Genomic DNA, 576,716 nt, shown 5'->3' with positions numbered 1-576,716 from the left:
ACCGAAATTGATCACGGGAACTTTAGCTTCTGTGTGGTTTCTTGTCAATAAGTTGTCATTGTTTTCGTAAGCGAAGTGAAAAAGGTATAAAGCATAGAGACGCCTACACGAGAATAATGTTGTTGTCAAAATAAGTGTGAAAGGCACAAAGCTACAAGAGTCAAGCGATCCCTTTATGCTTATTTTATAACGCCACGTCAGAGGGGTTGGATGCAATGCGGATTGATTCTACTCATTTGTAGAATTACTGATTTAACACTTGAATTCCACGCTCTATTTGGTTAAAGTGGCGTTTGTTTCATTCGATTAAGAATGTACCGAAGCTTCTTTCCTTCTCCGACTCAATATTTTCAAACCTTTGTATAAGTAAGTAAATAAAATAGCACGAAAATTTATTACAAAACCATTTATACTATCAATTTAAAGTATCTAAGTCTTGTAGAACTGTTTTTCTGAAGATTTCTTGTTAAGGTTGTGCTCTTCACTGTATCGCAGACTCTAGTTTTCTCACAGGCTATGGCTGCGTGCATAGTGTCACGTATTTGTCCCGTGATAATCTTACGCTGTTTTATCATGAGTGTGAATGCGCCAAAGCAAGCAAGTTTAAGTTACTAATCTGGGGACGCTGTCACTAGATTATCACCGGATTAACCTTGACAAAGTCAGCAACAAACTAACAAGCAAGGGTAAAATGGACGTGGTACGTTCGTTGTTGACTGATAATCTGCTGACTCCGTCCGCAGATTAGTAACTTACCCTTGCTTACTTTAGAGCTTTGGGCAATGTATCAGATAACAGACGCAGCACATTGATAAAACTTCGCGTAATATTGTCAAAGGACAAATACATGACACAGTGAAGGAGAAAATACATCTTTTCAAAACCAGTGCTAACAAAAGACCAAGACACCAAAAGGTTGGTACTATAAAATTTTTTATTAGCAGTATATATCTATGGAAATCCGGTCACGACATGCGACATGCGACCTGCGACTTCAAAACTGCGACCTGCGTCCTGCGAGTTTGAAACATGCGACCTGCGACTTCGGCATTTAGACCTAGGTATTACGTATGGGTAGATATTGGCGAGGGCGTAAACAACCTGCCTGACTGCAAAAGTATTTTGACCTGTTAATATTTTCTCAAAAAAAATTTCACCAAGTTGTGCAGTGTAATATGCCCCATCCAGTGAGGTTCAGATTCAAGGAATGTTCAGCCCCCAGACAAGTTATGATTCTCGCAAATTTGAAAACAAGATCGGAGATATTTCTTTATGAGTATCTTAAAATGAGGGCTGAAACTCCTCAGACATGAAATTGAATCTGAACCTCATTGGATGGGGCATATTACACTGTACAATTTGGTGACTTTTTGAGAAAATGGGTGAAATACTTTTGCAGTCAGGCATGTTGTTTACGCCCTCAACATCAAAACCAAAGCTATCGTTTTGGTGTCAAAGCCATCAGAGTACATTACAGCAGCTATCGTTTCCCTGCCAATCTATCCTGCACGGCGTCAAAAGGCTTTTTTCTTTCATCCCTGGTATACCAGTGTGCAGACCTGTCAAACCTTTGTATACAGGCATTCTGTGGGCCTTGTATGTAATTCTGTGAAGTGTTGTTTGATCTGTATGCTCGTATGATAAAATAAAGTTATCCTTTATTTGACTTAAAATTTAAATGGTTTTGTTGCTTCTGTCCGTGTCTGTCTGTCTGTCTGTCTGTCTGTGGGAACGATTTCTCAAAAACGGTTGACTGTATGTATGATCACAGTCACAGTCACGGTCACATCTCGCAGGCAGGCCCACGGTCGATCTGCGACTTACAAACTGCGAGATAAATAATGTCTAGGACTGGGTGGGTGCATGGTCACCGAATCGAAGTACAACAACCACAGAATACTTTTTTAGGCCTAAACTAGGTCATTTCGATCTGTGAAATAGCCACCACTTTAGGAAACAACATATATAACAACATGCTTGTTCAAGTAGGCCTATCAAAACAATTTTTATTCATAAAAATCGGTGATCAGTTGAGCATTGTCCCTTTGAAACAGGACTTTGAAAGCAACCGAACAACACGTAGGCCAACACAGCTGTGTCGTCGAAGCTCATCTCTTTCCTAAATGATACCACCTATCACTGATATTACTTGTGACTGCTTTTCATACTCTCAGTAAACACCAAATACCTAAAATCATGGATTGATCTCGCAGGCCGCAGTTTCAAACTCGCAGGTGGCAGGTAGGCCAGAGCACCCGAAAGTCGCAGGTTGCAGTTTGACAAACTCGCAGGACGCAGGTCGCAATTTTGAAGTCGCAGGTCGCATGTCGCATGTCGTGACCGGATTTCCATATATATCAACTATTCCAACGTATAAAAATAAACGATAGCAACAAAAAGCCTGTGCTGAGACAAACACAACCCTACCCCGCCCCCACCCCTGGGGACGGCCATTGCAACTGTCCCCTATGGATTTATCACACGATATGTTCTACAGGCTCAGTATGCAAAAGTTATCACATGATGGCAATACAAACCAACCTACGTGTTCAAACGTTCGTGGAAATACGCGTATTTCTGTCTGTATGCATGGATTTGTTTGTACCGTGGTTCATTTGAATACGTGTTAAGCCGTATGTGTGGTATGTCCAATTTTGTTACCGATAATTGAAATTTCGTCCAGACTACAATTCATTTGTCAACTACAATATTTCAAATCATTCACTAACATGTTGTGTTTTGCGAGGCTACTACATTATATTTAACATACTTTAAGGAGAAGGCTAAGGAAATGTGTTTGCCAGTTTCGTATGCTAATCGAGCTGCAAATCTGATCGTTTGCTTTTCTAAGGAAACATTAGTGTAAATGGAGCTTTAGAAACTGCCAATCGCTTTGGCCGTAACCTTCACACGCGATCCACCCGATTACAGTGATGCGAAGTGCATCCAAACTTAAAGACTAGAAATGACAAATAGGCTTCATCATGATGCTGTTTCTGATCAGTGAGTTAGTACACTATGCATTTCTATGCAATTCCCAATATTTCTCACGGCAAAGTTTGTCATAACTTTTGTAATTCACGAACTGTTTTCCTCCTGTGAAACATGTCATTCGAATTTTCTGTTAAACTGCCAGACATTGAATTTGTCAGCCTATCAATTATTTCAGTTTTCAATCGTATTTTCCAAAATGACCCGCTACTATTTAAGAAAACGGGACAGCTGACCTCATCACCCTTGTAAATCGAAAAGCGTAAAACTCCTTAGCTAACTCCTTAGACAGATGAATTCCCAAAACGTTCCCATGTGGATTTTAATTAGACTAAGGTTGTGGCTTCGTTTATTTACCTTAGAGTTAATTCCGATTTAGATTAAATCATACTTTTCGAAGAAACAATACAATTCTGAAATTTGTAGGTAGTTTTGAGAAAAGACAACACCTTGTTATTTTTCCCTGAATTTGTAAATATGACAGACAACGCAACGCAAGCGCAAATCACATTTTCCGCCTTGCCTTGCTACCTCAGAATATTAGACCGAGCACCTTTTGATGTTTCTATTTTTTAATCAACCATACATCGGTAGCTTATAACAAACTGTGCCGGCATAATGTTTAATTTGCTTAATGAAAAATAGTAACTTAGTACGCATGCTTACATACACCAATTTAGTCTCAGGTCCCCGATAGGTTCCATAACTTTAGTTTTTCAGTTTTGCTGGTCAGGAAATAACATGGTCGTTTAGGATCACTCAAACCAAATACAAATGGGAATAACGTCGAATTTCAGTTATCAAAAGTAAAAACATGCAAAGCAGAACGAAAAGACTTAAATATTGACGACCAACTACGTTTGTGTTTTGAGAAGTTTTGAAAATTGTATACACATTTGACTTTAAATTACTGACTAAATGTAAAATTTTGCTAGTTATAAGATCACGTCATAAGTACTTGTCTTTGTAATGTCAGTGATTTTTATTCTGAGTGCACTTACATCACGATAAGGCGAATTCGATTACAATTGCTTCTTTTTGCGATTTTTAATGACGTATCAGCGCAAGAATTGTCAATTTCTCCGCTGTATATTTTAATATTCGTTAGCATGTACAATAATATGAAATTTCAGCCGTTTTTGTTTTATTACATCAAGAGAAGCCGTTTTTAACGATCGAGTCAACAAGTTTTGCAAAAATTTGATCTATTAGAGGGAAAGCCTGTTTGTTTTTAGCTTAATATTAGGGTACATAAAGTTGCAAATAAATCACAATGCGGTAACGATACGCACCAGTCTAGTCTACGATGACGCATTGTATTGAAAATAACCACAACGGCCGTTAGTTACTATTACACATGTAACTTGCGACATTTAACTTACGAACCATAAATTAGCACAGTTCCGAGGCGTGCCGGCGTGGACATCACCATCAATTGTCTCACTGTTTGCGTCAATCGGGACTCAGTTTCAGCCTCGAGCAGTGAAAGAGCACAAAAGCTAAATCAAAACCCAGGTGCAGCCAACGAAATCGATCACTTGAGCGCTTGGGTTTCTGAGTAGTGGTAGTTGTCAACATGCTTTATGTAAATAAAGGAAAAGGTATAAAAGTATCGTCTTTGAAATAGATATTCGTAAAGGTGGCTGAATTATCATTTTGTTATCGATATAAATGATATACTGCAAAAAATCTGCTCATATAATCGAGACAAGGTCTAACCTCACCCTTCTCGATGTGTACACTATCCTCTGCTAGGACACAGGGGAGTGTACACATCGCCGTCGTTCAATGTGCTCAGGGACCCAATCACTACTATGTTGTTCGATGATTGTTGAGTAGACTTTTGTCGAGTACACTTTATCATCTAATGTTGATGACAATAGGAACATGATCTTTTTAACAAGATAGATACAGTTTTTATCTATACCGTTACACCATAGACGTTTTCTGGAAGTTTATGACTACACCAACAACGACATCATACGCAGTAGATAGAAACTTCACTTGAGTCCACCCTTGAATCAGCCCGAACTGTAAGACTTGAGGGCGCTTCTTTCAAAGCGAAAGCTCCAGACAAGCACGACAAATTGCCTACACAAATTCATATCCGAAGTTTTATTGTTTTTTGGTTATTTAATTTGAACAGCAAATCCGATCGGAAATAAAGAATATTGAAAAAGTGAAATGGCAAACTTTGGGATATTGTACATATTTTAAAAAATACCAGTATTTCGAAGGGAAAATGGGAGTCATTCAAAACCGCCCTCTACCTACTATTTGAAAATTTCCCTTCTGTCCATTCCTTTTCCCGCTCCCCATTAGGAAACCTACACACTCCCCCTCTCCCAACTAATATAACTCCCTACTTTCCTATCTACGCTCCAAAGCCTCCTGACCGCCTCTCCAAGACATATAATTTTGCCCTTTTCATTGACAAACCAAAGGACGAAAACCGAATCATACTTCGTGCCTGTCAACCAAGGTTCCTTTAAGTTTCACACTAAACAATAAACTGTGGTTTCCTCGCTCGCTGATTAGGAAAACATGCATTTCAAAAGGTAAAAAGTCGCAAGTGAGCTCTTTTGGTGATAAGCTTTGTCGGCGGTCGCTAACACGTTCCCTTTATCACATTATATAACTAGATGCCCATTGCGCATACTTTCATGTTTAAAAAGCGAATATACACATATTTCGTGGCAAGTTTCATGAACTTTAATCGAGTTTTTCAAGTAATATATAAGAATATTTTTTCAAAAAAACAATTACGCAGAGCAATGCAAGATCATACCCGTTTCTGGTGATGGATCTTCACGCCTACCAAAATCTTTTCTTGCTATTACCCGACACAATCTATGAAGATTTCATTCTCATCTTCGGTCCCATTATTGAGATATCATGCCTATAGACAGGCAGACGACAGACAGCCGGAGACTGGAAGCGGTAAGACGACAACTCATGTGTGTGAACACGTTAGCTAAAATCGTTTTAGGTTTTAATAGAAGCAATTTTTCTGCACTTTATGCATACATTGCGCTTGCAAACGTTACATTTTGTATTTCGACATTCTTTAGGTAGAAACAGAAGAAGAGAATGCATTTTTTGATAACAATTTTGAAAATGTTCTCAGAAGTTATAGCTCAGTCGTACCTATACCGTTTGAAAAGAATCATTTAGCCATCTATCGAAAAAAACGCATGCGTACCAGATACTAGTTTAGTGTTAAGTTTACCACATAACTTTTGTCAAACGGCACTCGTAAGATGATTATCAATTTACCAATTGATGTTCCTAAGAATGGCTTATTTCTGATTTCTTTAAAAACTAATGAGATATCTTGCAATGTGTAACTTGTTTTGGTCACTTGTTAGACTCCACTATCTGTAAATTCTCATGCATTTTCCGGTATTTTGTTGCGTTTTCTAGGATGCAGTTTCAAGTTCCACTGCGAAAGTGAATGCATAATACAGCGCAAATAATATTGAAACGCAAACTGGTGCTCCTTTCATTTTTGATAAGTCTCTCCTACAGTGCTACTCTGATAGCCAACATTTGGTTGTGAAACCTACATCTGACTTGATCAAATACAATCACGTTATCATTGACGCTATTTGTTATTTCTCGTGTTCTGTACATTTATTCACTATATTTATTCAATCTTAATTGTAGGGTATATAACCAAGGAGTGTTATACAGTCTGGTAAATTCACAAGTCGAAACTTTCATGTCCTCAGGATTTATGGAAGTCTGATTTTGCAAATGTTTGACGTTTTCGGTACTTTCGCACAATTTTTACACTTCACCATCGACTGTCTGTCAGCCGTAGTGTTCCGTTCCACCAACCCGATATATAACTTCTCTTATCCCTCCAGCTTGAAATGCTTAACACCCCAGATCAAGCAGCCTCTCCAAACACTTATGCAAAACACAATCCCGTGTTTGGACAAAAACTCCAACATTACTATTGGACTTGATTGGATACTATTGGACTGTCTACAGCTCCGTAACTTATAGTCAAACTTTGAAGGCATAGTGAGTCGTTACTTCTTCATCCAGTTCCAAATAGTCGCATGTGCTTGAGGAGGCGTATGGTCCTGACAACGGATATGTACCCAAGCCAAATGATACAAACATCATCGAAGTTGAAGCGATCACTTCTGATTGAAAGCCCCTCAAGTTTCAACAGTCACTAACTGAATTTCATACTTCAGTTTATTTACATCGATTCACAAAGTTGGCGCTAATAATGTGCAGCGTCTCAAACGTTTTTAACCAATCGGTTTGCTGAAACTCGTTGTTCTTCTTGGATTATTTTGGGCAGCTAATCCAGTGGAGAATAGTCCTATAGTGTCAGACTCCTTATGTTGCTATAAATAATGACAGTAAACTAAATAGAAATAATATTCTGAGACGCTGCACACTGTCAGCCAAGTGAATGTAAATGTATAGTCTGTGCATAGACTTAAAGATCTGTCGCTCGAGGACTCCCTCTACGACCCCCCTTAGAGGGGAAGCGTAGAGAGCGCCCTCGAGCGACGGATCTTTAAGTCTGAGTCTGTGCCCCAATCGGCAAGAAGCGATGGTGTCCCAATCAACACAAACTATTGTTTTAGTTTGTCACCGCCAAACAGACGTGGAAGGGCCTAAATTTTTCACAGACTCATCATTTCATAGTTTTGCGATGTTGCATATTTGCAGCATTTAAGTGGAGAATATCCAAGAATTCTTCACCAGCATTCAAGGAAAACAGCTCTTCATTTTGCTTCTAACTATTAAAGATTATTTTTGCATGACGTATTTTACACAGTTCGACTAAGTACAAACAACAGTTGGTGATACAGCAAAAAACAGGATGGTTGGACAGTCTCATATACATTACGTTTACTTTTTTGTACGTCCCACACAAGTTTGTAGATACATTGTAGATAAAAAGAACCGACTCATTTGAGTGAAATACTAATCATGTAACTCTCCACTCCACTGTTTATCCTTGTGTGTCTAGACAGATTGGCACCAGTACGTATACGTTGTATTATGTTTGTTTAGCCAGAGTGCTGTCCTAATTAACTTCGGTCTCTACTATCAACTCAATAACTAATTTAGCTATTCCCTGTGTGTGTTCTATCCAGACACTCAAATGAGTCGGCTCTTTTTATCTACAATGTTATCTACAAAACTTGTGTGCCACGTATAAAAAAGTAAACGTAACGTATATGAGACTGTTCAACCATCCTGTTTTTTGCTGTAGTTCTAGCTATAGAATATGACAACACTACGGGAAGCCTGCATACAGATAAAGTGCTCGCTCAAGTTCAAATCCAGCTAAACTGGCCCGCCGTTTGAGAGATATCGACTGCACAAAATCCATAATACACACACGCAGACATACTGGCAGACTTTCAGACATTACAGACACGCATACAGACTAACACACGCCAACCTGCGACATAGGCCCACTTTGGTAGGCTATGCGCACCGCATGGGCAAAAAATCATATCCCGGGTACGCGACCGATGATCTTTGAAACTTACCGATGCCAACCACTTCCGTTTAAAATTTTGACAGTTGTGCTCTTTTATTTCACGGTGTCTCCTTTCTGAGATATGACTAAAAACACAACGACCCTATCCATTAAAATAAGATTGCCAGTATCAACGCTTATAGTTTTTTTCCTTTTGTTGCCAATCATCAGCATTGCCATTGTAATCATGATCATCACTGTCGTCGTTATTGTCTTTGAAGATTTAATTCTTTCTCGAAAATATTATAAAACACGTATACAATCACTTTGCTTTTTTGTGTATTTTAAGGACATGAGGACTAAGTTGTCAAGAACTGTTCACAGGCAATCCAACCATGCTATAACTCACCCTTTTACAATCCCATTGTCCAGGAACCGTTTAAAAATTCGGGACGAAAATCTAAAACGACGTAAAACGTTTTAAAATCCTTAGTTGTGAAATTTCAAGAAATAAAGCTTCAAATTATGATCAAAGTAAAAAGCAATCTGTTGACATAATTAAAAGACTGTTGTTTTCCCGTTTTCATCTACAGTTTAATTACTTTTTAAATTAACGTCATTTAAACAGCTGAAAACTAAAACGGACTCAGGATATGAAGTTAAAGAGAAGAATGATTTTAATTTATAGACATAGGAGAGGCAGAGAAGAAAAAATCGAAAGGAAGACCCTTCAACGTTGTTGTATGGTCGTAATGATTTGTAGGACAATAAATAAACTGATCAAAGAAACGAAGTAGCTACAATACTACCATTACTCTTAATTACAGTGCGTTTCACCTAGGTACCGCAACTCAGCGTATGAGACGGACACAATCCACGTACGAAACACACAATTAGCTTCGTTATCACGGACACATTTCAAAGCCACCGACTCGTCGATTTATTACAGTAAACCAGCATGAGGCAGCCGCTGTCTAGACTGTGAGATAAACAGTTGACCAGACTTGATCTACAATGTAACTTTTTCTTGTACAATTTCAGCTAAGAGTTCAAGAGGTGAAGGTATTCTCAACAGAACTAACTAAAAAGCCATACATTGTAGATCAAGTGTATCTCTCAGTCTAGACAGAGCGGCTGTCCCATGCTGGTTTACTGTTACAGTAATAAATCGACGAGTCGGTGACTTTGAAATGTGTCCGTGATACCCAAGCTAATCGTGTGTTCAGTGCGTGGATTGTGTCCGTCTCGTACGCTGAGTTGCGGTACCTAGGTGAAATGCACTGTAAGCAAAGTTTAACATATCGACAGAATCAAACTAATCGGGCTTTATCTACTGTAGTTTAAAGACATTCAAGGTTGTTTTCGAATTTTGTCACTCGATTTCTTCAAAGGTTGCGAAAGTGACGTTCGGCTCGGTGAGCTAATACGATGTGAGAATTTCCTCAACAATAATACGAGAGACCGAGTTCCATCCGGTATGGGCTTCACCGCCCCGCGATTTGTCCAGGCATTGAGAGATACGGAATTCCACATTCACTGTGCCAGATGGTATACCGTAGCACAGACCTTCAACTGAAATGTAAATAACATGACATTAAGCGGCTAGAAGAAAAATCCTATACATCAGTTAGATAGGAAAGTGTAAAGTCTGCCGTCAATTATATTATGATTGATAGCATTTTAAGGTATCACCAGCTATGTAACTTGTTACGTAGACGGTTCAAACAAACAAAAGACAAGTCTTTTCATCGTAAATTGTAAAGCCTACATATGAATTGCAATGGGGAGATTCTGTTTCAGAAAATTTATATGTGGGCATAACAATTTTGACCGGCTGCCGCATTGATTGTGCTGTCACTGCTGACCGATGACGATCAGCCAACTTCGGCACAATTAATGTATCATTTTCGTCTCTAAAACTTTGGATATCGCTTTCATAAAGAATCGTCTACCATTTCGCATTCAGCTCTTGGCAGATTAAAATAACTAGGAAAAATTAAATGACCAAAAAGTACATCATTCTTTTTGCTGAGAATTGTCATTTATATGAAACATGATTGGAACTAATTTGGGATAATTGGATTTTCATATTTTGCAAATTTTTCAAAAGTGTTAGGTGCCATATAGCTCGGTTAAGAATGTCATGGGCCATTACGTAAAGTCAACTTTATTCTAGCTTGTAACGAGTGTCATGGGCCATTACATAAAGTCTATTTATTGTAGTGGGCCGCTGCAGGCGGCCCGCCGGTAAAGAGGGTCGATCATGACCATGGCATAAATTGAACTTTATTGCAGGTATTATGTTTTGAAAATGTGGTGAATCCCTTTTCCTACCAGTGAAAAAGCGATGACCCATCCCCCTTGCGAATTCCAAAATTACGATACCCCCCCTTGATTTGCCCCCCCCCCGCAGTAAAAACTGAACAGTCCCTAACGTCGAGGCATGTAATAAAATGCCGACCCACTTCGGCCACAATAAGTGAACGCTCCCTCAAACGCCTACCCACGTAAAGATTTGTGCAAAGCCCCGGCCCGTGAAAGACAGTTTCAGTGTTTTACGGAGGACTGCATGCAAGTGAGGTAAATTCTCTGTATATATAAAACGTTCTTTTTGTCAAGTTTAAACGCGAAATTTCCTAGGCATATAGGTAGGGACACAAGGACCAACGTGAGACAAATGCAAAGGACAAAACAAAAGAGGGAAAAACGAGTAAATCTCTGAACCTGATTTTCATCATATTGGTAAGAAGTGCAATGATATCCGAATATTATTTTTTATACTGTAGAGTACTCCACACTTACTTGAAGTTACACGGTGACGATTTGTGTCGCTGTCGGAGGCAACGGCACTATCTATCGGTGCTGGACCCTTGCACTCATTACCGTTGAAAGTGAAGTACCAACGAAAGCAAGAATTTGGAGCTGAACGTGACCTTACACGTAGATTACCATTCCACAGAACTCGCAGTGCGGTCGTGTCTGATGTTTTGGTGAATTCACACTCCTTCATTGAAGGGACATAGAGCATAAATTAACAACATGAAAGGATTTATTAACAAACAGCTCTGGAGGCGAGAATATAGATAAGGTTCGTCTTTTATTTTGAGATCCAATCGTCCGGCACTCTATTTTTTTTAAACTCTCTTCATCCTTATATTAATTTTGAAAACCAACCATTCCTGCCGTTCGCCCTGGAGAGTTTTAAGTCCTTGGTTGAGCTCTACGTCGCTCTAGGTTGCCGGCTTGATGCAATAGGTGAGCGAAGTATGGGAGATATGTGACACTTCTATAGCTTCAAGGCTTTTTACCACCCTGATTACTGACTAAAGGTAGGGAAAGCGATCCCAGGGATCGAGTTTGTACTAGTCTGTAAGAGGATTATGAAGGTGTCATACTTTTTGTTTTCAATTGAAATTGTAATCTAGTAAGTAAATTTCTTGGCAAGACAATCTGAAGCCTGAATCATGCCTTTAATAACGTACAATGTAGCATTACGTAACCCAGTTTGTGATACTATTCGATGTATAATAATTCGCTAAACGATAGAACTTATGCCGTTCATACACAGGCCATTGAAACGTCTCTGAAACGGTTCTGGGCCAATACTGACACAGAAAGTTATGTGTGTACACTCCGAAATGGTTCTGAAGCGTTTCAGATTTGAGACGGTTTAGTCGGCCCGACCAGAGCCGTTGTAGGGATTAACTCTATCCGCAAATCGCTGTGTGGACAGACTGAGCCGCTTCAGAAGCGTTTCAAACGCCCTCACGCGACAGGTATTTGTAACATAAAACAAACAACAACCAATATACAATATTCACTTTCGCCATGGCTGCCGAACTACATCTCGCGGTATACTGGTCCGACGAAGAGATAAGCTTGATACCAAAAACCCTATCAATTCGACCAGAAAAAATTCATTACGATTTGAAAAACGTCGAATTAATAGGAAATTAAAACTGCCGAAATAATTTAGTGGTCGAATTTAATTTGGAACGACGAGGATGAAATTTAAGCGAGACATTTTTGCCATGTTGAGACTGCTTCAAAGCATGGACTGTGAAATTTTGTGAGGTCGACAAATTTCGTAACAAAAAAACCTCAAACGCACGTTGGTGTCATATCAAAATCAAAGTGGCCGCGATTACAAACGGAACAATCTGTGAGACTGCCACCGGCCGCTCGACGGACGACACGTAAGTTGACATCGTGTGCCAGCCCTTGGAAATATATTGTAACTCCTTGACAGGCAGATGAGATAGTCTTATAGCGTTTGATGCATTGAAAGTTTGTAAAAATAATAAAAAATGACATCACCGATCATAAGAACACGTGGTGTTGAAGATAATAGTTTTTAAGAGAAGACAATGACGACCATATTTCTGTAAGTATTATCTAACTTTAGAAACCAACATCTGAAGATTTACTTCCACCAACACTTTTGGATTTGTTCCACTCTTTATTATAAGATTAGTCGAATTTCTGGAAAGTAGGTGTACATTTTCGATGTCTGTGTATCGTCTACACCGAAGTCATATCCGAAAGAGTATAATCAGTTCGCGACCGCGTGAACCTCTCTCTCCCTCTCTCTCTCGGCATTTCAATGTTTTATATTGTCGACATTTATATATCAGTCTGAAGTTTCAGGTCACTGCTCATTGCAAGTAGTTGATGTCAATTTTTTCGTATCGGGCATGGTCTCTATCGTCACTCTAATTGTTAGTGTTTTCCTGTTATATTCCATATCAAACTCAAAACACAACGTGAACAACGCTGATAATATATTGCATATTTCGTATCGAAAACCAGTAAAGTTCGTAACTGGTGACATGTCACGCCCTGGAGAAAGTTCATCACCATCGATCGAATGTCCGTGGCGCTTTTGCTTCCAAATAGACATATTGAAATGCACAGGGAACTTCGCGGTATGGCAATTATATGAACTTTACCTTGAAGAAAGTCTGTGACTTTAAACTGGCCGTACAACCAACAATAAACATGGCGGAGCAATGATACCGATTTCAGAGACTTCGATTTTTTTTCATTGCGACCTCGACCGCTGGTGAGAGCGAGTCGTCTATTTTTTCCCACTGGCTATTTGGCTTTGAATTTTCAATTGCCATCTTGCGCTAAGTTAAAGCTAAAAACAAGACGGGCGTTCTCTGTAAATCAATAAGCCTTTTGAATATGAAAAAATCGGACATCTGAACCTCAACACGCAGCTTGAAAGTTGTTCTCCGAATCAGGACAGGGACATCGGCCCGGGACATCGGTGAGGCCGGATTTCACGTAGTAGCTATGGAAACCGACGGCTCTGTCTATGGTTCGTTGTAAGAAACCATGCGATGTACGCTCCCTTGGGCCGTGGAATTTCGCCGTATCGCCTCTACAGACTACACCGTCTATTACCTAACCATGCTATTAAACAATCACACGATAGTTCAGTAACATATATCTTCATTAATCTACCGATCATCCACCGTCGAACACTTCGAAAACAATGGTCGCGGTCACGGATTCAAGGACGTTCACAAGAAGAAATTATCAATAAGTGGCGCGCAGAATTATTTTTACTGGTTTTGAGAACTTCTAAAATAACTTGTAATCTGTATATCTTCACACATCGAACCGATATTGTATACCTATCACCGTCGAGAACCGATATTGTATACCTATCACCGTCGAAGTTTATGTCTTTCACTGTAGAGTTCTTTTTATCCAAAACACATATTCAGAAGAGTCCCACAGAGCAGTCAAATGAAAGGATAATTGCTTCAAGCGAATGAAATTGCACGAAAGAATGAAAATCAACAGCACACCATGGACGTGATTTAAAACAATAGAGCTTGTGAATAGGACTATTTGAGTAAAAAGTGCCGTTTTTCTCGCAATTTTAGCAACTGTAACGACCCTTTATTCTTTAATACCTTTCCATAATTGAATTAAACTAGGTTTAGGGCTTATACACACAGTGTACACTGATGTACAGAACTTAAAAAGTATTCTGCTGGTAACGAACAGGGTTTACACTCTAATGGGCGCAGTAAAACAATGGTCACGTCCATCCAGGACGTTCACGGGGAGACACGATGGCAAATAGTGCAGTGTCGTAAAATTGCTTAGACTAGTTTTAAGAACAGTACAATATCTGGTCATCGGTGTACCGCTACCTGTGAATCGAAACGACAAGTGTAGACCTATAGCTTCGAATTTTATGGGAGAGACACCACGACTGAGACCGACAGTAGCATAACAAACTATTCCCAATTGTTCGTCGTGTTTAATACAGACATATCTGTAGGTGATTCTGGTTTCTCTTGAATCAAAAGTCCGACATTGACAAAATTGACATAAAATAAGTCCGAAAAGTTATGTTTTATTCAACTGAAATTCGACCTTCCTGCAACACTCTGTCGGTTGAGACGTTGTTTTTATTGATAAGAGTAGCAGACTTTATTGGGGCGAACACAGCAGGGATGTAATTAAATCTGTGTTTGTTTATATCAAAGCAGGCATCCAGTCTCAATGAGAGAATAGCGGGAAGATCATTCCGTAACTGACACTGAGCAAGACAACTTCAAGAAATCGTCAGTTTTATACTTGAGAGATAAATCGTCAGAATTCCGCTGCCGACTCTCTGTGTGCTTTATAATATATTGAATAAAAACGACAAAGTTTGTGTGTCATTCATCATAGTTTAATAACTCACAGAAGGCGGAACTCACATTTTCTTTTGACGCAGATCTACCGTACATAACACTTGCCAACTTGAACAAAACGTACAAAAGGTAAGGTAATTTGTATCGAACCATACTAACGGGAAATATATTAGCAAAGGTAACCAAAAATATCCTAAACAATCTAAAAGCAACAAAGTTCAGTTCATGCATACTGAATTTCGTACTCTACCATGTCGCAAAGTTTAAAGAGTCAGAACTGGGTTGATTGTACAAAGGTGTAGCCTAATAGCCGAGAGTTCAGTCCTTTCGCTTATAGAAAATGTACTAGGGCGCTCTGAGAAATTACAATGTCAATGTCAATGATGCAGCACTCAATAAATGCGTACTACTCGTCGTCTGAGTCTGGGGACGGTGCACAGTTTTCAAGGGGCGACTCGATTCGAAGTGGTGGCTGTACTGTCGCGGGAACATCGCTTGCCGACGTCGATGTTGCCGTCGGATAAGATATAATCCCTCCATGCATATGCCCGTCTGCTGGCACGTAGCTATATCCGTATGGCGTATATATTGGACTGAACTGCGTAGTCGGAGCTGTCAGTGTATGATCAGCATTCCACGGATATGGATAGAGTTGGTAGGGGTATCCCATTCCATAAGAATACTGTGCGTATGGACTGTAAAACTGGGTCGGGACTGGCGATATGTCAGCTGGTACAGTGCCAGATATGCCAGAGACTGTCGAACTGCTTGTTGATACATGGAGATTGTCTGCGCGATGAACATTGTTTGAGGCTTCCTTGACCTTGGGTGGAGAACAGACACGGCGATTTTCATTCGTCTGACCCGGTGCTTCGCGCCCCATCGCTGTCACATCACGATCGTGGGATCGGCCCGGTGACATTTGGACTTTCCTTTGTTTCAACATTTCTTGGATAGGGTCTGGCAATCGTGAGCCTGGGCGATATTTATCTGCACGATTGTGTTTACTATTAAAATTGTCAATAACAGTTTGGAACGTTTTTCCAGCCTGCGCAATGTTTTCCGGGACTTTGCCTTTATAATGTTTCTCAAGAATTGCACAGTCTTCCTTGATCATAGCGGTCCTCGGCATGATTCCTGACGACGTGCGCATCAAATATTTTCTCTTGTTAGAATTCAGTAAGGTACTGTACACGCGCGAGTAAAACGTTGTCGCGGTTGCTTCGTAAACAGTTTTCTTTAACTCGAGCGCAGATTTCTTTTTCTTTAGGTCAGTTTTCAGTTTGCAGACTATTTCATTTGCTGATGCAATTTCTTTCCTTTCCATGGGATGGTCGCCAAGTGAACCGCACTGTTCAACGGTAACACAAGTAGGAAATGGGCACTTCCGCTTATCATGTGATCCGTACAGATGACAGTTGGTGCATTTCTTTTGGCCCGCTTCTCTGCGTTGATCAGTTTGTCTGTAACGATTGTTCAAACTGTCATATTTCCTAGTAGCTTCACTGAGTTCCAGTTCCATTTCGGAAATTTCACCTTGTATTGCTTCCATCATGAGCTCGCTCGGCGATTGCCAAGTATAATTTCCCCATTCGGAGTCGTCATCCGTGTCCGATTCCGCCATTGCACGTACATCAGATGCGTCTCTCGGTGGTTCGCGGTGTCTACTTGGTCGTCTTTCTCTTTGTCGGGGAGATCGGGTTCGGAAGAGTCTTTTAGAAATTCGTCCACGACTCGAACCGACGACAGTGTCAGGACTCCTTTTCTGGTCAGTGCGATTCTTCGATAGAGGAGTCGGTAGATTATCAACGCCATACATAATCATCCGTTTGTGAGTCTCGCTGACACGGTTTCTGAACTTCGAAAAGTCACATTCTCTGAAAAACTTGAGCGAAGTCGTGGAAGTGAAATCAAGTTCTTCAAAATCAGACCGATATTTGAGCAGAGCTGGGCTAATGGAAACTAGAAAGTTCTCAAGCGTTGAGATATTGGGCTTACTTGGAGACTTTGATTCCATGGCCAAAGATTATCACAATTTTGTCCGGTAGACGCGTGTGCCAATGTTCACTGACAGTGTAACATATGTAACTTTTCAATTTGACAAGGTGTGAAGATTTGGAACGACTAGCTACATTTCATAGATGGGTGGGTCAAGGTGTATATTCAGTAAACGAAAGTTTCCGCGTCGTAATGACTTTATAGAGCAAGAAACGATGTGGTGAATAAATCATATTGCACAATTGGCGGATTTTGTCATGCTTTTTGCTTGAACTTGACCTTTCTCGTTACCAATTATATACACACGCCCCTTCCTATCGTGAATCTTTTCCAAGTCTCGACTGGTTTGTTCATGACCCTTTTTAGGGTATATGGTTTGTTCCAAACTAGCTCAGCGTACGCGCGTGAGCGGTGAAGCGAGCAAATTTTCCCGCGCTCACTTTGGCCACTTCCCTGCGACGGTTTGTCTTCTATAGCGCACAAGTATGGAGGTGTCTCAGACTGGACGTTCATTTTGCCGTGGAAAACCACTATCAAATGACTTGAGATGTATGATCAGAACGGAGATGATGTCACTTGGTGCAAATAACATGACTGGTTATTTTCCCTCTGGTAGTATGAGGAAAGTCGCAGAAAGATTCAAAGTGAACAAATCAACAGTAAGCCGCATTTGGAAGCGCTTTTGTGAAACTGGCGAAATCGTACCCGGTACTCCTGGTGGACAGACTCGAAATAAACTCACCGATCCGGACTTAGAATTCATCGAGGTGTTGAAAAGAGAACGACCCTCCATTACATACAAAGAAATTACGGAGCAACTCCTGCAATATGGCTCAGTTAACTCAGTCAGCGTCAGTACAGTGGGCAGAGCAGTTCGCACCGAACTAACCGGTGGGCCCTGGACATATAAGCGAATGTCGATCATCAATCAGCATCGTTTTACCGAAACAAATATGGATTACACGCAAGCATATTTAGACTATTTGGCTACCAAAACCCGGCAAGAGTGAAGTTTATGGATGAAAGTGGGGTGAAAATACAAACAGGACAACGTGTGTACGGCCACTCACAGCGAGGAGTGAAGACCTATGAGATTGGGCGTTATTTGACTGGGGCAAACAACACGGTGAATCTGCTTGTGGGACTTGATGGCGTAAAATATTGCTCTGTGATCGATGGACCATCTAATGGCAATGAATTCATTAGATACTTCACTGAAGCTACGACGGCGTTTACAGATGATGGTGAGGCCGCTTTAAACCCAGGAGACACTGTCGTGGTTGACAACGCCCCAATACATCACCATGAACCAGGTGATCATGTTAGGAATTTATTAGACGATATCGGTGTCGAAATTGTATTTTTACCAACCTACTCACCAGATTTCAACCCAGTAGAAAACTGCTTCAATAAGATGAAGTCACTTCTTAAAAAAGACTATTACCGTGAACTATTACACGACAATATAGCAGTGGCAGTGTACAATGCGGTTCGGATGATTACCCCAAACGACACGTCTGATTATTTTGCCGCGACTGGCTATTTACAAGTACCACAGCAATGAAATGTTTAAGTATCACCAGACAAAAATATCACAACAGCATTGATTTGTCAGCAAATAAAGTAAATAAAGTAGTTTTATTCAAGCATGAATGTATGCATCATTATGTGACGTGATTATTTTGGTTCTACACAGAAACTTTGTTTTTATTTCACATCAACTCAACGGCAGAGTTGCAAACTCTTAGAATTTCTTGAAGTTGCCCTACTCAGTGTCAGTTACGGAATGATCTTCCCGCTATTCTCTCATTGAGACTGGATGCCTGCTTTGATATAAACAAACACAGATTTAATTACATCCCTGCTGTGTTCGCCCCAATAAAGTCTGCTACTCTTATCAATAAAAACAACGTCTCAACCGACAGAGTGTTGCAGGAAGGTCGAATTTCAGTGTAACTGATTCATCTCCTTTGATATCCCCTATTAGCTACATGTAAACAGTCCGGAAAGACTGACATCGATGTCTCCCGGCCCCCATTTCTTCACCGTTTTGCAAAACATCTCATCAGCCGGACGCATGGGCAATATCTTTGTACGTTGGTCAAACTAATGACAGTATAGGTCAGGATGTAACATCGGTCAAAGTAATATTGAATATGGAAGACGAAAATGCTTTCATTGATTGACAAAAATGAGAGGGAACGAGTCAGTAAATATCGAACCATAAAGGGGAGATCGAGACTGCCATCCCCCATGATTAATCAACTGGGAACAAAATATATATTTCGATCAACAGACTTACACAACCAGAGACAGCATTTTATTCAGCTGTAAAATAAGTCACCGCCTTTCCTATAATAACACCCCGTTTGCGTTTCGATCTACTCTGCTCTGTCTCCAATCGGTATGGCCGTCCGGGTTTCGCCTGCCGTACTGACTGATACATGGTTATTTCTTCACATATTTTTTAATCGTTTGGCATAAAATACAGCATCTCTTTGGTGCACAAGGCAAATCAACGTTTAGAAGGAAAGTCACAGGAGGTTAGGATATTATATACCGTAGGTGAAATTAGAATGGAATGTTGAAGATGAAAAGACTTTTATCAGTCGACAAAAATTGCCATAAACCGAGAATTGAGATTGTCTATATGATTTATTAATTGGGAACAAAAATATTCGATTGAGTCATTAAGTTTGTGTTTGATTCGTTTTAAAATGTGTTCCTACATTCTTATCCGATTGTTTGTGTTAATAAAAATGTTTGTTTCGCCTCGGATATTTGTAGGGAAGTTTGGATTAGTGTGACGGTAATGTTTTGTTTGTGTGAGGAAAGCTTATGGCGAGGCGAAACAAACATTTTTATTAACACAAACAATCGGATAAGAATGTAGGAACACAATTTAGAAACGAATAAAACACAAACTCGACACAAAAACATTTTGGATAGTTCGGTGGGGAGCCTCTTTCACATTCTTTACAGCCAGTACGACGTCGTTCGTTTCAGCCATCTTGTTATGCAGTATGCTTGGCCATACATACCTTTGAACTCGAGAGGGCGCATTAAGACGTCTTAAATATCAAAACAATGGCTTAATTTTGTGAGTATGGACACGAGCGGACCCAAACTATTAATCCCCTGTGTTTACAAATCACAAATAAAGTCGCTGAAACGTTTCAATTTTTGCCTGTATGAACTAATACTAGTAACTATGTAATACTAGTAATATTGATCACATGTGTGTATGGCATATTTGGCCAAGGGATGTTGCCAACTTGATGAGCTCTAATTACAGTAGCATTGTACAGACGCTCTGATTACTATTGCATAACGAGTCAATATTCAAGAATCTGACTCACATTTAGAAAACGACAAGTATGTGATTCTTCTGTATGCATCAACCAATCACCTTATTTATGCAATTTTCGAACAATTCACAACTGCATTGGTGGGTCATGACTATCTGCTACAAGGGTACTGTGGCTTCGTATGTATTCTTTCCCGGGCGTCAATTGCGAAATATTACAAGATACGATATACAACTTGCTACATATTCAAAATAATAAAATGAAGGAGCAAATTCTAGGCGATGGCATGTAGTAATATTAGCTATAGCTGCAGCGAAAGTGCTCGATATTGTGCCTTGCTGTAAAGTGAATGGAGAACTTAGTAAACAGTTTTGCTTTTATTGGTGTGCATTCGCTGGCAGGGCGGTGAGTATCAAACACAAAGTGTCAATTTTGTAAGTTTCAAATATGTTGGTTATATTTTCACTTTCCACCGTATATTGGCTGTTAAGCTGGACATATTTGGAACATGTTGACTTACCTTGATTATACCTTCGAGGCCACTATAGTTGATGTTGGTCCATGTACACTGTTTTATGCGATGAGCCGGAAGCCAGAGAGAGTTCTGTAAAAACGTGATGGCAGTTACATGTGATGGCATTTAAACATGAATTATTAAAAATATTGACCGATGGATGAACCAGCTGATGACTTGGCAAAGGTTGAAGATAAAAAATTCAACCGCACGCACATACGTGCTTTACAACTTGCCTTTACAGAAATTTGTCGTATTTATCTGACTTGTAATACTAGTACGATGTTAATAAGCTTTCAAATTTAAACGGAATATATGAGCATTTGCACGTTAGATACTGAGAGTGGAAAGCTGCCCTTGCACCTAATAACTTGATAAGGTTTAAGAAATGAACTAAATGCCACGTTTGAAATAACCCCGATGTTTTGAACCAAACACATTAATCTGACAGCGGAAAAGATTCGTGTCGGCCCAGTAGTTCCCCGAGAATGCATTCAGGCAGCATTAAGGTTATAATTACCGATAGCACGAAACAAAAGTTTAACATAGATGCTGATAGAGTTTACCAACTTCAAAGTATCTTATATTAGAGTAATGGCGAGGGTTAAATCTACTATACGCTATAGAGTCGTTGAGTAATAAGTTCCACATACTGGCGAGCTGCACATTATGGCTGATACCTGCAAGCTGAAAGCCGCTCAGTTTGTCTTGATCATAAACTGCATGTGGCACATCAAAAATTTTCAAAAAGTGTTACTTCGAAAATCCAGTACAAAAGAAAAATATAACCCAATATTTGCCGTCACTTGAAATTAAAAATGGTCGATCTTCCTCAATTAACTCTTTGGGTCAAAATTAAATTTAAATTTTTAATTTTCATGAACATAGGTCGTGGAAACTTTATTTACGCCATGGGTCAAATGAGCCCCCAAAGCCGGTAGACCTACAATGTAATGTAAAAGTTTAATGTCCCAAATTGAATATCTGTCCACGAGGCACTTTCTACCTATCGCAAATCTAAGTCTAACCATACTTCCCAAAATTTATAGCTAAAACGGCATTTCTGGACAAGCCCTACATTATCTAATCCCAGAGATAATTACACCACGATTCGGAGAAAGATCTAATGTTGCTATTTGCTCTCGAAAGTTTGTATCGGTATGCAAATTTCAGTGCTAAAATACTCAACTATAGGAGCTGACATGACGTTGCAGGCTGTCTTGAACTTGTCTACACTTTAATTTTCTTATTCAAACGTTTATCGAGAGACAATTACCCAATCATCCCTATAACCACCATAACACACAGAAAAATCAAACGGAATGAAAAAATTTACTCTCATCTCAGCTTCTGTCTGATTAAAATGACTCACATCAGGCAGTAAGAAAATGTAGCTGTATGGAGTCCAGAAACAAGGCAAACATTTACACTACAATTTAAGTTAAAGCTTACTTAAACTAACCCTTCACCCCTTGACGTCTCAAAACCATTTGATACCTCCTCTCAAGATCCCCATTCCCGGGTAACCTGGGAGTAGGTTTTCAAAACATGAAAAATAAAATAGCGCTCTACCGTACATATCTGGTGGAACACATGAATAAGGCAATTTAAATTGGGTTTGGAAATGTAGAGACACGTGACATAACGTTTCGTTCACTGGTGCGTTTGCAACGATGATCATTCTAATTTTGTTCGGTTTGTGAAACACAGATTTTGTTACACTCAAACATATATGTGTCGACATGCTAACAGTTTTCAACTTGCCCGCATTGACTGCATGTGTCCAATGTTACTGTTGACAACTAAATTCTAGGACAGACTGCATAGAATTCATTTATTCATAAACGATAACATTAATTATTCTACAACACCAGGATTCTGAGGACTGGTACTTCGGCGTTCGGTACTTGTAGTGCACAGGCTATCCAGAAGAAAAGATAGCGCTCGACACTGAACTTGCTATAAATCGGGGAAATAAATCGATGGCTTTTCCCGCAAACAGTCAAAACTCGGATAATTCAATGCCTGAGTCACGAACGTAAGACGTATTATAATAAGTTATCTTTAAAATACCGCAAAGGATGTACTCGGGCATGGTCAACGCTCATCGCCCGACGCGAATCTCGTACACCCTTTTCGTAATAGCCTCCTAATATTGTACACAATTAATCATATAAATTTCTTGAGCAACTTCTTTGCAACCCACTTTAGGGATAGACACTCCAAGGAGTTTCTCAATTCATTATTTTCAGACGCAAACTTCAAACATTCAAGAGTTTACCGGGCATTTTGTTTCTAGAGACAATCTAATTTAATAATGGGAACAACATGCAAAAAATCCTATCTTGTAATGGTTGTAGCTGCATCAGTGGTAGAAATGGAATTTTATCGACTATACAATACCATATAGGTGTATCGTCAAAACTAGAAATCGCAAGAGTACACTGATCGAGCTGTCGATCTAATCGTGGAATGGGGATTTGTAAGGACAAGTTTGCATTCAGTTATGAAATTCAATAACACACATACTTACCACTGGGGAGTCTCGTTTTTCTTCACCTGCCACCCCACTGGCGACAACGACACATAACAAGACCAAATCAGAGAAAGGAAACGGCGGCTGGACACCATCATCTTGATGCTGGTCATGATCGACGAAGTTCTGGACCAAATGTTAGAATTGTTCAGGACCACAGACCTTATAAGTCATTTTCGTTGGACACGAACAGTTTTCCTTTTGTTATACAAGCACAATTTCAAATTTTCTATTAAACCTCGAGTCGTGCAATTCTTACGGTCATTAACAATCAAACTTTTATTACAATCAGGACTCCTATTTTTGTAGAGGCTGAGTGCATGAAAGACTTTATGACCTTGATATATACAAAAAACTCCATCACATAAGAACAAGTTCATAGGACGATCGTATTATGATCTCTATCAGTTTAGTCGTCATAATTGCTTCTACTTACAGTAGATTTCATTCTCATTAAGCTCTGAATCATTTTTACAAGAATATCAGGACTACTGTAATCGATTGGTAGTCTTCATACTTTCATCTTATATCTCTTCCAATCGATAACAAATTGCCAATCTGAGAAACAAAACATATTTTTCGTCTTGCCATGTCGTCTTTTATAATTATTGAGACCAGGAACTCTTGTTTTTTCCATTTTTAACAATGCACTTTTTACTAACTCTGTATCGTTTAATTTCTTGATTAAAATAGTAACATAGTCATACTAATTTAAAACGTGCTGACCTAAGCCCATATACTCTCCCGATTACTGCCGTAGGTTTATTATCATTTTTGCTGGTCAGGAAACAGCCTGGTTGGTTAGGACCACTCAACCCATCCCACTAACCCCAACCCCCACATAAGGGAACACCGTCGAGCGGCATTGAAAACGTCGAACGGCGTAGAAACACCAATTTATACACGTTTTCTGAAGTTTTAATGTTTGACTTTACGGTATCATGTAAACAATAACTTTTGAAGTAAATAGATCAAACCCCTGGCCTACGGTTATAGTTTTTGTAATTGCATGTGCTTTGCATCATTAGTACTCTTTCTTCACAACAAGGCGACTGTTATAACGATTGTCTTTGCGATCTGTAATGAATTATCTCGCTGAAGAAGCAATAGAGGGACTGTGGGCGAACTTTTGTTCTCTCTGTTTAACCGCCTCATGGTTTCGACTTTCTTGAGTAAAATAGGACAAATAGATAGAAAAAGGCAACTATTTTGTTCAGGCCAGAAACATACACACAGTACAAATTTGTCCTCGTTAGACTTTTTTCAAGTTAATGATTGATCTAAACAAACAGAAAGAAACAAGGACCAGACGAATGAGGCTGGAAAAAAACGGATAAATAAAATTGCTCTTGTTTCTGTTTCTGAATGATCAAAAATAACTTGATAACAGAAAACGAGAAGATACCCGCTAGAAAGGCAAGAAAGAAATAACGGAAACACATTTTGTCTATTTCAGCTTCTTTCTAGTTAAAAAAATTAATCACAAATTATTAAAATAACTTGAAGAAATACTGTGAGGGAACCAGGGAGCAGGGGCTCACAAGTTGACAAATAAGTAAATCATGACCAGGCATATCTACCTTGCAGAGCACATAACTAATGCTAATTTATTTAGTTAGGAAAATTAAAGAAAAACAAGTTACGATTCCGTTGTCTTGCCTTTTCGTGCATTTTATATTACTTTTGTGTTCGGTTTGTAAAACACAAGTTTAATTTTTCAACTACTGCGAATTATCATAGGGGACAGTTGTTATGTCCTTCCGCTGGGGTGGGGGCGTGGTAGGGATGTCTTGGTCTCAGCACATGTCATTTGTTGCTATTGTTAATTTTATACGGAGTATGATATGGATTGCCAATAAAGATTTACACTATCAAGCAACCTAAAGTGTCTTGGTCTTTTAGAACTGGTTTTCTGAAGATTTCTTGTTGAAGTTGTTCTGTTCACTGTATCATAGACCCCAGCTTTCTCTACAGGCTATGACTGCATGCATAGTGTTATACATTTGTCCTGTTTTATCGTGAGGTTACTAATCTGTGGACACTGTCACCAGACTATCACTGGATTGATTTCGACCATAGACATACATTGACAGACTCGCAACGGAAGCGGTTACGTAACCAATCCATGTTCGCCTCGCCTCAGGTTGCTGTCGCCTCTCTTTTGCGAAGAGTGCCGACCATGAATCCTTCGGTAATTTTCGGATTTTCGCCAATTGTTAAGCGAAAGTATGTTCGGCAAAGTTTATGTTTTCGTTGTCGTGTGGTGCTGAGCGGAATTGACGTGCTGGCGAAAAGGGAGTGTTTTGAGCTTCAAGAAAGTGAGTTTTTCCGTTTTCAAAATTCCTCTCATATTTTTATGAATATATAATGAGTGTGTTTAAACCAAATTTGAAAGTCTTTTATCGATACTGTCTGGTTTTACTCAATGGTTAACGGTCAGTCATACCGTCTTTTACACGTGCGTCAAGGAAGGACATGTTTATGAAACTGCTGGCGTGTTATGTTTTGATTGGCGTGAAGCAGTGTTTCTGCCCTGAGAGCTCACAAAGTAACTATGGTTGCTACGCGACTGGCAGTACAATGCCATCTCGTCGTATTTTTCGCATAATCTCGTGCAATTATCAACCACAAACAAAGTCTCCAAAAAGTTTAACACCTTTGAAGCTCATTTTAATATGAAAAGCCAATAGTCTACCGAGACGACCATGGAACAAAAGGCATGCCGCGTTTCCAGTCTGTCTATATTTGTCTGTGTTTCCACAAAGTCAACAACGATCTAACCAGCTAGGGTACTTCTACAATGAACGTGCACGTTCGTTGTTGACTTTGTCAAAGTAAATCTGGTGATAATCTGCTGACTCCGTCCACAGATTAAAGGCCAATGTTGGTGCCAAATTTTTTCATCAGAAAATTTACTTATTGGATTACAATTTCAACGGAAAACAAAAGGCTATCACACCTCCACAATCCTCTTACAGACTAGAACAAAGGCGATCCCATTGATCGCCAAAAGTATCTTTAATAACTTACCCTTGCTTGCTTTAGAGCATTAAGCATTCAAACGCATCAGATAATAGACGCGTCACAGTGATAAAACTCTTGCGTAAGATTGTCAAAGGACAAGTACATGAAACACTGAAGGAGAAAAATACAAAAGACCAAGACACTGAAAGGTTGGTACTATAAATCTTTATTAGCAATACATATCATACCCCAAAGTATAAAAATAAACGATAGCAATATAAATCTGTGCTGGGACAAAGACACCCCTACCCCCACCCCACCCCTGGGGATGGGCATGACAACTTTTCCCTATGGAATTATCTTGCGATATGTTCTACAGGCTCAGTACGCAAAGTGGAATCTGTGTTTTATCACAGATGTGTTTTGTGATTACACCTAGCTATCTGCCTTCCGTACATCTTCACTGTCGTCCCCTTAGCCAATCGGCTCTTCTACCCATGACTGTTATCAATCCTCCTTCCCAGCCAATCAGCCACGTTTGCACACGACACTACATATCAAGCCTTTGTCTCATCGCTCCCATTCATTTATTCATTCATTCAGCCGCTGGGTTCATGCCATACCAGCTCAGCCTATTACACTACGTCCGGAATCGTTTACGATCCCTTCAATCGAACAATCATGCCAGCCAAAGGACGTCCAAAACAGCCAAGAAATCTCAGTGTCCGAATGCTCAGCCTGCTTCGAGACCCCGCGTTCAGCGGTGCCGTTCAGCCCTACACAAGGCCGGCATTGATCCATGTCCCGCTCCGCTGCAACTGCACGTTGGATATTCTAGCTGCGAATACGGAGCACGTCCGCGGTACTAACGTAGTATTTCCACCCGGGCTCGCACAGTTTACCTGTCCCCCGGGACCCCCTCCCCCCAAGCCGTATCACCACCGCGGTGATCCCTTGGGTGCGAGAACCTTGTCTTGTTCCATCCACGTTTCCACCTGGGCTCGTACAGTCTCCCCTGTCCCCCAGACCCCCTCCCCCCAAGCCGTATCATCACCACGGTGATCCCTTGAGCACGAGAACCTCGTCTTCATTCCATGTTTCCACCCAGGCTCGCACAGTTTACCTGTCCCCCAGGACCCCCTCCCCCCAAGCCGTATCACCACCGCGGTGATCCCTTGGGTGCGAGAACCTTGTCTCCGTTTCATCATGTTTCCACCTGGGCCCGTACAGTTTACCTGTCCCCCAGGACCCCCTCCCCCCAGGCCGTATCACCACCGTGGTGTTCCCCTGGGTGCGAGAACCCCTCTACTAACATCATTCTCAATTTCTTCCCTCCTTTTGGGGGTCACTTCAGTCATACTTCCTTCGTTTGGGCTTTGGATTCCATCCTGACCCCCATTTCTCGGGAATTCCACTCCTTTCCCACATTGCAGCCTCTCAGGATGGATTCATCATCAAGGTCATTCAGACCTTGACCCCAAGGTCACCAATGACCGTTGCTCGGTTGCTTGACTGAAGGGGCCCTCTCCATATATTTTGCTTATATTTTATTATAGGTTAGTTTGCTACTTCTATTTTGACTGTTTTGTATTGTAAGTTTTGATAGTATTTAGTTTGAGATCTGCAAGGGCACTAGTTCTATGCCCTTTACTGCTTTATATTTGCCGTTTCATCTTGTGCTTTATTCTATACTTTGTTGGCGTTTACGTTCTCCTTTTTGCAATAAACCCTCCTGTCTTTCCTCAACTTAGCGGTGGTGTGTTCACAAAGTGGAATCTGTGTTTTATCACAGATGTGTTTTGTGATTACACCTAGCTATCTGCCTTCCGTACATCTTCACTGTCGTCCCCTTAGCCAATCGGCTCTTCTACCCATGACTGTTATCAATCCTCCTTCCCAGCCAATCAGCCACGTTTGCACACGACACTACATATCAAGCCTTTGTCTCATCGCTCCCATTCATTCATTCATTCATTCAGCCGCTGGGTTCATGCCATACCAGCTCAGCCTATCCCACCACCATCCCCTGTCTCCTCCTCTCTTCTTCCCTTTCTTTCAAGTGTCCGGGCTTTGGATTCCATCCTGACCCCCATTTCTCGGGAATTCCACTCCTTTCCCACATTGCAGCCTCTCAGGATGGATTCATCATCAAGGTCATTCAGACCTTGACCCAAGGTCACCAATGACGTCGCTCGGTTGCTTGACTGAAGGGGCCCTCTCCCATATATTTTGCTTATATTTTATTATAGGTTAGTTGCTACTTCTATTTTGACTTTTTTGTATTGTAAGTTTTGATAGTATTTAGTTTGAGATCTGCGAGGGCACTAGTTCTATGCCCTTTACTGCTTTATATTTGCCGTTTCATCTTGTGCTTTATTCTATACTTTGTTGGCATTTACGTTCTCCTTTTTGCAATAAAACCTCCTGTCTTTCCTCAACTTAGCGGTGGTGTGTTCACAAAAGAGATCACATGATGGTAGTGCAAACAAACATACGTATACAAACACATGTGAAAATTCGCGTATTACTGTTTGTGTGCGTGGTTATGTTTGATTGGTTCATTTGATTCTTGGGTTAAACCGTATATTTGTTATGTCCAATTTGTTACCGATAACTGAAATTTAGTCCAGACCATAATACTTTACACAACGTACTGTGTCGGCAAGGTTACTGCATTACACTTTAATATGTATTTGTTTTACCAAATAAGCCCAATGTAAATATAATAAAAAGTTTCAGATGTTGGCCTTTATAAATTCATCCACTCTCCACTTTGTGGTAAACTTTTGAGGACATATGTTCCATTGTAATGAATGCTCGAATTAATGACTCATGTCATTATTATCCGACACAAACTTAGTCTCAAGAGTTAAGCTGCGACGTTGGTTTTGACGGTATTCTCATTAATATTGGGAACAACAACATGTAAAATTGTCTCACCGTTGTCGAATCAGTTGCAACAGTGGTAGTATAAGTAGATAGCTAGGTTATCTACTATACAGTACCGTTATATGTGTCATCAAGACAAGTTATTTGCCAGTTTCGTATGCTTATCGAACTGCTAATCTGATCGTTGCAAATGAGTGGGTTATTTGGTATGTAAAAATTAGTGTACAGCTTTAGAAAATAATACTTGGCCATTACCATAACACACGCCCTCCTAGTGACAATGATGTAAAGTGCAACAATGACAAATGGACTTCATCACGGTGCAATTTCTGATCAGTGAATGGTACACTGTGCATGTCCAAATATTCCATCGTCGTATTCTACGCGCCTCTTTACGGCAACAGCTTAGCGCTACCCGTTGCGTAGGTCAGCGGAGCGGAAATTAGTGGAAATTATTGCTCTGGCTCGCGAGAATGAATATTTCTTACGACAGAGTTCATCATAATTTTTGTGATCCACGAACTGTTTTTCTCCTGTTAAACAAGTCATTCGAATTTTCTGTTCAACTCCCAGACGTTGAATTGTCAGCTCATCAACTACTCAATTGCTTTCAATCGTTATTTACATTAGGACCCTCTATTATTCAAAAAGTGAAGGACAGTGGATTTTATCATCCATGCGGCATAATACTTCTTAGCTCGAGTCAGACGAAATCCCCAGAACATGTGGATTTTAATTAGACTGGGGTTATAGCTTCCTGGCAAGCAGTAGAGGGAAATATGGCAAATCGCCCACACAATTTTATATCCTAAATTTTATTGCTTTTAGGTTATTAGTTTGAATATCAAATACGCCCGATGGCAACAAATATTTTATCAGGAAATTAAACAGCCGATTTTGAGAAATTGAGACTAGACTTTTTATTACATTTTACGCCCTTCTAATATTTTGAAAATACAGTATTTCAGAGGGAAATTGAAACCCTTTCGAAACTGCCCCCACCCAAGATTTGATAATTTCCATTTCTGCCTATTCTTTTTCCCCTTTTCCCCACTAGGAAACTTACCAGCTTTCCTCTCCTAACTAAGATTACTCCCTATATTCCTATCGCCGCTCCAAAGCCTCCTGATCGCCTCTCACAGACATTATTTTGCCCTTTTCATCGACAAACCCGCGGACGAAACCGAATCATACTCACTGTCGGTCCACCAAGGTTCTTTTAGTTTGCCGCTAAGCAATAAACCATGGTTTCCTCGCCAGGTTATAAGGACAAAATGTACTTTGACCCGACAAAAAGTCGCGAGTGATCAGTTTTGACGATCTGCTTTTCGGCGGTCACTGACACGTAAACTTTACCGCATTATATATCCAGTTGCGATTGCGCATACAAATAAAAGTAGGAATATACACTTATTTCGTGCCAAGTTTCATATACTTTATTCAAGTCGCTCAAGTTGCACATGAGAGTATTTCTGAAAAAAAAATTTCCACGCAAATTTGTATCAATGCAAGATGGCGCCGGTTTTGTTTTCGAAAGTAAAGTAAAAAAGGTATAAAATATCGTGCCTTAAATAGATAAAACATGGAGACACCTAAATGAGAATACTGTTGTTGTCGACACAAGTGTGAAAAGCACAAAGCTGCAAGAGCCAAATTATCCTTTTATGCTTATTTTATATAAAGCGTCGTCACGTCAGAAGTGCCGGATGCAAATTGTATGGATTTTAGACATTTGTAGTGCAAAATTACTGGTTTAAATCTCTTTGGTTTCATTCGATCGAGAATAATACCGTATTCTCTTTCCTTCTCTTATGTCATTATTTCCAATATATGCTATGTGGAAGCAAATGCTACTAAAATACCACACATCTTACATACAAAGCCATTGTAACAGGCATGACAACGGCTCCTAGATATGCCCGTCCCTTTTCATACAATTTTTAATAATCAGTTTCCTGCCAAACACCTACTTCACATAATTCTCTGATATTGCTCCCAGGACGTCAGACTGAAAGTCGCAAATAGTAATCTCCCGGTCCCTCTCAGTTTCTGCTGGATACTTATCTATCTAAGGCATTGCCACTTCAAAATATCTGGTTAATTCCTTTGGCTTTTGTTTTGTTTTGTTTTGTTGTTTTTGAGGTTTTTTTGGTTTGTTTGGGGTGTTTTTGAAATGTCTTCCGTCCGAAAGAAACTGAAGCAAGGTGAATATTCTTTCTTTCTCTTTTCTCGGATTATTTTTTCATTGATAGGCGGTAATAGGGCGTACCTTTGTTTTCTCTGTTTGTAGAAATATTCATACGAACTGCCTAATTATTTCAACTTACTGAAGTGAAATAAACCGAGTAGACAGAAAGAAGGCAACTATTATGTTTAGGCCAGAAATAAAAACGCAGTACAAATTTGTCATCGTTCAGGGTTTTTTTCAAGTTAATGATTGATCTAAATAAACAAAGAGAAAAAAGGACCAACTGGAAAGATACAGAAATAAAATTTCTCTCGTTGCGGCCTTTGCATGATCAAAGTAACTTGATAACAGAAACGAGAAGGTGCCCGCTCTTGTTAGGCTAGAAAGATGTAAGGAAAACCAAATGTATCTATTCAGTTTTTTCTAGTTAAAATTTACTCAAACATGTTTACAGAAATACCTTTGAGGGAACTAAAACAAGCATAAGTGGCAGGTTACCAGGAAGTAGTGGCTCACATTCTGACAAATGAATAGCTCATGACCATACAACTCTATCTTGTGGAACACATTAGTGGTGCTAATTTATTTAATCGGGAAAACTAAACAAAAGTTACAGTTCAATTGGTCGTACCCTTTCGTGCATTTTCCATCACTTTTGTGTTCTTTTGTAAAAAACAGTTTAATTTTGCAACTCCCGGAATCAAGTAGAAAGAGTTTTACTCCCAATTAACAAGGTCACGACATGGTCTACAGACTCAGTACGCAAAAGAGATCACATGATGTCGGTACAAACGCGTGTGAAAATTCGCGTATTACTGTTTGTGCGCGTGGTTGTGTCTGGTTCATTTGATTTTCGGGTTAAACCGCATGTTTGTTATGTCCAATTTTGTTACCGATGACTGAAATTTAGTCCAGACCATAATATTTTACACAACGTATTGTGTCGGCAAGGTTACTGCATTACACTTTAATATGTATTTGTTTTACCAAACAAGCCCAATGTAAATATAATAAAAGTTTCAGCTGTTGGCCATTTAAAATTCATCCACTCTCCAATCTGTGGTAAACTTTTGAGGACATATGTTCCATACTAATAAATGCTCGAATTAGTATCTTGTGCCATATTATCGGACTCAAACTTAGAACATTCAGCCTCGCGGGTTAACTTACGACTTTGGTTTTAGCGGTATGCTCTTATTAATATCGGGAACAATAACGTAAAATTGCCTCATCGTGTAATGGTTGTCGCATCAGTTGCAAGAGTGATAGTATAAGTAGGTTATCGACTATACAGTAACTGTAACTTTATATGTATCATCCAACCAATTAATTTGCCAGTTTCGTAAGCTAATCCAGGCTCCAACCTGATCGTTGCAATTGAGTGGTAGGGGGGGCCGTTGTAAGGAAAACTTGTCGTACAGCTTTGGAAAATATTACTTATTGCCGATGGCCTTAAACCAGACATCCTAAGTCACAGTTTTGTTCTCAGCAGTGATTATTTCCACGGTGTTTCTGTCAGAACAAACCCGGCGGTTCTGACTCTTGTGCATTTTGCAGTTTATATATGTAACTTTCAGGTTTGAGTGGTATAACAAAGTGCTGTCTCTTTTATTCAATGGCTGTGACACGTCATATCCCGTCAGTCCTTGTCCACTACCTACCGTATTTAAACGAAGCCTTACCTCCAAAGCCCACACTAACAAGACCGCATGACTATACCAGAATTCGAACGTACAGACTTTCACTCGAGAGCCCTGCACGCTAACCACGAACCCACGAAGCGATTTTGGCAGTATGTTTTTTTGAAATCAAAGATGAATATTAGACATGTAAAAAACACGACCTTGCTCGCTGTGACCAGGTGATACTTTCATATTATGCAAATTGTTATTAATCACCATTGATTTTTATCATTTGACTTCAAACAATGGAAACAAAGACTAGCCTGGTTGGTTCTGCAGAGCCTAATGGTAACAACCTTTGTCTACTTAGGTATATGGGATGGGCTAACACATCCAGTGGGGTATGTGATAATTGTGACCGTATGGTTTAAGCCAGGTAACTGCCGGCCCCACGGACTTTCTGGTTTAGAATCGCTTCAGCCTACGGCCTCGGCGATTCTAAACCAGAAATTCAGAGGTGCTGGTTTCAGGAGAGTTGCATTGTGGGCGACACAAAGCAAATGCATTTCAGGGTGTATTTGCATTTTCTCCAAATGTGAGGTGCTAATTTTGGCCCTGATTATGCGCCATACAATGATTATTTATTTTGTATGACATAAATAAGGCAAGCATTGGCAATTTGATATTCTAATATCAGCCGTTTTCGCATTATTACATCGAGCGACGGCGTTTTTCATCAACCAAGTCAACAAGTTTTGTATAAAGTTGACCTATTAGAGGGATAGCCTGTTTGCCTAAACCATAATAAATAGGTAAATTAAGTTTGATACAGCATACATCACAATACGGTACTGATACGTACCAGGCACAGCTCCAGCCTATGACGCATTGTATTGAAAATAGTCACGACGGCCGGTTAATTACTGTTACACACAAAACTTGTGATATTTAACTTACCAACGAGAACTTAGTGTGTATCACCATCAATCGACGCGTTCTATGCGTCAATTTGGACTGAGTGTCAGCCTCAAGCCGTGGAATTTGCACAAAAACTACATTAAGAACTACGTGTAGCCAACAACATTTGCCACTAGAGCACATGGGTATCTATATAGTCGTTTTCAATAAGTTGTCGTTGTAGGTGTAAATAAAGTAGACGGTACAAAAAGTATCGTGTTTAAAATAAATATCCATAAGGGCGACTAAACTATGATCCTGTATATATCAACATAGATGATGTACCACAACACAAAAAATCTACTCATATCATCGCAACTAGGTCTACTTACATTCAGCCCGACGTGTACACTCCCCTCTGCTAGTATAGAGGGGAGTGTACACATCGCCGTTGTTCAGTGTGCTCAGAGACCCAATCACTACTACATCGTTCGATGATTGTTGAGTAGACTTTCATCATCAAATGTTGATGACAAAAGGATTATGGATATATATTTTCAACAAGATAAGGAATATGAATATATGTTTTCAACAAGATAAACATACTTCTATCTACGGCTACACCAACAACGACATAGTAACGGGCAGGAGCCAAGTTCACCGTGAATGAACTGGAAAAGTAATTGCAATCATACCCATCCGTAATCCATAACACTGGGTCAAAATTCGTAATAGCGAGCGCAGCGAGAGCGGCCGAAGGCCGCTCGCGAAGCGAGCATTAAGACTAATGCGTGTACAAGAAATTTAGAATGGAATCTCTGTATACCTACGAGTTTGAAAAGAGAGCACCGTTCCATGGAGGCGGCCATTTTGAATACTTTTACAGGGATTGCGTGAAATTAAAGATATCATCTACCACAAAAACTACTCGACAATGTGTATTGCCGACAAAAGAATCTCTCTGTTCCAAAGAAAGTGTGAAATTTGTTTAAAATGACTATTTTCGATCACTTTTGAAGGCCCCGATCGGTCATCACTAGGCGCCGCCATTTTGAAACAAGCCTACTCTCGCCAGAACGAACGGTCAACTCACGCGAGAATTAAAAATAGTGTGAGCTAGCTATACTACCGACGCGAATATCAAGTACGTGTTTTACATTAGACTGCCTCTGTTCCCGCCCCTGTTTAATATAATAAACTGATCGGAATCATGTAATTTACCAGTTTTCAATAATTTTCGTTAGTGAACTTGGCATTTCCGAGTTAAATTGCTATAAATGTTATTCTAAAAAACAATTGACAACAATTCAACCTCAACGAGTCAATCACTCAATAGCTAAGTTATGAATCATGCATCAAACACAGAAATTAGCATGCTATTGCCTGAAAACATCAATGACGATATACTACGCTGCGCTCGCTCTCAGGTCAGACCTGTTACATATTACACCAGTTATAAACATAGACATAAAACAATGCAGAACAGACAGTAAGGCACCGGTACACACAATAAAGTCAAATTCATGAAAGAAAGATATATGGACCTCTGGCCCAAAGGCCAAGAAGTGATGTCAGGTGCTTCGAAAATAGTAAGCGCATCCTGCCCCACATGTGGCACCCGCAATATATCAATCTGTAAGTCAAATAGGTAGTGGTCACCAACTAAGGTCCAATGTCACTGATACCATCAGCGATTATTTATCTACCGGCTTGTGATTGTGACCTGCCAAAAACCGTTTGAATGTAGAGACAAGTCTTTCTCTGGTGTAACATTGATTTATGATTTTGTACAAGAGATGACTACGTCTGTCTACAAAATCACCATATGAACTGCATGCTCTTGCAGATCGAATAAGCTGTGAAATGTATACCCCATAAGCTGGTGAGAGCGGAATATTACTGATGAGGTGTGGCAAATTGATTATACTAAAATCCGCCATATGAGGGCGCTTTTTCGCAGGGTAAGCTCTTGGCAAGCACAAGCGGGAAAATTGGCAAACTGAAGTTTACTCACTTGCGCAAATTCCTATCCGACATTTTATTCCTTTTTGTTAATTTGATTTGAATTGCGAATACGCTCGGAAATGACGAATTCTTCAGTTTCCTTTTCCTTTTGACCGATTTGTTCACCGAATATTAGCTGGTCGAGCAATGCACGGACATTCATGTGCGTGTGTTAAGCTTACGATCGTAAATTTTCGATGCAGAAAGAGCTGGGCGCAAATCAAAGCATGAATATTTTCGTATGCTTCTTACGTTCTTTTGTATATCAATAAACCGTCTGGCCTGAACAGAAATAACAGACAACAAGACAAGGGGTGATACATTCGACATTGTTGCACTTGCAATTCATCACAAGGTCAATTTACATGAATTGCAGATTCCCATGGAGCATATGTTATTCGACGGCCTTGTTTGGCTAATAGGTTCAATGAGATTTCCTGGACATTTCAGGCTCACGACTCTGATGTCACCTTTACGCGGCAGCAAAAGAACAGAATCAACTACAGAATTGTAGAATTTAGAATTTAGAATGTAGAATGAAGAAACTTGTAAACTCGTGGTCATCAAGGATGAGTGTTCAGTTGTCCAAATAAAGGAAGATGACCGGGATGACAATATCATCAAGGTGAAGGTGCTTTCTATGCATCTTGTTGGATGGGGAGTATGTAATCATTTAAAGAACTTTATGAATCTTCTGGTTTTGATATCATAATCGAACAATTAGCATACAGAGGTCAAATTAATTATTTATTGTAAGAGCTTACATATCACAAAACGCATTTTAGGATTATAAAAAACGATGCAAGGATTGCAGTCTTGTTTTAATGAAATGCGTTTTTAATCGTGAAGTTTAGGTAGTTAAGCGGTCAATTTTGAGATATTGTGACCGGAATTGATATTCTGTTTACGCTCCTCTGGCACATTTTGAAAAATATCAATATTTCGTAGGGAAAAAAAAAGCCATTCAAAACTGCCTCGATTTGAAATTTATCTTTCTGTCGATTACTTTTTCCCTCTCCTCACTCGGAAACCTACCCGCTTCCCACTCTCCAAACGTTAACACTTCCTTTCCTTTCTTTCCTATCCCCGCTCCAAAGCCTCTGATCGCCTATCGCAGACATATTATTTTGTCCTCTTCATTGACAAACCCACAGACAAAACCAAATCATACTTCCTGCAGGACCACAAAGGTTCTTTCAAGTTTCCTGCTGAGCGATAGCGCTCACTGATTAAAAAAATGCGCTTCGACCCGACAAAAAGTCGCAAGTCAGCACTTTTGGCGACCAGATTTGTCGGATGCTCCTGGCACGTGAACTTCACCAGATATGAATGACACACACTTTCGTGTTTAAGAAGGCATGTAAACTTATTTGTGGCAAGTATCATGAACTTTAATCGAGCCTTTCAAGTAATATTTCTGAAAACCAATTATGCACAGTAGTATCAATGCAAGGTAAGACCCGTGTTTGGTGGGTCCGAGATGCAGGTCACGATCACTAAATCATTTCTTGCCATTACCCGACAGAATCTATGTAGATTTGATTCTCAGTTTACGTTGAGATATCGTCTAGACAAACAGGCAGACAAAAGGGTGTACAAAAGTAAACAAACAGAATCAGAGAGAGAGAGACAGAGAAGCGGTACGACAACCGTTCATTTGCGTGGATAAAGTCTTTCTACACTTCGTGCACTGTGTTTGCAGAGGTAACACTTTGTATTTTCATAAGTTTAGGGAGAAGGAGAAGAACAAGTATTTTTTCCCAAATAAAGAATATGAAAATATTCTCAGAAGATAAAGCTCAGTCGAACCTATAATATTTGAAAAGTGTCCCTTCACCATCTGTTGTAAAAATGCACATGTAACAAATTAAATATTCGTTATAAAGTTAACCACGTAACTGTTTTTTTAAAAGCACCCGAAAATAACCATGAATTTACCGATAAATATTCCGAGAGATGACGTATTTCTTCGAAAGTGATGAGATTTACCTGTTAGTAATGTGTCACTCGTCTCAGCCATTTGTTATAATCCAATATCTGAACTTCTAATGCATTTCTAGTACTTTTGTTGCGTTTTCTAGGATGTATTTTCATGGTCTACTCCAAAAGTAAAACTATTATGCAAAATTATCAAACTTAAGGTAGTGCCCCTTTAAATTTGTCTACCTAAATTGCTCGTCCGAGAGCCTAGAATTTGGTTCCGAAAACTATATCTGACTAGATCAAATGGAAGCGCGGTACCATTGACGTTAGTTTTACCTATGTTGTTCTCTAAATTTATTCAATCTAAATTGGAGTCATTGCAGGGTAGGTAACCAAGGAGTGTTACACAGTGTTGTAAATTCACAAAACTACAACTTCGTCTTCCCAATCATCAGGATTTAAACGAAAGTCTGATTTGCAAATGTTTGATTTTTCCATACTTTCGGATCACTTTCACACCGCATCATCGGCTTTCTGTCTGCCGTAGTGATCCATTCCTCCTGCCGCACACGTAACTTATCCAAACCCTACCCTCCCCCCGGCCCCCTTCGGATTTAAATCCTGAAAAGCCCAAATCAGGCATCCTCTCCAAAAATGATGTATGCATCCATACATTAAAACAATCACGGATTTTGTAAAAAAAACACACGCCAACTATTCTAATGGCTCTGTGAAAAGAGCTCTCGTTATTGTACTGTGCATAATTTAGCCGGTAGCAGTATCATTTAATAGTATTGAACAGTCATTCTGTGGATTCTCTACAGTGACGTAACCAGTATTCAAAGAACTTGATAGCCATTATAATTCCATGTACTTCAGGAGGCATATGTTCCTGACAATTATAGTTACCCAAGCCAATCCATACAAACATCGTCGAATTTTAAGCGACAGCCTTCGGGTTGAAAGCCCATAAAGTTAAGGATTTGCTTTTCAAAAGTCACTTCAATCTATTCACGTCGATCAACAATAATCAATTTCCTCGATTCGTAAGTTTTTGACCAATTGGTTGGCTGAGACTCATTCTTATTGAAATATATTCGAGCAGCCGATCAGATGGAGAATAGTACTGGTTTCAGACTCCCTAAGTGGCTGTAAATTATGAGAATCTACCGATTCGATATAACCTTCCGAGACGCTGCACATTGCCCGCCAAGTAAGGGTGAAGCCGTCTTTCGTTTGTTGATCGTTTATACGGCCAACTGTCGGTACTCAGATATGTGAATCAAGGGTACTGCTTGTTCCATTATATTTATTATTCATGATATGCTCACTCCCTCTCATTTGTATTCATATTCCCTTCTGTTGGATGTGTTATTTGGAATTACCAAAGCCTATTAAGAGTAAACGAATTCCGATCATCATATGGACGAGAAAAATACTGCGATCCAGTAATTGGACCGACCCTTAGTCGACGCGTATCATAAAAACTGCTGCAGTACTTTCGAGCAATTCTGCGTTGTTCCTTGAAAGCCTGGACCCTTAATGTAGTCCTGTACCCGTAAATATGACGAAAACTACGGCAAGCCTGCATGCAGATACAAGCTTATTCCTTTTCAACTGCAGCTAAACTGGTCCTCTGCAGGTTTTGTCACTTTAAAAGCTAACGAAATAAATAGCACACGATTCTCGGTATCAAGTGAGACACAATCAGAAAGATTATTTTATTAGGATTGACAACGCACAGAAACGACAGTAAAACTCCTACTTCTGTGTATTTGTGGCATAAAACATAAACTGATCAAAGTACCGAAACTTGTTGAAATAAGGAATTTACTTTTAACAATTTCAACAGATCAAAGATCGTGCCTATGTCAAATAAAGTCAGTTACTCTTACGTGAGGACACAGGAGTCTATCTGATCACTTAATGTAAAGTGTGAAGTTCCTCGATGATGATACGAGAAGCCGAATTCCATCCTGTATGGGCATTGCCAGTTGATACACCGGGACATCCTTAGAGACGGAATTCCACATTCACTCTGCCGGATGGTATACCGTAGCACAGACCTTCGACTGAAATGTAAAAAGCATGATATGAACGGGAAGAAGACACATGCAATCTATTATATTAATGAGATAGAGCACTTACTTCCAACAATAGCGGTATGAGGGTTTCGTTATCGTTGTTCAAAAGAGAATAATATTCCGGCCTCACCGTTATTATGTTGCATTAAAATGTGTTGGCCATACAAACACAAAGGAATTTGTACAATTTGCAAAGTTATCGCTCTAATAACGAATCCTAGTCCTGACTAGAATTCACATTTCATCAATGGCCGCTGCACACATTCAGGCTGTGCTGGCAAGCTGGACATCAGGTACGTCGACATCGCTTTTTGTGTTTGCAAAAGACTACTTTACAAAATGTGTGTACTCTAACAGTAGAGATACCTGAAAAATCGCTTTGTAATATTTGGAATTTCGACAAATTTTCCTCAATAGAATGAACGCAGCCTTAAATTTGAATATACCTATGCGATTCTGTTCGCTCGTTGTATCAATTGAACTGTTTGCATTGAAAAAACTAAGAGTGTATAAGATGATTGTTTAAAGGAAGTCTGTTGTTTAAGTGAGACAACAGTTAACATTTGCATTCGTCGTAATTCAGTCATTCATGGGTTTACATGTATGTCAAATTTTCGTCATTATTTTACGTAGATTCAATGACCATTATCACTGCATCATTTCACCCTCAACTTATCATACTGGAAATGTGTGTAAAGATAGTTTTACAGAACTCGTTCACGTAATTATTGTCCAGTAAATAAATTTGCCTGAGCTCATAAGAAATGTTCTGATATCTTTCATCTACTTGAACAGAGTTTTGACAACGATCTTGTAGTGGTCCAGGGTCTACGGTTTACATGGCAATATCTTGACATGACATATTTAATGTTCCTATTTCATACTTACTTGAAGTTACACGATGAAGATTGACATTTCTATTGTAGATGGCACTGTCTATGGGTACTGGATTGCTGCACTCTTCGCCGTTGAAGGTGAAGTACCAACGAGAGCAGACATGAGTACTAGCAGAGTCTGACATCACACGCAGATTACCATTCCACAGTACTCGGAGTGCGGTTGTGTCGGATTGTTTGGTAAATTCGCATTTCTGTTGTGTCACAAGATGTAAAGGTACAATAAATGTTATCAATTCTCTCTCTCTCTCTCTCTCTCTCTCTCTCTCTCTCCTCTCTCTCTCTCTCTCTCTCTCTCTCTCTCTCTCTCTCTCTCTCTCTCTCTCTCTCTCTCTCTCTCTCTCTCTCTCGTGTGTGTGTGTGTGTGTGTGTGTGCGTTTGTGTACTAGTACTGTCGAGACCATGTAGTAAGGAATTCCGATACTTATCGAGACCAGACTTGCGTAATAAAGCCAAAAGCCCTGGCTTTATAATGTTAGCCTTCCAATGGCCTAAGAACTGCCTAAAAAATGCCTACTAACGTTTTTATCAACTGGCCTCATTTTTCTACGCACCGGGAAAATGAGTGTGAAATTTTGTGTGTGAGGTGCGTGCCTCGCCAGGATCTACGCACCCACAGTTTGCCTAAACGAGCGCCACCATTCGACAACGTTGATGTCAACACGAGCGCCACCATTCGACAACGTTGATGTTAACACGTACGCCCTATTGCCATACTGCTTGCAAGCGTACAGTTCGACACGTTCGGGATCTGTCTCTCTTGCGCTGTGTGGTGTGCTTGTGGGACACATCGTAGGTCCAAAGAGCTTCTTTCATTACCGGTTAGTACAACTATCATATTTAACTTGAACTAACGTTTGAAAATTTCGCCGATTTTGCTTTTTTAATTAGAATAGGCCTATGTGCCTCTAGCTCTCAACCAGCGATCGATGACTATACATGTACTGACCAGCGCGATCAAGTTTATTAGGGGTACAAGTTTGCGGAACAGTTTGGTCAGGAAAATAACTGAGTTTATCTCATTTTTATCCGTTATAGCAAAGTTTGATATCCGATGTGTATGTCTATATACGAGGAACGATAACCTTTTATTGCATGGTCATCATTTGAGCACAATTCCATTATGTTGACACTGGCAAGTGGTTATGTCCTAATCATGTACAGCACCACTGCTAATTAAGCCAAGAAACCAGTTCGTACAAGAAAAGTAGGGCGTAATTTTAAAATCGAAAACGATACGTTTTTGGTTACGATGAACATCCAAACGACTGTATCTTTTCTTCCATTTCGTGCGAAAAATGAAAAAATTGAACCGGCGAGTTTTAGGTATTATAAGTGTGGATGGATGATACGAAAAATCCCCATAGTAAACAGTGGTTCGTGGGTTGTCAGTACCTTGCGGATCGCAGGCTTCATCTTTTTAGTGTTTCATTTATAGATACATAAATTCACACCTTAGATCCTGAGATGCCGTACTACAATCCTATCGTTTTTGATTTTTAAATATATGCTTAAATTTTTGTGATTTTACATTTGTACCGCCGTCTGTACTTCGACAAAAACACGTTGCTCGCGCCTCATAGGAAAACAATGGCATCTACGGACTGCAAATTCATCGCCGCTATCGTGCCGATCACTTGCTTCAACATATTTATTTCATCAGCTACGAATGTAAAAATCTGAATTCGTAATCTTCAGATGCCATTCTGCAATCGTATCGTTTTTTATTTTTGAATATTTGCTTAAATGTTTGTATTTTTACATTTTTACCGCCGTCTGTACTTCGACAAAAACACGTTGCTCGCGCCCCATAGGAAAACAATGGCATCTACTATCAGCAAATTCATGGCCACTATCGTGCCGATCACTTGCTTCAACATATTTATTTCATCAGCTACGAATGTAAAAATCTGAATTCGTAATCTTCAGATGCCATTCTGCAATCGTATCGTTTTTTATTTTTGAATATTTGCTTAAATGTTTGTATTTTTACATTTTTACCGCCGTCTGTACTTCGACAAAAACACGTTGCTCGCGCCTCATAGGAAAACAATGGCATCTACTATCAGCAATTCATGGCCACTATCGTGCCGATCACTTGCTTCAACATATTTATTTCATCAGCTACGAATGTAAAAATCTGAATTCGTAATCTTCAGATGCCATTCTGCAATCGTATCGTTTTTTATTTTTGAATATTTGCTTAAATGTTTGTATTTTTACATTTTTACCGCCGTCTGTACTTCGACAAAAACACGTTGCTCGCGCCCCATAGGAAAACAATGGCATCTACTATCAGCAAATTCATGGCCACTATCGTGCCGATCACTTGCTTCAACATATTTATTTCATCAGCTACGAATGTAAAAATCTGAATTCGTAATCTTCAGATGCCATTCTGCAATCGTATCGTTTTTTATTTTTGAATATTTGCTTAAATGTTTGTATTTTTACATTTTTACCGCCGTGTGTTGTTCGGCAACACACATACTACACAAGCGTTGGTCGCGGAAATCTAATAATTGGAGAAAAGGAACGGAAGTTGTTACAAATAATCGAACGCGGTCGAGAAATCCAGAACATGAACCGCAGCGCAGGCGACTAACGTCGCCACTTGTTCGCAAATCAACGTTTTTGGGGCTGGCAATTTTGTTTGGTTCTAGAGGTGAGTAATGATTTTGATATGAGATGTCAACTGATTACAGTAATGGAAGGTAAATTTCCTGACGGGCAGTGGTTGGACGTCGAGGGGCATACTGCGTTAGTGGCAATGGTGATGCATGTACACGATCATGTCACACGATTAGCGTTGCTACGCGATCGAAAATCAACGTTTTTCGGATCTGGAAATATTGTTTCGTTTGTTTTGACAAAGAGTAGTGGTCTTTGGTGTTGAGATATCGATTGATTGCAGTAATTGGGAGGTTAATTTCCTGACGGGCAGTGACGGGCAGTAATTAGTAGGACCCGCCGACAGGCGTGGCATGGCAGACGCGTCGTCGTCTGTATGATTCACATGCATTCATCGCTCGTTCTCTAAATTTGAGACAGTGCCAAGGAGGTAGATAAGCAGATGCCCCAAAACAGTGGTTTGTTTGTAAAACCTGTTCTAGTTCCGTTTTTTCTCCAATAGCAAGCTATGCTGCGGTAATCAATGAGAAATGAACAAATGATTGTTTTCTGTAACTGTAGGGATTTTAGGTCACATGACATTCGTGTTGAACGTACGCGTTCGATGCAGGTCTAGTCCGAACTTTCGTGTTAATTCTTAAATAGACCAAATAATCAGAGAAAATGAAACTGTAGTGTTGAAGATTATTATTTTAACTTCATTTTGGGAAAAATTCACTTTTGTACTACGATAAATGGCAAAGCAGCACGACTACAAACTCACGCGTACCGGCGATTTTGGCGTCCATTAGGAGCGTTGTGCCGTGATCTCGAATGTCCTTCGAAGGAGATCGAACATATACCTCTTTGATAGGTTCTCCGCATGACTTATTCCGATTGCATCACTATTTTTTAGGGATGGCACGAAAGACGAGATCATGGGCTTCATTTTGAGGGGGCGAACGTTAAAATCGGCCGAGAAAAACTCAATCAATGATCAAACTTTGTGTTTTGTTTGTGTTTTTTTGAAAGAAAATCTTGATTTTCTTAAACGTTCGGCCCAAAAATTAATTTTATGATAAATATTAATTGTAATTCTGCAATAATTACAAGTCTGACGATGCGAAAAATGATGCTTAAGGCCCTTTTTAGCAAGTATGGTTTCACCCAAACTTTACATCCGGCACTCCCAGGAATCACATACAAGTAATCAGCGCTTCGCCGCATGTTCTGTGTTGGGAGGTCTAAGCTGAGTTCCGACGTTCACGATTTTGCAGCTAGATTTGCCTGATTTCTTATTAAACGCAAGGATCTAGACATATATTTATATACTTTACCCTTTCAAACGTTATCTTGTTCGAAGTAGTTTGATTTCCGGGTGATATTTTTCGATAGACACTGAGAAGTAGTCAAGCCAGCACTGCAGTGTAGGCATACTCACGTGCACCGCACTTTGGTGATACCATACTGAACTGCTCACGTAGGTGCACCACACTTTGCCGATACTATACTGAAATTTTAGTTTCGATCTTTAGTTCCCGAGAAGGGGACTATTTTGGTTCTCTCTGAAGAAAAAGGCCGTAGATTATTAATTTGTTCTTTCCTCATTGATGGTGTTCCGGACTTTGGAAAAGTTGGTTTTTATACTGGTTTGTATTTCGGACCGCTGACTTCGAGGGCCTATGGTATTTCCGGGGCAGCGTAATTTTGCATCCATTTTAATGCAGTTGTTCATTCTATAAATGCGTGTTGCTGTTTTACGGCATAGTAAAAGGGTTGAGAACGAAGTTTTTTTTGACTGTAATTGTTCTCTGTAATTGTTAAACTTAAAATCTACATTAATCAGACATATTTCATTATCATTTAATAAAAGTTGTAATCACCCAAAAAAAAATTAAAAGAAATTCAGAAGTTCAAATTAAAAAAAATATAAAAAAATATTTTGTTAAATTTAAATCAAGTTCTAAAATGTCACAGGTATCATTAGATTGTTTACAGGTATTGTTGTTTATTTGTTTACCTTGTAAACATAAATCTAAATAACTTTTTCATATATGCAAAGTAATATATGATGGAATATGATTATCATATTTCTGTTGATGTTCACAATACATAATTCATACAGTGATCAATGTCACAGGTATCATTTGATTGTTTACAGGTATTGTTTATTTGTTTACCTTGTAAACAGCATTCTAAATAATATTTTTCATTTATAATAATTAAAAACCATTGAACATTTCATCAGCAATATCCACAAAAAATGTCATCAATTTTCGATGAGAAATGCTTGGGTTATTGCAAAAAGCACTAGAAATTGCAATTCTAGTTTCCTCAAACATTGTTCAATATGGGGTCACCTGGTTGTAATGAAAACTACAGGTGTCTACCATGGCATAATTTCTAAATAGGAAGCTGATTTTTTCAAATTCAACAGGACATATCTCTGCACGTACTGAACCAATTTTCATCAAACAAAATGCAATCAATTGGTCTTGAAGAGAACTTTCTTTTGATATATAATTTATCATTATTGTAGCTATTTATCAATTTCATGTAAAATCCCTAGTAACTGCTTGGAAATGTTGGTAAAACAGAAAGAAACATAATATTTTATAATATTTTATATCATATATATATATATATATATATATATATATATATTGTGTGTAAAGTTATTTTCTTGAGTGTTTGTGTGCGCAGTATAATTTATTTTAAACTTTGAAGATTGGCTTGTTGATGTCAAAGGAGGTGAAAAATCACCAAAAGTTACAGCTACTGTGGCTGTAAACCTTTTCATGGCTTAGATGAGTTTCATTTACCAAGAGAATAGCATTGTGTCTGACCGTCCCCAATATGCAGTTTTCTGGGTACAGATACAATGTGGGTTATAAGTTGGTTTCCTCAGGATTCTCTGACAAAATGTAAGCACCACACTAGACTTTTTGGAAGAATCTGAATATAATAATATCATCCAGGGCTCCGATAATGTACAAAGGTTAATAGAGAAGTATTGTTGTGATGAATGCTGTATATGTACCTGAGATATCTCCCCGATATCGACGGGTGAGAGGCTCTGTAGAGTATAGAACTTAATGTAAACATTCCAATTGAAATTTTCCATTATTTTATCTTGTTTATTGAGATAATGACAGTCACCAGAAACTTCATTTGGACAATCTCACATCTCATAGAATTACATGTGTTGTGAATTTGAATAATTCTCTGTATGTTGTAGTCTATTCAGTTTCTGTTTTTCCAACCACGCTAATTCAGCTACCCACTTAGGCCAGTACTTTCTCACTGATTTTGCTTTTTTCTTGGGAAGGCTATTCGCAACCTTTCCTGTGCAGGTTGACAGTGTAGACACTGTATTGGATGATGTCTGCTTGTCTGAATCCAGTGTAGTTATCATCCGGTTATTACAATTCGTCATCCCAATACTGAGTTCAGAATTAAGGTATGTATAAATGTTTAATTTGATTGTGTTAATTAATGAGCACAATGAAATGAAGGCTTAAAGTGATATCTTTCAAAAACTTGTATGATTTTGTTAGACCAAAATTTTTTGGAATAACACAAGTTTATTAAAAGGTATAATTTATGTCATCATTATTGCTCTGCATAAATAGAAGTGACAACTACAGCAACATATAATATTTCTATCTCACTGGAGTTTCATCATGTACCGGTAATTAAACAACTAACACTTATGTGTATAGAAACAACATGTTGGGTTAATTAAATGTGTAGGCCTGGTGTAATGTTCAGTATTATCATACCGGTATACCTATGCCCATATTGCTACATCCTAGTGACGTTCAACGTAAAATATCAGGCGTGATACTTCACGGTAAACGTCGAGATATGCACGATGAACCTCATCAGTTTTAGAGTTTTCCCGAACTGCATTAGCATTTGTTGGTTAACAACGTAAACAACAAAATGGCTGCCGCTCCTCGCCTGCGAAGCGATGTCGCCGACGTAAAAAACCCAAGCCCCAGCTAGGGTAATTTCCACTCTCATACAGCAGCAGTTACAGAGGAACGGGATAGGTACATGTATAGAGATCAATAAAGATATGACTTTTACACCTCTCTGTCCTTGTCTAACGTAGCATTTCTACAACTGTTTCGATAAATAGCAGAGCTTCAGTTAATGTAAAATTCTGTGTGTTTCACGCAGAATTACTCTGAAGTACACAAAGTAAATGGACGTCTGGCGTTATCCGATATGCATTGAAAAAAGCGCAGTCTCCATAACAAAGACATGAGCACATGTGGTTTCCCTCCATTGCGTAGTTTATCCAGGACTAAAAATCAATGTTTGCTGATAAAGAATGTTCATTATCTTGCAATATTTTGTCCTACATCCTGTCAACTATGTAGTGCCAATTGTTGCCTTCAAGGCTGTACCAATAGAAATGTAACATGTTCAGTAATTATGTAGTCGTAGTCATGTATCTTCTTTATTACAAAAAGATTTCCCCCGTTGCACCCAATGCGGGCTTGTAAATCCTGAAGATCTCTGCGTCAAATATCAACAATTTAAGGTAATGCTAAGCAGCCTTAGAAGTAATAGTTTAATGGCCGGTCTGCATGCTTCTTTACAACGATTGTCGTGAACTCTTTCTTCCAAATATTGCAAAGTTGGCCATAATTTGGCTCTGGCTTACAAGAATGGGGATATTGTGATTTGACGAAGTACACATGAAGCTATAGCCTATAGCATGTTTATAAAAACATCGTGTGGTCACTTAGAAATATACGTGGGACATTCATTTTGCCAAATGCCAGTGAACAAGGAATATGAACGGACAAAAGACAAAATTCGTGTCTGTCTTGCGTAGTCTTTCCAGAATTGTTTCAGAGCCTGGTACAGCCGGGTCGCCGAGTCCACACCGCTGACATGTCACAAATGAACAACTCACATTCACAGACTTGTTGCAAAACATCCGGCCTTGACTATCTTTCAGGAGGGACGTTCACTTTATCTCACAATAATAATTAAAGAATGAAATAATATGGACAAGGTCTGGTCTTCCCAAGTTTTAGTTTATAATAGGGCTCGAAATAATATCTGTCTGCCTGTCCTGGACAAGTGAAATTTGGGCTGGGACGAGTAGTTTTGAAAAGTACTTGTCCAAGTTGACAGGTAGATTTTTTCAGCCTGCAACCAGTATCAACCAATTGACTACAGCAAATATTCATAAGTTTAAATTTATGTACCTTTTAAAATTTTGAAAATCATTGTTTGGATATTTACCTGTCAGAAAAAAGTAAAAGAAAGTTCGATAATATCTAATCACTGTTTACAGGAGTCAGCCATGTTGATTTATCTAAGGTCACGTCTCAAATTTCTTAGATTGGGAGATTCTCAGAGCCATCTCGACAGGGATGGCGTTGTTGGTCATGGGTTCAAGGACGTTCACATGGAGACACCCTCATCGAGTCTGTCATTGATATTTTACCAGCAAAAGCCAGTGTTCGAAATTCGTGGACATTGCAACCAGCTACAAGGGCAGGTAACTTAAAAAAGTTGTCTTCCCGGGTAAAACTAACCCGTTCTGAGATATATAGCTCGCAGGTCCAATGTTATAAAATTACAAAAACAAATAAAAGAAAATTACCAGTGACAGACAGTGCTCTCCATGCGTTTTATGTTCTGTTTGAAAATTACGAATTTTGGTAATTTGTGGTTATATGGGCCTGTACCGTAAGTAAACGGCAATAATGTTGTAGGAAAATGCAAGTGATTTCATTGGCTAACTGATTTTGCTTAATTCCGTTTTGTTTGTCAGTGAGAAAAGATCTGACTTGATGTTTCCGAGGTAGCCGAATGGCCCACTGTCGTACCGAGGCTCGAAGGCCAAGTTTGTCTGTCCAGTGTCCGTTTTCAAAATTATCTGAGCGCTCACACATGCACTATGATCAGAGAAGTAGTACACAGTGGGACTAAATTGGTCACTAAACTGCTGGAAATTCATTCTCTGTGTGGAACAAAAAGCTAAATAATTAAAGTTCATATCTGACGTGTTATTAAGTTGAAAATCCAATTCCGAAAATGAACAATAAATCGCGGAAGTATTGATACCGTCATCAACTGCGCAACCTGTCAGATCAGGCATTACGAAGCAAAAATGGCTGCCATGCTTTTACAAGTAGAAGTATAGCTTGTGTCTACTGGTATTTCTATGCCGCTACGCAAGACGCCACTGTGTAAAATACAATTCTAGGCTTCGGTGTATGATTATGATCATGCTGCCGTAGGTTGCTTTATCCGACTGGGGAAAGATGACGAGATACGACAATAGTTTTAATATTATAATCGAGGTACACCTCTATTGTATTACGAAGCACCGTCACGTCTCTTTCCATGAGTTCTTGAAGGGACCGGTTGTCAATGTTAGTTCAAACTCAAGTAAAGAAATTCCATGGTGTGAGAAAGTCATGTCGATACGATGTGCAATGAATCTCCAGAAATAAATCTAAGACAATCTGCCCCCCCTGAACTGCGCCCCTGAAGAATGTACAATTGCGTCGTTGTGTGCATTGTTACATTGTACATACAAGTTGTGTATTCGTTTCGGGAATTGAAAACAAGACAGAAATATCATGTACGCGTTGACAAATAAAACAGAGTTCAAGAAATATTCGTCTTTACCAATGAATGTCCATGGCAGCTCATGAATGTGCACTTATAAAAGTACATGGACATTTGTTCTCCCAATCAATCCAATTGCGTAACAGCATGTACAACACTGCACATTACCAGTAGAATTACGACATTGTCTTTGCTGCACTTGTGTTACGTTTGTCGACAATGACAAGGATAAAGCTATCACTCTCCGAGTGTCAGAGCATCATGTCATTGTCGCTGTAAAGTGACAATGACGTGATAGATGTCAAGCAACTGAGGTAACCTTTTAAGAATACATTCTTCCTCTATATTCAGAGTATGTTGCGTCACAACTGAAAGCGTTGTTGACCGCCAACACGAGATTACATATCCATCGAAATTGCCTGGGTTAAAATGGAAGAGCAAAGCGGCGTAAAGCCTGCCTATGGTTGATTTCAGCCAAAGGTAAATTTCGTTTACGTTCACATTAAAATGAAATGCTTCTGTCATGATCTCAAACAAGGGAAAAGAAAGAAGATTTAAACCTCGTTTGCCGAGTCATTTTTAGTTTATTCATTTTAGAAGAAATATGTATCACTGCAGTTGTTTTGGACATTACTTTAAACAGTATTGGCACCTTGATGACAACGTTATGTGTTAGGTCATGCAGAGTACAAAGATCATTGTACATGTCATGCATGGCAGCCATGCTTTTGCAATGATGATGCCATCTTCACTTTCTCGATAATTTCTTGGGTTATTTATCTTACCGTTTGCGCCAGTGTTTTCGACCTAACCATATGACATGAATTGCATTTACAACTGTCTCATATTTTACTCAACTGTCCAGTATATGCACACTACAATCACTCCTCTCTTCCATATTTTGCAAGTGCAGTTACACTTCCCACGCCATAGATAGGAGTCTGATTTGACAGTATTTTAATTCCAAATGCCAAAACGAGCTGTATCCCTTTGTCGCCCAGTCTATCGTCTCCCTGCGAACCCATTTCGAGGGAAAAGGCGTTCCTTGTCAGAAAACCTGTCCTCGGATGACCCCTAAACGCACAGGGGATAGAAAAACGTAGTGCTGTTGACTTGGCAGGAAGGGGGTACCCAAAATGGTCCCGATTTCCACCGAGTTGGTAGAAAAACGGTCACCAGCGCTTAGATTCTGGCTACACCGAATTCCAAGCGGATTTTCACCGACTTGGCAGGAAAAGGCTTAATGTTGTGTTGGCCTGGTGTGATGTCCTAGGTGGACACACATCTTGATCACACAGTAAACGTTTAGAGATAATTCATATCTTTGTGTTGGCCTGGTGTGATGTCCTATGTGGACACACATTTTGACTCGCACACTAAACATGTAGAGATAATCAATGTTTTTAAGTCAGGTGTGATGTCCTACGTGGACACACATTTTGATCACACAGTAAATTGTTTAGAGATAATTAATATTGTGTTGGCCTGGTGTGATGTCCTGTGTGGACACACATTTTGACTCGCACAATAAACATGTAGAGATAATCAATGTTTTTAAGCCAGGTGTGATGTCCTATGTGGACACACATTTTGATCACACAGTAAATTGTTTAGAGATAATTAATATTGTGTTGACCTGGTGTGATGTCCTGTGTGGACACATTTTGACTCGCACAATAAACATGTACTAGATAATCAATGTTTTTAAGCCAGGTGTGATGTCCTATGTGGACACACATCTTGATCACTGAGTAAATTGTTTAGAGATAATTAATATTGTGTTGGCCTGGTGTGATGTCCTGTGTGGACACACATTTTGACTCGCACAATAAACATGTAGAGATAATCAATGTTTTGCAAGGCCCTTTTCCTAGCCTGGTACATGGTTGGCCAAAAAAACAAATATGAACGGGTGTGGCTGGGCAATGTCCAGACAACTTTGTGTCCCAGTCAAGAGGGATGGTTTGTGGCCTACCCTGGTCTCCTGGCCTGGGATTAAGTGTGTGTATTGACACGTTTTGTCCAACCCTGGTCTCAATTTACACCCCTTTAACAATAGACATAAATTACCGTATGACTCACCAATGTTTCAACTGGGCGACAAAGGGATACAGCTCGTTTTGGCATTTTGAATTAAAATACTGTCAAATCAGACTCCTATCTATAGCGTGGGAAGTGTAACTGCACTTGCAAAATATGGGAGAGAGGGGTGATTGTAGTGTGCATGTACTGGACAGTTATGTCAATAAGTGTAGATGAGAGACCATGACTGTATATTCAAAACATGGGATATAATGGAGAGATTGAGGTGTGCATGTAGATAGTTATGTCAATAAGTGTAGATGAGAGACCGGGTGACTGCACATGCAAAATATGGGAGAGTGGAGTGATTGTAGTGTGCATGTAGATAGTTATGTCAATAAGTGTAGATGAGAGACCATGACTGCACATGCAAAATATAAGATAGAGTAGAGATTGTAGTGTGCATAGGTAGATAGTTATTTCAATAAGTGTAATTGAGAGACCATGACGGTACATTCGAAATATGGGACAGTTGGAGTGATTGCAGTGTGTTTGTGGATAGTTATGCCAATAAGTGTAGATGAGAGACCATGATTGCACATTCAAAATATTAGAAAGTTGGATTGATTGTAGTGTGCATGTTGATAGTTATGACAATACGTGTAAATGAGAGTGGGGACTATGACTGTACATTCAAAATATGGGATAGTTGGATTGATTGTGGTGTGCATCTACTGGTAGATAGTTATTTCAATAAGTGTAAATGAGAGACCATGACTTCACATGCAAAATATGGGATAGTGGAGTGATTGCTGTGTGCATGTAGATAGTTATGTCAATAAGTGTAGATGAGAGACCTTGACAGTACATACAAATATTCAATAGTTGGATTGATTGTAGTGTGCATGTAGATAGTTCTTTCAATAAGTGTAGATGAGAGACCGTGACAGTACATTCAAAACATGGGATAGTTGGAGTGATTGTAGTGTGTATGTAGATAGTTATGTCAATAAGTTTAGATGAGGGACCCTGACTGTACATTCAAAATATTTGATAGTTGGATTGATTGTAGAGTGCATGTAGATAGTTAATTATGTCAATAAGTTTAGATGAGGGACCATGACTGTACATTCAAAATATTTGATAGTTGGATTGATTGTGGTGTGCATCTACTGGTAGATAGTTATTTCAATAAGTGTAAATGAGAGACCATGACTTCACATGCAAAATATGGGATAGTGGAGTGATTGTTGTGTGCATGTAGATAGTTATCTCAATAAGTGTAGATGAGAGACCATGACTGTACATACAAAATATTCAATAGTTGGATTGATTGTAGTGTGCATGTAGAAAGTTCTTTCAATAAGTGTAGATGAGAGACCAAGACGGTACATTCAAAATATGGCATATTTATAGTGATTGTAGTGTGTATGTGGATAGTTATTTCAATAAGTATACATGCAAAATATGGGATAGTTTGAGTGATTGTAGTGTGTATGTGGATAGTTATAGGGAGTGGTGATTTAGCCGAGCGGTTCTGTCTATGGCCTCTCAGCTAGGCGACTGATGCCGTATGTTGTGGGTTCGAATCCGATTGAAAACTAGCCGTATGTCAATAAGTGTAGATGAGAGACCATGACTGCACATTCAATATATGGGATAGTTGAGTGATTGTAGTGTGTATGTGGATAGTTATTTCAATAAGTGAAGGTAAGAGACCATAACTGTTCATTCAAAATATTGGATAGTTGGAGTAATTGCAGTGTGCATGTACCAGTAGATAGTTATTTCAATAAGTCTAAAATGGGAGACTATGACAGTACATTCAAAATATGACCATGACTTCATATGGAAAATATGGGATAGTGGAGTAATTCTTGTGTGCAGATAGTTATTTCATGAAATGTACCGGTAGATGAGAGACCATGACTGCACATACAAAATATGGGATAGTTGGAGTGATTGTAGTGTGTATGTGGATAGTTTTGTCAATAAGTGTAGATGAGAGACCATGACTGTACATTAAAATATGGGATAGTTTGAGTGATTGTGGTGTGCATCTACTGGTAGATAGTTATTTCAATAAATGTAAATGAGAGACCATGACTTCACATGCAAAATATGGGATAGTGGAATGATTGTTGTGTGCATGTAGATAGTTATGTCAATAAGTGTAGATGAGAGACCATGACTGTACATACAAAATATTCAATAGTTGGATTGATTGTAGTGTGCATGTAGATAGTTCTTTCAATAAGTGTAGATGAGAGACCATGACGGTACATTTAAAATATGGGATAGTTGGAGTGATTGTAGTGTGTATGTGGATAGTTATGTCAATAAGTGTAGATGAGAGACCATCTCAGCATATGCAAAATATGGGATAGTTGGAGTGATTGTAGTGTGTATGTTGATAGTTATGTCAATAAGTGTAGATGAGAGACCATGACTGTACATTCAAAATATGGGATAGTGGAGTGATTGTAGTGTGTATGTGGAAAGTTATTTCAATAAGTGAAGGTAAGAGACCATAACTGTTCATTCAAAATATTGGATAGTTGGAGTAATTGCAGTGTGCATGTACCGGTAGATAGTTATTTCAATAAGTCTAAATGGGAGACTATGACGGTACATTCAAAATATGACCATGACTTCATATGGAAAATATGGGATAGTGGAGTAATTCTTGTGTGCAGATAGTTATTTCATGAAATGTACCGGTAGATGAGAGACCATGACTGCACATACAAAATATGGGATAGTTGGAGTGATTGTAGTGTGTATGTGGATAGTTTTGTCAATAAGTGTAGATGAGAGACCATGACTGTACATTCAAAATATGGGATAGTTCGAGTGATTATAGTGTGTATGTGGATAGTTATGTCAATAAGTGTAAATGAGAGACATTGATTGCACATTCAAAATATTGGAAAGTTGGATTGATTGTAGTGTCCATGTAGATAGTTATGACAATACGTGTAAATAAGAGTGAGGACTATGACTGTACATTCGAAATATGGGATAGTTTGTTGTGGTGTTTGTTTGGAAAGTTATGTCAATATGTGTAGATGAGAGACTATGACTGTACATTCAAAATATGGGATAGTTGGAGTGATTGCAGTGTGTATGTGGATAGTTATGTCAATAAGTGTAGATGAGAGACCATGTCTGTACATTCAAAATATGGGATAGTTGGAGTGATTGAATTGTGCATATAGATTGTTATTTCAATGAATGTAGATGAGAGACCTTGATTGCACATGCAAAATACGGGATAGTAGAATGGTTGTTGTGTGCATATAGAAACGGCACATTATTGCCCGTTCTAGATTATTGCCCGTTCTAGCGGGCGTTTTCTCCATAGCGTTAAACATGGGGATAATTTAGGTAAATGATAAAGATAGTTATGTCAATAAGTGTAGATGAGAGACCATGACTGTACATGCAAAATATGGGATAGTTGGAGTGATTGTAGTGTGTATGTGGATAGTTATGTCGATAAGTGTAGATGAGAGACCATGACTGTACATGCAAAATATGGGATAGTTGCAGTGTTCTCCACAAATGAAAATTAAAGGCGGATGGCTAATTAGCATATGTATTTGCATAATATTTGCATACAATTTACATATCACCAGGGATATTCACAAGGCACTCCAGTGATTAGGTATATTTCTGACATTCTCAATATTTTTCTCCATTCAGCAGTGATTAATGGCAAGCTATACAATTTATTTTTACATTTAAATCCTGTCTATTTACTTTAAATAAATAATAAAACATCAAAAGTGAAAAAAACCACATTGAACTAATACAAACAATACACAATTTAGTAAATATATTGCACAATACATTAGGGGACGTTTCCATCTAAAAAACAATGCATATTCAATGCACATTCACACCCTTGAAATAGGGTTTTCAAGGGTATGGCGCTCCTAATTAAAGTTATTTGCCATCTCGTAAGCTGTTTGCAATATGTGATTAGAGATAGCGATTAAGTGGGTGTACAGGGAAGACATCTCTGCCTTACACACTTCACTCATACAGATAATCGTTCGCCTTGAACTTCTTTGAACATTGTACCCTAATTTTCACAGAATAGGACCTATAAATATACTACAAGCCATATGTTAGTTCAAATTAATAAAAGTAGGAACAAATTCTGATGTCCTGAAATGATAATACTATTGTCAAGGTTTACACGAGACTGAGTTTGTGCCTCTTTACAATACCTTGGCATAAAGTAGTACCGGCCAAGCTATTGGTATCTGAAGTTGTTGACTAAGCGTTATGTAATGTCTGATTATATCTGATATAACTACTTTAGATTGCATATTATCAGTGCAGAAAGAGCCCAAAAAGTGCACTGTTTTTTAGATGCAAGCATCCCGTCATGACCAACATGAAAATTCAAAAGTAGGCCTACATGAGAAGTAATCAGTGTTCGAAATAATCGGTGGCAACGTTTTCATGTGACCCTCTGTTACTATATGTTTGTCTGTAGCCAGATTGGTAAAGCCATGAACGTCTTTTTTTTACGTCCATGACAAGTTGACACGGGACTGAATAATGCACTAAGTTACAATGCAGAGTCAGCGGAGCATGCCTGCACAGAAACATACGTTGACTTGAAAACTCAATTCATAATAAAGGGAGGCCCGAAAAAAATGATACCAAGTATTTCCAAGAGAAAGATTTGAAATTTCATCGACTCTTAGTTCGGCAAACGTACAAAACTTCGACAACTGCGCGGCGTAGGCTGCCATGCATGTTTGTGTGGAGCACGCTGGCGCACTAGATCTCGATCACACGCGACCTTTGAACTATACAGTAGGCCTACAGAACCGTATGTACGGTACATAGCTGCTGTATTCGGATGATCACACGAATGATGATTTTAGCTCGTGCAGTTTCTTTTACTTCATTTCATTGTGCCTTTGATATTTTAAAACGGTCACGGATTTTGAAACTTGATCAAACGCAACTGCTTCTCAAAGTCAATCAAATGAATCCATGCAAGTTACGAATGCGTGACAGGAAATGACACACATGGCTTCAATGTCATGTGGACGTACACTGATCTCAAAATGGCTAACTAGGCTCGGATACGCAACGACCTGGGCACGCAAAGTACCATACTTTTTTGCATCTGATATTTGTCTCAACCAATCGTACGATTTTAGCCAGATCTGATCGAAATCACTTTTCCTGACCTTCGGATCCTTACAAATACGAGACATTGGCGGCAATGGCAGTTGGCAATAGCATAGATGCTTTGACTGAGTGTCCGCTGGCAAAAATGCAACACCGAGCCTTCGAGTGTACCGTGTCCGTTGTATGAAATGGACGGTGTCTGTACGTACGGTCGGCAGCTAAACACATTTCAAGCTTTTTGAATTGAAGTCTTAGCCAGTGTTCATCGGCACTACGGCCGTTTCACACTTGAAAAGCTTGCTGAAATAAGAGCGTGACACAATCGCCGCTGAGAAACATAGGTCTTCAACCACATTTACTAAAGAGTATCGGCGCCGGCGGATATGAAACAGGATCGGGCGAAAAAAATAAAGGATCGGGGCCGTCGGGCCTGGGGAGAACATTGAGGATTGCATGCAGTCGCAAAACAAACCGACAGATGTGTGAACGGTCCCTCTTTATTACACGACATTGTCAGTTGCTGTCAATTTTATTCAATAGGCTTTCAGATATTGTTCGGACAACTGACTGTGAAAACAGTTTAGGCGACAGAAAACAAAGGTGGGCGGGCAAGATTAAAGGCGGGCGGGCGAAATTAAAGGTGGGCGGCGACAAAAAGAAGCCGGGCGCACCGCCCGTCAAAAACCCCTTGTGGAGAACACTGAGTTGGAGTGATTGTAGTGTGTATGTGGATAGTTATGTCAATAAGTGTAGATGAGAGACCATGACTGTACATGCAAAATATGGGATAGTTGGAGTGATTGTAGTGTGTATGTGGATAGTTATGTCGATAAGTGTAGATGAGAGACCATGACTGTACATGCAAAATATGGGAGAGTGGAGTGATTGTAGTGTGTATGTTGATAGTTATGTCAATAAGTGTAGATGAGAGACCATGACTCTACATGCAAAATATGGGATAGTTGGAGTGATTGTAGTGTGTATGTGGATAGTTATGTCAATAAGTGTAGATGAGAGACCATCTCAGCATATGCAAAATATGGGATAGTTGGAGTGATTGTAGTGTGTATGTTGATAGTTATGTCAATAAGTGTAGATGAGAGACCATGACTGTACATTCAAAATATGGGATAGTGGAGTGATTGTAGTGTGTATGTGGAAAGTTATTTCAATAAGTGAAGGTAAGAGACCATAACTGTTCATTCAAAATATTGGATAGTTGGAGTAATTGCAGTGTGCATGTACCGGTAGATAGTTATTTCAATAAGTCTAAATGGGAGACTATGACGGTACATTCAAAATATGACCATGACTTCATATGGAAAATATGGGATAGTGGAGTAATTCTTGTGTGCAGATAGTTATTTCATGAAATGCACCGGTAGATGAGAGACCATGACTGCACATACAAAGTATTGGATAATTAGAGTGATTGTAGTATGTGTATGTGGATAGTTTTGTCAATAAGTGTAGATGAGAGACCATGACTGTACATTCAAAATATGGGATAGTTCGAGTGATTATAGTGTGTATGTGGATAGTTATGTCAATAAGTGTAAATGAGAGACATTGATTGCACATTCAAAATATTGGAAAGTTGGATTGATTTTAGTGTCCATGTAGATAGTTATGACAATACGTGTAAATAAGAGTGGGGACTATGACTGTACATTAAAAATATGGGATAGTTGGATTGATTGTGGTGTTTGTTTGGAAAGTTATGTCAATATGTGTAGATGAGAGACTATGACTGTACATTCAAAATATGGGATAGTTGGAGTGATTGCAGTGTGTATGTGGATAGTTATGTCAATAAGTGTAGATGAGAGACCATGTCTGTACATTCAAAATATGGGATAGTTGGAGTGATTAAATTGTGCATATACCGGTAGATTGTTATTTCAATGAATGTAGATGAGAGACCTTGATTGCACATGCAAAATACGGGATAGTAGAATGGTTGTTGTGTGCATATACCGGTAGAAACGGCACATTATTGCCCATTCGAGCGGGCGCTTTCTCCATAGCGTTAAACATGGGGATAATTTAGGTAAATGATAAAGATAGTTATGTCAATAAGTGTAGATGAGAGACCATGACTGCACATGCAAAATATGGGATAGTGGAGAGATTGTAGTGTGCATGTAGATAGTTTTGTCAATAGGTGTAGATGAGAGACCATGACTGCACATACAAAATATGGGATAGTGGAGTGATTGTAGTGTGTATATATAGATAATTATTTCAACGAGTGTAGATGAGAGACCATGACTGCACATATAAAATATGGGATAGTTGGAGTGATTGCAGTGTGTAACTATGTGGATATATGTCAATAAGTGTAGATGAGAGACCATGACTGTACATTCAAAATATGGGATAGTTGGAGTGATTGCAGTGTGTATTTGGCTAGTTATGTTAATAAGTGTAGATGAGAGACCATGATTGCACATTTAAAGTATTCGAAAGTTAGATTGATTGTAGTGTCCATGTAGATAGTTATGTCAATACGTGTAGATGAGAGTCTGACTATGACGGTACATTCAAAATATGAGATAGTCGGAGTGATTGTAGTGTGTATGTGGATAGTTATGTCGATAAGACCATAACTGTACATTCAAAATATTGGATAGTTGGAGTGATTGCAGTGTGCATGTACCAGTAGATAGTTATTTCAATATGTGTAAATGAGAGACCATGACTTCATATGGAAAATATGTGATATGGGATTGTTGTGTTCATGTAGATAGTTATGTCTATAAGTGTAGATGAGAGACCGGGTGACTGCACATTTAAAATATGGGATAGTTGGAGTGATTGTAGTGTGTATGTTGATAGTTATGTCAATAAGTGTAGATGAGAGACCGGGTGACTGCACATTTAAAATATGGGATAGTTGGAGTGATTGTAGTGTGTATGTTGATAGTTATGTCAATAAGTGTAGATGAGAGACCGGGTGACTGCACATTTAAAATATGGGATAGTTGGAGTGATTGTAGTGTGTATGTTGATAGTTATGTCAATAAGTGTAGATGAGAGACCGGGTGACTGCACATTTAAAATATGGGATAGTTGGAGTGATTGTAGAGTGCAAGTGGCTAGTTATGTCAATACGTGTAGATGAGAGACCATGACTGTACCGGCACATTCAAAATATGGGATAGTTGGAGTGATTGTAATACATAGTGCAGTATTTGCTTCACTCATGCAGTGATTTATTTTGTTTTATGAACATTATCAGTAAGTGAGACTTGATTTTGGAGATAGGTATTGTTCCCTTCATCAGGCAAAAAGTCAGAGCTACATGTATCTGTTCATGCATAAATGGGCAAGTTACACTATTTATAAGTTACTCATCTCTGGCCCAAAACTGAACTGAGAAAATATCTCTTTGTGTTAACATTTGCAAAGTAAGTGAATATTAAGTAGAACTCAATGTTATCACAATTGTAATGATTTTGAAACATTAAAAAAGAAAAATATCACAAAAAAATGTGAAATAAACCTTGATCTCATCCTGAAGTGTTCTGCAGTGAAAGAGTAGAATATAGACCTTTAATGTACACCTGCACGTGAAGTGGAATGTGTCAAGTACTGGTAAAACAAGAACTGGTCAGTAGATATTATGAAATAATATAAGTATATTAAACTAACAAAATATTTGTCAATACTGTTTGCATGTTCAGATATGCGGCAAAGCAGTGCTGCAGCTGTCAAAAGGCGTTCCAAAGTCAGACGAGCAAAAAAACGAAAGCAACACCTTGTCACTGAAAGTTCAGTGAAACAGCCTTGTGACCCTGATTTTGAATGTTCATCAGTGAATGGATCTGTATCATCGTCTGTTACTTCTTTTGATACAGTAGAGAGTGCAACTAGTCATCTACCTAAACGCCCTGAAGATTTTGAAGAAGTTCTGGCTGCTGATCCATTACATACTCAATTTCTTGCCTGGAGAGAATTGAAGCTGAGAGAGTGTCATTTGCTGAAAACTATTAACTCCGGGACATTGCAGAAACCTTGGTAGATACATGTAGGTTAAGCATGATGCATGCCTTTTCTTGAATATACCTGTATGTAACATATGTCACTAAGAGAATTTTCTGCAATTTATTAAAAGTTAATCTTGTTTCATTGTAATATTTTCATAAACTTGTACCTTTTACATCACAATATGCAAAACTGTAGAGTGATGAATTTGACTAATTTGTTTTGCACGATACTTGCAACCTTATTCAACTGTTTGCTTTTTCTTCCCATTCTTTAGTCCATAGATTTGGAGTTATGTCATCACGAAGGAGACGAGTACATAAACAGTCTGAATTTGAGGTGTACATAAAGCAAAATAAAGACAAGCCTCATGTCGAAAAAAAGTTCATCTGTGATTATAAAGGTGAGATTATATTTTATTTGATATATTTATCCTAAAATGTTTAAGTAGTTTGTAATTGATATGTATCCTTAAACTTACAAGCAGCAATTTAAGAATGAGGCACTTTGAAGCACATCAGAAAAGGTTGGGGTGTCTACAAGATCACTTCAAGCACCATTAGTGTCTCGTCAATGAAATCACAGAGGAAAAAATTGAAATATGTGTGATTAGAAATACAATTACAACAGTACAGCTTCTATGTCATACTTGAGTATATTTCTTCAGCAAGGCTGTTGCCTTTCACAATATTATGCCACCATTTTAAATTTCTGATCAATGCAAAGGGTATTGGATTTGTTACCATATCAACGCACCTGCAGTGTGGGACCCATAGCACACAGCCGCAGACCTGACGACTGTGGACTTTAAGTGATTTAATGATTCGCATAACCCACTACAAGACAATGGAATAAGTTTGGGAGCAAACTAATAGCTGTTATTTGACATCTAACAATCGCTCATGTATCTACATCATATCAACTACCTCATACGTATTATTTTAAAATCAGATTATTATCCATCTACCCGATGCATTAATGAAAAAAATGTTTTTTTACCCAGTCAGAGCTTGTATTGTTTAACGATTTCAAGTCTACAAGAGTGCAAGTTCAGTTAGCCCACACTGTCAATCTTGCACTCCCAGCAGCCAGAAGCAAGAAAAAATATTTATTTTAAATTTGTTAACAGTAGTAAGGGGTTGCATCCAGCATAGCACAATAATTCTCATGCCTAACTGGTGTTTGTAAAATATTGAAGCAGTACCAAAGCAATGTATACATGTACATGTAACACCTGTGGACATGTAACCTGTACATGTATAGCACATCAGGGTAAATACTTTATTCTTGTTTCCAGGACATGGAGTATTTGCAACGCATCCCATTCCAAAAGGAGACTTTGTTTTGGAATATAGAGGAAAGCTTATATCAAGTTCTGAAGCAGATGATCTGGTATCAAAATTTCGTCAAAAAGAGTATTTCATGTTTCATGTACGCCACAATGAGAAAAGATTGTGGTTAGTACACGTATACATTTATTTTACTTTTCTTTGTTATCACAGGTCAAAATACTTTGTTTTGCTTCCACTCAACATTCTGAAAGGTTGGCAGATAAGCAATTGTAAAACACACACAAATACGATCTGTCTTTTCATCCTACTGGTATGCAAATTCCTTAAATGATTTGAACCATTAGGATAATACATGGTTCATATAGTTACCGTACAACATGACTGCATATAGACATACATTGCTATGATAGAAAAGTCATAGCTTATTTTTGTGACACAACACTTTTGCTGTAAAATTTCTACTAGAAAAAATTTCTGAAACCTGCACATGAGTTTGAATAGCAAAGAATTTATTTATGTGAGCCTACACTGATATACATTGTTATAAGGTTGAAAGTGTGGCAACCCTTTTAAAGCTACAACAGATAATATTCACTTACAACTGGTTTATTGGAAAGGAGTATATGCTTTAAATTTGTTGCAGTGTTGATGGTTCTGAAGATGATGGGTCACTTGGACGATTTGTAAATGATGACCATAACAACCCAACCTGCAAAGTGCAAAAAGTTGTTATCAATGGCAAGCCCCATGTCTGTTTCTTCGCTCTTCGAGATATTGAGATTGGTGATGAAATCACCTACAATTATGATGGTGATGATTTATTTTGGCGAGACCAGGTAAGAGGTAATTCAGGGTATTTATGTGTACCGGTATTTTCACAGGCTGATAGTTCACAAAATATTTCACAATTGGTTCTGTGTTGAGAAATGAAGGGTGCGTATACAACCAAAATCACAAGTGTATGGAATTTGCCCACTCATGACGTATGAAATTATTCTAATTTTAAATTAGTAAATTTAGCTGTCTTGAACATGTGGACTTGTAACTTCTGCCTCGCAAATGCAGTCGCACGTGGACAAGCCAAGCACACCACTGTGACTTCAGAAACTGAAGCAAATCATGCACTGCTAATAATGTCAGATCCACTCATGACGTATGGTTTAGCATACTTGTACCGGTAATTGCATTTTATTCAGACATCCCTCTATACTAATTACTGCAAACAGATTTTACAGCACCATGTAGAAAGTACACTGTTGTACCTTTACTATGTATGTATATGAAACTCTGGTTTCGAAAAGGCGTGAATTTATACCCAGAATTTTCTGATGTTTATTGTCTTGACATGTGATGGTTAATCATCTCTCTTTTCTTCATATATGTGTTGATGGTAATTAAATGACAATTGTTATGCTAGATTGTATTCTGCAACTTTTCTGAGCTTTTTTCCGCCATCCTAGCAAGGTCAAGTTTTCTACCATGTTGTCTAATATGATCTACTGTCAAATATTGAAAATCCCTTGTTATTGCATGTCTGCCATGATGCATGTGACAGGAAGTTTGGTGTTACCGTATTCCTCCGATTCTAAAACCCCGCTCGTTTATAACGCCCCCCGGGATTATTATATCGATTCGTAATTGGTCGTTAGTTCGTTTGTAACGCCCCCCCGGGGGGGGGGGGGTACACCCAAATTCTGACTGGAACAATAGAGCCATTGTCATGTAATGAGACAAGGATATCCGAGACACCTACGTTGCTTATCAAAGTCACAAACAAGTTCCAAAGTGAAGTATCAAACCTCAAAACAAGCACACTATTGTTTGGTGTTGGAACATGTCAATCGGGAACGGTTCTATTGTTCCTGGCGATACAATTCCACTTGCCAATTGGATTTCGCTACGTAAATGAACATTAAAAGAGTTGGATTTTTGAGCGTCTCGATCTAGTACAATGCCGTCTTTTCGTCACTGTCATTTTGCTAACGTCAAAATAAGCAGATTTTTGAACATCTTAATCAAGTACGAATCGAATATTTTGATGCCATTTGGCGACCATAACATGAGCATTACGATAGTCGGGTTTTTGAACGTGTCGATCAAGTACGATTCGCTCATTTCACGTGGTGAAAAAATCGTTCCTTTCCACTGGTATCGGGAATGCGCTCGACGGAACTGAAGACATCATGATGTCCGAGGAGATTCCGGTACTCGATGATGACTTATCATATGAAGCCGTAGGACTCGTGTTTGGTGACGAGGGGGAAGGTGACGATATAGACTTCGACGAGTTTGACTTCGATGAAGAGGGCAATTGTATCGACAAACGCGACATCCGAAGTTTCTTCCGCGCATGAACTGAAAATACTTTGAATTTCTTTCTTTATGTTTTATCAATTTTGTACATTTTTTTCTCATGTTATAAATGTATTTATTGTTTGGACGGCATTTCTTGCTTGTGTGTGTCCTTTTCCTGAACTAGTCCCGGCAATGAGTAGGCGATAGTGTGATAGATTTTCAAGATTATGCATGCTTTCGAAGTCTTGCGAGGGAAAAATACCAAACTTCATAAACGGCCCTATACACTTACAGTTAGAACAAAATGTGCATGTTCGTACCATTCCGAACAGATGATCATAGATGACTGAATTCCACATCAAGAGACATTTCGTTCATCGATACAAATAAATAAAAAACTTCAACGTTTTATTGCCAAAAATTCAATTCATCAAATTGTAAGCATATTGGCGTAGCAATCTTTCGTCTCGGCCAGCCTTCCGATGCGATGCTTCAACACTTTATCAGTTCGAGCCTAGCACCTGCCTTTTCGTAAGATCACATTTCGTTTCGAGATACGGTTAGACTTTTTGAAACTACCGTAGGAGCAAAATAATAAACTCAAAACATGTAATTGATCGTTTATTTTAAGGAGTACGCTAATTGAAAATCGTAATATAGAAAACATCGGACGGACACCGTGTACCACACTGTATGCATGTGCTGAACAGAATTTTACCCTGACCTCATGCACGTCACTGACACCTTTGACCTAATTGCGTGAATTGACCAATCACTCCTTGTCTGACCTTTTCGGCCATGCTATGCATTGCTATGGGGAGCTAGCTACTGCTGGAGCGTACTTGTTGCAACGAAGTATCGTGGTGATTATCTATACACGAAATACGAAGATTTATTGCTATCGTATTTTTTAGCAAAAGAGGGTATGGCAAATACGCTAAATTTCAAAGCTTGTCGATCTCCATTAATTTATACCGTACAGATTCGACTGTCAGTATCGACGCAGCATGGCCATGAGTCGATATCACAAAGTATGAGTTGTCTGCAGCACTCACGTGAATAACAAAACATGGGCAGAAAATTTGCATAATATTGCATCAATTAGCATAAATTAACTGCGGTGTTCGATTTTGCTTTGACATCCGTTTATACAACCCCCACATGTTTTCCCTCACCTTTGGTTCTGAAAGGGGGTTTTAGAATCGGAGGAATACGGTATATGCCAAAACATAAAACTTGATACAGTTTCATTTGTTGTCAGAAAGTAACAGACATTGTACTAGTTTGGCAACTGTTTCTAACTGCTACAGGTACTAAATTGCCTCCCATTGTATGTTGATCCACATTTGCATGTATGTTAATTCTGCTGGCAAAATGTAAGTTCCGGTCTACAAGCAGGAGATCTATGTTAATCTATAGACTACAGTTCAACTAAAACACTTTTGACCTTATTGTCCCTTTCAGGACTCCTATCACTGCAAAAGATGTGACCCAAACTGTAACACACTGCCATTTGATAGTGACCAGGTTAGTTTTGAAAATAAAACATTTGACAAATAATTATATCATGTATTGGACAACATGTCTGACTGTTTTTGTGATCCACAAGATGTATAACTGGCGTTTACTTTTTTGGTGAACATAAAGCGAAAACAGTTATTTAAGCTGGATTATTGCCTTTGTTCTCACTATGTGGTTGCCATGGCTTTAAAACAGAACATCACTAGCAACAGCTCCACAAAATCTTAATTTATAGAACTTACCAAAAAGCAAATGGTGAAATGGTTTGGTCAGCTTAACTAATATATTTCGAACAGATTTCTGTGTTTTTTCCCTAAATGACTAGCATAACCAGGGTTCTCCACAAAGGGATTTAGAGGGATGGGCCACCCCTATGTTTTTGGATCATATATAATGTTAATACCCAAACAAAAGAATACATTATCAAAATAAAAGAGTGTGTAAATAATGCATTGTCATGCGAATTAGCCGCCCCTTGAGATTTCTCAGCTGTGGAGAACACTGATAACGTTTTCAGATTCAAGCATTTTGGGACCTCTGACTTTGTAAGTGCTGCAATCCTTGGGATTGAGTGTTTCTGCTTTAAATTGATTTCTTGTACTGAAATATGAATAAAAGATTGATTATTGAGTAATTATTAATGTTATTGTGATGTATGGTATACTGTTAGTCTGCATGACTTCTTGACATTAATTATTATCTTATTCAATTTTTACTTTCAGATTAAGGATAGCAGGCCAGTAAACATCTCCAGATGGTCAAAATTACTTACCCAGGCAGACAAGCCCCAGTTCATTAACATGAATCATTTTAGTTATTCTAAAAACACTGTAATTGCTAAGGGTTCTTTTGGAAGTGTTATTTATTTAGGGTTTCTGAAAAAACCAAAAGACCATACTGCAGTAGCAATTAAACGGATAAATTTAGAAAGTTCATTTGAAGATAACAAGTTGGTCAATGTTTTTGATGACTTCTAAGGCAGCTGAGCATGTGTTAGTACCTCTGGCAATTGAAAAAACAGATGATTTTATCTATTTTGTCATGCCACTCATGGAGTACAACTTAAGTGAGGTAGTTGAAGATAGACTATCTTCATTTTATCCAAGTGATGGAGTGCAGCTGAAAATGGCAACTCAGTTTTTGACAGGGTTACTGGAACTGCATCAACTTGGAATTATACACAGGGATCTCAAACCAAGTAATATCCTCCAAGGTATGCTACTTTCAATCTTTAGGCTGACCTTTTCATACATGGAAATTGAAACTGCAAGTGCAGTGTTACATCTCGACAGGGGATATGGGGATTCCCCTCTCTTGACCCTAGTAATTTGTCAAGGGGGAAGTATATAGCCAGCCAGCCCCCTGAAATTGTGCAGTCACACCTTAGGCAAGTAGAAACAGAGTAGAACACACAAACTGGTTAAATCCCCAACCATGGTTTGTCCCAAATCCATTGTTTTCTATGGTAAAGTTGGACCTGTATACAGGGAACTGGGGGTGAAAGGGTTAAAATTTTCTTGCATAAGGGATAAACCCCCCTTGTTAATGGCATATCCTAGATGGAACACTACTACCAGCGATAGCCAACACAGAATATGAGATCATTGTGGCGTATGTACAGAATTGTCTCATGGAAAGTACAGTATGTTTTCTGATTGGCATTTGCAGAGAAATTTAGAAATACTGGTGTTTCTCCCAGGATTTCAAAAAGTTGGACACAGTGACCCGTGGAAGTTAAAATAAGGGATCAATTTAGCCAGGGAAGCGACCATACTGACTGGTGGAACCGTGTTACGAATAGTAACCCCTCCCAGAATATTTTGAATTTTTTCAAACTATGTGACTATTTGATGGTGCCTCATAACTTATGGCAGGAATAAAATTAATTAAATGTTGACTTGAATGGTAGGATTAAACTGGTGATACATAACTGATTTGCCATGTTGATGCAGGACAGCCAACTGGCATCTATATTAGGCCTTACGTCTAAATCAATTTGAAGATTACTAGGAATTGCTAGCACGGTTACATATTTTGCAACGTCTCAGATATGGCATGTTCTGGCCAATCAAATTCAAATTGTTTGTGGTAGGAAGCAGTTCATATCTGGGAAAATTTTGCAACTAGTTGTTACTGAATACACAATGTTCTGGCCACTGTAAAACAAATTGAGTGCATTTTTGTGTGTTGCACAAAGATTACACATTGATAATGGCGTGAAAAAGAATGGACTCTGGGCCATTGAAACGTAAGTGTCCTAAAGTTGTCCTCACGTGATAAATACCGTATATTGCGACCCCTATGACCCACGCCTGGTATATTGGCAGGCCATTTGTTTTATTTTTGGGTCAAAGACACGAGGTCCAGCTCTTTGTGAACCCTGAAATACACTGTGTGTTGCTTATGCATTTGTGCTTCCCTTCACACAGATATACATGGTGATCTGAAAATTGCAGACTTTGGAATTAGCAACTTACTACGCCATGGTATGGCCACTTATCAGACGGTTATACAGAGAGGAACGCTATGCTGGATGTCTTCAGAGATGATTAATAAACAAACTAGTGTAAAAAAGTCTGCAGATGTTCAGGTAAGTTTGTGTACTTTACTCAAGAGGTTATAGATTCAGCTCATTCGGGATCTCCAATGACTAGTTTGCAAAATGCATGCAGGTGTGAAGAAATTTGATGACATATGCTTTTGATTATTACTAATTCTTGCATTGATTCCGATGACTGTATATCAGACCATTTCAATGATTTTTAGCTCCCATATGCTATATATTTATATAAAGCAATGGAAGCTATTCTTATAAGCTTGGATAAAAGTCTGTATGTCCGTATGTATATCTGTCAACATAAAAAATATGAAAACCGCTGCACATTTCATCTTGACATTTGGTGTGTAGATGGATGGTTGGTTGTAGATGGAATTTTTTTCAAATGAATTTGTCATTGCCAAAATACACAAATTAAGTGGCAAAATGTAAAATTGATAAAAATTGAAATTCTTAACAAAACAGGTCATTTTGCTTTAAAATTGCTCTATGAGTACCTTAAGTAGACCTCATACAATTTTCTTCATCAAGAGTCACAATATCCGGAATTACATATTTTTCATGTCATTTTTGTTTAAAGTCTTCTTTTCTGAAACTGCAAGTCTAATTGATTTGAAACTCGGTATGGAGGTTCCTAGTGGTGATCTCAATCATTGGTTGAAAGTGTGGTGCAATTAGAATAATTGTATTTGTGGGGCAATTATGCCATTTTTGGTCAAAAAAACATCGTCTCCGAAACCACAAGTATGATGATAGAGGTTCCTAGTGGTGACCTCAGTCAGATTTGTTCTAATTGTGGTAAAATTTGCGTAATTGTATTTTTGGTCAGTTTTCCAATTTTTGGCCAAAAAATTTCTTCATCATTTAAACCATGGGTTGATGGTTTGAAACTTGGTATATAGAGCTTTAGGAGTGAACTCAAACAGATACATTCAAATTTCGTAAAATATTCATATTTCTTTTTTATAAATTTTTCCCATTTTTGGGCCAAGAATTTTAGAATTCCGTAGACTGATTTTTTAAGCACTTCACCATGGCCTATGTTACTCAAATTTGTTTTGGTTATTAGAAAGCAATTCTGATCAAATGGGAGCGACATCATCTTATTGGTTAAGTATTTTTGACAAACAAAATGATTGTCTGGACAGTTTACCTGTGGTTGACTATATCACAACTCATGTTGATGTCATCATTTGAATTCTTGTAAGTATCACAGCAGAGTTATATTGGCTGCTAGGTCTCTTGTTATTGAATGTCATTCTCATACTCTTTCAGATCGCAGGCTGTATACTATACTACATTTTTAGTGATGGCCATCACCCTTTTGAAGATAGCGTTCCATATCATTTGAGGCCAGAGCTAATTATGATAAATATGTCAAATGGTACTCCCAAACTTATCCACTGTGTACCTAACCTTCAATGGACAACTGACTTGATTGTTAAACCTATGATTCACAAAGATCCTGAAAAGAGGCCTTCGATAGAAGCTTGTCTGAATGCATTGGGTAAGTTGATAGACAGGCCTGCAAGTACAATGAGCTTTTGCAGTTGGTGGTGATAAGCACTGTGTGTCAACCAAATATAAACTTTAATAAAATCATAAAAATATAAAAGTGGTCAACATTCTCTGTGGAATAAAAAAAAACTAGACATTTGGGCTCAAAGGCATTGCAGACAGCCTATTTAAATTTTTAAAAATGGTCAAGTAGGAAGAAGTTAGGGAGTCCTTGGTGTATTAACTATGGCAGAGGTCCCTAGGCCTTTGATAAATGTTTGAAATGGGAAAACAGTTTTTACTGTATTTCAGGAAAGTTTGACAAGGCAGTGCTTTCATTCAGAGTGAGTGACTGCTTTGTGAATGTTTTTTTAGTCCCCATGGACACCGTCCGGGGGGACTTATAGGTTTGGTCATGTCCGTTGGTGCGTCCGTTCATGCAGAAATCTCAGAGATGCAAAGAAATGATTTCATTCAAACTTATTAAAAGGATTATTTCATATGTCATACAGATGCAAGTCGATTTGTTTTATGATATGATCCAATATGGCCGCCAGGCGGCCATTTTATTTCGATTTTTTTCATGTACAGAGCCATAACTCGCGACATGTTTCAACTGATTTTATTCAAAGTTGGTACAAGGAGATAGACTATTATCATACACATGCATGCCAATTTGTTATGTGATACAATCCAATATGGCTGACATGCAGCCATTTTGTTACAATGTTTTCATGTACTGAGCAATAATACTCAGACATGTATCAAGAGAATTTATTTAAAGTTGGTACAGGGAGATTGACTAATATCGTACATATGCATGTCAATTTGTTATGTGATACGATCCAATATGGCTGCCGTGCGACCATTTTGTTAAGATTATTGCATGTATAGAGCCATAATACTCAGGCATATCTCAACTGATTTTATTCAAAGTTTGTACAAGGACATTAACCTATGTCATACGTATGTACGTCAATTTGTTTCATGATATGATCCAATATGGCCACATGGTGGCAATTTCGTTGTGGTTATTTCATGTCGAGAGCCATAACTCTGGCAAGTCTCAACTGATCTTATTTAAAGTTGGTACATGGACATTGACTTATGTCATACATATACTGTGTTGATTTTTTAAACAGTAAGATCAAATATCGCTGCATGGCGGTGATTTTGTTACAATTTTCTCATGTACAGAGCCATAACTCAGACATATTTCCACCAGTATCATTCAAAAATGGTACAAGGACATTGACCTATGTTAGATATGCTCGTCAATTTGTTTCATGTCATGTAGCAGTAACATGTCAATTATTGAAGTTTCGTAAGTAGGCTGATATGTCAAGAAATACTGTATCAAATTTCATGAAACTTTGTACAGATGTTAAGCTCACATTGCTTTAACATTGAAAAAGACATTTATCAGTGTCATTTAAATTAATTTATTTGTCATTGCATATGTAATGAACTTTCCTAATTAGAGTGATGTAGCCACAAATTAATACAACATCAAATTTGATGAAACTTGATACAGATGTTGATCTCATAGTGTTGTAAATACTGCATCAAACTTTATGAAATATGGTACTAGTGATAATCTATTAAGTATTAGGATCGCATGCATAAATGTTTTGCAACATCCTGTTGATTAATTCCCAGTTGACTCATTTTATGGTGGCCTACATTGGTTTTATGTTTTCATCACCATGGAACTCATTCTTGGCCATTGAGCGCCATCTGTATCGAAGTATTTTAATCACAGACCTAATTAATGAAGAGGATTCTATCCTCTCTGAGGACTTGTAATCAAAGTACCCATTAATAAGTAGGGACTGTGTCATCAACGGTGACTTGTTTTGGATTCTTTGAGTGTCAAAGACAGTGTCAAAAGTGAGATTTCCCAAAAAGGCTGCTCTATGACTTAGAATGAGGAGTGAAAATATGGCTTGTTTTCATTTTTTTTGACAAAATAAGGGTTTTCCTACATAATTTCATACCAATTGAGTTGAACTTTTGCAATGAGATATGGACGTGAAATTTTACAGCCTATTAACAAGGTTGAAGACAACATATTTATGGGACGATTTTGCTGTATTTGGAGTACCTTTAGAAAAAACGTATTTTGAAAATCGAAAGCATTTTTAACAATTTTCTTCATATTTAAACCCCTGTAAAACCATTAAAACAAATTTTATTTGTAAATCCTCTGGTAAAATTGTTACAATTGATAGTGTCAACACATTTATCACAAATTCAGTAATATTAAATACCATCCAATTATTATTCAATTTGAAAACTATGAAAAATTAAATTTTAATATTCAATGGTGTCAAATTTCAAAATCATAATTGGAATTACACAATTTTAATATTCTTTGGAGAGAGTATTAAGTAAGGGAGTTCCTGAAAATTTCAACTGGTTTAATTTGGATTTATAACTCATGGTGAACCTAGATCATTTGCCAATTCTTGATATTTGTTGCAGTTACCCAAGTTACTGTAAGGGGACAGTCATCAAAGATCGCCTCGTCCGACTTTGAAAGTCAAGACATGGTTCAAACAGCGGCGTCATCTCAACAGAATGAGAATCCAGTGCCAAGAGCCGTGTCATCTCAACAGAATGAGAATCCAGTGCCAAGAGCCGTGTCATCTCAACAGAATGAGAATCCAGTGCCAAGAGCCGTGTCATCTCAACAGAATGAGAATCCAGTGCCAAGAGCCGTGTCATCTCAACAGAATGAGAAACCAGTACCAAGAGCCGTGTCATCTCAACAGAATGAGAATCCAGTGCCAAGAGCCGTGTCATCTCAACAGAATGAGAATCCAGTGCCAAGAGCCGTGTCATCTCAACAGAATGAGAATCCAGTGCCAAGAGCCGTGTCATCTCAACAGAATGAGAATCCAGTGCCAAGAGCCGTGTCATCTCAACAGAATGAGAATCCAGTGCCAAGAGCCGTGTCATCTCAACAGAATGAGAGTCCAGTGCCAAGAGCCGTGTCATCTCAACAGAATGAGAATCCAGTGCCAAGAGCCGTGTCATCTCAACAGAATGAGAATCCAGTGCCAAGAGCCATACCATCTCAACAGAATGAGAATCCAGTGCCAAGAGCGGTGTCATCTCAACAGAATGAGAGTCCTGCTCCAACAGCCATGTCATCTCAACAGAATAAGAATCCAGTGCCAACAGCGGCGATATCTCAACAGAATGAGAGTCCTGCTCCAATAGCCACGTCATCTCAACAGAATGAGAATTCAGTACCAAGAGCCGTGTCATCTCAACAGAATGAGAGTCCTGCTCCAATAGCCACGTCATCTCAACAGAATAAGAATCCAGTGCCAACAGCGGCGATATCTCAACAGAATGAGAGTCCTGCTCCAATAGCCACGTCATCTCAACAGAATGAGAATCCAGTGCCAACAGCGGCGATATCTCAACAGAATGAGAGTCCAGTACCAAGAGCCGTGTCATCTCAACAGCATGAGAGTCCTGCTCCAATAGCCACGTCATCTCAACAGAATAAGAATCCAGTGCCAACAGCGGAGATATCTCAACAGAATAAGAGTTCTGCTCCAATAGTTGTGTCATCTCAACAGTATGAGAGTTCTGCTCCAACAGCCACGTCATTGCAACAGAATGAGAATCCAGTACCAAGAGCCGTGTCATCTCAACAGAATGAGAGTCCTGCTCCAATAGCCACGTCATCTCAAAAGAATAAGAATCCAGTGCCAACAGTGGCGGTATCTCAACAGAATAAGAGTTCTGCTCCAACAGCCACGTCCTTTCAACAGAATGAGAATCCAGTACCAAGAGCCGTGTCATCTCAACAGAATGAGAGTTCTGCTCCAATAGCCACGTCATCTCAAAAGAATAAGAATCAAGTGCCACAAGCTGTGTCATCTCAACAGAATGAGAATCCAGTGCCAACAGCGGCGATATCTCAACAGAATGAGAGTCCTGCTCCAACAGTTGTGTCATCTCAACAGTATGAGAGTCCTGCTCAAACAGCCACGTCATCTCAACAGAATGAGAATCCAGTGCCAACAGCCACATCATCTCAACTGGATGAGAATCCAGTGCCAACTGCCATCATTATATCATCTCAAAAAATTGAGAATCCAGCCTCAACTCCTGCAAATAACATTCCTACTCAAGTGAATACGAACCCACATCTATCAGGCATGCAATTCGGACAAGAAGACTCTGCGTTACCTTTCTCAATATTGCCAATGAAAGGTTGTAGGGCTTTGAAAAGAACTTTGAGTGTTGCTGTTGTTTCTCCCAGCAAGAAGCCTAGTGTGGTATGTGTGTTACTTATTTTCAATATTCCATAACTTGGTAAATTTTAAACTAAATCATGTGTTTGAATAGTAATTATTTATCATGCTCCCAGATTTGACCAGTCTCACTGTCATTCGGCCAAAAGAAAATAATTGTGTGTTTCCTGTAACATGCTCTTCAGAAATAGGGTAGTTAGGTCGGGAAAAAAAAAGTTGGTTAGTTTTTTTTCTTTGCGAAAAGAAAATGTGAAATTTTTAATGTAAATATTGTGAAACGTCATGAAATCATGCATGCATTTTATGCTTTTTGCACAGTCTCGCGGGATTTCTTTTCAAGGTCCAAAAAGTGTTGGGGGGGGGGGGGGGGGGGGGGGGGGGGGGGGTTGGGGGGGGGTTGGGGGGGGGGGTTGGAACTAGGGTAGGATGGGTTACTGGAAACCAAAAATTTATTTTTTTTTTCCTTACTGAAAGAATAAACACAATTAAGTCATGCTTTCTTTTCAAGGTCAGGCCAATCCCTGATACATTCTTTATTTGTCAAATACCAAATTTTAATCGCAATTCAAGCAAGTTTTTACCCAAAGGGTGATTGCCATATGGTATGGGACCGTATGTTTGCTCTAAGAATTGAAGCTGAAGATTTAATATAAAGTAGTCTTTATTCAGCTGTGTAACATAACATTACTGTCCCAATCTCTACTGTGGATATTACAGTAATAGTGACAGCAATTTACAAATCTACCCAGCAATGTTGATAGCCATACAGCAGTATCCCTCCTTGATTTGTGGGTGACTGCGATTTAAATGTCAAGCTGCTACCTTGCCAAGCGCCCTTATGGATGTCATGTGCAACATGCAAACATTCCTCAAATTTGAATATGATGAATGTCTAAGTGGAGATAATTATGATCATCTGGCCAAACACAATCAACTGCCTCACTTATTACTGAATGAATGCTCTTTTTTGCGTAATATTGCTTGGCATTGTGGTAATTACCTGTCCAATCAGTTGTTGAAAATAATAATAAACCTGCTAACAGTATATTCACCCTTTATTAGTTTTAAGTTCTTACACATAAAGGGGAAGTGTGATTTTTATATATGCCTCCTGGGGAATCAGTTACCCAACGCAAGTCATTTCCACCAACCGTATTAGTCACATGATTTCACAAAAAATTCAAGAAAACACCTTTTAATGTTATAGGCCTTCCTCAACTTTCTTTGGTGCACCCGCGACTGAATTATCATTATACAGGTACATACAGACTGTTGACCCACTTGAAATATTTATGACATGATTTTGGTACAAAGAAATAGTAAAGACAGAGAGGTACACACTTTATCATCTGAAATACTTATTCAGCAGGCGATCAGAACAAAAACGATATGTTTAAATGGAGGTTAGTCACAACTGCTTGAACCGGGATGATAATGGTTTTGACACATTTATATAGTAAGAAGTGCTAAACTGAGTTGAGGAAGCCCTAAAAATTAAGAAGTTTTTATTGGATTTTAATGAAATTGCATGACTTAAGGTTAGTGGAATGACTTGTGTTGAGTAAGATTCCCCAAAAGGTATATGTAAAAATCATACTTGACAATCTTCCCTTTAATCAACTTTCTTTAAAAAAGGCAAATAAAGTTGCTGTGAAGGACTCCAGTGCTGACGATACTGACATGGAATCAAGTGCCAATGACGTTGTCATGGATTCCTGTTCCGAAGATGCTGATTATCAAAGGGACAATGTAAGTTTTAAATTTATTGACTGGCCATTAGTTTAACAGCATATGTTTGTTCCCTTTGGGACTGTAAGTCACCCCAGTACAGTCTGTTTCCAGAGGCCGATGGCTGTTTATGGCAGCACACAGGCCCAAGGTGGCACAAACATATGCTGTTAATCAAATATGGTCAGTCTATATGTATTTTATAACACCTCAGGCTAGTGGCACAATTGGGAAATTTCTCCACGGTTGCCAATTTGCTTTAGACTGAGATGACGTTGGCATCCTAGTTTTTGTGAGTGTGCATGTGTATGCTTTTCAAGTTAGCCACGTAAGAGTTTTTGGATATTGAGTGACAATGTAATACCAGTTCAAAAACTGTTAACTCTTAATATGTAACAGTGCAAAACCGACACAACCCATTTGACTGCACATCAGTGAATCATGGAACAGATTACTGGTACGGGGTGTTATGGTCCAATTTAACAAGAGTAATATTACAGTGCTGTTGCGTTACACTTGACATATTAATTTATTTGTTTGTTTGTTTGTTTATTTATTTATTTATTTATTTATTTATTTATTTATTTATTTAGCCATTTATAGTTTATTTCTTCATTTATTTATTTATTTATTTATTTATTTATCTATTCAGCTTTGACATGATGTCAGGATGAGTTGCACAGGTGACCAACACCTATAGTAAGTGACCCTCCACAAAAAAACTTACAAATGAAAAAGATGGGAAAAATACGAAAAACCAGATAAAGAGACATAAACACTAAAAACAAAAGCAGAAAAAAAACAAATGAACTATCAAATGTTAAAGCTATAGTGTCTGCAATTTTTGTTAAAAATCCACTTAGCCTTCAATTGACCCATCATTTGTGCTCAGTTTGGACATGTTATTCCTAACATTCGATCACATCACCTTATGATCTAAAACCTGAAAATATGACTTCCAGTGAACCTATTGAAACAAATGAGCAGTTCCTAAGGCATACTATTTTTGCCAATGTTTTACCTCACACAGTGGAGTTGAGCTGGAGAGCCTTGTTTGCATTTCCTCATCTGTGCTGTGTAACAGTACATAAATAAACAGACTCCCCAGCAATATGAACAAGTGTAACATGCTGATTGTAGCCAAGGATTTAAAAGTATTGGCCCAATACTTTGTACTCTGTCTCCATGTCAATAAACAATTATATCAAGACACTATAGCTTTAAAATATATATTAACACAAAAGACATACGAAAAATAAACATGCTTTCATTAAACATCAGTAATCTCTTGAGATGTTCAAATTATACTGGCACAGGTACTTTGTATTTGTATTTTTTCATTGCTCTGTTTGCACACAGTTCCTCCTCACACTAGTTTGGCAACAGAGGTTTGCTTTTGTCCCAATGCACAATGCTGATAAACATATTGTTGACACTTATTCTGATAACCCCTGACACAAGTTTGCTTACAGATGTGAGTGAACTACGAATATTCACTACAAACATGCTAATTTTTCACCAAAACGACCAAATTGCAACATGATAGTTCTTACTGTGCTAGTGCAGTCACTTAACTTCTCGCAGACCCTCAGAACAAAAAAGAACGGCATTGAATATTCAACTGTTCAGCTTCTATCGCACATGTTAAAATTTTGGATGGCTAGCTGATAGATTGGGAATTCATTTTAGAAGAGGTCAGTGTTATTGCTGACCCTCGATTTATGATGCAACTCCGGATTTTGCCCAATAAACAAGATTAATGTGTGCAACAATCAGGTAACTTCCACAATTGTAGGCGTTATACATGTATGTAGCATAATTACAAGTATTTGCAACTGTGACCTTTCTAAAGGTCGGTTAGTGTGCATGCGCAAGTGGAAACAAGCAAGCTCAACAACTTGACGCTGTGCAGTTGAGAAGTTTGGTCTTAGAGAGTTGTCTGACACTGTTTGAGATCAATTTCAGTGATGGCTACGGAACAAAAAATTAGGAAACATAAGCATAGGCCAGCTGAACATCAATCGAAAGTCATGTCCGATGTTGTTAAAACAGCACTGAAGGAATCCAACCATTGGTCTTATTTCAGCCAGTGTAGCGACATTGATTCACCTGATTCAGAGTCTGGTGAAGACCCCTTGTGTAACGTTACCAGTCAAACTTTCCCCTCCCTTTTTATAAACACCTTGGACATTGAACATCTCCAAAGTTACAGTAGTGTGGATAACCATGTGATATGATGATAAAGTCAATATAGTGAAATAGTGACAGAGTACACAAAGACTTGCCAAGAAAAAAAAATACTATTTAAATTAGCCTGCATTTCTGGAAATGTTCCATGACAGAACATTTAGTTGTGACTAGCGCTTTATGTTTCATTTTGTCAAAAAACCTAGAGCTTGTGCATAAAATACGTTCCTTGCAACATCACGACCGCCATTAAAGTAAGCAACTAAAAGCAAATGTTTTTTAGTCGTCCGGGGGGACTTATAGATTGGGTCATGTCCGTCCATCCGTCCGTCCGTTCACGCAGATATCTCAGATATGCCCTGGTCAATTTCTTTCAAACTTTGCACAAGGATAGTATCCTACCCCATACAGATGCACGTCGATTTGTTTCACAATGCGATCAAATTTGGCCGTGTTAGAGGACTTTTAGTTTCCACCTCCATAGACTCTCATGTATAAGGCAGCTGTCCATAGACTCCCATGTATAAGGCAGTCCATAGACTCCCATGTATAAGGCAGTCCATAGACTCCCATGTATAAGGCAGTCCATAGACTCCCATGTATAAGGCAGTCCATAGACTCCCATGTATAAGGCAGTCCATAGACTCCCATGTATAAGGCAGTCCATAGACTCCCATGTATAAGTCAGCTCTGCATCGAATCCCATGTATAAGGCCAAAGTAAAATACAAATTTAGTTTCTCATCGTATTCATATAGCAAAAAGGATGCGGTGACACAGTTTTTAGCCCCACGGATGAAGTCCAGGGGGCTTATAGATTGGGTCATGTCCCTCCATTCACGATGATATCTCAGATATTTTGACAAAATGTCACATGACCTCGGTGACCTTTGACCTCAAATATACATATTTGTCCATAACTCAGTAACCACAAGTGCTACACCCTTCATATATGGTAGGATGGGACACCTTATGATGCAAATATTGTACCTCGTTAATTATGTGCGTATCTAATTTTGAGCAAGCCAATAGAGCTAGAGGACTGATTTTTAGTATATAGGGATAACTTAGCAATACAATTTTTTTGACAAAAAGTCACGTGACCTCGGTGACCTTTCACCTCAAATATACATATTAGTCCATGAATCAGTAACCACAAGTGCTACAACCCTCATAAATGGTATGATGGGACACCTTATGACGCCACATAATGTACCTCATTAATTATGCACATATCTAATTTTGAGCAAGCCAATAGAGCTAGAGGTCTGATTTTTGGTACATAGGATAACTTAGCAAAACAATTTTTTTGACAAATTGTCATGTGACCTCAGTGACCTTTGACCTCAAATATACATATTTGTCCATAACTCAGTAACCACAAGTGCTACACCCTTCATGTATGGTATGATGGGACACCTTATGATGCTACATATTGTACCTCATTAATTATATGCATATCTAATTTTGAGCAAGCCAATAGAGCTAGAGGTCTGATTTTTGGTATATAGGGATAACTTAGCAATACAATTTTTTTGACAAGATGTCACGTGACCTCAATGACCTTTGACCTCAAATATATACATATTAGTCCATAACTCAGTTACCACAAGTGGTACACCCTTCATGTATGGTATGATGGGACACCTTATGACGCGACATATTGTACCTCATTAATTATACGCATATCTAATTTTGAGCAAGCCAATAGAGCTAGAGGTCTGATTTTTGGTATGTAGGGATAACTTAGCAATACAATTTTTTTGACAAAAAGTCACGTGACCTCAATGACCTTTGACCTCAAATATACATATTAGTCCATAACTCAGTAACCACAAGTGGTACACCCTTCATATTTGGTATGATGGAAGACCTTATGATGGCACATACTGTACCTCATTAACCCTTTCACCACCATGGTTTGTCCCAAATCCATTGTTTTCTATGGTAAAGTTGGACCTGTACACAGGGAACTGGGGTGAAAGGGTTAATTATGCACATATCTAATTCTGAGCAAGCCAATAGAGCTGGATGTCTGATTTTTCGTATATAGGGATAACTATAGAATAGAAATTTTTTGATCAAATGTCATGTGACCTCTATGACCTTTTACCTAAAATATACGTTTTTGTCAATAAATAAGTAACCACAAGTGCTATGTCCTTTATATTTAGTAGGATAGGCGACCTTATGACAACACACGCTTGATTATGCACATATCTAATTCTGGGCAAGCGAATCAAGCTAGATGTCTGATTTTTGGCATATAGGGATTAATTAGCAATCAAAATGTCACATGACCTCGATGACTTTTTACCTGGATTATACATATATATGCATAACTCAGTAACCACAAGTTCTATACCCTTCAATTTTGATAGGATATTAGACCTTAAGATATCACATCTTGTACCTCATTTATAATGCGCATATGTATTTCTTGGCTGGCCAATACAGCTAGAGGTCTGATCTATTTTCCCGATTTAGAACCATAACTTAGACATGCCTCATGTGTTTCAAATTGGGAAAAACAACATAGACCTATGTGCCCATAGATCTTAACATATACACTCCAGTGATACTTCTTAAAGACCACATTTACCTGCCCCATCAAGACTAATACTCCCCCATTTCAAGTGGGGACTATGTCATTGTCAATGACTTGTTAGTCAATGGCCCAAATTTATTTTTTTATTTGATGGACAATAAATACATGTGTAATCAATGCCAACAATCCAGTTTAAGTTATGTGGTTTAGATTAGCCATGGTCCATTATATTACAATAGTTTGTGGCTAAATTTTCTCCCCTTCTGTATAACATATAAGGTCACTGTTTCCTGTTATGGATATTGTTGATCCTTATTGCATCCCATCTCTCATTCTTAATTCACTTTCACACATATACTAAGGCTGTTGATACTTAGATTCCACACTTGAACTTATTCTGGAGCAGTATCTAACCAGACCAAATAACTTTCATAATTATGTCCAAACAATTTGACTTTTTGCCAAATTTCATATTTATGGCTAATAATAAACAGTAAGGAGGTACAAAGGACGTCAGTGCCCCCGGGCCCCATGTCTAGTATAGCTAGCTATTGATTGCTGTCCTCAGATCCCTGGCGGCATTGCCTATTTTTAGCTCCACTGTCAGCGACACGGAGCTTATCAAATAGGTTGATTTTCCGTCGTCGTCGTCATCATCAGTCGTCGTCGTCCGTCAACAATTGCCTTCTCCTCTGAAACTACAAGTCCAATTGCTTTGAAATTTTATATGCACTTCAGTTAGGGTGACTTCACTTCATTTTTTCAAATCGTGGTGAAATTATTATATTTGTATTTTTGGGGCATTTTTTGGTGTTTTTGGTAAAAAAATCTTCTCTGAAACCGCTCGTCCGATTGCTTTGAAATTTGTAATGCAGTTTACTTAGGGTGACTTCAGTCAGATTTGTTCAAATCGTGGTGAAATTTGCATATTGTATTTTGGGCAATTTTAGCAATTTTTGGTCAAAAAATGAGTTTCTCAAAAAGTACTCATCTGATAGCTTTGAAATTTGGTATACAGGTTTCTATAGATGAACTAAATGATATTTATTGAAATTATGATGAAATCTGCAACGTTGAATTTTTTTGGGCAATTTTAGCCATTTTTGGTCAAGACATGTTTCTCAAAAGTACTGGTCTAACAGCTTTGAAATTTGGTATCAGGTTTCTCTAGATGAACTAATTTGATCTTTTGAAATTATGATGAAATCTGCATTTTTGGGGGGGGGGCAATTTTTGCCATTTTTGGTCAGAAAAATATATTCTCAAAAAACCACTCATCAGATAGCTTTGGTTGACATGTTCTTAGGGATGATCCGATGTGATATATTCAAAGTATGATGACAGGGCTCGAAATTAGCGGTAGTCCCGCGTCCACAGACTACCAACCTTTCCCTGGGGCTAACAAAACCATGAAATGGTAGCCCACAGGGACTACCAAAGCCTGAGACATGAAATTAATCAGTGGGCGACATGATGTTGATTGCTGTGAGATGACCGACGCTCATACAGTCAACCCAGTTTCACAGAGATAGGCCAAACTATAACTTTGTTATGGAAATTGAAATGCGACAGTGCAGTCAAATTTGTCGCAACAAACTTTCAATAAAATATCATTATCTGAACTGATGTACTTGGATGACAGGCTTGGGAAATAAAGGCCAATGAAAATTCATTTCCATAGCTATTTAATCACAATGTATCAATCACAATTAAACACAAAATTATTCAAACTGCAAAGAAAAAGCTGTCAGGCAGTCCACAAATTACGCTTTCCGAAGTGTACGAGATCATCTCATGATAGTGTACTATGGTGGAGAAATATAGCCAAAATTACCACGAAAGTATAAGGAACATGACTGTACCAAGTTGTTATCCTAAAATTTATAGCTAATCTTTTTATAGCCATGTTATGTTTACACGTGCTGAGTGAAAATTCGTTGTCATGGCGAACATCAAACTCTGCATATAAGCTCTGCGTATGTGTGAATTGGTCGTCAAACTTTGTTGCGTCACCGTTGTCCACTACATATGCGATACCGTTCTCCTAAGGTATATATGATCTTCAGTTATTGATGTCAAATGACTAGAAAATTCACTTCCTGGTTAGAATCATGCAAAATAGATCTTTCATTGTCTAGATGTAAATAAAATATCCTTTACAAAAAAAAATCTTCATTCATGCATGGGCTACCAGACCTTATCACTGGGCTACCAACTTCAGAAAATAGTAGCCCAATGGGACTACCAGGGAAAAATTAATTTCGAGCCCTGGATGAAATCTTTAATTGTGTATTTTTGCAGGTATTTTAGCCACTTTTTTCTGGCCACTGCATTGGGCTATCAAAGATTTCCACCTTCTTCATCAACATGTGTCAAAAATAGTTATTCTCTACATAAACACAGCGGAGCTATATCGGCTGCTAGGTCGCTTGTTACTTACACTCTTTTGAGTGAAAAACTTAAAAGTGGGCATTTTTAGTAAAACAAAAAAGAGAACAGAAATTTTGAAAAAAAAACCCAGATTTTCATAAACTTAAAATATAGAGCTAACAGAAAATATATAACGTGTGGGTAAAAACATCAAACCTAAAGAGAAAAAAATCGATTAAAATAAGTTGTCTTAAACCTGGGTCTCAACCTAGAATACAGACTGTAATTACATGTAGTATCAAACAGACACTCAAAAGCAAATAAAGAACATAAAAAAGTCTGCAAGTGAACAGTTGGTTGTGGAAAAGTTAATAGGTCATCAAGGTTTGAACCTAATGGTTTAGACATGTCACATGCAAAACGGCACAGTTTCTACCATATTCAAATTACATGGAGTTCAGGAAGCCCTGCAAAAACATTCATTTTCTATTAGCAAAATCGCATGATTTGAAGTTGGTGGAAAAGACCTGTATCGAGTAACAACCTCCCTTACAGAACATTTAGACAGACACCTACCCACCCCTCCCTATAAATGAAAATCCTAACCTGTACGTAATAAAGTTACATTGTTTGACTAGAAACGGCTAGCTGAGGTTACAAAATATGTCAATTTCTGGTGAAAACAGCTGAAAATCTGTAAACAACTGTGGCAAGATACCTTCCAACGCTTACCCACTACATGATGCTACCCTAAGCAGCACAAGGCCAAATGCACATCAGAACAATTAATCCATTCGCTCATTCACACCTTTCACAATAGCTTACTACAGTTGGTTGCCAAACCGGTGTGTGGAGGGACCTTGGTTTGTACAAAACTATATAATTGCACACCTTCAGACCCACAGGTGAACATCAGTGACTTGATAGGTGTAGTTGAGGTGGAAAAATTTTTGTCAATAGGCCACTTTCATGACCCCTGTGTAACCTTTACATCTTGGCTTTTTTGTGGTATGAGTTTACCGTTTTGAGTTCAAACTCTGAGTCAATCATAAAATTAAATTTATGCATTCACAACATCATAGAACAAAACGTTAGATGTGATCAGTCACAAGAGGGAGAAATACTCAGTGTTGTAGTATGCCGTACCATCAAAAAGACCAGGATGAGTGGTCACAAAAATGGCCTATTTATGACCTTGTCTGTCCATGCATCACAAAAAATTACTTTGTATTTTTTCTGATATATATTCCTTTCTGTAGCGCTACTTGTTCCCTGCTTTGGAAGATATGGAAGATGAGTCCAGTGGTACAGAGTATCTTCCTAGCTCTGAATCAGAAAGTGATGAGGACTATGACAGCGATGATGATTACGAAAGTGATGACACAAATGAAGGTCAAAATATCAATGCCAATCAACCAGTGAATGAACATGAAGCTGAGTCAGTGGTCAACCTTGGTGAAGGTGAAGGTCAAAGTATCAATGCAAATCAACCAGTGAATGAACATGAAGCCGAGTCAGTGGTCAACATTGGTCAAGGTGAAGGTCAAAGTATCAATTCAAGTCGCCAAAAAGTGAATGAACATAAATCTGGGCTAGGTGAAGCAAGTCTAAACAAGACTGGAATCACTGTGAAATATGTTTCACGCAATGCACAGGGCAAAAGAATACAAGACAAAGTCCATTACTGCTACTACTGTGACAAAAAGCAAACTCATATAGCTCGTCATTTAAAGCTAAAGCACAAAGACGAGAAAGAGGTTGCTGAAGCTCTAACTTATCCAAGTAAATCAATAGCACGGCTGAGATCGTTGCGTCTAATTGTTAATAAAGGCAACAAAGCACACAATATGGATGTGTTGACGAAGCAGTGTGGAACTTTTGTAACAAGGAGGCAACCATCGCGTAAACTATCTGCTAAGAGATGTTTTCTGTTCTGTGTACATTGTCATGGAATGTTCATAAATGACACTCTACACCGGCATGAACGAGTATGTCCATTTAAAAGGAGTAGTGATACAACTACAGCGAGAGGTCATCAAATACAGTCGCGAGCATGGCAACTCATGCCTATGCCAAAGGATGTTACAGAAGACTTTTGGAAAGTTCTGACTGAAATGAAAAGAGATGAAATCAGGTCTGTTGTCATGGAGGATCCTTTAATCAGAATGTTTGGAGAGAAACTATTTAAGAAGCATGGACGACTGGAAACTGGAAGTGGTAAGATTATATACGACACTGCAAAGAATGACTACATCAGGCAACGGTTGCGGGAATGTGGCCGATTGGTTTTAGCTGCAAGAAATTTTGGTCTCTTGAAGATGGAAGATATCCTTTCTCCAAAAAACTTTCGCGCAGTGGCAAAGGCAGTGAAAGTTCTTGGTGGATATAATGGAGTCAGCTATGAAATCCCCTCTCTGGTGTTGAAGACAGGCAACAACCTTAAAGCCCTCTGTGATATTGCAATGGTAAATGCAATGATTAACAACGATGATGGGAAATATAAACAGGTATAGAAAAATATCATATAAACAATTAGAAGTCAAGACTGTTGTTACTCAGGGTTTCACGCTGTAACAATTGTCAAGTGAATCTTTTGTACAAATGTTACAACAGTTGTATAGGGTGAAACTCTGAGTAGCCAAAAAGTCGTGATTTCTGATGGTTGTCCACTTCATTATCAAATCTTGTTCTATTAAGGTGGCACTGTATGCAACAGTACGCACGAATTTCAATAAAAATTCATCATAAAAGATTGCTAAACAACCCACTAAAACCATACATTTTTTAGAAAGCTGCACTAAGTTTTGTATTGTAGGACAACTTTTTTTCAAAAACTGAAGAGGGTGAGTTCTTGGTGAAAAAATGTCAATTTTGGTATCATGTCATGAAATTAAAGTCAAAAACTTGAAGGGTTCTTTTGGGAATTGAAATCTTATTTGAAAGTTAAGTTTGTAAGTTTAGAAGGGAAATAGTATTTATGTTTGCGTTATCTGCTCTCCTTGCCGATTGGCAGCTCTCAAAAGATTGACATTTCAAAAATCGCAATAAAAGTCTTGTTACAGAAACTAAATGACAAATAAATACAATTTTAGTGTAGTATACAAATAAAATCATGTGTAAAATTTTCAAACAATTTGACCCTCGCTGAGTGAAGTTAAATTCATTCAAACTTTTTGGGGGGGGGGAATCAAACATTTTCCCACTAGTGCACTAATTTGCATAACAAGTAAATTCAAACATCATTTGGACATGTCAACATCGCATGAAAAAATAGGTTTTTAGTGGTTATTCACATTTTTGACCGAGATGTCTTTTCTACTTTAAGTGTAAGATTAAGCCAATCTCGTCCGAAACTGTGAAATTAGGTTGAAATTCCGTTTAAGGTGCAGTACCCCCCTTCCCCCCAGAACAATATGCCTCTACTTATTGGTAAAAATATTTAAGTTTTCATTTCTGCAGTGTACACTAGGTCAACATGCATAATAATTTGCAACTAGTAAGAGAGAATTTGAAAATTTAAAGATGCAACAAACAAAACATATTTTTTTAGGAATAAGAGTTGATCCAAGAAATTTTTTTGGTAGGGGAAGTCTGATCACCTGTACACGATAGGCCATTATATTCATACCATAGTCATGTTTTAATGGGCCTTTGAAAAGTCAGGATTTACCTTTTTTTTGAAAAACACTGAAATTTCTTTCTTGACCGTTCATGATAATATCCTTTAAAATCTACTGTACAAGATAGGGTTCCCATATCTGCTCTCCGAGAAAATGTATACAAATGTACTTCTGGCAGCTTTGGACTTTGATCACAATTCCTAGAAGCATCTGTTTTCAGTGTCATATCTTTAATTTTTCTATGCGTTAACTATTCCTCTAAATTTGCACAGAATTCTGATAAATGTACTTCTTCATTTTTATATACAGGGTAACACCACGTTCAGAGAATTACATTGAAATAAAAAATTATATTTACCCAGCATGTTAATCATTAATGTCTATCTACCTTTTCTTAAAGGCTGAGCACTTCAAAAAAATCTGTGAAGCAGAATGGAACGCAGAAATATCCGCTGGGGCCATAACTACACTCAATGAAGCAAATGGAATAAAGCAACAGTGCTACCATCATCTGAAGATGTACAGAAGATAACAGACTACTTATCTGAGCAAACGAAATATTATAGGGACAAACTTACCGCTGCTACTGGGTCACAAAGTGTCAAGGAGGTGTGGGGAAATTTATGCCAAATCACCCTGACATCAGTGATTATATTCAATAGGAGGCGAAGTGGGGAGGTGTCAAAGCTGCTTGTTGAAACTTTCACAAATCGAGATGTTTCCCCTCCAAATGCTCATGTTCTGGCTTCCCTAAGTTCCACAGAGAAGGAACTTTTAAAGTACTTCACTCGTATTGAAACCAGAGGTAAACGGGGAGGCAAGGTGCCAATACTGCTGTCACCCATGACATGTGATGTAATGGAATTGTTGGTTACAAAGCGGGAAATCGTCGGCCTAGATGACAATCCGTATTTCTTTGCTAATCCCAATGGAGCAAAGAGATTGTATTACAGGGCCACCGATACACTTAGAGCATGTGCAGACCAGGCTGATGTGTCAAATCCGGAGAGCTTGCAGTCAACACGAATGCGAAAGCACGTTGCCACAACATGTCAGATTTTGAACTTGAAGGACAATGACATGGCAAACCTGGCCCAATACATGGGCCATGACATACGTGTGCATAGTAATTTCTACAGACAACAGGAGAGTGCTGTACAGGCTGCACAGATAAGCAAAGTACTGCTAGCTATGGAAGCTGGAACGATTGCCAAGTATAGAGGGAAAAATCTGGAAGAGATTGATATAAATCCTGAAGGTAAGCACTTTAACACACCTACTATCGGTATAACTGTAAGTAATATGACCCAATTACTACTGAATCATGCAGAGGGAAGCCAGTAACTTGGAGTTTACTGCTTTGATAGAATTACCGGTACCTCAAATCAAGGAATGTGTTTGATTTGAGATTAGTTGTAATACTATAATACTGGAGTAACCCTGATTACTTTAAAGCAGTAATTTGGTCATATGACTTACTGTGATCGCAGGTATAGTATCTTCTCTTTAATGGGCAAAAATGGCATGAATATTTTAAATCGGCAAACCAAAAAGTTCATCAAGCACCATGTCAAATAAATGATAATTTGCATATTTAAAGGGGACGGTTACCCAGGTATTGTGTGTTCAGCAATAAAAAATCAATGAAAAACTGGTGCAAAATCTGTCTTAAGTTGTAATTAACTTTCACTTACACATAGCACGATAGCACCCATTTGAAAACCTTTGATTATAGGTGGAAGTGACGTAAGAGTCTAGCACTGCACTGACACTTGTAGGGCTTCCAAAGCTGTAGACTATGGGTGTCCTCACAGTTGTAATCAACAAATTGCTAATTTGTATTTTTGATCAAACATGTGAGCATTTTCAATTCATATCTGCTCATGTTTTTGTACCATAACCCAATACATGTCTTAGCAGATTTCTTGCGAAATTGGTACAAGGACATTAACCTATTGCCAAACATACAGTATGCATGTTAATTGCGTTGTGAGATGTTCCAAATCACAGTTATTAATTAATGCCTTTAATTGAAAACTATCACAGTACACTGCTACCACATATGCACAGAGTTCATTTCCCTGCCCCATTACAACAGATAACTTGGGAAATGACTCATTCAATAGTAAAGTGCAACTTGCTACTCTCATTATTAGCCACCTCTGGATTCCTCACTCTATGCATGTTTGAAACATTAGTTTGCTGTTTGATTGACAAATTACTCCAGCTGATTGAAAAATAAATATGAGGACTTTGTGTTGAACATCGTAATAAATCAGCAATTTGTGACATTTCTTGAGTAAGGTTTTATGAAGTTGATTATTTCCAAAGTGGAGTGTAATGTATTTCTATGGATGAGTTGTCAATTTTGAGACATCATGTGGCTTTCTCATACGTAAATGACTGATTCATGAATTTTACCAGAAAGGGCAAAATTGTTTCGCCCAAAATATCAAGAACGTTCATAACCACGTCTGTCAATAATCCTGAGTATTTGAGGGAACAGGTAACATACTATCAGATGCTCTACAGCAACCAAATACCCATGATGCAGTGGGCATTCTAGGGGACGTTTTTAATAATAATGTTCAAAATTCGAATTATTGTTAACTGGATTTTCGGTAAATTTGCAAAAGTGTCATCAAAGTTCTGTGAAACTTGTTACGAACGTTCCTAACCACCTTTTATGCAAAAGGGAAAAAAATCTTGCGGCATCGTTACAACATCGATACTATGGAGTGAGGGCAGTAGACTTCCCTATGCTTCTGTACTACGAGTTTTGTCATCCGACGCTTTCGGTACCCGCTGGATGGTTGTGTGAGATGTCCGTCAATTTTGTTACGAACGTTCCTGTGTTACGAACAGGTAGGTTTTAACAATTTAGCATGAAAAATGAGTAACATTATTAGTAATTTTGTTTTGACCTAAACTAATTAATCAATTTTAAATTTTTTTAGTCCCAAAGGACACCGTCTGGGGGGACTTATAGGTTAGGTCATGTCGGTGCGTGCGCCCATCCGTGTGTCTTGCGTCCGTCCGTTCACGCAGATATCTCAAACATGCCCTGGCTAAGTTCCAGAGACCATGCAGCTCTGGAATGCGTACACTGTATTTTACAGAACTGCTGGCAGAGTCCATAGTTTACAATGACATCGAAAACAACTAAATATTAAAGCATGGCGGTAGCCTCCATGACCAATTTAATTACAGTCAGTCAAAGAGAGCCGCTTTTTTAAACAGCCCCCAAATCTACGGCCGAAAGTACCGGTACGCTACAGTCACTTTTGATATAAATGCTAGCCCTGAAAACGGCCGTATGGTTTGTACATGTACACGTGTTCTCACACATGGCAATGACATGTCGTGTTCGGAGGGTTGGTAAGGTTTTGACATACCGGTTGCCCCAGTAACGTTTGGACTTCTGTTATGAGAATGAAACAAAGCTTGTAAAGACATCAAAACAGTATTTGTCAATGTCAGTTCAAGGTGAGCAAGTGAGCGTCGACGCGTCATCACCCGATCTTCTTTGAAAGGCTTAGGCCTATTGATACGTGTGTCTGAGATCGGCTCATTAAGTTGGCACTGCATCGTATGATTTCAACAACACATCGTACCGGTACTGACTCATCTCTTGCTACATACGTCACGACTGAAAATGGCTCACTTTCGCGATGTCATTGCATCATAAACGCTTGTTAGTAAAATAGTTTATGAGAACCACGAAGTTTTCATCCTGTGTGCACGCCAATATACATGTAACTCTAAGCGTATTGTTCACATCGTAATTATTCTCGTATGCAGAGCAAATGTTTGATCAGTTTACACCTCTGCGCGTCACTGAATGATTAACAATTTTTTGAATCGCGGAACGGCTGTTCCCTAGGGGCCATTTCCTTTGTTACGTAAGCGATTTTTCCCCTAATCGTCGTAATTTTAAAAGGCTTTGTGAAACTTTGTAGATACCTGTATGGCCTACGTATTTATGAAACAGCCTATGTTTACGGTATGCCAATAATGTTTGTTTGAGAATTGCTTCGGCTGATTTTCACAGAGCGGTCTACCTTGCTGTTGCCAGTTGTCACTCAAGCGCCATTGTGAATTTTCGATGGGTCTTTTATACCCCACACTGGGGTTTAAACATATATATGCATAACTCAGTAACCACAAGTTCTATACCCTCCAATTTTGATAGGATATTAGACATTAGTATGTCACATCTTGTACCTCATTTATTATTCGCATATGTATTTCATGGCTGGCCAATACAGCTAGAGGTCTGATCTTTTTTCCTGAATTAGAACCATAACTTAGACATGCCTCATGTGTTTCAAATTGGGAACAAATATACAGTCCAGTGATACTTCTTAATGACCACATTTTCCTGTCCCATCAAGACTCCTATTAAAAGTGGGGACTATGTCATTGTCAATGACTTGTTGGTAATATGATTGTCTTCTTAAGTGTCAGATACATTTTGCAAGCATTTACAGTTAATAAGCTGCTTATATTAACCATTAAATTAAAAGAATTAATGGTACTGATTGTCCAAACTTTCCTTTTATCATACACAGATTGTTCACAAGGATTCAAATCTTTTCCAAGTCAAGTTTATGAAGAGGGTTTCCGATGGCAAATATATTTGGCCGACCCGAGAGGATGTATCATGGATGCCAACAACAGAAATAATATCAGCAATTAGTCTCAAATCCTTGACTAATAGAGAACACTTTTTGTTTGACTCAAATAAAATTAAAGCTGCAGCAGAGGTTGCAGAGCTAGACTTAGGCTAGGTATTTGAAAATAACTTGCAGACTGTCTGCAAGTAGTTTTGCCAATCATTGTCGATTGCCCTTGCCTACTGTAACATGTCTGTGCACTGTATTTGTCTTTTGCATTGTGGATAAACTTACCTAACAGTGATCCGTACTGTATAATGTACTGTCCTTTTTGATGAGTAATCTGTAACTAGTTCAGTACCTATGAAATACCATTGTTCAGAAAGTACAAAGTACACCCCTTGTGTTTGAGAGGTTTTGCTGAAGTTTGATTCCTGATATTAACTTACCAGCAGTAATCTGTACTGTATATTGTACTGTCCTTTTTGATGAGTAATCTGTAACTAAGTTCCCATGAAATACTTACCACTGTTCAGAAAGTACAAATTACACCCCTTGTGTTGGAGGGGTTTGCTGAAGTTTGATTCCTGATATTAATTTATCTGCAATGATCCATACTGTATAGTGAACTGTCCTTTTTGATGAGTAATCCGTAACTAGTTAAGTTCCAATGAAATACTTACCACTGTTCAGAAAGTACGAAGTACACCTCTTGTGCTATAGGGGTTTTGCTGAAGTTTGATTCCCAATGTAACTTACCTGACAGTGATCTGTACTGTATAATGTACTGTCCTTTTTGATGAGTAATCCGTAACAAGTTAAGTTCTCATGAAATACTTACCACTGTTCAGAAAGTACTAAGTACACCCCTTGTGTTTGAGGGGTTTTGCTGAAGTTTGATTCCTGAACTTACCTGCAGTGATCCATATTGTATAATGTACTGTCCTTTTTGATGAGTAATCTGTAACTAGTTCAGTAACCTATGAAATACTTACCAATGTTCAGCTCATAATAAAGTAAAAAGTACATGTACTCTCCATGTTTGAGTTTTGTTGTATTTTGATTCCTAAAATTAACTTACCTGACAGTGCACATGTTCATCCATACACATTAATAGGAGGGGACTTTATTGACATTTTGATTCATAGGATATATTGGATGTATTACCTGCACTCCTCATATATGAGGGTAAACTAACCTGACAATATTGAAATTTTAATTGTAATGACAGCACTCATTCAGAATGTTAGGGCTCCCTCCCACTTCATCCAGGCTTGGGACTGGCAAGTGCTTACAGAGCAGATGTGCACAAAGAGAGAATGTGCATGAGCATGAAGGACAGTGCGAAAAGAAAGGAAAGCTATAGGGAAGGTGCACTTGGCGTGGTTAAGCCCTATCAGGAAAAGCTGGTGAAGGTGACAAAATAGCTGTGATGTTTGGCTGGTTTTTTTTAGTATTCAGGTTTTTTGTATGAACTAAAGTTTCTTGTTCTACTTCCTATATATAACTTATGCCGTATGTTGTGGGTTCGAACCCGATTGAAAACTAGCCGTATTTCCTATATATAACATGATATAATTCCCTGCACTGACTGCTACAGCCTGTATGTAAGGAATAATTATTATTGTTGATAAATGAATTCTTGTCCTGGCTTCAGTTCAGTTTTCAATAATCACAATGATGACTACCCATATAGGCCGTGTTGATAAAGCTAAGTTCAGGGTATTTCTTGCTTAGTGGATTTGAACCAGAAACTGCACTTGATTCACAGAAGATAAATACTGAGAAACAGCCAAAAGTTACAGTTAAAGGGGAATCTGTGTTTTATCACAGATGTGTTTTGTGATTACACCTAGCTATCTGCCTTCCTTACATCTTCACTGTCGTCCCCTTAGCCAATCGGCTCTTCTACCCATGACTGTTATCAATCCTCCTTCCCAGCCAATCAGCCACGTTTGCACACGACACTACATCATCAAGCCTTTGTCTCATCGCTCCTACATGTACGTTGTTTCCACCTGGGCTCGCACAGTTTACCTGTCCCCCAGGACCCCCTCCCCCCAAGCCGTATCATCACCACGGTGATCCCTTGGGCGCGAGAACCTTGTCTTCGTTCCATGTTTCCACCCGGGCCCGCACAGTTTACCTGTCCCCCGGAACCCCCCCCCCCAAGCCGTATCACCACCGCGGTGATCCCTTGGGTGCGAGAACCTTGTCTTGTTCCATCCACGTTTCCACCTGGGCTCGTACAGTCTACCCTGTCCCCCAGGACCCCCTCCCCCCAAGCCGTATCATCACCACGGTGATCCCTTGGGCGCGAGAACCTCGTCTTCGTTCCATGTTTCCACCCGGGCTCGCACAGTTTACCTGTCCCCCGGGACCCCCTCCCCCAAGCCGTATCACCACCACGGTGATCCCTTGGGTGCGAGAACCTCGTCTCCGTTTCATCATGTTTCCACCTGGGCTCTTACAGTTTACCTGTCCCCCAGAACCCCCTCCCCCAGGCCGTATCACCACCGCGGTGTTCCCCTGGATGCGAGAACCCCTTCACTAACATCATTCTCAATTTCTTCCCTCCTTTTGGGGGTCACTTCAGTCATACTTCCTTCGTTTGGGCTTTGGATTCCATCCTGACCCCCATTTCTCGGGAATTCCACTCCTTTCCCACATTGCGGCCTCTCAGGATGGATTCATCATCAAGGTCATTCAGACCTTGACCCCAAGGTCACCAATGACCTTTGCTCGGTTGCTTGACTGAAGGGGCCCTCTCCCATATATTTTGCTCATATTTTATTGTAGGTTAGTTTGCTACTTCTATTTTGACTGTTTTGTATTGTAAGTTTTGATAGTACTTAGTTTGAGATCTGCGAGGGCACTAGTTCTATGCCCCTTACTGCTTTATATTTGCCGTTTCATTTTGTGCTTAATTATTCTATACTTTGTTGGCGTTTACGTTCTCCTTTTTGTAATAAACCCTCCTGTCTTTCCTCAACTTAGCGGTGGTGTGTTCACAAAGTGGAATCTGTGTTTTATCACAGATGTGTTTTGTGATTACACCTAGCTATCTGCCTTCCTTACATCTTCACTGTTGTCCCCTTAGCCAATCGGCTCTACTGCCCATGACTGTTATCAATCCTCCTTCCCAGTCAATCAGCCACGTTTGCACAGGACACTACATCATCAAGCCTTTGTCTCATCGCTCCCTTTCATTCATTCATTCATTCAGCCACTGGGTTCATGCCATACCAGCTCAGCCTATCTCACCACCATCCCCTGTCTCCTCCTCTCTTTTTCCCTTTCTTTCAAGTGTCCGGGCTTTGGATTCCATCCTGGCCCCCATTTCTTGGGAATTCCACTCCTTTCCCACATTGCGGCCTCTCAGGATGGATTCATCATCAAGGTCATTCAGACCTTGACCCCAAGGTCACCAATGACCTTTGCTCGGTTGCTTGACTGAAGGGGCCCTCTCCCATATATTTTGCTCATATTTTATTGTAGGTTAGTTTGCTACTTCTATTTTGACTGTTTTGTATTGTAAGTTTTGATAGTACTTAGTTTGAGATCTGCGAGGGCACTAGTTCTATGCCCTTTACTGCTTTATATTTGCCGTTTCATCTTGTGCTTTATTCTATACTTTGTTGGCGTTTACGTTCTCCTTTTTGCAATAAACCCTCCTGTCTTTCCTCAACTTAGCGGTGGTGTGTTCACAAAGGACCTTTTTAGACTTATTAACACAGAGTTAATTTTAATAGGATGCAGTGATTGATTTCAGAATGACTGGCAGATATGGTGCATGCATGTCAGAGTCTGTTGCATGTTCACTTTTGTAAGTGTGGTTTGAAAGGCTGTAGGGATAGCATTACAGTGTCCAATAAATAACCATAAAAGCGTGGCATAGCACAATTACATTTAATCTTCTCCATAATATTTGTAAACATGATGTGACATATATCTATTGAGTGCTTTTGTGTAGATAGGAATTAATATCATCTATATTGTCTGTCCATGTGACATACGTTACCAACAATACAAGATTTATATAATTGTAGGAATTCAAAAGCAGTAAAATATCCAAAGATAAGTGATCCTATAATAGTGAAATAACAAACTGTATACAATGAATTTAACTTGTCCTTTGCAGCAGCTATTTGAGACATGGCATTTAAAACTCCTACAAGAAAAACACTGTCTGTCAATGTTACACGCGTTGCCATCACGTCAATCAGTCAGTTTTCCTGAAGCACTGTGAAACAAGTTTATCTTTTAATATATATTTTCATAAGGTAGACCGTCAGTCCTCTTTACCTTAATAACTTTCAAAACTTTAAAAGTTTGAATTTTTGGGGTCAATGTCACACTTTTGGTTGCACTTCACTGTGGAAGTACTCAAATATTAATAATGTAGGGGAGTTCATACAGCAACAGAGTTGGATTCTGAACTCTCTAATTAGAACTGATATCACAACTCAATTTCAACTTTTCACAAGGAAATTATTCAACACTTTTTTCACCGACAGAAATTACTGGACACCTCACTGAAGAGGAAGACTCAAGCAGTGATGGTGATGATGTAAGTCAACATGGCAGCCCTAACTTAGGTAAGTTAAGGAGTCCACTTTCTGTAATTTCTGATCATCTCTATATGTATATGACAGGGAGTATATTTTTAAAGGTGAGAAACTTACTATACTTTTGTTAGCTCCGCTGTCAGTGACACACAGCTCATCCGGTAAGCTGATTGTCCGTCGTCTGTCAACAATGGTTTTTCTTCTCTGAAACCACAAGTCACATTACTTTGGAACTTGGTAGAATTAACACATGTTGTAAAAGAATTATGGAAGGAGGAGGTGGGAGGAGTAGCAGTGCTGTGTACAGATGCCTGTTGTTTTGTTTACACACAACATGATAGGATTGTGTTGACAAAACTGTTAATATATCATGATCTCTATCTAAACAAACACACCAATTCATTCACTATTGCAGTGGAATTACATCTTTTCTGACATGTACCAATGTATATTTTGCACACAACAAATGTCAAATGGTTCAATTGTTTTTAGAAACAAAGAAGTGTTCACATTTGATAACAAGATACATGCTTCTACTAAAGCTTGTTGCAATTGGGATGACATTTCTAATTGATGTTCAACTTTGAAGTGTTGTTTTAATAGTTTAATTCACATCAATGGATTTCATGTGTGTGTTGCAAGCACTTGTCTGGTCTGTCTTTTTTTAGCTCACATTTGGTATACCAATGTGAGCTTATCGTATAAGCTGAAGTTGATGGCATTTGTATGTATGTATGTATGTATGTATGTATGTATGTATGTATGTATGTATGTACGTACAGTATGTCCGTCAACATCAAAAACACGCAAACCGCTGCACATTTCAGCTTGGTATTTGGTGTGTGGATGCATCCTGGGCTATAGATGGGATTTTGTTCAAATGAAGTCTGCATTGCCAAAATTATGCAAATGAGCTTACAAAATGTGAAAATGGTCAAGAATCAATATCTCGAAAACCGCTGTTTTGATTGCTTTGAAAATTTGTGTGCAAGTACCTTAGGTGAACATTTTACAGTTTTATGAATATTGTGAAGATATTTTTGATTTTGTATTTTTACTGAATTTTTTGGTGATTTTTCTCATTTTCAGTAAAAATTCTTCTTCATTGAAACCGCCTGCTCAATCGCTCTCAAATTTGGGTTGGATCTTTGCAAGGGTGTTACTCTTCTAATTTGTTGACATAATGACAAAATTGGAAGATTACTATTTTGGAGCAATATTGTCATTTTTGGTCAAAAAATCTTAATTTTCTTTTTAAAACTCCTGGACAGACAGCTTTTATATTTGGTACACAGACGTACAGAGATGACAATAGTTAGATATGTGGAAATTGTCCTGAAATATACAAATTTGTATTTTTAGCTCCGCTGTCAGTGACGCGGAGCTTATCAAATAGGTTGATTTTCCGTCGTCGTCCGTCGTCGTCCGTCGTCCGTCAACAATTGCCTTCTCCTCTGAAACCGCAAGTCCAAATGCTTTGAAATTTTATATGCAGTTCACTTGGGGTGACCTCACTTAAGTTTGTTCAAATTGTGGTGATATTTGCATATTTGTATTTTAGGGGCATTTTCTGCTGTTTTTGGTAAAAAAATCTTCTTCTCTGAAACCGCTTGTCCGATTGCTTTTAAATTTAATATGCAGTTTACTTAGGGTGACTACAGTCAGATTTGTTCAAATCGTGGTGAAATTTGCATATTTGTATTTTTAAGGCAATTTTTGTCATTTTTGGTAAAAAAATCTTTAAAAATCTTCTTCTTCAAAACTACAAGTCAGATAGCTTTGATATTTGGTACATATGTCCCTAGGGATAATCTATTTCAGATTTGTTCAAATTGTGCAGAAATATGCAAATTTGCATTTTTAAGACAATTTTTGCCATTTTTGGTCAAAAAATGTGTATTTCCAAAACTGCTCATCTGATAGCTTTGAAATTTGGTATACAGGTTCCTACAGATAAACTTAATGATATTTATTGAAATAATGATGAAATCTGCAATTTTGTAATTTTGGGCCAATTTTTTCCATTTTTGGTCAAAAAATGTGTATTTCCAAACTACTCATCTGATAGCTTTGCAATTTGGTATACAGGTTCCTACAGATCACCTTAATGATATTTATTGAAATTATGATAAAATCAGTAATTTTGTAATTTTGGGGCAATTTTGCCATTTTTGGTCAAAAAGTGTGTTTCTCAAAAAGTAATGTTCTGATAGCTTTGAAATTTTGTATACAGGTTTCTACAGATGAGCTAAGTAATATATATTGAATTTCTGATGAAATCTGTAATTTTGTATTTTTGGGGCAATGTTGCCATTTTGGTCAGAAAATTCATTCTCAAAAACTACTCATCGGATAGCTTTGGTTGACATGTTCTTAGGGATGATCCAATGTGATATATTCAAAGTATGATGAAATTGTGTATTTTTGCAGCTTATTTTAGCCACTTTTTTCTGGGCATTGCATTGAGCTATCAAAGATTTCCACCTTCTTCATCAACATGTGTCAAAAATAGTTACTCTCTACATAAACACAGCGGAGCTATATCGGCCGCTAGGTCGCTTGTTAAGACAATATTGTCATTTTTGGTCAAGAAAACTTGTTCTCAAAATTACTTGTTTGATAGCTTTGTAATTTGGTATAAAGTCCCTAGGGATGTTATTAGATAAATTTTCTGCTCAAAGTGTTGGGAAACCCCCAAATTTGTATACTTTAGATAATTTTCTCAGTTTGTGACCTTAAATGACCTACACCAACCCAGGATATGTTTTGAGACAGTTTTGAAGGCTGTGAACATAATTTTGTCATATTTGGTATCAATTTGTAGGAAAATTTGATCCAGAAAACAAAGCTGAGGTGAATTTTTTCATTGCAGACCAATTTTTGCAACTTTTCTATGTAAGACATACAAGAACTGATGAGAAATTTGGATCCAGGATAATTCCAGATGTTGTAATCACTGCCCACAGTGGAAGGCATTTCACTATCTGTAACTAACTTAAGTGCTGTTTACATTAGAATGATAACACTCACATTGTATTTACAACCACAAGGTTGTAAATACGAAGGAATGGAACATTTGATATTCAGGAGGGGTAGGGTCCAGAAGATTGATGAGGTAGCATTACCTTTTTACCAGATCCCTTGTACATTTTTTTACCCACTCCCACCTTTTCTTTTTATCAAACCTTCTCGGTCTAGTTTTTGTTGTTGACATGTGCTTATGTATTTAGGATCTGCTTGTCCCATTGCTATAGAAGTTTACATGCATGTTCCTAAAGATGACCTCCAGTACCTAAGTTGGAGACCTTATTTGCTTTTGTCATTCTTGTTTTTCCTGATTTAAATATTTCTTGAATGGACCAATTCAAACCGAATGTGAGCACACTGTCCTTGACGGTATTTTTTACAATATTTCATGTCTTGAGCCGTAATGAAGACATGTGTCAACTGATTTCTTTCAAATTTGAAAGGACATTAACTTATGTAGTATATATGCTTGTAGATTTTCCTTCTGATATAATCCAATATGGCCGCCAAGTGGCCATTTCATTACAATATTTTCATGTGTCAAGCCATAACCCAGGCATGTCTCATCTGATATCTTTCAAAATTGGTACAGGGACACGGACCCATGTCATACATATACATGTCTAGTTTTGTTATAATACAATCCAATATGCCCTCCAGGCAGCCAATTTGTTACGATTTTTTCATGTTTCCGGCCGTAACCCACAGCCGTAACCCAAACATGTCTCAATTGATTTCATTTGAAGTTGGTACAAGGACAGAGACCTATGTTATACATGTTCATGTTGATATTTGTTGTGATATGACCCAATAGAGTCAACAGGCAGCCATTTTGTTCCGATTTTTTCATGTCTTAATCCATAAGTGAGACATGCCTCAACTGATTTCTTCCAAATTTGGTACAAGGACATTAACCTTTGTAATACATGTACCTGTCAATTTTGTTGTCATATGATGCAATTTATAGCTGCCAGCTGGCCATTTGTTATGATGTTTTTATGCCTTTAGCCATAACTCAATGTGTCTCAACTAATTTCTTTCAAAATTGGTACAAGGATATTGACCTGTGTCATACATATACACATGGATTTATTTTGTGATACAATCCAATCACACTTACGGTAAAATTCCAATTGAGGCCGCACCTCTAATTGAAGCTGCACCCTGACTTTGAAACACTGTCTTAATGGCTCATTGTTTGCCCATTTTGGGTTTTTGAATTTTACTATAATAGAAGCCGCACCCGTTCTCTGAGCCCATCATGAAACAATGCCTGCTGAAATTCACACAAGCTTGCTTGCGTCGCGTCATTGACTTGTGCTAATGATTGACAGGTGTCCTTTCTTACAGGAAAAATACACAATGAAAAGTTCCTTATTAACACTACTACCATTGTGCATTTTGTCATTGATGGTAACAAAAGTACAAACAATGCTGTACGTTTGTGTGTATGTTTGAACATGGCCGAAGTTTTGTCAGTGTGGTAAACACCGCCATAGTCTTTTTCCTAATGCAACAATTGTGAACCAACGGTGTTTGTCTACAAGTAGGGAGGCCAGCAGGTCGCCCAGGACGTGCTGAATTGACACTCAATCACCAGTGACTTAGTCATGTTCAAAATTGAAAAACATCGATAACGGGAAAGAAAATTGTGGAAAAAAATACATGAGGCTAAAAATTAAAAATGCAGCTATTCTCTCATATGTTTTTTATTTCTTTATATGAACTACTTACTTTTTGAATAAACTGCAAAATTGAGCTAGAAACGGTACCGGGAACAGTGATCTGAAACAAGGCAGCACCTAATACCGTATTTACATCGCCGATTTTGAAACGCATGTTTGAAGGTGAGCCAATCAAAACATCCCTTACATCGAATACTCATTTGAAAGCCCAGATCTCGCTCTTTCTCGCGATATAAGGTTCTTCACCAACATAGGGCAGTGTATATGACCAAATCCGAGACAAAAAATTGAGAGCGATTTTTCCGAGACCTAACCCGACCAACTCTCAGTGAAACGTCCTCTAGTACGCAGTTTATCATTATTTCTTTTGAATTTTGCTTGATAAATGAGAAATTTTGAACAGCTCACGTATTTATTGACGGAGATATTGACCACACTTCACAGTAAGTGAGGCTACCCACAATTCTCCATGATCCGTACACACGGAGATCACTCATTGAACTGGAGCAAATTTCTTCTGTACACAGAACAGCTCGGTCCATATATCAAAATTCTGGGACCATAGTTTTGATAATCATAATTCTCTAATTTCTCACGGTGAATAATGAGAAGATCAATCCCTTTTGCGCAGAGGAGATAGCAATTTTGTGATTTTGTCGACATAGATTTTTGACAGCCATACACAATATTTTCAAGGAAACTAAGGGAATAAGTTGCATCTGTGTTGGCAAAAGAAAGGGTATTGATTTTTTTAAATGTTTGTAACAAAGGAAATTTGCATGTCTGACAGGTGGTATGATGAGACCATCTTAGTTGCTGATAACTTTACCATGACAAGTGTGCAATTTTTAGCACCTCCAAACATCGACTTCTCATTCAATTTACTCCTGAATTTTAAAGATGATTAATAATTTTGGAACATAGTTTAAACCAATAATCCTTAAATTAAATTCTAAGTTTCAAATTGTTCAGAAACTGATAAAATTGAAGAAGCCTTTATTTGGATAAAATACTTTTTGTAGGTAGTTTTAATGCAGTAGAGCTATTCAAAAGTGTCATCAGCTCAAAAAGACCTTCAATTTGATATATCACTTATGCCATTTGAGCTTAATATTTTCATTTTGTCATTTATCGTTAAGTGTCGGTCATCCGTTGCCATGGATAAATCCAATATGGCCACCATCGTAATCGCGTGATTTTAGGATACATTTGTGTGTGCCATTGAAATCTATCTCCATGCCAAATTTGGTACAAAAAGATGTTTTATTAACAAAGTTACAGCAAATTTACTGTTAATTTCAGCTAAAACTCCTTCATTTTTGTCCCATTGTTCCCATTCTAATTCTATGTATTGTCTTTCTACAGAAAGAGTAAAAGTGAATGTTTTAAAAAGCTATAAAATTGTAACCGTTCATCCAATTTCGAAAATTAAAAAAAATGTTTAGCTTCTCTCATTGAAATCTAAAAAACTGCATTAATTAAAATGCAGATTGAACATTTCAAAATTTCAGTTGGCCTCCCTACTACAAGTTAAAATCGTTGAGAGATTGAGATACAAAGTTTCAAATACGTAGTTTTCATTCAATACCCACATACCCTTACCGATGCCTGACATACAACAACAACAACACCTGCATCATATTGACATAATGAACTGCCTATATTGGCTACTGAATGACCCTGGTGGGTGTGTATAAGCTTGTACACGGTCCGATTTTGATCATGAGAAAATAAAATTTGACCGGAAAAGAGTTCACAAAAACATGCCAGTAAAGTTACCAAAGGTCATTCACTTGCATTTATTGCACTATCTGAGTGTGAGCCACTGGTTCGGCAACACAAGACGGCTGTAAATCAAGGGGACCCTCTGCCATGGACGCTTAATTTATGCTAATTTATGAACGATTTTTTTTCAACACCATTCGATCTTCTATCGCTTTCAAAATCGAGTTACACGTCCAAAGAAATTGATTGTACAATCTTTGAATACGGAAGTGACATTTTTGTGAAATTTCAGCGTCCAAAACCGCCTAAAACAAAGACATCATGCATGCTGCTGGTCAACATTGCTGACCTCAGTGAGACTCTACTATTTAGGGGAGGGGGGTGAGCAGGTTCAGAGAATCAAGAAAGTACTGGAAAACGTGTCATTTTCCTTACGATGCTGTCAAGGGAACTCCAGTTTCCCATTGTTTTAATATCTTTTAATAGTTTCCTTATTATCTAAAAGGAATTTTACCAAGTTTAACGGCCAAATACACTCTCCTAACGTCTCTATATTTGAGTTACACTAGGGAAGGGGCTTTTTATGCCGGTAAAATGTTCACGAGAATTGATAAGTGCTAATTTGAATAACAATAGCAATTGCCCCCCGCAATGCTTAGCGCTTGGTGAGCATGGAGAAAAATATCGAAACCCAGGAAATGTACGTAATTGATGCCGAAACGAGACTTCAGTGAGTGATCCCAGGGGTCCCTCAAAAATGTTTCTAATACAAGCCGCGGCTTCAATTGGGAATTTTACGGTACTTATTGATGCCTCGACATGAAAACAATCACTGGATTCACAGTACATTGCTACAACTTATACAGACTTCATTTCAATGCCCTATGAAGACTGATGTCACAATTCTGAGTGGGGACTATGTCATTGACAATGACTTGTTCTACAATAACAGTGTTGATTACTACAGAATGGGTGTGTTGATAAATTACATCAGGCAGTTGTTTGTTTCACAGAATACAACAAGAGACCACTGTTATAATACACACAACAATAACACTGAGACAATACACCTTGAAAGTTTTTCAAGAGTTACTGGGGCTTTAATCTTCTTGACACAGATCAGGTCTGCAAAATCGACATTCCAGATTTGATGGCACTTGTAACAATAACAACCAAACTAATACATTCACACGACATATGTTGACATGTAAAAAACTGGGTATGTTGGGATTCAATATGGAGGAGAACAAGAAAATGGCATTGCCACACACACACACGAAAAAACTGAAAATACCAAGGAATTACAGCGAACGTCAAATGAACCGGAGATCAACTTTGATAAGCCCCTATCAATTTCCCTGGCAATCTTCCAATACCCTTTGAAAACACCGAGGTACATTGGTCAGTAAACATACACTGCGCCTGCTGTGCTATCTCCATTCGATCTCCCTATGCATGCTTCTGCATGGATCAAACCATTTTGCGCCAGTTTACAGCTATGGCTGTTTGATATCAGTGTATTCAACGAAGCTTATGGCATACTTGTTATATATTACAAAACAATGGGACGCTGGAGATCCCGAGACAGTATCGTTAGGAAAATGACACGTTTTCCCAGTACTTTCTTGATCCTTTGACCCTGCCCAACCCCGTCACCTTAATAGTATAGTTCATTACACAGTTACGTCTGCCATTGTTTATTTTCATTCACGGACCACGGCGATGTTAGTTTTCATCCTCTGAACATGAAGTTTCTTAGTTTGAAGCAATTATCCTTTCATCTGTGAAGAGTTTTTACTGGTGACTATTAAAATTTTCACTGCTATGTTGTTGTTTTCAAAAGATGCAGACTGCTTTTCCGTGCAGTTGATCATAGACAGTTTCTCTACACTCTACAGTCCATGAGTCAATAAATGCCAGTTCACACGTGCACTATGCTGTTAATCGGCACATGACGTCCTCATGTCAAGTTTGGGATTTTTTGATGCTGAAATTTCTGTATCCAGAGAATGTGTAATCACAGTTTGATTTGAAACAGCGATATAAAACACTGTGTCAGCTAATCTCGGACATTTCGGCTGAGTTTTGCTGTCTTATCTATGGTTGTCGATCAGTATGTGCACTGCATTAGGGCCTGTATAGAGAGACCCTGATGTAATCAAGGTATGCCAGTTCATAAAATCGTGAGCATTTTTTTCTCTGTCAACGTCGATTTGCCTAACAATGGATTTTTAGGCAAGAAAGAGCATCATAAAAAATGGTTGACAGGCGTTTCCCAAACCAGCATCAACACAGAAATGCATTGCTCAGCACTGTGAACGATGTCATGATGAAATACCGTAGAACTGGGCATTTCCACGAGTAGAAGTTCACCTACCGCGGAGAGTCAAATCAGGGCCTCACTCAGTACAACAACATTGTCTTTCACTAGATATACTGAACTGGCTGTATCTCAGTCGTTCCCTGTGAATGTTTCTATTTTATTGTGGAACTCAACTTGTACTTGAAACATTGCCATGGCCTATCTATGTGCTCTCTGCACACTGACAGTTGTTTACTTTGTAAGCTCATGGAATTTACTATTCAAGTTTGGGTAAAGTATGTCATGTGACATGACTGCATACGGGAAATACTTCACGATAACAGGGTCGACGCACGTACGTAACAATGTAAAACGAGTTCTGTGAAAAATCGAGTTTGAAAATATTAATTACAATTAAATGTCTTAAAATTGCATGCTTTATTTCATTTCTTGTGAACCACTTTGGGCTTCAAATGGTTTCTTCCGGAAAGGGAGCCAGAAATAGAAGGGAGATCGAATGACGGTAACACAGCAGACGCCTTGTATGTGTATTGGCGTGTTTATCGGCAACACTAACCAAAGTACCTCAGTGTTTTCCAAGGGATATTGGAGGATTACGAGGGAAATTGATAGGGGCTTATCAAAGTTGATCTCTGGTTCATTTTGACGTTCGCTGTAAAGGTAGTAGCTTTTAATTGCCTGTTAACTTTGTTAAAAAAAAAGTGCTGCCCCGAGCTCTACTTTGTGAGGACTTGGCGCCATCTGCTTCCAATGGTAACAGAATTCACGTATTTTAACTTCAGTGCCTTCAAAAATAACAGTGTAATTGATTCTAGCTCTTACTAATTGCTTTGATTGATTGATTGATTGATTGGTAGATTGATTGATTGATTGACATATCAATTGACAGTCACTTAAATACTTCCGTTAAATAGAGGGATATGCATAATCCGTGGCAGTCATATAATTGGAAATTAATTTGTGACAGCATGATTTATCACTCTCAGATATTCATGATTACTGTCGGAAAGATGTCAATAAGAAATTAAGATTTCATCTTTTAATATCCTTTGTATTGTTGTACAAATTATCTGCAAAAAGCAAGTTCAATATCATTTGTTGCATGGTCTTACATGATGGTGCTCTTTCCTATGATTATTAGTTGGCAGTGAGAATATGGAAAGGAACACTATCCACCCAGGGAGTCATGTGGAGTCCTCTGCGGAAAAGAACAAGAAGCAATGTGAAAATGAAGCGTCTGAAGGTCAGTGATAGTCAATGATAGACTGACATATATGTACATGTAATCAGTAATCATCTATTGGATGACTTGCCATGAAGGTGACAGCACAAATCTGTTCCTTGAGGATGTAACAGTAGATCAACAGAAAATCATGTGCATAGCATACAGTTTAATATGATTTGATTGTCTTCCTTGTGTAATACGTAGGGGGAAAATAGCATTGCACATGAACCTGTGACCCAACAACCTCTAAATCAGCTAAAGACAAACAGATACTGGTGTGCAACATATTGAGCTGCCTTGTGTGGTTTGTGTGTATGTATGTAGGGATTGCGTTAACCCCAAATTTTGCTTACAGACTCCCGATTTCGCACTAGGACCCCTATAATCTTTTAGTGAGGAAGGGTCCCATTCTTCAGAGAAATACAGATATTGGAATTTTCTGAGGCCTGATTTTATGAACCAATTTCGCTATATTTCCCCATTATAGTTCGAAAAAAGCCTGTTGGCCAGAAAGTACCATGGACTGAAGCAGAAGAAGCCGCCATTGACAGCCATTTCATGTCACACATCAGAAAGAATAAAACAGTCACAAGGCCGAAGCTGAACGATGCTTAGCAAATGAGAAAGCTCTCAGCAAAAGAAATTGGAGATTGCTGAAATGGCATGTAAAAAGCAGAGCATAGCATATGAGAGGAAAGTAAGAAAAAAATTGTAGAAGACGTATAATGATAGCTGTTTTGCTTTCAGATTGCTAGACTACCTTGACACTGAGTTTCTGTATGTAAAATGTTTTTCAGAGTTAATATTGTGGAGTTACCCCATGAGGTTCACCATGTGGTAAATTTCTAGCTCTGTTGCGTTGGGTGTGTTCCAAAACAAACTTGACATTTTTGAGACATAAAAAGTAAAGATATGGTACCACATATATTTTTTTTTCAAAATTAGACTTTTTGGAGTTTCCTCATGAGGGTTCTTTTTGGCCATATCAAGAACTCAACAAAAATTGGAATTTGACATGCGATGACTCTCATAAGGTAACTCCAAAAGTGTAACTTTGAAAAAAAGGATATGAAATACCATATTCTTCACTTCTTTTCCTTCAAAAGTATACAAACAGGTTGTCTTTGAACACATCAAGACAAATAGTGTTAGGAATTTACCATGTGATGAATATCTTAAGGCAACTCCAAAATTTTAACATTGAAAAAAATGTCAACATGAAGCACTATTAGTCTTCAACTTGTTATCTTCCAAATATTCACAACAGTTTCTCTTTGAACACAGCAAAACCAACAAATTTATAAATTTTATATGTGATGAACTTCATGAGGTAATGAAAAAACTGTAACTTTGAAAAAAAAGTATCTGAAGTGCCATACTCTTCACTTGTTATCTTTCAATAATGTCCAAACAGGTTGTCTTTGAACACAGCAAAACCAAAAGAGTTGAGATTTACCATGTGGTGAACCTCTTGAGGTAACTCAATAATTTTTACTTGGAAAAATATGTTAACTTTTCACTTGCTATCTTTTAAACATTTCCAAACAGTTTGTCTTTGAACATATCAAATCAACAGAGATAGGAATTCATAATGTGATTATCTCATGGTGTAACTCGAAAATTATTATTTTTCGGGTAAAAGTACATGAAGTATCATATTCTTCGTATACTACATTTGTTGGCTTTCAAAAATGTCCACAGTTTGTCTTTAAACACATCAAAAGATTTCATAATTTACCATGTGATTAACCTCATGAGGTAATGCCATAATAATAATTCTTGACAAAATGTTTACAGCAGATACCATACACTTCACCTGTTATTTTTCAAAATTTCAAAATCCCAACACTTTGTCTTTGAACACAGCAAAACAACTGAGTTAGGAATTTACCATGTGATAACCTCAGGTAACTCAATAATTTTAACTCTGAACTAAAATGTTTACATGAAGTACTATACTTTTCACTTTTTTGAATGTTAAAAAAGTTTGTTTTTGAAAACATCAAAACCAACTGTGATAACCTCATTAGGTAACTCAATAATTTTAACTCTGAACTAAAATGTTTACATGAAGTACTATACTTTTCACTTTTTTTTTAATGTTAAAAAAGTTTGTGTTTGAAAACATCAAAACCAACTTATCTTTCCAAATTTCAGAAGTTCAAATGATTTGTCATTGAACACTGCAAAACCAACAGTGTTAGTAATTTACAACGTGTTGAACCTCATGAGGTTATTCGAAATTTTGACTTTGAAAAGAAAATGTTTACTAGCAGCACTATAGTCTTCACTTGTTATCTTCCAAAAAATTACAATCAGTCTGTCTTTGAACACATCAAAACCAATAGAGTTAGGAATTTACCATCTGATATACCTCATGAGGTAACTCCAAAATCCTAAGTTTGAAAAACAAAATATGTGAATACCATCTTCTTCATATTCTACATTTATTATCTTTCAAACTGTCTGCACAGTTCGTCTTCCACAAAGCAAAACCAACAGAGTTAGGATTTAACCATGTGATGAACAAATATTCTGATTAAATGTTTAAATTAAGTACTGTACTCTTCAATTTTTCTCTCAAAATTGTTCAAACGCTTTGTCTTTGAACACAGCAAAACCAAAGTTTTCAGGAATTTAGCATGTGATGAACCCTCATGAGGTAACTCGCAATTGATAACATAGACAAAAAATATATGATCTACCATACTCTTCACTTTGTTTTCAAATAGGTTGTCTTTCACATGTAAAACAGTTTTCAGAGTTACATTTAGCCTTATCGAATTCTTGTTCCTTCATTTTTATGTATTTGTTTTCATGGAGTTGATGAAGTTTTGTATAGCTTGCATTTGCTTTACCAATGTGAGCTTATTGTATAGGCTGAAGTTGGCATCAGTATGTATGTATGTCATGTCCGACCACTCAAATAATTTGAGAACCACAGTACCTACAGACTTGATATTTGGAGTGTGAATGCAAAATGTGTAAACACCCGGATGGTATTTTTGTTTTGGCGATTCCTTCAAAATGTGCAAATTATATTTTAGAAATGCCATTTTTGGTAAAAAAGATTCTTCTCTGTAATCGCAAGTCTGACTCATTTGAAACTTGGTATTGAGGTCCCTAGGGGTTACAGACTTGTTCAAATATAGTGGTGAAATTGCATAATTGTATTTTTTGGGCAATTTTTCCCATTTTTGGTAAAAAAATCTTCTTACTGAAACCATAATTCCAATTTATTTGAAACTTGGTATGGAGGTTTCTTCGGGTAATCTTAGTCAGAATTGATGACATTGTGATGAAATTTGCATATTTGTAGTCTTTGGGGCATTTTTCTCATTGGTGGTAAAAAAAAAATCATCTCCTCTGAAACTGCACTCTAATTGGTTTTAAACTTTGTATGTAGGTTCGTAGGGGTAACCTCTGTCATATTTGTTTGAAGTGTGATGAAATTTGCATAATTGTATGTTTGGGCAATTTTCCAATTTGTGGTTTTAAAACTCTTCTTTGAAACCACTGGTCCAATTCATTTGAAACTTGGTATGGAGGTTCCTAGGGGTGTCATCATTTCAATTGTCCTATAAATCACAAAGGGTCTATACTAGTCCCAAGGCCGCTTGTCCACTTAAGTATGTACACTGATAGTTGATAACACCTTCCAATATGACGTGCCTCCCATGCCCAGTGCCAAGGATAAATGATATTAAGCTTCTAGGCCAGATGTCATCTTTATCTTATTATAGATATTTATGAATAGTTCAAATCAAGTTGTTAACGTTCATCAGTACCCACACTTTGATGTGTCTGCAAGAACTTTTCAGGATACAAAAGCTAGGTTGCTGGTTTTTATCACTCTCGAATGTACCAATTCAAACATGTGAGCACAGTGTCCTTGACACTATTTTTTTAGTCCGGGGACTTATAGATCGGTCCTGTCCGTGTGTGCGTCCGTCCGTGTGTGCGTCCGTCCTGTCCGTCCGTCATCAACAGTTTCTCAGACACTGCTGAACCAATTTTGTTCAAACTTTGCACAAAGGCATAGCACTATGACCTACAGATGCACATCAATTCATTTTGCGATAAGATCCAATATGGCCACCAGACGGCCATTTTATTACAATTGTTTCATGTACATAGCCATAACTCGGACATGTTTCAACTGATTTTATTCAAAGTTGGTACAAGGACATTGACCAATGTCATAGATATGCACGTCAATTTGTTTTTTGATATGATCCAATATGGCCGCCAGGCAGCCATTTTGTTTACAATTTTCCATGTCCTGAACCATAACTCAGACATGTATGAAGCAAATTTATTCAAAGTTGGTACAAGGACATTGACTTATATTATACATATGTACTTCAATATAAATATGTACTTTGATTTGTTTCTCGATATGGTCCGATATGGCCACATGGTGGCAATTTTGTTATGTTTTTTTTCATGTCGAGAGCCATAACTCTGGCAAGTCTCAACTGATTTTATTCAAAGTTTGTACCTGGACATTGACTTATGTCATACATATAGGTGTTGATTTTTTAAACAGTAAGATCAAATATCGCTGCGTGGCAGCATTTTGTTACGATTTTCTCATGTTCTGAGCCATAACTCAGACATATTTCCACCAGTATTATTCAAAGTCGGTACAAGGACATTGACATATTTCATACATGCTCGTCAATTTGTTTCACGTCATGTAGCAGTATCATGTCAATTATTGAAGTTTCATAATTAGGCTGATATGTCAAGAAATACTGCATTAAATTTCATGAAACTTTGTACAGATGTTAAGGTCACATTGCCTTAACAGTGAAAAAGACATTATCAGTGTCATTTTAATTAGGTTGTAATTGCCTATGTAATGAACTTTCCTAATTAGAGTGATATATCCACAAATACAACGTCAAATTTGATGAAACTTGACACAGATGTTGATCTCATAGTGTTGTAAATACTGCACTAAACTTTATGAAATATGGTACCGGTGATAATCTATTAGTGTTAGGATAGTATTAAAAAATAAAAAGGTTTTGCAACATCCTGTCAACTAATTCCCAGTTGACTCATTTTAATGACCTTTAGGATAGTGGCCTACATTGGTTTTATGTTTTTTATCACCATGGAACTCATTCGTGGCCATTGAGTGCCATCTGTATCAGAGTATTTTTATCACAGGACCTGTAATCAAAGTACTCATTAGCAAGCGGGACTGTGTCATCAACGATGACTTGTTCCAAAACAGAAAAAGTTACAGCTGTGAAAATTTCCTTCTTCGTTGGTAATTTGCAGTAAAAATATATGATTAATAGTTATTCATGTTTATACCAGTATATCCTGATACTGTTTTTCAAGTACAGCCCAAAAAAAAGTTTGTTTCTCACCCTCATTCATGTCAATATAGACCTACCAGGTGAACCTTTTATTTGTTCATCTCAAGAGGAAAATTTAAGTGAAAAAAAAAGCTGTACAGATATCTCACTGTTACATTAAGCTGTCAAAATTATGCATTAATGCACAAAAATCAAACCACAGCACTGTTGCTGTGCAAAAAAAAAAAACCTAAGGCATCACTGCTATGCATATGTTTCTGCATTCATTCCTATGTTGTTTTCATGTTGTTCATGCGTTCTTGTTGGTTGAAAAATAAAAAAAGTTAGAAATAAAACTCTGTGGCTGCATCATTTTTTGCTCACGTGTTCACACTTGAGCATATGGTTTAGCCATGTCTGTCTATGTGTATACCTGATATCTCAAGAACGGCTGAAAAGATTTCAACCAAACTTGGTACACATGTTCAGGACCAAAATAGCTAAAACTTAAAAGGTTTTGATGGGTGTGGTTTTCATATTAATGAAGTTATCAGTTTTAATTTTTCTGATACATGGTTGTCTATGGGAAGCATGATGACCATAGTGTTATATAGCAAGATTTACTGCACCAATCACCTTGAAACTTAACCATGCAAGCTATTATCTGAATAGCAATATAGCTCAAGAAGCATCATGCCAAATAAATTCTAATTTGCATATCTGACAGACGCCTGACTATAGAGTGAGACATTGGGCAGTGTCATGTTAATTTCAAGGTAATTTGCATATTTTATGAATTTTTCTAGTTAGTGACGTAGTTTTGAAGTTTTAAAACTATTGCACCAAATTTGAGGGAAATTTGTACAGAGACTTATCCTACTGACACCTGACTGTACAGTGAGACATTGGGCAGTGTCATGTTAATTATCAGCTAATTTGCATATTTAATCAATTTAACAAATTAGCACTGTAAATGAGTGTATAAATGGCCCCACCTTTCCTCTTACAGATACACACACATGGTCTTACTGTGTACTATAAATACCATGAGTGTATAAATGGCCCCACCTTTCCTCTTACAGATACACACACATGGTCTTACTGTGTACTATAAATACCATGAGTGTATAAATGGCCCCACCTTTCCTCTTACAGATACACACACATGGTCTACTGTGTACTATAAATACCATGAGTGTATAAATGGCCCCACCTTTCCTCTTACAGATACACACACATGGTCTTACTGTGTACTATAAATACCATGAGTGTATAAATGGCCCCACTTTTCCTCTTAAATTCATTGCATATCACATTCAATTTTGAAACCATAAACTTTCCCTTTTTGTCAAGCAATATACCATCATCTCCAGCTTATGATATATATATTGCATAACTTCTTAGATACAGTAGAGCATTCAATGCTTATGAAGACTTTTGAGTGAGACACAGACTGTTAGCACAAAAGTTAGTGAGGCAAGGATTCTCAGAAAGTAGATTGGTGAAATCATTTATGAAGTTCTATGGTAGATACGGAGATGTATCAAAATATGACCTGTTTGTTTCTCAAATGATGAGTGACAGTATACCCAATTTTGACTTACATAAGTATCGACAATTTACCAAATAACATTGGATTTGTCGCTTTGGGTCAATCTTGACGGGTGCAGCTGGCTGGCAGGGTACGCTTACCCATTCCAGACACCTGGTACCACCACTGTCTTGTGATTCAAGATGACCCCATTGCCTTTGTCATTTTCTATATGTTCCTTGGACCTGGTAAATTGTATATATACCTTGAATGATATGGTTATTGGACCTGCTTTGATGTCTTTTTAACAGCTTTGTCATTATCAATATCCCAGTAATTCCTTGGCAAACTGTTGGGAATGCATGTTAGTGTTTTATGATGTACATTGACTAGTCATTACTGCAGTGCTTTCTTTTCATCTATGTCCCTATGTTCACTCTTCTGACTATATAGAGAAAGGCGGTACTAAGAGACTCCAGGAAAATGATAAAGTAAGAGAGTGGATGACCACCAATCAAGTTCCTAAATATTTTGCCAAGGAAATAGCAACAACAATGGAAGTTTATGTGGTTCTTGTCAAATTTGACATCTGCAGAAAAATAAACTCTCAAAGGCCTTACTATGTACTGTATTGTAAAATGGCCACACTTTTACTGCTTATGGGGTGCATATCAATCACACTCATTGGATCCATAATTCAGGTCAGCCCAGGATGGCTTCATAAATCTACACTGCTACAGAAATGTCATTTATGCTTATTTCTAAAAACTTTTATGATTTATGTGTAGTCTGACTGGAATACTTTAGAATTGTTTTGTTTTTGTGGTTCTAACACTAAGGCAACATAGGGGTCCCATAAGTGTCATTCTTCCTGGCGTCTCACAAGTCATAGTACACGTGTATGTGTGTGTGTGTGTGTGTGTGACGGCGCGGTTTTAAGGGTTGTACTGATATAAATTGCCTACAGTGTCCTCACACAGGTGCAACAAATTATCACTTGCACCAGGGTTCAACTACCACTTTTAATGTGCGCCTCACCTCAAAGAAGGCTTCTAGTTGTATCCTGAAACACACAATATTCAGCTTGTTAACAAAGCCTGTACATGTAAACACGATTGTTGATAATTCAATTAGAGTCCGGACTAAAAGGTAATCTGCGTGTGATGTCAAACGCTGCTGGTACGTCAGTCAGTGATGAAAAATGTAACTTACACACATACAGTACACAGGCTTTGTTGACAAGCTGAATACGGCACAGTTCTATATGCTGTAGGAAGTAGAAAAAGAGCGCATTTGATAAACTGAACAAACCTATTGTCAAAGTTGTTAAAGTTAATAAAGCTATTGCCCTGCTACTGCCTACGGGCAATGTCACTGTCACTGCATACCAGTAGTGACAGTGACAGCGAAAGCTCTGACTCCGACTGATGTCGTTGAAGAAGAGTTTTTGTCATATTACGCTCATGACAGTCAAACAAGAGATTGGAGTTAATACAAAGAGTAAAAATGTTGACATGGTATCTATGTTTGTAATATTGTTTGTTGAAGAAAAAGGACCGATCGATGGGGTCACAATGCTCGATTTCATTCACACCTACGATGAAAGGTCACTGTTTGTCACGAAATGTGTTCATTTCAAGTTCATATAATGATTACGGTGGCCCATAGACGACACATGGAGTCATGTTATTTTGAAATATAAACTCTTATTTTTCTAGACAATATCTTTAATATTTATGAGATTTTATTTTCCCAGGACAAACGTAAATTTTGTTGCATGCAAATATAATTATGAGGGACAAAACTCGATTTTTGACGGACTAAACTTTCTAATTTCGACAGTACAATTTTAATTGTAAAGGGTAAAACTCTTATAACGAGCTCAAAACTCTTATCACGAGCTCAAACTCTAATTCTAATGCTCTGGGGAAATTGGGAACAGCTTGAGTTGCCATGGGCCACCGTCAAAAACCTATGCCTCGATGACTAGACAATCTCCTTCAGACATAGAAAGTCGGAAATTTTGGTTCTGAACGCTCTCTGTCGATTACTCTTATTTTTACTCTTGTAGCAGCCGAAATCGATCACTTAGGGGGCACCATCTTAAACACGCCAAAGTCACGCAAGAATTGAACAACCAACAATCGTACGCCACAACATTCGCTTGTTAAGGTAGCGACTCAGTTTCATTGTCACTTATTTTCAATCCTCATTTTCACAAAGAAGACGTGGTCACACACCCGACATGTGGTACTTTTTTTATCTGCTCGGTCACCGAAGAGTTCAGAAAATTTGTTAGTTTTTCAAACAGTGCGCATACGGCTGTTTTACTCAAAAACACGTGTTTTTTAGTTTTTTTACTCAAAAAAGTGTAAGTACAAATCTCCAATCGGCCTTGGTGATCTGTTTACGGCAATCGACGGCTGGGTATACTGGGCAAAAAACCGTGTCCCGGATTTTTGAAATTCGCTTTTGTTTTCGCACAATGCACCTTCAAAGTGTCAACTTGACGTTTTTTGCATAAATTATCGGCCTTTGTTCACGTTTGTCAGGATATCTTCACTTCCAGGCCCTTTATCGGAAATCTGAGACACGGTCTTTCAGATATATTCATTCACTGTCCACAGGTGAAAAATCAGGCTAGTCTGTCCAGGCGCCGCCGACTTATACTTATTTGAATGATGTACGCACTGCCAAAAACGGAACTGAGAAAATCGACGATTTGTGTAAACGACCTATGCGTCACACATTGTGACCAAGAAGTCCGACTCGCGCACTATTTTCTGCGAATTTTCTTATACCAGGAATAAGTTGAAGTATTTAGAGTCAGTTTTGGGAATTTTGAATATGTTTAGGATTGCAGATCGGTGTGAAAATAGAAAGAAATTATACACTGAACTGGCAAATGCTTACTGCCAGCAGTGGGTGGTATTTACACAACAAACACAGAGGGGTACTTGGCGATTTAATCCATTTTTGGAACGTTTAACTAGCATATTAACTGTATACTGTTAACTCAACGGTTACAATCTGGTTACCAGTGTTCACAGTCAAGACGAAGACGTCGAAACTTGTGTAAAAAAGTCTATCAGATCGAGACCTGTGTGCTGTCGTCGCGCGATCGCGTCGGGCATTCACTTGTTCTTGACTCAAGTTGTCTACTTCCTGTCTCGCGATCGGCAATTTATGCATGGTTTTTTGTGAAAGTGATTGTCAAGTTCATGTTAGCACCGACACTGTGCGAACGGAGACGTCAGTTGCTAGTTTTCCTACCTCAAGATGAGACGAACACATGTAACTCTTGACAACATAAAATGTCTGTCGTATTTTCTTAGCTTTTAAAATGTCTGTCGTATTTTCTTAGCTTTTGCACCGCACTGCAAACTTGTCGCCCTTCGTTACGACGGGAGAGATTGACTCGTGTTATTTTTACAAACTTTATTTATATGTGTTCTTGTACCGATTTTATCAACTAATAATAATCACGCCGTAGCGTAAAACAGTGCAGGCTGTCATCGACAGCGTGTTCCGAGAGACAGAGTATCGGACTAGTCTATAGTGGAGTCACTCGACTTGCGAAATACCAGAGCACACATTATTATTTCGGAGATTTTTACTTTTAGTCAAACTTTCGATGACTGACCTCATATAGCAAAAATTGCTAGTTTCAGCACTTATAGAAGTTGAGCCGGGTTTGTTTTACGTTCAGTGTTGAGGTCCAGCTGGTAGCTGTGGATCTCGAGTCTGCGGGTAATTGATAAGTTTAGACAACACGCACATAATAATCATTTGTGAACCCTCGCAATTCCCGTTTGCGTAATTTAATTTCTGAGCTATATTTAAAGAAAGAAAAGGCATGAAATAAAAAAATATATTTGCATTTCGTTTCGAAAAATTAGCAGATCGGTGAACTTGCTCTTGTGAATCTACATTATGTGTGTATGAACTCCTGCACTGGCTTGGGAAACTCCTTGACATAAATGTCACTTGTTGTCGGGTACGGTGTTGTTCAAGGTTTCTCAGCAGACACGAAAAGACTGCACGATAGAAAACTCGAGTTTAAAAATATAAAAGAACACGATACTAACACCAAGCATGTACAGCAAGAGTGATAAAATTATCGCAACTAACAGAAGTTTCATCTCGCTCAGGCTAATTTTTGGACTCGGGTATGCAATCAGCATAGCCTAATATGTTCGAAAAGCAGCGTGTCAAATACTTTCATAGTTGTCTCCGTTATCGTCTGCGTCCTCGGCCAAATCTGACTCTTCACTGCATTCTTGATCGTTATTGCAGGGAGTATGAGCCAAAGTCGGACTGTTTTTAGATTTGAATCGACCTTTGCGCACGTTGCCGTCTTTTTCAGGTCCGCTTTTGTGGACCTCGCTTGCTTTTTCGACGGTACTGAGCGCGAGCACCGGCTTTGGTCTGCTCGACGTGTTTGCCGTACCAATACATGCGGAGTTCAAAACGCTGAGCATAACGTTGAAGCTAGCGCATGCGCACTATACCGCAAAGCCTATACATAATCTCTGCGTGTTTATCAAAGATATCGTGGTCGGTAATCCGCGACCGTTAAGACAAAAGGGAAATAATGGCACGCGGTGTAGCTGATAGTTTGCCATTTTAGTAATATTTCAGGAATTTCCCGGTACGATGTGACCCAACACCTTTACCCAAAAGAAAGACCACGTATCAGTGGTTCGAAATTTGAAATAAAAAAAAAATTCCTAAATTGACCTTTGAACCTGAGTCGCATCGTTAAGTGACTTGCATAGTCTGGTTCGGTGACCCATTTCTACGTTGACTGCGCTGCTAACGAAAATAAGGTAAAGTATGGGCTAATGTTTTAGTCAGAATTTTGACTGCATATTAATAAGCACAGTCACCTGACAAGGTTATATGATCAGCACGGGTATTAGCCTAATTCACGTGCCACGTGCCGCGTGCTGCGAGCCCAGAGCCCAGCGCCAAAGTTCACGATGCACGATAGCATGTTAAGCTAGAAATAGGTGCATTTACACTCACTAATTCATTGATTCATTTCCATGGATAAATCAACATTCGGGCTTCAATGCCGCATTCTAAATGCATGAACCGGTGACCAGCGAATGTGTGTTTACGAATTCTACATCAAGGGGCATATGCAGAAAGGGACTTGAGAGAAATTATAGGAGGGGGGCCAGTATTTTTCAAAATCACACTGCGCGTAAAATTGTAACATTAAAAATTGATCAATCAACATTCTGTACATTATTTTGTAGACCATATGGTAAGGTTGCTGTATTTGAAATATCTAGGTCTTAAGCCATAATAATATTAAGAAGATTTTTACAATATTATTTTTGAGAATTTATGACCTTTGACTTGCCCTATCCCCCTCTGCAACTCAAAGCTGTGGCTTATTCTACATAAGGGTCAAAGACGGCTGGTGACTATCGAACTGTGACTGGTATGCGACACCAACCTTTGACTCTCAAATCATCCTGTACCTCACTCCGGGACCTCACTAATTATGCACATCTATAAATTATAGTCTAACTAACAGAGGTGGAGGTCTCAAGTTCACTGGACGGAGATGATTATGTTAACTAAGATTTCTGCTTGAAACCATGAAGTAGTCCGTTTGTGTCTGAATTCATTGAGGCACGTGTTCAGTAACCGTTGGTCAAGTTTTTTCGTTCAGTAGTAAGAATCGTTTATTCATTGTTGACATCGTAATCGATCCGATGTACACAACAAATGTTTGATCGTTTGCACCTTTGCGCGTCCCCTCGTGATTGGCAGCTGTTTGAACGCTTTCATCTATTGTTCTTTGGACGCTTCGAACACAGCATCGAAGCAGTTTTGGCATAAAAAATCAACTTAAAATGGAAAAAATGAGAGAATTTCGCAAACAAGATGATTCCACAAGTATTCACAAAACGTAATATGTTGGAACAGTGCTTTAATTTACACCATGGTTCTTGAAAGAGCCAGATTTTCGGGAGCATTCGTTGACGTTGCTACCATGTGCCACTCATGTTGGATTATGAATGCCCAGGGAGATAGGGGGTATTTATAGGCTCCCCCAAGCGACCAGAATAACATTTGACCCAGCCAATGTGGCTGGGTCAAACTTTGCACTGCTTCACTTTTAAGTCTCTGACTCTGTTCTTCTTTGATGGTATTTACTGGTCAATAGGTCTGATGTTTGCTGGACGGCCATCATGAGAGGAAAGTGTACAGCAAAAATATCAAGTAACCAGGATGACCTTTGACCTGAATTTAACTTATTTGCCAGTATATTAGTGCAACAGCCTTCCTATTTGGAGGGATGAGGCGTCAAATTATGAATTATTAAATATTTGTCAAATAAAATATTATTGATGTTGACTATATAGCACGTACAGGGACGGCATAACAATTGGGGAGAGTTACTTTAACACAATATTGCAGGTCACTGCTTTATGCACATACAAGGCGTCTATTTAATGTGATTTAACAGTGAAGATGGATCAATAAAGTGAATTAGAGTGAAAATGCTTAACATGCTAATCATGCATCGTGAACTTTGGCTCGCGGCGCGTGGCACGTGGCACGTAAATTAGGCTTACCCAATCAGCACATCTGTACAGTTGTCGGAATTTAGATGACGAAACATCGAACGTTGAAATTGTTTGCACTGCTTCACTTTTAAGTCTCTGACTCTGTTCTTCTTTGATGGTATTTACTGGTCAAATGACGATTATTTTCTATGACTTTTTCTCAGACGTGACATTGGTGATCTTTGGCATGTGCGTTAAAGACTCAAAAATAAATGATTTTTCGTTTTTCATTCAATGTCGACATAGGATGCGTGGTTCGGGAAACTATGGAGGTAAAATCACTCTGTGGGCATACGAAATCTAAAGTCAAAGGTAGCTGCAAGTTGGAAATAATTCAACGCAATCACTGCACTCGTAGTACTGTAGTCACGCTTACAATAGCCCATACCTGACCCTATTTTCGTTAGCAGCGCAGCCAGCGGTAGAAATGGGCCAGGGAATCACACTAGTGGCTTGCATGCTCATCACTTCACATCACATTGCCGCTTTAAAGTTCAGCCAACAACGTTATTTCGTTATTTAAATGATTTTGTTCCATTTATCAGACTTGTTCCAAGGAATAATGGACGGTTTACACCAATACAAAATGAAACTTAACCTACAAATTTACCAAACTCAATTTTTAGACGAAGTTGACTATTGCAATGCCCAAAATACGTGAAGTAACGCAAACGGTACCTGCAATTTCATCACAAAACGTGGACATCAAAATAATAACGACACATTAGCATTGTAACACTTTTGTCGAAAGATGTAATTTCAAACGACGTTAATGACTAGTTAGCATTGAAAGGGAGTCGATTCAACAGCCGTTACGACGGACAGAAATAGAGAATGCGCAAACCAATTTCACTTTTTCTATTAGAAAGTGTAGTTTGGTTTATTGATCAGACGAAATTTGCCTTGATTCGTTCTTTCAGAAAATTAAAACACGATCATGTGGATAAATCTTTGGGTAAACCGACACCTCTCTGATGCTATCTGGCACATGAGTTTGTATGGTATCTCTATTATACCATGGTATCTCGATCATATACAAGAAATTACACTGAGTACATAGCAAAAGGGGAAACTTATCTGGCAGCAACTCATGTTCAAACAACGGCGACTGCTGCCACCCGAAGCGCATTTTCAAATAACTATCAAAACCAATTATAGCAGTCCACAAACCAATGTTTTTAAAATTTTCGTTTTCGCAAAACTAGTTATTTTCAGTACTCCATTACCCATTTCAGAGCAATAAGTTGAATGGTCTGACAATTTACCTTAATAATACCAATATTGCGGGTATCATCGATATTATTCCATGCACATTGCTTCATGACATGGAACTGAGGCCCATTTCTATTTTCTGCAGCTCCCGGTGGTCCAGTATCACCCATTTCACCTTTGGCCCCATCACGTCCATCTCGTCCTGGGCTGCCGGGGAGACCGGGAATTCCAGCCGGTGCAGTACCGCAGCAAGGAGTACAACTGGGAGGCTGTAAATGAAAGGTTCGGAATAATGAGCCAATGGAAATAGAATTTTGACAAGTTGTCAGTATTCATGTTCAATTATCTCCTCCGATTTCTCGGTATTAGTTATCGGTTATCACTTATCAGTTTGTTTCCGAATCGCTAGAAATATAAAACTTACACTCACTCAAAAATAACCTGGAAAAATGAAAATATAAATTTATGTTCTATAATTTAGCAGGTATTCCTATTCCGGTATGTTTTCCACAACATTTTAAAATAGCCAGCAGTTGGTTTTGTCCATATGGCATGTCAGTGTGTGACATGAATTGCTCCCGGTTACAACTGAATTAAACTCCGGATCTACATCAAACAAGACCTACTCCCCGCAGATTACACGAAAAAACGCCTGTACCACAAGATCATGGCGCAAGCTTACAAAGACGGAAAGAAACAATCTTCCGGAATGGAATGCTGTACATCGACGGAGTCAAGTACTCAGGACCAGCCCAACGCTTGATGTAGATTAAGAACCGAGCCCCAGACTACCAATTGGACTGCATGAACATTCGACCAGCAGATTGGATAGCTACACTGCCACGTCATCAACACTCAAGTCATGCGACAATCAACTATTTAGAACTATTGTCAGGACTCTTTTACTAGATTAAGTAGAAACTGTTTTGTCTCTTTCTGTCCTTTTCTTATCCTTGTTCTTCACTCGTCTATCCAAAAAAAGGTAACAACCAACAGAATGGAAGTAAGTGAGCTTTCAAAATATACCAATTTCATCAAACATGCAGAAATTGAAATTCTTATCACTTAACGTATGAGGTATCAGGGAATTTAAGAAAGAAAGGAGTTAACATGGTTAAAACACAAAAAGCCAAATATCGTTTTTCTTCAGGAAACACACAGCACATCAAATAACGAGAAATTGTGGTCATCTCGGGTTTCTGGCGATTGTTTTTATTCTCATAGGAAACAAAGTATCTAGGAGTCATGACTATTTTACGTAACTGTAATCATACTGTGACCAAAACACTTACGTCTGAGCATGGAAGGTACATTTTTGTAGATGTAACAATTGATGGCAGAAACTTCCTGCTCTTAAATATTTATGCACCAATGATGAAAATCACACGTTCAATTCACACAGGAACTTCTCGACATACTATCGTCTCATGAAGTTCAACCAGACACAGAAATTGTCATTGGCGGAGACTTAATTTTACATTTAATAATGAAATTGACAGATCGGGCTCCATTGGTCCTAATTGGCAAAAAGCCAAGGAGAGCATTTTACAACTGATAGAACATCACACTTTGATTGATATATGGCGAGTATGTAACCCGGGGTCACTCAGTTCATCGCTTAAAATATGTGGGTGGAAAGTAACTATTCAATTGAATTTCGATATTAACTCACTCAGCCTGCCCCCACCGAGATTCTACCGAGTAATGTTTGAATCCTGGTTGGCCTGCAATGTCGCGGTCAACGACTCTGAGATTGACATTGCCTGTCAAACAATTTGGAATATCAGAAACGTTCTACTTGGAGGGAATATCTGTCTATAATCCAAAGCTAAGACAGAAAGGGTTTGAATTTATATTGGATTGCTTACGAAGGATGGGTACCTGTCCTGGGAAAAGTTAGTCAACAAAAACCTCCAAGGGAACGAAGTTCTTCTTCTTTACGAGTAATTAAATGTCTCAGAGTTAAGTGACCAAAACCATTGCTGGTTGAACCGGTTTAAAGATGAATATGTGTTTTTAATTGTCACTTTCAACCCTCCCACAAAGTTACCAGGAGAGCATTCGAGACGACATCTAAAGTAAAGATGAATTAAGTCCAATTAATTAACGCTATTACATATAGCCTACCATTTAAGGTAGCCATAGACACAAAAACACGAGAATTTCAGTTCAAACTGTTTCATCATATTCTGTACACAAACTACGATCTTTCCAGAAGAGGCATGGACCAATCACCGCTCTGTTCTTTCTCTCAAAACAGCAACGAGACAATACATAATCTTTTCTAAACCTGTAAAATCACTGAGACCTGGAATGAGTTTCACACCTTTGGAGAAACCTCTCAGTTGTTTTTTTTTTGTTTTTTTGTTTTTTTCAAGAGAAAAACACTTAAAGGAAGTGTTCTTTGGGTGTTGACGGTTACTCTGGCATTCATTATCACTTGCTACTGTTAGCCAAAAGACACATCTATGCCATGAAAATGAAACACAGTAAACCACTCATTGCAGCTTTTATGTTGCAAGTGAAATTCAACTACCATCCAGAGTACGAAATAGCTCTGGAAAAAGACAAATTAGAGAGACACTGCAGCAAATGGATTTCAATTTTACACATAAATGTAGATAACTAAGCACTGTACTTCATTTTAACTTAAGTTACTGTTACTAAAGAAATGTTACCAATAAAACAATCTAAATACAATAAAAACTCCGAATCCGAAGTCGATTATCAACATTGACACTGCAGGATCGACAGACTTTACACGATTGGTATCAGGCATGACGATACGCTATGAAAATAGACCAATACGTATTGCCTGATCTATGCAATCAAAACATTTAAATTTAAAGTAATAATTGTTTAAGTTACTTGGTACACTTACATGTATGTTGCAACATAGACAAACATAGACAGACTCGTAACGGGTATTGTTTAAGGCGTGAAGCGGTTACGTAACCCATCCATGTTCGCCTCGCCTCAGGTTGCTCTCGCCTCTCTTTTCCGAAGAGTGTCGACCATGAATCCTTCGGTAGTTTTCGGATTTTCGCCAATTGTTAAGCGAAAGTATGTTCGGCAAAGTTTGTGTTGTTGTTGTCGTGTGGTGCTGAGCAGAATTGACGTGCTGGCGAAAACGGGAGTGTTTTGAGCTTCAGGAAAATGAGTTTTACCGTTTTAAAAATTCCTCTCATATTTTTATGAATATATAATGAGTGTGTTTGAACCAAATTTGAAAGTCTTTTATCGATACTGTCTGGTTTTACTCAATGGTTTACGGTCAGTCGTACCCTCTTTTACACGTGCGTCAAGGAAGGACATGTTTATGAAACTGCTGCCGTGTTATGTTTTGATTGGCGTGAAGCAGTGTTTCTGGCCTGAGAGCTCACAAAGTAACTATGGTTGCTACGCGACTGGCAGTACGATGCCATCTCGTCGTATTTCGGCTGACTCGCAGCGTGTTTGCAAGGTTATATCTGATTGGTCGATTGTCACTATTCACAGCAACTTAGGAAGTTTATTTGTATTGTTTTAATTATATTGGTAAGATTCAGCCAACCAATAGGATAACAGCTTCGAAATCGCTGGGTATTTTTCGCATAATCTCGTGTAATCATCAACCACAAACAAAGCCTCCAAAAGGTTTAACACCTTTGGAGCTCATTTTAATACGAAAAGCCAATAGTCTACCGAGACGACCATGGAACAAAAGGCATGCAAGCGTTGCTACTTTATGTTACTCTGTAGTTGCAATAAGTATTAGTTTGGCATCAGAGTTTAGTATCAAAGTCTGTCAGTGTATATGTATGTGCATGTATATGGTACATATATAGCACACCACACACACACACACACACACACACACACACACACACACACACACACATATATATATATATATATATATATATATATATATATATATATATATATATATATATAATATATATATATATATATAATAACATAAATAACTACAAGTAAAAAGTAATAATATGTGTTTATTAAATTTCATGCATCCTGCAATCTTCAGACAGAAGTGAAAGGATTCTTAGCTTTACACTCTCATTTATATGTTTGGGATGTACCATTCTATTTGTAGGTGGTGTAAAAATTTGATAAATGATATTTGTTTTGGTGGCGATATTTTGTAACCAGCTCAGAGTGTTTGTTTTAATGGTGTAGATTTGTCAGCATTGATAATGTGCAGCTTTTCTGATATCCAAAGATTGCATCGCTTGCTGATGTTATAAGTAGTTCGGTGCTTTGTCAATAATTGACCACGAAATGTCAAAGACTTAGTCCTTGTTTTTCAAGTTCCGTACAACTTTGACGGTTCTGTACTATTCTTGTATTTCTCGTCACGGAACGATTGCTTGTGGGTACTGAAGCGCGTCTTGAAGTTGTTATCAGTGAGGACTATGTAAACCTTCTCCGTATTGTCCTCCGTTGATATTTTATATAGCCTTGTAAATCACGCCTTTGACTTGACAGTTACCCTTCAAGAGGCACGTAGACTTGTCCCGGCAATTACAATCAGCTGGTTGATCCTTACGCTGATTTCCGGTGATTACCCTCTTATTATGCGGTTTGATTATACTTGCCATATTCTTCATACAGCTGAAACTCACTTTAATTGTGTTCCTATTGAAGATCTTGTGAAGTTTAGACCCCTTTGGAAATTTCATATATATATATATATATATTGTTGACATTGTTTATATATATTGGGGACATTGTTATGCAATAACTAGTAACTCCCGGTATATCCATCGAAGTAAATCAGTCCTCTCCGTAAACATGAATATTCATAGCAGCAGCAATATATTGTTATGCAACAACTGTCAATCTCAACCAAAATTCCACCACCTGTGTAACCAGCGATGTTTAGCCCATGTAGATTCACTCCAGTCTAGTCTCCTGATGAGTGAGTTTCGCGACTCACGAAACAACGTTGTAGAGATGACATTGTAAAATCAATTCTCCAGCATCCCTTATATATCTCGCTCTACTTTTGTATTGAGCACTTTGTATCGGACAAGTCGAACCGCATACTTTGTATATATATATATATATATATATATATATATATATATATATATATATATATATATATATATATATATATATATATATATATATATATATATATATATACACATCATCAGGCACTTCATCTGTCTGATGATTGCGGGATGCATGAAACTTAAGTAACAGATACCATTACTTTGTACTTGAAGTAATTTTGTTATTTTCTATAACGCTCTGCTTTAGCATCGAGCACTGTAATTTCCCACGAGGACATCTGTATACTTATATATATATATATATATATATATATATATATATATATATATATATATATATATATATATATATATATATCGAGCACTGTAATTTCCCACGAGGACATCTGTATATATATATATATATATATATATATATATATATATATATATATATATATATATATATATATATATATATATATATATATATATATATATTCATTCATTCATTCATTCTTCCACAGAAAAAGTGCTTACATCGCCATACAAATTGAATCGTCAGTATGCAAAGTCAGGAACGGCTTATAAAAATGGTAATTTACACTAGCTTTTGTACCCGGGCTTACAGGGCCAGGGAGAAGCACGGGAACTGAAAGGTTCCATGCTCAGAGTCATGGCAATATTGCAGACATGTCCAAGTATTAAGCATCCATCGGTGAGTTGATACTCTGGCTAAACAGCGTGATATGACAATGTTCATGGATTCATTAATTACATGAAAACTGAAAGATCCAACTGTGCATAGTGTTGATTCACTTAATTAAAATAGTAGTTGTATCTTTCCAGTTCAATGAATGCTGACAAATGCCCGTTTACTCTCCCGATGGGAATCCGTGAAGTTAAATGCAATTTATTGGCTGATTAGGAAAAACGATAGTCGGGTTGTATCAATCAAAGCTTGGGGTTCATTTTTTAAAATATGTACACCTCTAATTTCAATGTCAGACCAAACTTTATGTCGATAATGTCTTGTGATGTTTGTTTTTCGAATTTTAGTGGTATTTTTCTGCTTAGACTTTTGCCGACACGAGGGATAAGATGAGATACACATTTTATGTGATTTAAAATGAAGTTATATTATTTCAAATATGTTTCGCTTTCTCCGATTTTTATTGTAATATATATTATCATGCGTACAGACATTTTAATCCAATATTTGTATTATTTATAACTGTTTGACGAGTTTATTTTTCGTTTTGCGACTTCCCTCTGCTAACTATGGTGATCTTTATGACCTGTGTGTCATCTCTTTTTATCAAATCTTTATTTTTCACGATATAAATATATATATTATATATATATATATATATATATATATATATATATATATATATATATATATATATGTATGTATGTATGTATGTATGTATGTATGTATGTATGTATGTATGTATGTATGTATGTATGCATGCATGCATGCATGCATGCATGCATGCATGCATGCATGTATGTATGTATGTATGGTGTGTGTGATGTATGTATGTATGTATGTATGCATGTATGTCCGTCCACGTCAAAAACTCCTAAACCGCACCACCTACTGTCTTAGTATGATTATTGTATTTGAGGAGTGCTAAAATGTAATACCGTCCCACTAAAGGATCAGTGTTTCCACACTTGGGTTGATAGCTCTGCTGGTGGACAGATAAAGTTTGTGTGCGATGTGTGATAGATCACCGATTAACTACATACACATTATTCATAAGCTTCACAAGCAAAAAAGATGCAGGGGCATATACATTAAACACCTTGAACAGTTAAAACTGATGAAAGACAAGAGTCAAAAACATATGAGACAGGTGGCAAAGTGCATATCAATTATCAAACGTCTATAAGATGCACAGATATTGTTATTTTATATTGGAAAAATTGTGTTAGTTCTCTCATAGACTGCCATGTATGGTGACTCAACATTTCGGTGAAATTCCAAAATCAAAGTTCTTGCACACACATGCACTTTTAACCACCCTAGTCTAATCAAGTACATTAGAATGAACTATCAAACGTCTATAAATACACATATTTAGCTAGTTTTGTATTGGAGAAAACATTCATACTTTCCTCATAGGTTACCATTTATAGTTACCACGGTTTGATATTTTTGGATGAAGCACTGTATCAGTCACATCTTGCCTTCGTATAGTTGCTCAAAGTATGGTGACCCTCCCGCAAATGCATGAAATTTCATGCCCCTTCCAAAATGCTTGCGTGATAATGTGCGACCCTCCCTCCAAAAACACCACCCTCTGTAATTATATTTTTCATTTACATAACAATCAAGCCAACTGTTATGTAACCTAGCTGATATTATTTTAGAATTTCCTCAGAATACTGCAGTGGTTGGGGGAGGGTCAAGTTTTATAATGTCAGACAGGGGAGGGTCACACTTTAGACACAAGGATATGGGAGAGTCACATTTTACAGTCCGGGTGTGAACAGAATTGCCCCGGCCCACCCCTGTAAGGGACTGGTCAGTTTCTTCGGCCGGGAGGGCGGTGGATTATTTTTTGCCGACGTCAAAAAGTGGCTGACCCCCCCCCCATTCCAAATTTTGAAAACAGGGTGACCCCGCGCGACAACGGTAAAACAAAAGGTTGAATATAAATTATATCTATCTATCTATCTATCTATTTATCTATCTATCTATCTATCTATCTATAATTTATATATATTTATATTTTAAACAGTCATTCTGTGTTTTAATGACATTGTTGACATGTCAGTTGTAAGATAGGAATTTCAAAGTCAATTTTAAAGTTTGAATACAGTATTTTGAATAAGCTGTGAATGTATTTCCCAGATGTCCTGAACTGCTGTACAGAAATGGATGTCGACCATTGATATCAAAGAGGAAAAAGCAGTAAATCAAAAACTTTGATGGGCGTTAAGACTTGCCAGCCATCCAATTAAATCTCCTGAGAAGCCATAGAGAGCTATTTTAGCCAAATCTGATGTGTGCAGTGTCTGAGAGGACCTTTTCTTGTAACATTGAAACCATAAAAGCACAGATAATAATGACGAAAACTGCCTTTTGTAAACTGTTACTTTAGTCATAAAAGAGCATTTTTTTAAGAAACCTGTGACATAAAGGAAAATAGTTGCATCAATAAGAAAGATAAATCTTGTCATTTTGTTTATTTCTAAAATATGTCGCTGTATCAAATATATATTGTGAAATATTTGTGCATGTTGCTTTCTCATATTGAATTCTCATAGAGAAAACAGAAAAGTATCAGGAATTTGTCATGCATTTCATATGAACTGTAGATTTCACAATGGTACAAGATATCTCTGACATATATCTCTGATTTTTTTAAACATCCTGATGTCTCTGATATGTCTGATATATTTAAGTCAAGAGCAGGGAGGGCGTGCTGAAAAATGTCTGATATATTAAAGTACTGCGCTCGAAGAGCGCGCTGAAAAATATTGATCATACAGATATCTCTGACATATGTATATCTGACATATTAAAGCCAGGCTTGCAGAAAAATATGTCTGATTATTAAAGTTACGCTCCGGAAGGGCTCGCGGAAAAATGCAACTGAATGATGAAATTTGTGGCTGACACGATGCATTAAAGGCAAGTATGAGCCCGTGTCAAAATTCAAAAACACACTGACCCCCCCCCCCCCGCTGATCCCCCATCACCAAAGTAAAAACAGGGTGACCCCTAAGATTCCAACGCCCCCCCCCCCCCCCCCCCCCCCCCGCCGAAGAAGCTGGCCAGTTCTTAACTACTGAAGGCTCCCTTACACGTACCCGGTGGATTCGAATTGTGCTTCTTTGTGCGAGAAGGGCTTATGTATACGGGGAACTCTTACATTGTCTACAGTCCCTTGTGCCTTCTCTTTTCTATTACTGTATAGTCTCTCCCACATACGGGAGTAGGTTGGGGTCCCGAGGGCATGAGTCGTGAATGCCGCAGGCATGACCGCCACTGCCGAAGGCACGAGGGACTCGTTTGCGCCCAGACATCGACCCTCGGACTCAGCCATGTCCACCGCTACTGCATCGATGAAAATGGCGCAAACGACCGTCGACAGTCTAGAAAACTCTCTGTGAAACCCGGATCTGCTAATTATTGAGGGATGGATGGAGGATTCTATCCACATTGCCTTTTTAATAGTGAAAAAATCTTACTTGTTGGAAGGTTATTTGATTGAAAACGCTCATCATCACGCAACATATATTGGCTAATATCTTCTCAAGGTATAAGCATTTATCTGAAATCATGTGTAACCCCAAAAACCTGTGAGTTATTTTCATTTTGGTTGGCATATCATTCTTAGAATGTCAAAATAGAATTTGACTGGATGACTTGTGTAAAATAATTCCATAAGCTCTAAAATCAACTCTAGTGATGTAAAATCACTTGGTTGTAATATTCGTGAGATTGACGGAAAGAGCCTATAGTTAGCAATATTATCATTTCTACTTGGCGATGATTGAGAAATATTTGATGATATATTAACTTCATGTTGTATCAGTACAGTAAAGTGGAATCTGTCACACACAAAAGTATTATTCTATTTCGAAGGAAGCGTTGATGTGTATGTATTTAAAACTGACAAGATTCCGTCACCTTGGCAAACGGTAACCTGCAACCCGTCGTCAAATAATGTTTGACCGTATACAGATTCAAATGTATCAAAACTTTATGATATGAAGAATTTTAAAAAATCTTTTCCTTTAGCCCTTGTGGCCTTCTGAACAAAATAATACATGCAGATGAATTTTAACATTTTTCAGGATAGAATCACGTCGGGAAATCTTTTCAGATACTCCTTTTTTTGCTTCACTTTTCTGGTTTGCTGCTTGTTTTGATTCATTTTGAAGTCCGTGAAATAAGTTAAATTGGGGAGGATATTTTGGTAAAGGGCAAGTAGGAAGTATTATAGCACCCTCGTTAAACATAGTTTGGTTTCAGATCAAGACATTTAGCACTGTAAGTGAAAAGATGTCAATATATGAAATCACTAAAACAGGGATGATGCATATTCGCTTGCAAAGGTCTCTTGTATGGGCAGCTGGATGCTCCACGGACCCGTGCGAGCGGACGATGTTAGTGTGAAGTAACGAACGCGTGCAAGCGGACGATGGGATGATGATAATGGAGATGGTGGTCGTGGTGGTGGACATGGTGACGAGTAAGACCGCCACACCGATTTTTGAATGGGATATTGTAATGTCAAATTAATAATGTACAATGTTTAGGAACACTGAGACGTGAACTTACCGCCGTCGGCTTCAGTTTTTCTTCAGATGAGAACCCTACGACGATGACGATGGAAACGGTCATCAAAATTAGAGAAAAGAAACGACAGCTGATATCCATCGTGGTTCTGTCATTCAGTCAGTAACATGCATGTACATATGTCCAAATGCCAGCTGCCTCAAAGTTTATATCCTTGTTTCTGGGCCACATTAATATTTTATCTTGTCATACATTGATTCAAATTTATTATTATATGCTAGTTCACAATATATAGTTCAAGTCGCCCGGAAACGGCCCTTGTTTTAAAACAAACGTCAACGCGCAGGGCCCACCCTCGGCCAACGTAATTTACGTAGGGTCTGGATGCGGGAGTGGGGGTTCAGAACCGACCTAAATTTAGACTAGGCCCACATTGTGTTTGTGAACAATTTAGGTTTCCCCTAGGCCCCGTAATTGACGCTGTAAAAGGCGGCCCAGAGTGAGGTCGATATGTAATTTATGTTATAGGTTCAGACTCCGGCGCATGACCACCTCTGATTTTTTTTCCAAGATTGTTGTAATATAAGAAAAAGATGATCCGTGTTCACATTTCGCTCGGGCCATCATGGCCCCTGTTACTGAGTCAACTGGACCCGAACACAAACCATTCACGCACACAATTTGAGCCTAATCTACGTTTGAATTTGCCGTCCAACCAAAATACCCAGGTAGCTACAGTACTGCAGCTACGTTTGGAGCCCTGGGTTTTTTTATCCGGCCACACACCCCTACCACTTCTCTGAACAAGTGTCTCCCCCGGGCTCTAAAGCCATTCCTCAGGTGCCAGCTAAATTAGGCTGGTCCAGGGCCGACCCAGCACGTTCACATTATTTTAAACCAGGGCCGCCTAAGAGGCGATCGAAACGCTGTAGTGTAAACATAATATTACATGTAGAAGCGAGAGATGCAAACATAGTATGAAAGCGCACGAGGACCAATTTGCTTCAAGTTCTTATCTCGTCACAGGGCCAGGCCAGGCTCTGAGTTGAACCTAGCAATAGTCGGCTAATTCGACGCATTAAATTGTCACTTTTACAAATACGACCCATCATGAAGAAGTGGAGAGTAGAAGAAATATTTTCTCGGCTAGAGGGGAAATTTTCTTCGTCAGTGTTTTAAAGCTTCTGGCAACCGTGACATTTTGAAGTATAAATTAATTAATAAGATCAAACTGTGCATAGTGTTGATTCACTCAATTAAAATAGTAGTGGGGTCTTTCCATTTCAATGAATGCTGACATACGCCCGTTTACTCTCCCAAGGGAATCCGTGAAGTTAATTGCAATTTATCGACTGAAACACTATAGTCGGACCATATTAATCAAACCTTGGGGTATATTTTTAAAACATGTACATTGTACACCTCTAATTTCAATGTCAGCCAACGTATTTTATGTCGATAATGTCTTGTAATGTTTGTTTTTCGAAATTTTAGTGGTATTTTTCTGCTTAGACTTTTGCCGATTCGAGGGATAAGATGAGGTACACACTTTATGTGATTTGAAATGAAGCTATATTATGTCTAATGATGTTTCGCTTTCGCTGATGTGTATTGTATTTGTAAATTAAATTGTCATACGTACAGACATTTTTTTATCCAACATTTGTATTATTTATAACTGTTTGACGAGTTATTTTCGTTTTGCGACTTCCCTCTGCTAACTATGGTGATCTTTATGACCTGTGTGTCCTCTCTTTTTATCAAATCTTATTTTTCACGCCATGTATGTATATATATATATATATATATATATATATATATATATATATATATATATATATATATATATATATATATATATATATATATATATATATATCAGGGCTCGAAATTAACTTTTTTCCCTGGTAGTCCCATTGGGCTACCATTTTCTGAAGTTGGTAGTCCAGTGACAAGGTCTGGTAGACCATGCATGAATGAAGAGGGTTTCTTTGTAAAAGATATTTTTTTATTTATATCATTCTATCCAGCAAGTGAATTTTCTAGTCTAGATCAATACCTGCCAATAGCCTTAGGATAACGGTATAGCATGTGCAGTGGACAAGGTTGACGCCTCAAATTTTGACGACCTATTCACACATACGCAGAGCTTATATGCAACAAAGTCGACATGTCCTTTCTGTGTCCAGCTTGGTTGACTGTATGAGCGTCGGTCATCTCACAGCGATCAACATCATGTCGCCCACTATTAAAGTAATTTCATATCCTAGGCTTTGGTAGTCCGTGTGGGCTACCATTTCATTCACTTTGGTAGCCCCAGGGAAAAGTTGGTAGTCTGTGGACGCGGGACTACCGCTAATTTCGAGCCCTATATATATATATATATATATATATATATATATATATATATATATATATATATATATATATATATATATATATATATATATATATATATATGTATGTATGTATGTATGTATGTATGTATGTATGTATGTATGTATGTATGTATGGGTTTATTTTAGTTTTGCGACTTCTCTCTACTAAGCCATTGTGATCTTTATGACTTGTGTGCCGGTGTCCTAGCTTTTACCAATCTTATATTTTTCATTTCAATGTATTACGTTTGGGGTACAACGTGATTTTTGTGACGAAAAAGGTAAACATGTAAATAAGAATGTAGATCAGTATTGTCATTACAGATATGAGCTAGCTACATGAAGAAGGCTCCGGTTATGAGTAGTGAAAAAATTGAGGTGATGGCAACTAAATTAGAGCTTGTAAAATTGTACTTCAACAGCGAGGAATTGATCGATTTATAGCTTGCAATACTAGCACAAGAAACTGGTTACGGCAAAGCCACCAGATGTCACCATTTATTCAACTGAAGAAAGAAAATGAGTAGTGAATTGGCTTGAATATGGAGAAAAAAATTCAAAATATTTCTTGCAATTGGAAAAGTGTAACCAAAAAAGAAGTCAAATTAATAAATTACTCAGGGAAGATTATTCTGAGATAGTTGGCCAGAACAAAATAAACCTTGAAATAAAAGAATATTATCAACATCTCTATAATTCAAGAATTTCAAACAATAACAATCCTGATTTTAATCAAAGTGAAACAATCTTCCTAGACAATCCAAACATTCCCAAACTTGATGAAGATAAAGCCATGCTGTGTGAAGGATTAATAAATGAAAACGAGGCTCACTTTGCTTTGAAAATGCTCCCCTCTCATAAAACACCAGGAAATGATGGTTTGACAAGTGATTTCTATAAACAATTTTGGCATCTCGTTAAAAGTCATTTGATTCTTTCAATAAACACTGCATTTCAAAAAGGTGAATTTTCCCCTACTCAAAAGCAAGGAGTTATTACCATAATAGAAAAGAAAGGAAAAGACAGAAGATTTCTAAAGAATTGGAGACCCATAACTTTACTAAATGTTGACTTTAAAATAGCAACAAAATGCTTGGCTAAGAGGTTAGAAAAGGTTCTCCCAGATCTAATCCATGAGACACAAACAGCTTTTGTAAAAAATAGATACATAGGTGACGTCATTAGATTGATTGATGAAATTATGAACTACACTGAGGAACAAAATATGCCAGGTATTTTATTAACAATAGATTTCCAAAAAGCATTTGATTGCTTGGAATGGTCTTACTTAATTAAGACCTTGAAAGCTTTTAATTTTGGGCCAAATTTTATTCAATGGGTGGAATCTTTGTATAAAAATACTGAAAGTTGTGTAATGAATAAAGGGAGATCTGCTGGGTACTTTAAATTGTATCGTGGTGTTAGACAGGGTGACTGCATTTCTCCTTTACTTTTTGTTCTTGCATTAGAAATATTTCTTATAACATTACGTTTTGAACAAAATATTAAAGGCATAACAGTAGATGAGGTTGAAATCAAAAACTCCTCCTTTGCAGATGATTTGACATGCTTTCTTGCCGATGTGACATCAGCAAAAAATTTGTTGAATTTACTCAAAAATTTTAAAATTGTTTCTGGTCTGACAGTGAATCCAGGTAAATGTGAAGCCATGTGGTTAGGTAAAAATAAAAATTGTAAAGATACTCCACTTCCAGTAAAATGGCCAAAAGAACCAATAAAAATAGTTGGTATTTATGTTTCTTATGACAAAGCTAATGCACTTGAACTCAACATAGCTGGTCCCTTGGAAAAACTCAGAGAAAGTCTTAAATTTTGGGGAGCAGAAATCTCTCCCTTTTAGGAAAAATCCAAATAATAAAATCTATTGGTATATCGAGATTTCAGTACATAATGAATGTGATTGATGTTCCTTATAATAGATTAAAAGAAGTCAACAAACTTTTGTACAAGTTTTTATGGAAAGGTCCCGATAAATTTGTAGACAAACTGTTATTGGAGAGATTGAAAAGGGTGGTCTATCCATGCCAGACCTTAAAGCTATTTATAAAGCTCAAAAACTAAATTGGGTTAGACGCTTGTGTGATGAAAATGTGAACCATCCATGGAAAATTTTTTTTAAAAAAATAGGAAATCTTGGTAACATTGATTTACTTTTAAAATGTAATTTTGACCTTAAAAAGCTACATGTCAAAATCTCTGGTTTCTTTTACACTATGCTTTCTGTGTGGTCTGACTACAATGGTAACAAAAATGAAACAAATGAAGATGAAAGTTTGAATCAAGTCATATGGAACAACAAGAACATTCTCTTTGGAGGGAAATCAGTTTATTTCCCAGAATTCTATAATTGTGGATTTATTTATGTTGGTCAACTTTTCAAAAACAATGGTAAATTTCTGGACTGGAATGAGGTGAGAGAAAAGGGAGTCCCACAATCATCTATTTTGAAATGGTTTGGTTTGATGACGGCCATTCCAGCTAAATGGAAAGACATAGAGTATATTAGAAATTTCTCTGTTCCAGAACTGCAAACAAAAATTAGTTTCGACAATCTCTCCATAGAAGTTAACTGCTGTACAACAAAAATTGTTACAAAGCATATTGTAAATCAGTACTTTATTAGCCCAAAATCAGAATTTTATTTCAATTTTATATTTAACAAACACATTAATTGTTGGTCTACACTCTATGCTCTTCCTTTTAGGGTAACAATTGACACAAAACTTAGAGAATTTCAATTTAAGATTCTGCACAACATTCTGCCTACAAATTATTCACTATGTAAAATGAAACCACCCCGAGTTGTATCTAGCAAATGTACATTCTGTAAAGAAGAAGATGAAACACTGTTACACCTTTTCTACAACTGTAGATATGCAGTTGAGTTTTGGAATGGTTTTCTAAGACTGGGGGTAGTAAAGCAGGACTAAACATGTTACCAGAAGCTAGTCAAATTATAATTGGTGATGTGAAATACTCTATATTGATCAACTTTTTGATATTGGTTGCCAAAAGACACATCTATTTGGCCAAATTGACAATAAAAACCTGACCTTTTGGTTTTCAAAAATATTTACAAACTATTCAGAAGGTAGAATACTATTTGGACAATAAAAAAGAACAAATTAAGCTCTCACAACAAAAAATGGGGAGGTGTTCTGAAAACACTTATTCCTACTTCACATCGTAATGAATAATCCATTCTAGAATTTAATGATATTGTATCTCTGAGACTCTCATAAAAGGACTTATTGGTATGTTTGATTTTACTGTATAAGGTTTGATCATGGAGGTGATTTTCTCCTACCTTCATGATTCGATAGAACTGTACTCACATTTCTACAAGTGTTGTAAGCATTATTGAAGACCTCAATAAAAAAATTCATAAAATACAAAAAAGAAAAAAAGAAAATGAGTAGTGATAGAGTTGATACTTCCAATAGAAGAAGATTTTGCAGTGGAAGTAGGTTCCGGAGGGTTTACAAATATTACTCTATCTCCGTTCATGCCTCAAGTACATAGGTCTCTCTGATAACGAAATCAGGACTGCTGTACATAGCATATCCATGACAGTCCTAAGAGCAACTTATACACTCTGGCTGGCAAGGAGCGATAAATCTTTGGAAGTTGGGAGTTGGTACACAGACCGGACGGGACAACAACGCTGCAGCCGGAAAGGGAGGGGCCCCAGGGCCAAATGTGCTTAACCCTCCACCATCCGTCCCGAGTCGGGAGCACCTGCAATATGTTTGAAGTCTGGTCAGGTAGTCAAAATATGACCCTGAGCTTGATACTACATCTTTTATTCTCTGTACATGTCAAATTGTTGTGGACCGAGCCAGGAAGCGGCTCTAGACGTCTATTTTGTAAACCTCTCTGCCAAGACTCCCATGCAGTCATTCACAACGTTACCGACAGTGAGATGTGAAGTGTTCCTCGATAGGTGAAACTGTCAGGAGTGACATCAGGGTCACATATCATAGTTGTGATTGTTCCTGGAAAACACTAATGGTTCCTCCTATAAGCGAGAATGATTTTTTTTTCTATTAATACTGCGAGAGACTTTGGGAGGAAACGTAGAAGCAGGCAGTATGTTACTAGGTAAAGTGAACTTATGATTATTACTAATAATTGACATGGCCGGTTGTGAGTCCGTTTAGTCTTGGGGATGGAGAGATGTCATGTAGGACGATACCTGTACTGTTTTCCATAGGAAAATTTGGATATATATCAGCGCACCTGCTCCTTGAGGCGGAGAATCTCTGCTAGATGCCCGAAATACCGTGTCTTTCGCCTGTTATATAGCTTGAGTGTATTGTAAATCGTGATTCAAGACTGAACACATGGCTAGGAGTTCGCCATGGATTGGGGAAGGGGGGCGAAAGTCGTGTTACGAGAAGGAATGGTAAGGAATTTTCACGATTTATGGCGGAGGAAGGCATAAAATGTCGAGCGGAAAAGTTTATTTCAAGTGATATAATCATCGGTTTTCAAGAGGATGCAAACAAATCGAATTCAGGATCGAAATGTGAACGGGTAACGAAAGTTATTTCCTTTAATAATAAGAAACACTTCACGCGGGAAGATGTGATTTTAATCGGTTGAAAAAACGATCTCGGCAAATTTTCTTTTCACAATTGCACTACTTGATTTCTAGACTTTGCTGTATTCCATCGCTTTCAACAGTTCAATATGTGCACTGAGAACCTGGTGACGACACGGGGCAACAGCCCATTAGTCGCAACAGCAGCTGTTGCCCGGTAAGTGCCAGTTGCAATTCATATTAAAACATAGAGGATTTAATTGTGCGCACAATCTGACCGCGTTTCCTTGCTGACGTAGAGACAGATAACCTTCGAAAAAAAGGATGACACTGGTGTTCCGATACGTTGCCTATCCAAGGCGCGGCTTTCGCCAGAATAGTTTCATATCACTGATATTGTTGTTATCATTGCTTGCCTATCTCTACTACATTGCCTCTGTTCGATTGAAAGAATTAGATGAACATCAGGCCGGCGGATTGGCGGAACTTGGCGAGGACGGTTCGATTCATCACGCCGCCTTCCAAACAGACTGGAAAGCAAAGTACGACAGAGATGAATACATTTACGAGAAGTTCAACCGTTCGTGCTACCTTCCTAACAGTCCCGCCTATCTCTTGAAGACAGTTGTGAAGGAGGCTGCACTGAGAGAGAGGAGCTGTGAGAGACGGCTACCGAACGCCATCATCGCTGGTGTTCGTAAATGTGGTACGTCACCGCTGATGAACTTCCTTAATCTACATCCTCACGTTGTCGGACCGGGGCCAGAGCCGCATTATTTCGATGCCCAGTACGACAAGGGAATCGACTGGTACCGATACCAGATGCCGTTCTCTGCCCCGCATCAGATCACAATCGAGAAAACGCCGACGTATTTCATCCACCCACACGACGTGCCGTCGAAGATTAGGATGGATGTCTCCCTCAACGTCAAAATTATTTTCATCCTATGCGATCCGGTGTACCGCCTGGTGTCTGACTACCTGGAGTGGACAATTAAGCAGCCTAAGTTTTCTGTCGGGATGCGTCACAAGTACATAGCTGAAACTTTTGAGAAATCGGTTATAGAAGGCGATCGTTTCGGTACAGTAAACATGTTCAATGAAATTGTCGATGTCGGCGTGTACGTAAAACACTTGATTCGCTGGTTCGAATATTTTCCGCCGAACCAAATTCTCATCATCGATGGTGACCTCTTTAAGGTAGATCCAATTAGCGAACTACAAAGAGTAGAGACTTTTCTAGAGTTGCGACCCTTTTTCCAGTCGGATCATTTTTACTTTGATAGCACAAAGAATTTCTTCTGTCTGGCTTTTCCTAACAAACATTGCCTGGGGAGTAACAAGGGACGCACACACCCGGATGTCGACGAAGGCGTGCAAAAGAAGCTGTGTGAATATTATCGACCGTTTGACGCCACTCTCTCGAAAATGACTGAGCAATCATTTTCATGGGTCGGAAAATGCTAGCGCGATTATAATTTGTGTTCATTGCCTTTACACTGTCTACAATTGTACATATACGAGCACTAGGTCTGAATACATGGACCAGTGACGTATGAACTCGTTCGGAATACAAATGTGGCAACTGAGAAATTTCTTGGAGAGGTGAATATCAACAAAACTTACATTTCAGTGGAATATTCCGCTCCGACTATCTGAAAGTTCTATCGATCACAAAACCACAGCTATTTGGACATTCCTACGCAAGCATGTACGATATATGGCATAATTTCACTCTCGACACCCTTAAAAAGGGTTATTTGTACCTGTACGACATTGTATGAACTTCTGTAGGTCTATATACAGATACGTATGTATGTATGTATGTATGTATGTATGTATGTATGTATGTATGTATGTAGGGGGTAGGTAGGTAGGTAGGTGGGTAGGTAGGAAGGCCGGAAAGCAAGTATGTATACACGTAAAGATGACATACGAATATTTTCATTTGCGCGCGCGCACACACACACACACACACGCCACAAACGAACTGTTTTCCTATTTTTCCTGTCAAGCGATTTGATATTCATATCAGCGGGGCATTTCGGTTCGGGGCAAGACTGGCAAGTCATAGATGTATTAGTCTCTCTCTATATATAGCGTTAAATTCGACGTCATATGGTGTAATGATGAATTCGATTAATTTAGGTCTTGGCATGATATATTCCAGCACTCAAATGGGATATTTGTTTAAATGTATGAAGTCATGAGTGTTAAGCAGAATTTAAACTTTCTCTGCTGGGGGCTCATTTTCATAGCTCTGCGGGGACATTTTCACAGTCCTGTGGACAGCAGGAGGCGCGAAAAATACGTTGTAGCGGCCCTATAAAAGGGTTCGATGAAATGTAAATACTACTCAAATTGTAACTACCTAAATATGTCCATCCTCAGCTGTCTTGATGTTTTGTCGTTCGGGGACGTCTAAAGACTGAGGCACTTCCTATGTTGCACTCATTCTACTTTGCGTCTCGTTCGAGGAAACTGTTAGAATAGCAATTACACGTAACAACGGCAACGAGAGTCACTATTTTCGACAATTTTTTGATATATTATACTTTATGACAGAGCAAATGGAAATGAAATTATATCTCACTATATTTTCTTGTTCCAACATAAGTTTGCGTTTTGACTCTCACACTGCCTTGAGCATAAATTATCATGAATAATAAAATGAACAGTACTGTCAGAAAAAATTGGTGAATTATGAAAATGTGGTCATTGTAGAGATAAAATCTACGAACAGTAACGTGACTACACGCTCACATTTCAACACATCAGGGGCAGTAAATGATCTCTATAAGATCCGTATTGATGATGATAAAGTTAAACTTGACCTTTTTGCGAACATTTTACTGTTGCAGTAATTAAATCAATACGAAATAACTATTATACAGAAACATAGAATATTATGCATGTTATTTCTAGACGTGGAAGACTTTAATGAGTGCCAAGTGCTTAAACGAATATGCATTTTCTTATGACATGAAGATGACGCTGTGAAACATTTGTTTCCAAATTCATGACAAGTTTATTTCTGTGACCGTTTGCTCGTAGAGTTGTGAATGGAAGCGCAGAGTTGGATTTGAGATTCAGTGTAATTTTCTTGTCAATGCGCTTGACAGAATTATGCAACGTTAGAAGCACTGTACCACTGAAAAGACGAACAAACAACGGAATTGTAGAGAATGGTGTTATCCTTATAGTGCCTAAATTTTCAGATCTTAAGCTTTGGATGAATGTATTTTTTCTGACGCTATTATATGACTTAAAGGCAAGTCACGGATCACAATTAACGATTAAGATGACAACAGGGTGATGACCTACAGATAGTATCCACTTCGCACACATTCATCCACAAAATAATAGAAATAATATGAAGTACTTTGAGATTAACTACCAACATCCAATACACATATTATGCTCCCCTACTGCCGACGAGATGGTACATAGGATTGAGAAATGATATGGAGAGAGAGAGAGAGAGAGAGAGAGAGAGAGTGAAACACACTTTACGACGTTTCTGCAGCAGGGATCTTCTTAATCGGGCTAATTCGTTAATTTTTACATTGCAAGCTATCTAGATCTGTGATATCCTACTTGTATCAGTGTGTATTGATTTGTTTCAGTCCATAAACAATGCAATGAAAGGGCCGTCCTGTCGGCGGTTGTGCGCATAGGACTAACTTGAGCACATCCAACATTTTGAGATGACGGCTGTTACTTCGATCAACTGGTGACCAGTTGATCGAAGTCGCGGTGACCGCCGCCGAAACACCTTTATAAAACGAAGGGGCGCAACAAACGTTGATTGGAAAGCTACAAAAATGGTGAAGTATGCATCAAATGCTGAATTTCCTTCACATTTGCATGACATTCATCCCCAATTTCTGGACGTAATGTTTGTCTCGAAGAAAGTCGCGCAGCCGCCAACGGGACAACCCCCTCTTAAACGTGTAGGTTATACGTGTGAAAAGGAAAACGTGCATGGGCGAATTTCTTCGGTAGGTGTTGTCGAGCTCTCCAAGGCATACATGCAGTGTACTGTCTAATTTTAAGCAGAGGTTGTAACGCTGAATCCACCGCATAAAGTAAACATTTGAAGTATTGGCAACGTACATAAGTTCTGCTGCATGACTGAACGTGCCATATTTTCATTCAGTTTCTCAGTAATTCAAACGAAACGAAACAAAACAAAAAGTTAAAGAAAATGAAAGCAAGGAATGATAGGGCCTATATGGAAAACACAAAAAAGACATAAATTTCGTGCAGATGTTCAAGTGCTATGAATCGTGGAAGATGCAAAAACACTGTTATAATAAACGTTACTTTGGATAACAGAATAAGCAAAATTCACTGAAAAGTATGACAAAAATTAACCCTTGTAATTTTGTAGATCTTATGCTATCACTGATATTTTCATGTCTTTTCAATGATAACAGCTTGAGCGTTACCACAACAAATTTTAAGAAGCCCGTAGGATGGATAAAAAATCGCAAGAATGAGCTTTTGTTCAGAAGAATATCGAGGAAAGCTATGGATAATTCAGTTTCATGTTGGTCTACAGGTGTCAACGGACCCATTTCGGTAAAAGCTGTTTTCACTCATGGCCAAAAGATACGTTTCGTAATTTGAAAAAAAAAACCAAACAAACAGAAACAGCTTTGCTTACGATTTGACTTACTAATAATAATACAAGCAATAACTTTAGTTATTTTGTCGCGGGGAACCAAGCTTCATGTTTACGATTGCAACAGTTACCAACCCTAATATTAAAGTAAATCATCATCATTAGCAGCAGTAGCTAAATGTTAACATCATGATGTGGTAGATTAATAACAGATTTGGTTGGGAATTTGTGAAACGTAATCTACCATAGAAAACTGTACCGCCAGACTGTGCACTGCCAGAGGATGGGTATTTACTGAGCTTGTATGAAGAAAAAAGTGAAATACCCGGTGCACTAAGGCCGAAAAAAGGAAGCTTTGTTTCTGGTCCTTGACATTCAGCAAAAGTTTTTTTTATTGGTAAATATACTGGTTTGGCATATTGATGCAACAGTTGTTGTAGCTGCAAAATACTTCCGTTTTCTTTTTAGCATTTTTGGACGTGCATCATAAAAAACTTTGAATTTAGGCCAGCCACAACACGAAATTCTGACTCACTAAGAATTTTTACGAGAAAAAAGACATGACGCGCAGGTCCTGAAATGACGCGAGCGATGACCAGAAACAAATCTTTTTTTGGCCACTAAACTACGATGTTTTGCAATCTACGCCCCCACAGGCCTGTATTGTGTAATTTCAATATGGCGACGTCCATGGTAATTCGGTCTGCTGCATTATTTACGGCGAAGATAACAAGATTTCGGTAAGATTGCACAGTTCACCGGAGTAATGTTACAAGCATTCACCAAAAACCCAGCATTTTCGATTTCTTCTGCGCTGGGTGGGTTGTATTAGCGCGAGATGGCCATAATTTGCAGCACACATCAGCCTCATGCCTCACGTTTCGTGTGCCGTGCATAGTATCACTATCAGTTAGCCCTACGAGTATGGCGAGAGTGTCCGGCTTTTTGCCACTCCCTTTGCTGGCAAAGGGAGTGGTAGGGCTACTGATCCGCAGCAAAGTATCAGTCTACCCTAGCTGTGGGTCCATAGCTGTGGTGTTTTCAGACGGGATTCATGCCTTTTACGGGCTGGTTTTTGACTTTTACGATTTTAATAACCCCGCCACCACAGTCAAAACCAGCCCGTAAAAGGCATGAATCCCGTCTGAAAACACCACAGCTATGGACCCACAGCTACAGTCTACCCGTGCTTTAGCTGCAATACAGTAGCTCGAGGTTTTGCCTGGGAATTTGGGTCGGACGGCAAAACAAGATAATAATAAAGCGGGTACAAGTTGATTCAAAGAATAATACATTTCATCATTTTGTGAGTAAAATCAGCGACACTGATTGGCCTCGCAATGAACTATCAAGAAACTCTATGTGATGGCTGGCAGCGGTTCTGTGGCGATGACCCTTGAACCGAGCAAGATTGATAAGCCACAGCACTAGCACTGCTGCAGTATCACACCTAACTACATGCTTGTTTCCAGCAGAAGCTATGTGGCAAGGACTCAAAGAAGGTAGAAAGCGACACTACCTCCTTGCATGGATAACAGGCGACGGATAACGTATGGTCATAACAGGGGGTAGTACCTTCCATAGAAGGTACTACCCCCATGGAAGTACCCGGCAGAGTGTACCATTATTTTTTAGGGGTGGTCGATGGTCGTGAGGGACTGAATACGCGTACTTATGTTATTATTATATTCTTTATTTCAGGCCATAAACCCATACAGTAAAATGTACAAAATACAACATCAAATCTAAGAAATAAAGTTTAAATAAACTATGTAAGGGAACCAGCAGTAGACAAAGTGCGCTTGTGGCAGTAGTTGTGAAATGGCATGAGAGGAAATGCCAAGAGGATTTGACCGGTTAAGAAGGCTTGACACCGCGATTTCTGCGCAGTGAAGCTTCAATACGTATTCATGGTGACCCCTGGCCAGCTGTCAATATCTTTGGGGGCTTTTGTCTTTTGGCCTGCTTTGCATATGACGTCGTTGGACACACCAGCCAATCACCCAGGTAGTCAATTAAACTATTAATTGACTGTTTACCGACTCAATTAACACTATCCAGCAGTATCAGTCATATTTTAATCGCGTGGCCCAGATTGGCACAACGTAGGAACGCGTGTATTTCTATGTGTACGTTTCACTTGTGGTGTTGTTTGTACCATCGTGCGTTTGAAGTCCTTGTTTCACCTACAGCATTACCTTCAAGGTGACAGGCTTACTATTAAAGTTCAGTATCATGCCACCGAGTTCTGCCCACGGTTGAAACCACCTGTTTTGCCTTCTAATTACTGCCCGTCGCTGCCCGTCCTGAATGTAGCCTATCTATAGCTGCAGTAATCAGTCAATATATAATACCCTGCGCCTTATACTTTTTAGCTATTATAGACTATAGTCTATAGAAGCTATTGGGATGGGTATCCGTACGGCGTCCGTCGTCAGTCTGTATGCTATGTATGTATGTATGTATGTATGTATGTATGTATGTATGTATGTCCGTTTGTGAGGCGTCCGTCCACTCAAATATCTTGAGAACCGCAGTACTTACTGATTTGATATTTGTTGTGTAGATGAAAAATATGATTTTGAGAAACTATTTTTTTTAATTTTTTGATATTGTTGAAATAGGCAAATTAATGCCAAAAAAGGTGTTTTTGGTAAAAAATCTTCTTCTTCATAACCGCTGGTCAGACAGCTTTTTATTTGGTATACAGGTCCCTAGGGGTAACCCAACTTAGACTTGTTCAAATTGTGATGAATATGCAAATCTGTATTTTTAAGAATTTTTTTGTCATTTTTGGTCAAAATTTGACTTACATTGTATGTAATTCTTGTACTGTATAAACCCTATCAATTCACCCAGAAAAAAATAATAATATGATTTTAAATAATTGAATTAATTAGGAAATCATCAAAGCCAAAATAATTTTAGTGTGGAATTATCAGAAAGTTCAACTTTTTTTGACAGTTCATAGTGAAATGCTTACCATCTTGGAGGATTAAAACATGTAAAGGCAACTTTCCTGAATCCCAACTTTGACATATTCTGAACCGTCATTTATTGTGCCCTGTATGTTATCTAAAAGAAATTGCTCAAAATAGTCAATAGAGATAGAGATAGAGATAGAGAAAGTTCTAATTTCCATTTATGGTAGACTTGGTAAGGATAAATAAAATTACTTTTTGAGGAAAAAAATAGAGTGGTCAATTAAAGAGTGGTCAAAGTGATAGGGTTTTTATGGTAAAGCTGGCTGTATAAAGATTCCTCATGTGCTATTTATAGCAATTATGCAATCTGTGTAAACAGTGCAATGAAAGTGTTACATGATTCCTTATAATGCTTTTGATGACCTTGAACTTCTTAAGTTTCAAACCTTTGTCTCTTCAGTGTGCTTTCTCTGAGTATGTACAGTCTCAACTTATTAAACAGAACTCACAATGTTAATCAAAGATATCCACCTTCTTCATCAATACATGTGTCACAAAAGGTTATTCTCTACATAACTCAACAGAGCTCTGTCAACTGTCGAGTTGCTTGTTCTTTCAAAACCGCTGGTCAGACAGCTTTAATATTTAGTTTACTTGTCCGTAGGATGACCTTAGTGAGATAATTTCATACAGTAAGGAAATACTTAATTTTGTATCCATGTCTATAGTAGCTTCAGGGACTTTGGCCCTATGTTTATATAAACTTATAAATCATAGTCCGAGCCGCAAAATTGTTGACTTTCGATCCGATATACAGGCTGATCGTTGAATCGCACCGGCGCATCCATGTTTACTTGCCCCATAAGCTTACTACTCTGCAAAGGGTGGGTAGATGGAATTCCTGGGCCAAAAATGAACACCGGGGCGAAACTTTTTGTGAATCCATGTGAAAACATAAATCATTTATCAGTTTTGATATATACTCCGAAATTGTAAGTTTGATCAAAATCGAGACCACATTCAAGGGCTATGCAGACTGTCCATGTACGCACACACAGTGACAAGAAGGCGGCAAACACCTACTCACCCAGCACATCGAATCGGCGAAAAGTAGCATAAAAAAGCTAGGCTCATTGCCAAAACAAACGCGCCAAGCGCTAACAAAAACCCATACCAAGCGGCCCTTTTCAGGGCCACCAAATACCGGTGTACTCCAAAAAGAGAACTACCAAAAAGCCATAAAATGACATAGAACACACAAACATTTAAAAGAAATAACAAAATCTTACACATAACAAACAACTGAAACACAACATTAAATACAAAATAAACAATCACCGTAATGTTACAGAAAAATGGCCGTGGAAATAAATCTGCTATTTCCACAGAAAAGCCGACAACAACATGAAATTCAGCAAGAACCTATCATCGCTCAAACTATGAAACTCCGAAAAATAGCACTAGGCAAAGCCGTCAAATTCATTCGGACACCAACAAAATCAAACAAAATAAAACCACCTCAGGATTTCAACAAATACAGTCGTAAGATGTGACTATGCTACATCGTGAGACACAAACAATTGCAACAACACCAATTCAAAGAAAGTCAAATTGGACCCCCGAACACCAAAAAAAACCCCAAAACTTGAAAGCTATCTGAAGCTGCTAACTCGCACTTCTAGAGATATCCTTTCAAACAAGGAAACAAAACATGTCGCGTGCCAAAAGAAACGCGATAAACCAGCTTGCAAACAATAGACAAATTTCGGAAAAAAACCCTTCGACAAGGGTCGGGTTTTCGTCATGTCAACACAAACGATAACATACTCGAATGCGAAAGGCAATTACAGACACTCAGTATTATACACAACAAGCCAGAACAAACAGTAAACAAAGTAAACGAACTATTAATCAAAATGTGCGAGAACAAGCACATCAACCATGATACTTGTAAGTATCTTGATCCAATAAACATAAAATCCGTACCCCGCAGTGGTACTTATTGCCTAAAAATTCACAAACCTCCGCAAAAATCTAAAAGACACACTAGTCAAAACAAAATTTACCGAAGTAAAGAAACATAGAACAAACAAACCGAACCACCAAACGGACTCACAACGAGACCTAAAAATTAATATACTTGCCACGCTACTCGAAGAACAAGACAACTAAAATGCATTAAAATAAATTGTCACAAACACAAACTAAGGAAAGAATCTACACTGCGACTGATGAGAAACTACACTCGGGTTTCGCCGCAAGCGTCAAAGGGCCACTCTATCAAATTTGTAACACCATAGGCCCGGCTGCGTCTCGCCATAAGCTTTCCCCACACAAACAAAACATTACCGTACAAACTAATCCAAACTTCCCTACAAATATCCAAAGCGAAACAAACATTTCATTAACACAAACAATCGGAACACATTTTCGAAACAAATCAAACACAAACTCGACAAAAAAACATTTAGGATAGTTAGGTGGGGAGCCTCTTTCACATTTTTACATCTCGCTATACTGTCTATGATTCTAAAAATAAAGTCATCTGCCACTTTGAAATTTCTGTATACGCGGTTTGGCAAAACTCATCTCTTCAATCGAAAGTCGGGCGATTTCATGGTTCTTTGGGGCACTTAAGTGTACGTCGAGCTTAAGGAATGTGGTTACATTCGCGATGTTTTATTCGAAATTATTTCTTCTAGGGCAAATGCACATAATTTATGCTGTTGGAAATACTCGCCGCTCATAAACAAGACAATAAACTCAATATGTGTGCATCTTTACTTTTATTGTCAAAGTACCACCGACACCCACAAAAAACAAAATGGTTCAGTCCAGGTATTTGCAACTCTGCCATCCGACTGGTCAACAGGAAATCAACCATAGGTGTCTTTTGGCACGCGTATGCGCCAGTCACCTAGGCGACAATAATCCGCACCACTTATCACCATCGGGAAGGTACTCCTCCCCCTATACCACTGGCGATCCCCCCCTCAAGGCACTGCGTCATTCGACCAAGCATTGTTATTGTAATTTCCTGCATAAAATTAACAGCGAGGTTAACCGGTCAAATCCTCTTGGCATTTCCTGGCATGGGTATATCACTTTTTGGAGGATTGACAAAAGTCATAGGACAGTTTGTTTCTTTCCAATTACTGCAAGAATACCACTAGCACTGAGCCATTCCTGAAGATGTGAAAGACATATTCACTGCATGCAAATTTTATTGTCCTGTAATGTCTTTTGCCGCTTGGCACCCCTCTTCACACATTCTACAACAACTTTTGTAGTTGAGCAGATTCCCTTTTTGCTGTGGATTATACCTATTCTTTTGGCACCTTTCTTCACATATTTTATTACAGCACCTGTACATTGTGCATGAACACAAAGTTTTAACGACTATAACCCATTCCCATGCAGGATTTCTTGAACTAGTACATTGTTGAACTTAGTTCAGAGTGTTGAAAAGACAAAATTTATTTATTTATTACTATTGAACTTGCAAATAGTTATCATTGGCAAAAGTGTTGTCTAACGGCTAAATTCAGGCCCTGACACCTTTTGGGCACCCCTAAAATATAATGGTACAGTCTGCTAGGTACTTCCGTGGCAGCATACTTGACAAGGTCCGTCTTAGCTTTGCGGTGGTTCTGTAGCCAACAACTTTCCCGCGATTTTGGATGGTGGGGAAAGGTCTTGCTCTTGCTCTGCATGCATACATGCATGTATTGAAAATGGCTGCTTCTCCAATCACAAGTATCATAACAACAAATTTTAGAGACTTGAAACTTTAGTCAAAAAAAGGGCCATCCACATGGGGGGAAAAGGCATCATAGTCATAACAAATTCTTTATTTTATTAATAAATACATAACAATGAACATTGGTGATAAAAATATGATATTTCTGTCAGTATTGTGTACTTACATTTTCGAGGCACGTCTTTGCTGCAGCTGCACAAATTTGGCATGAATTCTGAACATTCAGGATTCCATGCAGAGTTGGGTATTTTTATGTAAGTACACAATAAGGACTAATTTATTTTTATCAACATAAAGTACGCAATAATGACAGAAATATTACATTTCTTATCAATGATGTACATAATTATAATTTTTTTAATAACACAAAGAAATTTTTACGCATTTATTTAAATTAATTACAGCAATTTGTTTGCTTCTGGACCACTTTGTGATGATGCTATCTTACTGCAACCGCAAATGATGTATATACTGTCTCAAGGTCTCAAAAGACTCCAAAAGACCTTAGTAGTATTCCAGTTTGATGGATGAAGACATTTAGAGCTCAACAAGAAGTTACAAGAAAAAAAACTAATCAAACTTCGGTCTGGATTCACTGTGCTCACAAGCAATTACAAACATTGTCCATTTTATCTTTAGTTGGGTGCAATTTTCTTCAACTGTTATGGTCAGTAATGTATGTAAAAAAAAGGAATGTACTCTACATGTTTTTATCCCCAGGAATGGCATTCGATGTATGAGTAAAATGTATCCAACAGATGATGAACTTTACCAGAAAACTACAGTGTCTGTCATAGAAAAGGATCAAGGTGGTCTACCGTTTATATCCAAATACAGTGAACTTGGCTTTATGATAAGTGGAGACAAAATAGTAGGACCCGTAGCAATTTTACCAAAATCTCTCGTTCATTGGAATGTAAGTATGATTTTTATCTGGGAAAGGTCAAAAGGTAGGGGTTTGGTAAACAATAGTTGAACCAATTGTTCATGCGTGCAAAATTTGAATGGCAGAAATGAAATTCTTGAATTGTTTCAAGTGGTTCAATCAAAGACCTTTCTATAGATTGGCAGCAATACTCTGTCTGAGAAGTGTTTTGATATCACACTGCCAATTATTGAATGGTTTCTATTTATGTGTAGATGTAAATGTACAACATAGTTCCATTGAATGATGTGATCAAATGCAATCAGGGAAGCAGTTAATGGGAAATGAACTGTTGGAATCATGGCCCTTAACATTTTCAGGCCTGAAACCCAAAATTCTATTGCAGGGTAATGTTGATTTGTACCAGATGATCAGGTCTGAAAGAGTTAACAATATCAAATGAAATAAAAAGCATGATCATATTTTTAAATTTGCCATCATTCTCCATGCAATGAAACCAGAATTTGAAAACACAGTAGGGATTACTTGTACATTCCATCGATTGTTTGACCATTTGTATTGTTTTAAAGGTTGGCAGTTTTGAAGATATAAACATAGCAAGTCTTTCACTTTTCCCCATCATTGAACCAAAAATAGGTAAGTTGGCTAACAAATTTATCATAATTGACACCCTTGAAGTGTAACAGCTTTATTCAAGGTATAACGGGGAGAAGGAATATCTATTTATACTTCAAGGCCTGAATATCTCAACAGAAGTGAAGTGGATCTTTTAATTTAAAGTGGATCATGGTATCACATGATCATACACTGAAGATCAAGTGTATGTTGGCGGGACATTTTGGGATGTTGTGTTACTCGGACATGATACCTAACATGTACATGTATTTACAGATCAAAGTAATGAAAAGGAAAGTGTTAAGTGAAGACTCAAAATTCTTGGCATCCGCAGTGGCCATAACTATGAACAATAGACAGGACTATTGAAACAAACACCAAGTTAGCTCCATGATACCCATAGCTAATCAAGATTGAACATACTTACATCCCTGGTTGGTTTCCTTAACATAGTAGAACTTTGATATTGCAAAATCTCATTTAGCAATGACTGTAATAGTATTTATTTTCAAGCATCCCCAATCAATGAGAGGAAATGGTATGTCGATACCATTAGAGACACATGGTATCCAAATGTATTAAAGTGTGCACAATTGTGATATGCATGTAAATCCTGCCATTTTGACTGAATTAATATCATAACCCTTCTGCAGATTTAAGGTTCCAAGACAAGAAATTGACCTTTTAAGCTAACAATTCTCTGGTGGTTTTTAAGCTCAGAATCCCTGTAAATTATATATTTTCAGAAAGCCTAGATATAGGGGAACATTTTGGTTACAATAATGTCACCATTGTTTACATAACTATCACATGACAGGTAATTTGCATAACCTTTCAAAAATTCGTTTTCCCTATGTTTTGTTTCAATGCTTTGAGAGATGTGGCTGAAATTTGTGTGAGTGCAAGCTCTCCTAAGGATCTTCCAAATTTTCTCTCACAATTTTTTTAAACCTTCTTAAACAATTTTTATGCCTGAAAAACTTCCAGAGCGGTGAATTTAATCCTAGTTGATTTCTTTAAAATTGTGCTCAAAAAAACTAAGCAAGATATAAAGAATCTGAGACACACTTTGGAAGAGCGTTGTGACAGCTTGAACTCCAGCAAGTTTGAGTCAGATATTTTTCTTTTTTTCTCTTTTCTATATTTTACACCCATTTATTTTCATTTCTCTATCATCAGAAATTTTAATTTTAGGAGTGGGTTCCAAAATCCAGAGACTGGACCCAGAGGTACATAAATTTATGAGGTCAAAGGGCATAGCTCTCGAGATACAAGACACAGTGAGTGATAAGTATACTTCATATATGAATGTAATTTATCCTGCAAATCAAGAGCAGTTTAGATATTTCTAATTCTATGAGCTGTGTACTGATTATTAGTCCTCTGTTTACAAAGTTACTCAAAAAACATTGTGTTGTACACCAGTATGATATTAGGCATGAGCAATTTCCATGCAAGGCAAAGAAATTGAAGAAATCTTGAACACAACTGCAGTACTTTAAATGACATGTAGTCCCCTTCATATCATATTCTCTGCGGAGATATCCCAACTTTCCTTTGAAAACATAATTTGACCATTACATAAAAAGGCACAGTGGGAGGGTAAGAGCCGGATCATTAGAACTCCCACATGAGTGATCTGTCACTGCGCAGACAAGGCTTTCACTACTTAAAACATCCCCATATTACTCATGAGTAAATTAGTATGTGAATATGCAATCATTCTTGTCTACTTTCTACGTAAGTATTAAATTTGAGTGCATGTTCACTGAAATTCTGAAATACGACCCAACAATGATTAATTGACTGTTCAGGCACTGGGCACTTTTCATCTAATAATACTTTCTCTCTTTGTTTCTTTCCCCTCATGTGTAGCCGCATGCATGTGCAACATTTAACTACCTTGTGAGGGAAAATCGAATAATTGCAGCAGGACTTATACCACCGGATAAAGTCACGCATTACTGATAAACAACCTGGCTGAGATGTCTTCAGCCAGATAGTGACACTTAGAAGGTTGGATTGTGTCACGATCCCTCTATGGATCATGGATGTGTGTAGGATTCTGTGCATCTGATGCTGGAGGATGGTAATGCAATCTTGTTGTCAGATGCTGAAGATGCAAATCTGTGGCTGCATCTTTGACAACATCCCTGGCCTTTGAGAATCAACTGTTGCCAAGACAGATCGACCAATGTGCTGTCCTTCGTTTTCATAAAGGGATGTGAATTTTTGTTGCTTTACTGCTTTTTTGATATTTTTGTTAATTTATTGATCAAGAAGACATTACCAATCACCAAACAGAATGACATTCTGAGAGAACCATAAGAGATAACAAGACCAAGTCAAATTGTAACATAAAACGGGAATCATAATGCCATGTATTACAATAGCATTTCAAAACAAAGGACTGAGATATGCAGCAATATGAACATTTTTCTCAGCAAGAAATCTACAAAAATATGGGATTGCCACTTGGTACAGCAATTTACTGCATGCAGCAGCTGGTGAACTGTCGAAAGCAAAGAAGAAACGTCTACCCGTGATCCAGAAAAGGCAAGCCTACACATCATAATTGTTGATGTGTGTGCTTCACTAACAAACTCCCAGAGTATCAAGCATGAACTCGGCAAAAAGACAAGCAGCAACACTACCGGTACAATATGACACCCACTTTTGTGGGTTTCTGTTTGACCAATTAGTGCTTATGATACACAATTGACTGTCCAAGTGGGACTGCTTTGCCACAGGATAAACAAAAGGGATTGCTCACTGCATAGATATCACCCGGATCACAGGAAACTTGGGCTCCAATTAAGGTAGAATGCACATAGGGGACAGATTGTCAGATTTTGAAAGAGAAGGGTTGAAAATTTGCTTGAGGAAAGTTTGAGCAAAGGTTAAGGTCTTTCAGTTTTAAGGGGCGATTCTACTGTAGGAGATATTCAAACATTATCCCTACAGTTCCAGATGTTGTGGCATGTAAATTTGACTTAATACGACTTTACTTCACTGCAAAAAAAATGGATTTCTCCCCAAAAATTTTGAATTCGATAAACCTGAAGGCCCTGTCATTGTATTTCTAACATGCTCAGGGTTCATAGATTCATGACATGCAGAAATCTTAGACATGCTAACACATGTTTGTCTCTTGCCGCAAGTGTAGCTGGAATGTTGCTTGTAATAGTATGCAAACTTTTTTGATATTAAAAACATAAAACACCGTGAACATGTGGATGGCATTGGTTTGTTCAAACTAGCCTTTCTCCCAGGTATCAGTTGTGTCAATGTTAAAAAGGTCATCTTCAACTGCAAATCTGTACAGTCATACAAGAGTTCTCTTGTGTGTTATTGACATGCCCCATAGTACAGCTATGAAGGGTATAACAATATCTAATGAGAAGCAAATCGCTGAACTTTGTCATAGTATACATGCTGTAGCAGTATATACCATCTTAATGGAAGATAATCTCATACATTGACCATGGGGATGTCAGTTATCCTACTAGCAAATTACTGGAGTGTTGTATCTCTTGCTATGATGTGCCTAACTTCACAGCTCTGGATGGATGAAAAATTCTATTAACTTCACGGATAAAATACAAGATTTTATAATGTAAAGAACACAAATATGACCAATACACATGCTTTTCAAGTATTTTTTATTGAGAATAAAATTCATCCTACAAACTGACAAGGAAAAACAGATGTTACAGTATTGCGACATTCTAGTAAATATATTTCCTATGCTTAATATCCAAAAATTTGTACATGCTATAAAGCTTTACATACTTGCATACTTTATTCTTCACACCATTGAATTGACATAGTATTGCATACATCAAAACAAAATGAGTTGCTTTGTAATCTCACAGAGGTAGTTTGGTTCCCTGACCCATTTCTACTGCTGGCTGTGCTGCTAACGGAAATAGAACCAGATATGGGCAAATATTTTAGTCAGAATTTTGACTGCATATTAATGAGCATAGTCACCTGACAAGATCATGTGATCAGCACATCTGTATAGTGGCAAGCTCGGAATTACATTACGAAACATCGAATGTTGAAGTTTGCACAGCTTCACCTTTATTTAAGTCTCCGACTCTGTTCTTCCATGATAGTATTTAATGGTGAAAGACAACTATCGTCAATGATTTTTTTCTCACGTGACCTGGTGACCATGGTGACCTTTGGCACGTACGGCAATGACTCAAAAATAAATTATTTTTCGTTTTTCATTCAATGTCGACATAGGATGCTTGATTCGGGAAACTATGGAGGTAAAATGACTCCATGGGCATACGAAATCTAAATTCGAAGGTAGCTCCAAGTTGGAAATAAATTCAACGCAATCACTGCACTCGTACTATTGACCAATGATAGCCATGCTTACAATAGCCCATACCTGACCCTATTTTCGTTAGCAGCGCAGCCAGCGGTAGAAATGGATCTGGGAACCAGACTAATCTCAAAGAGGAATTCTGGGACATTTTCAAATATTCACTTTGTGTATAAACATTTGGCATTTTCTACCCAGGCATCAACATTCTTTTGCACTATAAAAACAAGACTAGTATTGGCATTTTGTGACAACCACAGTTTCTATTATTTTCAACAAATATACCTCGTAGGTAGGAACTCAGAAAGAGTTGCACAGCAAAGCAGCTTGCTTGTATATGCGTGAGATGGTATTGTAACAGCCACCTGTCATTGCTCATTAAAAATTCAGTTTTGAATAGCGAGAAGCTGACTTAGAAGATTAGATGACCAAAAGTTACACTTGTATCAGTGCATCCAATGGCTCAATACAATCTGGCCATTTTAACTTTTGTGATTACAGATGACTTCCACCACAGCAAGAGTTTGAGATGGTGATCTGATAAATACTTTAAAATGCAATTGTTTTCATGGCAACAAATTCTGTTTGTCAAACTAGCTGAAGTCATGCATCTTTTCATCTTTTTAAGCATTTCTGGTATGAAATTCCTGTATAAGTGTATAACCTAAAACTTTACTTTGACTTTTGTAAACTTATGTGTTTTACCTGTAAAAATTGGCCACGTTGAAAATATGGTCGACCACCTGAGAACTATGATTACTCACTAAAGTGGCAAAATTGCATTCATGGTACCAGTAATAAAGACCCTTCTTGAAATTTTCTTTAGTCGGCCTATACCAATTCACATAACGTGTGAAATTTTCTTTAGTCGGCCCTATACCAATTCACATAACATGTGAAATTTTCTTTAGTCGGCCCTATACCAATTCACATAACATGTTAAATTTTCTTTTGCCAAATAGAACACTGTTTGGTCAGTGGCATCGCCAAATGGCTTAGTGGGCAAACTTGTAAACTTGGGTGGCTGGATGATATCTGAGACCTACAAAGATATCAAGCAATGGCAAATCTACAATGCTTCAACACAGTAGTTCCAAAGTCAACCACAAAGCAAAGGAAAACCTCATCAAAATCACTTTTCTTGTAATATCTTAAACTCTGTTGAGAGGTTGAGCTCTAATTGCAGTCTAAAATGATGAAGTGATATTCAAAAGCAATGCACTGTCATATACTTTCCAATTACAGAAATGCAACTCTGTCATATCACAGAATATTTCCAAAACCCTTTGATGATTTTGTACAAATCAAAATGATGACACATTCATAATCTATAGAGATGTTGTCAGTCACACAATTTTAAATTGCTATACTGAAAACTTTTCTACAGTTTTCATATTCCTACTGCATAATGGATGTATGTTTCTGTACAGCTACTACTACTACTACTACAGCCACAGGTAGGTTGATATTGACCCTTGACAATTTTCTTTGAATGATCCAGACCTTGTTCACCATAACCATGGTTCAAATACATTGTTCATATATTATGTAAACTCCCTCATACTATTTTTAGCTTTTTCATGACAACCTAAAAAACTAAAATACAAAGATGAAGAACATTTTCAGTGAAGATATCATAGAAATTAAAGTAGACACTTACAGTGGTTTGTGTTGAACAGTTTGCAATATGGGAACTAGACATACTGTCTAAATTGAGTTGTCAACGCTGCCAGGTGTAACTACTGTCTAGCAGTAATATCAGTCAGTAACAAAGAAATCAACTATGCAAAAATTGAAACATTGTCTAAAAGGAGTTCACGATCAGTCAAAACAACAGCTCACATCCACACACATACGGCTCACAATTAACGCATCACTTGTAAGCATTATATGTGTGGATCTGATGATGTTCTTTTGACTACATCATAGTAAGTAAACATTTAAAGGTAAATTATACTACAATGGCGGTAAATGAAATTCAGCATACATTGCACAGCAAAGAATGATCAGAGATATAATATTTGATGTACTTGAAATTACCAGGTTAAAAACTCAATTTATGGCCAGGGAGAAAAAAGTGTGTTCCTCTGAATTTTGGGGGCAAGACAGAAGCAAAATTTGGTTTTGAGAACCATTAAATTTCCTGAATAATACGATGACATTACATGCCATGTCAAAGAACGTAATATCATTTCAAAGAAATAAACACAAAACATGTTGCCAACAAATTTCTTAACTATGTACCATATTTAAATAACGAGAACACAGTGAGTGATTAAGTACTGAGCGACATCACACTGGAGTAACTGTGGATGATTTTTTGGCACTGCCAAAAGAAATTTGACATTCTCAGACAATATAAGTGACAGTTCTGTGGAGCAGTGCTTTCATTCTCCCTGGCCCTACAACAACATATCATCTTTCATTTGAAACTAACTAGACCATACTGTCACAATTTGAAAAGAATGCTTTCTCTGCAGATATTACAACAAAAAAGATGAACTGCATAAGTTTTGCTGAATGTAAACTGCATGCAACAATGTTTAGCAGTAAAAAATTGCACAACATCAAACCTGCTGATAATAAAACAATTACAGCCCTAAACATGCAAAGCACTATTTGCAAGATATGATTGTAAATTTCATTTAATAACTGAATTATACCATAATCCTTGGCTGCTGTCAAATTCTCTCTGCCAAGTCTAATATACTCTGAAATGTTGGGCAAAGTTTACTACACAGTATCACAGCATAGACTGCTTGGCGTCAGCATTGTTAATAGCATTTGAAGTCATTGTAGTCCACAAGCCAGTGAAGCAGGTTCATAACGACAGATTCATTTCATGTGGTGATAATGATGTAGCCACAACATATTACTTGAAATGTAAACAAAAGAAGAGATAAATACATTTGACACAATCTCTAAGACCAGTCAAGTGACAGCAAGACGCAAATAAACAAGAAATGACTACTTTTCAGGACAAACGTCACTGACAGGGTCAATTCAAATGTGGCATAAAATATATTTACTTTGCCTGAGGGGAAGACACTGATTAAAGATTCCTGTACATAGATAACTTCTTTTAAAATTAACAGTGACAAACCAAAATGTCAGCCTTTTATAGTTATTTATACCACATCCTGTGAAGTTAATATCTACCTGTACATGAATAAACTGAAAAAAAAATAGATGAATATCATAAACTGCACTTGCGGGAAGTGAAAAAAAGCCTCGTTGTCAACAACCTGAACCAAACAAATTGACAAAGAAGTACATGGTGATGTTTTTCAAATCAGCAAGTGCTATTCTATGACAAGCTGGTTTTGAAATTTTACACTGGAGAAATGGTACCATTTGTTCAAATACTGAAAGATTACAATAACATTGCGTTCTTCATGTACAAAAATCCTGCCGTCCATTGGTTGGGTTTGGCTGTAAATAAGCATTCAAGAAAACAATGACGAACTGAAAAGGAAACCTGAAACCTTTGAAAGCACAGTTACAGAAAACCAAGGATGATGAAAAATAAAAGATGCTATGAACTTGACAATTACTTCACCAATTTTATAATCATTTCATCGAGAGTTCATTAATTCATGCAAATCATATAAATAACAAGTGATCATAAAGAAATGTAATTTAAAATTCACGGATATATGTAATAATGTTTTGAGTTGAAGGAGATATTTCTCTGTAATTATCTGAGAATATATAAGAAAAGAGTTGTTGCTAAAGGGTGCTGTCCAAACCTGTCTCGCAGGACAGGGAAATAATGGAGAACACCCTCAAGTGATGGTGTTTCAGTCTAACATGACACAAACTCCACCACTTAAGGTAGAATGCGCCTCGGGGACAGATATTCGGACTCTCAAACTTTTACAATTCTTTTCTGATATACCACTTGCGGGGGTTCATTTTAAAGCTCTTGGTGTAAGAAAACTTTTCACCGGCTTAGTTTTTCGAAAATCGAAAATTTTATTTTTCTCCATAGAGTTAACACAGGAATGGCGGCCATTTTGAATTTTAAATATCGGTAAATCTTGGGTTCTTTGTTTCTCTAGTAACAAAATTTGCACGGTGACCCCCGATTTTTTTTCTTGATTTAGTGAGAGAATGGCTCAAAGTTTCATTGCGGAAAGTTTGAGCAAAAGTTTAAATCTTTCACTTTCGAGGTGCATACTACCTTACAGGGAAGTGGTCGTCGGAACAGCGCATGTGCAACTTTCTTGTTTACAAACATTGTATTTCATGCACTATATATAGATGCATCATGTCAAAATAGCTGCAACATTTAAATTTTACAATGTACATTACGACAAACATGTTTTAACTTTCATCAATCGTCAACCTAACTTGGATACAGTGTTTATATTGGTCATAGGGGTCCCTAGTGACCTTTGAGCGCCGTTCCGACTACCACCACCCTTTAAAGTGACTGACTCTTTGCATTGTCATAGTTGGATCTCTAGACTGTAGAATCTAAAAAGTGAGTTGTACAGTAGAATCATAACTTACTGTGATTATGCCAAGTGTTCTCATCTTGGCATACATTTCCAAAAATATACTCGACACATGCAAAAAATCTTACAGATCATGGCTTTTTTTGTGTCAGCTTTTAAAATTTATACATTAAAAACACATTGTACTCCATGGCACATCTTGAAAGTGACATGATACCCTGGAACACTGACAGATTTGTCAGCCTGGGTGTTTTGATAAGGTAGTATGCACTTCAAAAGTGAAAGACTTAAACTTTTGCTCTAACTTTCCTCAACGAATCTTTTAATCATTCTCTTTCAAAATCAAGAATAAAAATAGGGGGTCAGTGTGCAAATTTTGGTACTAAAGAAACAAATTACCCAAGATTTACTGATATTAGAAATTCAAAATGGCCGCCATCCCTGTGTTAACTCTATGGAGAAAAATAAACATTCGAAAAACTAAGTTCGTGAAAAGTTTTCTTACACCAAGAGCTTTAAAATGAACCCCCACATGTGGTATATCAGAAGAGAATTGTAAACGTTTGAGAGTCCGAATGTCTGTCCCGAGGTGCGTTCTACCTTAAAGTAGAATGCACCTTGGAAATCTCAAACTTTTACAATACTTTTTCGATCTACCACTTGTGGGGGTTCATTTTGAAGCTCATGGAGGTCATAATGTTGTCACCAACTTATTTATGTGAAAATGGAGAATATAAATTTTCCCCATGGAGTTAACACAGACATATTAGCCATTTTGAATTTCAAATGTCGGTAAATATTGGGTAATTTGTTTCTCTCTCACCAAATTTTGCATGGTGACCTCTGATTTTGAAAGGGAATGGTTTCTCATGGAAAGTCTGAGCAAAAGTTTAAGATTTTCAATTTTGAGGCACGTGCTACCTTAACTCTGATCACACAGGGTACTTTAACATTAAACATTTGTCATACCAACACAGACGACACCACACAGGTCTTTCAAAGACCAAGCTTAGCATGTCTGTAGTATTTCTAAAATGGACTACAAGTCAATTGAAACATAAACCTACAGTTGAAAATGTTGCATCTTTTTGAAACACTATACTAGTAGTACTGCTATCCACAAGCTGTGATCTGCGTAGTCAATTCTTTTTTTAGTTACAGTGTATCCTTCAAAAACTTTACTTCAGAGAGTGAGGATAACAAATGGTCACAGTCACTTGACGTTTTTTATCGCTGAAAATGTATTCAGAGTCTGCCAATATCTTATAATAAGATAGACTAGCCCAGTTACGGAATTTACTTCGATGTATATATGTTATCCGCTGTGTGTGAAACAGCACAGACTGGTCTAACGGGTGCAAATTTTGTTGATGTTAAATATTCATGAGGTACGATGACATCACAATCACGCCTTGAAAAACACTGTCATGACAGCAATTCATCTTATTATTACCACCATGAATTCTTCAGTGACATTTTGCACCTATTTTTGCGTGTAATGTATTCAATTTATTCAATATGGGTGATGGAGTCCACACTGATGGACGCCGTAACCTTAGTCATACCACCAGTGTGTTCTACTTGTTTGGATATTAAAATTGCCCCAAAAAATCGGGGGCATTTATGCAGATAAGACCAGGCTTTGGATTTGTGATCTTGTCCACAGAATGTCATGCACACATGGCTGTTCCTCTGAAAACCACCGTCAGGAGCCAGGCTAATGATCAGACTGAAGAAATGGTACAGGTAGCACAATTACCATTCAATCAGAATTTCAATAGTAGTTGTCTTTGCTACCTCTACAATGCAAAGGTCTAGGTTAGTGAAACTAACATGAAGTATTCTATCTTTTATTATATACAGCAATCCCTTTCCATATTCTGTATGGTAGGCTAAGGGTACCCAGTGTTGAGCACCCTTAGTCCTCCGATCACTCTACCTTTTGTAGGTCACCCAATGTTGCACAGTATTTCTGATCCATTGAAAAGTTAAAGCAATCCTTGAGTCATGGTGTACCCACAAAAATATTAAAAATTTCTTGCATCAAAGGAAATACTGTGCAAAGAGTCGTTGTTTTTTGAGTGCACACAGAAATTCTCACAGGTTGAAATGCAGAATGGGTTAAGAGCAGTGTTATCAGCCTTACTGAAAAGGTAGACTTCACAGAACCCGTACTCAGACCAGTGCACAGAAAACTGAGTTTATGGCGTGTCATCCTGTAGTTTCCTCACAAATAAATGAAAGTGCATGTCAAGGTTGTGCATAGATGTGGCATACATGAAGTACAAGAGATGCTTGCATGCACATCTGTGTAGTGTACTTGGTCACACACTAGAACACATAACATGCACGTTCTTCAGTGACAGATGCCAATATTCTAATTTAAACGCTGAACATCCAGAAGCATGGATTATTTACGCAGTAGAATGCCTTCACACCGAAACAAAGCCAACTCCAGTGAATACAAAATCAGTTGATACAATACACAATCAACTGAGAGATGCATCAATGGGTCGTAACATGCATACATGTACATGACCCTGCATGTGCAAACACATAGGGTACAGGAAGGCTGGCCAGTCTCGGCAGACTGGTCGTAATATACCTGCTACTGTCTTGCCAGAAGTGACTCCAGTATAACCACCATTTCAAGTCTATTCTAGTGAACTACCGGTACTGGACATATACTGGGGTTCTTGGTAATAAATTGGAAGGTCTTGTCACATGGATATCTGAAATAAATTGTGAAAATGGTCAATGATGCTTATCTGTATCAGTTGACTATACCTACATAACTGCCATATATAACTATTGATTACATGTACACGCTGCTATTCACTGCATGTACAATGAGTCCACTAAGGACAAGACATCCTGAGGACAGTATATGTAAATCACCATTTGTCAAATTTGAACTGTTTGTACTGGGTGATGGAAGTGAGGTTGTTGAATACCGCTTGGTGAAACCTTAGAAGAAATTGAATCAGCACTGACCGCCATCATAAGTAATTCTGTTGACCATGAGGATATTGTATTGACTGTCTACAGATAGAGTCAATACAAGTTTCCCAGGACAGGAGTGGGGTAAAGAGCCATCAAATATATGGCAAGGAAAAAATAAGAGCACCAGTTGGTTCGTGGATGGTTTCCATGCTTTGTATTAAAATCAATGCACCAATAATTGTCTACATCATTGTAACCTGTGCTTGAGGTCATGACACCTAACTACTAAATGTAGGTGGGAACAACATGGTGTCAAGATAAGAGAGATTGAATCATTTCTCCTTCACTTTGTTTGTTGGACAGGCTTTGAATGATTCTAGGTTTTAAGGCACCAAAAAATCCCACTCCATTGTCAGAAAGGTATGGCCAGCTTCAGAGAAGCTTGAAGAGTAGAAAATGAAACATTGGTTCAAAAAATGGGTTCAGGGTATCTAATGTGGTTTACAAGAAAGGATGTCTGCCCTGGGTTGCTTACGACTGGCTTGTCAGAATGGGTTCTGGGTAACTAAACTGTACGGCTCCTAGTGGGAGCCATTCAGCAAAACTGGAACATGCACCTATATAATGTGACAAAGTTTTGAATTCATCTTGGACAAAAAAACTGACATTTGGTTTTCTAAAAGCGCTTTGACGACATTCTAAATTTAAAAACTGTACGCATGACAAACTGACTATTTTTTGAGGATCTTTTCTGTCTTGGGAAATAAATAATAATTGTTCTTCAGTGATGTTATAGTGACATACCTATATTCATGTCATGTTGATGAACTGAAGGACTCATGCTTGAATGAATGAAAGTTTTTGAAGTCTCCATCTCAACATGGAGTCCTTGAAGGTAACTACTGGAAAGCACTGAAAGCTATTTCTAAAATCTCATTTTGGCAACTTATCTGACATTGTTAGTACTGCTAGTATTATATACACTTGTCTCAATGCATGCAAAGCAAAACAATTCACATAAATTATCCTTTGTGAGTAAGCTACTAAGATACACATCTCCCTGTCTACCCCAAAATTTGTAAGCAGTATCCACTTAAAGAAACACTACATTAAACTGAGTCCAACCACTGCTTCAGCAATAACATCAACATCATTTTCCTTAAATTTAAAGCGGTAACATTGCACAAAAGCTTATAAATAACCTTTAGCCTTTTTTTCTTTGTAAATTTTGCGATTATGTTGCTTGGACATGTCACTTGACGTACACACCTACAGTATTCAGAACTTGTCAAGGACAACAATGAACCACAGACAATATGAAATGAATCCTCTATACTGTCTATGACACCATAATAGTACAAGTAACACAAGGATTTTCAAGAATGAGTCTTGACATGTTTGTGTTTCAGATTTACTGAGAAATCCAAAATTATGCCACTGTTTTTTGCTTTCCGTATAGAAAAAATTGTGAGCTGTATGTTGTCACCATTAATTTACCGAATTTGAAGTTGGTATGAGACTATTTTTGGCATCATCACCGCTGGCATACTTGTCCATTTCTTCATCGGGAGAAAGAAGCACTTCCGATTCTGATCCATTGTCACTATTCTTCTCCGGATCTTTCCTATGATACTTGACCTTGGAACAGGCCTGACCTGCCTTCGGCTCTTTATGCCTTCTAGTTTTTCGCATAAGGAAGTTATCAACGACCCAAAACATGATTGCCTGTGTAGCAAGAGTATGAAAACCATCAGGAACAGTATGGTTGGAAGCATGCAGAAAAAGTTATAGAGGGGATAAATGGGAAGATGTGGAAAGAGATCGGGAAACAACACAGAAAGTGTAAGGATAATGTGGAGACATCTAATTAATGATGATGAAGGGTAAGTGAGCAAGGTCATGTAGTATATCATAAATACTGGAAAAATGTCTGCAGAAATGCACCAGTCATCTTCGCAACATCATACACAAGTTGAATGTTGTAGCTAAAGTTGAACATGTTGCAGTCTCTACGGTTTTTCAGTATAATAGTGCAGATGCAGATTAGCACTAGGAAAAAAGACAAGAACCAAATTCTGCATTTTGAACTGGTTAATCCTGCAACACACAGCATGTTAACACAGGAAAGATTGGGGATTTTATTTTCTGTATCTGTATCTATTTTTTGGTAAGCAATTTGCTGTTCAGCACACTTTCTCACTGTTGTGCAACATTTGGGAAAAGAAACTTTGGTATCTCCAGAAGAGGAAATTGCTTTGCCAGGGAGAAAGACATATGGCGACAAAATAATTGATTTGAGATGGTAAAGAAGCTTGATAAAGACTCTGAAATCACTTACATTGACTATGAATGGAATAATCAGCATAACAATGGCAACTTCTAACTCTGGGTTGTGGATTGGTGATAATATAAAGTCTCGCACCTGTAATATAAGTAGATTTTGATAGCCAGGCTGTATGCTGACAACAACTTATTGTGTAGGATAGTATCACTGTCAGAAGGCAAACCATAATGCAAACTGATGTATAAAAATAACAATTGGAGAAAAGATATGAGCTAAACAGGTTGTCTCTGGATCACCATACCCTTTCATCACATAGGAGAACTCTCAAAAGTTCCAGTTTTGATGTCATAGCAAAGCACCATAGATTTGGAAACAAAATATATCAGTATTGATTACTGCAGAAATGTAGGTTATTTCTCTGCCAAGTCTACACAGAAACTTTGCGTCATATCAAAATTGTCAGTTACCTGATCCCAGAATTGAAACTGCACCAGTAAAGTAATGAGTATCTTCTCAATAATAACAACTAAAATGTATAAGCCACATTGGCCCATCCAAGAATTGCAAGATGGTGGGTCCCCGTATTCACCAAACCGGAGGGAATCACAGCGTTTTCGCTTCACGATGACTTGTGTTATGGTCAAACCGATGTAGATGATAAGAAGCCCAACTGTTGAGTCTAATAAAAAGTTGATGATATACCTAGAGAAAAAGGGAAAAACATCACAAAGGGATTGTACATGTTATTGTAGAAGCCTGTGTCTATCAACAACAATCTCAAAGCTATTGACTTCGCTGTCCTGGTATGAAAGAAAACATTTAAACAAGCCGGGCATCACAGATTCTCTGACTGACTCACAGAATAACAGTGCAGTGTTTCATTGCAAATATCATGGTTCATTTTATCAGGATATATAATAATTTGGAGATTTGTTGTACTGCATATGAAAGCAGTATCAATCACATTGTTTAAAAGGCCAGTCATTAATATGATTTACACATTGCCAATGAAACTTTCAAGCAATATGACGACTGAAAATGCTGACTTCGACTGTGATTCTGTCTACATTTATATCATCAAAAAAATTGTGGAATAAAGCAGTGAAGAGAATGTATACCACAATCTACTTTGGTTGGATGGCCGATACCAAATACAAAATTCATAAGTTAGAAATAAATGTACTGTAACCACAGACAAGTTCTTTTGTCTGTGGTGTAACCTAATCCTTTTTCTCAAAGAGAGTTACAGTTTACTATTACCATTGTGAATTACATGAAAGAAAGTTTGATCAATTGTTGATGAACTTAAAGATCAAACCATTCTCCATAAATTCCATTTGATTTTGATTTTACAGGTCATCAGTTCAATGCCAATCACATATAGATACTAATTTTTTAATGGTATCTGCTTTGAACTTAAAAGCCCAACTAGCTGTAACTCCTGATGTGTTTTGCCCTAAAAATATCTTCTTATTCTCTCCTGGTTTTCTCTGAATTCTACCCTCTGAAGGGATGTGGGCTTTTACTGCATTAGGAAACCATTCCTTTGTGAAACAGTTGACAAGTATATTCAAATTTTAATCACAGTGTATCTTTATCTTGTTCAAAATTGCATATACAGTCCCAGCAAGTAGTTAATAATAAGTGCATACACACATCTAAATTAGTACATTCTCGCAAACTTACTTTAGTTTGAAAGTAAAATCATAAAAATAATGCTAAAAGATACAGCTAGTGGGGCTTTAATTTTTACTATTTTTTGAGATGTTACAAGGCTAAAAACTTTCAACAAAATTCAGCTTGGTAAACAATTGAAGAATGGATGGTAACTCACCATGTGCAAGGATCACCCTGAAATATATCGGCAAGAAAAACATTTGCAAAGTGTATCACTAAAGCTCCTAACGCCTGCTTGGAAGTGTCATAAAACCTGTTGAAATTGAGGACAGACATGAATTTTTCAGGATGAGTTCATGAAGCATTGATAAATTTCACAAATAAATCAAAATACTGCTTGAGGAATTTTAAGGTACTTGCATATAATTTTCTATCTCCCTCTACAAGTTCAGTTGGACTGTCACAAAGTGCTTAACCATTAGAGATTGATAAATACGGTACATGTACAAGACCTTGAATTTCACCACATTTTCTTTTTAAGTTTCAAATGCTAATATTTCCAAAACTTTTCTCACCATATTCTCCATGGTCTCCTTTCTCCTTTAGGCTCCCGAAGTCTCTTTACTGTAAACACAGAGATAAATAAACAACAGTTACTTCACATTACTTGGATGATGTTTGGTTTAACATTGTCTGTTTCAGAACTTGTATGCGCGTAGACATGACAACTATCCCTCATGAGGGTGGACAGACAACACTGAAGTGCAGACGAGCCGTAAGAATCAATATTACTGTCAATATGTGCCTTCACTGCCTTGGACTGTGATGAATGAAGCACAGGTGCTATTGTTTATTATTGTTTATAGAAAATACTAACTGAAAATCACGAAGATACTGATTGTTACCACAACAGTAAAAAATTCCCGTCATTTTAAAAGATTGTCAAGCAAGAAACAGGCAAATTCTGACTTGTCTTCCGTGTAGGAGTGAGGAAGTTGAGGGGACAGGATTAGACTTAGAATTCAGTGTACAGTGTACACAGAGACACAATCTATTTTCAATCAATCCTTTTTTTGTGATATCCACTAACCCCTTTTATGCCAAGTTCATTTGTCATAATAAGGCCAAGTTGGTTAAAACGAGTGAAGCACAAGATTTTAACAAAAAAATTGAACATTTTATAGTAAGGCCCTTGAAAACAGATACTGTAAATGTAATTTTTACAACATAAAACTGCTATAAGTGGGTAAATATACAGATGGTTTTGGTTCAATATCAATTTTTACTGACTTAGCACATGGGGAAGTGATTCCGTCTGGCAGGAAAAGGGTTAAGGTGGTTAGAAAGGCTATTTTTGCACCAATTCTTTTCTCAGAGTTAATGTCAAGTTTCAAGTGTTAGAATCAAGATATTTAGTTCAAATTTTCAGGATAAGTCCCTTAGTTAATATTTTCTCCAAAGAATATAAAAATTGTATATTTGCAGCCATGGTTTTGAAATATGACACCAGTAAATATTAAAATTTAATTTTTTTTTTTTTTACTTATTTGAATTTAATAATAATTGTATAGTATTAATATTACCAAATTAGTTATAAATATGTTGACAATATTTATTGTAAGATTTGTACGGCAGGATTTGTAAATAAAATTTGTTTTTATGATTTTACATGGGTTTATATATCAAAAAATTATCAAAATTCTTTCAAATTTCAAAATGTGATTTTTCAAAAAGTATATTAAATACAGAAAAATTGTGCCGTACAAATCTTATCTGTAACCTTGTTAATAGGCTGTAAAAATTCCATGTCCATATCTCATTTCAAAATTGGATAAAATTGGTATACAATTATGTAGGAAAAGTGTTATTCTGTCAAAAATGTTGAAAACAAGCCATATTTGCACCCCTCTTTTGAAGTCATAGAGCAGTTTTTTTGGTTATCTCACTTTTGACACCTCTTTGACACTCAAAGAATCTAAAAATGCATTTACAATAGCAGTCACTCACTCTGAATGCCAGCACCGCCTTGTCAAACTTTCCTGAAAAACAGCAAATAATGACTTTCCCTTTTCAAACATTTTATTAAAAGCTAGGGGACCTCTACCATAGTTAATACACTAAGGACTCCCCAACTTCTTCTTATTTGGTCAGTTTTTCAGAAGTTTTAACAGGCTATAACTCTGCAATGCCTTTGTGCCCAAATGTCTAGTTTTTTTTATTCCACAGAGAATGTTGACTACTTTTATATTTTCATAGTTTTGTTGAAATTTATAACTGACGCTCTAGCCTTTCCAACCACCTTAAAGGACATGCACTGTTGCAACATAAATTTAAATTTTGACATATGGTGACATGTATTAAGTGACTTTTATTATCTAATGCAATGGCTGGACTGGTACAAAATTTTGTTAATATTAAGCCACATTTCTTAGTGATATCAACCCTCACAATGATTTTGTTACCTACGCCATCAACATTTCTATCTTCAGGTTTACAGAGTATTCACAATAAGAACAGACATTGTGCACTTTTTATATGATCAGTTACAGTCTCAGATATGTCAGGATTATTGTCAGGATGTCCAGGACTTCCACAGATATCAATCCTTATCTCTTCAATTTCACATATTTATATACTGGGAATACCTAATTTGCAAAACATTTCCCTGAACATCTGCTGTGTTTGTATGGCTATTTCAAATGAGAAAAGTTTGAAGAACTGCAACGGAACACGTGACCTGATACTATGACTGAAAGCCCTTTGGAACATGTCATATCTGTAAAGTATCTTGACAATCTATCAATGCAATGACATTTTTACAACATCACAGTTGTGCCTACCACAGGTACACTGGAATATTCACTTCTAATTATCCATAAGTGCATGCTTACTTCTGAAAGTGTTGACATCAAAGCTTGTTTGTCAGCTATCAATACTAAGGGCAAATTTACATTTACCCAACATCCAGTATCTCTACCTTTTTTGTATATCATAGTAATCCTCTTCTTTGCCAAGGAGAATATCATCAAACACACGTCTATATGCAAGACAACTTCGCAAGTTTAAACTTAGGGCTAAACAAATGAATCATGCTAAATAATGAGAGGCATTATGCTGATACCACAAATGGGTAGTGAATGGCTGGAGAATCAAAATCAAATAGAATTTGTGGTTAGTAGATTGGACTCAAATCATAAAGTATTAAACTTATTTACAAACTGAGCTCAACCCAGTAAATTGTTAACTTTAAATCTATTAGAGAGAGAGAGAGAGAGAGGATAAACAGAGAGTCCATACACTCAAAATCACTAAAAATTCAAAGACTTCTAGGACTTCTACAGCTACTTTCAAGAACTTTTTGAGATTTTACATATCATGTTTATGATATCATGATCGATAACTTCTGATGTTCAAAAATCATAGATGACATCGATTTTCTAGGACTTTCCAATAGGCTTTAAAATTCAAGGACTTTTCAGGAGCTAAGCACTTACGCGCCCTGATTACTGGTAATCTTGCTTCTTCTTCTCGCTGTTTACACTGTAGGCTGGGAAAGCCAAAAGTAGGCCAAATCCTCAATGAACTACCAGCACACATTACCCACCTAAAGCTCTACTGAATCTCAATAAGCATTTATTACATTTTCCATGGCTATGATATTTCGACTATCATTTGTAGTGTAGGATTGATAACACCGTAGTAGCCAAGCAATGCTGGGTGAAGCCCTTGGAAGAAAGTATGTCTCCAGAGGTAAACAGCAGTGTACTGTCTGTCTATTGAAATTGACAACACTGTCAACTCGAGAAAGTTCTCTTTCTCTTGTATCGTGGTTACTAACACATTGGTATACGGACATTCCTAACTTGACTTGAAGAGTGAGTGAGTTAGAGGGTACACTGATAACAGACTTGACATTTTTGCATTTCTTAATTTTGCTAAAGCTGCATCTCTATAACAGAAATATTTCATGCCTGTATAAACCTCCCCTATGGTTCTTTGCTTTTCATACTTAGCTTATAAATAACTGGGTTGCTAACCAACCCAACAAGGTACTTTATAACAATGATAAATTTTCCCATTCACATGGTTTTCTGTCTGTTGGGATTTATAAATACAACTCCTTTAATGTATGGTATGTTTAGGATCCAGTGGTCTGAATATCACTTTTTTCAAAATATTGGCAGTACAATTCACGTACTGATTTTGTTGTCTTTAATTGGTCAGATTTTTAGATACTAGTACCCTGCATGGTATTGTGTTTATCAGGATTTAAGTTAACCAAAAAAGAATTAGGACCTACTGAACGTGATTTCATCAAAAAGACATTTTGATCCATCAAAAAATATTTTTTCTAAATGTGAGATAACACCTCTGTACTTTTATAATGCTTTATAGGGATAGCAGTATGTCCAAATATCATGGACAAAAGCACAGATGTTTTGGGCCTCAAAAATAATCCTTCTACTTTCATATTTGCATAACAAAACATCATCTATTCAAGTTTTAGGTCACAAAATATCACATATTATATGCAAAATGTCCTGGCATAATATATATATATATATATATATATATATATATATATATATATATATATATATATATATATATATATATATATATATATATATATATATATATATATATATATATATGTTTCATGCATCCTGCAATCTTCAAACAAACAGCAGAACTCTGTCTATATATTAAAATTACTGAACAAAATCATGGATTATACATGAAATCTAGGAGTCATATCTTTCCCATATACTGTCATCATTTGCTTTATATGAGAAAACTGATAGCCTATCAATTTTCTCATATGAAGCAAATGATGACAGTATATGGGCAAGATATGACTCCTAGATTTCATGTATAATCCATATATAGCTATTCCAAATGTCTACTTTAACACTTGCACATTGGCAAAGTTAATACATGTATCTTATTTTATATCAATTTTGTTTCAATTTTTTCATGAAAGTTGCCAAATCTATCGCTATTTCCATCACCATATTCGCATGCCATGTTAGCACAGTGTTACATACTGTCAATGATTATGGTAGGTACCGGTAACTTTGATTGTTGGTGATGTATATTTGTTACGTGGTGCACTGCAGAGTGGTGATACTTGCTCTGGACAATGAAACACTATTCTGAACTGTAAACCTGTCTATAGGGAATACTGTCCCACTGCCTCTGTAACGACACATTCAAAATAACCTCTGGCACATATCAGAACAATATTTGCATAAAACCACACCCCTCCATATATTATACATGATTGCTAGCATAACCACAGTGTGCCATTTTAGCATGTTTCACTGCAATAAAAATACTTCATTTTTTCCTTTCCTTAAATAGAAAACCATCATAAGTTCCACTATGAGCACAAACATGTGGCTAGAATTTCTTGTTCCCAAGGGTTCTTCACTGGGACAACTGTTAACTTCAAAAGCCATTGATCCTACTTGAGATGCACATTACATGTGGAGGGCACACATGATATTGGCTGCTTCAGCCATCCCTAATCTTTCAGCAATGCAAACTGATGGCATTCATGTAACTACCGTACTATGCCTTCAAGATGATATTGCTTTCAGGTAAATGGTATGTTTCATGATCACAATAAAAAAGGGAGGAGGGCCAACAAAATGGCCCTGAAGAAGTAAGAAAGCTCCGTGACTGTAATGTTACAACCATGGTCCCCACCTGCATGTAAAGATGAAGTACAACAGAGATGAATAGTCAAACCTGTATTAGTGGTCACCCTTACAGAGTCCCCACCTAAATATAATATTCACCTTGCAGCGATCCTATGGTATTTTACATGTAAAGGCTCTCTACAGAACTGCCACCTTTCTTATATGGTCAGTGGCCACACAGAATGATCCAATAATGGTCAGTATATCTGATTTTGAATGACCTCTGCCAAAAACTGCTCAGACTGGGTGGCAAAAACTGGGTCTGTTAAAACTGATTTTTTGAGATGCAAAATGATTCTTTCTGAAATTAAATGCTTTTATCATGATCAACATCAAGAGATTTATGATATTGAACTTTATTGCAGCTGTTATCTGTTCCTAAATTCATCACTCAGCACACCGCCTACACTGAAAGTAATATATCCGGGGTCCAGACATTTCGCACCAAAACCAGTTCGCCCCACACAACTTCGTCCCAAAACCATTTCGTACCAAAACCACCTTGTCCCAAGTACTACTTCGCCTAACCCCACTTCGCCCCAAGTACCACATCGTACTAAAACCACTTCGACCAAAGTATAGTACCGTCAACTCGTCCTGAAACAACGATGTTACGACGTATAATAAGGTTGTTTTTACCTACAACTTGGAAGCATTAATGTGTTAGGACATTTTGGCTACCACAAACCATTTATTGTTGCATCATGGTTGCATGAAACCATAAGCGATAGAATAAGAAAATAGAAACACGCAAATGCTACAACTCAGGTGCCTTGCGCGGAATTGCACGATGTCAATTTCGCGAAATGCGTACACTTTCAAGATTTCAGTCCCAGGATGACAGAAAGGTGGTTATTTTCAGCTTTACCAGTTAGCGATAAGTTTCGGGCAAAGTGGTTTGGGGACATGACTTTTGGGGCGAAGTGGTTTTGGTACGAGGTTGTTTTGGTGCGAAGTGGTTTTGGTGCGAAATGGTATGGGACGAGATGGTATGGTGCGAAGTGTCTGGGAACCATATATCCACCCTCTACCGAAAAGTCACATCCACATAGTGGTCAGAATTTCCTGGTTCCTTGTACAACAGTTATACACAGGTTTGACTGTATATACAAGTACTATTTCATACTATTTTATACTATTTAGTATTTATACTATTTTGTTCTGTATTTACACTATTTCGTATTTCTACTATTTTGTACAATTTAATATCAGAAGGAAGATATGTCTAGTGCTCTTCAGCTGTGCAATATTGGCCATATACATGTATATAAATAAAATATATATAAATGATATAATAATATAATATATATATATAATTAAGATGATATATATAAATATTGCTAAATGATGCATGGATGCAGAGTGGAATAAACTGAAAGCTTCAATTAATTAGACGTCTATAACTCGTACGTGCATTGTCATTTCACCTTCAGCCTATGGTATGATACTGCTATTTTCAATACTGTGGGTGGACTTATTTTATATACAGGGAAATGGGTGTGAAAGGGTTAAGGCAATCATGTGGCTGATGATTAACTTTTACGCTATTCTTCAACTTGTAGACATACTGCATAGTTTTGGAGGTCAGTTTTCGAAAGTTTGACAGGCAGTATCATTTTCATAAAAACACTTGGAGAAAATTTCAGAGAATTTATTTAAGGTGGTGTAGCACATAACGATGCCCATTTTGCTAAAAAATCACTTTTTTTGCAAACATTCATTCAATTTTCATTGATTTGTTAACTAAAGATTAAAATATTCATTGAGTTCAACTTTTAGCAGGCAAAGTAGTTGTAAGTTGGTTGAGAAAGTAGAGTAATTTATGCAAATAACGTGTTTTCCTGGCATCTTTTTCCTCCTGTTTTTAACATTTCAAAGACACAGCATCAATGACACTTTGCTCACAGTTGGTTCAAGTTGGCGGGCCAGAGTATATTGAGTATATTGTGAGTATATTGAAACTAAGTTTACCCTGAGAACATGCATACCAAGTCTCAAAGCAGTAGGACGAGTGATTTCAGCAAAAATGATTTTTTGACCAAAAATAGGAAAAATTACACCAAAAATACAAATATGACAATTTCGACACAATTTGAAGACACTTGACTGAGGATGCCCCAAGGTACATGCTTACCAAGTTTCTGAGAAAGCAATCAGAATAGTCAATTCACAGGAAATGATTTTTTGAACAAAAATGCGAAAAATTACCCCACAAATACAAATATGAAATATGAATATCACAATTTTAACAAATCCAACAGAAGACAACCCTAGGATCAAAAGTATTAAATTTCAAAGCAATCCAACAAGAACTTTGGGAGAAAATGATTTTTTGACCAAAAATTGGAAAAATTGCCCCAAAAATGCAAATATGAAAATGTCATCATAATTTGAACAAATATGACAGAGGCCAACCCTAGGATTATGCATATCAAGTTTCAAGGCAATGGGAAGCACTTTAAGAGAAAAGATTTTTGAACCAAAAATGGGGAAAATTGCCCCAAATATACAACTACAAAAATTTCACCACAATTTGAACAAATCTAATTAAAGTCACCTTCAAGAACCTGCATACCAAGTTTCAACCAAATCTGGCTTGTGGTTATAGAATTTTAGCAATATGCTTGATTTTCCCTTTTTTACCTCATTTGCATACTTTTGATACTGACATGTTCATTTGAACAAATTCACAGCTCCACCTCTAGTTGCACCTGTACACCAAATACTAAGATGGCAGGTGCTGCAGTTTTGGAGTTTCTGACATGGAAGGACATACTTCCACCCATACAAACACACAGACACTGCCGACCTACCATATAACTTTATAAGCTCTCTTTGGTATATATACATATACCAAATGTGAGTTAAAACAATAGCTCCATTCTAGCTTGGTCAAATTTCTTGAAATTTTTAAATCATTTTCTTTTAAATACATATAATAAAACAAAATGAGAATTTTGTTTTACGATAAAGTTCTTATATTTTGAAACAGTCACTTAAATTTTGCTTATCATGATTTTAATCAGGTCTTAAATGTCAGTCTTTCAACCTCTGCCATTTATGCTGAACAAAATTGTAGTTTTCCTCTACATTTCCTCTAGTTTCAAAAAAGGTATTTAATTTCGTAAAGTAGAATAAAGTTTCTGACTCAAATTAATTTTTATCATTAATACCAAAATTGAGGTTTTCTACCCAAAATATGTATCCTCTTCATTCTTCCAGTAAACTATTGCTGCCATACTTAACTTTAGATTCTCTGCATTTTGAAAATACATAGGATGAGGGGGTTTCATTTCGTCTTTGATAAGAAACATTGCTTAGAAAAAAGTTTGTTGGGTAAGTGAGACCCTACCTTAGATTTTCATTTACCTTTATGACCTAAACCTTTAGTTTTTTGTTTCATCTTATTTGGAAGGCAAAATGTCCAACAGGATTAGCAACCCAATGCCCGTTACCCCATTATGTCCCAAGACAAGCTACGTGAAGACATGGAGAAAGGAAAGCGTAAGCCTCCATGGTTCTTTTATTTTTCAGCATCGACCAATTTTTCCCCAACAGGTACGTCTGCTAAAGGATAAATTTAAAGAATGCCTGCCCTTTGAGCTCTGGCGGCGTTTGACAGAAATGCCCTATTTCGAAACTTGTCTACTATCGGTTCAGTGACAGTGTCACAGTCATGTCATTCAGCACTATTTATAGCAAAATCCCAGCTGCAGATTGGTTTTACATCGACGTATCCTGCCTATAATTTACTAAAATGTAAAACATTCGATACCTTTATATCACGCAACCATCACATGATTGCTAAGTGAGATATCCTGACAAAAGCTCCATCCACATCTGTCAAAATATTATTTTATTGTAAAAGTGTATTTCCGTTTTGCCACGCACGGGGCGTAATATTTTGGTAGATCGAATTATAAAATGTAATCTGAGCAGACTTCAGAACAGGTATGTACCATTCAAAGTTGCCGCACACAACGAAAACATGACCGAAACGATTGAAAACGATCGAAAACTGCTCTAACGTTTAATTTGCTTGTGATCTGGCTGCGGATCCGTAGCCCTACCACTCCCTTTGGTAGGGCTTCAGATCCGCAGCAACTTGTGTTCTTGACACTACTTTCACCATGTACGCTAGTATCAATACAACACAGTAGCGCAGCAAAGGTACATGTACGTAACAACATCAAAGTGAAAAACAGATCAGATAGACACTCGACGTAGCGAGCACGTCCGTATAAACATAAAAAGAATCATGGTGAAAATTCTATATTTTCCATACTTACACATTAAGGTACTGAATGCAACGAAGGCTAAAATTCCCTGAATAAATATCCCAAAAGGGTTTGTCAACGCTCCTTGTCCGCAATGGCCCAGTCCCTCTCCATTCAGTCTGGCTGCAGACGTAGACTCATTCATTTCCGCAATGTTTTCATACGTATCTGACAAGCCGACATGTTCGGGAGTCACACTCATTTTGACGACAAAAGGGTAACTTCAATCAAGTCTCTTGCCTGAGGCCTGTTGTTTGTAAAGTCATACCGCCTATCGCTTGAAGTTTTTGTAAAAAACACAGTAAGAAAGTTAAAACTAGGCGGTAATTGGAGATGTGTTGCGTTGTCGAATAGTTGGCTATTCCAGCTGAACTTCTGCCATGTTGAACTTCTGCGGTCACGCATGCGCATGTATTGATGACGTCAATCCCGCCATTTCGGTCGACTATTTTCACACAGCAGTTTTTTATTCATTTAAATCTTTCTTGAGTATTGTAATGGTCTCTCATACCCTACAGATTGTCATGAAAATACGATTAAAACACGCATCACATATCTTACTATTCGTAAATGTCTTCGAAAATTCCGAAGAGTAGTGGTTGAACTGAAACGGGGGTTTATCTTGTCTGGAATATACCATTTTGACATGGGGTTTCTAGTTTCATTAAATATAATTTTTTAATCCTTAGCTGCGCTATTGATGAAAATATCGCACATTTATCGAATTCAAATACATTTTATTCCTATACTAGTGATTTCTGTGATCTTTCACTTTTAAATGTATCGAAATTGCAATATTAAACTAATCTTCACGTGAGCTCCAACCCTGCATTAACTCAAACTAATTATATGCCGCGCAAGCGCAGAATACTTTACAGGTGCCATCTTGAAATTTTCCCAAAATTTACGAAGGGATTTCTGCAAAGTCGTCATAGAAGTACCTATTAAAATGGCTGAAAAAGAGGAAAAGGTGGGTATTGATTTCTATACTGCAATAGATAAGTATGTTTTCCACCGTGCTAAGCATTTTTTCTCTCGTATGAGACAGTCTATAGCTATTTTCCAAGCAACTTTCTTAATGTGTATCAGTTAGATGGCGATCTTGTTTATACAGCGTTTTGAAGCGATGTCGTCAGTCATATTAGTGGGCGTCAACTTGCGAAGGGTTGTGCATTGAGAATGCACGATTGCCTTCTTTTGCAATAATTTCCATAAATAGTAATATACAAGACGCGCTAAAAGAGCCTCTTTTATCGCACGTTACTAAATATCTGACGGTCAAATCGAGCTTGTTTTTATTATCCCAGTGCACTTCGTAACTCTGGGTATTTGCAATTACGTGGCGTTGCTATATACATGGTTCTGGGCCAAGTCCCACACGATGTGGGCATTTGAAACGTTTTACACTTTTAATAAAGAAAAGAACAACGAAGGAATGCCGTAAGTAGATAATATTTTACGTAATGAACGTATATGAATAACATTCTCACTGATGTACGCTTTGTTCTCGCTTTTTCCCGACATGGAAAAATTACTCTGTGGCCCGGAATTTGTAGAACAAAATGGCGACTCGTGTTGAACACAGCCTCACATCTTGCGTATGTCTCGGCACATTTACGGTAAATGATGAGGGGCATTCATCTTTTCCTTTACATAAGTACAATTTTTGTACATATAAAAAACCAGGCGCACCACTATTTTCACGTTCCGCGCGCATTTCTAAGTTTTTCTCGCCACAGAAATATCTGTTGTGTTGTTGAATTGTGGCTGCATAATGACCTTTTAGACCACATTATTTATGCGGAGTGGGTGGAGCTTATGTGATGTATTAGCCTTTCACGCTCAGAGCCTTTGATCATGCTATCCAAGCAACGTGATTTGTTACGATCTAACAAACAGACACTGAAAAAGTTTCGCTTCCTTGTCAGTTTTTGCCTTAATCTCTTGTAGTATTTTCATCAAATGTCTTTTTATGATTGGAGAAATGATTCTTGCCTTATATGGATGCTAAATTTTTTACTAAACGTCATTGTTGACGTAACAATATTTTGATTCATACAAGATGTGCTTTATCATTTTATGCCACCTATCAAAGTGTTATATAGAACATTGCAAAATGAAAAGACTGTTGGCATGATATCATTATTTAGTTGGAAAGAGGTGCCAAGTTATTAATTTTCTTCAAGAAAGTAGATGAAATTTATTGCACTGGGTGCAAACAATTTGTTTAATGAACTATTGTTTTCATATTACCTGTTTTACAACATGAACTTGTAGCTTTAATATTACAATGAAAAAACCCTCAACTGTATTGTTTACTTGTATATGCAAAAGTCCTTGCCTCAGGCACAATTTGAAGAGTTTTGTTGTTGGAAATCTTAGAGGAAACAGAAATTAAAATTGAAATTGTTTTCATGATAGAGGATGTTGTTTCTATCAGAGTTTTGTATTTGTATGTCTTCTCTGCACCCCTAGGAATTTCTCATTTTACAAACATCGGACATTCCTAGACTTGGTTTCCCCATTTTACATACAAATATATGCATGTACCTCATTTTAATACATAACAATGTAGACCATCAAGTGCAAATTTCAAACTCAGCCAAAATGCCTGTCTAAAATCCCGACATAATGTTATGTAAACCAGGCTTTTTCTATGGGTAATGTATGATCTGTTTTCATGTATTTTGTGTCTTGAACCGTCCACAAACCGATGATTTTGAACAGTTGAAGCATACTGTTAAGTTTATCCAAATTGAAACCTGTCTGCTGTGTGAATGTTATGTGTTGATACAGTCTGTCAGTGTATATTTTGCATGTTAAAGAAGTAGGTGGGTCTTCAGAAGCAATCATGATCATTATCAATTGATCCTTTTGTGAGAAAGTAAAACAAACTGCAAAGTCCATGTATATTTGAATATTATTTCAAATATAGTGAATTTAACCTATGGTTATATGTGTGAACCTTGTAGACTCTTCTGTTCAGTTTCTTTAATTTTCATGTGACTTATTAAAATCAGTCTGAGTTGAGACGTGTCATGTATATTTTGTGATTTAGCAGGGAAGGAGTACGTATGCTCTGTGCAAGAGCATCAAAAATATAAATACTGTTACTTTGTTTTTTTCCAGCATTCTGAAGTGAATATATTACCTCTTTCAGAAAAGTTTATGCAAATTGAAAAGAATTTACAGTAGTCATCTTTGTCGTCCTTTTTCATTGTTCAGAATAATTAGCAGAATTTTCATGAACAGATTTTTGAATTACCCTTTGAAGGAAATGTCTGCATTATGAATTATCAAGACACTCAAAGTGGCACCTTAAGGATTTCTATTGTAAACTGTATTATGGTAAAAATATCCAGAAATCAGAAAGTTAGACATGATTGCTAAGTAGACAGATAATAGTGCATCATCTAACGATGTATACATGTTCTTTGAAACCCACAGATGGATGATACAAATGGTAAAAAACCCATACTTCAAACTCTGATTCAAGCACCCAAGCAAAGTACTCCAATTTTGACGACAGTAACTGCACCAATCCTTGCCATACCAGAAGGTAATGTATCCCATTTGTTTACCACCTGCATGTATATAGATTGCTGCTGTTTCTTGTGTAATAGTTAATAGCATTGTTATATTCCGTGTGTCTTAAATTCTTCTGTAATTTTGAGATGTGCTGAATGGAAGGATTAGAAAAGTTTAATTGTATTCTTAAAGATGATGTTTGGAAAGATTTAAAGTGACAGAGGATTTGCAAACTGCTGCAGCCACATTTTAATATCCTCCCTGTATTCCCTTTGAGTAGTTGAATTGACTACATGTACAGACTTGTACCAGCAAAAATTCCCCCAGCCAGTCTATATCCTTCTGTTTGCTGATAGGTAATATTGTTTTCATTTGTATTGTTGCAGTTCCCACTTTAAAAGGTAGGGGTTTATTGAACATCAAATTCACTAATAAATTAATATCAGAGGGTCATTTTTAGTCAAGACGCATTACACAGAATGCATGATCTCTTGGTAATATATCGATTATTAAAGATTGTTTGCAGACGTCACTGTCTACATATTAAATGCTCATCACCCAGAGACATGCTTCAGCAAGACTTTCATTCAAACTTGGGTAACATAAAGATCAGATATCATATGCATCGTTTCGGTTCAGTGTTGAAACTAAGGACCAATTTTGGCACTTTTACAAGCTGAAATTGAATGTAAAAAAAAAACTTTTATCCAAAATAACACACTGACAGTTTTAATAACTGATTACCATAGACAGCATGCAATTAGAGTACAAGCAGTCAAAGGTATCTGCTAGTGTTAACGAGTAACTCAATCCTCCATGTAAAACCAATCTATTTTGAAATCATGTGCAATCAATGTTCTCATTTCCTGCGATTTAGTGACAGTTTTTTAGCTTACCTAAAATGAAGCTATGCTGTGATGGGAAAGGCAGCAGGTGTCTGAAGGGTTCTTTTTATTGGAATGTGTTGTGTGAATAGCAAACTTGCCACAAGTGGTAGATTGCTTTCAAGATTCTCAAAGTATCTTGGTCTGATGCATAAACATAAAACATTGTTAAAAAATTTGTAGTCTAAGATATATTATTGACACAGAATCATATGAGCAATGTGTAGCAGACATTAAATATTTATAATGTTACATGCTTTATCCAAGGGACACTGCTATATTTGGAAAATGTTCTAACAGACATCAAGAATCCTTCATCCCAGGTTAAATTAAAGGTGGAGTTGCCCACTTATGAGAAATGATTTGTTGTTGCATTGCCAAATAAATATCATCAGATGTGTACTAGAAAAAATACAAATAAATACCACATATTTCTTATCAATAAACTAGTTATGTATTCACTTCAGAAACTCTTTGCAATATACTATAAATATCATTTTGAAATGTAAAATGTGTTTTCTCTCAAAATTATAGCATATAGTTCTTGTTAATGGAAAAATATGATGTATTTTTGTTTGATAAACAAGCTCAAATGTAAACAGACAACTTAAAGATTAAAAATCTTGGAAAGGGTATATTGATAGACTGCTTTTTGCAAGAAGTTATTGGTATGTAAGGTAGTTTACATCTCCAAATTTAAAGACTGAAACTGTTGCTTGAACTTTCCATAAGAAACTTTAAGCCATTCCCTTTTCATAATCAAAGATAAAAACTCAATTGTCGCCATGCAAAATTTGATGCCAGAGAAAGAAATTACCCAATATTTCCTGACACTTGAAATTCCAAATGGCCAACCGCCAACCCTGTGTTAACCTCTATGGGAAAATTTAAATTTTGATTTTCACAAAAACAGACTGGTGAAAACTTTATTTACTCCACAAGCTTCAAAATGATTCCTCCCAATTGGTAGACCAAAACAATATTTGTCCTCAAAGTGGATTCTGCCTTAATTACAGCAATGTTGATTTTTTTCTTGATGTTAAATATTTTCTTGCTTCTGTAGAGAAGCATGTATGCATTACATGTATTTATTATGTCATTTTTGAATAGTTAGAAAGGCTTACACCTAAAGACTTGTAAGCTGTGAATCAGTTCTCTTTGACACCACAGTGCTGTATGAAAACTGAGTGTAAGCCCCATAACTATCTTTTTAGCAGTGTCACTTGGTTTCTTTGTTGTTTTACATCAGGTAGGGGGTATGTAATTCTGTGCTTGTGCACCTTTTCCCGGTTGAACGTAAAATATTACTGAAATGTCAATTGTTTTGAAGTTTGTAATACAAATCATTCACCAGAATTTATAGGTTTCCCTCTTGACAATATAAACATTTAAGTTTTCAATCATTAATAGTCATCTTGAAGTTTCTGTAAGTCAGTATTTGAGTAATTCTTACAAGTTGAAGAATCACTTTAAAATGACCTGTGACCTTATAACCCCGGTAGGTTATACTGACGTGTGATCTATAGAAACTGGATGACCATGATATAATGGAATCTACTTGCCACTTACAAAGGAACACTAAAAAATTATTTAATGTTGTACCCTATGTGTTCAATTATGATATCAATATGGCTAGAGGTATCAAACTTTTCCAAAGAAGTTTCATTGCACGTTCCAGGGAACAGTTTTCTCTTAATTTCCGGTCAACTTGAGAATTGAAATCATTTCATAGCTGTCCCTTTCACTTGATGTGCTACTAGTTATAATCATTTCATTTTACAGATGCAGTGTGTCAACTAATATACTTGCAATTAATTGATAATTTATTAAATGGCTGTCCAGACTCCTAACATTAGGGCCATGGTAATACACAGAGTAAACTGAACTTTGACCTGTAGTCTCAGTTTTTGATGAATGCATGCAAGGAAAGAGTACTAGCAGTCATACTTTTTTCAACAGTTTTGTAAAACTTTGGATACATAAACCATTATCCTAAAAATTTAGTAGGAAGTTTAGCTTCAAGTTCTAAAATGGCTGTTCATGGCTGTCTCAGATTAATGTTAGTGCCTTGTGTATATGGAGTTTTTTTCAAATTGTACTTCCTAGTTGTTAAGAGAAAGAAAAGTCAATTCTGCCAAATTCTGGTTTCATATGCAAAAGTTTATTTCGTTACCATTGCAATTTGCATAACATTCTTAATACAATGAGGATACATGAGGAGACTATATTTATTCCCTAGATAGACCAATAAAAACAACTGTGGTAGCTAAAAGTATTTTACCAATACCGTGTTATTACAATTGTAGAGAGTGTAACTTCCTCTTTGACTTCTTAACCAATACACCTGTAGTGACATGCTCCAAAGTTATTCACATCCAGAGTAATGGGTGGTCAACAGTCAACAGTTCTGCCACTCAGTCTATTCGGAACTGCTCCAAAGCGGGTTAATCTAACACCAGTCATCTGGTTCATTATTACAGAACAAAGATGACACCGTGCGTGACCTGAGGTGCACAGACATGCTATGTTACATAATAAGCTATTATTATAAGATATGCATATTAAACAACAGTCAAAATGTACTTTCCATAAATGAATATTGCTATGTCGCGCTTCATGCATAGGATGTCTTGCTCACACCAAAAATTAACATTATCATGCCCAATCCAGCCAACTTTGCCCGTTGATAGCCTGACAATTCAGAAAAATCGCAGAGATGTAGTAGATAACCAACATTATTTTTGACACCCTTTGTGATTGAAATTCACCTTGTCACTTAATACATGAGAGGAGTTATTTCAGCTTGTGATTTCATAGGCCTGAGGAGGACAACAGACATGACTTTATCTCAGATTTGACACGAGGTAATTTATTATAGATACTGATAATGCATTAAGTTGGTTGAAAAAACTCCATCACCAAGCCCTTTCACAGATCTACTTGTTGCTCCTTCTTTCAAACGGCAGCCCAGAGTTGTAATTATCCTGTACATTTGTAATTTTACTGGTGCTTTTGGTCTGCTTGTTGCAGGAAATGTAAAAATCATTCCTGTATGATTGATATGAGTGTTGATCTTAATAATTATATCCAAAGAACAAGTTTCTGGTGTACTCCTTTTGATAATATTTTTTTTTTAAGTTGGGTTTTCAAGTGAATTCAGTCCCAGTCTTCCATACTGATATACCAAAGATTGTTCACATCCAAGATATCAATGACATACACATCAAAACAACCCATCACTTGTTTTGAAGGAGAGGGTTCCTACTCGGAACAGTACTCTCTCAAGATTGCTCAGTATTCTAGTTGGTCGTCATAATTAGGATAAATAATAAATCGTGTGAAAAATTCTCAGAATTTTTAAATAGGATGGAAGGACTGCCAATCACATGATAAAGTAAAGTTCAGTAGTTGAGTTATAAAACATCAATAACAGCCAGTTAATCACTGTTTTTGTCACTGGTTTTTGTGACCTCTGCTACTAGTGGGAGCATGTGGCTGGGTTTGCAGCCAAGTTTGTACTACAAGATTTTCAATAAATTTAGTGAAGCTGTGATATGTGAAACTATTCGCCTTGCCGCAAAGTCAAATTTTAATGTCTCTATGGAAAGAGAATGTTTTGAAATGATTTTGACATGATAAATTCCTCAAGAAGTAAATTTTAATGAGATTGTTTCCTCCGTTTGTTTTTCTTTGTACATACATGGAAAGGTATATTTAGATGGTAGCTAAGCTTATTACTTTTCCAATATTAGTGAAGTAATGAGAAAAAGAGAAGTGTTTCCACTGTAGTGTAATGAGTACCTTTCTGGTCACTTTTGGTAAAAAACCCTTCTTTTACAAAGTTGAAATGTGTGAAATATTTTGGTCAAGCTTACAACATCTTCAAAAATATATGAAATTTAAAATTCTGCTCGATAGTAACTTACTTTTAATGTATAGGATAAAGCACGAGTACAAGGGCTCTTATGGTATATAAAGTCCAACCCAACAATAAAATGTCGACGCCGCAGGCCGAGACATTTTATCGTAGGGTTGGACTTTATATACCAGAAGAGCCCGAGTACGAGGGTTTTATCCGACTTAAAAACTATCGCCCCTAACTGATATATTTTCATTATCAATGTGTTTACGTCAACCGTGCCCTTTGTCAATGTAACATGTTTAGGATATGAATTAAAACTTTTATTTGTGAAATAGCCTTCCAATGTAATGGAACATCCTATAAATGCCCTAGGGCACATTAGTTCATGTTTTTACCACCACAGATTTTGTGTTGCAGCTGGTTTCCACTGTGTTACCAAATTTGAATATTAGGGAAAAAACGTACCAGATGTCTACAGAATATGACATGTTCACTTTTGATTGGACAGTACTTTACTACGGCGCTGTCATTCGTTTCTGGACTTTGGTGACCAAGGCTTTACGAGTAAATAAAACACCCTGAATTGAGCACTCTGATTGGTCAATCAACAGTGGATAGTTTTTAATTAGTAGTTCAAAAGAAAACATTTAGAATCAGACTACCTTTATTGTTGTTCACTCAAGAGATGATGTAAAGATACTTCAGATGAAACGCATAGAACAGAACTTATATGTGTAAGTTTATCAAAACTTGAGCATACTTTCAACAGTGTTTTAACTTTCAGCTGCAAATTGTACCTCCTCCCCAAAATGTAAGATACAACCATTTTCAAGTGTAAGGTACATTACTAGTTGTGTGCATCTCCTCTGTCACTGCTAGGTTTTAGTAAATCACATTATATTATTTCACTTACTTGTTATTTTACCTATGAGTGTTCAGTCTCTTCCACAAAGGCAGTGCACAAACCTCGAAAATGGTCATCACAGCACCTAAACTTACTCAGTCGTACAACCAAGTACATTTGCTGATCTAAAATAAAGACTAATTTGTCTCAAGATGTAGTTCTCATCACTTGAAAAATTTTGATCGAATTTATTGTCAGCACATTTTATTCACTTCAGTTATTTCTTTTGTTTACAGTAAAGCCACAAGGAAAGTCCCCAATAAAGTTGTCTACAACGTCTGCCCCAGTAATAGCATCACTTCAGGCTATGCCGCCCAGTCCACTTCAAGCTCCTCCAAGAAGCCCAGTCCAAGTGGCATTGGCGAGAAGTCCCATCCACACCCTGGCACCAGCTGTACAAATTCAAAGTTTAGCTCAGGCCAAACCAAACACTCCTGTGTTCACTCAAGCCTCGGTGCAAAGCATACTTCAGGGAGTTCCTGTGTCACCGTTGCCAATCCAGACCATCACTACTTGTGCCACTACAGCTCTTGTGACGTCAACCACGGCTACTGCAGTAGCAGTTCCAGCTTCAGCTGCAGTTACAACAATAACACTTCCCAGAAATTTGCAAATTCAGCCGCACCATGGTACTATTTCTCTGCAGCGGCAACTTAATCAGCCCATTGTCTCAGTGGCTAGCGGGCAGACACTGACTCAGTCAATTGCAAGGACTCAAAACCTTACCCAGCCAATAGTTGCAATTACAGGCGGGCAAACATTAACTCAGCCGGTGGGTACAATTCCAAGAACACAATCTCTCACTCAGCCCGTGGTCACAGTTACAGGTGCACAGGCTCTGACCCAACCAGTGGTTACCATTTCTAGAACTGCAGCGCTTACCCAGCCCATGGTCACAATTACAGGTGCACCGACATTGACACAACCATTAGTCACAGTACCCAGAACACAGACCCTTGCCCAGCCAATTGCAGGGACGCAGGCAATAACCCAACCTGTGGTTTCAATTTCCAGGACAGGCGCACAAACTCTCACCCAACCAACAGTGACAGTGTCAATTTCGGGAACACAAACGGTAACACAACCAGTTGTATCCCTATCAGGAGCACAGACTCTCAGTAACCAGCCACTTGTTACAATTACTGGTGCTCAGACGTTGCCACAACCGGTTGTTTCCCTCACCAGTGTTCAGCCACGTCAGACCCTGTTTACTCAGAGTCAAAGAGCGGCTCTGATAGCTCGCCCACAAACTGTGATGCAGCCTGGTGGCACAAGCGCCACAGCCCAGATTCTTGCTCAGGTCGGAGTACCCAGGCAGCAGAGGCCGAGTATTCCTCCCAACATCACGGTCGCCCACCCAGTTATACAAGCTGCTCAGGCTCACCTGATACAGAAGACCATTGTGCAAGCAGCTCCGACAACACCGGTGGTGCAGGCTGGTGCAACTCAACAACCCCAACTTATCAAAACAAATGTGAGTGGACAGCAAGTTACTCTACAGAAGGCAATGCCGCCAAGAATACTTGGGCCACAGCAGGTGCAACAGCTCATTCAAACAAGCACAGGACAAAAACCTATTATCCAATCTGGAATAATGCAGCCAGCCACGATGATGAAGCCTACTCCCCAACTTGTCCAGACTTCTACTGGGGCACAGACAATCGTGCCAGTGACATCCACGGTTGCACAGCCATTGATCCAGACGACAATTGTACACCAGCCGAGTGGAGTACAGACGCAGATCATTCAGCAACCACAAGCAGGCGCCCCACATGGACAACAGAATCAACAAACACCAATAACACAAAGTCTGTCCAGTGCGCCCTCAATAGGAAGCCAGCACATCCTCACAAAACCAGTGACAACTCAAGTGCCCCTTGCTCAGCTCCAACAAGCTTTGATGAGGGCTGGTGTTAGCGGTGGTTCTCAGGTTGTTACCATCCCCCCGCATGTACAGTTACAGCAGTTCAGTCCCTCCACGGCAGCCACAGTAAAACAGCCTGCAGCACAGACTCAGAAACTACAGTCCTTGCCGCCACTGCAGCCTCAACCAATACAGCTGCAGCTGCAACTGGCCAAGCCAGCCATACAGCTCCAACAGCCACAGCATCAGCCCCAGCAGGTCCAAGTCCAAGTCCAGCCGCAGCAACCACAACCCATGCAACAACAGCAGCCACCGCCTGTACAGGTTCACCCACCTCCCCAGCAGCCGCCGGCACAACTTCAGCTGCAGATACAGCCCCCACAACCCAGCCAGGAACAACCAGCTCAGCAGCAACAACCAGCACAGCAACAACAACAGCAACAACAGCAGCCACCGCAGGTTCCACAGCCGCAACCTCAACAGCAACAGCCATCACCCCAAGGAGCACCATCCTCAGCAGAGTCCATTCAGAGTGACTCAAAAGAAGACTTATTGAGTCAGATTCAGCTTGAGGAAGAGGAAGAAAGAGAACCAGTCTCATCCATAGATTTAGCAATAATGAAAAACTTACTATATGCCCAAGCACCAATAGAGAAAAAGAAACCAGAAGTCACTACACCAGCTCAAGCTGATGAACCAGAGCAAGGTAAGTCTTGATTAAAATTGTTTGCAGTCCAAATTGAAATAAAGCCTTAGGTATGATTCAGAAGTATGGGTCAGGCTTTGCCAAGTCAGGATTCACTCTAACAATAAATTTATTCAGGGGCAAACTTTAATTAATTATCAAATATCGTTTCTATATTTCTTTGATAACATAGCAAACAGAACTTCCAATATTGTTGACTAATATGTATGTTTTTAGGTATTAGTGAATTGTTGAAGTTTTTGCAATTTTTCAAAGTTTCATTGCAGTTTCAAACAAACAGCTGTAACAAAAAAATGTAAAACCTTTATTTAGTCTGTACAACAAAGTGAAATGTCCTACTATTTCTCTTTTAGGACAAATATTACATTCTCATAAACAAAAATCATGTATCTTCAATGAAACAAAATGCACTAAATTGTACTTTACCCAAAAAAAGCAGCTACACCTAAGGCTTTCCATAATGAGTCAAAAATGAAGAAAGAGTTGGTCATCATTATTCTGTGAAAGGAAATCTTGCAGCAGGTTGAGGGAAATGACTCATCAAATTTACTTTCTTACCACTTCAGAGAATACTCCAGATGAACCACAGGAGTTTACCTGGGAAGAGTATCTTGAAGTAACAGGGGCAGTGCCAGTGCCACATTCATCATTTAAACATGTAAGCAATTGTTATCTCTTATCATTCATCAGTGTGTACAAGTAAAACACTCACTTTGACAGTCACTGAAGTGTAACCAATTGGGGGGAGGGGGGTGGGAGAGAGAAGGGAGGCCTTGCTGTAACATCGTGCAAGACCAGGTTGGTACAATTATGATCTGTGTATATCTACATGAGACTATATAAGGTAACTGCTAAGCCAGACTGCAAAAATGTGATTAAAGTTCTCAAACCATTTCTTTTATTTTTGAACCTGCAACAAAGATACTTTTAGGAAAATGTGGCGGGTTTAGTTATTAAGAGAACCGTCAGAAATACTTATTTAAAGAACAACATGAAGACTGCAATCTGTGTAGTCATCACTAAATTATGATGTAGGCAACTTTAAAATTTCGTGTTGCTGAAAAACAGTACAGGTGTGGAACTCCTTGCACTTGTGGTGTCAAGAACACCTTCAGAAGCCAACCAATTTGCATTTATATTGCAAAAATGTTATTAAAGTTAAAATGGAAAATTTTAATGTTGAGGGCAAAATAAAGGCAGCAACTTTCCTGCTGGTGGAATTTACCAAAAACATACATACACTGTATTGATGCTTTCAGTAAAAGATACAGAATAGGTATGAAAAATGGTATAGGATTGATATATTGCAACTCCATCCTTGAAGGATATCTTCATTTTGGTAACATATTTGCAATGACTTAATACTGTTGCTGTTTGCCTATCTGGCTATAAACATGTACATTTACGTAAGAGATCAGCATATTTTATATGTGTATGATTTTCCCGTAATTTTATCTCCTCTATGACCAGGTGGAGACAAGCTTGGAAAGTCCATTTGTGGCGGGAATGAAACTGGAAGTTGTAAACAGGAACATTCCAGCAGGTCATCCGAAGACATACTGGGTTGCTACAGTGATAGCAACCTGTGGACAGTTGCTTCTGCTCAGATATGATGGCTATGAATACGATAGGTCTGCAGACTTTTGGTGTGACGTTACCTCCGGAGACTTGCATCCTATTGGATGGTGTGCCCAACACAGTCAGCAGCTGTCTCCTCCTGAAGGTAAACATGCTGCTGTTAGCCTGATGGGAAAGCAAAATGGGAAATCACCACTGTCGATGACAATTAAGTTTCATACCATGGGCTTATTCTTACTACAAGTCCTGCTTTTTAGCTCCGCTGTCAGCGACGCGGAGCTTATCAAATAGGTTGATTATCCGTCGTCGTCCGGCGTCCGGCGTCCGTCGTCGTCCGGCGTCCGGCGTCGTCCGTCAACAATTGCCTTCTCCTCTGAAACCACAAGTCCAATTGCTTTGAAATTTTATATGCAGTTCACTTGGGGTGACCTCACTTCAGTTTGTTCAAATCATGGTGAAATTTGCATATTTGTATTTTTGGGGCATTTTTTGGTGTTTTTGGTAAAAAAATCTTCTTCTCTGAAACCACTTGTCCGATTGCTTTGAAATTTGATATGCAGTTTGCTTAGGGTGACTGAAACCAGATTTGTAAAAATGGTGGTGAAATTTGCATATTTGTATTTGTAAGGCAATTTTTGTCATTTTTGGTAAAAAAATCTTTAAAAATCTTCTTCTTCAAAACTACTAGTCAGATAGCTTTTATATTTGGTACATATGTCCCTAGGGATGATCTATTTCAGATTTGTTCAAATTGTGCAGAAATATGCAAATTTGCATTTTTAAGGCAATTTTTGCCATTTTTGGTCAAAAAATGTATTTCTCAAAAAGTACTGGTCTGATAGTTTTGAAATTTGGTATACAGGTTTCTATAGATGAACTAAGTAATATATATTGAATTTCTGATGAAATCTGTAATTTTGTATTTTTGGGGCAATTTTTGCCATTTTTAGTCAAAAAATGTGTATTTCCAAAACTACTCATCTGATAGCTTTGAAATTTAGTATACAGGTTCCTACAGATGAACTAAATGATATTTATTGAAATAATGATGAAATCTGCAATTTTGTAATTTTGGGGCAATTTTTGCCATTTTTGGTCAAAAAGTGTGTTTCTCAAAAAGTACTGGTCTAACAGCTTTGAAATTTGGTACACAGGTTTCTACAGATAAGCTACGTAATATATTTTGAATTTCTGATGAAATCTGTAATTTTGTATTTTTTGGGCAATTTTTGCCATTTTTGGACAAAAAATGTGTATTTCCAAAACTATTTATCTGATAGCTTTGAAATTTGGTATACAGGTTTCCATAGATGAACTAAATGATATTTATTGAAATAATGATGACATCTGCAATTTTGAATTTTAGGGCAATTTTTCTCATTTTTGGTCAAAAAATTTTAGCCACTTTTTTCTGGCCACTGCATTGAGTTATCAAAGATTTCCACCTTCTTCATCAACATGTGTCAAAAATAGTTATTCTGTACATAAACACAGCGGAGCTATATCGGCCGCTAGGTCGCTTGTGATACAACTGCATGCAGTCAAGATTAAAGAAGCTTGCTAGGTGATAGCGCTCACACTTCTATTATCTTGACACATATAGCCAGGCAGAGAATCACAGACAAATCACTAAATTTGTTCCAAGTGTGTCAATTGTTTGGACGTTTGCATTCAGTATCAAATGGAGTACATTGGTCCACATTTGTGAAGTGTTGGATGCGAAGTATTGATTGTCTGTTGTACCATGATTGCTAATATTAAGTCAGTCTAGTTCACACTGGTATAGTTCATGATCCCATGATGAGTTTAGTACAGTGTTCTCCCTGAATAAGGTAACAGGGGCGTGGCGCCCTCTGTAAATTCCGAGCGCCCCCTTGCCAGAAATGAAAAAGATTTATTTTTTTTGAAAAATAAAACAATAAAATGTACGGGAAAAAAGTTGACAGTGATTTACAAGCAAAATGCAAGCGTGATCGTCGATCCTGCAGGCTGCAAACGTAATTCTCATCGATCTTGCAAATCTCGCGAGTTTGTGATGTCATCCGAGATCATAAGCCCATGTGCAACTCATCGATGGCAGCCATGTTTGCATGGCTCAGGCCGTAACGTATCGTTAGCCACGGTCCCTCCATAGGGACCGTGCATTTTAGGTAACCGACTTTATAGCCGAGTAAACATGCCCAGGAGCTTGAGCCGAACCAAGGACAGCAGAGTACACTGAAGTTTTTTTAGGAGGTTAGAATTTCGCTTGTGTATTCCTTCCCAAAGCAAAACGACCTATTTTAGGCTCTGCCGGAGGATGAGAACACGTGAGTGCTATGGTGATAAGAATAAATGTATGTCTGTCGCTAAGCTTATGTTTTCGTTTTCAAAAAATGTAATCTTCATTGAAATCACTGAACTGGAATAAAAGTTGTGGAACACCGTCTCAGATTTCTTTTCCTTTGAGTTTTTTATACGAAAAAAATCTGAAAAAAATACTCCCCAAGTGCCACCAAATAACACCATTTTAATCTCTGTTTTTCAAAAGCTCCAACGGCAGGAGGGGGGACACCCCCCTCCTGACCTCCCCCCCCCCCGCGACCGCTGACGCGGTCGCTTGTGGTGCTTCGCACCATGTCTTCGCCCTCTTGTAAAAAAATCCTGGGAGAACACTGTAGTACCTTTTTAATGTTACTCCAACGTGAATTTTGTTCCCCTTTACCTGCAGCCATCAGAGACAAGTGCGACAATTGGAGTGAATTCCTTGTACAGGATCTCACAGGTGCAATAACTGCACCAGTCTTTCTGCTTGAAGGGGTAAGAAAAATTTACTTCCATCATTGTTATGGATTAGTGCGGCTGTTTTTATCTCATTCATAGCCACCGGGTATGTTTTACTCAACAAATATTGCTGAAGAATTCACACACATTATGGAAGTACAAGATTAATTTCAAAGACATTCTTCAATGTAATCAACTTGATAGAATCACAACTGTGTTTATAGAGAGTTTGTCAGTTAACATCCCCAACCAGTGAAGTTGTTTGCCGGGATATTTAAGTTAAAGTGACTTCCATGATACAGCTAGCATCGCTACAGTTTACTTAGGGATCAGCATTATTATAAGACAGCAGACAAATGAAGCCAGGATGCCAGATATGAAACTGAAATAGAAAACACTTCCTTTACCCAATGTTAGCGTAGCATAGTGTTCACTGTTTCAACTAGCGTGCAAATATAATTGTGAAGCTGAAGTGTAAAACATGAATCCCCATTCCATTGTGTGTCCCTGAAATTTAGGACGCTGGTAAAGCACAGGCTGACCAGATCAAACCCGGCATGCGACTTGAAGTCACAAACGAGTTCAATCCACTGGAAGTTTGGATAGCAGCAGTTCGGGAGAATTACGGAGGGAGACTGTTGCTGCGATGGGAGGGAGGTTCATCAGATGCCTTTGATTTCTGGCTGTTCTATCAGTCTCACAGAATTCATCCGTTAGGATGGGCAAAAGAGAAGGGTTTATCCTTGAAACCATTTGCAGGTCGGTCTCTTGTGTTTTCTTGTGTATTTATTAATATAACTTTGTGTTATTTAATTTCCAATATTTTGTTCTGTTGATAAAATATTTTCTTCTACCCTCAAAATGGTGTCAAAATTCCAGTTGTTCAACATATCAACACAGTCTTTCTGTGCCAAATTTCCAATCGTTTTCGTTGGTGGCTGAATTTCAGCATGGACTGGAATCCATGTGTCAACATTAATGTTGGATATTGCAAACTGCATGTTGTGTTTGGACAGTTTATATTTTGTATTTCATCATAATCCATGGAGCAGTAGAAGTAAGCTGACTTTTGTTATAGAACAGATGTGATACAAATATTATCAATAGTTACAGCTATTGTTCCTTCAGTGTATCATTCAAGGTCAATTTAAACTATTTCTTTGCCAGACAAAATGTCTCTTTACCTTCATTACGTATATTTCTGACGGGAAAATGCCACTTTCAAAGGGTTACTACACTATGCTCTGTCTAATTATTAATTCAACATTGAATTGTTTTCCTGTGCTCCTGTACAAAGTTGGTAAATTTAACCAGCAGCTTTATCATTTCCATCCTAATGCTACAGGGTTAATGGCAGGAACACCGTTTTCGAATCCTGAGTGGACATACATACACCACAAAGCAGTTAGCGCAGCCTTCAAAATGCCCCTGCCAAAAGGTTTCTTCAGGGTAGGTTTCATAGAATTCGTTCATGAAAAATTCATGGAATTTCATGGAAGTGAAAGACAATTATTGTACATTCGTAAACTGTAGCAACCATCATCAGATTAGGAGGTTTGTAAAGGATTAACATATATGTAAGATGTAAAAAGTCATTGTGATCTTGATTTCCTTTTGATGATCGGGTGTTTTACCATAAATTTACAAGTTCAAGTTCATTGTACCTTAGGTTGTGCAAAAGTTATAGGTTTTGAAGTTTAAAGTTTTGGTTTTAGGTGGTTTCTGTTTAAATGTATTATCCTACAAAAGACGTTTTACCCTCAAGACGTTCAACAATGGAAATTAAGCACAAATTCGTAAAGGAAAAGAAGTGTTTATTAAAATAATACTTCCCAATAGACTGCTGTCAGCAAGTCTCGCAAGCAGGGCTCCCGCTACCTATTCGCCAATTCGCCAAATTCGAAAGAAAGTTAAAAATGGCTACAAAAATTCCTGTTTGGTGAATGTAGTGGCTATTGAATTCTTAGACCTCCTCAACAGAAAACTGCACCTAACAATAAAATGTTGTAAGATGTTGAAACAGTTTATCCTCCTTCCTACAAAGTTGCAATGTATTGAAACAGTTTAATCTCCTTTCTACAAAGTTACAAATTCCCTGGTACGTAAAACAAACACTGTTGCTGTTCGATACTACAATACATCAGGAACGTATCGTCCATGAATACACTGAGGCCTGCTTTGCTTCTGTGAGTCCTGGGTCGTCCTTGAGTCTATCAAAAGTTTTACCTTCTTTGCTGTATCAAAATTTGGCCTGCATCTACTCAGTTTGATAGTAAAAACCATAATTTCAAAGGAAACTTTCACAAACGGAGCCATAATACAAAGGACAAGGAGAAAATCTGAGGTTTTCTGAAAGGTCAAGTCTAGGTCATCTCATCATGTGATGTCATGCATGAAGACCCCCTAATTACACAATTATGGTTCCAAAGAAACCACCTAGGGTGGTCCAATAGGTGAAAGGTAATTTTGCTGCCTTCCAATTTAAATGGCATTCAGCTTGACTGACTCCCATTCGGCCTACTTTCAAACTGCTATAACTTATACAAGAAATTATGTGATTCTGAATGATTTTAATATTTTTGTAGATTCCACCAGTTTAATGATCTAGAAGTGAATGCCAATTTAAATGGCATTCAGCTTGACTGACTCCCATTCGGCCTACTTTCAAACTGCTATAACTTATACAAGAAATTATGTGATTCTGAATGATTTTAATATTTTTGTAGATTCCACCAGTTTAATGATCTAGAAGTGAACATCATCAGACATTTCTTGATGATATCAAAATATCAAATGGAAATATATCTGGGCTGAAATGTAATCATAATCATTAAAACAATGAATGCCCTCAAACAGTGAGTAATTTAAATGAACATACCGGTATATCGTTGTGTCTTGTTTTACAAGAATTTTGTTTGGCCCAGCCCTTTTTGTCTCAAGAAAAGTACTTATACTCAAGATGCTATTTCAGCCTGCTTGATCACAACTATGACATACAAGTAAAACGGGGCCTTAAATACCACAATAATTGTATCTACACTGCCATTGTGCTATACCATAAATGCTGTCTTCTGCATGGAAAATTGTTTTACTTGTGTGGCTCAAACATTTAGGTTATGGAAGACTGCATAAATTTGCCACAAGAGAAGCCTGTAACTTATGACAAGCTATCATACTGTGAATACTAACTGAATGTGGCAGAAATATTCAATCTTTACCTCTTGTAATATACACTTAATATTGCTACCAGATTTTTAGCATTCAATTGTTACCTAATTTTATTTCTGGTGTTTAAAGTTTACCACCAAAAATGATTTCTATCCCTGAAAAGTCACAAAAACACAGATTATAAATGCAAAAACTAAACACATATTTCTCTAATGTAAAAACCATCATGAACATCATACAAAACATCTTGATTTGTAAAATTAGGGATCCTGAATGACGAGAAAGCTGTTGCCACACTTGAGATCATAAACTGGCTAAAAGTTACTCAAAATGGCTAAAAGATTTTTGATTTGGCTAATGAGTTGGCTAATCATTTTGGTGACTTAGGGGGAGCCCTGGCAAGGCTTTGATATTCAATGTATCAGTCAGTGTGCATGGTTGTGCCCGTGAATTTTAACTGAGATTAGTAACTTTTATGCTGTCATCAACACCATGGACAGTGCACATCAGACCTGCATCACAAGGCAAATTTCATTTGAAATATGCGGCAGTGCAAAGTCTCATATACTGTAGTCTCAGGCAACCAAGGAATTTAGGTAACATATTTATTGAATATTGAATGGTTGTGCCATGCAGTCTATAGAGAGAGATGAAGCTTCCTAATAGTTATACATTACCAATAATTACAATTTGTTTGCATCAAATGCCTATTTAACGTGCAGAACCAACAAGAAGTAGGGGAACATCATTTTCGTGTTGGCATGAAGCTTGAAGCCATAAACCCCAAGGCGCCCTCACAGATCAGTCCAGCCACTGTGGCCAAAGTTTTCAACAGTCAGTACTTCGTGGTTGAAATTGATGACCTCAGTGCTGATAAGGGCAGATTGCAGATCCTGTGCTATGGTGGCTGTGGTGGCATCTTCCCCGTTGACTGGTGCAAGTATCACGGTGTACAACTCACACCGCCTAATGGTTCGTATTGCTTTCAAATTTCACTTGTTCACTTTTCTATCTTGTTAGGACAGATCGCTAGATGTGACATGCAGCTAAGATTAAAGCCAAACTTCCATGGAGAATTTACATTTCGCAGCAAAATCCACCTCCTTGTGTCCTCACAGAAAATCGTTATCTCCTTGTGAAATGTAATGATTGTACTTCATGAATGTGATGTCAGTGTTGGCAAGATATTTGAGTAACTGTAATAGCCTACTGTTTTTCTCATCGCCAGAGTGTTTAACCTATGAACAATAGGAGTTAAATCTCAGGACATGACTATTACTCTTACTGTAGAATACCAGTTAGGCCTTTGTCCACATTTTTCTGATGCCCAATATATTTTTTTTCAGGCTATGAGTGTACATCTTTTGATTGGAATGAGTACATGAAACACTGCAATGCTGTTGCAGCTCACAAGAGTTTGTTCAGAACAGTAAGTGCTGACAAATTACTAGTTTCATTTTAGTAACTCCACAGGTGGTTTTCCTGTGATCATAGCGTATGACATGTTGACAAAGTAAGTGGGTATTTGAATGATTTCAAGAGATGCATCGTACAAGGGCTTAAAGAAACATTAGCATCATTTAAAATGTCAGACTTTTCAAAATAGATCAGCTCATATGAAATTTGAGACAGTGGTCAAAATTTGACTGATTCATAGCAACAAACTTAAAGTTGTTTTAGAAGGTTCAAAGAGAAATAGAACCTGATAGTCAACAGAACCTTCAAGTTTACTTCTTCCCAAATAATTCTTGTAATTGCTGATGGGAAAATGCTAACAAAAATAATCATAAGAGTATTGTAGTGATGTATACAGTACAAGTCAAGTGCTGAAACTGTATACAGATAATTTTCCCTTTTGCATTTGGGATAATTTCCCTGCATATTTATTTTTACTGTATAAAGTGAGTGTTTTCCAGAGACGGTACAGAAAAAGGAATGCAAGATATAGCGTACATGGATACTTGACATGCTATGGGAATTTTGTCACAATGAACATATTCACCTGGAGTTGTACTATGTGTCTTTCACAGGTCTCCGCTCACGATTTCCAAAGAGGAATGAAGCTGGAAGCAGTCAATCCATTCAATTCCCTGCAGATCTGTGTTGCCACAGTTACTAAGATCATCGACAGGCACATGTGGTTACATTTTGATGGTTGGAAGCTGCCCAATCACATCATTGATGTTGAGTCACATGACATCTTTCCAGTGGGCTGGTGTGAGACGACTGGTTTTCCTTTGAAGCAACCAAAGAAGCTGCTCGGTGAGAATTAATTGCAGTCCGACTCTGTGTTGCAGACACATGAAAACTTTATGAATGATTGCAGAAGTGTAACTGTAAAACAAAGCAAGCATTTAAAGCAGAATTAAATTAGGGTTTAGCATGTACTTTGCCAAATCGATATCAAGGTTGTTTGGTATATGAAACTGTATGAAAATTTCACGTTACACCCTCCCACCACCAGTTTGAATGTTGAACACACTATGGGATGAATTTGAAATGGAATGTGTTTATCAAGTCTACCAAACTTTTGCCTCTTGAAAGAACTTGGGCAGATTTGTTTGTTAGTTAAATACTGTGATACAGAACAGCTTTGTCGTAGTACTCCTACCTTGGTGATGTATCACATCATCTGATACGGTGTATTCCACCATTGCAATATCCTATGAGAAGAATTTTCCGTTGCATCAGATGGTTTGTTGTTATATTCTAAGAAAGCTTTTAGAATGGATGGAAAATCCTTGTATGTGCCCCCATGTGCTGCTTTGTTAGTTTCTTGACATTCAGCTGATTGTGCAGATATATGCATTAAAAGTACTGATTATTCAAGAAAGAAAATTACTCACTTCGGATACCTCTATTTCTGTTTCCAGTCAAGAAAACAAAGAAAGTGGCTGTAGTCTGGCCAGAAAAACAGTAAGTCAATGTCTGTGAAGTCCCAGAATAATCAGAAAAATTACTAGAATAGTGTGCAATAGCAATTCTTGATTGCGACAGATTAATCCAAAAGTTGGCTACAATTGTGTCAAATTATAAATATGTGTTTCTCATTGGACATGGCTGTTTAGTTTGATGTAACTTGACTAAGACAGCTGAACCACATCCTAAAAACTGATTTAATGCTCTTAAGTTTTATTACCATTGAAGGAAAGTACTAAGATTTGAAGATAATTTGTACTTTGTATGATTGAGAATGACAGTTTCTCTGTTTCTTGCTTTTAGAAATCAGGCTTTTAATTGAATTGATTTTCAGAGAGGCTGAGAAAACATAGCACCATAGAATGCAGTGTAGTAGATCTGTTTTCCATAGCTAGCTCGTGTAGTTGTCATGAAACAACATACAGTATTACAACTCTGAAGACGACTCAAGGAACACTTTCTTTTCACAGAGTCTCAAGTAAAAGTACACCTTTGAGTCCTGGCAGGGATCTGTATCAAAAGATGCGAGAAGGTCCTCCGAGAGGAGATGAATCCGGAGAAGAAGGTAAAACACTACAGCTAAGATACACCTCATCTACCCTGAACATATTACAAAATTGAATGATAGAAAATTACATCTGTTCAAAAATTCCAAAGTGTTGGCATTTTCTGTACTACTATTGTTGGAAAACAAAGTAGTTTATTTGCACCCAACAATTTCCAAAGTACCTTACATTTCTGTATACTACATAGTCCCCTTCCCAAGATAGTTAATGTAAGATTACCAAGATTTTCAGAGACCTAATAATAATACATCTCATTGAAATGCATAGTAATTAAATTTATCAAACTTCTGCCCTAAGCAAAGTTTCTCTGCTATGATATTACCCCTTATAGTGACATACAAACACTGTGTTTAGTTTAGAGGACAAACCTGTATCTTTTCTGATATTTATTCAGCCACCAAGACTTCCCACTGGAGTCCAAAGATATTCTTCAATCACAAGTGTTTCTCAGGGCCGTACCTCAACAAAGGTCGCATTGCTGAACTTCCCAGAGCGGTTGGGCCTGGCATTGTAACTTTGGTGCTGAAAGAAGTCATTTCCCTGCTAATCAACGCTGCCTACAAGCCACCGAGAGTACTGAGGGAACTGCAAGTGGAACACGAAGAGACTGCTGGAATGAACGGACATCTGCAAGTCATGAAGGCAAAGTAAGCATTCAAAACGTCCATCTCAACTCTGTGTGTTACATTGCAAAGACACCCAGTCCAATGAAACCTGTCACTTTGCATATTTGTCTAGTCAATGAAAGACACATTATAAGTCAAGTCAGGAAAAGTCATCATGTTTTTAAACTGTCCACTCAAGACAGGTCACTGAGTGACAGTAAAGTTACAGTCTAAACAGTCTGAAATTATCAAACGTAAATTATGTGGGGTATGTCATACCTTACTAATTCAACCAACTGGACTTTCTGTTGAACCTGGCAGGAAAGGAGGTTAAAAGTGCTTTCAAGCATGTGGCTGGTCTGAGTAGATGACAAGGTAAAATTTTATTTCTCAGATACAAAGGCAAGAGTTACAGGGCCATGGTAGAGATTTGCAAAGCTGCTGATGAAGTTGATAAGTTCTGCAGGGACATGTGTATTAAACTCGAATGCTGTCCTAATTTGGTCGCTGTCAAGCAGGTGGAAGATAACTGCCCTGAGAACTGTTCAACCCTTACCAAGACCAAATACAGTAAGTTGTCTTGAAGTGCACTCAGTGTTTAATATGGGAACAGTTAGATTTATAGCAAATTTTTGGTATATTTTGGATGTGAAAGAGTTTTAATTTGAAGAAAATTAGCTTGTTTGGACATTTTAGGATTTTCTTATACTGAACACCAGCATACATATATATGGTGTACCTGAAGGACACAGGCCCAATCTTTGCCGTGGAACTTATTGAGTTGATTTGGGGGCCTTACCTTGGCTTTGTAAAGTAACTTGACAAATAAATTTCTATGGGCCCTTCAGTCCTACCTCAAAAATGGCAGAAGAGATATGACGACATTTTCCTTTCCAATGGTACGCTTACACAAAGGCACATTTTTCTGTTTGTTCAGCACACTATTACGGTAAGAAGAAGAGAAGCAGAATAGGCAGGCCACCTGGAGGCCACAGTAACCTGGAACATGGCCCAAAGAAACCAGGAAAACGCAGGAAGAAGAGGAAACCATTCGTTCACAGGAAAAAGAGAACATCGTCCAACGAGGAGGCTGGAGAGAGGAAAGAGAATGAGGATGAGGAGGAAGAGGAAGAAGAGGAGGAAGAGGAGGAGTTGGAGAATGGAGAAGGGGAGGATGAAAACAGCGGTGAGGAACAAGTGAAGAGAAAGAGAAAATACAAGAAAGACAAGGATAAGAAGATGGAGCTTAAAGTTGGAATGAAGAGACCACTGATTATGACTAGAGCTAAGGCTCTGTTGGAATCAGCCAAACGAGCAAAGGTGAGACTCTTTTTGCTTTTCTTTTCTTTTGTCAAGTATGTTTACTTGTGTCCAGATAAACATGGTAGGTAGTTGATCATAACAACAAAATGTTGAGTTTATACTACTTTCAAGAAATAACAGACATAGTTACGAGAGGTAAGTGACAATTCTGCTTGTCATTCAACAAAACTAACAATGTTTGATAAGTATGAAGATGATAATTTACATTAGTCAAACACACTGTTCTTCAGAAATCAATCAAATTTCTACCTCTGCCTCACATCAACACTGCAGGGAGTTAAAATAACTAGGTAGCCTGCACTCTTAAAGATTGTTGGTGATTTACACAGTGACAGGCATGTACAAGTTGTGTAAAATAATTTTAGTTTCAACAGTTGATTGCAGGCTGCATTAAATCAATTTCTTTATCTTCTTCCTTTGTCAGAACATAATGTGATATGTGGTTTTCATATTATGTTACATGCCATTAGTAGACGTAGCAAACTGTGGTTTTTCCCACAGTGCATTCTCGACAGTTTATCCCCATTTTAAGAAGTAAGTTTGATAGACTTTCTGAAAAAGTTGTGAAATGTGTCAGATGGAATATTACTGCAGTTGACATTGTCATTTCACTTTGAAGATATTACTGTTGTGTTTTATTGTGAAATACAGATGCCTAAGTTGGTGCTGCCAGACAGAGAAAGAGGCAAGAAGATGGTGACTAGATACGGAGCACTTGCCAGCGGCACGTCCCATCACCATCATCATCATCATCATCATCACCAGCCACACCAACGCCACCAGCGTCACAGTCACCATCGCATTGATAACATCAATCCATTGGGGGCCATCCCAAAGAAGAAATCAGAACCAAAGGTAAGTAATTGCACGTCTTGTGTTTCCATTCTGTTGTAGTAAGTGCTGTGAGTCTCAACAACTGTTCAAATTTGCGGTAAAGGAGTTTTGCTTGGTTTTCTAAGGGTGATGTTTATTATGTTTGTACTTTGGTGTTTTCTGTGATTCCATTAAAAAATCACCGCAGGCTTCTGGAACTTGCTGTCAACTCCTGTTATGAGATTAAAGTCACACTCAAAAAAGAGCATACTGAAAAAATATACAGCAGTGCATTCCAATGACTCGGCAACATCAATTTGCGTATTTAAATTCTGTAGCCTGTCAAAGATAGCATCAAATTTGTAACTTTGGATGTTTCTTTCATTACCACATCAGAGACACAGGGTGAATCACAGCATTCAATCCATGGTTGATTATCCATCGACACGGGCTAAACAGAAAGCTTAGCTACACCAATTGTGTATACATTTTGATGTTGCAGGAAAAAGAGGCGGAAGACATACTGCGATTGAAGAGCAACCCATTACACTGGACTGTGGCACAAGTTGTTGAATTCATCAAGGCTACAGACTGTGCTCCCTTGGCTAAAATCTTCAAAGACCAGGTAGAGCATTCATTTTTTGCTGACCACTTTCGCGTAGATGCACTCTCTTACTCTTATTCACATTATATCCATCAATAACCAAGGTCCCGTATATGAATGTTTGATGTCTAATTCTTATCACAAAAAGTCACCAGTACTCAAGTCAGGATATCTGATATATTTTATGTTGTGCTCGTTACAGCACAGTAGTACAGGAGGAACGGTTGTGTTCGTCACAACACATGATTTTGTGGTATTTTTGTTTCATATCAGAAGTGATCTATCTTGCCCCAGGCTTGCACTCTGAGTGCAATGTCGTATAGATGTTTGATAAAATCAGATTTGGTGTGTATACCAGAAGGACGTTATCAAAGATCTTGCATGATTTGCCTGTGAACAGAGTTTGAATATGCATTTAGTAGTTGACCTCTAGTCACGTTCCAAGTACCTAAACATCGTAAATAAAGCAAAAATGATTAAAGTTCGCTCCACAGACTGCAACTAGTACTTAACTGTGTACAGAGCCTAATTTTTAATACAGACAGTCAGTGAGATTGATAAGATACTAGTAGTCCACTGGTTGATTAGTAGAGTTAGTGAAAATCCAGAAATCTAACAGTCACCTGAAAATCATGTGTAAAGTTTTTAAAGTGAGGTTGTGTACGCCTCAAAAGTGAAAGATTTTATCTTTAGCTCAAACTTTCTGGTATGAAGCTTTTAACCATTCTCTTACCAAATTAAGAATAAAAATCAGGGGTCACAGCACAAAGTTAGGTGCTAGAGAGACCAATTACCTAAGATTTCTCGATATTTGGAAATATTTGGAATTCAAAATGGCTGCTATCCTTGTGTTAACTCGGGGAGAAAAACTGTTCGATTTTCGAAAAACTAAGATGATAAAAGTTTTTCTTACATTAAGAGCTTTCAAATGAGCCCCCCACAAGTGCAGGGAAATCAGAAACGTGTTGATAAAATTTGAGATCCCAAATATCTGTCCCCGAGGCGCATTCTACCTTAATGCCAGCTTTCATCTTTTTATTGCAGGAAATTGATGGCCAAGCACTGCTTCTTCTAACACTGCCAACAGTACAGGAATGCATGGAATTGAAACTAGGACCAGCTATTAAACTGTGTCACCACATAGAGAGGGTGAAGATTGCCTTCTATGAACAGTATGCCAAGTGAACCCATGGACATCTGCAATTCTGCCGCTATGCTTACCAGTCTGCCAAACAGAAGTAGAAGGTTCGGTGGTGCAATCAAGCAGCAAAATAATCAAATACTGGTCTGTGCATAATCTTTCTTTGATGGAGAGTGCACATGCAGAGCTCCATATGGCACATAGCACACAAAAACTTGAAAAATAGATGGTTCCTACCATTTTGAAAAAAGTCAAAATTAATTGACTATTGTGAAACATTTAAGCTGTGCAGCACTACCAAGCAAGTACAATTTGACTGATGTTGGGGATGTGCCGGCCGTCCTGCTGCTCTGATTGGAGAAGATTTCAATGTGGATGTTAGGAGGTCTAGTTTGGACATCAAGGCCCTTTTAATTTCTACAGCGTTCCATCCTGTAAATAATATGTAAATAGACAAATGTATGGTCCAATGTGCTTGATCATAGTGCGTAGCTAATCTGCTTGGATCCATGAACAGTTCTTGCTGTCAAAAGTATCCCTAAGCTGATTGTAACACCAGTATACCCAACCAGACCTGACATCAATGTTGTAGTAGGCCCTTGCGATAGTTCAAATGCTTTACAGGCAGGTCCATGGTAAGCCATGGCTGATCATTCTGTAGAGACCCATCTGATGAACGTGCCCTTGGTTATCAGATGTGTATGTGTTGTTCAGATACATAGTAGGCAGCCTTACCAAGAAGCCGATGGCCATGGAAGTGCATTGCCAAGCTATCAGAATCGGAAACGGAAGCCATTTTGTTCATCAAAAGAGTACAAACTGAAGATACCGGCATCTAGGGAAGTCACACTGCGATCAGAAAGATGTGAAAAGTGTAAAAGCATTTACAAGCAATGAAGTGCCACGTTTAGCTGAAAGTAGACATGATCGTTTCTTAACAGAAAACCTGTGCATGTGCATAGGACAATGGCACTTCCGACAGAGTACATTTCTCCAGTGTTCTTACTTCACAACTGATCTACAAAGACACCACCAGGTGGCTATAAAATGGTATAAAACAATGTATGTAGCACAGGGTGAAACATAAATAGTGAATGCATGCACAGATTAAGCCATCGTGAGACCACATGTAAAGACACTATCCCATTACAGTCCAAGGCTAATAGTTGAGTGTATCCATCAGTTTGGAAACATGCATCCAATGTTCTTCAACAGAATGTTGATAGTAAAGCTATTGGAATATGTTTTTCCAATTTAGTAAAAAGAAGCGATTGCATGTTTGTCATAGCATGATCCAATGTGAAGTAAGCAATGCCAACCATATATTGTAGTAGGTTGAATGTATGCGAAGTTCAAAAGTCAGTTCTGCTCTGTGTGTGTGTGTGTGTGTGTGTGTGTGTGTGTGTGTGTGTGTACAAGGAGTCCAACATTTTTGAGATGTTTGATTTAATACTCAGGCTAGGTGTTTTAAGGACAACATCAGATTTTCATTCAGGATGGAAAAAAAATGGGTAATTCAAGTTTTTCCTCAAACACCTCTCTCGCTTTGCAAGTTAAATCAGCTGAATATTGATCAGGTTGATCGCTGAAAAATTTTACTTCAACTGGCAAGTGAAATTGTTTTTGTTAGGTGTAATTTTTTGGATGAAAATCATTTCAATCCTTCAGTTTTTTGGTCAAATATTGATTTTGTGTGGTAAAAGGTGAAGCATCAAAAAATTTCAAACACTGTGGACTACCAAGGTGTGTGACACCGGTGTCCAGTGACATGATGTGCACATATAGCCAAACCCTTAGTTAGGAAGTGCTGATTTGGGGTATCTGTCAGATGCTGTGGTCAAGTCCAAAGCAAAGTAGCTGCCCTTTCAGTGCAACAAGTTTGTGAAGTTCTTGAAAGGATGATATGAAGTGGTTAGCAGAGCTTGTTTGTTATCGTAACTCAACAGTTGGCTGAGGTTAGGACATTGTTCTAGGTGTTTTTTCAGTCAGGCTGGTTGAGTTTGCGTGAGAGAACACCTTAGTAAACCGTCATGTGTGGGAGTATTCAGCGTTAGTTGAAGTTTCATGCGGGTGCATTGTTCACTGAAAACAGATAAGATTGTGATATATGAGAACTCTTGTGAGTGCCAGTTTAGGGTTGAAAGGGGAATAAAGTTGACAAAGTATGCATGATTACGGTCTTTGTGTGAGGACTTATCAAAGGTTCTTGTTGGCTTTTATCTATTTTTTCAAACTGAAATGAAATTTGTTAAAAAATATTCAGTTGTACAAAGCAAAAGTGTAAATACGCCAGGGAAAGACAGGGAATGAACAGAGAAAATATTTTCATGCATGCATTATAAAGAGATTTCTTTTGGTAGGGGGTGTTCACCAATTTCTATGCAAGGAAACCAGGTGGTTGGTATGAGAGCTGAGTCATTGTTATAGCCATAGATGTGTTGTGTGTGATGGTGTTTGTAACCACTTTGTGCTCTATATATGCCATGTGTACGAGGAAAAACTGCACTCTGCCTTGTTTGTTAAAAAATTCTGCTGTCGCACAAAGAGACATTGAAGTTTTTCTTTAGAAATTGCAGATACAGGAGCTTTAATGGAGCATCCTATACTGCCTGTATTTGTCTTATATCCTATATACTTGTACAGTTCATCTATATGAGTGTTCAAGGTAATGCTTGATCTTATAAGTAGCGATGGAGGGTGTACTGTTGTGGACTATATGAGTGTTCAAGGTAATGCTTGATCTTATAAGTAGCGATGGAGGGTGTACTGTTGTGGACACATTACAGAACAGTACACTTCTCTCTTTTAGTCTAGGTCATAGTAAGGATTAATCCTATTACAAGTGGAGAAAAAAGCTCTCCTGTGTCTTATAGAAACCTCTGTTTCCAAATTTTAACCTTTAATTGAATTAAAGAGAAAATACTTTCGTGGAATGTCTTTTTCAAGGTGTCAACAATAGAATTTTTTTGTATTTTTAAAGTGTCATGATAAGCAAGTAAAGGCATCTTTGTTCTGCTTTCTACCTTAGTGCCCCAAAACAAGAAGACCTGTTTCTTGTCAAGTTATATTGATTCCATAATTGTTCCATAAAAAATTTGCAGTTCCTCTTTGCAAAGTATTCCATGGCCCATGGGTGAACAGATCCAGTCAGTTTGGTATTGATGCACTTGGGAATTTATTTTGCCCTGTGAGGTCGTTGCCCAAGTGTTTTACATTTAATAGACCATTGAATACGAATGGGATCTCACCCCATGATTAAGGATTCATACCAGACTGCCAAGCTTTTCTGGTAGTGCTTCAAGAATACCTTTTCACTGATCCTCGGGATCTTCCAGATGGATTTGGTCATCTCTATGGTCAGAGCAAATGATGCCCATTCAGATTGGAGATTTTGACAGGATACACAAACTCCTGATTATGTTTATTGCTTATTTAAACACCATCAATTGACGATAGCAGTACATTTCATTTCAAAATTTCACACATTAAAATCGTAGAGTTTCAAATTTATGACTCTTTCTGAAGTAAAACAACACATATGAACTTAGTATATATAAGCATTATGCTGTATCCGCAATATACATATGAGAAACATAATAATGTGATTTCCACTTCAACATTTATTGAGAGCTGTAAATATTAAAAACAACTCTGAGTCTTTTTTGCCTGAATTTTCTCACCTAAGGTGTAAAATTTAACAATATACAAAGTATTGGAAGGGAAATCCAAAGCCAAAAGTGAGCTTTACTGATCTTTGTCCTTCTTAGATTAAATGTATGAACAACACAGTTTGTTGAAATAAGCTGTGCGGATGAATTAACTTTTATTTGTTTTTAAAATTAGTCACAGGAATAAGTGACCGTGAAATGAGCCGAGATAATATGCAGAATGTGTGCAGTGTGTGAGGAATCTGGGTTTGAGAGAAAGGGAGAGTTCCTGTGATGAAATCATAATCAACCTTTAAAATGTGATTTGTATGCTGTATTGAATGGTTATTGCATGCCTGGCTTGTGAAATGCTAATTTTATGCAGTAAAGGGTAATTTTTTCAAGTCAGACTAGACATTTAAACCCTTCAGGATTTTGTCACAACCATGCATATTGTAGTGTAGTGTAGTGTAGTGTAGTGTAGAGGTAGGAAATTTTACAAATCACATATTTCTGCAGGTGATCAAGAAATACAATTAAAAGCATTGATATTTTGAGAATGGTGTTTTGTTCTGTACTACCCAGAGACTTCACAAGGGAATGAAATGTACTTCATTGACTTTGCACAAGTCATCTAAAGTTATGTTCAATTCTGTACACTAATTTATGTCAACATTCTTAATTTCTGTGCTTGCCATTTTTACCTTGTATCTCCGTTGTTTCCATCATTTCCAACCGTGTGCCAAAAATAGTTTTACTGTCATGAAAATACAGCATGGGTAAAACTCTTGTTGTGGGTACCATTATTACAGTAGTTGATTACTTTGTCTAGTTATTTCGTATCAATCGTATATTTCAAATACGATTGCTTTTTATCTGGCAAGATTCCCCATCCCTTTCCTGAACATTATGGGGATATGGTGTATCATGTATGTCTTATGTGTTGACAATTTTAAATTTGGGAGGTATCAGTCCAAACACAAACAGACATGCTATGTAGAATATCAAGTTCAGTACATATTTGGGGAGGGGTGGTGAGGACGGCAGGATGTATGTATCAGCCACCTGCCTAAAATTTGGGAGTTACCAGTAGAATTACAAGTTCAGTACACATTTAAGCATTTTGTTCTTTTATTTCAGTAGGAAGTGTTTGTTTTTGTAAAATTTTGAATAAGTTGAACATTTTGAAACTGCCCTAGAGAGAAAGATTTCATTTGTGATCTGTGACATGCCCTCCTCTTGGAGGATTTTTGAGCATAGCATCCCTATAGTCAAGAGGTAATGAATTTCTTGGGTAGTATTAGAATCAGACAAAAGAGAAAGCAACCAAAATCTTTTTTTTTCCCCGTGAATTATTGATATTATAAGAAATATATATATTTTTGAATCTGTGACTTCAAGAGAAATGAATTTTTCTGTGAGAGAGTGGTTCAGGAGGACAAGAAATGGCATTTTTCAATGTCTGCAGCTCAATAAATAAAGATATGATTTTTGTGAATGCATGGTTGTGTTTTGTACTTTCTTGGTGATGGGATGAAACAGTGCCTGTAGTGGTTGCTGCAAGAGTATGGTTTGTCAGCAAAGTAAAGCATGGGTAGAAACTGTTTTGGCTGAGAAACACTGGGATATCTGCAGTTGCAGTACTGGTGAGACTGGAAGACACTGGGCCCATGCTAAGCTGTTGTACAATTCAACACTATCCTAGGGGGTATGTTGTATTTGTCTATCATGGAAGGCAACTTAAGACACGCACTGATTTCTACAATGAGTTGAATATGGCCCACTGTTCTACAGATCTGCCATTACACCAATCTGGGTTTATTTTCACTGATGGATGAAATCCGCTAAATCCCCATGAAAGTGTGAAGTAACAATATATTCCATTGTTTTACTAAAAAAATCTGTGAATTTTAATCCCTGTGAAAATGACTCAAACATCAAAATAGTGAAATCGAGTTTAATGATTTTAGTGTATAATTAGAAGAAGAGACTTGTTTGGTCTTCATATAAAATGCGCATATTTTCATCTCCTTTTAGTCTTGCAGCCGAGGAAGAGGGAGTTGTGTAGGTCAGCTGTTTAACAGCAAAGTTGAACTCTGGATGCTGTAGGCAAAACCTGGAATTCAAATAGCAGGAGAAACAAAACAACTTGCATAAACATGCACAGAAACATGATCTCTTGGGCATACTGAGTCTGTAGAACACTGACGTAGAACAATTGGTAAACCTTCATTGGTGTTTACAAATAGAAATTACACTAACAGCTAACATTTACTCAGTGCTGTACATTGCCAATGATTTATTTTGCAATTGAAAAATTGTGTCAATGACACTGTGCTCCCATTTTACAGAGATACTAAGTACTAATACACACATGACATTCCATTCTTACAGGTTGATTACTGAAAAATTCCATTGCAGGTCCAAATTAATCTTATACCCCAGCAATATGAAATGCTCAATCTCATAATGACTTTCACCCATCTGACAGAAAACAACCCTAGGATCGAGACTATCATATTTAAAAGCAATCCAACAAATACTTTGGGAGAAAACGATTTTTTGACAAAAATTGGAAAAAATTGTCCCAAAAATACAAATATGAAAACTTCACAACTATTTGAACAAATCTGACAAAGGCCAACCCCAGGATCATACATACAGGTTTCCAGTGCAATGGGATGAGCGCTTTCAGAAAAGAAGATTTTTTGACCAAAAACCGGGAAATCGCCGTAAAAATACAACTTTCCAAGTTTCACCGAAATTTGAAGAAATGTAACTAAAGTCACTATAAAGAGCCTGCATACCAAGTTTCAACCAAATCTGGCCAGTGGTTACAGAGTTTTAACAATTTGCAGGATTTTTCCTTTCTTCCCCTCATTTGCATATTTTTTTGACATGTTCACTTCAACAAATTCACATCTCCACCCCTGGGTGCACCTGTCCACCAAACACTAAGATGGTAGATGCTGTGGTTTAGGAGTTTTTAATGTGGACGGACATACATCCGCATACACTAACTAACATACATACATACATACATACATATGTACAGACAGACGGACAGACAGATAGACATGCATACATACATACATTTATTTTTAACAACTTTTAACCTCCAACAGCTGACCAACCTATCAATATCAGTTTGTTCAACTTGATACTACTGCTTATAATAATATAAACAAGAGTTAATTACATTCTAATTAAAGTAAACATGCCTTGCTTATCAAGATTAAGTCATAAAAAAAGATAGCATATCTGTCAGGTTATAAAGAATCTTCAGCTGATTATCTCTATCAGTATTTTCATCCTATTAACCAAGCACATTTTAACTCTCAAATTAACATTGCAAGTAAGTTCTGTTGAATAAGTTGAGCCTGTAGGTACTCTGAGAAAGCACACGGAAGAGACAAATGTTTGCAACTTAAGAAGTTCAAGGTCATCAAAAGCATTATAAGGAATCCTGTAACACTTTCATTGCACTGTTTACACAGATTGCATAATTGCTATAAATAGAACATGAGGAATCTTATAGCCCAGCTTTACCATAAAAACCCTATCGCTTTGACCACTCTTTTGACCACTCTATTTTTTTCCTCAAAAAGTAATTTTATTTTATCCTTACTAATACTAAGTCGACCATAAATGGAAATTGGAACTTTCTCTATCTCTATTTATTTGACAAACCTATCATGACAAACTATTATGAGTAATTTCTTTTAGATAACATACAGAGAACAATTAATACATGACGGTACAGAATATGTCAAAGTTGGGGTTCAGGAAAGTTGTCTTTACATGTTTTAATCATCCAAGATGGTAAGCATTTGACTATGAACTGTCAAAAAGTTGAACTTTCTAATAATTCTACACTAAAATTATTTTGGCTTTCTTGATTTCCTAATTAATTCAATTATTTAAAATCATATAATTATTTTTCTTCTGGGTGAATTGATAGGGTTTATACAGTACAAGAGTTACAAACAATGTAGGTCAAATTCAGTTAAAACATCAATTACCGTCTAACATTGCATCATTCCTATAAATAACACCTCAGCCTGGAACAGCACAATCATAATCTGCTCATTCACACAGGCAGTACTTGACTTTGAATGAATGACCTGCTACATTTCACCTGTGTACCAAATTTGAAAGCATGGCAAAAAGTACCACAAAATTTGCAAATTTCGCCTCGAGTTCACCGAGTCATCTTCAGGTCACTCCTAGGAACCTGCACATCCAATTAGAAAGTAATGGAACACACAGTTTCAAAGAAGATTTTTTTAACCAAAAATGGCAAAAATTGCCCCAAAATACAAATATGCAAATTTTGCCATAATTTTGATGAATTCTGTTTTGAATTATCACAAGGCACCTGCAAGCCAAATTTTAAAGCGATCAAACCATTAGTTTAAGAGAAAAAGATTTTTTACTAAAATGGCAAAAAAAGAAAGAAAAAATTCATTAAAAATAGAAAGCATCAAATATTGACATCAAATCTATATGTTTGAATGAGTTGGGCCTAAGGTACCTAAAAACCAAATATAACAATGATCAAATGAGTACCTCCTGAGTTATTGATTTTTGACCATTTTCGCCTTTTTTTCTACCTAATTTGCATATCTATGGGACTAAAAAGTTCATTTTAACAACGGCACATCTACACCATGTATGGCATCACTACACCAAACATAGGGCCAAAGTCCCTGAAGCTACTATAGACATGGATACAAAATTAAGTATTTTCTGTCTGTATGAAATTATCTCACTAAGGTCATCCTAGGGACATGTAAACCAAATATTAAAGCTGTCTGACCAGCGGTTTTGAAAAAACAAGCGACTCAACAGTTGACAGAGCTCTGCTGTGTTATGTAGAGAATAACCTTTTGTGACACATGTATTGATGAAGAAGGTGGATATCTTTGATTGCTCATTTCAGGATGGCCTGACCAAAAATGGAAAAAATTCTGTAAAAATACAGATTTGCTTATTTCATCAGACTATATTAGTCAATAAAAGCAAATAAACGAGAGTTAATTACATTCTAATTGAAGTAAACAAGACTTGCTTAAATCAAGATTTATGTCATAAAAAAACAGCATATCTGTCAGGTTATAAAGAATCTTGAGCTGGTTATCTTTATCAGTATTTTTATCCTATTAACCAAGCACATTTTAACTTTCAAATTAACATTGTAAGTAAGTTCTGTTGAATAAGTTGAGACTGTGCGTACTCAGAGAAAGCACACTGAAGAGACAAATGTTTGAAACTTAAGAAGTTCAAGGTCATCAAAAGCATTATAAGGAATCATGTTACACTTTCATTGCACTGTTTACACAGATTGCATAATTGCTATAAATAGCACATGAGGAATCTTACAGCCCAGCTTTACCATAAAAACCCTATCACTTTGACCACTCTTTTAATTGACCACTCTATTTTTTTCATCAAAAAGTAATCTTATTTTATCCTTACCAAGTCAACCATAAATGGAAATTAGAACTTTCTCTATCTCTATTTATTTGACCACCCTATCATGACAAACTATAATGAGCAATTTCTTTTAGATAACATAAATGGTGGTTCAGAATATATCAAAGTTGGGATTCAGGAAAGTTGCCTTTACATGTTTTAATCCTCCAAGATGGTAAGCATTTCACTATGAACTGTCAAAAAAGTTGCACTTTCTGATAATTCCACACTAAAATTATTTTGGCTTGATGATTTCCTAATTAATTCAATTATTTAAAATCATATTAATTATTTTTTTCTGGGTGAATTGATAGGGTTTATACAGTACAAGAATTACATACAATGTAAGTCAAATTTTGACCAAAAATGACAAAAAATTCCTTAAAAATACACATTTGCATATTTCATCACAATTTGAACAAATCTAAGTTGGGTTATCCCTAGGGACCTGTATACCAAATAACAAAGCTGTCTGACCAGCGGTTATGAAGAAGAAGATTTTTTACCAAAAACACCTTTTTTGGCATTAATTTGCCTATTTTCAACAATATCAAAAAATTAAAAAAAATAGTTTCTCAAATCATATTTTTCATCTACACAACAAATATCAAATCAGTAAGTACTGCGGTTCTCAAGATATTTGAGTGGACGGACGCCTCACAAACGGACATACATACATACATACATACATACATACAGACTGACGACGGACGCCGGACGGATACCCATCCCAATAGCTTCTATAGACTATAGTCTATAGTAGCTAAAAATCAGCTTAATACGTGCAGCGGTTTTTGAGTTTTTGCAGTGGACGGACAGACATACATACATACATACATACATACATACAGACAGACAGACATCTCACATACAGACTTTTTTCAACCATATAACCTCCCAATTGCCATATATGTATGGCAAATGGGAGCTAAAAATCATTTCAAATAGGATTATAATCCAGCTACATTAGCTTGACTATTTTGGGGCATCAGAAAACACCAAAATTGTAATGGTGAAGAGATGTGGTAGTTGAAAATCCATCTGGACTGACCAAACTTTGATGTTGTACAAGTAGGGTCACACATGGCACACTCAATGAATTTTAAAAAGTGTCTTTATTTCATGATAAGTATTGCAGTTTTAGCTCATATGCAAAAATGTTTACGCAACTGCATTGCTGGCTTGATGTGTACAAAACTTTTTAAAGAAAATATAGAATACGTAAAATTCTGATGTACCACTGCATGGTTGCATGCAGATGGTGTGGAATGAAGGTGATTAATCATGTGATGTCCAGTTTTTGTGTATTTGGAAGCCCCGCAGGGTTTGAATGTTTACATGTGATTCAAATGAAAAGAGAAGGACAATCATAATACACAACTCTCTATTTTTTCCCCGTTTGTGACGGTGAAAAGGAAATAAAACATTGATTTTCAATGCAATCAGTTGTCAGATTGACTGAAAAGAAATATTACAATGTTTGGCACCTTGCACAGACTGTAGAAATCCCTTGTGAAAATAATCAAATGCAGCCCTAACTGAGCATTCTGACAATGCTGTAAAGGAGGACCAACCAATCACAAATGTAGCCAGGATATTTCCAAAAGTACTGTATTTCTGATTGCACGTCCAAAACCCCGTCTTCTAGTTCTTCTTCTTTGCTTTCAGCGCTTCCTTTCTTGTAATGAATTGCTGCATGATGAAATCAATCATATCGTATTCTGAGAAATAGATAGTCAGGGACACACCCAGGCAGCAGAGGCCCCCTATACAGACATGGACCAGTTGATAGAGTCTGCCTTTATCACAGCATAGTGTCTTCTAGAACAAAATAAAAGACAAAATCATTACAAAAATAATTTTTGCACCACTTAGTTTTTCCCAAGAAACCAGAAACATGATAAAAACGTTGTTTCGATTATTTCATTTTGCTTCAATATCTATGAATCATAATTACTTTCTTTTCATTGTGTGTGTGACATTTGCTTTGCATGTGACTGAATACCTTGATTCCTGTAGGAGCTCTTTGCACAAATACCTGACTTCTAACCTATACACTCATTTATATGTACACTCAGGTCCAGAATAAGTCATTTTATGACTTCACTTTGCATATCATGTCGACATGGACTGTTCATCAAGCTTGGTTGCTAATTATACTTCATAGCAATTTTTCAAAAATGGGAAATTTTACGTAGATCAACAGCAATTCAAAGAATTTGCATCGCTGATGTTTTTTCCCTTTTCCCTACAAAATTACAAATAACTGTTAATAATGAAAGTTTGAGTGCCCATCTATTAACAACAATATGATAAACTTAAAATTTCAAAACCTTTATGAAAAAGTGATGCTGCATGCACTTCAATTTTGGTGTGAAGTAGTATTGCTAACATTCTAAAGATATTTAATCCAAAGCCAAAGAAAATAACAGATTTCCTCATCCAAAATTTCTTACAAAAAGTAATGCAGTGACACAGTTTATTTCCAACATGTGGTAAAAGATACAACCAGCATGAACAATAAAAAAACCCAGAATGTTTGAATATGCAGTAATTCTGGCACACACCAAAATGATATTAATACTATAATTTCACTGTTCAGAACTGTACAGTGTTTGTGTCTGTGATCCTTCAGATATTAACATTTTCTACCATGCACAGTGCAACGTCATTTTTTACATGTAAATTTTTCCAATCAAACATGAGAAAGGCTGGTGCGGGAAGAGACAAAAAACTTTTTCCGTTTTTTGGCCAAGATTTCTCCTGGTAGACATGGGTCCTTGCATACCACATATTATCTTCCTGATCATGAGTTTCATCAATATATTGTTTACAATATGCAAATATATATATTCTTACCTCTGATATAACTGTGATTATTATTGAGACTATGTAAGCTATAAGCACCATTGTAGATGGTATAAGACACTTCAGTGGCCTGTATTTAGTGTCCTTGTAGTAATTTTTGACAAAATATATACTGAAAAAAGAACATTGAGATGAAGATGTTTTACATAAGCTGAGAGAAAAATATAAATTTGTCCAGAATTCTTTATTTAAACACCAAATGCAAGTATGAATAACATTGAATTTTAGATTGTAATTTGTCATATCAGAGCACAATCTGTAATGGTTAGTAGTCTCTTGACGCAGCTACAATTTTTCAAATGTGATTTCGTAACACACTATGGAGTAACACTACGTGAACAAGTTTGATGGGTTTTTTTGATAAAAATTCAAGAACAAATTGAAAATGCCACAGACAGTAACTGACAACTGAGAATTGTAGTGTTTACATCTTTTATGACAAGCATTACAATATATCACTGATGTTATCCAAAAACAACATTCTTAGTTACTGAACCAATATTTCACATTGACGTCAGAATGCTGTGAGAGTGGATTTCCTTTTCAGTTTGAAAGGAATGAATTGTCTTACCTGTAGATTATCCTGACACTCATATTTATACAGTTGGCAAAGATGAATCCCAGCACTCCGATGAGTTTTGTAAAAAGCCAGGAAAAGAAGAGGAATATCACTGAGAAGACAAGGAGTTTGTGATTGTATCTGAAATTAAAAAAATACGAACATTTTAATGGTGTGTTATTTGGCTTTTAATCAAAGCAGCTATATTGGGCTAATTTCATGTTTTACTAGGTTATATTAAATTTGTTGGTAAGCCTGCTTACTACAGTATTCTGAAATCTACTGGCTGCTTATATCTTTCTTTGGTTTGTGACATATGTCCGAGGACTTTGATCAACTCAAGTAGTTAATGCTTGTGTGCCTGACAATTCAAGATTTTTCATCAGGTGTAGTGAATATTTACGTAATACCTGCTTTATGTCACAGATGATGCTAAAATGATATGATATCGTGATAATGTTGTTCATAATAACAGACAACTTTACAACTACAGGACCACTCTTATGATGTAATTTCTTTATGTGCAACAGTCATAATTGATTTGATGCCAAAATAAGAATGGTTACCAGTGTTCTGCACTGGTTGTGTTCTGATCACAATACTTGTAAGTGTTGAAGAAAAGACACTGAAAAGAAAACAGCATACTACGTACAAGTAACAGATTGGGAAATCTATCAAATGAAAAGGCTTAAAGAAGCCCTTTACATTTGTATTTGTTTTTACTGGTTATTTATTTACGTTGATTTATTTGGTAGTGTACATGTAAAAACAGGTTGTTAAAGTAATCTATGGCCAATCCACTCAATAGACAAAACTCTCTATCTCATACCAACAACATTTAAAGGTATACAGTCACCTGTATTCTAAATATGCCCGTATATGGTCAAAGGGGCGTTCCTTGGTATTCAAAATGCCCATGTGAGGGCGCTGTTTTTTAAAAAGCGGCCACCCACTTAAAATCTGTGATTGTTTAGATTTTCTTTTTCCATGGTAACTGTGGCAAAATTGGAACAGGTGACAGTATACCTTTAACTAAGAATGACTTGCCTATCCACATCTTGGGAGCTCATGGCAGCAAAGACAAATGCTTCCATGGTACCATTAATAGCGATCAGTAACACATACACGCAATAACAACTTAACAGTGTTGGGCCTGAAAGAAACAAAAACCACACAGATCAATTTATGCTGGCGATTTTCAATTCTGAATATCTTCATAATCACACACCTGCACTGAAAGATACGATATAGTACATACATATACAGTACTGTATAGATGGTATCGTTGAGTACACTGACAAAGGATTTGTGATTGCTGCAGGCTCTTAAAAACATCAGTATATTGATTTTCTTCCATGCTGTTGTACCGCCCACTCGTACATGAATGTTTTTGCATGAGCAATACATACATAAATCTATGTTGGTTCTAAAGACAACTACGTACATTCCACCATTTTTACCAAAATGCCAAATTTCTTTGTATATATTAAAATAAAAACAAAAACATGCATGACTCTAGAATTGTTATTGATACCAGTATCTCAGATGCCATGACAAGTGAGCTACAGATTCCTGAGTTTCACATTTTCAACTGTGAATTTGAACTGTTCTAGATCATTGTAACATTCGAAAACCATTATCCTGTAAAACTTCTCCAATTAACACTGCATCTACCCATACATTTGTAATTGTACATTCATTACACACAAATGCCAATCAATGCACTTGGCTCTATTCCAAATATTTAGGGCATATGTAGTAACTAAACAATGACCTGAATTTAGAATAATGTATGTGACACGTTATGCATGTTATTATTTTATACATTATGGAAAAGCTTGAAACTATTAAAACTTTTGATATTTTCCAAAATATCATTGCACAAATGAAAATAAGTGTACGCAAACAAGGAAAGACACTAAGGGTTGCCGATTGCCCGGGGCAAGTGAAAGTTGCGTTCGGGCAAGTGAACCTCCGATGCCACTTACCCGACGGGACAAGTGAAAAAAATAATACCTAAAAATCGAATTCACGAGAGCGATTTTCTGGTGAGGGAACACGGACTTAACAACAAAAAATTTTCATGTTATGTCATTGTGAACATTTCCATAAGATTTTTCATAAATTGCATGAAGAGTTGATGAAAAGAATCATGTAATCGCTTTCAATAAAATGCAGTTCAAACAATACCACCGGTTAAATAACGTACGCTGATTTTGCATATGAAAAAGCTGTTCAGCTGGTGGAGCGTACGTTCACCAAAGTTCATTGCATTGACTGTGAGGTTACGGTGTCTCACAATAATATGTTGATACGGTAAAAAAAAGAAACACACAGCGGTTTTTGTGCTTTGTATGAACGTTTATAATGATGTAAAAATAAAGTCCAGTGGTGAAAAATCACCACATAAAAGAGAGGTTTACTAAAACGTACTCTTCAATGTTAAAGCGCAGTGGTCGTCGCGCTGCGCATCCTCCTGAGGGGGTCCCCCTCTGTTGTAAACAAATCCAAGAACGCCGCACATGTTACGGGTTGATTGTAATGTTTGCGATATTGCCGCTTGTTAAAATGGCGGCTGATCTGTCACAAGTATACCAACTAACCAAATGTAACACGCGATAAAAGGTCAATTAATCTAAGTTAAATATCTGCTGAATATTGAACAATAATTGCACGCTGGATTGAGATCACATTTGCTCATGATTTTCTTGAATCAGTTGAATGGGGCTCGGCTAATGTTATCGCTCGAGCCATAGAGCTAGACGTACGCATGTACGCATGTATACGCCAACAGACTATCAACGACCGGGCTCTAGTTTTCGACATCGCTAGCAAGGACGAGAGCTTTCATTTCAAGAGGCCCGACAGGAGTACAAAGACAACAACCCAAACTACAGAAATCTACAGCTCGCAGAGCAATGCCCGCTGCAGCAAGAAGCATCTCTGCATCTCTGCATCTGTTCCGTTCCGTGGTCTGTATGAACGTCCGTGTCAAACCGGGTATATGGCGCGCTTCACTCGGCTGTGGAGAATCCAACTCAACTACAAAGTTTACCCCGTTTGGGGGTGCAAACGAGAATTCCGAGTACAGGTATCAAGTCAAGCGAAGGACCTTTCATAGGTCTTCTTGTTATGTGGGGGGTTATCTCACTTGAAAGAGGATTCAGACCTACCCGGCAATCAGGAGGTACAACAACGACGTTTGCCCATCACCGGTAGGCCTACACCAGCTAGCGGTTGGATCACTGTCATGACCGTGCACAGGACCGGGGCACAGGATCTCTCGATACGTCTATGCACGGTGTAGCCGTGCAATTTTCCTGCCAAATGCCGCGAAAACCCGCTCGTTTTGTCTATTGTTTCCTGTCATTTTACTATTTCTTACCACGTAATACTAGAAGTAAGTAAGACATGGTGATCAACAGTTGGTTGTGGGCCAAGTCGTCGCGGGCCGGTACGTTGTGGGACCGGATTCTCTATATCCGTGTACGTCAACGCGGTGACCGTCTCCCAACAACATCTCTCGTGTCCTGCTCTGGCTTGCCGATCATGGTCTTGAGTGTAATTTTTGTGTTAGGCATTGTGCTTGTTGCTGGTCTACATATATAGGCAATGTTGATCATTTTAGTTCTGTATTTTCACTGTACTGTACATAGCATTGTGTACAACCAACGTGATCGCGCGCGATCAAACCTTTTTGTTCACTGTGTCTGCGTGCAGTAAACTCAGCGACATAATGTGCTGAGTGTAGTGTCCCAATGTTCGTAGCCTTACACGAGTTTATAGATAGAAATACACCACTGAAGTTCGTTTCCGATCTTAATATTTTACTATTGTATGATGTTGAGTCTTGGGGACTGCTCTCATCTCACTCCTATTGAAGTTGAGAAGACTTATGTTTACAAAAATTTATGTTTATCAACAAAAAAATCACGCACGCGCAGCGCGACGACCACTGCGCTTTAACTTGTTGACAGTGAGTGGCATCGTGGCAAGACCGCATGCAATGAAAGCCATGAGCAAGCTTTGGTGTCAACGGGTCCAGTCTTTGAATTTTCAATGAACACTGACTTAATTTTCAGGTCAATAATATAAAAGTTACTTGTCCGTGGCGACCAACCTCTCTGTTTGTGATTTTCCCATTCTAAAATGACTGTCAAGAAGCAATTGGAGCGAGTTTGACATCGAGAAATTCATCGTTCAAGACACATAGAAAACCACCGACGCCTTAGGTTGTTGGTTTAAATTCTATTTAGTCTGCGCATGAGCATTAAAAAGACCACCTAGGTTATTAGAAAAACATAGGATACTGGTATAGTGCAATGGTAATCCAAACTTCATAGGGCTTGTGTATGATGTCAGCGCAGTAAAAACATGACAAAGAAGTACATTATTTTTCAGAAGCTTCAAAACATTCCTTTATAGCTACAGATTTTTTTCTTTCTGTACATATAAGTTAAAACTTTTAACTGCAAAAATACTTTGAAGGTACAATTAAAATGGCTGTTATTATTTGTACATTAAGACCTAAGAAGTAAACATACAAACATATGAACTGTTAGAATTTTTTCTATGAGTATGAGAGCCCAACTAGCTGTAAATCTTGAAATTTGTTGACCTAAGAGGGCTTCCTATTTTTTCTGGTTTTCTTTAAATTCTACCCATTAATAGGATATAGTCTTTTGCAGCTTTACAAAACATTCTTTAGTGAAAAATTGGACAAGTAAATTTACATTTTAACCATTATTTTGATTTCCCACCATACTAAAAAGAAAACAAAACATTGTTGTCCCAGTTGAAAACATTCAACACTATGCATTACATTGGACTACTCTGTTGTTTCCGTGAATATTCAAATGCATATATGCACGATGTACACTGTTTTTGCTATATTTGCATTGGGTGCCACTTTACGTTTGGGCACACATTATTTTTCTTGTTTTAAATTGCACATGCAGTCTCACTTGGCAGTTAACAATACTTGTATTCCAACCCCTCAAAGAGCACATTCCCAAAATCTTGTTTTAGTTCAGAGTAAAATCACATAAAGAATGCTATATGATACTGCTAGTGGGGCTTTGATAATTAATTTAATATAAATGAGCCATCCAGTACTCTTAGAAGTGTGAGGAGAACCCTATGAGAATGTCTGACATTTTCTCATGATAACATGGTAATTTTCAAAATAAAGAGTGTGAAATGAAAAACCAATGTTTTAGCTTTGTTCAAACACGTAATTATACTGGGCAAGTGGTTTTCCAATTCGGGCAAGTGAACCGAACCCCCACTTGCCCGAAGGGCAAGTGGATAAAAAAATAAGTGTACGCAAACAATGGAGTATCACCCAGAACGATTTTCCTGAGGCCCTCTAGTGAAGTGTTATATCCCCCAACCTATCCTTTGTGACTCCCTAGTGATTAACTCAAAGTGCTTGCGGTGTCCACTAATCTACAAACTTCTGCAAAATAATATGAGAACAGAACTGTTTCACTGACCTGATCCTGAACTTAGCAATGAACCACCATACAGATCTAGCAATAGATAGGCATATGGATATCCAAAAACCAAGATGGTCATTCCAAGCAGGAATACAAACTTGAGTAAATTTTCCAGAACTTTGGTAGCTAAAGCAACTGCATCCTAGAAATATAATAATAAATACATGGAAAGTTATATAACAGTTAAAGGATACTGGTAAATTCTGATCAGTATTTCTAGTCACTGTACAAAACTAGTGTGTATGGGGCTAAGTGAGATATTTCTCTCAACCACTGAGTACACTATGGTTCAGAGATGTCAGGGGTAAATCATGGCTAAAATTCAAGGACTTTCAAGGAATTTTCATAGCAACTTTCAAACCTTTCTGAGGTAAAAAATACCATTTTCTGGTATCATTTTTACAATATATCATTGTTATATATCCCGGTATATCATTTTCCATATCATTTTGACAATATCACGACCATTCATTTCAGGATTTTCAAAAATCATGGTTGAGTCATCAATTTTCCAGGACTTTCCGGGCCTCAATTTCATTTTCAAGGACTTTCCAGGAGGCTTAAAATTCAAGGAATTTCATGGACTTTGCAAGAGTGTATGAACCCTGTAAATATATTAGAAAGCATAGACAGAAAACCTGTACACCTTTCAAAAGTCTAAACATGGTGAACATTCAGACATTTAGTGTCCTATTTGGCATTTATGAACACCACACAGTATCTTAAACCTCCATCTAACTTACTTCTGCTTGCTCTTTCACTGGTACGCCCCGTGTCAGGGTCTGGGCAAAGAACAGGTAACCACTCTCTTCTATGGGGAAGAAGATAAATCGAGCAGCTAGGGAGCCCAGATTTGTGATGATGTCATAGAGCCCCTGGTCTGCAAAACTTGCCACATTGAAGAAAGTCATTACATATTTTTCACCTGAAATAAATTATAATATTTCATGTTTCTGTTAACTTGATAACTCTCAGAATGAAAAATTAATATAAAGGGTACTATGAGATGCAAATTGAGTCACTCCAGAGATTTTCGTAGCTGCCTCAGTCGTGCCAAATATGAATGCACAATGAAGTATAATCACAGTACAAATTGAAGTATGCAGATTACATTAACCTCTGCAGTGAATTATACAAATAACTCGTGACCCTCCTAATGATAACTAAGATGATAAGATCATAATAAAGGTACTTTGAGAAGTCAGACTTATTGCACAGTTCCATTTTTCCATGTCAGCTGTCAAAAAGTTGTCAAAACAATAAGGAAATTTGTGGAAGTAAAGATTTGGGGGTTTTTGCATGATCTACTGGCTTATAGCTTATGAAAGGGAATTGCCACTAACCTTCTGTGAGTATTTGTTTGAAAAACCCTTGTTTGAAAAAGCTCCATGTTAGTTTCAGCAACGTGAGATTTGTCCATTTCTGCGATGAGCAACATGGAAGGTAGTCATTATTTTATCCACTAATAAAGCATGGTTCCAGATTTGCATATGCACTCTTTCCCTCCGTCTTCCTCTCCATTTGCCATTAAAATCATGACATGAATAGCTCACTGCTATAGATGTAGCTTGACTAAATCCTTGAAAACAGACGGGAAGGGTTCACAAAATCTCAGTGGTGAAAGCTCTCCTATGGACGACACAAACAGATTGGTCTGTTTCTAACAGATTGTAAAAAAATCCTTGTTAAAGTTACCTGTCCTGGATTTGTTCTTGGAAAGAAATCTCTGACTGTCTTCAGTGGAAAGGATTCATCTTCTGATGTGTAGAGATACTTGATGAAATATGCATAATACAAACCAACGTAGATCAGCGTGAAGGCAAGCTGTTGACACAAAAATAAATCACTTCTCTAAATACGTCACATTGGAAGTTCATGATTCTGAATATTGTTGCAAATCAGAACTTGATAGAAGTATGAAGTTTTAATGCATAAATTCTCTTTGAACTCTTACATGTAACTACAGTCTTCAGTTGGCCATGATTGCTATGGCAGAATACACTTTGGGATTCTGGGTTAAATTTCATTATCAAATTGAGGAAGAAATATTGCGGCTTTTCTATCAAACAGATGGTTAAAACTTAACTGACTGATACCATCTCCATGCAAAAGAAGAGTTTTCTTCTTTTCAATGGTTGTGTATGTACCATTTACGCTGTGTCCCTGCCAAAAAACTCTGGAAAATGATTTTCAGCTATTGGTATTATATAAGGTGTACTATATTAATGGTCTAAAATGCACTCTAACATCCTATCTAAATCATACATATTTTGTTTCAAAAGTAAACTTGATATGCCATATTCTGTCCCTGAAAAGGGTAGTTACATCACCACAAGGCTTTGCTATATCCTGCCAGAAAGGACCTGCCCCTGTAATATTCAGCCACATGACACCTACAGTTATTTCTGACAAATGCATATCAGTTTGTTTAAAACAGGGCCAGCTTCAGGCGAAAAACAAACTTGGTCTATTAACAATGGCTATGTATTAAGGGCTACCCATACTAAATCTAATGACTTATCCATGCATTCTTGGTAATTCACGAGTGAATGTATACGAGAGAGAAAATAAAACAGACAAATCTATGACTGCCTTACCTGAGACCAGCAGAAAGCAACGATACCCCAGTGTGGGAATGCTATTACAAGAAGTACAGTCAGAATGCATCTACACAGTATGGCTACGCCTTCAATGACTACCTGAAGAGGTCAAGAAAAAAATCGCACGACAATGTTAAACTGGACTTCAGGTTTTGTCACCAATACTGGTGCAAAACAAGTAAATATGGTGATGACTATGCTGATGTAGACTTTATTATGCCATGCATTGCTCTGGTACAATGACTGGGATTATCCATGAAAAGTGCAAACAGCACATCATCTACGGTGTTGAGGGTAGCCATGGGGTAGTACCTCTCATATCTGTGGCAATGTGCAGACAATTACAATAGTCTTCATTGCGTTTTCTGATATGCATTGACAAAACAACATTTTGTTCGACTTAGTATTGAATTGAACAGTAGCTTCACAATCATATATATTTTTTTTACAGATAATTGTTAATTTGGGGTATGAAAAAGTTCACTGGTAATCCTGGATTGTGAAAATACATTACTGCACTGCAAAACTCCATCGAGAATTTGAATTCTTACCTTCAATTTGATGAATAAAAGGGCTTGTCCAATCACATAGAGAGGCTCTGCCAGAAGTTCAAGGACTGCCGATAAAGTGAACACAATCACCCCAACTGAGTAGTTAGGGACCCTCTCTGGATCTGGGCGTTCAAGAAGACGCAGCCAAAAGTATGCAAGAGCCAAACCACAGACAATGCCTAACAGAACACTGCAATGGAAAATTTTTGAAGTCTACTGAATCAGCCCTGCCTCACAAAGTCTGTGGTTGAAGATATTTGAACTAGGCTAGGTCTACAAAGAAGATTTGTGATGAGTTCAAGATTACATTGCCATAAAAGAAGGGATGAGCAAATTGACCGAGACGTCTGTGAAAGCAAACCACTAGCTTCCTTTCTGAGACACTAGCATATTTTCCATTCCATTCCTGTAATCAAGACCCAGTGGATAATAATGTGCATGTATGATAAAGAATCTATGCAGGACTAGCACGCTTGCCTGCAGGACTCACTTAAACTGATACTGGTGAAAGGATCAAAAAGCGCAGCATGGGTTTGCTAACCCCCTGCATCTAAGTACGGGTGGTATCTCTCTGATATCTAGAAGGCATTGATTTATTTCAAATATAAATCAGGTGATAAATGATGTAAATTTTCATTACCTGTAGTACAAAAAAGAAGTCTTGTTTTAAAGAAGATTCCTTCCATTATATTGAGGCTGTAACAATTTTATTCTGTGAAATGATCTTTGCGTTTGATTTTTTGTTATAAGGACAGAAGTGTTTTTTCTATACATGTCAATCTGTACCGGTATATTAAATTTACTCTGGCATTATAATGTAGACTAAAAGCATGTTGCAAAGTTTCTATTAAAGATGACAAGCACCAGATACCTACGTGCACCACAGTAGGTTGATAACTTGACGCCACTTTCTGTCAGCAGTTTTACTGAGACAAGCCCGGCGGAAAGCTTCTCTGGCAACAAACAGAGTTGTAGAGTACAGCAGTGTCAATCTGTCAAAGTAAAGACAACAATCTGGACATCTTATGCTGTCAAGAATTACTTTCATAATGCTGGCAAACACTCAAAATCTTCCTACTTTTTGAATAAGGAAAAAGCAAATAGGAACCAATCAAATGCCTTCTTTTAAACAGATGGAAACTGACAGCTGAAATAACAAAAGCTGATTGGCCCATAAGTTGAGCAAAGTCACACGATTCACAATGAAGTAGGAAATATATTATGAACATGTTTAATGTGCATATAATGCAAATGTTTTTGTTTTTTCAGTTTATCTATTTTACAAGTTTGAAGATCTATTGTTATCTGTGTATATAATGCAACAAAAAAGTAGAGGCAATTACTAACCTTACATTGACAACACCAAGCATTTCTTTTGAGATGTACCTCAAAACAAAGGCATTAAGAACAAACGTTAGCATTCTGAAAACCACCTAGAAGAGAAAAAAACAAAGTTATAAAGGATAGAGAGTCATTTTTCAAGTGCCAATAATTATTTTTAAATTTTTTTGCTTAAATACTTCCCTGGCAAGATTTCTTGGGAAAGAGACACAACAGTTTATGAAAGACGGACATCACTAGAAGTCAGTTAAAACCCCTCTTTAGATTTTAGTTGTTTGATTTTAATATGAGAAGCTAACACTTCTGTAACTTTGAAATCAAAAATTGTGATGCTCAAGGCTTACTAGTATTTGATAAACACATTGAACAGATGTTGTGCCATATCGGTGACAAATTAATCATCTGAAATCCTTTTGGAAGATATGGTAATTTATTCAGCATTAGAGTCACCCTCTGACAGTCTTTGGCAGTGATGATTTCTACCATATGGGATGGACATGTGACACAATGTTCTTCTAGTGAGCCAAAACTTTGATTACAAATTTATACACCTTGCTACTAGCATGAAATACTACTGGCACATCCAACGACTGAAACGAGTATACTTTACACATCATGCTCTAAGCAAGATGTCTCCTGACTACACTATTACACTAATTTCCATTGGATTTTTCATAGATATGAAAAAAGAACTCCAAAAGATTTAGTCCATGACTTCGAAGTATGGGGAAGATAACTTTAAATTTATAAATTAACTTAAAGAACTTGCTGCTGTTCTAAACGCCTTTGGCTGAGTGGTGCCAGTGTGTCTACTGACCTCATCTAAAAGTAGTAATTGATTCACATTTTCAGGAAGCTATGGAAAATGGACAAAATCAAATTTGTGAACAGCCAAATTCCAGTGAGAAGCATAGCTTTGGATCGAAATAATTCCACAGACAGACCACTTGACATTATCCAGGTAGTCTATCGCGGACAGTTCAAAGCAGTTCAGAATTCACATGTAAATTGACAGTGTTAACGATAAACATAGTAGTATAATGATTTACGGGTTATTGTATACCTGCAGGATCATGTTGTAGGTTGCCGATCGAGCGGCACTGGCAAGTCTTTTATTTCCCTCCATCTTCTACCACTAGATTCCTAGTCGAATTTGGAAACCTATGTTATCAAGATTCTCTCTTTAACGCACTGGGTACGATTCCGTATAAAGTGGCAGCATAGCATCTTCCGCAGTTTGCATCTGCATGCATCTGCTGCGTGAAGACCGCAACCTGTATCACCTGATTGAGCAAAACACCTCCGACCTATGACACGATATGACCTTGGTCGCAGCCCACATCACAATGCAGTGTAGTGTACTGCTGCGAGTCAGTCTGCAGGAAGGTAATCTTCATTGTCAATGCATTTATGAGGTGTATCTTAAGTTAACAAAGATACTTTTCGTAAACAGGTGTTTATAACGTTGACTTGTAACCTGGCTTCTACTCATGACCTGTGTAGTGCGTACCGCGCCGTCACAACAATCTTGTACGCCCTCTACATAAGTTGTTTTTGCCTTTTGTTTTTTCCTGAAGAGATAGTGACGTCACTAACTAAATTTAGCCTGTGTTGTCTATTATTATCCACAGGCTCAATTGCACAACAGAACTGCAACATGTACACTATATAGAAGGGAGATCGGTTAAATCTTTCAGACACTGCGAAAGCAGACCAGGAGAGACAAGGCCTAGCTGCCAAATAACTACATCACAGACCAAGTGTTAATTTGAATCCCAGGTTTGTCTCTTTTTTGTTTCCTTGCTTGACAATGACAGTTGTACTTCATCCAGCAATTTTTCTGTCTTCGCAAATTGTGAGCCCCTGTTATTTTGTTGCAAGTTCACTTTTGTGTGGGGAACGTTACAAAATCAGTGACTCTGTTGTAATTCATTTTTATAGATCATGGCGAAAAGCAAAACTGGTCGCTTTGGCATCCGCAGTGCAAAAACTATCAGACGCACTCAGGGAGTCAGCCGACACCTGAAAGTGACCCACAGTGGACAGTTTAAGATTGTTAAGAAAGTTAAAAATGTCGAGACCCAAGAGGACAAGAAGCGAATCCTTCAAGATTTTGCCCACCAGTTCGATGATGGTGGCTTACAAGTGTCATTCACTGATGGTAAGTCATCTCGTGTTCCACTTTGGTGTCTCAATAATTGATCTGGGTATCTGAGAGCAAAACAAGTGTCTGTGTTTCCTCTGGTTATTTATCTGGTTAAAGTTATTTAGAACACTGTGTTTAGAATTATCAAGAAAGAGTTCATGGCAGTTTTCTTCATATGTAAGAAATTTGGAGCAGGAATGTTAGCACTGTTAATGCTGCATGTATTGTTGCTCCTCTCGAAAAAGTACTATAGATACCAATAACTGGAGACTGTTTTTTTTTTAAATACTATTTTTAGAATAGAAGTTTTGTTAATATTCCCTGTAGCTTTTTAATAACATGTGCAATCTGTATTATTTCATAAGCATTTATTTTTGTTGAAGTTTTGCAAACATCAGTCTAGTTCTCCACTTTGGTACCCTCTTTGGTACAATTCATCATGCTTCAAAAATTTACATACAAACAGGCATTAACTCTTTCACACCCATGTTCCTTTACAGAAGTCAATTAAAGTTTAGTCAAATTCTTCCCTAGAAAATAAAACCCTGCAATTTTGGCATAGAAAGTGCAAACAAATATTTAATTTACTTATTACACCTGTAAACTGTTCATTTCTCATACACTTGCCAATTGAAAACGTTTTTTCTCACAATTTTTCTTCTCAGGGGAAACATCAGATATTGTTCAGAAGAACCCCATCTGGCAGTCGGATCTTGTGTACAGCATGAACAAAAAGAAAAGGTGGCTTCTGCCCAACATGCTGCAGCGTGATTTGCAGTGTGAACAGGACAGCTACAGAGAAGCAGATTATCGAGTCGTAGTCGTGCAGAGAGAAACGTCCGAATATTGCTTTGGAAGCAAACGACCAGACTGCCTATCAGTCACAGACAGCAAAAGTGAGATGCCTTACAAAACGCCGAGGAGGCACAAGTATGCCTATGCGAGCGATCTTTTGTACAACGACAGACCTGCTTCCAAGAAAAGAAAGAAGAAAATACAAGAAACGGAATATGATGACATTGAAAGTGAAGAAGAGGAACCAGAACTGCTCTTTGAAATTTGTTACGCCAAACCAAAAGACAGATATCCACTCAATAAGCTTCCAAGAAACTGTGAACTTCCTGAGGTGTGTGGAGGTATGTATAAAACAACCACATATTCTCATTTTTTTAGCTTTTTGTGATTTCCATATTATGTTTATATCAATCAAAGTGAAATATATTTGTTGATGAAGAAGAATATACAGTGATGTATTCATACTTGTGTACATTGCAGAGAATCTGCCAGCAAGCTAATAAATGGTTCAACTGATAGGCATCTGATTATTTTTCTAATTATAACAGATATTGGGAAAAGATCTACAGGAGGAAAGGGAAGAAAGCTAAATTTGAACTTGAAGTTGGAAGATTATGACGAGAATGCATGGATCGAGGATTATCTCTGTGAAGAATATGATAACGATGAAGACTTCTATGGTGAGGAAAATTATCCTGTAACCAGGCAACCTGTCATGCTGAACATCTTGGATGGTATAAGGCCAAGAAACACAAGTCATCGCAAAAAGAGGAAAGGTAAAGATTACAAATCCAGTGAACGTAAAACCGGGAATGGTGCTACGTCTCATCCTGTTAAGATGCACGAGAAGGGTTCTTTTGTCATCACTGGCGAAGAAAATAAAATACAAGGAGGCGAGGAGAGTAATTGGCATAGGATGACACTCGCTAAGGAGAAGAAGCAGAATAAGACAACAATTGCTGCAAATAAGGGAAAGCAAGCTCTTCCTGAAAAGGCTCATCCAAGGAAAGCATCAATTATTTGCTGGTTGAATGACGAAGAGCCAGAAAAGACAGCTGCACTGTTTGGTAGCAGCTACAAGGAAGGTGGTTGCGTTCCATTGAAATTTGCTATCGACATCACTCCATCATTGATTGACTGTTTTACCAATGGGAAAGGGGATCTCACAGTTCAAAAACTCAAGGACTCTGGGTGCGCCCTCAGTGTTCTTTTCGAGTCAAGCAACAAAGATCCAGCAGAATACAGGTAAGGGGTGGACCATTTGATATCCTGGGGGGGGGGGGCTTGGAAAATTGGTGGAGAGCCATTATTTTTTTTCCCACGTGCTTCACCATGAATTATTTTTTTTCTACAGGGCATATGCTGGCAACTTTTTTTTCACTTTCCTTCTTCGAGATATATTTTTTTTTTACCAAATTTCGGTGCAATGTTTGTTTGCTTGGTTTTTCACACCCAGTAACAAGATGCTGTTCTATCGCACACAGACTATATTCAAGAAACTAAATGAAGTTATGTAAATACATGTACATTTTTGATTCACTTTACAAAAACATATTTGTAAAATCATGTACATTTATGGCATTTACTTGTCAGTGTTGTCCTTACATTGTAAGTAGCCGGGTAATTTAAGAAAGTAGACGGATGGACTGCGAGGGAGCGAAGCGACTGAGTGGCGAGTGAGCTTTGCGAACGAGGGGGGAGAGCGCGAGAGGGGGGTGGCCCCCCTCTCGCAAGGCGAAAAATGAAATTTTGGAGTGGAAATGGTTTTCTCTGGTGGCATCTGAGGTGACATTTACAGACTGAAACAGTACTTTTGTTGTGTGTCTTAGATGTGGCTCACATACAACAAAACAAACAAACATGATTTTGTTTTGTTTGTATTATTTATGACACACTTATGGTTTTATTTGCAGTGAAGATGTAACATTTAATCTTAAATCACCTGCTGTCTGCTCATTTCATTGCCCATTTCCCATTCTTCATTACCACATAGTAGTTTCCCCAAAACCATCAAACTCATTCAATTCTAATCAAAACACATTCGCTTTTGTTAAGAAAAACATTGGTAAGATAATTCACTATAACAGTGTTCGCATTTACGAATAAAACAAGCGTATATAGAAAACTCATAACAATGAAAAAATGTGTAGAGAGTCGATCCAATGCGTAATAATATTACACATTGGATTGAGTCTCTACGCATTTTTCATTGTTATGAGTTTTCTATACGCAAACGATAATAGTAAAATGTTTGCAGGCTGTTTCTCTTCTTGTGGTATTTTGACAAAATCCTTACATTCAGATTTACACATTTCTGGAAAACACTGGTGAGCAATTTCAATTTCAGCACACTTCCTCTAATCAGAAGGTCATGTATACTGTACAATTGTTCATATTCAGTTATTGTTCCTCAAGCTTGAAATGGTTTATGCTTTATAAAACTCCAGAGCTACTGCTTGATTTTTATTGATGCTGCAGTGTGCATCGAACAATTGCCAAGATTTTTTTTTTCCGAGTCGCAATGGTCCATAATTTTTTTTCCATCAGCCACTTAAAGCCAGATTTTTTTTTTCGAGCAACTCCACCTGGCATCTTTTTTTTTCCCCAAATCTTCCAAGCCCCCCCAGGATATCAAATGGTCCACCCCTAATAGCTCAACATTCACACCATTGCTATACAGGTTCAATTTCATAATGAAAAATATGGAAATTATGACCATAATTTTAAAAACTTTCTTGCAAATTATTAAGATCTCAGGCATTGCAGTAATTTGTTGAATGTAGAGTCAAGCTGTTTGAACTTGATGTTCAGATTCTATCTTGGTAGGAGCAATAATATCCACAATAGACTGATTCTCCAGTCATAAAATAGTTTATCAGTGCCACTGTGATGTTCAGTTTATAATTGCCACTATGATGTTTATTTTTTCAGATTTTATTTCCAGTGAAAGTTTACTTGACCAATTTTGTAATCAACATTGCTGAACAGGTACCAGGCACAAAGAAAATGGGGTGTTATTGCTGAATTTAAACTCTACTCTGATACTTTCTTTTGACCTGCAGAGTGACTTTGTGTGGAGTTCACGATGACTACATTACAAAGGATGTAGTACAAAGGATGAAAGCTGAAATTCCAAAAGGTGCTGTTCTGTCATTGAGAGAAGTCATTGAATGCGTAACAAATATTGCCAAGACTATTCCATATCACAGGTTTGTGTTTGTTGTACTCTGTTTTGTTTTTTCTTTTATGTTAACACATAATGGTGATGCACATGTTGTACTTTACAAAGTTCTGGGGAGGTTAATTTTGTGATCCTTCAGAACATTCAAACAGAGGAGCACGGAATCACTGCACAGTGGCTGTGTCCCTTGCTTAAATCAACAGGAAGTGGGTGCTTAGAAAGAAAATGACATTCAATAATGATAATTATGTGTTATATAAATGTAGCATTTCCACTTAGCTGTTGGTTACATTAATAATGTCTTCAAAATTAAACCCTGTAATTTAAACTAATGTGTGTAATATGACCGCCGACTTATTTGTTGGTTTGTCTTTTTCAGTGTTAGTGACCAAGGGGACGACAGTCTAAGACGGAAGCCCACTGTTGTCATGGAAACTGTGAACAGGATGAGTTGCTATCACTACGTCTGTAAAAAACCATCAGAGATCATCAGTGATCATCAAAATGAAATCCAGGTAATGCATTCTCTTGAGTTTTAGCAACTTTACATACCATAAGGCCTGTTCCTTGTGGTTTGACTTACATATTCAAACAATTAATTGATGAATACATTTGTCCAGGAAATCGAGCAGTGGAACTCTTTAGGTTGAAATGTAACTCAGTATACATCATGATGAAAGTTACTTGCACGATATGTGCACTCTCCACAAATTAAAATTTTTCAAAGTCTTTATTGCTCTATCTAGCTCTTTTAATAGCAAATTGACACCACTTTTGTCGCGTCAGTGAGACATAATGGCACAGGGACTGTTTCTATTTGCCTTAAATAAAATCTCTGCCAGTTCTTGGTATGTTATAGGAGCGATATGCTCTGCATAACCTGGTTTATTAAAATATAATTACTGTAAAATTGATTTTCGGGCTTTTAATTGCAAGTAACAGCTGTTCTTATATATGATTTTACTGTTGATGATAACAGGGATTATTAGTCTGACTTGTGTGTCTCTACTGAAAAATTGAGGAAAAAAATGAGATTAAAATAATATTGAGTATTGTCTTTTGACATAAAATGTGACGATACCTTTGTATACTCAGTACATATGTCAAAGGTCATAGCTCATTTACATACAATATATTCTATATCCTAAAACATCTCATTCATTCTTGCAGGAGGACACAAACAACACCATTATTCCTGTCGTCAAGACAAGACCTTGTCATGAAGAATCCTGCAACATTTGTTTCCAGCCTTTCTCAGCTCTGCAGGGACATGTCTCAGCGACAGCCATGTCGGCCTGCAAACACTGGTTCTGTAATGAGTGCTGGAAAATGCACCTGACCACAAAGGTCAGGTCGGGTCAAGTTCCAATTACATGCCCGGTAAGTACCTGAGCTGCACATATCTGTGCTGACACTTGATATAGTAACCTGAGATCTTTTAGCACTCAAAGGAGTACAAGCACAGTTTTTCTCTCTCTGGCAGTCCAGTTTCAATCATTATCGGAAATTATCTAATTGGTTCTGTCAGTATCAACAGGCGAGGCACCCAGGAATTATTAACATAAACGTCATTATTAGGCAGTTTTCATCAATAATAAACATGAACTTATTATGATATGAAATTATAGTCTTCCATCAACACGGCCGACTTCTTAAAAACTTTGTCTTACTCTCTCCTCTATTTTTACTGTTTACTGTAATGTTCATATTTGATGCACATCATTGAAATCCCTATGGAGTATTTCCAGCAGGGATTATCTTATTAATGAGAAAACAACAGTCAATGAGCTGTCCAAATTTCTTTTATTTCTTTCCAGTGTTTTTATAGGTGAGCATATTGTGCTGTAGAAAGTAAAGGAAATATTTTGAAATTGAATCAAGGTTGAAAGTAAAATTTATCACTTAATTGTAATAATCTTCTTCCTTATTCATTCTTTCTTTCAGGGCTATGAATGTACCACCCAGCTGGACTCTGTGGTTCTGATGTCTTTCCTGCCGGCTAAAATGTACACACAATACTGGAATCTGCTTATTAATCTAGAAATCGCCAAAAGTCACCAAAACATGAAATTTTGCCCATCGCCCAAATGCAACAGATTTGTAGAGGTGACCATGGAAATGGGCAAGAATGTTCCGTCACCTGTCATTGAATGTGACTGTGGATACAGCTGGTGTTGGCTTTGTAAGGAGGCTGCCCATTGGCCAGCTACATGCCAGCAAGCTGAAATCTACAGGAAGAAAAGACCGAAACCAAGTAAGTTAAATTATTTTTGTGCATTATAAACGGTCGATGAAAACTTAAATTGTCATAAGTGTCATGTTATATAATTATAATTTGTTTGAATCTCTGTGAGTACAATAATTTTTCACTATATACTTGCGTCTGTCAAGTCATAATGCAATCACAAGCTAAAGACTATAGTACTGTTTTCCTAAACATGTATTTAGTGTTGTTATCTTTTATTTACATGAAGCAGTTTGGATAAGTGCAAAATAACAATAAGACGTATTGTTGAAGAGTTATTAATTACAATGATAACATCACAATATGAAGTGTGTACTCTGCAAAAGGGATGTATAACACAAAATCAGGCCAAATTAAAATTAAAAAAAAAGAATTCAATTTGCTCCTAAGAGCTATTTGATTCCCCCCAAAAAAAATACAATTGAACTTTCTTTTGATTATTTGATTAATTTTCTATTATCTAGAAATGTTAAATCTCTCATATTATTACCATCAAGACTTAATTCCTGCTCAGGGGCGATATTTGAACAAAAAAAACATTACTTGAGGTAGTTGTAGACGCATACAAACAAAGACAACTCAAGGTTAACTTTCATACACAATATACTTTGACAACTCTTCATTTTTTCTTTCCTATAAAACAGTCATGGTCGATGATGGTCAGAAAATTACTTCAGTCAGGGTGAAGCCATGTCCAAATTGCCACTACCCACTGCAGAAAAATGGCGGTTGCCAATGGATGTATTGTAACTGCCGCCATTCATTCTGCTGGAAGTGTATGAGGCAAGCCCAAGATCACAGTGGACAACTCTGCCTTTATCCTTGCAAGGCAAAAATTACAAAGGTAGGTAAAGGGTTCCATGTTTCACACAGACTCTTATATCAATATCAATATTAATTTCTTTTCTGCACTTTTCCTTGAATACTTAATCAAAATTTTTGTCAAAGCTTAGGTGAATAACAACATCAATGTTATTGGAAAGACCTATTCCATGTGTACCTTTTTCATTTGTTTTGCTATGTTGTGCTTCCCATGTATTGATATTTATAGTTTTCAAGGTTCAATCTTTGACACATGTCCTAAAAAACATGAAAAGAATTTTATTTCAAACACTTCGAGATGTCTTAAGGTTCTCTGTTATGGACTTCACAGGAGAAAACACTCATGTTAAGTGATTTTTTTCCATCACATTTTTAAGAAGCCCAAATAAACAATATTTGTGTGTCTGGATACTGAGACCTACCCTGTTTAAGAACCTCAAACCCCTAATTATTTTTTGCATCACTCATGATTTTGCTAAATTTTAGGCATATTTGTGGGTCGACTTCCCACTAAAATAATAAAAACTGGAAAAATTCCTCCCTGTTTCCAGAAATATGTTAATAACAAAAACATTTTTTTTGCCTATGTGTGTTTCCTCTGTAAGAGTCATCAATAATTTTTTCTGGAGATTATAAAAGTCACTTTTGTGAATACAATTTGCCAATTGCAGGAACTGAGAGAAGACTTGTACATGTACAGAAATGAATACTTACATGTAACATCACTGCAACATAGTCGGGCCAACCACAGACGTAAAATTTTACTGACAAAACAAGCTGTCAGGAAACTAGCCAAAACAACGGTAAGACATGAGAAGTGGACCAGGGGCCGTCATGTCCAATTGTGTGTATGTGTCTATGTCTATATTTGTGTCTGTGTGTATGTGCGTGTGTGATATCAAAAGGATATGTGAAACAAACATCAATCTCACATAATGAGTGTAGTACAGCATGATATCAATCTGTGTGAGATCTGCCATATCAATCAACTTTTTGTATCAAAACCTATATTTGTAGTTCAGACATTAATATTAATAATTGAAAGTTATAATTCTGGTTGTACTTTCATGCTCATGATAATTGTGTCCCATCAATTTCAAAGTCAAAAAAAGGCAACATACACAGAGAAAGCTTTCCATACTATTGCCATTTTCATGAAAATGATGTTTTCACAATAAGCACTCTCTGTTTCCTACTGTAGTTCTGGGCTAAGATGGATTTGCAACGTGTAAAACAGTACTTCGATTTCAACAACAGCTGTAGCAACAAATCTCTGACTTCTACAAGCCATGGCACCATGGAAAGGACAAAGTCAATTACATTCTCAGTACAAAAAAATCAATTTCTACGACAGAAGCTGCAAGTTGTTGCCAAGGAACGGCTTACCTGTGTTGAAGAAATTCCAAAACTCCAAACATTCCTAAAAACTGCTGACAAGATCATAAGGATGTACACGCAGGTACTGTATCAAAATTCTCTCAAATACACTGAAAATAATGAATTCGTTTTGCCTGTTTCCTCAAAGAAAAGAAATTCATTTTTTGTAACTTTTACAAATTGCTAATTAAGCCAAGATCAAATGTTTCGATTGTAAAATACGAAGTATACGATTCAAACAAAAATCTCTCCAAACTTGATGATATCTATATAGAATTTAAATTTAAAAGGACAATTTTTATCAAAAATTTCTTGATTGTAAAAGTCATGTATGTAAAAGCATGGCAAAATAAAAATGAATGACCTGACCAAATTTCAATATTTAACAACTGCTATTTTCTTTAATTTGGATATTGGAATTTTCTTTGGATATGTTTGGTACAGGGGGCAACACTTCAGCATACTTGTGAATGCAAAATTTCACAATTTTTCACAGCTTGACTACTTTCAAGGATGCCCATCAAAGACATTTTGATGAATGTTGATGAACAAGGCACTCCTCAGAGAAAAAACACTTTAGCAAAGTGAAAATCTTGATATTATGATTCCAGAAGCTTTTCCACTAACACCTACATACAGTCATCACGGTCAATTTAATGACACCTCCTTTTTCCAAACCAAATCAGTTTATGGAATTACCTCAAGATAAGTGAAATAGATTTCTTTCTTTGTGAAATATCAACACTAAGACTACTTTTGCTTTTTCAAAAATAATCAACAAACATGTGCAGAACAAAAAACTACTGGTGTGACTTTGGTACATTTCACACGCTTGAAAGTGAGGTACAGCTAAGTTAGACATGGAATTCAAATTGACCACGGTACAAGCAAACACGCATAGAAATATGGTGTATTTCTATATGCACCTGTACATATGGGTTTGTTTGTATCGCCATCACATGATCTTCTGGCCGTACACATCACGCCCCTTAATAATTCAGGAGTACATCATTGCAATTGTACTGAACAAAGACTACATAATCATCTATTAAACTGTTATGTCACAACATAATTCATTTATCCTTGCTTTATCATTTCTTGCAGATGCATTTCATTGCCGAGTTTCATGCTGTCTTGATTGGCTATTCAAAGCGCAGTCAGAGAACACCTGGAATGTGGGAAACGCTTTACCAACTGAACTTTTTAACACAACAAATTGATGAGGTACGTGTTGTTCTGTTGGATAATGTTGTTTTATATTTTTTGTGATTTTTACCACATCAAGGTGATAACCTCAAAAGTTAGATTCGTAAAAATTGTTGTACCTTGAAACTTTGAAAACCTCCTGTTAAAAATTCAGAGTCACTGTGTAAAGTTTTGTGTTCGAGAACACAATTGTCAAATGGAATGCAAGATCAACTGACATTTGGAGTCCATTTTTGTAACTTTATTGCCATCAACATGAGAAACAGACCATAGTTTGCCCATTTCTTGCATAGAAGATTACTCCACAAATGCTTAAAAATCTGAGGAGGAAAATTTGGCACACTTTTAAGTTTGTAATATTCTCCCATTGCTCCTTTGAGAAAGAATGTTCAAACGTGAAAAGAAATCTCCCTGTAACTGCATCCATAATACTGAGTTGCATTGCAATATTACAAACAACTGTCATTTGAATTTATACACATGTTGAGGTGCTCATTTTGTTCAAAATAAATTCTTGCCTTTTTAAAGTGTATCTTATGCTTTCAAACAAATAAAGCCTAACAAGCCATTCAAGCAAAGACCTGTGCAACCTCAGGCAAATCCTGGCATGTTTTCAATTGCAAAACCTGTAAAATTAATGGTCTTTGCTAATATAAATTATAAAATATGTGCCTACCAACCATCATCCTTTAATTATCGCTCTATATCAAATAAAAATTAGCAATTTTTTATGAAATAAATTTGAAGGGTTGAAGACAGCCATTTCACAATTTAATGGAATTCTTTCTCTGATTCTTTCATTCCTCAGATCTTGTTCAATGAGACCAGCAGGTCCGGATCAAGCAAAGCATCATGGGAAAGATTACTTTCTCTGTCAGACAGCGGCGAGAGATGCATCGAAAACCTGTGCAGGGCCTTGCCAGGTGTTCATCTAAGGATTTTGCAATCACTCCAAAGTTAAATTAGGCAACACCTGACTTGAAGGATATATACATTGGAAAAGTGCTAGGGCTATAATCGTACAATTTGACTGCCTATAATTAGATTTATGAAAATTCAGACTGGGTGTGTCAGGTTCACCAATATTAATTGTCTTTACTTTTTAATGGGGCTCTAAAAGTTTTAAAGGGTCAACACGGATGTAAACAGAAGTGATTGGCAACTGCAGTTCAAAGGAGAGTCCTACTCTTCATGCATTTGATACAGCAGAGTCAGAATCAACAACAGTAGGCAAAATTGCATGAGCATATTATCATGAAAATCTGTGGCATGTATTATATTTTCAAGTATTTTTGATCAGGAAAAGTTCAAGATGTCCACTTTCAGTAAAATGGTGTGAGCACATGCAGGTATGGTGAATGGTCTTACCCTTAATATTGTGATGGCCTGTAGGAATTCAAAATCATTGTTAGTCTCTGGCTATGTAAATTTGGTCTTTGTTTCTTATATGAGCCAGTGGCCATGGCTAACAAGGAAGTTTTTGGTATATGCTCAACCAATGGGATCAAGATCAAGACTTTCCGCTCTGATGGAAGCCATTATTTACTACTATTAACTTCATCTTGTACCGGTAATTCCCTCTTAAATACAGATTGATGAAGAAAAACACTGAACTACAATTAGATCTTACACCTGAGTTCTGGTCCAAAATAATGCATTACTGGCAATTCATAAATTTATCCAGCTGCAGAGCTTAACTTTGTTTTAACGCAATGATAAAACCCTAGAGTTTTTGTAAATTTAGGAATGTCATTACATTCAAATCACAGCAGACCTGGACCCAGGGGTACTAATGCAAAGGGCAGTTAGCACACCGGGGATAAATTATGCTAATTCCACAACCATACACTCCATGGAAAAGCATCTGTGGAATGGTTTTTACCAGGCTCTGAACACCTGTAAAGTTAATTTTGTAATATTGTCAAATAAAACTGTAACTGTATTGTCAAATAAGACTGTAACTTCACTTGTTTTCACTTCTGTTCTATCAGAGTCCCATATTTTAATTTTTTAATCACAAAAGTACTTGCAAGCAAATTTTGATGATATATATGTATTATCAATATTCATCCTAGCAGGTACATGAAAAAAAACAGATAATTTTATATATATATATATATATATATATATATATATATATATATATATATATATATATATATATATATATATATATGGGGGTACTTCTCCATGCATTATCATATTCTTGCATTATTTCTGACTCGGGGATAGCCCATAGCAGAGCTACTGTGTGGGTGTATATGGCAGGCTAAATTGGCCCGAAAGTGGGCAGCGTTGAGTTCACTTGTACCATGGAGGTAGTCTCTTTCTACCTCCATGCTTGTACAAACCATAACACATGTTTTGTAAGGTCGCTATAAAACACGATTTGGAAAATCAAAATGTTCATTGCGAAACTGAAGCTGTACGATTTCTGGCGTGGGGTTTGTACGATCCCTAAACACACACAACTCCCAGGATTAATCCACTAGTTTCCTTGGAGATGTCTGCTGATAGACACATGCGTCCTCGTCCGTATATACATGTCAATTATAATGACGTCACTCCATGTGATGACGCACGATATAAGTGCATGCAGTGGGCCCCTCGTGCTGACGTGAAGCAGTGACGCATCAATATGAAGTTTTTCTTCTTTTTTCTTTCTGTTTAAGACTTCATTTGTACATGTGACCGTCTTCGACATATTATAAATGCTTATGATGTCTAATTGGCAAAGCGATTTTGATGACAATGATGAAAATTCCTAAAACCTGTTTATCAGCTTTTTGCTTATTTTATTTCGATGACCATAGATATAGATCAAAAAACACGCACGGCCTTTGGAACTCGAGGTGCGGCGATTTTTTTTCAGTGTCGCAAGCGTAGACATAAATTTCATACACTTTCTACGGTTGCGCTGCAGCGCAGATTTCAACCCCTCCGATCAGTACAATCATGGAGCTAAAAAAGATTAGCTCCATCATGGTGTACAATCCAGGACTGTATGTGGTCCCTATCCAGACGGCAACATAAAAATTTTCGAACATGCGTGTGCTACTTCATAAAAAGTCAAATTGAAAATTCGCTCATATTGCTGTGCTGGTAAAGTCAAATACACATTTATGCACATTCAAATCGAGCTTCGAGAATTTTCCTTTTCCGCGTATGAATATTATGAAAATTCGATTTCATTCGCCTCAAAGTCTCGTAATATCCGTAAGTCTTATTTTTCTTAATGTGCAATACAATGTGCTTTACGGTACGGTACACGGATATCGGATAAGCTTGCGAAAGAAATTCAAAATGGCCGCCAAAGGAGCTTTAACAGGGCACTTTGCGTGTACTTCACTGGCGTACATTTAAAGGGGAAAAGTGGATTTGATTCGTGAAAAGGGTGTCCCGAACGCGACCACAGGTGGTACTGCTTATTCTGTTGTGCGCGGAAGGTCAATGCATCGGCAAAGCTACATATGGAACAAGGCAATGTGGCATGCGACGCAATGCACCGCTTCGGGAAGTAAACTATTTAACGTATGGCCAGGTATGCGAAGTCTTTCCGCAAAATATTGCGAACAACAGTATTTAATGTTTATTGAGTGCAATGCTCTGCACTAACATTGCTGCTATGGATACATGTGAATTGGAAACTCTGAATATTTCAAGTCGTTACACGGCCACATGCACTGCAGCAGTCATTGCTAAGTTTAGGGTGGAACGAAACCCATGACAGACACGTCAATCAAATTGGATTCAATGCAGCCAGGCCCCGGAATCTGGATACACGATGTAACCAGCAAGTGATTCTCCCATGAGGCATTGCCGTGTAGCAAATCAGGAAGTAGCCAACTGCGGGTGTCTATCACGTGTCACGTGGCACATACCTCTTATCCCATATATTACATGTAAGCACTTGCAATGGTATCAAAGCTGTCTGTGGTCGCTCTGATAGAGATGTAAGCTTAGGGACGGACCATTAGATCTTGGGAGGGGGGTGGTCAAAAACAGGAAAAAAAAAAAATTTTCAGAGCAGAAAGTTAGGAAAAAAAAAATCTTCAAACTAGTTTGCAAAATAAAAAAAAAATAAATAGGAAGACAAAGGCGTAAAAAAAAAATCTGCAAAAGTCTTTAAAATTTTGAATTTTTTTTAGATTTTACCGACAGTAAGCAACTTTCTGTATTTTTAATACATCCTCCCGGCACATTTTTAATTTTAATTTATACATTTAGAGTGACTGTATCCCTTATACTGGAAGTTGTGATTATCTTATCTTTTCAGGACTTTTGTATTCTGATCACTTGAAAATTATGAAATTATAGAGCCTGTTTTCTACTTGTTTCCCGCGTACAAACCAAGCAGGTACACTAGGTAAAACATTGAAACTATGGTATGGTTGTCAAGACAGAAAGTTGTATTTGCCTTTTAAGATCAAGGTAAACAGATGCAGGCCACATCAGTTTCATTTTTTTCACAGCATTTTATTACAATGATGAATGCAAGAATGGGTGAACAAGTAGAAACACGTCAATAATGATAAAACAACATATCAAGTCATTATGTATTATTTTGCTTTTAAAAAGGCATTTTCAATTCTTTTTTCTCAAAAAACAGCCTCAAATAACAACAGCAACACATGTTTTAACATTCAACAATACACTACGTAGAATGCCATCTATCCAACAAATCCCAACACAAAAACACATAAAGGGTTGAACTTTGAAAGTTTCTCAAATACTGAATAAATCTGCATGGTTAATCGTTTTTGTGTAGCAAATTTCAAAGAAATTGGACAAGCCCTTTCAGAGAATACAGATTTTTTGACCATGAATGGCATGAATTGCCCAAAAAGACAAATATTGAAATTTCAACACCTCTATACACATCCAATCAATTTGGACATGCTGCTACAGAGAAATAGATGTTTTGATCAAAAAAGGGCAACAATTGCTCTAAAAACAAAAATATGCAAATTTCACTATATTATTTAGCTTATTTTAGCTTCTCAGCTTGTCAAAATCAATTGTAAATCATGAGATATGCATGATGTTTGGTGGGGTGAATGTAGGCATTTCACCACGCAGTAGAAAGGGAAGCCAGGAAACCAAAATAGTCAATTTTCAAAACTATACGAAGCTACTGAGGAGCAAGAAGACCATGTTTCAGAGGAAGATGTGTAATCCGAAAAAAATGCTCCCAAAGTGCCACCAAATAACACCATTTTAATCTCTATTTTCAAAAGCTCCAACGGCAGGAGGGGGACACCCCCTCCTGACCACCCCCCACAAAAATACTCCCCAAGTGCCACCAAATAACACCATTTTAATCTCTATTTTTCAAAAGCTCCAACGGCAGGAGGGGGACACCCCCTCCTGACCACCCCCCACAAAAATACTCCCCAAGTGCCACCAAATAACACCATTTTAATCTCTATTTTTCAAAAGCTCCAACGGCAGGAGGGGGACACCCCTCTCCTGACCACCCCCCGCAAAAATACTCCCCAAGTGCCACCAAATAACACCATTTTAATCTCTATTTTTCAAAAGCTCCAACAGCAGCAGGGGGACACCCCTCTCCTGACCTCTTCCCAGTGACCGCTTGCGTGGCCGCTTGTGGTGCTTGGCACCACATGTTTGCCCTCTTTATCTTCAGACAGCGACGAACGAAAAAAAATTATAAATTTGAAAATTTACTCTGAAAAAAAAATTTGCACAGCTAATCTCAATTGGAAAAAAAAATTTCAGAAATTTACAATAGTAAAAAAAAATTTTCACAATTTCATTGTGACCACCCCCCCCTCCCAAGGTCTAATGGTCCATCCCTTATAGATGAATAGGGGTAGCAAGCTGGCCCTCTAAAATTTAAATGTCATTTCCGAGGCATAGCCAAATGAAATTTTGAGAATCCTTCTGTCGACTACGTAGACGTGTCTTCCCACGACCGGTCATGTATACTATTCTTTTCAGTACGCGGTATGAGCGATTTCCTTTCATGGTTTATCGTTAGAAGAGATTGAAACAGAGACTCGAAATTAAAATTGAAAAAAAATCGTAAAAATAGAGAGAATGCAATAATTTACACCGATGAATACACGCACAAGGTAGCATATGAATATTGGGTTGGATTTTTTCAAAGTAGTTATATATAAGCTCTTATATATAAATAGTTGGAGACGATCCAAAGGCCGCCTGAATGGGAATTCGAAGAAATGCAAAGTACCAAAGGGAGCATTCTTTTTTTACGGGGAGGGGATCGATGGAGCTCAAGCTACAAATAGAATGCAAAAAAGCAACCCCCTCCAAATTATTTTTCTACCATATGACCCCCTTCATCAATGGTGAATTGTGACCCCCCACCCACCAAGAAAAGTATTATTCATCTGATTAGATTGATTAACCCTTTGTACCCCAATGCCCTGGGGTGGAGTTGACATATGGAAGTACCATGTGGCATGACGTGTGACTGCTGAAATAATCAAAGACTGCCCCCCCATGACCATATATTTCAAAATTACAATAAAATACTTGCCCAAAAATATGCCAATTATGGTCATGTGACCTCATTACATATTTAAAATGGCCATCAAAATTGTAATTTTTCCACATGATTAATTCATCATTTTCCATTACCAAACCATTGATTTCTGTCAAATCAGCAGAGACAGACATAAAATTATAAAAAAATTGTGAAGATGCACATATATTTTTTGTCTTTTCACTTACAAAGAAATATGTGAACAAATGTCCTTTTTGTGGCATATGCATAAGTATAAAAAAGTTGGTGTCTTTGAACACAACACTGTCGATATTGATGATGTCACTGTCGTTTGTCATTGTCTGAGGTATCCATGTCGCCCCAAGCCTTCCTTAGTCCCTCTAATAACAGTTACTCTGAGGAAAATAAAACAGAAATGCCTGCAGATATCGTGTTTTTCAAAATGCTGTACATAAAACCTCTTTAACTTTCTTATTTTTTCTCGATTAAAAATCACATACAATGAAGCCCATTCTTGTCTTCACTGTAATTTTTTACTATCAAACAAGTTACTCTGAGGAAAATAAAACAGAAATGCCTGCAGTATGTTGTGTTTTTAAAGTACTGTATATAAAACCTATAGTTAACTTTCCTAGTTTGTTTTCTCGATTACAAATCACACACAATCAAGTTCATTCTGTCTTCACTTGGCATTTTTACTATCTAACAACTTACTCTGAAGAAAGTAAAAGAAAATTGTCTGCAGTATTATTTCAAAGTTTTGTGTGTAATTTTTTTTTTTAACATTCAGTAATACACCCCTACTTTATACTTGGATACAAAAAGGAGCATGGTCCAAATATCTCATCTGATACTGATTGTCCTCCGACTGATGAATGAATAGTTGACAGGAAGTAGACTGGCTTACCATCTAACAGTCAAAGTGACTCATCAGAACCAAGTAGTACGAAGATGCAGTAATTACCTCAGTGAATTTGACAGTCAAAGTGACTCGTTAAAATAACTGATTAAAAGCACTTGTCCCATGTTTGTTAATCCTGTTTGTCCAAATTTATGTCATTACAAAGTCCAAAAATGTTTGCAAACACTCAATGTAACACCATATTTTCCAAACTTGGTGCTATTTTCCCCGGTTTTCAAAGTGTTTTCAAAGTTATATCGTGAACATTGCCATGACACTTATTTCTCTTGATCAACTTGAAAATTTTATTTTTGTGAACAAAAGTGCTCTTTCTACTTGTTATGACCTGTTCAGATAGCTGTAGGTCATAGCTTTTACGTTTTTAACCTTATGGTGGCGGGGTTAAAAATGTAAAAGTCGATCAAATCCAGCCCGTAAAAGGCAGAAATCCCGTCCGAAAACACCATAGCTTTGGACTCACAGCTACTCACTCAGACAGAATAAAGCCATGTTGGTATTGGGTTATATGATTTTAGGTCAATTATATGTTGATTTTTGCCATAATTCTATATAAACCTTTGTAAAATTTGACCCCCCCCCCAAAAACCCATTGATTGTAAAATTTGACCTCTCTCTCTCAAAAAAAAAAATGACATGTAAAAGTCAACCCCTGATTTCCACCGACACCCTCCATAAAAAATGAATGCTCCCTAAGTGAACTAGCCTAGATTCTTTCCGTCCGCTTGCCTGCGTACCTCCGTGGCACGGAGGTACGGAGGCAAGCGGACGGAAAGAATCTAGGCTATAAGTGAACAGGTTGTGAATGACTGTAACAAGCGACTTGACAGACACAGTACGTAATGTCTGCTGAATATTAGGGCATGCATAATCTACCCATAATCTGCAGACTCCAAGAGAGGGACATAAATAGGCATATGTCACGGCTGGTGTAGTATCTAAAAATACTCCGTTGTGTGGTATCCTTGCCACATATATCTCGAAAAACACATTTCTTAATTAGGGTTGGACCATTTGATATACTGGGATGTCTGGAAGATTTTTGAAAAAAAAACTCAAACAGGCTACCTTTGAAAAAAAATCCAGTCAAAGATGGCAGAAACGATAACATGACTGCCAGCAGAACTGAAGTTAAAAATTACTCGTCGACAGTTACTTTCAGCCTGAGTCACGCCCCTTTCACTTACCGCTTTCATTTTGGCGCGGCCTTCGGGCGCCCCACTTAAATGTCAATCTTCATTTTCAGCACACCATTAAGTCACCACATTTTCATAACACCTGATTTCATTTCATCAGTGCTCTATTATGCTTTGTTGCTGTTTTACATATGCAATTGGCTGAAGAAATAATATTTATTTGCTGTGCTTCTGCTACAGTTTCTCTTCCGAAAACATTTCTAATACAGTACTCGATTCAGCTTGTCCAAATGCCCTGCATCGGATATTTGATGTCCATTGTTGTTCTTTACAGTTATGTGCCATGCTGTCAACAAAAGATTTATTGTACATGAAGGGGTTCCCGCATCAACGCCCAATATTGAAAGTTTCGGGAACTCCTTTTCAAACGAAAGGGAAACAGTCGTCGGAACTGCGCCTGTGCGAGTTTCTTGTTTACAAACAATGTACTGGTATTTCGTGCATGGTATCTAGATGCACCTCATCATCATAGCTGCAACATTTAAGTTATGCGATGTAGATTGTGATCGACATGTTTTAATTTTCAATAATCACTATTGTACTTTCGATACAGTGTTTACATTGGTCGTATGGGTGCCATACGACCTTTAAACGCAGCTCCGACGACATTTGCAACTTAATTTGACAAAGGTTAGACAAGGGCGCAAGAATTTGCCCTCAAGTATTTCTTAATATCCATATTTCATGATTTATTTTGTCTTTCATAACATGCTTCAGGATACACCTATTAATTTCCAGATAGAAGCTGCATTCCAAAATACATGGCCACGCCCTGAGCTTGAACTCATGCCTCGCATAAACTTTTGAAAAAATAGAAATCCCCCGCACTTTTTAGCATATCAAAATGCAGGATCTGCATTTTGATTTCTTTGTAGTAACAAAGACAAAGTTTCTCTATGCTGCAGCATAGATTGTTTTCCTTTTAAGCTAAGATATTCACTTGTCTCTGTAGAAAAGGTACTTGACAGTGGGAAATCATTTTGTGTCTAACAGAATGTTGAGTCTTCACGAAAACTACGTGTTTAAAACACTCCAAATGGTCACCAAATGACTCCATTTTAATGTGTAACATTCAAAACTTTACTGTACCAGGGAGGGGACATCCCTCCTGACCCCAGCTCAAACGATCAATTGTGTCGTTTTAATGTATAAAGTTTCACTACCTAGCTACGATGTGCAAGTCTTTTCCGGTGGGATTGTGCCACATACTTTCAGCCTATCACCTATAGAACAAACTTAATCACTGAAAAGTGATGGTAGATATTTTGCAGATTGAGTCCACGATTACTTTTTAAAACCCTCCATTAGTAATCTCGATGCAGTAAGCCCTAGGCCTACAGGTTGCTGCCATCATTTTCTTTCCATTCGAGATGCCGTTTGCCTATAGTTAGTGTCAACTTTGTGCTGCTGTACATTTCTTTCCCTGCTGAAAGAAAAAGGAACATACGCCCATACGCACGCAGGAAACAAATGTTCATCTTAGGGGGAAATTTAAAAAAAAACAGTAGCCAGATTTCGCACGGATGGAAGCCGGAAAAAAATGATCCCGGGCCGAGTTGGAAGCAGGAAGAGAAAAATACCGCTCCAAAGTCAATCTTCCAGGACCCCCCCCCCCCCGAATATCAAATGGTCCGCCTCTTAATTAATTTGTTTTCCCATCTATGTCTGTTCTCTTGTTAGTTTACCTGGCAACATGCTCACGAAGCTCGGAGGAGAATGAGGAAAAAGGAACGCAGGGAAAAGCGAGTGGAACAACTGACATAGTGCAGTCGCAAGAGGGCGTTTGCTTGTAGCAGAGCAGGTAGCAGAGCTTGAATGCTTGTAAAACGTTGATCGGTCTGTCTGCTGGCGTCTGCGATCGTCGTCACATTTCGAGATACCGAAGTTGTGTACAGATGGCAATTTAGTTTGCAGCAACACACAGACAGAGCTGTGCAGACACACAAAACTGCTTCATCGGTGTAGGTGTCAGCGGACACGACGATGGAAGACTGCAAGTGTGACTCGGGATCTTGGTCGCAACGCATGCTCGATGTTGTCCGCTGGTGCAATGCCTTCGATCTACCTGGTAAGGCATGGCCGAGGGCACGGCTGTGGTAGGTTCATAGCCATAGTATAAGTGTTGGTGTTTGAGATGTGGGAGTCATAGTAGATACGGTCCTGTTCCTAGTAAAAGTTGACGTCACGTGAGTATGAAATAAAGTCATCCCAGGGTCACGCGAGCTGCATAATGCTTTGGCACGACCTCTCGGCCTACGTACGGTTAACACGACTTGACAGGCGAGGGAGGGGGTTTCAAATGCAAAATGTTCAAATTCAACCTCTATGATTGATGGCAAACGTGTTTTTCTTTTCTTTAAAGCCCCAGTGTTGCTAACTTTTGATGATAATTTCACCATTTTTATTTTGAATGTGAACCATAATTCCTTGTTCTTCTCCCCAAAGAATGTTGATATACACAGTATCCAGCTTGTCAACAGGTGCAGCCAACGAACAATGCACTTTTAAAAAGGTCTTTACTATGATAAGATATATTGTGCATGACAAATAATGTGAACTGACTAATTTTAAGTCAAGAGGGTAATTAATTAGCTGTTCATAATTTGCCCTCCCACAGAAAATTTTTCGACTTACCCTCCCACACTCAAACTTCATTTTTACCCACTCCCCACTTATTTTTGCCTGTTTCCCCTCCCCACTGTGAATTTTTGAAGCTCCCTCGCCCTGTGGCGAAAAAAAACTTGCCAATTTCCCCTGCCCTAGAAACAATTCCCCTCAAAAAGTTTTTCGCCAAGCCCTGTCCCCAGGACAATCAACCGATATCCGCCCTGCCCTACAAAAAAACTAAAATTTGCTCCCCTACCACCTAAAAACATGTCCCCTGCCCTAACAAAATTAAAATTTCCCCTGCCCTCAAAAATTGCTCCTGGAATAGCTTTTTCGATGAATAGCTCCGTTGGCTGCACCTGTGTCAACTCAACCCTATGGTTGTAAAGTGCATTGTTATTGTTGAAAACTGACTTCTGGTCCGGACTAGAATTCAAATGTAAACAATAACAATGCATTTTACACATATAGACGCTAAGTTGACAAGCTAAATAGTGGGTGTTTCAACATTCTTTGGGGAGTAGGATAAGAAGTTGCAATTTATTTATAAAATAAAAATAATGAAAAACCATCACATGTTAGCAGCACTGGGGCTTTAACCCTTTCACCCCCAGTTCCCTGTATACAGGTCCAACTTTACCATAGAAAACAATGGATTTGGGACAAACCATGGTGGTGAAAGGGTTAAGCTTATAGGGTTAAGCATTTTGTTTTGTGTGGTAAAGGTAATAGGGGATAACGTGTGCATCTATCGATCCTATCCATATCGTCTGTTGTGTTGGCATCGTTCATCAACTTGAATCTTCTTTGCAAAAGTGCAGGCTTTTCCTAGTTTCCGTGTGAAAGTTCCGAGATTCTGCATGTTCCTGGCTTGTTGATATTGTTTGCAAAATTGTTACTTTTTCCCAGGCTATAATTTTTATTTTTGATAGAATAACTTATTTTCTTTAGTACCTCCTTAGGAGTATTCTCATCCAGATTTTTATTCAGGTTATGATAAAATTGGCGATGTTATTTTTGTAATTTTTGGTATGAAAATTAATTAGAAGTCTGCCATACAGCAGTTATGTAAAAAGGAACGATGGACTTGATTTTTTCATTTTGAATAGGCTACATTCTGAATGAACAGGATATTTGTCTCCACTATCTTTATGTATAAACATCTGAATAACAATCCTTGATTGCTTGTTCACACGCTGCCAAAATTTGATTGATCAAGGGACTAAATCAATCTGTCCACATCACGCGAGATATTGACTCAGTACCTCATGTGATGTTGATAGGGCAATGTTGTGAGTTACAGCACTAGTGTGATATGTACAGTGTGATAGTGTGTGGAATCCACGGTACACCTAAGACCAAATTGTTGAGCCCACAAACACAAAAACTGCAACCAAATGTGACCAGTCTTGGTAGGTGAAAGCTTTGATAAGCAATAGTATAGGACGTAGTGCAGGTTTGAGTCTTGTGGATGTGGGTTACATATGTGAACAAATAATTGTATAATTTTTTTTCAGAAAGTCAAAAACTATCTTGTAATGATGGCCCAGAGAAATTACTTTCAAAGTTGCTTAGCAGGTCTTTAGGAATGGCCTATTCTAATTCTGTTATCATGTAACTTGCATATTTTTAAATATCTAGGGCAAACTTTGTCGTTTTTGGTCAAAACTTGAGTTTTTGCAGCACAATTAGACAATTCGCATTGTTGCTTTCTTTCAAAAATAATCAAACGTGTACTTGTTTTCATGTTATTTTCACTATTACAACTATCCTCACAGGAGTGCATGAAAGTCTTACTCTTGGGTTTTCTTACGGCTTGGTTTAAGGGAGCTAAGGTTTAACTCCCTTTTAAAAGATGTATAATATTGCACTCTTTCTTTCTGCTCACATTCCCACCGTAGGTTCAGCAAAACCTCACTGCAGCCCATTTCTGATAAATGGTAAACAAGTGGGAGTAGTATCCCCAGATGTAAAAGCCCAACTAAAGAAATTCCCAGCAGTGTTTGACGTCACAGAAGGACAAAATGGGAAAGGCACTGTGGCGCTGTCTCCAACATTGAAAACATATGAAGAAAGGACGCGGAAGGTTCATGAAGTTATGGAAACACTCCGAGAGCAAAATTTATTCAGTGCTTTGACAGGTTGGAGGAATGAGGTTAGACTTGGTTCAAGTCTGTGATTTGTGAATTTTTGAGTGGAGTAAACGCAATGATTTGTATTCTGCTTTCATGTGAAACGCGCGCTTGAGTGGACGCTATGAGTAGGGTGGACGCGATGAGTGGAGTGAACGCTATACAGCGGAGTTTCACCCGGAATCACAGACTTGGCTTTCTTGCACGATCTGCGTTGTTATAAATTATTCATGAGATGACGTTTTCTTTACTCATATATTATTCATAAGATGACATCACTAAATTTTACACATTGGGAGGAGTTACCAATTGACCCAAACGAGACGTGCATAAAACTCACATGGCGTTGTTGACAAAATGTCGAGTGCGATCACTCCCACAAAAGTCAGCACGACCTTTGTTGTATCACCGAAAACGCGTGAAAATATCTGTGTTGTTTGTGGGCCCATGTTGCAAAATGCGAAAATCGTCGCCGGTTATTCAAGGATGGAAAAAGACACCGTCCTTACAGTTGTAGCCTGTTCTCTTACGTGCCCAAAGCGATGGAAATCAAAACAATGTGGGGCGACTTCGTATGTCAGTGATTTTCCGCTGCCGGTTGGTGCGCAGATGAACACATCTTTTCCCTCAATGTGACTCTCAACAAGCTTTCTTTGGTAGTCTCGCGTGATAAGCGATGGTCGACCGATCAGTTGTAAAACGCGGTTGATGTACGAACTTGATGCCATTATTCGCCCAGATATAAAACGCACTCGATGTCTAGCTTTGCATGGAGATGACAACAAACTTTTTAATGCAGGCAGAGGTTTATTAGAATGCGTTCTTCTTATTGGCCAGAATAACGGCGGGGGCTGTCAATCATTTTGTATTTGCTCTACGTCACTGTGTACACAGTCCGTCTCACCGCCTGTACTTTGCAAGAAGTCCAAGTCGGTGAATCCGGCAGAAACTAACTCACTACTGCGCAGACTCAAACGTGACGCATTCAATCGCTGGGAAAACCTGGCGTGAGCTGCCAAATTCCGGATAGGTTTGTACGAAATAGGAGAGACACAAGAGAAACTATTATAAATGCTTTTATTTTTTTAAATTCACCGACTTGAACCAAGTTGAAGGAATGAGGTGTGAAAAGTTTTCAAGTAAGGTAGCACTGATTAAGAAATTTGATGTAAAGGTACCAGCAAACCGTTACTCCTGTTTGAGATAAGAATAATAGCATTGATGACAACAACAACAATAACAACAATAACAATAATAATAATTTTTTCATTGCAGTATAATTAGTTCAAACGATAGGTCCTGTGTACCATAATCTAAACAAAGTAAATAAATGATTTCCCATTTTACCGTGGTAATAATCTGTATCAAACAGGAAAAGTAATTTTGGGTCTCTCAATCTGCAGAAATACAGAGTGAGTGAATCGTATCAAGCGGAACCATTGATGGCGCTTGAAAGATCAGCTACAAGTAAGTGAATGAACTGTTTGACTAAAGAGATTAGATCTATCATTGTAATTAACGAATTATACACTTGAGTCATTTCTGCTCTAACAAAACTCATTCTTTTTATGAGTGAATATGTCTTCTTGAATATTCTTTTGGCATCGAGTTTGACTCCTCTCTACACTCATGATGACTAAAAAATGAAATTCACCTCACCACATCTTAATCATGTGTGACATTGATATTTTTTCAAAAACAAATTGTGATGTTTAGACTGTCAATGAGCATATGATGGCCGATCATGTAAAATAGAACTTCTGAATAGTAATATAAAATTAAACTTTTAAGCTAAATTCAACCTTGAAATGTCTGCTGTTACCTCATGGGTAAAAGGTTAAGTTGAATGATTGCCGAAACAATTCATTATCTGCATTCTGTGTACACTATATTTTCAGTATATTGGCCTAATGAAAAGATGTGACACACTGTTAACCCTCTCACCCACATTTATCCATCAACACACCCTGACCACCCCTTGAACAAGTCATCGTTGATGACACAGTCCCCGCTTGTCCATTTTGTTATAATCTTTGGTGTCTAGGTAGCTGTGGTCTAGGTAGCTGTGGAATGACATTGATGCAATGGGTGCATCAGGCCTGTGACTTGCATAATAAAGTAATCTGAGGAACGTTCAATAAAATTGACCCATCTCTGCCGGTAATGACCATTGAAGGTACTTTAGATTACATCACACATAACGATGCCCTCGCTGCCTCTAGTGTCATGATTGCACATACTATTCACATGGTTTGGTGGAATTTTAGAATTGGTATGGGATCGGGTATGTTGTTGTAATCAGCCATTTCGGATCATATAATGAAACAAATTAATGTGCACAAGAATGCAGCCATATCAAGTTTAAACAAAATCAGTCCATCAAAGGACAGTGACCTATGTTTATGTTTCAAAGACATAAAAAATCACACCAAAATTGAAATCAAATGGCTGTCTACTGACCATATGGATCATAGCACAAAATTAGTAGACATGCATATGTATGCCATAGTACTTTATCTTTGTACCAAGTCTCAACAACATTGGATAAGGAATATTTGCATATGATTAAGCCTCAAAGACATGAAGAAATCCAAAAATGACCATCTGGCAGCGATATTGGGGAAAAGTGACAATCTGGCAACCATATTGGAACATGTCACGAAGTACATTGACATGTATATGTATGCCATAGTGCATGATCTTTGTGTCAAGTTTGGACAAAATCGGTGTAATGACCTTTGAATTAAGCTTCAAAGACATGCAAAATTCACACAAAATGGCAGTTCTGCAGCCATATTGGCTCCTATCTCAAGGTTAATTGATACATGCATATGTATGCCATAGTGCTTTGCCTTTGTGCCATGTTTGAACAAAGTCGGTTCAAGGATGTTTGAGTTATGATTCAAAGACATGAAAAAATCCCAAACAAAATGGCCGCCTCACACCCATATTGGATCGTATCGCAATATAATGCGACATGCATATGTAGGCCATAGTGTTATGCCTTTGTGCCAAGTTTGAACAGAATCGGTTCAAGGATGTTTGAATTAATGGTTCAAAGACACGAAAAATCGCAAAACAAAATGGCCGTCTCACGCCCATTTTGGATCGTATCGCAAAATAATTTGACATGCATATGTAGGCCATAGTGTTATGCCTTTGTGCCAAGTTTGAACAGAATCTGTTCAAGGATGTCTGAGTAATGGTTCAAAGACACAAAAACACAAACAAAATGGCCACCTCACGCCCATATTGGATTGTATCGCAATATAATCCGACATGCATATGTAGGCCATTATAGTGTTATGCCTTTGTGCCAAGTTTGAACAGAATCTGTTCAAGGATGTTTGAGTTATGGTTCAAAGACATGAAAAATCGCAAAAATATGGCCACCTTGCGGCCATATTGGATCGTATCGCAAAATAAATCGCTGTGAATCTGTAGGTCATAGTACTATGCCTTTGTGCCAAGTTTGAACAGAATCGGTTCAAGGATGTTTGAGTTATGGTTCAAAGACATGAAAAATCGCAAAAATATGGCCACCTTGCGGCCATATTGAACTGTGCATCTGTAGGTCATAGTGTTATGCCTTTGTGCCAAGTTCGAACAAAATTGGTTCAGCAGTGTCTGAGAAACGGCTCCGGACGGACGGACGCATGGACGGACAGGACCCAATCTATAAGTCCCCGCCGGACTTCGTCCGCGGGGACTAAAAAATGAAATATTCCTTTTCTGCAGTGACAGTGTCATGGTAACCAGCATGTGTATGGACTTTCAACAAGAGTAAACTAATTCATGCAAAAGTTACAATGCAAATATTCTTTCTGCATAAGATTACAAATGACCGTAACAAGAAAACAAAAACTTTTTCACAAACAAAATCTCCATATAAATTTTCCAGAAGTAATTGTTTCCAATACAGGGTGGTAGAACCATCAGTAAATTTCCAATAAACAAATCTTGCTTGAGACGGTCTACAAGTTGTTAGCAGCTACATCCATTATATATATCTCAATGATCTGTTCCTCTTGTTCTTTGTAGGTTTGTTAGGTGTAGTCCAATATGGTGTCCATATCAATGGATATTGTAAACATCCAGACAAAGGCGTTTGTTTATGGATTGCCAGGAGATCACCGACCAAACAGACATTTCCCGGGAAGCTTGATAACATAGTAAGATGATGTACCCCTTAGTTCTGGACGTGTCATCAAGTGTTGGTCACTTTTTGACCAAGCATGCATTTATATAAATGTGTAATATTAAAGTGAAAGTTACAAGTGCATGGGCATTTCTAATTCTGTATCAATACTTACAATAAAAGGCATTTTAACGTAGATGTTTGGTACTAATTGAAATGAACTCATCAATTCAATGTTTTAGCATATTCCAAATTGTCTCCTTCAGCCTCAAAATTCGGGATGTTTAAGAATTTTACAGCATCTGTACAATCAGCAAAAGATTGATTTACCTTTATATAATTCTCATCATACTGGAAAATCTGAATATATAAACTGTACTTGAAAGGCCATGAGCAACCTATGTACAGTCTGCTCACTGTTCTAAACCTTTGAGTGTGCATCTTGCACATCATTTTTAAATCCACAGTGGTGTAATCTGACAATTAAACCACATTCCCATCAGAGTTACCAGAAGCTATCCCATAAATGTGAACGTATCAGAAAACCGGTCACACCACATGCCATTCATTTGGTCGTCACTCTGCTTTGTGTGCTGTAACACTCTGCAGAGATCACATTCATTCCCATACCAGGATACTGACAACAACCTCTCATGTGAGTTGGTTTCCATTGTAATCCATGTTATCAATGATATTCCCACTGCAGTCTGCAGGTGGCCTGCCAGCAGGAGTGAAGGTATTTGAGTGTCTTGTCAAAGAATGTGCTGAAGAGGCTTGTATACCGGAGTCCATCGCCAGACAAGCTGTCCCCACAGGGACAATCAGGTATTACTGACTTGTTAGACTACATATCTTTGGCTGAGTAAGATTATGTGTATCCCTAGATTGTCAAAAGTTTTTCCTGCTAATTTTGTTTGTATCATGGTTTTATCAGAGAGGGCTGTATATGGTGAATTCTCACATTGTTGAGTCCCAGAACTTACCCAGAATGTCACGCCACTTCTAGGGATGTGAAAAGGGCAAAACAACACAAGCAACAGTCAACAGTCTGGCTTGCTCCTGAAGTTCTCAAAGTACTCTGGATCAGTGTGTGGTCTTTATGTGTAATGTGCATGTTGAGTATTGTCAAACTTCTTGGCCACTGTGAACTAACAGTTACCGTAGTATATTTCACAAGTTGACAAAGTCCAATTATTTCAAAAATCTGAACACCATAGAAATAAACATGTAGTATTCCAAAGCCACATTACCATGTCACACTTGCTTGATAACAACACAGACCAATTTTACACACGTGCATTCACAAATCCTAGTCATCTATGTGAAAAAAAAAATACTTTGATGCAAGGTCAAAGTTCAAGTAGGAATTTGAATGAGGACACCCTGATTTGATGCAAGGTCAAAGTTTAACTAGGAATTTGAATGTGAGATACCAAGGTCAAAGTTCAACCAGGTATTTGAATATAAGGACACCCTGATTTGATGCATGGTCAGAGTTTAACTACGAATTTGAATGTGAGGACACCCTGACTTTATACCAAGGTCAAAGTTTAACCTATTTAATATAAGGACACCGTGATTTGATGCAAGGGTGGAGATATACAAAAGGTTGAATGGTGATGGAAGTTTGTACTTACAGGAAAGAAGTACATAATTTGAATTCTTAGCTGACAGGAGAATCTTTCTGTATTGTCTTAATGTGTAGCTATTGCTACATGGATGAAAGAGGAATAAGCCCGGAGATTGAGTTTGTATATGACCTGGAGTTGCCACTGGATTTTCAACCCAAGATTGGCGATGGCGAAGTTAGTGAATTCTATTTCTGGACACTTGAAGAGGTAAAGTCAGGCTTTTCTTAGTATAATGTAAGATTAAGCTACATGTATTTATATATATCAGATAAAAATCTCAAGAGAACACAGAAAATAGTGAGCACTTTGTGCAATTTTTTTCACAGAATGTACTCAGCCTGTTTACCTCTGTGAGAACCAATGCATACTCCAGTATAGAGATCACTATCTTGCACAAACAAAGCAGACTCAAGTGTCTGGTGGTATCTTGGAATCAGTTTACAGGAACAGAGAGATAGACTTCAAACATTTGTGGGCATCCCAGTACTTGTATGGAGCCAATTTGAGCAAATTTGATTTCTTGTCAATGATGGAGTGAGGACTGATAGATGAACCAGAAAATCAAATGGTGAACTGTCATCCTGGATTTACAAAAGTGAGATCTCCAAAATTTAAACATAGGGCCAAAGTCCCTGAAGCTACTATAGACATGGATACAAAATTTAAGTATTTCCTGACTGTATGAAATTATCTCACTAAGGTCATCCTAGGGACCTGTAAACCAAATATTAAAGCTGTCTGACCAGCGGTTTTGAAAAAACAAGCGACCCAACAGTTGACAGAGCTCTGCTGTGTTATGTAGAGAATAACTTTTTGTGACACATGTATTGATGAAGAGGGTGGCAGGGTGGCCTGACCAAAAATGGCAAAATTAGCTGCAAAAACACAAAATTGATGATTTCATCATAATTTCAATACATTACATTAAGATAAAGCCTAGGAACCTGTATACCAAATATCAAAGCTATCAGATGAGTAACTTTTGAGAAACAAATATTTTGACCAAAAAATGGTAAAAATTGACCCAAAAATACAAAAATTGAAGATTTCATCAAATTTCAATATATCACACTAAGACAACCCCTAGGAACCTGTATACTAAATATCAAAGGCATCAGACAATTAATTTTTGAGAAACACATTTTTTGACCAAAAATGGCAAAAAATTGCACCAAAAATACAAAATTGCAGATTTCTTCATATATTCAATATATCATATTTAGTGCATCTGTAGGAACCTGTATACCAAATATCAAAGCTGTCAGACGAGCGGTTTTGATGAAATAAAGTTTTGACCAAAAGTGACAAAAAAATTCCTTAAAAATACAGATTTGCATATTTCATCACAATTTGAACAAATCTAAGTTGGGTTATCCCTAGGAACCTGTATACCAAATAATAAAGCTGTCTAACCAGCGGTTATGAAGAAGATTTTTTAACAAAAACACCTTTTTTGGCGCTAATTTGCATATTTTCAACAATATCAAAAATTTAAAAAAGCAGTTTCTCAAAATCATATTTTCCATCTACACAACAAATATCAAATCAGTAAGTACTGCGGTTCTCAAGATATTTGAGTGGACGGACGCCTCACAAACGGACATACATACATACATACATACATACAGACTGATGCCGGACGCCGGACAGATACCCATCCCAATAGCTTCTATAGACTATAGTCTATAGTAGCTAAAAATAGGTCAAGGAAGTCTGTACCTTAATCTCTTCCTGGTATCTATGGCACAAAAATTTACTCATGAAAGAAAATATAAAAACATCTTTTTTCTATTTCTCTTTCTGAAAGGTCAAGGAGAAAATAGCCAGTGATGAGTTTAAACCAAACTCTGCTGTCGTCACCTTAAGTTTTCTCATAAGACGTGGATTCATAAATCCAGATACAGGTACAAACATCTTTCTGAATTGTAGTCATGCACTTGTAACATTTTGTGTATTTCATCCATACTATTGATGTCCTTGGCTGACTTGAAAGCTAAGACACAGACTCGGCCATTTTAAAATGCAAAGAATGTGATATCAAACTTTTCAGCTGGAATACTCGTCAAGCAATGACAAGAATTCAAAATGTGTGATATGGCAAGAAAGCCTTAATCTGTGAAACATCTTTTCACAAATATCATATAAGATTTTAATGCTCCAACATAATAGTACACAATTTCTTAAAACATTTTCAGTATCATTCATCTGAGAGCAACCAAATAAGATGTTGCATCATGTAATAGAAGCACTGACTGCAAAAATTTCAACAGTTTTCTTGTGGCCAACAACTTGAAGGCAGAACACATTACTTAATACTTCCTGATGATGTCCATTGGGAAACATTGATAGTAAAGTCATTCCGCATGGCTATTTTATATCAGACACTACATAAAATTTTTGGAATTTTTTCACTTTTATATTGCAGAGCCTTATTACCAACTTTTCATAGAAGGAATGCACAGGTCAATGCACTTTTGATGGAATCTATGGACACTTAGGAACCCTCCTACAGAAGTATACTTATGAGAGTATATCCCACCTGTCTCTTCACTTTATGAATGACTTGTGTAGCTCATTAAGTTGTACACCAGAGCCCAAGTTCAATCCATTCTTCTTCATATATGGGTCTAAAAGTGAGATGCTATAGCAGGTATATAATTATATTATAAAAACCAAAAGTTGGAAAAAAATCACTGAATTCAGAAGTTTGTGGAACTCTTTTGCCACCGACAGGCTTTTACTGCACACCTGTTTTAAAGCCATTTGATGAAATATATGTCATGTTTTGTGACAACCATGAACATGAACAAAGCCACCATGTGAAACATTAGCTCACTGATTTTAAACAGCAATGTTGAAAGTGCTTGGACAAACTATAGTTCTCTATTGTTGAAGAATCTCCAAAACAAGATAAAAAACAAAAATTTCAAAAATCAAAGATTTCAGCATCGCAGCAGAGTCTGTACTACAACTGGTTGGAGATGAAAATATCAGTTTGTGTACATCTATCAAATCAATGAAACTTGTTTCAAATCTCTGGATCTTAAGGACAATCCTTCTGTATCAGTCAATCCAGGTAAAAGTCCTTGATATCTGGAAGTTCATGAGAGCTACAATGAAGTGCTATGTTACAGATTATTCATCTGTATCTAGGCCATCTTTACCTTCCTAACTAGTTGCAGTGCACCAAAAAAATCAGTCCAAACCATGGCATCAGTGATGGCACAGAAAAAGGGTTCATAACCATGGTGTCAATGGTAGGACACAGGTCTCTTATACAATGACATTACTCCAAGGTATGTGTCTTGATCAGATGCTGAAAGGAGTCTACCTGCATTATTTTCACTGCTGCATAAAAAAACTTTGGTCTTATTTTAAGGTTTTATGTAAAATTGAGGTGTGTATGTTACAATTTAAAGCAATAAATAAAAAATACCGCAATTATACGGTGTCGCTCAAATTTGATCAGAATTGGTATATACCAGTATGGGTTACCAATGATCAACAATAAATGTTTCTATCTGTTCAGTGGAGGAAAATTCTATGTTGATGTTATGACAATGATTTCTGCACAGTACAACCAGAAAAACAACAAGAAATATTTAAACCAGAAAAACAAGAATGACAAAAGTAATTAAGGTCTAACTTTAGGTACTGGAGGTCAACTTTAGCAACATGCATAGCAGAAACAAGCCCCTCTTACTAGTTTAGTATAGACGGTCTTCCCCATCTACTCTCTATGGTTTCAGCTGGTCTGTTAATATGTAACAGTAACAATGACAGGAAATGAGTCAAGATCAGTGGAGTTGGTCTGTTTCTCACTGGCATGCGTCCTGCACATTTGCAGGATTTCACTTTTTCTTACCTCATTTGCACATTTTTGACACTGATGTGTTCATTTGAACAAATTCACATCTCAACCCCTGCATCTACCTGTACACAAAAAACTGAGATGGTAGCTTTGGCGGTATGGGAGCCTTTGTGTGTGACGGACATACATCCGCACATACCCACAAATATACAGACATGCAGACATGCAAATCAGATGCAAATGAACTGATTCAGCTTATACGATAACCTCACATTGGTATACCAAATGTGAGCTAAAAATAAATATTTGCTATTTTTCAAAGTCTCTTCTATCTTTAAGAGAATCATTATTTTGTAACCAAACTCTGAATTGGTTTCCACAAAAAACATGTTTTTCACACATTAATTTTCACCCCTTCATGTTCAGTTATGTGTACACGGGATCCACTACATAACAGTAAACAAAAGAAGTGATTCCAAAATGGACGTAGGGGTATCGAAGATGCGCATGGCCTAGAGCCCACTACTGTGTCTGCTGAAGTGCCAATCTACATTTGCCTGGCATAGTTGTTGGAATTGAGAAGTCCAGCCGGGATCAAGGGCCCTGAAACAGAACACAATATTGATAAGGCATTTTTAATCCAAGTAAGACTTCAGTGAACACTGTAGCTGTGTGCCAAAAGGAATGCACCATAAACATTGTGTAGAAGCAAAACTATCCAAAATACAGGTGTTCATAGCAATTTGTTGCTACTGTACACCTAATGCTTCTTATAATGCTGATGTTTGAGGTTAACACAGGTCATTACTGAATGCTGTACAACATGTCAAATTCACTGATATTTTGCTTAATTACTGAAGTCATTTATAATTATCCAAATGAGCTCATTACTATTTACATTCATCAAACTTCCAGCATCACTAAGTCTAAGTACTACCAATGTATCTAGAAGTCCCATCAAATTCAGTGCATAGAATTTCATTAAATATGCAAATCAGCTATCAGAATGCCATGCTCATTGAGCAGAACTATGTATTAGATATTATCCTTACAAGTTAGATCAAATTCAGTGCATTCCATTGTGATGTATGGCCTAATTACATAAATTCATTATATGTGCAAATGCACTAATAATGAGCAATGCTTATCAAACTGTCTGCATATCTAGATCTAAAATATGACCAATATAAGAGGTCTTACGAATTCAGTGCATTGAATTTAAACGCATTGCCCACAAAACTTATAGCATACTGAAACCATCCTTATGACAGCACACAAAGTTTATCACGTTTGGTTCTGTAATTCTTACAATATAGCCAAGTAGACAAATTCATTAATTATGCAAATTACCATTAATTATGCAGGCCACACCCACCAAAATCTATCAAGTAATAAATTGCATGACATTCTAACCACTGACCTTAAGTTATGACTGGATCAAAATCCATCTACGAACAAATGACACATACGCACACACACTGACACTGCAGCAACATTGGACACATTTGGTCTCCGAAAATCCAACAGCTCAAGTAAGTACGACACAGGTAGTAAAAACCATGATAACATGTAATAGATATGCCTATACCGGCACAATGCTAATCTTCTTTTCACACAGCTATTTCAGACCCATCCTTACATCTGACATCAAACCCAGACTGATTTAGTTTGCATCTTTACAAGGAGTCATCCAAGTGTATTTTGACAACAAATCGAAGTCTCTTGTAACTACTGGTTTGGCTTAAAAATTTTGTGAACCAGCATCAACATGTAGACTTACTTTTTCATGTTGTAGTAAACATCCGGTAGCAAAGCAAAGACATCAGCAGCGGCATAGATCACCATGTCACGACTCATTGGTCTGTAACCCCAATATCCATGGTCATGTGACATTCTGTACTTGATGTCTTCATTCACCTGTACAACATAATTGGAGCTGCTTCTTTACAAACAAACACATCCAAAATTTATAGTCAGAAGTCAATTAGCAGGAAGAAAGGTGACAACTACCATTGACTGCGATCATTTTCATTTACCCAAAGTCCTTGGAAACATTTCTGAAGTGGTTTCGGAGATATTGAATACTGTACTGTACTGTGCAAATGACAGCAAAGTGAATGTGGAAGATGTTATCGCTGTATTATCCACATCTTTTACCAACATGCAATATTGTATGGATTCCATCCTACAGCTTTTCAATACAAGTCTGACAACATCATTCACTGTAACACTAGCACACTAAATTTCCATCATCCATTACAAAAGTACTATGCAACATGTTGGTTCTGAAAACAACACGGCCTGGTTTATTTGTGACATGGGAGGAAAGTATCAACATGGCAATCTAACACAATTTTAGTCTTATTACTTCATTTAATGGTCCCCCAAATATCTGACAGACATGGTTGAGACCAGGGATAGGTTGTTTGACATCTATGTTGTGTTGGTCCATCAATACTTGATAGGCACACTGAAAGAAATGACACATCATGAGCATAAAAGATTCAACGCGAAAGGGACTGATATATTTGAGTGTGAGCTTAACTGTAAAAGTATGGCATAAATTGATTCATGCAGAAGTTAGAACAAACTTGACAGCTATATTGTCCAAGGGACATTTTAAAAAGTGCAAAAATGCTACACTTTTTGTCCATGCAATACCAAAACTTTCAAACTTCTAAGCATAAGTACAGCACTTTGTGTATTGGCACTTGTATAGTGTAGTATCTTTACCACTGCTTGAATTTGTCATTGACTTGTCATTTATTTAAGATCAACACTTGTCTAACTTCCCTAAGCTGAAATACATCAAAACAATATACATTTTGCAGGAGACCTGCCAAATAAAGTAAGATGACACGAGTTTCAAACAACTCCACTTATTGCATACTCAGGCTGATAAGTCTAAAGTTTCTCTCACCTCCGTATCAAACACATTTCTTAAAGTGACGCCAAACTGGCAATACAGGGCAGCACTGTCAGACCTACAGTTGTGAAAGACCTAAATGAAGAAAAATTTTAACTTGACATATTAATATTCTTAGCTTTTGACATAAACATCAAAACATCCAGAAAACAAAGCAAACCTTAAACATTTATTATAAATGTTTTTGTATAAAGCTACATGGGTTTGTTCAATGATTAATAAACTTGGATTGCTTACAGAAAAAAGACAGTGGTAGAACAGCACAGAGACAAGTCAGTCAATGACATATCAAAATCATATTGGTTACACGGTGTTTTTCTAACACTGATGCAACAATTTTGCAAGCTTACAGATATGTTACAGGTCAATACAGATATGTTACAGGTCAATACAGATATGTTACAGGTCAATATATCAGTCAACTATGGCTATAGTTTCAGGTTTGCAAAAATCAGAAAATTGTCAAAAAGTCATAATAATCAGAAACAAGTCATCGTTGATGACACAGTCCCCACTTGTTAATGGGTACTTTGATTACATGTCCTGGGAGAGGATAGAGTCCTCTTCATTTATTAGGTTTGTGATAAAAATACTTTGATACAGATGGCGCTCAATGGCCAAGAATGAGTTCCATGGTGATAAAAACATAAAACCAATGTAGGCAACCATCCTAAAGTTCATAAAATGAGTCAACTAGGAATTAATCAACAGGATGTTGCAAAACATTTTTGCATACAATCCTAACACTTAACAGATTATCACTGGTACCATATTTCATAAAGTTTGATGCAGTATTTACAACACTATGAGATCAACATCTGTATCACGTTTCATCAAATTTGACGTTGTATTAATTTGTGGCTATATCACTCTAATTAGGAATGTTCATTACTTATGCAATTACAAATTAATTAAAATGACACTGATAAATGTCTTTTTCAATGTTAAAGCAATGTGAGCTTAACATCTGTACAAAGTTTCATGAATTTGATGCAGTATTTCTTGACATATCAGCCTACTTACGAAACTTCAATAATTGACATGTTACTGCTACATGACGTGAAACAAATTGACGAGCATATGTATGAAATAGGTCGATGTCCTTGTACCAACTTTGAATGATACTGGTGGAAATATGTCTGAATTATGGCTCTGTACATTAGAAAATTGTAACAAAATCACCACCATGCAGCGATATTTGATCTTACTGTTTAAAACATGGGGCCCGGGGAGCACCGACGTCCTTTGTACCTCCTTACTGTTTATTATTTGCCATAAATGTGAAATTTGACAAAAAGTCAAATTGTTTGGACATAAATGAAAGTTATTTGAACTGGTAGGTTACTGCTCCAGCATAAGTTCAAGTTTGGAATCTAAGTATCAACAGCCTTGATATGTGTAAAAGTGAATTAAGAATAAGAGATGGGACACAATAGGATCAACAATATCTAAAACAGGAAACGGTGAACTTATATAATACAGAAGGGGAGAAAATTTAGCCACAAACTATTGTAATATAATGGACAATCGCTAATCTAAACCAAATTACTTAAACTGGATTGTTGGCATTGATTACACATGTATTTATTGTCCATCAAATAGAAAATGAATTTGGGCCAATGACTAAAAAACATTTGCTTGTTTACAGCGGAGGCGACTGGAAACTGGACACCCAATTTGCAAATTACCCAGCTGTATTGCTGGCCATATAGTGAATTCACTTGGTAATTAGCGAGCGACTTTGGTAACTTGTCAGCGATATCGGTTTTCATTTCAGTCAGGTGCAGACACTTTGTGCAAGCAGGGGGTATGTTGCCATAAAGCTTATCTGGGTTTGAATAATTCATTGTAGGGGTGGCTGCTTGCTGCTTCATGGGATTCAAAATGAATAAAGATAATAATAATATCTGGAATAATATCATACAGTGGAGCCAAAGTAAACCACTCAATAAAGATATTTCATCAAGCTTCATTTGGTCTCATTTACTGCTCTCTGAATTTCAACCAAAAAAATCTCCATCATTGAATTCTTTCTTTATTCCCATGAATATAAATATAATGTAGGTGATTACAACAACATCCAATACAGTATAAGTATACAATCAATGGGGAAAAGGGGTTGAAAATAGCTGTCTGCATGGCAACTAATCTAGTCCAACCCCTGTAACTACAATTTATCATTGAGTAGAACATATCACAGGCATACTGTATAACTCTGTCATATCACCTCAACTCATACAAACACATGTGGTCATAACTAAAATAAATAAACACCATTAGTGTGATTAACTTTCTGTTTTCAGAAAATATTTGTACTCCCGCTTAAAGTGTGACCTGCAATTAATTTCTCTGATATTTAATGGTATACTATTCCATAATTTTGCTCCTGCAAATTGTAAACTGAATTGACCCAATCTATGTTTGGTTTTTGGAATTATAAGATCATTTCTAACATTTTGTCTGGTGAAGTGAGAATGATAAATTGGCGTAAAAAAGTCGGAGAATTCTGTCGGCAACCTCTCATGTAAAACGTCATGGACAAAAACCGCTAATTGTAAACTATGTTGTTGGTATATATTTAAAATACCAAGTTTCTTGAATAGTGGTTTTGATGATGAATTCCAATTGCTGAAAGTTATGATTCGTACCATGCGTTTTTGTATTTTTAGAATCTCATTTAAGTACGTTGGATATATACTCCCCCAAATTTCCAGACCATAAATAATATGTGGAAGAACTATAGAGTTATATAACGTGACAAGAATAGATTGTGGTACAACAGAGCGCAAACGCAAAAATACTCCTGTTAACTTACTAATTTTAGACTTGACAATAGAAATTTGCTGTTTCCATGACAGACATTTATCAATAGTAACCCCGACAAAGGAAGAACAAGTGACCTCAGAAATTGGTGTATCATTTATGGTGAGTGTTCCAAAAGTGTCAATCCTATTCCTACTACCCGTTATAATTAAATAATTTGTTTTGGTAAAATTCATTGTCAGTCTATTTGCGGTACACCACTGAGAAACCTGTTCTAATTTGATACTGACACTATTTAAATCAATACAATCTTTCTTTTCAAAAGTGTGAAACAAGTTCGAATCATCGGCATATAACCGAAAGTCAAAGAAATCAGAAGACATACAAAAATCGTTAATATAAATAAGGAATAACGTAGGTCCTAAGATTGAGCCCTGTGGAACACCACAAGAAATTAACCTTCTAGAAGAGAAAACACCCTTCATATCTACAAATTGATAACGAGAAGATAGATAGCTTGTAAACCATCGGAGAGGCACACCTCTTACACCATAATAATTCAGTTTCTTTATAAGTACATCATGGTTGATAGTGTCGAACGCTTTTGAAAAGTCGATAAATAGACCTAGAGTCGAGTTTCCTTTATCCATTTCATGTAAGAGGTATTGAACAAGGCTTATCAGAGAAATTTTGGTACTATGCTGTTTTCGAAATCCATATTGATGATGATAAAATATATTATGATTCTCAAAAAACTTTAAGATTTGGTTGTTTACAATTCTTTCAAATATTTTGCTAATCAAAGGCAAAATAGAAATCGGCCTATAGTTTCCTATATGTCCTGTGTCTCCCTTCTTATAGATGGGAACAACACGAGCTATTTTCAAATAGTCAGGAAAAACACCATTTGATAATGATAAATTCAAAATATGACAAAGAAGTTCAGATATTTCATCGGCAGAGTCCTGTAAAAGTTTCACATTAATATTATCATGGCCACAGGCCTTCCTGTTATCTAACAAATGAATCATTGAATATATTTCCCGCTCAGTTACGGGCTGTAAAAAGAAAGAATTTGCAAGTGGAGTTTTCAAGTATGACATAAAATTAACATCTGAGTGAGTTACTTTCAGCTCACTTGCAAGCTTTTCACCAACATGTACAAAGAAATTATTGAAATCATCTGCCATGTCATGTAATTCAGTGTGGATCACAGTTTCATTTTCAGACACAATGTGTAGTTGGTCTGGTATTTTGATATTAGTAGCATTATGTTTCCCGAGCAACTCATTAATTATGCCCAAGTGCCCCAAGTGCCCCAAGTGTTGTGTTATGAATGAGTGGTTTCTTCCAAATAGAACAGCGAATGATTGGATATGACTTTTTGGCGGCAAAACTTCCGAGGCCGATGATCAGTCAAAACAATGTGTCCCGCGCAGACAGTGTGTCTGGGGAAATTGAAAACAACTGCACTGTAGACAGTCTGTCTGGGGAAATTAAAAACAGCTGCACTGATCTTCAAATAACTAACAAACACTGACAAGGTCAAAATATGTACAAGAAATTTTGTTTGGTCTGCAGAGGATAAATTACAGTGACACCAGTTTTTTCTTTGATTATGGTATAGGTAGGACAAATAAGTTGTTTGAAGACTAGTGCATGGACCAGTGCGTGATAATGTTATCTCAATCTTCACCACAGAGTGCCAATCATAAACTCTCATTTATAACCCTTGGAAGAGCTGGTTTTTCATTTGTACAAACAGAATTTCTGACTGCAACAAGTTGGCTTACTCAACAGTAAAGTGGCTTCCAAAGTTGCAGTGTCTCTACAGTTCAAAGTTACATGTATTAGCCAAAATGATCACTTCTCCGAGACCTCACTTTAATAACTCGTTTTGGTTGTTTGGGTGTAAACTGAAACCACGAAGGAGGCCAGACAAAGAGTCTCCACATGACTACACCCCACTCAGAAGGGAACCAGCTGCACTATTTGGACGAAACCACTCATTTACAACACGTGATAAAATTGACACAAACAAAAAGAATTTTATTGAAATTCAGAGAGCAGTAAATGAGACCACAGGTGTAGATTGAAAAATTATCTTTATTTAGTGGTGTAGTGTATTATATCCCCATTATATCAAAACAAATATAATTATCTTTATTCATTTTCAATCCCATGAAGCAACAAGCAGCCACCCCTATACTGAATTATACAAACCCAGATAAGCTTGTGGCAACATACCCCCTGCTTGCACAAAGTGTCTGCAGCTGACTGAAATGAAAAACGATATCGCTGACAAGTTACCATAGTCGCTCGCTAATTACCAAGTGAATTCACTATATGGCCAGCAATACAGCTGGGTAATTTGCAAATTAGGTGTCCCATTTCCAGTCGCCTCCGCTGTAAAGTATCTTGGCTATATTATGTCTTCTTCAGGTACAGATGATGCTGATGTGCAACGGCAGCTGCGGTGTTTTTATGCTAGAGCTAATTTTATTTTACGTAATTTTTGCAATTGCTCACATAAAGTGAAGTGTACTCTTTACAAGAGTTTTTTATATAGCGTTTATTGTCTTAATGTTTGGTGTAATTACAGTGTCAAACAAATGTCTTCACTGAAAGTAGCCTACAATAATACATTGAGATTGATATTTAATCTGAAGCGTGATACAAGTATAAGTTTAAACTTTGTTAGCAGAAATATTCTGAATTTTACCTCGCTTCACCGTAAATTGTTGTTTGTATTTTGTGAACGGTTGTGGAAAAGCGAAAACCCTGTTATTCGCAGCTGTGTTAATTCCGACTCTTATTTTCAGTCCAGTTTCTGGAAACATTGTAAGAGTATTCTTTATTAAGTTTTTTCTAGCTTTATTTCTTAGATGTAATGTTGTATTTTTTGTACATTTTACTGTATGGGTTTATGGCCTGAAATAAAGAATAATAATAATAATAATAATAATACACTCACCACACTTGTACTTAGTATTTGGAGTGTACAACTACATGTATCGACAATACAATGATAAAAAGTTTGGACTCTGTAGGTCAACAGTGCATCTTTAATGTATGAGACTAAATAAGCTTGCCCCTCAAGTATGTATGGGTAAAAAACAATATTTAATTTTGAATTACGTAGTGCAGGGAAGGACATACAATATGGTGAAAAGCAAACTAAATATAAAAATAGCGCCAATGGCACTTGATCACAACTGGCACATTGTGAAACTACTCTATCTCTGGGTACACCTGTACATGAAATACTGAATGGGTAGGTGCTGCGGGTTTGGAGTTTGTCAGTAAATCCACACAGAAAACAAAGTCCCGAAGTAGCGAATTCCAGCCATTTTCAAACCACACTGTTTGTCAGTGGGGTAAGCAATATTCGCAAAAATCACATTTCCAGGCTAATAGACTATGTTTTACGAAATCACACGTCCTTATTACAAAATAAAACGATCTTTGTCTTTAAATCAATGCGCCAGTAAACAGGTCCAGCAGCTAGTTATGTCACTAAGTCTGTAATGTTAAGGGTCATAACAAATGTGAGAAATCTAAAACATTAAATATGTTGTTTTTTATCAATTTTATTACCAAAAGCGCATGAAAATCTCTGATACTTTGAATCAGCCATCCTGCATATTTGTAACATTCATCAAAACCTCATTTCTGTTCCACAACTCATTAAATAGTCCGCAATGCAGGATTGGTGTACATTCCAAAACTACATATATGAAAGACCCCTAAAATAAATTAGTTAAAGGGGGGTTAGAAATTTCCAAAAACTATCTAACCGCTGCTCCGTTTGACTCCATTTTTCGGAATCGGAACCTCGGAATTAGTCTGAATATCTCTACTAAATATCAATGCAGTCTGTTCAGCGGTTTTTGACTTTTTGTCGTTTACGGAAAATGGACACTGTCCCACACCGGTTGAAGCTGACCCTATATCACAACTTCCAGTTGTGATCATGACCTATGGTCATTATGTTAAAAATACCGCCAATGGCGCTTGGACATAATGACCGCCTAGTGTTATCAGCATTTATCAACAACCCCACTCACTGTGAATTAGACACACCACGAAGTCAATGAGCAACATATAGCTGAAAGACTATTTTTCACATTGCGATTTTAAGCTCATTTTTATGAGAAAAGAGACATGTATATGTATATGGAGAAAAAGCAGAAGACATATTTGTAAATTGTTTGTTAAGTGACAATCATATATGCATCTCTTGAATTTTGTGGTATAACAGTAGTGTAAGAATAATGAGGTATGAATAAGTTAGTAAAGCTAAGTTGACAGTAATTAAGATTACAAAATTATACACTAAACTGAGGAAATCTGAATGAAATAAATGTTGAAAAGTTGCAAAGTCATGGTCATCTTTTGTCTAATACCTTGTGTAAGTTCATGAACTTTACATAAATCTTGCTACAGATTTGTTGCTAATGGCAATAACTGTGTTTCAGATCATTTGAGAGCAATCTATCCATGACAGGTTTAAATTGTAATATACTTCTATTTAAAGGAGAGAAACTTCTCAAATATTTTTTTCCCTGTAATTTGCTGTGAGAACACATGGACAGATGCTCAGGACTCTATGCTGGTGCTACCTTGATAACTACAACCTGTTCACCCCAATTTCCTGTAGACAGGTCCACACTCTCCATTGATAACAATGGGTTTCGGCCATACCATTGTAGTGAAAGACTGTAACATGTGAGGTTGTGGATACTTAATCTCTGGAATGTCAAAGTCTGTATATTGACTCAAGGATGTTTACTTAACAAATGCCTAGGGTCATCTCAAAAGTGAGAATCTAAACTATGAAATATGTTTTTTTTATTGCTTTTGATGCCCAAAAGAGCATAGAAATCTCTTATACTTCGAATCAGCCATCCTGCATATTTCTAACATTCATCAAAACCTCATTTCTGTTCAACAACTCATAAAACAGTCCACAATGCAGGATTGGTGTACATTCCAAAACTACATGTATGAAAGACCCCTAAAATCAATTAGATAAAAAGGGGGGTTAGAAATTTCCCAAAACTATCTAACCGGCACTCCGTTTGGCTCCATTTTTCGGAATTGGAACCTTGGAACCAGTCTATGTATCAGTATCAAATATCAACGCACTCTGTTCAGCAGTTTTCGACTTTTTGTCGTTTACGGAAATGGACGACATCAAACACCGGTTGAAACCACCTCTATATCACAACTTCCAGTTGTGATAAAAACTGAATATACAATTATATGGAAATGTTGTTTTCCCTTATAAAACTCACATACTTATTTAAGTTATCCATAAGTCTGTAAATAAATCTGTATATAAGCTGTTTTTGTGGCAGATACCTCAGGGTTTTCGGTAGAAATTTGCCCAGGCGGAGAAATGTAAATTATAGGTGGAGAAGGAAGCCGAGGTTGGGGTGGGGACGTCGTGTCGCGGCGGCGGCAGCATAACATTGGCAAGGTATTTTGAACAGCAATTTATCCAGTTTTGTTGAATGTCAGTGTAAAAAAGTCTGTATTTTAAAAACAAAAACTGTTTGTGGTTTTTTGTGTTAAGTAGAAACAATGTACCATCTTACTCATATCATTTGTTTTGTTTGTCCTTTCTTCACTGTTCACTGTCTGATGACATTTTCCATGAGAACACGATGCTGAAGTTATTTTCGTATTCGTTTTCGTATTCGTTTTCGTATTCGTATTCGTATTCGTATTGCAGTCACTGACAAAATTTTTTATTTTTAGTCCAAATTTCGTACGTTTTATATAAAAGTTCTGTCTTTACAGAACTTTAAGTGCTTTTATGACAATATATCAATACTTCAATATTTGAGAATGTAAGTTGAAAAAGATCCAATCTTTTTAGGCCCTAGATTGAAAGATATCGTTGCTATCATTAGAGGAGAGATTTTAAAAACAAACGACCATTACACAGGCGCTCCTTAGCTGGGTAGTCTGCTAAATAGATCGATTTTCGGCTCGATCTATCGATCCCGTAGTTGATATGCCCGCCATTGTAACCTAAATACTCACTAGGTTACAGTGGCAGGCATATCGACCACGAGATTGATAGATGGAGCCGAAAATCGATCTATTTAGCAGACTACAAAGCTAAGGAGCCCCTGTGGGACCTGGGACAGTAGTAGTCTTTGGAGGAAAGATTTTTTAAACAAACATCATTTTCGTATTCGTATTCGTATTCGTTTTCGTATCAACTTCTATCACAACAACCAACGTCAACACTCTGTTGACATCATTTATTAGTATCGATAATGGAAATTTAGCTGACCCGCCCAATTTGACGAGTTGTAAAGGTAATTTTCTTGTTTTAAACTGATATCTCTTTGAAAGTGATCGTCATAACGACAGTGAATGCAGGGCTCAACGTTAACATTATCAATTGATCGCATATCCCTAAGTCGAAATTTTAGGGGCAAACCTTGAACCTTTAAAATATTAGAGGCTTTTGTAGTGTCACGAAAACCTTAAATATTATATATATAACATGCTATATTTAGACTGCTGTCGCAAAGAAAATATCATCTCATATGATGTGGGAAAGCGTCATAAAAGAAAACGAGATGAATAAAATGGTATCAGAGACCTATGTCCCCATCGGTACATTTGTTTCCCTAATAAAGATTAAATTAATATGTGAGCTGTTGTCAGAGTCTTTATTTGAGTACGGCCCATCTCTTTTTCTTTCCTTGCGTTTGCGTCAACTGTCATTGCCTGAACATGTTGATCAATTGCATTATGATAAGATACATCAGAATGCATGGAAATTGATTTGTATCGCGAAATTTCGAGAAATACCTGTATTCTATGATAAATAGACTTCAGCTAGTCTAGTAACTGTCGCGACTGGCTCGATCGGTTTCCGTCATTTGTTACTGTGCGATCCAGTTTTATTGTTACGTAGTTTGCCCCGCTCTACAACTCCGTTCTGCAGGTCACTCCAAAAACTTTCAGCAGTAGGCCTACTATTTTGGGGGACATTAAGCCGCTAGCCGTAGATAGCTACTTTTTTCAGCAAAAATTCTGAATAGAAATGCAGCAACTATCAACTTTCGATGGATATTTTGTAGGCAAGAGAACAAAACTCGAACGTATATGCGCTAAATCCCAGTGTTTGTCGATCGCCCGGGTCGAACGCCAAGATACGTCTGTTCTATTTTTGTACATTCATGGTCTGTTCTACATAATTGCAGTCGCTACCCGGCAGATTTGCCATGATATTTCAACAAAGTTGCTTGCTCTTAAGATCTAGCTGAAAGCGAAAACCTTTATAAAACAGGCTAATCCAGTCCAAGCTTGATGAAATCGATGCTTTGATCTGCTTTCTAAAGGACGATTTCCGGAAATGGTCTAGCCGGTCACATGCCACTATGGCGAATATTCATTACGCACGTGAACGCATGAAACATGTTGCAGTTACTTGTTGATGGACTTGTTTTCCCTTGTCAGCTATATTTTGATGACATTTTATGCTTGGATTACGATTGGTTCAATTGAAAGTGATGTGACAGCACTAAAACTGCTTCTGATACTTGATTGGATTGTAGTAAAATTTATCATTAAATTCATGGGATATTTTGACAGCTCATTCAAGATAACATCAGCAGACACATTGGCAGCGCTGTGCAGTGGAGAGAACACGCTCAAACCTTCGAGTAACTCCGCTCAACGGCTATGGTTATTCAATGCATATTTTGGGGTCGCAGCCTTTCGGGACAATGCTTCGTGAATATTGAGCGAATACATGTTGAATTTGATCATGTCAGGAGAAATGTCTTGAAAAAATTTCAGTCGCAATCTCATAAAATTTGGTCGCCTATGCGACTGAAAATTGTCGCTACTTTGAGCCCTGATTGAATGTAATACATGAATTATCGGTCGGTCCGGTTTTATGTTATTATTGCTCACATCTTTACTCTGAAAGATAAACTACACATGTGATTGATTTCTGTTACTTTCTCCCCTGTAGCAACACGTACAACTTCATCGTAACTTGCAATTTTGTAATTTTTGCCTTACCGCACTCCCTGAGTGTGTTGTTGAGCGATAGAGCTTTGTAAAGTATTGTATTGTTATTATAATTTATTTCAGGTCTACGGAGAGCCATATCAAAATCAAGTAAAATACTTGAAATACAAATTGTAAATGGATATGATTATTCTAAAGTGAGTCCAAAAGGATGACCGGATATAACAATTTTCACATTTTTTTATTTAGATGGTTATCCTGGATAGTCCCCCGTTCATCATAGCTTTCAACAGTCACCCGTTTTGCAGCGCCTCACAAAATCTGTCACACCCCCCCCCCCCCCCCGCAAAATAATGGTACAGTCCGGGGCAGCTCCTTTGCACAACAACTGCCTTACCATCGTCCGGTCTTACGAGTCCCATTACTTGGCACTAACTACCTGATTTCGGGGTGCATCCAGCTGCCCGGTCAAGAGACATTGGCAAGCGAAGATGCTGCCTTACCAGATTCCAACCGATTTTAAGTAATTTTTTCAAGTAAGATGAGGTAAACAAAATTCTTTAAAATCTGCAAATGCAAATTTATGTAAATTTAACAAAATTTGGCAGATGAAATTACGAATCAAATTATCACAATATTTAAACCTCAGTAAATATCATATCTTGCACGTTTCATACCTGAAACCTGGACTAAAAATACCAATTTCTGTCAGTGACTCCAATACGAATACGAATACGAATACGAAAACGAATACGAAAACGAATACGAAAATAACTTCAGCATCGTCATGAGAACACAAACAGTTACAGAGATGGTCAGTGCCCTAAGTTATCATCCTATGTGTTGATATTACAGTGTACTAGAATCAACAGGGAAGCAACAGTAACTTTTGTTATATTCAACAAGTCATCGTTGATGACACAGTCCCCACTTGTTAATGGGTACTTTGATTACAGGTCCTCAGAGAGGATAGAGTCCTCTTCATTAGGTCTGTGATAAAAATACTGTGATAAAAATACTTTTGAATAAATTCGCTTGATACATGTCTGAGTTCAGGACATGAAAAAATCATAACAAAATGGCCGCACAGCAGCTATATTGAATTGTATCACAAAACAAATTAACGTGCAAATGTATGACCAATCGTATCACAAAGCAAATTAACGTGCATATGTATGACATTGGTCAATCTCCTTTTACCAACTTTGAATAAATCGCTTGATACATGTCTGAGTTATGGTTCTGGATATGAAAAAACGTAATAAAATGGCCACACGGCGGCCATATTGGATCGTATTACAAAACAAATCAATGTGCATGTGTATGACATAGGTCAATGTCCTTGTACCAAGTTTGAATAAATCGGTTGAGATATGCCTGAGTTATGGCTCTGTACATGAAAAAATCGTAATAAAATGGCCGCACAGCGGCCATATTGGATCGTATCACAAAACAAATTAATGTGCATAGCTATGACATTGGTCAATGTCCTTGTACCAACTTTGAATAAAATCTGTTGAAACATGCCTGAGTAATGGCTCTGTACATGAAAATATCATAATAAATGGCCGCCTGGCGGCCATATTGGATCGTATCGCAAAACAAATTGACGTGCATATGTATGACATAGGTCAATGTCCTTGTACCAACTTTGAATAAAATCGATTGAGATACGCCTGAGTTATGGCTCTGTACATGAAAAAATCGTAACAAAATGGCCGCACGGCGGCCATATTGGATTGTATCACCAAAAAATTGAAGTGCATATCTATGACATTGGTCAATGTCCTTGTATCAACTTTGAATAAAATCAGTTGAAACATGCCTGAGTTGTTGCTCTGTACATGAAAAAATCGTAATAAAATGGCCGCCTGGCAGCCATATTGGATCGTATCACGAAACAAATCGACGTGCATCTGTATGACATATGAAGTAATCCTTGTACCAAGTTTGAATGAAATCGCTCCAGGCATCTCTGAGATATCTGCGTGAACGGACGGACGCACGGACGGACGCACGCACGGACGCACGCACGGACATGACCAAACCTATAAGTCCCCCCGGACGGTGTCCGTGGGGACTAATAAAGAGTACTACAACTACTGGCAGATATTCCATGAATTTGGCGAAAAACTTTTTTGTGATTAATGCCAAGCTGAATGTAGTATCGAATTTACATTTCAATTAAAAGAATATGTTGTTCATATTAAAACATGTCACACTAAAATTATACAGGAGTCGTTAGAAAATCCCAGGTAAGTAGTTCCTTTTCTCTTTCAGTTTAAAGGGACAAAGTCAGTTTTGACTTTTTTTGATATCAAGAATACAGGGAATACTTGCATAATAATTACACTCAGTATGCACAATCATGTCATGCAGAAACTCAAAGTGATGAAAAGTGTGAGATACAACCCCTTTATTTACCATTCAATGAAACAAAAAGTTAGCTGCTCTAGCAGTAAAACAACTTGACGTACAGCCTCAGGGTTGGCATTGGAGTTTGTTTTTTATTTTTCACCTGCAGTTCACAAAAGGCCTCTAAAAAGTTTGTGAATACACATTTCAGTTAGATGCAACAAATGACAATAGAAAAGTGTTTGCAGTATCAGTAACAACTATAATGGGCTTCCTACCTCTATGACTGACCTTTTAAGTGCAGTACACTGAAACGTGTGAAAGAAAAATATTGTCTCTTTTTTCCATAAGCATATGCTGTATCAAAGAAAATACACAAGTCCTGAAAAATGTTGTGTTGCTTTCTTTTCCCCCAGCAGTCACGCACTAGTACATGTATCAATAGCAAAAAAGAAAAACATTGCATCGCCACCAAAACAGATGAGGGGAAGTCTCCAGCTTGCTGTGATGTATCTAATGAACTACGTGAATAATATTTACATAAATTATAAATTTGCCTACCGTCTGCAAATGCTACAAAATTGGATATTTTTTACCGAGAAAATTAACAGAGTTCACGCGGGGCAAAACACGTTATTTATTACTAGATTCAAAACTTAGTCGATAAAATTGAGACACTTTTTCCAGCATTGAAAGGTTTCATGATCGGGCCATTTACCTACAAATGTACATGAAAGCATGGATCGCGTGCTAAATTTAGAGCAGGCGGCAGATATGGTAGAGCGTGCCCATTCCACTTTCCTTTGAGTTGAAATCACAAGAAATGTACGTGAAAAGCTAGCCCTGAGACGTACAATATTTCTCAAAATTTTGTACACCGCCAAATCACCGTTTTCGGGGTAAAATATCGAATTGCAACCACAACCGTGAGTTTATAACTGACCACTCTCAGGATTTTAGCATTTTAACGTAGATGGTTGATCACGTAATTCTACTTTCTAGAACAGTTCTATAAACAAATCCCTTGCTCTGGCGTCATAGTCGCGTACGCGTACTTAGCGCACGTAATACAACATGTTGGCGATGCATGACTTTGATTTCGCTCTCTGAAGAACACCTCACCAAAATACTAAAAAAATTATATTGATACATTCATCGGACGGCTGCACTCGGCTCATTACCACATCAAAACGTGATCGCTGACAGCTACACGCTTTCCTATGGCCGGTCCCTATTGTTTTGACTCGTAGCAGAATATTAATGAGGTCAGGGAAATATACCCAATGATATTGCCGCTTACAGAGGACAGGGGTACTTTCACCCAATGATATAAGATATTAGAACAGTACACTGACCTAGTCTGACCTCGCATAAAAAGACGTTGTATGTATACATAGCCCAAGTTGTACACTATGCGTACGGAGCCTTGCCTACTATACGTGTGCACGTTCGTCCGTTTTTGGCTCGTTTGTCGCGCCAAGCCCAAACGTCGTGTACTTTTGTCACTCAGTCGATGGTCATAATTTGTGAAGTATTAACCAAAGTTTGTGCCATTTTATAATATTTTCCCCCAAATTACAGCCGGCGAAAGTGCTGTCACAGACGTACAATTTCGCCGGCTGCCGGCTTCTAATGAAAACACTGTACCTACTTGTTTCGTTACAGACTTGTTCCTTTTGTCTATGGCCAAAGTTAGGTCTGTACATACTACTAAGTATGTGTATAGGCCGAAAAATGTCAATTAGCTAGGTAGGCATCGGCCATACAGACCTAAAAATTAGCATAACCACTTAACAATACATACTTAAAGCGCGTAAATATAAGCAGGTAAAATTGGTATGTAAAATTTACATATATTAATTAGCATATATAAGCAGGTAAAATTGGTATGTAAAATTTACATATATTAATTAGCATATATACATACTTCTTGACAATAAGTATGTATGTTCTTAAAAATTAGCATACATGATGCCTATATATTCAAGTCTCGATGCATGAAAATATTGCAAAACCAGGAATTGACAACAGTGATGCAGCCATATCCAACATTTTATGTATGATCATAATTATCATGCTTCTAAACTTGATATACCAGGTCAACAACTGAAAAATGGACAGTGATACCCAAGACAGAGGGCAGCTTCCAGCAGAGTTCATGGGACAGTGTACATAGTAGCCTTCCCAATACTTCCATCCATTACAAATTTACTCGGTTCAGAATCATTTTGTAATGAACTGTAGTGGATAGACTTGCCATGAAAGAAACTAAAAATTAGTCTTACCTCAACATAGGGAACAAGACAGCACAAGAAGCAACAGACAACACAAGAAGCAGTTCTCTGATGTCAAGTTTGCAAGCTCTTTATTTCATAGTGGAAGAGGAGATTCATGTGAAAAACCCAACAGAACACGTCTTAAAGTCTGCATTTGATTGTTCACATTATCAAAAGTTGTTTTTGATGCCATCCTTATACTTTCCGATCTTGTTCTGAAACTTCACATTGGTCTGTTCAGCTTCTTGGCCTTTGCCCATAGATACACTGAGAATAAAAATGATAAATAACAGACAAGGATGTCATTACATGTGGAGAGTGAAATTGCTTGTACTTCGTCGACTATCCTTAATATAAATATTCATGGAAAGAGCATTCACGTGCTTAAATGAAATTATAATAATTGATATAAAATAATTTACCTTCTGATAAAAACACTCATGACATATCTATAAATTATGTTCAGTATGATTACCAAATCTTTGCTTTTCAGCCTCATTTTCCCCATTGATTAGTGACACACCATTCCAAACTACAACTACTGACCGGTGGTGATTGGGGTTCAGCACATCTCAAACAGAAGAAATGTAAATCAAAAAGTATCCCTTTATAATAAATATTAAAACCAGGTCAAAGTTTAAATAATAAAAATATATGAGTATCTGTTGTATATCATCAATCCGGTCAAAATTTTGACTCAATGAGTAAAAATAATAGATAATAGCCTGGCTCTATTCGTTACTACAACTCTCCTTGTAATTAACGCACAGAGAATCAGATAGACAGTGTGGAGTACACTTCACTGTCCATACTGAGGTACCAACCTCCATCATGGTTTAATTTTTGCCAACACCGTCCGTTCGTTTCGTATACTTGAACAGGGTTCGCCAACAATGACATCAATATAGCGTGACTAAAGAAGTGAAAACTGCGAAAATTACAGAGACAACTCGTGGATAAGGCGTATTGGAAATTACTTACCGAATTTTTAAACAATCTCTTCGGTCTCTCCTGCCTCCATGCTTCGATCGAACTATGCATATGGATTGTGTTCGTGTTCTATGGGACGATATCACGGTCGATCTCAGAATCGGTCATCCAAGGGCCATCAACGCATCGTAAACGCTGTTTGTTCGTTTTAAATTCATAGCTAACCTGTACATACCCTTAATGATTATGTCCTACAGTAATTTTACGCGAAACTGTGTCAAAATCTGAGCGGAAAGAGGTGACGATTTTCTCTCTCACTCAAAACGTCCTAACGTCCCACCAGTGCATATCAGATTTAATTTGCCGCTTAGGATTTGACCCGTGACCTTTTGGCAACTTGACCAATCATAAAGAAATCTTCTCATGATCTACAATAATCTGACCAATCATTAAGAAATCTTCACATGATCTATGACATCATCAGGCGTGATTCTGAAGTCTTGGGTTCAAAGTCTGACCCGTGTGACCTACGCACTCAGCCAGCTAGCAACGTGATCGAACACAGCTGTATGCGAGCTCGCGTTTGAAAAGCTAAAACGACAGAAAATCCATTACATGTAAACCTTTTAATACCAGATCATCACAACGCTCTGCAAAAACGTCTCCGACATACAAGTCTCGTGACTTACAAACTTGGCTCAATGATGACTTTCATCGCGCACGTCCGGTGTGAGTCGATGTTGAAACTATGCTTATTACGCTGGGATAGCTGCCTGGCATCATACGTAGTCGTATAGCTTTCAATCTACTCTGTGATCGGACTCGTAGTTCATGTTTGAAAGGGCCCGGTAAGAAAACACAAAAGAACCAGATATACGTTATTTTTGAGTTGCAGTTCTTTGAAAGACTAGGCTTTTAAAGGGAGATATGCACGTGAAATAAGTTCAACCATATTTTACGTCGAGCTCAACGTTCATTTTTCGCAAAGTGTTTTTTGGCAGATCGTCCATGTAGCCGACACGGACACGAACTGTCTGATTGTTTTTTGTCTTTTTTCTGTGGAAACAGTCACGCTTTCAATGAGAACTGATCATTCGCAAAACGTACATAAAAAGTCAGTGATTGATTTTCTGTACCGATCAAAGTCAAATGGTAGTTTTTTTCACACAATTTGTTGAACATCAAAATCAACTATCACACATTTCCGAATATGCAGCGTATGCCTATTGTGCAGACTTAAAATCACGACACCGGCCCAAAACAACATAAGTCTGTAAGAAATTAAACGTATTGTTTATTTTGACCAAGTAGATAACAAAATAAGTTGTTATGCTCTCCGGACGTAAAACAATTAGGTATGTACCGGTATGATCACAAAATAAGTATGTATGAAGTTCCAACCACTTATTTTCCCAAAAATAGGTCGTTTTTGGTCGGTACAGACCTAATCACTACACAGTAACTACTTGATAAGTCGTTCAGTTTTCTACGGGTTACAGTCATGAGCATCTGGTGTGTGCCAAGAGACAAATATTAAAATTGGACAGCATCATCCTGACCACAGTTTGTCTGACTGGTTTGTTTCCTTCTGATTTTCTGACACGGTGATAGGTACAAAATATTATGCTATTCATGATAGTTATACAACATAGCTTGCATTTTGTTCACAGTAGAACTGAGTTTTACATGTAAGATAACTTTCTCGTAAACTGTAAATTCTGGCTTCTGGCAGCTCAAACGTCGCAACACTACATTTTTTGATATGATACGGAGTGACTTGCACACATATGCAATATGCAGTGACAGTCAATATATTCATAGTAAGAGTCTACTGCATTCAAGCATAGTGATGTTGACAACTACATGCATGCCAGTGCACGATTTCAAGTAGCCACGAGGAAATTCTAATGGTCTTTTAGTGGAAATATAGGTATTAAACAACAGTGAAACAAACCACATTAGTTATCGTGATCATGTATGATCTGATGATCATGCCAAATTGCCATGTCGGATTATGCCGATTATGTGATTCTGAAGTGCGCGTACTTCCTGGTAAATCGGTCAACATAACACTGTCTTTAGCGATCAAAGTCAACAATGATGTCAAAATCAATGCACAACTGACGAAATTACCCAAAATATGCTACAGAAAACTAAAAGTTATCGCTGTGTCGAAAGGACAGTACATCAACATAAAACGACACTAGTTTGTTATGACATGGAGGTAGAAGGAGAGAGCGTTCCCTTGCTCTCATCCAGCTATTAGTACGGGCCACCTATGGGATTGCCTCGCCAAAGCAATGGATTTGCCGGTACCCGGTGAGTACCGAGTACGGAGGCCATCATTCTTCAGTCTATCGAAGGAGCGTTTCGTGCCAAAAATACACGACAGCAACAAAAACTGTGAACTTCATATTTACAAAACATCATCAAATACATGCTAAAAACTTTAAAACGTCAAAATTCGCACCAGACTGAGAAACAAGATGGCGTCGGTTTGATTCTTCAAACTCCTTGAAGCTTGCAAAACAACGCTAACTTGTTATATGCGCATGCGTGTATTAAGGGGAGAACTTTTTGATTTGGGGGGGGGGTATGGGAGCAATTTTTTCCCAGTCAGAGTGATATTAATTTTTTATTTCTGTCAGACCTACATCAATTTTTTTTTCAAATGGAGCAGCAGTGCAATTTTTCAAATTTAAGCCAGTGTTTCACATATCACAGGATAGTTTTATGTATTCATTCTACATTCCAACAAATGAAAACAAAATGGAAAGTCTAGTATATATACAACTTTAAATTATAGAATACTTTTTTGGCAAATCAACTGTGATCAGTACTATACCTGCTTTTCTTTAAAACAGTCAATTCCTTTTAAGTTCTCAGGGGAGATGTTATCTTTTGTGGTCAGAGAAACAAGGCTCACACATTGTATTTCATTATATTTGTTGTTCCTCAAATTTTCATTGTCAACTTGTAATCTTTCCAACATATTTATATTGAGAGAATAATATATTGGTTTTAAAACTAGTTTATTGACTCCTGTCTTGTGTTTTAAATTTTCACAATTTACAGAAGTCAAATAGTCCCATCAAGCTATTGCCTATGCCATTGAGATATTGCAACAGAAATCCTGAAATATGATTTATTGGGTCAGAAAAGGGAAGGAAAACATTGAGTGTACTGAGGTGTAAAGTAGTGAATGCTTATATCATAAGTGCTGGAAAAAACACATAAGAATTGTTTGTGGTAAAAACATTTGCGATGCCTATGGCAGCATGCCAGCAAAGAACACATGAGAATTAAGTTTCCAAAATATTGCTCATTTCAAGTGCATTGTGACAATTCCTTTTTTACTTCTATTATGAGAATTTTTTTTTTCTCAAGCCATTACAGACTTAATTTTCTTCTTACATTTCACCTGGTGACAATTTTTTTTCCTCAAAATCCTCCATACACCCCCAGAAATCAAGTGGTTCTCCCCTAATTGAGCCCCTGACCTATATGGGCCAGTAGATTACTTCCTCAGTATGATATGCCTGCCGGTACCGGTGATTATCGCCTACAGAGGCCATCATTCGTCAGTCGATCAAAGGCGCCTTTTGTACAAAAAAATACAGGACAGCCGCAAAAGTGCATCATTGTCAACTTCATAACTATGAAACATATTGAAATACACACTGAAACGATTAAAACGTAAAAAATGTGACCAGACCGAGAAACAAGATGGCGTCCGTTTCGATTCTTCAACTCAGATTTTGTCCTACAGTTGTGCGCATGCGCAGACGGTAACTTTAGCGAAAGTGAGTCAAAATCAAGTAAATATAAAATAAAAATGGATAAAAATATTGTTTAAAAATAATACAAGGCATGTATCACCTAATTTTGAACATTTCTGATGGCATTTCAACTATACGAACACCCATGCCAAACATCACAATAATCAAATCGGTGGTTTTGAGGAAAAATTGAAAATAGTGGTTTTCAAAAAAAAGCTAAAAAGTGACTTTAAAATGATTCAATCAAAAAAAGAAAAAAGACCGTTTGAGATACATGCCCAAGTGACCACCAGACCAAATTTCAGAAAAAATTACTGAAGCGTTTCTGAGATACCTGCATCCACGGCATACGGCCCACTGTGTTGGGCATATTGGGCCGCGCCATCACATTAGTACCTTGTGCCCACAGGGCACAAAGTACTAAAAATCAACACGTATATGTATAACATAAGTCAATGTTCATGTACCAACTTTGGATAAGATCAGTTGAGACTTGCCAGAGTTATGGCTCTCGACATGAAACAACCATAACAAAATTGCTACCATGTGGCCATATTGGACCATCTCGTGAAACCAATCCACATACATATGTATAAATAAATCAATGTCCTTGTACCAACTTTGAATAAAATCGGTTGAGATATGCCTGAGTATTATGGTTCTGTACATGAAAAAATCGTAACAAAATGGCCGCACGGCAGCCATATTGGATCGTATCACATAACAAATTGACATGCATATGTGTGACATTTGTCAATCTCCTTGTACCAACTTTGAATAAATTCGCTTGATACATGTCTGAGTATTATGGCTCTGTACATGAAAAATTGTAATAAAATGGCCGTCCGGCAGCCATATTGGATCGTATCACAAAACAAATTGACATGCATATCTATGACATTGGTCAATGTCTTTGTACCAACTTTGAATAAAATCGGTTGCAACATGTCTGAGTTATGGCTCTGTACATGAAAAAATAGTGACAACATCACTGTTCGCTCCCATATAGTTATAAAAACAAGTCAACAATTGTATGAAACATGGGCATACATATACAGACAGACTGACATACACAGACTGGCACAGAGTGATGACATTGACCCCAAGTGTGCCTTGGCCCATGGAGAGTGATAAAGATATAACAAACAGCTGAATGTAATGATAAAATAGTTAAGTATAGGCCTACAGGAACTGAGAGTGAATATGTTACAGCAATTTGATTAGTTTCTTTTCCTTTTCTACTTCTGTGATAATCTTTAAGACAATCAATCTGCAAGGCAGTTTATGTATTGACAAATATGTTATCTTTTACAAGCACACAGTAAACTGTTCTTGATTTTCATTTACAATATTTGACATAGACTGAAATACATAACATGCAACCAATGTTTACACTTTGCCCATATACCAGATACATGGAGAAATTTCAACATACAATCATCAACTCAGAAACCCTACAGGGAAAAGTAAACATTGTTTTCTTCCAGAACAGATGATGCATCCACATCTGGAACGACTTACAAACTTAACCAATTACACAAGGATGACGACACAAGAGATAAAGTTAAACTGTGGTGAACTTGACTATTCCTTTCAAATCCTTACCTAACTTGACATCTTAAAACTAAAATACACTGCATGGTTAACTGTGCACAAAAATACATCGGGGTGGACCATTTGATAAGGGGTGGTGTCTGGAAGATCGATGAGGTACATTATCTTTTTTATCCAATCCATTGTACATTCTTTTTTCCCCACTCTCCCACCTTTTCCTTCTCTGGCTGAATTTTTTATTGGCATGTGTTTGGAATTTTTTCAGGATAAAATTCAGTATAAAATTACCAAATAAAATCTTAAAAATACAAAATGAAAGATATCCCAGTAAAACTGAAAGTTTCGCAAAGTTGCCCCAAAAATTCAGAATTCCGGATTTCAACTTAATTTCAATATACCTCATTAACAAAAACCCTAAGAACCGGTTTACTAAATATCAAAGCAATCAGACTGGTAAATTTTGAGAAACAAATTTTTTGACCAAAAATGAGAAAAATTGCCCCCAAAAATACAAAATTGCAGATTTCATCCTAATTTTAAATATATCTAATTAACATAAACCCTAGGAACCTGTACACTAGATATCAAAGCTACCAGATCAGAAGTTTTAGGAGAAAAATTTTTTGACCAAAAAAGGCAAAAATTGCCCCCAAAATAAAAAAAATTTGCCAGTTTCAACATACCTTCAATACATTATATTGAGATTAATCTTAGATACCTGTATACCAAATATCAAAGCTATCAAATCATTAGTTTTTGGATTAAAAAATTTTTTATCAAAAATTGGGAAAATTGCCTCAAAATTACAAATATGACAATATCAATATAATTTGTAAAGGCATGACTGAGGTCATTCTGAGGAACATGAATATTGAGTTTCATAGCAATCAGACGAGCGATTTCAGAGAGCAAGATTTTTTGACTAAAAACGGCAAAAATACCCTAAAAATACAAACATGCAAATTTCATCCCAATTTTTGCACAAATAATTTAGAATACCTAAAGAAATCTGCATACCAAGTTTCAACCAAATCTGACCAATGCTTACTGAGTTTTAGCCATTTGCAGGATTTTTCCTTTTTTCCCCCTCATTTGCATATTTTTGGCACTGACATGTTCATTTGAACAAATTTACATCTCCACCCCTAGGTGCACCTGTACACCAAATATTAAGACAGTAGGTGCTACGGTTTAGGAGTTTTTGATGTGGACGGACTAACAGACACACATACATACTTACATAAATACACACAGACGCCATTTTGCCACCTTATACGAATACCTCCCATTTGCATATATACATATGCATATATGGGAGCGTAAAAATCATAATAAAATGGCCGCCTGGCGGCCATGTTGGATTGTATCACAACACAAAGCGACGTGCATCTGTATGACATATGAAGTAATCCTTGTGCCAAGTTTGAATGAAATCGCTCCCTGCATCTCTGAGATATCTGCGTGAACGGACGGACGCACGAACGGACGGACACATGCACGGATGCACGCATGGACATGACCAAACCTATAAGTCCCCCCGGACGGTGTCCATGGGGACTAAATATACAGAGACCATAAACTAATGAAAGTTTCAGAGTTCCTATAATACTTCACCCATCAATACCAGTCAGGGCTCGAACTTAACGGTTGCCCGCTTGCCCGGGGCAACTAAAACCTGACATCGGGCTGGTAAAAATAAATTACACTTGCCCGGTCGGGCAAGTGATAGACTTTGATCAAATTAACATGTTCTGGGAAAAAAAACTCAAGAAACTCTGTTGAACAATGTTCGTTGTTATTGAGTTTCAAGTAACTGAAGCGGGTATCACAACCGACAAGCCTGACGTCAACATTCAGCGAGTGATTATCCAGTTGTTGTCTTTCCTCCCTCGGGAAGTCTAATTCATTAACGTATTACTTGCACTTGTTTGTCGCCAGTGACTCCAAGGGGGTGTTGGTCAGTAATATCAACAGCCACTTTGCACGTGGTGACCTGACTGAGACAACGCAGACTTTACATCATAGCGAAGCAAAGCACCCTGTTTTCATGTATATTTTTGAAATCTACGCCAGATAAAGTCACAGATTCCGGAACAGGATCTGTGTCAGGGGATACAGTACAGGTTCAACTGGCTGGCCACTCAGAAATCGACGGTGATAAAGCTAATGGCGCGATCGCAGCATCGAGTTCAGTGGAAAGTTAAGTGAAGAAGCAGAAGTGCGATATGTATATGAAAGGAAACGACAACGGAAGTTTCAAAACTCCAGGAAAAGAGATTTGCTGATGCGAATATCAATTGATGGGCCACCCCTTCAGCTATATGACCCCCAATCCTTCACTAGAATATTGGTGGACGAGTGGGCAGAGATCACGAAGACAAACACAAATGGATCGTAAAATTAACACGATTATCAATACAGACAAAACAGAACTTGCATTGATATGATGCTGTCGGCCACATTTTGAGATTGCTTGGTCTTCGTGATCTCTAGCTGCCCAAACAATGTAAACAGACAAAAAAAAAAATCGGGCAAGTAAGTTTGTTCATCAGGCAAGTAAAATTTCTGGAAACTTGCCCGCAGGGCAAGTAGGTAAAAAAGTTAAGTTCGAGCCCTGACCAGTGTTCTCCACGAGGGGTTTTTGACGGGCGGTGCGCCCGGCTTCTTTTTGTCGCCGCCCGCCTTTAATCTCGCCCGCCTGCCCACCTTTGTTTTCTGTAGCCTTAACTGTTTTCACAGTCAGTTGTCCGAAAGCCTATCTGAAAGCCTATTGTATAAAAATGACAGCAACTGACAACGTCTTGTAATAAAGAGGGGCCGTTCACACATCTGTCGGTTTGTTTTGCGACTGCATGCAATCGTCAGTGTTCTCCCCAGGCCGTTTAACAGGATCGGCCCCGATCCTTTATTTTTTTCGCCCGATCCTCTTTCATATCCGCCGATACTCTTTCGTAAATGTGGTTGAAGACCTATTGTTTCTCAGCGGCGATTTTGTCACGCTTTTATTTCAGCGAGCTTTTAGTGTGAAACGGCCGTAGTGCCGATGAACATTGGCTAAGACTTCAATTCAAAAAGCTTGAAATGTGTTAAGCTGCCGACCATACCGTACAGACACCGTCCATTTCATACAACGGACACGGTACAAGGCTCGGTGTTGCATTTTTGCCAGCTGGCACTCAGTCAAAGCATCTATACTATAGGCAACTACCATTGCCGCCAATGTCTTGTACTTGTAAGGATCCGAAGGTCACGAAAAGTGATTTTGATCAGATGTGGCTAAAATCGTACGATTGGTTGCGAAAATATCAGATGCAAAAAAGTATGGTACTTCGCGTGTTCAGGTCGTTGCGTATCCGAGCCGAGTTAGCCATTTTGAGATCCGTGTACGTCCACATGACGTTGAAGCCATGTGTGTCACTTCCTGTCACGCACTCGTAACTTGCACGCAGTTCACTCGATTGACTTTGAGAAGCAGTTGCGTTTGATCAAGTTTCAAAATCCGTGACCGTTTTAAAATATTAAAGGCACAATGAAATGAAGTAAAAAGAAACTGCACGAGCTAAAATCATCATTCGTGTGATCATCTGAATACAGCAGCTATGTACATACGGTTCTGTACTGTATAGTTCAAAGGTCGCGTGTGATCGAGATCAAGAGCGCCAGCGTGCTCCACACAAACATGCATGGCAGCCTACGCCGCGTAGTTGTCAAAGTTTTGTATGTTTGCCGAACTATGAGTCGATGGAATTTCAAATCTTTCTCTTGGAAATACCTGGTATCATTTTTTTTCGGGCCTCTCTTTATTATGAATAGAGTTTTAAAGTCAACTGTGTTTCTATGCAGGCATGCTCCGCTGACTCCGCATTGTAACTTAATGCAAATATTCAGTCCCGTATCAACTTGTCATGCCGCACGTAAAAAAAGACGTTCATGGCTTTACCAATCGGGCTACAGACAAACATATAGTAACAGAGGATCATATGAAAACGTGCCACCATTTGCCACCGATTATTTCGAACACTGATTACTTCTCATGTAGGCCTACTTTTGAATTTTCATGTTGGTATTGTGCAACATATTTACTAAATTGTGTATTGTTTGTATTAGTTCAATGTTTTTTTTCTCACTTTTGATGTTTTATTATTTATTCAACGTAAAACAAGTCATCGTTGATGACACAGTCCCCACTTGTTAATGGGTACTTTGTCCTCAGAGAGGATAGAGTCCTCTTCATTAATTAGGTCTGTGATAAAAATACTTTGATACAGATAGCGCTCAATGGCCAAGAATGACCTACATACAAAAAGACCTACATATGTATGACATAGGTTAATGTCCTTGTACCAACTTTGAATAAAATCGTTTGAGATATGCCTGAGTATTATGGCTCTGTACATGAAAAAATCGTAACAAAATGGCCGCACGGCAGCCATATTGGATCGTATCACATAACAAATTGACATGCATATGTATTACAGTAGTCAATCTCCTTGTACCAACTTTGAATAAATTCGCTTGATACATGTCTGAGTATTACGGCTCTGTACATGAAAATATCGTAATAAAATGGCTGCCTAGCGGCCATATTGGATCGTATCACAAACCAAATAGACGTACATATGTATGACATAGGTCAATGTCCTTGTACCAACTTGGAATAAAATCGGTTGAGATATGCCTGAGTTTTGGCTCTATACATGAAAAAATTGTAATAAAATGGCCGCCTGGCGGCCATATTGGATCGTATCACAAAACAAATCGACATGCATATCTATGACATTGGTCAATGTCCTTGTACCAACTTTGAATAAAATTGGTTGAAACATGTCTGAGTTATGGCTCTGTACATGAAAAAATTGTAATAAAATGGCCGCCTGGCGGCCATATTGGATCGTATCACAAAACAAATTGACATGCATATCTATGACATTGGTCAATGTCCTTGTACCAACTTTGAATAAAATCGGTTGAAACATGTCAGAGTTATGGCTCTGTGCATGAAAAAATCGTAATAAAATGGCCGCCAGGCGGCCATATTGGATCGTATCACAAAACAAATAGACTTGCATATCTATGACATTGGTCAATGTCCTTGTACCAACTTTGAATAAAATCGGTTGAAACATGTCTGAGTTATGGCTCTGTACATGAAAAAATCATAATAAAATGGCCGCCAGGCGGCCATATTGGATCGTATCACAAAACAAATAGACTTGCATATCTATGACATTGGTCAATGTCCTTGTACCAACTTGGAATAAAATCGGTTGAAACATGTCTGAGTTATGGCTCTGTACATGAAAAAATCGTAATAAAATGGCCGCCAGGCGGCCATATTGGATCGTATCACAAAACAAATATACTTGCATATCTATGACATTGGTCAATGTCCTTGTACCAACTTTGAATAAAATTGGTTGAAACATGTCTGAGTTATGGCTCTGTACATGAAAAAATTGTAATAAAATGGCCGCCTGGCGGCCATATTGGATTGTATCACAAAAAAAATCGACATGCATATCTATGACACTGGTCAATGTCCTTGTACCAACTTTGAATAAAATCGGTTGAAACATGTCTGAGTTATGGCTCTGTACATGAAAATATCGTAATAAAATGGCCGCCTGGCGGCCATATTGGATCATATCACAAAACAAATCGACGTGCATCTGTATGACATATGAAGTAATCCTTGTACCAAGTTTGAATGAAATCGCTCCTTGCATCTCTGAGATATCTGCGTGTATGGACGGACGCACGGACGGACGGATGCACGGACGCACAGATGCACGGACGCACGCACGGACATGACCAAACCTATAAGTCCCCCTGGACGGTGTCCGTGGGGACTAATAAAAAGGACTTAAATTTAAAAATAAATGGTATAGCTTGCCATTTATCACTGCTGAATGGAGAAAAATATTAAAAATGTCAGAAGTATCTCATCACTGGAATGCCTTGTGAATAGCCCTGGTGATATGTATATTGTATGCAAATATTATGCAAATAAATATGCTAATTAGCCGCCCGCCTTTAATTTTCATTTGTGGAGAACACTGAATACAATGTAAACCGCACTGTGTATATCAAATTCTCTCTGTCCAATTACATTTTGTGGTAAATCAAAGCCTATCATACACATCAAGAAAGCAGCCATGTCTCTTGCATATATATTCTAGGCACTACAAAATCAACATGGTATTTGTAGTGGTGCTGTCAACAGTATCATGGCAACCACCAGTCAAGCAGTCCTGCAACTCACTCCCAGTGTTTCCATTCACAAACAATTAGTTTATTTACAGGCCATCCCTGGTTTCTGCTGAAAGTCAGTGACACAGTAAATTTTGACTCTTGTAAAATGGCAGTTTACTCTACAAACATTTAACAGAAATGTCAGAAAATCTAGCGCTGGCAATGGTATGGCAATTCAAGTCAGAAAAACAGACAAGATGCATGTCTATGAGCGCTGTTCTCTTGTTCTAACTCAGTCAGTTATTTTCTTTCAATGCCATGGAAAATCACAATTCTCTGGGAGTAGGTTCAGCAGTACCTCACTAGCCTACGCAGTCAAATGACTCTACAAGTACGTACTCGTCCGAGTATAAGCCCCTGCTCGTGTATAAGCCCCCCTACTGATTTTAGAGGATTTTAGAAAATGCATTACATCCGTGTATAAGCCCCTACCCTAGTGTAACTCAAATACAGAAAGGTTAGGAGAGTATATTTGGTCATTTAACTTGGTAAAATTAATTTTAGATAATAAAGAAACCATTAAAAGATGTTAAAACAATGGGAAACTGGAGTTCCCTTGACAATATCGTAAGGAAAATGACACGTTTTTCCAGTACTATCTTGATTCTTTGACCCTGCTCACCCCCGTCGCCTAAATAGAATAGTCTCACTCACGTCCGCCATTGTTTATTTTCATTCATGGCCACGATGTTTTCATGCTCGAAACATGCAGTTTCTTTTGTTTGAAGCAATTATCCTTTCATTTGTGAAGACTTTTCCTGGTGACTATTACAATTTTCACTGCTATGTTGTTGTTTTCACAAGATGTAGACAGTTTGATACTGGAATATTGAGTTGCCTTTCCGTAGGCAATGCATGCCTGTTCACATTACTATACTGTTGATCAGCAGCATACATGAAGTCTTTGTTTCAAGTTTGGGGTTTTTTTCGACGCTGAAATTTCACCAAAATGTCACTTCTGTATTCAGAGATAGTACAATCAATTTCTTTGGATGTGTAAGTCGATTTTGAAAGCGATAGAAAGATCGAGTGGTGTTGAAAAAAATCGTGCATAAAATTAGCATAAATTAAGCGTCCATGCCAGATAACATGGGGTTGCTCGAGTATAAGCCCCTCCCCTAGTTTTACCGCTGTTTAGTGTTGCCGAACCGGGGGCTTATACTCGGACGAGTACGGTATGTACAATGGAACTTATTTATTTTATTAAACTCCCAGATGTGGCTACAAACTCAACACAGAATGTTAGAACACGGAAACCACTTGGAGGAAACATATCACTATTAGTGTGCAGGTGACATATGCATGACTACCGGTACGTGCTCTCTGGAACAGTGTGACCATTCCAATAGACAAGCACACATACAGTTGGTGATACGTAAATGAATTTCTTGCTTTACCATGAGGCACCATCCTCACTTGCATCTCTATGATTATCCCAACAGATGTTTGGAGTGCAATTTGCTTTCAACCATTGACTGAACATACCTTGACCACATCTGGACTTTCAAGAAGTTCTTTCAGTCTGCCCAGGTAGAACATTGCATGTTTGTCTCTGTCAGCGATTATGTCAATCAGAAACACGTCGCCTTGGACGGTTGAGATCTGCACCAAAGTCAATCTTCCTGTTATGCCTGTCAAGGTGATATTTTTCACTCTTAGAACGTTACAAATGATTTTATATGATCAAGCCAACAGTTTTGCAATTTAGCTATTTAGCAGTTGTTAGTATAGGCCAACATGTCTTGCTTTGAAACTATGTTGTGTCTTTGCTGACATATTCTGTATAACTACTCTCTTGATCTATCTTGAGTAAAATTAATGTAAAATACTAACATGCTGAACAATTCTATTCTGAAAGGAAAGTAGGGTGCAGTTTGGCTCTGTTCACATCAAAAATCATTCTTGCACCAAAATGTTTGTTTTCAGGTATGTATCAATATGTGTGTGTCAATTTTCCACCATGGAAAGTACTAGTGCCCACTGAAAAGGAGAAAACAACAAGTGTATAAAACAAAGACAATGACACTTTGGATCAAATACTGGTAATGGAAAAAGACTCAAAGTTAGATCAGATCTTATTGACAAGTTTTGGAGTTCCAGCAATGCAATGCCAGCTAGTTATGGTGCAGAATATGACCATATCAAACTGGACAGTGACAAGTGCACACTGCAGCAAATTCCAACAAGGTTTTAATACATGTGCTGTATCTTTGATGTACATTGACTGAGATAGATTTTCAATTCTAGTTGCAGTGCTGCTTGTCTTTCAATAGGAGCAATAGAATTTCTCAACATATGAATTTCTAAATGGTAGGTAGAAGCAATGCAGCATTTTTTCCACTGCAGACAGTGAACAAAGTAGTACTGATGGAAGTACACACTTTTATTGTGGACAGGAAGAAATATGACCAGGTACAGACACGTTTTTAGCAAAAGAAGATTACCAACATCATTCAGCTCCTCAAAAAAGCTGACTCAAAAAAAATTAACTGAATTTAAAACAGCATACACGCAGAGTATAGTTTTGTGGGCATTCTAGAAAGTTGTTCAAGTGGCGAACTCTAAGACTGTTAACAGCCATTTGTGATGCTTTGGTCTCTTTATTATGCTGCATATGGAGGAATGACATTTGGGCAAGTGTTAGGCAAAAGCATATCACTTGTCCTTGAGCTTTCATCTTCAGCTATAAGCTGTGTGTAAAAGCACTAAATTTGTACAAATATACTACACTTTCCTTTGGCACCATGCAAGTTCACTGGTATTTAAGACAAACTTGGAGGTATGTGGGACTGCTAACAGTTAAGCTAACACTGGAAACTATTTCAATGTAAGGTAGCACAGTAAAAATACGCCAACTGAGTAGGAATGTAGGAAAGATATTCAATGGGGAAAATCAGGGAGATTTAGTGTTAATGAAATTACTGAATCAAGAGTGAGGTGATGAGTATTCCCATCCAAGAGCCTTACCTAAGCATTCTCCTTCACAGTCTACCCCAATGACTTTCTCTGCTAGCAGTTCATTCACTGCTTTTGCACAGTACGCCGGATCAGTCACGACGCAGATGTTCCTGGGCTGACGTTGTGCATCACCAGCATGTCTTGGGACTTGCAGGCTAGCTTCGATCTCCCCTCGTGTCTTGCATGGCAACAGGGAGACTTGATCCTGCTCTATCGAGAAATATTGAGGTAGGCTCTCAAGGAATGTCTTCAGTTTGGCTGGGCTGGTGCCGAGATGCCTCTTGATCTGTGCACGGCACTTGGACTCCGGCACTTGCTTGATGATTTCAAACAGTGACTGCAGAGGGCGGTTATTCTTCCTTCTGAGATACACCCGCAGGAAAGACACTGCCTCTCCGGTCAGCTCTCCTGGGAGTGACTGGGCAGCTTGCGGTAACTCTCTTACAATTGAAACTCTACCAACCTTGAATGAAGCCATTGTTCTCATACGCTAATAAAATTACTCGAATGCAGCTGCCAACAGAGCTATAGATCATACAAAAAGAAAGTGCCAATAAAAAGTGTTTCACATAGGATTCCTGCAATTTGATGAGAATAATTAATGCACAGCCTGTCAAACAATTGAATGGGGGATGATCATAAGTCCAAAAATTGAACAAGTCATTCAATCATGCCACTTCCTGATTACTGTGAAATATTTATACATGAGCACAACCCCTCCCCCCCAAATAATTTCAAATTCCCCCTTCTGTGGGACAGGCTACTAATAATCATATTTAATTATGAAAAATTATTTATAAAATTGTTTCAATATTACATCGGGATTGAGCCTCCTTTCTGCTCTACTATACATTGGAATTCATGCAACTACTATGGATCATTATATATAATTTTTGCCATGTAAATAATATAACATTGCTTTGACTATTAACACCTTGTTAGCAAGTGTGCTGTGGCGTCTCATCCTGGTGATCCTGGATGAAATGTTGTGCTGAAGAAGGCAAAACTATGTACCGTGACGAGAACTGAAGGAAATTTGCTATTTGTGCCATTCTAATCATCTCCCACTACAAAAATCTGTTTGTTAACAGACAATGTCAGAGGATGATGGCCGCATGTTTCCAATTGGCCAATTGGCCAATGGTTGGAAGGATCCATTCTCCCTGAGCCTTTGCAGAACAGAATACATTCTTTCACAGCCTCTGGAGCTCATTGGCTATGCAATGTAGCCTTCTCCCCCTAGCCCTGCATACGATGCTGTGTCCACGGCATTATGCGGCCTCCATGTGGTGGGAGGCCGTATATGGAGGCCGCATAACGCCTGGAACTTACAGCACTGTACGCAGGGCTATTTCCACAGTCACCTGTGGTCTATTCCGCTCTGCATCTATATATGCACTTAGTAAGCGTATGTACATATGCCTGAGAAGAAGAAAGTCAGGAAACCAAATGGCTATAAATTTCATATGGGGACTATGCCACCATATCATCTTTGACGTTTGATTTTACGGTAAATTAGCAAGTTCATCTATCATGTAACCATCGATCACTCCCTATTGTCCTCAAAATTCATGCCTGAGACTTTATGAGCTTCAAAATCACTTTTTTCGTGTGATTTCCGACTGAATTTGACGGTTACATCGCCAAAACAGAAGCGTGAGCAACAACATTCCAGTCACCTCTTGGGCACCTCAACTTTACTGACGTTGGCACCGTATACCCATGGGGGTGACTGGAATGTTGCTCACGCTTATGTTTTTGCGATGTGTCTCTCAAACTCTGCCGAAATCACACAAAATGAGCATTTTGTAAGCAAATGAAGTATCAGGTGTGAATTTTCATGCGATTTTCAGCCAGGTTCGGAAGACACCTTGCCAAGACATTATACTCTTTTGCATCTATCATCGAACGAGTTGATAAGGAACTTCCTAAGAAGTTCCAGACGCTGGCGTGACAAGTTTATGTAAACATAGATACTTTGTAGCTGACTGGAACTTCCTCAAAGAGTTCACCGCCTCAACCTTAAAAAAAATAGCTACAAATTCACCAGACTAGACAAAACGTCGCCAACAAATAAAACTTGCTGGGGCACACAACACGGGTACGCCACATTTATTTTTGCTTATATAGAATGCAAAGTGGTCGCGGGAACGCTCGATGCTTTAGACTTTGTTGGTTTGTACATAGACAATCTATGCTTTGTTCATGGTACCAATGAGTGTTGTACATGAAAATGTCATCGGAATTTGTGTTTATTATAATGTTCATTTCACTTCCAATACTATGGTGCACAAAGATCTTTGTATCTGGTAAACAATATTATTAATAAAGTTAATTAAAGATTGGACACTTCTCGACCATCAGAAATCTCGTGTTCACGATCAACAAATGTCAACTTCGAGTCCAGTTCTACTGCTATTCTTAGCCATGCTGAAAGAAAATTTTACGTCTGGTAACCAAGCAACTGCTGAAGTTCGCGTGCCTAAATATCATGCTCTGCACTGTGTGCAGTAGACTGTCGACAGTCCCTCCTGCCTTCTTTTGACCGGAGTCACTTTATTATTAGTGCGGTAGCAATCCAACATAGGCGATCAAGCGATGAAGGCGCGAGGTCGAGTGCCGAAGGCTTGTACCAGCAAATACCGGAAGCTACGCCAATACGCAAGACCCAGCGACTGGCGAGAGTCTATGTGTGCAGAGTCCTGGCCGACAAAGAAATGCTTTAAAATGTGTGAAATTGGAAACTAAGAATAACTAAGATTCACATTTCAAGAGAGAAACAAGAATTGTAGTCAAACTTTCATTTTGAGAGTCAACATCGCGCTGGTTCATTTTGAAAGTCAACATCACGCTGGTTCATTTCCTCACGCCGGCACAAATGTATATGCGTAACTTATCGTGACGATTATGAATGATGATGGTCCCAAATGAAACCACTTTCTTTCGCAAAGAAACGACAAGCACCGGGAGTAATGTTTGCTATGGCATAAGCAGTCGCTAGTTCAGTGAACCTGTAAGCAAAATCTTGATTAGATCTAAGCTCACTCTTTATATAGTTGAAACACGGCTCGCAAGCGTTGAACTGGGTGGTAAATCAGTCGAACCCTTTCTCATGCAATAGTCGTTGGGATTTTGGAGTAATGTTTGCTATGGCATAAGCAGTCGCTAGTTCAGTGAACCTGTAAGCAAAATCTTGATTAGATCTAAGCTCACTCTTTATATAGTTGAAACACGGCTCGCAAGCGTTGAACTGGGTGGTAAATCAGTCGAACCCTTTCTCATGCAATAGTCGTTGGGATTTTGTTCAACACATCGCGAGTGGTGGAAACCGCAATTATCCATAATCACACAGTCACCGACGGCCAAACACAGATTTCCAAAATTACCCGTAACTTGAACAGCCTCATCGAAAAAGTTCAGTTACTCCAACCCGTTTGATGGTCCAACGATCACATCGGAATGATCGACACCCGTAGCACTGACAAGGAGGTTGATCATGTATGTAGCGTTCGACGCAGGCCGTTGTATTTCAACTGCCGGTGTTCAGATTTCTGCGTGTCCAAAACGACGATTGCCTGAAGTTCAGATCACGGAAGACTCATCAAACCAATGAATTTGATTTATAGTCAGAAACAGTTTCTATGAACTCCAGTGTATAGTGTTCGATAGCTGGAGTCATTGATTCAGCGGCAAGACTTGATATTTTCTTTCGACTCATGCTCAGGTATTTGGTTATTGCTTGGTGGATTGTCGCCAGCGATGGCATGTTTTAATTATCAAGTTTTCTTCTGATTTCGTGTAAGTAAATACTTGGCTGCCGCCTTTTGTAGAACTCGATATGTTTGAGAACGTTGTCCATAACTCTGGTGCGTTCTCGCACTGGTCCATAGTATCACTGGCTGCGTTCAGGGAGCCTGTTCTCTCATACTTACAGCAGATACTGTTCACAGTCAGCTACAAAGTATCTATGTTTACATAAACTTGTTGCGCTAGCGTCTGGAACTTCTTAGGAAGTTCCTTATCAACTCATGAAGTTTTGAAGGAAACACACTGATGAATTCATGAGATGTATCAATATTCACATGAAGTTGAGCGTTCGATGATAGATGCAAAAGAGTGTAAAGCATGAGTAACATTCCAGTCACCCCTCATTGGTAGGCGGCACCAAAGTGGAGGTGCCCAATGTTCACTGTGAGTGACCGGAATGTTGCTCATGCTTCTGTTTTAGCTATGTAGCCCACAGTCTCTTGGTGGGCTTTTCTCCTCTGGGACTATTTGACCCATAGACGAGTGTACAGAAGCGAGAAACACCTAAAGTCTGGAAACAGAATGGCTATAAAACCACGCCATGTCACATTCCGTGTCCAATTTCATTGTGAAAATTAGCAAGTTCATCTATCATGTAACCGTCGATCGTTCCCTATCATTCTCAAAATTCATACCTGGTACTAAATTTGCTTCAAAAACGCTCGTTTCGTGTGATTTTCGGCCGAATTTGACGGACACATCGCTAAAACATAAGCGTGAGCAACATTCCGGTCACCTCACAGTGGACGTTGGGCACCTCCACTTTACTGACGTTAGCGCCGCGTACCCATGAGGGGTGACTGGAAGGTTGTTCATGCCTTATGTTTTGGCGAGGTGTCTTCTGAACTCGGCCGAAAATCACACGAAAATTCATACCTGATATTTCATCTGCTTACAAAATGCTCATTTCTTGTGATTTTCGGCCGAGTTCGAGAGACACCTCGCCAAAACATAAGCGTGAGCAACATTCCAGTCATCCCTCATGGATAGGCGGCGCCAACATCAGTAAAGTGGAGGTACCCAAGAGGTGACCGGAATGTTGCTCACGCTTATGTTTTGATGATGTGTCCGTCGAATTCGGCCGAAAATCACACGAAACGAGCGTTTTTGAAGCAAATTAAGTACCAGGTATGAATTTTGAGAATGATAGGGAACGATCGACGGTTACATGATAGATGAACTTGCTAATTTTCACAGTGAAATCGGACACGGAATGTGACATGGCGTGGTTTTTATAGCCATTCTGTTTCCAGACTTTAGGTGTTTCTCGCTTCTGTACACTCGTCTATGGGTCGAATAGTCCCAGAGCTGAATAGCCCACCAAGAGAATGTGATGTAGCCATCAAATTCGGCCGGAAATCACACGAAACGAGCGTTTTTGAAGCATATTAAGTATCAGGTATGAATTTTGAGGACGATAGGGAACGATTGATGGTTACATGATAGATGAACTTCGTAATTTTCACAGTAAAATCGAATGTCGAAGATGACATGGTGGCATATTCCCTATAGTATACGAAATAGCCATTTGGTTTCCTGACTTTCTTCTTCTCAGGAATTATGTACACATTTCTATGGGGCGCATATATAGACGCAGAGCGAAATAGACCACAGGTGACTATGGCTATTTCAAATCGGGTCGTAGCCAGACTCATTGTCGAGACCCTCCCCGCAGTTTTGGTATGATTCTACAGATTCTACAAAGAACTTCCTTGAGTAGAAATCCCGGGAGTAATCCCCGCATGTAGAATCACGTCAAAACTGCTGAATCACGGTTACTCTACCCCACGTGTGGGGTAGAGTACAGAGATTATGGACAACTCGACTCAGTCTCAGTGCCCCATTCCACGTACATTCAAATCACTGGTCCCTCAGATGTTACCGCCAAGGATTATAGCTAATTTTCTCATTAAGACAGAACCTTACTTACCTGAGGACGTGTCCAACGTTCTTCGTGCGTGTTGATGAGACAAGGTAATGCAGCTAATCCGTAAACGGGTAATGCTACGTTCACACCAATGATGAATTGCCAACGGAAACCGATGCTTGTCTATCCCTTTCTGTAGATTGTGTGCGCCCCCATTAGTCTAAAAGAGGATTATCCAGTACCGTTTGTTTAGTGCGCCCTTGTTGTCAGTGTCTGCGATGTTGCTTCAGTGCAGTCGTGGCGCACTCAGGGGAGAACCATTTGATTTTTGGGGGGGGGGGGTATGGAGGAAATGGGTATGGGAGCAAATTTTTTTTTCCTGTCAGAGTGACAGCAATTTTTTTTTTCTACTGTCTGACCTGCATCAATTTTTTTTTTTCAAATGGAGTAGCAGTGCAAATTTTTTTTATTGGTCATCAAGTTTGTAATGCGTTGTATATAAGGGAGCTGTCATTATTTATGGCCTGAAACTCCAAAATTTCAAGTGACCCCCCCTCCTCGCCAACCCTGATGAATTTGAGTAACCTCCCTCTCTAACTCTGAAATTTTGACTGAACCCCCCCCCCCCACTTAGAAAAGTTAAATACCAATACATGTAATTGTAAAATTTACAAAATACAGCAACAGTAAAGACCTTTCAAATCCTAATGTACCCTGCTACACTATCATCAGTTATCTCATGATGGTTCAAAAAAGGTGAACACATCAAAATGAAATTCAAAGTCAAAATAAAATAAAGATATAAAAGCTCACGCAGTATCTAACAATATAGTATATTGTTTGGTTTGGATGGTATTATGACAGGGTTTTCACTAGGATATCTGACCGGGCAGAATTTGAAAGTACAGGGGGAGAACATGCGAGAGGTTTAGGGGAGAGTGTCACAGGGGCTTTCCCCTATCTTGCATGGAAATTTTAAGATATTGATGTGTGCAATGGTGCAGTCTGGTGCAATCGGAGAGGTGTTTTTTAATTTTGTTACTAAGTGAAACTGTTAGAATACCCCAAGGGGGAGAGCACGAGAGGGGGGTTCCCCCTCTCGTATTGGAAATTTTGAGAAATTTATGTGTTTAATGGTACAATCTGAGAGGAGTTTCAGTTTATTTTGCACTTGGTAAAACTCTTTGAAAATGACATTGAACACTGATATTTTTACATTGTCATCGTCATTCTTGTGCCAGATTAGTTATTGAGAAAGTTCGCCACTATTGACGGACTCTATAGTGAGCGATCCGGCGTCTGGTGTCATATTATGATTAACATGACCAAGCATAGATGTAAGTTCTCAGGGAAGATGTTATCTTTTGTGGTCAGAGAAACAAGGCTCACACATTGTATTTCATTATATTTGTTGTTTCTCAATTTTTCATTGTCAAGGTACATCTTTCTAACATATTTATATTGAGAGAATTATATATTGGTTTTAACACTAGTTTATTGACTCCTGTCTTGTGTTTTGAACTTTCACAATTTACAGAAGTCAAATGGTCCCCTTTAGATAGTGCCTATGCCATTGAGATATTGCAACAGAAATCCTGAAATATGACTTCTTGGGTCAGAGAAGGGAAGGAAAACATTGAGTGTACTGAGGTGTAAAGTAGACCTATGTAGTTTATGCTTATATCATAAGTGCTAGGAAAAAACCAACATAAGAATTGCTTGTGGAAAAACATATGCGCCGCCTATGGCGGCGCGCCGGCAAAGAATACATGAGAATATGGTTTCCAAATTTTGCTAATTTCTGGTGCATTGTGACAATTTTTTTTTTCACTTCTGTATGTTATGACAATTTATTTTTTCTCAGGCCATGACAGGATCAAATTTTTTTTTCTTCTATCACACCTTGCAACAAATTTTTTTTTCTCAAAATCCTCCATATCCCCCCCAGAAATCAAATGGTTCTCCCCTTAAGGGAGCTTTTCGGACGGTATGGGTTGAGAAATATCGTGATAATACGCCAGTAGCAGTATCAAAGTACCAGAAATGCTAACCTTGTATGGTTTTTTTTTCCATTATTTTTTTATTTTGTATATCAACTGCAAGTTCTTATTCTATTTCCACAAGAATGAAATACCATTTAGCTTGTCAACATATCGTCCATATGTGTAAAATGCACTGTTATTCTTTACATTTAAATTCTAATCCAGACCAGAATTCAATTGTCAACAATAACAATGCCGTTTACACACATACATGCTTAGTTGACATGCTGAATACTATGTTTAACAACATGCTGTTGGGAGAAAACATTATGGTTAACATAAAAAAACAAAAATAGTGAAAAAAAATAATCAAAAGTTAGCATATTTGATAATTACCTTACAGTAACTGATATTTGACATTCGAAATGGCCGCTATTCTCTACATTATTTCTATGAAGAGTTCACTTTTTGGTTTCAATAAAATCAAGTTGGTGAAATTTTCGATCATTTTACAGGCACATAAATTAATCCAAACATGAGGCAGGCCAGCAAAGTATCGTACAAATTTGAGAGTATGAATATGTTCCCTGTGTGTGCATTCTACTTGAAAAATGTCTGGAGTGTTCAATTTCTGGATGATCAAGCCACTAAACTTCAATCCAACAATGTTCTCCTATATTTGTCATTGAATGATACATATCTGCTGAGAATGAGTGTAGAAACAGAGACAGAGGTCAAACGATCAGTTTCCTAGTTATAAAGCTGTTTAAACTTTTCTCTATATTTTGTAAGTTGATAAAATTGAGTTTATGAACTGAATTTGAAGAAAAGATGTAATGATTCAATTCTTGATAGTATTTATTTAGGAAAACATGTTACCTGCACTTCATCACTGCATAATACATGATTCATAAATTAAGCCAACCTTGCTCTTCTTTTAATGTTTAAAGCTACACAAGTTTGCACATTCAAAATAATTTACCATTTTGAGTTTACACTCATTTTTTATTGAATTTTCTCAACCAAATTTTTTTTTCGTTTTTGCAGATATTGACGCCTATTACGTTGATGAAAACAACTGAGAATCACCGAACTGTCATCTGCATAATATGAAGAAGTTTTTACCACTACAAAATCCTTCCCAATGGATTTTTCAACGAGCATCTTGACTTTTAGTACTTTCACACAAGAATAACCAAGTTTGTTATACTATACTTGTCTTATGAGCTGAAAGTATCATTCTGCAGTCTTTAGAAGAGAGAAAAAATATGGCAAAATTGCAACAGGTATGCAGTTTTCCTTCAAATGTAGAGAAAGTACCATGATGTATTGCAACATGCCATGTATTCCTATTAGAAAGTTTGTTATAATTAGGGAACACGAACAATGACAGAGGCTTTTCATTTTCAGCTAGACATTTACAATTACATCATATATGTGCACATGTACTTCAAACAATCTTTATGGATGGCATTATTCCTCTGATGACGTATCAAGTGTCTCGATCACCCTTCAAGCCTGGGTCACAGAGTGCAGTGCGAACAACAACTTGACCCTTCATTGTCATTTCTAGGTATACAGGTATGGCAACCCCACTGAAAACCCTGGAACTGTTTCACAGTGTGGAAACATAAAAAAGGTTTGTCAATGCTTTCTAAATAATGGACGTCAAAATGGAATACACACATTTGATTTTAACCCTTTGAACCCAGCTCGGAAAAAAAATGTAGGTATGATGTCATAGGTCACCAGGGGGTCAGGGTGCAAAGGGTTAAAACCACAAGTTCACCATGCTTTGTGTAAAACTGCCACTTGCATCTAGAACCAAAACTGTACAAACCCCAGCGGGTGTTCAGGAAAGAAATAAACTAGCCAACTCCCAAGCAGAGATGCTTGTGGAAATAAGTGCATGTATTTATTTCCGATTATATTTTTAAAGTATGTCAGTGAAAGACTATGGTATACACCCAGAATAATTGCAACGTCTACCCAAATACAAAGCGTAAGACTCACAAAAATGCAGAAAATAAAATAAAGTTCACAGAGTTTGAAACCTTGTCCGAGTAATATTTTTTTTTTCATTTATAATGATATTTTGAGGCTGTTCTGGATGTCTGGCTTTGACCATGCTAGAATTCATTGTCAGCAACAAATTGCACATCATACATGATGCAATGCCTTGTAAAGGGTAATACTCTGTATTTCAGCATTCTGTGGGGAGCAGAACGTGTGTTTGTTTCACTGTAACAAAACTTACCATTAAAAGTTACAGCTGCTGTGCCTTGGAACAGATATCATACTCATTATATACAGTATACTCTTTGTACCAAAGGTCAGTGACTTCAACAAGGTACATGAATCCATTCATTAATAATTGCTTCCTGTATTGCAACCCTGCGACTCTGGGGGACCAAGAGGTCTACCCTGTGGATAACAGTCCCCTAACCCTAGCTCCAATGTCTACAGTGATACCTGTCTATTCAGGACATCTCTTATCTCAGAACAGCAAGTGTCCTCAGTACAGCGTTGTCCTTTAACTGGGAGATACATGTAAAATTCTGCTCAACTTTGACTAATAGTAGGAAAATAATAAAAATATATGAATCATAGAGTGTATGCTGATTACAGAGATGTCGGTTTTCACTGTGCATTGTAGGACCCTGACAGAAAACAATCTTGTTTAAAAATAACTTCAATTAGGTTATGGTTGAATCAGAATCACACTATCAACAATTTCATTCTGTACATTAATGAATAATATTTCAGAAGCCAATGAATGAATAAAACCAGACAGCACTGATCACAAGTTTTGGTTATTTTTAAAACATTGCAATGCAATGAGCAATATCATTTTCCTGCCTCCAGTATTTGGCCAAGTTACTTTCTCTTGCACAAGGATTAGTTTCTCAAGGTCATGGTCTGAGTTCTTCACTTTCTGACTTTTATTTTTATCATAGCATGAGCATTGCCAAAGAACCAATGCAATTATTTTTGTACTTGTAATTTCTGAAAATCTTGATAAAAAATTTAGCACACTGCAAATTAATAATAATAATACATGTACAATAACATTTCTTGAATTCGAATGATCTCCATGCCAACAGGTTACTCATGGCTAAATAAACTTTCTTTTGATTTCAGCACATATCAATGCATATTCACAATGATGGGCGCCCTCTATGGCATGTGACTGATGTATGACATTGCCCTCTGATGCAAGCAAGTTCTTAAAATTCCATGTACAGGTACAGCATTAATGTTATGCTACATTTTAGCAGTTTTAAAGCGACTTTTAAACTACCTGCTTTCTTTGAGGGGGGGGCCATCAATTATCAAAGGTGATGCATGAAAGGCAGAATTCCTCTGTTTAGGACGAAGGTATGTGCATTGGGGGAATGGTTTAGATATATCCCTTTTCCTGCGAAGTCCATATTTCACCACCAGGTCAAGATGGTTAAAATTAATGACACACAACATATTCCATATAATGTATTTTACATTTGAAAGCTGTTGAAAACATAAATACTGTACATTTGATTTTTTTGGACTAAAGATTCTATAACAGACCAAGCCAAGTGGGTGAAAATACGTCATGTTTTGGCTCAATACCGCTTTTTACTGACTTGGCTGATGGGGAAGTGATACTGTCTGGCAGGAAAAGGGTTAAGTATGTTTCCGTAGGTATCAAACTCGCAGGAAGGTTACTGTCATGGATTATGAAATCAATTTTACATTTTGTAGTCTTGTTTGGAGGTTTGGAAGCATGGAGATCAGAATAAGCAAGGAAGGAACTACCTTTCATACATGTCAGTCTTAGTGATTGACAACCCATAAGGAGGTAACTGACTCAGGTATGTGATAAAGTTATCTGCCCTCGGCATTTGAGATGAAAGACTATATCCATGCAAATTGGTAAGTATGGAAATGAAGTCATCGGTCAATCATGTCTAAATGATTCGTCCACATGAATGATCTCAATGAATATACAGATAGAGTTCAACTGTCTTATTCATTATTGCAATCTGAAGAATATTGTTTGTTGGACTTTCCGACACTTGACCGCCTAGACTTTCCGAGACCTGTCTGCCTATGCTTTCCAATTGAAGTGGCTGTTCACACTTTCTTGGCACTGTCTTTCCATAAAAGAACTCCATCCAGTGGAAACCAACCTGAAAAAAAACCAAGTTGTGGTTGAATGAATGAAAACTGGTATAGTTAATGCACTGTAAAGTCACCAATTACTCAGTTTGCTCAAACAAGCCGTATTGGATCATATTGCAAAACAAATTCATCTGAAAACACAAGTCCTAACATTCAATCAGGTTGCTGTTCATCATATTTTGTGAAAACACAGTTCTGTAATTGGTGTTAAAATACAGATTGGCAGCTCATTTTCGTTTCAAAAAATCCTAAATTTTGCTTCCAATGAACATGCACAATATGTCTCCTGATGATTTTTGATCTCAAAAGACATTGTATCAGAATTTACTTGGCAAGGCCTCTAAGTTTTAAAGCTTGCACTGTTTATCATAATTTGGCTGGAGCCAAGATTTATATTCTCAACAAGAAGACCTGCACAACATTTGGAAGCTCGTGAAAATTAGCATATTTTCAGCCAAGAGGTCTTATCACCAACAAATACATTCACTTGCCACTTATTATTTCATAGAAACAAGGATCAACAATTTTTTCCTACAGGATGAGCTTTTTCTATTCATTCTAATAACAACTTTTTCAACAGCAATCTAACATGTACTCATTTCAACAGTCGACTGGTACCAACCTTTTCATATTTTCATAAACTGTTGGTACCAGTGCTGAGACATCTTTGGCGGCGTAGTTAATCATTTCAGTGGTCAGGGGACGGGTCTTCCAGAAGTTTGGCGAGAAGATCATGCGTCTTTTGAAAGACTTGGACTCTTTGAGCTCGTTGCGACGACCACCGAAGAGTTCACAGATGTGATTCAATCCAGGACCTGACTGTCTTTTATCGATGTTGTGTTGCAACATCAGAGTACCATAGACACTCTGTCAGATAGATCAACCAAAATACTTCGATAAACAACTTCCTTTCTGTAGAAAAGTTTGAGTTCTATTAAAGTGCAGTGGGATGAAAAAAGTGCAATATAGTCTTTCAATTCAAGCTACAGACACCAACGTAGAATCAATAGGATCTGATAGGATCTGTATGATGTACCTATTTTATATATATATATATATATATATATATATATATATATATATATATATATATATATATATATATATATATGCATGTATAGTACTTTCATTATATTTTTCAACTATTATCTGCTTTCCCTTTTTTGAAAAATATAATGAAATCACTGAACCACTGTTTTTACTATTTGTTCATTGTAAAATGCACACAGATATCTTCACAAGAAATTGAAGAACTTAATGCAAATGCAAAGTCTTATGAATATAAATTACTTTGCATATGAAGTAACAATAGTATCAGTAACTTAGTTATTTGAGTTTCATACATCTCAAAAACAGTTGGACAGAAACTTGCCAAACTGTGGTTACATTTGCCTCATGTAAGTGACTAGGTCATACCATTTTTCTATGATCCTGGATACTTCAGAAGTTTGACAAATGTATATACACGTCTCAAACAAGGCAGATGGGGAGCATAGAAAGCTACTGCAATTGGTATCAATATTTTCCCCTTGGCATTAACTGTCTTAAAACCAAATGCGGTTACACCATATGAGTTTGAAGGAAACATAGGGCCAATGTCCCTGAAGCTACTATAGACATGGATGGTATAGAGGACGTACATACCATAATACCAGATATAGCAAGTGCAGAGGTCCTTTTGCAATATTCTTATGGCAGAAGAATTTTTTCCCCCTATATAGACATAAGAACTGGCAAAAATTGCCCTCAAAACACAAAATGAAGTATTTCCTAACTATATGAAATTGTTTCACTAAGGTCATCCTATATACCAAATATCAAAGCTGTCTGACCAGCGGTTTTGAAGAAACAAGCAACCTAACAGCCAATAAAGCTCTGCTATGTTATGTAGAGAATAACTATTAGTGACGCATGTGTGGATGAAGAAGGTGACTTTCTTTGCTAATTCATTTCAGGATGGCCTGACCAAAAACGGCAAAAATAGCTGCAAAAATACAAAACTGAAGATTCTATCAATATATATATATATATATATATATATATATATATATATATATATATTATATATATATATATTTATATATATCACGTTAAGATAAAGTATAGGAACCTGTATACAAAATATCAAAGCAATCAGACAAGTAATTTTTGAGAAACAAATCATTAATGTTTCACCAAAAATGGCAAAAATTGTCCAAAAACTAAAAATTGTAGATTTCACCATGATTTGATTCATGGTATTTTAATACTCCTATAAATATCAAAGCGATAAGACAATTGGTTTTTGCGAAAAAAAATGTTTGACCAAAAAATGACCAAAAATTGTCTTAAAAATTCAAATTTGCATAATTTCTGCACAATTTGAAGTAATCTGATATGGGTCATCCCTAGGGACCTATATCCCAAATACCAAAGCTGTTCGACAAGTGTGTTTCAAGAAGAAGATTTTTAAAGAATTTTTAACCAAAAGTGACAAAAAAATTCCTTAAAAATACAAATTTGCATATTTCATCACAATGTGAACAAATCTAAATAAGGTCACCCCTAGGGACCTGTACACTAAATATCAAAGCTATCTAACCAGTGGTTAAGAATAAGATTTTTACCAAAAACGCCTTTTTTTGAGCGAATTTGCATATTTTCAACGATGTAAAAAAAACAGAAAAAAATAGGTTCTCAAAATCATATTTTTGCACCTACACAAGAACTATTAAATCTGTAAGTACTGTGGTTCTCAAGATATTTGAGTGGACAGACATCCTCACAAACAGAAATACATATATACATACATCCATACATACATACATATAGACTGATGACGGACGCCAGACGGATACCCATCCCAATAGCTTCTATAGACTATAGTGTATAGTAGCTAAAAATTACCTTCCAGTGACATGACCTGCCGGTTACAGTAGGATAAAATGATACTTTTTCAGATAGGTGAAGGTAGGATTGTTATAAACTCAGGATAACACTGTTGTCTGGGGGCCAAATACTTACTTCTGTGTCAAACACATTCCTGAGAGTCACTCCAAGTTCATGATATAACACACAGCTATCACCTCTACAGTTGTGCATTACCTGAAACAAGAACAACACTGAATCACGCATCAGGCACCCTGCACATATAAAATCTACATAAAAGTAAAACTGTACCAATTATTTTTTATCCTTTAGGCTTACCTGATGTGAGATCACAAACAACATGTCAAAATATATAACAAAGTAAACATTCTGCTACATACAGCAAACAGTATGTGAAGAGTTCAAATGATCAAAGTCTGAAATTGTAAGAAAACATTACAAAAGGTGCTGGCTGTGCAGGAATTCTTCAGAAATTACAATGTAAAAAAACGACCGACTGCAATTCAATAAATAGATAAGTAGATATTTTGTAGCAATGGACTTTTCATGCCATTTCAAAGTTTAAGATTTAATTGCGGCAATCATCAACTCATGGAAACTTTCGCCATAATGCATTTTATCGTAATTGCATCGCCATGAATTTTTTTTTCCTTATAGACTATCTGTATATTTACACTGAAATAAGGCAAGATTCCTAATGTATGGAAGACTGAACCAATAAATTGAATGACATGAACCCATGAAGAAAAATAAACGCAAAACAGGATCCTGTATACCTTCACTACTTCGTCGCTTTCCAAGAGATCAGCCAGCCTGCCTTGCCTGAACATTTTATGCTTGTTTGCTGTGGCCAGAACATCAAACAGGTACACTCTGCCATCACACGTTGCCATCTGAATGAGATCGAGTTTACCATATTTGCCTAGAGTTTAAGAGCAGACAACAGACATGCAAGGTATAATAGAACAAAAGTTTACTAGGCAAGGGGATGGCTTCCTATGCTTTGTGTGCTTTGTATATGCAACATTACTAATGTCTGATTTCATTGATCTACCTTTGGGAACTCTTGTAAAATATGTTGGGCAACAGCAGTGTGCTAAATATGTGGACATCAATGAACATTTTATAAGTCTAGAAGTAGATGAGGTGTATTTGGTGTATGTGTATGAAAAAAGACACTTATATTAATGTGCAAGACTGTTCACTTTTCCAAGCAAATAAGTTACATATGAGATATATATCAGGACATTCCCAGACTTCTGATGGCAGGCATTGTGGATTCAGAATTATCAAATATGATTCAAGCAGAAACACAGGCCAGAATATATTCACTGGAAAGTTTTTACCTTACCAATATTTTCCCCTTCACAGTCTATTGCAACTACTGCAGATGGCTGACTCATAATCCGGCGCACAATGTCCGAACATTCTCCTGGTGATTTGACAATTCTAATATTCCCTTCAGTATTCTGTTCATTTATTCTGGAAGGTGAGGAAGAGGACTCCTCTGAGAATTCCGAGCTGAGTCGCTGGACGGATGCTTTCAACAGGGACTCAATTTCCTCTTTGGTCTTCTTGGGTCGCATGGACACACTGCCACCAATCACTTCAAAGAACTGTGTCTGTTCTGACAAAAAGTCGTACAAGTCGCTTTGCTTCTTACCAAGGAATCGTCGGACTTCCTCAGGACATTTCCTGGTTGGGACTTTCCAGATCAACTCGAAAAGGTTACTGATTGCACGGGGGCTTTGGCGGGTTAGGTAAAAATTGAAAAATACAACTGCATCTCCAGTCCATGTGGGACAACCAGACTTGATCCTTTTCCGTGATGTCATCGTTCACACATAGGTTGCTGACAGAACTTGCATATCACTGAAGAAAATAAATTAAGAGAAGGCTACACAATCGGTACCAATTTAACCATAGGGGGTTGTAGTAATGTCCGTCCCCAGGGTTAGGGGCAGGGGTAGGGGTGTCTTGGTCTCAGCAGAATTCTTCTTGATATAGTTTATTTTATTTTAATACGTTTGACTATGATATGTATTGCCAATAAACATTTAAACTGCCAATCTTTGGTGTCTTGGTCTTATGTTAGCACTGGTTTTGTAACGTTTTTTTCTCCATCCGCGTTCGCTGTGTCACGTATTTGTCCTTTGACAATCTTACGCGAAGTTTTGTCACTGTGCTGCATCTATTATCTGATGCGTTTGATTGCCTAATCAGAGTTCGCGTTTACGCAAAAATCGTGCGTATTTACGCATTGAAATTGACTCTCTACGCATTTTTTTCATCGTTATGCGTTTTCTATACGCAACGGATAACACCGAAAGCACTCCCCACGACTGAGCTTAGGCGACAACCAGACGAAATTTGTTGCAACACATTTCTGTCAATCACTCATTTTGTGTGGAAAGTTTCGGATTCTCTGGGCGTTGTCTGAAAAATCGGCATGGTAGTCCACACGTAATATCACGTTAGGCACGTTATCATGTCAGCTGTGCCTATGAATTACGTTGCTAATTTTCAGGCGAGCGATAGTTTCTGAAAGTGAGTGATTGACAGAAATGTAGCGACAAATTATATAAATGCCAACCGTGCACGATCATCGTGTCTCGCTGTTCCCAAATTTTGATCAAGCACACAATGCAGCATGGCGTCGAAGCAGACAAATCTGTTTTAATTTCTTTCAACTTTGCTCTTCGAGTCCGTGAAAAAAATGATTCATTGGTAGAGCTCGTCGGAATCCCGATAAATTTTGAACACTGCAGAAGTGTCTGGATGGTAACTGGTCGTTCAGGCACCAAGTCGTTTCGGCCCAAGTCGTTTCGGCCTCTCAATTTCCGGTCCCAAGTCACTTCGGCACCGCAACCCAAGACGTTTCGGCATCTGTGTTTCGATTTTTTTTCAAACTATTTAGTAATTGACTGATCCGTCATATTCGTAAGCGTGACCTTTGCGTTCTGACCAGTACTTTATGTGCATTTTGTGTGAATTTTGCCGTGCTGTTTCCTCACCGCTTTCAAACTTTTTCCGTGTTGGCGGCTATTGATATCGATAAACTTGTGTCACAGATTTGAAAATGATATGAAGTTTTTTCTTACGGTCTCTTCCCATGTTCTCACAAAGATTAAGCATGTACGTGAATGTTAGTTGACACTACTATACTTTTTAGTACTTTGATTTGTAACATTACGCTCCAGCACTAGTTCCCACAGGTAGCCTTCAGCGGTGTCGAAACGTCTTGGGTTGCGGTGCCGAAACGACTCGGACTTGGGGCCTGAAATTGGAAGGCCGAAACGTCTTGGGCCGAAACGACTTGGTGCCGAAACGTCCAGAAACCGTCTGGATAAGCTGCCATAACTCTAACTTTTGGGTTGCCCGATGTGTTGTGACGGTTGCATGTATACCCTTCGCTGTTACGTTTCAACATTGTTCAAGTTGTTCGTTAAACTGTTTTCAGTAAAATAATGTTACCTCGTACAATCCGAATATGTAGTGTAGGTTTATTCAACGGCACATTGTATTTTGCTGTCAGTTTTTTCATCAATCGAGTGCGGAAGTGAAATTACGCACTCAAATCCAGCCATTACGCAATTTTATCAGACTAATGCGTATGCCGTACGCAAGGAGAAAAAAGTCACCTCGAACACTGCTAATGCGCCAAAGCAAGCAAAGGTAAATTACTAATCTGTGGACGCTGTCACCAGATTATCACTGGATTAACTTTGATAAAGTCAACAACACACGCACCAGCAAAGTATTACTGTTCAGTTATACCTTGCTGGTGCGATCGTTGTTGACTTTGTCAAAGTTAATCCTGAGATAATCTGGTGACAGCGTCCACAGATTAGTAATTTACCCTTGCTTGCTTTGGCACATTAGGCAATCAAACGCATCAGGTTATAGACGCAGCACTAGCACAGTGACAAAACTTCGCGTAAGTGACACAGCGAACGCGGACGGAGAAAAAACATTACAAAACCACTGTTAACATAACAGACACCAAAGGTTTGCAGTATAAATGTTTATTGGCAATACATATCATAGTCAAACGTATTAAAATAAAATAAACTATATCAAGAAGAAACCTGTGCTAAGACCAAGACACCCCTAACTCTACCCCTACCCCTGGGGACGGACATTTCTACAACCCCCTACATTTAACTAAAATTCTAAAACCATACACTGTATGTGTACACATACATTACCTGTGCAAACACACACCTGCTCCCCACTGCTATCGGTGCTTAAAGAATGAACAACTGGTCCTTTAACCCTTTCACCACCATGGTTTGGCCCAAACCCATTGTTATCAATGGTGATTGTGGACCTGTCAGGGAATTGTGGGTGAACAGGTTAAAATACTATGTTGGTTGCGAATTTCATATTTCTGTTTGACTTTCATGATTTTTTCTATTGCATATTTTATACATACACAGGAACAAACATTCCTGTACTAGAAATACAAAATTACATATTGTGGTATTTAGGCCAAATAAAAAAATATGTGCTGTTCCGATTACATGGTTTTCAAAAATAGGGTAGGTAGGTAGGGAATTTTTTTTTTCAATTTTTTTTTATTCCTCAATGTGCATTTTGTACGCGTTCAAACAAACTATCAGTAAATTATTTCCTCATGAAACACACTCAAATTGAATATCAAACTATTAAAATAAAATAAAATCGTGTGATTTCATGCGTTTCATGTTTTTTCATATAGTTATGCTTACTTCCTGGTTTATGAAGCTCAAAAAAGTCTAGGGTCGGAGGATAAAATTGGGGTAGGTCGGGTAATCGGAACAGCACATATTTTTTATTGTGGCCTTTAAATGCAAGTCACAGTCTCACCTGGTGTAAGACAATGTACTCTTTGCTATTACAAATAACATAATCGACTTTGTGTCACACAGATATTTTATTTGTAATACCTGCCATAGTTACATACAGTCTGACCATTGTTGGATGGTGTGGGCACATCACTGGGGAAATCATATGCTTTATTCATAGTTTTGACTCCATGGTCTTTCCAATAAAACATGTGTTTGGAACAAATGGTCTCCTCTACAATAAGCACACTATTTGCAACCCTTAGTCACTTTACCACACATAACATTGCTGTGATATGGCAATGTGTTTTTTAGGCCCAAAGCACAGGGGTTCCCCTGTTGTAGTATAAGGGTTCCCCTGGTAATATTACAATATTACTATTTTAGAGGGCAACAGAAATGGCACTGGGGTTCAAACACCATTATCCATCTTCCAATTTTTCCCATACACTCTGGAGAGGAGGTTGTTTGCAGGAAATACATGTTTTATTATTGGAAGGGTCATAGACTGAAAACAAAGAATAAAGTATCCCGATTTTCCCAGTGATATTCCTATTGGCCTTGATCAATGGCGTGGGTTGGTACTGTGCCTACCAACAGAGTAGGGTGGCAGCATTGATCACTGCTGTGATCACAGTATCTAGAGAAGAAACTTCTGTGGAGCGACTGTGCTAGTAAGATTGAGCACCTCCATGGATTGATTGTGGAGGTAGTACATAGATTACTAGTAAGCGAGCTGAAGTGATTTTCCTCTATCCATGACCATAGAGGTAGTGCTATCATTTTATGCCTTTTATAGCCTCCTTGGCGTCTTCTGTTGTTACCTCTCTACAGACATGCCGATACTCAAATTTGGCATTGATTACTTTGAACGTAGACAATTGAGAATTGACTGATTGCTGTTAGAAATGTGTGATGTGTACCAGAACACTCGTTTTCGAGTGTCCATGCTCCACATGCGATTCCATAAATACACAGTGACAATGGTGATGCATGTTATTGATGCAGCGCCGAGCTACATAATAAAGTGTGAAGAGGTCCCTTGTGAAAAAGTGTCATACCTTAATGGTAAATCTCCTCAATTAACTTCAAAACGGCTCACAATTTCTGTCATATCTCGCCCCGGACTAGCACAAGCAGTTTTGATTACCACAAGCACCCGCACACACCGACAGCTGGCTCATGGCGCCCTCTATGCTGACTTAGGCTATGAAGTTGAAAACGAGGCAGTGAAGTCCCAAAAAGATGGCGGCCGTAGTGTTTTGAGTCAGCTGAGCGTATCCGGCAAGATTTTCTTTTTTTATGAATGCTTGAAAGTTCGAAGAAATCTTCACAAGACCTGCAGCATCTACTGACAAGCATATACCCCTTGTGTGTTGCCGAACATTATCGTTGATGCCCCTCTGACACAGCGGCTGGGCTACCCAAAGGCGCTTGTACGTTTCGAAGCACTGATTTCTGGCGAGGGTAAATTTCAAGATGGCGGAGTACATGGAGTTCAGTTGACAAGAAAGTTTTACTGTTAATTTTGTTGGTAACCAGAAAGTTTGTAATACTTTGTGGCCGTATATTATGACCGGAAGTCTATGTACAGGTTGTGTTTTGTGGACATGTGTTGCGATAGCCCCGCAGACTTGTTGACATTTTGTTTTGCGATTGTGCGTGTTGATACTCGAAAAGTGAGATACATGTATACACGGAAGGTACTCCACGAGCAACCCCGTGTTGGCTGAGGGCGCGTTTTTTTGTTCCTGCCGCACCGTAATCGCACTTTCCCGTGTAGAACAATTCAAGTCGGAAGACACCTGAGAGTAACAGTTTTCCGATTTACGAGTTCCAAACTAGGTCATCTTTCAAAGTCAAACAATCCGCTCCATGCGAGACATTTGGCGTCTGTTGCATGTTGTGGTCTTGCTAAGGATTCCATAGGAATAAATAAATAAACACTAATTCTGCATTTATTGGAGGACGTACGTTTTCTCAAGGAGTAAGGATGACTGCTATAGCTGTATTTACGTGTCGTCCCAATTCGCACCCTTTTCAAGAACGAAGGGTGCCCCTGAATGAACCTGTGAAAATTGGACGCTCCGTGGCCAGGTGTAAACCTACTGCCAATAATGCAATATTTGACTGTAAGGTGTTGTCCCGGAATCATGCTTTACTGTGGTACGAAGGAAGTAAGGTGAGTATTCATATATTGTCAAAAGTGGATGTTATTACATGTAATTTACATTTTACTGAGATAAACCTGGACATTTGCCAGATGTCAGTATGGTTTGGATAATGATGTTGACATGTGTACAGTTTTCTGGCGTGACCTGAAGTGAACACAAGTCTTACTGCGAATGGTGTCACCATCGACTTTGTTGAAATTCTCTCAGGTCACGAGTCTATTGCATCTGGTATTTATTACAGGAGAACAGACTGTAAGACAGGGACTGGTGATCCCTTGGTGTGAGAAATTTTACGAAGCATCACAGTCTTGTCTCACGTTGTGGAAAAACTCTGGCAACCAAATCATGATTCATGTGCTGCCAAAGCAATCTCGTGTCAAATACTGGCCTTTAATTAAACTCTACATACCAAACTACAACAAAGTAGTATCCCATCCACCGGGCAACTAATCAAACTGATTTCAAAATAACAGGTTCCACCGAGGTAGTTTCAAGGTAAGATTGCTCGGAACAAACCAAACCAACCACCAAAAGTCTTCAGTTGTAAATTGCTGAGAGTACTTGCATGCCCTCGTAGTATTGCTATGAATTAACAAGATGAAGACAAAATGAGAAGCTTCCCAGAATTATTTGAAACATGAAACCTAGTCACACAAGTTAGTAATGAAACAATGTATGGTATGTAAGGTAAATGCCTGAAGTTCAGATGGAAACAATTGTCTTCTTGTCATCAAAATATTATGTAGTATTGCTATGAATTAACAAGATGAAGACAAAATGAGAAGCTTCCCAGAATTATTTGAAACATGAAACCTAGTCACACAAGTTAGTAATGAAACAATGTATGGTATGTAAGGTAAATGCCTGAAGTTCAGATGGAAACAATTGTCTTCTTGTCATCAAAATATTATGTAATGTATCATATCAATGTGGCCAACACCCATATCCTGCACAGGATAAACATTTTCTTTGGTTCAAAAGTCAGTAGTGACATTACATGTATGTGATTGATTTCACAGATAATGTGTTGGTAAACTTCATTCTAAATGTTCATAATAGTGGACAAAAACAAAGCATGTCACATGGTCAGGATGTACTTTGGTACTTCCCACTGACCTTTCATTTGAATACAATGACACATGTATTTTTAAAATTGCCTTCACCACTACCAACTTTGAAAAATCTTGTAATTCATATCATATAAGATTGTACCATGGACAGATGGTTTATATTTCCTCACATATTGGAAGTAACTGGTACACAAACATCAAACTGGCTTGAGTTTGATCATTTACTGTGTCAGCAGCTTTTCGTGAAATACAAGTTTATTACAGTGGATCCTCATGTTTTGGGAAGACAAATATTACATACAGATGTACTGCTGTGAAAATCTCCAAAATATGAACAGCAACCATGGATTTGCATACCTGTTAATATCACTGAACTAGACAATCATGAAAATGCAGGTCATAGTCGTTTATTCTAAGTAGATTTTCTTCCATGTAATGCCATAGGAATCTCTTTGTGTTTAGCTATAAGAAAGGATTATTGTTGAAATGTTAATGAAAGAGATACTGTAAAATCATAAATTTTCATTGGGATTTAATTTCACTATTTGGATGTTTGAGACATTTTCACATGGATTTAAATTCACCCATTCCCCCCCCCCCCCAGTAAAGCATAGACCCTCAAAAAAACTATGAGTACAGCAATAGAATAAAGATGGATTGATTGATTGATTGATCGATTTATTTATTTCAAACTCCAACACGGATATGATACAGTTTAAAACCATATACATCTGCACTACCAGTAGGGTTTTTAGTAAAATCAAATAAAATTTGGTTACAAGACAAGAAAGCCACGCAAAACAAATGACACACAACCAGGACAAAATATAAAATGAAAAACAAATTCTTTGGCTTTTCTTTTAAAAGCAGAAACATTCAAAGTTTGCAGACATTGATATTGACATTGACATATTGATATATTGTCTAACATTTTCACTGAGATTTAATTTAGAGGCTTTCATCTATATCAGTGAAAATAGCAAAATTAAATCCAAGTGAATAGTTAATTTATGCCTTTGTAGCACATGTACTGCAATGGTAACATTCACTATCACAAAACCATAGTTTGCTGTTTCATTTCCCCACTCGTACATGAAAGGTGTCATGTCTGAAATATTTACTGTTACTGCTAAAACTAGATTTTCACAGACTTCTAGTGTTTGGTGTACATGTAGTTCGTTTTATCTTTGCAGCCTCTCTGTATCCAACGTGCTCACCGTAGCTGACCAGTCTGGTTGTTGATAAAAATGTTATTATGTTTTAATAAGGTGTCGGTAGGAGTTAGTAGTTTGCTTAGTATGGTGAGCAACAATTTGACAGAGAAGTGTCTAATCTGAGCATATACTTTTCTCTGTGTTAAAAACATTTTAGCTACATTCTTCAGAAGTGTACCATCCTATCCATTGTGTGTTTGCCAGACCTGAGGGATAAAACTTAAAGTGCAGACGACATAGTGATCCTGTGAACCCAAAATTCTCATTTTAGCTTACTTCACTGTAAAGGTTTTCATATTAAAATGTACACGTTATGAGAAATTTTAATATTGGTGCTCGTTTTCTAAACTTCAGCAATTCCGTGTTCAGCTCTTCTCCATTATTCATCTGTGAGACAATTTTAGAATGTGGAGTCATTGATGTTCACAAAAGATCATAGGACTGTAGTAAAAGTTCTGTGCAAGCAATAGCTGCATTCTCTTGATACTGTTGAATAAAACCTTGAATTTGAACACACACATACACACACACACAGCAGTGAGTGTATGCAATATTGTTCATCACAAAAGTCATTGGTCATCTCTCAAGTTCATGATACACAATAGATGCACTCACTGGCTTTGTCATTGAGAAGGCTATGTAAATAATGCCAGTCTGGTATCTTGACGGCGTGTCCAGTGTCCCATGCAAAAGGCTTTTCCACGTTTGGTTCAGGGCATACTATGTTTTTGTCCTGTACATCCTACAAGCCTAAGTACAATATATTTTTTTTGTTTTAAATTTTTTGTTTTTTTGGTTGAAATTAAATTTCAGTTTAAAAGAAACTAGAAAAATAGTCAACAATTTAGGTACCACTTCAAGAGAAGCATTACGTATTGTCCTTACACACTTCCTCTGCTCAGCTACAAAAGGCCATTTTTGAATGGATACCACACCCCTCCAAGAAATAAATTCCCTTATGGCAGTGTGTTTTTCAGAGTTCCTGCCTATATCCAGAAAACAATTATTCATGAAATGTAGTGACTTTACAATGTACCTAAATGGTGTAATTGCTTCTCATTATATGAAAATAGTGTTTCTCGTGATTGTAGTGATCATCCTCAACAAAACAAGTAATTATCGTCTACATGAAAATATTTTTATTGTATGAAAATCTGATTGTTGGTGAGTTAACAATGCTTGTACAGGACACTGCACTTTATGTTCAGTGTTGAGGCTGAAAATAGAGACTGCACGAAACCTGGAATGTGATCTGGTCTGTGGTGTAATTAGAATTCCATTTACCTAAACCTATTATTTGTTAATTTCCCTCCATTTTCAATATAATTCAATCATAGTTTAATCTCACAGTTAACAGTTTGTAATTTATATTCTGTAGTTATTTTATGTATGCGTGAGTGTCATTTGAGATACTGACTGCCCAGTGCATTCTCTATACAAGAGAAATCGCAGGGTATTTTCAATTGTATATTTAGAACATTGTGGTATTGTTTACCATCAGAAGTTGACACTGCCCGCCATGTGTACTTCATGTAAGTGTTAGAGCAGCTTTTGAAAAGTGCATATTGACCTATTTTGGTGGTACCTTCCATCCATACGTTTATGGTCTTTAATAGTTCGGTTGGCATCATTCTTGAAATTTGGCATCTCTACATCCATCACTTATCTCGTCTGACATCATGGGAAGTCCAAGGATGTACATGTATGTAACCAAGAATCAAGCCATTGTCGTCTCTTTTTCCAGCCCTTAGAATCCAGAACTACAGAACAACAACTTAGTCGCTGAAAATATGGTTTGACCCTAAAAAAATTGCTACAAAAGGTTTCTCAACGGTTTTTGATAGAGTCAAATGTGCTTAATAACATAGTAAAAGTCTACCAAAATCTGACCACCGGAAACGCGTCATTTTCAAGATGGCGTCCAAGATGGCCGCCATATACTTAAAATGGCCATAACTATACCAAAAAAAAATTGCTACAAAAGGTTTCTCAACAGTTTTTGATAGAGTCAAATGTGCTTAATAACATAGTAAAAGTCTACCAAAATCTGACCACCGGAAACGCGTCATTTTCAAGATGGCGTCCAAGATGGCCGCCATATACTTAAAATGGCCATAACTACTTAAATATTAAACCTAGACTAGTGATGTCTGTGTCTACCACCATGTTTTAGTGGTTTAGGAATCCAACTATCATATCTAGATTATAGGCAAGTGGTCATAAGTCCCATAATTTGCATATTTGTACATGTATTAAAAATAATCACTGTCACATTCTTCGTCCAGAACATGTTGCTCATGTGGATTTTCACAATTTCCGAGGTTAGGTAGTAAAGGGAAAGCAACTCCACACATCGTTCATATTTTGGTGTTTGCGTTTTGTGTATGAAATTGTGTATAATATAAGTGTATGTCATGTTTGGCTGTTTTAAGAAAAGTGTTGCTTAGCCATGGTGAGACGTATCCGTAATCTACGTGTCTTGATGTTACTCCACACTGGAGTGGAGAGACAAGTGTGACACTGCGATCCGTTGGCGCTGAGTTTTCTTCATCAGTCGCTTGAAATTCATTCTTGATTGGTGAGACGTGTTGAATGGTTGATTGTTTTTATTTGGTAGTATATTGTTCCACTTACATTTGGTGTTCAAGTAGGGAAGCTAGAATGTCTACTGGTTGGTCTTGTTGTGTTTGTGTAGGTTCGTGTGAACCTGAGTTCGAGCTGTCGTCGCTTTTGTGAAGTCTGGCACTTATAAGTGTATTGCCTATATTTCTGTTCCTTCTATATGCGATTATTGGTTGATTTTGGAACAGTTTTTTATTTAGTGTTTCGTCTTTTTCAAGTTCATTTCACTTTTCTGTCAAGGCTTGCTTGATTTTTGTCATTTCGATGTTACGGGCTATATGTTGTTATGAAGACTACTGTACAAAATACATGATAGCTCTGCTAAAAATAATCTTTAAAAACAACACATTTGAATTAAACGATGAATTCTACCGGCAAATATGGGATGCTCTATGGGTCTCCCTCGTCGCTGGAATAGCAGATATTACATTTCACGAGACAGAAATGAGAATAATACAGAAACACAAACAACAAATGCCGACCTGGCTGAGGTTCAGGGACGATGTTTTCCTGATTTTGATCGGAACACAACACGAACTCAATGAATTCATATCAAACATCAACAAAATGCATCCTATTTTCAAATTTTCGTTTGAAAGCTCCTCTCAAGAAATCACATATTTAGACCTGACTATCTACAAAGGTCGTCGATACAACAAAAAGAACTTTCCCAACACCAAGACACACTTAAAACCAACAGATACATTCCAGTTCTTACAAAGAAACTCATGCCATCCGGCAGCAACATTCAAAGGTCTGATCAAAGGTGAAACATTATGATACATCAGAACATGCAACAACGAAACGATTTTACAGAGAAAGTCACACAATTAAGTGAAAAATTACAAGACCGACAATATAAAAATACCGCAATTATACGGTGTCCATCACATTTGATCTGAATTGGTACATACCAGTATGGGTACCAAAGATCAACAATAAATGTTGTTTCTATCAGTGCAGGAAAATTCCAAGTTGATGTTATGACAATGATTTCTGCACAGTACAGCCAGAAAAACAACAAGAAATATATAACCAGAAAAACAAGAATGACAAAAGTAAATAACGTCTGAAACTGTAGGTGCTGGAGGTCAACTTTAGCAACATGCATAGCAAAAACAGCTAGTCCCTCTTAGTTTGAGCAGGTCTGTTAATATGTAACAGTTCAAAAACAATGACAGGAAATGACTCAAGGTCAGTGGAGTAGCCTGTTTCAGTCACTGGCATGCCACCACGCCTACATATTTGCAGGATTTCCCTTTTCTTACCTCATTTGCACATTTTTGACGTCCATTTGAAGAACATCACGTCTCAGCCCCTGCATCTACCCTGTACACCAAATACTGAGATGATAGCTTTGGCGGTAAGGGAGCTTTTGCGTGTGACGGACATACATCCGCACTAACATACCCACATACATACATAGAGACACACAGACGCCACCGACTCACCATAAAAGCTGTTTTTGTTATTTATGTACATACCAAATATGAGCTAAAAATGAAATAGAACGCATTATCAGAGAAACAGATCATAAAAGCAGAAAAAAACAGCTTGAACAACAAAAAGAAAGAAAGAACGCCACCAACAATACAGTAGTCTTCATAACAACATATAGCCCGTAACATCGAAATGACAAAAATCAAGCAAGCCTTGACAGAAAAGTGAAATGAACTTGAAAAAGACGAAACACTAAATAAAAAACTGTTCCAAAATCAACCAATAATCGCATATAGAAGGAACAGAAATATAGGCAATACACTTATAAGTGCCAGACTTCACAAAAGCGACGACAGCTCGAACTCAGGTTCACACGAACCTACACAAACACAACAAGACCAACCAGTAGACATTCTAGCTTCCCTACTTGAACACCAAATGTAAGTGGAACAAATATACTACCAAATAAAAACAATCAACCATTCAACACGTCTCACCAATCAAGAATGAATTTCAAGCGACTGATGAAGAAAACTCTGTTTTCGAAATGCAGCGCCAACGGATCGCAGTGTCACACTTGTCTCTCCACTCCAGTGTGGAGTAACATCAAGACACGTAGATTACGGATACGTCTCACCATGGCTAAGCAACACTTTCTTAAAACAGCCAAACATGACATACACTTATATTATACACAATTTCATACACAAAACGCAAAACACCCAAAATATGAACGATGTGTGGAGTTGCTTTCCCTTTACTACCTAACCTCGGAAATTGTGAAAATCCACATGAGCAACATGTTCTGGACGAAGAATGTGACAGTGATTATTTTTAATACATGTACAAATATGCAAATTATGGGACTTATGACCACTTGCCTATAATCTAGATATGATAGTTGGATTCCTAAACCACTAAAACATGGTGGTAGACACAGACATCACTAGTCTAGGTTTAATATTTAAGTAGTTATGGCCATTTTAAGTATATGGCGGCCATCTTGGACGCCATCTTGAAAATGACGCGTTTCCGGTGGTCAGATTTTGGTAGACTTTTACTATGTTATTAAGCACATTTGACTCTATCAAAAACTGTTGAGAAACCTTTTGTAGCAATTTTTTTTGGTATAGTTATGGCCATTTTAAGTATATGGCGGCCATCTTGGACGCCATCTTGAAAATGACGCGTTTCGGTGGTCAGATTTTGGTAGACTTTACTATGTTATTAAGCACATTTGACTCTATCAAAATCCGTTGAGAAACCTTTGTAGCAATTTTTTTGGGGTAAGGTCTTTTTTTTTCATAAATGCAGCCGACTAACTGTCTGGATTCTAGACGAAGCAACGTATGTGTAGGGCTTCACTGTAGTAGGCCAGGGAAAGATGTTGTAATGTAGGTCCTGCATTGTAATTCAACTTATTGCAATGCCATGTAATCAAAAACACTTCAGATAAATAATCCTGAATACACTGTGCATACTGTAGACCACCAATCGCCACAGCCATTGAACTCTGCTTGACCTTCAGTTCATCACTGATGTCATGAAACCAATTACCTCCATTATTGATGGTGGTATTATTGTGTTATTAACATAGATAAATGCATCATTGAGTGAATTTTCCCAAGGAATATTAAAATTCTCTTGTTATTGTGATCGGAACTACAAATAAATTTTTCTTCTTCTATTCTTCTATTCAGCGGCCAGTAAAAGCCAGCTCTCTAATTGCAAATTCAAGCCATATCTGCAATATTTGTTGTAAGTAATTTTGCAAATACTGGGTCAGGAAAGACTTCCGTACCATATACATGTATTAACAGTTGCCAGTGGAACTTCTTCAAAGTAAAACCTCAGCTTCCTTGATTTTAACTCTGCCACACTCCAACTATGCTATAACCCTGTCATTTTCAAAGGCAATGAGACGGATATATATATATATATATATATATATATATATATATATATATAGGGTCTTTGTAGCATAAAGGGTCTTTATTTATACAATAGCATAAAGGGTCTTTACCAAAGGTCAGTCTGTCAAATACATTAGACAGGTTGTGACATGAATGAGATTAGGTAAATTGTTTTTACAAAAATGCAGGTTCCATAACTGTCAATGTCATTCCTACAATCAGCTAGTATAAATATAAGCAGTTGTTTGCCAAAATGGTGGTGCAGATCAGTGTCATTTATGTAACAGAATATTGTACATGTAAATCTTTGGAAAATGTCAGAGCAGTTCACACATTTATGATTCTTTTGAACATTGATGTTGTGTGTACTGTAATACTTCTGTTAGACCAGCACATCGTGTACCGGTAAAAGTGAAGATCAAACAGAAAAATGCATTCTTATTTTAGGTCCGATACCCAGGTGAAAGTCTATTGTATAAGCACAGACCATTCATCAGAGATTGTGGTTGAACTATTGATATGGAAAGATTTGTAACTCTACATCGTTAACTTATATATTATGCATAATATGTGTGTGTGTGCTGTTTGTTTACAAGTTAACATTCACTTACGTAGTGGTGACTTTGAAATCAGAGTGATAGAATTTGCCAATTTTCTGCAGTCTTTAGAATTTAGAAATTTTAGCTCCTCAGGTGACTTTGACAGGTGACAATTAAGTACATGTACATATATGTTTGGCTGACAGAATGTTTACTTAACAAGTCATAGATGGATGTTGGATTGTGTGATTAAAGTTCAAAGTCTGAAAAAATATTGTCAGGAGGCATACCCTTGTATTTATTTATTCAGTCACAGTGTTCACCTGGAAGGTAAATGTAATCATTGAGTCTATCAAAGAGATGGAAGTAGTCCACATGCTGTGGGAATACTGCCAATGATTTTTCCACATTCAACTGACAGATCCAGATGACTCCCTGAAGCATGATGACAATTTGCTCAGTGGCGGGTAAATTGTGTGTGTGTGTGTGTGTGTGTGTGCTCTTGCCACCCATTGCAGATGTAATCACATTGTCTATTAAAGGTGTACAGTGCTAACTTGATGGTTGGAAGCAAATTTAAAACAAGAGCTGCAACATTCTTACAGTACCTGTAATACATACAGCCTTCTATAATATAAGATGAAGAAAATTGACGCCAAAGACATTACTTTCAATTATGTACCGGTACATGGAAGTAGATTTTATAAATATCTATGATTTTGAAAAAAGCTCTTTCATAAATTATAATTTTTATCATGATAAATATAGTAATTTTTGTGGGTATTGAAATTTTTCACAAGGTACATGTATAGCCAGTTTTCTCATGCAGATAACTATTTAAGAAATATGTCCATCAAAATGATTAAAGGCTGGTGTTCAGGGAATACTGTAATGCTTAGAATTTTGCTGAGGGCATTACATGTACATAGCCATGTTCGTGTAGCTTTCAGTATCCTGGGATTTTGCCATGGCTTTTACATCAGTAAAAATTCAGGTTTCATGATGTTTGGTCTTGTAAAGATCTGAGATGCTAACAGTCCTTCAGAATGTCAGTCCGTTATTTGCTTTTCAGGAATTTCCCTAATAACGGGTGACATTTGCAAGGGAATGTGTTATTGTAATATGAATATACAGCCAACTATGAACACACTGGCAGTGAGCACAATTTTCATAAAAGAACTCTGAAAAATACATTTTCCATAGAGATTTATTTGCCAGATTTGTTTAAATACAAAATTGGCCCTTTGCAGACCCCATGACTTCAATTTGATAGTCTGAAATTCATCTTTTTGTCTGGGTACAGTTGTCAATCAGTGTAGCCTCTTTGCTAACTTGGCACTCCATTGACTCATAAAAGTTCTCTCTGACGCAAGAAAGTATTCATAAAACCTCCTCGTATAGAGCTGAGGCAAAGAAACTTCCATTAATTCCTAACTTGACTGATAGAGTTCGTTGGGTAGAGCACTGGTCTAATAATTTACCAGTAGTACTCATTACAGACATTATCCCAATATCAATGACTACAGGCAATATCAGGTCTAGTCTCCTATGCCACAGTATACTATATAAATTTTGATTTCTAAATATGAGATCATATGATTACTTGAGTCTTTTCAGCCCTTGTAGTACCTCAGTGGAGGTAGAACTTTGACCATGGCATAGACCTGAAGTACGAATGTAGCAGACTCTTGTGGTGACAGTTGTAAATTGATCAATGTGAATGAAGCTCTAATGCGGCAGATGACCCACTATTGTACCTTACCTTTTGGTACATTCAGTAAATTCCATCAGAGACTCATTCCAGACAATGAATGTGACTGTATCTCGAAGATTTCTGTAATGGCAAAGGTTATAATAAGGCCATACGATGACAAAAAATCATTTTGGATTGCTAAAATTTGCTTTTCTTCAACGTCAAAGGATCATTGCCAATGATAGTCTCATCTATGTACACCTTTTAATACTTATATTTTATCTACTGGATTATTCAGCAGATAATGCCGTCACCAAGAATGTAGAATTTGTTGTATCCAGCAATTGAATCATTCTTGTTTGTGTCATAGTGCGGTTATAATCAGATACAATTGAATGGAAATACAATTGTGCCACTGTCTAAAGGTCTGCACATTTCAACAAATGCTGCAAAAAAGTCCCTCAGACAAAGACAGGTTGCCAGTGGTGCTGTCTTGAACCATGCACAAAAGTGTGGGCTTGCTCTGAAAGTTGACAAAAGGAAATGTGTCTATGGGTACTGCTGTTACTGCCAAATGACTACAGGTGTACATTTCGATGCCCAAATATCTAAATATAGACCGTTGATTGACAGTGCCTCAGTACTTTTACTCTTCACAAACTTTCTTCTGATCCCCTTGGTTGTCATCGATCATCATAACCACCAAGTAACAGTGATGTGGATGCAATGGTTGTGCATACAGTATTAACTTTGTCCATTCAATAAATTGAGCTTATGATGTTGGGGGCTGCCAGTTCTCTCCATAATGTCATTTTCATTGTCATGATGACACATTGAACAAGGCAGAGTCAGAGCCTAGCTGGGCTTTGCTGTCTGTGCATAAAGAGTGCCAGCTCAGCAAACAAAGTTTCTCAAGACTTGAAGTCAGTTTTCTGACCATGTAAATAAATCTTGTTATTTACATTGAAAATTGTTGTCTTGTATTGCTAGGAATGTTTTGCATAATATGTACTGTTTACAGACAACACAGGTTTTGTCCACTTTTTGGTAACTCTATCATTTTTGAAGACCATAAGATGATAAGCAAGTATATGTACAAGTGACTATATTGAACGAAAATCGTTTGCACATGGCTATATCACTGGAAGCGACATACTCTCAGTATCAAGATTTTGTACAGGTACTAGCAGTGCCGATGACATGGTTGTTCAAAATTGCTTGCAATTTTTTTTCTGGGCACAAGCTACAAAAATGATAATTTGGTGACTGTTAATACTCTTCATCCCCTCCAGCGACACAGTAAAATCTCCTTGTCATGTTTGATTCAGCTGGCCTTCCCTTTCCTTGGGCATACTTGATTTGCCTCAAGTCTTCTAGATAATCAGAGTTTCTGAGGCAGTTCAAATATATGGAAATCTACATGTACCTGAATAATGTTATCTTGTGGCATTCTTCTAACCGATACAAAATGAAGTAATTTGGCCAAATCAGAGTGTAATGGTAATCCTCATCAGTTACGTTTCAAAATAAATTTCACTTTTATTCACTAAAATGGTTGATTTTAATCCATTACGAACAAAGGAGTTAATATCATATTTTTTAGACTTGCATAACGTTACATCTTCACGTGGTAAATTCACTTAAAAAGCCAGGAGATTTTAATCATCAGGCCCTATGAGTAAACCGATTATCAATTTCTTTTTTTTTCTGCCATTGATTAAGTGTTTAAATTTAACAAATCCTATCATGTGACAGCTCAAATTACATTGACCTGCCATTTCTCCATGGCTAACATAAAGTGAATTATCTCTTGATATACGTGACCTGACACACTTAGGTTTGTGTTCTTTAATTGGGTTATTAAAGCAAACAGACAACATTGTATTAAGAATTCAAACAGAGATGTAGGGAACAGATTGTTATCTGTGGCGTTTCCCCCAATCAAAATGTCAGAAAACCATTCCCACATATATTTCGGTCACCTAGGCTTTGAGATAGTTTTTTAAATGAACAAAAATTCAACAGGTCATGTAGATTTATCATGTTTATTTATAACTTATCAGCGTGTAATGTAGAAGTGATAAATTTTAATTCCATTGACATGCAATGATATACCCTGCAGACAGCAGTTAGCCAATTAGGACATCAGTATCGACTGGCAAGTTTTGCAGTGGCAGGCTTCCATGTTTGCTAATTAGTCTACTACCTGTACAGCCCAGCTGTACCCCTTTTCCTGCCAAGTCGGTGAAAATCCGCTTGAAATTCGGTGTAGCTAGAATCTGAGCAGCCACGGCCGTTATCCTGCCAAGGCGGTGGAAATCGGGCTACTTTTTGGTACCCCCTTTCCTGCCTAGTCGACGGAACTACGTGTAGCAAACCCTTGCTCACGCTAGGGGTCGTTCGAGGACAGGTTTTGGGCGAGGAACGGCGTTTGCTCTCGAAATGGGTTCACAGGGAGTCCAACGACAGGGAAAGGTGCAGAAGCTACCCAGCCAGTCCCCTACCCCGTTGGGGGACTGTTTTTTGGGGGGGGACAAGTAGCGTACTTGGCAGGTTAGCACGGTGACGTATCCTAGCGGAGTTTGGGCTAACTTGGCTCTGAGGCACTACATAGATTGCGGCCGAAATTGACCGTCTCGGCAACGCTAATCTGTAAGGCAACCGCCTAAGACCGCCTCAGCTGGCGGTGCAATTTTTGCCAATGGTGCAAGACGAAAATCACGGACTTAGTCCTGATTGACGGGAAGTGCGGACGGATTTGACGGACTCGGCTTGATTAGTCCCTGACATGGAACTGATCCGAACGGACTTGAGCGACATTTTTGAAGGGTAACCACCGCTTTTAACCGACTTGTTACCTTCTCGAAAAGACTACCCACTCAGATGTCGGACGTTGTCGGCTGCACTTGGCTCTAGACGTTCAAGCCGTGCAACGAAACACACCGCCTCAGCCTTGCCATTCACGAACATGGCCTCAAAATTTGATACCATTGTTCACCGACTTGGCGGCTGCGGTTAGGTGCGTGAACCGTTGTTCACCGACTTGTTACGCCTATGTTGTCCCTGTGAAGTTCGGCTAACGGCTGAGTCTAACGGGAGTTGGCAGACCTGTGTTTGGTTTATACCGTAGTATGCCCGACTCAGGTAGAGGTACCTGTCTGTATATTCCGAGTTTTACGCACTCGGGCGTCAATGACGGGTCGTCATCACCGCTGATGACGTAGACGTGCTGGCCACGTTATTTGAAGGAGCCATGTTTGCCCAACGGACGAGGCCGAGACAGCTGTTGACAATTTCGGCATCCTTCATCTTTGACCGCCTTAGTTGGGTAAGCCGCTCAGCAGGCGACGGTTATGACCTAAACAAGCCGCTGAAACACTGTTCGTTGCCGTACAAGAACGAGACGGCCAGTCCATTACTGCTTAATGGGCGATCTGTCGGGTTGGCTTGTCACCGACTTGGATGACAATACGCCCTGCGCAGGCGTACTTAGAAGGGACATGAGGTTAAAGATACGGGTTTCCCACCCGTACTAAACATGGGCTTGGGCCAACGTCCTTGGGTGGCAGGTGCGCATGCCATGTACCCAGCTGGACGGAATGTCAAGTTGAGATGCTAATGACATTGACTATGTTATGCTAAGTGCTCGAGGGATTTGCATTGCAAATGAGTATTATTAGCATATCAAATGGTGCGGACAGGCAATTTACATGACGGGTAGGAATGTCAGCGCCGGTTGGTGGACTGATTGCCGTAGGTCCATTATAATAACAGGTGGCTGCATATATAAACACCCCTGCGTCCAATCATGTCCAGGGCTTTGTTTCCCTGTGGCTTTAAAAGGGTGGGACCTGCTAGTCTGTCGACACTGTTCCAGACATAAGCTTGACGGACCGCAAAAGTTTTCTGAAGGCGAGCAGACGACTGAAGCTCAAAGATGCAGAGTCTCCGGGCGGTAGTGGTAGCGATCGTTGTGATGTCCCTAGTAAACGTTCTAAGAAGTCGGGCAAGAAACGCTCCTGTAAGGCGAAGCTATCTCCGGCTGAAAAACCCAGTGGTAAGCGTAAACGTAAGACTGATCGTTCTGCCGATGAGGATGATGATGGGTCACCGGTTGCCAGTGGTTCTCACCCGGCTGCTCCGGGAGAGACTACTTCACCTGCAGAGACTACATCTGCTCTGGTGGGAGAGACTACATCTGCAGAGACTACGTCTGCTGCTGCTAGTGAGACAGTTAGTAACGAGACGGCTGATGCCATTGGTTCTCCCCCGGCTGCTCCGGGAGAGACACCACCTGTTGCGTGCACCATGAGCCCTCATCCTGCGTCAGGAGAGGTTCCTGTGCCCAGTGCGAAAGAGCTTGAGTCCTCATCATCAGCAGAGGCTGCCCAGCCCGCTCCTGCCATAGTTTCGTGTGCTGCGATGTCCCCGCCGAAAAAGATAGTGCGGAGGGTTCGTTATCAGGATAGCCCACCTGATTTTGAGCCAGATATGATCCTTGATGCCGCTACGGGTGAGTTCAGGCCCAGACGCCCAGACGACGGTGATATCACCGCTGAGTCCGACTCGGAGGTTGACAAGGATGCGGCAGAGGACAATGACTTCTATGACAGGCAGTATGTAGGTGAGGCAAGCTCTGACGACGATGATGACGTTGCTGCTGTGTTGGCGGAGGACGACACCCCTCCTGTCTGGCGTATGTCAGAAACTACCGATGCTAATATATTTGAGGAGACCGATTTTGACCATGAAAGAGGACCGACCTTCACCTTGCCAAGCCACTCCCGTGAGATCGATTACTTTTTTAAGTTTATTCCAGCTACACTGATCAGATTGGCAAAGGACGAGACTAATAAATACGCCAAATTCCACCAGCGATATATCGCTAGAAAGATCGATAAACACTGGCGTAACGCTGACTACCGAGAGGTGCAGGCGTTCATTGGCGTCTTAGTCTGTATGGGTATCGACCGTAAATCATCAGTGGAGGATTATTGGTCTAGCGATCCATTTCTGAGAAACCAGGGTATTTCTACTGTGATTACCCGCAGTCGCTTTCAGCAACTTATGCGATATTTTCATCTGGCAGACCCAGAGAACGATCCACGTCGTGATCCTGATGAGACACGCCGCCGACGTCGGTGTCAGGAGGATCCCCTTTATAAAATCAATCCATGGATGGAGCCCATAGTTGACAGGTGCGTAAATAATTATAAGATGGGTAGAGAGATCTCCATCGACGAGGGCATGGTGCGATTTAAGGGCCGTTCTAAATTTAAGCAGAGATTACCGCATAAGCCTGACCGAGACGGTTTTAAGATATGGCAGCTGTGCGACTCCAGCACTGCATACATCGCTAACTTTGCACCGTACCTAGGTGTGAAATTTCGGGATCGGACTGATGGGAGACGGCAGGAGCGAGGTATGGTGAAAAGAATTACGATGGAGCTGGTCCAGCCATTTTGTGGATATAATCACAGCCTATTTTGTGATAGCCTGTTTAGCACGGTCGTTACTGCTAGAGAGCTGATGGAGACTGGGATCTACATGGTCGGGAGTTTTAACCGCCGTAATCGTCGCACCATGCCCCCTCAATTAATTCCGCCGAGTAAGAGGAAGCGCCTTCCTCTGTCTGTTGGGGATATGAAAGCCACGACCAGAACGGACTCTCGTCTTAACATCACTGCTTATCAGGATAGTAACGCTCAGGTGCTGATCTTGAATACGGTCTATCCACCCTTGGAGTGCGTGCCAGTGGGGGAGGGAGACGAGCAGCGACAAGTGCCTCTGTCGCTGTATAATTATCGCTGGTACATGGGAGGTGTCGACCGAGCCAACCAGAAGCGCAAGTACTTTCACACTGGGTGCAAGAATCACAGATGGTGGACATATCTGGCATGTTACCTGATTGATGTTGCCCTGGTAAATGCATATATATGCTTCAAGCATGTACACCCTGATAGTAAGCTGACCCATAAGATGTTTCATCTGCGTGTCGGGAAACAACTCATTGGCGGTTATTGTGGGCGATCGCAGCCCAGTGTGAGAGAGGTCGAGGCCACCGTTTCTCTTGCCTCGTACATCAATCCACAAAATCAGCCGATGCACGTTGTCAGCCGTTTGGAGGGGCGGCAGAAATGCTGTAAAGTATGCAGCAGAAAGGGTAAGACCACTGCGAGCTGACGACTGTCTGAGACGTCCAAAGGATGTAGTCTGTGCGGGGTTCATCTTCACGAGGGCGAGTGTTTTGCGGCTTTTCATCATCGCATGATGCTACGAGGTAAGAGGAGCGTTGGCGTGCAGACCTCTACTCACACAGCCCCGATGACACCCATCAGCAAGAGAACCCGATGTAAATAACGGACAGGGGATAGCTTCGCCTCACAGTGGCTTGACTGTATTCTTAATACGGACCATGATCACATTTTGAGCACGGTTGTGCCGTTTGTTTGTGCTTTACGATCCCGCTGATTGTAAATTGAAACACGGATTATTTTGTACAATCCCCCCGATTGTAATCTTTGTAACACGGACCATGCACTCGGACGTCGAGACTCTGAGATTTATTATTCGGCATAATGTAAATTATTCCCGAATAAAATACTATCTATGGATCGCATATTTTCGGTTTTTTTGTTTAGACGGATTATTTTGTACAATTCCCCCTATTATAATTTTTGTAACACGGATCTGCCACCCCGATTGTAATTTTTGAAACACGGACCATGCACTCGGACGTTGAGACAGACTCCGAGATTTATTGTTCGGCATAATGTAAATTATTCCCGAATAAAATACTATCTATGATCGCATATTTTCGTTTGTTTTGTTTTTACCCCCACTTTCGTTTTTGGCAGATCCGTAAGGACGCTATAGTAATGGATGAACGTGCGTTGTATCACGTGGGAGGGGCACAGCCCAACGGAGGCTGTGCTCGTGCGACGTAGATGTTGTACCAACCATCTGTCGTTTTGGTTAGTGCATAGAGCAGTTGCACTGTCCAGAGCTAAGGTGGTACAAAACTGCACCTTAGTAACAACTGCACAACTAACCTGTTAGGAAACGGTAACACTAACGAGCTAAGTGTGCACTGAACTGGCCAAACTACGTACACGCTTTCCTTCAATGGCGAAGCTATGTCGTTGACACTACGTCAAAGCAGACTGCACTGTGTGACTCTTCCAAGTCGTTCAAAGTACGTGGCCAAGTGACACAACCCAGGGGGAACAGGACAGGTTTGAGGGTGCTGCCGCACCCATAGCACTAACCCCTGGGTCTTCTACTAACTCACGAGCGAGGTGATGTTTCCCCGGTGTGGACGTGCGTGACGGCGAACGAGCTTTACTTCCGCAAAAGTAAGCTAGAAAAGGGCATAAAAGTGCACGTCCCCCGGGGCAAACAACGCCCAAGACCTCGTTATTTTCTCGACACAACCTCATCAGCGGTTGCCCCTCTATACGGGCATGCAAAAATTTTTGAAGTCTAACACGTATATGGTCGGTAATCGTACCCCGAAAATGCGGTATTTTCCCGCCAAATGCCTGGCAGGAAAGCGTGCAGGAGAGCAGATCTTCTGTAGATACGGAAAAGGGGCCGGTTTTGACCGACTTGGCAGGATAACGGACAGGGGCGCTTGGCAGGAAAAGGGGTACAGTTGATATTTTCTAAGCTCAGAACTTGCACAGAGCACAAAATAAACAGTGTGGACACTACACTATTTGCCCATCATCATTCATTGGATTTTCATGGAGAATGTTCAATCACCAAGTGATGGCCATGCAGATTATCAGCTTTCAGATGCGTGACACATGTATTTCAAAGCGCGTTTTCACTTCCTGGTTTTCAATGCAGCTCAATGCAGACATCAAACAAATAACATCAGGGCAGGTTGATTTACAGCAGCATTGATTTCAGCCGTAAATCAACTATTGACAAACCCATCCCTTTGATCTTCTATTCACCAGACCCCCTACACCTTGGGTGCGGTCAATAGTGTAGGATGGCTGATAGATCATTGTTTATACACAGGATACTACCTATCATGTCCACTTTGACGACTCCTCTTTTGTGAACTTGACGCAGCAGTTTTACTCTACAGGTGGAATTCACACTAGCTTGATACACCCCTACATTGTACCCCGTCCCTCACCTTATCATCCGCTGTATCAAACAAGTGATGAAATATCATTTACATTGTCAGATCTCTCTTTCTTTCAGTCTTGATCAGCAAAATCGCTATTACAGTGCACTAATGCTGTCTGTTCATACATGCAATGTATCCATGAATTTAAACAAACTCTAGGCCTTGATAAAATAAACAAAAATGCAGAGATGTTGAAAGTTTGCAGTATCCCTTTCATTCCATTCCAGTTCAATTTCAGTTTGCACTGCCACAGAAGCATGTCACATTCTTTACCCTTCTTTTGCAGAAGAAAGTCTGGTTAATAAATGTTTTATTTGAAATACTACCAAACATAAATGTGCACACTTGCTATACTGTAACATTTCTCTAAATAGATTTTATTATCAGTTTAAATGTTCACAATAACTTGAATAAGATCTATAGGGCTTCCTTTCTTCAAACCATACATCATGTACGATTTTGACACATTCCTGATAAAATAGTACAGGTCCAGACAATAACTGAGTATGTTGAGATGTTTTTTGATAGTTACACCGTTTTGCAAAACTAGGTTGATTTACACAGGTGAGCAGGGTACACACACTGTTTTCGGGGTTTCACTAAAAGCACCCATGCAAATACAAAAACTAAGTGTGAGTTCTGGAAAAAAAATACCAACCACTATGCAGTCATTCTGTTGTTTGTTTTTATCATTGTACCCGGCATAATCAGGGATTACAAGGGCTTAGTTTTGTTACCTAAAACCCGCCAACCACATATGCTGGTACTAAATACCCAGCACAGTAGATCTTAGCCATTCAGCATTAAATGATGTAATTGAATGGTCAAGCACATTGCAGGCATCAAAACATGAAACCTGAGAAGATATACTCTGCAAAATGCAAAGGAATGGCTGTACTGTGTTTGACACAAGGTATAACCAATAGCAAGTGAAAACAGAATTATACATGGATATTACCAAAGGTATATGCATGAATGTATAGAATGTTCTCTTGGGCTTTCTGCATGATTCACCACTTGCAAAGTGCCCTGGTCGATGTACATGTAGTCACCAGGACTGAATACATACATGCCATTACCGTTTTATTGTATCATGATTTGCATCTACCAAATAAGGATATCTGTATGAGTAAGAATAATCGAAATGTAAAAAAATGCAACTCGTACAATGTACATGTACCCAGAATCTCAGTATTTTCATATCACATATATTTGTAGGCTGTGCCTGAGATGTGACATGAAAATTTGCATTTGCCATTGCAGATTGCATTTTTGAAATCTGTTTTACGTCTGTATGGTTGTGTCATTTCTGATCAGATGGTTCAGATGACTTTTGTGGTGTGAAAAAATAAAAAGCATACATCTCTGTGTTAATGAGAAGTGTGGTAGTGACAGCTTTGTTTGAAAATCCAAATTTGGTCTGTATTGTACTCGTGCCTTCATTCAAGTTCTCATCATTTACAGTAATAAGTTACGATAGCTTGTACATTGGTTGATGGGGTACTCATATCAGAACAGCGTCCCTGTGAGCTAATCTGCTATATGAATACTGGCCCAAGGGATATGTGCTGATGTAGATGTAATGTCAATGATTTGTACACACTCTCACATTGAGAACCAAATGCAGGGAAGCCAACTTGTGCCCTTGAGTGTACATGGTGAGCCAATTCTGTGTAGCATACTACATTCTATTATATAAAACAAGGTCACTTTCCCAAAATAGTGGCAGTCAATGCTGTTGTGTGGGAAGTCCCTCCACCATTCACAAAGCACCTTCCCTAACCAACTCAGTTTTTCGAGTTATTTTCAATTTACTGAGTGCAGTTTGTTATGATATTGCCTTTGTCGCAAACCTGATTATAGAAACATTTTGTAGACCAGATCACATGGACATTCTTTGTTTAATAAAATGTTAACTTGATAGATAAATTCTTACCGATATATTACTAAATTTACGTTACAAGATTTGTTTTCGATTTTCCTTTCCCAGTTTGCAATCCCAAGTCACTACATTCTTAGTTTTCCCACATGTTTAGAAATACACATTGCTGTGACAAAGTGTGGAATTGTTTACAAATACCCTAAACTTGTCTGTGAATTTAGACAAATCATAGCCGAACAAATATCGGTAACCAATTATGATTATCCTTCAGGGTGAATACAAAACACTAAATCTCTCAGTACTTTGCTCTTCTTAAGATAAATTTTCCTTCACCAATATTGTCATCAGTAGAAGCTCCACATGTGTTTATTTTGCTTTTTGAAATGCGTTCATCTTTGCTCATCAAGGATAGTGTTGAGTTGAATGACCTGTCAATACCAAAGCCATGTTAGTCTCTTTTGTGTAGTCTGGCAAGAACCACAATCAGGGTGTTCTATTTTTGGCCATGCCTTCTTGTTGGCTGGGAAGATGAACCATGCAGGCTTTCAACCAAGAAAACAAAAACACTAATTAGAGAATAAATTCAGCAATTGTTAGTACAAAGAAGAAGAATGTGTATGCGTCAGTGCGGGTATGCTCCATAATGTGATACTATTACTATGCAGCCAGTACTATTTTACCTTCAGTAATCCTCTTACTTGACGTTTATGACCAGTAAGTGTAAGTTAATGTTTTTTGTATTGTGTACTCCCAAAGAAAATAGCTGCAGTAATTATTCCCTGTAAATGTGAAACAATTCTGCTTGGCTGGTCAATCGTTACTAGTGACTACAATTGAACTTTGCCCGGGAGTACAGCCGTGCATCTTAAATGCTTGAGTATAGAAACGACATTCTAATCTAATGAGGTTTCTGTCAAATGACTTCAGAGCACTTTTTTGGTGTTTCTGCAAAAAACTATCATGTGATGTTAGTTTCTGTAGGAGATTCAATCATAACACAAGCAAAGCTAGTACCTGGAGCAACAAGGTGGCATGGATGAGCCCACACCGTGTATCTGTTTGTTTCAGGTCACCTGGCATAACCTTGGTGTCCCTGCATGACCTTCATAAATTCATAACCAAACATGATTAAAAAATGTGACAGGTAATTTGATCGTGAAGGTCACTTTCAGTTTGAACTTTGGTCTGCTAACTGTTTATGTTCTGTATCCGTATAACTTGATAGAGCAAAACCTAAGGAGTCGTGTTACACATGCTGAAACTCTATATTAAAAGACAGAACTGTTTTGAACATTGCACCAGGAACGAGTGTGAGGGTGCTTGTGCCTGCATGCACCAGACAAAGGACATGTTAATTAACATAGCCTCTATCTCTTGCACTCAGCAGACTACATGTAGATACTGTCAGAATGACTTGAAAAATATGTTTGTTTTTTCCATGATATATGTACATACACTGCACACCTGTGTATTAAGTGGAAAGGAAGTCAAAACAGCTGCAGAGATCCTTTAACCAAAGCAGAATATACATTTAGCATATGGCTAACAAACAGTGGTAGTATGTAAATGTCATAAAGAAAAGACTTGCAAGTGTACATGCAGGACGTCTAACATTTATAGTACTTTCAGATCTTATCAACGTGTTCATTAAATTTAATCACTGTGTCATTATGTAGTTTAGTAGCTGAATTTCTTGAGCTGGTTGCTACCACATTTTGGTGAAATCCACTTTCTACAGTACAGTATCTCGGTCATTGACCAAGTTTGAAGTATTTGGAAATGAAAAGATGAAATGAGGACACCCTTCAAGCAAGACACCGACCGAGACTTTCATCCTAAGTAAAACCATGAATGTATGCACAGATGAGCACAGAATTATGGATGTTCCCATGTGTGCAAATGCATGTTTTATTTGAATTATTTGATTCAGTTCCATATGTCATGTTGATAGCTCTGCAGATCATGGCAGTAGTCACATCTTGGTATATTATCTTATTCCAGACTCAAGTGTTGTGGAAATGTAGGTCAGTTCCTTGACCACTAATCATAACTTGGCTCTCTGTAAAGGTTTTGAAAAAGAGCTAAATGTTTATGGGTATCAACTAAGTGAAGCAGGCAACAATAGTCTCACCTTGCTTTTGTGTCACCGTCAATAAATGTGGTGTGTCTTGTAGCTGAGAAGTTTTGGTTGTGAGATTCACAGAAATTCATGCCAACCTCAAGTAATGCTATTTTAATGCTATGTTCTGTAGAGGAATACTGTACCTACCGGTATGTCTGTATGTGCAATGACACAGTACATTTACAGTAATACATGTATGTCTGCATGGTTTCTGCTGATGATGTGCAGCTGGCTCGGAAGGTTATATCTGACTGGTCGATTGTCACTATTCACAGCAACATAGGGAGTCAATTGTGTACATTCAATGATAATGGTAAGTTTCAGCCAAACAATTGGATGGTAGCTTCCGGGATGCTGCACATTAGCCTCATGGTTTCAGAGTTTCTCTTATTGTCAAGTCAACATGTCAGCCTATGGCAACTTTGTATCAGAGTGACATTTAGTTTTCAAAGTCTGCAAAAGATCAAACCATATGTGATAGGAAGACAACCTCCACATGACACTTCCCTTTCAAAATTATCTTGGTACATGTACCTCTCACATTTATGTATCATTGACACCACATTTGCATGTACATTGTGCAAAGCTATTGTATTTCATCTTAGCTGTCAGTAGGATAGTGTGTCTTCAATGATTCCACACGGATGCAAAGTTGCCCCATCTTATGATGAAAGGATTTTTACACACAGAAATATATACACAAAGCAAAGTAAGAGGATAAAAGGATTCAATGCAGAACCTGTACAGTGCCATTCTTAAACAAGGTGACCGAGTACAACAGTGTGCTTTTACCTGTCCTCAATGGTAGGGTCTGTTTTTGTGACATGTGGAATGTCAAGGTCAAATGATTATGGCGAGCAAGTCATACCGGTACATCTATACAGTAACATCAGACTTGTTACATTCACAGAAAATTATTGTTAAAACTGGTTTATTTTCTTAAGGCAGTTCATGGTTTTGTTGCTCTGCTCATACCAGAAAAAATCCAGAGTTCTAGTAAAATTTCTCTGAACTCAGTTTTTTTTTTTGGGGGGGGGGCTGACCTGCAGTTTGTTGAGACATATCATACCAGTGGGTTGTAGGATTTACGCACCTGTTACACAAAGTCACATCACATACTGGTCTAACACAACAATAAAACATCCAGACATTGACCAATCACATTCCTCCTTGCAAGAGAGCTGTAGGCAGCCCATAACTTCGACAGATCAAAATTTTGTTTCTCAGATGTGGCTTTTTTGACATTTTCTCAGTGAAAAGTACAATACATGTATATCAATTGATCCCATGATCACAGCTGTTGGTGATATGCCTCTTAATATTAATAGCCTGCATCTTCTGCTCAAACTTTGCATAAGAAAACTTTCAATCAATATCTTCTGAAATCAGGAATAAGAAATCAATGATCACGGAGCTGGTGAAACAAATCACCCAATATTTACTGACACTTGAAATTCAAACTTGCCCTATCTCTGTGCCAACTCTATGAGGAAAATTAAATTTGTTTGTTTCACAAAAATATAAAATAAAGCCAGTGAAAATGGTAGTTACGTCTGGAGTTTTTTTAAAATGAGCCACCACAACCAGGAGACCAAAAACGTACTGTAAAAGTTTGTAAATCTAAATACATGTGATGAGGCACAAACAAAATTCTCAAACCAGTACATCTCCTTAAAAAGTTAGTTTTCCATTTTGTAATGATTTCTGATCAGTCTCTATACCGTGAACAAGTAACCTCATAGCACTCGCGTTGATCCATTACCATCCATCATAGGCTTTTTATGCTTCTTCATGTCTCCTGTTCACTGAATGCAAACCCAAAAGGGAAATGAAATAAGGACTTGTCTTCAAGCATAGACAACTAGAAGCTTCTACTGTCAATGCTTTAAGTCATGAAAGACAAAGTAGTGTCGTCAAATATCGCAATACATCCTATAACTCAATACATTTAAGTTAAACTTATAATTTGAATGGACAATACTATAAGCAAACCGTCATGGTGCAGAAATGTTCATAGAAATGTTAGCGGTTTTTGTGCATGCATATATCCACTTGTATTTGCTTGTACTACTAGTATAACATAACTTCTTCAATGTCCATTTATTTTCCATAGAACAGTCATAGTTAGACTTCAACATTTTATTCCAGAGCACGACTGTTCTCTTCAGTATGGATAGAATCATCTAAGCATGCATTTGTTTCTGTACAAGGAGTAAATGACTGGTTGACAATCAGCATGTGTGATAAAACTACTCCATTGTTTTATGACCAGAGTCATAGAAGTGTAATATGGATTGTTGCTAACACCAGGGAAACAATACACACCTTATCAAGAATCACTTTGACCTCCTTGGAGGGCAAAGTATCAAGAGAGCATAAATCGTATCCAGGTTATAAAATGTGCTTGTGTTAAACTGATTTTGCCATTTGCCATTGTTAATATCTTCAGAGTTATACAAAGAAGGTAAACACATACGGAGCATGTCTCTTGTGTGTTATAAATATCAATGACAAAACAGCATCATTTTTTCAACCTTTAATAATACCTTGTGTAATGTAAAATAAGTTGATTTTCATGACATGGGTATCGTGATCCCATTGTTAATTTCTCAACCTGTTGAATCATGTCCCATCAGAATTCAGTGAGTTTTTTGTGTGTAAATCCAGGGGTATACATTTCTTTGTGTCCTGATATCATATTCTCTTATCATCATGCCACCGAAAAACTCCATATTTAGATGTCTGGTTGACCTTTGACCACTTTACATATTTTAGAAAGACATCTTGTCAGCAGAACTCTGTGAACTTTTGTAAGGGGTGTAATTTCATTGAAAATGATAGATTTCAAAGACTAGTGTTGAAGTACATATTCTTAGAATTACTTAAAGACATAGTGATGATGGTTAAGAACAGCAGTTGCAGCTCAGTGCATGCGATGCAGCATCATTTTTTTTACCTTCTCGTGTCTATTTTATATAGACAGAGAAGGTATTAGAGTTGAAAACCAGTATGCTGGTGTCAACTACTTCCGTCTGTCAATACTTCCGTCTGTCAAGATCCGTTGACGTCATGCCATCGTGATGGGTCATATCATAAACTGGTGGGGGTGTTCATGGTTCAGGTTGAGGTGTAGGAGACGATTTTGAGCTGTGACAAAAATCAAATGGACTTAGCGGCATAGCAAGCCTTTCTCCAAGGTTTCTTAGTTGACTACAATCTATTACAGACTACTGAGCTGACGTTAGGGGTACTCACTTTGTGTTTGCTCACTCTGTGTGCGCTAGTGTTTGGTACTGAGTTGCGTGGATATCCCCTCATGGCCTCACGTGATATGGGCCTGTTGCATAATCTGCAGATGATATGATGCCTCTGAGTCTGAAAACGGTCGTTGTGTTAGCCAGTCGGCATTTTCCTTGCATTTTTTCTCATTTAATTTTGCAAAATATCGGCGAGTATCTCAATATTTCAAGATAACTCTTTCTTCCCAATCGTTTCCTGGAGTTTCAGAGTCATATGAACGAAAATGAGTGAAAGTTTTAGACAGGAAAATCGGACGTCGGCCATGTTCAATGTTTACAGTACAATCAGAAATTTATGTGGAGGAAATAACTAACAACACTGTTCATGATGCCCGCCCTCTAAAGGCAGACCTTCCTATATGAAGTACCACATTTGATGCTTGTGGAAAGCTTGACCACACAAAGGAGCATTTTAACTTTTAGAAAATGACAAATTGAATAAGAAGGTATTCTCAAAATGTCAAAAACTGAGGAAAAATGCGCAAATATTCAAAATAAACAGGTTAACTGACTGGTCAGCTATAAAAAATGAAAATGTTTATGATCAAAAGTTTTTGAGATGCGCACATTTTAACAAATACAGAAATTATTAACATTATAAATATAAGACCAAACTATTTTTTCAGGGATGGGAGAGGTTGCAAATGAGGGTGAGAAACAAAGACACTCCTATTGCTACATGTGGATGCAGCCACACCATTTCATTTACAGCATACTTATTCACTGTGTTGTGTTCAAGTTCCATATTGTACTGACTGTCATACAAGGATAACATAAGCAAATCAAATCAAATTAGAAAAGGATCAATGCTGTTGTGTGGATTTTGCTGAACATGGCTGATTTTAATATTTCGCCCTATATATTTGGTATCCAGCAAAGGCATATTTTGATGTAAAGTCAAAATTAACACTACATTGCTGACAATATATGTTACCGTTTCTGCATGAACTTTTCTTTTTTAAATTATAGTATAGTAGTACTTCGAACAGATTAACAATTATCGTGATGTCAACCCATAATTTTACATCACAAAGACTGTAATTCTGCCAATTTTTTTTATTTTATAGTCATTTTATAAATTTTGCACTGCACAAGATGATTGAACAAATTGCAATGTTTGAATTTGTAAACTCAAAGAATAAAATCCTTTGGTCACAGATTAAATTATTTTTTGAAAAGAAATTTACTCTTAAACACTTTTAGCATATATTCTTACATGGTCATGTATTTCAAGGTAAATATGCCTATCAAAAACAGTAATTTCTTCACTTTCAATTTTTTTTCAATACTATGACAATTATCAGCCATGAGGTTTTACAAACACAATACCAGATAAGCGTTTTTCATCATTTCCACAGGACTCTTTGGAAAATCCATTTAAAACAGTTAAAAGTGACTTAAATGATCACTTGGTATACGGGTACATTTAATTAATAGATGCCAGGTTGTGTATTTCACATGCACTCAGGTCAGTAGGGAAGTGCGTCATTACTATTTTGGACTGTTAATTCTTATTTCTGAATTTTTTAACTTTTTTCCACATTGAACTATCTTTAGGCAGTTTATACTGTAGCTTAGAATTTTTTTGATTGATATATTTAATCATCTTTTGGGTTCTTTGGGTCCATATCCCACCTCATGCCCCTACATCATCAACTATTTACCAACAACTCCATGCCAACAACCAATTACCTGACCTGGCCACACATTAGAGAAGGTACAGCGTCATTGACGGTTTTTTTCCAATTTTTAAGAATTATTGAGCACAGAACTGGTGAATGTACATGAAACAATTTTATCATTCAAAAAGAAGAGAGGTCAGACCTTGATTTGATTTCCTTGCATCAAAATTACAATGACAATAATACATGACAGTAGTACAATGTCATGAAAACATCTTTGTTATATAAAAATATGTTAGAAAGGAAAGAGGAAGGTCAGTGCTGATATATAAAAGTAATTAAATTTCATGTCTATCAGTTTTCATGGCCAACAACAGACAAATTTGTCATCCAAATGTGTCACCATAGGTTCATCAAACGTATTGTTTATGTGCAGCATTACTTGTATTTCATCTGTGCTATTCCACCCTGGGTGTGTAGTTTGTTTCACTGTTTTAACATACCATTCAAATCCAAACATTTCAGTCCAAACACTAAAACATCAAAAACACAGTTGCATTTTTATAATACATTGTTTAATAAATATCCACATGTACCGAAACCAGTCAGACTCACATGAGCTCTGTGTCATTGATAACCCATATCAGATATTTCACATCCTAAAGACTCATTAACCACAGGGTAGGGACTGTAGTACTAAGATATCGGGGAAAGCAGCCAACTTCATTTTGTTGCATCATTTTAACACTGAGAAACTGCCTCACGTTTAAATATATACTAGTGACAGCAGAACTGGCATGTTTCAAAGTTATGTTGACTTTAGTTAAATGTCATAATCGAGAGGAGAATGGATTTTCGATATATTGATTACAACTGATGGCTCCCAAAAGGTCCACATTCTTTGACGCCCTGAGCTGTTCCCACGGTAACATGTGTTTTACAGCCATATGAAGGTGCTAAGCTCTTACCTACTCAGTGGCAATATAATGATAAAATATGCTTACGGTACATACCTAAAATACACTCTAAACACTTGGTATTTTCCAACTATTGAGTTCTAGCATGTAACCATAGCAATAATATTGATTTTTTAGCTCCCATTTAGTCACATTTATGTGAAAATGGGAGATTATCTGATTGGTAGAAAAGCTTTATTTTAATGTGCATGTTTGTATTTCACCTTCATGTCAAGTTGGTTTAATAAAACAAGTAAAGCATAACATGTCCAATATGGCGAATTTATCAAAAAATTGAAATTTGAAGTCCTCTGAAAACATAGGTACTATTAACATGATTTTTATGGACTAAAGCTGCCAAAACAAACCAAACCGAGCTTGTGAAAATTCCTGAGGTTGTGATTCAGTACCATTTTTGACTGTCTAGGCAGATGGGTAAGTGACTCTGTCTTGTAGGAAAAGTGTATGTCCATCCAATGCTGCTTCTCCCGAACCACTGTGTATATCACTTTAATGTATTTTACAAAGAATTGTATGGGACGAAGAACTGCAATGTTGTTTACATCATTACAAATTCTTCCCCAGGACAGTGTGAAGTTACCTGTGTTTTCACAGTTTCACTACCTTGGTATAAGCACCATTACACACACAATATTTGTTCCACCTAGAGCGTAATCAGATGCTTATTAACACGTAAGTGTTTGTCGAAAGTACATGTAAATGCCTTTTTGAAATCCTGTCAAGCGTATACTGTGTATGTGTTGCATTTTCGATGATCACTTCTCAGCTTTATTGAGTTTCCATGGTGACAGCACTTTTATTTTAGCTCCCATAGCCATATGTATATATGGCAATGGAAGCTATTCTTATAGGCTAGGAAAATGTATGTATGTATGTATGTCTGTATGTCTGTATGTCTGTATGTCTGTATGTCTGTATGTCTGTATGTCTGTATGTCTGTCCGTCAACATCAAAAACTCCAAAACCGCTGTACATTTCATCTTGATATTTGGTGTGTACATGGATGATGGGCTGTAGATGAGATTTTGTTCAAATGAAGTTGTCATTGCCAAAAATATGCAAATTAAGTGAAAAATGTAAAAACAGTCAAAATTGAAAAAACTCAATAACCACTGAGCAGATTACATGAAAAATTAGCATGTAAGTACTTTGGGCTGACATGAAATGATTGTGCGCATCTTGGGTCAGTATCTTGGACTTGCTATTTTTCATGAATTTTTTTGTAATTTTCTCCCATTTTTGGTCAAAAAATCTCCTGCTCTGAAACCACAAGTCCGATTGATTTGAAACTTGGTATGGAAGTGCATAGGAGTGACCTTTCCCAAATTTGGGCAAATCGTGGTGAAATTTGCATATTTTTAGTTTACACGTCCATAGACTCCCATGTATAAGGCAGATCTCCATAGACTCCCATGTATAAGGCCATAAAAAATAAAAATTTAGTTTCTCATCGTATTCATATTGCAAAAAGGATGCAGTGACACAATTTTTAGTCCCCACGGATGAAGTCCAGTGAGCTTATAGATTGGGTCATGTCCGTCTGTTCGTCCATCCGTGAGTCCATCCGTTCACGCAGATATCTAGGATATTTTGACAAAATGTCATGTGACCTTGATGACCTTTGATCTCAAATATACATATTTGTCCATAACTCAGTAACCACAAGTGCTACCACCCTTCATATATGGTATGATGGGACAGCTTATGACGCCACATATTGTACCTCATTAATTATGCACATATCTAATTTTGAGCGAGCCAATAGAGCTAGAGGTCTGATTTTTGGTATATAGGGATAACTTAGCAAAACAATTTTTTTGACAAAATGTCATGTGACCTCGGTGACTTTTGACCTCAAATATACATATTTGTCCATAACTCAGTAACCACAAGTGCTACAGCCTTCATGTATGGTATGATGGGACACCTTATGACGCCACATATTGTACCTCATTAATTATGCGCATATCTAATTTTGAGCGAGCCAATAGAGCTAGAGGTCTGATTTTTGGTATATAGGGATAACTTAGCAATACAATTTTTTTGACAAAATGTCACGTGACCTCGGTGACCTTTGACCTCAAACGTACATATTTGTCCATAACTCAGTAACCACAAGTGCTACAGCCTTCATGTATGGTATGATGGGACACCTTATGATGCCACATATTGTACCTCATTAATTATGCGCATATCTAATTTTGAGCGAGCCAATAGAGCTAGAGGTCTGATTTTTGGTATATAGGGATAACTTAGCAAAACAATTTTTTGACAAAATGTCACGTGACCTCGGTGACCTTTGACCTCAAATGTACATATTTGTCCATAACTCAGTAACCACAAGTGCTACAGCCTTCATGTATGGTATGATGGGACACCTTGTGACGCCACATATTGTACCTCATTAATTATGTGCATATCCAATTTTGAGCGAGCCAATAGAGCTAGAGGTCTGATTTTTGGTATATAGGGATAACTTAGCAAAACAATTTTTTTGACAAAATGTCACGTGACCTCGGTGACCTTTGACCTCAAATATACATATTTGTCCATAACTCAGTAACCACAAGTGCTACACCCTTCATGTTTGGTATGATTGGACACCTTATGACGCCACATACTGTACCTCAATAATTATGTGCATATCTCATTCTGAGCGAGCCAATAGAGCTGGATGTCTGATTTTTGGTATATAGGGATAACTATAGGAGAGAAATTTTTTGACCAAATGTCATGTGATCTCGATGACCTTTTACCTAAAATATATGTTTATGTCAATAAATAAGTAACCACAAGTGCTATGTCCTTTGTATTTAGTAGGATGGGAGACCTTATGACAACACACGCTTTACCTCATTAATTCTATTATTGCAAGATGCGAGGTATAATGATATTCAATATGCAGATTACATTAATGAGCATTGTTTCGGTATTAAAATTCTATGCTAATGACCCTTAATCAATGTGGAATATTCATGTACCTCGGATCTTGCATTGTATACATTAATTATGTACACATCTAATTCTGGGCAAGCGAATAGAGCTAGAGATCTGATTTTTTGGCATATAGGGATTAATTAGCAATATAATTTTTTTTTTCAAAATGTCATGTGACCTCGATGACCTTTGACCTTGATTATACATATGTATGCATATTTCAGTAACCACAAGTTCTATACCCTGCAATTTTGATAGGATATTAGACCTTAAGATGTCACATCTTGTACCTCATTTATAATGCGCATATGTATTTCTTGGCTGGCCAATACTGCTAGAGGTCTGATCTTTTTTCCCGATTTAGAACCATAACTTAGACATGCCTCATGTGTTTCAAATTGGGAACAACGACATAGACCTATGTGCCCATAGATCTCAACATATACACTCCAGTGATATTCTTAATGACCACATTTTTCTGCCCCATCAAGACTAATACTCCTATTACAAGTGGGGACTATGTCATTGTAAATGACTTGTTGAGTTAATGGTTGTACCACAGTATTCGATATATCTAATTCTGTATTTTTTCATTTTATATTCTGAATAATTACATTAAACATATTTCACTGTCTCCAGTACATTTCATTTAAGTATTTTCACTTCATGCACTTTATCCCTTTCACACATGTTCAAATATCTGACCAGAGAACAAACACTAAATAGTCCAGGATGGGAGCTACAGTGTCATTGACGCTATTTTTTTAGAATCTTTGGAACAGTCGCTGAAAATAGATGTATCTATTTCAACCAATGAGGAACTAACCACCCATTGATGTCTTTACCAAACATTATTTTATTAAACACATAGCCACAGACTGTATCTATGATATTTACACTCACTATATTCCAAAACCAAACTAGCCCTCTTCCATGGCTGTCTCATCAATCAAGCTGTAAGCATATTACCCGGTCACTCTTCATTCTTTCAAATCAACTGCAGTGTTCGATATCTCTTGAAAATCTTCAGTCAAAGGAAATGCATGTGTTGATATGTGAATGATTCCAAACCCAACAAATAAAAATGCATGATCATCAATGATGCCATGTTATGTACGGTACATCCTGGCAATACTACAGTGATGGGCAGGAAGGAAAATTGTTTTAGGAAAGGAGGTGCTGGAAATCTTCACAGTGACCATATCATATTTCACTCATCACAATTTTTTCACAGATAATTCTTGCAAATATTAACCAACAAATATTTGTTGATAACAAAAGTAAATTGAATAATTACATAATGTACATCTTTATCTTATACACATAAAAAGCTATAGTGTCCAAAGATGTACTGTCATAAAATTTGAAAAAAATTAAGAATTTAACATTTGTACATTTGTTATACTATAGCAATTTGAACAGAAAATACAGCAATAAATATGTCTGATGATCAAAGAAATTACTTTGTTCTCAGTTATAAATTATTGTGTTTCATATGGTTCTCTAACCCAATAATTATAAAAAAGGCAGTTTTTTTCATGCATGGAAAATTGATACCCTATAAATTTAGTGTATCTAAAAATAAAAAAAAAGGAAAAACATTGTCACATAGAAATGGTAGTCCGTGGTTGAACTAAGGTTTGTAGTTTGTTTGCTGAAGTATCTATGATTAGCATTTGCACTTTCATTATGAATTTGGAACTGAATGTTTGAAGAACGAAGGAAGATATTGAGTGTCGTAGGTTTCTATGCTGCCCCATTAAAGCCTGATGATACAATCAATTTTCCTTTGACACGCATGTTTGCTTGATTTCAAATAAATTTTTCTCCGATGTTGTGTGGTACGGCTCACTGACCTACATAAATGTTCACCTAAGGTCAACAAGAGTTCAATTTGGGTCACTCTTTCAAGTGTCACATGACGTGCAGAGCTACCAGGTGGAGTGAACAGATGATACAATAAAACAATATTCCCCGTAAGACTAGAAAATATCTTGATCTTCTCAAACTTAATATAGATGTCAGCCATTGTACATGCATGTTTCTGTGTATACTTGAAATATTTTGTGGCTGTCAACAATGCTATTAATTATATATGACAACTGATATTTTGATCTCCTGATAAGTCGTGGCAAATTGTGTTTTCCCCACATGGTCATGAAGTGAAATCATACATAGTGAACACAAATGCACAATACATATTTAACAGGGAATTAAACACTGACTGACCTAGAATTTAGAAAACCTAGATCTCCCATCCCTATTATACAGGGCAGCCAAACACTTCAGCATCTTTATCTGCAAATTAAGACATGAAGGGAGAAATATTGGGTGAAAAAAAAGCTGTGTAAAGAGGAGACAGTTGTGCAAACTAATTAAAAACAGGTTTTCATACGACAATGATATCATGGTGCCAGAAAGAACCATAAATAATGTCCTATGAAAATGAAAATGCACTTTGGGAAAACAGCTGCATAATTACTCCAAGCTTTCAGAACATGTGCGCTTGAAAACGGTGAACTGTAAGCCCCTTGTCAATCCACTGGTAATATCTGTTGTTATTTCAAATTCCCTTGTTAACACTAAAGGATCAGTAACTGTGCAGCTGAAGTCATCAAATCTATTGCCTTGGATCAAGTATAAACATTCATTGAACTCTGTCGCAAGTCAGAAAAGATTGCATCTGTTCTTGGGAATACCAATGCCATTACCAATGGTGAAAACGGGAAGTTGATGACATGTGTACGAAAAATTTTATGATCTTGATTTAGGCAGAGGGCTACTTCCGACATTTTTTAGACACTATCTTTTATTGGAGTAATAGATATTCTGAATGTTTCTCAGTTTTTTATCCAAAGTCCAGTTGATACACAAATTTAACCCTTTTCCTGCCAAGTTCATATTTCACCATCAGGTCAAGTTCATTAAAACTAGTGAAGCACAATATGTCCCATTCGGTGCATTTTAGCAAAAAAATTAAACATTTGAAGGCTCCTGAAATCACAGATACTGTAAACATGATTTTTATGGACTAAAGCTGTTGGAACAGACCGAGCCAAATGGGTGGAAATACATATGGTTTTGGCTCAATACCGCTTTTCACTATTAGTGAAAAACAGTGAAAAACAGTATTGAGCCACTTAAAGTTGGCTGATGGGGAGGCAATACTGTCTGGCACGTAAAGGGATACTGTACAAGATGTGAGGGAGATGAATATTCCACATTGATGATGAAGAATCATATGCATAAAATTATAATACTAAAACAATGTTTGATGTGTTTTGCTTTAATGAGTACCAATCTACTTCACATCTTGTACCTATACTAACTGAATACAAAAGCAATCACATATAGGAACAGCAGAGTTGCGAGCATAGTTTATCATCTGATTACATTTGTTCCCAAGCTTAACAAAAATGTTGGAGTTGTAATAGATAAATATAAATTTATTGTGACATTAAATAATAATTGCACTGATATTATTTCCAACGTAGACGTGTTTTTGCCTATCAAAGTTGGAAAATATCAAGTGTTATATTCTCAAAGTTGCCATCTTAACTAGTGCTGATACCAAGTGTAGAGAAATACTACACAACAAACAAACCCCAAGGTTGCACTTATCATCTATTAGAGGGCCAAAGTTCAGAACGCAGATGCTGTGAATATAATGATCCTACCACACAAGCATATTTTATCTTCTGATGATGTGGTCACAGTGACATGACATGTTCTGTGTGGACTTTGCTTTCACTCGTGTAAGAGTATAGATGTACAAGAACAGCTCGAGGCTCTGCGCTCTTTCCATGAGGAAAATCTCAATGAAACTTTTGGAAACAGTCATTACGTGAGTCCTAATCTCACAAAGTCATTACAGAATGCATTTTTCACAGTAAATTATTAACATACTCTGTAACAATGGATCAAGGTTTTTAAAGGCCACACACACAATCCTTCTAGCTGTACCTATTGTCAGCCCAATAACAATCAGAACTCGGTCTTTACAGAAATTCCCTGACATCATGTTGCTATTTTTACTTTAGTATGAGATATGGTCACTATGCCAACAGGGATAGAAAATAGAATATTACGTATAGGCACTGCATTGCCCTTCTTCCTCCTTTGCATAGTTCCCATCAAGATCAAAAGCAAGATCATACCTTGCTATTGTTTCATTTCCTGTATTTATGTAATCTTTCCAGCAGCTCTTCTATTAATACAACACAGATGATACAAGTACCATACCTGATAAATTGGAGGTCAAAGGTTAAATATCCAGACAAGCCACCTCCATTAAAGGATAATAGGATCTGTAAAATTATACCAGATGTGTCGTATAAATTATCCTTCTTAAAAGGTTTGATCATCACAAGCGAGGTATGCGCACCTTGCCCTGTATACGGTATTTTCAAAGAGATGAATTTTTGAATATTATGATTTTGTTTTTGAAAAGGAAGCTATTAATTTGTATGTGTTAACATTAAATTCATTTGAAGTTACAAATTGACAAAGCACACCATGATTTGCTGCAAGCTCACACCTGTACCATAAAAATCATTTTACAAAAGAAAGGAGAGGTGTATTTTATATTCTATGTACATCACTGTACTACAGAATTGCTCAACAACTTTAACCCTGTAAGTGCCAAAGTCAATTTTTGTTTCAGGAGAGGTGTATTTTATATTCTATGTACATCACTGTACTACAGAATTGCTCAACAACTTTAACCCTGTAAGTGCCAAAGTCAATTTTTGTTTCCTTCGAAGATATAAAGCAGACTATCTTTTTTTGAGATCAAGATAATTTTTTTCCCAACATTTTGATCAAATTCTGTAGCCAATAAAAATTGATGTGCATTTGGTCCAAAATTATGTTAATAATTACCAAAAAAATCATAAAAATTGGTAAAATGTTGCACTAAAATTTTGGTGGGAAAAATTACAGCACTCCAATGGTAAACAAGTTCACTGACTTCACAGTTAATTTTCATAGGTAATGTATTTACAGCGCTGTAAGTTTAATTAATACTGTGTCGTGCCTGTGTTTGGTATTGACAGTCATCTTCTCATCAATGAATTATGGCATCTTAAATGAGGTTTTCTTCTACACACAGTCCATATAATCCATATGTTGTATTGGATGGCTGATGCATTGGTTATTTATATTGGGTGGAAAAACCATTGTGGAAAAATCATTCAACCAAAATAGAAGTTTTATTAAAGGTTCAACGCATAAAATTATGACATGCAAGACTGCAGAATGTTTGCTCCAGTTTCAGTTGCATTATGATTCAGCATCATCTTCAGGGTATTGCTCTATGTCTTTACCAAGGAAACCTCCCATAGGCAGGCAGATTTCTACTGTGTAGGGGATTAGGCCCTCTAATATTAAAATTGTAGCAATGAACATAAAATGCACATTATATGTGCATGTTTATTCCTGGATTCATTTCCAGATGGCATTTTTTTCCGTCAAGAGACAAGACCATTTCGATGAACCGATAAAAATGGTGTATACATTGTGTAGACATCTTATACACACATACATACACATACATATATATTATTGCTGGCGCAAATAAACTTGGAACACCGAAGTCCCTATATACATAGGAAAACCGCTGGCGATATCCCTATATCGCCAAGTGATTAGCCAAAGCGGTATCGCTAGTGAGTTAGATCATCTTACAGTTTGTTTATCGAAAACACTTCGGGGTGCCCATACTGCATGTGTTTCATAGACAAAAAGCCATAGCAGAGGCCGTTCAATTTGCGTGAATGATGGTACAAGAAAGGATTGACGTTTTGAGTAAAGTTACTTGGGTAAATTTCGATGAGCAGGGAACCTGTTGAAGCAACCGTTTTGACAGACTTTCCCTCAAAATGAAGAAAGAGTGTAGGTGAGAAAACGGTAGGTGTTGTCATTGAGCTCGCTATCGTTTGGCTTCGTTTCGTTGTGCAGGCGTGTCATCATAAATGCCGTCATTTCCACTATCTCACAAAAATTGTAAATTACGCCCGGCATTGTGGTTAAATCTGTATTTTTAACTTTCATTTTTATAAAGTGATCAGCTTACGTTGAGGTTTACAATGTGCGTCTCTTTCTTATATGTTGTACATGAACCTTTATTCACGTTTTTAATACGCCCATCGAGCGATGTAATATCTCGAGCATGTACTTCGACAATATCCATTCAAAGCGACAGTGTTTCCTTGAGTGAAATTCAAAGTCGCTAAATTTCTAATTTCGTTTCGAAGAAACCGGTTTGTCCATAGACCCTCGTTTCTCGAGGATCTATGGTTTGTCGACCGGTGTAAAGTAGATGCGTATTCTAAGTGAGGAATAGACGGTTGTGAACATAACCAATGCAATGGTACTACCGTACGTTACCGGTACGTTATCGGCCGTGCGAGTTGCTGGGTAAAACTTCCTGGCTTTGACGTTTTTTTATCCGACATGTCGTAGCGAAATTCTGTGAGAACTAATAGTGGCAAGGTTTCGGTTTTCGGAGAATTTCAGTGTATCAGCTGATTATCAAGTTGAAATAAAGCGCGAGCGTGGATGGTCCGACTTGTTGCTGCTGGCGCACGGCGTGGTGTGGCGGGGAATCTCTGTTACAAGCATCCAACTGTCGGCCATAACCTCTACGGTCGCCATCGACGGCTTTCGTGATTTTGAAGAAGAAACTCAACCGTAGATAAAGCTAGACCTTTTCTCGGCTTTGTTTCTGAAAACCTCTCCTCAGAGGCAAAGGCGACGTAAACCGTGTCCGAGTCTCGGCCTTGACATGACACAAGAAAGTCATAGTTCAATTACATTTATTGCGTGCGTCATACAGATGATATCATTATTCATAGGGGTATTCGATTGAAGTGGGTACATACTATTCTCAAGAAACGTACGATGAAAAAGGACAGGCTAAATAAAAATGTTTCAATCATATCATCAATTGCAAAGAACGCTGAAATGCTGCAGATTTTAATCGCTATGGCAAAGTTTGTTTTTTGACCTCAACGTTATCCGATCGAGAACGTAAACTTAGTTTGACCCAAAGTTTGAAAATGTATTTTCTGATCTCCCGCGGCATGGCCCGCAGCCCAGCCAGTGACGTCGACGTTTCGTACTTCGAATTCTGAGAGCTACATCCAATCGCCACGGTCAGCGGACAAGAAATTACTATTTTCAAATCGCTATCACCAAAAATTACAGAGAAATGAGACAACACGGTGAGAAAAAAGGCATATCATCAATGATGTTGATAACCTACATTTGCTTCAAAACGGGTACCTTTTCAAACCACCCAGATTCCCGATACCAACTCGCCCGAATTCATTGACAATTTGTTGGGCGAGCCAACGATATATTTTTCCTGCAAACGTAAACAGACTTGCACTGAGCATTGAAAGGAATAGTTGGCGATATCTTTACCGAAACTGAAAAAAATAGCTGAAGAAGTAGCCACCTCTCAGGCAGTACACGGCCAAGGTAAACCTGAGCGTTCATATTCGACTAATGCCAAATGGAGCATTTTCAACGAAAACGGCGATGTCTAGGCGATGACTTATTTTTAAAGTTGAAGAAAAATGCTTAAAATTTTGGTTATGTTAGTCAATCTATCGAAATATTTCTGTTCCAACTGATAAAATCATAGACAGTCTCGATTATACCATCCATAATTAATATTTACAGACTATATCGGCAGGGGGGATGTGAATTTTAACACAAGGAACGCGGTACGAACGAACGTGTAATCTCAAACAACGGGCGAGTTGGTTTCGGGCCAATATGACTAAAATCAGATGTAGGTTCCCTGGTCATTGAAATTTACCAACGTAACTTTACTCAAAACGTCAATTCTTTATTGTACCATCGTTCACGCAAAATGAACGGCCTCTGCTAAGGCGTTTTGTCTATGAGACACAGCATGGGCACCCCGCAGTGTTTTCGATAAACAAAGTGTAAGATGACCCGATGCACTAGCGATACCGCTGTTGGCTGATTACTTGGCGATATAGGGATATTCCCAACGGTTTTCCTATGTATATAGGGACTTCGGTGTTCCAAGTTTATTTGCGCCAGCAATAATTACATTTTGGTGATGTTTGTTTGTTCTCCAAAATGATTTGGCATTATTTCATGTGAAACATTTTAAGATATAAATTATTGCTTGAAAATATGTGAGAACAAATAGGATATTGGAGAGGCTAGTATAGTGCTGTTGTTTGAATGTGTATTTCCTTGATCATTGATTGAAAGACAGTCTGTCAAGATTTTATGCGAAGTAAATCTATGGCATTAGTTCCACTGAATTATTATTATGGCTGAATTCCTTGTCAGTTTAACGGTTGTAAAATTTACGATAGTAAAACTGAATGGCCCGAAGGAAATGAAATTCATCAGGTATAAGTGAAATGACTACAGCCTGGGTCATATGTCTACAAAGATTCATATTAGAATATGATCATTTACATCTTGATCAATCTTACGTCTACCATTGTCCAGAGTTATTCAATTTTTATTATGGGACTTTCAGTATTGACCATATCTGCAATATGCTGACTCCCTTATCAACCATGGAAAATATACATCACAAAGTTACAGCTCCTTGTGTGAGCTTGTACACAACAGTTAAGTCAGCGGTAAAGGCTAGAGCGTCAGTTATAAACTTCAATAAAACTATTAAAACATGAAAGAAGTCAACATTCTCTGTGGAATAAAAAAAACTAGACATTTGGGGTCATAAGCATTGCAGAGTTATAGCCCATTGAAACTTCTGAAAAACTTACCAAATAAGAGGAAGTTGGGGAGTCCTTAGTGTATTGACTATGGTAGAGGTCCCCTAGCTTTTAAAAAATGTTTGAAAAGGGAAAGTCATTTTTTACTGTTTTTTAGGAAAGTTTGACAAGGCAGTGCTTGCATTCAGAATGCGTGACTGCTATTATAAATGCATCTTTAGATTCTTTGAGTGTCAAAGAGGTGTCAAAAGTGAGATTAACCAAAAAGACTGCTCTTTGACTTCAAAGAGGGGTGCAAATATGGCTTGTTTTCAACAATTTTGACAGAATAACAGTTTTCCTACATAATTTTATACCAATTAAATCCAACCTTTGAAATGAGATATGGACATGGAATTTTTACAGCCTATTAACAAGGTTACAGATAAGATTTGTACGGCACAATTTTCCTGTATTTGAAGTACTTTTTGAAAAATCACATTTTGAAATTTGAAAGAATTTTTAATAATTTTTTGATATGTAAACCACTGTAAAATCATAAAAACAAATTTTATTTACAAATCCTGCCGTACAAATCTTACAATTAATAGTGTCAACGTATTGATAACTAATTTGGTAATATTAATTTATTATTAAATTCAAAGATATAAAAAAATATGAAAAATTAAAATTTAATATTGATTGGTGTCATATTTCAAAATCATGGCTACAAATATACAATTTTTATATTCTTCGGAGAAAGTATTAACTAAGGGAGTTATCCTGAAAATTTGAACTAAATATCTTGATTCTAACGCTTGAAACTTGACATTAACTCTGAGAAAAGAATTGGTGCAAAAATAGCCTTTACCGCAACCGTTAAGTCACTTGCCCCTTGCCAAGTTCAATCACTGTTTGTAATGTGGCTTTTTAATCCCCCCAAAATATGGAGTAATTTTACAGAAACCCTTAAAGTCAATATTTTGTTTGCCCCTTGTGGTCAGGATGTTATCCCAGGTATATTATCATACATACCTATCAAACTATGGGAAACAGAAAGAGAAATACTGTGGATTTGCAGTGTCAATGTGTCTATTCTATATGTTTAGTCACTCAGTTCTGTATGTGTACGAATGTATGTCATCAGTCATGCACAGAAAAATTGTTAGCATTGCTCAGTTTTTATGTGGCTATAACCAATGTAAACAAAGTGATATTGACAGAAAGGGGAAGGTTATTCCAGTACTGTCACTGGTAAAGCCTTTTTTCATGGCATTTGAGTAATGTAGCTCAAGACTATTTTCATGCACAACTGCTAGCAATACATGTACTCGTATAATATAATGATCATGAATTGTAATAAAATGCAATGGTCAAATGCAACATCAAGATGAGCCCAGATGACCTCAACCCTGGGAAATACTAGCAATATTTAATCACGGAGCTAATCCCTCTACCTAGGGAACCACATTACTTGATTCTACATGAAATTCAGTTCAGTGCGACTGATACATCCACTGCTAAAAGAGTTTCCATCTTGGCAAGCTCAAGGAATGGACATTGCATGATGAATAGTAGGAAACCCCACAAACTCAACCTCAACTTCTGAGAACTGGCATTACATAATTACATGTAGAAATTAGTCTCCAGAGATTTAACACTCTTTGAAGTAGCCAAGTGCTGAGTGACTGCTTGCATTCAATAAAGTGAACAACGGGATATTGCTGTTGGTCCTGTGGCCTGTACTCAACAAATATGGTTCAGGACGGAAATTTTTTATTGTAGACAGAAACACTAAATTATAGATATATATATATATATATATATATATATATATATATATATATATATATATATATATATATATATATATATATATATATATATATATATATATATATATACAGAATTAGCAGTGGTGCTGGCAAAATAATAGAAATATTGATTGCTCATGACTTTTTTGGAGCAGATTTACATGTATGTTATGCTGTAAAACATGAAAAAAATGTGGAGTAGTAGAATTGTTGTAAATTAATATTTTATCTCAGCCATGTGTGTAAATATGCAGAAATCCAAATACGCTTCCTGGTAGACGTGATGGTGAAGATAATTACCAATTATTTTCATTGGGCATGTTTTCCATGTAATTCCAGATATCCTGTACATAGTAATATCCGCTGCAGTATAGCTATATACCCTTGTGTTATGCAGAATATAAAATGTTCATATTGAAGATCCTTATTCTGTTTGAGTTTTGCATTACTCATAGGTAAAGTATGCTAATTAGGTTTGAGTATGCATTGAGCTATAGGATAACAAACTACATCTACACCCATCACAACTCTCTATCCAGTATTATCCATGGATTGTATGTAATACCAACATTGACCAACGCCATCTAATTAAAAATTAAATTCATTGAAATGGTGATAATCCATGTAATTTTCATTTTGTTCAGAAAGAAATACTCTGAATGTGATGCTATTTTTACCTTGAGAATAAAGCGAGTGGTACATGTAGGTCTGATCACAAATCTCTGTTCCAGTGATTATGACGGATTTATAAAACGGTGTATGCCAGCAAACTTTATAGGAATTCCATCAGTGTTCTCATGGGAAGGGAGAAATGTTACCAAAATAATAACAGAACAGTAGATAGACTATTTGTTAGTTTTTCACTGTTTTGTTTGTCAACTGCAAGTTCTTGTTCTCTTGTTCTAGGGTATTCCCCTAAGTGTATATATATATATATAAACTAATTAGAAAAATCACACAACGACATCTGAGTGTCTCTGCACAGCAAATTTTTGGGGCTTGAAAAAATGACCCATGTAGGACTTGAACCCACATCCCCCGAATTCAGTTCGGATTCTCTACGAATTGAGCTAACGGATCAGTTCAAGTTGGTTTGATGTGCGCCGTCCTGTTATCCTTTTTTCTTCCCCGAATGAGACCTCAGATTTACACTGGTTATTCTCTCAAAGGAGTTGTTTTAAGGAACCGTAAATATGTAACTAGAAACGTGTTTTGAAATATGAAATATATATATATATATATATATATATATATATATATATATATATATATATATATATATATATATATATATATATATATATATACATATATATATATATATATATATATATATGTATATATCTATATATATATATATATATATATATATATATATATATATATATATATATATATATATATATATATATATATATATATATATACACTTGTCCACAATAAGAATGCAATTTATTAATTTTTGTAGGCTGAGTTTACAAGCCTACATCCAACATAGTAGAATATTAAAGAGGGGTAGAGTAAGAAACTGTTGTTAACATTGAAAACAGTAGTGCAAAAAAAAATCAATAGTTACAGCTACTGTCCATAATAATGCATATGTTCAATAACTTAGCCAAAAGCTGACACTTTACTTCTCTTCAGTCTGGTTTACAAGGTGATAAGTTCACATTTATGCATGCAACACATATCAGCTATTTACCCAAATGTGTCTGGCTGTATTGTACATGCAGGTTTGATTAGTGAATGATGCACACAGATTGCTTTGGCCCCTCATGACTTTTCCTCAGTGCAGATGAAAAATGTAAAACTCAGTGTCATCCCTTGTCAATGATGATCTTTCATCGGAGTCAGTAGAGCAGATAGGTAGTATCTACCTTGTCTGCAAACATCAATGCTTAGAGAAGCATGTCCTGTGGAGTTGTGTGGTTGAAGTAGTTGAAGTATATACTCTTATGGCTGCCCTGTGAGTGTGACTGACCTTGCCTCAAGAAGACCAGAGAGTTTTATGCAACTACTAGAGGTAGCTGGATTCAAATCAAAGCTTACCAAGGGTTTTATGATAATTATATCGGATATCCCTGGATGATAGACTTTCAAGAGCAGTTTATTCATCGACGATATCTTCATCAGCTCCCTTGGAGCAAACGTTGCTGTGACTAAAGCAGGTGCAGCCAACGCAGCTATTCATCGAAAAAGCTATTCCGGGAGCAATTTTTGAGGGCAGGGGAAATTTTAATTTTGCTAGGGTAGGGGACATGTTTTTAGGTGGTAGGGGAGCAAATTTTAGTTTTTTTGTAGGGCAGGGCGGATATCGGTTGATTTTCCTGGGGACAGGGCTTGGCGAAAAAAACTTTTTGAGGGGAATTGTTTCCAGGGCAGGGTTATTTGGCAAGTTTTTATTCGCTACAGGGCGAGGGAGCTTCAAAAATTCACAGTGGGGAGGGGAAACAGGCAAAAATAAGTGGGGAGTGGGTAAAAATGAAGTTTGAGTGTGGGAGGGTAAGTCGAAAAATTTTCTGTGGGAGGGCAAATTATGAACAGCTTATTAATTACCCTCTTGACTTAAAATTAGTCAGTTCACATTATTTGTCATGCACAATATATCTTATCATAGTAAGGACCTTTTTAAAAGTGCATTGTTCGTTGGCTGCACCCGTTGCTGTGACTAAAGCATGTCCTTTGTCAGTGATTCTGATAACCTCATCAGAAGGCAATGCCCTTGTGTCTTGTCATCCAAGTACATTTACACACACATGTAAATGAGTCTGTGTGTTCCTGTATAGAATTAGAATGATAGACACTCATCACTGTACATCGTAATTTACTCAAGTAAACCACACTGATATGTGTAATTTACAAATCTATGGACTCAAAGCTGATTATTTACTTGCTTCGTTTGCGTACTTTTCAACAAAAATTTTAAATTCCAACTGGAAATATTATGAGGTCTTATTATGCCATTAATATTAAACTTAAAAATTTTGTCATCGGCACATTTTAACACTGAACCTTTCATCCCAGAAATGTATAAGGATTCTTCATTTGTTACTTTGCTTCATAATAAAGATACTGATAATTTGGTACTTTGAGAAAAAACTGGCATAACTGTAATATTGAAATACAGGCATTGCAGTGATACTGAAAATTCAAGGGTATTACATGTTGAAAGTAATGATCATCATATGGGTATGGTATTTGTGCAATGATGGATAAGTGGTAGATCGATGTTGAATTGATTCTCCAACTGAGAAAATCATGCCTTCTCTGCAAGGAAATCGTTTTCTATTTGTGACCAAATGCAAGAAGTAATGCAAGGTCAAAAATTGTCATCACCCGGTATTTGAAGGTAAGGGGAGAACCATTTGATTTCTGGGGGGGATATGGAGGATTTTGAGAAAAAAAAATTTGTCACCAGGTGAGAGAGAAGAAAAAAAAAATTGATCCTGTCATGGCCTGAGAAAAAAAAATTGTCATAACAGACAGAAGAGAAAAAAAAAATTGTCACAATGCACCAGAAATAAGCATAATTTGGAAACCTTATTCTCATGTATTCTTTGCCAGCGCGCCGCCATAGGCGGCGCAAATGTTTTTACCACAAGCAATTCTTATGTTTCTTTTCCCAGCACTTATGATATAAGCATGCACTACATAGGTCTACTTTACACCTCAGTACACTCAATGTTTTCCTTCCCTTTTCTGACCCAAGAAATCATATTTCAGGATTTCTGTTGCAATATCTCAATGGCATAGGCACTATCTAAAGGGGACTATTTGACTTCTGTAAATTGTGAAAATTTAAAACACAAGACAATGAAAAATTGAGGAACAAATATAATGAAATACAATGTGTGAGCCTTGTTTTTCTGACCACAAACACCGGATCGCAAACATACCATATTCAGGCTTTTCATTAGAAGCTGGCAGCTGGAGAAATGACAAAAGAAGGTCACAGATTTTACGTTCCTGTATATTCATTTGTCTTCAGTCTCTGGCAAACAGAACTGTTTTTCACAAATTGTATTGTCATTGTTTGGTTGTTGAATATTGTGACTCAAAAACTGATCATGCAAAAAATGTAAAAAATATCAGTGTTCAATGTCATTTTCAAACAGTTTTACTGAGTGCAAAATAAACTGAAACTCCTCTCAGATTGCACCATTAAACACATCAATTTCTCAAAATTTCCAATACGAGAGGGGGAACCCCCCCCCCCCCTCTCGTGCTCTCCCCCTTGGGGTATTCTAACAGTTTCACTTATTAAACAAATTAAAAAAACTCACAGATTGCACCAGACTGCACCATTGCACACATCAATATCTTAAACATTTCCATGCAAGATAGGAGAAAGCCCCTGTGACACTTTCCCCCTAAGCCTCTCTCATGTTCTCCCCCTGTACTTTCAAATTCTGCCCGGTCAGATATCCTAGTGAAAACCCTGTCATAATATCCATCCAAATTAAACAATGTACTATATGATTAGATACTGCGTGATCTTTTATATCTTATTTATTGTGACTTTGAATTTCATTTTGATGTGTTCACCTTTTTGAACCATCATGAGATAACTGATGATAGTCTAGCAGGGTACTTCAGGATTTGATAGGTCTTACTGTTGATATTTTGTGAATTTTACAATTACATGTATTGGTATTTAACTTTTCTAAGTGGGGGATCGGTCAAATTTCAGAGTTAGAGAGGGAGGTTACTCAAATTCATCATGGGTTGGCGAAGGGGGGGGGTCACTTGAAATTTCGGAGTTTCAGGCCGTAAATAATGACGGCTCCCTTATATACAACGCATTACAAACTTGATGACCGATAAAAAAAATTTGCACTGCTACTCCATTTGGAAAAAAAAAATTGATGCAGGTCTGACAGTAGAAAAAAAAAATTGCTGTCACTCTGACAGGAAAAAAAAATTTGCTCCCATACCCTCTTCCTCCATACCCCTCCCCCCCAGAAATCAAATGGTTCTCCCCTAACCCACATGTATTGATTTGGCAGCTGAATTTGATAAAAGTAGCTATCTTCAGAATGAGATACCTGTAATGTCCCCTCTTTTAAATCTTTCAACAATGTGTGTGATGTGTCTGTAGATATGACTCCAATTGTTTTCCTGTGGTCGAGTTGTATCTCTTCTGGCGAGACTTTAGATTCCACTATTAAAGAGTGAAGTTGCTTCTGCAGATTAACTTTGTGGTTTTGTTTGTGGGTTTCTGGCGGGACTGCATTATCATTTATCTGCAGCACGGTTTATTTGTGGTTTTTGACGAGGTAACTGTGGGCATACTCGACTCACAACTATCATGTATAGGGGAAGTACTAAAAGAAACTAACTCAGATTCAAGACTTGATCAACCCTGATAAATTCTGCCCATAAAAAATTCTACCCATAAAATACACAGTGGCGTTGTATCCCTTTTCCAGCTTAGAAACTACTTACTCGATTGATTCAGATGCCGAGGGGGAAGTTAGCCATTTATATCACCCGCACACACTGGTTTATTCAGTATTTTTTTCAACATGTTGGAAGCCTGATAGGGCATAGATACATGTACATGTACCCATGTTGAAAAGAATTTTGCTACTTTCATTTCCATATACAGTGACTGTAGAAACACAGGAGGCTCGTTTTCAGCTTTGATGTCAAAGTTTATCTACACACATGTATAAAGCGAGATGTTCCTTTTTCACAGAATATTGTCCTTTGTGTATGTAGAACGTTGACACATGTACATTCAGTACAAACAGTATATTAACCTCTCATTTTGACTGTGTTTTGGAGAGATTTTTGTCAGCTCCAAAACACCGCAATTTAGATACCTCATTTAGTATGTGGTACCATTCTTCATAAACTGTAATGTTCAATTTACACAGAGTATCGTCAAACCAGGTAATACTCATATCAAAAAAATAACTGGTCAACTATCGGGGAAAAAAAACAAGCAAGAATGGGAAGAGCAAAGTCATAACTGAATAACAAATCTGTCGGTCATCATCAACAGCAATGTGTGTTGATTAGTCTCATGTACATGCTGTGAAACTTGAGTGATCAGATAAGTATTATCAAGGATTTCTTTGGAAGAAACTTTAATTAATGATAAATCTGTTTCCCATTTTTCTGTCACACAGTTCTACCTCCAAGATACCAAGAGCAGTAATGGAACATTTGTTAATAATCAAAGGCTCAGCAAAGGAGCAGAGGAAAGCCCTGCCCGTGAAATCAATTCTGGGGATATCATACAGTTTGGAGTGGACGTGATGGAGAACTCACGGCGAGGTGTTGGTGAGTTCCTCCTTTGTCTTTTTTATCATTTTAAGGACCTTCAGTGGGTGCCAGCATTGCTTCCACTTGTTGGGGAGACCGAAACCTGTACAGGCTCAGTGTGTACAGTATTTGACCGAAGGAGGGCGCTGTTGTATACCAACCAGATGCAGTTGACAATGCAGGTGCTCCATCCTGTCGTCTTGCATTCTCATACTTTTTCATGAACAATATCAGACTCCGTTTCTTGATTTATTAGAAGGGCATTCTATGGTTCTCAGCTACATGTAATTGACCATTTTGTAAGGAACTCTGTGCAAATGTAAGGTTCACCATCCTCAGAATTGAAACTCCTGGTACACGTATTGTTGCAATGGCAGTACATTCAAAGGTACACAAGTATAAGTAGATGCAGCATATCATCCTGATGTGCCATGGGAAAATGTGCAATGCTCACTATGTTTCTGTGTTTTCAGAAAGAGCTAAATAGGCAGAGTAACATCTGTCTCATACAGAGATATTCCAACATTTATTCTGAGGAAAGACGTACCACTGTTATTTCTTCTAGTAGCTGTAAAAGACCACCAATTTTATAAGCGTGCACCTAGTGTCTCAGCAACTTACTGATAAGGGTTACCAATGATTTTTAAGGAAAAAAAGCTGAAGAAATGCTATATTACAGATTATTTTAGTCCTCCACCACTTTCTTGCATCAATAGATTGCTTCAACCATGGCTGTATTTTATATTTTATTTGCTTGAAATGTAAACATATGAATGGAAAGCAGGCTGTTTGTCTTTGATAGCAATGCTGATATCTAAAATACAGCAGCACTCATTTACTTTTCAAACAAATTCAACTGACAGAAACATATTTTTGCTCCTGGGAAATTGCAGTTTTCTGTGCTCTGCTCATCAGAGAGTTCTCTTGAATGCCTTGACTTGTCTTGACATATTGCAAAGGGTGTCCTCTCAATTGGCCAGATCAAAACAGTTACTATACCAGATGATCTTTGAACTTGGTACAAGCCATCATCAGCTATAAAGTCAGCACACTTGTCTGCACTGAACCTTTATCATTGAAATGATCTTGAACTTGAACTTGGGACAATAAATCATTATATTCATGGTGGCTGTGCACATTGAGAAAGTGCAATTTGATGGGAACTCTTACCGTTTCTCCATCAATCTTTGTTGCCTCACTTGAACAGCAGTCAATACAATGTTTACCAGAAGATTCAAACCAAAGATGTATTTGTCACATCAACATTATTAGCAATAAATGTACTTATGGGATAACATTTTTACAGTGTGATAATCTTGTTTTGTGTTGTTTTCTTGTCGCAGTAACCCATGGTTGTATTATATCAACACTAACGCTCTATACCCCAGATGGAAAAGAAGCAAAAAGGTAAGGTTTCAAACTATTAGTATTCATGCAGTATTAGTATCAAGTCTATATTTTAGGATCATCTAGCTGTATCGAGTTGTAGCTTAGTTAATTTAGATTGTCACTGTTCTAAAATCATTTTTAAATTTGAGAAGTGAAACTTGCACACAAAAAGTTATGCTGTGTTTCCATGAATACCCTGTGAGAAATCATCTTCAATGAAAACAGCGTGAAAAGTTCCTTATATCAACTTGAAGTTGTACTTAATGTTCTTGCATCAACCATCTGCTTTGTGGAATTTTTCCATGCGTGTTATTCCCATAAAAGATAGGAAAGTTAAACTCAAAAATTGAAATGTGTGTCAACAGTCAGGAAAGGAATCAGATTAAAATGAGTTAATACATGGAAAAGAAATCATTAGAAATAGTCAGAGTTTAAAAAAAATTGGTGAATGCTGAGCTGAAATCTTCTTGCAGACATTTTGCAACAGTTTAGATTGAAATAAACTAGCTTAGGGGAGAACCATTTGATTTCTGGGGGGGGTATGGAGGAAAAGGGTATGGGAGCAATTTTTTTTTTCCTGTCAGAGTGACAGCAATTTTTTTTTTCTACTGTCAGACCTGCATCAATTTTTTTTTCCAAATGGAGTAGCAGTGCAAATTTTTTTTTTTTTATTGGTCATCAAGTTTGTAATGCGTTGTATATAAGGGACCCGTCCTTAAATACGGCCTGAAACTCCGAAATTTCGAGTGACCCCCCCCCCCCCGCCCTTCGCCAACCATGATGAATTTGAGTAACCTCCCTCTCTAACTCTGAAATTTTGACCGATCCCCACTTAGAAAAGTTAAATACCAATACATGTAATTGTAAAATTCACAAAATACAGCAACAGTAAAGACCTATCAAATCCTGATGTACCCTGCTAGACTATCATCAGTTATCTCATGATGGTTCAAACAAGGTGAACACATCAAATGAAATTCAAAGTCACAATAAAATAAAGATATAAAAGATCACGCAGTATCTAATCATATAGTATATTGTTTAATTTGGATGGATATTATGACAGGGTTTTCACTAGGATATCTGACCGGGCAGAATTTGAAAGTACAGGGGGAGAGAACATGAGAGAGGCTTAGGGGGAAAGTGTCACAGGGGCTTTCCCCTATCTTGCATGGAAATGTTTAAGATATTGATGTGTGCAATGGTGCAGTCTGGTGCAATCTGAGAGTTTTTTAATTTGTTTACTAAGTGAAACTGTTAGAATACCCCAAGGGGGAGAGCACGAGAGGGGGGTTCCCCTCTCGTATTGGAAATTTTGAGAAATTGATGTGTTTAATGGTGCAATCTGAGAGGAGTTTCAGTTTATTTTGCACTCGGTAAAACTGTTTGAAAATGACATTAAACACTGATATTTTTTACATTTTTTGCATGATCAGTTTTTGAGTCACAATATTCAACAACCAAACAATGACAATACAATTTGTGAAAAACAGTTCTGTTTGCCAGAGACTGAAGACAAATGAATATACAAGAACGTAAAATCTGTGACCTTCTGGTGTCATTTCTCCAGCTGCCAGCTTCTAATGAAAAGCCTGAATATGGTATGTTTGCGATCCGGTGTTTGTGGTCAGAAAAACAAGGCTCACACATTGTATTCATTATATTTGTTGTTCCTCAATTTTTCATTGTCAAGGTACATCTTTCTAACAAATTATATCAAGAAAATAATATATTGGTTTTAATACTAGTTTATTGACTCCTGTCTTGTGTTTTAAATTTTCACAATTTACAGAAGTCAAATAGTCCCCTTTAGATAGTGCCTATGCCATTGAGATATTGCAACAGAAATCCTGCAATATGATTTCTTGGGTCAGAAAAGGGAAGGAAAACATTGAGTGTACTGAGGTGTAAAGTAGACCTATGTAGTGCATGCTTATATCATAAGTGCTGGGGAAAGAAACATAAGAATTGCTTGTGGTAAAACATTTGCGCCGCCTATGGCGGCGCGCCGGCAAAGAATACATGAGAATAAGTCTCCAAATTTTGCTTATTTCTGGTGCATTGTGACAATTTTTTTTTTCTCTTCTGTCTGTTATGACAATTTTTTTTTTCTCAGGCCATGACAGGATCAATTTTTTTTTCTTCTCTCTCACCTGGTGACAAATTTTTTTTTCTCAAAATCCTCCATATCCCCCCCCCAGAAATCAAATGGTTCTCCCCTTAGGAATGAACTTGTAATGCAGTCTCCAAGGACTAAGTTGTCATTTTGTAATGGTTTCTGCTAGTATGTACCGAAGAGGATTTTTAAATACAGTATCTAAAAAGTTGTAAAGTATGAAATTGTGTGGTTCATTTTGCAGCAGTTGCAGAAAATTAAACACAGTGTATCACAAATTTCCTAGCCCTGTACTAAATGATATGTGTCATACTATTTATAGACAGCCTGCAAGAAGTGATAGGCTGATAACGTTGTGAGATCGCTTGACAGGAAAAGACAGTTTTTTTGTGACTTCCTTGCAGGCACAGGAAGTATTTTAGTTTCTTCACAAATCGGTCACCTTGAGGGGTGTCATTTACTTTGATCTAAGTATATAAATTCAAATCGACTCCCAACAATAGCTTACTTGTCTGTGATAGTTAGAACTGGGAACATTACTTCTTTATTAAACCTGAAGAGGAACTCTTGGGGGCTTTCAGTGTTTATTTGCAAAGTCAGGGAGCAGGTGACCAATTCCTGTTTTATGTAATCAATGTACTGTGTTATCTAAGGTACGTAGGATCCGCTACCAATGGAAGTATTGGTTACATTATAGAGGGGCAGTTGCTGTAACTTTTGATAATATTTTGTTTTGTTTTGGATAACAAGGAAATTTCTGTCTCTCCCTAAAGTATGTTCAAATTCAAAGAATTAATCATGAAGAGGCAACCAGTTGTTTACAATGTGCAATCTGTTGACGTCAAATGAATTGTGGTTTTGACTATAAAACTTCACTGATCAACGATGTAACACTGGTCATAACACACACACACACACACTGTTGGCATATTGAATGTGAATTTAGGAGTACAACACAAAACTTTTAGAAACAGCAGTTTATGGAGTTTTTGATTGAATCTATGATATCTTTACACCATATTATGCACTGCTCTGAGAGAGAATCAGCCAGTGGTTTTCCTTCATCATATGTAATATGGCAGTGTTTCATTTATCTGATAGACAGTATCTTGCTTACTCATTTACTCAGCCATTTTAATATTTCATAAATAGGAAAAAAGGCCTATCATCCATAAAACCATAACCATAAAACCATAAAAATCATATACTGCTTTCTTTTACTGAACAGGAATTTGTTATTTGAACAAGTTTTTTCCATATGTTTCTACTTTTCAACAGTCCAATGAATACATTAATGGCATACAGTAGTAGCTGTAACATGCAATCTCAGGACCTCTATGAATTAAATCATTATTTACAGGTAAGTAAACAGTCTCTCTTTCTCTCTCGATCTCAATCTCAATCTCTCTTGATCTCTCTCTCGATCTCTTGATCTCTCAATCTCTATTGATTCATTCACTAAACTAGTGACTTTATACCGGTGCCTCCTGACATTGCTTAACATTTTTTCCTGACCTTTGACCTTAATAGAGTACTCTGATCAAAAAGTGAGAAGTGACCTTACTTCATATACAGTTTAATCAGGATCACCTGAGCTGATTTTACAGTGGATGAATAATTACAGGTTTTGAACAATTCAGTATTACAGAATTTACAAATTTCTTTGTAATTTGGAATGCTGTCATGGAAATATGAAGTTTTCCATGGAGATGAACGTATCCTTTATGCAGCAATGTTGTTGTGAGGATAGGGGTAATTCCTCTTGGCGGAGTATATTGCAATAGATGGTCAATGGTTGATGAAAAACAATATGCAAGTTCAACGCATTGACTGGTCTTCCCATTGCTAATCTATTCACATCTGGGGTCTTTCTTTCTTCTCCGCCGTGATAGGAAGCACTACATAGGGAACAAATGTTGGAACAGAAACTAGCAGCATTACAGAGGATAGTAGCCAACACTCAGGAAGCTTCAGAAAACAGCTGGCAAGCCCTCATCAATGAAGATCGGCTGCTGTCCAGGCTGGAAGTCTTAGAAACTCAACTTCAGTCACTTTCAAAGGTTTGTCTCATCACCCAAACTGTGTGTCTCCCCCACACATGAGCATTGTCTAGGTGTAGCACTGCTTGATACAATTCCGACTCCTTCATCACTGTGAATTATACGCTGGACATATTATCTCTTTCCTGCAGGCCCTACAAAAGGCTATCACTTGTTTAAAAATTACAAATCACAATATTATACATACAGCTCAAACTGAAATGTGATTTTGTGCTAATTTTATCATTGAACAGTGCAGTAGATGAGGTCAAATTTCATGAATTGTTGTATGTACTTTAACCAAGAGCTGATGTGACTGTTGATGGATAGCAAATCTTAAAAATGTAATGATCTATATTGCTATTTTGTTTCTAATCAGTAATATCCTGGATGAAACAGCACTTTTACTTTATACATTGTTCAAATTTCTGTCAAAAACAGTATCTGCCTTTTTTGTAGGTGATACCTGTTAATTGCCAAAGCAATTAACAAAAGATTTCAGTGTGGAGTACACAAATTTGATGCATAGTTACAATGCCGCAGACTGATTATTTTTCTTTCCATCTATTATTGTGTTAAAAATCAAGTTACACTGTAAAAATCCATATCTTCATATCATCTGATGTAAAGTGCTAATAACAGACAAGCTTACGCTTGTTGAAAATCAAACAAACGAAGCCTCGGTCAATATCTTTACGTTTGAAAAAAGTTTTACTGTTTTAGTTAATAGCATTGAGAGAGACCGTGTGTAATCTGCAAGAGCAGATCCACAACTTCACACCTCATCAGTGCCTTTGATAGACACCCGCATTAGCATTGTCCATATCATGATAAATGATTACTCTACGAATTTTCCTTCATCAACCTGTCATTCGCTTTCAATTTGAAAATCTAGGCACAGCCGGAGGAAAGTATACGAAAAGAACTGGTGGCCTTGCAAGAAGACAAGCATAAATATGAAACGACTGCCAAAGAGTCTCTGAGAAGAGTTTTGCAAGAGAAGCTGGATGCTGTTAGAAAACTTTCTGATTTAGAGGTAATTCAAAAATGTCTATCTGCTGTACTTCAGCTCAAAGCAGCTGCAGTGTTTCTGATCCATCTCAGCATAGGTCAAGTATATTGAGAAACTACCTTGTTACCTTAGGGACTGACGAGGATATTTATAAAAAAGGTTCTGATTGAAATTTTAGAGTATGATTTTCTGAACAATGACACACCTCGAAGATGGTATGCATTATCAAGTCAAAATGACTGCAGTAATCATTTTTATCATATCAGTTTGTTTATAGTCATAAAATATTTCACTCTCCCTTGAGTAAGAAGGAGAACTAAAGTAGCACCACTTCAAATTTCCTCTCACAGATATATGAAAAATTCACAAAATGTCTTTAAAATTTTTTAAAATTTTGTGTTTTGTGAAGAATTTGCATTTGTAGCAAGTGATATGAGATGGTTTGAAAAAATAAACAGACAAAGAATGATAATGAAAGGATGGCACAACTTTCCAACCTGCAGAGGTCGTTTAGCAATACTGAAGATGAACTCGCACACGTGAAGGAATCTCACGAAGAGACACAGACAGAACTCAACAAACTCTGCGAGAAGCACAACCAAAGCATCAAGGAACTCCAGGAGCTGGCTGTGAAATTGGACGAGAAGGAGAAAACATACCAAGATGATCTGGAGCAGGCCGAGGCTCAGCGAAGGGAACTTGAGACCAAATTAGAAGAGACCCAGAAGCAGGAGGAGTCACTTTCAGCCCAGGTGGAGTCCCTGCAGGCTGACAGGGATTTTGTCAAAGAGCAGCTTCAAGCTACCAAAGGTGAGGCAAGATCACAAAGATTTTTTATCTGAAAGTAGGATTGTACATTGTGGGACAAGTTCATCAGCTCTCAATGTGGATTTATGATTTGCAGAAAGTGATGCAAATGGTGAAAAATGCCTGCTATAGATGACTATTCTCACAAAAATGTCTGTATACTTTACCTTTAGGGGTATCATTTGTATCAGAAAATAATAGTACCATCAGATCATGAAGTGCCATGTGATAAAATTATCTCTCAGTGTGCTTTTAGTAAAAAAGCAGATAAGTGTGGTGTTTTGGCAAAATATTTCATACGGTACAAGCTTCAAACTTTGCAGGACCATCAATGGTCACCAGAAAATCCAAGATGGCAGCCATATGGCAGCCAATTTCCAATATGGCTGCGGAGCAAATATTTTTAGGTATAAAAGCATAATTTATTACCAATTATTAAGTGGTTTTTGTGTCAAATTACATGTTTTCATGTGCTTGAAGCTGTTTTTGCAGTTCTTAAAAAGTATATTTTGTGAGTTTGTCCATCCAAGATGGTGGCCATATAGCGGCCATTTTCCAAAATAGCTTGCATGCAAATCCATATACTTTTAAGGCATAAAATACACAATTTATTGTTCATTTAAATGATGTTTTGTCAAATTATATGTTTCATGTGCCTGAGACTATTATTGCAGGTTTTAAAAGTATATTTTTTGATTTTGTCAGCCAAGATGGCGGCTGTATGGCAACCACGGACTTCCAAGCGAATCCATATCCTAAACAAAACAAACTAAAACTAACAAATGACAATAAAGCCCTTGATAAAGGAAAAGGCATAACAATTGTGCATAAAACAGATAACATCAAAGAAAGTAAAAGGTAGCTTCAAAATACAAACTATGATTGTAAAGCACTACAGGACGACATTAATCATATGGTGGACATAAGGGAAAAACTTGAAAACATGAGCACCAAAAATATCATGGACAGGGCAAATTTCACCCCACAACCAAAAAAATATGCACACCGCAATGGTATCGCCTGCCAAAATACACAAAACCCAACTGGAAGGAACAATCTTTATCGGATGCCTTATTATAAGTGGCTGTTCCAGCTAACAAACCAAATCCCGGAATTTCTAGACTATTTCATAAAAACAATAAAACAATAGTCCAAAGACAGTCAACATATGTCAAGGACACAAAAGGCTTCTTTAACAAGCTAGAATCAATAAAAATACCAGAAAACCATATTCTGACATTAGACATGGTATCAATGTACACAAACATGCCACAAAAATGAAAATAAACATCAGAAATAGACTCACCATAGTCAAAAACATAGACATAGCCACCAATATTGTTAAATTCAGATGATAATCTCCTAAATCATCAATGATTTCATTTTTCCGAAAGTTGATTTGGCAGCCATCTTTAAAAATGGACACCATATTGGATTTTTGCAAAGTTATATCATAAATATTTCTCCTGAAATAGGTAGAGTAAGATCGTCTAACTTGCAGCATTCCCTATAGCTGTAAATACTTTGAGAAAATGACCTTTGAACTTCTTTCAGCTCGTCTAGACTCCCTTCAGTCTCACACGTCAGAGACAGCAGAGATGCCAGTAAAAGATACAAGTATTGACATATCTCAGGGGCAAGGAGATGGTGCTGATACGAGTATTCTTGATAAGACAGACGGTGATGGCCAAGAGGATGTTACAAGTAAGTTTTGTCAAAAGGAAAGAAAATGAGACTGTCGTAAGAGTCATTCTTAAACTAGTGTACTGTTGAAAAATAACTTCAAATTTAAATGCAAAATTGCTCAAAAATTTGCTACTGTTTCCTTTGTCAAATGTTTTTATGTTAAAATATGGTAAGAGTATAAATTAGATTCTCATCATCTGTTCATGAAATTTTTTCAGTTTCTGAATCAACATAGTATGACAAGATGACAGCAGATCATAAAGAGGTTTTTCAGATGATGTTGGTTTTATCCTTCAATGTGACTGTCTTGCCTAATATGGTCGTTGATGCTTGAAGTTATCATTTGTGCTTCTCTGTTGTTCTGGCAGTCAAACTTCATTTTGCACTCCTTACTGCTATTCTAGGGTAAAAGACAAAGTAATTTCAATCATTATAAAACGATTATCCAACTTCAGTGATTTCTGAAACACGTACATCTCACTGATACTGTTAGCATGCCAGCTGCAGAGTCCATAACTATATCCTCATCGATTCTTTGTCTTCAGTGCAAGTTGTTGAAGATGTAAATACGAATGAGACTGTTTTGGAACCCCAAGAGTCTTCCTCTGTTGATAGTCTACCCAATGCGCATGTATCTATCGACCCACTCAGTGAACAGTACAAAGGTAAGACAAAAATCTTAGGAGAAAATTGAGTCATGCTATTTCTTTTGCTGTATCATGGTTAGTTCTGTTCATAGCTGCAAGGCAACCATATTTACTAGGTCTCTTCAAATATACAGTAAAAGCACTGCAAAACTCTTAGCTTTCTGATTTGATCGTTTTTATTTGTACAACACCAATGAGAGTGTAGTTACCAGTACTAAGCCCATCCTGTCTCAGGGAATCTGTCATCGGTGATGTTGTATGAATAGTATTTTACCGTAAAATCAAAGTTTGATTTGTCATACTACCATTGTTCTATATGACCTGATCTGTGAACTTTCAACCACTGGAACGGCTCCATTCATATTGGCTTTGTCATCACCTACATGTAGTATTATCTGGCTTTATCCTTTACTTTATTAGTTCAAATTTGGATTAATTTAGCATCATTATACGTCTGCGTTTTCTTTATTCTTGGTGACAGAGTCATTGAAACTGCTCGTCTAAATGACATGATGCTTGCTGTGCCATATTCAGATTTGTATTACATTTGTGAATATTTATGAAGATCACTACCTTTTACTTTATAATATCATTCTCCAAAGCTACTTACCATTTAACCTTCTGTCCTATATCACACTAAGGTCGTATCAGCTCTCTTGAACTTTACAGCCATTACTAGTAATATTCGTCAAGTACAATACTATGATAATTTGACGTTACAGCCAAATTAGAAGAATCTTTGCAAGAGAAACAAGTGAAAATTGACAGTTTACAAGCACAGCTGGATCAGGCCAGACTTGAAGCTATCCAGAATATTGCCAAAGCTCAGTCATTAGAAGGTAGGCAACTTTACATAAACCGAAACTCCAATATGCAATCACTGTTTCACTTCATGATAGCTCCAGAGATGACCCAAGATACAGCCTAATTTTTATTCAGTCCCTATCTTTTTCGATGATAAGGTGGACCCCATTACACAGAGAAGCAGTGTCTTACACAAGACAAATGGGTGCATTTCATAACACCAATTCATATTATGTTTATGAGTACGTATCTTTAATATAGCGAAACAGAAGGACAGACATTTCTTGTACAAGGAAAATGTGGCAGTTGTGACAACTAAATTTAGAAAATTAATGCTAGGATAACTGAAATACGTGTTCTATTTTGCATAAATGTTTTAACACCAATAAAGCTTTCTATTTGTCAGGAAATCACATTATCGTTATGTTGCCTTGATTTTGAACAATATAACTTTTGAAATTCTGAAGTATAATCTACTTGGTGATTTGAATATTAGAGAAACTCTGTAGAATTATGAAGGACTATGAGAAAACAAAAACATTTTGAGCCAGTATAATTTTATCACAGCACTACACTTTAAGTTCTGCCAAGCACAGCTGCTCTGACCTTGTGCATAGTTTTCAACCTGAATCTCTCTGTTTTGCTAGATCGACTGAGCGAGACAGAAAAAGACATTGATGAGAAAGTGGAAAATGCGATTGGTGATTTGACAGGTGAGTATATTGTTTACTGAAAGGTAGACCTGGGGTGAGTAAAAGAACAATCAGTATAACATTTTTAATATAAACTGAAAAAAACAACAAATGTAAAATAAAATTGTCTGGAAATTGCTCTATTCATGTCATCATGTGTTTTACTTTTTTAAGACCACGTTGGTTAATTCAAAGTTCACAGTTGATCAATGTTGTGTGGATTTTCTTGACACGAGATACAGAGTTTAGTGACCTTCAAAGTGTTTGTACATTTCAGCACGTCTCAAAGAAGCTGAGAAGAAAAATGACAGGAGTGAAGAACTTGCAAGGAGACTACAAGGTAGATGAAAAGTGTCCCCATGTCTTGTCTCACATATGCACTACCACTCAGCACCAATGGTCATTAACATGTAACATTTCAAATATTACTGCTACAAAAAGTACAAAAACATTCTTGATCCAAAAGCTACTACAAAAACATGTGAGCTGAGAAGTGAAACCAGAAAAAAGCATCACCCTAGAGCTTTTTCTCCATTCTTAACTCTCCTTTGCTCAAACTTTCATTTCATCTACTTTCACATGAAGAGTTTCACTGAATCAGCGTTCCAATCTGGTTCCCTTTGTTGGCTTTTGCAGAACAACTTTCAAACATCGATGATAGGATATTGAACAATGATGGGCACCGGCCACAGGATAGTATGTTACTCACCAAGCTACCAGATCAACTTGGAAATATACACAACCATATTGGACAGCACAAAAAAGGTTTGTCAGAGAATCAAACAGCATAATTGTTATAACTGAACTGACTAGTCACTGCCAAACACAACACACAACTTACAGATGAAAGTTAAACAATTTTACTATTTTCATTGTTTCTCAAATGAATTTGTGCCTGTTCTGTAAAAATTAGAACCAAATTATGACAAATCTAAGAATGTACACTAATGGCTGTCAAACTCTTTGTCTCCAGTCCAAGAAAACTTGTTTTCTTATTTGTTTTTGCATTTGTTCTTAAATCATTGACAGAATATCCTTTTTTAGTTTGAAAATTATGATTCTCTCATAATCTATCCATGAAATCAAATGCATTTGACTTTGAAGAAGAAGCTTCCCTTTCTGTGTTCCACAGTAAAATTAAAGTTAATATCTGTGTCTACATTCATATCCTGAAGTATATCATTTAGGCAAATTCTTCCCTCAGAAATAGAGAATTGTGGAACATGTTTACTAGAAATTTAGATCCGTGCTACATTAATGTAAAAATCTACTCTTCTTTCATTTATTTTGTTGCTTCTACTGCGCCCTCACCTTTTTGTAGTAGAATTGATATGGTATAGCAGATTGTGTGGGATGGAGGATTACCAAGGTTGGTCAGAATTTGAGGAAAAAAAGGTTGAATGTTGATGTTGCAGAATGGTTTGTTGAGTCACATCTTTGCCCATAAAAAAGTTTTTGTTTTCCAAGACTGCTGTCTGTCTGTCAAGGTTTCTGCCCTTACTTTTCAAGCAAAGGCTTAAAACATTAAACCAGGCCATAGCATGGCAGTGTCACACTTGTTCTGTGTTACAATAAAAAAATAGGATGTCAGTAGTTTCTTTTTGAACACCTTTTCATTAATGTTGCCTGCTTTTTATTTGATCAGCAGTGTTAAATATTTTGTTTGAAATTTGGACATGATTTTACTTGGTGTTGCTAGTGTGCCATAAGAGGTTTTAGAAAGTTAATAGCCACCATTTGGCAGTGTTTTTTTTTTTGTCCAGATCTGTTGGTCGAATGTCAATACCAGGTATATGAAATTCAGCTGTATTGTGTATAGACACCTTTCCAAGTCATTTCTTTTTTCAAAGACCGTCATAGCATTGATGTGATTTGCCTGCCCAGTGTATAGTATGACAAGTCCCTTGCTTCTGTAGTAGTGTTTACTTAACTGCCACAGTAGAAAGTTAACACAGCTGAGTTTCAGACAGGTCATCAAACAAAAAGCTGGTTTTGGTTGTTAGGGTGATATAGGATTACCCTGAAATCAACAATTTGAGTTTTTGTAACAACGCCTTCAATATAAAGCAATTAATTGTGGTATCTTGTCCCTTCCATTTAGATGCCTTAGATGAAACACTGGAAGAACCTCTAACAACACTTCCAACTGGTGAGTAACAAATAGTCTATAACCCCTTTTGCCACCATGGTTTGTCCCAACTCCATTGTTTTCTGTGACAAAGTTGGACCTCTGCATAGGGTGAAAGGGTGAACCCCTCTAAACTGGCCTGCATTATCCCATAGGAGAGCACAACTGTCTTGAATTCAAAACTCTCTATTTCAAAAGCACCAGATGGGCAAGATGACAAAATTAACACTGCATTTTATAATCACAAACACATATGGTATGCAAACATACATTGACAAGGACAATGCTTTATTACTGAGAAGGAAAATCACAAAGTATTCCTTTTGGATTTTGTATCTTCTTTAGCTTTCATGTTTGCACGTATTTCTCTTTCACCTGCTGCCATTTCAGGGAACCACAATTGTTTTGCAGTTGTGAAATACATTTACTGAGTACGCTAGATAGTTGAGCGTTGACTTATGAAAAGTTGGATCATCAATCAGTGTGGAAACAATATACATTCCTGCAATGTGTATTTTATTCTTCAACAGATAATGAAGTGGACAGTGCTCCAGAAGGTACACAAAACTCTTCTCAGGAAATTCACAGGTTACAAGGTAGGTATTCAGTACACCTGCTAAAAATTCAAATTACCATGTACAGCTTGATTGTAGTGAACATATACCCAGTCAACAATATCTATTTACAAGTAGGGAACAGAAACACCTCAAAGATACATAGTTTTCATTTATTTCAATGAAACCATTCAAACATACGGACAGACATGTATACTTTCTCTGTGAAAACAGAGATTGTCAATAATATCCAATGTTAGAGTATTAGAGTATGTTTTTCATGAAAAATAGCCACTGTAAATGCCCAGCATGTTCCCATTTATCATATTTAATCTATTATGTCTATTTATATCTTCAATTTCATGTTACTATTTGGGCAGTAATTGTCATTTAATTTATTATTGATTGCAATGATGAACTTCCCCCTTGTAGAGAGTACAGCAATAAGGGAATTAAATGTTGTAGAGATGTAGAGCTTGGTATGGCTCAGTGGTTGGCGCCCTCTTGTGGCAAACTCACAAAACAAAGTAAGCTGACTCAAGTTAGGCAAATAATTCAGTGCTGTTGATGAACAATGGCAGGATTGTGTTGGAAATATGTGACCTTCCAGACAAGGCTAAAGGCTGCATTGTGCCATCTGTCATTGCTGTAAATTGCCATGCTCTGAAAGGCCAGCATTTCATCATTTTATGGTACATAACAGTGTAGTTCTGCTCCAGCAGATTACAGTAAACCTGCCACATCTTGAAGAAAGCCATATGATCACGCTATGGTATTGTTTACATAGTTTTCATTCATTTTAAGTGATTACTAGATTTTTAATATTTCATTTGCAAGAATAGGTTTGTGAGTTTTACATTTGTGAAAAGGCTATGAACTGTGAATAATTCTTCGTACATGTATTTTGTTTTTGTGTGCATTCCTGACTCAATGTAGTCAATATCATAGGTAAACGCAAAACTTGCGGGTCAGCATTGTATCCAAATTTCACCAAAATTTTTCCATTTTACCAGGTATTTTATATGGAAAATGTAGTGATGTCCATTTATTTCAGGTTGACAAAGTAGAACCTGTGGCAAATTAGCGAACTGCATTGACACTTTCCCAAATTAAAATGAAATGTGGATCTTCAATTCTTTTACTAATTTGTCAAAAGTTTAATGCTTACTCATTCACTATAATAAAGCAAAGGTTTTTTGAAGCTTGTGAAACTATTAAGTATATCTAAAATGGTGAGCATTTCATTATTCCAAGATTTTAAGATAAATAGGTTGTATAATGTGTTCTCATTTACACAAAATCTTGTGCCATATTTGTATGTATATGGATTATTTGTATATAGGCATAATTATGTCCGGTGTGCATAGACATTCACACACATACAGACTTATTCAATGCTTTTACCTGTCATGGTTAGGTCCTCCATTGATTCTTTCCCATAATTCCACATTCTCAATTTTCAGCATATCTCATGAATTACGGACCAAAGCCGGCAACAGTGAAATGCTTTTTACATCCAGAATCCTGATATATTAAAGAAATCAATTTTTGTACCATCTGAATTTGATAGCACAGCGTTCATGCAAAATAATTTCTGACCAATGGATGACAAAGTCACTGTATGTGTAGTTCACAGTTTATTTATCAAAAGTCACTGTTTTGTGGTGTTATGTATTTTGTGTTATGTATTTTCAGGTCAGGAGAAACTAAGTTTAATACATTCCTTGAGTCAAATAATAATTCAAATTATGTTAATGAGGCATAGGACAAGAGTTAATATGCAATACTTCACACTGACATCTACAATTTGTCAGAGAAATGATCAGCTTATTGGTATATAATTCTGTTAGATGCTATAAAATGTGTCATTATCTTGTGTAAATACAATTTTTGTGTTAGCAAAACTGCAGCTTTCTCTGTTGACCTCTTTCAGCCAAATGAAATAACCTCATAAGTCCTAATTTCTAAGTTAAAAGTAGGTATATTTGGTTCAAACATGGGACAAATACTAGACATATATTTCAGGGATAGATACTAGACATATATTTCAAGGATAGATACTTGACTAATATTTCAGCATTTTGCAAGATGCTGACCTGATATCACTGACTTTGGTAACTGACTTCTCATGTGATACGTGATTGATAAAAATAGGGTCCAAAGAAAGCAATTTTTGTCTCGGTAACAAACAGAAACATATTTTATATGGAGTAAAATTAGAATGAAATTTCAAGGGAAAGAAAATAACCTCAGCTTTTGGGCTGTAATTGAAGCTATAAATAACAAGAAGTGTCAGTGTTCAGGGTAAATATGTGGTCACACTATCTGTGAATGTGAGAAGGTTTATGGTTACATACGGCATTCTGTATGAGGTATTTTCCAAAGTAGTATACAGTCTGTAAGTTTAGACTGGAATGCACAGTGTGTGGTACCATCCAATACGTTTCACTTTGGTTGGCCCACATCGGGCTGTGAGGATTTTGCCTCCATCCGCTCTTGGAACCCGAGGAGGCATTGCAGCGGGAAACTGACATCGGATTTTGCACTCTTGCAGGTTTGTTGTCGGAGAGCAAGGAAAAACTCAGGATGAGTGGCATTGAAGTCAGCAAGCTTAAAAGTAAGTACAGATATCATGTTGACAGATGTGTATACCCAGGACTGTATGTTTATGTCTTTGTTAGTGTCCCATGCAAAATGATCTGTACATGAATATGTCAATACAAGAATCACTGATGAGTGTTTGCTTGCATGACCTTATCACTATCAGAATAACTGTCATTCCTGAGACTGCCCTCCAAAATATTTAAGAAAATATTGTACATATTTCCATATGAACATAGAGCTCATATTTGTTTGCTTTGATTTGCATATCTTTGCAATGGTGGTTATCACCATGTATTTGTATTGATTGATGCTGTGTTTAAGATTTGCAGATGTCATATATTGTTGTTTGGAATGTTGGTGAAACGATTTGTATTCAGTGTTTCAGAACAGACATTATCCATACAGTATGATGTCTGAGGAAAGTGTTTTGTACACAAATAGGTTGTGCTATGCATAAGTCTGGCATTATGTGACTCTTCAGTCAGATGCAATTATCCATTTCCCAGATTAAGTATGATTTACTTTTAAGAATTTGTGATTTATACTCCTGTCCGGCATATATTCAAATTATTATAAAAACATTCAGATAGCTGGCTGGCTATACTTTTATCCGATTTTCAATCTCTGATTGGATGTTATGATGAGACTGTGATGATGCTTTAAATTTTCTCTAAAGGACTGTCAAGAACTTTTCCTTTTCATAATTTTTCATCCTTCTGGTTTTAATTAAATTGCTTTAAAAAAATCAATTTATAAAAACTGAGAACCTTGACTGTCTAAGGGTAATATGATTTGGTTTTCTTAAATTTAAATTGCTGTACTGTATGAGCTGGGATATGCAGCATGTGTGATTTTATCAAAGAGAAACTTCTGAGTGTGAAAAAAAAAAAATCATTGAAAACATTCCTGTGGTATAAATTTGATTAGAGAGAATAAAAATGATTCATGGTAATTCTGGTGCTATATTTCATGTAAGTAAATATGGCACAGGTTCAGACAACTGAGAAGATACCATTGCATTAATGATGTCTTTGTAAGTGGTCCATGGATGACTTGTAATGAGAAAGGCCATAGCATTGCATGTATTTCTGTGCTTCATATTCTTTGATCATCAAGTGAATGTCATCAAAGAGAGAAACCCCAAAGTTTGAACACACGTCTGATATGTTTACATGTAGGATAGCAGAAGCTCTTCTCAGGAAATGCTGGTTTGTTTGGTTGGGTTTTTATTTTCAACTCAAAATCCATAACATCGTCAAACTTGAAAAACGACACCATGCCTGTACCAGTGATCAGTAATTGTACCCAGAGTAAGATATGTACCAAAGATGGAATAGAATGTCACCTTTGACCCTACAATAACAGAAGATTCACCACAGGAAGAAAGTAGGATGACAGATATAGTGGTTATTTTTCCTCTCCATACCCTGAGAGAATTGTCTCACTGCACAAACTTTGTATGCGGTGTAGTATGCACAATTTTCAGTAACAACTTCTACAAAAATGTATTTACCAGCGTTTCAGTCGATGTAGAAACTTGCAATATCAATACCATTTACTTCTTGTTTACCATCATTTCATCATTTTAATTGCTTCATATTTCAACATGCTTTCAATTTGCATGTTGTCCAAAGTCTGAAATAAAAAAAATCAACCAACGTATTACCAGTATGGTAAGGGATGCAAATGATGTTTCTGGAAACATGAGAAAAAAGGAAGTGTAGAGACCAACACAGGGAAGGCTTTGAAACTATGTCAGGTGTTAAAATGATGCATTGAAATGACAGCATCAAAAATCTAAAGGAAACTGCATATTCCCTCTGAGCTTTAGTGATAGTATAAGCAATGTGTAATGATCTGGTAGCCTTGTTTTAGAAATGGCAACTGAACAAGCTTATCCATTTGATTCATGGTGCAAGTAGATAACATCTGTTTGAGGGCGCACTTCTTTTGTCAGTATTCTGGTTCTAAGATTTTTATAGAGATGAATGTTATAGTCTTTATCAAGAAAAATATACCTGAATGATGAAAAGTTTGTTTGGAAGCTTAAAATGTGTTGGCGATTACTTTATTGCTAGTGTTAACCGTGAGTGCTGTTAATTTTCCCGCCAAAATTTAGTGCAAAATTTTACCAATTTTTATCAATTTTTTGTAAGGTCTTTGACAATTTGGACCAAATGGACATCATTTTTCATTAGCTACAGATTTCAGGTTTTAGTAATGAGAATGTAATGAGAATTTAATCAATGGTTCTAAATTCACAAAAAAACAATTGTTTCCATAATAATGGGCAATATTTGTTCTGTACAAAATACAACAAGAAGTGTCCTACTGATTTATTATCCCAGCAAAATTTGAAACAAGAGTGATGGGCTCCTGCAAGAATCTTATGGGTTTGAGTAGTGAAGATGGAGTCTATTTCAAAACGTCTATTGTTGTTTAAAACGTGTTTACAGACAATTAACGTCCCCTTTTTTTCAGCAATGATTTATCACCAGTGACATATAACAGTAAGAGATTTCATTGTTAGATGGGTTGATTGCCAGCTCTTGTTTTCCCTAATCTGTGCCATTTTCAATGTCTTACATAACTGCTGTGGGAAGTCTACCGGGCATCATTTGTTTACAAGGTGTTCACACAGTAAGCATGGACTGTACACAGGTACTGCTAATGCATATGCAGTCTGGAACCGTTGTGTAATTCAGGTATTCCGGCTTCTGGATAGAGTTTTTGGACAGTTGAATACACAGGTGTGAAATTCTGATTGTCGTTAGTGTGTGTATATACCTGGCGTCCATTTCAGTAAGTGACACCAGCTTTATCTTGGACAAGTTGTGTTTCCATCACAAGTTATCATGTATGAATGTAACTTGTCTGGTAATTTCTTGTCTCAGCCAGAGAAGATAATTCATGCTCGTCTTTTCTTTCCATTCCATTGCATATATCAGTCAACCCACATAATTTGGCCATGTAAATTGAATTTTCTCAGGGGTTTTATTGAATGTTTTTGGGATCACCAATAGTGGTTTTAACATAATGTGAACAAGGTTATGTCAATATTGTAGCAGATTTTAGACAACACAGAAGCAACAAAACAAATTCAACTTTGAACCATATTGAATGGCCTATTCAGAGTGCCAGTGACATCCCTGAATTAATACTGCAGACAATGAGCTTAACAAACTAAATCAGGGTTGAACAACTGGCAGGTAATCGGAATATGGCTTCTTTCTGGCTGTATACTAGTTTATAGGATAATGTATTATGTTAGATTGAGATTTGCTATGTTTTTATATGTCTTCATTAGATTCCTTATGAGTTGTATTGATCCAATCTGTTGCTAAGAGAGTAAGTTTATTAAATGGTAAATATCGATCACAAATCTAATTGAGATGCTAACTATATAGATACGCACATGGCCATGCCAACATTACAAATCATGTGGAATCCTGTGTCAGACTCTTACTGTTATTAACTTGCTGTATGAAGTAAATGATCTTGCACTAGTTGTACATTGCATTTCGTTTGTATTCATTGGCTAAGTTGTATTTGAAGATTCAAGGCATGTCTTTCTTAATGAATATCACCAACAACCATCACAACAATGGTAAACAGTTTAAAACACATCACTTCAAAGTGTGTAACATGCATTAGGATCAAGACATGTAATTTTTGTGGTTTCTTGAAGCAGTGTGAGAAATGATCATGAGCGTTAAGTGGACAATAGTTAGAGGTGGAGTTTGTATGAAGTTACAAAAACGCCCTGAACAATAGACATCAGAAACCCAGCAAATCTATTGTTCAGGAGTCAGAAGTGAACAAGTGGATTCAAGGACATGTTCTTTCAAATATGCAAAGCAGTTAAAAATTCATGCTTTTGGCATTTTGGTCTGGTTGTTCCTTGTAACCAACTCTGTCATTAGACTTTGCAGTCACTGCTTGGTTGCCCATGCATTGCTGCATAGGTTTTATCCAAAACATTGGTTTTATCACCGATCTCTTTTAAAACAGTAAGTAGTCAACAAATTCTGTATCAGGTGAAACTGATTTGTGTCCATTTGGCAATATTCATCACTGTTGTATTGTACATATTTTTGTGTTTTGTGGATTTTATAGATGAGAAAATGTATTATGATCAATTTGGTTATTATTAGAATGTACCATGTTGTAAGATGTGGTACCATGCAGAAAACATAAAGGGCATGCTTCACCATCCTGGATTGAATCTTTTTTTGCTGTGTTTCAGACATGATTCTCTCATACAACATTGATATGGAATGTTTCACAGCAGACAACTTCAACAAAGCTTTGTGCTAGCAGTGTCACTTTGTCACCATGTGTAAATGAGGTTAATACTCACAAAAATACTAATTTCAAGATTCATACAGTGTCATGCACACAATCTTTCACAATGAAATCATTACTATGAAATGTAAAAGATGAATCAGTAACCCTTTCTTGCAAAGTTTAATTTCATGGAATAAGGTAGAGTGAATAAGGTAGAGTGACAAAATCATATCTGCTGAAGACTACAATACATAAACGACAGCACTTATGAATAAACACTCCAGTAATTTGTTAGCTGAAATAATGTTTGTTGTTAGCACTGTTTTGATGAGTTTATCCTTAGAAAATATCAGTTACCCAATTACTCATCAGAATTAAAAGAGCAGAAAGGTTCAGTGCAATCAAAGTGAGAGCTACCTCAAAGAGTTTCTGCAGACTAGTCTTTACGATGAACGGAGTCTGTCAAAGAGGAATTAAGCAGGTTTTGTGTTGATTTATTTCTCCAACGGTTACCACAGCAAGGTACAAAGTCAACAGAGAACCTAAAATCAACAAAACTGATCGTAATTCAGAACTGTGTAGGTTTCTATGTGATACTTCTTCATTTTAATTGGTCTTTTGAATTGTTGATAATACAGGTATGCAGACTTTGCATTCCTTTGCTGCATGTAAATGGCAAGACAGATTGTCATGTGAAACTGACAATATCAAGTTCACAGATGACAACCCTAGTCGTCATCATCACCTATTTCATCTCATCATTGATGAGACATCGCGTCAGTGTTCTGTACCTTTGAAATGTTTCACCAAATGACAGTCTAAATTACCCTGGCTTCAATCATCTTCCCTTTTTTTTCCACTTCCCCCATGATAGCTCCCCCTTGCCCCAATAACATCAGTTTATTAATTTCTATAAATAGACCCACATAGCTCTATCTTGTGAGTGGATTGTTGTTTTTCTACCTGACTGACGTATGGGCAGAGCCCAGAGTACAGTCAGCTCCGTCAAATGTCTCTGGAGGATAAATAAGCCAGTCTTCGCGTCGGAGAAATTATCTCGTCCTTCACAATGGGGCAGTTCAGCAGTTTATGCTGTTGGTATCGTATTTTGTTCACCTTTGTATGATTCCAAACCGTATTTTAATGTGATCTCCTTGGTAACACACAGCGATGGCAAATTATCTGTGCTTGCCCCAGGCATTCCAGTCACAAATCCATCCCTTGGCATTTTGATCATCTTCCATGTACAATGATATTGTGGTATTGATAGGTTTCGCTTGAACTGTTTTCTGTTGCTGGATTCATGTTGCAATTGTCATCATACAAATGATACTAGCACACCTGTAATTTGCATAGCTTGCCACCCATCTTCATCAACCTGATGATGATTTCGTCTCCATTGCATCAACACATTTGGGAAATGCTTTGTTATTGGGTTTTAATCCATGTCCTATGTTGTCAATTATGTCATTTTTGACAGGTTCAGATGTGATGATGTGCCCAGAGTGTGTGCAACTTCATTCCTGTAAACATCCATCAGTCATTCCTTGCATCATGATATTGAAAAGGAAACATTTGTGTTATTTGCTGGGTATATTTTTGAGAACTTCCCTCAGTAATAGCTGTATTATTTATTTCTGTACTTCTGTACTTGTTACAACAGCATCATAAAAAATTGATAATTTCCAAACAAGAAGGGACAGCTGTATCTAAATAGTGTAGTGATATCATTTCAACTCATGAAAGCAATTATGGGGAAAATCTTAATTTATCCATAAAGAATCTGTTTGTATTTGTGGATAGGTTTACCAGGATTGCTGTAATTACTGTCAAAATTGAAGTTTTAGCTTTGTGGCTGATTGGGCAGTCAGTGTAATTGGTTACTAAGCCAGTCCAGTCGGCCTAATTGGTCAGTGTGATTGCTCAGTGATAATGTGATTTGCATAGCATAATGTCCTGGTTTGTTCAGCAGAGTGGCTTATATAGTGTCTCCGTTTGTTGGCAAAATGATTGGTTGGCCCAATGTCTTGTTTTGTTGATTCAGAATTGTGTTTTGTTAGTTAAGTGTTACTGTTTGATGCATGGCCGAGGTTAGTCATTTCTGTATCTTATTTGGTTTAGCATGGTATGCCATAGTTTTCACAATTCATGGTCACCACCAATGCTTCGACATGACACTCATGCTGTTCAACATAGCATTTTATGAAATTCTAAATGAGCTCAGCAACAGTTGGTCTCTAAATTGTCAGGTCTATGAGCAACATTTTTTTTTTCAAAATTACATGAATATTCAGTGATATTGGTCATTTTACCATCAAGGTGATTTTGTGTCTTGAATTATTTTTTAGCACTACTGATTTGTCAGCCAACTGGGGCTGTATTTTGTAGGCTGTTTGTCAACAAGGTAGGCTCTGGACTGGGTTTCTCTGTATGGTCAGAGCAGAGATTTTGAATGTGGAATTAATCCTCTCTCCTCAAATATCACAGTGAAACTTACTAATTTTGGGGGGATGTCAAGGGTAGAAGACAGATGTTCAGAAAAATGCTACTCAAGATAACTTTTCTTTTGATATTGTGGTCATATTAGTTTCTAAATATTCTCACCCAGTCATATCACAAACCGTAGGCTGCTCTTGAGTCTAGGCATAAACATCACTACCTAGAGTTTTATCTTTCTCCATCAATTTGAATCGTTCTTGCTGCAAGCTTGTATACTTTTCAACCTTCCATTGTGTGAGAAAAAGAACTAGCACATGACCGTGATCCAAAGAAATAATCACTACCTTGAACCATGTGTGTGGGGACCCTTTGTTCAACCATAGACAGTGGAGAGGGAATGGTTCTGTGTCTATGGTTCAACAAAGTAAACCGTCCAACAAAACTCTCAACACTTGCATTCTCTGCAACAAACAACTGGCATGTTGACTGAGTGCAACTGCAAACACTGCAGTAATTCCTCAGTGTGGTTTTAATTTGTTTGTGGAATTTTAAACTTGTTGAGTTTCAGAGGTAGCCTAAGTCTGTTTTGACAGCCCAAAGCCTCTTGGAATGTTCAAAAAACAATGCTGCTTTTAGTCTCGGACCTTAAACAGTTGTATGCTGAAATTACTGAGCACAATAGATAATGTCTGACCTCAAATTAAAGAAGTGAATGTGAATGTCATGATATTTACTCGCAGACTTGGTCGCCAAAATTGTTAACCAGACTCTTTCATTTGACCTCTGATAGCCAATGAGCTTTAATACTCGGCCACAAATGAGAGGTCACTGCCCCTGTGTACACCTGTCAACTCATGATTGGGTGTCTTGTTAGGTAGCTGAAAGTATATCAAATTGTCCGGCGGAACTCAAAGCTGCATCGGATCTGCTGAAATAGATAGCCACATACTTCACTACATATATTTTCTCAGGATGTATTTTGCATCAGGCAATTATCGGTGTTAGTGATAAAGGTATATGCACTAACACTGATAAGCTGGAGTTTAAAAAGGAGCTTCTATTTACAACATGGTATAGATCTGAATTTCTGTCGTGTCACTTTACCAAGCTCCCATGTTATTCTGACCCCTTTGATGATATATATTTACACGCTGTCACTCCGGTAAAGTTTTGGGATTTTTTGAAATATTAGCAAAATCTGAAAATGAGATTCATTCAGGTACAAAGAATGCTAAATATGACGTCCATATGGACAAGACCAGATGTCATGAAATTAATGACCTCTCCTTTCTTTTCCTTTGTCACCACAGATGAGTTATCTGAATCCCAGGAGGCGACTGAGAAAGCACTACATGAGAATATGCAGCTGAAAGACCAACTTATGGAAGCCAAACAGGAAGCCAAGCACTCAACGGCCCATGCTGTAGATTTACAAGGCAAGTCACCCAATCCCATTCAGTTACCAACAACACACCCCTGAACACGGTTGTATGCTTGAGCCTAATTGTTTGATTACTGTATTTTGGGGTTAGGGGTTAAAGTAGCGATAAAGATAACCTCCCTCTTCCAGTTCACCTAATATTGATTTATGAATGTGAGGGGTTCCGACCATATGCTGTTGGTTTTGTGCAGTATTCATGAAACAGATCAGTTGAGTGAACTTCAGTGTTGCTCCTGAAGCAGCAGCTTGAATGACAACTGACTCTGACTTCAAGGTTCTGACATCGATTTTTATATTTTGTGAAAGTCATGATTAGTTGTAAATTTCAATGTATTTCTGAGTAATTTTTTCAGTCTGTAAAATGCTGTTCCACATCCTACTCCCATCATGTTGAAATTTCCGATTTGCAACTCCTCAAGACATTCTGTACGTATGTGACATCTTATTTTATTTGGTGATCACTGAGTTCCAGTCCAGACTCAATTCATTCCACTGTAATAACATTGCACATAATTTGCTATGTTTGCAAAGTCAATAATGTACACACAATAATGTACACATCAAGATACTCTGTGGAGAAGAATGTTAAAATGTCCATATTTTCTGAAAAAAATAATGAAAATATCATTAAAAGTTACAGTTGTTGTCTCTTTGAAGATTGCATATGTAAATAGAAAAATTCCAGCCTCAGAAATTGAACACCATATTTATGAAATTAATAAGGGTACTAGCATATTGAGACATTTCCAATATTATTTTACATGCCAATAATGACAGTCCATTGTAGGGGTTATTTGTGTTGTCTTCTACAGGCTATACGTTTTCCTTTGAGATTTTTTAAATTCAAAACTGGCAACCAATACAATTCTTTAGAAATTCACCAGAAATTTCACCAGTACGTAATCTTTACTCCTAGATATGTTTGGCATTTTGCCAAATAATTACTAGATGACAAACACTTCATATTCATTAATTTGACCGGAGCAAATTGGTTTTAGAAAATCTCATTACTGAGATCCAATTAATCCTGATAAACAATGTCTGATGTTTTGTGTGTATTCTAAAGCACGGCTCAATATGCCCTGTAAATGCTCATTTTTCATTCGACTAAAGAATGATACATAGCATAAGTTGATTGAAGATATGGAAAGTCTAATGTATCTCAGCGACATCAATACGGATTCTTATCAACTCTTCATAATTGAAGGTCCATAAAGCAGTGACTTTTGATGTGTTTTCCAGTACACGTTTATCATGTTTGTGAAATGCAGCTCCGTGTTCTTATTCCCAAACAATGTTGAATTGCCTAGTGTTCAACTTCTCAGAGCAGCCTTCTGTGTGCAGTATCTAATGTCAATGCTGGCATCTGAATTTTGGTCCAGACTAGAATTTATCTGTAAATTTACAAACATTAACCCTTTGAATGCTGTAATTTTTCCCGCCAAAATTTTAGTGTAACATTTAACAATTTTTATGAATTTTTCTGTAATTTTTTTGATAATTTTGGACCAAACAGATATCACATTTCATTTGCTACAGTTTTTCATCAAAATTTTGGCAAAATCTGAAAATATTTGACTGGGGTACATTTTATAAAGGCAACAAAAATTGACTTTGGCGCTCAAAGGGTTAAAAGAGAAAAATAAATCATCTTCATGCAGTCTTATATCATTTGACCAGCATTAGATAACACTTATCTCCGTCAGAAAATACAAATTTATTTAAATTTTTCAAGCTCCTGCAAGACGTTTTGCAATTGTGTCAAATTTCCATTCACAAGCTTCCTTTTTTGCAATTCCTAAACACTTAAAATAATAATTTAATAATAATTTGATAAGTTGGCAAGACTACTGTTTTCTGCAGTTAATCATGATCTACTGTCTTTCCCAGATCATGGTGATAAAAAACATTTGAATTTCATACCAACAGTTTCATATTCCAGGTTTGAAAACAAATCAGCAAAGTTAGATGAAAAAATCTTTCATATTTGTTTTCTATTCTTTGTGTTCAGAACAATTGAACAGAGCGGAAGCCTCAGCTAAAGAAGTCCGAGAACAGATTCTTGCTCTTAGAGGTAAGATTTACTATCATTCAAAAACGTCTTTGACCAATTTAGTGATAAATAATTATTGATTATTGATTGAATAATGAGTTTAGTTATTAGTCACTCTTCATATGTAGATATATTGATCCTTGGTATTGATAAAGAATTACTAGACAAATGATAGAGTAACAAAGTATGGTACACTACTCAGATATGATTCAGAATGCAGCTACAAAGCAACATGATGATGTTTGATGAAACAAGAGGTTGTACAAATAATAAGTACCTTTATCACATTCTCACCAAGAAAATAACTTTTACATAGTATCCTGGTGGCCAACACAGTCAAAATTGTAAAATAACGGCCAGTGTTGCCGACAAGGAAAGCCAATATAACGTACTACTGATTCAATGGTGTTCTCTTTGAGGAAAGATAATTTTTGAGCTACATGTACTGGTGAAGGACTGACATAAGAAAATTTCAAGAAGTTTAAGAAGTGACCGTACTTTCTTTATGGACTGTAAACAGTAAAGGTTGAGAAATCTTGAAAGTTTGTGAACTCACTGGCAACAGCATAAAATTCTTTCAACTTCTGATGCATCATTGATCTCTTCATCATCACAAACAGATCAACTCCTTGAAGAACAAGAGACTGCCAAAGTCAATTATAAAGAAGCTGAAAATCTTCGAAGTGAGTCTGGAGTTGTATTTTTTGTTTTTGTTTTGTTTTGTTTTGTAGAGGTTTGATATTTTCCTGTGATTCCATATTCCTCAGTAAAAGTTTTCATTTGAGAGACGAATTTCATTTGACCATTGTTACAGTTCACAGACACGCCACAAAGCAGCTCAAGTAGGACGCACAGTTAAAATGATCATGTCATAATATATACTTTCTGATGTAAACCTCAGTGAAAGGCTATGTTTGTGATCTTTATAATACCATATTCCACTTACCTTGATGTTCCTTCTGATGTGTACTTCACAGCATTTGCAAAGTTGTGCTATTTTCTTAGAAGTTATTTTGCTCATGTGTGTCCTGAATGTCAATTTTCTTTCTCATTACTTCAATCTCCATCAAGGTGTATTGGCCAAGGAAAAGGAATTCCAGAAACAGAGAGAAGTAACAGTGGATGAAATTAAAAGTAGGTGTCCATCAGCTGTCTACACTCATAAAGTTTAACTTTCCAAACCCATGACAGGGTGAGATGGGCAATGTATTGAGAGAATGACAACATAATTTTAAAGGATTTCTTTTTTCTTGATTTGAAATATCTACAGTCTGATTACGAACATTATTATACACTTGCGTCTGTAACTATGGAGTTTCATTGTACAGTAAGTTTCGGTATCAGGAGACGCAGAGTCCAATAACTTTGACGCGGAGTTGAATAACTTTAGGTGTTATTGGATGCTATTTGACCTTTGACCACAAAACACCTTTACATCAACACGGAGAAAAAAAAGAGAAAATTTCACATTTTTTACAAAAATATATACTTCTTAGCATTCAGTACTTCCCAAATCAAATCATGGTCAGTCCAAAACCTATGAATTTGAGTGAAATTATACTACTGATGTACAATTTCTACCGTGTGCACTGCTTGGTCAGCGTGGGTTGAAATTTTGTTCTGCGCGCTTAGCGGACGCACTCAACATGTTCCCAGTCTGCTCGCAATCGCTCAGTAAAGTGCGCGACAAGCATCCAAAAGACACCTTAATTTCAACTTTTTTCTCGTAAAGTTGGACTAAAAGGTGTATAATAATAAGGTTATTCCCAAAATACCAGGATTTATGTCCTTGTACATCGTACGCTTCGGTATTGTCCTCGACGCTACGCGTCTCCGACAATACCTCCGTTGCACGATGTACTCGGACATAAATCCCAGTATTTTGGGAATAACCTTATATTACTTCAGCACAGAGTTTTACCCCTATTGAAATTAAACTCCTACCACAAAGAGTCTTGAAGACTATTATTTCCAGTTGTCCGCAACTTAATTGTGATAGGGGCGTATTTTCTTTCTAGTGTGCCTCGATCTTGAACCCTGTAACTGTTCCAGGAAGTTCTTGAACTTCATGCTAGTGTGAAATCATGTTTATAAACATACACACACAGAGAGCTGTATGTGGAAACTTAACTTTGTGAGTCTCTGAAGGTGAATGTACTTCACAGCATTTGCAAATTTGAAAACTATTTAATGTAATGATGACACTTACTGGAGAGTTTGAAGCTTCAGTTATTTACATGTTTGTTTGTTGTGCCATTTTCTTAGAAGTTTGTTTTCCTTGATTTGAATAACACTAAACAACCTCTTACAGTCAGTATGTCAAAATCATGTATCCAAATCACTGATTTTGTTTTGTCTCAACATTAGCCCAGCAGTAGCTTGATATTGAGTGCTGTCTTGATAACTGATATATGATTGGTCTGTGCTTCCTTTCAGAACAATTACTTGATGCACAACAGTCTGCCAAACAAAGTCACAATGAGACTGAGCAGCTCAGAAGTGAGTATCTCACAAGCAGTTGTCACATCTACACACTCAGCAGAAACTTGCTGAACAATTGCACATGAAAGCAAATTGTCTGTTTCAGTTATTTCTAATGGTACAATGTGGTCCTTTTAGAGAGAGTAGGAATCACTGGTTGTCACATATACATCAGAGAATCAAAAGTTAGGCATATTCACAGTATTGGTGTCTGTATCTGCATGCAGAGAAATCGTAATTTGTCATCAGGTGCTTCTGTGTGAAAACTTCCTTATCTGCAAGATTCAAAATCCAAACTTTTGTTTTTATGACTATCTGAATTTCACAAGTTCTGCTGCCACCCAGTGTTCAAACACCCTCAACTGCTCTTTCCAATGAACCTTTCACTTCACTGTGTACTCTCAGGTCAGTTCAAAGAGCTGCAGTCTTCATTGGACAAAGAGAAAAAAGAAAGACACAAGCAGACGCAAGAAGCCAACCAAGCTAGCAAAGCTGCGAAGGAACTACAAAGACAGACCAAAAAGTATGAAGAAGAAACTACAAGGAATAAAGGTTGGTTGATGGCTACCATAGAGGGAAATGATAGCCTAGCAAGCTGGTGGATAGCTAGTTGTAGTCAGAGAAACAAGTCTAGCTTTCCTTTTTAGTGTGTGGGGAAATGTGTTGCTGTCTGGTGAGTTGCAGTGCTACTGTGACAGTAATCATAGTCTAGCTACTGTGACTGCAATGCTGGTCATGTCAACAGTCATGAAGAGAGTTATGGGCTAGCAACAACCACCACGACAATGATAATGGATAGCTTGTGTTTGTTTAAGGTACCGTTCAGTTTTTACGGCCGGGGGGGGGCCGGCAAAATCCAGGGGGGGTCATCAAAATTTTGGAATCCGCAAAGGGGGGTCATCGCTTTTTCACTGGTAGGAAAGGGGGGGGTCACCACATTTTCAAAAACATAATACCAACAATAAAGTTCACTTTATGCCATTGCCATGATCGACCCTCTTTACCGGCGGGCCGCCTTCGGCGGCCCACTACAATAAATATACATTATGTATTACCCATGACCCTCTTAACGGGCAGACGCCTTTGGCGGCCCACTCCAATAAGGTTTACTTCATGCAATGGCCATGATCAACTCTCTTACCGGCGGGCCGCCTGCGGCGGCCCACTCCAATAAATTGACTTTATGTAATACCCCACTGCAATCTTAATGGCCGTGCGCCTTCAGCGGCCCTGTCCAGTAAAGTCTACTTTATGCAATAGCCATGATCGACCCTCTTTACCGCAGGCCACCTTTGGTGGCCCACTAGAATAAAGTTGACTTTACGTAATGGCCCATGACCCTCTTAACCGGAGGGCTGCCTTTGGCGAACCACTCCAATAAAGTTCACTTTATACAATGTCCATGGACATGAGTTGTCTATGGAAATGAAGTTAAAATTGCCTTACAGTCGTTCTAATTAACAGACGTTTCAATGGATGTGGCTGAGAAGTTTGTGCACTGGCATCTCTGCTACACGAATAAAGTGCGCCGCGTACCGGAGTTCAAATCCAAACCTGCGGGTAAATTTGACATATGGGTTTTAGTTATTTTTAAGCGTGGGGGGGGGGGGGGGGGGGGGGGTCATCAATTTTTTTAGTCTGACAAAGGGGGGGGTCATCTTTTTTTCACGAAAAATGCAGGGGGGGTCTATATTTTTTTGAACACCGGCGACAAGATTTTGCCGGCCCCCCCCCCCCCCAGCCGTAAAACTGAACGCTCCCTAAAGACAGATAGACAAACTCACATGCTTTTATGAAGTGAATGATGGGCTAGTGTGTTTATAGCTAGCTGATATGAAAAATAATGAAGATCTAGTAGGTGGTTAGTTGCAGCGAAGGGAAGGATAGGCCAGCTGATGGTTGGTTAGCTTTATAATGAGATTCGTTAGAATCATTTGCTGGTTTTCAGTGGATTTTTAGCTAATGGTAAGGTAATGAGATGCTGGTCGGCTGGTAGCCAGCTGATATCAAAGATATCATCATCAACCTTATAGTTAGCTAATCGGTAGCTAACTACTATGAAAGGAATAGTAGTTTATGGTGTATCGGAAGGACAGTAGGCTGTATAGTTGATTGCCATCTGCAATAAAGGAGGCTAATCGTGGTACTGGTTGATAGCCAGCTCTGGCTTGTGTGAGAAGAAAGTTATGAGTGCAATACATTGGATGCTGCATTTACTTTAGTCAATACATTTAATCGTAGATTATACACCTTCCTATAAAGTTTGAGCATTTTTTGGCATTGTCAAAACTGTGTGTTACTGTGTCATCCTAATGCATCCCCAGTATGTGTTTTGTTCTCTTGTTTCAATCAATTTTCTGTGACACATGTTCTGTCAAAAGTTGACAACTTCATTTATAATCGCCCCCCAAGATGAAAGATGTCAGGTTTTGCCATTTCAATTTGTTACCGCTAGCAATGGAAGAGCCAGACAGTCAGAGGGAGTATTCACAAGAGATTGGTGGCAGTATGATGCATAATTTGCTGTCATCAGTACAGTAATGAGTCACTGATAATGAAGAAATTTATGAGTGAGGAATTTAGCAAGGACTTCTACTTCAAATATTGTTCAAATACACTTAGAGTGACTTTTTTCATATCTTTACCACACGCCAGATTTTTCAAGAGAACTTCAAATTCATCCATTCACTTCTAACTTTAACTGTTGGACTAACAGATCTCAGAGTGCCACCTCTCTTTACCTCTGTTGTCTAACATTCCTATCAACACTAATCAAAAGTTGAGCCATGATGGCTTGAAATCCAAAAGAGTTCGAGAAAAACAATATGTATCCTTGTCAACTTACATATTTTCAAAAGTCAGAACCAGTGTCACACTCTGTGCTAGCGCTGCCGTTATCTTGTCTATTTGTGTCTGTACAATCCACGTTGTCACCCAGAGCCCCATTTTTTTACCTTCCCTCTCTCCAGACAATGCTGATGATACAGAGAATGGCAATAATGAAGACTATGACGACATCAATCAGCAGTCTCCCTCAGATTTTGACATGCCAGGTTATTCATCACTTCCTTTGGTTTCAGTTGTTTTCATTTTTGAATTATTTTCCCCATTTTGTTTTTTTTCTTAATGTAGTCCATCGATTTCATTTTCTTTTAAAGATAGCCTGCAATCTCAATGCCTGCTTCTATCCTTGTTCATTTTCTTACTTTGCCTTGACAGCATTCAGTATAGCTTTTCCACCGTAGCCTTATCTTGTTAATGATGTTATGAAAATTTAAATTATAAATTCAAATGTTAAACTTGCAGTGGTTTTATTTTATCTACTCAAAGATATTCTTTGTACCTTCACTTTTTCGGCTTGTCCTCAGAGTGCAGATTTGTGTGGAATCAGCTCTGTGTGACTATTCTCAGAGTAATGCGTACATGGCATAACACACATGTAGCCTTTCAGTATTGTGTGTGTGTGTGCTTGTGTGTGCACTGAAGGCGAAGCATGAAACTCATATGCACTTCTTATAACAACCAGCAACACTGCAGTTTTAGATCAGAGTGATCTTTTTTTTTCTTCTTCTGACTGCCAAACCCAACCTTTATTTTTTTCTAAACTGAAATCTACCATGTTTGAATCAATCCGCCATGTCACCAAACTATGGGACATGAGGTGACAAACAAAGTTTAATCTAAACTCTGCAAAGACGTTTGAGACCTTGTATAAAACATTTTAGAAGTCAGGGGAAGCAAAAAAAAGTGAAATCTCAAATTAGGAAATTTTATACTGTCCTCGTCATTGCATCAGTTGGACCCAAAATCTGACAGAGTGGAGAACATAACAATTATCAGAATTGTTCAGATTTTTCTAGCTTGATGCAGTGTTAAAGCTTAAACTCATTTAGGAGAATTGCCAAAAAGTCAATCACACAAGTGCCAATATAATTCTTTAAAGTCTTATATGGGACCAACGGTAACATCCGAGTTCTCTTTACACAATGTGCACTTCAAAAAGTTCCTCTGAACACTGCTTATTCTGTGTAGCTTGGGAAAACACACCGCAGAATCATGGCAGTGTCACTTCAAAGGCATATGGAGTAACTCATAGTGTCAGGAGAACTCTGAAATGTGCTGTAGTCTCTCACATTTCTTCGTTAATTTCTCTTCAAATTTTCAGGTCTCGTTTGTTCAGTCTCTTTTTTCACACATAGCATCACTCTAACTCATAATAGCTGAATTAGACTGTTTGCTAACCTTTTCACATCACCACCTGACTGCATCTTATTCACACATCCACTAAATGCATCAATATTTGCAGTCAATCCTCTGTCCATATTTCTTGTGATATTGATTCGTAATATGCCTCTTGTGTCGATTACAGCTGACTTGAACGGCCTTAGAGAGGAATGCACCAGCCTCCGGAAAAAGATTCAAGTCATCGAAAATGACCTCAGAAAGTATGTATTATCCCAAATATCATGCCACATTTCACACCTTCAAGTTCCAAACTCTCTGAGCGTTTACCTGCCTCTGTTTGTTTCGGTGGGTATGCTTTTGAGAACAAGCCCTACAACTTTCATTCATATCACAAAACAGAAGTTAAAAGAAACGAAACACTGAATTGCAAGGACAAATGTTTTTCGGGGCAAAATAAACATAAAGCAACTACTGTTCATTTTGTTAGTGACAGTGACATGTGATTGAAAAAAAAACCAACTTGAAAAGAGTTAATTACCTTGCTTGGAGCAGCTCAACCTGAACTATTGTGTATGATGTTATCTTGACAGATGTTTGAAGGACTGTGGAGCATATGGTCAAACAGCTACACTATGACTTTAAAACATTTGCATGATTGCTGACAACAGCCAGACTTGGTACATGTGTGTTAAGTCAAAGTGTTTCCCTGGTATTCTCATGTACCTGGTGCATCTTATCCAAATTTATGTTTCATCTTATGGGTGAAGACAGTGTTGAACCCTCTATCAAATGCCAGTGTTTCAGTGTCGTTTTCATTTACGCATCTGATTTGGTGCAGAGCATGAATGTAAAGCATTCATAATGGTAGTTCCAACAGATGTCAATACAATTGGATTTTATATAACAACGTCAATCATGTCTTTTAGAGGGGGGTTGTAGACTCATTCTGACAGTTTTGTCATCATTTGATAAAGATTAAAATCACTTTTTTTAAGCATATTCATGATGATCAGACAAATAAAGTCCTCACAACCGTTCTTTTCTTTTCTGATTCCCATCTCCTTGCCTTCCAGGTCCAAAAAGGACAATTCCAGGCTGACCCAGGACTTCAACAGATTACAGTCACAGTTTAAAGACCTGGAAGCGGAGAGAATCAAATTAGAAGACAAAGAGAATTCATGGAAAAAAGATTTGAAAGAAGCAAGGAGAGAGACGGACAAAGCCAGGAAAGAGGTAAATGAATCCAAATTGCATTGTCTCTCCCCCTCTACCAGCCATTCATTCATTTATTTATTTATTATTTGTTTGCTTGTTTGTTATTTTGTATTGTTTGTTTGGGGGTATGTTTGTTTGTATGTATGTATGCTTGTGTGTTTTAATCTTTGTTCATGCAATCTTGATAACTCTATAGGTCAAAAAAAACTTCTGTTTGGGGAAGGTCTAGTTATTAGCCACAGTTGTTGTGAGGAACTCGACAACTGTAGTTATTGCCAACAAAGAAATCAGTCCACAGTATAAGAAATGGAGGCAGCTCACATGGTTATAGTGGGTTTTAATTCGGCACTACAATTCTGTGTGAGACGGTTTTTGCTGAGAAGACATCCTATAGCTTTCAGCTATAATTGTTACTAAAAACAGCTACATGAGTTGGTGACTTTGAAATGTGTCCTGATGCCCAATCTAATCATTTATATTGTAAATACAATGTGTCTGTCTCACACACACAGTTATTTCACTGAATTTAAACCCACTGTATTTGTTCTGTGTATGCGCACTAACACACCCCTGCCCTTATGACAAGTGACTGATTTCCTTGCATCGGATAGCAGTTTTGCACGTTGGTAGCAACTCATGTACAGGTCAGACCAATTTGATGTGTCACTGCTTTATATGCATGAGAAGTCCAGTCCTTGTGTTATGAAAATGTTGAATCACCAAGGTTCTGTCTCAAACCTTGACCATGTCACATTTTACTTCCATGTCCCAAATCAGCTTTCAGAAGCCAATAAAGAAATGGAAAAGCTTCAGACGAAGTGTAAAAGCTGTATTAAAGAAAACGAGGATCTTCACAAAGAAGTGCAACAGCTGAAAATAGAAAATGAGAATGTAGGAGCCAGGGCCAACAAGGTAAAGCAAGCTACAGTTTTGTGTGAAGTGTTTGATTGTTTGTCTGCTCCAGTTGTTGTTGTTTGTTCAGTTTTTAAGGGCAGGACACCTGATAACTTGCAGAAAATTTGCATAATGATAATCAAATTACCATATGTGGTGTGCACGTGATCAGAAACAGTCAAGATGCATCGTATGACAAGGATGTGTTGGAGATTTCTTATATCAATGTCTCCACCTTTCCCAAAGAGAGATTTTAAGGTCCAAGGATAAAAGTGAAAGGTTCCAGACATAGTTGGGAAAAACAAACTATATATGAGAAGTCTTCAAAAAGTGTATTATGTCTTGTAAGGCTTTATGATGTCAGTAAATGGACATACATGAAGTACCCTGTGAAACAGGACACAAATTTCGGAAGAAAATATCTAGCGGGAAATTGAAACCTCACACGCGGCCACTTCTTGGATTGACATCAAGAAGCTCACTAAAATACCCCAATAATTTTTCAGTGATTTGTTTACCTATCAAACAGTGGCATACATATTTGATCCATAGTAGGTAGTTCATTCATTACCGCATTCGGGCAAAGTTTGTATGGTTGTGTGGTGAATGGAAAATAATTCAATGAGAGTCAAGGAAGGCAATTCCTCCATAGAATTGCACATGGTACATATTAAAGTCAACAATGCATGTGTAAGAAAACATTATGTATAGGCAGGTAGATTTGAATGTGTGAGATTTTTTAGTGAAAATGTCGCTTTTTAGTCAACAGATATTGTTAATCGTAGATGAAAAAGATCACTGACAATTTATTTCTTTTCCCCTTTTTTATTTCTGTACCATAGGTCACATCAGTAGTAATTCTTTCTGCAATAGTGTTATTATTCGCCATGTTATCCAGATTATTTTCCGGGGTCTTTGGAAGTTCAGCAGAGTCAGAGGACCAGACACTCTCATGATGACAATAACGATAGGTGGTGACGAACATAAACTGAACAGTATAATATGAGTGAAACGTATCATGGGATTGAGACTCACACTTGATAGAACAGACTCATTCAAGGTTACGACGTGAGCCAGAATGCACTCACAGTGGATGTCTTAAGGGCAAAGCGTCGATAGCAGCCGTCGTGTCGTGTGCAGTGGACAAGAGTACGTCATCAGAACAATTTTGACAGCGCTGTATCAATGACACACAACAATAGAAGCCCGTCGCATACAACAAGAGAGTAGTGGCATCCCAGTGGTTCAAAAGCCACCATTATGTCGTTGCGGACTCATTCCCCCATGAATCAAATTCTCCTATGGAAGAAAGAATGAATCAAACTTTTTTATCAGGTGGATTTTTTGTACTTTTGTTGATCTCTCACTCGGTCCTGTCTCAACACGTCTGTCCTCCCAAATCAATGATTCCCATTACGGAGATACGTTATTTTAGCACCAATATTTTTATACATTGTAATTAATGTCACAATCTCCAAGTATTTGTGTGTTTGTGTGTGTGAACTTTACTCATTTACTTTTAAGACAGAGAAAATGAGAAAAGGAGAGATAGAAAATTTACAACACTTCCTCCAGTTTCCGGTATGGAAGTTAAAAAAAAAATGGATTTTCAGGTTTTTAGTAAAATTACAGAAGCAAAATGAATGCTGTAAATGGCTTCTACCATCCAAGTGTAATCCATAACTGAAAAAATCCATCTTTTTGATATTTTGTAGACTTTTCCTTGTCTATATTTTGTATGCGAGTCACCTTTGATACAGTTACAGATGTATAGGCAATCTCAAACAATCCGTGCATGCTGTAGATTCCAGTACCAGTGTACAGAGTCCCCCTCCTCCCCTATCCTCCCTCTTCTTCTGCCTCTTCATAGTAAGTAGTGTCATGTGTCCTGAAATGTTGAATGTTATATAGTCGTTGAACTTGTAAGTGGTGGGAAGATTTTGTTTCCATAGAGATCTCCAACCTCATTCCCCTGGAAGCCATACTAGCAGTGCAGTTTGCAAGATCCGTTTTCACTTCAAGTACTATTTGTAAACAAATTTTTGTTTTCAATGTTTTTTACGTAATGCATTTCTTTCCATTTCTCTCCAACATTACACCGAATATGGTTTCAGTGAAACTTGTGTGAACTTCTCAGACCCATAAGAAAATAGATTTGAAAAAACAGACCTCCATTATGGAATCTGTTGTAGAAATCTTCAATTCAAACATTTAGGGAATCACAGTCAAAATTTCATGGTGTCCTCTCACTTGTGTCTCTGGTGTAGGTAGACATTAAGGAGTGATCTCAAATGGATGTAGTGTCTTTGTGAGGGGAGAGTCATATCTCTGGTTGGAGAGCACAGTGTGTTGGTGAATGTGATTGGTTAGCTAGGTTCCATTGTTACAGTGGTTCAGATTTAGGCCAGTAAGAAAGCAGAGGAGGCCGGTATAACTGCCTAGGAAGGTAATCAAGCAAGTACCGGTATGTCATCTTTGATGGGCGTTGAAGTGCTTCAATATTGGTAATTAGGCTGACTCAGAAATGTTTGGGCACAAAATCAGAAACTAATTTTACCAGTGGTAGAGACGTGCTGTCCGCAGTTCGGTCTCTGAATCAGGAATGTACCCGTAGTGGACAGTGCCAACCACAACAACATGAGTGCCAGTATTGTGCTGTAGTAGTAGTGCCTCAGTTCCAGAGAAGACCTCCTGAGCATTTGGCAAAAGATAAAAAAAGTAAATTCTGTCATGGTATTGTAAGGAGCATTATATCACTTGTTACGTTGACATAACAATATCCACCTTATGGTCATGTACAGTGTAGCAGTGAAAGAGTAGACCCATTTCTATAAAATTCTTCACTTTTCATTTACCCAAAATTATATTTTATGTATATTTGCAGTTGCCTCAAAGAAACCAGTAGAAAGTACTTCCCAGTTCTCTATGATTCGTCTGGGAAACTCAAAACTATTATTTATGTTTACATGATAGCAAAAAATGGTGTACATTTTTTTTTTTTTGTTTGGTTTTTTCTTGTCTTTTCTCTTGAGTTCTGGTATTTATGCTAATTTAACAATTTTTTGACAGATAAAATCATTTTGTAGTAAGCAATATGTACAAGTTGGGTGACAAGGGGGAAACTGGCGAATTGCAGTTGTTGCATTGTGTTACACTTCATCAGTGACACAAGATCAAAGCAGTGTTTTGTATTCTGTTCTTTTTCCACAGAATCTCTCTCAAGTAAATCAACACGGCTGCATCTTGAAATCAGTATTATGATATTTTCATTTGACATAAAATACTCTCATTGATATGCAAACAATTTGTTGCCAAAGTAAATACTACCATGGTACTTTTCAGTTTGAAATACTGTATACATGAAGTTCATAATTTCTCTCTCCTTTTTTTTATCCCACACAAAAATAATTGGGTGACGGAAGATAACCTAGTTGTGTGGCAACATCTCTGCCTTGAGCACAAGTAGTACTATATGAAGACTTAATTTCCTATGTAGCTAGATTTTCCTTTTAGTTAACTATCCAAGTTTTGTTGAGTCAGTGAGAAAACAAACGGTTTTGGAGATATGTACTCTGGGGGCGTCCCACATTGAAATCTGTCCCCTCTCTGAACACTATAGGTTGTTTTCTTGAAACCATGTTGAAACCGAGGGAACTTGATTATTACATGTACCATGTAGGTCAAATCATTACCCAGTGTTTGATTTGTGACTTTACAATATTATTTTGAGTGGGTTTATTTGGTAATTGTATTTTAAACGATTTTTTTGGCAGACCCGTATTTGCTCACTGATTTCAAACAGCCCTGAATCAGTTTTGTAAATAAATGCAAACAGAAAAGCATAGCCCTGTTGAAACGAAGAATGATAGTGCTTTTTTGTGTTTGTTAATTTTTAGTTTTTAAGAATATAGCTCAAGCTGAATAAAAAAAATTAAAAGCCTGTAAAAAGTGAAATTACTAAATTTTACAATAAAATTACAACCAAGTTGATGATTGAACTCTCATGCAGTCTGGTGTGTTTTTTTCATTCTACCTCATACTTTTATAAATTTTACAAGATTGCATATACACGTTTATGTGTGTTTGTATGTGCGCTTTTGTTGTACAACATATAGTACAAAACTTTGCACAGTGACCCCCAATTTATAATCTTTGTTTGGAAATAGAAGGGTTGAAGGTTTGCTTGAGGAAAGTTTGATTTAAAGTTTATCATTCATTTTTGGGGTGCGAACTACCTTAACATCAAAATATGTGTGATAACTTTGTAGTTGTGTAGTCTGTCTACCACATTGGACTGTGGTCAGATGCATTGTAATTGGAACTTTATATTCAAATATACACTATAATATCGTGCAGTGTGGGGACTACAGGTACACACATGGTAATACAAAGCTAGGATGGGTTGACAAGATCATAGGGTCAACCATCAGATCTTGGCAGGGGATTGCAAAAGAAAAATAAACAAAGAAAATTTGCTTGTAAAAATTTGAAATCTATGCTGCTTTTTGAACAAAACTATTCATGTGAAGTACATGAAGTAGAATGATGGGGGTGTATGTATACTATGCAACATACAAATGAAAACGTGAAATTTTTGAACATCTTACCACTCCCAAATTCAAATGATCCATCCCTGAACATTAATCCCCATAAATCCACTTTGCCATTCCATATCTCTTTCATCTCAAAATGCCTCCACAACTCAAAAATTTCATGTAAGTTTATATTGGCGTTTTTTATATATACACCTTCAGGTATTTCACTTTAGTGTTGCCAAGGTAAACAGCTAGACACTCAATTCGCACCCTTCAAATCATTACCCTGTACACTCGTCTTTTACGAGGGAATATTTTGGTTTCATGGACCATTGTTCATATAGCAAACAACCATCAATGGAAACCGCCCTGAGGAACGTAAAACTGACCGGAATACACTCAGACGGATTCTTTCCAGTGAAGATGGCATTGTCTCCCAAATTTATTCACCTTCTTCAAAGGTTCCAGGTGCGCATAGTCTTCAGAGTCCTTGAAAGATGTCGGAATAGAATAGTCAACTCTGCAACCGGCATCTTTTAATAGCCACAAGTTAGAGATGGTTGGTTTGAAACAACTACAGATCTACCATCACCTGAACCCATTCCAGAGGAATTAAGAGGTTTTATGATAAAAGAAGCCGACACAGAGACTTCCAAACCAGAGATGTCTCAGCTGGGTCCTTGATTTCACTTTTAAGTTCAGTCTTTGTGTTATCTTCAACAGGTGTAAGTGTAATGAGCGCCCTCAATGGGTTTTTTAATGTCTGTGAGACACACCTGTGTGAAACTCCACTTTATACTCTCCAAACTCCCAAACTTTTACGATCATAGGGTGTCAATTGCCAAGTGGACATGACGAAGGATTGAGCACGGTCCCTCCACAAGGGGGGCTATAACCAAAATTGTGTAATCAATGTTTCTTAGTGTCGCAGGACGAATCCTCCACAGTTTGACGTCACTAGTAAGGTTACTGTATCTTACAAAATATGTCTTTCTTCCCTTACCCTAACATTAATAAAGTCACAACTTCAAGTAACTGTTTCTTTAATTGTTATTTTCATCCACGATAAGCTGAAGTAATTTCGTACTCACGTATAAGTACTTACGCACTACATACGTGTGTTTGTTTCTATGTGCGTGTATGTGCATATGCGCGCAGTGGTACGAAAGCGAACAGAAAATTTAGCTTTGAACTGTTTACAGAAAAATAGCTAAGACCAGAGAAGAACATTGAGGTTTGACATACACAAATATGGGAATAAACTGAATATTTTGAAAATCGAAATAGCAGAGGCTATAAGGAGGTTAGCCACGTAGTTTGGAACAGTTTCATATTTGCGTGATTTTAATACATACTTTGAAAGGACGTTGCTGTGATCTCGAATTGCTGTCACGTCATACATCTGGGATTAAACGGTGAAATATGCTCCGTAAAAAGCTGTACCGCTGTTCAACCCCAGGAAAACTCATAGCAGGTACGTATCTGTCGTAGATGGCGTTTTTACATGTGAGAAGCCACTGGAGGAAAAATATTGCACGTGATACTTGGTAGTGAAAGATGCGCCTTGAACTCATTTTGACGGTTAAACTGCACTATTGACAGTATGGGTATTTTTTCACTTTGTTATTCACGACATTCTTTGTGTATATTTGTTTGCCTTACCTGTTTATAGTCTTATAGACATGAAACTTCATGTTGGTAGACATCTACTATGTCAAATTTGTGAATAAATTTTACTTTCCGTTCAAAAAATCTCGCAGATACCTAGGTATTTTCTTTTTTTCTTATTTTAAATGACTTTTTTCAGACAAGTTCGTTCGCTCAAAATATTTACAGTTATGTAGATTTGTTTTATTTGCAACTTTTGTTGGAATAAAATCATCTTTATCAAAAAAATATAGCGCGTGTGCGCATGGTTTGTGATTAAACATCGCCCTTACACTTGAACTGCGCGTCATTATGTGAAGGGGATCAAAGGTCATAGGCATTGCCAAAACGCAGATACAGAAACGATGGTCAAAATTTCAGAACTGTGTCACATAAATAATCATTGCAACCTCGACTAGTACGGTGGATTTCAATTGAAAGGAAGGGCGGAGGTTGCCCGGGAGGTTGCTTGCGCAGGGTAGCACGTAATTTTGGTCGCCATTGAGAGCGTGGAAAGATACTGGGAACTGCTGGATGTTCATGTTCCACGGATGGTTTTCTGCACATATTATCGTAACGTTGCTTGGATAGTCGTTCGAGGCGGGCGGCCGCATGTCGCCATTCACTTGGAAAAAAGAGCAGTGAACGGCGACCTGCGGCCGCCCGCCTCGAACGACTATCCAAGCAACGTTACGATAACCTGTTCCACGGATGGTTTTCTGCAGCATATCTTTTCTTACACTTCTGGAATTAACCCTTGTGAAAATTTTAACAATACAAACACAGTGCCTTTGTACATTCTTACCAGGCGAGTGGTTTTATTAACCTGAAGACTGAATCCGGAGCTGACTTGCAGAGAACCCTTTTATCGACTGGAAATTCAAGACGTCTGACGAATGCGTGCTATTTAACACTTGAATGGTTCAAATGCTGGCACAAACAAACCTTGTGTACAATGCATCGGATTTGATTAGAATGTTTACAGAAGGAGGGGGCGGTTTAAAAAAGCTCCAGTCTTTCATTTAGCGGGTACTCAGTATGAAAGGGTTGTCTATTCCCGTGTCTTCAGCTGAAGGGGAATCAGCGTTCGGATGGTTTGAATGTTTCTTGCCTTGTACATTGTAAATCTGTCATACACGGTCCGATTACCGTCGGCTGTACGAACATATAGAAGTGCAGCGTTTGTGTAGTCTACCTGAAGCAACAGTTGTCAACGACAACATCGAACTTTTCCCGCCACCAACGGTACGTTAGATATCATCCAGACTACATCAGGTAAGTCACTTTTATCGCAACCCTCGTTTCCTTTTTTCCTATTTTCCACCGATGGTCGTCCTTGCCAAAAAATGATCTGCCCGAGACAACCACCTGTTGCATACAAAGTCTGCTGAAGTACCTGACAAGGTGCAGTCATGCGTTGCGTTTGCTCACTATGTTACATCCTTCCATGGGGAGCCTTGCCCATCATCACAGAGCGAACTGAAACAACTAATTCTGGATGCAGCGCTCGTCATTTTACAATTACTGTTTCACGTTTTATCATGAATAAACTATCTTTTCTGACCTCTTGATCCATGATGTCTTGTGTTACCGTGATATGCAATTTAGCCACTAGTTGCGTGTATCGTTGTTAGATTTCGCAAAAAAAAAAATTTATACGCGACTTTTACATATGCAAGCCCAGTTGTTGAACTGTACACACTATCTGATATTAGGGTACTCACAGTTCGGCTTGATGTAAATTTCATTGTTTCAAAGTTAATGCTAATTAATGTCACATAAAAAATGTGTTTTTTGTACTGTATTTTCGAGTTCGTAGAAAAAGGCAATTTCGGGCTGCGAGTTAATCAAAATGAAAAAGACGAATGACTTTTCATCAATTACCCACCCGCAACATCGCGAATATTGTATGGTGGTGATATAGTCTTCAAATCTTGCAATTTGATGAGCTATGCTGCATGAAATGTTCTCCTCAACTGTTTCCTGTTTGCAATCATAATAATAATCATTCAACTAAAACACATTGAAATGTTCCCATCCCTGCCTTTTCGCTCAGGATCACGCATCAAGGCGACACGAATTTCTGTGTACCGTGTGGATATAGGAAACTATATACGTCGGTGCGTTGCTTTGTGCTTTTGTGTTTAAATGGTTGATGTGTTTAAATGAACGATTAATGCCAGTATTGCGGATGGACTTAAAATTTAACGACATTTTAAATGTATCACTACCACACATTCGTAAAGCGGATAATGTTTACATAAGTACAGTCTCGTCATTAGATAAACGTTACTGAGTAAAGTAAATATATTCAGTATTTTACATTCAGTGAGTTGAATAACGGTTCTGTAATGTGTATGACAAAGGATTCAGTATCGGTTTAAAACACACATATCTCTTTTTTCACAAGTCAGACTGTGTGTAAAATTGATATTTTGAATCCCTCTGCACAAAAATAGCCCTGAACTTGAACCTCGCTATCATTTAATCTCATCAGGCTCCACGTAATCTATCTCTCTGCCTGTATCACGTGTTATGTCCAATCTCGCGAAATGCGGTTTATATGTATGCGATGTCAATATTTACAAATTTTCTCAAAGCGCGGTTCTTGTTGACAGTCATTCCACAGGCCACCCAATAAGTATTACCATGGAGGTAGTAGTGAGTTTTCTCTGTCATTTTCTCTTCTTTCTTCATGCTCTGAATGATCGGAATAAATAAAATAAATGGTTTATATAACCTAACCTAGCCTCTGTGACTCTTTATTTATTTTACACTCCATTACAAGGACGTATATCTCTCATACACACATGCTGTAATTAATTAGTCAACACAACTAATTATGCTAATCCGTGGACTTATCAGAGGTTGGTCAACATCGGAAAGATAGTGATGTTAATGACCATTCCTATCTTTCGCGATGTTGACCAACCCGTAAAATCCCTGATAAGTCCACGGATTAGCATAATTAGTTGTGTTGACTAATTAATTACAGCATGTGTGTATGAGAGATATATATCCTTGTAATGGAGTGTAAAATAAATAAAGAGTCACAGAGGCTAGGTTAGGTTATATAAACCATTTATTTTTTTTATTCCGATCATTCAGAGCATGAAGAAAGAAGAGAAAATGACAGAGAAAACTCAGTAATACTTATTGGGTGGCCTGTGACAGTCATTCTTGAAGTTTCCTGTTTACGTTGCAATTGTAAAATTCAGCTCCAGGCTGAAAGCAAAGCAGAAACGATGTTGAAATAAGGGGAAAGCTGCACTCATACCTCGCGTAACCAAGGTAACTGTTTCAGTCGCTCCTGGGCCTGGAATAAAGACGTGGCCAACACACCTGTACGACAACATTTTGTCGTTATAAAACATTTCAAGAGGATCGTAAATATTAGGGATCGCAAGTTAAATGAATCTGTGTGATTAAATATAGAACGTACACGAAATCCATGAAACCGTCATTTGATGTTGCTGTCACTATGTAGTGATGATTTGAAATATGGAATGTGCATTCGTAAGTGAGACGAGTTTTGCTATAGATGGATAGAAAGAATCCCCTTTTAGTGACTGTCAGTCCAGGTGCGGCGATAATTGAAATATAGAACCTAATTTCAACTCATTTTCGGAATAGTGCAACAGCAATGTATTGATCCCTTCCATTGACAACGCATTTATGGGCGAGCCTGTCATTTCTGATTCATAAAAAAGTATCATTTCATCGAATCATTGCAATGAACAGTAATTCGGCATTTCGAAAAATAAGCCGAATCTCTATAGCCTTTTCATCTAAAAGGAAAATAGCGCAGAATTCACCATAATTTGAGATTTACAGCCAATCAATATTTGTCCAGCCTCTCCGGCAGTCTCTTGCGGTCAGATTTACTGTCGCCTTCGACCCCCCCCTCTCTCTCTCTCTCTCTCTCTCTCTCTCTCTCTCTCTCTCTCTCTCTCTCTCTCTCTCTCTCTCTCTCTCTCTCTCTCTCTCTCTCTCTCTCTTATATTTTGTATTATAAATATAATAATCTAGAACGAAAAGTAAAGTCAATACTCACATTATGTAACGGCATTTGACCCTTATACATTTTTATCTCACCTAGATAGGACAGGCGGGCTTGCGATATGCTGATGCCCTGAAAGATACATCAATGGGCCAATGGTTAGCCGATAGCATATAAAGTAATCAATCAATTAGATTTGACGATTAGTCCTTTCTTCGGTACAATAGGGAAACGGGGTGATGAGGTCGATCAGATAGTGTATGATAAGAAAAAGGGGTTCCCCGTACCAGATTCTTTTCGAAGTATTCGAAGTTGAGGGTTTCGGAATGCACAGTGCGGAGTTTTATGGCGCGCATGCATGTTTCGAATGTTAGGGAACCTCTCCGGACTCTATCTCATGCTACATTAATGACGCTCACAATTTTTTTCACGTCATCACATATATGATTAAACAATGGTTGTAAGGTACACAGTGATAATTTTACCGCGGTCACTGAACTAATGAACTGAAAGTTCAGGCCGAATTATTGGACTAAGGGACATTTTTAAAAGATAAGTCACGATATTTTACAGTTTCGCACTATTGTTAGGACGATGTCTTGTTCGAAAATAAGGCATTAAAGGCGAAGGACCTGGGTGTTATCGTCGAAGACTTGAGTGGCATATTTACGACTGTAGTCATCAGTTTATGGAATGTCTGTCCCAGTGCAATTTTTCGGGGGTGTTGGGTGGGTGTCAGAGAGTTCGTATTGCATTACGACATTACAACGTTATTTCTTTTTGCCTGAATGTGTGGGATGGCTTTTGCCGGATAAATTTTCTGAATAATAGTATAGTACGGCTCTTGTGAACTATTCTAGAAAGATGTTCAGATCTCTCACATGGAACGAAATTACGTTACACATTTTTTTTTTTTTTTGCATTCTTTTTCACATGAGTGTTGGTTTCGGAAAGGGACAGAAATCATCCGCATTCCCTTCGCTTGTATGAACGTAGTCTATCAATTTTGTGAAAGTTATTCGATGAGTCATAAGTGACATCATCACGTGTATCATCCACAGGGCGATTACCTCTCTGAAGAATAGTGCAACATAGCCGTAAAGAATCCATATTAATCAATATTCCTTGCTTTAGGGCATTATTAAGTGAAAGTAGATATTAAACTAACATTAAGGTAGTATGCGCCTCGAAAGCGAAAGACTTAAAACTTTTGTTTAAAATTTCCTACATGAAATTTCAACCATTCTCTTTCCAAATCAACAATAAAAATTGGGGGTCACTGTGCAAATCTACGAACTAGAGAAACATATTACCCAACATTTCATAATATTTGAAATTCAAAATGGCTGCCTTCCCCGTGTTAACTCTATGGGAAAAAATATTGTTGGTTTTTCAAAAAACTAAGACGGTAAAAGTTTTTCTTACTCAAGCTTTAAAATGATCAGAAAAAAATTGTAGAAAATTGAGAGCCCAAATATCTGTCCCCAAGACGCGTTCTTCCTTAAGAACACATGGTTTTTAAAGTTAAGAATTGCGTTAAAATATTGCCAAAAAAGTGTTGGATACGGAATCGGCATATTATCACGTGCACTGTACTATTCACTCAGTCAAGAGGAAACTCTAGCAGTGCATATACGTGCGGTCGTTCAACTTTAAGTTAGTGTAAATCGCCTAGTACACGTAGATGTACAATTTTTTTTACCTAGACTAAACCCTGACTACATTGTATTGCACATGCAGAACTGAAGACTTGATGTATCACGTTCAGCAAATACCTCCGAGATACAAATAGTCTGTGCAGGGCTCCGGCCACTTTATTCTGTGCGATTTTATGATCACTTTAAACTAGCTTTCTAATTCAACATTGAAAAAAGGGATTCGTATAGAAAATCAGTTCGCGGGAAATCCGCAAATAGCAAATTGCAGCGCTAAACGTTCATTTACGCTCTGTTTGGTGTATGCAAACCATCAATATGCTGTACACACCATAACCCTCGATCATTGCCTCGTGCAAATAGAACTTCACCAAATATGTAGAGGTTTACTTAAAACATCCTCAAGATGGCCTTAAAGATTGTCCGTTTTAACAACTAACATGTTACTCGAAGTCGCTCGTGATTGTCGCTGAAGATACTTCGATTAATAACGATGAGCATAACTGATGTTGGGCATGTGTCTATGTTGGCCTGAAATGGAGATAATAATAATTATCATGATTATTATTGTTATTTCAACACTTCGAGAACAAGAATTTTTTTCAAAATATAAATTTATTCCAATAAAATGGTAAATAAAATCGAATCTACATGACTGCAAATGTGTTGAGCGAACGAACAAAGTTACAAAGGAACTAGACTGAAAAAGTAGTCATTTAACTAGAAAGAAGAGAAGGAAAATATCAATAAAATCATATCATCATATGAATATATTCAAGACTGAACTTTCTCCTTCAAGTCTTCCAAGGCTTGCAAACTCGGTCATAAAATCGTCAGCCTTGTTCATCATCTTATGAATGAAATACAACGTATTTATCCATAAAGAACCAGATATGAACTGAAAATGCTCACGTGTTTCATTATATATTGCAGTTATGTGTAAATTTTAACCTTTGCCACATGTTTGCAACTTCATTGAAAGTATTATGATCAACATAATGAACAATATTCACCGCAGATTAATTCTAAAAGGTCATGAAGTATACGAATATGTAATTAGCTGAAATAAATATATGAAAGTTATTTGACTGTTTTCATTGTATCACCACATTATATAGCAAGTTTAATTGCCTTTGGTCAAGTCCTTCAAACTATATATGCCAAACTGTGAAACCTCATTAGATATGCAAATTATAAATTAGCTGACATGAAAATGTTAAATGACTTTCGATATTGTTTTAACCTAGTACCTGGTATAGTCATCAATGTACATAGCATGTTTTGCCAACTTTGATCAAGTATATCCCGGTATATATCCCTACTAAGCAAAGTTCATTAAATATGTAAATTAGGAATTGGCTTAATTTTATGATTGTCAATAATTTTGTATCATGGTATCTGTAATATGTGTAGCAAATTTTGTCAACTTGCGTCAAGTCAATTGAGATATATATATCTAATTAGGAAAGATCATTAAATATGCAAATTAGGAATTGGCTGCAGAGAAAATGCTTAATGACTATCAATAATGTTGTATTATAGTGTCTTTAATGTTCATAGCAAGTTTCATCAATTTTGATCAAGTCAATTCAGATAAATATCCCTAATTATGAAAATTCATTTAATATTCAAAGTAGATTTTGGCCGAAGTAAAATTGTCTTTTGACTTTCAATAATGTTGTATTATAGTGTCTTTAATGTTCATAGCAAGTTTCATCAATTTTGATCAAGTCAATTCAGATAAATACCCCCAATTATGAAAATTCATTTAATATTCAAATTAGGTTTTGGCTGAAGTAAAAATGTCTTTTGACTTTCAATAATGCTATATCACAGTATCTTTGATTTATATAGCAAGTTTCAACAACTACAATCAAGTTAATTCAGATATATATCCCTAATTGGAAAAGTTCATTAAATATGCAAATTCGGAATTGGCTGAAGTAAAAAACGCTTAATGACTTTCAAAAATGTTGTATCATAGTGGCTTCAATACATGTAGCAAGTTTCATCAACTTTGGTCCAGTCATTTCAAATATATATCCCTAATTAACAAAGATCATGAAATATGCAAATTAGGAATTGGCTGAAGTTAAAACGCTTAATGATTTTCACTAATGTTAAATCATAGTATCTTTAATATACATACCAAGTTTGGTTAATTTTGATAGAGTCAAATCAGACATATATCCTTAGTTATGAAAGTTCATTAAATATGCAAATTAGCAACTCTCTTTCATGTCACCCTTAATGGTTCCCACTGCTGATATATCTTGGTGTTATCAACATTTGTAGCAAATCTCATCAAATTGTGTGTAGTCGTTTTTAATGTATATCCGTTTTTTTCTAAAATCATTAATTATGCAAATGAGCAAAAAGTATGCAAGCCACACCCACCAAAAACTAATCAGTTCTTGCCATTTGCTAACTGAATATATGTACCAGATTTGATTCTGACCTGATAACCCGTTTTTGAGATATCGGACCAACAGACAGACAGACAGATAGACAGACAGACACACAGACACACAGACGGACAGACAGACAGACAGACAGACATCGCTGCGACATTTCAGTTGCGTAACACAGGATTGGAGAGGAGAACTGGAAGTCTGAGAAATTTCTACCGTTGAGGGCGAAACCTCTGAAATCTGCTCAGAACGTGAAGCGCTACCTGTTACTGCAGAGAGACAACGATTGTCGACCTACTTCGAAAACACAAAACATTTATGGCTATCTTGTCGATGAAGTAAACGCAATTTATCACAAGAGAGATAAGTTCAGTTTAGCGAGGGTGCTGCACCGATGACACATACTAACCAGCGGCCCCGGCAGCGGCCGTATCACATCTTTCGAAGATCATCTTCCTACAGACAGTAGAAACGCTTCCATTGCCTATTGTCTGCTTTATTTCGATACTGTAAGGATCTTTTCAACATTGAAATGTTCACAGATGACTGGCTTTGTGAATATAGATAGTTTATGGCGTTTACAACCCTCTCGCGTCCCCTTCGGTGAACATGTGCCGTCAGTGCTGAGAATGGGGCATATGGCGGCGCTTTGTAAATGAGAGTAAGGGCTTAGTTTATTAACTGCAGTCAGCAACAGAGCTTTATGCACTTTCTAAAGGGGTCTTTTTAATACACCATGAAAGTTGGCCGGCTGAAAAAAAAACACCCAAGATAACAAAGCCGATGTTGTTCATTTTTTTTACTAACTTCTTCGGTAGAGCATGGAGCTAGAATAGGTTGAGTAAATGAGTAACCTTCTAGGTCAACAGCAACTTGGAAGTCAGACTGGTTTACAGAATCCCGACAGGATCTGTGAAAGCACTTGACTTTAATTTAGTGCAGATGCATGTTTGCTAAATCCTCTACAAGGGTTATCCTTGAACCGTTTACACTCTGTGTGATTCCAGTTTATTACGCATCGGGGGCGTTTCCTTCCTGTTTTCATTGATGATGTCATCAAAGCGATTACAACTTTTAAAAGCTGGCACGGCTTGTGTTGCGGTATACCTTTTGCAGACCAGACAAAACAGTATTATCTTGAGGTCATGACTCAGGTTAAATATGCCACTCCGTGTCCCTCAAGATTACGTCACTGGGCAAACTTTACAGCTATCTGCAAAACAGCAGAGTTCGTCATAATGCAAATAGGAACGTCCACAGCCTCCTGTTCTTATCTGGAAAGTGATCACTGTTCAGAGATATCTGGTCACTGACAAAAACAAGCATGGTATACCCAATTTGTACGTTCTAAAACACAAACGAAATGAAAAAAAATAGTGTGTTGGCTCAAGTTGTCGGTGTGTGTACTACGTGTTTCCACTCACCCTTATTTCGAGGTCAACTATTGGTCGATGAATGATATTTTTCTCATAAAGGATACTGCTTTTGGACCCTGAAAAGGTCAACGATTCACATCAGAGAACCCACTGACACTTAAGGAGATTCCATATTGTGTTTCATTCGGTTAGCTAAATGGTCTTTCGCTTTCTGAGCGTGTAGAGGTTGCCGTGGCATACAGACCTTTCAATGCAGGTGAATACAATGTCATAAAGTTTTTAAATGCCACTAGCTTGCGGCGGGGATAATTCAGGGGTGCCATGTACTTTATCTGAATGCCGAAAGATTTATGTGATCATGGTCGGAGGAAGTCCTCATGATGGTTGATTGACTCTGTGTAATGTGGGTCTTACAAGTAAACAAGTGGCGTGTTTGTCCCGCAGTATATATCAATCCAAATTGACCATTGGCAAGTTGATAAAGTTGATTTGCTTTTTGCCGACCGATTTGCTGTTTTTCCTTCTCCATTCATTTGTTTTTCTTTTCCATCTGTGTCCATATTTTGTCCATCAAGCTATGAGTTTTCATAGCTAGCCCTTATAGTGTACAAACCCATTAATGAAAACAATACCATTTGCATATATCCATGCTTGTCTTGGTGAACTTGGGCGTTACCCGTTACTGATATCAGTTATTTTGAATGTTATTAAATTTTGGGTTCGCCTTAAGAATTTGTCCAAGGGCAGTTTGCTGTATACTGCATTTGAACTCGAAAAAAGCTTACACAAGAAAGGTTTCTCGTGTTTCTTACATTTTGTTGAGTCTGTTCTTCTACTGTGCAATTCTAGCATTTTGAATTGTGAGAAATGTAAACCTTCAACAGTTATCGAACTTGTGAAAAAGTCTTTAAAGTCTAAATTTAAGGAAGCCTGGAAAAATGCCTTGTCAAAAAATAACAAATTAAATGTATACTGTAGTATTAAAAACATGTTTAAATCTGAAAATTATCTATCACTTGTTAAGTCTCCATTTCACAGAATTGCTTTGACAAAGGCAAGAATTTCTGATCATACTTTTGCAATAGAAATTGGTCGTTTTAAAACATTCCAAGACATCTTAGACTTTGTACCCTTTGTCATTCTGGTGTTGGTGATGAAATCCATTGTATTTTATTATGTCCAAGTAAACCAGCACACACTGTACGAACAATTTACTTAGAAATGATTTTTAACATTCAGAACCAGCTAAATGCTTTGACAATGATTCTCTTTTAAGTACTTTTTGTCATGTACTGACAGTTGCATTGTTCATGTTGTTGCAAAATACATGAATGAATTGTTACAGATTTTCAGTCAGAAAGTTAATTACTTTTGAGCTAATGTGAATGAAGTGAATCTGAAAACTTTTCAGTGTTATACATTTTCTTCCCTTCTCTTTCTTTCTGAGCCAATGTCATTATTGTGAACACGGCTAATAAATAAATAAATATATACAGGTACGTTGTGCGTTTGCCATTTTAGTGACTCTACGAAAATTCAGTACATAACCATGGAGAGCGGTGTTGTAAGAGGTGAAATGGGGCTACGTATCTGGATTATGCTGTACACGAGTCCTACATGAGTCATGTTTGACAAAATACTCGAAACGTCGATTGTGAACTACCGGGTGACCGAGCTCTTTGTTGATAACCTGTCCGTAGTCAGACAGACAAGCAACCTGTGTTCGGGTGTTTATTGGCTCGAAGTGCGTTACCTTACGTGACCCCACTTTGACGTCACGCAGGCCATTCCATTCAACCCAAAGGAGGGCATTGCGAGTAGCCGCTTGCCTGGCCGCAAAATACGCGTTGTGCCGTGGCCGCCTTGTACAACAAGGTGAATGTCTTCTTCCGTCTTGAATGGTTAAAAAAAGAGCTGTAAGAATGATGACTCAGACTGCTACACTATATGCCCCCACAGATAGTTGCTGTGCATGGTTTGTTCCTGCCCGGCTGTCCCACTGCCATAGAAGGAAAAGTAGTTCTACCTCTTACCAACCGCAACCCAAATGACGTCAATGATTGACACCCGAAAACACAAACAGGGTGATTCCTCTAAAAAAGGGTTCCTTGAAACGGTTTGAGGTTGAAAGGTAAACCCGTGTTACGACTAAAGCTTGTAAAGTTGGAATTAGCTACAGTATTGTCTTTCGGGGAATAAACCAGCAACACCTCGCATAAAGGCATTAACGGCAAATCCGCTTCGGACGTTATTGTTACCACTATTGAACTTCAACAACAAATCTCTGGTCATGACCCATAGAGGGACTGAAAGAAAAACATTTAAAATCTTCGTATGTTTGACTTTCTTCCTAACTAGGCTTGCAAACCATGCATATGCAACATTTCCATCAAAAGATCGCGTGAAAAAATTCGGAGCGGTTCGATTATCGGAAGCCACTTTTGTTTTCCTTTACAATTAAACTCATCTTGTATGACCGCTTTCTCAGATCTCTATTTTCGTGCCGCCAGACAAAAGGTGTTTCACGTCCAGGATAAGGCTTTCCCCGTGCTTAACCGATGACGTCATCCTGAACCCAGTGTGATGACCGCTGAGCGCTAACCTAAAGTCAAACCCTGGTATTCGTGTTCTCATTTTTTATTCGTCGCCCACGAAGTAACCACATCCACTTGTTGTTTTGATTCACTTTCTCTCGCACTTGATTTCACCATTCACCGATCTGCTATCGATAACGCGGCACTCGATTCGAGCCGACAGAGACAGCGCTCAAATTGACAAGGTAAGATGCGGTCTTCACAAGTAAAAACGTGTTTTGTTGTTGGGTAGCAGCGAGGAAAGACTATCGTCAAACTTCGTGGCCGAGGAGAGAACACAGAATTTATCTGTGTAGTGGTTGTTTCATAGCAAGAAGGTAGCATTGAAACTTGATTCATACACAGTCCCCTTGGTGGAGGGACTGCGATTCATATTACATAACCCTTGCCAGAGAGTTTTTCTCTTCTTGGAAATTCCAAGTTCGTCCAAACACCCATACAGGTGATGCAAATTGCGACGACAATTGCGACACTACAATGTAGTAGACATTGAAAGTAAATTGTGCAGACTTGTTGATTAATTGCTTATTTACATGAGACAAGATAGGGGGAAGATAACTGTTAGGCAACTTTCCTAACATTAATACCGCTGTTGCTGCGCGAAGACTAGTCTATTCTACGACCCGCTCCAGCCACTCTTGAGTTTCCGAACAAAAAAATAGAATGGTTTGCATCCCTTCGGAAACTATCAAAAGCGCCTGCCTATTTGCACTCATTACAAGGGGTCGGGACGGCCTCAGTGGTACTGTTCGGTCACCCTTCGTGAACAAGAGGCCGCAGGTCTCCCCGAGGGTTACAGCCGAGCGATCAAGTGTGAATAGAGCTGACTGAGAGCATACACAGCATAAACTAGGTGAAATTAGACCCCAGCACACCTAAAGGGATGTAGAAAAGCATTCGTGTTATGTCGCTGTTAAGGTTTTACTAAGGCCGCACAACGGCCATGCATGATCGGTGCCGGCCAGAAAAGGAGGCAACCGACGTGCATGACAGTGCTATTTCAAGCAGGGAACGAGCGATGTAAGTGGTGTGAATGGTATCTTCCCCTGAAGAACTGCATCCATTAGATTTTCGGGGGAGGGGGGGGGGTGGTACGTGTAATCTGCAAACAGATTTATCATTTTCTGTCAGAAGGGTATATGAAATTCTAAAATGAATACAGAACGTTAGTGACTATCCGGTGCTATGCCTGAGGAGCCTAGTTTGTTTCTGGGTGACTAAGTTTGAAGAATTCCCATTCTTTGTGATAAATGACAGGTAAATAGCCACAGGGGTGTACCTCTAAACCCCTCTTGAATAGGGAAGGGAAGCTAGCTAGAGGGAGACAGTTTATGCAGATGAGTTTAGAGCTCTAGTCTCGGCGGTGAAGTACAGGCCCAACTGGCCAGAGGAGATGTGTGACAGCCAAATTTACAATTTACAGAACGTTCACTCTCCCTTCTGCTTCTTCGTACTGATCAATCAGTCTTTTTGGCTTCACTTTGCAGTTTTGCTAAGCGCGGCTGCTAGGGGAACTTTCGCGAGCCATTACCTGTATATTACATGTATATGCAGACGGTACAAAGTGTTACTATTGCAAATACATAGAAGAGACAGTGGCAAGATCTAAAATGATCAGACCAAGCAGATTTGTAAAATTACTGCCCTTAAATACCAATTTCTAAACGAATAACAATGTCAAGTGTGTTGTAGAACAGGTGAATTGTGAAATCTTCGTGATGTCTAGATTAATCGATAACTACCGCATCCTTGGAAGAGTCTATTAGGGGAGTTTCTACGGACACTTTTCATTTCCCCTTTTAATGGCTGTCTCTCAAAGGACCTGCAAGACCTTAGAATTCGTTTTGTCCTGCGACCTTGCGATCGGAAGTCTTAGTTTGCTCCACAATCACTCGTCAAAGGCGAAAAGTTAATACAACACCGAATAGATAACACGCTGCCAATGTCCTTGTGGGCCGACCAAGCGAAAGGAGGGTATAGCTTGTGTTGACGTTTATGATCGTGAAATATGATTTAATGGGATCCTTGAATGCATAACTTTAAACCCGAGAGTACGATATCACAAGCAATCTTAAGCATACAGTTTGCTTTCAGGAGTTTCCTATAACTTCACATTCAGGTGTCTTAATGATGTTGTTGTTTATGATCGGATTGGATGTCACAGTACACGTTTTGTCCATCCAAGCCTTGCTGCGTTCAAAGGGGGAACTCTGCATCACAATTGGGACTCCCAATCGTCCCATGCAAGGCACCCATTGAGGAATGAGCATAAAGAATGGCAACCTCTGCCCTCTCCCCGATGCAGATAAACTTTGCAAGTCGTATACAGTAATCCGAGTGCGCACGAAGGCAGTCGCTGACCGGGGAAGCCCGACAAGCGTAGACATTCCAGACATTCATTCGGGGCTCAGCCCATTCCCTTCGTGACAAACGATCCAGCGGTGTAAGGTTTGGATTTGCTCCATCGGTAGGTGTCTTTTTACTGAGTATTTTGACCGTTCCAAAGCTGCAAACCGATGCAGAATTGTATTTAAGCGTTTAGGTGTCTGGTAGTCTAGTTGTCTTACTCTGCGGTGGTCTGTGAGCTCGGACAGGGTAGTTTGACCCGGGGTTTGGCAACATCTCTGCTGAAAGCTGACCCTGACCACTCGGTCTGCATCAATAACACTCACGTTTGGCCAATTTTGAGGTGGTCAGGAGTTAGAGCAAACGATGTTAAGCTTGTAGATGAAGATAGATTATCGAATAGCTGAACGATCGCGACAAGCATATAAAAGCCAGACATGATCCCCTGGAATTATCTATGACGTATTCAATGAGGTTATGGGGCGTCATGATGACATATATTGTGAGTAATTTACCTCCATCTTCATCTACTGTCCATGTAGCTGAGGATGTATCCGTTCATTCTTCAATCCGCTGAAACGCTGCTTTGGAGCCTCACACTCACTTTTTTTGTGATACCATGCACCACACTTCGTTGCGCAATGTCTGCCAAACTACCGTTTTGCCTCTCATTTATTCAATTACATTTATTTGCAAACTTCATTCATTCAACTTGATGGTGCCATTCTTTCTTCCGATGCCAGACCCAGTCCTTTAAAACGCACTGCAGAGTGTAGCAACGTTCAAATGAAGCAACGCATGTTCCTCTTCCATCCCTTAACCCGGCCTCTTTCAGGGTCTTGTCAGCACTCCATCGGAACATATGTGTATATGACCTCCCTGGAAGGACAAACACTTCGCAGGGGATTAGACCCAAACATTTTTTCCCACTACATGCGCTCCTTTAAAGTCTGCAAACACAAGGAACAGCAATGAACGCACGTTCTTTCTGCGACGGCTCGCAAAGTAAACTAAACGACTCTCTCGATAACCCTTTCTCGGTTCGGTATAGGAATTCATAGGCACGGCCTACGTGCCAGCGTTCCTTTGAAAGTGAAATCCTTTTGCGCTTTATGCGCACCAAGTTGCACAACACGACCCATTATGCTAATATAATCAATCTGTTAAGTTTGCGACTTCCAATGCCACACTCAGACAAACCTAAAGGTATGCCTGATGTTTTCTTTTTAACAGCTGTGTAAGTCGACGTGGGCGTTGCCTCTTTTCCGCACTGGCTGCTCTGTTTTAGCTCAGTGGCGTGACCCGCATGGGTCACTGACTCCTTGAAAGTGGTGTAGATTTCATAGACTAGTTTACGGGAGAGACTTTTTTTAATTATTCGCAGCAAGAAATGGTTCATATGGGAGTCATTTTTTTTGATCAGTCAAGACATGCAAAATTGCTCATTTCCGTAGACGATTGCACAACCGGAGGAATTATGACAACGAGCTGATCTGTTTGACATACAGTAATTCATACCTCAAAATTAATTGCCAGTTTTGTCGTGTCCGATTGAAATTCCCTTCTAATGGCAAAATTATTCTACGTTTTTCGATGTATAACAACGCAGTGATCTAGTATCGACAAAGTAGGCTGAATGACTTTCCCCTGTAAAATGTCATGTGGTCGACGATAAAATGTCTGGCGAGTGATGGAATTCTAGAATGGGCCAACGGCTATGGCAAATAATGCGCCTCCGCTTGATTAATTCAATACCCTTTTGCTCTGGTATAAAAACATATTGAATTCTCTTCTATTAGCTGATAGAATTTCATGGAGTAGTTTAGCAGACCAAAATGATAGAACACAAACGAAACCCAGTAATAACACAACCAGCATCGATAAGGCCAAACATAACATCTTCGTTTAAGATAACACAACCTACCTAATTTTAAGTCCTCTGGCCCTAAGTTTTTTCGCATTGTTAAAGATTAAGCATAATTTTGCCAAAACAAAAAACGTCCAAAACCACCTTACACTATTTCAGTCCAAAAGGCATGTTAACGGAAACCACATTTTTCTCGATATAAACACAACCATACATACAGTCTATGGTCTCCAGGATTGCCGAAGATTATGAAAATCAACAGAGTCTGTATAATTGATTTCACTGTCAAATCAGGTTCTTTAAAGCCAGCTTCATACTTTCAGCGTTCCGTCGGCAAACGCTCGATAAATCACATTTGGTGACCTTTGACGCGACGGCCCCGACATGTCGGCGACCTTAAACAGTCCACACGCTTCAACATCATCCATCATCCCGCCACTTCCAAATTCTGCCATCAGAGGCACCTAGGCCGAAGCACCATCCCATTGTTGGTGATTGTCATGTCAGATTGTCATGAAGACGCTGTCAGACATTTTTTGTTTCGCAATATATGCAGAGGAGATAACAATAAAACGTTTCTTATGACCCGTTGGTAGCCATGGAATCTAGACTCTGTATATCTTCTCTGACGAAATGCGTGCCCGTTTTAACAATCTATATGTGAACAAATATATCATCATTGAGTTACAAATATATTGCTCATATAAGTTTAATACTTTTAAGTAGAAGTCTGTAAGTTTTCGCACGACGGATAACTTAGATTGTTCTAGCTGTCATCCTTCAAACTTGCAGCTAAAGCAACATAGAAAGGATGTCATCTACCAACCTCACAATATCAAAAGATTGTCTAAGTTTCTATGTCTGTTTGTGCGAACACTACTTTTGATAGGATACCATGTGTTCATAAACGAATTTGCAGTAAAAAGGTCTCTCATTTTTTTTCGAGTGTAGTTCTAGAGGTTTGGTCTCTAAACTTGTAGAACATGTCTGGTGCGCTACACTTTTATTGTTGGCATTGTTTAGAAAACCATCAAGCCGTGTAGATTCAATGACAACCTGTAAACTGCCATCAAAGACAGCAATATCCCGTTTGTCAAGAGTATAGCAATACACATTTGTAGCAATATCTTTTTACTCATAAACGTTTCGTTTGACAGAATATGGTCCTCGAGGTAGCCCTATACCTAGTATGTTTAAGGTAACCATTGAACCTTTGGAGGCGTGTTCAAAATATGGGAAAAACGCACATTGAAAACAACTCTACCTTCCATTCGCTACTTTTCTAAGACGTAATATTCACGTGATTGGAAAACAAAGTGTTGAAGAGTGGGAGTGCGCATGCTCCTATATCTTGTGCGTGGGGGAAAATACTTGAAGACCAAACAGAGTATGCATATCCCCGTTGTGACTCGACTCTACCCATCCAAGATTTAATGGTTAATCCCTTAATAAGTCCACACCACTTTCTCAATCAATGGCCCGTACCTACATGACTTCTCTTCAAAGTCCTTGATTGCCGCTTTCCCGGCATTTCTTCGAACAAGAACATATCCAATGAATGAAGGAAGGGATAAATAAATGAATGATGAACAGGCGAGTGAGTGAGTGAGTGAGTGAGTGAGTGAATGAATGAATGAGTAAATAAATATTTGATGATAACTTCTTTAAGCTTTTTAGCTTTGAAATTGAAATAACTCGAATGAATGAAAAGTGGGACGACACACAGTCTTCCTATCGTTCAAAGTTGTCTCATTTGGTTGATGTGTCCCTTAACTTACTACGCCTCGTCATAGAAACGGTATTGACTTTGAAATTTGGAATCAAACAGATAATAGCAATTTTTATAGTCACTGACTTGGTTGGCATTTGTAGGAAGTTACTTTTTTGTTACAAAGAAAGTAAACTTATTTTGCGACTGGGATCACTTATTTGTCTTCGCCAATTTTCATAACTATTAACTGACATCATTCGAGACTCAGTCGTCGACAAAGAAAAATACCTGACATTACCAAATATGTACAACTGAAATACAAAACCGATTTGTAGTTTTTCCCGTCTAAACAATTGCCAAAAATTCAGTAAACGATACATTGAATATATCATTTTACTTCAAAATATACCGGCAACAAATGTTCGTATAGGTGTTACAATATTGCACAATTTTTCTGTCCGTGCAAAAGTTCATACGATTACATTTATGACAAACGATATTGGAAACTGTATACTTTTGGCTTCGTATCGTATTTCCCCTGATACAAAAAAAATATCCGCGACGTGAGAAATGTTTGATGTCATAAAAGACATCTACAGGTGTCATCAGATAACACTAACTATTCAACTGTCAACCAATTCCATCTCTTTCGTGCTTCAATCTTGATTCAAATGTGTCCGGAATGAGCCTTAGGGGTTGAAGTTTATGAACATAGCTTCTTATACTCATGCTACAGAAGAATTAACAGTCACTTGCCCCTGTCGACTTTGGAAACCCTTGGATCGATGATCGAAACCTTTGGTGAAACTTGGCCCGGGATGTTTGCACAGAGGGCCGAATTAATTTGAAAATCGAGGACAGCATGCAACGAAAGTCATGAAACATACACTCTCACATCATAGCCAGCTCAATAGGAGCATTGAAAACGCAATCTGAATCCGAGTGAAACATTGCGCAACCATGAGACAGTAAGGCCCACTGATAATGACTTATTAATGATATTGTCCGTCGAAGGATATATCTGAACGATATTGTCCGTCGAAGGATATATCTGAACGATATTGTCCGTCGAAGGATATATCTGAACGATATTGTCCGTCGAAGGATATATCTAAACGACGTACACACATCTACAAGTGCATGACCTATTGTACTCTTTTCAGTGAAGGTGAATACGATACACGTACATAAGCGCATGGAAATCTGTCTATATATTCAGACTGTCCTCAATGATTCTACGACATAGAGCAAGGACTGACATATATTTCACTTTCCAAATAAGATCAAAATAATCTTTCACTGTTAAGTCAACAAGCTGTTTTAGTGAAATATGTGTTTGGTTTAATGTTTGCTGACTTTTTGACCCCAATTTACACCAGATTTGTTTAAAAGTATATGCATACTTATTTGCTGTATGATTGATCGTAAAGTTGTGCTCAAGGCCTCTTCAAAATATGCAACAATATCTGATTTGTTCATTCTAACGTACACAGTATCTGTCATCGAACAGCATGCTTCATGGAGCGTTACATATTATATATATAATTTTATTATATATATATATATATATATATATATATATATATATATATATATATATTGCATATTATATATAGGTAGATTTTATTGTCTGAAATTTGTTTCAAGTGCTTACATATAAGTATCAAGTTGGGTCAAACCATTTGTGGTGACACTAGTAGGTTGGACGGGAATTTTTGACAAGTAAAATTTGTTTCCGAGTCGGCACTTGGAGACAAACTCAGAACGCTTTGGGTTTTATTCATAAATTTACCGGTAAGGACTGGCGAGGAGATTGGAACAATAGATTTCGTTGTTGTAACGCGACACAAACACTTGTTTGTGGAAAGAAACCGTTACATGAGTGATGCGGAGCAGACTGTTATGGCGGATTCAGGAGTTCTGCAAGAGCGATTCCTCTGGTCAAATACCCCTGTGAAAAGTTATAAAATGAATGAAGCATGAAATAACATTATGATTTTTAAGTCTTGACAATTACCGACTGTATAATTCAAGAGACCGTACAAATTCCTGGCGTGTTAAATGACCAGCACGCAAAACAACACCAGGGGCAATAATGCTCCACGCGAGTACTTTTCTCCTGGACATTTCGTGATATTTTCTTTTAGCAGTAACTTTCATACTGATTCTTGGCATTAAATTCCGGTCTGTTCACTCTGAACGATTCTGATCATTTGTTTTGTGACCAATGGTTTTGCTTCACAGACTAGCTGTACTTGCTTTTTAAAGGTTTTTTTCTCGGTAAAACAGCAAATCAAAATAACACGAACGGGTGCACGCACCGGTTCCAACGGTTTCGCGTGTCGAGTTTGTTTGCGTTTTTTAAGAGAAAAAAACTTTTTTGATTTTTGACCAGCTGAGCGAGTCCTTTAGGTGAGTTCAGTCAGGTGCCACCACCATAGTGCGATGTCCATTGCCTAACAATTCAAGGTGTTCGTCTCATGTTTTTGAGATCTGTCACATGGTCGCATTAGGGGGTAAAATCCCCTCTCAAAACAGCAGGTGCTCCTGGCAATCTTCATTCAGAAATAATGAACTGCTGAACTGGTGATATCGTTACTGTGAATAATAAACCCAATTAGATGAAAGGAATGGTGGGAGACAAAACAGGCTCGTGCGACAGACTTAGTTCAGAAGGATTTTGAAAGACCGATCAAATAGACACAGACAGAGGAATAGCTTAGTCTCACCGTTGAATTGACTGGAATCGAAGAATGTTTTGGAATCGTCACGTCATGCTGTTGTGCTAGCAATTGTATTTGCATTCGTTGTTTGTATGAGAGAGAGAGAGAGAGAGAGAGAGAGAGAGAGAGAGAGAGAGAGAGAGAGAGAGAGAGAAGAGAGGGGGGAGCCTGTGAATTCGAAGGGTTGTACTGGTGAAGGAAATGGTCGGTCTCATGCACTTTTAGTCCGTACATGCATGTAGTGATCCACATTGATATATATGATATTGAAACCAAATTCCCCGGTGGAAATTGTAGCAAGTCAAAAGTAAGTACAAGCTGGTAGTATCAAATTGTTATTCAGATGAAGGGCCAGAGATGACCCCCTGCAAAGCAGAAAAATTTAGGAAATAGCACGCTACTTTTGTTGATGCGGTAAAAATCGTCGGGATGTGATTTTTAATAGCATAGGTCAGGCTACTTGTACTTTTGGGCATTTAGCGCTATTGCACACACAATAACAGACCGCTTTTATTGTTGGCAGTGAACTCCATTTCTCGTGACATTGAAATATCAAGATGTCTGGTCACCAATTTTATGGACTCTTTATTTGATTTGAACAACTCAAGCATGAACTGTGGCTTTGAATGGAATGTCAATTCAAGACGTTTTTGGCTTTTTAGGAGGGCGCGTCGCCTACATACCCGACAGCGTTTCGAGAAATCCTTTCGGCTGAGTCGACAATCGCAGACGGCTGAAAGAGGGGGATGATTAATCGAGAAAGAGTTTTGTGCGTAAATCTGACAAGTTTATGACCTATAATACCGAGATATTTATCAGAGAGAGTAGTCCAGAGTGGACCCATTTACTAAGCCTTAGCCGTGTCGTTGTCGTCTGAGCGAAGGCAAACATTTGCACTAGACGTTCTGAAAGTATGTCGCCATCTGATCCCAGTATGTCACGCATGCGGGGTAGACGACTAAACTTTTCAGCGTCTTCGCCATATCGCAAATTTGTACTTTCCCGAACTAATAAATATTGGGCGGGAAAAAAAGCCTTTGAAGTAACATTTGGGCTTTTATCTCATATATTAGCATTTCCGCTATCGAGCAACATCTGTGAAAGATCTACTTCTGTTTGCTGCTACTGTTTTTGCCTCACAATTTTCGTAATATAAATTTTTTAGGAACCGTGCAAGCTCCTCGTCGAGCTTGCGCGCTCGGTTCGTAAAAAACTTGTTAATCAGACAACGTCACAAACTATGTACATTCTCTAAATTTTTAACGCTAGAAATTACTTCATTGTCATCTATTGCCCTTTCTGCTACCAAATGGTTTATTGAAGTAAATATCAGCGAAACGGATACAAAAAAACGATGTCCTTTGACCTGCATGGCGCATCAAGTATCACATCAGCCTCAACTGCGTGTTATGTTACGTGTTTCCCGTGTTCACGCTTTTTGGAGCTCATCACCTGTCAAATAAGTTGACAGGCCATTTCTTCCCATCAGCAAACGGAGGAAGGCAGAACCCTTCATTTTCATGTCTTGCGTTTGTTGATTGATGGAATCTACCAGATGCATGCATGGCCGCCTCCGCCAGTAATAACCGCACAAGTAGTATATGGGACACAGCTTTCACAACTTGAGATCCCTCGCATCAATGCCATTCAAATGAATGGTTATATCACCACCAATAATTATCAATGCGCGTTTCATGTATCTCGGCGCATTTTTACATGGTCACAGATAAAAATGCAGAAATTATAAAAGCACAAAATTAATGTAAAAGGCCACCGGGCTAAACCGTCTTCAAAAACTGGAATTGAATCGAGCAAACAATGTTTAGATCACTTGTTCATAGGCCTGAGTCATACGTTACAGAGAAGCGGTAATAGCTACTTTCTGTATCAGTAACTCTCAAGTTTTCCATCAAAGTATAGAAAAAATACTGGTATCATTCTTTAGGAAGCTTTTTTTAAAATCAGTTTTGCCTTCCTCGTTCCGACAGGTGCGACCGAAATTGTAATGGTCTATCTTGGTGAGAGAAGGTAAAACCCTAGGTGCATATATTTACTTCCTTCACAGCTAAATTTGTATTTTAAATAAGCAATGAACGGTAAACAACATGCGTGACATTTTATGCCATTTATGCCATCAGTTTTCACCAGATAAGCTTATATATTTTGTGTCATAAAAATGAGCGCGATTTGACCGTTATTGTGCGAAATGCAACATGTGCACATGAATGGAACAAATTTCAATCACATTTTGCACAATGATGTATACATATTAGCTCACAGTTTCAACATCTCCGAATCATCAATAATGCAGCCAATATTTGCAGTGCCGCCGAGAGAAATCTTTGAAGATGCGCTCAATATAAACGGAGTAAAAGAGCGATGGCGAACGTAGTGCAGAATTGCAATATGCAAAGGGTTTTATTTGTGGAACGACTTTGCATAGGCCTACTATGTTTCATTCAAAGTCAAACTTTTTAGTGTCGCAGTTACTTTGATTGGAGAGGGCATTAAATTGGCTCGTTTAGTGTACTGAAAAATCTGGTTCATCAAAATTTTAATCACTGCGAAGAGTTACCGTAAAATTCAGTTTAAAAGCTGTATAAACAGAACATTTACAAGAGTTTATTAATTGTAAAAGTACACACCGCTATGTGTAAAGCACATAATTTACACTTCGCTCGCGCGAGGGCGCAACAACTCTCATACTCCGTGTACATGCTCATTGAAAGCGACCTGACCAAGCTTCGAAAGTGCGTCCTGGGTAGAATGACCGGCTCATGACCGAAGTATCCTTGTCGGGGAAAGGAAATATTCGCATTTGATAGTTTAAAATTATAGCCTTATGACACATATCCTATGGCTTTTTGACAGTCATAGGAAGATTGGGGTTTTCACTTCCATTCACAGTCTGAGGGAATGGGGGGAAATTGTTGTGGTTTTTGGGTGCACTTATTTTCGCGGCGTACAAGGGGAGAACGGGGATAGAAATGATGTGCGATGTTGACCTTATTTGGATGTGCATCTTTGACCAAATTGGGGCGAGTATGATGATGCTGGACGTAGATACAGACTATCCAAAGTGCTGATGCGCTGTTGCTCGGTGTCAAATTTCATTAAATGGCCAATCAGCTAAGACAAACTGGCGGGGCTAATGGAAAAGTGAGAGCTTTCATTTGACAGCGTCAGCTTGTCATACAGTTGATGAAAGACCAGCACATCCACAACGCCTATATTGGCATAAATACCAGACGATTTTATCTGCCCCCAGCATTGCCTGTTCAGTGGGCTTGAGCTCTGTACCACGTCTGTACAAAACCGTGTTGCTGTTCATGAGGCTAAAATGGCCGTCAACTTCTGAGTTCGGGGGACTGTTTATAACTTTTTCCTACGCAAGGCACATATTTAACGACTTTTCCTGTCGTTTCTAGTTTTACAGGATCCAGTGACGATCGGAAACCGGTTTCGCTTACCATTATAACTGTTTTACCATATACAAACCACAGGAATTGACTTTCGGCATTTCTAGCAGTTTCGGACACTCCAATTTTGACTGCTCACCCAACCCGCGCCAGTCTCGCGTCCTGGGAAACACCGGAAGCGTTTGGTCAAGTCACACCCTCGGTCCATTGTTCAACAGGTTTGAATAAATACAAGGCACAATGAATAATAATGATGATCAAGAACTCGTGCAGAAGCGAGAGCTTGACGAGGACGAAGAAATGCCGCTCGCCGAGAAAGATCTCGCAGCCGACGCGCAATGGAAGAAAATCCAACAGAACACCTTTACAAGATGGTGCAACGAACATCTGAAGGTAGCCAACAAGCAGATTGTGACCCTAAACTCAGACTTCGGCGATGGTTTGCGACTTATCTCCCTCGTCGAAGTTCTGTCCCACAAGAAATTTCATCGGTATAGTAAGCGACCAACGATGCGCCCGATGAAGTTGGAGAACGTCTCCCTGGCGTTGAAATTCCTCGAAGACGAGGGAATCAAAATCGTCAACATTGGTAAGTATGTTTGGTATTCTTCGATTAGACATAGTAAGCGAGGGACAAATCAAGCGAAGGTCTTTCAGAATTATTGAACATTGCTGACTTGCCACGATGACCCGCGACAAGGTGTGCGGTACGGTGAGGTCTTTACTACAGGAATCAATAAATGTAGGTCGGCTGCTGTCAAATAATACACGTCGGCTATAATGTACTTGGCTGTGTTACCGGATAAACCGGACGTAGGGTCCATCCATGCGTTGCTGCGAGGTTCAAACGGCACATGTGTCTCATCGAGCCTCCACAACGTGGCCTTGCAGTAAATATTGTTTGCAAAAACCCGAAGCCATTACTCGACGTGCGTGCAACACTGCATGCAGTATCAAATCGATGCACAGCAACATGGCGGATGGGAGGATAGGTCAGAAATATCAGACATGCCGTCATGTTCGTTGTTTGGTTTTTCAAAGAACAAGATTTATATGCATTGGTATGTCCACCTCACATTTTGTAAATCGTGGGCATAATTTGCACAATTTTTACAGCAGGGACATGTCTAGCTTCGTGAAATTTACGTATCTTCACAAGATACTCGTATACCTGCACCCAGACGCTAGACCAGCTGTTTATTATATGTGACATACATAGACCATTGACTGTCATTTTACCAAATCCATCGTTTTCTGGCATTTCAAATATATTTATATTTTCGAAGTAGACGCTCGTAAAATCGGATCAGTTTTGCCGAGTGAGGAATGATTTGTTGCCATGGAAACAAGTGACCCCTTTGGATGATTACGAGCAGAGCTCAGCATTTTTGTTAGGATGCCATTTACGTGTCTCTGTTATGGCTCAGGGTGGTACTAAATTAATCAGTACGTTTTAAATAGGCAAGGAGTCTGAACTAAATAAATTTGAAATAATTGCGTTGATTTGTCTGATTCCTGTCAAATGGGCAGTTGTATGCCACGTCTGAGTCACCAATGAGGTATGCTAGTGACAGTTGACAGTGCACCTGAATCTGTGCCTTATAGGCCATTTGGATGTCTGAAAGGCTAAAGGTTTTGGAGGGAGGGGTGTGTCTATGTTCTCATAAAGTTAAGAATGGGTTAACACGATGGTTGATGGTACTACGGACAGACTTTGAAAGAAAATCTGCTGCGTAAGTGTTGGGTGTGCAAACTAAAAGCTCTGTGAGTCCAGCATTGTTTCATATGTGTATAAGGCACACCCTAAACCTTACATGTAAAAGAATTCCTGTTAATATGATCCAAGGTGCATTTATCACAAATAGATAATGATTGAGTAGGTGTTTGAGAATCAGAGGAAATGGAAATAGGTACGAGGAGAGCACATAAAATGTGTAATATATGCTTCAATTTATTGATTTCCGGTGATTACTTTGCTGTTACAACCACAAGAGGAATCTATGACCCTGACATAAGCCTAATGCTTGACCCAATAGATCTAGATTTTTTACGTTTATGAATCCCCTCCCCAATGCAACCTCTATTAATTTTTATCGCAAAACCAAGTGGGATGTTGACTTTGAAGAAGGAAATAAAGAGTGCCAAATGCAGCAATGAAAATCTAACCAAGAGATCTGTTTGAATGTGTAGAATTGTTGACACCCCCTCTAAGATGACATATCACAAAAGCCAGGGCTTTCAACCTCAATGACATGATCAAACTTCAGGGCCAGCCTTTCATTCATATGAGTGCCTTGCAGCTCTTGTCAGGGCGTCCAAGGTTGTGTACTAGATTATGTTTGAGTTTTTTTTTCTGCTGTTTATTTGTGATACTAGCCTTAATTGGTTCCTCAGATGAATTTTGAATAACCATAAATGTAACGATTAAATCTTAAATCTGATTACCCTGATTTAGGCCTTGCCAGACAAAAAAAATTAGACAAAAAAGAGGAAACCCTGAGATAAACAAGGGAACAAATACATATCTCCATGTGCCACAATGTGTATTGTATTTCAATTCTGACATGTTTATAACACCAACTGGCCTAATTGAGAGCTTTTTCAATACCAGCAAAATTAAAAAGAGAAGCACTTTTGTTTGCTTTACTTTTGTTGATAACATTGAGGCTTTGTTATTTGCATTTTCTATGTAAATAGCCAATATATATGTAGCGTCATATAACTGATAAACAGTCCATAAAGTCAAGTTCTCCTGAATTTTGAAAACAATATTCAATACTGTAATTGTTCCCTCCTCCATTTTAAAGATTGTTAAAGAAATATATTCTGTAGAGTTTGCAGGCATAATTATGAAACATCTCTTTAGACAGTGTAAATGGGAACGTGATTTGGGGGCGGTTGTTTGGACAGGATCCCAAACTCGACTAAATTTGCGTTGGATTGGAATGTCATATTTCTTATGTAAGTGGTGAAATATGTAATTTTGGGGTGTGGAAAAATCCAGGCAGTCTCGTCTGAAAATAGTGTGTCATAAACTATACTGGTTTTCACTTACAAAGAAGTTATGAGATCCTTGTGGGGGCCATGTCAACTTGAGAGGTCTTTTCAAAGCTGGGTTGTCGGAATGCAATTTTACCTTCCAGGCTAGCTGATGGTGATGGTAGATATATTTCCACTCATGCACGTTAATTTTTTTTTTAAGTTTTACGAACAATTGCCATTACAACTCCTTTGAAGCTATTGAAAGTTGTACGTCGCAGAATAGAATGATTTCTGGATCATTTACCAGATCTTACTATAGTCCTTTGATCAGCTAGTTGAAAGAGCCAGATACTCAGGCACTGCCCAAATGCTGTTGTTGTCAATGATAAGAAGGGGGATGGGAGGGTCACCTGGGGTCATTCACAGTGTCTTGTGGCATTGATAAGACAATGGGCACCTCACAAGTGTACCAACAGACAAAAGGCCTCTAACCTCACAGTAGGTGTGTATGGAGCGCCCAGTTAATCCCTCTTACTACACACTGGAGTGAACCGCCGAGGACAACCATGACCACATCATTGTGAATTGTATCCCAGGAACTTGAAATCGGAGCTTAAATTCATCAAGGGCACTCACTTTATAAACATTCTTCAGAGTTGGGGCTGGTTAACCAATGACATGAGGCAGTAAGCCTTCAACTCAAGGGCCCAGGAGCTTTGCAGAATATATAATATCTCCTTTATGGCCTGCGACCTTTTTAACATCACCACTTTTCAACCATGGGTCTTTGTTTTCCATTGCAGCAAGGCGGCTAGGGGTAGCTTTTTCATATCAGCGTCTGAGAGATTGAATTTCTGCATATTACTCAGATAGGCCTAACCTTTTCATCCTCTGCCACATCAGTTGACTAGTTCAGTGAACTCTGAGCCAGTTAGTACAGTAATGGCATGCAGGATAGACTGGCATTCTGTGGCTGTTCACGTAGGCTGTAAGAGCAGTCTCGGGCTAGGAGGCTTGGCTTCCCTTTAAAGCCATGTAAGGTCATGAGTGGAGACACTGGCTGGGATGAATTACAGAGTTTGAAATCCTGTTACTTTTCTACTCTTTTCTCCACATCCTGCGTGCCAGAATTGGCCCCAGATATTCTTGGTGTCGTGTACGACCGATGTGAATATAAGTTGTGTTTCCCCAAATGGGTTCCATTGAGGGTAAGAACAGGATTGTATGCATTAAACTTTTAAAGAAGTGGCTCTCTTAGGCCAAAAAAAAAATTGATTTGTTTCTGGTCACCGCCCGCATCACTTAAAAGTATGTGCGTCAATTCTTTTTTTCTGTTTTTTATTTGCCGCTATGGATAAAAGGGAAAACTGTATCAAATTCCACCAAAAATAATAAAAAATCGAAAAAAATCGGGTCGCTGCATCATTTTTTGCCACATGTCAATGACCAGAAACAAACCTATTATTTTTTGGCCATATTACCCCATTATTTTCCAAACTCAGAGATATTGCTCATTAGTACCCTCAGATGGACAATTGATATTTCATTCTCCAAATGCATTTCTGTGATAAAAGAACTTAAATCACCCCAAGGCCATGCCTAATGGAGAAACTCTATTTATGTACCAAACATGGCAAATATTTTTTAACCCCGAGCAAGGTTATTTGCAGGGTTGCTCTTCCATAACACGTGTAACAGGGCCACTCCCAACTGAACAAGTGACTAATCTTGCAAAACACAAGTTTTTGGGTCATATTAATCGGGGCATACATGTCCTCATATTAACATACCAGGGGATTTGGTAAATGCATGAGTCAAATGCATGGGGAGTGGTTTGCTGTTGACTTTGAAGGTTACCTGATTGAAGATTGATTCTCTGTAGCTCTCATGCCTCCATTTCTCTCTTAACGTCCTGAGCTATGAACACTTAGGATACAGTTACTGAACTATGGCAAGTGGACAAATTGCATATATCGGCGGCTGAAATAGGGACGTGTTTGCAGACATTGTAGCAACAAGGCTAACGCTCATGCACCAAGTGGCATGGGAATTCCTAAAGCTAATAATTTTGACACCTCGGATACAATTTGACACCGGAAGCCAAATGTTTCGTGTTTCGGCAACTATCATGTTTACCTCGGATTGACATGCATGGGGCTCAGAGGAAAGGTTAAAGCTGTTGGACATGCTCGGCTCAAACAAAACCATGAAATAAGTCATAGAACTCAGTATATAGCATACCATAGCATAGCTCATACAGGATTGAAGTTTCATATAGGGTATCCGGTTAATATCAGATCAGCCACATGCTGATGGTGTTGCCCTTTTAGACCTCAGTAAATCCAGCCATAAGTTTTGTGTCACTGATCGTCTGCATGTCCATATAAGGCCAATTTCTCTCTCTCTCTGTGTTTTACCTTCTCTGTGAACAGACGATAGCAGCTTTAATCTGGCACAGTATAAGTTGAAGAAATGCTTTGTTGTCATCTGTGTGTGTAGATTGATTTTTCGATCTTGACAGCAGGCTCGTGAAGAAGAAATGTAAAACAAATGTTTATTTGAAATATAGCCTGTAAAATACAGCCATTCTCTGAAAAACAACTGCTTTTCACAGTCAAAACACAAACAAGTGCTTATCAGTTATCATAAAAGTCTTTGCACTCAGGACATAATGTACTAGCTCTCTGTAACAAAAGAAGCAAATGCTGAATGGTGAACTTTGAACCAAAGGTCTTTATATCAGTCCAAAACATGTTTGATGGGTTCCCTTACCGAAATTTTAGGCCTCCCGCAAACTGTTACTGCAAATTTGCCGCAAGCTTTGCAGTAAATTTGCAGCAAACTATTTGCCGCAAATATGCGGGTGGTTCATTTTTCAGATGCAAATTAGGTTTCTTGTGAACTTGCTGCAAATATGCAGCAAACTCCCTGCCGCAACGTTGCTGCAAACTCTTTGCAGCAAATTTGCGGCACAATCCTTGCAGCAAACTTGCGGCAAACTCCATACAGCAAATTATTTTCTTTGCGCTGACCATTGTTTCTCGTGAAACTGGTATTTCAGAGTTTAGTTGGATAAAACACATCTTGTGCTGTCCACAGTCCACCAATATATAAATATTATTTATCCAACTAAACTCTGAAATACCAGTTTCACGAGAAACAATGGTCAGCGCAAATAAAGTTATTATAAACAAAAAGATGACAGAGAAAAAAGGTTAAATTCAATTGTGGTACAATTTATTTTATATGCCATGTTCATTTCATGCCACATAAGTGTCATGATCATGTCAAGATTTTCTTTTGACTTGAGAAGTTTCATGTAACATTTACATTACTGTCAAAGGCTGCGATTTGGCTTTCTGTTCTCTGAATTTCTTGTCCCCTTTAGTGTACCAGCAATGGATTCTGAAAAATATAAATCGTTCAGGGAAGAGTGTAAGTCTTTACCGTTTGACCAAACATTGTAAATTTCATGAAAGAAATCGATAATTATTTGAAAATGAGACAAAATCAAGTTGAAAAATTGAAGCAGAAAATGCATAAATATTCATGATCGAAATTAAATTAATAATATTAAAATGTCCGACAGCGGACAACTCGCCGTATGTTGTTTACAATTACATACACGACGGCGACAATCTGCAAAAATCTCAACACTTAAGTAAGTAACTGTTGTGAACGAAAGTGAATTTAGTATGAATCAGTACTGTACTCAACGAAAATTTATGTTTAGGTAAAGATTGCAATACAACGATTACAGAACATAATTATAGAGATCGATGTACAGACGAACGGTACATTGACTTACATTTCTGAACGGCTCGCAGACGCTGGACGATTCCCGGTCCGGTTGCAGGTCTCACCGTGCTGTGTGTAAATACCGTACTCGGAAAATATAGTCGGCATCTTTACTGCCGCTCGCGTTCACAAATTTAGAACTCCGCCTGTCCCTGGTACTGTATACACGTTTTTGCAACTATGTGATATCATTTGGCTGGCGATTCCATAGAAAGATCACGAAATTGTCCACTAGAAAACTCCCTGCTCACAAGCACGCAGCTGACACTGGCCGATGGTACTAAAATCTAACTTCGCACCGATCAAGCCTCATGACGATAAACGGAAGTGCGATCTATAAATCATTACGCGATTGATAATGTAGTCCCGTTTTTAAATGCTGGAATTGACTCTACATCTGCACCAATCCGTTATATTTCATACTTAATATAGCATTTAATTTATTAGTTTAATGAAAATGGTTATTTTTATCATAGAAAGACTAAAAAGAGAGTAAAAATTCTTTCAGCACGAAGAATCAATATCAATGCGCGAACTGACCTTGATTAACCGTGACCGGAGAGTGTAAACATGTCGGCTGCTCGCAGCTGATACATAGGACGTGTTGGACGTTGGTGAAGCGGCGCTTTGAATTTTCGTACAGCGACTCGGGATGGAGTGTAATCCTAAACCTCAAATTTGTGCTCGGCAATATAACTCTAACGCTGAAAACATGGACAAAAGCCTTTTACCTCGACCCATGTTATCAGAAGGCGAGATTTTGTCAGCGGCATCGATGGGACAGACTGTGCATTGTACGTACCGTATATGTGTACTATATTGATGGGATGAATAGCTTGGAGCATAGCCACTACTCTGCTTGGAGGTAGTAGCGGAAACATTTATACTGTACAGATTTGCATGCAGTAACAAAACTCTACGACGTGTCCTTACAGACCATCATCAAACGCACATTTCGTTCCAAACTGTTTGCATTTTGGTATCATTCGCAGAAAATACAGGGTGTAACTTGCAAGACAGACAAGTCCCTGTTTTAAAAATTTGTTTCCCTAAAAATTCAGTTTTCGATCCAACACATAATTTACCCAACCAGATTGTCAAAGGGCACTTTTATTACATCATGTCACTACAGTATATACTTAGATGCACTCTATATCCATGCAATGCTTTCACCAGCATAACTGAAGCTGTTCATTATCTAGCATTACCAGTTATTATAATTTAAAAAGTGGATTGTCTGTTATGAAATAAATGAACATAAAATATAAATGAAAGATCAATTTTATGTTGCTTACACATGACTGGTCACGAAGTGCAACAGTACTCAGTGTGTAGTGTGTACTCCCTGGTAATGAAATAGTGGGAAATATGTCAATCATGTGTTGCTGCATATTTGCAGCAATAATCTGGTTTGCCGCAAATTTGCAGCAACTTAGTCGTTTACCGCAAATTTGCTGCAAACTGACTTAAGGGTTTGCAGGAGGGTCACATCTACCTGCAAACTTCTGCAACTCCTTCCTGCAAGCTATATGCTTGCTGCATATTTGCAGCAAACTTACGGCAAATTTGCAGTAGAAATAATTTTCGGTAAGGGTTTGGTCAATCCTGGATATCTGCAGGTGAATCCCCCTGGGAACTGGTCTGGAATGTTCCTGACTCCCGACAAAGCGCTGTTGTGGTTGTGTTTTATTGCATGATGCATGGCCACACACCAGTGCTGTCCAATGGAGTGTGTGAACTGAAACCGTCAGATTGCCAATTCTTGAAGATAAATTGCAATGTCAGTGTCACAGTGTTGAACCACAAATGGTTCTGTTGTCTTATCTGTTGGATGATCTCAGTGTCGCCTTGTGAAATCATGCAAAGAACAATTTCTATTTTCAGCATACCATTCTTTTGGCAGAATGTCATTGGACAGGTGGGAAAGGACAGACATAAAAGGCATCTTTGTTAACACGCTTTCTGTTTTTTTTAAATCATAGTTGGCTGGTGCTCTTGGAGTGCATTGGAGTATATCACACAACTGAAATTTCAGTGACCCTTGACCCAGTCATCACAACCACTGTGCCAGTCAGGGCTTTTTTTTTGTCATCCTTTGTCAGAGTTCAGTTGTCCTGCATTAAAGAAAATTTTCTACTGCAACCTTACCTCTGACCCTTGGAGCAAAGTCATTTTAAGAAGGTTGATTTAGCTAGTTGCCAGACTTCCCTCTTGTATCAATATTTGAAAAGTTTCTGTCAAGGCAAAGTCTTGAAGAGTGACAAAGATTGATGTGGAAGAAATAGCTCCAGTAACTCAGGAGTACAGGACTCCAGCTGTTTCAAGCATTATTTTTGTGCTATGTTGGCCAATCCATGCCATGCTGCACTTTCAGAGATGTTCCCCAGAAAAAACCCTGAAAATTCACCCCTCAGGAACATGTGCTTAAAAGTTAAATTGGGTTTAAATCCAACCCTAAGGAGTTGTTGATGTAACTGCATCATAAGTATATTACTGGTGTAGAAATACCAAATGCCGCAGATCCTAGCATTTCCAATCCTTGCAAAGACCAGTGTTTCCATGCCTTCGTTTCTGTTCACTTTCATTTTAATGAAATCATCCCATCAACAGTTTTCACCCAATCTGTGATTTGCAAAAAATTGGCCACGGAAGACCTCAGTAAAGTTCTGTGATAGCAAGTTGAAGTTGTGAGAATAGTTAGAAAAAAAGTGTGTGGTGCACCATGGGAATTTGCCTCAGTAACGAAATGGTCCATCAGGGGTTGTGTACTTTAAGTTGAATGATTAGAATTATTATGACCATGAAGCACTTCAGTCATTTTAAGAAGGTTGATTTAGCTAGTTGCCAGACTTCCCTCTTGTATCAATATTTGAAGAGTGGCGGTTTGGAGTGCTCTTCAGAGAATTCTTGCATCTCTTTGTGGCACAGTTCAAGTGTAGACGGTGTCATGAGATACTGAAGATAAATATGGTTGCACCCGCTCCATTTTGAACTGTTGTTTGTTCAACTGTTCGGAGAAGTGGAGTTAGCCCATACCCATTGACAACAAGCAAGTGGTCAGTTGTCCCACTGTCAGTAAAGGTCTTGTTTCAGAACAACCGGCATTGTTTTTATGAACAGAGTTTCTCTGTCTTCCGACTTTTAAAGTTTCAATACACAGACAGGCTGGACGCCACTTTTGAAGTTGTGCATTTGCAAGTTTCCCAGTGTATGGGTTTTTCATTAGAATGTTTACTTAAACAGGTGATGACACCTCTGCTGGGCCAACTAACCCACCTTCCTAATACAAGGGGAGTTACGTCAACTCCTGACATTCTTCCCAGGAGTAATAAAATGTCGAGCATTTAAATAAGTAATCACATAGCCAAGAGTAAATACTTCATTGGCAGTTAATAATTTTTTACACGGCATATAATGATGTATTGATTGATATGGGTGAATAACAACTGGGGCTGTACATGTACTTTATGACTGTCATGGTATGATTGTATGTTGAATTAATCATTTGATAAAATTGATCCATTATTCATCCCACTTTGAGTCACTACAAAGCTTGTTATATACCAATTAGCCTTATCTTTTATTGGTCTCAAGTTAGCGAGGAACATAGTAACCAAACTGCAATATGGATTTTGAGTGCTGTATAGTGTCAACATTCGAAATTCACCTTTGGTATTCAAATCAACAATTTATATTTGAGTTCTATTTCCCTCTGTTGAAAGAAAGATTTCTAGGCAGTCCACTTTTATATCTTGGAAAATGAAACTATAATATTGGTGTGCAGGTAAAATTTGCTTAGATACTTAGTACTACTGACTGACTGACTGACAGACTTGGTCGGCCTTAGGTGAACATTTTGAAAGCCAGATTGTCACAGAATTCCTTAGACAGGTTGCGCTATTGGTCATCGGACAATTGTTTAAATGGACCCGGGTGAACTTCTGAGACAAGTGTGACCTGTAAATAGGAGTCTGTGTGTAATAAAGGCTGTTCCAGTCATGATGATAGGGTACTGATCCCCTGGGAGTCTGTGTTTTTCTCCCCTTCTTTTCACGCTGAGGCCACTCTGTGACAGTGCAAGGTGCCAATTTTATCTGCCAACAGTACAAGTCTTTGTTCTCCACTGTTGTAATGCAGCCAAATCCATCGCAAATTATTATCCTCAAAATTCAGCGTACAATATTTCTGCAAATTTTATCGTTTGGTCCAAATCCAGAACAATCTTTTGTAAATCCAAGATAGGTCACAGACTTGTGACTTTGAAAAATTCCAGCCTTTAAAAAAGGGAACTTTCTAAATTTATCATCTGGGGAAAGTAGAAAGAGGTCATGGCTTGTTGTTTGAAGAGTCAACCAGCACAGTACTGTAATTAGAATTGCCATCCAAAAGGATTTGAAAGAAGTGTTAAGGGTTACATCAGGGGAAAAAGAGTATGGCTCGAGGCAAATTTGAATCTTTACAATGTGGATAAGAATGCATTTAGTCCAGAAAGAGGTACCCCTCTCTTCAAAACTATTTGTGAAAAGCAGAACGATCCGTAAATTTGTGCAGATGTCATTTACAAAGGTAAAAGTTTTGCGGATATGCAGGGGAGAAATAAAATCATAATGGTGATTATTTTAAACCTTTGAAAATGAAACAGGCGTCCCAATTCTGAAAAAGGCTTCAACATTTTTGCCACTGGCTGCACAGTGTTCTGCACAGTGTTTGAACTCTGTCAATTGAACCACTGTCACTGCCATCCCACGTGTCAAAGGTTATCCAGGGATCAGCTGTCATGGCGACTGAGGGATCAAGTGAAATGATTGTGAGAGATTTGGTGCATGGACATGTAAACTTAATGCACTTTTTTGTGATTTTTTTCAAAGTTGAAACAAAATTAATGGTTTAGAAAAATTCTTCATTTATGTAGGATTTTTCATATAGTGTTTCTTGCTTGGTTAATATCTCATATCATGATTATTCAAAAAAAACAAAATCTGAAAAATACATGCTTTGTAGACTTTGTTTGATGAGAAAAACAACATACTCTGTCCTTGCAACTGTTCATTTATACAGGTACTTTCTTATCATTTAATCTGACAACGTTCAGATGTCGCTGAATTCTCAAAAATGTCATAAGTCTGGGTGATCAATGGAGGCACATACGTGCCAAGTGGGTAGGGTGACAATAGTTTAATATGAAGAAAATGGCATACCTGTATTAAAGTCAGCCTCATGACAGAATCTGTAAGGTATGCAAGTCAGCAGAATTTGTAGAAGTGTTTCAGAAAATTTGCTCAATTGCTATTATATTTTTATCTGCAAATAGCAAAATAGGCTGCTGCACTTTTCACCCAAGGTCAAAGTTCATGACATCCACTTACCAGCATGTCAAGGACTCTGAGATTTTTCAACCAATTATTATATGCCAGTAGAAATATAAACTATTAGGATGGAGACTCCTCACTTCTTCTGAATCAGTGAAAAAGTACAAGCATCCATACAGTTACCCTGTGCTATTCACGCACAAAGTCCTTTTTGTATTTGTACCAACAAAATCATTATCTGTCAGAAAAGTTTGCTTTAGTACAGTTTTCATGATTTTTGGATCAAATTTTTCTTTTAAAGATGTAGTGTTCTCCCTTTCAGAACCATTTTATTGAACATGCAATGTAAATCCTTATCAGCTCTATTCATGCACGGGTTTATAAAAGGCAGAGGAAAAAAATCATGGGATTTGCACTCGATGGGAAAAACTTTTGTGAGGCCATAAATGTAGCTGGTGCAAAGGAAGGTTCTATATTGCTTTTTGAAACCGTCACTTTTTGGTCGAACAGACATTTTTGCAGAGTCATCCCATTGTTCTGTCGTTTATGTAATATTATCACTCAACATTCACTGATGGCAAATCTCATTGTCTTGTCATAATTGAAACTGTCATACATTCACAGACTACGTCACCCAATGCATGCTATCACTTGACAATTTTTACATAGACCGGTAAATATTCAAAATATTATGTGAACAGTGTGGCGCAGTTCTTTATGAAAAAGTGAAAATTGAATGCCTTGAAATAACATTTGCTGTTTCCCATCAGATGAGGTTCAAAGACTGTTTCAAAGGAGAATAAAAAGAAAAGTGCTTTTACATCAACAGGAATTTTGATTTAAAAATGTTTGATGACATAATGCAAGTTATGGCTAAAATTCATACACCATTGTTTTGGTGTGCAGCGTGATCTACCCCTGCAGATTGCAGAGGAAGATCTTGTATAACACACTAGTTATTCAAATGTTGGCTTTTTTAGGCATCAATACATCAGGTTATTCAGCAATGAAGAGTTTGAAACTATAGTCAAAGGCATGTAAAACTTTTAACACGGTGTACTAAATGAATGTTGCAGTTTATGAGAGTAATTTTCAATCTTTGTTTGAAGCAGGGATAAGGGTAATAAAATTGGAGAGGTATACACTGGCTTTTTTAATGACTGCCATGAAAAACCCATCATTGACCTATTCCTACCAGAAGTCGGTTGCATTCCCTATGATATTTCACAAACCTTTGTCCATAACACTGAACATTCGCTGTTCAGTGTTTTGTTCAAAAGAAAAATTATCTGCCTAAGTTAAAGTTCAAGTTGCGCATTACAAAGTGATGTAAAATTGTTCATCGTGGTGATTTGAGACAGAAATGAGGAGCTTCAATTCTGAGGTAGCTAGAACACTGGCATAAAATTAGCACATGTTGTATTTGAAACAATGATGATTTTTTTGTGTTCTTTATTCAGGAGCAGTTTAAGCTGATGGGCAAAATACTGTAATAAAATTGGATCATTTTAGTGGTTGGCGGTACACAATAAAATAAAAGAGTATGACTTGCTGCATTTATACAACACTCGTTTCATTCTGTTCATAAAAACGTCATTGTGCTCAATCCTATTGTACACCATTTAGTGATACTCTCGTGTCATGAAATGAAAGACTCGCCCTTTGCACTCTCTTTCGAGGGTTGTTTAGCTGTTGGGAGTGGTTTTTGTGCTGTTTGGCCGCTGCAAAGGTCAGTTAGGAGAAAGCGACGGACTGCACATACCGGAGCTCTGCGGGTATAGTGTTCAACATCCAAGCAAGGATGTAATCACTTCCCAGAATTCAATGGGAGTGAAGCCTCAGCCACACCCACAACCTTGGCAACCAACTTTCTTCACAGTGATCTTAAGGATTACCGACTTTGAAAAAATAAGTGAACTCCACCTTTTGTGACTGTATCATTGTAACAAATTGGTGGAAACAAAACAAAAAACAAACTAAAACAAAACCCATTCTTCAGCTTGATTATTTTTACAGCCCAGCATCTGCCTGAAAGTGATGTCCTTTTCTGCTGTGTAATGCATTCTCAACATTTTTAAAATGATTGACAAGCTTGACATAGATGTTAAACCTTGGAGAAAGAACCACAAATTCAGACAAATTATTGCAAGGCTAGCAAACTGCAGCATTTAATCAATTTGTCATGGATATCATGTTTGCCTGGTTTTTAATATCAAACCATGTAGGCAGCACGGCTAAAGCCTTGATGTGGCGTCTTGGATCCACTCCAAACTCAGTCATTAATGTGTTCACAGTGCTCTATTTTTTGCCCGGTAGACATAATATCTGTATAAAATAGAAGCCCATCAATGTATCGCTGGTATTGAGAATTTGTCACCTTGCCAAGTTGCTACATAGTAGACTTGGCCAGACAGCGTGTCCACCTACCTAGCTACGTCTAGGCTGTCCGGGGATACAGTGACCTGGGTATTGGCAGTAATCTAGATATTGACCGACTTTAATTCAAGTAGATGTTCATATAGATGTGTAGTGCTTGTTGCCAAGCAGACAATAGGCATCCAAATATCTTCACACAACATGAAGCAGGTCTGAAGGATTCATACTTGAGTTTTGTTTGACTGAATAAAGTGTCTGACTATTAGATAAACACGTTCAAGGTTTAGTTAAAGTCAACGGACAGGATTTTCTCATCACATTTTAATAAGCGTAACCTTGGACGATTATTGCTCATTATTTTTGTCACTTTAAACAAACACAGCACTGTTTTATTCTTGACATTGAAGAATGTTCAAATATAAAATATTTAGCCTTGCTAAACAAATGTCTATTATGCTATTCTGTACAATATGCAATATTGACCAGCAAATTCTAGTCAAGACCAAAATTCATCCACAGAGATCAACAACACTGAACAATATCCTGGCCGTGGTGACAAGTTGGACACCTTGAGCATTCTGGGATTGTGGGAGCAGAACAAGAGACCCTCTCTTTATAGACAGGACAAAAGTAGTGGAAAATTTGTCAAAAGTAACATCCATAAGGAAGTTCAAACACTGCAAAAACATTGAATTCAGGTGTTCAGTGTTGGCATGATATGTAGGTGCAGCATTGTAAGAGTGCAAGTATGGTTTTTTCAAGCAGAAGTGGCCCATGGATCATCACATTACTGATGTAATTTCTACTTTAGGGGCTTTGCCATTTCACATGTATGCATATTAAGCAGGTCTGAAGTAAAAAAAAATGTATTTGTTTCAGTGACTTGTATGGACCCACAAAGTGTGAAAATATGAAGTTTTACATTGTATGGATGTACATGTATGTACTGTATATTATGTAATCTTGACATCTCCCAATTATTTTTGGTCCTGCATTGTTTAAATCTCAGCTTTGGATGTACATCACATCTAACAAACAACTGTGCATTGCTGAATCATGAATAACATTGCACACTGGTATCAAATTCCGTATATATGCCTCATAGAGTGGATATTGCTATGCTGTGCATTAAGAAAAATAAGCCAATTGAAAGCTCGAATCTACCGAATACTTTCACAAATGATTTATGCGTTTGTGATGCATATTTTTATTTGACAGTGTGCAACTGAAACAAGTCACGATCAAATTCCGTTTCAGTCAGTTGTTGTTTCCAGTTCTGCCATGGGTCGAGATGTAGCTGTGGACATCAGTGCATTTTTAGTCCGTGCGGCATTCCTTGCCCAGAGTCTTGAGATAGCTTACATTCTTGAGGATCAGTTACCACTGACCATGTGCAGATTCCGCAAATGGACAGTCTCCCATCTCCGTGAGGATGACATTTTCCCCATAAACGGATGGGCAGCGGCTGCATTCCGCTGTGGTAAACTGTCTCTGGCAAGAGCCGGCCATTTTGATAAGAAACCAGTGCTATTTTTATAATAAGAATCTCACAAAACTGCATGGTTGTGGTCGACTAAATTACTAATAACTCATGCGGCAAATTCCGTTAATACTGCCACAGCAGCAATTTTTGAATCTCCAAAATGACAAGATACTGCAGTGGTGTCTGGATTTGATGTTTTGTGTGCTTTTGCGAGTACATGTATAAGCACATTAGCAGGAGAGACGAACATGAATGCTAGAGAATTTTCCAGTAAATGGCAGCTGGCATGCAGATTTATTGTGTAAGAATGAGGTAAATCACACTCAGAAAAAAAGTGATGACATTTTAATACGTGATGGTTTTCACCGCCATGCAGCCATCTCTACTATTCCAGTTTGATGATTCATGTTTTAGTACTCACGGAATATTCAAAGAATGCTCAGAAGTCCTGAAGAGTGGCAGGGTTTAGCCGTATTCCAATGATGGCTTTTTGACCATCCTTGAATCCTGAACTAAGAAAAGTACACACATCAGCAAATGACCAATGGGTTGTATTTCTGGTACTTTCATCGGTATAATTTTGCTCCTCTCGTTTCATTTGCATGAGATACTTTAGATACATAACGGTAACCTGTTTCACCCATAGGTTGCTATCAGGTTGATTCATTGAAATTAAAAAATCTAATTCAGTTCAGATTTAGTCCCCACCGACCCATGGACCTTGAGGATAATGCAACCGCCCATCTTTGACCCCAGGACAATTGTGCAGCATTCTGGTGTGTGTAAAGGCCGTGTGATTCCACCTGCTCATCAGTCTTATTAAAGATCACTATGCATATAAAGCCTTTCCCTGTGTGTGAAACCTGCTTTACTGGACCTCACATTTGCCTTGAACGTAATCTTAACCCCTAGAACTGCCTTCCTTCTCTGGGAATTCTTACAGCCACTAGGTGCACTTAGTACTGTGGCAATGCTATTAAAAATATTTGCTCAGTGGCAAAGATCTGTTGAAGTCAATACCATGTTTAACTGGGTTCAATTGTGAAGTGATAACATCTTGACCATTTTACGATCCAATTTTATTTTAGTTTTAGACCTTGTATTGTGTATACATCTTCTTTGAGATTGTTTTTCCCCGTGACTTTCACTTGGCAAAGCTTTGCATACAGTACTGCACTTTCATGAAAATGTAAGCCATCTGATTTAAGATTAACGAAATGGGACTGATTCAGGGTGTTGGAACTTTAATGATCAAATCCTGACTGGAGAACTCGCTGCCCTTCCAGTCTCCTTCTTGGGATTCATTAAAAGAAGTATGTGCGTCTCACAGTTGATACACAACATGAATCATATTATTGCTACAACAGTGCTCCCAAATTACTCTACATTTTTGTAAAGTTTTGCCATGTACCACTTATGTTCTAAGTTTTTAATGGCCTCATTAATTTTGGAAGGAGGTTTTGGCAATTTAAATGAGGACATTTTTCAATTGTAGTCCACAGACATGCATGCCTTCCCTGTGTTGTATAAGTCATCAGTTACTACAGAGAATCATGGGATACTTTCATATCTGCACTTTGACACCAGAGCTTATCAGTTTCATATTAGATTCTGGATGGTTCAGAATAGAAAAGTATGCTGCACATTTAGTGAACATATCTCCCTTGTACTGGTATGCTCTTTATTTTGAGCTGTCAGATGAGCGTAGATTCTTGACAAGTATCTATAGAATTTGCCACTTCAGGTAAAACATCTTGTCCCACAGAGATGGACCTTACACTAAATCTTACAGTGTTCAGTGGTTTGGTCAATTGGGCTGTCTCAATTGCCATGTCCGGTAATCGCTATAGCTCATGTATCCTCACGCACTCTGTGCATTCATTCTCAAAGCTTTTATGTCAGAAGTGTCATCGATGACAGTTTGCAGGAAGGAGAAAGAGGCGTTGAAGGCACGGCCCAAGTTTTATTCTGACTTGTTATTGCTGTTCACAAGAGGGATGTGAATAAGCCTTCCATCCATCCGCTTCTAGGTTGCGACCAGAAATTGTGTGTGATGAGGAAGCGGGCAGTTTTTTATGCTGAAGATTTGGCGATGATTAAATGAATGGAAGTTGTACCAGTTAAAAACCTCTGAGCATCTCCATATGTGAAAGAATCAATAAATCAGAATGAATTGAGAATGGTAGAAAGTACATCAAGTAGTAAATATCCTAAAAATCTCACATGTGAGTCATGCCACCACTGTAAAGCTAACATCTTCCGAGTATACATTGACATCAACAGTTTTATAGATTATACATTTCACTTGGAAAATGTTGCGAGAAAAATAGTCTCTGCTCTGAAGTTTCCAACCATGGTTTGTTTTGATTCAGCTGTTTACTTCTTAGCTTTCCATCATGTTTGTAAATGCTCGGAGGTATGGTCAGGCGAGGGGATTAGTTGAGTATGCATTGTGATGAAGAATAAAGAAAAGAAAATTTTGGACAGGTAGTTTTCAAGATAGTGAAAGTACTTCATTGCAGATAGAATGGTCACCATTTTAGTCTCTCTGCATTTTTTTAAAGCACAAGTAAGGAATTCAGCGACATATTTACTCACAGACTTACGGTATGTGACCTTTGCATGAAAAAAAAGCCTGTGTGAAAACCAATAAAGCACTTCTTCTCGTGTGTGTCAGACCACCACGTAGCGGCGGCTGTGTCTGAATTAAACGGGTCATACAATCTAGAACACCTGTTGAAAACAGAGACATTACTCTCTGACCTTTGACTCTTATCTGAAGTCACCAGGATGACCCCAAACAGCCATCGAGTGCTTTGATGATAGAGGTGTGCGATATTGGTGTCCTTTGATCATTGGATGGAGGATGACTTTATCCTGTGTGAATAAATCATTGTACATTGTCAGTTGATGGTTCAGTGACATTATACAGACATTTTGACTTGTGCCTACAGGTGTATAATTATTATACTGTACTCGTCCGAGTATAAGGCCCCAGTTCGGCAACACTAAACAGCGGTAAAACTAGGGGAGGGGCTTATACTCGAGCAACCCCATGTTATCTGGCATGGACGCTTAATTTATGCTAATTTTATGCACGATTTTTTCAACACCACTCGATCTTTCTATCGCTTTCAAAATCGACTTACACATCCAAAGAAATTGATTGTACAATCTCTGAATACAGAAGTGACATTTTGGTGAAATTTCAGCGTCGAAAAAAACCCAAACTTGAAACAAAGACGTCATGTATGCTGCTGATCAACAGTAATGACATGTGATTGTGAACAGGCATGCAATTGCCCACACGGAAAGGCAACTCAATATTCCAATATCAACTGTCTACATCTTGTGAAAACAACAACATAGCAGTGAAATTGTAATAGTCACCAGAAAAGTCTTCACAAATGAAAGGATAATTGCTTCAAACAAAAGAAGCTGCATGTTTCAAGCATGAAAACATCGTGGCCGTGAATGAAAATAACAATGGCCGACGTGAGTGAGACTATTCTATTTAGGCGACGGGGGTGAGTAGGGTCAAAGAATCAAGATAGTACTGGAAAAACGTGTCATTTTCCTTACGATATTGTCAAGGGAACTCCAGTTTCCCATTGTTTTAACATCTTTTAATGGTTTCTTTATTATCTAAAATTAATTTTACCAAGTTAAATGACCAAATATACTCTCCTAACCTTTCTGTATTTGAGTTACACTAGGGTAGGGGCTTATACACGGATGTAATGCATTTTCTAAAATCCTCTAAAATCAGTAGGGGGCTTAAACACGAGCAGGGGCTTATACTCGGACGAGTACGATACTTCCAAGTGTTGTCAATAGAATTATCAAAATGTGCCTTTGTGGAACTGTAAAATGGCCAGTGTAATGAGCGTGGTGATCCCATACTTTAAACCGCTATCTTAGTTCACTAATAAATGGGCTTGTTGTTTTTGTGACCTGTGACATTAGATGCAAGCAGATAATGTGACCTGTTAGTGATCTGGCAGAATTTGTAGTTTGGATGAACGCCACCATTTTAATACATTTTTTTGCATTCTGTCACACTGTCCACAACTTTCACATGTTTAGATTAGTCCATTCATGAAGGTGTTAACCAAAGTTGTAATACACCTGGTTATAGTGCATCAGTGCTCAAGGGTTTGTGCGTGTTCTTTACTCCAATTTCTCAAGGGGAGGAGATTCCAGGAATGTTAATGTTCTAAATTCAGCTCACAAAGAAAAGAAGAGATGTTAAAATGTGCATAATATAGCTTTTTTGCCATGTTAGTCCCAAATTAAAGAACCCGTGTTTTCTTTCCCACGTGAAGCTCCAAGTATTTCACAAGTAATAAACTCCTCAGGTATCTCAGACTACAAGGAGGGATGGACCATGATTTTGAAACACTGGAAAAAGATCAGGAGAACTGGCAAAACAATTGACAAGGTTGTTATAAGCCTATCTTTTCTGTGTTTTTCTCAGATGTCGATAGTCTGGCAACTGATGTCGATGACCTCAGCCACTCAGGTAGTTGTGGTATTTGACATGAGTGGGTTCCACGGTCTGAGTGTGGGGGTGTATCAAACCACAGACATTTGTCTACCACCATATCATCTGTAGACATCCTGTCTGTTCCATGACCCGCAGGCTTTTCAGACTGAATTGTTTGCTCGGATAGGGGAAAACACAACAGTGACGTGTATACAATGAGAACATGCCCAAATTTACCTTGGCGGTTTCTCATTCTGTTTTGATAACTGGTCCGATACAAAAGTGATGAATATTCTTATGTAACGAGCAAATTCCAGCACTTGTGTACAGAGGAAACAAAGTCAAAAGAAAAAAACTTGTCAGCATACCTGAATTACAATCCAGCAATTAAAACAGAAGCAAAGGAGTTGATACCGGGTGTAAACAATGTAGTGTATCACTATTGGCAGTCCATTTGAAGATTAGTGCGTTTATTATTCTGTCATAGCAGTAATCTCTGTTGTCTTAAGGTGCCCTCAATAATAAAGAAACAAAAAACAAAAGGTTTCTGGAATTGTGTCAGAGGGGCAGTAGTGCTAACTTTGGATTATGTTGTCATTAATTTTTTTGTTCAAGAAAACAAACGTTTACAGGTTATGCTCACTCAGTTTGCTAATTCCAAATATTACTGCCCATCGTGTACAGTATATTTGCAGTATTATTGGGTAGGAGAGAATTCTTGTCCTTAGTAAAACCATAGACCCTGGAGGGTCTATCATGGTAAAATTGAGTTATGTTGGTTTTTGCATGTGAACGGGCTATTTTAACCAGATTGAACGTTGGGCATTCAATCATAATGATATTTTGAATAGAAAAACAAATTGTATTGTATATGGGGAAAAGAAGTAAAAAATTACAGGTAATTTAGCTTTAATTGTATGACAACATATGGTAGTTAATTAAGCATAGCTGTGGCATTACACAGTCTCCCAGCATCGTCTCAAATGAGTACTGCAATATACTCCACATATCAACATCCTATTTGTCCTGGAGCTGTTACTTGTTGTAAATTTTACACTTCCTATTACAAAAAGAAATGGTATAGCTAGTTCTTAGTGACTGTATGTGGATGCTACAATCTACCTTCTAAAGTTACCGTTGGTCTAAATTAACCCCCCTTTTAATACTGTCCATTTTGATTAAGACAAGTTGATTAGCCTAATGATTAGGGTGTATGCATCTTATGAAAGGGCAACATGCTGACAACTGTGTGAGTGACGCAATTAGACTCAAACAGCTGTTGTTACGTTATTTTCTTTTTTGAAAACAAAAGAAAACACTTCTAAAATCCAAATTACGCTGCTGATAACTGTTAGTTCAGTTAGTGTTAGTACAGAATTCAGGAACTCATATGGATCCAGCCAGTACCAAAACACATTAATGCTAGAAGACATTTTGACGCTTGATGATAATTATATCTTGCACGAATCTTTTTCTTGAACAATCTTGAATGAGTTCTTTGCAGCAGCTGTACACAGGAATTAATTAAGGCTGAATGTTTATGTTTTCCACAATAAATTTAGTTCTGCATGGTTGTGCATGAAACATGTGACTTTTGAATATTTCATATGTTTGATCCATTCTCCACATTTCACTACTGAGTACCTATTCAAAAAGTACTTCTTGTAAAGTGATTCTGCATCTTCCAGCATCAAAATCCATTCATTCCTGTGCGGAAGTAGGGAGAGACATAGTACTGGCACTTAAATATTTCACCTTTGTACAAATCTAGGTCAATTAATAAAACAAGCGGGCTTTGGTTTTCAGTTTACATTCAGCAAAGTGCTGACTCTTAATGTACACAGATGGCAGACATTCATATACTTAAAGTTACTCATGGCCCCCAAGGTTCTTTCATTTCTGTTGTACGGCCATTGCGGAATGTTGGCATATGACACATAGGCAAATGATTTTATGCATGAAAGACATTTCATTTCAACCCATCCCCTGCAGAAATATTAAAATAAAAAAGTTAATACTATAATAGGTTGCGTAACTCTACAAATTGTATGAATATTTATATTTTAATTGTGTTCATATTAATTACTAGTACTGGTACACGTAAGCTTTTGTAAACTGTATTGCGTTGTGAATATCAATGCTGTGGAAAAGCCAATGGCTCTACCTTCTGCATTTTATTCTGTACAGTATTCAACTGGCCAGAAAATATTTGTTATTAGATGCCTTTATTACTTCAAAAGTCTTGTAACTCTGCTGAATACAAATTTTCTTTAGCAATGTTTTGTCCATCGTGGGTGTGTCATTTGTGTTGTAAGTTTTGATTTTTCATGACATGTCTTTTTTTTGTAATCCCACTAGAAATTGTGACGTCACCATCGGCAACACACCCTTATTTATTATCACCTTTGTGCAGTGTGTGTTTGTACAATACTTATTTTAACCCACCATTAGTCTTCCATCAAGGTGCATTTGTTGTTTGTTTGATGACTGTTGTTTCTTCAAAGTTTTGCCCAAAAGTAATAAATATATGAGAAAATGTTTATAATTCAGTGTTTTTTTCTTGTTCATAACTAAGGGATCTCTGTTGATGATAAACACCCACAGTCTCAAAACATACAGAGAGAAAAAACAGAATAGTAACACATGTTGGCATGGACAAACCTACACTACTTGACCACACCTAGTCTGATCATTCCGTGCGGCTGGTGCAAATTTGTTAAGGTCAGAGGTCACAGGGTCAGCAACCCTGGAGAGCACCTCCAGTGAAAGACATACCAAACTGCTGACAAAGGAATAGTGCAGCCCTGTTTTTTTTTGGCTCCTAGTAGGCTTTCAAAGTTTCAGTGACGTAGAGATGACTGGGATTTTTCACCCTAGACCTTTCGCGCTGTTTTTTTGGTCATATATGGTTACTCATCTGTAGTGAGGCAAGCTCATATGCTGAGTGGGATCAGGTGAATATTTTGATATGGCTTGATGAATAAAAATGGTAAAATTTTTTAAGAGACAATTTTTTGGGCTATTTTTCCAATAGCCAGGCTGTTGACAATGAGAGTATTGTTGAATTTTATCGTGACAGAAATTCATCCCGTCTGGTCATTTTCACATTTTCACTTTCTTATTTATGTGTGACCTCATATCATAAATGGTGATCCCATCGTAGATATGGAAAAATTAAGGGCTTGGTAGGTGTTGGTTTAAGCTAGCTTATCATATCATTTGAAAGGTTAACATTGAGGTTAATCATTGGTTTGTGTACCGCATCAGACATCAGACAACATTGACATCCGGTGCACTGCACTGTTTCAAGGACCGTACATTCACCTGTTGCTATAGACATCCACTGGATGCTTTCTGCATATTTGACACCAACAGCCTACAATCTATTTTGGAGAGGAGTGCTGTCGTAAATTATTCTTTTCAATGGCAGAAAATTGTAATCTTGTGGAGGCCAGTGAATAGAGATTATGAAATTGAATATCGGTGGATTTAATAAACAGTGCATAATACACGTTCATGAATATTCACTATTCATAAAGAGCCCTTGCCTTTCAGAAATATATACTGAAACAATACCTGCAACCACACTCTGCATGAATAAATGCCACAATATCACCCTTCGAGCATTATACAGGATTCATTTGGCTTCACAACCCAACTCTGACCTTCACATGACCTTGATATCACTGACCCAGCCCTGGCTGGATGAATGTGAATTACATTGTACCTCATTTGCTGACCTTGTGATCTACAGTATGATATTATAATCTGATATTCATCTCAGTAGATGTTAATAACAAGAATTACTGGTAGCCATTGGTAAAGCACTACCTTGTCATTTTTATGCACTTAAAATATTGATATCAAAAAATAATACAACCTGGTAGGGTATTATCGCATACACATGATGTATATAAATTGCAAGAGTTTAATATGTGTATAAAAATACATATGGTCTATGGATTACAATTTATAGTAATATTTGTTTGAAAATGGCAGTTTGAAGCGGTTACTTTATAAAAAACCATCAACCTGTAGAAATATCTGGCCTTTTTTTGTGGAATTTCAATACAGATTCCTTTCCCCTTTATCAGAGCTGTACAAGCTTTGGGTCTAGGTCACAGTTTCTGCATTCATTCAACTCCTGCTGTGTGTGTCACACAGTTCTATTTATAATCCGCTATAAAGAACAATCAATGACCGTGAAAATACCCAACTAGCATTTCATGGCTTCTTCTCCATTTCTACAGCCACTTATATATCAGGTCATAGCTTACGATATTTTCAGTGAAAAATGACAAAAAAACTGATATAAAGCCTTAGAAAGCCAAAATTCTGAAGTAATGGTGTTTATTAAACATGCAAAAAATAATGTGTTACTATTGCTTTGCATTTGTGTGGACAATATGTAAATTAGACTGTGAAATCTAATAAATGATAAATTGATTTAGTTGATTTTTATAGCCTTTAATTTCCTCAGATGTGTGTTCTGAGCATCTCTAAGTCTGCGTCAACGATTGGTTTAACTTCAAGACAATTATACACTCTTGTACATTGTCGCTTAAATTACAGTAAATCCCACATGAAAAATTGATACATTTATATCAGGACAAGTACGTGATAAAGCTAACACTGACCTGACAGTATAAGCTATGTGGGAATTTGCAGTTGTCGTTATCAATAATTCATGCTCAACTTGTTGTGTGAAGATTGATTTGACCTGACCACAACAAACAAAGGAAAAGAGAATGGTTGTCTTTTTTTCCCAGCCACACACCACGTTGACTGCTCACAGTTTGAACTATTGATTTGCTCAGCTTCACAGATGAGTGAATGACCTAACTGTCAAGGTATTGGTTTAATGGTTGGAAGCAGGGATCTAAACCCTCATCATCTCTGAATGGGTTTGTAACTTTTTGTGCCGAGTGAGATGAAATTTCCTGCCACTAACATCAACACTGTTGTTGCCAGGATACCGGGCTGTCAACGTTTTCCTGTGCTTCAGGCAGAAATTAATATCAAAAGGAAAGCCTTAACCGGCACCATTCAACTCACATGAATTACAAGTACAAAAAAACTAAGAATATTAGGATTGAATCTTTTCCTCCTCAAATAACAGATGTTCAATATCAGATGTTGTGCAAACATTATTGTAGTCGTCAGTTTCCTGTCAAAAAGAGACAATGACTGATGGAAGAGATATCACTGTGGGAGATCTGTAGCATCAGTGATGAACCTCACTGAATCAGTAAAATTTTGTATTTTATGTAGCAAGACAGAAATTTTCAGATGTATAGTAATTAAATGCTGTGAATGAAGAGGTGGTGTAATACTATAACCACATCTATCATGTAATTGTTGTTGTTGAGAGGTTTTGGACATGTCCGACTAAAAGTAGATTTGTTTCATTTTCCATTTCACAAGATTAAATTATACATGCTAATTCCTGAACCTGAATCTCTGTGGATTACTAAGTTCTATTGAGATTAGCAATGTGATTCCCTTTGAAGCTAATCAGGACTACTTGTGTATCACATAGCGTGTAGCTGTACACTGATCCAATGCTACCCAGGGTGTGTCAATAATTAGAATTTCAAAATGGATGGAACCAAACATTTGAAGTGGGTTGCCCTGCCATTGATAGCATTTCATCACCCCTTCATTTGTTAACTAGGTGTTAATAACGACCAATTGACACCTCTGGTGTGTACAGCTCTGTTTTGAATAAACATAGCCTGGACAAAGTACATCCACAATGTGTTGACACGCTTTACAGTTATAAATTCAATATTGCTTTAACATTTACATTCCAATGAAACTTACAGTTAGGTAGTAAATGGATTGATCAGAAATCATGGGTAGATTAAATCTGCAAATTTGACAGTTTTGATAACTGTGTTCTCATTGTCACATTTTTACGTGTCAGCATATCACAAAATTGACATTGCATTGAATTATTACTCGCTCAGCATGTGAACCAAGAAAGTACATTTGTGCAACTTCTGAGTTATAACCATGACAACATGATATTAATATCCAGGATGGAGACTTGCGCTCAAGATGTCTTTTTTGTAAACCATATGAATTCAGGAGACGCGTGCGTTATGATTTTACCAATGGTACAAACTATGATTGGCATGTGAATTTTTCATTGTGATGAAGTATTTCTGATATTGTTTAGTTTTGCCTCCAGACACAACAGCTGCAGAAAGATAAATATGGGAAATAACACAATTGTAACCCACTAAGAAAACACTTAGGAGACTAATTGGAATGTGATGTTGGAGTCTTTTTTCAAAATAATGTATTTCCATTTGTTGGGATATATTTCAAAGTTATAACATGTCCAAGCACTTTGGCTGAACACTGCAGCTCTTCCTTTGTCAAAACAATGAAGTTGAACCCATTGTGTTGGAAGAGAGAGAGTTGAGTACCCTGGATGAAGAGCATCATTGTCTTGTATTGTCTTTAGTACCAGGCTATTGTACGTAGTTGCATAAGCAGGGAATTTTGCCAGAGAGGCAAACAATGGCACTCACAGTGAATTGGTAAAACCAATTACTGGTTTTTGAAATTTGAAAGTTAAAGTAGAATTAACAAATTTCAGTGACTTCATTTAATTAGCACCATCTGTTAATTGCTGGTGATTGTGATGGTACCAGGTGCCATTTGCTGGTTAGGGCATTGTGGAATGTAAGAATCACTTTAGTTGACAGAAAGTACATGAAATCTTCACATTATCAAATAAAATTCCCACAGATTAATGTCTATATGTCTAACCAGCTTTGTGTACAAAAAAAAAAATGTACGAGGTATATTGTGACAGCAAATTTAAAATTAAAAATTGGCAGTCTTGCTTTCCCTGATTAAACCCATAAAGTGTGTACTCTTGTATCGCGTTGTCGGGTTATTGGTCTCTTGAAGGCGTGAAAGCACCTTATGCATTGACACAAATGAATGAAAAAATCAGAAATATCTTATGAAGTTGTAAGAATATTCTGTGGTATTGTCCACATGCGATGCAGCTCAATTAGGCTATAAACAATTCCTTTTAGATGAACAAAATGCAGCCCCTTAGATTTTAAATATGACAGGTACCATTACAGATGCCATTCTTTCAATCAGAGTCATGTCAAAGCATGTGTTCATCTCTTCTGATCAAAGCAATAAAAAAATGAGCAAATGGATTTAGCAAGACTGGACCTGTGCCACACATGAAGTGTATGTATTCATTTGTGACATTTGATGCTATATTCAAGGCCATCCAGATAGAATTGTACCTTCTTTTTACAGCTACATCATGCTGTTTGCTTGATCGGACAGTGATGTCTTTGACCTCTGACCTACGTCCATATTTCATAGCTTGGACACTTGTCATTTCGGACATTTGAGACACTCTCTCTGATTGATGTCCTTCTGTGGAGGATTCTATATTTTCATCGCTTAAAAATATTTTTTGAATAGTTTTGAATTTTTATATTTACATCAAGTATTTATATTTACATCAAGTGTGGTCCAAGTATAAGTCAGAAACACCAACATTCTGTGACACTGACTCCCCAAATTAGCTGATTTAACCATTTACAACCATGGTTTGACTTGATCCCATTATTTTGTATGGTATAGTTGGACCTCTACATTTGAAAATCAAGGTGAATGGGTTAAAGCCATCTCTGCATCTCCTAACAGAGCCACTTCTGATACAAAGAGACAGAAAAAGGACAGTCATTTGGATGTACAATAATTTGAATGTCATTGAATTTTGCTTTGAAATTTTGGTATTTGCACATCACATGCTATTTGGTAAAAAAAATTTAAAAAGAGAGGAAAATAGAAATGAATGTTAAATATCTTGGTTTGAAGATGCTGATTGACTGAATCATCTCAAAGAATTTCAAAGACAACATGTAGCTTTTGTTTTTTCGTGAGACCTAGAAAGTAATATGACAGACTGGTAGCTTGGATATAGAAGTGGAATTCAGGGAAGGGCAAGTAGTTACTGTCATTTCATTTAAATATTGTCTGTGTTTAGACTTCATCTTGGGAAGCTGATGGCAATGTGAGAAGTTTTTCATCCTTCTTAGAGGTCAGAGTACACTGGGATGACCTTAGTCTCCTGAAACTGTTTAGTAATTGAATAGGGTGAAACGCTGCTTGCCGTTAGACCAACTCGATGGGATCTTGTTTTAGCCAGACCTTGATAAAAGTGAACCTGATAGCCATAAAGCTGATGTGCCACATGGATCAGTTTTCGTTAGACTTAATACTGGCTCGGGTTTATACCTGAAAAGTTTAATGGTTGATTGTGAGTTTTAGAAATAAAGCTGTGGAAAAAATAGTAAAGGAAAAAAGTGTGTGAACCGTTGGTATTGTTGAGTTACACTAGCATGAATCATGGCACTCTTTGCATTGATTAACAAAGCAGCTAAAAAAAAAATGGGAACATCAAGCAGTCCAGCATGCTTCCCTGAGGGTTCAAAATGGTTGACATTCTTGGCAGGTCATGACCCTGTGAACTCTGTGTGATGTCATCGGCAGTCAGCCACTTGTGGGCAGGCAAGTCAAACATCTACCAGCAAATGGCGCAGAAGAGATTTGAAAGGCAAATGTTGGTGTTATCTATGAAAATAAATTACGCTGAATTCCAATGAATAAGTATGGGGAAGTGCAAGTGTTGTTGACGTCTGTCAGCAAGATATTTTCAATTGTATTTTAGTTCCTTCCGTGTTTTTTTTTAAACATTTCATATAACAAGGTCAGAATATAATTACTTAGAAATGCTTACTTTTTTAGTACAACTTTCATAAACACAACCATATACCATTTTGTGTAATGTGGTTTTATATAGAATTGAATTACTACATTGAGAACCCAATTCTTAAAATTACCAGGCATATTTTTTTTTAGTTTGTTGGTAATCATAACTTCCTTCCTCTGTGATTGAGAACCAAAGATAACAAGTAGCTGTTCAGTCCAATATAAACTCTTGTTATATAAAAATTGCCGGCTGTTCTGCCCTGTCATCCTGTGTATCTCCACATAATGGTCTGATCATGTGCCGTCGACTACAGACGGGTTCACAAAGGTCTTGCATTGGCTATCCTGACTGAGAAAATGCCTAACCTGGGAACTACCTGTGCCATTTTGAGGGCCCCTTGGAAAGCGTCGTTTATCATCGTGGGATTAATGTTTCCTGTTTTTCATCGTCAAGGAAGTTTCATTACGCTTTGGGCAGACATACACACATAGCAAGCAAAGAAATACTCCACTTTCCATTCCATAAATGTACACGTCGTGAGGTCATTAGCCCATCAGAATGCCATCTGTAAACAAAAGTGTATATTGTCAGTTCCACCTGTTTCATCTGGCCATGTACATGTTTGAATATGTATGAAACAAATCTGACAGAAGAATGGACAATATATAAGTGACACATGCTCAAAAACTATCACCAGCGCCCCAAGGTGTGGTCGGTTGGAAACACAGCGGTGTAAACATCCTCTGTTTTATACTCACTTTTTCAGTGTATTGTGTATGGTTATCAGCAGGTATGCAAGGAAACCAAAAGGGAAAAAAACAATAACTGTACTGCATTGGCTGGCTGGGTCATGTACAGAGTATACAGAGACAGGAGTTTCCACTGTAGAGCTTGATGTATTGTCATAGAAAGATTTGAGGAATACTTATTGAATATGTGGTTCTCAATAATATCAGGGATCAGTTTTCAGCATTAAATACGAAAATTCAAGAGAAACAACCATACTTTGTTATTTTCTTGCAAATGAAGGCCATTAAGGAGATCTTTCCTATAATTTATACATTGCATAATCCATAATATAATATGAATATTCATAATTAATATTAGTGACAGGCATTTGATATATACATGCGTAAACAGTTTGGATTTATAATCTTTGCATTAATGACACCATGACGTCATGCTCCATGCATTAAATGCTACACTGTGGTAGCTATTAAAATTGTCGTTCTGTAAACGTTCATACCAGGCTGGTCCAGTGATGACAACCATTTCATTAAGTACTGTTTACTACTTTTCCCTCACAGAGAGAATGTTCCTCGGAAAGAAAAATTGAAACATGCAGCAAAGAGCATGCATGTGAGAGAAAGGTCAGGAAGCACTAAATGCTGCCCTCGTACGGAATAATAGAGACTGCACCACTGCGGTCTCCGCATGCAACCTGCTGAATGTGAAACAGAATAGTACGATGACTGAACGATGAATTCCATGAATAAGCCCACTTTCTCCACCTCCCACCCCAGCTGTGAAAGATTAAGTGGCCACATGTTGCAATAAATATGAGAGTTTTGAAGTCAGTGTAGTATTACAGAACAACCATACAGGTCGAACATCTGTTCAAAGTGAACCAATACCCTCATTCATACCAGCTACTAAAATCTGGCAGGAAAAAAGCTATTCTTAGGTCGAGTTGAAAAACATATATGTGTTTTGAACGCCCATTGAAACTCAACCTCTGTACCCACAAAAGATACATGATAGTCACATGACTTGAAATGTTCAAATGCTATAAAGTCTTTTAGTTGTTAGGACATAAAAAAAGTGAATTAAAAAATACTTTCAGTAAATCTATTGTTGAAGACATTTGACAAATGGATTAGGCTATTGGAAAAATGAATAGAAATACTTTTGTCATGGAGATGGGCTCATAGGCTGTTGATAACTGGGTTCAGTTGTATTGGATATGAATGAATCTATTTGAACTATATTATGTATATTGTCCTTGGATGAAGACTGGAAAAAAATACTTGATGTCTGATGCGTGTGTATTATCATTATCATGTTAGCCTTACTAAAAGTGAATATAACTTTTGGTTGAAATGCTGTCATTTTGTTGGCAAATTTAGAATATTGAAGGTAATGTCTTTCGAGGATAAGATAATCTACATTTGGTGTAGATGCATTGAAATTGGATTAGGGGAAATGTGAAAGTAACCAAAAGAGCTATATATTTTGAAAATTTTCAAAGGTATTTATTATGCACAAAAGGTTGAACTTTGATCTCTTGTGTTTTGACAATTTGCGCGCAGTTTTTGATGTGATTTCACCCTATCATTCTGCTAGTTGGATTAATGATAGCAATAATAGGTTTGACTCCTGGGAGAAATTCACCCCATGTTTGTTTGGACGGGCAAGAATGATGAATAAGAAGGAGCAGGTCTGGCAGTTAACGTCCAATTGCCTCTCCTGGAAATATCTTCGCATATTTTTATTTGTGGCCATTTATAAAACATCTATACTTGTGCATAGTCATATATATGTATGGAAAAAGTGTTTTAAGAGCCTGTGTGATATGGTATGTAGCAAGGAATGTTGTGAACATCCTATGTCATGTCACGTTATTGGCATAACATGGTTTTACGTGCTGCATCTCACATCTACTTATAATTAAAGTTACGTGTATGCAATACCTTTATACAACAAGTGTATTTTCCTTTGTGTTTCATCATACCAGAAAACACTGGCTATTATAGCTACCTGTCCTAATTGTCAATCTTGTATAATTATGCATATTTTACTTTAGGCAGAGTAGTGTTTGAAATGTCATAAGCATAGGTGAGGGCGCTCTAACAAGCATTTTGACATAAACCTAGGACCTGCAGTCTAGCTGGTATACACAGCTGGAAATGTGTGGATTTTGTACAGGGTGTGAAGCTGCTTCAAGTTAACTGTATTATTTTGACAAAATCACACACTAATGTTCAGAGCACCTCACTCTGACTTAATAAAATGAAAGCAAATACAAACCGTTTCTTTAGCATACAAAGCTTTACAGGAAGAATGAATTTTCAGTTTCTTCAAACATTATCATGCTCAGTTTCACGTCTCTTTTCTTGCATAAAGTTTAAATCCCCAAGTATCATCTAATAACTTTTGTCCTTATCTTTATCTTCAGATTCAGCAGATATCGTCGATGGTCGCATGAAACTGATCCTAGGTTTGATATGGACCCTCATCTTGCATTATTCCATCAGTATGCCAATGTGGGAAGATGAGGGATCCGCTCCCGAAACAGGCCGACAGCCAACGCCAAAGGAGAGACTCATGTCCTGGATTAACAGCAAACTCCCAGATAACCCCATCAAAAACTTTACCGTGGACTGGAATGATGGTAGAGCTATAGGTGCCCTGGTCGATGCTGTAGCTCCTGGTAAGACACGTTTTGGTGGTTTGACCTACAACCTTTGAACTGTCAACTTGCACTGTCTGCAGCAACTGGTTATCAGCCATAACTGGAATAAGAAGCGTCACGTTCATTTCTATCGCAAGATGGTAGATGTGGTAGCATCAAAAATTAATTTGACATCATGGAATATATTTCACTGTGAATAAATTGAGCGTTTCCAGAAATATGAATAATCTCATGAAATACTTGATTTCATTCTCTCAGGGTCAGTGGATTTACTTTACCGGGGATGGGTAGGGCGGGGGGTGGGTGTGGCAAATGATGTCATCAACAAGGTAGATGAAAGACATTTTCAGAATAAAAAGTTCTGACCATTAAATCAAATAAGCAAACAAAAAAACAAACAAACAAACAGATTTGTGTTATGAACAGAGTTGCGATGCATTTTCATTTTGATTTGTGCTTGTCAATTTTAGCATGTTGTTTTTCGTGTAAACATATCAGACTTCATCTTTCCTTGTTGCCAGGCTTGTGCCCTGACTGGGAAGACTGGGATCCAAGCAGTGCCTTGGACAATGCAAGAGAAGCCATGAAATTAGCAGAAGACTGGTTAGATGTACCTCAGGTGAGATTGAAATCTCAACCCCCTCCCCTTTTCCTCATCCCCGTCCTTTATGTTGTACAGCCTTACTGCACAACACAGTGCTGTGTAGATTATGTTCAAACATGGCCATGAACAGTGAAATGTCTCATCAGCTGTCTGATAACACACTGAGGCCTTTGTCTGTGGCCAGATTCATAATAAATGTACAATTTCAATTCTCTGCAATCCTTTACATAAAGAAATCTCTGTCATTTACTGCTGTGCGTTTTCTTGAGTCAAATCTACTGTTTACAGTCAAGAGCGAATGAGCCATATTTTTTTCTGCCGTCTCATAATCCGTGATTTATTTTAGAGAAATTCCTGCATCATCCCTCTAAGCCAGAACACTTGCTAAAGTGATATTCATAATACAATTCCATAGAGATTCCGCAGAGAAATCATCCAGTTTGCAGCTAGCTGCAGCTGTAAGCTTTTATGTACCAAATGGTCAGACACATGGTTCAGCTGATTAGCATAACTCGGAGGAACTAGATCACCAACACATTCACTGAGATTCAATATGTAAATTAACTTGAGGTTATAAACTCCCCTCTTTGCTATATTTAGTCTTGTGAACTTTCACAGAGTGATATGCCTATCATACCATGGTGTGACAATGTTCATACACTTGCAGTTTTGATGATTATAGAAACCATGGAGGGAAACTGTTCCCATCATGCGCTGTTTATACTTCTCACTGTCAAGAGCTGCCTGCTTGTATTTGAAGCATTCAAATGAAGACATGAAATTCATAAATCATAATTCATAAGATCTGATTTAAAGAGTCGGCTTTTATGTGAAAAAAGTTTTTGATGTTGTTATATCAGATGGAATAATTGTCATTTACTGGTTCATAGATCACTTGAAATTTTTTAAAGATTTACCATGTTGTGGTGGCAGCCCTAAGAAAAACAAGGGAGATCGTATGACTTTTCTTGCCCCATAATTCCAAGGACGGAAATGTAATATTATATGACACGTCAAATTCAGTAGTCTATCTTTGAATGTTTGACAGTGTTTCATGCCAGCTCATAATGCAAAGTTTACCAAGAATGACAGAATCATTTAGGGATGAAAAAGTTCAAGAATTTTATGGTGGAAATTCAGCTAATCAGCTCAAACTTCATTTGCTATCTCGTCCACCCAGCTGTAATAAAGTTTTGCTGTTCTCAAAGTGAAAGACAATTCTGTGTTTGAACGCTGCAATTCCAGTATCCATGTTCTGACATGTTATCACTAATGGACACTTAACATTGCAGAGGGAAGGAAATTGAACTCCTGTGCAGGGTTACGTCCCAAGGTATTCTGCAACCACATGCAGCTGTTGTTTGTAAATTTGGTGACACAGTTTAGATTGTCAGGAAGACCTGTTTGTTGCAGCTGTCTGTTGGACCATAGGTGTCAGTTTGTTTGTTTGTTTGGTAAAAGAGATCACTAGTGTCCAGTGCTTCATGAACTCCAGAGTTCAGATTAGAGAGGCCGCATCATGAAGAAGTACTGACATTACACTTGTATTTGCCTTGCGATGGATTTTAACTCCCCTGAACATGACGGTACAGGCAAATTTGGGTTCAAAAACTGAATCACTGGCCTTGCTGTCATTATCAAAAATATTTCCAAGTGGAAATTACCACCAGTGCTCTCAATCACAGAACATTCCTGTATTTTTAGGATGTTTATGGACTGATAAGAAAAATATTTTCAGGACACAGGGTTGTTCAAGTGAACAACCGTGTCCAGAAGACAACTGTGTGTCCATCCACACTGCTGCAAATTGCAGCATGTCGATTTTATTAAAAGGGAAAGAATGATTCTCTGAATTAACTTCAACTTTTTTACCCTACCCAATCATATCCTGTTCAATGTGTGGATGCAAATAGCTGTACTTCAAAAGAAAAAATATCAATTTGATTATAAAATGGCAAATTCAATGAGAAATTATTTCGGAATTTTTAGGGTAAAAGAGGAGACTTCTAAAGGCTTTCAGAAATGCTAGCATGGACATGAACATGCCAGACTGCCTCACTTTTAAAACTAGCAGTAAAGCAAGTCGGAGAGGTAGTGTCAGTGAAAGATTTGTCAAATCTGATTACTCTCTGCTTTACTAGTAAAAGCAAAAGAGGATTTTGTTTTCTGTGGGTGGCTTTAATTTGAAGAGGGTAACACCCTGTTTGCCCTTATTGTTTTGCTTTGTCAGGTCCAATACGTTGTCCCTCTTATGCCTTGTCAATGCCGACCCCCCTGTCAGTCTGATGGAGTTACAGTGTCCCAGTTGACAGAGTGTAATCCAAGGCTACCAGGTCAGAGGTTAATCCAACGACATGTGCAGGTTGCTGCTCAACCAGGGAAAAGTTTAGAGACACGTCGAGAACTGTAGAACTTTATGAAACTTCAGGAGTGTAGCTGCTTGCTTTGTGTTCAATTCGACAAATGAAATTACATGCAATATAACTTTGGCGTGCTACATGAGAGTTTTTTAAATTACACAAATATTCTCTTTACGTATTCCAGTTTCCTATAGGATGTTATGCATTTCCCCATGGCGTACAGACCATGTTTTCAAACTGAGATATTCAAAATTTAGAGAGAAATTTCACTATCTGCCTATATGCATATTAAAGTTTTATGAATTGACTCACTGGAACCATTTCCCATAAATTTCTTAAATCTTTTACCATTGGAAATCATATTCAAATATTTTTTGAAATTTAAACAGTATGCTCAATACAATTATGAGTGCCACATTAGCAAGACATACTTACTCGGGTACATACATGTATATCATTGATTGGTTCCTGGTACACGCAACCTGATATAAATACCACTTGTTCAAAGGTATTCTTGTAGGACAATTTTGAAATCTTACAGTGCTTAGTCACTTTTGCGTGCAGTTCAATATTATAAAAAAAATAGTTTGCGTGAATGTGTCGCTCATTTGTTATCATGGACTGCCAGTATATCAGACACATCACATACTTAAGCCCAGTTTTATCAGTCTGGCAAAATAGTTCATCCACTCCAGGCCCCTTCCATCAGTTTGATATCAAATTAGTTGCCTGGTATAGAGCGTTGAGTTCCGGCGTCAGATCCGTGTCGGGGAGGCAGCAGTGGAACGCAGGGGGTATCGTATATGAAGTCTAGCATACTCGATCATCAGCGATTTCACATTGTTTCATAGGCACAGTTTTGAACTCCAATTATATTGGCATTTGATAGACTAACAGGGTTTGTGCTTAATCCGCTCAGCTTGGGTTCATGTAGGAATATATTTATCACAGAGTCTTTGTAAATTTATGTTGTCTAGTATTATATCCTCTGTGATCTTTGGAAGAACCAGTTTTCCATTTTCTGCAAAATGTGTAAATGCAGTCGTAACAGTTATTAATCCAACCAAAACTAATCCTTTCTTAGCCTTTCCACAATAATTTTCCTGTGTATACATGTAGATCTAACAAATCATGGTTTTGAAAAGGTTAATTTAATCAAAGCCTGTGAAAGCTTTCCAAATGCAAAGCATCGACAGTGTTGTGCCAAGTGTTTTGCCTTACGTTATAATTTATCACTTTATACTGGTGAAATGCATGTCCAGTGATTCATTTCCAAAACATCCTTTTTCATTTCAACTACATTTTGTAATATTATCACACAGAATGTTTATCGATTCTGATAAAGATTTTGTCAATTAAGAAAGATTCAGTTCAATTTTATCAGCATATTCTAGGTGTTTGATTCAATTAAAAGCCAGTATAAACTAAGAAAAGAACTGTATCTGAACAAGGCAAACTGCTCAGAAGGACAATGGCCATATTTGGTCAAGAATGTCAGCTGACTCGTTTTTTTTTATGGCAGGGTTGTCCTCCCAAGAAATATCTGCTGCTGTCTGCACAGCTGATGACGAACAAGTCATAAGTCATCTGGGATGTGTAGTTCCAATGATGATTCACATATCAAACACAGACATTTGACAAAGGAAGACATGTGGTTCATGTCAGCGGGTCCAAATAACCTTGTGGCCATGGGTACACAAACTAAAACAAAAGAGCATTTACAATTCCCCCCCTCGTCCTATAATTACAGGTTGAGACTGTAAATCCAGGGTACCAGCATACAATATGCAGTCTTTATATTGATACAGACATCCAGGGTTGTAGGACTTGTTTTAAGGGTCTGGTGAAATGCCCATGTTGCAAAATCACAAAATACAGTTGATGGTCTATAAAACAGTTGCATTCATTTCTTTTTTCGTTTAGCGCGCGTGATTATGAAATATGGCAAAAGAAAAATGCAATGTGGGCGTGTCCCCCGAGCCTCTCCAGTCGACTTTTTTCGGCTTTCCGAAGTTTGCCCGACGGCGTATCTCATAACGGGAAGTGAAGTATTTCACACCTCCATAAGCTCCCCACGGGGGGTAACTTCTAGGGTTTCCGCTTACATGATCAGGACAGTGTCCTCCTTCACTTTGGGAAGACGTTGTTCTTTTGGTGGCTGTGAAAGCGGCAAGAACATGAACGGCTCAACTGAAAACTTTTTCAAGTTCCCGTCAAGTGTGGAGTGTTTGAACCATAATGTGCTTGTCTCGGCTGGTTCGTACGATCGGCCACGGTCCCTCGGCTGAGCCTGCCTCGCTACTCGCTACACAGAAGGTTGGGACCGCAATGCAAGTCAACTGCATGAACGTGTCACCAACACTGAACGTTGTGACTGCCATTAAAATGCACTAGTCTACAACACGGAACGTCGTGACCGCAATGCAAATCGACAGTAAAAAACGTAAATGGGACCGTGATTAAAATGCACTACAACTACGACACGGAAGGTTGGAATCACGATGCAAATCAGCTGCATGAACAGCAACACTGAACGTTGAGACTACCATTAAAAACGAACAACAACACGGAACGTAGAGATCGCGATACAAATCATGGAGGTAGAGTCCTCCATGATACAAATCGACAGCAACACGGAACGCGTCGTTGGGACGGCAATTACTGAGGCTAAATTGAAGAACAACCGGGAATACCGGACCACGAGGAACGCGATGAAACTCGACCACAACATGGAATGTTTAAGACCGTGATTAAAATGCACAACACAGAACATCTAGACCGCAATTAGTGTAAATCAACTATAACACCGAACCTTGTTGCCTCGATTAAAATGCGTATGTCTGCTATGTATAGCAAAAGTTTCAATTCTCGCGAGCGAGCGTTCCTATGCCCGCTGTACACTGGACAAAATGACGTCAAATCTATCACAAGGGCTCGATTGCGTGTGTATAAGTTTCAATTCTCGCGAGAGCCATTTATGCTTGCTGTACACTAGACTAGATGACGTCAAATCTCTCGCGAGACTTGGCTCGATTGCAAATACGTACGACGCGACGGAAAGAACGCAATAATACGGAAGTAGACACAGTTTTTGCGAATCGCCGAGAGAGAAGCGCAGATTAAACAAAAGACTAAAAAACCCACGTTTTTTCTTTATTTACCATAGTTTTTAAACAAAAATCAGTTTCGCCACTGTGGCGAATTAGGATCGATTTTTTTTCGCCACTTCGGATTTCGATTCGCATTGGCGAACGTGGCGAATGGGCAGCGCGAAGCCTGTTTTGTTAGCGGATACCGGGCAGAGATAAGGCGGCGTTGGACCGCTATTCGATGTAAATGAACACACCTGTGACGTCACAGACGGCCAACCTTGACTCCCGCTGAGGGCGTGACCTGAGTGTCGCAAAATGACCCCATGAAAGCCGCGCATAGAAATATCAATAAAAAATAACACTTGCGCGTACTTTTAGGTTGCAATTTTGTTGCGAGTGTAATAGTATTGACCTCCTGGAAGATATTCTGTCACACGACCGGGACCATTTCACCAGACCTTGTTTTAAGGTACTTTAAACAGAACACATTGCACTGGTCGCATACTGAAATTGGAGGGCTACCACTTAGGTTACCGCATGAAAGATTTGCCAGCAGTCAGCTTGTTTCTATAGCTGAGATCAAGGGATGGATCAAATTTCATATGGCTGCAAGGATTGGCTCGTAACTTGCTAGGAAAAAAAATTTGATGGTTTCTCTGGACAATCAAACAAAATTTAGATTTGTAAATCAATGAAAAGACAATCACAAGTAGGCGACATGATTTCATTGACTGACTGGCTGTAACTGTTTTGTGACCCTTGAAGAAATCTATATAATTGGCTAGGAGAATTTTATGCTGGTCTGGCAAGAATCATGGTTCTTTCTGTGAAACTTGGGATCGACCCTGAGTCTCTTGGGGATTGACCTTAACCGGTGACCTTCCATAATGTCACGTGAGTGTGTGAACTTAGCTCAGTTCCAGGACCTACCTCTAATATGGCCTGGGATTTTCAAATGGGAGAGAGTTGAACTTTGTGCTTGGAAATGCTACTGAAAGGTTTGAAAATGTGAGTTCCTCAAAGTAAATGCTTCATAATTTTAAAAGTTTAGTGAGGTGTCAATGGGCTGTATTTGTAACAGGACCTTTTTGGCAAAATTTGCAAGCCATCTGTTGATCTGACAAGCAGATACGGGGATTGGATTGTGAAAGTTGCAGCTCCAGACATAAGTGAATCAATCAATTGCAATAAAAAGTGTGGATAAACAAGTAAATTTATATATAAATAAATAAACAAACAAAACATTATTATATATAATCTGAAAAAAGCTATGTTCAGAACTTATGGAGTAATTTTCATCATACCAAATACCTACCTCTATTCCTTTCTGACACATGAATTCTTTTTCACTCAGAATGATCATTGATTAGGGTCTTATTATTTTCTGACAGAATACACTGCATTTAGCCCTGCCCTATATTCTAGTAGAACCTTTGCTGTTAGCCCTGCCCCCTTGTTAAATTGTAGATGTCTATGACTGTGATGCATTCAAAGTTAACAGACCGTGTCCATACCAAACAGTTGCGTTTGTCCTTTACAGGTTTGAACTTCACCTCCAAGTCCTTGATGACATCTCGATGTAATCACCGTGCACGTTTAAGTGCTAACCCTGTAGTGTGTGCCTGTCGCCTGTTGTTTCACATCCTTGGCAGACTAAATATTTACAACTCTAGCCATGTTAACGCATTGATGAAAAGCCATGGTCTATTCTGCGGATAGAATATCCTTGCTTCTGGCCACTGAACTTTCTTGTTTTCTATCTTCTGTGGAATGTGAGGTCATGCCATCACAATACTGCTATTTTGCTTTTTGCCTTTGGAGGATAATGGCTTGCATTTGGGAAAGTTGTTGGGTGAGGTCATCCAAAGAGTGACTTTGAATACGCCATTCACAAATTGACCTAAAATCTCTGCAATTCTTTTTTCACTTAGCCACCCTGTCTGCTGTTTCAATTTGCTACTACAACAAAGAAAGCACACCAACTATTTCAGTATTTTCTTCATATGAAAATTTACACTATGAGCACCAAGTACAACTGGATCCATAATTTAAAATTTTCTACATATTAACAGAAACATGGGTACATGTATTTTGGAGTTCATCGTCTTGACAACCAAAACCTGATGGACAACTTTCCGGAAAGATGATACTGGACTTTGGTGTTCAGATCTCTCATAGAATTTCAGGAAAAGTCAAAATTCCATTTATTAATGAGACATAAATGATATTACCATTCAAACTATGTGAAATGCTATGTTAAAAATACCTTTATACGGTACATTGCTGTGTCCCTTGTCTCAAACAGCTTGAACTCCCTAGAAAATCTAGAAGCTCAGTTAAAATTTCATAGCACAATGTGTTGCCTTGTTTTTTTCTCTTCTAACCAGTGAAGACAGTATTCTTACAAAACAGGTTCTTTTGCATAGAACAAGCAGTCTTTTGTCCTGAATGTGTGCAACCTGGTAATGAGTGAGTTTGAATTAAAAGTCAAAAATGGGGACCCAAAGACGATTATATACTGCATGTGTCATATGCTTTGGAATGCTATGCCCAGACACATGTTTAGGAAAACCTTACACTGCCTGGTGTATGTCTTCACCATCAAGAATTTTCCCAGATAGGTAAAACCATTTCCTTTCTTTTGAAAGTGTCACGTATGTTTTAAAGTTAGCGTCTTCTCGACTAATGTAAAACTCCTGTATTCTTTTCTGTTGATAAGCTATGTTTGTGGCATGGAACTGTTGGAACGGTTGACAACATCGCTCTTAACCTAGAAGTCCTTTTGGAATTTGTTAGGCATCTGTAATGATCTCCATTATGCAATTGCAATGAAATGTTAGTTTAATAAATTAAGATTAAAGATTGACAGAGGGCAGGCAAAATCATTTGTGGCTGTTCATTAAAACTGAAAATGAATCAAATGTAGTTGATTAAGTGATGACAGCTGAAAATGTGTCAGCCAACAAAACATCAAATTACAGTATGATATGAGATTAATACGAAAGGTTCCATGAGAACAGCCTGTGAAAACCATAAACCATTTTATGAAGACGTGATTTTATTAGCTTTACTCTGTTTTAGTCATTTGCAATGAAATCAACACTCCTCGGTTAAGATCACTGACTGCAGTTATCCTTTGAACATATTGTACAAATAGACAAACTTTCAAAAATTGGGATGCCTTTCATGCATGTATTTAACACTAGCAACAATACAGAAAGTTTAGCGAGACCTTGTGAAACTAAAGATGGCCAACTCTGTGACTGATGCCTTGGGCTGATGGTATGACCATACACATTCTAAAGGTCTGTTAGAAGCAAGAGACTCACACATTACTGGGTTAAAAATATACTCCTCAAAATACATTTTATGTTTTAAAATGTCGTGATTCTTTTGCACAGGTAATTGTTTGCATTGACTGTACATTTTGATGTGTAAAGTTTCCAGTGACATTGGTTTTATGTTGAAACTTTCACCTGGTCATCCCCGATTTCCTATGTACAGTTCCACGCTCACCTTAAATAACGATGGGTTTGGGCAGAACCATGGTGGTGAAAGGATGAAGAAATTAAAGTGTGTTTTTCTATTTGTTGAGACAAAGCACAACAACACCGTAAAGACAAGAATCTGACTCTTCATTTTGACTTTTTACTGGGAAAAATTTTCAAAATGAGCTCTCTCTTGTCAGAGTGCCAGTTGTGCAGGCCATCTACAACAGCACCCAATAAAAATGATGTTTGAGGTTTTGAAAGGAATGTCATGCTGATGCCTGAGGCATCGTCACACAGCTCCGCTCATTAATGTAATTAACTGAGTAGATCAGACTGTCCCATGAACCTAACAGTCAAACAACTTTCCAACCATGTTGAATATTTAATAGTGGAGTTCAGTGATAACTTTGCACAAACATGTCTCTGTGACCTCTGTTTCAATTCGCATTGAAAAAAATCAGTAAAATTACAGCCATGGAAAACTCAATTTCTTTATGAGTCACAGGCTATGCTTTATTTGTCCTACCTATCATGTTATTATAAAATTTCAGGTCAAATTTTGTTATTCTTGCTGACTTTGTAAAATTTATTATTCTCTCATTAACAGGTGTTGAGACCTGAAGATATGGTAAACCCCAAAGTAGATGACCTCAGTATGATGACCTACCTATCCAAGTTCCCAAGTGCCAAACTGAAACCCAACGCCCCCCTCAGACCACGATCCAATGCGAAGAAGGTAATGTGTCATCATACTAGCATCTGTGTGCAGCGGACAAGAATCGTTTTGCAGTGGCAATGTAAACACTGCTATAAAAACCAGCACAATTTCCAAGTTTCTCAATTTGTGTTTTGTCCAGTTTACTGAGATTGGTGTTGAAAACATTGCAGTAATTATTGGTTTTTATGATGACAGGTAAACAGGTATCCAAAAGTAAAAAAAAAAAACCCCTGCAATGATCATGACACATCAATTGTATGGAGTTTAATTACTTGATCTCAAAGTGCAACTGCACTCATTTGTGGTGGTTTCAATAATGATTCAAGTTGCTCATTGAATGAAAAATGTTAATGGAAAAAAGGATGTTGAAGGCACAAAAAGCAAAGTTTAGTGATGATTAAAAAAAGAAATTGATGAACATGCACACCAACAGATAGCCTATCAAATTCCACATGAGCTGTGAAATAAACTTCTAAGATGGCCTCTTGGGGGCGCTCTTGTTCTCGGATTGACACCAACCCTTCCTCAGAATTCCAAGTATTTTGAATGACTTACTTGAAGTAGATGATGTTTATCTGTACATCTATATCTGGCCTTCCATACAAGCCAACCATTCAAAAGTTGATTTATTGATGTTCACGTTTCAATAATTCTTGAAAGTTGCAGTAGTTGTCGTATGGCGAATTTTAACGTTGATGATGCAGTGTGACTGAGTCAGTATATAGGCGGCTTCTAGACTAATTCCCCAGAGTTCTGCAGTTTAATTGAAACAGATGTGACCTGAGCAATGCTGTAAGCTTGATTTTGTGATGCAAATGCTTGTTCTCCTTGTATGAATTCATGACTGTCACTTTTATCTCACAACTTTGTGCTGCAGGTTCGTGCTTATGGTCCCGGTATCGAACCAGAAGGCAATGCAGTCTCCAAACCCACCCACTTCACCATCGAAACCTTTAGTGCAGGCAGTGGAAAAGTAGATGTTACCCTTGAGAATCCCAAAGGTCAACGTGAAGATTGCCAAGTTACTTTTAACAATGACAGGAACAAAACCTACACTGTTGTGTACACGCCCAAGATGGCTGGAATGTACAAAGTAAGTGGTTGGAATTGATCAAAGTTGAGGCCAACGTGAATTTTTACAAGATGATCTGATCCTTTCTACCTGCTTCTGAAAGACATTTCTAGTATGTGCAAAGGCTATAGGAGTGACTTTTAATAGTAATCTACAGACTGTTAGATGAGATATATTGAGGAATGAATATTAAGTGAATCAGTAAATGAATAAAAAAATTAACAAGAAACAAAACATTTTCACATGTGTAATATCAGAAGACAACAATATATATTCGGACTGTTTTTTGCTTCTCCAAATCAGAAAGAAACAAAACCAATCAAAGCCTACTCAGAAATTTTAGGAAATGGTGCCGATCTAGAGTGACGTATTTAGATTTGATTGTTGGGCTGAAATTTCCAAGAGCTTTACTGTGAGTTGTGACTGCATTCACTGTGTGTTCTGTTTCCAGGTGATTGTTTTGTACAGCAAGAATCACATCCCCAAGAGCCCCTTCACCGTGAACGTTACAGACATGCCCGGAGATGCCAAGAAGTGCTCTGCCAAAGGCCCTGGTCTGCAACCAACCGGCCTCATTGTTGGACAAGCAACTCATTTTGAAGTTTTCACTGCTGGTAAGAGCACTGTGGTTGACTTTCACGAAAGTTAGGAAGTAAAGTTTTGTTAGGCTTGTGGATTGAATTATTTATGTCTTTTGGAATACGTTTCTGCAGAGTATGCTTTGCTGAAAGTTACCTGTCAGGGGGTTCTGGTTGTTCAAATCCAGTGGTCTACGTTTCGTGGCATTTTTCTCTCAAGCCCATTTTGCAGTTTTGTCGAACTTATGTCACAGTGAGTGGCAATTAAGATTAAAAAATACTGGCCCCACACCCCAAATAATACATATCAGCATAATGCTAGGGGTTCCAATTTCGGTAACTTTTTTTGGGCTCCTAGAACAACATGATAATTTTCTTTAGGTAGATTGACACCGGTGACCTATACTTAGCCCATACTAAAAAACAACTACAAATGAATGTAATCCTAGGGGGTCCCAACTTTAGTAACTTTGGGAGGGGCCCTGGAAGAGTGTGATCACTTTTGTCTGGAAGATTGGTCCCGGTAACCTTCAGGTGTAGCTAGTGAGTTATTGATGATGTGTGGGACAGAACAAAGGTGTGATCACTTGACAACACTATCTGACAAGAATGAATTCTGAGGCCATGATATGATTTGTACGGACAAGCAAATGTTAAAGCGTAATTACCTAACTTTGCCTGTCCATATAGAACCTTCTTTACCTTTTTGAATATATTTTGTGTTGCTGGTCGTGATCAGACTGAAAGATCCGTTTCTCAAAAAGGGGGGGGGGGGGCATAGAGAGCGCCCTCGAGCAACTCATCTTTCAGTCTAGTCTGTATTTGTATCCTTTATGATTGCCAACAATACAGAGATGTCGACGATAATCCTCTAACATTTATACAGGCATTTTAGATGTTACTGTAAAATCAATGGGAACAGCTTAAATGTTTACCTTAAAATTAACCCCAAAAGATCAAAATTTTATCAGCATCATTTTTGAATCCACACAGGTGCGGGAGCAGGCGTGGTAAGCATATTGATCACTGACTGCAACGGCAACACACAAAGCGCCAATCCCAAGATCACAGACAAGGGACAGGGTGTTTACCTCTGTCAGTACACAGCAACAGTTGCTGGAGAACACAAAATCACTGTCACCTTTGGTGGCGACAACATCCCTGGAAGTGTATTCACTGTCAAGATCTCACCAGGTAAGGAGAGCGGCAGCAAACTTGAGATTGGCGTCAGCGAATGCGTGAGTCTGTATGCGCGTGCCGCTTTTCGGAATCTGAGGTAGTGGTGCCGTTTCATGGCTGGCACCACATCAGCTGTCGTGCGAAGGGAAACATAGAGTTTCCTTAATTGCGCTTTTAAGTTTTACTCACGAACCGGTCTTAGACAAAGTGTTGAGTGTCGGCAGTCAAGTATTAAAACAGTTAGTTAACATGCATATCTGCCAATTTTGAACCCCATACTTTAAATACGGCAAACATTTAGAAGTGGTTAATCAATGCATTCATTATAATGGCATACTTGTGTACTTGTGAACAATTCAGACAAAGTCAGCAATGAAAGTAAATTTAACAATTTACGAATGACCCATCAGACATTATGAACAAAGGAGTTTGATGATGTTCACACGAATTGTAAAGCAGATTGGGTTTAAACTGAATACAGTAACAGCAGAAAGCATGAAGAGCCTTATTGGGCTGACAGCAGTTATGCCAGCCCTTGTCGAATTTTGTACCACAATAGAAGCATTACCTTCATACAAATCCTTGTTAATGAAACCAACTGCAATGATTTCCTGACTCTTAAGCAAAGACACTGCTGCCGTAAATTATAAATAACTACATCTGCATCCGATTCAGGCGATGGACGAGTTCGTGTCTCCTCTAAGACAGAACGCTACACCATCACAAGAGACGACTTCAAACCAGGTAAAGCATCGCACACAATTACATCAGGGGATCATCTGGGAATGGGGTCACTGTGATCTAGTGACAGTGGGCAGCAAGCAGCTCACATAATATGTTGGTTTGCATGCTGATGGGGTTGTGTTTTTTTTGCACAGGTACATGCAGTTCCAGTGAAACCTGGAAGCAGAGGGTTGCACCCTAGCTGCAGCTAGCACATCTTGTGCATAGCAGCAACATTAAATACCATCTTAAACTAACGGGGAATTTTCCAATGAGACAATAAAGAACCATTGTATACTAACAGCAAGATTTTCCTAATGGGATTTGAAATCGGGATAGACGGTGTCCAGTACATCATGTTGGTTCTATATGTGATGCGGTTGGGTGATTATTTCGAGCAGAGCGCAGGAAGACCTCATCACTTATCGAAGACCGCAGACGTATGTTTTCCACAAAAGGAACTACAGAAACACAAGTGCAAAGGGTACAGAGTGAACGGCAGTTCAGATCACATCAAGGTAAAATATTAATTTTCAGTTTGAGGATGTGAGCACTTTATAATTGAAGACATTATGTGGTGGGGCATTTCACATCATGAATCTAACTGAACAAACAACTTTCATGAGCAATGACCAATTGTAATGGTTAGGTTGGTCTTTATAGGGAATTCAGTCACATGAATAATTGATTGTTTTGTTATCACCATGAGTGAATTTGGTAGAACTAACATGACTTAAACCAGGATAATAAGTTCACTCTCTCGCAATTTGGCTTGCAGTTCTGGGCAAAAGTGATAATAAGTGGACACAGATGGCATGTCACATTTATCACCAGTAACATAGGGAGCTAATAGGGGTAGAGAAAGGGGTAGTGTATATCATCAGAGGAAATAGAGACTTCCAGGAAACCATTCTTGGTTGTGTCTAAGGGCTAATGTCTACTAATCCTCACTTGCACCCAGTTTTTGTTTTTTAGTCATACATTGGGCACATGGAAAAAATTTGTCTCTGTGTGGCTTATTAATGTCACATTATATACATGGTGTAACAGCTATGATTGCAGAACACTTGTATAGTAACAAGGGTTATTGGTTCATCATGGGGATTACATTTACTTAAACCTACAGTGGATTGGTCATGCTCAGGCACACACTACAGGAAGTATCACAGTAGATTATGGAGTGGGTACAATGCAACTTTGTTGCTAATTACTCTGGGAGTCAGAGTACTCTTTCATACTGTGGCCAATATTACAAAACATGTCGTGTAAATTGTCATGACAACAGAATATTCCTCAGTGCAAGAAGTGGATGATGACGATGAGCCTACGCCACAACAGTCAGTCATCACTGTCCCGGAGAATGATGATGAGCTAAAAGGAGAGAAGAGCATCACAATTATAGACAAAGATGGTACTACCGTCACCACTTTAATTCCACATACGTCGAGAAAAACCTGGAGCAGCCAAGACATATCTGTACATCAGGGATCAGTGACAAGAAGCATGAAAACAAGCAGCTCCATGACAACGCAGTCGTCTACATTCAGTTCATCCAGGCATGGCATCATGCAACACGAAGAACAAGATGTGATAATCACCAGTGCAGACACCACTGTGCCACACACAATAACTGCTGAGATCCCTGCGCCAAAATTTGACACAGTTCAAAGGTCAGGTTTCTCCACGTCCAAGGAAGGGTACACCATCCAAGAAGCGTCTGCCTTCTCAAGCACAAAAAGCAGCTTCTCCAGAACGGAATCGTCGACACATACATCAGTCAAACGGAGTGTTTCTAGACATGAAGAGTCAACATTCACTAAGTTTGAGGAGAGTGCCAACTCCTCAAAGCAGACATCGTTTACAGTGTTTGAGAAGGATGTCAGCACACCTGCCGAGCCTTCAACCACAGTAATCGAGAAGGTGATCTCTCTACCAGTAGAGACCTCAGTCACATTGATGGAAACCGAAGTCACAGCTGAATCACAGGAAACAATAATGAAGACAGATGCCACAGAATCAGTGGAGTCAACAGTCACAGTCATTGAGAAAGATATCACAATGCCTGTTGAATCTTCAGTCATGGTCATAGAGAGGGATGTTACCGTACCGGTGGAATCAACAAACGTACAAGAGTCAATGAAGACAGATGTAGAGTCAGTGGAGGAGTCAACAGTCACAGTCATCAAGAAAGATATAATTTCACCGGCGGCGTCAACCATCACTGTCATTGAGAAAGATGTCACAATGCCTGTGCAGTCTTCTTTTACAGTTATAGAAAAAGAAGATACAATGCCTGTTGAATCTTCAGTCACACTCGTAGAGAGAGATGTTACCCTCCCAGCGGATTCTACTGTCACAGTGATTGAGAAAGATAATACAATACTGACTGAGCACATTGATGTCATTGAGCCTGTGGATTCTTCAACCACAGTAATCGAGAAGGTAATCACTCTACCAACAGAGACATCTGTTACATTGATTGAAAAAGAAATCTCCACTAATGTACAAGAATCAATAATGAAGACGTACGTTACAGAGTCGGTGGAGTCATCAGTCACGGTCATAGAGAAAGATGAAACTTCACCGGTGGAGTCAACCATCACTGTCATTGAGAAAGATATCACAATGCCTGTGCAGTCTTCTTTTACAGTTATAGAAAAAGAAGTTACAATGCCTGTTGAATCTTCAGTGACAGTCACAGAGAGAGATGTTACCATACCAGCAGATTCATCTGTCGCAGTGATTGAGAAAGATACCACAACACTTACTGAGTTCACTACAGTCATTGACAGTGATGTCACAGAAAAGAATGAATCAACTGTCACAGTCATAGAGCAAAATGTCACAGTACCTGCAGAGTCCTCTGTCACAGTAATTACAAAAGATGTCACAGTACCTGATGAGTCTTCCGTCACAGTCACAGAGAGAGATGTCACAACACCAGTGGATTCAATTGTCACTGTGGTAGAGGACGATGTGGCAGAATCTGCACAGTCAACAGTCACAGTAATAGAGAAAGATTACACAATACTTACTGAAACCACTTCAGTCATCGAGGATGGGGTCGAAGAGCAAGGGGAGTCGACTGTCACGGTCATTGAGAAGAATGTCACGGTGCCCGTCGAGTCTTCTATATCAGTAATAGAAAAAGATGTAGCAGTACCTGTTGAGTCTGTTGATTCATTCATAGTGAAAGATGTTACAATACCAACTCAATCTTCTGTAACATTTGTGGAGGAAGACGTCGTAGATTCAGAAGTGGAGCCAGCTGAAATAGTCACAGAGAAAGATCCTACATCACTGGCAGAACCAACCATGGATGTGGTAGAGAAAGTTGTAACAGAATATGGCGAGTCAGATACCACATTCATAGAGAAAGATGTCACAATACAAGTGGAATCTACAATTTTAGAGAAAGTTGTAACAGAAGAAGTGGAGTCGGCTCCCTTATTGACAGAAAATGATGTCACTATACCATTGGAGTCTACTGTCACAGTGACAGAAAAAACAATACCGTTAGAGTCAACCATAACAGTGCCATTAGAAGCAAACATCACTCCGATAGAGAAAGAGGAAACAATACCAGTGGAGTCTACTGTCACCGTAATTGAAAAGATTATCCACATTCCAGAACAAAGATCTGTCACTATAATCGAGCAAGATGTAACCAGTCCAAGAGAGTCCGTTTCTTTCACCTGGCAAAACCAGGGGACCGCCAGAATGGCCAAAAAGTCTGAGGGGGATTTCGCTGTCGAGGGAGGGTCTGCGATTTCCAGCACCAGAAGTTCTTTATCTAATGCTCAATCAGCCAGCTACACATCTGTCAAACGCAGACACACAAAACGTGGAGAATCGTCAGTTGCATACTTTGAGAGAGATGCAACCTCACCAGATCAGACATCCGTCACAGTTGTTGAAAAAGACTTGAGGCTGCCTTTAGAATCCTCAGTGACCGTTGTTGAAAGAGAAATCTCAAGTCCCCAACTGTCGCCCGTCTACCTCAGGGAAATTGATGTCACCATACCTATTGAATCCGTCATCACAGTTGTTCAAAAAGAAGTCTCCATTCCGGAGCAATCACATCTCACAGTGATAGAGAAAGATGCCGGCGAACCAGTAGTGTTCAGATTCAAAGTCATTGAGAAAGAAGTGTCTATTCCACAACAGTCGTCAGTCACTGTCATAGAGAAAGACGTCAAGATACCATTTGAGTCAACTGTTTCGGTCTCTGAAACGGATCGGTCAACAAGGGTGCAACAATCGGTTATTGAAACCTCTAAAAAGGTGCTGATTCCAACAGGTAAATTACTTTTTTCAATTGAAGTGTCCTGTCTGTTTTCGTGTCGGTGTCCATGCCAGAAACTTAATACCTTTTGTCACTCTTCTATCTGTGGTACTGTCTCCTTGTATTTTGTTCCTGGATTCCAATCAAGATATCTCACTCTGATCTGACAACAGCTGTTGAGCCGAAAGATGACAAATGTACATGATATCACCGTAATTTTGAGAATTGTTCTCATACACTCATCGAAATAAGTACTGGGGTAGATATCAAAGCACACACACATGACAAATTTAAACCTGACATCTGACACAAGTGAGTGTATATGTAGTGAATAGGTCAGGAAGTGGAAACAACTTCATACAGTATTGGTTACAAGTACCTTCAATGTACAATTAGTTGTAACAATTTTATTAAAAATGTACATGTACCTTTCAGTCATGTATTCAATGTATCAATTTAACAACCAGAGTATGCTCTTGTGGAAAGAAGTGAATCTATGCCAGTGCTCCATATGGATGTCTCTTCTGTGGAACATGGTGTGGCAGGCGAGCGGGAGCAACTGACCATCACAAATACTGATGACCAAATTGTCGAACGTCATACAAGTGTGACAGATTTCCCACCAGGTAGGGCAGACAGTCAGACGGTACATCATCTCCTTTCAGAAACAAAAATCAGTATAGAAGTGTGAAAATCAGTAAAAAAAAGAGTGTTTTATCATTACAGAGATTTCATTTCTTTTCTTTTCTCCGCTTATGTAAGTGAAAGTCTGTGATGAAGATAATTGTTTGGGAGTATTTCAACCTCTTAGAAACAGAAATAAAAATGAATATTCAGATTTGCTCAGTGAGATGTTGCAATCTACACAATGTGGGGTGTGTGGTCTTCTACTGGGTACTCTTACTGGCAGTGCAAACGGTTGCTACAATACAGCAAGAGATACATGTACACCTCAATGGCAGCATATTGTTATGTCACCTTCAGAAGTAACCCGACTCTCCCGATCTTCTATTCTAATAAAACAGTTACTGTCCTGGTCTCATCAAAGGATGAGGGAGAAATTTCTCACAGGCACGCGAGTGTCAGTGAACAGGACGATGAAGACGAAGTTTTCACAGAGACTAAAGAACCAAGGATTCATAGTTCTGTAGCGTTGAATTTACAGCCAGGTAAATGTCACCCTTAATGAAATTATAGTACCTCTGCTCTTCATTGCATTTTTCCCTCAGAACAGGATAGCTGGTTGTACCGGTATATCTTTTTATGGACAATATGTGTAATGTAAAGCCCTGTGAATAAAGCAGCATCATCAACTTAGGTTTTTGCAGACTTTGAAATATTTTAAGTATGCAATTGCGCATTTTATCTTCTACAAAGTCTTACGTTTGTAATACTCAACTCTACAGTCACCACTGTGAGAACAGGTTTCAACAAACTTGGACAAAGGTTTAATACCTTTTTTGGGAGGCTAAAGAGCTCTGAACAGGACCAACAAGAGGAGATCGTCACTGTGGAGAGAGAACACAGAATTGAAAGTGAAGCAGAAACGACTTTGCAACAAGGTAAACCAATATCGGTTGTGTTGTTGGTCGAAGGTATGTTTGGTGTACACAGCCTCACACACTTCGATGTCAACTGAGGTAACTTTGTTTAGGGCTGTTTCATGACAAAATGCAAAGTTTATATGTCGATACGATCAGTGATCTCTTCTCTACTACCACCGTCAGTACTCATGTGATATTGTCAGTTGATTAGTAACTGAATAACACCCTGGTATAACCAAACTATGAATATACTCTGTAGGTTCAGCATTGTAGGATAACTAAAATGTGATGTTCATTCTGATGAAAAATCACGTCAGGCCTGCTACTCTATCCTGTTTTCTGATTTTGAAATTTAGAGCAACTTTAAAATGTTGCTATCTGTCCTTGTCCATATAGACAACACAACCACCACTGTCACGGAGGAGATAGTATTAGAACGACCATCCACTGAAATTATTGTAGAAACAGATGCTGTTGGTATAGACGACTCCGAAGTCAAAGAAACTGCTGATCATTCAAAAGGTATAGGGTTGGGTGTCAATTTTGGTACAGTCATGCCGCTCGTGGTTGGACACATTCATGCAAATGAGCAGCACACGTTGCACAAGTTTGTTAAGACGATCAGCACACACTTACAGGTACCGGTATATACAAACTTCTGATGCCTCTTTGACCATGACTTTCTGTTATCTTTCATTCTAACATAATATTTTGAAGACCATGACAGAACAATGTTGTCAAAAGATACAGGTCTCAGCTTGTTTCTCATTCCTGAATCTTTTTGTATCCAAGCTTTTCATGGATCTTCTTCATCCTTGCTGGAATCTTCTCTGTCAATGTCTTCTTATACTGTCGGTTGCTTTTATGATCAAACATGATCTGCGTTCACTCTCTTTTCCTCTGAAATGAGCGATAGTAGATGATTCAAACTACTCGATGAACCTCACATTTTCACATCATCACATTCCCAGCACAACCTGTACAAATATGAACAGGAAAACTGCTTGACAGACACTTGCCTCAAATGATGTGTGACAAAATGTGATTCAGACTGTTTGTAAAGGTTTGCTGTATCTTTTGCAATGAAAGCAGAATCCTTCGTGCAAAGAGGTTTGACAACACTTGGAGGAAAGTTTCAGATAATGATGTCACGGGACAAAGGAAAGAAAGAGGATCATGTAGAGGAGATCACTGCAGTAGAAGAACCTGCAGACACTGTCTTGGAAAAGGATGATGTTGATGACCAAGAGACAGAAGACAGAGAGATTGTAGATGACAAGTCATCAAAAACAGGTATATGCCTGTGAAGAAATAGTGCTTAATGTTTGGTATTTTTTGGTGAAGGAAACTTACTTTATACATCAAATTCAAAAGTGTATTTGCATCCAACGAATGATGCGTATCTTTGTCTCAGTTCAAAGGATGATGATCCCCTAGTAACTATCGATGATTAATTGAACAATAGCTTCATCTTTCTTACCCAACAGCATGTTTCACTCATTTGCTCCATATGGAGCTTGATCTAGTTTTCAAAATCAGAAGCTCAAAAAAAAGATAATTGTTATTGCAAGTGAGGTTTTTAGGATAAAGTTGTTTCTGAATTCTTCAACCTTTGGTTCTGTGTTTAATAAACTAGTTACTGTACTCAGGAGAGGTTTCACGAAATTTGGAGAAAAGTTTCAGTCAATAATGACAAAAGACACGGTGGTCGAACAAGAAGAAGTCCTCAGCAAACATGAAGAGCCCAGAATTGAAAGTGATGTTGACGTTAACTTACAACCAGGTAACTGATGGTTGCATATCACAGATGTAAACATATATGATTGACACGTACACATACACTGGCAGTATTTTTAGAGAGACTAAGAAACAAGAAATGGCTTTAAGTCTTTTAAGGACACAAAAACTGCAGACTTTCATATTTGCACTGACTATGAAACATCTGGTTTTTCACTTTATAATTTGCTGTATGGATAATTGTCACTCAGCCTTCAAGGATACCAATGGCTGTACTCAACTGAGAATAAGAGATTCACAGTTTATTGTGGATGACTGTGTTGTGTTTTCATGAGCAAAGCATCAGCTCACTGGTCACTGTTGTGGTGATGGTTGGTACAAAATCAGAATCCAGTTCTGTAATATTATAATTGGTTTTTTGTCCATGCATCAGAGCAAAGTGTCACCATGGTTATAGAAAGTGACTTTGCCACGGTTGAAGAGCCTGCTGTGTTTGAAGCAGGCATGGTGATAGAAGAGGAACCATCAGTAAACGTTGTTGACAAGGATGATTTCAATGTTGATGTGAAGGTAGTTGAAGATGGTGAAAGTCCAAGTGAAATGACATCAACAAGAGGTATATGATTTTGTCTCATCAAATGTTTGGGGGTCTTTTCATAGATCAGTCGACATGATGTTGTGGATTTTTGGTAAATTTTTGGTGATTAATTATGGAACTATTTTTGCAGTCATTCTGTTTGTTTTTGTATATCTCATTCATAAACATGAAAGTATTACGGACTCTCAGTTTGTTCACCTTGTTATGAGAAATACTTTGAAATCTTGATTTCGTTGTGGTATTTAATGGAATATGCAGACGTAATTGAAATGTGGTCTCATTGTTTCTGTCAAACTTGCCAGTCTCCTTTGTTAAAAGAGGTTTAACCTCCATTGGAGGAAGGTTCAGTTCGATGATTTCAAGGGACAAAGGCAGCGTACAGGATCAAACTCAGGAGAGCACAGCAGAAGAACCTGCTGACATTGTCTTGGAAACTGATGCAGCAAATATTCAAGAAGCAGAAATTGCAACTGATGTAAATGAAAATGAAAGAACTTCCAAAACAGGTAGATGTTCATTCCAAGGAAAGTCCCTTTAATGTGATTGGGATATTGAATGATATGCTATTTGTAACCATGTGGTTGTGTTTGAGTAACAAGATAACTGCAATCAGGAAAGGCTATTTGGATTTATACTTTATAAAACAAATTCAATTCCACGGAGTGCCAATGCTAATGGATATTTATGCAAGAAAAGACAGGAGGGCATAGTTTTGTAGGTTTGTTGCCTTTACGCAAAAAATTATAGTGTTGGAAGTGCAAGTGGTTTGAATGAAATTCTGAGGGATTTTTTAAAAACATGGCTTTGTATTTCTCTTTCGTGTTAATTTTATTAAAAAAGTGACAATCGTAAAGAGGGGTTTCACTAAGTTTGGAGAAAAGTTCCAATCGATGATGAAAAAAGACACATCGGAAATACGGGAACAAGAGGAATTGATCACTGTCACTGAACAGCCAAGCATTGAAAGTGCAATTGAAGTGGATTTACAACCAGGTAAACTGCTCCTGCCAACAATATTCAGTGTAAACAAGAACAAGTTTATAAAATCATGAATACCAAGTGTATTGATCGTAAATACGCATACATACTCATCAGTCCAGTACTTCTTTTATTATTATTCACTGATTTTGTGAAAAGTTCATTCACCTGAACACAAGACATTTTCCAACACTGATGAAGTACGCATAGCTGTTTACCATGGCACCATTCAGAGCATGTCTGGTAACATCAAGTTTGAATTTGGTCAATTTCTTTTGGTTTGTGTGGTAATGGTTGGTCTGGTTTGGTATACATAGTAGTACATAGTAGATGACCATGGACTCGAGGAGACAGTGGGACTTTGCCTCGTAATAAATCAAGTGTGAATTATAATTTTGTTGGTTTGCATGGTGATGGCTTGTAGAAACATTGTAACCACTTTATGATGACTGGCATCTATTCATGTATCAGAACAAAGTGTCGTCACTGTGGAAAGTGACACTGCAGTGGTCGAAGAGACCGATGTCTTGGAAACAGACACGGTGATTGAAGAGGTCCCATCAGGTATGATTGTAGAAAAAGAAGAGACAATCAGTGTTGAAGACGGTGAAATCACTGATGGAACATCCTCAAGAGGTATATGTATATTGGTATTGTTTCCATTATGGTGGTCACGTTTTGGTATTTATCAGGTGATGATTTTAACATTGGGCGAAGATTTTTTTCAAATTTATTTAACAATCATAATGGCAATGTTTTGTTTGAGCATTAGTATTGGTTCGGCAAGTACTGTTCATTAATTCAAAAATGATTCCATTTTTTTCACTTGAAGACAGGATGATTTGTGAAGTATGTGTTATCTTAATATTTAAGCAAAAGTAAAAGTAATTCTCCAATTTTCTGTTCAAAACAAACTAGTCTCCTTTGTGAAAAGAGGTTTGACAACAATTGGAGGAAAGTTTCAGATAATGATGTCAAGGGATAAAAAGAGTAACGATGATCAAGTAGAGGAGATAGCTGTGGTAGAAGAACCTCCTGAAATTGTCCTGGAAAAGGCTACTATTAATGTACAGGAGACAGAAAACACACTCGATGTCAATGCCAGCGAGGAGACATTCACAACAGGTACATTTATGTTCAGTAGGAAAGCCTCCACAATGTGACCAGATATGTGGTGGAACACTCTTTGGTTGTTGGTGGTAGCGTTGAACATGAAATGTCACTTTATTAGGAATGGATGTTTTCTATCATGTTCCCTCTGTTTTTGACCTCTATGCTGTTGTATGATTACCATCCAAATATGTATAGCTAGGGACTTGTTTGGTCATATATTATTGTTCAAATAATAGTTATTTTTTCAAGTATTAAAAATGAAGTCACAGAGGAATTGCCTTTGAGGAGAACATTGTTTCATGGTGGTTTAGGTTGGAATTTAGCGAAATATTGAAAGTTGAAACCACGGCTTTCTTTCCCTTATGTGTTCATGTTATAAACCAGTGACTATGGTCAAGAGGGGTTTCACAAGGTTTGGTGAGAAGTTCCAGTCACTGATGACAAAAGACACAGCTGAGATAGAGGACAAGAAGGAAGTAATCACTGTAGTTGAAGAACCAAGGATTGAAAGTGGAATTGAAGTGAATATACATGCAGGTAAACTGTTGACCCTGTGAAATTCCAAGTTAAAGAGGCATGAGGATACAACTCGTACAAAGCCACTGCATTCAATGTTGACACTTAGGCACACTCTTCCATAAGTATCAGTGTACTGCTTCATATGCCAGAGTTGACAACTTCTGTATAGATTAAGAATTACTTTATGTTAACATGCATCATTCGATGAGCACTGGTTTGATACTTACATATATCTCCCCGAAGCCCCCCTGCAGACTTGAGAGTATGTACAGTACTTGATTGGATAGAGATTATGCACAATGTATCTTGTTTTGTACGGTGGTGGTTATTAAATACATCGTCAGTCTGTGAATATGATGACCTGTGTTTGTTCACATGTCAGAGCCAAGTGTCAGCACCATTGAGAGTGAGATGGCCATGGTCGAAGAGTCTGATGTTCTTGAAACAGACGTAGTCGTAGAAGAACCTGTAGAAATCAACATAGAAAAGGAGAATTTTAGTGTACCAGAATTAGAAACGCAAGATACGCCATCTTCACCAGGTACAAAGCTGCCTACAGAACATTATCACATGGACACGATGTTGATGTACAATGATGAAAAGTTTGTCGTGATAAACAAATATGCAAGGCATGAATTATTTCTGAGGAAGATATTTAAAATTGCATGATGTAAACTTATTTTAAATTCTGTGATGAAACAATAAACATCAAATATAATTTGAGGAGCGATGTCATTCTCAAGATCAGTGTATTTCTACAATGACAATGAAAGGTTAAAAGAAAATAGATGATTGCATGATTATCTATTTGAACCAAAAGGGTCTCCATGCATGATGCAGATAATGATGTAAAAGACATAAATATAGCATATTTTGATATATTTTATTTTTCATTCAATACGCCAGTGACTGTGATAAAGAGTGGTTTCTCTAAATTTGGAGAAAGATTTCAGTCGATAATAACAAAAGGCACCACCAAAACACAAACAGAAGAGGAAGTTATCAATGTGACTGAACAACCAAGATTTGAAAGTGGCATTGAAGTAAATGTACAGCCAGGTAAAAATGTTGGATGATGCCAGGTGTGAGGGACACACAGCATACAAAACCCGTTGTTTTGTTCTTTCACACACAGAGATCCACTGTGCCTTGCTTCTGTCATTGCGTGGATAGTATACAACGCTAAGCTGTGTATTCACCGTCTTTAGTGCACGTCTTTCTTACAAGGAAACAACCCTAGGCATTCATTGTTTCACAAGATTGTGCAGCTACTGACAGTACAATTTATTTGTATTGAGGAAACCATCGGAGTCTGTCTGAGATTACTTCCATGTGCGACTAATAATGATAAACTACTTCTGTAAACTTCTTCTCTTTGTCTGCAAAACTTCTGTCCACTTTAAAGGTCGTACGTGTTGCTGGTAGACCGTACACCAAGTCATTATCAAAAAAGTGCTGAGTTGAATAATCATGCAAGCATCCACAATGTCTTGCACACACTGTGGGTGAATCATTTGATATCTGAGATAGCTGGAGGAAAGTGTGGACAGCTGAAGGAAATTTATTTTGACCATTACAATACCAGTTTTTCCAGGTGTTACTTCAAAGTCACTTTTTTTGGCCCGGCAAAACCAATTGTTCAGGGAAAAATAATTTAAACAATCACAGTCACTTTACAGTCAAGTGTCTATCATTTAACACAACTTTCTAACACACCAGCAACTTTGTTTTAATATATAGTCACATAAGGAGAGCTTCACTGTCATTTTTGGTATTTTTTTCATTAACAATATGTTTTCGTTCAGATTTTTTTGTGGTTCTGATGTTCAGTAGGCTAGAAGGGTATCTATAAATTGGTTATAAATTAATGGAATATGTTTTTGAAGATGATTACTGGTCTTTGTCCATATATCAGAGCAAAGTGTCACCATTGTAGAAAGTGACATTGTGATGGTTGAAGAGCCTGACATGTTGGAAACAGAGATTGTGATTGAAGAAGAACCTTCAGAAAGCATTGTAGAAAAGGACAGTGTCAGTGTACAAGAATCTGAAGTCTCTGATGAGACATCTTCTAAAGGTACATAGAGATCTTTAGAATGTTATCATAGTGTACTTCCAAGATGGAGATGATTTGACAATAACAGAACTGTTCAACTACCGTATTTTAAACACTTGTTGTGTGCATATAAATTGAAATAAATTTGTGGTTCATTTTGTGGGCACCTCTTTCCAAGGGTGTGTAAGTATGCTGCTAACATTTTCACAGGAAGTGTAACACTTAAACTTTCTGTTAATTGTCACACACATCAGTGTCCTTTGTGCAAAGAGGTCTGACAACACTTGGAGGAAAGTTTCAGATAATGATGTCACGGGACAAAGGAAAGAAAGAGGATCATGTAGAGGAGATCACTGCAGTAGAAGAACCTGCAGACACTGTCTTGGAAAAGGATGATGTTGATGTCCAAGAGACAGAAGTGAGCAATGATGCAAATGCCAGTGATGTTACATCTAGAACAGGTACATAGGATTGGTTACAAAAAAAAATCCTGTTTTAGTCTTGTGGCTGTTCCTATAATAGGTGTTGGAAAAGAGGTGTTTGGTGTTGTGTTTATTAATACAGAAAATAACTCATAAGGAATAATCAGAATCTAGAAACTAGAAGTAATCATTCTTAAAAGTTTGAAGAATGGTAAATGATTGTTTTAGAAACTGAAATGTAGCTGCTGATGCCCTTCAGCTATTTTATTTGATTTATTTCGTATACATGTCAGCATTCTCTCTTCGGTGTATTAAATGTTTTGATGGTAAGAGGTAATGTTTTGAGTGGACATTAGAGTGTCATTTCTGGTTGGTGGTTGAAATGAATGAAGTGGATCTGATGTGTATTAAAAACTTCTTCATCCTGTGTTTTATAAACCAGTGACAGTGGTTAAGAGAGGTTTGACTGAATTTAAAGAAAAGTTTCAATCAATGATGACAAAAGAGACTGTGACAGTTGTTGAAGAGGAAGACAAAGAAGAAGTCGCCAGTTTTAGTGTACAGCCAACAATTGAAAGTGGAATTGAAGTGAACATAGAGCCAGGTATACTGTGCTTGATTAAATTGGTGGCTGTAGAGTGGTGTTATGGGAAAGTGTTACACTTTGACTGTCACCTGTAGGTGGAGGGAAGGGAATGCACATACACCTGCCCATGGTGGTTTCAGTCTTTGTACATAGTACTATCCCCTGATGAGCTCCAGTTCTTTGTTTGGAATTTGTTCAGAGGTGTGTCACATGTCTTACTCTGTGATCAATGTGAATCACTGCTGTTTGTTGTCATGGTGCTGGTTGGCTGAAAAGATTTCATCCACATACTTGTATTTCTTCACATATCAGAGCAAAGTGTCACCATTGTAGAGAGTGACATTGTGATGGTTGAAGAGCCTGACATGTTGGAAACAGAGATTGTGATTGAAGAAGAACCTTCAGAAAGCATTGTAGAAAAGGACAGTGTCAGTGTACAAGAATCTGAAGTCTCTGATGAGACATCTTCCAAAGGTACATAGTGATCTTTAGAATGTTATCATAATGTACTTTCAAGATGGGGATGATTTGCAGACTATGAAGGAACTGTTCAACTATTTTAAACACCTGTTTTGTGCATATGATTTGAAATGAATTTTTGAAATACACTTCTGTGGACAGCTCTTTCCATGAGTGTATGAGTACCGGTATGCTTTAATCATTTTCACAAGAAATGTAACACCAAAACTTTCTGTTGTCACACACATCAGTGTCCTTTGTGCAAAGAGGTCTGACAACAATTGGAGGAAAGTTTCAGATAATGATGTCACGGGACAAAGGAAAGAAAGAGGCTCATGTAGAGGAGATCACTGCAGTAGAAGAACCTGCAGACACTGTCTTGGAAAAGGATGATGTTGATGTTCATATTGAAGAGACAGAAGCTGGAGAGAGTGTAAATACTACAACTGTAACGTCTAGAACAGGTACTGGTCAAGAACTTTGTTGAAGAAGATGGGTGGTGGGTTTTTTAGTGTGTTCTAGATGTTTCGACAAGAAGGCTACGGAAGTAGTAGGTACACATGTATTCTCTTCTGAGAGAACATGTGCCATTCATGATCTGACCCAATTTTTTCAAGTGCTCAGTCTCATTTCTTAACTGATGTATCACCTTGAAGACAACTCTCTGATATAGTTTTTCTCAGCCATGTCTTAGCATGACAGTGTGACTGAACCTCTTGTACAACACTGTGACATCTATTTTCTGTATGCACCGCATCAGTGACAGTGGTCAAGAGGGGTTTCACAAGGTTTGGTGAAAAGTTCCAGTCACTGATGACAAAAGACACAGCTGGAATAGAAGGAGAGGAGGAAGTAATCAGTGTTTCTGAAGAGCCAAGGATTGAAAGTGGAATTGAACTCAACATACAGCCAGGTATACTGAGCTTGGTGAAGGCTTTTGATACGGAGTGAAACACTCATGATATATAGGTGCCACTTCTCTGGGTTTCTGTCTTCTTGTTTTCAACAACAGAGAATAGTTTTCACTTAACAAAGAGCATTTGGTGAACGCTGGTTTTGGTGTTTTGAGTATTTTTGGTACACCAACAGCACCTGTAGGGTGATGAAGAAGTTGTATCAAGTCATGATTTTGGGATGTGGTGTTGGTTTTGCGATGGTTGTCAGGTGGAATTATCTATATCCTGAGTGACATTTTTGTGTGTTTGCATATCAGAGCAAAGTGTTAGCATTGTAGAAGGTGAATTTACACTGGTTGAAGAGCCTGTCGCTATGGAGACAGAAACTTTGATTGAAGCGGAACCTTCAGAAACCACAGTAGAGAAGGACAGCATCAGTTTTCAAGAATCTGAAGTTTCTGACGAGACATCTTCAAAAGGTACATACTAATGCACTCATGGCCTAATGTCAACCAATACTCTGATAGTTGACTGGTAAGAGGTGGATGCGTTTTCACAGATTAACAAGATGGTACAATGAGAAGATGACGTCCTGTTACTAGGTCCCTGTTGTTATGAATCAAGCTGATTTGGTCATTTTGTTCACACATACTGTTAGATTACTGTGATACCTCAACATTTTCCTCAGCTAAATACCGGTAGTTCGCATATCATAACTTTCGTACATTTGAAATGTAATACTTAAACCCTGTCTTGTCACTCAAACCAGTGTCCTTCATGCAAAGAGGTTTGACGACAATTGAAGAAAGGTTTCATGCAATGATGTCACGGAACAAAGATAGTAGAGAGAACCAAGCCGAGGATATTACAGTCACAGTGGTGGATGAACCTACTGAAATTGTCTTAGAAAAGGATACTGTGAATATACAAGAGACGGAAGTGACAAATGATGTAAATGCCAGAACATCTTCAAAAGGTACACTTGCAATATTGTCAGTGAGCTGAGTTCAAAGGGTACATAAAAAATGTCACATTCATTATAGCTTCGCTAAGTCTAACGTTTGTAGATAATTTTGCGTGCATTTCTGTGAAATTTATTTTCATGGGGACATGGATGATATTGAACATAAAAAACCTGTCCAACTGTATACATTTATTTTCATAAATATTGCAGTAACCGTTTCATAATCTGTGTAGTGGTAATGTTTAATGCCTTGCATAAGACCGTAGAGGACTTGAAACATTGTAATATTGTGTGTCTTTACTCATTCAAATCAGTCACCATCGTGAAAAGGGGCATCACCAAACTGGAAGAAACGTTCCACTCTTTAATTGGGAAAAGTGCCACCCCTGCTGGTCAGGTGCAAGAGGAGGTCATAGTGGCACAAGGAGAACCAATAATTGAACGGACAATCCTCACATACTCTGAGCCAGGTAAAGAATAAATTGTGGGAAGTGGAACCAAAGTGTCTTCCACAATAGATTCTGATCTATCCTCTGGTGTTGCACTTTCAATGTGTATTTATTAACATGACATAAAACAATACAATAAACCATACTTTTCACTGCAAGCTAACTGTGTCAGTTTCATGTTCTGTATTGGGTATCATAACAGTATGTCATTGCTGGCATCAATTTACTAACAGTTAATAGTACTGCATGATACTCATTGCTTACTAATTCGGTCAACAATCAGGGATCCTTGGACTCTCGTCATGAGCACTGGCACCTGTCTGGTACTGGGAACTGTGGAAGCTTTGGTCATGTGGATTGATCAGGCAAAATGTGAGTTCAAGATACGTTTTAAATCACCTTGGTACAGGTGAGGTACTGGGCAAGACACTGCACAGACACTGGGGAGGATATTGTTTGGCATTTTCCAGACTCTTGGCTGGTCATGCATTGTCAGGTGTCTTCAAATATGAGAAGTTCATCTTGATGTCTCCAGTGGAAGCTTGTACGACTGAAGACAAACAACAGCATTATACTCTGACACTTCCATCATTTCAGCACTACCTTACACAGATCAGCCATTTCACTTTTTTCATCAAGTTTTGCCAAGCAGTTTGGTCTGTTGTGAATTTTTTTGCTTTGTATTTTGCCATTTATCACAGAGGATGAGGATGAAACTGATTTTACGGAAAAGCGGACCTTCAAAGTGTCATTTTCCCGGAACATTTCAGCAGGTAATGCTTACACTGATGAACTTGGTGAGCACTAATATGTCTGTGTATGGTATACATTGTTGTAGTTCGTTAATTTTTGGAAGCTATCCAGGAGACTGGTGAGATTGAAGTCAGTCAACTAACAAGGTGACGGATTGATTCCTTGCCACTTTTATCGAGTGCAAGGATGGTGGTAGAAATATCATATCCCCCAAATTCTGGTGAGCCCCCCTACCAATATTAAAATCCAAATTTGTTCTGAAATCAGAAGAAGAAGAGTATTGGAAAGTTATTGAAGGAGACACCATAAGCATTGATGGCATGAAGAGTGACGTTCTTGTACAAGGTAAATGATTGTTAGGTATATGGTGTGTGGCTTGAGGAGTTGTGGCCAGAAACAGCATCTATTACATGTTTATTGTAAACATGTTAAGTCATTACTAATAAGGAAGAAGGCACTGTTGAGATGTTAGGAAGCTAGAGACTTGGTGAGAAAGGAGCAATTAGTGCAGACTAGCCTCTCAGTCCAAGGCAGTGAGACCTATCAGTCTTTTAAGGAAAGTGTGAATCAACTGTGTTATGGTTTGTCTACAGCCTACTGGCCATTATAAGTTTGATGGTGTCAGACTCTGTCATTTTTGGCATAACACTGGTACTATACCCAGTGATTCTTTCGGGTAAACTTCTTGAACTTTGCGTTCACCTCCTGCATCATATCGGTTCTGCATCAGTAGAAACCATGATACTACTGGGCAAAGTACCATTTACAGGACACATGTACAAATGACTCAATCATAAAATGAGTACCAACAGATACTGGTGTCATAAGTTAACATAAGCCAGGACCAGCTGGTTTTTGTACAATTTTTGACAGTTTTCATTTGGCTTTTTGTTTTAACTCCCCCATACCAGAAGAAGACATTGTCCCATCTGTGCGAGATTACAGTGAGCCAACCTTTGCAGAGCCTATGGCAGGTAAATAAAAAAACAGTGATAAGCTCACCAGACTGTGGAGGGTGAGCACTGAGGCTTACGGTATAGCTCAAATAACTTTCATGATTGATGGACCTGTGAATTCTGTCAGAGTTGTTTTGAGTGTGGCAACATAACATGAGAGATGAGTATGTAAAAGTGCCGCACAAGTGGTAAAATGAAATTAGATGATTTGGTGTAATTTGTTGAGTGTAGTGACTCAGAAGACGTCACCATTGTTTTGAAAAGTATTGTAATATATTTTGAAATGTTTATGTTTATTTATTGAATAAAAAAAATTCTGATGATTTTTGGTGGGTTGATCAATGTTCATTATTACAAATCTACTGTACCAGAATACCTGAACAGCACTGAAATGGATCACAGCTTTGAGATGATACAAGAGGACATGGTACCAGGTAACGAAAAACCATACATTACGTTTTACAGTTGGAAATTTATTGGAGAAGGGAACTGTCATCTTGAAATAAAACTCACATGTTCACAAGTACACAAATATGCCATATGTAAAGGTTATCCGTAACAATGACAGGATGTATCTGCCTTTGCTCACTGAAATGCATTGACAGTGCAGCGATAATGCAAACATGTGTTACATTGTTGTCTTGTATTACGGAAATATACTTCCTGAATGCAAGTTGTATAAAGTGTCATAAAAAAACCAACCACGAAGTCTGGCAGCAACAGACAAAGCAACTTTAAAGCTAAATTGGCACTTTGTAACATGGGTTTCTGTCTAGATGTACTAAAGATTGCACATATGCTATTGCAGAGCGACAAAATGGCGTCTTCTCATTGCCAGCATATGGCCGCAGAAACACACCAGTCAGAGCCAGGGTAGTGCCAGGTAAAATAAAACCAGATATTGCAAATTTGTTTGGCCTGGTTATGGCGATCCTATGGTGTTTAGTAAGGTCAGTTTTGCAGCATGAGGTGGTAAAAAATATCGTAAAAGGTGCATGAGCGATGGCAATTTCATGATGGGAGCCGAGGGCGCGATTTCATAATGTACGTACCAGAGCATGCAAGGTGTACTGAACGCAAGCGGCGCGATATGATCAGTCTTTTTGTGTGACTGTTTACACCTCATGAAATTTTCATACTGTGTGGTGGGACGAATGGGTAATTTAAGGTTTTGTTCATAAAATGTACAAAGTAAGGAATGCCTTTGCATTAATGTGCAAGCCAACTCGTAGAGCGAAAATCCACCCAATAGTTCAACTTTATGAAACAATGGAGCAAATGCATGATTGTATGAAAGGTGACCAACACTTTGGGGAATCACATTTTAATATCAGATTATCAAGTCTCCGTGAGGGATGTTAACACTACGTCTGTATCTTTTCTTCCTTCAGTTTTCAATCCCAAGAAAGCGTACGTAACCGGACGTGGTATCCAGCCCAAGGGTATTCGTGTCAGAGAGGATGCCATCTTCTACGTGCACACCAAAGAAGCCGGAGAAGCAGAGCTGAGAGTACAAATCATTGGTCCAGGTAGACTGCTCTTTACAGTGTTCACTTCAACCTTCACATCCCTTGGCTCCTCATCAAATGGACTGGTCCAATGACAGGCTGGTCAGGGACCAGTCCATTTTATGTAGAATACCAGTATAGGGGTGCCCAGGTTCGAGTTGTGCATGTATGACTCATGCTAGCCTAGCAAACTCTCATAGTCTAGAACTAACATCTAGTCCCTCAAAAAAAAACCATAAACATGTGGCTATCACATACATAATTCATGTAGATTGACAGCAAATGGAATACCATGCTAACTTCTCAAAACATTTCATACTGTGATTCAAATAGTTCATAACATTCCTGAATCTCAAAAGGACAACATCGTGTGATTTTTTGCAGTACCTCTGCATTATGCCATCCATTGATTGTTGGCTTGACGAGTTTTTCTAATTTTGCAATTAACGGCATGGATTTTGAAACTACTTGCCAAAACTACAACTAATTTTTACCTGTTTACATGTTTACATGTTTTGTTCTGTCTGCCACGCGTTGCATGCTTCAAAACTGAACGATGAAAGGAGCTACTTTGATTTCAAAACACAGACAAAATGAAACTAAAATAATGGTGACTTTCACTGTTTACATTCAAAGACGTGACTTTAAACAGATCTGATGTTTTGACTTTTGATTTTCTCTCAATCACCTCTTTTACCTCTGTATAGAAACATTTGTTCTACTTTTTAGCTTGTAAATCACAAAAGCCATAATCACAATAGAAAACTGTCATTAATTTTCTTTCAAAAATCTGTTTTCTCACCCTCCTTTTCCCAAACACTGATCAAACTACTCAACTTCTACAACTCGATACATGTATGAATGACACATTTGGCAAGGGTCATGGGAAAGTAGAAAAGTCTGGCTGTGATTGTGAACCTGAAACCGTAATTTCCTGTTTATTTAAAAAAGTGTAATTCATAACAATTTAAATAGTTTTGCCATGTAATTGGCCGTGAGTTTACTCCCATGTGTATTTCTTCCATGTTCTGATAAAATATTAACCTGAGTAGTCACAGGATGGAAAACAAGTCTTTGCAAGCTGAATGCCTATTGCTTATTAAAAGTAGGGGAACAAGGAAAAATTATAAGTAAGGTAGTAAAATTAGATTATTGGTAATAGAACACCTTTAGCCATAGAAATGATATACCAATAAGTTCTGTAACTGGAGGAAGTAGCTGATGTGTATATATGGAGACGGCGGATCAGGAAGTAGCACTCCCTCAGCCTCAATTAGAGGTACTGGATTATGGAGACGACAGAGCCCCCCTCAAGCTGTGCTAGGTTTTGACTCATCCATGTTCATGCTCATTTCAAAGCCACTGTAAAGTCAAGTGTGCTCATGACCAACGATTTACTGTTTCAAAATAATGTTTGAATGTGATAATTATTGTCCTGATGTTTATATGTACATGTCATTGTCATTCCTTGAAACATTGCTGTCTTCACCACATGCATACAATTGTCAATATTAACGTTATTGGGAGAAAAAGTTATGCTGCAGTCACCAAGCATTGCTCATTTCGAATAGCATGCACCAAAGCGGGAAACTACAGCTTGCAAAAGTTAAAATGTTGGTGTCTTGATTTTCTTGACTTGTTGCTACTTACTAAATATATTAATCATTTACCATGTATGATTTGAAAATACTGCGACTAAGAGGTGATGGTTGGTATGATACTGTTTTACTGAAGACAAGCAAGGGTTTTTTTTTTTCGTTTTTTTTACTTGTGTGGTCCATGTAGGAGGTATCAATGAGCCAGCCCAGATTGTGAGCAACAAAGATGGCACCTACACAGTGAAATACCGCCCTCTTAAACCGGGTCGTTACATCATCAACGTCACCTATGGAAAAGAACATGTGATGAAGAGTCCCTTCACAGTCAACATTTCTCCTGAGGCTGAACCACCACTGACCTACGTCAAGGCCTATGGCCCAGGATTGGAAAGTGGATGTGTTGGCTCACCCTGCAATTTCACCGTCGAAACCAACGGTGCCGTTGGCGCTCTTGGTAAGTTCAATGTCATTTTGGGATATAGGAATTATGGAAGAGTAGCTGTATAATTATGTAGAAATGTCAAATATGTTTTCCTGTCTTCAAATCCTGTGTCTTTAACTTAGAAACCTATATTGAGTTTCTTTCTGGTGTAGTAATACAACAGGGCAGTTTGCAAATGAGGTCATTGATCTCTCATTATCACAACTGGAAGTTGTGATATAGAGGTGGTTTCAACCTGTGTTTGATGTCGTCCATTTCCGTAAACGACAAAAGTCAAAACTGCTGAACAGACTGTGTTGATATTTGATACCGATACATAGACTGGTTCCAAGGTTCCAATTCCGAAAAATGGAGCCAAACGGAGCGCCGGTTAGATAGTTTTGGGAAATTTCTAACCCCCCTTTTTATCTAATTGATTTTAGGGGTCTTTCATATATGTAGTTTTGGAATGTACACCAATCCTGCATTGTGGACTGTTTTATGAGTTGTTGAACAGAAATGAGGTTTTGATGAATGTTAGAAATATGCAGGATGGCTGATTCGAAGTATAAGAGATTTCTGTGGTCTTTTAGGCATCAAAAGCATTAAAAAAACATATTTCATAGTTTAGATTCTCACTTTTGAGATGTCCCTAGGCATTTGTTAAGTAAACATCCTTGAGTCAATATACAGACTTTGACATTCCAGAGATTAAGTATCCACAACCTCACATGTTACAGTCTTTCACTACAATGGTATGGCCCAAACCCATTGTTATCATGGAGAGTGTGGACCTGTCTACAGGAAATTGGGGTGAACAGGTTAGACAATAACGTTACAAGTTGTAGGTTAGTTATCAAGGTAGCACCAGCATAGAGTCCTGAGCATCTGTCCATGTGTTCTCACAGCAAATTACAGGGAAAAAAAATTATTTGAGAAGATTGAGGTATGTAAGGGTAGCTCAAACCCCCAACTGGGACCGCCAACTGGGACTCCCAGTTGGCTTAAAATGCACTCTGGGACCGGTCCCAGTTCACTTCTGGGACCGGTCCCAGTTCACTTCTGGGACCGGTCCCAGAAGCGAACTGGGACCGGTCCCAGTTGGCCTCTAGGACTGGTCCCAGAAGCGAACTGGGACCAGTCCCAGAAGCGTACTTGCTCGACGTAACTGGGACCATTATGATTGCGGGGAAACACACTTGTATCAAATGAACTGTACCATGGCGGTAAGGTACCTCCATGCTGTAATGACGAAACCATAATATTAATGGGAAAGAAGTTTCCCATCCCACTATATGCCTTTTGTAGCAATTGTATGCACTTGTTTTATTCATATTCTCTGTACTGTTGTGAAAATTATGTATGTTTTTTGTGTGGGAAAGCTAACATCTCCAGTTTCATTCAAGGACAGTCAGGTCTCATTTCAATTCTGGGACTCGTAGCTCCATAGAGCTATGACAGACATACAGACTGAAATAGAAAACACTGAGACAGCATATACTACATATAGCTACTAGCTGTCAATGAAGTTTTGAAGCAGTGCATGTTGTTGACTTGTATATTCAAAACCCTTTGTCTTAAAATGTAATGGGACTATTATCACCTCATTGATGTCTATTTTTTCCTCGCATAACAATGAAATGATTCTGCTGTAACAGCACATGCATGCACTAATGGTTGCCCCTCTCCTATTTGTGTCTATCTGTTCAGAAATATAACTAGGTCCAAATTAAGATATCAGTCATATACTGCAAGTGAATTGCAATTCTATTAAAACACAGCGGGTTTTCATTAAAGGTTTTGCTTGCTGTTTTTAATGTAATGAAAGCCTTGATGAGTTAATTGCTAGTCTTGCACAGGTATTTTCATCTCCTTTTTCATCTGATTCAGTACACAGTCTCTCTATCAACGTGATCCGTGCAGTAAGATTTCAACACACACCATAGCACAGGACTAATTACTAGTTCTAAGAATGAGTACATCGCAGTAAGGCCAAAGTAATCAAATTCTTTGTTTAGCGCGCCCACTCAAATGTTTCGAAACATGAGCGGGAAGGCAGTACTAAAACACATACAAGAAAATCAAAACACACCTTATATTTTCTTGATTATTTCCATGTAACAACATAAGTGTCTATACAAAAATCATCAGAAACTTCCTTTCATCGTGATCATCATAAGTTATACCACAAGATGTGAAATTTTGTAAACAGGAAAGCTCAGTAAAATCCTATTCAAACCATTGGCAGTAGAAAAAACCCCAGTATGTGCACACAGACAAAACAAAGAATTAAATTACTTTGGCCTTTAATAGTTGGGTTCTATTAAATGTCGCGTATACCTACGATTATGGCAGAGTAAAAGATGAAAACATTAACAGATTGTTAGTATTAAGTACCAGTAACTGGGTTTTTTCATAGTGGTCCCAGTTTACAAATTGGATGTGTCCCTGAAGTGTACTGGAACTGATCCTGGAGGCCAACTAGGACCGCGGCCGTGGTCCTAGAGTTAATTTTGAAGCCAACTGGGACTGGTCCTGGAAGCAAACTGGGACCGGTCCCAGAGGCCAACTGGGACCGGTCCCAGAAGTGAACTGGGACCGGTCCCAGAAGCGAACTGGGACCGGTCCCAGAAGCGAACTGGGACCGGTCCCAGAAGTGAACTGGGACCGGTCCCAGAAGTGAACTGGGACCGGTCCCAGAGTGCATTTTAAGCCAACTGGGAGTCCCAGTTGGCGGTCCCAGTTAGGGGTTTGAGCTACCCTTACATACCTGGAGTTTCTCTCCTTTAAATAGAAGTATATTACAATTTATACCTGTCATGGATAGGTTGCTCTCAAATGATCTGAAACACAGTTATTGCCCATTAGCAACAAATCTATAGCAAGATTTATGTAAAGTTCATGAACTTACACAAGGTATAAGACAAAAGATGACCATGACTTTGCTACTTTTCAACATTTATTTCAATCAGATTTCCCCAGCTTAGTGTATAATTTTGTAATCTTAATTACTGTCAACTTAGCTTTACTAACTTATTCATACCTCATTATTCTTACACTACTGTTATACCTTATAACCACAAAATTTCAAGAGATGCATATATGATTGTCACTTAACAAACAATTTACAAAATTAATATGTCTTCTGCTTTTTCTCCATATACATATACATGTCTCTTTTCTCATAAAAATGAGCTTAAAATCGCAATGTGAAAAATAGTCTTTCAGCTATATGTTGCTCATTGACTTCGTGGTCTGTCTAATTCACAGTGAGTGTGGTTGTTGATAAATGCCGATAATACTAGGCGGTCATTATGTCCAAGCGCCATTGGCGGTATTTTTTAACATAATGACCATAGGTCATTATCACATCTGGAAGTTGTGATATAGGGTTAGCTTCAACCGGTGGTGGACAGTGTCCATTTTCCGTAAACGACAAAAAGTCAAAAACCGCTGAACAGACTGCATTGATATTTGGTAGAGATATTCAGACTAATTTCAAGGTTCCGATTCCGAAAAATGGAGCCAAACGGAGCAGCGGTTAGATAGTTTTGGGAAATTTCTAACCCCCCTTTAACTAATTGATTTTAGGGGTCTTTCATATATGTAGTTTTGGAATGCACACCAATCCTGCATTGTGGACTATTTAATGAGTTGTGGAACAGAAATGAGGTTTTGATGAATGTTACAAATATGCAGGATGGCTGATTCAAAGTATCAAAGATTTTCATGCGCTTTTGGTAATAAAATTGATAAAAAACAACATATTTAATGTTTTAGATTTCTCACATTTGTTATGACCCTTAACATTACAGACTTGATGACATAACTAGCTGCTGGACCTGTTTACTGGCGCATTGATTTAAAGACAAAGATCGTTTTATTTTCTAATAAGGACGTGTGATTTCGTAAAACATAGTCTATTAGCCTGGAAATGTGATTTTTGCGAATATTGCTTACCCCACTGACAAACAGTGTGGTTTGAAAATGGCTGGAATTCGCTACTTCGGGATTTGTTTTCTGTGTGCATTTACTGACAAACTCCAAACCCGCAGCACCTACCCATTCAGTATTTCATGTACAGTTGTACCCAGAGATAGAGTAGTTTCACAATGTGCCAGTTGTGATCAAGTGCCATTGGCGCTATTTTTAATTTCAAAAATAAATATTTTTTGAAACCGCCCATTCAAGAATGGCAAATGTATAAGCTAATATGTGACTGCTAATGTTACAGTGAACACTACAAGACACATTTATGGCTGAGACTACAAGCTACAACAGCCACACATGCAAACTTAAAAAATTTGTTCGCATATTCAAGCAGCAGTTTCCAACGTCACACACATACAGCTATATTCAGTAACAAACCTGTAATCGCAAACAGTATTATTCAGGAAAATACACAGAACTGGAAAATGAATAGAGATACAGTGCCGGGGAATGTAATTCTGAAATCCTCCCAAGCAATAAGCTTCATGATAAAATTCCATTTGCTCAACACTTACTCCACCATCAAGACTACACACAAATCAGTTAAAGTGTGATATTCTGTATCAACTGTGTATGGTTGCGCGAACCAAAGTTACTCTTCACTTTTGCGCAATTCACGTACAGTGAGATAGCTATGCTAGCCTCTGCTTAATACACATGTGCATAAAGTTGTGACCAATAACCATGTGATGAGAGTATTATTAAAAAGTGAAAGTGCCCTCAGTGAAATCTTGTTATTTCTGTGTATTGAATTTGTGTGTCTTCCTCCACAAGGTTTCTCTATTGAGGGTCCATCAGAGGCTGAAATCAAGTGTGTGGACAACGGTGATGGATCATGTGAGGTGGCCTACTTCCCAACTGCTCCCGGTGAATACGCCATTCACATTACTTGTGATGATGAAGACATTGTACACAGTCCATACATGGCTCAGATTTCACCTAACCCAGGTGGATTTGATGCCTCAAAGGTGAGTTACTCTCTGTCTCTCTCTGAACCACAATAGTCTTCCGAAACACAGATACCTGAATGATGCTGCATATGAATGTGTTTCTGATTTCAAGTTTCGTACTGAACAGATCGTCTTTGGTACAAGGCAGATCTTTACTGGACACTTTTCTCGAAAAATTTTACCATTTCTCACTAAACTTTAGTTTTGTCTCAGAGATGAAGATTTGTAAGTCTCATTGTAATTTTTCTCTCTCCTCACAGGTGAAAGCATACGGCAAAGGTGTTGAGAAAAATGGTCCAAAACTGGGCCAGCCGGTGGATTTCATCATAGATACGAAAGCAGCTGGCAAGGCACCAGTGAAGGTCACTGTCACTGACCAGTACAGCAACGAAGTACCAGTGGATGTCAAGGACAACGGAGATGGAACGTTCAAGTGCACCTACACAGCCCCGAGACCAGTCAAGCACTCAGTCAGCGTCACCTACGGAAGTATCGCAATCCCGAACAGTCCCTTCCGCGTGGAAATTGAAGGCGGTGCCGACAAAGTCAAGGTTTATGGTCCCGGTATTGAGCCAAACAAAGTGGTGTCAACAGAAACCACATACTTCACCATCGATGTCAAAGAAGCAGGTGGACCAGGTATCGGGTTTTGTTCAAATCGTGCAGTATTAAAACTAAAGTGACATTTGTTCTGAGTTTTGTTCTGCTAACAGTGGAGCGTTTGATTGATTGAATTTTGCTATACTGAACTTAAGCATTTTGAAACTCATTCAAAGTAGCGATATTTTTGAAAATTGAAGTCATTAACTGTTTAGTCCATGGATTAACAAGTGATAGCTAGGCAATTAATGGTAAATGCATACTGTTTCCTGGTATCTTGACTCACACAGATAATTGACAAGAAAACGACAATTTAAGGATTGAATCAAGATCAAATCAAGAAAAATAGTGATACATTATGTATGGACCATTGATGTTGTGCCAGATACCTAGGAAGAGTAAATACATGCCACTCTCAAAACACTTGCATCCCCACCACAGCGTAATTTGAACACTTTGTTCTGTTTCATCTTCCATAGGTCCCATCCATGTTGCTGTCAAGTCTGCTCCTGGTGTCAATGGTAAAGGTGAGAAGGAAATCAAATCCACCGTCAAGGACAACGGCGATGGCACCTACAAAGTACAGTACACCCCTGAAAATCCTGGAAAGTATGCCATTGCTATCGGTTACCATGGCAAACCTGTCCCTCAAAGCCCTATCTATCTTGATGTTCAGCCCAAGATTGACCTCAGCAAAGTATACGTCGATGGACTTGAAACAAGTAAGTATGCCTTCATTCGAATGGGGACATGAAGATCAATCGACTACAATTGTTAACTTATTTTCATATTTGGCACTTTTTTCAAAGATTCTATGGCAATATTACCCCAGTGTTGTTTGTACTTGGTTCCTGCTTTCTACTCTTCTCTCAAATTTTGCAGGAGGAAACACAGCCCAGTTTGATTGTAGCTTCACATTTGTTCAAACTGTTCTCTCATTCCCACAAATTCGGTCCAACCATGCAATTAACTACATCATGTTTGGGCCATATTGTGGGACTGAGAGATATAACAATGTTACATACATAACTGTTTGTTTTATCCATTTTGTGTCGTCAGTGAACTTGTAAATGAACTGTGAACTGTGTAGACCATTTTGCAACATGTCAAAATTAGAGGAGAGGGAGAGACAAGTTTTTAACTGTTGATACCAAAACTTTGTTACCAGTGACTCATGTAGCTCTTTGCTGTTTTGAATTCAGTTCGAGAACACTTTTGAAAGAACACAACTTCTTGACGCATCTGTTGGTATCTTTTGATCAATTTTTTTGTTTCAACACAGTATTTGCAGAGGACTAATTAAACCATTACAGAGATTATCCCAAATTTAAGTGAATGAAAAAAAAATAACTCTGTGATATGGCAGCAGAATAATCATTTATGCAGAAGGCGTACCCTGCTCCCTTGTAAATCCCTACCTGAAATGTTAACTGTCATAGTTTTTCTTGTGTTGTGAAATTTGTTTAGTTTGATGAGCTTACCATTGCATGTGACCTGTTGTGAAAAAAATTTGCATGTTTTCTGTTGATTTTGACCCACCTACTCCATTGATACGCAGCGGTCACAATGCAGAAAGTCGTTGAATTCGACGTCATCACATCCGGAGCGGGAGAGGCACCTCTCAAGGTAACCATCCTGTCACCAACTGGAAAACCTGTCGAGGTCGTCACTGAGGAGACCGTGGATGGCTACGGCGTCAGCTTCACACCAACTGAAGAAGGCGAGTACACCATCGAAATCACCTTCGGTGGAAAACCAATCAAAGACAGCCCCTTCAAGACCAACGCTGTTCCTGGAGCTGATCCCTCCAAGTGTCGCGCACACGGCCCCGGTCTCAAAGGAGGCCACATTAACAAACCAGCCACGTTCACCATTGAGACAGGTGATGCAGGCACTGGTGCTCTCGGGTTGACCGTTGAAGGACCCAGCGAGGCGAAGATTGACTGCAAGGACAACGGCGATGGCTCCTGCTCAGTCAGCTACGTACCAGATCAGATCGGCGAATACAACATCAACATCACGTTTGCCGAACAGCACATCCCTGGGTCCCCATTCCCAGCAAAGGTCTTTGATGCCTCCAAGGTGGTGGCCAAGGGCCCTGGTTTGGAACCAGGCGTCCGTGCTGGTGAACCGGCTGATATCGAAGTGGATTGCACCAAAGCTGGAGAAGCACCAGTTGAAAAGGGGGAGAAGCCTGTCACCTGCGCGGTGAGGAGTCCCACCGGAAAACCAGTAGAATGCGATGTTGACGACAACAAGGATGGCACATTCGACGTCTGCTACTACCCGAAAGAGCCAGGCCCGCACACTGTTGATCTCAAATACGGTGGCTATGATGTACCCAAAGGCAAGCAGAAAATCCCTGTCCAACCTGCCATCAAAACCGATGCCGTCAAAGTCTTTGGACCTGGTGTTGAACCCAAGGGTAAATTTCCATGAACCTTCTTGTGTGAAGTAGTACTAGACATGAAAACAAACAAACGTAGTTGTAGCATGTATCTCTGCATCTTGGTACTAACGATGGACGGACCATAAGTCACTGCCAGGGAATCCTCTCTCACTAACAGGTCACAGCAGAGCAACAGCACCCTCTATTCTGCTGCTGAACCACATAACAGAGAGCAATTTTATCTCCTAAAGAAAAACTAACTTCCCAATTCTTTCAATGTAATGAACTCAGCTTTCTACTCGCAGTTCTTATATACTGAATTAAGGAATGTTGGAACTTTACAGTACACTGCAATCAGAAATCAACTCAACCCTGTCACAGCTCTATGGTTTTGTATTGTTCTATGCCGTCTCAACTTTTGACAGCTTTCAGCCTAAACATTTCCTTTCTGTTAAAATGTGTTGTGGTGGAGGATGTGTTGACACCTGGTTTTAAAGTCTTAAGTCTTCAACCTTTCAACCTTTACTCTCATGCTGGATAACACAAGTAGTGGAGAGCTTCATACCTGACATGACACGTAGACAAACAGCTGTGGAATGAAGACCTGACAGTTATATCAAATGTCCATTTCACCTAACTTTCATTCTCATTTTCATTGATAACATAAACCACTAGAATTAAAATGCGACAAAAAGTGTGACGCCGACATGGATTAAATCTTCATTGACATATCTCGTCATCTCGGTGTATCTTCTCTCTTTCCTGGACAAAATTTTATTTTATAATTGGTGCACCTGTCTATAACTCTCTCGTTTTGGAAAGGTTCTTTGCTGGCACTGTTCTCTCATTGTAAGTTTTCTATCCAATGAAAAGCAGTGCTGCGACCTTTAAAAACTTACAGCCCTTCTTCCAAGTACAAATGGATAACATCTGCGGTGTTTTCAGTGCTTAATGAGAACTGAGACATCTGTATCAGGAAGTTGTGGTTGAAAGAAAGAAACTCTGTACTTTCGCAAAAAAAAAATGAGGAAAAATGCCGATTGAAAAGTAAAATAAAAATCACTTTAGATTGGGGTTGCGTGCATGTTTGTACACTCACACCAACGGCTGAGCTGAAGTCAATGTCAACGTTTAATTTTTGTAACCGGCCTTACTGTACGCTAACATGTGTGTGTTCTATAACTAGCACTCATATTTCAATATGTCATTATAATTCCATTAATAGTAATTTCATTTTATTTCATTGTGTTGTTTTATCTTCATCTAAAACTTAACTGAATGCATGATGTTTTTGTATATAGGAATAGTAATTAACTGAATTTATCCTCTTTTTTGTAGAAATTTCTTTTTGTCCTTTTGTTTAAATTAATATTTACACATAAAAAGTGTGATGCATCATTGTGTGATCACATAGTGTTCAGTAAATACTTTGGATAGCTTTGTTCTTAACTGGAGCTACCATTTGCTGTAACAGGAAAAATCTTGTCGTAACAAGATAGAGACTGGATGAAAATAGATCTCATTTCAGCAAAATAAGCTCCAGTTAAAAATAAAGCTCTTCACAGTTGAAAGATAAAGTAAGGAAGTTGTGTCCTGCACCCAAACTAAGCCCACACAGACAAAAATCGTCCAACAATGGAATTAGAGAATTGAACAATGGAATCTGAGAGCTTTACTATCAAGTATAACATCTTCTTGGTCATTGGTCTATGATTTCTGTTGATGCAACCTGGACCATTTTCAGGACAAGATTCATGCCAAAAGAAGACCAACAAAAAAATCAATAATTATTACCACTATTGGTCTGTTATACACAATTTTCACATATACCTATAAATGATGTTACAGGTGGACTGCCACTCCCAGAAGTTTTCTTGAAAACATTTAATTCTGAATAAAAACATTCCATTGATGTGATTGGCTAAGCAGTTTTGGCCACTGACTTCTGATTAGCTATCAAGTGAAAAACCCCACACTGCACAAAATATTGGCAACTACAACTGTACTCTTGCAAGCACCAGCTTTATTTTATTCCTTGTCAATTTTTTTGATTTGGTTTTTTAGGGCAGCAAAGTTTGATGCAGGAGGCATAGCTTTCTGGATTACTTTGAAGTTTTTACAGTTCAAGTTCAATACAGAACAGGGTCTTACCAGGTTCTTTTATGACTCCACTGTTTTATGAAGAAAATCATCTTAGAGCTTTTTAACCCTTCAACGAACATTGAAATGAAATGTGGACCAACCGCTTCACTTCATTGTCAACGTGATCAATTTTTTCTCCATGCATTCTCATAAAGCTTTTTAAAAGAATGTTTTATCAGCGGTAAAGTGAAAAGTAGCAATGGTTTAATTCATAAGTTTTTAATGTCCTACCATTCTCTCCTCTAACAAAAATAACATTACAGGAGTATTTTTGGACTCCCCGACTGACTTTACCGTTGATGCTAAGCCCATCGGTGGACTCCCTAAGGATGCACTGAAGTGTGCAGTTACAAACCCTGCCGGACAAGTGACAGAACCACTCATCAAAGACAACAAGGATGGCACATACAATGTCAGCTACACACCTACTGAAGAAGGTCTGTTGTGAAGTATTGCATTGCCATGACACACATGAAAACTATGCTCCTTATAGATCATAGATTTCCTGTTGATAGGAATATTGTTTTTTAGCCACTTTACACAGGATATCCACATTAATCTCAGTAGATGTACAGCATTGATCACCTTACTGTAAAGCTCAAGGAAGCTATCCATGGAACAGAATTTTGGCTCCGGTGATTCAAAAAAATGTTCAGTATACTATGTTAACTCCCATCACCATTGCACAACAACGATTTTTTTTTTCTATGTGTCCATGAAGCAAGGAATTGACAAATCCATTATAAGTGACAGCACTACGGTACATTTCATACTTGCTTATCTGTCACATTTCTGTATTAGGCCCACACAAGGTCGATGTCAAAGTCGCTGGTAAACCAATCGGCAAGTCTCCATACAATGTTGGTGTTGTGGAGGGATCTGATGCCACCAAGTGCAAGGCATATGGCCCTGGCCTTGAAGGTGGCAACACCAACAAACCTTGCAAGTTTACGGTGGAAACCAAAGGTGCCGGAACGGGAGGACTGGGCCTGGCCATTGAGGGTCCATCTGAAGCCAAGATGACCTGTGTTGACAACAAAGATGGAACGTGTAGCGTTGAGTACTGGCCAACCAAACCTGGTGACTATGAGGTCCAAATCAAATTTGCTGATCAACATATTCCAGGTGAATGAAATTCAATATTGCATTCAATGTGTGCTTTGTTTGTAAGTGTGCCATTGAATGGAAACCATGTATTTTGATCCAAAGATAGCATTTATTACAGACATGCAAAAAGTGCGATGCAAATGAACATGCATTGAGATATTGCATTTGACTGTAGCTGTCTATGGAGTTTTGTACATGACAGAAGTATTTATTCAGCAAAAGTGCTTAACTTTCCCATTCTAACATTTGTTTACAGGAAGTCCATTCCATGCTGCTGTCAAAGACGTTGTGGACCACACCAAGGTGAAAGCAAGTGGTCCTGGATTGGAGCGTGCCGGAGTGCGTGCTGGTGCCCCAGCCACGTTTACCGTCGATGCAACCAAGGCTGGAGTTGCTCCACTTGATGTTACTGTTATCCCAGAAAAAGGTAAAAACGGTTGGAAACAACATATTCATAGATGCAGACAGACCTGCACATACCAGTATGTTCACAATGCACAGAAGAGAGAAACTATTATCTCTTAGATAAAAGATGTGGTGGTTTGCATTTGTTTGCTTCAGAATTTATCTTCTTGTCATAAATTAAAAATTATTTTCAAAAAAAGAGAATTTATCAAATTTACTAAAGGATGTGTGCCCTTTATACCAAAATTTGATATTGTTCATAATTTCCCATTGGAGTAAACTTGAAATGGAGGTTGGACTTTGTTATCCAGTATCGGTTTCTATACATATATAAATATGTATAACTACGCGTGCTATCAGTGGCTGTACATGTGTAAATGTATGTAGTGAGTGTGTGATGTGCATACGTATCAATGCTCTGACAAGCTCTTTGTTTTGATGTATGTCATCAAATTGATATGGAACTTCCTCTTCCATGGCCAGGTCCTAAGGAGAAGCCGCTGATCAAAGACAACGGTGATGGAACATTTGAATGCACCTACATGCCCCAGACTGAGGGTAAATGTGATGTAGAGGTCAAATACGCTGACAAGCAGATCCCCCAAAGGTGAGGCTACAATCCAGCCCTTCTGTTATGATTGGAAGTAGTGTAATTTGAAATTCTGCCATGATGATTGACTGGCCTTGTTACTCAGTGAAGTAATGGCAGGACAATGATGACACACACACATAGAAGGAACTGATGAAAATTCACACCGTTCTCTTTTGAGGAGGATATATTTTGTACTACATTGAAATGAAGATGTGCTGGTCAACAAATGGAGATAGAGAAGGAGTGTAATGAGTGTTGATAGCCAGTCTAGCATTGTTTTAAGTTGCAAGAGGAGAAGAAAAATGTTCTCAGACTTACAGGAAATGAAAAGATGAACTGTACTTTATATGAAAAACAGCGTATTGCTAACATTTAATTTTTAATCGCACGTTTTTCATACATGGAGTCCTCCTAACCAAGAGGTATAATTTACATAATTTTTCAGCCCATTCCATACCAAGATTCTGCCATCCCATGATGCCAGCAAGGTCAAAGTTCAAGGACCTGGTTTGGAGAAGACTGGAATCCCAGCTAGTTTACCCATTGAGTTCATCGTAGACACGAGAGATGCCGGTGATGCTGAGCTCACAATCACTATAACTGTAAGTTCAGTGGCTGCCCACTTGACTACAATTACTTTGTGCGACACCCTCTTTTCCCATATACCTATCATGAATATTTCAGTATGCCTGAGTTTTTGCTCAATTCTACCATACTCATATTGGTATGGTAGTTGTATGCCTGAGTTTTTGCTCAATTCTACCATACTCATGTTTGTATGGTAGTTGCCAGTCACTTAAAGTTAAGAAATCCTTGCATCAATTTCTCTCATACATTGATAATTACCAGTATTTAAGAGCATAAACTTACCAAATTGTCAGTTTTTCATGAAAACCAAGACGGCAAACACCGCGTCTGCTTTCCAGGTGGTCAAGGTAGACAACCTTTTCACAACCAATGTTTTCTTTATATACTCTTAGCAGTGATAGCATTGGTGCATATAATTTCTATCGCTCTTCATGCTTTCTCTCTCGCCTATTGAGAAAGTTTTTTAAGCAGGCCCTCATTTTTTTCAGGGACATTATGTTGGTTAGCATTTTCAATATGTCAAACTGTTTTTTTTTCACCTATTCACCCCAATTCCCTGTAAACAGGACCTCAATCACTATTGATAGTGATAGGTTTGGACCAAACTATGCTGGTGAAAGGGTCTAACTAACCTTATATAAACTGTAGTCAGCCCATTCACAATCAAATTTCAGGACAACGCTATTAGTTTTTGGTAGCAAAGTTGGGATTTCTTTAGAGTCCAATGTGAGAATAAATAGCTATACCAGCAGTGAGATGTATTGGACTTCAACAGATGTGTACCATCGTAACTGGTTCTTTCAATGTTTTCTGTTGTACCTTTCCATTTTAGGTGAACACTTACCTATTTTTCAGCTTGATTTGTGACAGTTCCTACATTGAAAATAGATACTGTACCTATTTCAAAGAAATCTTATGTAAAGAAAGTCCTGTGGGGCTATCTGTACTTTTGGGAAAGTTAATTTTCTGGCCCGTTTTGTTGAAATGCAGGATGCCAATGGGAAGCACATTAAGCCTGATATCATTGACAATGGTGATGGTACCTACCGAATCAGATATACTCCCACAGATGTTGGCCGTTACACCATCACTGTCAAATACGGCGGTGACCAAGTGCCATATTCACCATATCATGTCCGTACCAGCCCAACTGGTGATGCCAGCAAGGTCGAAATTATTGGTAAGTCCAGACACGGCAGCTTTTTTTCGGCTTTTAACCCCCCTTGGCTTCTTCAGCGTGACTTTGTGTGTGATCCAACACAACATTTTTAACCCGGAATGGCGTCGGCCAACCTGCAAGGAAAGTGGATTGATAGATTTTCTTAGGAAAGTGTGTAGTTTTACTTTTTATAGGTTTTTTTCTGTGTGCGTCTTTCTTTTTTGTTTTCCAGTGAAAACTGTACCTCTTAATACTAACATCTGCAGTTGTGATCTCTGTCACTAAGTGGTCTGCTGCCTCTTTCCCAGGAATGCTGTGTGTAGCTGTCCATTCGGCATTTACAAGCCAATGGAGATGTCTGATGGCTTGTGGAGCTGCCTGCATGCCGGCCACAAGCCGTAGCATGCTGTCTACATGAATAGACTTTCACATACTACACGTATCTTGTTTTATCGGTCTATTCATTAAAATATTTTAATAATAATAATTACTTGTGTTTTTCCCAAGCAAGTTGCATGACCTCTGACCTAGCCACTGAAGAATGATGGTGTGTTGTTTTCGTGCAAGTTTTGTCAACATTTTTCAATAAGCTTTGACGTTGTTAAGCATTCACATTGGAATAGCTGAGGTCAATTTTTTTGTGCATTTCTCGCAGAAGGCCTCATCAGAAAGATTTTATTTGTCCTTGTCAAATGCGCAGACTGCGTCGAAGATTTTTTCTACATTACATCCTTTCACCATGTAAAAATACAGTTGGAAAACCAAGATTACTGTATGTGTCTGCGGAGCTGATGCCTTCTGGGATTGAAAGTGTACACAAAAGTGAACTTTGAACTCAACTATCGTAGGACTCAACCTACCTGGCTGCGATGAGACTTTACCTTATCTCACAGTGTAATACTTCTCTTGCTGTGACCTTCTTAACATCTGCAAAATGTTGGCTATTAAAAAAAAAAATTTCTGGTGTGCTGTATTTTTCTGCCATGGCTATGCGTGTAGACATGAATAATCCAATAGATCTACTGCTGTTTTCCCCCCACACACGCCGCAGCACGATGTACCATCTGTGGTACAAGATGAGATTACCCAAAGTAATGACAAAAGACAGAAGGAAATGGATTAGGGTCATGTCCTGTCCTTATCCTAAAGTTTTTGCATTCTGTATGTTTCCCGTGATTCTTTTTTGTACCAGTAGTCTGTACCCACCTCCTACGCCCTCATAGAACTCAATAGGCTTGTACCTCAAATTCGTTGCTTGAAGGGTTAACTAGCAAGAAAATGATCCCTCACGGTTTGGATCTGGCCACCAACGCTCACAATGAAACAAAGGGGAACTTTAATCGTAAAGGTGTGGGGTTTGATTTTGTCAAGTGCTGCTGTACACAATTGCCCATTATTGGTCGTTATCAATGATAAAAATTGTCTGTCGGGATAGAGAAAGGTGAGGAAGTCCACAAAGTGGGGTAGGGGTGGGGGTGACTAACTGTGACCAAAGAAGAAGACACTTCACCATTCAATGACAAATCATGGGAGGGAACAGAGCTCATAGAAACTACCAATAGTTATTATAATCCTGTCGTGATCTTTTGATGCAGACATCTTGAGTTCTCCTTTCAAAGATCAATGTTTGCATTGTCTGCTCTTTTGATACTACCGTTGAATTTGTAATCTGTTATTCTTATCATTTTAAATTATTTCTGAAGAGTGTCAGGATGTCATGTTGGCCTGTTTTGTATCAAATAAACTTTCACTAAATTTACACTGAACATAAGAGGACCTCCCAAAGACAACCAAAGTGGGGTATCGAATGTATTTTTGAGATTCCTTACGGCTACTGCTTTCGAAGAGTATATATATTATGTTTTTGCTGATAAACAAGATCATACTTAAACTCTGGGAAGTTTCAGTGACGAGCCTTTTTTGTTCTGTGCATCTGGTATATGATTTTAATCAGGCAGTTTTCCCCATCGTGGCTTTTTCAGATCTTACCCTGAAAGCAGTGACAAAAACTGAATTGTCACTCATAAATGTTACCCCAGTGTAGCCAATCTCCTGTATGAGGGCTTGGGAATGAGGTTAGATTGAATTTGCCATGAGGTAGGCCAAGCCAGACATTAAAATATTTCATTCCATAGAGTTCATCCTAACCATGTTTGTTCGTGTTCTTACCTCCCCTCCTCTAGCATTGTGTCAAAACGTAAAGAAAACGCAAAAAAGAACACACAGCTTGACTTCTTTCAGGTCTTAAGTAGTGTAACTGATGACTTCCATCCGGTTCCTCTTTTTTCCCCCTTTTATCCCGTCTAATTCCATTTCACAGGTGTTAAATGTGGAGACGTGGACATTCCCATCGTTAGACGCATGAGCACGGACACTGAGGGCTCTGTCTCGTCTTATGCATCCACCTCAACAACAACAACAACCACAACCACTACAAGTAAGGAGTCCTCTCCTGGAACCAATCCAAAAAAAAAAATATAGATATAAAAAGCAAACAACCCCCAAAGAATCAAAAGATTCTTAACAGACTTACAGCATTCTGTTTGCAAAACCTGTTTTTTTGTCTTTTTTTTTTAGTTTTTGTTTTCCCATTTTTGCACCCTCCTCAAGACATAATTAACTCTTCACATTGTCTTTCAGATTACTGAGCCATCTCATTGGTTTTGTGACCTCAACCACCATCATCTTCATCATCAGTCAGTCGCCATAGAAACAGCACAAAGTCTGCTTCGCTGGCTTCTTGACCTCTCTTTCTTTTAATGCCGTAGAGAGTAGTAATCATGTGAAACCTTGAGTGCATAAAGAAAACTGTTTTTGTGATGAGCGAGTGATTGTTTCGTCAATAAACCACTCTCCACACTAACCGAATTATGTTCTATACAGCGCTGCATGGTATGAATGGACACGACCATATTTTTGTTTTATAGCGTAACCCATGGTAAAGGTCATTTCTAACAGCATGTTTTTCTTCTGATTACATTTCTTTTCTCATCTGTTTTGTCATATTGTGAGTTGTTGTTTCTTAGATTTTTAGCAGCAAAAATTAAAGAGCCGGTGCATTGTGCTGTGTTATTTTGCAATATTAGAGTGGTGACCTTCAGGTTTTTTTCAAAAAGGACTATAATCTCGCAGACAAGAATAAAAAAATTACATTCCTGCGCTACAGTCTCCTGGGAACAAACCCACTTTCACTGTTGGTGGTACTGCTTAATCCCTTGCTGGTATATCTTGTGACATCATGGATATGGGCGTGTTGGATGAATTATGGTCGATGTTTAAAAAGACGAGTGTGCATTTTGTCCCAAAATAGTTGGAGTATGATATTTCAGACGTAGCCTGAGTGATTGGAACAGCCGTACTCATAATGTGTAATTCAGTATTGTTGGGGCATAATTTGTTGTGTCTTGCATCCTTACTTGACCCAAAAGTAATTCACATCAGAAATGAAACATTTATTATGAATTCGTTTGCACTCATATTATGGTGCAAAAAAAACAGATTATTTTGTTTTTCAGAGAAAAACAAAGGTCATTCTGCAAGTCTCCATACCAGGGGCCCTATAATTTCCATTTGTTTACATTTGAATATATCCGCTGTTAACTCTGTGGGAAAGAAAGGAAGTATTGATTTTCATGAAATTTTCAGTTTTCAAATGGGATTCTATTCAAGGATTTTACCCCAACATGAAAATTGAAGGTAGACTTGAAATTTTTCAAAACCCTGTCCACAAAATGCATTCTTCCGGTACTTTTCTGTATTCTCCATCACAGCAACCATTCCATGGGTTTCCACTAAGCTATAGTCTTGTATGATGTTTGTTAGGTGTGTGGATATACAACACAAAGTGAAATATTGTGTCTTTTGGTCAATGATAACAAACCACTTTATTTGTGGTGAGTCATCTCAATCTGTTTTGGTTTTGTCCACGTTGTTAGAGGATGTGTCTGTCCATATCAAGCCCCTTGCACCTGTTTTTGTGTGTGACAATTCCAGTGTGATTATTTCTACAGTTGCAATAAGGCGTTACTCGGTTGTGCAATGTTGACAAGAAGTGATCTGTCTACCCTGTATATTGCTCGTCCATCCCAAGAATGTACCCGAGAAGTACCGTTCCCGTTTCTCTATTGCTTGTCTGTGACCCAGTCTCAGTTGTCTGCCCGCGGGTCATCTGTTGGCTTTGCCAGGCAGTGCCCCAAGAGGAGGCATTCGTTTGGTTCGCTCAGGGGGGCAGATGGTGATTATTTGAGAGGATGAGTTGCCTGAGTTTTGGGAGTTTTGTGAAAGTGAGACGACAGCATAAAAAAGCGCAAAGATATGTGAACTGGAATCTGAGGAACTTGTGAATCGCTGTGTACTAGCAGCCAGAGGAATTGTGTCATGCGATTGTAGCTGTGCTGGAAGCGAAGCCATTGTGTGTGATTTCTCAACATAACCCTAATTTTGAGGATCCCTGTTTGGGACATCACTTTTTGAAGTGCAAAATACTGCTGTGAAAAATTTACCGGACTTTTCACCATTTTGATTTTATTTCTTGCCATCCCCAAATTTTTTTTAACATCTTCTTTATCATTCCAAACAGGAGAGACTATTACTAAGACGGTCACTGTTCACGAAGAAACTGTCATCAAGGTGAACTCCCGAGATGCTGGCAAGGGACGTGTCACAGCCACGGTGACTGCACCCGATGGTACTGATGTCGGTGATGTCAAAGTTATTGATAATGGCGATGGTACATTTGACATTGTGTGGACATGTCCCGCTACCGGGCGTTACACCTTGGACATCAAATTTGGTGGTGTGGCTATCACTGGTGGTCCATTCAAAGTTGTGGTAGGTCCCGACTGCCCTTACCGATCTTTCTGTGCGCCTTTGTATGATAATGTATGGATGGATGGATGGATGAATTGATTTGACATACATGCATTTATATGCATTTTTTACATGTATCTACATGCTTTGTGTATGTTTGTAAGTGGTTAGTTTATGTGTATGTTTTCACATCAATATTGTGAATGTATTTTCCATCTTTGTGTACCTTTTCTGAGTGTGTTCCAGCTTCGCTTGTTTTAGCACCAAAAATGTCCTTCTGTTTGTCATCACCTCTGTGTTTGTTGACATGTCTACATGTATATAAACAAATCTGTTCCCTTGACATGCATATCTTTGTAATTTGGATTTCAGTTTTTTAGTGATTATCATTTTAAGGACGAAACGTGTATGATAGATTATGTTACCCTAATGCACAGATCTACCTTGTTAAAGTTAATGAAATCACCAAGCAAGTTGATCTGCATTAAACAGGTCCAGCTCTGAAGAGACAGCTCAAATGTTTTGTACCACCATTTGTGAGAATATCAGACAAAAATTCATGTGCTTTAGTATTTGGGGATGAAAAGATAACTCCAAGTGGGGAAGGAGCTTGATATCATAATTTTGTGTGTGTATGTTGGTGAGTTTGTCCACTTTAAATTTTGTGTGTGCTGTGAGTAGCGTGTATGCACATGTGTGTGTTTGTAATTATAAATGTATGACTATCACACTGTATTATGAGTATGACCACAAACCGTTCTATAGGGTAAGTCAATATAAAATGCTACCTGCTCACAGTAATTTGAAATTATTGATTTTCATAATCAAAGTCGAAACTTGTATTTGCTTTTCATAATCTGTACCATGCAATTCTACATCACATATCTCCCTCAATCTTGACACAAGTAGTGTCTCCTGTATTCTTGGATATTTGACATAAGTGTCAAAGTATGACCTATCATGTCTTCCAGTGTCAGCGCATGGTCATACTACAATTATGACTTGTACTGTGATGCCCCAGTATATCCATGTCCTCAACCAGGTAATTACTGTCCTGGATTTCTTCTGCTATGCTCCGTGCAAAAGACTGCACTTTCAGTGCCTGACCCCAGCTTGGCTTATTTTTATCTGGCAGTGTGGAAAATTTTGATATCTGATGTACATCCTGCAGCATACTTCTTGTCACAGATACATTTACACCCCCTATGGCGTCTTCTTGAATCAGTTACGTTTGATGGACAGTCTTAAAATTAAATTGGGGTGTCCAAAGGTTGACCATGGGACCTGATAAAGGAAGATGAACATTTGCCTGTCTGATTACCGGGGGGGCCTCCCGGTGAAATTGAGCGCTTCTAATTCCAACTCTAGAGATATGAAATAGTTGGCTAACGAGAAACACATATGGAAAGCACATGACGATATGCTCACAATTCAATATGGCTGCCACTTTTGAAGCAAAAATTGTTGTGTGTACTGTCAGGATGACTCATGAAGGTCTGCATACATGCTTTGCTCATGACTTGCTCAGTAAATTATTTTCATTTATGTTTTTTTTGTGTCGGCAAGGAATGTTTTTGCTATATTATTTTTCTCTTTTCTGTCCATTGATTTTTTTGAAAAGTATTCATAGTTTGACTAGACAACCGTATGATCTCATTTAAGGTACAGAGAAACCAAGCTGCTTTTTTTGATTACTTGGCGATACTTAATGCAAGGTGACAAAAATCTACTTACACTATCAGTGTTGGAAATCTGACAACAAAAGGGTATAGTTTAAGTTAAAGTTTCACCATCATGGCAGTGTTGGCAATCAATCAGTCTTGTGGTAAAAACCCCATTAACAGCTGATCAAAGTTCAGAGAGCTGTGTTGCTTGTGTCGCGTGTTCTTTCCGATTCTGGTCTTCAAAACGCATGTCAAATACCGCGATAGAATACTTAATGAAGCTGTCAGATTTAAAGAAGAAAGTCCAAACCAGATGAAAGGACCATTGTGTCATGCAAGAGGCAAGGAAATGACACGCTGCAAACAAGATCAGAGTCAAGGTCAGAAACAATACTTGTTTTTGCATATGAAAGCAGGTGCCATACACTTTACTTCTAGGTAAAGTACACATGAACCTGAACCCAATTTTTTTATCGATTTACATAAATTTTCAAATTTCAGAAACTTATTTTTATTGAAAGATCAGTCAGTAGCCTTTTTTCAGCCTTCATCCAGACCTTTTAACAGCAGTGTCTTGTTCTTTGTGAGTTAGGCATGTCAATTGTCCTCTGTCCAAGGAGAATGTAGAATTGGTCTTGCCAGTCATAGTTAAGGAACCCATCTGATTGTTGATTGGTATGTGGTGTTATTTCAGCCATGAATCATGGGAAAAATCCATTTCCCTTCATGGGGATAATCAAAACACAATTATTATGCAATGTACATGTGTGACATTTTAGGCAAGTAGATAAATATACCTATAATCAACTATCCGGTTGACCTTTTGCTCAGCTGAGGTCAAGCCAGCTTGCTTTTTATTAGCAAAAGGCATGTTTAATTTTGCCTTGAGATGGCATTGAAGTGGACTGAATTTTGTCAGAGAGTTAGAAGTTTGTTAGAGCATGTCAAAAAGTGAGCTCCTTTGATGATGACATTGAAGAAAATTTATCTTGCTGTATATCCAAAAATGATTTTGCTTTGGAGAAAGTAATGTGAAAAGCATGTTCTATGGTGCAATACACTACGACAAAAGGAAGCATACTTTAAAAAGTGACCTGTCAAAAGTGGGCCATAGGAGAGATCCTGTCTAAGTAGATCCAACAATTCACTTGTATCAGTTGTAAATCACACTGGAAACATTATCTTGAATCTGATGGGCGCCCTCTATAGATGGCAAAAAAAAATCCTGGCTGAGTGCTCATGTTGGATCATAGCGTACGTTGCTCTACACAAGCGATTGAGAATTGGGTCTGCCATAATAATTAAGACTATGCGCACTCGCGTTTTTATGGAAACAGTGAAATGAATTTAGATTTATGAGGGGTGGACATGCTGTCTCGAGTTAGTAAACACATGGACATTCCATCTGACAGACGCATGAATGTAGACAGAATTAAAAACTATATGACTGGGCAGTGTCCAACACACTTTCATGCACGTAGACTTACTTCCTTTGACAAGTTAAAAAAGCTTTCAATGGCATCCCACTTCCAGATACAAATGGACATTGGATAGTATTACTAATTTGAAGGGACATAATACCATGCTATAATGAGTGCTAGCACTGTCATCGAGAAACTTTCGATTAGGAGACACATTTGATATCATATAAGAAAAAATGCTGCGATAGAATGGTGTGTTTGCCGCCAGTAATCTGACACGGATTTTAGTTATAGCGAGGAGATCAGTATTTGCATAAAAATCTAGACCATGTCAGTAACAAATAGACGCAGTAATCAGTTAAAATATGACGTCGAAGGGTCAAATGTACGTCACTTCATCCTACATGTGAAAGGAAAAAAATTTTTTCTCGAAAAATCTCTTGGATTTTTAGTTGTCTGCAATTACAAGTACCCTACCTCTTGTGGCCCAGTTTTAGGTGTAAAGGAGACAGACAAATTTTATTGCATTTGTGAATTCCGGAAATAGCAAAACAACCGTCAAAAGGGTCGGCAAAACTACCCAAGCAACCAGCCTACATATTTTTCAATATTTCAGTGATCATAATACTGTATAACATTTCCCTTAAAAAGAGTTTTGCAACTGTGCTCCATCAAACCAGATCTAACCGCCCACAGAGATTTTCTTTGTTGAATTTATTGAGTAGTTTTGTTCACTTCGCTCGATCTATCATCTGTGAATGAAAATGAAGGAAAATACAGAAATTTTCAAATAATATATTACAACATATTTATGGACAATCTGGTAAATTTTATGTTCCTTGACGTAGGTGAAAAGTCTGCAGTGGCCGTAATGTAACTACCGGTATATAGAAGAAAATACCAGAACTATACAGGATTGTGTAGATGTGAGCATCACACAGTAGTGTAGATTTAAATATTTACATGTGGGAAATAGTTTTTAACCATTTAATCTCAAAACCTTGCAAAATACACTCTTACCAGTGTTTACTGTCTCGTTTTGTGTTTCTCATGATGAAAACTCTATCCATTATTTTTTTACATGTGAGGTTTTGGTGATAGAGGGGTTCAAGGTGTGGCACCCCCTGTTGGATATGGTGAATAGTTTATAGAATGGATGCCAGCCGCTTTGTTTCTCCCAAAATTTGGCATAATAGGATGGTCTCCCTGTGTTATTCAGTCCTTTGTGGGTGAGGGTTTTGGGAGACAGTAGGTGTTGGTTGTTATCACAAAATGGACTGTATAAAGTTTGAATGGCACAGATTAGGGCGTAGCAAGGAGGTCTTTTGTCAAACCTCCATCAACAAGAATCTTCATGTGCTTTCGATCCGATTTCATACTTTGTCGGAAAGCCAGATCTATTTTGGTGCCAATGAAGTGTTGACTGTATCAGCGTGATGAGTGCATGGTCAGTGAGTAGTTGAACAATGTGTTTTCGTAAGTACTTGATTGGCTGAAAGACAAGGCTAATAGACCCAGGTGAAGTACGAAAAGGATATCTGCTGTAAAGAAATATGTGGCGATGGAATCGACACAGAAGACAGGTAGGGCGTTTCCCAGTTTTCTGTTCTGTTTCCCAGTTTTCTTTTCATAAAAACCATGCAACAGTTTGATTTTTTTGACTTGGTAGTGCACAATATATAGTGTAATGCACATAATACTTCTAATTCAGGAAAAAATAGTGTTCTTGTAAAGGGAAGCTCTCTATCAGTCTGATGTAAGCTTAGATTTTTCAAAGTGTTTTGAAAACTCAAGGTAAATATTGAACAAAACAAGTTTGGAAACAGAAAACAGGAAGGTCAGATATGGTGGACGCCTTTTGTTCTATTGTAGACAATAGTTAAGAATGGGCTGAGTGAGAAAGGGTGTGACACTCTCCTACAGTGACCTTACTTGACCTTTTATTGCAGCTTTCTCTTCTCTGTCAAAGTTGTATGCATTGATCCTGTGAAGGAAACAGTTCACAGTGACCAGACAACTTGATACTCCTTTCCCAAGATGAGATGCACGACAAGATAAGAAAAGAATATGCGGAGGTCAACAGATGAAGATATTTGTCATTGTCAGAATCACTGATAGATTGATGATTAATACTTTTGTTGAAAGTTCAATTGACTGTTTGCTTTCATTCGATACGCGCAAGTGTCACTTCCCATCATGTGTCTTGTGTACACAGATTTATAAATCACCTTCAGAAATTATTTTTCCCCTTCAGATATCAGACAGGACGTTTTGGTTGTGTGATACCACTGTGAACCAGTGATCCGTGATCACAATAGGACAGGGCTGTTTATGAAGTCAAGAAAATTTGGCTGCCAAACTTTGCCCTTTGTTTCAGAAAATAGAACATGCACCGACTGCTCAGTCCTGTCAGAGTTGGTGTTTTATGTCATCGTCAAACATTTATGTTCTTCAGGGGAATCAGGTCCTGAAAACTAGGCACAACAAAGGCGCTTGTTTTACTACATGTTCAATTGTTAAGGTTACCAGCCAATCACATCGTTCATCTCATGTGTGTCAGTGTGTTTTCCTGTTTCCACCTTTACACAGAGTCTTGGATTGGGTAGCTTCCAAAAAAAATAAATCTCACATTTGGCCTGCATGGTGGCTCCCTTGCCCGAAAGTGCAAGCACCACGTGTCAAAACTGGACTGAAAGTTCACTGTACATATACACATTTATAGACTAAACTATGGACATTTGGGCTCAATTTCTGGGGTTTTTCCCCAGCAATGAGATCATTTCACTTGGCTTCTATGATCAGGCTGACATGATGCCTCTTTATCAATTCATTCATTTGTTGCTACAAAGAGTTGTAAGCTGCAGTTCATAACATGATACTATCTCTGCTTTCTTATCACTTTAAAATGTCCATGGTGGAAGTTAGATTTGCACAGAGACCACGACGTAGATCCAGCATCGTTTTCACACATGGCTATTTGGGTACTCTATTACTGTCTTTGCATTCTTTCGAGAACCGCAAAAAAGTTGTCAGACATTTTGAAACGTACACTACAAATTCTGAGCAGGTTTTCTGAGCGCAACTGTCAGCATCTCCACGAACTATTGGTGGGATCCAAATGATTACTTGAAGCATCTGCACCAGGTGTCTGCATGAAATTACTGCAATATTTGATGGGGGGATTCATACATACATGCTCAGTCACACGTTACTGTGGCTTTTGCATGCACAGTATTTACTTCAGATAGTTTATCCGTGGGTCAGGCATGTTATGTGAACCGCATGCACATTCCCCCATGGAACTAAGAACTTTCTGCGTTGGAGCATGAAGGGATGTGACGAATTCTTTTGATAGAAACAGTACGCATGAAATATGGAGAGAATGTTTACATTATCGGCAGGGATAATGGTGATTTCGCCGTCATAACTGCATAATACTGACAGTTCCATGTCATTTTGGTCTTTTCTTAGGATGAGGTTTCAGAAGTTTATCGCCTGGAAGTAATTCCTCCCTGTACATAATACCGAGCCGCTGCATTGTCATACTGCACTCGGCAGATCATAAATTTGATCTGCGAGGCAGGCAGATGGCAGGTTCATTTCACCCTGGCCTGTGTAAACTTAGCAACCAAGTCCCTGTTGCCATGGAGTCCGACAGAGATTTTCCTTTTATGGCAGAGAAAGCTAACACAGGGGGAGAGGACTAGTGCAGTGTGCAAACAGGGGAACCGGTTAATAGCTAAGAAAAGGGCATGATTAAACTGAAGATGCCCTGTAGAAAGAAAATTTGAAAGATGTAGTAGGTGTTATCACAATATAGATATTCTTGATCCATTGGTGTTGATTATATCATGGTCTCTCCACCACACAAGATTGTACCTATCACTCTTGGAAGTATTGGTGAAATATTTTACTGAATTTTAGGTGTGCTCTTTTCATCGTTCATTCCAACCTTTCCTATCAGGAAAAAAAACTCAAGTAAGAAGCCCCAGGATATACAACATAGAGCAGATCATGTGGTAATGAACAAACTTTGTAACCACCATTTCCATAGTTAAAGTTTTTTGCCTTGATCAGCTGCTACATGCTGAGGTTTCGTTCAGCTCAGTACAGACATATATAATTGCAATTTGGAGAACTTAACAATTTTTGACATAATTTTTTATCATTTAAGGAATTTTCACATGAGTTGAAAATTTGAGAGATATATTTTATTGCATGAATTGGGATCACAAACTTTCACTGGTGAGGTTTCTGCACACAGTTTAAAGGTCGGAGGTCATAGTCCAACTGAAGGCTCCAGGAGTAGGTGCTATCGCATGGCCAATTACACAGATGAGTTCATTAATCATGGGATGCTTGAAGCAGAATATTTTTTTTTGTATGCTGCCAGAGTTGGCCACAGTGCTTACTCTATCTTGTTATGTCTCTGCCCTAGTGAGAGTAGATTGATGGTGCAGGGGGATAAACAGAAGGATTATGGAATATGCCTGTTATTTATTCTCTGTGGATTGCAAGTTTGCTACAAAAAGAGACAGCTGGAGATATTCCCTGGCTTAGTGTGGAATGTGGATTTTGTGATGTATGTGATGCACTCAGAGAAGCATAGAGTTTTAAGGCGTTATTCACTAACTACATTTTACCGAAGCATGCATGTCTGAAAATATTTTTAAAATGTCTTTGGAGGATATGACATGTTCTCTTGGGAGCTTATTGCAAAAAAAAGCAAGAAAACTCTTGTGATGGAATGCAGTATTTCTAGACTTGCCCCTTTGAGATTTCATCCTGTCGTAGAGATGCTCAGAAATGAGAAACATTGACTTTATGTAGTTCGCATTCTTTTTTATTGCGAATTAGAAGCCGACCATGATGCAGTCAGACCTCAAGAGTTCATTCTCTGGGTTGCTTGGTCTTTCGAATGTGTGAGCTCAATTGACACTGAAACAGAGTCAGTCTCTCTATTGATGTTCTCGGTCCACTATGGTCTGTCAGTAGGCCTGTGCCCTGGTTTTACTCAAAATGTGGCCCATTCTGAATCCGTCTGCATTAACACACACACACACACACACACACACACACACACACACACACACACAACACACACCACACACACACACACACTGAGGGAAAGCAAGGAATATGAGTATTTTGATATGTAATTGTATGAAGAATTTAGATGAAAAGAAATAGTTGGTAGAGCTAGCAGAACACATCAATCACGCTCACGTTTGGCATCAATGTCTATAGTGTCAATTTAATGTGGAAGATGTTTTGCCCACCAAGCTTACAATGATTCTCCCAAACACTGAAAAATATGTGCTTTAACTTCTCTGTGCTCCTTTATCACCAGTTTTCTGGACTGCAATGGCATATTGAGGTACAATCCCAGTTCTCTTTGGTTTAGATCCCAGCCATCTAAACAGAGAGACTGCATGTCTATACCTTTCCTTTGTAAAAAAAAGAAATCTTTCAACTGAATGCTGGTTAAGTTACAGCACATCAAAATTATAGTTGTGTATATTTGATGGTGGACCTGCAAGAGAAAGGGCTTTTTGAGTCTTCAAAGTCGGGCGATAACTTGTATTGGCCCCAGCCAACGGCTGGTTTCGGCTGTCCGTAATATACAGTGGCAGGGAAATCTGTAAAACACATTACCAAGCCCTCAGGGCCTATTTGTCCTTGTTAGTCATTTCATAATTTTATCATATGGCATAGTCTCCGGCTGAGGTATTACATGTTATTTTAACGTAAGATGTAATTCTGCACAGTGCTGACCTATAAAAATTGATCCCCCTGTCAACTTTAATGAGATTTCTCATATCAGCGGGATGCCCTCCAGACAAAAATTTGAAGTGATTATGTTTTATGTGGAAGAAGGCACTTTTTTCTTTCCTTGCAAAGTATTTTTAGAAGACATTAATTCTCATCATGTTGGTCATACTTCAAACCAAAAACAAATCAAGAAATTTCAGAATATACTTTTTACTTGGCAATTTAATTAATGAACCGAACAAGTAATATTACCGAGAGAAAAGTTGAGGTAATTTTTAGAGTAACAAGATAATTGTCCTTCGGTGATGCATGACATTCCGCCTTTCTTTTCTGGAGTATCATTTCCTCTGTGGAGAGACACACGACTCGACCCAGGGAGAGAGCAAAATGTGGTTGGTATCGTAGTTGGTCCCTCAGTTGACAATCCATTTGCAGCATACCAAGGCCTTCTCACATTTCCCATCCATGTATGTTGAATCCGTCCTTTTCTTGGCCTCTTCTTCGCTCACAGGACATATTTGGGCTGGCGGATTGGATCATACATTAGGCATCCCTCAACTCTAACCCCTTCCGCAAGTTTTCCCTTCTGCCTGTTGAAATGTCAACCATTGAGTGAGAGCTCTCCGTGTCTCCCAACAACCGACAAATCGGTACATGCTTTCCTTGTGTCAGTTCCATCTCAGACAAGTGGTCTCAAACTGGCTTCAAAGCTTGTTTTCTGTCTTGGATTATTGGTGAATTTCGTACATCAAAGGAATTTTTTCTAACTCTGCTGGGCTGGTCCAAAAGTCTTGCTGCCCGAAGGAACTCGGAAGGCTACACTAGGTGAAAACCCTGTAGGCTGCTGCTGGCTTAGTCACCCCACATTTTCCAAGTGGACAATTTTGTTTACTCTATCAGATCAACAAAAGACTTTTATTGGTAGGTAGCTTTTTTTTTCTCAAGTTTTCCCCATTCGCTGTGACCAGGCTGCCATGGATGTTTATAAATCCATTTAGCATCTCAGTTTATGACTGAGTGGCTTTCCATTTCTCTCTTTAATACCTAATAAGACGTGATAGACCGCTGACCACTTGTCTTCCTAGACGACAGGAATGTAAGCATCGCCCCAATGGTTGTGTATCCATTGAAATACACAGATTTGAAAAACAAACAGATTCAGACAGCAATGTGCTCCTCTATAGCCCGTAATTGTTGTTAAATCGCATCGAAAGTTGGCAACAGATGCGTGTAATCTGATCCTATCCTCAGTGATATCTCGCAGTACCCTGAGAGGGACAGTAAAAAGAGCTGAGCTTGCTGTCAAATACAATTTACATGAGAGTATCTTACATATAAAGTACACTAGCCATGGCTGTCTTATGCCTAATACTGGAGTCATTCAAAACTTGGTGACAGCAAATTTTTACAGTGTTCCAGCGATTGGTGCCATGTGTCCCATGACTTCAAAATACAGGTGATGTCGTTTGCTAGACCGAAACATGCATCGACCGACAGGCAGAAATATCAGCAGTTCCTCGGGGAACGTAACGCAACCAACTGTTTTAGATAATCCGGCAAAACAGCCAGGGTTTTCACTTCCATATTGGGCTTTGCATGCATGAATGCCTTCCTTACAACAATTTTACGAGGCAATCAACCTCCATGGCCATCTGTCTGCAGCGGCAAATGCCACGCTATGGAAGTTTACATGTTAGCCCTATGAAAATCTGTCAACTACATTCTGATAAGCAAGGGGTGGAAAAACCTGAGGCGGATGCAGTTATTTCAAATATTCACCATAATAGGATTCACGTCCCGATCAGATATAAATTTGTCCTCGGATGACATCAGGAGAGAGTGCTTTTGCGTGGGTGCTGTTTATTGTAAAGTGCATGGAAAGACGCTCCTTGACAGGCTGGGGAAGGGGAAAGTAAAACAATACGTTGATAATGACAATCAGCTGTGTATGCCTTTTTTTCTGAATGTTATGATAGTGAACTTGGAAGTTTGTTGACATTTGAAATGAACTCCAAGGATTTTGCTGTCCTCGGATACATTCTGCTATCAGAAATAAGTGATCTTGTCAATCCTAATGAAAACTTTAATCTCTCATATCACAGAGTGAGTTACTTGGGTTTTTCAATTTTATTTCTAAAACATGTTTGTGAAATATTGTGAACTAATTTGTTTTTTAATATTGTGAATTAACTTTATCAATCTGCTAAAAAGAGCTTTTAATATTCTCATGGATTTTACTTCAGTAGCTGTGTTCTCTCATAAAAAAACCTGAATACCAGAAAGACATTTATTTAACAATGTGAATACTAATATGAAAAATGTCCTTATGCAGAAAGAGACAAGCAATTCCAGTAAACCGTAAAGTTTGGTGATATAGCAATATCGTCCCTGGTGGCTGCAACCAACAAATATTCACGGTCTCTCCAAAGGTTCCAACCGTTTGTGGTAGCTAGACATATTTCAGAATTTGTACAAGTCTGACTAGCATACCAAGAGCATTTTTGCAGATTAAAAGTCATCAACTAGAACTTTATAGTCACCGGCATTCCACCACGTATTCATGTCAGGATGTCAAGCAGCGTATGATCTCTCATGTTGTTCTGTTCTGACAGGCACCAGTTGCTATTGCGGTTTGTAACAATACAACTCGGAGGTGGAAATGATATATTATTGGGTATGTTTCTGTGTGTATGTGTGATATTGCAAAAATTACATTTCCCCGTAATGCTGTCGGAAATCGAAGATAAAAACAGTAAGTGAACAGCTGCAAATGTTATAGGGCTCCATACACATCTTGTCAAGAAATTGATACAGACTTTTGGTAGAGTTGGTGGAAATATTTGCGAGGCAGCTTCAATAAATCTGCATGGACAGTGCTAGCGGTCAGTTCAAAAACCTCATTATGATGTATGGTACCAGCTTTAAGGCAATTAACTTATGCGGTCAGACGAAAAGATAATTTAGATACTTGCACTGGAGAATGGTGGAGTAAAAGTTCACAGAGTCCCAGTTCCTACAGTGGTACTCTGGGAACTTGCCCATAATTCTTCCATCTTCCTTCCGCAAGTTGTGTATTCCATGGAATCTGCCATTAATGTCAGGAATGAAACAAAAAAATGGGGTGAGGATCCAGGATGAAGTATCAAAACATGGCAGGAACAGATGTACAGTGTTTGGCGAAGTGTTTTGTCATTTAGATACTCTGATCTGGGATAAACATCTGAGAGATAAGTTCTGGCTGTCGTGGATTGCTGTCCATGGCAGTGACATTCCCAGCATTTCTCTTCATGGCAAAGGCTTTTCCAGTAGCATTTCCATACCGTATGTCCATTTGTCAGACATTATAATGCCCTGGATTTTTTCCTATGCTAGCTGTTCCAGAACTTTTTGTGGGAGGTCATTTAAAATCACTCCCTAGATGCCATCTTACCTAACTGATTCTCTCTGTCCCTAATGTCCCCAGTGCATGGGAGTTGTAAGATGCATATAACTGTGTCGTACTCACGTTTCTCCAGTGCCCGAAGGATGACATCTGTGTGGCTGAATCAATGCTGTGGGGGTTCATATAACAAATCACATTTCTGTCACTGATTGCTGTGCCATCATTAAACAGGATGCCTTAATCCTCAAAATATCTATCGTTGCCTGCAGTAAACTTCCAAAGTATGATAACAAATGTCATATTTATCTAAATTTTTATCATTTAGTATCTTCACTCTACAAAATCAGTACCCTACATGAAGTTCATGAACAAAACCCTATAGAATTTGTCTCCAATATCACATGATGATCGTAAGTTTTTAGTTTTTTGTTGCCATGAAATTGTCCTTCCTTGGAAAGTGATTATCTCTTGTTTACAGTGGTGCTGTGATTTGCATATATAATTTTGCGGATATCATAGATGCTGTAATAGATTATTACGCAGACACCAGTGTTGCGGATGTGTACATGCACAGTCCGGAGGGACTGTGGTACATGGTAAATGTGAGCTCAGATCAAGTGTGACATCTTTCAGTAATCCATCGTCCAAAAAGCCATTACTTCAACACATCTGGCCTATGAGTGACTTTTAATTTTGTGTTGCCATGTTGACATAATCTGTAATGTGTTGATTGACATGATTCGGGAAAACTGTCAAGTTGCATTAACGTTAACACGTCAGCAAAGTCTCCTAAAATACCAGAACTGTTTTACAAAAGTCTAGCAAAGCCCAGCGGCTTTTAGTGTATTAATCACCAGATGAAAAACTCTCCAAATATTCCTCATGCTTTGGAAGGTCTCTGTTGACTTTCCTCTGATTTGATTATGTCGGGACAACCCTTCACCCAATTGAAGACATGAAGTCCTTAATTGATCAAGATAATATGCCACCCTATTATAAAACGGAAGAAATAATGGGATTGCATTGAGATCAGAAAAAACAAATTAACAAGTGGAGACCTGATTCAGAGTTTTAATTGGCATCAAAATTAGGTCCCTCCTGGTGGACTCGTATTGCATTCTAAGTGATATTGGAATGTGAAGGAATGTGATAACTAAGGCAGATGATACTGTAGACAGTCTGATGGATTTTTTGCGGATTAAAATGTTCACTATTTTGGTTTCCATGATGTATCCCATTGAGCAAAATATCTTCTGCACTTCGTTTGAAATTCTTTCTCTGTTATTAAAAGCTTTAAATGTCAGCGTTAATGATGTGTGAAAAGTTTTCAGCAGTAGACACATAGCAGAAAGATTTTGAATATTGTCCGTCATGTTAATGCCGTGTGAAAATGGAGCAGGATGTTTTAATGAAACTGAATTTTTATTTTAAAATTTTATTTCAAATTTCATTGTTAGATAGCTTTCAAATTCATAACAGCTGAGAGATTTAGATTCATGTAAGTTGTTTCATGAACTCAGTATTCACCGAAGATTTGCTGACATTAGTCAGCATTTACAACGAAAAAGACAAAAAGACAGAAAGAATGTACCTGAAATGATCTCTGTCAAGTTATGGGGATCAAAGTTCATACCAAACCAACAGTTGTGGCTCAACTGTTACCATAACAACAGCAAAGTGAAGCAATTTCAGATTGCATCTCATGTGCCCAAGATCAATTGCCCTGGGGGGTCATCCATTTAGTGTGTGCCCTGCTATCATTTTCACCACCTCCTCTGAGGGATTAACTTCCTTAATTCCATGTAATGATACAATGAGAAGGTACCTAGAAGAAGTGATGTATTATGGCAGAGTTGTCAGTCTTCAAAGTATTATGGGATAGTAAGCAAATCTTTCTAAACTGTCAACCAATTGGCTGATCTAGGAGTTTCATTTTGCCTCCCGTAGTAGCCATGGAGTGTCTTCCCCTGTGGTACCCTTGCAGGGTAAGATATCTCAGACACATTCAACTTTAATATCATTGCCAAGGATCCATGGACAGGACATATGGACAACCAGCTCACAAAGTTTGGAGTGCATATTCAAAAAATCATTTAAGCAATTTTGTCATCCCGTAGGGCCTCCAGTACATCTTATGAGATATCACCTCTCAGTGTCAAAAAAAAAAGCTAGACTTCATTAATAAAATGTATCAGCTGTCTAGTTGAGGGCGTTTTTTCTCATTTCAGTCACAAATATCTGATACTTATCTTATCTGACTGGTCCAGCTCAGTTGTCATGTTTCAGGGTAGGCGTCTGTAATCATCTAGCTTAATGATTTATTTCAATCTGGTCGTAAACTTCAACTTCTCCACAAGTGTAACTTAATCCTCAAACCTACTCAGTATGACACTGAAGATCTCACCTTATTAAGTAGATTTTGGGGTCACCGCGGGGTCAATACTTCTCATGCATGCATTGAATACTCTGAAGTTATGATGATTTCACTGGATTTTTACCATTAATGTGAGCAACACATCAGTATATTGTCCTTTACCCTTCCCCCTCCCCCATATTATGTGACTTAAAAAATGTACAGTTTTGAGGAAAGTGTATTTTCATTCTTGGGAGATCTGAGCCTGTTACGACAACCCATTTGTCAAGAGGAATTTAATGAAATATGTCGCCATGTCTCAGAAAAAAACTAAAAATATTTATCTATTTTTGCGGTTTGTCAGGATAAACAAGGTTTCAGTGATCTGTCTTGGTATATGAAGCTAAATTAATTATTTAAAGATATGGATGATACAAGTAACTTGATTTCAGTGGAATGTTTTACAACGAGTCAGTTGGTGGAGTGACATTGATACTCAGAAGTGAACGCGGTGGCCATTTAACTGGTATTTCTTTCTGTACATGTGTCTGACTATGTAATATATCATATCAGCTAATACCGAAGCTACAATGCATTCTTGTCAACTTAAACTGAGTCAATTACCGTTTTACATGGTCTTCGCTGCTTTTCAAGTTCTTTCTGTACACTTTGAGGAAGCTGTATCCCTTGTCTCAGGACGAGAAAGTCATGATTCCTCTTATCTCAGCACATTAGAAGTCTCATTATGGCGGACTGTGAACTGATTGTCGAACTGAGCTTTCAGAAATCTTTTTGAAGCCACCTATCTGAGCAAAGAAAGAAATCACCTTTTCAGTTTCCTGTCACTTCACATTCAAAAGTTTAGACTCGACTAATACTATGTGCATGTGCATTCTCACAAAAACCAGTACTTCTCTTTCTCAGTATAAACCACATTACCCTTCAGTTGTTGAGCTTGAATATTGATCGACCCTCTCCCTCGCTGAGCCTCTGTGCAAACTTCAAGAACAGATTCATGTGTGATTTAAATGTACATATTTCACATATTTCATGGCAAAGAACAGTGATATTTGCGTAATATGACTTGAGAAATGTTAAATTTTGGTCCCAGTTAACATGAACAAGCAGCCATTCTGGGTACATCATAACTCATCAAAGAAAATATTATTGAGAAAAACTGATTCTGTAAATGCACCTTTTGAAGAGGCATTTCCTCTCATGAAAGGGCTCTGTGACATGACATCCGATATATTTAACATTAAAACTGACACATTTCTCTGAGCAGTTTCAAAGTGGGCAAAAAATGGACAGTATCAAAATAGCTGCATTTGTTTATACGTCTTCATTCTAAAAGTCATGAACGACCCTCCTGGCTGCTTTTGAGAAATGTTATAGTACTAATAGTAAGACGCCAAAGGTCAGCAAGTTCATTTTATGTCTGGGTAAAAAAAGCAGTTGATTCCTATTTGACGTATAGTGTTTGAGATTTTTACCAGAATAATTTTACTGGTAATAGTGATATTGCGCCAAAATGCCAATCATCGCTTGTTTCTCTGACACAGTTGAGGTCTAAGTTTTCCAATTGTTGCTTGTCTCTGCCATGATTGACCAATATAGGCACTAATGCAAAGAGGTTAACTCATTCAAGTGGGTTTGTATTTGATGCAGATTCATGATGAAAGTCAGGCATGTGGCACAGTAACTGCATGGCCATCTAAACGGAGTTTTAAACCATGAGTTGCTGCTAGCTGGCAAGATCACTGCTTTAGGTATATGGAGGAAAGGGAAAAAAGGAAAGCGCGGAGGGAAACGGTAGAAATTCAGTGGTTTGGTGCTTCTCTGGTCCCTGTCAAATGGCTGAATGGCACTACTATTTAGGCATCATGGTGAAAGGGTTTAGTGCTTTATTTCAGCAGGGAGGTAGCACACAGACCTCCATGAATTCAGCAAATGAGTTGGGCATTGCTGTTGATGATTAATTGTCACATTCAATCGGAACAAATTTGATCCTCAGGTATTGTAATTTGATGGGACAGCTTAAGACTCTAGTTATTATGTTTTTCAGCATGTCAGCTGCATTTCTTGTGATCATGTTATTGTGACAAAAGGATTTTGACACTTGGCAATCATCAGTTGACTGATTGGAAAAAAATGTACCATGCAGAAAACTTACAATGTAAGAGCATGCAGCTGGAATTTCCTACATTTTGCTATTTTTCCTGTTCCATGCAGAACTAAAACTCATCCCGATGATCTGAGTATCTGTGCTTGATTTGTCCACTCAGGCAGTTTTGGCCTGAATCGTCAATTGCATGCCTAAATTACAAGAATAGTTGAGATTCCAAGACGTTGTGTTAAAAAACAGGAAGTCCTTCAAGTTAATGTGACAATAACAAGGGTTGAGAAAACTGTTGTGTTTGGGGGTAACTTCTAATCAGAACTTGTTTACAATTAGGGGCTCATGCATGCAGGCCCTGCGTAGTTACTGCAGGTATTCTAAAAAGTAGCTTTGAGACACAAACGGTTGATATGTTGTCCCTCAAGACAAATGATGTACTCACATTGATCTGACGCATGTTGTGTGTTAATTGACTTGCAACAGCTCCTCTTGAGAGAATTCATACCTGAACTCACTGGGAAAGATGGGTCTTATGAAATCTGCATCCGTAGATCTGACTTGACTAAAACAGAAATTTCTGCTCATGGTTGTACAGATGTTTTCAGTGGCATCCCTTGCACTTGTTTCGATGTAGCGGATGGTTTCAGTTTAGAAAAAACCTGTGCCAGCTCTTTCAGTATAACAGTTGTCAGAGAATAGGGGTGGTCCATTAATTGATTGCTCTTATGGTTTGTCCGTCCTTTCCATCAGTTTTAGTGAGTTGCAAGACGCAGCAGTCTCCAAGAATCACAAGACGCCCAATCAGCAGAACACAGATGTCAAAGCTGATGACAGGGGTTTGCGGTGGTTTATACGGCAATTGGCCACCAGAGGGCTGTAAATTGTCCGGACGAATTTATTACAAACAAATTGTCAGGGGTTTTACATCACAGAATACATTACGAGCTGCAGAGGCTTCAGAACAAAATAAGGGAAGGCACTGTCGTAGACGTTAGAAGTCCTGCTGCACAGCTTTAGGTGCACACTATAGCTGGGATTACCTTTCTCAAGATAAAAGCGGTGGATTCCAAGCATAGGGGTCAACAGGGGTCGCTGAGGTGTAACAACTCCAAAGCATTATCTTCATTGACATTGTTGAGTCGGCTGGTGCATAGTGTGATTACACAATAACAACGAAAAAAGTCATCTTTGATGAGAAGATTAAGGAAAGACAGAGCTCCCGGCGAGTCCCTGATGTAGAGAACATTGCTGTTGTTATCTGTTTGTGATTCCTTTCATTTTTTCACCGGGGAGATCAGTGCGCATATACATTTTAGAAACAGCGATTTGAAAAATGCCTGAGATAGCCGGTTGCATTTTCTGGTTTCCCACCACCATAGTCGTCAAGGTAAGTGAGCAGTTTTGTGATGGAGATGATTTCATGTCATTTTCCGTTTCCAAAATCAGCAGCTATATATCTCTGTTCTTAATAATCCAAACATTAGGTTTTGAACCTTGGGCAAAGCATAGACCCTCGAGAAAAGTGAGGGTCTATGGGCAAAGTTTGCTTTTTCCCTCTTTCCCCCTTCAGCTCCATGTGCTGTAAAACATGATACAATTCAGAATCAGCAACTGAATGCTCCCTATAGAGCTGTGCTGAATTCCACAATTCACAACATCAGTTGCATAACTGTGAAGGACAAAGTGAACAACACAGTCTTGCTTGGCCAGCAGGGGTAATGAACCGGCCAGCCTGCAGGTTGGATTGGGTCATTTTCCCAAATATTTTGAAGAGAGAGGGGGCATTATGTCACAAGTTAGATCCATTGGACTCTCCTCTCTTCGCATCCTTGTATGTACTACAGAATTTGTACTTATACTTCAGATGTACATGTAGGCATGCATGCTTTGATTTCATGGCGTGAAATGGATGTTGAATATTGATCTGCATGGAAAGTGTACAAGAGGAAATTTTAGGAGAGTTTCTTTCCTTTCCTGTTCAGCTGTGCCGGTTGCATTTTTTCAACACACATGCTGTACACTTGTCACCAGAACAGAGTGTCTACAAGTATTATGCGTGTGGTATTCTTGCTCCAATTCTCCACTCTTCAATGTGAAGTTATTTTAATTTGTGTTTTCAGAAATTTATCGTGAATGATGCACAGATTATTTTGCTTGCGGTAGTTGATTTCATTGCTGCAGAGATTTCTCTTGGCTTTCACAGATGCATGCTGGTTAGGATGTGGAGGCGCTTCTTTAGTATGCTAGGATTTCCAACCCAGAGCCAGAGGTGACAACTCGCTGCTGAGGTTCCTCTTGTGTTTCATATTGTGCATTATTTCCTTTTCGATTTCTCATCAACTCGGGTGTATAGATCTCAAAACAGATAGGAATCAGTATTCCAAAAACAATTAGAGAAGAATTATGTAAAAAATGTTCCACTCCTTTCAGTCTGTTTGTTCTGTTGGCGTGTGTGCCTTGAATTGCAAGATCCATCAGCTGTCTCACCTTTTGCAGTCATTATGAGAGCCACTCTCAGAAACTTCAGACCTTTGTCACCCATGAGACATGACACTGCCTAGGATGGGGTTTAAAGTTCCAGTACAGATGGCAGCTTCTTTCATGCAATCTCTACGTAATCGAGTCCTACAGGGGGAACATGAAATGAAATGAAAGTGAAGCTGCTCAGTCTAGGTTTGTATTTCAGCTGTGTGCAGATAGAGGGAGCAAACGGGGTCTTCCTCATACGGTTCCATATATGGTTAGCCGTGCAGCAGCCGATGTTGGAATCTTATGACCAGTCAATCATACAGGCATTAAAAGCTGTAGACAATGCATATAGATAAGATAGAAGTCTGGATCATTGGGAAAACACAGAACAACATTAGAAATATTGTATTCATACACACCTAAGTCATTTCAAAAACCACTCGGATACATTTGTTTCAGAATTCGGTCTCAATCTTTGGCTGAATTTTTGTAATTCATTGTGCCTCTATGAGTTAATATAATTTTTGCAAGTTTAGTAACAATGAGAAACACGACACTTTACCGTTTGATCAGTGAGTCTTAGTGTCCCATTGGCTTTATTTGCAAATATGTGTGTCTCTTTTTTTCCACTGTATGTATGCAGAGGATTATTTAAAAATTTGCTTCCTGATATCAAAAGACCAAGAATTTCAGACAAACAGAAAAATGCCTCTTGGAATCCCGTACACGTGAAAACACATTATGTAGCAGTAGTATGCGTGCAATGCAATTGGGATGTAGTGGCATCATGGCCATACAGATGTGTCCATTTCCCCCATCTCCCACCCCCCTGTCTGGAGCACGTATTGGCCCATCAATGTGTATGTATATAATTGGATGTATGGATTGCCGTTTCACGTCACCTACATCCTCAGAACAAGTGATGATGGAGAGTTTTTGCTTCTCGCCGGCTTTGAAAAGCTGATATTTGTCAGACATTTGAACACGGGGCCTCATCAAACTACCTAAGTACTGTCCATTACGAGTGGGAAAGTGTGAAATGGTGCCACATTGCTGTCAACTAATGCGGTATATTATGCCTGAGTAATTGACTTGATGGATTATATTTAGTATCTGATAATAGGATTTGATGACAAACAGGCAGGACGTGGAAAACTGTCTGTTATTTCTGGACACAATCATGTTTGATGGATTTGTCAAGCCTTTCATCAAAAACCCAGTTTTCTGGAAGGTGTTCCAACCAACCTCTGACCTTTCAGAAGTGTGATTGACAGGGATCAGGATCTGCATTCAATGGCATGTCTTGTATTTTGAGGAGGACATGAATGCTGCAAGAAAATCTTTCATCTGGATTTGTGGACTGTTAATGGCTTTTTTACTATTTCAAAATAATTGCTTTTCATTATAAAGTGTAAATTAAATATTTTGTGTAATATTTATATTTTTCACGAAAAATTCAGTATTAATAGTTATGGACTCTTGTGGTGCCGGAAAATTGGCCTTTGCATTCTGACAGTTACAAATATGATCTGAATTTGTTGAAATTAGGGTGAAAATAGAAAATTTTTAAATGTTTTTCAGAACATCGAAACTGAATATAAAATGTGTGATGATAGAAGGAAAAGAAACTTGCTCATAAGATAATTTAATTTTCAGAAAATAGAATTCAGACGCATAAGCCCCATTCCTTACATTCTTTGAAGGTAAACAGCCCAATTGACGACAGAACCCCCATGTAAATTCCTTTGGCGGAAACATCAACATCTACCGATCAAAGAGAGACTTTGTAAGAATGCCAATCAAGTGGGCCAACTTCAGAGTTATGCTACGACCCACAACAGGAAAACTGTTGAATTCTTGGCCAAAGCTAGTTTGTTTTCTCAGTCCTGGTATGTGATGCCAACGGAGCCTGCTAAAAATCAGATGTCGAGGTAAAAAACCAGCAGATTTAAGGACAGGCGAAAGTACGCAGGGTAGGGCTGTTCTGATTTCAAACGTCTTTTCTTTGCATACGCTCAGAAATAATAATCAAGAGCTTGTTTATGTGGGGTTTAGAGTGTTAAAGTTTATAGCCAGTGCTGTAACTTCAAAAAGAAGGTCGGGCAGTGGCTTACAGTGTACTTAGTAACTGATAAAAATGCTGTAAAGGTGGCTGTAGTTGACAGTTGCTGTGCGGCATGTATGCTAACTTTGTGAATCATGAGAGAAATTGAAAAAAAAAATTGAGGTAAATAACCAAACCATTACCAGCAGTCTCTGGCATTGATTAGCAATTGCCCAGATAGGTGTTTCAATACTTTTGTAAGAATTGAAAGGCTTGCAGTTGCTGCAAATAAAGCTATTTAAAATGTAGATGAACAACTTGTTATAAACACAAGTAGCAGAGAAGTAGCAATTAAGGTTACAGAAACAACATACCTGTTGTATACAAAGAAGCAAGGTGTTCTAAAACCATGCAAATCACACAATGCTTTGCGTGTGTGTCGAAAGGACAGTTCTCAAATGACACACCTACATTTGACTGGTAGATTGCCTGCTTTCACAGCCAGCCAGTGCGTATTCCATGTTAACAAGTAGCGTACTTCATATTTGGAATTCCTTCAGGCTGAGCTCAACACTGGGACAAGCATTTGGCCAGAACCCCGTGAATGCTGCGTGAAGTCTGTAGCCCGGGTAACGGGCCAGTTGTAATTCATGCGGATTCTGATTGCCACAGAGAAATCAATCCCAACCACAGTGTGAGGCAAACTGACTTTAACTCAACTCAACTTGTCCGGCAAATTTCATTTACAACCATAGTGATTTTTATTGGAGAAAATGTAGTGATAAGTTGTGATTCATTTGATTGGTGTAAGTGTGATGTCTACAGCTGCCTAGACTCTCTAATCGGCAAATTTCCTCTTCTCGCTGTGAATTCCTTATAGTTCAAAGGCCCAATAACCTTGTTTACACGATCACAGTTGGCCTTGTTGAAAATAACTAAAAACGAGAGTGAAAGGCACCCTGGATAAATATCCTTTTTGGGACAACATTTAGGATCGGAATTTCATCATTAAATCAAGAATGATGACACTGAATTGTTATTTAGTTGAAGCAGCCCTCAGTGCCCTCAAGGATTAGAAAGGGTTCATCACCACAAAAATCATCTTTCTGCTGAGAGACAGGAGCATGAACAAGACAGAATGGCACCCAGAGTTCAATTATTCATGGTATTCGTATGATGTAACTCCGGTTCCCATTCTGTTTGCTAGGGCAAAGTTGCCTGCCTATCTCCCTCATTAGAATATTCACAACATCAGATCAGTTATTAAGGCACATATTAGAATCACATTACATTTGTGATAATCACACTCTATGCAGACTATCGACATCTGCCGCAATTTTACAAGGCTACACTAGTCTTAAAGCAGTCTCTAGTACATGAAAATGTGTCAGAGCAACATTATATGTCCGTTGTATAATTTTTACTTCATTTCATTTGCCAAGGCAGCTCTGCGACATATTTTTTTCGCTCTTAGTTTAGAAATTCATGTGAACTATAAAGGACATGTGATAGTGTTTCCATTCCTCTATGTGGTCTGCTAAAACTCATTCTTAATCAGTTGTTTATGTGTGTCTGTGGGTGGGGTAATTAATTGTTCTGAAAGACAGCGCCCTGATCCCAAAAGGTCAAATGAGGTCATTTCAAAATCTCCATTATCTTTGCAGTGTGTAGTTTGGATTCAAGAGTTTCCATCAGATGTACACAGAATTTTACACAGGAATAAAGTGGGCAGAAATTATTTACTGTAATCCCTCAAGCTGCAATAGCAAAATTTAGCATTTTGATCTGAAATTCGTGAGTTTTGATAGATGTCTGGATGGATTGCGTTATATCCACGTCTGTTTGACTAGAGTTCAACAGATAGTGTAATTCTTATCTTGTGCAACATGATCTTGACCCAAGGGTTTAGGAAAAGTGCTTGTTTTGACCAGAAACTAAAGGTAGTTTGTCTTGACCAAAAATTGAACCCTTGAAAAATTCAGTGTTTTTTAACTTGTTATCATGTTCTTGCACGTCTCTTCATGGTGAATATTATTTGTTCATTAATTTCTAACAAAATTTGCACCTGGAAGGGAAAAAAAAATCCCGGTCCCTTTGATTCAACACTATGTTATGCCGCAGGCAGCAACAGTTAGATAGTCTGCTTTGCAAATAATGTTACATTACTGTGAAAAACAGCTAAAGGTGGGTTTTTTATCATTCAAAGATGTTTACAAACACCTCCGTAAATTTTCACTTGAATTGCTTATAAATGCTGCAATTCTCAGCCAGTCAGCTGTAAACAAACCATGCATCAGGTTTGTGATAGGTTCAGCCACAGATTGTTTCTTTGTCTGTGGTTCAGCTTGTTTCTTCTGGGTTTTGTGACTGCTTTGTCTCAGGGTGATAAATTTATAAGGTATATATGAGCCCCACTTTTATAAATACTGCATGGTAATTATTTGTGAACAAAATACAAAAAGATCCAGATAATGAGGCTTCAGGTTGAATGTGCCCGGCGACAGATATTTGGAATTTCAATTATTTTAATTTAATTACTTTTCTTGTCATCAGTTGGGGGGGGCTCATTTTGAAGCTCTCGAAGTACATAAAAATTTTAACAGACTTGAAAACTAATTTTGCCCCATAAACTTAACAAAGGGGTGGTTGCCATTTAATTTTAAGTGTTGATACACATTGATTTTCCCTAAGTACCAAATTTTGCGTAGTGACCCCTGATTTATATTCTTAATTTCGAAAGGAAATGGTTTAAAGTTCTCTTGAGGGAAGTTTGAGCGAAAATTTATAGTACCGTAAGTATTTCAATTTTGAGGCACAAATTACCGTAAAAAAAACAAATGAACTCACATGCGTACATCCAGAGTTTACCATCAAGATGTTCAGTTCAGCAGGACAGTGCCACTAAAATGCATTCTACTTTTGAATGTTATTTGATGGAGATAGTTACAGAAGCATTCCATAAACTATGTAACACATAAAAAGACAATACCATCATGAGACACCTGACAGTAGCTTAACTTTGTTATATATGATCTTTAGAAATATTATCGTCTGGCATTTGCACTTAGGTTCAAGTCGTATGTTTCTGCTTAAAATGGAGTTCGTGCCTAAATACCACAATACATGTATGACATATGTAAATAGCTCACCTCCGATCGGGGTCAATGCTTTGGTCATTGTGCAATTTTTCGTATAGTAGTGTACATTTTCTGTTCTTGGCCTTCACAATCATGTGTGACACCAAAATAAAAAAGGCAATCATGCACACACTGTCAAAGCCATGTCTCGATCAGATCAGAGTTGATCAGTTGAAATATGAACAACCCTAACCTGACCATTGATAATTCTACTCAACTTTCCCCTTTCATGGTGTTTCTCCCTGTCTATTTATCTATTTGCTCACCTGTCTGTCTGTCTATCTGTCTGTCTGACAGTCTTTCAGATCGCCCCTCCTAGTCTCCGTCTTCTACCTCAAATGTAACAGCATTTGTAAATACAATTTGTCTTCTTCTCTATCTGGTAGTCAGTCTCTTTTATCACCCTATTATACGATAATTAAAAATAAACGTTCAAATATGTATCACAAATTAAAATCAAGTTTCATGACAATATCTATTTTACATGTTGAAATTAAAGTTTTATGATATCTGTTTTACATGTCAAAATTAAAGTTTTATAGTTTGAGAATCGATCTCAACTAAGAGTCAACCTTTGGCATGTGTGATAATCCACACGCAGCCAAAGGAAAGGTCAGAAGACAAGTGTCTGCATTCCACTCCCTGGTATCAGGCACAAACCCTGTGACCTGAAATTGGATGTGAAATCTGCATGAACGTGATGGTGAGATATAGGGGTCACTAAGTATGTGATATCATAGCTTTTTGCAACCCATGTTTCAACCGGGAACATTTGTGAATGGTGCTTTTGAATATAAGCAACCCAGTGATATAGGGCTACTTGCCCCATCTTCCTGTTGTAGACTTTAATATGCTCTTGGATGTGTGGCCCAGTGGGCTTGATGTCTCTGACAGTATGTTATTTTTTACGTTGACTGCATCTACGACGGATACGGATCAAACCATCAGATGAATAATTGCTTCAATGAAGTTGCAGAATGTTTTTAAGCGTGCAGTATTTCTGGATCATCTCAACAAGAGACAAGAAATTTAAAATTTTAATCCCCAAAAATGTAAAAGAATACATTCTGCACCACTGAATTATATTGTGAGGCCATTAGATAAAATACAGTATTGCTCAAATTAATCCTCTTTCTACCAGGCTTCATAGACAAACCATAGAAAGAAATACTACTTGGAAAATAGAGAATTAACCTTTCATGAGTTTCTGTCTCATAATATTACAAGATCATGAAGTCATTTTACTAATGTGGCTGCCTCCCATTCAATGACTCATTTCATGGAAATTTGCTGTGATTTATATTCAAATAAACAGACTCTTGAGCCTTTGTCTTTCTGAATTATCCTGTGTTCCATGTGTGTGTATATGCACGTAAGTTCCTTCCTTAAATTTTCATGTGTATAATTCTTCCTGTGTTTGAGACTGTGTGTGTCTAAAGAATCTATGTGTTGATCTTTCCGTTTGTAAGGATGTGTTCTGTATTTAGCATACTTGTATGTCTGCTTGTGGAGTTAGTATCGTGTGATTTTTCATTGTCTGTCTTGTATGCTGATTGAGTTTGATCATGTGTACAGTGTAAGGTTGCATCTACTGAGTCCAGATGGGAGGTTGAACAGCGTATTATTCATACTTTGCTGCAACGATAATGCTGTTTTGCTTTCAAAGTGATCTGTGACTTGAGTGTGTAACAAGAGCAAGTGCTGCGAGTTGTTGTAATTTCATTTTCCTCTAGGAATGGCAGAGAGCTATCGTATCATGAGAGGGTGGTCCGTGCAGACCGTGCTGTCTGCATGGCTGTTTTGATGGGTTGTCTGTGAGTGTCAAATAACAGAATTGTTTGTCAGAGTTGCAAATATAGCCATTTTTACGACTACCAAGCGTATTCTAGGCAGCCAATATTCCATTACTTTTTGAGTATTTTAATATCGAGAAAATTGTCAGTGATTGAAAGGCCAGTCATTCTTCAGATTAAGTGTGAGATAGATTGATAGGATTTTAGGTTTTATGTTCTCTTGTGGTTAAATTTGGTATATTGTCAGCATGTCATAATGCCATTATTCTGACGACTGTTAAAATTATCAGAATGATTTCAATTATCTCACGTATGTAACTCCCTCAAGGTCGCACAAACATTATGGGACTTCTCATTGAGAGTTTAGATATTTTATGAACTCGGCACTGATTTGCACGTTGGAAACATTCTTTAAAATGAGATATTCCATTTTCTTCTTCTTTTGTTTGACATCTTCAGGCTGAAGAGGGTCCACCTCGCACGGATATCGACAGCATGTCGCAGGATATGAGACCATTCGATCTTGTTATCCCAGTCACTGGCGCTGGTACTGGCAAAATCACCGGTAAGACGAACCTCTGAATTAAACCTCTGTGCAGATATATTTCTAGTTATAGTCGCATCAGACAATACGTCGCTGATGTGATAGCTTGTTGAGCTTTTATACGGTTCTACGAATGACATGAAATTGCAAAGTAGAGACTTGTTATCGTAGTTCTTGATTATACCCTACCAACAGAATGTACAGAAGTGATGCATTTTCACTAAATTTACCATTTTGCTAGAGCTGCCTGGTTTATCAGATGAAATTCATGTCTATATGCAAAGTGGTGTCCTCATGTTGATGTGTGTGTTGATGTCCATTGTATACACAAGTGATGTAGTTGAAGAATGTGGAAAATGTCATTCCGTCACAGAGTACTATTTATACTATTTATCTGGCATTGACAAAAATAGTCTGTTTTATGAAAATAACACTGGCTGCTTTTGTTATCTGCGATCTACGTGCTTCATGCAACAACAGTTCGAATCGATATATTTAGATTGACCCCGTCCCCTGCCACCTCCCTTGCAAAAGTAGCTGTGACCGCTGATACATAATTCTTGTCCCATTTCAAAAGAAAAAATCACAGATGTAAAGATGTTTCAGTCAGTCTGAGTTGACAATGGCAATTGCATAAATGTTTCATGCTTTTCACATTTTGGTCAAACCCTGCAAAATCAATTGAAAGCGCACTATAAAAACTTTGTCTTCTATGCACTATGTTTATGGTTTGATGCATCAAAGTTGAGTGACAGAATTATTACTAACATGAAATTGTTACTTCATAATGAGTGTGTACATGCATTTTCTGGGGAAGTAGAAATATCTTTCATATCTTAAAGGTGAAAGAGTTAAGGTAGTATGCACCTCAAAAGCGAAAGACAAACTTTTGCTCAAGCTTTCCTCAAGGGATCTTTCAACCATTTTCTTTCAAAGTCAAGAATAAAATTCGAGGGTCACTGTGCAAATTTTGGCACTAGAGAAACAAATTACCCTAAATTTACCAATATTTGGAATTCAAAATGGCCACCATTTCTGTGTTTACTCTATGTAAAAATACTATTTTCGATTTTTGAAAAACTAAGATGGTGATAATTTTTCTCACATAAGGAGCTTTAAAAAATGAGCCCTCACAAGTGGTAGATCAGAAAAGAATTTTACAAGTTTTACAGTCCAAACATCTGTCCCCAAGGCTTAGTCTACCTTAAAGTGCACTGCTAACACCAGTTTGCATACCAGATGGAAGGTTTTCAGTTCTGCTGTGCTGACACATGAGGGCGCACTTAACATACCAGACAGAGAAATGTGCATGTTGACGTCATTTTTCACATAGTGTTGGCTGGCTGTAGCCAGTGTGCAGATTTAATAAACTTGCTTTCTTGACCTACTGACAGAATTTATGAGAATTTCAACACCACATTTAGGCTCGTTAGTGGCACATTGATGCCTTTTGTAGCCACATATCTTGTCATAAATCTAAGTAATGGAATGAAGTGTGTGTGGGAGGTGGGAGCAAGTTGCACATGCCAGTTACAGATGACCTTGTTGTGACTTTGTTATTGATCTTCTCAGTGGTAACTGGTGACCTCTTTGCTATTTTCGGAAATTTTGTTACTGAAGTGAACCAAAAAAAAAAATGTCTTAAATTGCACATGACCTTCTCAGTTGCAGACATTTAATAATCTTGGGAGAGAAATAGCCGGCAAATTTCAGAAACGAGATAACTGGATCATTTATTACACACCAGCTTATGTCATTTTATGTGTAACTATTTGAAAACAATAAACTTGCAGCCAACAGCAGACACAATAAATCACGAAGTAGCCATATTTCAGACAAAAATGTGACTACAGTGCCAAAAAATGCATTCATCCGCCTGTAATCTCAACTCTCACACATCTGGGGATTTTCTCAGTGATTGCTTATGTGCCTCGTATCTGTGCTATTTTGTTGACCTTTTGCAGGGAAAGGTCAATTTTTCTATGGTCTGACGCTTAATTAGTGCGGAAGCTATCAGTATGCTGGGTATTTGCAAGACTGCCATCTGTTCACGTTGATACACATGTCTGTTTGTTATTCTTTCAAAAAAATTACAGAAGTGAAAAGGAACAAGTTGTTTTTATAAATTCCATCTGAGTGCTTACTTGATGGATATGTTGAAGCGTGAGCCTCAAAATCCACCTTTGCCATGCTGTTTACTACTGCAGCATATCATGTGTGTGTCAGTTTTAATAGACACGTGCATTCCAGAAAACATTTTCCAGGTAGTGAAGAATGTAAGGCCTTAAATTTGCATGTTGCTGGGGGGGGGGGGGGGAATGCAACCTCTGTATCCCTGTGCATCAGCATATGGTTCAGTCCTCGGCAGATCGTCCATGTAGCCGACACGAACACGAAGTGTCTGTTACCGGCTACCAAAAACTATGAAAAATAGTACAGAATGAGCTACAAAAACACTATCAGTTTTAAGTTGCAGGTAGAATAAGTCTGTGCCTTTGTAAAAAATACTATAAAAATAGTAGAAAGTGAAGACCAGCTGAAAGTTAGTTGAGGAGACCTTGACCGCATATCATTTGCATCTCATTGTCGGCTACATGGACTGTGTGCCCAGTCCTCACCATTGAAAACAAAATGGTCAAAACCAAAGCTGATAGTGGTTTGGTTTTGTCAGTATACTGTGTATGTCTACATTACTCCGCATTCCTTTCATGACTTTTCCTCATCAATTATTCATGATGAGCAAGAGGGGGTAAAATTGTAATAGATCCTTTTTTGAATTTCATTTGACCTACATTAACAGCCTATACATATAGCTTCGATGTCCTAGGAGGGCCGTTTTCACCGGAAATAGCACAGTATACAGGATAGGAAATGGTATTAAAAACTTTGAAAGTTGATGATATATGAAAGTAACCCATTTTAATGAAGGAGCTTTCTAGTACAAGCTAGTTTGGGTGACATGAATACCTTTGTGTTGTGTAAGACACAGCTATATCAGGCTTACAGTTTCCTAATGCCTTGTAAAACCTCACACCTTCATCTCCCTGTGTAGAGTTTCAGATTTGTCATTCTAACCTTTAAAACAAGGTCAGGAGTTGAAGTTTAAATTGAAACACCTTAACCAGTCAATACAACACTACTAGGTAGCAGGCTCTTATCAGTGACAGAAGTGAATTTTTATTTTATATGTACCGGTAATTTGTAAAAAAAATGCTGCAAAATAGTGCATCCCTTTTTAGGCTTTTTGTACATCTACCCTTTTTAGATTTTAGTTAATCAGTGTCTTTTCTTCACAACGAATCCTTACTGTATGGAGCTTTTGCATTTTCAAGTATGTTTTGGTGTGTAATGAATGGAGAGTGTGGCACAGAATGATGTCATACCTCATGAACTGTTCATTGTCTTTTGAACGCCACAGGGGAAGTAAAAACTCCGTCAGGAAAGAGACACAAGCCCCAAATTACAGAAAACAAAGATGGCACAATCAAGGTCAAATACTCGCCAACAGAAAAAGGACTTCACATACTCTACATCAAATACAACGACAAAGATGTTCCAGGTGGGTAAGATGTTCTAGCTCTTTGCAGACACACCGTAAATCTCACTTTTTGTCGTGTCATCATCTTCAAAGGTTGGCGGTCAATATGTCAGCTCCATGTGGCCTTTAAAAAGTCATTAAGTCACCAATGTGTCAGCTATATGTGGCCTTTTAAAAAGTCATGAGGTCACCAAAGATAGATTTTTCTGCAACTTTATCTAAGATCTTGCATGCCTATAGCTTGCTTTACATGGACTTGTAATATGTTAATAGGGTGAGTAGTCTTAAGTAAAGTGAACATTTTATGCAAATGAATACAAACGCCAGTCACAGATACCAATTTACAATTCAAGGTGACCCAGATGTCCTTTGTACACAATTTTGCAACAACGGACAATAACAGTGAACAATTCTAACCATGGCCACTTCCTGGTAACCATGGCAATATCCAACGCATATATCATGGTTCCTGTCTTTCCGTTTCCAACCCCGCTACAGGTAGTCCCTTCGAGTTCCATGTGGTTGAAGTCAAGAGCGGCCAGGTAACAGCATATGGTCCAGGTCTTACCCACGGTGTGGTCTGTGAACCTTGCAATTTCACCATCAACACTAAAGATGCTGGAGCAGGTAGGCAACACACAAAATTTCTCACTTCCTAGCGAGAGTAAGTTCCACCATGTATGTTAATTAGCCTGTAAGCTAGCTAGATCATGAAAGTTCTTGGAAATATTTATTTAACTCGCTCAAAACGGTAACAATATTGTTTGTTTGATTCTCAGGTGGTCTGGCACTGGCCGTAGAAGGCCCATCTAAAGCTGAAATCAAATGCATAGACAACAAAGACGGTACCTGCAGTGTTTCCTATTACCCAACCAAGCCTGGTGACTACTCTGTGATTGTCAAATTCGCTGACAAACATGTGCCCGGAAGTCCATTCAATGCCAAAATCACAGGTAAGGCTTTTCAGATGAAAATGAAGGGGAGGAATTTTCATAGTGGGAAGGCAGATTGTAAGAAGGTGTTGAGAGGGGAGGTCAAAAGTTTGAAGGAAGAGCCAGGCATAGGAGAGGATCGTTTCCCCCCCCCCCCAACCTACAAATGGTGTTAAAAATGTAACCATTGATGTTGTTCCATCACCATCTGATGAAGCTGTATGTATAATAAAGAAAGTGGGTCTCTAATGGATAGAATGTCTGGACATCCAGAGAGGGTCTGTGTGTCTGTGCATACACACAGAGGCCGTTTGGATGTCTTATGGGTCGTGTAATCTCTGTACTATTCTGGGATTGCTCGTTAGGCGATTGATGGCAGTGTGACAAATGTCAGTTCATGTATGATATGTCTACGTTGAAGCAGTCACACCACACCATGCCAGCCACTTGATGACTAAACCACAAAGTATTCATGGCATAGTTCTGTCGACCGTAATCAATACCACAGTAACCAGCAACAAGTATGTACGGTGTGTTTAACGCAAATTCCCGGTGACTTCCACCATAGTCCATCAGACATACCAAACATGTCCCCCAGCAGTTTTCTCTCATCTCATTGGGCACAGTTGTTCAAAGCGCATGTATAAAAGTGATGAGGCTAGCATTGCTCACGACAGAGCACAACCACTGCCTGTACTGAAATGCCGAGTCTCTCCCCAGATGGTCCAATGAGACACTTGCCTTTGGGAAGATCATCGGAGGTTCCTCTGAGGATTAACGAGACTGATCTCAGCCAACTGACCGCAACCATCAAGAGCCCATCATCAACTAAAGACGAACCCTGTCAACTGAAACGCCTACCCAATGGCAATATTGGTAAGCTTCAAAAACCCTTCACTCCTCAGTACAAAGTTGGCGGTGAAATGACATGCAAAGATGGCGTGTATTTGGCTATGGTGGTCAATTACAGTGTGGGAGACAGGTTTAACCTGTTCAGCCCAGATTCCCTGTAAACATGTCTACACCACAACTGGTGCATGGTTTGGGCCAAACCCACAGTGGTGAAAGGATTCATTTCATTCATCTTAGAATTCAAACTGTGCATGCAGCTCAAATGCAGGAGATAGCAAACAGACATTGCTTCTGCAAACAGAAATTACTTCCACATCATTGGTGCATTGTAAAACAAAGGTACGGTACAGTGATCGCAGCTTCCATACAATCCTTGGTTGTGTAAAACATGACCTCCAGAGGGCAGCCTGATCAACTGACAATGACATGTGGTTTACCACCAGATATAATCAACACAACTGGTTCATAGAGCAAATGTGACAGTGTTTTAATTGTCATAACTCAATAGTGAATAAATTAAGTAATAATAATTGTCTTAATAGTAACTACTAATTAAGGCTAATTTGCTGCAATATTAACAATACTGACCCGCTTCTCGTTATGACCTGTAATCACTTCACCCAGTAACACCCATGCTTCCTATTTTGTAGGTATTTCTTTCACTCCCAAGGAGACTGGTGACCACATGGTTAGCGTAAAGAAACGCGGCCTTCATGTCACTAACAGCCCATTTAAGGTTACTGTTGGGCCTCAAGAGATCGGCGATGCTAGCAAGGTTAAGGTGTCTGGATTGGGCATCGCAGAGGCAGATGCTGGAGAAATCGCAGAGTTCTTAGTTGACACAACAAAGGCTGGTGAGTTAATTGGTGGCTATTAAAATCAGTAAAGTAGTAATTCTAACATTCCAACCAAAGCTGAGTTGCAGCAGTATTATTTGTTAACAAAAAAAGATCCCTTAGGCAAGGCAAAGTATTAAATAAGCCAGTTAGTTTATGCGGCTTTAGCGATACAAATGTTGCAACAATGCCAGATGACAACCATGCAGATCAGAGAATTGTCACTGCAGGGATCTAAGTAAAAAAAAATCAAAGAAAAGAACTCACTTCACCAGAAAAAGGTCTTCACCTACAGAAAGATGAGGTCAGTTTCCCGGACCCAATGTCAGAGCCAAAGGATGCAAACCCTCATGTACACATCCAGCATTTCTTATGAAGACATTTAAGATCAGGATGTGAAAAGGCACTACAAGTGCAGCTAAATCGTTTTGTGAAATCTTCTGAAGTGTGACCAGATGTGTTGACGGTGGCTGATCATAAAATTTTTCTTCGTTGAAGGATATGGTGGATTGGGCGTCTCAATAGAAGGACCCAGCAAGGCAGACATCAACTGTGAAGACAACGGAGACGGTACCTGCACAGTGACCTACAGGCCAACTGAACCCGGAAACTACATCCTCAATGTGAAATATGCTGACCAGCATGTACCAGGTTAGTCCCAGTTTGCTGTCGGCAGCAATGAGAGAAGCCACCACTAGAGCTTGTCTGAGCTGCACTTTGAGAAAAAAATCAGCATTATGTTTTCAAGGAATTTGCAGCAGATTGAATCAGCAAGGAAAATTCTTGTAATAAGGTATACCTCTATTGTTGTGTCCTTAACACAAATTGACTGTTATTTTCATTGTTCCATGTTGCAGGAAGTCCATTCAAGGTCAAAGTTCATGGTGAAGGCTCAGGCAAATTTGTGGAGACAATCACTCGCAAGAGACAAGCTGCAGCGGTTTCCCAAGTAGGAAGTGAATGTGAATTGGGAATGAAAATACCAGGTGAGATTTTATGTCAGTAAGATGGTACAGACACCTGTAATTCAGTACTTGCTATACAATCCCAGCAGACTACAGTTGTTTAAGCTTGACGGTTTTGTTGATCGTCCCAAAACCTTGTGAATGGATGTCGTCCTCGGTTCCAGAATTGCTTCAATTATCCCTCTGTCTCTCGGCGAACTTATGGCAGCTGTCACATCAGGAGCTAACGTACAGAGTTTTCATCTTTTGTCAGGTACTGACCCACTGGACATGACTGCACAGGTGACCAACCCAGCTGGCAAGACCGAAGACGCTGAAATCGTTGACGGCTCGGCCTTCACTTACACAGTCAGATTTGTCCCAAATATGATGGGCGTCCACACTGTCAGTGTCAAACACAAGGGCATGCATGTAGCAGGTCAGCACAGTTCTTGTCTTTCATTTCATTGTCACTTGAGATATTCCTGTAGTAACAGTATCTTTCTTTTTCTTTCAGTAGAGATGAAAAACAATAAAGTTACTCAAAAGATATGCAAAAAATTCAAATATTGCATAGACTTTTTATCTGAATGCCTGTGGCTTTCTGTTGAAAAAGAAATGTTACATCTGAAAGTGAATTGTTCGATGTTTGTCCAGCTTGATGCCTTGCTCAGTCTGTAGGAAAGTGCCTTGAGAAAAGATTTCTAGACTCTAAAAGTTCTGCAATACTCTCCTTGTCTGCAGCTTGTGTGATTCATTTTGAAGCCATTGAAGCAAGTGAGTTTTGAAGTACCCCATACCAGTTATCAGGGAAATGAACATATGCTGTCATCACTTCCAGGCAGATAATTTTATGTACATATGAAAAAATTTAACCTTGGAGTAAATGTCATGATATTTCATGAATCTTCTTGCAAGATGTTCTTGCATTTGGACTTGGGCAATGTGCTTGGTTGAAAAGTCCAGCAGTCACTTAAAATTACCTCTTTTAATGGTAGAGAATTCCTCTTTTGGCCTATGTATCAATAAATTATGTTTTAACCAATTGTTATAGTTATGCAGGAGATATTTGACCCCTAAAAAAAGTAAAATTCAGGGAGTTTGTGATTTTATTTTTATTTTTTCGCTTTACAGGAAGCCCGTTCCAGTTCACAGTTGGTCCACTGGGTGAAGGTGGTGCCCACAAGGTACACGCTGGTGGTCCCGGTCTTGAAAGAGGCGAAGTCAAACAGAAGTCTGAATTTACAGTGTGGACTAGAGAAGCTGGCCCTGGCAGCCTGTCAATCTCCGTCGAGGGTCCCGCTAAAGCCGAGATTGATTTTGAAGACAAGAAAGATGGATCTTGCCAAGTCTGTTATGAGCCCACTGAACCAGGTACTGATATCAAAACAATCTTGTTGAAAATGGTGTTTGTTCTGTCTATTTCTCTTCTGCAGAGTGTTCAATTTCTACACAATGTCATGTGAGCAATGCTTCATTTCACAGAACATAAACATCAACAAGCCCATATCCATCACTGACAAAGTGTGATTTTGCTTATGATCCACGCATGAGAAAATAATAAGAAACAAAGAAAAACAAGAAGCTATGATTTAAAAACAAAACTTACTTTTGTAAGCATAGTCCAGCAATCTGACAATAGCAATACTCTCCATGTCAACAGGTGAATATGCAGTAAGTATCAAGTACAACGACGAACACATCCCAGACAGCCCCTACAAGGTCTTTGTGACCCCACCCATTGGCGATGCACGCAGACTCAGTGTAACCAGCCTTCAAGAGACCGGACTCAAACCCAATCAGCCCGCTTCTTTTGCCGTTCAGCTTAACGGGGCTCAGGGATTGATTGATGCCAAAGTGGTGGCTCCCTCTGGCACTGAAGATGACTGTATCATTACTGAAATCAGTGAAGGTAAGAAAAATGGTCGCTCGTCCCGTGTGACATCACCCTTCACCCATTTATGCTGTAACCAAAAGAGTCATATGTTGCAAGCATACAAGAAGTATTGTAATGAAACGATCATTAATTGTTGATTAAACTCTATATTCAAACCATTGGAGAAGATTTCCACTTTGAAGCGTGGAGTTATGAACCAAATAAGGTGTCTGGAGAAAAAAAAAAGTGATGTATTTCCAAGAAACCTACACAGTTAGGTTACAATGATTCATCAATTCTATTTACACTCTAGGAAACTACGCTGTCAGGTTTATGCCTAGGGAGAACGGTGTCCACATGATCCACGTCAGATTTAAGGGTGCTCACATCCCCGGAAGTCCATTCCGTGTACGTGTTGGGAGTGTTGAAGGTGATCCTGGAATGGTCCATGCTACAGGTCCCGGCTTGGAGTCAGCTCGCACCGGTAAGGGACCACAGAAGACTCTGTTCTCGTCAGTTTGCATCCGTTCTTATGTTTCTTCGTACCAAAGTCCATGTCTTTCTATTGATACTAAGGGGTTTCGGACAATAATGAAGAACAATGCAAGGCCAACATCTTGACGTCAGCTTTTCAGATCAGTTTTACTTATTGGCGCATGATATCTTTGTTCAAATCAACTTATTAATCAAGGACATGCTAGTCGTGTATTCCCAAAATTTGCCTTGCAGTACCTTTATCATCGCAAAGTCGTTGACTGTGAATTTACCGAAGACTTTCTTGATGGTTTTGGTAGCTATTTCCACATATGTAGCTGCACTGTCGACCATACTTCAAGTGATCTTTCAATTGATACTAAGGGGTTTCGGACAATAATGAAGAATAATGCAAGGCTAACATCTTGACGTCAGCTTTTCAGATCAGTTTTACTTGTTTGTGCATGATATCTTTGTTCAAATCAACTTATTAATCAAGGACATGCTAGTCGTGTATTCCCAAAATTTGCCTTGCAGTACCTTTATCATCGCAAAGTCGTTGACTGTGAATTTACCGAAGACTTTCTTGATGGTTTTGGTAGCTATTTCCACATATGTAGCTGCACTGTCGACCATACTTCAAGTGATAAACCTACATGTACCATATTGCCCGAGGCCACTGCATACTGCTTGTTCCCCGTCCCCCAAACCACATCCCCCCCAAAGCTGTAATTACCCAGCATGTATTAAACTTTCCTGTAAAATTCCTTTTAAAGGTGAGAAGACGCATTTCATAGTGAATACCTGTGGTGCTGGTGCCGGTGCAATGGCCATCACTATTGATGGTCCGTCCAAGGTGAAAATGGATGTTGAGGAAGTTCCAGAGGGTTACAAATGCATGTACACACCCATGGCTCCTGGGGACTACTTTATCACAATAAAGTACGCTGGAGCTCACCATATTGTAGGCAGCCCATTCAAAGTCAAAGTTACGGGTATGTAGCACGTTTTCCACGGTCTTACTGTGTGTATGGCAGTGAGTGTCAACCCACAAATACATATATAATATCTCTTTTCCCATCTTTCTGTATCTTTATTTCTTTCTGTCATTCCATGTTTTCTTCTTTCCTTTCCCAAATGCAATATGCAAATGACAAGTCAAAATGAAGCTTTATAGACATGCAAGTAAAGTACAAGTCAATGTGTTAGGTAAAAGGTTCAGGCAAGAAGCTAAGGTGTACAGACCGCTTTTTAAAATCGTACAGTACCAGAAGAGCCATCAAAGCAACTTTATATAGTAAAGTGTGTGAGATTACCAAATCAACATCAGAAATTTTCTTTTATTATCAGACATCAGTGCTGTTCAGAACAATGAGGTAGAGCTACAGGCAACCTGCCAATATGTATACATAATCACAGATATCTGTACCTAGCTATGACTTTGGATCAGTGACTGACATTCTTCCCATTCCTGTCTCTTTCTTTCTCTCTCTGTCTCTGAAATTTGAAACAGGTGCCAACAAGGCCGGTGTGACTGGTGTTCACGAGAGTTCCCAGATGGTTGTTGAGACTGTCACCAAGACAACCACTACCACCAACTATGCTTCCATGCCCACTTTCACTTCGGATGCCAGCAAAGTGACATCCACTGGTATGGGACTGAAGAAAGCGTTCATCAACAGGAAGGCACAGTTCACTGTCAATGCTAGCGATGCTGGTCAGTTTAATTGAAATAAATCTCTTTTTATGACCTTTTCAATATTGTGGGGGAGAATTTTAGAATGGGATTAGGGTGTCCAAAATCAAGGGCGCAATTTCAACATTTTTTGTCCACTCCGTAAAGCGTGTGTGCTGCACCACAAAGCAATCATGTTTCAGTTATGATTGCATATGCTGCTTGTGAGACTCCCCTCTGTAGTTTTTAGTTTGAAATTGCTTGCGTATCAATAGCTGGTTTTTGTTTGTTTGCTGAATTTTATCCCACTAATGTCGCCCTGTAGAGGAATGCTCCTTTTGAAAAGGTAATTCATGCTGAGTGCATGAGATAAATTGGCATTGTTTACCAGTACTTCTCTGAGATGTTGTCATCTTGAATTTAAGTGTGAGGAATTCCTGACATAGCCCAAAATACAGTGCATTCCTGTATTTGAGATCCCTCCCTCTAGAAATAAAGCGCCGAGTACAGTGTCAGTTATTGCATTCCCTCAGTTGAGTTTCCTCCCTCTGGAAAATATTTCTGATCATGCCTCTGATTTCTTCTTTGTTTTTCACCTTCAAGGTAACAACATGTTGACTGTTGGTATTGCCGGCCCCAAGACACCTTGTGAAGAAATACTGGTCAAGCACAATGGCAGAAACCGGTACATCATCAACTACATCTTGAAAGAGAAAGGAAACTACGTGATGATCGTCAAGTGGGGCAACGATCACATCCCAGGAAGTCCCTTCCAGTTAGTCTGTTCATAAGGAACTGAAATACCAAGCTGGCAACTTGAGCCCTTAATGAATATGTACAAATGAAAAAACAAAAAATGAAATTTGTGTATTAACAAATAAATTACAGTGCCTTGTATTCAAAATCTCAATAAGAATCGTAGAAGACAGAAACTTAGTTACTCTTGAAGTTTTTCAGAAAAGAAAACGTTCGATTTTTTTCCCAGTTTTATCGCATGATATTTTTTAAAAAATCAAAAAAATTATACCAAGAGCTGCATTTTTACGATAAGTAGTTGTGATCATGAACAAAGACTTTTAGGCAGTGTTAAGAATTATGGCAACAAATCCACTGATCTATGGTCTCCCACAAAGTGGGCATGCAAAATAATTGTAAAATGGTATTTTTATTTTGCAATCTGAAGGGGTAGGAGATAAGGTATCGCAGAAAGGTCTTTTGACTGATCAAAATTCTGCACGTGCCATAGTGCATACGTTATAATCTATGCATATACAATTAATTAATCAAGTCTGCAAGATAAAATGTATTCTAGTAGAATTTGTCTTCCAGTTAAAAAAAAATTGGTGATGTTTTATTCAAATGAAGTACATAGCATGATTATGTAGGTTGAGTAAGTAGCTTCTGTATTTTGAGGACAAAAACTATCGGAGGCAGACCAGGGAATCTGCAAACTTCAAAAAGTATACTCAAAACTACAGTTGTCATACAGAATGGAATGAACAAAATTTAGTCCAAATCCTATGTGAATAGATACTGCGATTTTTTCACCGTTCTTTGGGTAGTATCATCAACTAACTCCAAGCTATTTTTTAAAAATTCTTGCCGTAAACACCTGTTTTTGAGGGGGACGGGGATAAATGTTAGGACAAAAGCGTTGTTTTTATATCTTCTTCATGCAAGAGATTACTTTCATGACTCTATATTTTTTAGTATTTAACTGCTTGTTAAAGTAATGCATGCTTTTTATAAGAAATAAAGCTAAGTTAAAATTTTGGACAAGTGCAAAGTTTTTGGGATCTTTACAAGTAGGATTGAGGAAAGACAAGGGGCTTTCGCTGAAATATTTAAAGGAAAATAGTTTTGTTTTGTTTTGTTTTGTTTTTTTCAGCTGGCTAAAAAAATTGTTTCCAACATTTTTTTTTATACATTTACTTCCGATTATACTGTTTGATGTATGAGCAAGATATTTTTTTACTCGTATTTGTGCACCACGGTATTTGCTTCATTAATGTAGACGACATTAGACAAGCAGATGAACTATACAATGACTGTAAACAAAAAATGTAAATAAAAAATCTTCAAAAAATAAAATCAACCCCCCAAAAAAGTATATGTGCGCATTATTAGAGGTTGCTAAAGTAATTGATTTATAGGGTGTAGAATAATGGCTGATGAAACGATCTTTAATACCTGGGTAGTTTCTTTTGATGTCCTTTGTTCAATACCATGGCAATAACCAACACAAGATCAAAAGTTTTTTGGCAGCCATATTTTTTCACACTGTATTACGTAGTCATATTCTATGAGGCTCACTCACAATTGCTTGATTTTATACTACTCTCATGTATTTTTTGTACCATTGAGGGGAAAAAAAGGCAAGTCCCAAGAGCAAAAAAAAAACTCCAATAACATTGAACAGGTAATCGCTCACACATGCTGAAAAATCTGTGAACATCTTTCACATATAACAATCTGCAAAAAGGAAAAAAACAAACCTAATGAGTTTCACTCCAAGTAAGTCTTAGTTACTGGCCAATAATTTTCTTCCTTTTTTTGTAATGATAAATCCACTAGGGCAGCATTTGACACCCAGTCTTGGACTGGGTTTTGTTACACAAAAATAAAATACTACATCTTTTTGGCAATGTCATAGTTGTGTCGGGTGCATATGTCCTCTTCCCGTCCCCTAGACTGACAACGGTACATTTACTACGTGGCACCTGTGTTCATTCAGACCAGTGTCCTGGCTTGATTGCACTGTGACTAATCTACATCCAGTACCTCTGCTGAACAATGTAGGCATGAGTAGTCTGAAATTAGCGATTATAGCAACTTGTGCCCAAGACTTTTAAATTCGCCATGATCACATGACTGTCACATGATGATTGTGTCAGGCGTATAGGAAAGTGGCAATACCAGAAATACCTAAATTTCATACGTTCATACATGAAGATCCATTTCCAGAAACCCCTCAAACACTTTTGTGAAACGTGAAATTTTACTTTTGGTCACCCAGCCAGAAAAGGGATAATGATTCTGTGCGGGTACAGCACTCTTAAACCTGGAATGACTCCAGTACCCGAGAACTCCACAAGTCCATATCACGTATGTACTTGCTTAAACAGGAACGTCCCCTATAAAAGCCGGATTATTGTAAATCTCTGCAAATGTAAAAAAAGCCACCCTACTGATAGGACGTGGCGTGTTTAGTCCCAGAATCCAAGAATTTTGCCATGTTTCATTGTCATTGAATCTTGCATATGATGTCTGTGAATACGGTATACAGCGACTAAACCTGAGTCGAAAATAAACTGAAAAAATGTTCCGCTTTTTGTTGGAGAACGCATGTTTCAAAATGTGTTCCCTGTACGACTATTTGACCCCTCTTTGCATATGCCACGAAAGTGCCCATTATGATTTTTCAAATTTCTCATACGGTCAAAGCGATGCTATGAGAATTCAAAAACTCCCGCCCAGTGTATGCAAATGGCTGCGTCATCAGTATCCCCTCTATTGTGCGACCATGGTCCTGTAACTTCCATTTCAGTTAGCAGCATAAGTCCCACACAAGTACTGATATAAATCTGCATAAGGGCTTGCATAAATCTGCATAATCTATGTAAATGTTTGAAGAAGTGAGTCACTCTAGCTATGGACCAAATTCCTCAGGGGCAAAATTCATGGGAACAATGATATACATGCTTATTTAAAAAAACTTATGACCGCAATCAGGAATCTGACCCATTTGCTTTAGTGGTAATGCCATGGACATGTGGCTGGTAATTTCATTTTCATCACTGGTACAAAGTCTGTCGGCAGTAGATTTTCCCCATAGCTATAGGCCAAAGGCTTAAGGCTCAGAAAACAAATCATAAGGGACGCTCTCCAACAGCTATTTTCTGGAGAGTGACTCCCCCAGAACATTTACCCATCATTCCACCTTGGCTGAATCTTACCGTTATAATTAAATAATACAAACAGACTCCCTAAGTTGCCGTGAATAGTGACAGTTGACCAATCAGATATAACCTTTCGTGCACGCTACACATCAGCAGCAAACTTTAGCCCGCGACTGCTAGGTTGTAAAATCAAGGGTGACTATAATGATACCCAACAGTTGGGAATCTTCAAAAGCATAAACTAACTTCTGTAAATATATTCAGGGACCTAATATTTTGCGCATTTCTCGAACAACTGTTCCACAAAAAAATAACTGAAGACCAGTATACAGTAAATAAACCGGAGAAAAACAGACTGTTTATTTACTTTTCAATTAATTTATTAATTTCTGATGAAGACAAGGACACAGTTGTTGATGAGTCGTGTGATATCAAAGGCATGGTTAGCTGCAACTTCTGATGTAATTTGTCTTCACTGAACTCATTCAAGTCACTACTTGCCACGCAACAACACTTGCGGCATTCGTGGTGCTGGGAAAGAGACTGAGTATACAATTTCTGTGCCATAAATACTGAAAGAAATGCGTTGTGACGTATTAGAGGCTGTTTGACGGGATTTCAGAAAACATGAAAATGTGCAAATATAGAAAGAAACATAGGCCCTAAGAAGCGACAATACCAGGGAACAATTTTTTGTTTGGTCTAAGTTGTCTTCCTCAAAAGTTACATCTGAATAACGATTTTCACGCGTAAAGAATCATCAAAACAGTGTCTGTTGGAAGAAGTCACTATAAGTACACAAAAATAACTGACAAATATTTACAGCTGATGATGATTTTTTTCCCAGAAAAAAAACCCTATCTTTTTCTGGGGTCTGCATTTATGCTGAAACAATTCGGCGAAGTGGTTGAACGATACTAATGTTTCGGAAAAGCGCCCTCTTCTGGCGAACAATCTGACGTCTCGGAACTGGTATTTAATCCCGTTCGATTCTAGGTAAAACTTTCTCGGTCCGAGCACTGGTATAACAACTAAGCAATTGTATCCTATAATCTACGCTGTGACTCAGACAAGTTTGACCACTGCAGGGATATTTTTCCTATTCTACTCCTAAATCATTCCGAAACTCTTAGACTTGAGTTCAGATTGTGAACACAGGTGTATATTACTGTTTCTTATATTCAATGTGATTTTGTGATTTTTGACCGTATTGTAGCCGGGACTATCATTAATTTGCCAATTTTATTGACGATATTCAAAACAGTGGTAACAGCTATTGTTCGCGTAGTGAATGACCTTTGTGAAAAACTGTACATAAGGTTAAAAAACAGCGGACAAAACCTTCACTTTCCGGCAGTAGAAGCTTGAGTAGAATCTGAATTAATTTCACACATATTTGAACTCTGAGTTTCCCTTATGTTTATTTCGGGCATAAAGGTTCTTGGAAAAGCAGCCTGAGGTAGCTGGCTGCGACAACTTTTTCACGCCAAAGATTATTAAGCTACAAAAATTTAAAGTAAACTTGGCATCAAAATAATATCAGGCAGGCAGATACATGTTTCCTTTTCATTTTTTGGGTTTTGTTTTTTTTTACCAACCGCTCGTCTGACAGCTTTGATATTTGGCATACAGGTTCCTACAGATGGACTAAATGTGATATATTGAATATATGATGAAATCTGCAATTTTGTATTTTTGGTGCAATTTTTGCCATTTTTGGTCAAAAAATGTGCTTCTCAAAACTACTTATCTGATGCCTTTGATATTTGGTATACAGGTTCCTAGGAGTTGTCTTAGTGTGATATATTGAAATTTGATGAAATCTTCAATTTTTGTATTTTTGGGTCAATTTTTGCCATTTTTGGTCAAAATATTTGTTTCTCAAAAGTTACTCATCTGATAGCTTTGATATTTGGTATACAGGTTCCTAGGCTTTATCTTAATGTAATATATTGAAATGATGATGAAATCTTCAATTTTGTATTTTTGCAGCTAATTTTGCCATTTTTGGTCAGGCCATCCTGAAATGAGCTATCAAAGATATCCACCTTCTTCATCAATACATGTGTCACAAAAAGTTATTCTCTACATAACACAGCAGAGCTCTGTCGACTGTTTGGTCGCTTGTTTTTTCAAAACCGCTGGTCAGACAGCTTTAATATTTGGTTTACAGGTCCCTAGGATGACCTTAGTGAGATAATTTCATACAGTATTAACTTTGTATCCATGTCTATAGTAGCTTCAGGTACTTTGGCCCTATGTTTTTAAATCAAGCGTTGAGTCTTTTGTAATTGCAGTATACCGTCATGTTTTAATTTATTTTCGGCTGGACCACGTTTATGGACTACGTTTATGCTCAGGTTACCACGCACCGCCCGTGAACTATAGCCAAGATCAAACACAAAGTTCTACTTCAGACCATTTACTAGTGCAACTGCATGGTCGTAAATATTCCCCGATACAATAGGGTTTAGATAAACCGCCCGACTGATCACATCACTTGTGGCTTTAATGAGTTTATAGCCATGAAAAGTTTAAGAAAATTGCTTTATTACTTTTATCGAACGTTGAAAGAGATTTGGAGATTAGATTTCGATCCATGGTTCACTTTTTTCATGTTTGAATGTCAGTTCAGAGTTTAGACTTGAATCTACGTGCTGAACAACGGAAAAGGGAACATGGTGCGGTCACCAGTAACTGTACATGATTGTTTCACGCAAATATGACAACACATACGACATGGCTGAAAAGTCGATCACTTCCAATACCACAACACAACCAATAGTTGAGCAGCACACAATATCACAATCAAACAGCATGCCATTATGTACGTGCACGTGTAACACGACGTCAAAATTAAATGTCAACACCGATGGTGAGATATAAACGTCACAAATAACACATTTTACACGACAATTTTACTGTATACATTTCCTGTACACAGTGTGTTCACTGTTAGTTATCTACTGTCACCACAGTCATAGAAACGTGAAGGAACATTTTCATTTTTACACCTTTTTGGGGTATGTCATTTTTCGAAACATCTGAGCACCTTTCGCAAACATATCACAATTTTAGGATAGCATAATTTTAGTATGCCTCCCCTCAAAAGTATTATCATATCCAACATCCCTATGGGAAAGTCCTACCATCCAAAGTTTACCCACACAAATTTGCTCCGATTATCAGTCGTTTTCGAGTTTGTGTAACCAGTTCGTGTTCTCTCCTAATATAAAGACGTATTATGGTAACCACACTGACATTCTGATGTACGCTTCTCGGCTGTATGTGTTAAGGGTGCGACAGGCTGATGATTACAAAATTGCTCCTGTCATGACATTCATGAATATGAATTTTTGACGAAACCTCATTTGCTGTTGAATTTCGAATGTGACATTATTAATATCACTTCTCCAAACTGTTCTTTCCGTCTTATCTAGAATTATACGTCATTTTGCGTTTGCCTAACATTCAAATACTAAGCGCACTATGTACGTGAAAGAATTTTAACAGTTTTGGGTCGGCCAATTTATGACCTTAGTTTCCAAGTCCGAACGTGACGGCTATGGTATGACACATGTTTAAATGTGGACAGGTCAGCATGCGTTTGCCACACAAAAGTAACCACAAGACAACAAAGCAGAATCTTATTATTACCTTGAAATGTGAAATTTGGTTTGGATGATTAAATTTTTTTCGTAACCCCCTTCCCCAATCCAGGTCAGACTGAAGACGACAGATAACCGTGTGAGAGTTGTTCGACCATGACATCAATGTGTAGTCCAATAAACTGAGATTTGTGGATTTACAAGCCTCTGCTCTCTCAAGCCGGTAAAAGCGTTAAAGTATCATTGAAGACGCTCGTAAATTCCATTTTACTGGTCGAAATATGTGGCATTGTCCGAAGACTGTGACCGTGAGCGTAGTATTGAAATGTTTCCCTAAGCAATACACAAATTTTTAAATTGTAGCAGATTACAAACCTTAATGTGCCAAAAAACTCTCTGGGGAGGAGGATATTGTACATGCGCGATATTTCGACGCATTGTTGGAGGGTTCAAGTAATTGTTTTCAAAAGGTCCCCTCAATGGTATAGACTGTAAAGCACAGTCGTGTTCGGACGCTCCGTACCTCCGCCCCCGAGAACACGGGGCGGAGGTACGGAGCGCCCGCACACGACTGTGCTTTACAGTCTATAACTGGTACAGCCTCTCTCAGCTAAGGGACGATTCAGAATTTACTTCCAGGGGGGGGGGTGGAGGATTTTCAGGGGGGCCACCCATTTTTCCCAAGAAAATTTAGGGGGGGCCAGACAAAAATACCACAATCTTTTAGGGGGGGCCAAGGAAAAAAACATCAATTCAATATTTGCCCAGAATTTCTGATCTCTACAAAAGAGCACCGTAGACGCTACCTGGGTGACAGATAAACTCAACATGTTTAGTTAAACTCCTTTAGCTGCCAAATTCGGTAATATTCACAGTGGTTTGTTTTATGCATCTACTGCAGTATCTTGTTCTCCTCCCTGAAGCGTTATGAAATGTCCAGTATTTAGCGTGTCAATACAAACCATACAGTGAACAGTCAGGGTTGTTTTTGTTGAAAAGAGATCTCAGATCAAGTCCAGACTAGAATTCATTTATCAACAATAACAATGGTCATTTATGTTCACACTGGTATGTTGCTAAATACAGCATTGGGTGTTCTATGTAGTGATAGAATAACAAACAAATGCTGATACACAGAGATGAACATTGAACAAATGCTAAAAATTACAGCAAATGTCTTTTTAAGGTTGGGTTTACCTTGTAGCTTGTAAAGCAGTTGAAAGTTGCATGATAAAGAAGTGTTAATTTATGCAAATGTATGTAAATCACCTGATTTCTTGGCTTCTTTTGCCTCCCAATTTCAAAATTTCCAACGAATTTAACTCCACTCCGGCTGGGTCAAATTTTCTGAAATTTCACATTATGTTTTTTAAATGCTATATAACACAACAACTATCAATTGGTTTTGTTTGGCAATAAAGCTCTTACATTTTTAATGAGGCATTTTGAATAAGAGGCATTTTAATTTTGCTGATCATGATTTTAATCAATTATTAGTGTCAGTCTTTAAACCCCTACAATTTTAAAATGAAGATGGATAATGCCAAGTAAAATAGTTGTTTTTTTCTACATGAATACTATCCTTTCAAGTGAAATATTACATTTCAGAAAATACTGCCTAGTTTTCGACTTACATTAATTTTTATCATTAATACAAAATTGAGGTTTTTTACCCCAAATATACACCCACTTCATCCTTTGAGTAAACTACTGCTACTGCTACTCTTCTTTTCTGCTCCTTTTTTCTATGTTTCATTCTCATCAATTTTACCCTTTCTAAATTTTTTAAATGTTCTACATAACTTTTTACAGTGCTTACATCTACTATAAACTTTTTTGAAAATAAATTTATGGCCGTCTCATCTTCAAGGTGCTTTTCAACGAATAGGTTTTAATGTTGAAAATAAAAATATTATGTATTACATTCAAAAATATATGGTGAAAAATTTACAAAAGGGTTGATTTTCCAATAATCCTGTATGTGCATCCAGAAGATTATGTGGCACTGCATCAATGCTATGGTGTCGGATTGTTGAAATATTGTGTACACAAGAAATTTGCTGTAGTCCAAGAAGTGATCTCAGTGTGTATGAGGCTAGGAGAAATGTGGATAGGCTTACACATTGTGTATAGATGCTAATACTTTTGTGTCCCATTCATTCTGATATGTATAATTAAATATTTCTCAGTGGCGGCTGGCAGAAAAGGCAAAAAAACAAATTAGCATGTATTGTTTCGTGTCATCTGAAAACATGCGCATCATGACTATTTTAAAATTAAAGTTTGTTAAAAAAATTTGAAATATGAATGCTCTGTCAATTTTGAAAAATACTGCTGACAAAATGTGAATTTTGACTTACAAAGGGTTATCTGCATTTTAATATGAACATTGGATTGTTAATGGAATGAGCAGAATAACATGTGAATTCATGTTTTGGATAAGGTGTTTTGTTCAAGAAATGTTCTAAAATATTCCTCAGCATTGTTGCTTTCAGTGGCAGCTACTTGGTTTTATGACAACTAAATTAGAAAAAAAGAGAAAAGTAAAAACAAGTTGGCTTTCACCAATTTTAATTCCTAATGTTTAAAACTTTCACCGTGAGTCTGCAAATATTCAGCATCATCAAATGAAAATGTATGCTGAACTTGTGCATGTACATCTCACTTTCCAGAAGTATCTGGATATCTGCAAATGATGTATCATTAAACTTCAAGATATATATCACTTTGCCAATTATCTGCTCCTCTGATTTTCTGTTCACCATTTCTAACTGACATCTTTGCTTGTCTTTGTGTGCATCATATGTATCAGTGAGACATAACGAAAAAAGTATTCATATTTAGTAATTAACTTTTCTTCAGAAATTTACAACCAGATATGTTTATTGCTACCCTTTCCAAAAGTGTGCAACTTGCAGTCCCTGCAAATCATTCTTTTTATAGTCACATACCCTGAAATGATTTGTTATATCATCGATTAAATGTCCACTACAGTTCCTGCAACTTGTTAGACTGGATATGTCTATAGTGTATGAGCATGCATGTATATATTAGGGGGGGGCCATGGAAAAAAAACAGCAAAGATGAGGGGGGCCATAGATTTTTTCTATAATTTACTAGGGGGGGCCATGGAAAAAATCACCCAGAAATAGAAAATCCTCCACCCCCCCTGGAAGTAAATCTGAATCGTCCCTAAAATCGTACTTTTTCTAAGTTTACTTTACTAACAAAAAGGTGCCAACCCTTGTTTTGAGTTCAGTGCTTCAAGCATAACTGTGGATAACATGTGTTTTGTTTACCAATGCACATGCAATCGCCATCCATAGATTAACCCCCACCCCCACCCTCGTCTCTGCAGCAATGTATTGAAATAGCGAAAATAGGTCAAGCCTTGGCACAGGTGGAGTAAAAGCTAAGGTGTAAAGCTGGCAGGGCGTTATGCTTTAAGAGTATAGATGATTCAAGTCGATGAACAAAAAACATGTCTCAATATTTTACATATATCGTCATTTCTATCTGTGTATTTCCCCGCAAAACTGAATGAGTTACGTGAGCGCAAATATTACCAATAATTGAGGACACGTACGTACGAACTCACGAGAGTTGAGTCTGCGCAGTAGGGCTTAACGCGATGCAACTAGTTTGTCCCACAGGTGTACGGAACGTTTCGTAGATCGTCGTCGGATGGGAAGAGACTGACACTGTGAGGCCGAAGGCCGAACCTCGATACTGTAATGTTATACAGTATCGAGGTTCGGCCTTCGGCCTCACAGTGTCAGTCACTTCCCATCCGACGACGATCTACGAAACGTTCCGTACACCTGTGGTTTGTCCCAGATTAGTTTGACGTTAATTCCCCATGTATTGCATGCACTCCACTCAAAGATTTGCAAACTAACGGTCACAATTACACGAGAAATGACTTATCACGAACTTGAAAGATGTCCAGTTCAAGGGGGTCAAAACCTAGAGTCTTACAGCGCCACCTCTGAATAGCGAGACTGCAACCTTTTGTTTTTAAGCGTCCCACACTTCGAAATGTCAACGTTTGACAACCGTCAGATAACTGTGACATCTACTTTGCATTTAAAAAGATCTATGTGCCCCAGACGGGAACAATTGCCATTTCATAAAATAACCCTGGGAATGCCTAGACAACGTGTGCAAATATGACGATTTATGTTGTATACACAACTTGTCATTTCAGTATCGAAGTCTCTTATCATCTGGGGTTATCACACACCTACTTTACTGTTTTATCACCTCAGATTTATTACCGTCTACACTTGCTTCAGTCATTCGCTATGGTGGTTGCCGTTAAGGCACCATACAAAAACTAGGAGGTCAGAGAATGGCCAATAAACTGCACAGAGGAGGTTTTGATGTATCATCAAGTGGAACCTGCGGTTGGTACCATTATTGAATATCAGCTGAAAACGCTGACAGTCTACATAATAATACTTGAAAACTCGAAAAAAGGCTGGTTATATAACACATATGATCCCGCCCATTCAAAAATAGAAACCCCTGCACAAATGGTATTGATTGAGAAGAATAAATTGACATTCCATTTGTTGATTTATTTGGAGTTTCGACTACAGAGAGTGAAAAATCCGTAATCCAGCATAAATCTTGTATTTTTACCTCAAGACATTCGTTGAGAAATGAGAAAAATGGACCTTTTTAGGCGACTGTAAATTAAATCTGCTTGCGTTTAGGCCCTTGTTTGTAGATGATTCTGTTTGAATGAGCCAAGTATCGAAATATTAATGTGTCAACCCCTATTGAAAATATAGAGCTGATATAAAATTCCACCTGTTTCTTCATGCACGAAGTATACAATTTGTAATCTGTCTTGGGTATAAAAACACATAATAATGGTAAGACAGGTGGTAGTGTTGGCAGACTTGACACCGTCAGTCAATGAACTTGAAGTTTTACCATCGGTTTATCGAGACAACTGCGGCGAAGAAGACATGATACTGAAAAGTCGATGAGAAAAAGCCGAGTGATCTGCAGATTTCAGAACGAATATGGAAACATGTATAACGTTTACCGTAAATTGGATCAACGTGACATGGTACGAATCTCGCGACGACAGAAACATGACAGAACATCATCATCACACTGCTGACATCAACATCACACTGCTGACAGAGGCAACTTTCTCGACCTTGAAAGCATACTTTTTACGGTGCGTAGCATATTCTGTATAAACGCAATTGTATCGCGACTACCATGCCTCTACGTGTTTGTTTTTATACTTGTGTGTTTTTCTACAATGTTAATCTATATGAAGAATTCGTTCCCTTTGGCACGTGCATAATCATCAAGTAATCTGTACTTGTACTGTCACGCAAATATTGTGAAAGACAATGATATGCCCTACAGGTTTGCTCCTATGCGTTCATAGTATGACGTCATTCACAGCCCCAGGAAATGGTCATTTTAGGCGAATGGTGGTTCTTTTAGAGCAAGTGAAAGGTTAATTATTGTTTGTCTCTTCACATCGCCATTAGAGGAACCAGAAAATGCACGTTCTTGATGTGTGTTTTTAAAGATACACCTGTCAAAAATAACCCTGATCTCATCGGGTGCAGTGTGGATAACATCATCAACGACCTCACTGTGCTGAGAGCAGATCCCATCACACCAAAACATCGCTTTATCATTCAACTGTCAAGAGGACACGCGTAAATAAATCTACAGATTCGTCTGGAGGGAATATTTGTTCTGCTGTGAGCGACCTTGATAGGCCCGTTGACATTTATCAAAATCGATTTTCTGTCGACAGAGGTCTCTTTGCGGTTGTCTATAGCTTATTTGGAATTCGCCATTCAAGACCACTTCGCTGATTACGATCGGCCATTCGAGGATTATCCATTCGGCTTGTCAGCACCTGCAAAAATTATCGGAAGCAACCACTTGTTCGAGTTGACACGCCGTCCCTTGACAACATACGCGGTTATGCTGCCATAAAAGTGCCAGCATAATTTAAATGAGACAGTTTGATTCGGCCAAAGGAACTCCCTTTCTCCGAACCTCCTTCACAGACATGCCCACGAAAGCTCTGAAAGCTCGCAAGTTTACGTTGATAGCCCGTCACATTGCTGTCAACTCAGCACATGGACAGACACTCAGCCGTCTCCTCTGTTTACATAAACACTCGTGTCAGTATCTCATCAATCAGCCGTGATAGGTGTGGAATCAGACGACAGTAACGCTATCGCGGTAATTTTTATCGAGACCAAGCGTTTGCACATATATCGTACTCGAGGCATCAATTACTGTTCAAAGTCCACACCTGGGAAAATCCTTTTTGCATACAGTGCAAAACCGCAAAGCAAACTCGTCAACAAGTACATGCGGTTAAAAAGCCATATACTTTGCATACAATGGACTCTAGTTCTTGACGCGTGTGGGGTTTCACACTGAGTAGCGTACCTGTATGTGCTTTTAGTACGACTTCCTGCAATTGTATCAAAGCTTTTGCCTTGGTTCTTTCCATTTTCTCCTTCTACTTCGTGATGAGCTCTAGGTCACTGCACAGGTGACTGATCCATGGACATTTTGATCCTCTGCATTTTCGCGGGGGAACTGTCATTGGTGGGACAGCTGTGTTAAAGATATGTTACCTTATTCAAAGGTACAAGGGTACAGTGACATTGCGGTACCACTCCCATGAGGGAACAACAACCTCATAACACAATGCTCACACAATGTTTATTACACTGCAAAACTTGAGAGAGCATAATCTTGCTTTCTGTGTGAATCGCTGAATAAATATCATTTCAATTATCCCCTCCCTTCCCAACAAAGTCCAGTTCTCTTGTAGTACAAGTGCCAAAACTCAGTAACTCAGTGAACGGGGGATTTCAAAATGAACACTTTTGCCTGAGGGTAGACAGCAAGTGCATTGGTAAAACATGCGTTTTAGTAAAGTGTACATCAACGTTGAATTTGATTTATAACGCGGTGTACTGATATAGATGTTGGAGTGAAATTCAGTCGGCCATTACTTTGTGGTTGATATCTTTGAGCATAGACTGTAAAAACGGAAGGTCTATGCTTTGAGGCGAATTTACAACAATTCGTTAAATATATTATGCGGTATTATAATCAACGCTGGGGTATATTAAGGGAGGTGGTCGTCGGAAGTGCGCGTGTGCGAATTTCTTGTTTACAAACAATGTATTTGATGCATGGTATCTAGATGCATCACTTCAACATAGTTCCAACATTTACATTTACGATATTCATATTCATTAACACATGTTTCATCTTTCTGATCGCCAACGTACCCTAGATACAGTATTTACATCGGTTGTGGGGGTCCCTGGACACCTTTCAGCAGAGTTCCGACGGCTCAACATGAACGTATGACGTATTTGTGATTGCCATTTGAAGAAGCCTTGAATTTGTTCACGCGATATCGGCATTTATTGGTCCAGGATAACGTTAATAAGTAGGAGGTGATGGAATTATCTTGAATTGCGATAAAACTATTCCTCTCACTCGAATGGTCAGACACTTCGAGGTTTTCTCCCAGACGGCCATGAATTTACATGATATGAAAAAGAAAATCTCCGGCAGACATATTTTAGGTGTCTGGGTAAAAACGTGCATTTGTCGCTGCTAATCGCTTCTCTATGTTAAAGCTTTATGTATCCCTATACTAGCTTTCTGTTAAAGTTGGATTTTAGTGCATCTCATCAGTCAGTTTTGAGAAAGATGTTTTTTCTGATTCCATAATATTCACACGTCTGTTTTAACCATAGTAGTAACTAATACCGTACTACATTGAAAACGTTGCCATTTAGACGAGAAATAGACTTGTTCCAGGTCTGTGGGCATATGAATATCAATTTGAACAAAATAAAGTGAAGGGCTAAACTTTAGCAAACTGTTGCACTAAGTGGTAGGCTGTTGCGTAGATCGTGGGATGAGCCCCTTGGCCAGCCAGTAACTGGCCATATCTATCTATCTATCTATCTATCTATCTATCTATCTATCTATCGATCGATCGATGAATCAATCAATCAATCAATCTATTTATCTGTCTGTCTGTCTGTCTTTCTATCTATCGATCGATCACACTACAAATACGCTAGTATCTATGATATATGACATCACATGTATGTATATAAAACACAACAGATATATTACATATATATATATATATATATATATATATATATATATATATTATATATATATATATATATTACCATTTTACATATTAGTAGTAGTATACTTTCTACTGTTTGAACTTCAAAAACCTGTCAAAACAAGGTCTGGCCTTAGGTATATGTAGGTATTTTGTTTGTCTTCATATCTGGCTGAAGGTGTTGGCCGCAACCCTTGCCTTTCGTCTTTGTGTTTACAAATATTTTGATTCTAATTTTAAAAACACCATTACCCTGTGTTTAGGGTGAAAAGGTAGCGTGTAAACATTCATTTGGAGTTCACACCTAAAAACACGTAAGTGCTTTGAACGTGTCTCGTGTCGTAACCTCATAATACTAGTAGATAAGTACTATTTGTCGATATGCAGATTTCCTCATAATATGTTAAATAGGCTGCTGACAATACGCATGATTCAGTCGTGATCACAATTTTCGTACATTGAGTGAGGGGCCAGGGTCTAAACGTGGCCCGTTTCACGGATCTCTGATGAAAGGATGTTCGAGTGAATCCAAAGTTACGTTTCTATGTTAATTCAGTCGAGTACGTAAGTTCGTTTGCAGGTCACTGAGAATGAATGGATTTGGTCGCAGGCCCTCCATTGAGGATGTGTGCTTAGGTGTACGTGAAGCACATGTAATAGATTTCAAAGTACAACACATTACTGAAAAGAGGCGGGAAAGGGCTAAAAGGTGGCACTGCATTCAGTAAAGTGGTGAAATGTTGTATGGACGACTCCTTAAAGACTTTTCCCGACATTGCACTATTTTCGAAATTGGCACAACGCTGTCATGGAACGCTATCACCTGAATATACTTATCCATGAACTTAAATAATGGAAACAATTGACAACCTGACTGCCTGGGGATCAGTTCGCATGATTTAAATTATCGTGATTTCTGAATAGGTCAATGCACATCCGAATTGGTGCTATCACTTACTATGTCGAGAGGCGTGCAAGCCTTTGCGGCTGTATAATCATCAAATGTTGCCATTTGGCAAATTTAAATTGCCAGTGTCATCATGTGAGATAATCGTTACGGCGTCTTTTCGTTAGCCATTATCCAGAATATTAGCAAAAAGCTGACAGTAGCCACATGAAGAAACGGGGCGCTGTTAGGGACCTTCAGTTTTTACGGCCGGGGGGGCCCGGCAAAATCCAGGGGGTCATCGTAATTTTGGAATCTGCAAAGGGGGGGGTCATCGCTTTTTCACTGGTAGGAAAGGGGGGTCACCACATTTTCAAAAACATAATACCAACAATAAAGTTCACTTTATGCCATGGCCATGATCGACCCTCTTTACCGGCGGGCCGCCTTCGGCGGCCCACTACAATAAATATACATTATGTATTACCCATGACCCTCTTAACGGGCAGACGCCTTTGGCGGCCCACTCCAATTAGGTTTACTTCATGCAATGGCCATGATCCGACCCTCTTTACCGGCGGGCCGCCTATGGCGGCCCACTACAATAAATTGACTTTATGTAATACCCCACGGCAATCTTACTGTAAAATTCCCAATTGAAGCCGCGGCTTGTATTAGAAACATTTTTGAGGGACCCCTGGGATCACGCACTGAATAATGGTAATGGCCGCGCGCCTTCAGCGGCCCTGTCCAGTAAAGTCCACTTAAATTTATGCAATAGCCATGATCGACCCTCTTTACCGGCGGGCCACTTTGGTGGCCCACTAGAATAAAGTTGACTTTACGTAATGGCCCATGACCCTCTTAACCGGAGGGCTGCCTTTGGCGAACCACTCCAATAAAGTTTACTTTATACAATGTCCATGGACATGAGTTGTCTATGGAAATGAAGTTAAAATTGCCTTACAGTCGTCCTAATTAACAGACGTTTCAATGGATGTGGCTGAGAAGTTTGTGCACTGGCATCTCTGCTACACGAATAAAGTGCGCCGCGTACCGGAGTTCAAATCCAAACCATGTGGGTAAATTTGACATATGGGTTTTGGTTATTTTTCAGGGGGGGTCATCAATTTTTTTCCTCTGACAAAGGGGGGTCATCTTTTTTCCACAAAAATGCAGGGGGTCTATATTTTTTTGAACACCGGCGACAAGATTTTGCCGCCCCCCCAGGCCGTAAAAACTGAACGCTCCCTTATGTCACTCGTTTGTGATTAAACAACGAATGACCTGCATAGAATTGGTCAAATTTACCGTCATGATGGACGTACGTCAGATAACATGATAGTGTGGGAAAATCGAAATAGTGCACAGCTGTGAACGTGTTCATGGATACGATCAGGTGCAGCCAACTAAGCTGTTCGTGCAAAAACTTGATGTGTTCGTGCGCAGTTTTTTCAGCGGGTGGGAGAAAAAGTCAATTTTATTGGGGGGGGGCGAGAAATTCCACTTTGGAGTGGGCGGGGAGCGAGAGAATTTCTGGCGGTGGGTACCGAATATGTGTAGAGGGAGAGGGAGAGGAAATTAAGCAGTGGTACTGTTGTTGAGAGTGGGCATACCATATATATTGGAGGGCAGAGGGCATTCTAATCATCAGTGGGGGGGGGGGGAGTACGCATATACTGGTAGGAGGAAGTTAAGAATAGTTTCACTTTCCCTCGTAATTATAAGATCAAGGTCAAGAAATTGTAAAATCAATGTATCAGCGTATTATTAAGAAACATGTTTCGCGATGGTTTTACTTATTTTATTTACCAGTCGCCTGCACCAGATCAGGTGTTTCACACGATAACATCAGACACCTGAAAAGCTTGTCTAATTTGCCGTTTTGAATATATGCGAGCGAACATATTTAAGTTGTCTTGTCTCCAACATCAACTTATTATTTTCTCTATCTCCGTTCCGAGATGCATGGCAATGTGCAACTATTAATAGAGTTCAAAGTTTGAATTGAGCCTCGAGGCGAGAATATTCCACACTGGAATTTGCATCTACTCTGTTGACGTCATATAAGCAGGGCCATTAACACAATTTTCTACATCGCACGTTGATGACGCGGCCATGATAACGGTAGTCAAGACAACAAGGACAACGATAAGAGGATGATGATGGTTGTCGTGTTAAAGATCATGATGTTATTAATCGTCCCTCGTCCTAATTCTTATCCCCGCCATAACAGCAACAACAATCGCAATACCATGTTGTCATTGTTGAATCCAAAACCTAGGTATAACTCAGCAGTACCTTGATTTAGTCTACGAACGAATGATGCGCCGTCGAAAAGACCATGGCAACACACCTATGTTGATCGCATCTATCGACAACTTTGACCTATGACACAGACAATTTCAAAATATTTGTACGTCCTAAGGTGCACTCTTATACGGATACAGTTCAATTTAAAGGTCGGCGTTGGAATGAGTAGGGCGCTTTTGGGAAAAACAAGCTGACCCAGAAATAACACCCTGATAAGGAAGACAGTTTCGGACTGGAAAAACAAAACCCTGTGGAAAAACAAAACCCTGTGGCACAGTCAACGTTGCCCTAGAAAAGTAAATATACCAGAAGTGACGTCATGTAACGACAGTCACATAAATGTATAGTACTACCAATCAAAAATGCTGTTCATAGTTGAAATTCAAATCACATCACATTCTAGACAAATCGTGCAGAACGTACACCATTTTCTTTTATTTAGGAATGCAAGTATTAAAAAGAATTAATGTCATTATATCCATGTTAAGAATGTCAGAAAGACGATCCACTCCATGCAACCGTGCAACTACTAGACCACTGCCTTATGATTTGGAATCGTACATGGCTGTAAAGAGCATCCATGCATATTTTATTTCACACCTCGTAATGACATCAAAGACAAGAAGGCTTCCTCTGTCATTTTGCCGATGTGCGTGCAAATATTTTGAGTTATCTTTTGAAACCAAAAACTGTTTTACTCTCAAACTTACATACTTTTGTGTCGCTCAGTAGCGAGATACATCGCAGTGTGCATTTAAAAATCTTTAAATTGTATATTTTGGAGTAAAGGTCATTAACACCATTTTCTACATCCTCACAGTGATAGCACGACCATGATGATAGAGGTCGTGTAACTAGGACGACACGACGATGAAGATAGTAGACATTGAGATAAAGATGCTATGAATCGTCCGCTTTCCCGATTTCTTATCTCCGTCATAACAACTACAACAATCGTAAATGCAATACCATGTCGTAATGTTCAATTCGGCAGTGCCTTTTTGGGTCTCCGAACGAATGCATCGTCGAAACGACCATGGCAACACTTCTGTATGTCGATAGCATATATTGACAACGTTGACCTCTGACAGGGACGATATCAAAATATTTGTACGTCCTAGCTTAACCATAGTTCAATTTTCATGGACGGCGCTGGAATTAGTACCGACACGTAGCCATGGCTTTGAGAAAAAAGGCGACCACTGAAATAACATCTCGATAAGGAAGCCAGTTTCGATCTGGAAAAACAAAACCCTGTGGCACAGTCTGCAGTGACGTCATGTACTAGTAACACATGCCATTTGTATGTACGGTCCCTAATAGGGACAATGCTCTTCAAAGTCCAAATTCAAATCAAATTACAACAAAAATAAACTTTGGAACGGTCGGCATTTTTTCATATTTTGGAATTGATGTATTAAAACCACATATAAGTATATCAATGTTTAGTCGAGGTGTCCAGACCCGAATGCAGTCCTCTCCATGCAACTATTAGTGCCTTGAGAGTTATGATGTGGCGCTGTGAAGAGCATCCATGCATATTTTATTTCACACCTCGTAATGACATCAAAGACGAGAAAAGCTAAATCTGTCATTTTGCCGACGTGCGTGCAAATATTTGAATTATCTTGACTTTTCGGCAAGCAGAAATCTTTTATACACTCCAACATGCGAGTTCGTGTCTCTCAGATCCGGGACACATTGTAATGTGTATGGAAACCAGTTCAAAAATAACATATTAACTGATATTAGGAGGAATGAGCGCAGGCCATGGAGAATATTTCATGCATAAATATGCTACTACTCTGTAAAGGCTGACTTGATAAGACAATCTCGCAGTGATGTAGCGACGATGATAACGGTAGTCATGACAACAAGGACGGCGATAACGAAGATGATGATGGCAAACGTCGGCGTCAATGATGATACGAATCGTCCCCTTTATCTTATCATTCTACGAAAAAACAACTGGCAACAACAATAACAAACGCATTACCATGTCGTAATGTTCAATTCATCTTTAATCAGTCTCCGCGAACGATGACCATGGCAACGCACCTCAACTTTGATCCTTGACAGAGACGATATAGAAATACTTGTACGTTCTGGGGTACACCATTATGGGCGAAGTCCAATATTTTAAGGTCGACACTGGAATGAGTAAGACAAGTGGCCATGGCTTGGGGAAAAACAAGTTGACCCAGAAATAACATCTCGATAAGGAAGCCAGTTTTGTTTTGGAAAACAAAATCCTGTGGCACAGTCAACGTTGCCCCAGAAAAGTAAATGTACGTGTCGTGACGTCATTGATGAAACGACTGCCACCTGTATCTGTTTGTCGGAACTCAAATCACACCTTTCGCCCAGAGTAACGCGCAACTTTTACTCATTTTTCGACATACATGT

General features: G+C 38.0%; 14 protein-coding genes and 3 long non-coding RNA genes across 42 annotated transcripts; 11 read left to right on the top strand and 6 right to left on the bottom strand.

Annotated features, from left to right (window-relative positions):
- Positions 1-18,121: 18,121 nt before the first annotated feature.
- On the top strand, positions 18,122-18,670 carry LOC139134405 (uncharacterized). The gene has a single exon (XM_070701267.1). It carries the CDS (start codon positions 18,122-18,124, stop codon positions 18,668-18,670), a length of 549 nt encoding a protein of 182 aa, XP_070557368.1.
- A 24,831-nt stretch (positions 18,671-43,501) lies between these two features.
- On the top strand, positions 43,502-106,363 carry LOC139135316 (uncharacterized). 3 transcript variants are annotated; one of them, XM_070702658.1, is made up of 16 exons: positions 43,502-43,596; positions 46,870-47,001; positions 61,187-61,353; positions 61,588-61,713; positions 62,608-62,767; positions 63,246-63,438; positions 66,362-66,424; positions 67,141-67,631; positions 68,848-69,008; positions 70,251-70,482; positions 72,957-74,770; positions 76,382-76,495; positions 84,838-86,085; positions 87,599-88,456; positions 96,332-96,412; positions 106,284-106,363. In XM_070702658.1, exons 8-14 carry the CDS (start codon positions 67,376-67,378, stop codon positions 87,728-87,730), a joined length of 3,957 nt encoding a protein of 1,318 aa, XP_070558759.1. In that variant the 5' UTR covers positions 43,502-43,596; positions 46,870-47,001; positions 61,187-61,353; positions 61,588-61,713; positions 62,608-62,767; positions 63,246-63,438; positions 66,362-66,424; positions 67,141-67,375; the 3' UTR covers positions 87,731-88,456; positions 96,332-96,412; positions 106,284-106,363. The 3 variants fall into 3 exon arrangements, with proteins under 3 accessions (XP_070558759.1, XP_070558758.1, XP_070558760.1); XM_070702657.1 differs by having other exon boundaries at positions 61,184-61,353; XM_070702659.1 differs by lacking the exons at positions 87,599-88,456; positions 96,332-96,412; positions 106,284-106,363 and adding an exon at positions 77,127-77,173 and having other exon boundaries at positions 61,184-61,353; positions 84,838-84,978.
- Positions 106,364-138,467: 32,104 nt separating this feature from the next.
- On the top strand, positions 138,468-141,050 carry LOC139135315 (heparan sulfate glucosamine 3-O-sulfotransferase 1-like). Its single transcript, XM_070702656.1, has 2 exons — positions 138,468-140,037; positions 140,081-141,050. Exon 1 carries the CDS (start codon positions 138,536-138,538, stop codon positions 139,676-139,678), a length of 1,143 nt encoding a protein of 380 aa, XP_070558757.1. The 5' UTR covers positions 138,468-138,535; the 3' UTR covers positions 139,679-140,037; positions 140,081-141,050.
- Positions 141,051-143,501: 2,451 nt separating this feature from the next.
- Positions 143,502-154,252, top strand: LOC139135313 (NADH dehydrogenase [ubiquinone] 1 alpha subcomplex assembly factor 3-like). Its single transcript, XM_070702655.1, has 5 exons — positions 143,502-143,578; positions 150,243-150,438; positions 150,978-151,044; positions 152,203-152,303; positions 152,899-154,252. The coding sequence occupies exons 1-5, from the start codon at positions 143,517-143,519 to the stop codon at positions 152,989-152,991; spliced, it is 519 nt and encodes a 172-aa protein (XP_070558756.1). The 5' UTR covers positions 143,502-143,516; the 3' UTR covers positions 152,992-154,252.
- Positions 154,253-160,439: 6,187 nt separating this feature from the next.
- LOC139135312 (store-operated calcium entry regulator STIMATE-like) lies at positions 160,440-177,043 on the bottom strand. The gene is made up of 7 exons (XM_070702654.1): positions 176,661-177,043; positions 167,242-167,290; positions 166,884-166,979; positions 165,517-165,751; positions 165,104-165,187; positions 164,263-164,490; positions 160,440-162,554 (listed from the first exon to the last, which is right to left on the bottom strand). The coding sequence occupies exons 1-7, from the start codon at positions 176,848-176,850 to the stop codon at positions 162,543-162,545; spliced, it is 894 nt and encodes a 297-aa protein (XP_070558755.1). The 5' UTR covers positions 176,851-177,043; the 3' UTR covers positions 160,440-162,542.
- A 496-nt stretch (positions 177,044-177,539) lies between these two features.
- Positions 177,540-209,021, top strand: LOC139135311 (scm-like with four MBT domains protein 2). Its single transcript, XM_070702653.1, has 19 exons — positions 177,540-177,618; positions 180,096-180,207; positions 186,063-188,396; positions 188,963-189,054; positions 189,867-190,119; positions 192,685-192,773; positions 193,256-193,496; positions 194,083-194,186; positions 196,628-196,877; positions 197,252-197,334; positions 197,936-198,167; positions 198,779-198,821; positions 199,295-199,389; positions 199,785-200,037; positions 200,390-200,565; positions 200,933-201,315; positions 201,970-202,173; positions 202,634-202,756; positions 203,780-209,021. Exons 1-19 carry the CDS (start codon positions 177,598-177,600, stop codon positions 203,918-203,920), a joined length of 5,229 nt encoding a protein of 1,742 aa, XP_070558754.1. The 5' UTR covers positions 177,540-177,597; the 3' UTR covers positions 203,921-209,021.
- Positions 209,022-214,094: 5,073 nt separating this feature from the next.
- LOC139135310 (man(5)GlcNAc(2)-PP-dolichol translocation protein RFT1-like) lies at positions 214,095-227,928 on the bottom strand. 2 transcript variants are annotated; one of them, XM_070702652.1, is made up of 13 exons: positions 227,479-227,928; positions 226,422-226,507; positions 225,950-226,066; positions 225,075-225,264; positions 224,521-224,622; positions 223,619-223,747; positions 223,267-223,345; positions 222,667-222,848; positions 221,921-222,065; positions 217,473-217,578; positions 216,438-216,566; positions 215,858-215,978; positions 214,095-214,816 (listed from the first exon to the last, which is right to left on the bottom strand). In XM_070702652.1, exons 1-13 carry the CDS (start codon positions 227,539-227,541, stop codon positions 214,643-214,645), a joined length of 1,623 nt encoding a protein of 540 aa, XP_070558753.1. In that variant the 5' UTR covers positions 227,542-227,928; the 3' UTR covers positions 214,095-214,642. The 2 variants fall into 2 exon arrangements, with proteins under 2 accessions (XP_070558753.1, XP_070558752.1); XM_070702651.1 differs by having other exon boundaries at positions 214,095-214,819; positions 227,479-227,745.
- A 132-nt stretch (positions 227,929-228,060) lies between these two features.
- Positions 228,061-240,146, top strand: LOC139135309 (uncharacterized). The gene is made up of 13 exons (XM_070702650.1): positions 228,061-228,194; positions 228,357-228,576; positions 229,227-229,697; positions 229,905-230,601; positions 232,419-232,565; positions 232,917-233,052; positions 233,708-233,917; positions 234,482-234,791; positions 235,427-235,626; positions 236,276-236,407; positions 236,806-237,063; positions 238,086-238,205; positions 238,996-240,146. Exons 2-13 carry the CDS (start codon positions 228,360-228,362, stop codon positions 239,146-239,148), a joined length of 3,051 nt encoding a protein of 1,016 aa, XP_070558751.1. The 5' UTR covers positions 228,061-228,194; positions 228,357-228,359; the 3' UTR covers positions 239,149-240,146.
- Positions 240,147-248,604: 8,458 nt separating this feature from the next.
- Positions 248,605-260,742, top strand: LOC139135307 (uncharacterized). 2 transcript variants are annotated; one of them, XM_070702647.1, is made up of 8 exons: positions 248,605-248,860; positions 251,301-251,554; positions 252,935-252,998; positions 255,573-255,703; positions 256,376-256,494; positions 257,375-257,507; positions 259,108-259,204; positions 259,726-260,742. In XM_070702647.1, exons 1-8 carry the CDS (start codon positions 248,776-248,778, stop codon positions 259,776-259,778), a joined length of 936 nt encoding a protein of 311 aa, XP_070558748.1. In that variant the 5' UTR covers positions 248,605-248,775; the 3' UTR covers positions 259,779-260,742. The 2 variants fall into 2 exon arrangements, with proteins under 2 accessions (XP_070558748.1, XP_070558749.1); XM_070702648.1 differs by having other exon boundaries at positions 248,622-248,888.
- Positions 260,742-300,781, bottom strand: LOC139135306 (egalitarian protein homolog). Its single transcript, XM_070702646.1, has 7 exons — positions 300,646-300,781; positions 294,918-295,433; positions 293,436-293,581; positions 264,032-264,112; positions 263,480-263,581; positions 262,892-263,028; positions 260,742-261,714 (listed from the first exon to the last, which is right to left on the bottom strand). Exons 2-7 carry the CDS (start codon positions 295,393-295,395, stop codon positions 261,624-261,626), a joined length of 1,035 nt encoding a protein of 344 aa, XP_070558747.1. The 5' UTR covers positions 295,396-295,433; positions 300,646-300,781; the 3' UTR covers positions 260,742-261,623.
- LOC139135302 (uncharacterized) lies at positions 279,498-281,396 on the bottom strand. The gene is made up of 2 exons (XR_011552966.1): positions 280,417-281,396; positions 279,498-279,702 (listed from the first exon to the last, which is right to left on the bottom strand). It is a non-coding gene; the product is annotated as an uncharacterized lncRNA (long non-coding RNA).
- Positions 300,782-303,728: 2,947 nt separating the features above from the next.
- On the top strand, positions 303,729-305,809 carry LOC139135308 (uncharacterized). The gene is made up of 3 exons (XR_011552967.1): positions 303,729-303,850; positions 304,138-304,203; positions 305,706-305,809. It is a non-coding gene; the product is annotated as an uncharacterized lncRNA (long non-coding RNA).
- Positions 304,455-315,623, bottom strand: LOC139135305 (egalitarian protein homolog). Its single transcript, XM_070702645.1, has 6 exons — positions 315,481-315,623; positions 310,945-311,465; positions 310,370-310,515; positions 309,729-309,809; positions 307,348-307,592; positions 304,455-306,733 (listed from the first exon to the last, which is right to left on the bottom strand). The coding sequence occupies exons 2-6, from the start codon at positions 311,426-311,428 to the stop codon at positions 306,652-306,654; spliced, it is 1,038 nt and encodes a 345-aa protein (XP_070558746.1). The 5' UTR covers positions 311,429-311,465; positions 315,481-315,623; the 3' UTR covers positions 304,455-306,651.
- A 22-nt stretch (positions 315,624-315,645) lies between these two features.
- Positions 315,646-404,332, top strand: LOC139135303 (sarcolemmal membrane-associated protein-like). 2 transcript variants are annotated; one of them, XM_070702643.1, is made up of 27 exons: positions 315,646-316,601; positions 364,726-364,879; positions 366,205-366,268; positions 369,645-369,726; positions 370,259-370,426; positions 371,301-371,441; positions 371,921-372,227; positions 373,779-373,928; positions 374,456-374,575; positions 375,280-375,396; positions 376,009-376,074; positions 376,331-376,393; positions 376,690-376,818; positions 378,155-378,202; positions 378,712-378,777; positions 381,290-381,352; positions 389,376-389,501; positions 391,518-391,580; positions 392,180-392,242; positions 392,631-392,693; positions 393,996-394,058; positions 394,446-394,592; positions 397,010-397,093; positions 398,410-398,485; positions 399,299-399,458; positions 400,218-400,352; positions 401,177-404,332. In XM_070702643.1, exons 1-27 carry the CDS (start codon positions 316,413-316,415, stop codon positions 401,288-401,290), a joined length of 3,021 nt encoding a protein of 1,006 aa, XP_070558744.1. In that variant the 5' UTR covers positions 315,646-316,412; the 3' UTR covers positions 401,291-404,332. The 2 variants fall into 2 exon arrangements, with proteins under 2 accessions (XP_070558744.1, XP_070558745.1); XM_070702644.1 differs by lacking the exon at positions 397,010-397,093.
- Positions 404,333-407,570: 3,238 nt separating this feature from the next.
- Positions 407,571-558,087, top strand: LOC139135296 (filamin-C-like). Of its 21 annotated transcripts, XM_070702615.1 has the most exons (51): positions 485,021-485,221; positions 485,506-485,709; positions 486,044-486,196; positions 486,653-486,817; positions 487,100-487,306; positions 487,679-487,831; positions 488,196-488,354; positions 488,720-488,872; positions 489,729-489,890; positions 490,124-490,330; positions 490,734-490,895; positions 491,190-491,351; positions 491,588-491,800; positions 492,097-492,249; positions 492,550-492,711; positions 493,002-493,208; positions 493,511-493,666; positions 494,347-494,418; positions 494,666-494,743; positions 495,310-495,372; positions 495,726-495,788; positions 496,163-496,237; positions 496,746-496,883; positions 498,648-498,914; positions 503,646-503,839; positions 504,082-504,460; positions 504,901-505,143; positions 505,980-506,846; positions 509,216-509,389; positions 509,754-510,077; positions 510,316-510,486; positions 510,948-511,071; positions 511,502-511,658; positions 512,635-512,824; positions 515,124-515,240; positions 517,383-517,633; positions 544,226-544,331; positions 547,729-547,869; positions 548,347-548,475; positions 548,628-548,801; positions 549,501-549,656; positions 550,283-550,486; positions 550,967-551,119; positions 551,326-551,454; positions 551,687-551,851; positions 552,547-552,786; positions 553,076-553,324; positions 553,602-553,772; positions 554,539-554,757; positions 555,276-555,479; positions 556,041-558,087. In XM_070702615.1, the coding sequence occupies exons 1-51, from the start codon at positions 485,053-485,055 to the stop codon at positions 556,226-556,228; spliced, it is 9,522 nt and encodes a 3,173-aa protein (XP_070558716.1). In that variant the 5' UTR covers positions 485,021-485,052; the 3' UTR covers positions 556,229-558,087. The 21 variants fall into 21 exon arrangements, with proteins under 21 accessions (XP_070558733.1, XP_070558737.1, XP_070558729.1 ...); XM_070702619.1 differs by lacking the exon at positions 486,044-486,196; XM_070702620.1 differs by lacking the exon at positions 489,729-489,890.
- On the bottom strand, positions 436,816-437,684 carry LOC139135295 (uncharacterized). Its single transcript, XR_011552965.1, has 2 exons — positions 437,409-437,684; positions 436,816-437,005 (listed from the first exon to the last, which is right to left on the bottom strand). It is a non-coding gene; the product is annotated as an uncharacterized lncRNA (long non-coding RNA).
- On the top strand, positions 477,620-484,683 carry LOC139135300 (titin homolog). Its single transcript, XM_070702638.1, has 7 exons — positions 477,620-481,339; positions 481,792-481,950; positions 482,350-482,493; positions 482,731-482,886; positions 483,265-483,390; positions 483,961-484,161; positions 484,505-484,683. The coding sequence occupies exons 1-7, from the start codon at positions 478,315-478,317 to the stop codon at positions 484,657-484,659; spliced, it is 3,966 nt and encodes a 1,321-aa protein (XP_070558739.1). The 5' UTR covers positions 477,620-478,314; the 3' UTR covers positions 484,660-484,683.
- Positions 558,088-576,716: the final 18,629 nt, after the last annotated feature.

The sequence above is a fragment of the Ptychodera flava genome, chromosome 6 (assembly GCF_041260155.1).
Source record: "Ptychodera flava strain L36383 chromosome 6, AS_Pfla_20210202, whole genome shotgun sequence".
Taxonomy (NCBI): Eukaryota; Metazoa; Hemichordata; class Enteropneusta; family Ptychoderidae; genus Ptychodera; species Ptychodera flava.
Note: the sequence above shows the minus strand (reverse complement) of the source record. Positions and strands in the feature narration are given on the sequence as shown.

Coding starts and splice junctions, on each gene's coding strand:
- LOC139135311 (XM_070702653.1), top strand. CDS start 177,598: ATGGCTGAAAAAGAGGAAAAG. Junction 190,120..192,684: donor GCAGCTGTCTCCTCCTGAAG/GTAAACATGCTG, acceptor CTTTACCTGCAG/CCATCAGAGACAAGTGCGAC. Junction 201,316..201,969: donor AATCAGCCAAACGAGCAAAG/GTGAGACTCTTT, acceptor TGTGAAATACAG/ATGCCTAAGTTGGTGCTGCC.
- LOC139135310 (XM_070702651.1), bottom strand. CDS start 227,541: ATGGAGGGAAATAAAAGACTTGCCAGTGCCGCTCGATCGGCAACCTAC. Junction 216,567..217,472: donor AGCTCCCAAGATGTGGATAG/GCAAGTCATTCT, acceptor TTTTAATTTCAG/ATACAATCACAAACTCCTTG. Junction 214,820..215,857: donor TAATCACAGTTATATCAGAG/GTAAGAATATAT, acceptor ATTTTGTTCTAG/AAGACACTATGCTGTGATAA.
- LOC139135316 (XM_070702658.1), top strand. CDS start 67,376: ATGTTTTTGATGACTTCTAAGGCAGCTGAGCATGTGTTAGTACCTCTG. Junction 69,009..70,250: donor AAAAGTCTGCAGATGTTCAG/GTAAGTTTGTGT, acceptor ATACTCTTTCAG/ATCGCAGGCTGTATACTATA. Junction 70,483..72,956: donor AGCTTGTCTGAATGCATTGG/GTAAGTTGATAG, acceptor TATTTGTTGCAG/TTACCCAAGTTACTGTAAGG.
- LOC139135305 (XM_070702645.1), bottom strand. CDS start 311,428: ATGACATCACGGAAAAGGATCAAGTCTGGTTGTCCCACATGGACTGGA. Junction 309,810..310,369: donor AAAGCGACGAAGTAGTGAAG/GTATACAGGATC, acceptor TTCTTGTTTCAG/GTAATGCACAACTGTAGAGG. Junction 306,734..307,347: donor GTTTATGAAAATATGAAAAG/GTTGGTACCAGT, acceptor GTTTTTTTTCAG/GTTGGTTTCCACTGGATGGA.
- LOC139135309 (XM_070702650.1), top strand. CDS start 228,360: ATGGCGAAAAGCAAAACTGGTCGCTTTGGCATCCGCAGTGCAAAAACT. Junction 230,602..232,418: donor AAAGATCCAGCAGAATACAG/GTAAGGGGTGGA, acceptor TTTGACCTGCAG/AGTGACTTTGTGTGGAGTTC. Junction 236,408..236,805: donor GGAAACTAGCCAAAACAACG/GTAAGACATGAG, acceptor TTCCTACTGTAG/TTCTGGGCTAAGATGGATTT.
- LOC139135312 (XM_070702654.1), bottom strand. CDS start 176,850: ATGAGTGTGACTCCCGAACATGTCGGCTTGTCAGATACGTATGAAAAC. Junction 166,980..167,241: donor AGGAGACCATGGAGAATATG/GTGAGAAAAGTT, acceptor CAATTTCAACAG/GTTTTATGACACTTCCAAGC. Junction 165,752..166,883: donor CAGGGTGATCCTTGCACATG/GTGAGTTACCAT, acceptor CTTTTTCTCTAG/GTATATCATCAACTTTTTAT.
- LOC139135296 (XM_070702615.1), top strand. CDS start 485,053: ATGGTTATAGAAAGTGACTTTGCCACGGTTGAAGAGCCTGCTGTGTTT. Junction 488,873..489,728: donor TGAAGTAAATGTACAGCCAG/GTAAAAATGTTG, acceptor TCCATATATCAG/AGCAAAGTGTCACCATTGTA. Junction 551,852..552,546: donor CAAGGGCATGCATGTAGCAG/GTCAGCACAGTT, acceptor TTCGCTTTACAG/GAAGCCCGTTCCAGTTCACA.
- LOC139135306 (XM_070702646.1), bottom strand. CDS start 295,395: ATGAGAACAATGGCTTCATTCAAGGTTGGTAGAGTTTCAATTGTAAGA. Junction 293,582..294,917: donor CTGTGAAGGAGAATGCTTAG/GTAAGGCTCTTG, acceptor TCACCTTGACAG/GCATAACAGGAAGATTGACT. Junction 261,715..262,891: donor GTTTACTACAACATGAAAAA/GTAAGTCTACAT, acceptor GTTCTGTTTCAG/GGCCCTTGATCCCGGCTGGA.
- LOC139135300 (XM_070702638.1), top strand. CDS start 478,315: ATGACAACAGAATATTCCTCAGTGCAAGAAGTGGATGATGACGATGAG. Junction 481,340..481,791: donor AAAGGTGCTGATTCCAACAG/GTAAATTACTTT, acceptor TTTAACAACCAG/AGTATGCTCTTGTGGAAAGA. Junction 484,162..484,504: donor TGACAAGTCATCAAAAACAG/GTATATGCCTGT, acceptor TTAATAAACTAG/TTACTGTACTCAGGAGAGGT.
- LOC139134405 (XM_070701267.1), top strand. CDS start 18,122: ATGGATGAAAGTGGGGTGAAAATACAAACAGGACAACGTGTGTACGGC.
- LOC139135303 (XM_070702643.1), top strand. CDS start 316,413: ATGACTGCTATAGCTGTATTTACGTGTCGTCCCAATTCGCACCCTTTT. Junction 374,576..375,279: donor ACTCAGTGAACAGTACAAAG/GTAAGACAAAAA, acceptor TTGACGTTACAG/CCAAATTAGAAGAATCTTTG. Junction 397,094..398,409: donor CTCAGATTTTGACATGCCAG/GTTATTCATCAC, acceptor TGTCGATTACAG/CTGACTTGAACGGCCTTAGA.
- LOC139135315 (XM_070702656.1), top strand. CDS start 138,536: ATGACACTGGTGTTCCGATACGTTGCCTATCCAAGGCGCGGCTTTCGC.
- LOC139135307 (XM_070702647.1), top strand. CDS start 248,776: ATGGAAGACTGCAAGTGTGACTCGGGATCTTGGTCGCAACGCATGCTC. Junction 251,555..252,934: donor TGACAGGTTGGAGGAATGAG/GTTAGACTTGGT, acceptor CTCAATCTGCAG/AAATACAGAGTGAGTGAATC. Junction 252,999..255,572: donor GCTTGAAAGATCAGCTACAA/GTAAGTGAATGA, acceptor TGTTCTTTGTAG/GTTTGTTAGGTGTAGTCCAA.
- LOC139135313 (XM_070702655.1), top strand. CDS start 143,517: ATGGCGACGTCCATGGTAATTCGGTCTGCTGCATTATTTACGGCGAAG. Junction 150,439..150,977: donor AATCTCTCGTTCATTGGAAT/GTAAGTATGATT, acceptor ATTGTTTTAAAG/GTTGGCAGTTTTGAAGATAT. Junction 152,304..152,898: donor CTCTCGAGATACAAGACACA/GTGAGTGATAAG, acceptor CCTCATGTGTAG/CCGCATGCATGTGCAACATT.